This window comes from Notolepis coatsorum (assembly GCF_963971535.1).
Source record: "Notolepis coatsorum genome assembly, chromosome: 2".
In the NCBI taxonomy this organism is placed as follows: Eukaryota; Metazoa; Chordata; class Actinopteri; order Aulopiformes; family Paralepididae; genus Notolepis; species Notolepis coatsorum.
The window spans coordinates 200,050,468-200,598,056 of NC_140166.1; the positions used below are offsets into that span (position 1 = coordinate 200,050,468).

The 547,589-nt window shown below is 42.8% G+C and overlaps 17 protein-coding genes across 19 annotated transcripts in view; 9 read left to right on the top strand and 8 right to left on the bottom strand.

Annotated features, from left to right (window-relative positions):
* Positions 1 to 91,530: 91,530 nt before the first annotated feature.
* Positions 91,531 to 95,324, top strand: nppc (natriuretic peptide C). The gene is made up of 3 exons (XM_084307948.1): positions 91,531 to 91,753; positions 93,047 to 93,342; positions 95,276 to 95,324. The coding sequence occupies exons 1-2, from the start codon at positions 91,661 to 91,663 to the stop codon at positions 93,317 to 93,319; spliced, it is 366 nt and encodes a 121-aa protein (XP_084164074.1). The 5' UTR covers positions 91,531 to 91,660; the 3' UTR covers positions 93,320 to 93,342; positions 95,276 to 95,324.
* A 25,863-nt stretch (positions 95,325 to 121,187) lies between these two features.
* On the bottom strand, positions 121,188 to 152,900 carry LOC311223689 (solute carrier family 2, facilitated glucose transporter member 9-like; the record flags this gene model as incomplete). The annotated part of the gene is made up of 13 exons (XM_084308461.1): positions 121,188 to 121,397; positions 122,491 to 122,618; positions 123,722 to 123,797; positions 125,310 to 125,315; positions 125,639 to 125,740; positions 125,851 to 125,961; positions 127,595 to 127,782; positions 134,987 to 135,119; positions 136,352 to 136,497; positions 141,035 to 141,159; positions 142,218 to 142,378; positions 151,867 to 151,968; positions 152,814 to 152,900. The coding sequence occupies 13 exons, from the start codon at positions 152,898 to 152,900 to the stop codon at positions 121,188 to 121,190; spliced, it is 1,575 nt and encodes a 524-aa protein (XP_084164587.1).
* Positions 152,901 to 168,898: 15,998 nt separating this feature from the next.
* mcoln2 (mucolipin TRP cation channel 2) lies at positions 168,899 to 215,790 on the top strand. Its single transcript, XM_084338053.1, has 14 exons — positions 168,899 to 169,029; positions 170,924 to 171,080; positions 174,414 to 174,587; positions 190,091 to 190,247; positions 191,831 to 191,909; positions 192,112 to 192,208; positions 192,390 to 192,489; positions 194,973 to 195,085; positions 196,545 to 196,694; positions 197,756 to 197,857; positions 201,211 to 201,333; positions 206,911 to 207,117; positions 208,093 to 208,226; positions 214,686 to 215,790. The coding sequence occupies exons 1-14, from the start codon at positions 168,986 to 168,988 to the stop codon at positions 214,720 to 214,722; spliced, it is 1,674 nt and encodes a 557-aa protein (XP_084194179.1). The 5' UTR covers positions 168,899 to 168,985; the 3' UTR covers positions 214,723 to 215,790.
* Positions 215,791 to 230,973: 15,183 nt separating this feature from the next.
* Positions 230,974 to 245,320, top strand: lpar3 (lysophosphatidic acid receptor 3). Its single transcript, XM_084337996.1, has 3 exons — positions 230,974 to 231,111; positions 231,920 to 232,675; positions 240,819 to 245,320. The coding sequence occupies exons 2-3, from the start codon at positions 231,943 to 231,945 to the stop codon at positions 241,145 to 241,147; spliced, it is 1,062 nt and encodes a 353-aa protein (XP_084194122.1). The 5' UTR covers positions 230,974 to 231,111; positions 231,920 to 231,942; the 3' UTR covers positions 241,148 to 245,320.
* Positions 245,321 to 246,110: 790 nt separating this feature from the next.
* Positions 246,111 to 276,053, top strand: LOC311223690 (atrial natriuretic peptide receptor 2-like; the record flags this gene model as incomplete). The annotated part of the gene is made up of 23 exons (XM_084308462.1): positions 246,111 to 246,155; positions 246,977 to 247,067; positions 249,328 to 249,460; positions 249,888 to 250,011; positions 250,906 to 251,010; positions 259,291 to 259,393; positions 260,271 to 260,413; positions 262,296 to 262,368; positions 263,452 to 263,596; positions 264,265 to 264,351; positions 265,054 to 265,197; positions 265,287 to 265,408; positions 266,295 to 266,439; positions 271,238 to 271,286; positions 271,379 to 271,486; positions 272,121 to 272,240; positions 272,423 to 272,516; positions 272,713 to 272,800; positions 272,944 to 273,083; positions 273,256 to 273,408; positions 273,574 to 273,672; positions 274,923 to 275,014; positions 275,916 to 276,053. 23 exons carry the CDS (start codon positions 246,111 to 246,113, stop codon positions 276,024 to 276,026), a joined length of 2,514 nt encoding a protein of 837 aa, XP_084164588.1. The 3' UTR covers positions 276,027 to 276,053.
* Positions 276,054 to 276,080: 27 nt separating this feature from the next.
* Positions 276,081 to 283,087, bottom strand: LOC311223186 (uncharacterized protein). 2 transcript variants are annotated; one of them, XM_084307946.1, is made up of 3 exons: positions 282,288 to 283,087; positions 278,438 to 278,561; positions 276,081 to 278,265 (listed from the first exon to the last, which is right to left on the bottom strand). In XM_084307946.1, the coding sequence occupies exons 1-3, from the start codon at positions 282,836 to 282,838 to the stop codon at positions 277,510 to 277,512; spliced, it is 1,431 nt and encodes a 476-aa protein (XP_084164072.1). In that variant the 5' UTR covers positions 282,839 to 283,087; the 3' UTR covers positions 276,081 to 277,509. The 2 variants fall into 2 exon arrangements, with proteins under 2 accessions (XP_084164072.1, XP_084164073.1); XM_084307947.1 differs by having other exon boundaries at positions 276,084 to 278,178.
* A 10,837-nt stretch (positions 283,088 to 293,924) lies between these two features.
* LOC311224228 (afadin- and alpha-actinin-binding protein-like) lies at positions 293,925 to 318,781 on the top strand. The gene is made up of 14 exons (XM_084309127.1): positions 293,925 to 294,091; positions 297,134 to 297,226; positions 297,916 to 298,079; positions 299,001 to 299,204; positions 299,800 to 299,910; positions 300,168 to 300,303; positions 300,431 to 300,506; positions 308,370 to 308,550; positions 308,841 to 308,982; positions 314,550 to 314,686; positions 315,098 to 315,271; positions 316,169 to 316,280; positions 316,458 to 316,584; positions 317,889 to 318,781. Exons 2-14 carry the CDS (start codon positions 297,208 to 297,210, stop codon positions 318,031 to 318,033), a joined length of 1,728 nt encoding a protein of 575 aa, XP_084165253.1. The 5' UTR covers positions 293,925 to 294,091; positions 297,134 to 297,207; the 3' UTR covers positions 318,034 to 318,781.
* A 268-nt stretch (positions 318,782 to 319,049) lies between these two features.
* Positions 319,050 to 328,875, bottom strand: LOC311223691 (vitellogenin-like; the record flags this gene model as incomplete). The annotated part of the gene is made up of 27 exons (XM_084308463.1): positions 319,050 to 319,162; positions 319,258 to 319,419; positions 319,589 to 319,754; positions 319,850 to 319,944; positions 320,058 to 320,152; positions 320,509 to 320,682; positions 321,475 to 321,626; positions 321,799 to 322,005; positions 322,092 to 322,217; positions 322,308 to 322,352; positions 322,471 to 322,757; positions 324,361 to 324,547; positions 324,647 to 324,766; positions 324,849 to 324,950; positions 325,404 to 325,528; positions 325,622 to 325,719; positions 325,806 to 326,023; positions 326,111 to 326,329; positions 326,424 to 326,500; positions 326,771 to 326,847; positions 327,002 to 327,159; positions 327,260 to 327,407; positions 327,499 to 327,647; positions 327,739 to 327,900; positions 327,984 to 328,235; positions 328,339 to 328,490; positions 328,836 to 328,875. The coding sequence occupies 27 exons, from the start codon at positions 328,873 to 328,875 to the stop codon at positions 319,050 to 319,052; spliced, it is 3,906 nt and encodes a 1,301-aa protein (XP_084164589.1).
* An 8,544-nt stretch (positions 328,876 to 337,419) lies between these two features.
* Positions 337,420 to 355,932, bottom strand: LOC311223692 (vitellogenin-like; the record flags this gene model as incomplete). The annotated part of the gene is made up of 32 exons (XM_084308464.1): positions 337,420 to 337,545; positions 337,655 to 337,816; positions 337,910 to 338,075; positions 338,772 to 338,866; positions 339,111 to 339,205; positions 339,301 to 339,481; positions 339,604 to 339,727; positions 339,840 to 339,975; positions 340,107 to 340,261; positions 340,607 to 340,813; positions 340,915 to 340,998; positions 341,082 to 341,123; positions 341,245 to 341,501; positions 342,921 to 343,119; positions 343,209 to 343,311; positions 343,428 to 343,613; positions 343,705 to 343,798; positions 344,389 to 344,575; positions 344,652 to 344,771; positions 344,854 to 344,955; positions 345,061 to 345,185; positions 345,277 to 345,374; positions 345,471 to 345,685; positions 345,768 to 345,989; positions 346,662 to 346,827; positions 346,914 to 347,071; positions 347,166 to 347,316; positions 347,413 to 347,555; positions 349,417 to 349,578; positions 349,664 to 349,915; positions 350,003 to 350,154; positions 355,752 to 355,932. 32 exons carry the CDS (start codon positions 355,930 to 355,932, stop codon positions 337,436 to 337,438), a joined length of 4,830 nt encoding a protein of 1,609 aa, XP_084164590.1. The 3' UTR covers positions 337,420 to 337,435.
* A 3,339-nt stretch (positions 355,933 to 359,271) lies between these two features.
* ctbs (chitobiase, di-N-acetyl) lies at positions 359,272 to 373,111 on the top strand. Its single transcript, XM_084307613.1, has 7 exons — positions 359,272 to 359,459; positions 364,665 to 364,803; positions 365,095 to 365,303; positions 365,996 to 366,167; positions 366,355 to 366,452; positions 368,602 to 368,763; positions 372,621 to 373,111. The coding sequence occupies exons 1-7, from the start codon at positions 359,346 to 359,348 to the stop codon at positions 372,807 to 372,809; spliced, it is 1,083 nt and encodes a 360-aa protein (XP_084163739.1). The 5' UTR covers positions 359,272 to 359,345; the 3' UTR covers positions 372,810 to 373,111.
* A 1,490-nt stretch (positions 373,112 to 374,601) lies between these two features.
* spata1 (spermatogenesis associated 1) lies at positions 374,602 to 388,190 on the bottom strand (the record flags this gene model as incomplete). Its single annotated transcript, XM_084308465.1, has 10 exons — positions 388,065 to 388,190; positions 387,566 to 387,672; positions 386,910 to 387,027; positions 386,533 to 386,586; positions 386,074 to 386,389; positions 384,978 to 385,139; positions 383,414 to 383,539; positions 382,628 to 382,803; positions 381,676 to 381,774; positions 374,602 to 374,751 (listed from the first exon to the last, which is right to left on the bottom strand). Exons 1-10 carry the CDS (start codon positions 388,122 to 388,124, stop codon positions 374,602 to 374,604), a joined length of 1,368 nt encoding a protein of 455 aa, XP_084164591.1. The 5' UTR covers positions 388,125 to 388,190.
* A 1,572-nt stretch (positions 388,191 to 389,762) lies between these two features.
* Positions 389,763 to 391,333, top strand: LOC311224185 (guanine nucleotide-binding protein G(I)/G(S)/G(O) subunit gamma-5). The gene is made up of 3 exons (XM_084309059.1): positions 389,763 to 389,944; positions 390,705 to 390,844; positions 391,067 to 391,333. The coding sequence occupies exons 1-2, from the start codon at positions 389,864 to 389,866 to the stop codon at positions 390,828 to 390,830; spliced, it is 207 nt and encodes a 68-aa protein (XP_084165185.1). The 5' UTR covers positions 389,763 to 389,863; the 3' UTR covers positions 390,831 to 390,844; positions 391,067 to 391,333.
* On the bottom strand, positions 391,067 to 404,685 carry rpf1 (ribosome production factor 1 homolog). Its single transcript, XM_084309058.1, has 9 exons — positions 404,394 to 404,685; positions 400,753 to 400,809; positions 399,667 to 399,747; positions 399,464 to 399,559; positions 398,667 to 398,820; positions 398,233 to 398,315; positions 397,294 to 397,475; positions 394,848 to 394,974; positions 391,067 to 391,681 (listed from the first exon to the last, which is right to left on the bottom strand). The coding sequence occupies exons 1-9, from the start codon at positions 404,637 to 404,639 to the stop codon at positions 391,640 to 391,642; spliced, it is 1,068 nt and encodes a 355-aa protein (XP_084165184.1). The 5' UTR covers positions 404,640 to 404,685; the 3' UTR covers positions 391,067 to 391,639.
* A 21,197-nt stretch (positions 404,686 to 425,882) lies between these two features.
* Positions 425,883 to 438,436, top strand: uox (urate oxidase; the record flags this gene model as incomplete). Its single annotated transcript, XM_084308466.1, has 8 exons — positions 425,883 to 425,888; positions 428,590 to 428,802; positions 429,341 to 429,457; positions 431,180 to 431,258; positions 431,474 to 431,660; positions 437,480 to 437,603; positions 437,761 to 437,844; positions 438,362 to 438,436. 8 exons carry the CDS (start codon positions 425,883 to 425,885, stop codon positions 438,434 to 438,436), a joined length of 885 nt encoding a protein of 294 aa, XP_084164592.1.
* An 891-nt stretch (positions 438,437 to 439,327) lies between these two features.
* Positions 439,328 to 444,995, bottom strand: samd13 (sterile alpha motif domain containing 13). The gene is made up of 5 exons (XM_084307319.1): positions 444,807 to 444,995; positions 444,342 to 444,475; positions 443,353 to 443,395; positions 442,819 to 442,930; positions 439,328 to 439,718 (listed from the first exon to the last, which is right to left on the bottom strand). The coding sequence occupies exons 2-5, from the start codon at positions 444,367 to 444,369 to the stop codon at positions 439,575 to 439,577; spliced, it is 327 nt and encodes a 108-aa protein (XP_084163445.1). The 5' UTR covers positions 444,370 to 444,475; positions 444,807 to 444,995; the 3' UTR covers positions 439,328 to 439,574.
* Positions 444,996 to 446,901: 1,906 nt separating this feature from the next.
* On the bottom strand, positions 446,902 to 484,210 carry prkacba (protein kinase, cAMP-dependent, catalytic, beta a; the record flags this gene model as incomplete). Of its 2 annotated transcripts, none has more annotated exons than XM_084309078.1 (10): positions 446,902 to 451,184; positions 455,852 to 456,016; positions 456,747 to 456,869; positions 458,546 to 458,641; positions 463,943 to 464,069; positions 464,546 to 464,628; positions 466,616 to 466,714; positions 477,210 to 477,338; positions 478,524 to 478,585; positions 483,861 to 484,210. In XM_084309078.1, the coding sequence occupies 10 exons, from the start codon at positions 483,904 to 483,906 to the stop codon at positions 451,059 to 451,061; spliced, it is 1,056 nt and encodes a 351-aa protein (XP_084165204.1). In that variant the 3' UTR covers positions 446,902 to 451,058. The 2 variants fall into 2 exon arrangements, with proteins under 2 accessions (XP_084165204.1, XP_084165203.1); XM_084309077.1 differs by lacking the exon at positions 483,861 to 484,210 and adding an exon at positions 480,755 to 480,887.
* A 34,376-nt stretch (positions 484,211 to 518,586) lies between these two features.
* The window catches only part of ttll7 (tubulin tyrosine ligase-like family, member 7), a gene marked incomplete at both ends in the record, with an annotated part of 162,172 nt that continues 133,169 nt past the window's right edge, over positions 518,587 to 547,589 (top strand). Inside the window, 5 exon segments of the mRNA XM_084308467.1 lie at positions 518,587 to 518,611; positions 519,323 to 519,454; positions 527,276 to 527,397; positions 530,333 to 530,400; positions 533,043 to 533,201. Of these exon segments, the coding sequence (XP_084164593.1) occupies positions 518,587 to 518,611; positions 519,323 to 519,454; positions 527,276 to 527,397; positions 530,333 to 530,400; positions 533,043 to 533,201 (506 nt within the window).

Consider the following 547,589-nt stretch of genomic DNA (forward strand, 5'->3'; position numbering starts at 1 on the left):
TTCCATTTACCGTAGGCTGCTTCTAATCTGAGATGTGTTATTAAAGAAAGCTACCACTGGTATCAATTAAAAAAGCACAACAGACTTCACACCGAGAGGAACGCGCTTCACTACAGTTCATTAACATGGATGACTTGCAACTCACAAAGGTCACAACAGCGTCTGCAATTTCAAAATATCATACACTTGGTGGTAATCTACCGACGTTTATAACTGACCGTATCCTCTTAGATGTCCACGAAATGCAAGCACAGGGGACACTTGCAGAAGATTACACGGTGGACACAGGATAGGCAGCAGGATACAACTAATGCTGCAACCAATTAACCAATAAAGAAGCCTGCATTTTCTGAAGTCTTCTATAAAAGACATCAATTAAAAGCATGATTCATTATTTCCCCCGATGCCACTGTTGCCCATTAAAGAGAGGGATGGAGAAAAAAAGGCCTCCACAGCTGCCATGCAGCAAACTGATAAAACCAACATGGCAACCCTTTCCTGTCTGAAAACCGCCAGAGCCTACCCCAGATAGTGCCTCCAGTCAGGGCCTGCTGAACCACCTATCAGAGCCTGCCAGGGTCAATAGTCATTACATATATATTATTCACCGTTGACAAGGAAATATAAGAAATCCCATATTGATTCGGCTATGGGCTTTCAAACTCCTCATGGATTCATTGCCTGGCCAAGGTCTGATGCGTATTGTTATATATTTGTTCAAAGCATAGACTCTTGTGCCTATTATACAAATATTTTGTATAGAATTTCAGAAATCCTAAGACTGTGTCTGTATATCATCAGGAAAAGGTCACAGAGTTTTCTTAAACAGATAAGAACAGTCATTATTTGTTTAATAGCCCTGATTTCAATGCAAATTTCAATTCCTTGAATGCAAATCGTGGGCAACCCCTGCTCTGGATGAATTACAACTATTGTCCGACACGTAAACACACTTAAACAGTAACAGTTTGCAGGGGAAAACGGAATTCCCTGTTGGGGTAGAAGAAAGTGCTGAATCAGGTAAGGGGCCAAACAGTGCATAGGGGTGCTAGGAAAGAACGCTAACATTTAACAACCTGCAGTGTGCAGTTTCGCCCCGTCCTTTGGTTAGTGCGTGCCACTGGAACAAGCAGTGGAAGCTTCTCAAACGCCACCAGGTCTGGAGAGTGTGCCACATTCTTCCACCCCTTCAAAGAATTTGAGGAGTTGGAAGGAGGGGTTGTTTTTCAGCACCAGAGGTGGAAAACCCAACAAGGAGGCACCCCTTGCCGAGCTCATTATGAGCATGTCAGTTGTTGAGGGTTTTTCTTGGGGGGCGCTGGGAGTGTGTTGCGCAGAGAGAGAGAGGGAAACCCCTGGTGCTTTTAGAAGGAGAGTTATTGTTTCAGCGAGAGGAAGTGATAATAAAGAGAAACACCAAGGCCGGCTGCAATCGAGTGAATTCTCAAGAAAACAACTCCAGCAAGACAGACAGTGTTACCGGTGTTAGAGGGAATGACCGCTGTCATTTGGTTTCTCAGTGCATATTAAACTAAAACCACATGCCGAGAGGAACTTCAACAGATACATCTCAAATGAGAATGAAAGGTTTTCAAAGTTCAAAAGCTGAATAAATTACCTATTTGTTACAATATTAAAAGGAAAGTATACTGTAGGTCAAGATTGAATCCCGAATCTTACTAAGAAGAAACCTGAGAACTTGATAGATCCCATCACCTAGACATGTCATCACCCGTTTCAATTTCCACATCTAAAGTACACATTTGGTACGATTTAAATACCCTTCCATTCACATGTCTAAGGATGTGTCTCCTTCTTGGATTACAACGTTGAGTAAGGGAAGTTTCCTTTGTCATCAATTCTGAGGGTAATATTTCCTCAAGATAAAAAAAAAAGCTGAATGTCAGAGGGGGCACGTAATGCAAGAAAAACCTGGATATGATTATGATTAGGGCCTTAAAATAGACTTGTCTCCTGAGAGTGAATGAAATATATATTAAGAACACTGTACTTCCATATGTGAAGGAAATTGATTTCACATCTGTGCCATGTTAGCTTAATATATTTCACTCCAGAAAATCTACCGTAGGATCTCCTGAAATGTATCTAATCACAGGGGTAGGCTTACGATGTACTTCACTACACACAGAGAATTTCATCCATGTAAAGAAATACAAGTTGAGAGGTTGTATTTCATGATGGAATTGTGGTCTGACTGACCAAACTGTGATTCTTCAGTAAGGTAATGACTGCAATTTCATGTGGTATCATGCTAGAATGGGAAATTGAAGAAGGCACACAACTGTACCATCAGTATGCCCTTCATGGGATCGTTTTGTATCTACCATGGCATAATCCTGATAACCCATATCATCATGCTACTGTGTATTGGTAACAGCAATGCAATGTTATAATGAAATGGCATGGGAGCAATGCTGGTAAGTTGTAGAAGGACATATTTAAAACATTAGAATTAGAAGTCTGAATTCTATTATTTACTACAACTTGCACAAAATGGAAGCAATAGTAATCATGAATATGATACATTTTGGGCCCTGTCCTCTTCACCATTTATATTGATATAATATTGTCTCTCCATTGAATGGTTTTCAAGTCGATCTCTATGCTGATGACACTATTGTGTATTGTATATTGCTGACTCTGTACAACTGGCCACCATTGGCCTGCAACTTTTCTTCAATGCTCTTCAAGAAGCTCTTACTAATTGTAAGTTGGCACTTTATGCAAATAAAACAAAATTTGTAGAGCCAGAAATATTTTATATTTTAATATTGTTTGCATATAGAAAGGGATCCAACATTGAGAGAGTCATCGAGAAACTGAATATAATATCTTGGCATCTGGCTCGATGAGAAATGTACATTTAAACACCATATAAACAATATATATGGAAACAGAACCAGCTTCCCCATGATTAGTAAGACAATGATTGTTGAAGCAGTTTTCCTATCAGTGTTGGATTATGGAGATGTAATTTATAGAAATGCTGCTCCTTCCACTCTTAAACCCATTGACCCCTTGTCTATCATTCTGCCCTCAGATGTATTACTGGTGATAACTATGGTACTTATTGTATCCCATATGATAAAGTGGTTTCGCCTTCTCTGTCAGAGTAGCACAATAAACACTGGTATCTGTTTTTCTATAAGGCCATTGTCAGGAAGCTACCATCTTATATTGCAATGATGTAGAATCAGAACTTTGGACCCTATTTAACTCGCTCAAAAGACTGGCTTATGCTTAACCCTTTCACTACCACACAATAGTGAAAGGGTTAACCCTTTGTAGTGTGGTAGTGAATGTGTTAACCCTTTATAGTGTGGTAGTGAAAGGGTTAAGGTCCCCCGTGTGCAGATGTAATAACACAAGCACAATAGCCCTTTAATCACCCAAAAGTGATTAAGATTAACTTGATTTACAAATCAGTAGATATATCGGCGCAACTGTGGGTGTTCCTGATTTTGAATCCTCTTAATTCATACAGACACGTTCAGCTACCAGACCGGCGGTTTCTAGCTTGTCCACTTCCAAGCGGATGCCCGCCACAGGGAGCCCTACCTGGGAATTAAGTGAAGACAGATTGGAAGCCTGACGACAGATTTCCTACTTTGGGGGTTGTATGGAACTAATTACTGTGTCGTGTAACGCTTGCAGATTCAAAAGATATTCTGAGACTCTTTCGCCTGATGAGGTTCGCGGATCAAACAGACTCGCTAACCAGACAAGCGCGACGGGACTGACCTGCATCTTCTCTGTGTACTTATGTAACCTACAACACACACACACACACACACACACACACACACACACACACACACACACACACACACAGATGTGCAAATGTGCGTGCGCACAGACACATACACATACTACTTACTGTATGTGTTACTGTATATTGTATATATATATATATACTGTATATTGTATAGAAAGTGTACATAGGACTCATTGCCTTTGTATTTTATCTTTATTTTTATCACGTCTATTTTACTTTATTTCTATTCTATTTTATTCTTTATTCTATTATTATTATTTGTATTTTTTGCACAATCGATGTGGGCATGGCCACCTTCATTTCACTATGTCTTGTGTATGTATGTGATGAATAAACCTCTTGAATCTTGAATCTTGACATACATTAGACACACACACACACACACACAGGTACACACACACACACACACACTTCAGGGACAGTCAATTTAAAAATGATTCATCGTTTGCGGGGGTCCGTAGGGAAATCTGGGTGAATCAGCACTAATTTTCCTATCAGCACTAATTCTGGGTTCAGCACTAACAGGCTGTTGTTACTGACATCCCTGAGGGTAAGTGGCTCAACATGCCTCCCATGTTAGGGTCTCTGAGGTCACATCCTCAAAGGAATTAAAGGCAGGCCTATAGTCCTCCCCCTTAAATGCATTGATCTCACTTAGCCAGGAGCAACTTGAAGGCACCCCCCCCCCCCCCCCCCCCCACCCGCCCTCCCTCGCTTTCTAGGAAGAGTGATCGTTTGGAGATCATCCAGATCTTCAGTCACAGCTAGGTGGCCAGTTGTTTTGTCTGGAACTGAGGATGAGACGTAAACATCGCTGAGATCTGGCAGGTAATATTTGAACTAGACGAACGAACACCCCCATCTTATTAGCACATAAATGTTCCCTTCTGGTTCGATATCTGTGTGACTTCCTCCTCAGTACTGACAAGGGCAAACAACAGGCACACAGCATCTCCTCCTCTCCTCTCCTCTCCTCTCCTCTCCTTCTCCGCTCGTAGTTGCAGTAGAAAGACAGCAATTTGACTGAATTGCTTTGTAATTAGGCCTGTCTCTTGTGCAGCCTCAGTCCCCGACGACAGCTGCAGCTAGTTCCAGCCGACTGACATGTCCCTTTGAGACAATCGTTTTTCAAAGCACTTAATTGGAGCAATTAGCCACATTGTACCTAACTGCCTTCTGTCGTTTAGACTAATGATATTACTTATAAACACCCTTTTAGGGAAGATAGAGCTACTTAGACTGGCTCCAACTTTGGCACTTGGGCCAAGAAATGAAGCCACACCAGCTGGTTTGCAGACTCTTTTTTTTCTTCTTTCCCCGCTGTGATTTTGAAGAACCTCAGCCAGATTTCTTAAGCTAAGGTGTCATTAATAGGGGATTTACTGTACTGTATAAGGGTGTATACGTGCACACAAGAAAGAACAGACTGTCCCGTCATGCTGCTGGACTCATCGATTAGACTGACTGTGCTGCTCAGCTCATCGATTTGTTTGTGGTCCGTGAGAGGATAGAGACGAGCCAAATTCGGAAGATTAACAAGTATCCTGTTTCTACTAGGATGTCGGCAGTGGCTTACTGTGGAGACGCGATACACAGCACTAAGGGAGAGACAAATTACAAAACTGACAGAAGGATAGCGTTGAGGCCCTCTGCATCTGAAGTGCAGTCAATATACCACTTAGCATAACATATATGCTTCATTTTCTGCTGCCCTCCCGCTGTTTATTGTTCTGAGTCAAACAGAGGAGGTTTTGAAGTGGCGTGTTGGAGTGTTGAAGTTGGAGATGAAGAGGGTTGCAGACCTCAACGAGGCCAGAGTTTCTGCCTGGCTGAGATCAGGGCTATAAACACGTCTTCATTTACCAGTCACACTGTTTTGTGGAGTGGAAGCATAGCCAGACTACGAGCGACATGCCCGGCACAACGAGTTAGCCCTCTGACCACTTTCCAGTCGCTATGTATCAGCGCCCTAGCTTCATGGATTTGATTTGGTCGGAGGCCAAAACCACACCTGATGAATTATCTCTGTCAACCGTGGTTATTTTCTGGTCCACTGAACACATCGTCCTGCAGATATTGGGCAGCGCTAGTGCTGTTTCTTCAGTGTTTCTTCCTGTGGAGCTTCCTGAGGAACTGTGAGACGTGCATGTTTTGTTCCCTTCCATTTGGGAACAAACTCCCATGTGAAAACAGACAGATGTAGGAGCTTTCACAAACCTGACTGCCCGTGAATCTGGCTTATATCACTATATCACTTTGAACACAGCCATCGAAATGTGATATTTATGATATTCAGAAGAACAATGCGGATTATGCAATTGGATTTTAGAAGAGTCTGGCTGGATAAAATGTGTTTAGTATTCAACACAGGATTATATTATATTTTATTAGGAACGGTGCTTCTTTTTTTATCTACTTTTTTCTCCTCCTTTTTCTGTGATTTTTCTCCCCATCCCAATTTACCTCTTGTGCCAATTCTCCCTCCCCTGTCCTGATCGTTGCTCGCATATGCCCCCCATTGGCCGGTTGTAGGGAGGATAGAAGCCTTGCATCACATGTCCCCTCCGATACATGTGGAGGCAGCCTGTCACATCTTTTCATCTGCCAGCGCGGACTCTCATTTGGCGAGGAGTAACGTGTAGGAGGCTCACACTGCCCCCGCCATTTTCCTGACTTTGCTGTGCAGGCGCCCCAACCGACCTGTAGGAGTCGCTGTTCACAACGACCAGACTAGCACCCTTCGACTTCCCACCCGCTAACTCTGCCAATTGAGTTAGTATGACGGCCAGCCCAAGCCGGAGGCAACGCCGACAGCCGAACCCGCGTGTCTCTTGCGTTGGTGACGAGCGCAATGTCCGCTGCGCCACCCAGCCGCCCTAGGAACAGTGCTTCTGTACAAGGACCTCCATCAGGCTGTCTGAGATTGTACTGAAAGATCGTCCTTTACAAAACACGATCCCTTACAAAAAGTATCATGGAAGTTTCATAGTAATTTCAGTTTGACCATGACTCAAATATATATATATATAAATATATATATACCGTAGTATTGCCATCATTAAAGTCAAATTATGGAAATGCCATGATATATATATGTATATGTTTTTAAATATCATTACATTGTAAGATATGTTTTAAAAAAAAGTCTTTATTTATATTTTGAACTTGGGTCCAAAAGCTCTAATAATATAATTTAATATTGTGGGGGGAAAACTTATTGCAAAAAGTCAGTAGCAAAACACATCCCGATCTCGCTTAAAATATGTAAATAAAGTAGTAATCAACCACAGGAAAAAGGTACATATTGTATGTTATGTTATAGCCATATGTAATATATTGATGTATTTACAAACATGTACTGTACAATGTGTACAAATAAGTACATATTACCTATCCAATTTTTTTTACCTTTAAATATTTTCAGAAAACATTTGAGCTCCCCTGCTAGGGAACAAATCTGGGACATTGCATGGGAGGCAAGTGACTTTACCTCAACAATACCGAGACACACTTTCCCAATAGCCTCGCCCAAACCCTAACCTTATCCACACGGTTACCCTAAGCTAACCATAACGTTATATCTTAAGGCGAGACACTGCAGGTGAATAGTCAAATATACTTTTTTTGTTGATTTTGAGATTTTGTTATATTTTGCTTCCTAAACATGTCTTCTATGAAACTAGTGACAATAAAACGTCAATAACACACATTTTGTTGTTTATTTTACATAATTTTGCCTTATTGCATCCATAAATGTGCACATATTTAATGGGGAAGTGCCTCATTTGCATATATAAACATAATTTTCAGAAAACTTGCAATATATTTTTTCTTAGTTTATATGTACATAACAAATTGGGAAAGTTTCATAGTGATATCTATTCAAATATATTTTGCCTATTAGGGGGTACTACACTGTACTACACTGTTTGTAGCGTGTGTGTAGTTCTGTTCAGTTCAATAACATCATTATTATTATTATTCAGTTATCAGGCATGTGTTTAGGTTGTCTATTACTAATGGTTTGATTAGGTATTGTGTTTGTAAATATCTGTTTAAAAAAAAAAGTATGGCATTTTACAATACAGAACTTTGAAGGCGTTTTCCCAAAAATGAGTTTTAAGAGTTTTTCCTCATACTCTGAGCCAGAAATCTCCACTTCAGTAGCACTCACATACACCAAACCTTCCAGTTCTATTCATATCTATGTTCTGAAGGTATTTACAGAAGGGTTTGTTGATATCGCATTCATACCCTGATTTATATCACATTTTATTCCTAAAAACATGGCGAAATATGGAATTTTACCATAAAAATGGACTGAATGGAGTATTTTCTGATTTATGGAGTGATACAAAGAGATATCCAAAATCCCCTCTGTAATAACCTTTGGCTCTAATATGTCAACAAAATGAAACTATAATTTTGAAAATGGCTTTATCCAATGTTCAGATTTCTGTCCTGGAATTATATGCAAATTAGTGCATATTTAAGTAGATCATGCCTCATTTGCATATTTAAACATACAATTTCAGAAAACTTGTAATATAAAAAAGTCTTGTCTTAATATAAGTAATCAACTGGGGAAGTTTCATTGTGATTTGTACCCTATTCACCTGCAGTGTCTCCCCTTAACCATAACGATTAAACGTTAAAACGAACCAAAATCATATTAGCGCTAGATTTGGATCAGGGCGGGTGGGTGGCTTATAGTCTAGCGGTGAGAGCGGTCACCTCTGACCACAATCATTGTTGGTTTGGCTCTCGTCATTATGTACCTTTTTTCTTGTGGTCGATTAGTACTTTATTTACATTTTCTGATGAGACCGTGTTGCAAAACAAGACTTTTGGAGACTGAAAAATAGGGCTGACTCCTATTAGTCGAATAGTCGACTAATCGGTCGAAAGGAGCCATAGTCGACTGCCAACCTCTTAGTCGAATAAAAAAAAAAGAAAACAAAATTATAAAAGAATATTTTTTTTTTAATTTAAATTTGTATCATTCTTTCCAAAAGAAAAGAGGCCTAGAAGCGTGGCTAACGCTAATGGCACGCATATCAGAGGCTAACTGCTTAAGAAAACAGGCACTGAAAGAGGATTTCACCCATCTAATGAACACACTATACAAATATCAAGATGTATCCATCAGTGGACCAATTGCATGCTTTTGCAGAGGACAATAAGCCTTCAGTCGACTGCTTCAGACATTAAGCACCCCCCACAGCCCAAATGGAATGACTAAAATAAATTTCGCAAATTTCGGCCTATCATAGTCGACTATCCAAATCCTTAGTCGGGGGGACAGCCTTACTGGAAAACATCTGTCACACTTGCCAGGAAATCAAAGCAACCTGGTGAAAACAATACAGGATAGGTCTTTAGCTAATTATAGCTAATCATTATGAGTGTGCAATTTTGCTTGTAATCATTCTACCCATTTTAATCCAATTGGTCACAATGTCATCAATATCATTATATTAAAAACATTTTTATATTTTTATATTTTTTTTTATTTTAAACGGCACGTGGTGTAGTGGTTAACACTGCCACCTCACAGCTAGAAGGTCCAGGGTTCGATTCCCGCTTGGGGACCAGGTTTCCGCGTTGCCAGGTATGGGGTATCTCCTGGGCCTTTCTGTGTGGAGTTTGCATGTTCTCCCCGTGCTCGAAAGCCCCCCCCCCCCCCCCCCCCAATAAGATAAACCCAATGGACAAACATGCACAACAGATCGCTAACGCTGTCACGTCCTCCCCCAATAAGATAAACCCAATGGAAAAACATGCACAACAGATCGCTAACGCTGTCACGTCCCTGACGAAGACGAACAGGAGCACTTGGATTGGTCCCCGGGCCGCTCCCGGCTGCCCTTGGGGGGAAGGACGACGGGATGCCTCAAGTGCAGAGGCTCAATCGCATCGGCGACCCAACAAAAATTGCATGTATGTGTGTTCCTGTGTGTGTGCCGCCCATCGCATGTGTGTGTCACTGCATGCCAAATAAAGACTTCTTCAAAGTCCAGTTATATAAATATAATATATCATCCGCGTATTGCACATACACAGTTACAATTTGGCTGCATTTCCATTCAATTTGGTCCCCAAACACTCCACCAGCGCGCTCCATATCCCCGTCTCCCATTGGTTGGCTGACTGGTGACATCCCCAAAATTGTCCCCTCCCTGTTTGAACCATCGGAAGAGGATGGCTGCGTCAAAGCTACCAAACAAAAGGTTAGTAAAGTATGTTAGCATAAAGACAGAAGAAAGATTTTTGGTATTATGTATTTGCAATTACTCAACTTAGTTCAGTGTGGTCATAGAATGAGTGAACATGTTGAGGGGCAAAAGCTCTATAACGGACCGCTGCAGATTCTGAGGGGTTTTATTGCTAATTGCTTTATTGGTAATTATTGCAAGTTTGCATTGTGTTTTCTAAAGGATCAATAGAAGAGTCTCAAAAAAGGCTGGTGGGGTAAAACACAAGCATCTGCTGAAATACAGTATAACATTCCTCTTCTAATCGCTAATGGTGCCTTCTGCTGTGGTGTTCTGGGAAAGCTTGATGAACGCTTTGCGCAGCCACCACTGGTCGCCAATAAAACACATTACTATCACCTGTCAGGTCATGGTGTTGATCTTATTGTCGACCAGTGGTGGCAGCACTGAGCGTTCTTCGACTGGAGGATTTGAAAGGAGATTTCATAGAGAAAAGAGTAATGCATAAAGTAATGCATACAAAGCTTGTCAATAGAGCTATGCATCTACATACTTATACACATAGTTCTTATTCTACCTAACTCTGGTACCACTCTGTTCTTTCTTTTAGTTTCACTTTGAGTCAAGTTCTGGATGTTTTTTGTCATTGCTCTCAGTATTCATATCGGTGTTGTCTCAGGTTTCTTATTTAAATATTATATAATAGTCACTAGAATGTGACAATTCTAGTGGCAATTCTGGGGACTGACCAGTGTTAAATGTGTTTAAGAACGTTGACGACTGTATAGGATAAATATGTTAATTCAGTCTATACATGGTAGATAGACGTTATACGACCATAAAACACACATTTGAACCTACTTTTGCATGAAAATGTTAAATAAATAATGATTGATTATTTCAAATGGTTTACTAATGACACATGATTTGGATATTTTCATGTCTGGGAAAAATTGGGGATTGAACGGGTTGGGAACAAAAAGGTTTTGCTAGCGCAGAGCAATGAGGTCCTGTTACTGTAATCTAGCGAGAAAAGATCCCTGCCAGATCCCCCGACACCCCCCACCCCGTCCCCTTGTTTTATCAGTTCCATGATCTACTCTGAACTCTTGGCACTTGAGAACACTGGCCACCAGGTTCCCCATTGACAACAGTTAAAACAGAGGGAGGATATGGAAGTAATTATTGCCCCCCCCCCCCTTCCCCCAACCACTACCTTTTTTTTAATGCCCCATCTTACTATCACAAGGCTTTGAAAGTCTTTATCATACAGAGTTCAGCAGGTTGGAGATGTTATTTGTGTTGAGGTTTTACTGTCAGACCATACTGATAAACTTCAGAAACTCTCTCAGATCCCCCCAAAAGAAGTTTCAAGTTTCAAGTTTCTTTAATAGTTGTCATACAGAAGTACAGAATACTTTTGTACAAAATGCTTCTTACTGTTGCGCTCCAGAGACTGTGCATGACAAGATAAGTATGAAATAAAAACATAGTAAAAATTAGAAGTAAAAAAAGAATGCTTTTTATACGATATAAATCCCCTGCACAAAGACACATCCTCCTCCTTGACTAATGCCACAAGTGTAAAGACCTATAGGAAATAAAGACCTATAGGAAAGGGAGATTAGGCTACTTCAGTGATGCTTTCAACACATCATAATTAATATTAGCATTCTATTTTCTACGGACACTCGTGTTACTCACTCGCTGTGAGGCTGAACATCTCTGCCAGATGTTCCACACGCATGTTCAGTCACGATCCGATAATCCAGTAGTAGAAAAAATTAAGAAAATAATCCTTGAAATTGATGTTTTGGCCAAACCAAAGCAGAGGACGTACAATTCCCATTTGATGGTTTTGTGGACAGAGAGATTTCCAGGACATTATCATTATCTCTGACACAAAACGCCGCCAACCTCTGTACTGTAAATTGCCCGTGTCCTACTGTAATTTCTCTCTCTTTCAATAATGACTCGGGCTTGTTGGCCTAAGCGTAACATCTTTAAACCCACTTGACCTCCCACATGTTCACCATAGTCTGCTTCTCCTCCATGTATCCCAATTTACATTCTCATGGCCCAAAAAATACTTCCTTAATTTAGGTTAAGAAAAAAATATATATAAATATAAATATATATATATCACATGGCTGTATATTTCTTGGTTTCCATGACGGTAAGAATTGCAAATATTGAGAATAAAGAAATAAAAAAATTTAAAACATAGTTTTGTTTTTACGTCAAAAGATTATTCCGTAATAAACATGATACAACATGGCTTTACTTCTGGTGTGAGTCTATAACATCTGCCTTTTTAATGAATGGCAAAGATGTGTTTTGGGTAGGACTGTTGCCTAGCAGAACAACAGGCTCACCTATGTCATAATGAGTTCAAAGACTGTGTACATCAGCTGTCATGTCATTGTTAAATCAATGAGACCTGTAATATGACAACATCACAAAAAGAACCTCCAGTACCAAGTCTCTCTCTCTCTCTCTCTCTCTCTCTCTCTCTCTCTCTCTCTCTCTCTCTCTCTCTCTCTCTCTCTCTCTCTCTCTCTCTCTCTCTCTCTCTCTCTCTCTCTCTCTCTCTCTCTCTCTCTCTCTCTCTCTCTCTCTCGCTCTTTCTCTCTCGCTCTCTCTCTCTGTGTGTGTGTGTGTGTGCGTGTGTGTGTGTGTGTGTGTGTGTGTGTGTGTGTGTGCGTGTGTGTGTGTGTGTGTGTCTGATGTGTGTGTGTACTATAGGCATGCATACATGAGTAAATGTGTGCAGCTTCACTGTGGATCACTATCCACATCCTGCAGATATCCAGTTCAAGAGAAGAATTTAAGTAACTCAGACACTTTTGCATCAAATTGTCAGTGACAATTGGCACAGTTGATTGTCTCCCCCACCCCCTAATCACGTAGCATACAGGCGTGTTTTGCTGCACGATATTGACATTTGAACATGGTTATGTGCTTGTTGCGTGTGAGTGCACCTGTTCAAGGCCGTCAGCTTCCACCTCATTATTACGCCCATATGACAATGTTTCCATCCTCTTGTCTGAGTTTAGAAGTAAGGGTAGTTAGTTGTTGGGTTAACTAATACAGACAGATAATTTTTGCACCACCCCTCACAAAAAGAGTCACCTGAGGGCCTTGACTCAGACTTGGCTCAGGAGATAACGTGAATTGTTCATCTGGCAAATCCAATACAATCACCTCTTTCATCTGGCTTCTTTCTCTCAAGCGTTTCATGTTCTAAATCAGGACTGACACTTTGGGATTGGTTTCAATATTGTGCTGTGTCTGGACTGTCACTAACGATTAATTAATCATGTTCTATAAAGTATATTGAGATATTGAGAGTGATGCACTGCTCTGTTGTAAATGTTATTGTATATTTTTATTGAACAATTTTATCACACTTTTTTACTGTCTATTCTATTTTATAATTTTTATTAGTGCTGTCAGGCGATTAAAAAAATGTATCCAATTAATTACAGGATTTGTAATTAATTAATCTAATTAATCACATTTTAATCGCATAACCATTTTATGCCTGATATTCTATATTCTATAATCATATTTCAAATGTGTCCGGATGGCAGAATTCAGTACTGTATCTACAAAATCTTCTGTTTAATCATCTTCCATTTATTAATTTGCTTAGATTTTTCAGGTCTGGTCAATTTTAGCATGGTGTTATTCACAGTCAAAGATAAAATACATTTAATTGATATTCTCATTTGGTTCATTACAATTTACTCAAGCCTTTACACAGTATTTCTGACACTTGGAATACATTCCCTGAGATCCATAGATGTCCCTAGAATCAGATACCAAGAACATGCAAATGGACCATATTAAAAAAAAAAAGTCTGTAACGGTGTAGTGTACGTTCTTATGGAATGAATGAGATAAAAAATATATATATAAAAAATATATATATTTCTTTTTTTTTATACATTTTGAGTTCATTTTCATAACGCGATAATTTGCTGTGTAATTAATTAATCAACGCGATAAACTGACAGCCCTCATTTTTATTACTGCCTATTTTTAAACTAAATGAAACCGTAAACAGCGCCTATTGGGATATTAATCCTAATGTGAAAAACTGTGATTTACCTTACCTTTTTTATATATTTTTTATGCTCACATAGGCCTGTATTTTTTACTCCTGGGAAGCACTTTGAACTGCAATTTCTGTATAAGTGCTATACAAAAAAAGTTTATTAATCAAGAACACAATAGCTATGCAGATGTTTTTTTTTTAATGCAAGTTCTGGTGATCCTTCCTGGTAGAGCAATGTTAAAAAAAAGTAGCCCAGCACTTGTCAAACGCCTTCAGCAAAACTTGATCTCACTCCTTAATTTGATACCTTTTTAAAAATAAATATCCTGTTAATAACACTTTGGGTAATTTGTATTGTAATGCAGCCAACACAAACAGGGGTGATTACCCTGCAGGACCTTGGCTGCCATTTGAAGACCACTGAGGTCACTATGATTGTGTCATCTGCTTCACAGTGGAGGGCTTGGTTTCATTGGTCATAAGTACCACTGAATAATCTTTGATAAACACAAATATCCGCAGACACACTTCCTTTATTCAAATGAATGGCAGGCCAATAAAGGCTGAACCCTTTCAATGCAAATCTCCTCAGATTTAAAATTAAGTCTCAGAATAATATAAATAAAAAAAAACACCCTTTCCTCCATGGAAATGGACAGTGTTCACCTTATGGTAAACACAGAGACTGTCGTCATGGGAATAAGAACAGGGAATTTGTGTCACGGTTCCCTTCCTGTTCCCCGGGCCAATGGCAGGCCTTTACACCCAGAGATAAGAACTACAAGCAGCCCCAACTTGACTTTATTGATACAGCCTAGTGCAAAAGAAAAAACACACGCTTAATAAACTGGAACTTGCTTTCCTGTGCTGCCTAGGCAGCAGGCCATTTCTCGTCCTCCGAACACATCAACAAGAGACAGGATCGGAAGCTTGAGGGGGAAATCCTGGAAAGGCCTGGGTCTGTTTTACATTACGGACGTCTGCCATGACTTGGCAGTTGACTGGGTTCTTAAAGCCAAACGAAGATGATACAAACGCTGAGCGGTGATTCCAAAACAAAGTCTATTTAAAGCCACACCTCCATATTATTGGTTCCACGGGGCAAACCGGAGACCTCGATTATCTCATGAGTTTACGTTTTACTGTAGAGGTAACCTGCGCGTGAGCCACATTGCGTGAGTCATTGGTTACTCAGAGGATGGCAGGAATGGTAACCATAAACAGAGAGTCGCTGTTTGGGGCTGAGCTATTGTTTTCCCTGATCAATGCTCGCTAAATATGGTACACAATCCTTATTCTGATGATCAGCTTAGACATGTCCATTGACTTTATGCCAATAAACAAAGGAGCGTAATTCCGGGTTATACTTAACGTAAACGATGACAGTGGTTGCCTGAGACCGCGAGGGCTGGATGAACAGCTGCCTCTTTAAGACCCCCGAACACAGCTCATTCCCAGTGGAGTGCATTACACCAACAAGGCAAAACAAATCTTTGTCTTTGAGTGACTGGGGTTAATGGCAATTAACTTACCCCATGTATAATGGAAATCTGGATTTCATATTACAACGGGAGTGTCCATTGGCGACACAAGTCTTGTGTTTTAGTCTATGTCTAGAGATGACAAAAAGCCTAAAGCGAAAGCACATGCCCTCTAAAAGCACATGCCCTCCAAAAGGAAAAACCTGATCAGACTGTAAACTTTGATTGGTTGCGTAATAAGCATTAAAACATACATGGACTTTTTTGTATCGGCTTAACCACTCGTGAGTTGTGAGGCCACAGGATCCCTTGTCATACAAATTGACTTCATGAATCATCCTTTAAAAAAATTGTTTAAGGACATAAAGGTTAAAGGGGAATTTCACTGATAATTAATCGCAACGCCATTTCAGCCATACCTTTGGTGTGATTTACTGTTCCTATATGTTTGCACTGGTCTTCGACTTCCATTAAGATATTTGGTTGTTGTGCTTTATTTGATATTAATAGTTATAAAACCCTGCTGTTCTAAGTATATAAAACAACTAAAAAACCTCATAAAACACCATTCAGGAGGTGTTGTCCTGAATGAAACCGGATGTTTGGGAGGCATTTCGTTTGAACATTACAGTAAAGCTAGAATCCGTAATGCCATCAAACGGCGACCTCTAGGCAAAAGATCCCTGCTGGGTATTGCACTTTGTTAAAAATAAATGTGTTCATGGTCTGATGTGTTGGGTGGAGTTGAGTGGGGATAGTGGGGGGGGGGGGTTGCTATTGCTGGCCACACTTCAGGCTTCACCCAGAGAGGTCAAGAGAAATTCACAGTATAATACGTTACTGAAGTCAAACAAGAACATCAGACCAAAACAAAGTGCAATACCAAGCAGGGCTCTTTTGCCTCGCTGTACATACATACATTTGTCTGGCATAACAGATTCTACCTTTAACAGCTAAAATGTGTTAAAACACCAAGTTAGTCTTCCTCAGTTGTTGAGGAATAATGTGAATTATAACATGCAGGGTGGGGGGATGTTTCTAAAATAAAATCATATTTAAATGTATTTGAAAGGATGACATGTATCTACGTCTCTGAATGCAGGATGAGTCAGTGACATCTTTTTTCAATTTTCCTTAAAAACTAAATAATGGGATTTTGATATAAAATTTGGCTAAAACACACTTTTAAAATACATTTTAGCATGTGTGTGTACAGCTGAACAGTACGTCCATGGTGAAAATGTTTACTTCATGAGGTCTCTAATTACTTGGAACATATAATAAAAAAATCAAAACTATCCCTCCTCTTCTTTATCTTGTAATTAACAAATAGTCTCCTCTGGATGACATACATATATGAACAATTGCACACCTCTATGAACTTTAAAACCAAGCTCATTTGCACAAGACTGTGTTGGGCTGCTTGTGAGATGATGTTTAAAATATATCAGCTTTGTTTTTTATGTTTTTTTGGTGAAGTGGCCCTTTCACTATTCATAGATGTCTGTTTGTTTTTATTTGCTGACACAAGCCTTTAGGCACGTGGAGAATGTATCTTTGATATTTCGTAAAAGATGAGAATCCAAACTTTAAACTATCCCATGCAAGTCAGTGTTAATGATACATCAATTAATGATACATGAAATCAGTGAGAAGAAGACTAAGGAAGGAAAACCCAAATGGTTAGAACGGACCCTGACTGAAGTTTTAAGTGGCTGTTGAATACTGCTGGTGCGGTCTGCTGCCTGTGTTTTAACACCAAGCTCTGAGGTTGAGAACAGCCCACCTGGGACATAATATACACTGCTAGAGGAAGTGGTCCTCCGCCAAAATAAGCAATAGAAATTTCCAGCTAATTCACCAGTCTACTGAGATTCTCCACCTCTCTCTTTTAAACCCTTCCTTCATGAAGAACAAACACAATGTCTTTACTTGGAATAGAACAATGTATAGATATGTATTTTTATCATAATGAACTGTTAAACAATCAGTCAATCGATCGATCAATCAAACTATATTTACAGAGCACACTTAGTTGAGACAAATTAAGTGATTGCCTTCTGCTTATCATGTTTATTGCGTATTGCTTGTAAAGCCAATTGTCCAAATAAATATGCATTGTCTTAACAGTAGGATAAATACAGTTTACTGTATAGATCGGCAATATGCTGCATGCGATTACAGTAGGTGTCTGTAAGGTTTCAACAGGAGAGAATAAAACTTGGAAAAATGTAGGCCTATTTCCTTTGAGTTTCAACCAAAATAATGAAAATGGTGATTACCTTACATTTGATTTATTTTCCAATATTCAATGTTAAACCACAGAATGAAGTGAATGAAGTATGGCCTCCAACTGGCGATTGGCTGTTAGGCTGCGGCTACATTGATCCATTGTATAGTCTGCTCGTCTACGTCTGTTTTTCATAATTTTTCAATGCCGATCATCCGTTCGTTGGACAGGGCTGGGCCAACAATGGTGTCCGTCTCCGCCATATCTGCGTCCGTTTTGATGGACAGAAAAAAGGGCTGAACTTTCGGAAATGACGGATATGTCACCCATCTGTTAGCAAAGCTGCTGTTTCCGCAAACGTACGTCTGTTTTCCTTTTTGTGATGGATGAACGTATAGCCGGACCCTCACGCTGCACTCATCAGGCAGGGAGGAAAAAAACATGTCTCTTTAGCTCATCTTGTTAAGTCAGAAATCACCACAGGCAGGTTAGGGTTACCATGCAGCTCCCCCAGATTCCATCAAGGCACCTCACCGCTGACACAGCCACTATATTGAATAGGCCAAGTATTTCCTCCAATACCTGCAACCATTTCCATAATGCATTGACTAATAGCTCCCATTCCTCATTCATCACTGTGCAAAACCCACAGGTGGAATTCTGTGTCTGATGAAATAACTGTTCAGATGTTTTATAGACTATATCTGTTGCAGGCCATTGGTTTTAATACCAAGTACTTCATTTTCATGTTGGAGTGCATATCTCATATTTGCATGTTGAAGCATTTAGGACTTCTGCAACACATCCTGTAATGTGCTGTACTGTTTGCTTCATACTGTAGATGTTTACTTCTAGCCTCAGGCTTGGAGAATCTAATAAACGTGGGCCTTCTCCCTACAAATGTGTAGGGGATAAAATTATTATATACAGTACATTTTATGTATTTTCAAATATGGCATATCTGACCATTTGTATCATTTTGATTTCAAGTACACAGACAATACTGAATATGAAACTACTGTCACTGTCCTGATATGGAATAGCTATGCATACAATACATAGGTGGTGAAAGAATCAATGTTCTGTAAAGTTAATTGTGATAGAATTAAATGTCCCTGAATACCAACACAGACAAGGCCACAATGGAACATGAGAAGCAGGAGTTGTCACCCTAACAACCCTAACAACATCTCATGGTTTCCCTGGACTAATTCCTTCTGGAGTTTCAAAGTTCAAAATGTGTCCATTCTCTTTAAGATGTTAAAGCCAAACCTTTGCCCCACCTTCCTAGAGAATGTAGCGATTTATTTTAAGTGTTGTTGTTGTTGGGCGGCTAATTGGCGCAGTGGGCAAGGCGCTCGCCACTAACGCAGGAGATGCTGGGTTCGAGCCCAGCTCTCGGCATTGCTACCAGCTTGGCTGGTCGTTCAACTTCATACTAACACAATTGGCAGTATTAGGGGTGGGAAAGCTGGTGGGTGGGGATTGTACGTTGTGGACAGTGACTCCTACAGGTCGGTTGGTGCGCCTGTACAGCAGAATCAGGAAGTAACAGGGGCAGAGTGAGCCTCCCACGCGTTACTCCTCACCACTGAGAGATCGCGCTGTACAGGTGAAAAGATGCGACGGCTGCCTCCTCGTGTACCGGAGGGGACACGTGATGCAAGGCTTCGTCCTCACTGCAGCCAACCAGTGGGAGGCATAGTCTAGCAACGTTCGAGACAGGGGAGGGGAGAATTGAAGGGAGAATTGGCGAGGCGAAATTGGGATGGGAGAAAAATCGAAAAATAAGGAGAAAAAGTGGATCCAAAAAAAGTGTTGTTGTTGTTGTTTTGTTGTTTTTTATACTTTCCTTGTGTTTTCCAAAAATAATCACTTTCTTTTTGGTGTTTGTTTTTTATACAGGGTACTAGTAATGTAATAGTATTACATGGTAGTAGCCTACAGTGTATTAAATGGTACTACATGGTACTGGGGTATTACTTGATGCTACTGGGTATTACATAGTAATACATGGTATTAAAGGGTACTACAGGATACTATTATACTACTATGGTATTACACATCGTCGCGGGCAAGACCAGCCGCATTTCATTGTATACCTGTATGCCGTGACAATTAAAACTCTTGACTTGACTTGACTTGACACAGTACTAAGAAGGTGCTAATAAAAGGTTTTATAGGGCTGGCCAATAATGGACAATGCACCATAAGTGGGACCCTGGAGATAACATCAAGTCAATGGTCTGCATTTATATATCTCTTTTATCCAAAGCACTTTACAATTTGTTCCTCATATTGACCCGTTCACTCACATTCACACACCGATAGGGAGGCAACTATGCAAGGTGCCAACCAGCTCATCGGGAGCAGTTAGGGGTTAAGTGTCTTGCTCAAGGAGAAGAGTGGGAATCGAACCGGGAACCGTCCGATTACCAGACGACCGCTCTACCTCCTGAGCCACTGTCATGCATGTGCTATAAGTATAAAGTATAATAAATCGCAAATGATTTTGGGTATGCAATCATCAATGCTAAATGTGGGGTAAGCTTAACTCATTGAACGCCAAAAACAAGTATTCTCGTTTAAAGCCAACCGTTGGCCGCCAAAAACGAGAATACTCGTTTTCTTTTTTATTATTATTTTTTGTATTATTATTATTATAAACAATCCTTCTTGTGTGAGCTCTGTGTGAATTGGATTTGAAATGACGATCGAATCCCGATAGGGATGTCATCAATTACAAAACTGAGGAAAACAAAAACAAACCCCGCTAACTTTGGAAATTACTCAACAACCAACTAGGCTGCAGCAAAAAACTAAAAACCAGATTTACAAACATAAACATAAAGACAGAAAACACGCTCATCACAGACAAACTGGATGTGGCCAAATACCTAAACATATTCTTTACAAACATAGCCACAACACTGGTTAATAAACTACCCTCCCACTCAGGGCATTATGGGGTAGAACACATAGTAACATACTACAAAAACCTAGGGGTCCGCAAAGACGACTTCAAACTGGAAATGGTAACAACAGATGAGGTACTCAAAAAACTGAGCGCCCTCCAACCTAACAAGGCCACTGGCCATGACAACATCCCCTCCAAATTCCTCAGAGACTCAGCAGCCGCCATCACCCCAGTCATCACACACATAATAAACCTCTCCATAAAACAGGGACACGTCCCCAAGGACTTCAAAATTGCGAGAGTGACCCCCCCTGCACAAAAAGGGCAGCAAATTAGACCCAGGCAACTACCGCCCTGTTTCTATTCTTACCTCCATCTCGAAAGTCATGTCAGTCTACGAACAGGTCGAAAAGTATCTAGCGGGAAAAAATCTAATCTACGAATTATAATCTGGCTTCAGAACATCCCACTCACTCCACTGACACATGCCTTCTCTATTTGAACGACCACATCAAACAAGAGGTGGACGCGGGCAAATACTGCGGCATGGTCATGCTGGACCTACATAAGGCCTTTGACACTGTCAATCACTCCATTCTGATTGACAAGCTAAAAGCAATTGGTTTTGATAGTTTATCAGTGAGCTGGATGCAATCCTACCTTGAGGGGAAAGAACAGATGGTGGAGGTAAACTGTACTCTATCCCCTCCCCCCCCCCATAGTGAGCTGTGGTGTTCCACAAGGAAGCATACTAGGACCGCTACTGTTCCTAATTTATGCAAATGACATATCGTCAGCTTGTGACTGCAACTTGTTCTTGTTTGCGGACGACTCTTGTTTGCTGGTCTCTGACAAGAACAAGTTACAGGTTGAAAAAACCCTCAGCTCAGAACTCGGCAGAATCTGCACCTGGCTCGCTGATAACAAACTATCATTACACCTGAGTCTATTCTCTTCGGATCAAATAACAAACTCAGCAAGACCGACGGCTTCTCAGTTACAGTGGGTGACAATATTGTCACAAGGAGAGATGAAATTACATACCTAGGGTCCATCCTAGAGGCAAATCTTTCCTGTGACAAAATGGCATCCAATGTAATAAAAAAAGTCAACCAACAAACTAGATTCTTGTACCGGATCTCCTCTCTGGTAAACAAGAATACCCTGAAGACTCTGGGAGGAGCACTCATTCAAGGGTACTACGACTATGCTGGCACCTCATGGTACCAAAGCACCTCAAAGGCGCTAAAAACAAGATTACAAACATCACAAAACAAACTGGTCAGACTACTACTTGACCTTACTCTTAGAACCCACCTCACCCCTGCCCACTTTGACTACCTAGGATGGCTTAGAGTAGACGACAGAGTACAGCAACTTGCAATGGGCCTGGTCTACAAGATACACTATACGACCCATGTACATGTCAAAATACTTCCCAAAGGTCAGTGAATACCACGACCACAACACCAGAGGGAGCTCAACAAATCATGTTAAACCCAGATTCGGCTCAAACAAGGGACTAAACACGTTTAGCAATTATGCCACATCAATGTGGAACGCCCTACCCAAAGCTGTAAAGGAATGTGAATCACTACCCACTTTCAAAACCACTCTCAAAGAGCACCTACGGGAGACTGCAATTCAAAACTGGCCCCTGTAAATGTCCTAACCCAACCCCCTCCAATGTACAGTAAATGTCCTAACCCAATAACACACAAGACCCTCTTCTTGGGACCAAGTAAGATTTCGTCGATATTCCAATGTACAGTTTCCCCCACACCGCCTACCCATATGGATGTAACGATAACGTTATCAGTTGGGCGCTGCCAGGGCCAACTAACGTTATTTATTCTGACGAAAGACACTTCGGAGCAAGAGTGGACAGGGTTTTGGTGGACCTGCTGACAAAGGTAACGAAAGGTTATCCTATAACCTAGTTATATGAATACTGGCAGAGTGTCTCGCTCTTGCCATTATGAGATAACTCTTATCTCCTAGCACCTACTGTGCTCATGAACAAACAATTTGCACCCATGCACGTGACCAGGTCACGCCCCGGTGTCCTCCTATAAGACGCCGGACATGGTCACACTATACCTTCCTCTGGAAAAAAGTTTCCAACATTGAAAACCCAACCAAGGGACCTCAGGGCGCTTAGAGCGAGACGCTCTGCCAGTATTCAGGCAGGGTGCTACACCAGAATGATGCGTGTGGTGCTCAACATCAACAGGGATGAGCATGTCACTAATGCAAACTTGTATGGGGGGGTGCTAAAGGTGAGCGATAAAGTCAGGAGAATGAGGCTGGCAGGTCACTGCCAGAGACACCATGAGATGCCAACCAGCAAACTTGTGCTGTGGGAACCAACACACGGGCATCGATCACGAGGACGTCCCACGTTAACCTACGTGGACGTACTCAGGAGAGATGTGGGAAAAGAAAGCACCGGCGAGCTAGCCAGATGCATGGAGGATCGGGATGACTGGAAGCACCGATGGAGGGCCCGTCCGAGGACGACCTAGATAGATAGATAGATAGATATAGGTTATAGGATAACCTTTCGTTATATTATTATACTGTCATCGCGTCTCGCTCTTGCCATTATGAGATATGGGGCAGAGCAGACGCGTGACACGACAAGTGTACCCCCTGAGGGCCCGTAAGCCCTACTACCAGGGTGAAGGGGAATCCCGTCCACCCGCCCGTCCTAACGAAGGGGGGGAGGTAGTCAACTCCACCAAAGTGCGAAAAAAGGGGAACCAGAAACCCCTAAAAGCGCACAGTACAGGCGGGACCACGTGTGACACAGCACCCAGTGGCACACACCCACACACCCCTGCTAACCCACCGACTGGCGGGACGCAGGGGAGGTCCCAGACCTCAGAACCGCCTGGGAGACAGAACCCCCAGTCATGTCCATGAGGTAAAACTTAACGAAGGGACCCGAGGAGGACCAGGAGGCCGCAGCACAGATGTCCTCCACCGAGGCCCCCCCTAACAAGGCGGCAGAGGCCGCCACTCCACGAGTGGAGTGCGCCCTGACACCCCCAGGGGGGACCTGTCCAGCCAACGTGTAGCAAAGGGCAATGCCCTCGCACAACCAATGTGACAGGCGCTGCTTGGACAGTGCCTTACCAGCGCGAGAGCCACCGTAACAAACAAATAGTTGATCGGCAGCCCTGAGATCCTGCGTCCGACTGAGGTAAACCCTTAAAGCATGGACAGGACAGATGAAGGCTCACAATCAGCCGATTGAACGCAGACAGATCTAGAATAGGTCTGACACCCCCCGATTTCTTGGGCACCAGAAAATACCAGGAGTAAACGCCACACATCGCGTCCTCCCTTGGGACCACGACGATGGCTTGCTTCGCTAACAGAGATTGGATCTCATCGGCCAGAGCTGTCACTGCTGCTGACCCTGACAACAAGGTCTGCACCAAACCTGAAAACGGAGGGTGGGGTAGCACAAACTGCAACACAAGCCCACGCCTCAGCGTTCTCTCCATCCACCTCGACATATGGCACTGCTGTAGCCATATGTGATGATAATCCCAAAGCGCACCCGCCGCCACTTGGCGCTGGTCCGCCAAGAACCGTAGATAGGCGGCCCGGTCCCACCCGCTGTGCGTTGCCAACCCTGGAACCGCCAACCGTGCGAGCAGGGTGTCTCGTGGAGTCGGGATATCGGACCCTGACACTACCAACGAGGCAATTGCACCCAAGGGGGGACCCCGACAGAAAGGCCCAGTTTGATACAGGGGAAGCTGACATCACACTGGGTGACAAAAGCTCCCCCACTGAACACCTCCCCAGCATGGATTGCTGAGGAACTGTTCTACAGCTGGACATGCAAGGTGCGAGGTCCCCACACTGCCCGATAGGGTGGGTTCCTACACACCGTAGCCCTGCAGTGATATTACTACCACCCAAATCACGCGCGCCTGCCTGACCACTGCCGTTCTTCCGGCCGTGGGAGGCACTAATGTGATACCCGGCCTGGCGAGGGCGGGGTTAGGGGAACCCGCGCTGCGCCCCAAAAGGCTTCGAGCTCCCCCGCTGACAACCTTTGTTGTTGACAGACACAACACCAGGCTCACCAAACACAGACGCAGAACGTGTGGCGTGGGAGCCGCTTGACAGCACAACATTCTCACGGACAGACCCAGGCCTAGCCATCAACTGGGTGTCAGCCCCTGTCCCCATGAGAAGCGAAACGTGGGGCCGCTTGCGCTTCATTGAAGGCACATGGCCCGCAGCCAAAGGAAACAAATCAGAGCCCTTATCCCGCTGGTGTTGGGGGGGGGGGAGTGACCGGAGAGCGAGCTAGACACAGCTAGATGGCGACGGTTTTCTAATGTAGCCGATTTTTCGTGCCGTGATATAGAATGAGATAAAGTGCTGCATCCCGCTACACTGACTACCATACATTAACGTTTCTCTCTGGTTGGCGTTAGCTAACGTTGTCATATCTAGATCTGTGGTGTCAGCTGGATGACGTTGACTTCGTTTGCAAACGTTAACGTTCGCTATCTATATGTCGTTGGCAGGCGAGGCTGGCGTTGTCCAGTTGACACATTACAGATCATGATGCTATGACAGCGTCAGCTAAAGCCACTGCATGTTATCATCAACTCGATTCGACTGAGGTAGTCGAGAAGGTAGGTACCACACGCTAAATCGTCCCCGGACCCCGCAACCTAGTATAGACAGTTCCAACTTCAGTGTGTGAATTACGTTAATCCCACAATTACTCAACAGCACTCAATATTTAAATACCAATGCTAGTCTAAATAAATGTAGACAGACAATGTACGTATTAAAAAAATTATTATAATAATAATAATAATGCAATAAAAGTCTGAAAATTAAGGGCTTATGTCCATGAGTGTAATTTTTTTAAGTTAAGGCCTGCCTCTTATATAAGCCTCTCTCTAATAAAGGCCTGGTGCTCTTCGCAGCTGACGTAAATAGAAGACCTGTCCTATATTTGAGGATTTACGGTATTTCCTTTCAAATTACAAATTACTATTGTCTCCATAGCTATAATATAGAATATACGATGGGTCTGCAAACATCATGAAAATCATGAAAATGGTCAAAAAACGCTGGCGCCAGGGAGTACAGATGGAAAAACAGCATCGCAGTCAAAGAGTTAAGGGGTTAAAAGACCGAAAGTATGCAATTGAATGCTATACCCGCTGTAACTCTGTAATGCTGTTTTGGGGAATTTTAGTGTGGATTGAAAATTATTTGGACAAAGGACTGTGTCTAAATCTGAACCTGGATGTATATTTTATAATCTGAATGTATATTTTTTCTCCCACCCGCCCACCCCCTCCTAATGTACAGTATCCTCCCCATCATATGTATATATACTCTGTTAGGATCTATGGGTAACAGTACTGTATATTTGCATATTGTATATGTCACAAATGTAACAGTACTGTATGTCATGTATGTCCCTATGCCATAAATGTCATGATGTCATGTATGTTGTGTATGTCATAAATGTCACTATGAATTGAAAATGGGGGACCCTGATGTAAACAAGACAAACATCTTTCTCTGATCTGCATCCCCTTAACAATTGTGTGTATTGAGCCGTACTGTATTGTACCCATTCTGCAATCTGTTAAATAAAGTTTTCATTCATCATTCATTCATTCATTCATTCATTCATTCATTCATTCATTCATTCATTCATTCATTCATTCATTCATTCATTCATTCATTCATTCATTCATTCATTCATTCATTCATTCAACCTGACAGCATGACAGACTTAGCCCCAGTGGTGGCTGGTCCATAGAGGGTGCTAGGGCTCCCCCCCCCCCCCCCCCCCCCCCCCTGGTGGAAAGTGGTTTTGGATTTTTCGATTATAGTAGATTTCAACCGCAAAAAATATAATTAATTTTTTTTAAATAAATTATAATTACTCATTTTAGGTATGTTTGTGTTTAAAATGCACAATAACATGTAATATATAAAATAGAAATCATTGTTTGTGCTTCCCTTTCATCCCCTCTCTCTTCTGGGGTGCTAGAAACATCGCCCCACTGACTGGGCGTCAGTGCGCAATGCAACCAATTGAAAAATGCTATTATTATTATGATATTATGATATGAAAATGTTATTGTACGGGTACGGGTAGTCTTTTCCATTTATTTTCTTCTCTGAGTGCTTCGTTTACATGTTAAAATCACAACGATTTTCTTCTGGGGGACAATGCCCACAAACCCCTACAGGTTTGTAAACATGTCACCTTTTCATCTCTTATGATTCTAGGCACCGCCCCACCTAGAATAATTTTCACCAGCCGCCACTGCTTAGCTCCCATGTTAATATCTACACACCCTGTGACAGTCTCATACTGGATCATAAGACCTGTGGATCTCCTGAGCCACCACTGGACCTTGGCAGACCAATGACATCAGTCGAATCTGCATCGACTCGCAGCACTTAATGCTGCAGCAACCTTTTGATGCCACTCTTTCCTCTGGGCTCAAAATTACAATCGTTTGGCGACGGAACTGCTGGCTCCATTTTCCGTCGAGTTCAACTTACGTACTGCAGTTCTGTGAAGAAGTTGAAGGGAGGAAAATCCTCAAGTTCATTCCACAACAAGGATAATGAGTAAGACTCCAGGAAACAGCCCTGTTAGGAGTCAGTGAGAACAAGAGATGAACTTTTCAACTGGATAAAAGTAGGGCACAGGAATAATTAATGTCAAGTTACTATGGTCTCGATTTGGATTATTCCAACGGAATGAGAGAAAAATATGGTGAGACCTGTGCACTTAGATTGTAACTTCTAGATGAGTTCATCTACTGCAACAGATTTATTTGTATCTTTATTTTTTACACTAAGAAAGGTCTGGCATCATGACAGAACAAACATGCTGTTGAAACTGGTTAGATGTACTACATAACCATACTATTTATCGAGGAGGGAGAGGAAAATTATTGAGCCAGGAATAGAAATGAATAAATAAATAAAAACCAGCAACAAGGCGAACAAGTAAGTCCATCCAGAACTATAACATGTATCATCAATGAGGACCTGGAACTCCATAAGAAGCCTTTCTTTAGCACTACTGATTCCTGGTAGCTTCCAGGGATCACATACATGACAATGGCTTGAACTTTACAATAGACGTCCCCATAGACCACCCGAATAGACTTCCCCATAGACCACTCCAATAGACTTACCCATGTCCATGCATTCCCTATTCCCTTTTCCAATTTCTTTGTGTTTCAATGTAGGTATACGCAGGGTGCGATCCACGGGGGGAGCTCGGTCCGCTATAGCTCCCCTAGATCAGACATCAGCTCCCCTGGGGGTCTCTAAAGCTCCCCTGGGGGTCTCTAAATTACTGAAAATAAATGCTACTTTTGCCATGCATTTCTAATTTTTCTGTAATTTTCTGTATCATCACCGTGTATAATACTAAACGTATGCTATTTTGGATGTATGATTAATGATTTGCGCACTAATTCACACGTAATATGGCAACATGCATGCTATTCTTGCAATTACCATTTGGAGCGCGGCGGCGCTGCAGCCTGCACGCACGCACGGTACAAATCAAACTTGACCCACTTTGTAACCTGACTTGTTGACACAGTGATCGTTTTGACAGCCAGTAAATAAGGTCACTCAGGAATGCATAATGTCTAAACGAAAACAAGTAAGCCTAACCAATTTTGGTTTCACAAAGACAGTGAAGCTGACAGAGCAGCAGGAGGCGGGCCGCGACGCCGTTACAATTACACCTGCTTGGTGCTGGTCCGGTGGGGACTATTATTAGTATTACAACGCCCGGTGACCGTGCCGTGGAAGCCCAGACCGTCCAGACGGCCGGACCTCAACAAGTGAGTTGTCTAGTATTATGTGTTCTGTAGTTACTGAAACTGATTGAATATACGACAGGATTCAAGAGGTTTATTTGTCACATACATACATACACAAGGCCTACAGGCTACAGGCTGCGATCACCGCCGCGCAACCCCCCCCCCCCCCCCCCCCCCCCCCCCCAGCAAAAAAATTATCTGGCTCACCCAAAGACCATGCTATGGTTCGCACACTGGGTATACGTTGAGAAAGACAGGTAGTATTTTTAGTTCCCAGCGTGTGTTCCCTCGTCCCTCTGTCCACTTGCAGGGCCTCTGCGGCAGTCGCTGGGGTGAAAGAAGACCTCCATGGCGGCCATTGCAGCACCTGTTGCTAACTAGCGTAGCCACTGTGTGTTATTGTTATATAGAGTCGTAGAGTCCAAGTGCTTGTGCACCTATAATATTGTGTGCATCCATTGGCGTTGTTGATGTTGTGTACGTTACTCAATTACGGCGCACTAGTGTCTTTTGCTCAGGTAGGTCAGGCCACCTCTCCCTTTCCCCTACAGGCTGCTATGTGGTGCATAGCAGCACCTTACCAGCACCAAACATTGGCCACTGGCAAGCTGGTTTCATCAAAAGGACATTTCCTATTGTTTCCTTTTTTGCTCTGTAATTACATTTCCAAATAAATATTTACCTCTGTTATCCTCCATCTTGTTGTCTTGTTGTATTGCTGGGAACCTGTGGAACCTAGCCCAGGTCAATGTAAGCGACCTGTGACCTCTTGGCGTTGTCGGCATGATTCCCAACACAGTAATACAGCCATGGAGGATGGACGAAACAGAGTAATTGATACCATTTAAATGTTGTGTTTTTTTGGAGCACAGTGGATAAACTTGGGGGAGACAGCAGAAATATCTTATGTAGTGGCTGGTGGGCCCAGATAGATCCTGCACTAAGAACACCAGCATTAAAACCTCAATCTCACTCCCTAATCGTTATTTTTCATTTTCATTTACTATAGGTGCTTACATGTAGTTTTGTTTTGTGGGAATTTGCAATTACTTATTATTTGTGTGCTTATGTTCACATCTATCTTGTTCTGTCTGATTAGACTTCTTCCTTGTTTTTAATAGTTTTTCTTTGAACCTACACTTTGTATGTAGTATGTTTGTAAATCGGACCCCAGGTAGACAAGTCAGTGCTCTTTGCGTCAACTAATGGGAATACAAATAAAATAAACCAATGTCAGGTTGTGTCAAAAACGAGAGAGGTCTCATCAGTACCTGAAAAGCAGAGAGGGGCAGAGCTCGAAAGTTTGACTACAAGCCTCAGGCAGACTGAGAGAGACTGCCTCCTGGTGGAGTGGAGGGCTAGTGCAGAGGCAGAGCTTGAAGGTCTGACTACGGAGAAGGACATCTATTCAGGGAAGCAGAGATGGAGTTTGATTGAGGAACTTGAGAGTATGCACGCTGAGAGGGACCACCTCCTGCTGGAGGGCTGGTGCAGAGGAAAGAGACCAGCTGGAGGAGATAATGGAGGGGCTGAGGTGGGATGGAATGGATCATTGCTCGTCAGGAAGAGTTATGACAACTGCAGGCGACACTGTTTGGTTCTCAGACCAAACAGCAGTCCCAGCGACGGCAGAGATACATCACCCGCTCCTGGGCCCAATGGAGGGAGTGGAAAAGTAATGACCCAGATGTATGCAGAGTGGCTCAGTGGAAGAGGGAGAGGGGAGAGCGACCCAGCTATGTGACCTGTCAGTCTCTCCCCCCTAGTGTACACAGGTCGTTGGCCGAGAGGAATCATCTGTTCTGACGCTTGTCCCAGTACGACTAGCACAAAGCCTGTGGGAGGAGTATCATCGGGCCATCGGCCATGACAACCGAAGCCAGACACTACCCCAGCTACGACGCTGGTTCTTTTGAGCCGGGATGGGAAGAGACCTCTGAGCCTGGACCACAGAGTGCCCACATTGTGTGACTGGTGAGATTGGACGAGAGGTGAGGGACCCCCTCAGACGACTCTGGGTAATTACCCCCTTGATCGACCACAAACACGAGAGCAGCTGATGCTCCAGTGGAGACCCGGCCCAATAGTGGGAGTATGAAGATCGTGCTTGGAGCCCCATGGCTATGCTATCATCCCTGAGGAGAGGAGAGGGCCACAGGCCCCTGACCACAACAACCCTCTGCCCCACTCTGTTGACCCACCTTGGCCGACCCACTCAGAACCATGCACCTTCACAGCCCCTGCACCAGCCCCTAGCGGTCCTCTAGGCCTGGGCCCCCATGCTCTAATTTACCGCTCCATCCCCCTGCCTATTGATGACATTGCCAGCCAGAGCTCTGAGCCTCACCAAGAACAGACCTTGGAGCTCCCAGCAGTAGCATCCATGACATCCACTTACCCCTGACAGTGTTGACCTGAGCCCTAGTGCCCCCCAAGTACTGAGTCAGCTATGGTACATCCCCTGCACAGAGGCCCCCCCAGTCCAGTCAATGCTGCTATCCCTGGACCCTACTATGGAGTCCCAGCTACAGTTGGCCCAAGAGCTTGATAACAGGGAGGTGGATTCAGAAGCGACAAACCCTCTGTCCCTTTTCTCAGTACACTGCCACCATGTCCCACGCCTCCCAACATTGCCACATCTGATGATGGAGTGTTGCATGGAGAGTAAGCATAGTACAGAGGCATAGACAATTCCCAGCATGGATGATCCAGCAGCAAACAAAGAAGCTGAAGGCAGCATGACTGGCCAAGAGGAAAGGGAAGGGGAAGAGGGATTAACATTCTAAAACTGTTTATTTTGTGCCTTCAGGTAACCAGCCAGGACTGTTCCTGTTGGCGGCTTCACCCCCACATCGGGACTCAGCGGGTGGTCAGGACGACCACTGATTTGGTGGGGGAGCCGTCACAGGTTGACAAGGATATTGCTGTATTCCACTCTGAATGTTTTACAACACTGTGAAATGCTGCGTTTTTTGTGGATTTATCTCGCTTCAATAGAATGGCACTGTGTTTTTCCCCCATTGCTGTGTGCCCAGGACTGTGATAATTGACTAATTAGTGAGTGAGTGGGCCCAGCTGTGGGTGTTTGGGATTGATTTTAGGAAGACCCACCCATGCATGTTTCCAGGTCTCTCATACAGTAGGTGTGTGATGATGTAATGACCTACACACCTGGGCTGTATAATGGTAACCCAGCGTTGAGATGGGAAACTACTCCTGGGGGGAAGCCTCACAACACACAGAGGCCGATTCCCTGGGCGAATTGCCCATTCATCTACAACGTCAGATCCTTCATCCTCTATCTATCAACGTCCGCCATCTCCAAGCCATGTACACTGCTGCAAGTCCAGAGATCGACTGACTGGGGTCCTCTACTAATCTAGTTAAGTGTTATTCTCTGCTGTGTTTGGATGTTAAACTGTTTCCCTCCATCAGGTGGAATTACTTTGTGGGACTGACCAAATGTGGTTGGAACCATACGAAGGACCCTTCTTTTCTGAACGGAGCATTTTTACTGATACACTCAGGACAGCGGCATTCGTTTTATCCTCCCTTCCGCCACCCCATTACACTGTCTTCCTCGTGTTTGTACCTTCCCTATTTCAATTTCAATTTGTTTGTGTTTTAAGGTAGGTAAGTTGAGAATAATGGATAATATATGTAATTCCCAGTGTGTGTTCCTTCCTTCGTACCCCTCTGTCCGCTTGTACGGTCGTCGCTAGGGTGAAGGAAGTGCTCCACGGCCGTAACAGCACCACCCTTTACCCCACTCCCAACCCGTGCATGAGTAATGTGGCTCACACATTTTAGTGTGATATGTAAGTATAGCTATAGACATAGAGTTGTGCGTCACAAAAACCAATCTGCAGTTGGTTCTGTGAGGCCAATGAAGGCAATGAAAACAATGGGGGTGGGGTTTGGAGCTAAACTTGACAACCAGCCCCCCAGGCACCTCCCCCAGCTATCTTCCAGTTTCTCATAGATACGTGATGAGTTCATAGAGACACACCTCATTGGAAGCCCACAGTCAAGATGGTGGACAATTCTCCAATAGTGTGTTGCACATACTCCCTTCTACAATGTGGCCTCAGTTGCATCCTCCAACTTTGTCCTCCATCCATCAATCTTCTCCTCCACTGTGGGCACAGAGGTCTACTCATCTGGGGGCTCCTCAACGCACCATCTCCCCCAGTTAAGTGCCTTTTGTTAACTTGCTGTGTGTGGTTGGATGATAAACTGGAAAACAGCAAGCCGCTGATAGAAGTCTCCTCCATTAGGTATTTCATTCTAGGGAGCCTACAAGACAGAATGGATGGAGGTGGAGGACAAAATAGATGGTCACTTTTTGGAGATGGCGATTTTTCATGAATGCGCCACAGCTGCCTTCTGCCCAGTGTATTTTGTTGGACCAACAATCCTGTGTTGGTTGGGTTCTATACCTCAGGGCAGTGGCATACAGATTTTCTTTATTTGTATTGATTTTCCCCTTTCCCCTTTCCCCATGTTCGTCCCTTTCCTATTTCCCTGTCCCATAATATAGTTTTTTCTTTAGCTTAGCTAAGTTATCATGCGCAGTAGGGCTGCAACGATTAGTCGACGATTATAAAAAATCGTTGACGAGGAATTGTTGCGTCGATTAGTCATTAAAAAAAAAATATATATATATATATAATTATAATTATTTTATTTTTAATTTTTTTTGCACTACCTATCTTTGTGAAAGTGGCTTCTCAGCTCTGGTCCAGCCAGCTGAAGACTTCTTAGCTTAACATAACAGACCGACAGTAAGTTTGGGGGAACTAATGGGATAACTGGGGATGTTGTTTGGTCCTGACAAGAGTCTCAAATCAACTCTGAGGTCATGCTCAATGTCCAATCTGTTCCTCTGCTCTGTCTTCAGCTGGACCAATATATATATATATATATATATATATATATATATATAATTGTTTTTTGATTAGTCGACTAATCGAAAAAATTATCGACAGATTAGTCAACTACCAAAATAGTCATTAGTTGCAGCCCTAATGTGCAGGTAGTTTTAGTTCCCAGTGTGTTACCCTTCGTCTTCTCCCGTCTGCTTGCTTGACACATGGTGGTCCATTAGGGCGGCGGGGACACCGTGCTTGGTCGTAGCAGCAGTCCCATGAGCAGAGCTTCATGTTCATTGCTGTTGTGTAATCACGGGCCTTTGATTGAGTGCATGTTTAGCCCTGAGACTGTTTCTAATCAGAGTGTCAAACCTGAGTGGCTCACAGTTAAGAGCGTGAGTAAGTATATCAACATAGTATCCACTCTGTATCTTTACCTGTGTGCTCATTTATTGTGGCAATTCCCTATTATTGTGTGTGTCCCCATCTTGGCGCCTCCATTGCACTGGCTCAGTGCTGGTAGGCTAGGGTACCGCTTCCATTACTCTGGCTCAGTGCCTGTAGGCCAGGGTGCCGCTTCCATTACTCTGGCTCAGTGCTGGTAGGCCAGGGTAACGCCCCAACCATTCTACTGGCTGCTATGGGCACGTAGGGTTCTTTGTCACTGTGTTCAGGCCACCGGTAAGTTGTAATAATATTTCCAAATAAAGATTTAGTCCAGGTCAATTTCCTCGATCTGTGACAACAACCGACAAGCTCAGAAACGGCAAACCCCTCTCCTGTGCCCCCTTCTCCCAGTACACTGCCGCCGCATCCCATACCTCCCAACGTTGACACAGCAGTCATAGCTGACGATGGAGCGCTGCACGTGGAGAGTAAACATAACACAAAGACCCAGCCAAAGACGCACATGGACAATACCCAGCATGGATGAACCAGCGGCAAGCAAAGAAGCTGAAGGCAGCACGGCTGGCCAAGAGGAAAGGGAAAGGGAAAGGGAAGGGGGACTAACGTTTAAAAACTTTTTTCTTTTTTTTGTGCCTTCAGGTGACCGCCACTGATGACGGCTTCACCCCCACGGTGTCAGGACTGGGCGGGACAATTTGGCAGGATCTTGCTCTGTAATTACATTTCCAAATAAATATTGACCTCTGTTATACCTCCATCTGGTGTCTTGTCGTATTGCTGTTTTTGGGAACCTGTGGAAACTAGTGACATCTGCCTGATGTTTTCTCAACATCTCGGCACCAAGATGAAGGGCAGCCAGTACTGATGGCAACACTTTGTTCTGTGTTCCAAAATCTGTAATGTTGCTGTAATGTTTCTTGGGCCAGAATTTGAACGGATGCTAAATTGAGATTGTAGTATTAATTATGACAATCTTGGTAGATGAGGATCAGCCTAATTTATTTCATTTTATCTTTATATTAAAAAAAAAAAAAAAAAAAAAAAAAAAAACACAGCTGTGTTGTAAAGGGGGAAACTGAGATAAATCTTTGCCAGGTTGAGTATGACAGAATATTTAGCTGTACATGTAGGACTGAGTGTACAGGAAGCTGCTCACAGGGACGTTGCTCTCCGAGTTAGCTCTCCTACACCTCTCTCCACTTGACAGCTGGGAGGCACACCCTGCAGGTTCTTTGTGTCCCAAATCATATCCACACCACTCCCAGTGGGAAATTACCCGCTTATCTTAGTTTGGGGGGAAAACGATTTGTAATTTCCTCACAACCTCCCGTTTTGTGTTTCATGGTAGAGTATGTTAAAAGTAATATAGGAGTTTAGTTCTGCACACACACACAGTCTCAAATTAAGAATGCTTGTTGATCACGGTTATTTGGGAGAGTAGTGACAATAGTGACCGAGTCAAACTTCTTGAGTTCCGCGTCTCGATGCAGATCATCACCAACTCAAGCACCGGTGGAGGGAGATCCTAACTAAGTGGAATGGTTCCTAACTAAGACAAACACACTCCCACACACACACATACACACACACACACACACACACACACACACACACACACACACACACACACACACACACACACACACACACACACACACACACACACACACACACACACACACACACACACACACACACACACACACACACAGTCATACCCCACATGCTTCCTAGTACCAGTACCTCACTTCCACCTACTGTAAATAAAGGATTCTGACACAGAGTTTAAAGTGACTAATAGCTGACCACCAGACCAGACGTAGTTCTGAATGTCACTGTTATGTGTCACTGACCATCCCACACTGTGTGACAGCCTCATGACACACACCAGCAGGTAGCCACTCCGAGAAACTTGTCGGATGTCAACCAAAAATGTCGACGCATTATTGCTTTCAAACGATCCACTGATCCCCAACCACCCAGAGCCACCTTTGAACTTCCGAGAGCACTTGGATTGATTATATATGCCTGTCCTTCCTAACCTGTTCCACGTGTTGGACTAGTGCTCAGTTGATCTTATTGTGTAGCACCAGCTGTGGTGGTGGTGGTGGTAAATGGTAAATGGTGCATTTACTGTATATAGTGCTTTTATCCAAAGTGCTTTACAATTTTGTTCCTCACATTCACCCATTCACTCACACATTTACACACCGACAGCAGAGGCAACCATGCAAGGTGCCAACCTGCTCATCGGGAGCAATTAGGGGTTAAGTGTCTTGCTCATGGACACACAATGACACGCTGCCCGGGAGGAGTGGGAATCAAACCAGATGACCACTCTACCTCCTGAGCACAGTGGTGGTGTTAGTGGTGATGATGGTGGTAGTGTTGGTAGTGATGGTGATGGTGGTGGTGGTGATGGTGGTGGTGATGGTGGTGGTGATTGTGGTGGTAATGGTGATGGTGGTTGTGATGGTGGTGGTGATGGTGGTGGTGGTGATGGTGGTGGTGATGGGGGTGAGGATGGTGGTGGTGATGGTGGTGGTGGTGATGGGGGAAGATGGTGGTGGTGATGGTGGTGATGGGCGAAGATGGTGGTGGTGATGGGGGGATGATGGTGGTGATGGGGGTGATGGTGGTGGTGGTGGTGATGGGGGTGATGGTGGTGGTGGTGATGGTGGTGGTGATGGGGGTGATGATGGTGATGGTGGTGGTGATGGTGGTGGTGATGGTGGGGGTGGTGGTGGTGATGGTGGTGATGATGGTGGTGGTGATGGGGGTGGTGATGGGGGGATGATGGTGGTGGTGGTGGTGATGGTGGTGATGATGGTGGTGGTGATGGGGGTGATGGTGGTGGTGATGGTGATGGTGATGGTGATGGTGGGGGTGGTGGTGCTGATGGTGTTGGTGATGGTGGTGGTGATGGTGGTGTTGGTGTTGGTAGTGTTGGTGATGGGGTGATGGTGGTGGTGGTGATGGGGGTGATGGGGGTGGTGATGGTGGGGGTGGTGGTGGTGATGGTGGTGGTGATGGTGGTGTTGGTGTTGGTAGTGTTGGTGATGGGGTGATGGTGATGGGGGTGATGGGGGTGATAGTGGTGGTGGTGGTGATGGTGGTGTTGGTAGTGTTGGTGATGGGGTGATGGTGATGGTGGTGGTGGTGGTGGTGATGGGGGTGATGGGGGTGGTGGGGGTGGTGATGGTGATGGTGGTGGTGATAGTGGTGGTGATGGTGGGGGTGATGGTGATGGTGATGGTGATGGTGATGGTGGTGTTGGTGTTGGTAGTGTTGGTGATGGGGTGATGGTGGTGGTGGTGATGGGGGTGATGGTGGTGGTGATGGTGGTGTTGGTGTTGGTAGTGTTGGTGATGGGGTGATGGTGATGGGGTGATGGGGGTGATCGTGGTGGTGGTGGTGGTGCTGAACAGTAGAGGTCGGGGGCTTGGGACTGTGGCGAACATGCAGCACACGGAGCATAATTGGAGCTGATCATGGTACTTTGGAGCACATTAACACAGAGCCCACACTGTAACAGTCCTCAGAGGTTCACCGCAGCTGCACGTCAAGCTCAGCAATAACAGGTATATGGAAACCAAGCTGATACAAAGCAGAGACGTCTGAACAGAACAACAAGGGGGAGGGTGGGTGGTGTGTGTGTGTGTGTGTGTGTGTGTGTGTGTGTGTGTGTGTGTGTGTGTGTGTGTGTGTGTGTGTGTGTGTGTGTGTGTGTGTGTGTGTGTGTGTGTGTGTGTGTGTGTGTGTGTGTGTGTGTGTGTGGTGTGTGTGTGTGTGTGCGTGCGTGCGTGTGAGAGAGAGAGAGAGAGAGAGAGAGAGAGAGAGAGAGAGAGAGAGAGAGAGAGAGAGAGAGAGAGAGAGAGAGAGAGAGGGGGGGGGGGGGGTATTTTACCCATGAGCAGGGACCACCTTGAAACGGACCCAGAAGGGAGCAGGAAGAAAACTTGATCTTTGGCCAATATGTTGAAATGCCGTAGTTGTACACTGTGGCACATTTACCGTATCATGATGCCCCAAGTGGAAGGACACTCAGTACTCTAACATAAAAGAGACACGCCTTGACTCACGCTAGCTTTTTGTTAATGAGAGATGAGTAAAGGTGGAAGATTGAAACGGATCTCTCTTATTGGTTTATGGGTTTGTTTTGCCTGAAGGATGTTCAGCGTGTCCCTGTGTGAACCGGTTTGTTTTGACTTTGATTCGGCGCGAAGCGTTTAGAGGGAAAACAGATGGGCATCAATAGTAATAATAGCTTCCTCAAAGCAAAGAAACTTTACACAGCCTTCAATCACTCATTTCTTGATCTCTCCCAATTGCCACTGTCGCTAGTTTGTCGGAGGAAAGTGGATCAAGGGGATCAAGAAAAGAGGGTGAGGTTTGATAGGTAAATTAGGGCTCCCTAGTTACCGATAGTTACCGACAAGCCCCGAACCGCGAACCCTCCGCTCACCAGCACCGTTTGCAGGGGTGTAAAAAGTACCCAGAAATTATATATTATATATATAATATATAATATATATTATTATTATATATTATATATATTATAACTATAAGTATTAACTATAAGTATTATAATATAATTATTATACTTATAGTATGGGTACCGTTTCAAGATCTTATCTTAGTGTCTGGCTAAAAACACAATTGAGTAAAAGTCAAAAAGTTTCTACTTTCAAATGTACTTAAGTAGTAAAAAGTTAAAGTAAAAAGAAAAATGTCTGACTGTCTATTCTTCTGATAGCAGGTGTTTAATCAAATATCCCCGCTTTCTAGTCTTGCACAAGGACCAATCAGCATGGGTATGGACGGGTTAATTTTCCATTGATAGGGATTTGATTAGCTGTTTTTTAATAAAGGGTGGCCGCCGGATTAATAACGTTAATGTTAATTCGGCCAGAGAAACAAATATACTAATTAAAATTGTTGGGCCTGCAAGATTTGTACTTTGTACTTTGTAGGTCTGCATTTTAACCGCTTAACCTGCGCCCCCAAAAGTGGCATTTTTAGTTTTCATTTTTGAGGACTGCATACTTTTTTTCAAACCAAAACAACATACTTTATACTTATAGCACATGCATGCGCCTGGTCTCTTTTGAAAGATAACATTCTGAAGTTTCTGATTCCAGAAAGAAAATTAAATTTCAGTGCTAACGTAATAGAGTAACATAGGTCTGAACTTGAGGTGTAGAAAAACTTGTTACTCAAGTTTTTCTGTAGTAGTTAGTAGTCCAGAGGTAGTATTTCCCCAGAAGGTGGAATGGCTTACAAATCCAGACGGACCCATAGCCTGAAGCCTTATGTACTACATGTCCAAATTTCATAAATATACATTCAGAAATGAGTGATTAGGAGTGATTTTGGTAAACTGTGTACAATGAAAAACTCGTTTTCTCATAGACTTCAATTCATTCTCTTCCTGTCTTTGCTTGTTACTTTTTCACCTAGATCCTAGATCATACATCCCCAGATGGGGTATCATTGGAAAGCCACCTCCACAATCATTTTCGAGATCGGATCTAGATTGACGGAACTACTGCGCAAGTCGGGAGTGGTATTTTGCGCAATACCATGTACTTTGCACAAGCCTCAAATACCGGCATGTAACTCAAGAACCGCTGAACGGATTTTGTCGGATTTTCTCGCTATCGACAGGCAACAAATAAGCCTTCAATTCGATATATATATTGTGTTACAAAATATGTACACTCGAGCCACTTAGGGGTCGCCAAAGTGCCGGTGGGCAAATCGTCCTAAAAAGGTCCCGCCGGCGGGCTGTTGCAGGCTAAGAGGTATGTAAGGAGTAAAAAGTATGTTTGTTTTAGCTGAAATTTAATTGAGTAAAAGTACAAGTATACAAACCTAATAATACTCGCGTAAAGTACAAATCCCCAAAAACAGTACTTAAGTATTTTAAAGAAGTACAATTACTCAAGTACTTTACACCCCTGCTAGTTACCGATAGTTACTGACGAGCCCCGAACCGCAAACTCCGCTCACCAGCACCGTTTGACCCCGAAAGTTAAATACCACCATATCCAAACCCTGTCGCCTGAAAAAGATCCAACTCAGGTGGCGAAGTGGAGGAGGGTAATTAACGTTGGAGTAAGTTTAGACCATGGTTTCAACCTTGTTACACACACACACACACACACACACACACACACACACACACACACGCACACACACACACACACACACACACACCATATGCTCCAATGTGCACCCCAAGGGTTGGGTTTGAACCTCATTTCAATCGATCCTGGATCTTTATTGAACACCAAACGGTGTTCCAATGATGGCATGATGGTGTTTCATTTTATTTTATTAGGTGTTCAGGGGGAGCGACTCCGTAACGACTGTCGCTTGTGTTTGTGCACGCGGTCACTCCATCGCTTCCTCGTGACACACGGGAGGCCAGGAAGCAAAACACTGGGTTCGTCATCCATTCAACAACTACACACCCTTCCAAGCTCCAATAAAGCTCGAGGGCCAGAGCCAGAGGAGTACAAACACATAAAAAAAACAAATGAAGTGCATAACTTGGAGAATGTTATCATCATCATCATCATCATCATCATCATCATCATCATCATCATCATCATCATCATCATCATCGCCACTGTCATAACCATATGAGAAAAGAAAACATGGAACTAGAGTGCAGTTACACATTCTGTGATTCCATATGCTAGTGATTAAAGCGTGTGCCAGTCAGGGTAGGCTCTTTGTGGCCAGACCCTTGTGGTAGTCACACCAATTTGAGTGAAGTCATAGTGCCAAGCACGGTTAGGGTCCCAGTGGATGATGTGAACCTGACATATCCATCTCTCTGCACTCTCAGAGCGAGGGCTGTGACTGGCCGCCGGTCCGTGTGCACGTGCTGGACGGCAGCGGAAAACGTCACGTCGGTCCAGTGTCACATGGTGAGAAACAGTTTCCAAAATCTTTACAGACGTCGGATGAGTTTTTTCCTGCTGTCCTACCAGAGAGGTTTTCCTGCCTAAAGGTTGTGGTTCACCAAGGAGGGCGGTGACCAGAGACACTGATTTCCGTGCCGAGAGTGAGAGAGAGAGAGGGAGAGAGAGAGAGAGAGAGAGAGAGAGAGAGAGAGAGAGAGAGAGAGAGAGAGAGAGAGAGAGAGAGAGAGAGAGAGAGAGAGAGAGAGAGAGAGAGAGAGAGAGGGAGAGTGAGAGAGTGAGAGTGAGAGAGAGTGATGCAGACTGGCCTGCTCATTGGAGACGGGTGGTGGCTGTACAATATACGTGCCTGAGCACAGGGTCTTTCTGACTTCTCCTCTCCAGAAATAGCCCACCCTCTTTCATGAAATGGTGATGACCTTCCCACCTATTCATCCGCATAAATGATTTCTCAACATTTCCTGTACACACAACTAGAAATCAAGTGTTCCTTACAAGTGTGATTAATCATCCTACTGGTTATATCTTCTTATGTGTTTGTATTTTAGGTCATCCACCAACAACATCCGAGCTTCAAAATGATAAGATAGGCCTCACGGTCCCTTGTGGTGGTGGATGCTAGAGCCCAGTGGCCTTGCAAGACATGCATGTGGAAGAGTTCTGTCAGTGACAGGGTCTGATGGCTTTAGCTTTGGCACATTCATTTAACTCTTTGACTGCCACCAGCTTTCGCCATCTTTACTAAATGGCGCCAGCGTTATTGACCATTTTAGCGATGTTTGCAGACCCATCGTGTGTTCTGTATTATAGCTATGGAGACAATAGTATGGCTCATTTTACAGGCATTGTTCATAGTCCATTACTGACTAATCAGTTCATTTCTACACACTGTAGTTTGTTACACGCTACACGCTAAACATCGCCACATTTCCAAAATAATCCAGTCTTTTTTCATAGATCGCGAGATATGACGCGTTTTATGCAATAAGCCCAAATTGTTCTGGTTGATAGCCTGAAGCCGCAAATACTCCCAAATCAAAGGTATATACCATGTACATATGTGTCTTCACAAAATCATCAAGGAGGGTGGGTGGGGGGTAATCTTACCCCGAAAATGCGATTGTTACTAAAAGCTTGGTTTAGGTCCGGTAAGATACGACACTGTGATCGTTACAGAAACATGTTTCAGGTTCGGTAAAATAGACATAATATTGTTTTTGTTTATGTTTAACTTTTTTCCAAGATGGTCTTTGGTTTCTGCATTCTTCATTCACAATCATGTAGACTGGGTGTGGTACAGGTACTTGTGATGATGATGATGATGATGATGATGATGATGATGATGATGATGATGGGATGATGATGATGATGATGACACACCCACACGCACACACACACTCACTCAAACAAACAACACACTGCAGCACCCACTCTCCACACTTTAGATCACACAAACACACTTACACTTTATATTTATTGATAAAGGATTTGCACTACAACTCGTACACCTACTGTGAATTGTACCTAAACTGCACCTCGTCCATTTATGCCTTGCACTATATAGTATAGTATTGTATATTAGTACACTGCACAGTATTGTATATTGTATGGTAACTACGTCTACGAACATTGTACATATGTCTAAACTGAACACTGTGACCTCTTTTTTTTCTTCTAATTTTTACTATGTTTTATTTCATACTTATCTTGTCATGCACAGTCTCTGGAGCGCAACAGTAAGAAGCATTTTGTACAAAAGTATTCTGTACTTCTGTATGACAACTATTAAAGAAACTTGAACTTGATGATGATGATGATGATGATGATGATGATGATGATGATCTAACTATCTCTCTCTGTCTCCCCCTCCCATCTTCTCTCCAAAGAATAGGTAAGGATCGCTTGATAGCAATTACCAAACACATGGCCGAAAATGGCATGTGTGTTTGCACTAAGAAGCGAGCGCCACGCAACAACAAGCATTTCATACAATTTGCGGACATCGAAAAAGTAGTTCGATTTGTATCGAATTATGCAGAAGACCATGCAATGCACCTACCAGGATGCCAACCACACCAAAAGAACTTTACCGGTCAGCTGTTACCGTCTTTCGTCACAAAGGCATCTGTGTGGCGTTTATATACCAAGGCAATGCCAGTTGGTAGGTTTACGCATTGTCAAATAAAAACAAAGCTTGAAAATGAATGACAAATTGTGCTACATTGAGCTTGTCTCATGTCTTCTTATTAATCTTTCAGGCCAGCGAGCAGTGGGCCTGTCCACATTTAAGTCCCTCTGGAGGCAATTACTGCGTCATATCACATCAATCAAACCAATGTCTGATCTTTGCTGGCTGTGTTAGAAGAACAATTATCAGGTTAGTGAACATCACAGTGTTATGAACTTTGAACTGCAACTTCTGTATGAAAAGTGCTATACAAATAAAGTTTATTATTATTATTAATATTAATATCATCCTTTACTTAACTTTCCAAGGTTTACAGAAGTGCCAATCTGCCAGAGGCTGAGAAGTCTGCGAAGCTGAAGCAGCAGGAGCAACATTTGGCGCATGTAACCTCCGAGAGGGCTGCCTACAACTCCATGCTTAAAGCCACCAAGGAGATCCGTGATGGTCTTTCTCTGGGTGGTCATGTGCCACCGGCAAGCAAGCCCATGACAATGCATTACAGTTTCGACTACGCTCAAAAGGTGACTACATACCAAGCCCTCTTTCACAACCCAATCCTGTTATAATTGTTATAACTACTGCATTGCTCCCTTTTTTTTCTTTCTAAAATCCTTATTCATTTATTGCAGGTGCACTACCCATCAGACCCCCTTCAGCCAGGACCCATGTACTTCTTGGCTCCACACAAGTGCAGCATATTCTGTGTTTGCTATGAGGCGATTCCACGGCAAGTCAACTATTTGGTGGATGAGGGGATGGAGTCCAGCAAAGGCAGCAATGCAGTGATAAGTTACCTGCACCACTTCTTCAAAGACCATGGTATTGGGGAGACAGATGTTGACCTTCACTGTGACAACTGCAGTGGCCAAAACAAGAACAAGTACATGTTGTGGTACTTAGCGTGGCGAACGCTACATGGTCTTCACCATCGTGTCAATCTCCACCTGCTGATTGCAGGCCACACGAAGTTTTCCCCGGACTGTTTCTTTGGGCTTCTCAAGCAGTGTTTCAGAAAGACCAAGGTGAATACTCTTGATGAGATAGCAGCAGTCATAAGGGACAGCTTAGTGGCTGGAGTCAACATACCACAGCTAGTGGGAAAGGAAGATGGCACTGTATTCGTGCAGTCCTACAACTGGCAGGATCATCTGGGGCCTTACTTCAAGCCACTGCCACAGATCAAGCAGTACCAGCACTTTAGGTGGGTGTGGTCACTGTGTGTTGTGTATTTACTGTAATTAATTATTCACACTTTAGTGCAAAGAATGTCATTGGCAAATGATACAAATGCATTGATATTGTTATGTGCCCTGTACTAACGTTTCACTTTATTATTGCAGCTTTGATTCCAAGGAACCTGGTGTGGTTGTGGCAAAGATGTCTATTGATGGCGCTGAAACTAGATTCCAGCTGCTCCGTGACGTCCGTGTCCTGCCGCCTATAGATGGACTTCCTGTTCTGCCACCACCGGGACTGGACTCTGCAAGACAACACTATCTGTTCCACAAGATCAGAGAGTTCTGTGATGATTAAGCTCAAGACATAACATGCCCAACACCAGCCATCGAGCAGCGGTTCAAAAAGACCACAGTGATCACTCTGGAGAGGCCATCAGAACATTGAACATTGAACATTGACTTTAACATGTCTATTTTATCATGCCTATTTTTTTACCTGTTTATTATGTCTATTTTATTAGTTTATTAGTATTACTGCACAATCAAAGCAGGCATGGCCACCCGCATTTCACTGTATGCCCTGGTGTGTATGTGAAAATAGATCTTGTGTTCTTTTAAATGATAATAAAATCTTGAAACTTGATTTGTCTTGTTTACATCAGGGTCCCCCATTTTCCTTATAATACATTTACATTTAGTCATTTAGCTTTTAGACTTACAAGGTCTGTACGACAAGTCATCAGGAAGGGCACAACTCTATCAGCTTGGTTTGGTGAATTCGGTGGACACTGCGCCGAGGACAATAACTCGCTGGCGACATTCTGTGATGATGATGATGATGATGATGATGATTATTATTATTATTATTATTATTATTATTATTATTATTATTATTATTATTATTATTATTATTATTATTATTATTATTATTATTATTATTATTATTATTATTTATGAAGCCCAAGACATCACATCACAATAAAAACGTGAGTTATACTATGAGCAGGAGAAACTTCTCATTAGCAGGGGAAGCTGCTCTTTTTGCGAAAGCCCGTCAATGATTCAACAGCACAACCAGGTTACAAAAGATACAAGGTTTATTGGTTAAAACACATGAGCATGACCCCCAGAATATGACAGGTTTAGCAGAACCAGAGAATAACAGCGGGTACAGTAAGGCGTCCCTTATGTAAATTAGCACACTTTTCACAGCACTCTTTTATATAGGTATAGGGCACAACTCTATCAGCTGAGTAACAATGTTCACTCAGTATTGAGTGCTACAGTGTAGGTTAGTATTAGAACAAGTATAATACATTATATAAATGTATGTATGTATGTGTAGAAGGGTGGATTATCCCTGCTTGTGGGAGTAGTAGTACACAGACACTGGGTAGTAGGATACTATAGTATTGGACCTATATGTACCCCCGTCTTTGGCCCGGAACGTCGTTCTGGAGGGCTTGCAGCTGGAGTGGATGGGGCCCAGGATTTACTAACCTGGGGACTGGTACTCTGGTCTCCCTCGCCTTCCAAGGCGGTCAGCAGTAGCTCCCCACACACCCTCACTTCCCCCAGTACCTCCGACAGCCCTCCCACACCCAGTGACGGTCAGTTCAATAGTATTATTGGGCTTCCCTGTAAGCAGTACCCTTCCTTGACCACCTGTATAGACCCTTCAAATGCTATTCTGTGAATGGGGTGTAAGGGTTAAATAATTATGCAGTCACAATATTTACCCAGGGGTTAGAATAGCAAATGGAAAACGGAAGAAACAGACACACACAATGATCCCGATCAAGTCTACTTTTACTGAAGCCTGGGCATGTTATCCATTACAATTAACACTGTCCTTTATTCATAATTGGCACCGGGTGCTCTCACTGTTATAATGTAGGGGAAGCTCTTCCCACCAGAGGCACCGTATGCTCAATACATTAAAACACCCCGCTTGTACTAGGGGAACCCAGGCATGAAGTAGAGAAACATTTGGGAATTCAAATAACCAAATAATCAAATAATCAATAACAAAATAAAACCAAGTAAATGTGGGCCCACGTTACCAAAAGAAAACCTAACCTAAGCCTGCTTAAATTGTTCGGGGTACCCCTTAGACACTGGTTGTTAGCGTTCACTTGAATGGACGTTGCTGTTGATACACGTGGTATCGTTAGTACTTAGCCAAGATGGCGGATCCACCCTTGTCACCACTCGTCCAGGTGACAAGATGGCGTCGGCGATCCCGCGAGCACAGCCAGCTGGTTAGCTGGAGGAGTGTGCTGGATGGCATCCTCTGCTGGTGGGAAGAGGCGTCCTCTGTACCGTCTGGGAGACGTCCACCGCTGGCTGTTGCTGGCTTGCTGCTGTCGCGCGAGCTAATACTGTTGCTACCCTAAACATAGCTAAACTTCGGGTCTCGACGCACCCTCCTGCTATATCGGTTGTGCTACTAACGCAACGTGGCTGGCTATACCACCGGTTCTTCAGCGCCGCGCACCCGGTAGTCTACTCAAGTCAGACGGAGCCGCTAGCAGCATACTAATACACCGCACACAGTAACAACTATAACCCGCTAATGTTAAACGTTAGTCTCATTAACTCTAGACGTTAGTCCTTCGGTTCTGTATCTCTTACTCACACACTATCGCTGATACTTCTAGGATAACCCGTCACTAGCAAGTATGTCTCATCACCCGCCGCTCGCTCCGACGGGGCTCTCCAACTTCGGCTCTCCAACTTCTCTGTTACAGTAGGTGACAATATTGTCGCAAGGAAAGATGAAATTACCTACCTGGGTTCCATCCTGTGACAAAATGGCAACCAATGTAATCAAAAAAAGTCAACCAACAAACTCGATTCTTGTACCGGATCTCCTCACTGGTAAATAAGAATACCTTGAAGACTAACAGGAGCACTCATTCAAGGGTACTACGACTATGCTTGTACCTCATGGTACTGTACCAAAGCACCTCAAAGGCACTAAAAACAAGATTACAAACATCACAAAACAAACTGGTCAGACTACTGCTTGACCTTACCCCTGCCTATTTTGACAACCTAGGATGGCTTAGAGTAGACAACAGAGTACATCAACTTGCAATGGGCCTGGTCTACAAGATACACTACCACATACATGTCGAAATACTTCCCAAAGGTCAGTGAAGTCCAGGACCACAACACCAGAGGGAGTTCCACAAATCATGTTCAACCCAGATTCGTCTCAAACAAGGGACTAAACACGTTTCGCAATTATGCCACAACAATGTGGAACGCCCTACCCACAGCCGTAAAATAATGTAAATCCCTACCCTCCTTCAAAACCGCTTTCAAATAGCACCTACGGGTGGCTGCAATTAAAAACTGGCCCATGTAAATGTCCAACCCCCCCCCCCCCCCCCCCCCCCAACCCCCTCCAATGTAGTTTCTTCCCCTTTGAATGTAGTATATATTTCTGTTTCTTATGATCTATGTCTCTTATACAGTACTGTATACTTGTATGTCATAAATGTCTTGATAAAACAGTACTGTATAGCTGTGTGTCATGATGAATTGAAAATGGGGGACCCTGATGTAAACAAGATGAAAGTCTTTCTCTGGCCTGCACCCCCTTAACAATTGTGTGTATTGAGCTGTACTGTATTGTACCCATTCTGCAATCTTTAATACAATTTTCAATCAATAAATTTTTTAAGGAGCAGCATTAATGTTAGGCTTTCATCAAGCAAGACATTGCTGATTGTTTATAAACCAAGTTACATACTGTTATTTATGCAGCTTCAAATGTAGTTGGAAGTTGTTGCGTCTCCATCTGTGATTTTCTGCAATTCGTTTTTTGTTGACCACCACATCGTTTTTATAAGCAAACGAAGCAATATTTGGTATAATTTCCCACTGGATCCGTTGTTCTTAACGTTCGTAACTTACTTCTTCTCTGGCGCGAATTGATTGGATTCTGTCGGATTGTTTCAAACAAAGTGGGCAGAAGATATGATCTTTGAGCCAAGACACAAATTACATTTAACTAAAACAATCTTTTCTTTGTGCTCGACAAAAGAGAAATTGTAACAATATCCATCTGTAAAAACGCGACTAGTGGGGGCTGCCATGACGGTCAAATAGTAAACAACACCCCACAGCACAGCGTGTCTCCGCGAGTAGGGTCCAGCTGCAGCGCCGGAGAATCCTCTCAAGGGGCAAGCCTGTGGCAGCCACGAACCTACTACTTTCTATATAGCAGCTGGGAGGTGCGCTGTTTTAAGTGAGCGACGAGCGTGTTATTGGATTGATTGATTGATTGAACATCCGAGCTGCTTCTATAGAAAGAAGGTTCGTGGCTGCCACAGGATTGCCCAGTGAGAGGATTCTCCGGTGCTGCAGCTGGACCCTATTGGTCTCAGACCGGAGAGGAGAACTGCGCTGCAGGTCGCTACCAATCTACATAAAAATAACGCAGTAACTAATGAACCATTCAGTATTTAATATAACTTATCTTTGGGCATGGGGGAAGCCAAGGTATCAAGTCTTCTCAAGTCAAAAGGCTCAAGTCCAAGTGAAGCCACAAGTCATTGGTATTAAAGTCAAAGTCGAAGTCAAAGTCTTTTTTGATTTGGTCAAGTCAAGTCCAAAATCATCAAATTCGTGACTCGAGTCTGACTCGAGTCCAAGTCATGTGACTCGAGTCCACACCTCTGATGACCGGGGCCCGAAGGTGTGGGCCGGAAGGACGCCACCTCCTTCCGCTCCCGGAGCCCCTCCCGCCTTCGGGCTAAAACTGTTCTGTCCGTACTGGGGTCCGTACTGCAGGCGTACAATAATGTCCTCCCGCCTGCAATGGAGGGCACAGTCAGTAATAGCAAGGTCCCCCCGTTCCCGGGTTCGTCACAATGCACAAATTAGATATCCTCCATATGATTCAGCAAAGAGAGAGAAAGGTAGTTCACAGAGGATGGAGTGTCCACAATACTAGGTTCAAATCTTCTACAGTTTTACTGGCTTACTGCATGCCGTTCCGATAATCTTCAGCTTCACGCTACTAATAATATTCCTAATTCCAATGCAGTCACTGTTTGTCTATGTCTTCATTTACCACTCGGGAAACAGTTCGCTTGTCAGGCGCGTATTCTAATATCTTGCATCCTTTACTCACGGCGGGCGGTGTGGCGATAATGTCTCTCCTGTCTGAGGCTCCACCCGTTTCCACTGCGGGGAGAACACAGCAGTCGGCGATAGGAACTGGTTCCACTGGAGGAAAAGCACAACACAAAAGAGTCGCGTGTCCTTGTACTCCTACAGCCCCGCGTCCTCTGGTACCGTCCTCTCGACTCCCGTTTTCGTTCTGCTACTGTCCGTCATTGATCCTCCTTTCAGCAGCGCCAGTACTTCTGGGCACCGCCCCCGTCACACCAGCCAGCCAATCCACTTCTCGCTCCCTCCAACGACACTCCCCAGCTGCGTAAGAAAGAGGGCACACATGTGTAGACTGCATGACGTTACGTAAGCTACCCCCCCCTGGTGGTCCTGCACTCGCCTGCTGTAGCTGTCTTCTGCACAAAATCACCATCCTCCCAAGACGGCTCTCTCCTCTCCCACCGGGACTTCCTGGACTCCGTCTAGACAAAAAACAGGGACAGCATGGTGCAGTACAGTGACGGTGCTTCGAATATCATCATAGGCCGATATTCACTTGCCTGTTATATCAGCCAGGTAAGCCTTTAGGTCCTCTTCCAGACCATCCCGGGACACGTCCTCCTCTTGGGCTCCCGCAGGTACATACACACCCCCATACAGATACCCCTATACCCCCACCCGCGACATTTGTACTATTCATTTAATAAATGTGTTGGTGGTAGCAGACTGTCCATCTCCTCTAGTGCATGATGGGCTGATTTGATTAGCTCTCTCGGGGACATTTGATCAGGTGGGTTGCTGGTGGCCCTGTGTGAGATGGCCTTGTCTGATATAGGGGACAGGACGCCTTGTGCTCGTGCTTGTATCATGAGTTTGAAGTCCTTGGAGGTCACTAAGGCATGACGTATGTTCGCTGCAAGAAGCCTCAAACCGAGGCGGTTTGGGAAGAATCCATTCCTCTGAAAGCATTCTGGATTATTCCAGAAAACATTAAAATTGTCAATGAATTTCAGTCTGTGTACATGACAGGCAGATGCTAACCATGAATTAAAATTTAGGAGTCGACTAAAGGCTTCTTGTCCTCTGCGAAAGCATGCAATTGGTCCACTGATGGATACATCCTGATATTTGTTTGGTGTGTTCATTAAACGGGTGAAATCCTCTTTCAATGTCTCTGTGCCCGTTTTCCTTCGCAGGATGTCAAACGATCCAGAGTGAATGACAATTTTTGTTATGTCTGGTCCGATGAGTGTTGGAAGCATTTCGGACAGCTCCTTCACAGATGTGTTGTCTAGACATATGTAGCAGGGTGGATTATACCTGCTTTATGGGAGTGGATGTACACTGCCACCTGGTAGTGGGAACGCAGCAGATCTGGGTCCGGCTGAGTCCCCGACTGTAGGCCAGGAGTATTGGAGTGGAGGTTTAGCAGAGAGAGTGGATGGGTCCTAGGATTCACTAACCTAGGGGTGGTGCGCTGGTCCTTCTTGCCCTCCAGGGCGACTCGCAGTAGTTCCCCACACACCCACACTTTCCTCAATACTTCCTGCGCCCTCCCACACCCGATGACAGTAATGATGGATGATATACTTTCTCCCCAAAGCAGTACCCTTCCTGATTGGCGAGTAGAGACCTGTCCCAATGATGCATAGGCAGGGGGTGGGGAAAGGGTTAAACAATAATGAGCATTACCCGGAAAGGGTTAGACAGAATGCACATTAACAGACACGCACACAGTGTTCCCATTTAGCTCTCTTTTACTGAAAGACTTATCTCTTAGACATATATTTACACAAGGCACAAGAAGCAAAGCTCTTTCCACACTGGGCACCTAGTGCTCTCACTCTACGGCAATGACTAAAGTTCTTCCCACACTGGTCAAGACACAGTAATAGAACCTGTCCCTTTAAGGGTTTAAATACTTGTTCATTCCCCCGGGGGGGGAGAGAGGGGAAGAAGAGGGAGAGGGGTACTGGAGCTACTCAATGGGAATTTTATAAAGGAACACACGTTATCACACCACATTCAACCAAAAGACAGTGGGCCCACGTTGAAAACAAAAGTCCTATCTATAGCCGGCTTCCCCAAAATAATAAATGTCGGGGCGCCCCTAATCACTGCTACCAGTGTCAGTTCAAAGTACTGCTTCTCTTCGCCCTTAAAAGGCCCGCTCCGCACAAAGAGAATGTCTACCGATAAAGTTCCAGCACTCGGAGCGCTCACTGTAACAGGCTTGAGTGTACTTAACCAAGGGCGGGCCTGCTCTCACCACCGAACGACCGTGTGGTGAGATGGCCGTCGAGAAGTCCGGTGATAGCAGGAGGCGGGGCTGGGTAGACGTTAGGCAGGTGACTGCTGGAGGGCAACGGCTCGGAGGGGCTGGAGGTGCGTGCAGTGCAGCGACGTCCGCTGCTGGGCTGGAGAGGTGGGGCGACACGCGGGCTAAACTGTGGTGCTAGGCCTAACTGAAACTAAGCTGTTGGTCGGGACGACCCCCTGTCCTGTCACCTATACTTCAACTAAAACGCAACGTGTACAATATCTACCACACTCTTCGGCAGTTTATATTTACGGTTTATATTCCGCATGCTTGATGTCTGGAGCTCCAGTTCCAAGCAACCCCTTGCATCTCTGGAAAACGATGAAGAGGAAGTTCCGCCGCAGGCGCCGCGCCCTGAGTCCATCCTTCTTCACCTGTGTCCCCCTGCCCAACATCGACACCAGCTCCCCCTGGCGGAACCTGTATCATGTCCCACTATTAAGTGTCAATGTTAGGATATGGAGGATCAAGAGGGGTCAGCAAGTTACACAACGTCATCGCGAACACAGAGAATGCAAGGAATTAAAGTTAGACACGTTGAATTATTGTTAGACATATTCAGGTGTCTACACATAGATTTCCATTTCCACATACCTTGTTGTGGAATCTCCAATCAATATGCAGTCTGTTTTCTGTGTGAAGTTAGCATTCTTCTTTCCAACAGTTCTGGGAATTAGGCCTAGTCTGCCGGTTCTCACCACAGTCCTGTGGCCTTGGTGAAATAGCCTCGCTAGCCGTCCCGCTAGCCTTCTCAATAGCCGTCCTGTTATTGCTAGCCTCGTACCTTCGGTGTTGGCTACCGTGACAATCCTGTGGCGCTCCCCGGTGCAGAATAGTCTCTTTGCTGTTAGCCGCTAGCTCAGGCTGGGTTGTGTTTGCTAGCCGTGTCGCTGGCAGCTCCGTTTTCCTTGTCGTCTCTGCGCAACAACCTGCAAACAGGAAAACATGTCACCTAAGGATAACCAGAATTCTGTGACTCATTTTGAAAACTGTGAGAATTGAGCGCCAAAATACCTACTATGTGCCATAGTCACAGCACAGGTATACAGGTATGAGTTGATCTCCAGCAGTTTTGAGTCATGGTTATTGAGTGGAGTCAAACACACCTCATGCATGCATGCACTCTCTCTCTCTCTCTCTCTCTCTCTCTCTCTCTCTCTCTCTCTCTCTCTCTCTCTCTCTCTCTCTCTCTCTCTCTCTCTCTCTCTCTCTCTCTCTCTCTCCCCCCCGCTCTCAAAAAACAAAACAAAAAACAAAACAAATAGAAACGTCTAGGAAAAATGTAAGGTAATTAAGACCTAATAACTGACTACAAACAAACCACTAAAGGAAGGAAGTGACTTCTTTACGACTGCGAGAGGGTCTTTTTCCTACAGTATATCCAAAACCTATCTTTCAACTCGCGCCACAAAATGCTAAACAGGATCAGCTGGTGAAACAGAAAGTTTGTTTTGATGCTACCCGGTCTAATTGGACTTGTTGACTCACAGTCCTGCCTCCTCAGTGGCAGAGAATGGCACTATATACCCCCCTTTTTGTAGAAAGCGATTGTGATATATAATTTCCACTCTCCCCATCCGAAAGAAGAAATGTTGTTTTTTAAAAAAAAAAAAACACCCGCAGCCACATCATTTTCGGTCATAGAAAATTAGGCTATCATTACGGCTGCCAAAACTCCCTGCCTTCTTTCACCGTTTGTGTCAAACCAAATTGACAGGACAGGAAAAGACCAGTCTTCTGTGACAAGGCGATAAATCTGCTGCATGCATCTGTTAAAGGAGAAGATAATGGAGAGAAATTGTGCATCAACCACAGAACGCTGATATCAAGCCAAGTTCTGCCGATGTTAATTTCCTCTGTAGTAGTGCTCTCTTCAGATTGCTGTTTATGCAGAATGATCCAAAAATACATTATCTAAACTAATAGTCTTGTTTTAATGACACAACGCCTTTTATTCTGTGCCAATTTGCACCAGTCAGACGCCCGAAAGGCGTCTCTTCTCAGTCAACGCACCCCTATTGGCTTCCCGCCCTTTATTTAGTCCAAATCAACATCCCCACCCAGAACAAATAGCCTACCTCAGATGACTCTCAAAACAGATCACACGGGAGGGGCCCAGGTCTCCAGCAGTGCGTTGCTAGAACCCGTGCCCGCTCTCCTGAAGAACAGCGGATCAAAACAAAATCAACATTTATTTCTTCTTGTTTTCCTTTGCGGAGTGTTTCCTGTCTGCGTGACGGACCGATTGAGTGTGAACCGGGAGGCTAATTTAAAGTGACTGTGGAATGACAAGGGAAATGACAGCGCGTTAAAAAGAGAACAAGACACGCAACGCCCTGCAACGCATCTTATCCCAACGTGGAGATGTACAGAAATTAGAATCCATAACCGTAGAAATCGATATAATTCCCATATAGACACATGTTTATTTCCAGCGTATATAGGTAAAGGAGATTTGTTTCTTCTTGCACGGGAGGAAGCAGGGAGGGTTGGTGGTGTTTGAGCAGCTTTGACACTGAATAATGATGACTGTGCAGAAATGAGCAGCCCTGAGGGTCTGTCAGTCAGAGGCAGAGAGAGAGGAGGAGGAGGAGGAGGGAGGATATGGTGGGACAGGAGGGAACATGGCAAAGACAGCAGGGCCCCCCGAAGAACATGGCCGGCCGCCAACACACCGCTCCGGCGGACCTCGGCTGACACAGCGCTCCGCTCCCGCAGCCTCGCGGCATTTCTTTGGTTAAAGAGTCATTCCCGTTTTATTTATTTCTTTATTTTTTGCAAACATTTATTTATTTAATTTTTCAATTATTCAACAATCATAAAACACATACATCAAAACATAAAACAACCCCAATACCCACCCACAATGGCCCACCCCAATATATGTACACCCAAAACAAAAATAATTATAATAATTATAATAATAAAAAAAGGAAGAATAAAAATAAAGAATAAGAAAAAGGGAAAAAACAGGGGGGAGAGGAGATGGGGGGTTGTGAGGTTGCTCACGTGGTGAGGAAGGGAACCTCTGAGTGTGAACTTGGTCTTCTCTAACTTCATTAAAAAACATAATTTCTTCAAACCAGTAATATGGTGATGGGAGCCAGGTGATTTCCAAGCAAAAAGAATCCTCCTCCACACTATGAAAATGCAATAACAAATTCGGGATGGTTTCTGGAACCAACTTGGTTGTAGATCTGCTTCCAGGATGTCGGATAAGGTTTTAAAGAAAGTGTCCCAAAATGGTCAGTTTGGGTAAGTAAGGTTGGCAGGGGCGTGGCAAACCAATGGCATCTGTTATTTACACTGGGGTAAGTCTCTAGCCCTAGCCCACTTGTCCTCTGAAAACTCAACACCCATCTCCTTCTCCAAAGCAGATCTAGCTTTGTGGGAAACGAAACGACATGAGGGAAAGATCTGAGAAATGAGCGACTTCTCATCAGGTTTGAATTGAAACATGTCTTCCCATGGCAGTAGAGCTGTTGGCTGGTGGAGTCTTTACAAAGTTCCATACCTGAAGATAGTCCAAAACTTCTTTCTTTCACCATAAGATCGAGGCCTCGGCTAAGAACCTTTGCAAACTGCACACCACCATGTCCTCCCTCCTCACTCCCCCCCCACCCTCTTTCTCTGCCGAAGACTTTGCGATTTTCTTTGAGAAAAAAGTGGAGAGCATCCACAGCTGCTTCTCCCACCCCCTGCCTATTCCAAATGCTGAATTACAGAACCTCATCATTTACTCTGTCATCTTTCTCTCCCATTACCGACGCAGAGGCATTGACACTGGTAATGTCGAACCGTCCCTCTACATGCCAGCACCTCTCCTCTGCCCTGATTCTCCTTGACCAGTCGGCAGCCTTTATCGTGGACAGGGTGAGCAGTTTCAAGTACCTGGGAGTTCACATCACAGAGGACCTGACATGGTCTACACATATACGTAGATTCTGTGGTGAAAAAGGCGAAACAGCGCCTCTATCACCTGAGACAGCTAAGGAAGTTTAGAGTATCGGGGAAGATACTCCACTCCTTCTATTCCAGGGCTGTAGAGAGCATTCTGACTGGAAACATCACTGCCTGGTATGGAAACAGCACGGCACAGGACAGGAAGGCCCTCCAGAGAGTGGTGCGCTCAGCTGAGCATACTACGGGTATTGCACTACCACCCCTGCAGGACTTATATAACAGGAGGTGCAAATCCAGATCCTGCAGAATTATGAAAGACCCCCACCACCCCAACAACAGCCTGTTCAAGCTGCTGCGGTCAGGCAAGCGCCTACGGTCACACGCTGCAAGAACAGAGACACTCCGGCTCAGCTTCTTCCCCCAGGCCATCAGAACACTGAACACTGAACTCTCCACTCACAAGTACATATGAGCACACACAGACACACACAGACACACACACACACACACACACACACACACACACACACACACACACACACACACACACATAATACTCATGCGGCAACCGCTAAAACAACCACTTAAACAAAATGTCACTTAAAAAAAATAACAGAAAGTCACTTTAATGAATGCTTTTATGTGATATCCTCAGGAATACAAATTGGTCAAGATAATTATAGTTTTTATGATGTGTTTTTAATTTCCAAATACAAATCTAATCAAATAAAAAAGCAGTTTTTGCAATTGAGCTACATGTGTTGTATTATCCTCCTGGGAACCGACGAAAAAAAGTCTCCTCAAAATTATATTTTTTGTGATTTCCTACATATTTAGGGCTAATAAAACATCTTACAATTTAGACTTTTTTTTATTTATTTAAATGTTTTATTTTACACCATGTCCACTGTAGTGGACACCAAGACCATCTTCGTGTAAAAAGACGACCAAACTTAACATAAAAAATGGCTGTAGAATATTAAATAAATAATTATTTCTTTAACAAATATGAAAAAAATTATATTGTTATTATTGTAATTTAGTTATTTGTGTGAGGGCTGGGTAGGACTGCATGCTGCCCAACGAGGGGGCGTGCCAAAGTTTCTTCCTCGCGCACCTGAGAGTGGTTGGCATTTAGCTCGTCGGGAGACTACAAATACTGCCGACTGCCTTCCACTCATTGCCAGGTCATTCTGTATCTACCATCAACTGCCGCGCTCCTGGTGAGATATCGTCTTCGCTCTCTATAATCCCACGGGAGGATTTCCTATGTTCTCACTGGGAGACGTCGTGCCATCCGTTGCTACCATCTACCGCCGCGTCTCTAGGGGTGAGACGTCGTGCCATCTACTGCCTCCAACTCTCTCTCCGTGGGCCTCGTTCCTGGTGTGAGACATCATCATCGCTCTCAATGTTTCCATGAGAGGATTCCTATGATCACACTCCTTTTTCGTGGGTCCCGTTTGCTGAGTTGCACGTCGGCAGTGTTCGGTGGTGTGAGGCATCGGCATCGCTCTCTATGCTTCCACGGGAGGATGCCTATGTTCTCACTCCTTTTTCATGGACCCCCGTTTCAGTGGCGAATCCTTATGGAAGCCAACGGAAGCCATGCCTCCCTAATATTAAAATATGAATTAATATCAAATATGAAATATGAAAAAAAAAGAAAAAATATATATAATTTTTTTTAATATAGTTTACATTCTTTTTCATCTGTGCATCTTTGTTATATATTTTTTTTTTTTTTTTTTAATGTCTCCCTCTTCTCCTTCTCACTCCCTCTAACACACTGTCAGACTCACTGTGCTCACTGGAGCTAGTATAGGAGAGAAGCAGGGGGTAGGTCTCTTTCTCCAGGCTTCCAGCATTATAGAGTCCAAATCCGATCCTGGCCAATCAGATTCGAGCTGACTGCCACACCCTAAAAGTTTAAAACGGGGCTGAGAGGAAAACACTCAGCATATTTTCCCCTCTGCACTCTGAACATTGTATTAACCCGTAACTGTTCCCACGGGCCGAATATTGCCCCGATCCTCGCGAGATTAAATCCACGGGGACCTCTCGGCGTGCCGAAGCTTTTCCTAAATCACTTCCATCATCGAAAACGAGGGGAAAAGGTCGGCTCGCGACCCTGAAAATGTCGCGTGATTTTAAAAACGCTGTATTAAGTGAGCCTATTATGGGATCCACGCGAGCTTTCTATCGTGGAAACATCTGGGCGTCCCACAACTTTTACTCATTCACATGTAGCCCCGAAAATGCTTAGAAAAGGAAAACAGAAAGCGTGGAATAAACTCGCCGAAACGGAAAAGTGTCCCACGGGCGCGCCGTGATTCCGATCCGCGTGAAAATATTCACGGCCATAGAGGAGACCGTGGGACACCTTTTTGCAACGAATATGTGTCTCGTATTTGCTCCCACGCGGCGCGCAAAATCGTGCAAGGAAAGATCGGACCAAAAATGAACCAATGCTCCAGCAGTATTAATGACCCTGATGTAAACAAGACAAACGTCTTTCTCTGGTCTGCATCCCTTATACAATTGTGTGTATTGAGCCGTACTGTATTGCACCCATTCTGCAATCTGTTAAATAAATAAAAAGAAAGTTTGACTGGCCGCCGAGCCATACTGTAGTGTACATGGTGACTACTTGACTTAAAAAAAAATAAAATAAAAAAATATTAATAAAAATATTTAATAATTTTTTTTTTAATAATTTTTTTTTGGCTTCCCCTGTTATTTTACCCACGCGACGCCACTGCCCCGTTTGCTGTGTTGCCCGTTGGCAAGTGTTCTGGTGAGTCTGAACAGGACCAGACTCAGAACTTTCATTTCAGTCATGGACTCTAGAAGATTAATTTCTATTTTAACAGTGATACTCCTGGAAGCCTTTTCTCTGTTTGGTAATGCAGAGAAACATCTTGCTGTTGGTACACCTCATGCTCTTCTGTCCCTGGTACAAAGTCCTCATCTCTCATCATCTGACAACTCCAAATCTCAGTCTCCCTCAATTATTTGGTAAAGAATGCAACAATGTTGGTCATTAACACATTCTGTGCCACGCCTCTTCCAGGAAACGGCTATGCCACCCATTACTGTAAATCAATGTAGTCCGTCACCTTGTTTGTAGAGCTATAACTATATTCTATATTATAGCTATGGATACAATACTATTGTTTGACACTGGGTTTCTTCCGGTCAAGATGCAAAAAAGAAAAAAAAATCCATCCATACGTTCCCGTGTTATACCGTGGTGAATATAAGTATGGTTTTAGAGCAGTCTAGCATAATTCATGAAATGCTATTATAGCCCTACACGTCAATTACATTGTAGACGCTAGGGTTTCTTGCCTGAACCCGCTATTGTTCTGGAATTAAATCTACAATATAGGTATTATGTTCCATCATGAATGCATGAAGGGGGGGGAGTCGTTTCTGATTATTTGATCGTCAGTAACGGCATTTGCATTGAACACTAAAAACGGTAATCAGCCCGATCGGTGTAAAAACATTGCAGGATCAAGCTAGAATTTACGTCAAATTGCCCTTACCTGTGGCCAGGAGTAATCCAAAAAGAATATTCCAATTTCTTGATCGCCATCTGGTAGATCCAATGTCCATTTGCTCGACGGCATAATCGACCATAGCATATGGATCGGGCTAGTTGACGGGCTTCAATGTAACCGGCAGAACCATTCGCCTCGCCCGAGAAGGAAAAATGAAATCCGAGACCTGGGGCCATCCCACAGCCCAGGATACAATGTTAGAAATGGTGCTCGATACCGCCGCCTGGTAGGATGCGGCCGGTACTGCACCTTTGGATTCCCAGTATGCATTTTTCAGGCAACACACACAGCTCCATGAGATTGAATAGGGTATTAAAATCGAAAAAAAGGAAAAACGACCCAGAAAGGAGAATCTTCGTTTATGACACTGAACGGTTGGGGCCCAGAAACGAAGATTCTCGTCGTTGGCACCCAAAGTGTTAAGTACATAAAGATGGTCTTGGTGCCCATTATAATTGGCATTCATAAAAGGGCTATTACTAAAAACTCAAATAATTTAACTACTTTCAGAATGAAATATATCATTCCTAACATGTTAATAAACAAGAATATATAGGATTTTCATAGTAAAAAAATAAAAACAATAAACAGTATTTGACCTACCTATCCTCTTTCCATAAAATGAGCTGTTTCCTATTCCTGCCATTTTGGATGAAGAAAAAGAGGAACTTCCCAGCATGCCACCCTATCATGCAATACACCAATAGAAAGCCCTGGATGTCCTCTATAGAGTACAGCAGGAATTGGTGGAGTAGTTCAAAAGACTAAAGGGAGATACATGTGAACAAAATGTCAACTGTAGAGGACACAATTCAATGGGCTGGGTTACACAGCCTTTTCATGCATCTTTATCAAGGGAACCCTTATCCTAATGATTTTTTTAATACTATGATGATACGATATGGACCTAGGTCAGGTCACTCACAGCAACTTGGGCTTACCTTAGCCAACGCGATGCTGACAAGATAACGTTAGCTAGTTAACTGCATTAGCTACAAAAACAATGCCAATAGCTTATGCTGCACTATTTGACATTGACTGACTGAGAGACCACCAGCAGTAGTTGACGGTCTCACTTTATGATAGTGTTATTACGATTATGTTATCATTCATATTATTATCGACATTAATTGAATTAATCATCATAGCATGGCACACACACACTACCTCAGCTCCACTACCCCTGCTCACTCTGTCCCTTGGCCCTGTCAAGCTCACATGCCTGCTCCACTGCCTGTGTGTGTCTGCTCCTCTGACTGGCATTGGGCCACCTGAGACTGTTGCTGCACTACTGTGGATGATGATGTTGAAGCTGTAGCAAACATTTGTTATTTTAGTACATTTGGCAGCATCCGCCTCTAGATTTCATGCAATTTCTCCGCACCCCCCTTACGCTTCTTCTGTTTATCAATTTGTTTCCGCTCTGAGCGGTATTGTTCTTACACGAGAAACAGGTGAGAGAGAAGGGGGGGGCTAAGTAAGAGATGTGATTGGGCCAGCTTGATGGGCCGCTGTCCCAGCCTAGTGGCGGGGGGAACAGTGGCGAATATTCATGGGAGCCAAGGGAAGCCAAGCTTCCCCAAAAATATGACCAGTAAAAAAAAATATATATATATATATATATATTTTTTTTTTATATATATAGTTTACAATAATAAGAAAATCATAATTTTTCATCTCTGTGTTATAATAATTTTCTCCCTCCTGGAGAAATGAACCGAACGAGCGAAACTGCGCCCACTCTCTATAACACTGAAGGCAGCCCAGGTACACTGCTCGTAGCATTATCTTGATTGACATTTGAAGCCAGGATTGCATGTAATTTTCTGGCATCCCTTAACATATTATTAGCCAATATGATTCGAGCTTAATTCAATGGGGTTGGTCTTAACGGCGCACCAGCCTGGTGCCTGGGGATTCCAGGACGATCTGGCTGCCTCAGCCTGGCGACGCTGGGCCAGAAGTTCAAGACCAATCAAATCACATTAAAAGCTAAATGGGACAACGGCATCGCCTCGTGGCCTCGTTCGAAGTTTTAGTAGCTAGCAAATCAATCAACAACAATGGAAGGTGAAGGAGATCTTGTTGAGTATCTATTACTAAATGATTTCACTAAATTAAAATCTGAACAACAATTGCTCATCAAAGCAAAGGGAAGGCCGACGCCACAGCTCTGCATTGTTCAGGCAAGAGCCGGGAAGGGACAACGTACTTTTAATGTCGATAACTGGAATGGCTAACTGGTTCAGATAACAGAGGACAATTGTTTTGTTGGATATGTTTCAAGATTCAAGAGGTTTATTTTTGACAAAGCGGCTGCAGGACTAAACAATCCCTGGACCACCACTGGATATTCTGATTTAACAAATCTGTCCAGGTCCATTGACAAGGTAAGCCTACACCGCAACGTTTAACGCATTATCAAAACATAGGTTGTGTCGGTCTCGACTCCCGGAGTCAGCATTGCCTGCGGCTTGGGCCAATCGTCATACTAACTCGTTTGGCTGAGTTAGCGGGAGGGAAGTCGTGGGTGGTAATCTGGCATTGTGGACAGCGACACCTACAGGTCAGGTCTGGGCGCCTGCTCAGCGAAAGGCAGGAAGTGGTGAAGGCAGCGTGACCTCCCACGCGTTACACTTCACCAATGAGAGTCCTCGCTGCCAGGTGAAAAGAGAGCTGCTGGCTGTCTCCGCATGTGTCGGAGGAAGCATGTGGTAGGGGAGGGGGGGAATTGGCTAAATTGGGATGGGAGGAAAAGCATAGAAAATCAGGCGGAGAGGGCGGTTAGGTGGCCGAGCGGAGATTGCGTTTGTCACCACCCCCGGAGCTGTGAGCTGGATTCGCCTGTTCGAATCCAGCTCACAGCTCCGGGGTTGTCACCAGCTTGGCTGGCCGTCTGCACTAATACAATTGGCTGTATTAGAGGGTGGGAGAAGCTGGCGGGGTGGGTCCGGGTCGTTGTAAACAGCGACTCCTACAGTTCGGTCGGGGCGCCTGCTAAGCGCGGATAGGACTCGAGGGGGATAGTGTGGTCCTCCCACACGCTACGCCCTCTCGATGAGAATCCGCGCTGCCAGGTGAAAAGAAGCGGTGATTGGCTGGACGTGTGTCGGAGGAAGCACGTGGTAGCCTCCACTCTCCCAGATGATCTGACTGTGGGGGGTAAGTGCGCAGCGACCAGGAAGGGACTGGGAATTGGCATACGACTAACATTGGGATGGGAGAAAATCGGAGGAAAATGGAGGGGGGAAAGGACCAATAATAAAAAAAAAAAAATCAGGCGGAGAAAAAGAGGATACAAAATAAAAATAAAAATATAGGTTGTGAAAAAAAATTCTGATTTGGCAGATGGTATCCTCTGTCATATATGCCTCTTTTCCACTGCATGGTACCTACTCGACTCTACTCTACTCTACTCTACTCACTTTTGGTACCTGGTACTTAGTTCGTTTTTCACTGCAGATAGTCCCCCATCAGTGTAGCTGGTCGTCATAGCGAGGGCGCCGTGGCGTCATCTTCAACGCGACACACACAGACAATCGAGGATCTCGAAGCTAGCTATAAAGCTATGAAGATACCTTCACAGTGTATTCTGCGTCATGTATTGATGAAACAAAACCAACAGCAACACAATTTACCACCAAGAACAAATAGTTTAGTCACACAAAAAGATTGCACATTTGTTTAGCTTATGTGCTAATGTGAGTAGAGTCGCGTCGAGTAGGTACCATGCAGTGGAAAAGAGGCATTAGAGCATGCGTCGCTACTGGGGGGGAGGTGCTTAGTAAGAGATGTGATTTGGCCAGCCCAGTGTCAGTCAGTATATGGGCCAATTGGGCAGCTGTCCCAGCCTAGTAGTGGGCCGGTCGTTGACCAAACTGTTTTATAAAAAAGAAATATATATATATATATTTATTTTTTTATCAAATTATAATGGCCAAAGATGCGGCTGCCCACCGGGAAAATGCCCGGTATGCCAGATTACCAGTCCAGGCCTTTATCATGCACTCTTCCTACTATACTAATATGTCTCTACTACTATGCACTCAACACTGCAGCACCCAAGTTTCAGCACTGTTTGAACATTGTTACTCAGTTGTAAGAGTTGTACTCCCCCTTTCTGAACTTGTAAGTCGCTTTGGATAATAGCGTCAGCTAAATGACAAAATGTAAATGTAGTGATAGTTATGTAAACGCAACAGATCATGTTTGCTCGATAGGAACTCAAAAGTAGGAAAAGTGTTATCTTGGAAATAAGTCACAAAAGTGATTCTCTCTCTTTTCCACACGGCAGCATATAAAGACGAAGGGGAAGCGGTTGGAAGTGACGGCACCTAGAGTTGTAGTAGGGGGAGAATTTTAAATGACGCCGAAATTTATACCAGATTTTAAGGGAGGTTACAACAATCATATCGGGATATGGATGTAAAAGAAATATATATTAATATTATAATATAAAATATAATCTTGTTTCTCACATTCACCCATTCATCCATTGTTTATAAAGTCTCATGTTATGAAATTTAATGATTTGGTTTATTATAAAATTATGCAATTAATGTACAGAGCTAAAGCAAAGTTACACCCGGACGGTGTGCAAAGGTTTTCTTCAATACATGAAAGAAAATTAGTTGAGAGATATTTGTAAATAAAATGTTTCGATTATTGGGGTTAACTTGTGGAACAATGCTGATATACAGTTAAGAATGAGTAATTCACTTTTGGTTTTTAAGAAAATGGTTTGTATAGCTATTTCTGAAGACTACAAATGTCAATAATACTTTTTTTTGTTATTTTCTTTTAGAATACTGTTTGGGAGTCTTAATTTTGTTAATAATATAGGACAGGCATGTATAAGCATTATGCTTCAGTCTGTACCTTTTCAGTCACTGCCAAATCAAATATTATGATTGTGCATATTGTATTGTGTGAGATGATGGCTGAATAAAACTATTACTACTACTACTACTACTACTACTACTACTACTACTACTACTACTACTACTACTACTACTACTACTACTACTACTACTACTACTACTACTACTACTACTACTACTACTACTACTACTACTACTATATACTACTACTACTACTACTACTACTACTACTACTACTACTACTACTACTACTACTACTACTACTACTACTACTACTACGCATTCACACACCGACAGCAGAGGCAACCATGCAAGGTGCCAACCTGCTCATTGGGAGCCGTTAGGGGTTAAGCTCAAGGACACTTCGACATGCTGCCCGGGAGGAGTGGGAACTGTCACCCCAACAGGGGCGGGGATTTTGCTGATGTTTATGGAGTGATTACCAGAGAGCCATGCATGCCTTCTAGTTTCACCTGGTTCCTGAAGTACTTTCAGGTCAAACATCCATCTGGATGTCACATGATAAAAGCAACAGCCAAAAAAAAACAAGACTGACAGTCTAACAGCAGTGTAGCCAGCCAGCAATGTATCCAGTGCCATGAAATTGTAAACTATTAATCCCCCACAGTGCACTTTATACGTCTACTCAGGGACGTGCACAGGACTTTAGAGGGGCAGGTGCTCAAAGGCTGAAAAGGGCACTACACTTGTGTGTATATATTAACCGAGCGCGCGTAGCGCGCGAGCACGATTTTTAAGTGCCCTTTTCGGGCGGGGGGCCCCCTTTTTATGCTTTTTGGGGGGTTTTGGTGATCAAATATTGAATATTGAACTATAATAATCAGTGCAGGAGCTCACTTATCCTTGAAAGACACTTTTATCACTGACTTAAAAGGCCCATACATCTCCATAAATGTTCAGGGGGGAGGGAATAAGTGCTTACCCTACAGACCCCAAGAAGTGCTGTATATTCTGTATTGTTTAATATAATGATAATAATGATAATGACTTGGATTTATATAGCGCTCTTCACTGACCCAGAGCGCTTCACAGAGTCCATTATTCGTTCATACACAGTCATACCGGTGGTGGTAAGCTACAATTGCAGCCAGAGCTTCCCTGAGGCAGACTCACGGAAATGCATTTTTTATTCCAATCCCGATTTGTATTTGAGATTCCCAAATCCCATCGGATTTGACTTCTTCGTGTCCCTCAATGAGTGTAATACCAGCATTCAACAGCGGTTTCTATCATCATCATCATCACCAGGGGCGGACCTAGCACATTTGGCGCCCTAGGCGAGATTCACCACTGCGCATTTTTTTTTTTTTTATGGCTTTTGCCTCTTCATAGTTCTCTAACGTTAGACTTTCTTTCCTCAACGCTCAATTCTATAAACACTTGACCGATACCCATCAATGCACAGCGCTCTAGCATGTTCTGACTGTGAACACCTAAAGCTGAGGCTCAGACCGACCGACCGTTTTAGATTTTTGGCTCATTTTCCCTTATGTTAGAATTTTTTTTATGTAAAAATAATGGTTGCAGATATAGAGGGGGGCGCCAAAACTGCACAGAGAAAAAAAAAAAAAAGCATTTTTTTTTTTTTTTTTTTTTTCCTCTGGGTGGCGCTCTAGGCGACCGCCTATATCGCCTGTAGGAAGGTCCGCCCCTGATCATCACCACCCACGCTATGCATAACATATATAGGTCCGCGGAGAGGCACGCTGAGGAGGCCGTGCAAACTGCAATGGAATATGGGGCATCTCTCTCTCTTTACCTAATATTTTGATTCTATCCTGACATTTTTCAGTTGGAAGGGCAGTCTATACGTAATGAAAAAAAATAAAAATAAAAAATCATTTTTTTTTTTTTTTTTTTTCAAAAAGGGCACTTTTTTGATGAGGCTCAAAAAGGCAGGTGCTCAGGCACCCCTTGGCCTCTATGTGTGCACGTGCCTGCGTCTACTCTAAGGATGTGATGCATAGACACACATGATATTTCACTGTATATTCTGGCAAATTACCAACAAATAGAATGAAAGTCTTGACAACCAGCCCAATCCCATGTAAAATATGTAAATATATAAGTACTAATTGACCACAGAAAAAAAAGGAAAAGGTACAAAGCCATGAGTAATATATTTACGTATTGTATAGAAAATGTAAATAATAAGTGCATATATTACATATTAAAAAATATATCTTTTTACGTTTTCAGAAAACTAGCTGAAACTTTAAGTTCCCCTGCTGGGGATCGAATCCTAACCTTAACCCTAATTGTATATCTTAATGTTAAAACCAACCTTAACTCTAACTATAATCATAGTTAGATAGTGGTGAGAGCACTCGCCCATGACTACAATGATTGTTGACTTTTGCCGATACAATACGTAAATATGTTACTTATGGCGTTAACATGACATTCATTATGTACTTTGTTTTTTTTCTGTGGTCGATTAGAACTGTAGCAAATTCAGGGGGCAGCCGGGAATCAAACCTGGATCGCCCAGACCACAACGTTAACCAGTCGACTAAAGGGTCCAACCCGTTAGCCAAGGGCTAGCGAGTCTAGGCATCTGTGGTCATTAAAGTACTTTATTCTGTTTTCTGATGAGACTGTGTTGCGACAACACATATCTTGCTAGCCAGCTATCTTCATATCATAGCCGGACAAATTAACATAGAGTGAAATTAACTAAATTAACGGTAACTGTAATTGAATTGTACTTACTCAGAAGCATTTTAAATTACCTAAACATAATCTCTCTGATTTCTAGTGTTTGGAGAGAGTGGTGTGCATGTGTTCATAAATACTGACTGGAGTGGAGTAATAGGTAATAGTATTACTACAGTAAGGTATTGATAAATTATACAGTGAAGGGTGACTTTTCTTGGCAAAATGTTCACCCCTTTTCAACATCAATAGCAGTGTGAACGTTTTTGATTGATTGATTGAAAACTTTATTAACAGATTGCAGAATGGGTACAATACAGTACAGCTCAATACACACAATTGTTAAGGGGATGCAAACCAAAGACATTGGAGTACATTGGAGTTAGACTGAGATCTTCCAAAGCACTTTCTGCACATAATAATAATAATAATAATAATTATTATTATTATTATTATTATTATTATTATTATTATTATTATTATTATTATTATTATTATTATTATTATTATTATTATTATTATTATTATTATTATTATTATTATTATTATTATTATTATTATTATTATTATTATTATATTATTAATAATAATAAATGCACATGAAATGTGTTAAAAAAACGGACAATCTCTGGTAATGGCGAGAAGTAAAAATTAGACTGGTATGGTATCTTTCTGATACAGTCATTATTGTTCCTGCATGAAGCCGATGTCATTGAGTCCGTGGGCCTGTCTACGCACCTCTCTAAATGTCTAGCGATATGCTCCAACGCCACGCGGCATGTTGCCAGTGGTGGGTTCCTGGTGTCTCTGTACCCAACTTCCTTTTCCTGCCCCTTGGAGTGTCATTCAACATCCCATCACCCAGAAAGCAGACAGACTCTCCGTTGAAATATTGAAAGATTTTGACCATTTCAACAACTTCGGGGTGAGCGTGGTCCGCTATGTTAATTTGCCCCGGCTGTGATATGAAGTTAGCAAGGTGTAGCAGTAGTATATAGGGCTGACCCCGATTAGTCGAATAGTCGACTAATCGATCGAAAGGAGCCGTAGTCGACTGCCAACCTCTTTTTTCATTCTTTCTAAAAGCAAAGATGCCTAGAAGCGTGACTAACACTAATGGCACACATACCAGTGAGGCTAACTGCCTAAGAGAACGGGCACAGAGGATTTCACCCATCTAATGAACACACTAGACTAGACAAATATCAAGATTTATCCATCAGTGGACCAATTGCATGCTTTCGCAGAGGACAAGAAGCCTTCAGTCGACTCCTTCAGACATTAAGCACCCCCACAGCCCAAATGAAATGACAAAAAAATATATATATATAATTTTTTTTCTTTCATTTTTTTTTCTTTTTTCATACCAGTCGACTATCGGCAAATTTTGGCCAATCAAAGTCGACTATACAAATCCTTAGTCGGGGACAGCCCTATAGCATACAGCTGGGAATCAGCTAAAACAAACTATGATCTTATCTCTGATGATAAATTAAGTAGCTAACATTAAATAACTGTGCTAGCTGCCTTATCTCTTTGACATATTTTTTCTGTGTCATCCTTGGTGTCATCGTTTAGGAGTATGTGACCGCTGCGGCTATAGCTCATGTGTATCCACAAAAGAGTTGGTGCCCGCACTAGGAACTGGCATGTTTACACCTTCAGACGTGGAATTATAAGTGCGTATTGGCCGTGCACAGTCACATGCCACATAAATCAACTAATATACAGAAGCCAGAGCAAACAGTAGGCTATTAGCCAGACCACACAAATACATTTACTGTGCACACACACACACACACACACACACACACACACACACACACACACACACACACACACACACACACACACACACACACACGCACGCACATTATTGCCAGTATTACATTGTTAACCACATAAACACATGATGTTAACTGTATACAACCATGAAGCCTTAGCTAGCCAGACAAGATAAATAGATTGATTGAATGCGTTATGTAAGTGGAGATTTACGGTAATCTCTTTGGCTTGGGGAAGGTGGGGTTGATGCTTGACAGTTGCATGCCTCAGTGTGTCTCTGTATGGTGCTATCCAGTAGTACTGTATATAGCCACTTTAAAACAACTCAGACCTGTCAATGGAAAGTATTTATGAAGAATGTTTCATGTGGTTATTGACAGAAACTTTACCCTGAAAACTAACTTTTGATCTTGAGATGTTGTGACTTTATGATACAAGGAATTGATTGATTGTGTAACATGGCACAAAAAGTTAATCACGTCTTAATATCTAATAGTAATAATATCTGTTTCCGTGACCTCGTTCGACCTCAGCTGTGTAAGGAATGCAATTATTTGAGCCGGATCGGTTATCAAATGATCTATCACCATGGTGTGTTTAAGTAGCAATGATGTCACAATGTGTTTCCATGAGAAGATTTACCTTGAAAACATAGAACATATGTTTGACTGAAGCAACCCCTGACTTTTAGGAAACTCTCTATTGTAAACACTACCGCTTTAAGATCAATTATCATCGAGGCGATGACACTGACACAAGTTTCTAATGAGCTGCCAAAAACACATCCTGCGTTTCACAAATGAGTTGTCTTTGGCCTTTGGGAAAGATAACATTTTACATAACGTATTCATTTTATTTTTTATTTTTTTTCTTAATTGGGACATTTATGTCTGCGGGGCAGAAGCTTGTAGATAATACACTTTCCCAGCAGCAGGGGCTGTGGGGGATGGGCCGCTGAACACAGGCCAAACTGTCTGGCTTGTCAGAGATCAGACACAGCCAGTGTTATCGAGTGCACTTGAGTAGATTGTTATCTCACTCGGTTTAAAGATACAAGAACAAATGAACTTGTGAACAAAGTGCATTATCTCGTACGTGCAACTTCTGAGTCGTTATAATGATCAAATAAACAAAACGAAAATAAAGAAAGACAATAATAATCTTTTGGTTAAAAAGTCACCATATTCTTCTTGGAGAAAGGGTCCCCCTCTCAGTCAGAGCTGCAGGCTGCAGCCACACAATGAGGTAAGATGAGCTAATATTAGCTCGGGGTGACAAAGGAGCAGCGCTGTCACTGGCGTCACCGAACCTCCCCGTGGCTCAGGCGCATGCCAAACGAACCTGACCGCCCCGGCACTTGACCCTGTGCCGTCCGGCACTAGGCTGTTTTAGGAAACAAATTGCCACTTCCCAGGCTCGCAGCCAGACGCCAATGCAGTGACAAATGACGGCAATGATTTTAGGGGGAAAAAGAAACCCAAAATGGCAAATGGCAAATGGCTGCATTTATATAGCAGCTTTTATCCAAAGCGCTTTACAATTTGTTCCTCACATTTGACACGCACACATTCACACAACGACGGCGGAGGCAACCATGCAAGGTGCCGACCTGCTCATTGGGAGCAATTAGGGGTTAAGTGTCTTGCTGAAGGACACTTCGACAAGCTGCGCGGGAGGAGCGGGAATCGAACCGGGAACATCTCGATTACCAGACGTCTGCTCTACCTCCCGAGCCACTGTCGCCCAAACTGTGATGGCAGTGAAGTGAAGGACTCTCACTTTTAAACCACCCACTCACCAACCCTAACCCTAACCACTGAAATAACCAACCCTAACCCTAACCACTGAAAAGTAACCCTAACCACTGAAATAACCAACCCTAACCCTAACCACTGACATAACCAACCCTAACCCTAACCACTGAAATAACCAACCCTAACCCAAACACTGAAACACCTTCCATTTTGTGAGTAGATAATTGTGTTATAAGTAGGGCTGTCAAAGTTAATGCTTTAACTTTCAGAGTCAGAGTCAGAGATTTTATTTGCCATGTATGGACGAATCCACATTGGAATACAGGTAGTACAGAGCAAACAGTGTCAACAAATCCAATACAGGAGCAGAGTAGAAACAGTACAAAAAAATACCATCTCCACCTCTGAGCCATTTATGGTAATGGTGAGATGGGATACCTTGCTACGTCTAAAATCGATGACTAGCTCCTTCGTTTTGGAAGCATTCAGGGTGAGGTTATTGGTCTCACTCCACCTAACTAGGTTCTGCACCTCTGATCACCTCTGATTTGGAGATTAATTGAAATTATTTAAAGAGTTAAAAAAGATGTATCTAGATTAATCTATGGAGTGAAACATTTTCAACGTTCTGAATTTTCAGCAGTATATTTGCTTGTTCTTTTTTTGCATTGACTCATGCACCTTTTTGAAAATCATCTGACATGAAGATGGAACACATTTTTGTTGTTAATATGATTTATATTACTGGTAGTTCATACAAAACATTATCGTCCTCTAAGCCAATCTGCACTTTAACATAGGCCTGTGTTGTTTTTATTTCTGTTAGCGCCTCGGATATAAGAAAGAGGTCTAGCTGAGTCAATGTTGATGGCTTTGTTGAACATTTATTTCACAGGAGAGAAACTGTATTCAAAGAAATACATTAATTCCATGATTTTACTCAAGTAAATATGCGATTTTTAATCTAGATTAATTACAGAAAATTGTGAGATTAATTAGTTAATTTTTTATCTATTGACAGCACTAGTTACTTATAAGTGGTGGGCTCAAGCCCCAAACGGGGCTATTGTAGGACAAATAAGGCGTGACTCATGGAGAAGATGAACATGCAAAGAAGAATGTATCAAACCACAAGCAGTCATCAAGATTAATTCCACTTCACATAAATGGGAAAGACACATTTTCAGAAGGGGAGGACAGGACCAACGGTTCAGAAGGCGAGAACAGGACCAACGGTTCAGAAGGGGAGGACAGGACCAACGGTTCAGAAGGGGAGGACAGGACCAACGGTTCAGAAGGACAGGACCAACGGTTCAGAAGGCGAGAACAGGACCAACGGTTCAGAAGGGGAGGACAGGACCAACAGTTCAGAAGGCGAGAACAGGACCAACGGTTCAGAAGGGGAGGACAGGACCAACAGTTCAGAAGGGGAGGACAGGACCAACAGTTCAGAAGGGGAGGACAGGACCAACAGTTCAGAAGGGGAGGACAGGACCAACAGTTCAGAAGGGGAGGACAGGACCAACAGTTCAGAAGGGGAGGACAGGACCAACAGTTCAGAAGGCGAGAACAGGACCAACAGTTCAGAAGGGGAGGACAGGACCAACAGTTCAGAAGGGGAGGACAGGACCAATGGTTCAGAAGGCGAGAACAGGACCAACGGTTCAGAAGGGGAGGACAGGACCAACAGTTCCCCTGTGAAATAGATGAGGAATAAGAAAAACAACATAGAATGGTGTTTGGATAAAAAGTAGATGATTAATTTTTTATATTTCACTGTGAAACAGAAATATGGAACGCAGACAGTCTCATTTTATGTAAATTCTCCTAATATATGTGGGAAAATGTAATGGCATCCAAATGAACTTCTAACAGAGTGCTCCAGCTAGTCACACTTCAGACAATATAAACATGTGTTCCTCACAACACGTCCACAAGCCGTGCACATTAAAGTGACAATTATGACAACGTATTCCATTCACTGTTGATTATATTAGAGGCTATGGTCCTGGATCAGGGGTGTCACACATGCAGCCTGTCCCTGTGAGATGATTTTACATTGTGTGGAAATTGCTTTTAAAACCCTTTTAAAAATATTTTCGCTGGGGCGCCCTCGTGGTGCATACCATAGTGCCTCGCACACCTACGCGGCCGTCCCGGGTTCGCTTCCCGCTCCCGGGGGATAATTTGTCGTATGTCTTCCCCACTCTTCTCCCGTTCACCCTCTCCTCTGTCGGTCATGTCTGACCAGAAAAAGCCAGAAAAGAGCTCAAACAAATCTTTAAAATATATATATATATATAATATATATATTTTCGCTAAGAGAAAGGGGTCCAAGGTTCTCTTCATGAATGTGGCTGGGTGACCAGAGGGGTCCTTGATAATGCCAGAGGCACGGGAAAGCAGCTTGGCACCATAGATCTCTTCTAGAGCTGGCAGGCTAACCCCGATTGTCTTGCGTGTGAGACGCACAATTCTGTTCAGAGATTTCTTCTCCTGGTCTGTAATGTTACCAAACCATAGAGTACAGGAGGAAGTAAGAACGCTCTCAATCACACAGCGATAGAAGTTGTGTAGAATCACCCTGTTATTTGTGAACTCTTTCAGTTTCCTAAGAAAGAAAAGACGTTGCTGGGACTTTTTAACAATGGTTATGGTATTGGAGTGCCAGCTCAGGTCATTTGAAATAGTGACCCCAAGACATTTAAAACTGCTCACCATCTCCACCTCTGAGCCATTTATGGTAATGGGGGATGGGATACTTTGCTACGTCTAAAATCGATGACTAGCTCCTTCGTTTTGGAAGGATTCAGGGTGAGGTTATTGGTCTCACTCCACCTAACTAGGTTCTGCACCTATGATCACCTCTGATTTGGAGATTAATTGAAATTATTTAAAGCGTTAAAAAAGATGTATCTAGATTAATCTATGGAGTGAAAAATGTTCAACATTCTGAATTTTCAGCAGTATATTTGCTTGTTCTTTTTTTGCATTGACTCATGTCAGAAAAGAGCTCAAATAAATCTTTAAAAAAAATATATATATTTTCGCTAAGAGAAAGGGGTCCAAGGCTCTCTTCATGAATCGAGTTCAAAAGCCTTTTAATACATTGGCTTGTTCAATAAACAATTAAAATCATTACAAACTCCAATGCGTTTTGGGCAGTATGACCTTCGACAAACACAGATGGAATTGGTCATTTTGAAGTGGGCCACGACCTAAAATGAGTTTGACACTGCTGCTTACTAGATCAAGTTAAAATGCCAGCGACTCGCCCCAAAGGCACTATAAATAATGAACCCTTAATAGATGGGTCTCCCTACTTGTTAACGTATATAGGGCTCTAGTTGGTGAGTGATGTCTGTTTGTAACTTCTTCACGACTCGACAAAGGCCTCTAGAGAGAACTAATTAGAATAGCTAGGGTATTGGCACACAGCGCTGGGATGCCTTTAATGGAGGCAAACTGGGCAGAGGCGGGTAAATACTGACTCAGCTGCGGCAACATAAACAGAGATCGTATCGGTTTACATATTTCCATATTGCCAAGTGAATTCTGCAAGTCACAATACGCGAGGGTTTGAAAATGTGCTTGCTCAGTGTTGAGCAATGAGACAATCATTACGGGGCTGATTCTACACATCAAAAGCCAAACATGGGGCTGTGATATTATGCTTTCAGTTAAGACAAGATTGATATCTCTGTGCTATCCCTATGCCAGAGAAAAGCCACAATCTAATATCAAAGCCTAAGGGTCTCTTAGGGAGAGAAAGAAGAAGAAAAAAAAACTGCATTGCTCCAATATTTCACAAGTAGGAGTCTAGGAGCGTTTCAAATTGGTTGCTGGCTCGTTTTAATAATCTATATTTTGAAGTTAACAATGATTTAGTGTTCGGATCCTCACAGGAGGGGGTATGTGAGGATAACGCTAACCAAACAATGGCCTCAGTCAACAGTTGGTGGCTACTGTTTACACGTTTTAAGTAGCATCCAGTGCTCCCAGGTTGTGATAACGATCATCTGTCAAGTGGTTGTGACCACAGTTATTATAAGAAAAGCAAACACATGCGCAGAACACCGGGGGTTTTCGCTTTGAAGTGGCTAGACCCTCTGGGATTCTCACAGCTCATCTCTCCGAGAGAGAACATTGCATGTAGGCTATCCTTGGGATCACAGCGCCGGGTTAATGCATTATAGCACGTCACATAAACAACCAGAACACACCGTGCTCCATGGAAGATGTGGTCATGATGCACGATTTGGCCAATTATGAACGTGCACTTGATTTGTGGAACATCACTTTCCCCCCATTTGATTTTATTATTATCCATTTGTTGTTTTAGTAACAAATCCCAGAAGATTAGTCGGTAATGAATAAAAGCTGAACCACCCCGCTCCCAAAGAGGGATGAGAGGAAATGCGGATGGGAAATGTGAGGCAGACCCACGCCCTCGAATATAATGCCTCAGATGTGGACTTGATGGCCATTACAAGTCATTCATTTGATTCCAGCGTACGATCAACGAACAATCAGGACCAGGCTTTGTCTTTAAGGACGACCGGCAAAGCCTGGCCAATGGAAAAGACATTTGCATGGCTACGCAGAGACGATGTAAAAACAACAAGCTTTGCTCAGGCCTTCATAGATGCACCTGTAGGCCTTGTAATGAAAACAAAACAAAGACAAAACAATGCACACTGGATTCAAACCATTCTAAATCTACGCTGCACCAAAATGTTTATGTCTGACTTGTGACAGCGGAGTCTACATGGCAATGCGACATGTGAACCGCCATGAAGCTGGTAAGAACCTGATGGAAACATTTTCCTCATCTTTGCTACCGTGGCCAGTTTAACGGCTTCTCCATGGGAACTCTCCCTGGTATACCCCGGCTGCCGAATGGGAGCCAAGAGATGCAGGGTTTGAACGTGGTCCCGGGCAAGCCTCCATTAAACCAGCGATCCCAGCATGGCGGTAAACCTCTGCATGCTTCACTCCTTCCTACTGTAAAAGCCTGGTTAAGGCGTCGGGCCCGGCCAGGGCGAAGCCATGTCCCATCCCCCCCAAAATGCCCCTCCCTAATGCTAATGCCTGGAACCCTCACTGACCATTCTCTTACACTGCAATTTGGAACCGAGATGACCTCAAGCGACGGTTCAAGGCAAGTTTGGTTTATTGGCCAATAAATGGTTAAGGTTAAGATCGGAGTGGGGAAAACTGATCCTAGACCAGTAATTAGAGAGATCTGTTTAATGGCGTGTGGTAAGCAAGTGATTCAGAGTACGCCGTTATAGATTCAATAACCTATGGGAGAATACTATCTATAAATTCCCTTTGAATAAACCCCCTGAGAAAGAGGTTACGAAGAGGTTACAGTACCATACATTCACAGTCTATGGTATATAGTAATGTATGTCACTTGAGAACTTTGTGTCGGTGGTTTGGCAGTCTAATTGTGCCTAAAATGCGGCATGTCAAATCGTCCTTTCAAAGCTCTCGGTCTGCTGTCTCCTCCCTGTTTGTTTGGTGGACAAGTGAGACAAGAAACTTTGTTCTCTGCTTTGAGGCTCTGCTGTAAAACCCTTCTCGATGAAAAAGGAGCTTTATTGAGTTATCTTCTGACTGTAAATGCGACTGCCACCAGGTGTGGAGATTTTTATTCTTTTTTTTTATTTTTTTTTTTACTTCTGAGAAGGGAAAGAGATCAAAGGAGTCAAAGGACTCGTATTTGTGGGTTACAACCCCAGGCACTGGCTTTGTCTCCGTGTGCACAGTCACACAGAGGCCAATTTGTCCTAACTGTAGAATTTACTATAATAAACAAGATTAAACCAAATGAAATAAACAAGATTAAATCAACGCGTATGAACTGAAATCCAGACTCCAACCTCTTCATGTATACGACCTCAGACCTCATACTCTTCACTAACACAAACACCCACGAATATCAATTCCATACAAGAAACACTGAATATGTAAATCGCACTCACACTGCAAACAGAACTGGTCTGTGTTTCTCTCTTCGTTAATTAACTCATTGTACACCTGTGTGGTCTCTGCGTATGTCTACCTAACTTGACGTCACAGAGTCTCGTCAAATAAGCACACAGGGTCTATTTGAAAAACCCCACTGCCAGACTAGAATGGTTTCTGATTTGCTTTAGAGGATGTATCACTCTGTTTTGAATTTGATGCAAATTTGCAATGCATGAGGGTCATCCTTTTGTGTTAAATGGCTGCATAAAGCAAGCATTTGTTGACTCGCATGTTGATAAGAGTATTAAAACTTGGAACTTGAAAAAGATCTGTTTAAGGTAGAAAAAAAAAGTTTACTATGGACAATCATGCGATTAATCGAGTTAAATATTTTAATCGATTGACAGCACTAATATATATATATATCACAAAAGCATCCCCTTCTACTATGTGGAATCAAAACAGTGTCACAAATCCAACTGAATGGAGTCCAATGTTAATCTCTTGCCAACCTTTTACAGACTAATATAGTTTTGTACAGTAAAACTGAAGTTCTCTCTCGCTCCCACTCTCACACAGTACCAGAAATTAACTGGTATGACTGAATGTTTGTACATTTTTACAATTACAAAAAGAATATATATATATTTTTTTTTTGTCATGTACGTTATGCGTCATTTGCGTTATTAATGTAGTAACTTTGACAGCCCTAATATATATAATGGTGATTAGTGAACAAATTTTTTGTGAAAGCCAAACATCATCTGAATGACCCAGGTCTCTAATTTCTGGTTGTAGAGTTTCTGTGTAAAATTAGGCTGTGGTTTTCGTTGAGGTCACAACAGGTCATTTTATAAAGTGAGGCCAAGTTTGGGAAACATTTTTATTACAGTCAAAGGGCTAGTCTAGAGACATCACACATGATTGGGCTCATTCCATTTATAACAGCCTCAGCTCTACCTATTTAAGCTGTATACTGCAGAAATAAGCAAATATATATAAGCGAAAACCACACCTCTGCATGGCAATCCACAGTTCCACAAATCATGTTCAACCCAGATTCGGCTCAAATAAGGGACTAAACACGTTTTGCAATTATGCCACAACAATGTGGAACGTCCTACCCACAGCCGTAAAATAATGTGAACCTGTATACCCTCCTTCAAAACCGCTCTCAAAGAGCACCTACGGGTGGCTGCAATTAGAAACTGGCACCGGTAAATGTCCAAACCAACCCCCCTCCCCCACCCCCTCCAATTTCTTCCCCTTCGAATGTATATATTTCTTTTTTTCTTTTTTTATGATCTCTTTCTCTTAAACAGTATACAGTATATTTGTATGTCTTGCATGTGATTGATTGATTGATTGATTGATTGAAAACTTTATTAACAGATTGCAGAATGGGTACAATACAGTACAGCTCAATACACACAATTGTTAAGGGGATGCAGACCAGAGAAAGACTTTCGTCTTGTTTACATCAGGGTCCCCCATTTTCAATTCATCAGGACATATATGACATACATGACATACAGATAGACAGTACTGCTACATCTATACATTTATGACATACCAGATTTGCAAATACAGTACTGTTTGTGATACAAAAAGAGTCCAGAAAAGAGAGTATATACATTTGACGTAAAAACTGTACATTGGAGGAGGTTGGGTGGGGTTGGGTGGGTGGGGGGGGGGCGGGGTTGGGTAGGATGGGTTTGGGGGGGGGGGGGGGGGGACACACTGTACAACTGTACAAGCAAAACTGTACATTGGAATATTGACAAAACCATACTAGGTGATTTACTGTACATTGGAGGGGGTTGGGTTAGGACATTTACAGGGGCCAGTTTTCGAATTGCAGTCTCCCGTAGGTGTTCTTTGAGAGTGGTTTTGAAAGTGGGTAGTGATTCACATTCCTTTACAGCTTTGGGTAGGGCGTTCCACATTGATGTGGCATAATTGCTAAACGTGTTTAGTCCCTTGTTTGAGCCGAATCTGGGTTTAACATGATTTGTGGAGCTCCCTCTGGTGTCTTGATGAAACAGTACTGTATGTCATGTATGTCATAAATGTCTTGATGAATTGAAAATGGGGGACCCTGATGTAAACAAGATGAAAGTCTTTTTCTGGTCTGCATTCCCTTAACAATTGTTTGTATTGAGCCGTACTGTATTGTACCCATTCTTCAATCTGTTAATAAAGTTTTCTATCAATCAATCACATCCCTGCATGGTTTTGCCCTAAGACTGCATGGAACTCGCATCAATTGGGACTTCCATTGGGCCCACAGGTCAAGAGCCCCCTTTGAAAATGCCCGAGCCATTTTTTACCCCTTTGAAACGTAAACGTAAAAAACGTAATGCTTTTTGGAGCATTATTCAGACACGCTCGGTACCTTATACATTTCTCTGGTAAGTCTGGTTGTATGGTACTGCTAGCTTAAAAAAAAAAATAGCCTGCGAGAATATGCAAGTGCTTATGTGGTTCAGAGAGTGACATCTCAGCCACAGAGGGCGAAGGAGGCAGCGGCTTGGGCTACTGTAGCCACCCCCACCCCCACCACACCCCCCTCTCCATAAACCCTCTGTCTGTTGTTGTACAAATGGAGTTACCTCACGTGTGGCATCTGCTGCTCTTCTGAGAATGTCGGTCGCTGGCTGTGTTACATCACTGCCTAAAAGTAACTCATCCTCAGACATTACAGCAGGCATTTTATAGTTACATTGACCCGATGAGTTAAAAGGTTTTCATTTCAAGCCCCTGGCACGGCCATTATATTACATTGATGCTATATTTAGAAGCATGTGATATATTGGGATAATATAGCCTATACGGTTGTATGCAAAGAGTGCAACACAGTGACATGCTTCTGGTGAGCACCGGTGTATATAAAAACAAACAGACTGTCGAGTTGTTACGAGCAGAGGTTTCCGGTAAACACATTACACTCGGATGAATGCCATTGTATCATAATTAGTTTGATCTGTTGATTATATCCCGTGAGGACATGCTGCAGGGCAGAGTGATTAATTATGAAGATTCTAGAGATATTTACTACAAACTGCAGTGGTTCAGATTCAGATTCAGACAACTTTATTGATCCCCGTGGGGCTATTCATATTTGCAGCTTCACCACAAGCAACAAAGACAAACAAACAACAAAACATCTCAACGACAGCACGGAAAATAAAAAGAGAAACACTCCATGTGATACAATCCAGCAATAAAAGTAAAAGTAAAAACAGACAACCAAGTGCAAAAGGCTACTTAAAATGACTACTGTCTGTGTTTAAAAGTCTGATAGCCGAGGGGACAAAAGATTTGGCGTAGCGGTTGGTCCTACTTGGTGGGACGTCATAACGGCGGCACGCCGTGTGTGTGTGTGTGTGTGTGTGTGTGTGTGTGTGTGTGTGTGTGTGTGTGTGTGTGTGTGTGTGTGTGTGTGTGTGTGTGTGTGTGTGTGTGTGTGTGTGTGTGTGTGTGTGTGTGTGTGTGTGTGTGTGTGTGTGTGTGTGTGTGTGTGTGTGTGTGCGTGCGATGTGTGTGTGTGTGTACGTGCGTGCGTGCGTGCGTGTGTGTGTGTGGAGAAGAGAGCCTGTACATCTAAAAATAGGACAGTTTGGTTACAGTGAAACACACAATTTAGAACTTTGATCCAAGATTACATATCTGTGATAAAATGTCATGTTTCCGTGTGGTTTTGTCGCAGTTTGTGCCCCAAACCCTAAAACATGTGTTTTTCCACATGGTTTTCGAAAAGTGACACGTCGTTTCTGGGCTTAGAAAAACATTTTCTGCCACCAAGTATTTGTGGCGATGCAGTGAACACCGGAATACATGCTCTTCAAATTACTGTATTATTGACTCTTGTGATTGTAATGTTAATGGAGACGATGATGACAATGATGACGATGATGACGATGATGACGATGATGACGATGATGACGAAGATGACGATGATGATGATAATGACAACAATGACATTTTTTAAATCGTGTTATGTTACTGTAATTAGGATGATAATTTCCGTTATTACAGTAATGTCATTTCAGGAGAAGGCCAGCTGGCACACTTACACACTTACTGGCATAGGGAACGTTAGTAATTTGTCACATGTGTGCTTACAGTTATTGCAGGACTAAACACAAACCACAGTGAAATAAGAGCCAGACAACATCTCTTGAGACCCAGAAAACAAATTAATATCTGCACTAGAATAGCTTCATGTTCTTTCATTGGCTCTGCTCCTCGTGTGTTCTGAATGGTTAGCCTACGATGTTGGAATTGGTTTTCCGACCAAGGCAGCATCTTATGTCAGGATAAATGAACACATGGGAAACAGGACCTGTAGAGGATTTGAGGCAAGAATGTTACAGTAAATGTGTGAAGAGTTGTATAAATACAGTAGTAGCCTATCATTCAGGACACAATGATGCCACATGAGCTTAATTTACTGTAATGAAATGTAAATCACAACACTTTCTTAGCCACAGACCACAGGCATAGATGGATAGATAGTATCACGTAGAATTTTATGTATCAGGGCTTAGACCAACACTGACCACACACACATATGCACGTGTGCACCCATTATTCAACCCTGAGTATCAACTCCCTGCACCCCCACACACACACTCATTCAACCCTGAGTATCAACCCCCCATACCCCCACACACATACTCATCCAACCCTGAGTATCAACCCGCACACACTCATCCAACCCTGAGTATCAACCCACACACACTCATCCAACCCTGAGTATCAACCCACACACACCCATTCAAGCCTGCATGAGTATCAATCCCCACACTAGGGCGGGCCATACTTTTGTGCAAACATGAATTTTAAGTAAATCCTAACATGATTGAGGGGTGTCTAAAATATGTGTTTTTTTGTGGGGAATCCAAATATGGGATTATTTTTAGGATAGGATAACTCTAACCTACATCATTTTGGATTTCAAAATGGTCGGTTTTACCATTTGTAACCCCTTGGCCATACATGGGTGCCAACATGAATCTGAAGGGAATCCTATCAAGCAAGGTGTCTAAATTATGTGTTTCTTAATGGGGAATTCAAATATGACTTAATATTTGGAATAGGATAACTCTAACCTACATCATTTTGGATTCCAAAATGGCAGTTTTTAAAAAAATTTACCCCTTGGTCATACACAGGTGCCAGAATGAATCTGAAGGAAATCCTATCATGCAAGGTGTCTAAATTATGTGTTTCTTAACCCTTTAATCGCCAAGGACGACTTTAGACGTCATTCCTCGCCATGCGTAATCTGCCAATGACGTCTTACAGCGTCTTTGAGATCAATATTTCAAAAATCTGTCATGGCAATCATATTTCACCCACGGAGACTTGAGACTTGCTGTTGATCTCCTCTCAACTCTCCAACGGTTCAAGACCGCCATCTGGTGGCCGATCGGCGAATCGCCAAAGCCGGACGTGACGCGCCGGAAGTGGTGCTCACCCATATTTCGTCCGGCCACTCGCTATCGTTAGCGGGACTCCAGCTTGATACACTGGATAGCGATCCGTTGCCAATAACTCGATAAACAACATGATTTGGACGTATATATTATTATACAACCTGGAAATGGATCGTATATATCAACATCCCATAATAGAGATCTTTCTGCTCCACGCTGATCGCCCAACGCTACGAGGAAGCTGCGGTGAGTTTCAGCGTGTTTGATTATTATTAAACATACACACTGCTCCGATCAACATATCACCCATACTAAATAAATGATTTAACGTCGGCCACAGACTTATAAACCCCCCCCCCCCGCGTGAATATTAAAGGCAACCAACTTGTGTCTAACCACGCCCAACTTGCGTCTAGCCACGCCCCCGCGGCGACGCAGAGCTCCGTCGCGGCAGCATTATGTAGCAGTAATCCGCCCTTTTTTACTATCCAGAACTAGCTCAATTGGCAGCGCTGCATTGCTGTGGATCCTACGGCCCGTTGCTGGCAAGTTTGATTCCCTTCAATTTTTTTTTTTTTTTTTTTTAACGTGCATTCGCATTCTTTCGCCGTTAAGTTTAGGCATAACTTTAAGCATTGTTTCGGAGTTGGTTAAGGTTAGGCATTATTTCGGAGTTGCTTAAGGTTAGAAGGGTTAAGTTTAGGCGCTGTTAAGTAGCTGGTTAAGGTTAGAGTTTGTCAAGTTCAAGTTCAAGTTCAAGTTCAAGTTCTTTAATAGTTGTCATACAGAAGTACAGAATACTTTCATACAAAATGCTTCTTACTGTTACGCTCCAGAGACTGTGCTAGACAAGATAGTATCAAATAACATAATAACATAATATAGCATGAATTTAGAAGAAGAAAATGAGGTCACAGTGTTCGGTATAGACATATGTACAATGTTCTGAGTTACCATATAATATACAATACACAATACTATGCAGTGTACTAATGTACAGTACTATCTAGTGCAAAGCAGAAATGGGATGAGGTACAATTTTAGGTACAATTTACAGTAAGGTGTACGAGTTGTAGTGCAATCCTTCATCCATAAATATAAAGTGTGGGGAGTGGGTGCTACAGTGTGTTTGTTTAAAGTGGGTGTGTGCTATAAAGTGTGTGGAGTGGGTGCTACAGTGTGTTTGTTTAAAGTGGGTGTGTGCGTGTGGATGTGTGTGCTATGTGCGTTTGGTGGTTGTTGTTGTGTAGTGTTCATTCATTGTTCGTTTAGCAGCCTGATGGCCTGGGGATAGAAGCTACTTCTGAGTCTTTCTGTGCTCGCCTTGAGACTCCTGTATCGCTTGCCTGACCGCAGCAGTTCGAAGAGGCAGTTGTTCGGGTGACTGGAGTCTTTAATGATTCTCTTAGCCTTGCCCTTGCAACGCTTGTAGTAAATGTTCTGGAGGGTGGGGAGCCCCCCTCCAATTGTGCGTTCGGCTGAACGTGTCACTCTTTGTAGTCTGCTTTGGTCTTTTGCAGTGCTATTCCCAAACCAGGAGGTGATGTTGCCGGTCAAGATGCTCTCTATTGTACATGAGTAGAAGTTCTTAAGGATCTTCTGGCTGACTTGGAACTTCCTTAGGCGCCTGAGGAAGTAGAGGCGTTGTCGTGCCTTCTTCACCACACTGTTAATGTGTGTGGTCCATGTCAAGTCCTCGGATATGTAGGCTCCGAGGTACTTGAAGCTGTTGACTCTCTCAACCGGTGCCCCGTCGATGCTGAGGGGGCTGTAGTCCTTGACCCCCGACCTCCTGAAGTCCACAATCATCTCCTTTGTTTTGCTGACGTTCAGGGAGAGGCTGTTTTCCTGGCACCATCCCGCCAGGACCTTGACCTCTTCCAGGTAGGCCCTCTCGTCGTTGGCAGAGATCAGGCCCACCACCACTGTGTCGTCAGCAAATTTGACGATTGTATTGCTACTCCGCTGAGCCACACAGTCGTGTGTGTACAGGGAGTAGAGGAGGGGACTCAGAACACAGCCCTGGGGGGACCCTATGTTGAGGGTGATGGATGAGGAGGTGCAGTTGCCTGCTCTCACCACCTGGGGTCTGCCAGTCAGGAAGTCCAAGACCCACTGGCAGAGGTCATAGCCCAAGCCCAGGTCCCTGAGCTTGGCTATGAGTATGGAGGGGACTATGGTATTGAATGCCGAGCTGTAGTCGATGAATAGCATTCTCACATAGTTCCCCTGCCTCCTCCTGATGATGGCGCCGCCCCGACCGGCTGCCTCTCTGTTCGCTCCGTCGAGACTGTGTTTACTTTTGTTAATATTTATAGTTTTTAGAGTTTTGTGCGTACCAACTGTTGGTGCATTTAATGTATATGACCGTCAGTCACTCATAGACATTGGATTACGGGAAACTTACCAACTGGATTACTCGCTGGATCAGCTTTCCGAACCACACCAATGGCCTGAAGAAATCCTCCGGAGATTAGGACCAGACCCTTTGTTCCCAGAGCCCAGGAAAAGACGACAAGGAAAGAGGGCTGGGATCCAAAACAGGCTGAGATCCAGACGCCACCGTACACCACTTCCCAGTATATTGCTAGCCAATGTACAATCAATAGACAATAAACTGGATGACATCCGAGCAAGGATTCAATATCAAAGAGACGTTAGGGACTGCAATGTCCTTTGCTTCACCGAAACATGGCTCACACCGGAGGTTCCAGATCACGCAATTCAACCAGCGGATCACTTCTTTATCCATCGAAAGGATCGGACATCATCAGAGTCCGGTAAACAACGTGGAGGAGGTATTGCCTTCATGTTTAACAAAAATTGGAGTGATCCAACGAACGTGAAGGAATTATCCAACCACTGCTCCCCAGAACTGGAATATATAACCATCAAGTGTCGTCCTTTCTTCCTCCCGAGGGAGTTAACGGCGATCGTCCTGGTCGGAGTGTATATTCCACCGCAAGCCAGCAACAAGGTTGCGCTCTCCAGACTACACGACGAGGTAAATAGAATACAAGTGGCTAACGTTAACGCCGCCATTTTAGTACTGGGAGATTTCAATAGCGCCAATCTGAGAAAGGTATTGCCCGACTTCTATCAGCATGTGACTTGCAACACCAGAGGCGGTAACATCCTAGATCACTGTTACACGCAATTTAAAGGTGGCTACAAGGCTCATTCTGATAGTGGCTTTGGCAAGTCAGATCACGCATCCATTTTCCTTTCACCAAAGTACAGACAGAGAATTAAAAGTACTCCCGTAGTCTCGCGAGAGGTGCAGAAATGGGATCTGACGTCAGAAGAGACGATCCGGTCAGTGTTTCACCACACAGACTGGATTGTGTTCCGCGACACAGATAACATTAATGCCTACACGGAGACAGTGCTGGACTATGTCTGTACTAGGGTGAAAGAAACAATCCCCACTACCAAAATGAAAGTTTACCCAAATCAAAAACCCTGGGTAGACAAATCCGTCCGTGAAGCTCTGAGAGAGCGCACCAAAGCATACAATGACGGCCTAGTGGCAGGCAACATGAATGACCACAAGGTGGCGCGACACAACGTAAGGAGGACAGTGTCAGAGGCCAAACGGCGCTACAGGGATAAAATTGAACTCTAGTTTGAACAAGCTGACTCTAGAGCTATGTGGCAGGGGCTCAAAACGATGACAGACTACAAAGGCGCCTCCCTCAAACTGAACAGTGACATCTCCTTAGCAAACGACCTCAATACCTTCTATGCGAGGTTTGATGCTGGTAATAACAACACCAGCTCACAAGCCTCGGCAATGGGGGGGGGGGGGGGGTCGGCTGCTGATGGAGGCGCAGTGTTCAGGGTAACAGAGCATGAGGTGAGGCGGACCTTTAAAAAAGTGAATATCAGGAAGGCAGCAGGTCCGGACGGCATCCCCGGCCGCGTCCTAAAAGTCTGTGCCGACCAACTGGCCCCAGTATTCACTGACATATTTAACCTGTCCTTAGAACAGGCTGTCATCCCCACCTGCCTGAAGAAGTCCACTATTATCCCTGTACCCAAAAAATCCAAGCCTGCTTGCCTCAACGACTACCGCCCTGTAGCTCTCACCTCCATAGCCATGAAGTGCTTTGAGAAGCTAGTAAAGGGCTACATCTGCTCCTCCCTCCCCATCAACATGGACCCCCTGCAATTTGCATACCGCCCCAACAGGTCCACGGAGGACGCCATATCCCATGTGCTGCACACAGCAGCATCACACCTCTTAGAGAATGGCAATATTTTTTAACGTGCATTCTTTCGCCGGTTAAGTTTAGGCATTGTTTCGGAGTTGGTTAAGGTTAGGCATTGTTTCGGAGTTGCTTAAGGTTAGAAGGGTTACGTTTAGGCGCTGTTAAGGAGCTGGTTAAGGTTAGAGTTTGTCTTAGAGAATGGCAATAGACAGCCTATTTCCGCGCTGCAGCGCGAGGCAATAGACAGCCTATTTCCGCGCTGCAGCTCTCTCGCGCTGCCGTGGTCACATGGGCGTATTGGCCAATCAGAGAAACGCTAAACACAAGTTGGTTGCCTAAAATATTCACGCCCCCCCCCCCCCCCCTCCGGTCACCAGCAGATGATGAGGCATGACGTGTAGGACCTTGTACAATTGAATTTTTTTATCTGACGTCAATCGGTATCAAACTACATTTGATGATATGTATTTAAGGCTATAACTCACGTTCTGCAGAATGCTGCAGAAAACGATAAAAACATATTTATACTTTAGACCGTATTTTAGTATGAATATGTGAATGAAAAAGTAGAACGTTGCTACATCCTAAACGATAGATACTTGACGTTGAATGGGCCATAGTAATGTCAATTTAGCAATACAATTTAAAAAGTTATAGCCCTGCAAAGAAGGGGAACATCTCCATAGACAAATAGAGCTGGCAGAGGACGGTATAAGGATGGATATAAGTGTGGCAGAGAAAGGGTTAATGGGGAATTCAAATATGAGGATAGGATTTTGGGGATAGGATAACTCAACAAACATCATTTTGTATTTCTAAATTGCCAAATGTACCCCATTCAAATCCCTTTCGAAGACATGGGAAATCATTTATAACGTCAAAGCCATGAAATAAGTGAACTGCATATAACTGGATACAACTCAGATCAATAATAATAACACTAACAATAATAAATAGTATTTGTAATGCTCACAAAAGTCTTGATTGATTTTCCAGGGGGGGGAGTAGTATGGCCCGCCCTACCCCCGCACCCCCACACACACACTCATTCAACTCTGAGTATCAACCCCCCCACACATCCCCACACACTCATTCAACCCTGAGTATCAACTCCCCGCACTCATTCAACCCTGAGTATCAACCCCAACACACTCATTCAACCCTGAGTATCAACCCCCACACACTCATTCAACCCTGAGTATCAACCCCCACACACTCATTCAACCCTGAGTATCAACTCCCCGCACTCATTCAACCCTGAGTATCAACCCCAACACACTCATTCAACTCTGAGTATCAACCCCCCCACACATCCCCACACACTCATTCAACCCTGAGTATCAACTGCCCGCACTCATTCAACCCTGAGTATCAACCCCAACACACTCATTCAACTCTGAGTATCAACCCCCACACACTCATTCAACCCTGAGTATCAACCCCCACACCACCGTTCAACCCTGAGTAGCAATCCCCTGCGCCCCTACCCATTGCAGATGGGCCATGCCATTGGCACATGTGAAAGCCTTCAGAGCAGCACTGTGCAAAAGGCATTAAAAAGCCCCACGCAATAAAAACGTTATTTATAGGACTGTAACAGCCTTGTAGTTTGTCTTGCTCAAGCCCCAGAGGAACGAGACACTCAATCCTCTCCCATAGACACTTACTGAAGCAGCGGCAGCGGAGGCTGCTGTGAGCACACAGCCCTGCCTCACCAAGCTTCCTGATGTCAACCAGTGAAGTTACTCCACTTCTTTTTTGCCTGCCACATGAAAGCTGAAAAACGTATAAAAAATTAAGCGGATAACAATTTGCGGTTAAGACAGAGCATACGGTGAGGGGGGGGGTTTGAGACAAGAAAAAATGTGTGCTCTCAGTATTCCCTGTGATGTCATTGGGAAAAATTTGGAACATCATTAAAATATACAAAAAGTACAACTTGTGACACCAAACTTACGGCACGGCGAAAAAATGTGTCCCTTGCTTGTTAAAATTCAAAATGATGGAATAAGCGTAAGGAAAAAATGTTAGGTTGAATGAAACCCAGGAAGCGGAGTTGAAAGACAAGCAGCTTTACATTGTTGTTGTTGTGTGCGACAGGGGAACAAGGGGATAGCTGTTGATAAGCTTGATGTAGTGGCTCTTCCATGAGAACGGGGGTCCTCCGCTAGTTCTCACACTAGAATCCGAGAGTGTGAGTGGGATTTTCCAGTTGGAGATGCTAAAACGGGTAGGAAGGATTCGATGAGGCCTTCGTCCGTCCGAGGTGTGGGAAACAACAGCATCCCTCCTGCAGCTAGCTGGCACAGCTGTGCCCCTTGCCACGAAAAATTGCAAAAGAGCATGGAGAATATGCAGCCGTTGGAGGATGTTTTAAGACATTATGAGCCCAAGTCTGGAGACTGATCTGGAAACTTGCAAATTATAATATCGCATTATAGTATTTTGCGTTACGCGTCCATCTTTCCCATCTCACCACACCGATGTCAATATGTTCATTGTGAAACGGAGCGACGTCATCAACAAAACGCTGCATGCAAACTCGTGTGCACAACAAATCGACACAAAGTCAGAGAGCGGATATACGGTATATGTCACTGAATGTGGTACCGTGGTGGTGGAACACCACAGTTTGACGGTGGGAAGCAGGGACATATACTGTATGACTCATGACAGAAACATCAGTGTTCAGGGGTTTACAGGGAACTTTTTACGATTCTTCTATATGGTTTTTCGGAACGCAAATCAAAAGTCGTCAAATGAAAAAGTCACCAATGAAGCGCAACATTGGTTCCACTCTGCCTCGCTTATTCAATGGTCATACAGTCACATCCGATCAACTCTGTGCAGAAAAATAGGACGGTGAATGACCCCAACAAGGCCAGCTAAGTGACATAAGACTAAAGAAGTGTATTCCATTCATAGTGAAGCCCCCCCCTTCACTTCAACACCTCTTATAATGATTCTTCACAATGATTCTTCACAATGATTCTTCACAATGATTGAGCAAGTGGGCATTATAGGCCTATTCAGACATTTGCAGCAGAACATGCTGGTCTACACCAGGAGCGTTGTCTAAATCTGTCAGTGTCTCCCTTCAAAAGCCAGATTGCACTGTAGGTGTGTTCATTGTGTTCAGGCCTTGCTGAGTGTAATTGGTGACAGTCTTGTATTTGGGCCTTGCTGGGTGTAATTGGTGACAGCTTGTAGAATAGAATAGAATAGAATAGAATAGAATAGAATAGAATAGAATAGAATAGAATAGAATAGAATAGAATAGAATAGAATAGAATAGAAATACTTGTATTATCCTGTGGGAAATTTGACACTGCAAATCGCTCAACATTTAAACATTTAGACAGAACAGGTCACGAATTAGAATAATAAAACAAATCAAATCAAGTTGCCTAGGATAAGAGTAGAGTAAAATAGAATAAAGATGGAATAAAATATACAGTAAATAAATACAGTAAGAATATACTGAGAGGCATCATAGCAGCATGGGGGAAGGGGGGGGGGTACAGGTAGTAAAAACAACACAAGCAGTGTAAACAAATAGGTCAATATAATTTACTATCTAACTAACTGAAATATATATTCACAGTATTCACAGTGTCACATAAGGTGCAGTATGCATCAGGTAGTGTTATAATTTACTATCTAACTAACTGAAATATACATTATTCACAGTATCACAGTATCCACATAAGGTGCAGTATGTAAGGTAGTGTTATTGTCCTCCTTGGGTTCCTATTAGTCCTAGGTCAATCGTAGTCCTTGTACGATTTGTGGGGCAAATAGATGGGGTGCCAATTCCAGATCATGACAAGTTATTTGATCTGGTTTTGAATGTATGTGCTTGCGTGCTTGTGCATGTGCCTGTGTTTGAATAAGTGAGTGAATAACTGTGTGTGTGTGTGCGTGTGTGCGTGTGTGTGTGTGTGTGTGTGTGTGTGTGTGTGTGTGTGTGTGTGTGTGCGCGCGAGAGAGAGAGAGAGAGAGAGAGAGAGAGAGAGAGAGAGAGAGAGAGAGAGAGAGAGAGAGAGAGAGAGAGAGAGAGAGAGAGAGAGAGAGGCACATTTGATCGATCGCTGAGCAGTGCTAATCTACAATAACTTCATTTTCCATGGGTTGATGCAAACCCGATGTGCTAATGATTGACACTTAATTGCATTCAATATTTTTCTTACATATTACGTATGCAGTCCTACTGTGCTTGTTAAAAAAAACATGTCCAGGAGGTACCTGTATGGGGTACAGTACATCAGGACAGAATATTGATCCATTCAGTTTGAGACTGTCTATCTAAAGGATATAGGCTGTGCAGCTTTTCCAGCGAATACTGCCACTCTGTGTTCCAAAACAGACGGTGCTGCCTCGGCATGCGACTCGCGTCTCCTCACACATTATGCTCCAGAATCACGCACTGTTTAGTGGCCCCACACACCCCACTGATCTCACCGGGGGGGGGATGTCACGGACCAAGTTATTATCTTGGAAATTGTAGTCCATCACAGTTTCACATCCACAGGAGTCAGGACAGCCCGTTCTAATAACGAGCGCGCGTACACGTGCACTTATCCAATAGCGCGGCACGACCCACTGCACTGCGCAGGTGGGCGTCATTATAGCTTCCCAGTCATACAGAATAAGAACGTCTGTTTCACTAATGACTCTTTTCCAATCCAACAGTTTTAATATTGCTTTTTTTTTTTTTTTTTTTTTTTTTTTTAGTGGTGAGTGGGTGATTGTGCGTAATCTCAATGCTGGCCCAAAAGAGAATGTCTTTCTCCACGGTGGTGTAAATGTCCCTGTTGTTACACAGATGATGCCGTGAGGACAGGTATAGGTGCTGCAGAACATGAATAACGTGTCAGCCCATATACCCTATACTTGTTTTAATCGAGTGATATTTTCAGAAACCCAATCTAGGCTATCTATAAGAGGCTACACTATAAGAGCCAAAACCTGTGAAATGACATCATATTTTATCTATAATAGCTGAACCTGAGAAATTACGTACTATTTTGGCGTTTGCACATTTCATTTGATTCCCTAGTTGACTTTTGGGTTTAGGTCGCTGTAATGTGGCTATTTGTTCATTTAAATGCAAAATGATTCTGTTTTGAGGACAATCATTTTATTTGAATGTTGTTATTGCATGCCTGCAATGGTCTCGGGTGTCTGTTGTGCGTTATCTATATTTTCCCAAGAGACCCTGTCCGCAAAAGTTCTGAAGCAAAAGTTCTGAAAACTGGTTTGAAGGGACATGCTGATGTGAATTAATTTAAAATTAAGCCCATGTGGTTTCATTAATATTGCTTGCAGAGGTCGATCACTGCGTTTTTTTTCATTATAGGGTGCTGCTGAGTCTGACTCAGTGCCCAACCCGTGTCTTTGCATCGCGGATAACGTCTCAGTCTTCTATACCAGCTCGTCAACACTTCAAACCGAAGCGTTAAGAGTCCAACGTTCCTTTGATGTTCCATCTCAGCCAGGGAAGTCCGCGGCAAAACAATAGTGTATTTTGATATCCTATACCCCCCCCGGACCATGATGATGACCGGGGCTGGGATAATTTAATTAATCACTTTGCATGACGCGCTCAGACGCATGCAGGTAGCCTGCAGAGAGAAGAGAAAAGCCAGTTGGCAGGTACAGAGGAGAAGGAGGACCATTCCGCAGGTTATCATGACATCACCACGGCTGCTATAAAGCCCTGAGTAGTCATTCAGAGGCTCAGAGAAGCACAGCTTGGAGTAAAGGACAGGCAGCAGAACAAGCCTCTGGGGTTCCATCCGATACAGTTCATCTGTGTGAGCTTCGCTACAAGAGGAATCACTTCTACAGGAGAGAAAAAAAAATAGCAACGAAAAGAAACTTGTCAAAATGAACTTGTTGCACTTGGTGGCTTGTGGACTTATGATCAGCCTGCTTTCTGTCAGGACGGGGGCGAAACCTTTAACTCAGGCGCAACAGAAGGTAAGACACGAAGCCAATTAATTTAAGTGAGACTCTTTTCCATTAGAAACTATATAGTGTTGCTACATCATGTGCCATTGGTTTGCCTGTTCAGGGATGCTGAATGGTGCTTTGGTTCAATGAGATAAGCAGGAATGTCGCAGGTTTTTCGTTTTGTCCACATGTGAGTTGATTTGCCGCTCAAGACCTCATTTATTCTGCATATTTCGTGAAGTCATATATGCATGGTTAATTTGGATTCCTACTTGAACCGAATAATTGTGTTATGTTTATATTTAACACGGGAAGAAGAAAAAAATAAACCGAAGTCTTGTTTTTAAATTACTTGATTTCCAAATAATAAGGACATTTAAATTGACTTTATTTTAAATGGATACATTTCTCCACCACATCATTCTCCGCACCGTGACATTGTCTAACAAGTGGTCCAAATAAATAACTTGAAGATTCAAGATGGATACGAGATTTTACTTTAAGAAACAATTTTATATGATGATCATCTTAATTCCCAGAACGGCAAACACCTTGTGAGTGGCCGAGACAAATCATCTCCGTGCGCAAAAATGGTTTTACGCACCGCAATGGACTACAGTAGAATTATTCAAATGATGATTTCAGAAGAAGCCTTAGAGATAGAGACTGCTGCTGTTTCTGGGGACTATACGAGTTGATGGCAAGGACTGCATCTCAGATGCAGGCACCTGTTTCTCCCTGAAAGGACTGGGAGCTTCTAAATCGGCTCAAATCAATTGCCATACACTCAGCCCATAATATTATTCCGTAAACCAGAAGTACTACCCAGCAAGCTTTTGATTTTCAGATAACACAAAACAAAGGCAGCATCTCGGAAGTTAGATATGTTTCAACTTGTCAGTTTATTCTGATGTGAGACAAGCGCAGACATGCCAGTATTCATTATCTGCATTTACTTTATTAAACACCGCCATGCGTAAAAGCTGTCGATGCTTAATTCGTTTTCTTCTCTCATCTTTGAACTCAATTCTTGAAATAGGGAAGCATGTTGTTCACCGAATCGCACATTTTCGTCCTCTGGAAGCGCACAGTTCAGTGATCTCTTGCCATGTAAACGCAGTAATGCGTGTCTATATTATTTTGTATAGTGTTTGGTCTTTTTACCTTTTACTGTATATGAAGCACAATCTCAGGGGGCTCATACAGAACCAAGCATTTCACTGCAATGCACATTATATATGTGACAAATAAAACAAAACTTGAACTTGAAATGATCCCATTGAGGCTTCGTCTAACGGCGTGTCTTTATAATGGTCCCAGTCCCTCAGGAGTTTGCTGGGTGAGGAGCTGGCAGGGTTCCTGGAGTCGGAGGAGAGGGAGAGGAGGCTGGAGGACGTGCGCTCTCGGGTTCGCTTACTGCGGGACCTGCGCATAGACACCCGCGCTAAGGGCATGTGGGCTCGCCTGCTCAACGACCAGCCCGCCCCGCGGAGACACAAACCCGGCACCAAGAAAGGAGGGTCCACGGCACGAAGCGGCTGTTTCGGACACAAGATGGACAGAATAGGCACCATCAGCGGTATGGGCTGTTAGAGGTGGAGCAGCAGACTATGTTGGTGAGTATAGCCTACCACACCAAAAACAGAGAGAGTGTGTGTGTGTGTGTGTGTGTGTGTGTGTGTGTGTGTGTGTGTGTGTGTGTGTGTGTGTGTGTGTGTGTGTGTGTGTGTGTGTGTGTGTGTGTGTGTGTGTGTGTGTGTGTGTGTGTGTGTGTGTGTGTGTGTGTGTGTGTGTGTGTGTGTGTGTGTGTGTGTGTGTGTGTGTGTGTGTGTGTGTGTGTGTGTGCGTGTGTGTGTGTGCGTGTGCGTGCGTGTGTGTGCATGTGCGTGTGCGTGTGTTGAGGTGAGACTATGTTTGTAGATGGCAATCATGGGAGCTTCAATCCCTCAGTCGACCCAATCTCTTTTTAAAACGGGCCTCAAGCGGTATAGAGGATAGAGGAGGTGGACTACAGCGACAGGGATGCAGCCTGACCTTTATTATATAGTGCAGTGGGTCCGGTTGTCTCAGGTGATGAAGTCACCCATGAGGTTGCAGTCTGGGTCAAAGGTCAACGTTGATTGTAATCACTAGGATCAAGCGTATCACAGCTTACCGACCTGTGCTTCGGTAACATCCTTATTATCATGGAGTAAATTGTCAGGCAGGTGGGAGTGTTTGGGCTCGGATACTTGTTTTTAAGGGTTCAGTAATTGTGTGTGTGTTTGGGGGGGGGGGGCGACTGAACACTGTGTCCCTTACTTGGGACTACTAATGAGACCACAGCCAGCGGGGCATACTGTGACACCAGGACTCAAACAGCCTTGACAAGGGGAGGAAGGCCCCCCACTCCAAACCGTTCAAATTGGGCCCTTTGGGGAAGTCGACGCTCGTATCTGTGCTCTTCATTATGACTGATCTCAGCTGCTGGATGGAGGCCCAGTGGGACAGATTACCAGAAGGACAGAGGTCATCCATAAAAAAATAGCAAGTAGATCATAGATTACATTTATGATAGATAGATAGATAGATAGATAGATAGATAGATAGATAGATAGATAGATAGATAGATAGATAGATAGATAGATAGATAGATAGATAGATAGATAGATAGATAGATAGATAGATAGATAGATAGATAGATAGATAGATAGATAGATAGATAGATAGATAGATAGATAGATAGATAGATAGATAGATAGATAGATAGATAGATAGATAGATAGATAGATAGATAGATAGATAGATAGATAGATAGATAGATAGATAGATAGATAGATAGATAGATAGATAGATAGATAGATAGATAGATAGATAGATAGATAGATAGATAGATAGATAGATAGATACACACTTGAACACACACAAACGCAAAACAAAAACAAAAACACCCATTGGGTGACAGAGAATGTTCCAGGAAAGCCCGCCCTCTCTCCTAAAGTTATTAAGAAGAAAAGAGACTCAACATGAAAGAGGAAGAAGCAGGGAACGAGGCGAGGAGGAAGCAAAGTGACGCACAGTGAGCCCAGGGTGTTACACCTTTATGTGGTCGTCGGCATGTGCGGCTACCAGTGAAATCATGACGGGCCGGGACAGGGGGGGGGGGGGGGGCATATGTTTTGCGCTTCCACACGCTGTGAGTCACTTGTTTGTGACTAAGTGTGAGCTGCACGTCTGGGTTTCACCAGTACACACACCTCCTGTTTCTCTCCCGTGGTGCAGAGGAGCCTATAGGTGTGTTTATGTATATAGTTTATGGCGGTGGCGTGTTAAGAGGCTCATCGGAGGGAGAAAAGAGGGAGGGATGTGGTTACCGCTGTAAGGATCGCAGAGACGTATAATTTGGAGGGGTGGGCGTGGGGGGGGGGGGGGGGCATGCATGGATGAATGGCAGGACGGACGGATGGATGGATGGATGAATTCATTGATTTCCATGTGCCTATATCTGAGATATTCCGAACGGCTCGATCTGACCACGTTTTTCTTCTTCTATCCTCTTTTTCCCTGCAGCATTCAGACGATGGGTTTGGACAACTTGGATTCAGTTGGTTCTCGCCTGAGGGGGTGGGTGGGGGGGGGGGGGGGGGCTGGAGGGGAGGAAGAAGAACACACAAAGTGACGGATTTTCGGTACGAAAAGCCACCATGACCAGCACAGAGGAGAACTGAGACGACCACATGACAGAAACCCATATGTGTAACATAAACGAATGACCAACACACACACATAGACACACACACACACACACTACAAGATGGCGGACAATGGTGTAAAAAGAAAAAAAAAGAAAACCGCAAGAGCTGTATATTGTTGCTGCTGCTGTACATTCATGTACTTCATTCCCCCATGCATAAATGTATTTATGTTTAAGGAAAAAAAACTATTTATATGTTTATAAAAAAGAGATATTTATAAATATGAGTTTTATTTATGTAACATTTTGAAAATGGATGCAAACTGCAGGTCAATTCCGTTTGTAACCTTTTTTTCCTTTTGTCTTATAGTTGTAAATGTTTTCAAAACGATAAAAAGAACATTCCATGTGCACTCACGCGTCTCCTCTCGCTTTTTGTCGAATGAGGAAACGGGCCTCTGGGTCCCGTTCATTTGAAATAATTCATACATGTTTTTCCTCTGTGGCCTGAGACGGTCAAAAAATGTTGAGTGAACACGAAGACCATGGTGAACATTTAGACCAGGGGTCAGCAACCTTAGGCACGAGTGCCACCATCATACACACCATGAAGTGTCCTCCATGAAGTGTCCTCTCATCCCCATGCCAATTTACCTCTTTCACAGTCATTGGCAGTTGCACAGCCTGTTATTTATGGTAGTTTGACTGATATACCAGGGATGTTTCAGAGTCAGAGCCAATCAGAAAGGTCAGTCTGTTGTTGTTTGCCAAACATTGAGTGTTAAACGCCATTTTGAGACCAAACATGAGAAAACATTAAAGGATGAGGCAGACGAGGCTGAATGTGTCCAGGTATGGCAAGCAAGCATCTCATAAAGACGGCAGCATTCTTGTATAGCGCTCTTATATTAACGTGTGTTGTCGGGCCTTACAAATACATTTGATTTGATTTTGATTTGATTCTTATATAATTATTAGAGGAAAATGCTTATTAAAAATATGTCTATGCATGTTGCCTATATGGATGGGATAGATCTGTTGGAGATGTTAAAATAGCACTTTGTATCAAAAAGGTTGCTGACCCCTGATTTAGACTATGGTGCTAAAACTCGAATTTGTGACGTCATCAGGTATAAAGTCTCAAGCCGCTCTATAGAGCAATGAATTGGGAGCAGGGTGTACGGAGTAGGGTGTGACCAAATTTGTGCGGGACAGTCCTGCCTTTTAGCCCTATGTCCCATGTTCCACAATTCAATAAACTCATATATAAAACATGTAAAAATATATAAATCCTTATTGTAGTATTCTTGGTAAAGAATAGACGGACACCGGACTTAACGTAAGTAACACTTTACTGCTTGTTTACATGGTATGGAACCCCGTAAGGGAACCCCAGTGCGCATGACACAGAATAGGCAATCTACTACACTTGATATTAATCACCAACCATGCACCAATGCCCCACGAGTAGCCGAGCCTATACGCCAGCGTCTCCCTACTTGCCAGATAGCCTTGTCTCGCTGGTACAGAGAGACACACCGCTGGCTACTGAGAGTTGTTTTTGTCACACACAGTTTGAGTTAGACCACAGCCCGGGCGATTTCAGTTTCACTGACCTCTGCCGATGTGCTCTACGGCAAGTTTTATATCAGATTCAGAGTTTTATTTGCCACATGGAATTAATACAATCAGAGTTTCTTCATACACAATCATAAATATACCATGGACAAAAGAAGCAGGAGCTGCCATGTCAAAGGGAAGTGGAGATGGGAGCGACTGTAGGAGTGAAGCTGGGATCAGTGCTGACAGTCAGCTGGTCCTAAAGGCCTTTGAGGATAGAGGCTATTCTCCCTGTCAGCTGGTCCTAAATGCCTTTAAGGAGACACTATTCTCCCTCATGACTGTGGAGCTTGTAAAGAGTGACATTCAAGTCGAAGCAAATTTCTCTCTGACATGCCGAGAGTGTTATCAACATGCTCTTCATCAGAAGACTAGAGTTTTATCAACATGCTCTTCATCAGAAGACTAGTTTTATCAACATGCTCTTCATCAGAAGACTAGTATTATCAACATGCTCTTCATCAGAATACTAGTATTATCAACATGCTCTTCATCAGAAGACTAGAGTTTTATCAACATGCTCTTCATCAGAAGACTAGAGTTTTATCAACATGCTCTTCATCAGAAGACTAGTATTATCAACATGCTCTTCATCAGAAGACTAGTATTATCAACATGCTCTTCATCAGAAGACTAGTATTATCAACATGCTCTTCATCAGAAGACTAGTATTATCAACATGCTCTTCATCAGAAGACTAGTATTATCAACATGCTCTTCATCAGAAGACTAGTATTATCAACATGCTCTTCATCAAATGGGACATTAACACCACTGCCATCATCAAAAAGGCCCAGCAGCGCCTGTACTTCCTCAGACAACTGAGGAAGTACAGAGTCCAACAACACCTGCTGGTCCAATTTTACACTGCAATAATTCAAAGTATCCTCACCTCATCCATCACAGTCTGGTACGGTTCCACGGACAAACACACTAAACACAAACTCCAACGCATCATCAAGACAGCCTCCAAAATAATTGGCTGTCCCCTCCCCTCTCTGGACTCCATCTACACCTCACACACAGTCACCCGCTCTGTTAAAATAGTCAACGACCCCTCTCACCCAGCACACCACTTATTCCAGCACATGCCCTCAGGTCGCTACAGGTCCATCCTAACCAGACACACACGTTTCACAAACAGTTTTTTCCCCACAGCAGTCCGAACACTGAACACCCTGGCCCGCCCCCCTTTGCACAAACGGGCAAGCATCTGTCACCGACCGACACTGTTACCGTGACTGTCCTATTGTATTTATGTATATATGTTTTGACGTTTTTGATGTTTGATGTCTGTTTCATGTTTTATATAACCAGTGCTCAACATCTGTACCGAAATCAATTACCACCAACCATCGTTGTGTGGCATTAAAGTATCTTGTATCTTGTATCTTGTATCAGAAGACTAGTATTATCAACATGCTCTTCATCAGAAGACTAGAGTTTTATCAACATGCTCTTCATCAGAAGACTATGGTTTTATAAACATGCTTTTCATCAGAAGACTATGGTTTTATCAACATGCTCTTCATCAAGTTTCAAGTTTCAAGTTTCTTTATTAGTTGTCATAGTAAAATACAGAATACTTTTCCATGAAATGCTTTTTTCTGTACGAGCTCCTGGGAGTGTGCTAGATAAAAATAGATAAAAAGTATAAAATAGAAAGTCAAAAGTATACGTAAACAAAAGTCAGTTCAGTCAATATACATATATACATATATACAATATACAATACAGAGTAAAAAAGAGTAGCAGTGAGTTACAGTACAATACAGTATACAGTACAATGCAGAAATGGGATATAAGAGCCCAAGGGGTGCTCGAGCACCTGCCCTTTTGTGCCTCATAAAAAGTGCCTTTAAAAAAAGAATTTTACCGTTGCGCATTTAGACTGCCCTCCCAACTTAAAAATGTCAGGATAGAATAAAAAATATTAGGTAAAGAGAGAGAGAGATGCCCCGTATTCCATTGCAGTTTGCACGGCCTCCTCAGCGTGCCTCTCCGCGGACCTATATATTTTATGCATAGCATGGGTGGTGATGATGATGATAGGAACCGCTGTGGCGCATACAGTTGAATGCTGGTATTACACTCACTGAGGGACACGAAGAAGTCAAGATCGATGGGATTTGGGAATCTCAAATACAAATCGGGATTGGAATAAAAAATGCATTTATATTAAACAATACAGAATATACAGCACTTCTTGGGGTCTGTAGGGTAAGCACTTATTCCCTCCCCCCTGAACATTTATGGAGATGTATGGGCCTTTTAAGTCAGTGATAAAAGTGTCTTTCAAGGATAAGTGAGCTCCTGCACTGATTATTATAGTTCAATATTCAATATTTGATCACCAAAACCCCCCAAAATGCATAAAAAGGGCCCCCCCGCCCAAAAAGGGTCCCCAAAAAACAGGTTTGCGCACTACACACGCTTGCTTCCAGGCTCGGACTGGCCATCGGGAGCACCGGGAGTTTTCCCGGTGGCCTGGCCTGCACAGATTAAAAATAAATAAAAAATAAAAGAAATTATATATATTTTTTATTATAATTTTTTTATTTATTTTTTTGCCAGGCCATTGTTTCTAGTTGTGGTGGCGGCGCGGCGCGATAGTTAGATAACCTAGGTGGGTGGGGAACAACCAGGATTTCACTGTCTGTGACAGAGTTGGAGAACTATCTGACTCTCTCTCCCTCACGCGGATCACACACACACAATGGAGCCGTGCTGCCGCTTGTGATTGGTGGAGGCGGGACCAGGCGATACAACTGATTGACAGCAGAGGCGGCGAATGGAATGGCAGATGGCACACTCCCACTTTTCTGAAAGGAGTTGTTAAATCTGACATTACAAAAAACAATATGTGGTGGTTATGATTGGGGCTGAAGTTGAATAAACAATTTATGAAATAGAAAGTCAAAATAATTCAAAGATTACACACCTTTGCCACATTGGCTACAAACATAATCACTGCAAAGTTATCAAAAAAATAAGAATCTGATCAGACACAAGGGTTAAGTTGTTGTTCCCTTTCTAATTTCCTCAAAAACATCTAGTCTAGTTAATGTGATCAATATTATTTGACAATTGATACTTTTTGTTGGAAATTTCAGTCAGTGAGCTCATACTTTGAGCTCATTTTATAGTTAAAATGATTGAGACAACGCAATCTTCTGTCTTCATTGTGCATGCATGCGTGTGCTCACCACACGCGATACATGTGTCACTATTCTGGCAGTGGCTACTGTTATTATAGTATTGTAATGAAAGGTCTGTTATTTAATGTTTGTGTAAAGGGCTATTTTAACTGTTGATGGGTAGTGCATCAGTTGAGTGAATATGGTATTGTGCTCTTGCTCTGTTTGAATAGGTGGAGAGAGAGGTTAACTGTATTATAATAGTAAATAGAAAAATATGTTGTGCTCTTGCTTTTTTCTTTTTGAAGGTGGAGAGAGTAGCATTGCTAGTGCCACAACAGTTTTATTTGAGGTTCATAACAGTACATTGTACTAAGAAATTGTTGGCTCATTAGTTTGTGATTCACATGCACTAAAATTCACCAGAATGCAGGAAATTAAGTCTTTGTAACTAAAACTTTCCGGGTGGGGGACCCCCAAACCCCCCGCTTAAAAAGTGGCCTGATTGGGGCTATATTTCGCGCTATATCTCCCGGTATGAATTATTTCCCCAGTCCGGCCCTGCTTGCTTCGCACGCACACAGGCCTAGTGCCCTTTTCAGCCTTTGAGCACCTGCCCCTCTAAAGTCCTGTGCACGTCCCTGGTAAGGTGCAATAATGTATGAATTGTAGTGCAAATCTCTTTACCAATAAATATAAAGTGTGTTAAAGTGTCTAAAGTGAGTAAAGTGGGTGTTACGGTGAGTGTTTATTTAAAGTGAGTGTGTGCGTGTGGATGTGTGTGCTGTGAGTGTAGTTGATAGTTTGTTACATAGTGTCATTGTTGTTGAGCATCCTGATGGCTGGGGATAGAAGCTCATCAGAAGGCTCTTCATCAAAAGACTATGGTTTTATCAACAATGCTCTTCATCAGAAGGCTCTAAGCAGCACGTCATCAAAAGGCCTAGATGGAGCACTGCATGCTGCACTCTCCATGGTGCTGAAACCTTTGTCTCAGAATTACCAAATTATGTTTTGGGAGAGGTAGGCTAACATTAAGGTGCCCAGTAATAACTATGAAGAAATAAATCAGCCTACAATTTATGTTCTGTTCTAGTGTTTCTGCAAAGGTCCAACCATAAAAAAGAACAAATCCCAAATATAGAATAATTAAATCGGCTCTAGTTTAATGTAGTTGTTTTTACATCACTATTGGGCAAAATTGTAAACAGGCTAAGCTATTTACAGCCATGTCGAGGCAAACGGAGCAGAGATGAATGGTGGGATCCCACCTGTCAGGCACTTCCCGTGTGCTCTGAAACACTAAAGCTACTGATCCCCGCCGGTCGCCAGCATTCCTATCGTGGTCTGTGGTCGCAGTGTTTAGTAGGACTTTACTGTCCCACAAAATCAGAATGCTGTCCTGCATTCGGATGGTATGGATCTGGTCGCTCTAATTGGAAGAGGTGGTGACACTGACACATGACACTGAGAGCACAGAGAGTACGGTATATATATGGCTAAATTTTCTGTTTTGGAACTAGGAACACTACTATAGAATGAAGCTCATTTAGGTATGGAAAGAAAATAAACATTCTGGAGCAGACTTTATGCCTGATGACATCACAGGTTTGAGTCTCAAGTCTATGGTTTCTGGCTTTGGGAGAGAGTAGGTCATGTTCAGGGGTGTAAAAAGTACCCATAAATTATTTCTACTTTTAAATGTACTTAAGTACTAAAAAGTAAAAGTAAAAACTGTTTTTCTGACTGTCTATTCTTCTGATTGCAGGTGGTTAATCAAATATCCCCGCTTTCTAGTCTTGCACAAGGACCAATCAGCATTAATTTTCCATTGATGGGGATTTGATTGGCTGTTTTTAAATAAAGTGCGGCCGCAGGATTAATACAAATCCCCCAAAAAGTATTGTAACGAAGTACAATTACTCAAGTACTTACACCCCTGGACTTGGGTGGTGTTCCCCTTTAAATATGGGATAATCGAGGGACTCTCCTGAAGTATATGGTTATTTGTGGTATTTGTGGTAGTGGGGTGAATTAGAGGCAGTGTTCTTTTATGGACACGTGGGTGCATAGCAATTGTCTCACCTCAATATAAACAGAGGTATAGCGCTAAACAGGAAAATGTAGATGTAGCTTTAAACTAAATGCCCAACATTGTCAATGCAAACATTTATGTGGAAATCTGACCATGGGGCCCAGGTGCTTTCTCTATCTGTAACCTTAGAGTTTCAACATGAATATTATGATGAAGTGTTGGGGAGAAACCAGATAACTGTTTAGTCACAAATTACTGCACGTTTGGGTATATGCACAAATACTTACACACTGTCAACATAATATTTATCAACTAGAAAGGTGTGGTGTAAGCCAATAGCCTAAAGGAGTGGGCGGGACTTGAGTAGAGTTCAGAGTGCAATTGTGTATGCTCACGACATGTTGTATGGATATACACAGAGGTACATTAAAAGCTATAACCTAAAGGTACCTACTGTCTGACTGATTCATTGAGGTATAGGAACACACTACACGACAAAAGGTGCGCTCAGTAAATCATAAATCTCCACCAGGCAACAGCCACCCATTTATTTTCTAGTAGCCTACACATTAGGTGGGGCTTAAGTGTAGGGGACGGGGCAGACCAATGAAAGCAGATCTCCTCACATTATGCTTATTATACTATTACAACTATGTACTATATACACTGAGTACTATTATGTACCATATACACTGAGTACTACTATGAACTATACAAACTGCGTACTACTAGTACTATATACATCAAGTACTACTATGCACTATACACACTGAGTACTACTATGTAATATACATAATGAGTACTACTATGTAGTATATACACAGAGTACTACTATTCACTATACACACACATAGTACTACATACAGTACTACTATATGTGAGTACTATACATACAGAGTAGGCTACTACTATGTACTATGTACACTATTACACACTATTTAGTGGAATAAACGTTAAGGTAATTGACACAAAAAAAAAGTTTTAAAGGGGACATGCATTATAAATGGCTTTTTTCTGTGTTTAGCATGGTTTTATAGTAATATGGGTTAGTATCAATGGGTCTGTGTCTCTAATTACCATATTGACTCATCAGTCTAGTCTCGAGTTCACAAGATCCTCCCTCACTCAACTAAGCTGTTCTGATTTGACGGTTTTGCTGACGTTAATATAGCACTGATTTGCATAACTAACGCCCCCTCTATGGTTGACAGCGCTTCCTCAAACAGAGCGAGGCAGATAGTGTAACCCGACACTTCCTCAAACAGAGCGAGGCAGACAACGAGCGAGTGAGAGAGAGAGAGAGAGGGAGAGAGATAGAGAGGGAGAGAGAGAGAGGGAGAGAGAGAGAGAGAGAGGAGCTTCTGTCGGGGAAACAAACTGCGCCCGAGGAAGCAGCAGTAGCACATACTCATTTACACACAACCTGGGCTGGACCGCACACGGGGAAGCAGCAGTAGCACATACTCATTTACACACAACCTGGACCTCATGGGGAAGCAGCAGTAGCACATACTCATTTACACACAACCTGGACCTCGCGGGGAAGCAGCAGTAGCACATACTCATTTACACAGTGCTTATGGGCGGAGCCAGGCCAACACAACCTGAAAAATTTGGCTTTTGAGTACTTGATTAGAAATATTAAACAATGCATTCTTTTGAATAAAAGCTTACAGATGTGTTCAATAGACCCACAGGAATTGTGTAAAGTTGCCCAAATAGTGCTAGGAATAGCAATGCATGTCCCCTTTAAGAAAGAAATATGGTTCATGAGATATGAAAGTGGGTGGGTCTTATTTCAATAGAAAGATAGAAATTAATAAAAAGAAAATGTAATGCATAATTATGTAATATGGCATTACCATGTTTCCACTTCAAAAGGTGTAATTTAATACTGAATAATGTTTTTCAATGGACAATGATGGAAATTAATTCAAATAAAATACTTGTCGTTGACCGATCTGAAACATATTCCAGCATCCAGTTCCCTGCTGTCAGCCTATGTGCAACGGCCCAGTAGTTTGCCAGATTAGCTGCGGACAGAGAGACAGACTCACGCAACCGATCTCGAAATCCCCACCAGGCTTCCTTCAGCAACACTGATGCCCAAGACTTACACTGTGATATTCACACACTAGAGGGCAGAATTGAGTTAAGAAAACTAACTATTCAAAGAAGAGGAGACACCCGCTCTTTTACACATACAGCTAATTCATTATGTTGGTCCATATTACTTTACTAATCTGTGAAAAATATTGTCTGTATTTAATTTAATTAAATACAATTTCAAACCTTTATTTAAACTCGAAAGGCAACTGAGGTTTCCTTAATTTACAGTCACGTCGAGTGTACATAAATAAGCAAAAGAAAAGGCATATAAAATCACACAGCATATAAAATCATCACAATAACACAACAAGGTGAGGCAAAAATAAGGATAACAAATCAACTAAAACACAACTTGATTGACAAAGGTCAGATATCAAGGTTTTAAACAGAGTGGAGAATCTCAAGCTTTAAGGACTGTTGGAGTTCATTCCATGAGCTATGATAGTTTTCCATAAAACACCTTGTGTTAAAGGGATACTTGTGATTTTTGGAACCTTAGCTCTATTGCTTACTTACCAATGGTGTTGATTGGTAGAGTCCTTTCTCAGCACAACCAACGCTGTTCCTCATACTAGCAGGGGTGTAAAAAGTACCCAGAAATTATACTTAAGTGAAAGTATGGGTACCGTCTCAAAATCGTACTCAAGTAAAAAGTATCTGGCTAAAAACACACTTGAGTAAAAGTGAAAAAAACGTCTACTTTTAAATGTATTTAAGTACTAAAAAGTAAAAGTAAAAACCTTTTTTTTTTCCGGGGCAATGAAATGTTCCGTTTCGTCCTCTTCATCACTCGTACTATCGTTTGTGGCCGTCTTCTGTAGCTTATCACTCTGACTGTCTATTCTTCTGATAGCAGGTGTTTAATCAGAGATCCCCGCTTTCTAGTCTTGCACAAGGACCAATCAGCATGGGTATGGGCGGGTTCATTTTCCATTGATGGGGATTTGATTGGCTGTTTTTAAATAAATTGCGGCCGCAGGATTAATAACGTTAATAACGTTAACGTTAGTTCGGCCAGAGAAACAATTATACTAATCAAAATGTTTGGACCTGTGAGATTTGTACTTTGTTCTTTGTAGGTCTGCATTTTAAATGTAAGGAGTAAAAAGTATGTTTTTTTTCTCCGAAATGTAATTGAGTAAAAGTACAAGTATACAAACCTAATAATACTCTAGTAAAGTACAAATCCCCCAAAACAGTACTTAAGTATTGTAACGAAGTACAATTACTCAAGTACTTTACACCCCTGCATACTAGTTATGGATAGAACATGGAAGGTCAATGGATCAAGCTCCTGTCTGTCCAAGCTGACTGAATGTAACTGAAATCTACAGTACTTTGTGTGCACTGTGTTGTCAGGGATATCAATTTTACTTGCTGGCTAGTTGGCAAGAGGCGTGTATTTTTCTGTCCATGCTAGTAAACAAACTGCCAACTTTACCTAGAATATTATTGGTGGCCAAAATAGAATATAGCTAGCAAGTAGAAATAAAAACTATAAAGGTACTATAACATAATGAACATGAAGTAGAAGGTATGACATGGCAGTCAAGTATCCTTGAAAAGTAGTCCTTGAAAACTCCAATTTGCATTTCTATTTCCTTCTCTCTCTATCTTTATCATTTGGAAAATTGGATGCATCTTCTGTCCTGAACGAATTTTAATACTTACAACACTGACAAGCAGAACGTAGCAGCTAGTGAAGAGGACTGATTCATTAAAGTGTTGCTTCTTTTATGCATAGGACATATTTAATCAAATATTAGTAACGATTAATCCGTTCATGTAACTGAACAAATGTATTTATATTTATATACTTCTACGCTCTCTCTCGCTCTCTCTCTCTCTCTCTCTCTCTCTCTCTCTCTCTCTCTCTCTCTCTCTCTCTCTCTCTCTCTCTCTCTCTCTCTCTCTCTCTCTCTCTCTCTCTCTCTCTCTCTCTCTCTCTCTCTCTCTCTCTCTCTCTCTCTCTCTCACACACACACACACACACACACACACACACACCCTAGCTTACACATGGTCAAGACATTTAGGGTAAGAAGGTATTTGGATTTGAATGAAAACAAGTTAGTAAATCATTCAACACGCACGCGCTCTTGTACACACATTTCCACACACATAGACATACGTAAATGAAGTTAGCATGCACATGCTCAATAGAAGACCACCCCACTCCCATCACACTAACCAGATACAAACCAGAACAACAAGTTTTGTTTTTTGTGAAAAACTAAATAAATTCCCTCATAAGGTAATTTACCCTGGTAATATATGTACTTGTTAGATATATAAGCTGGCAGATGGCCAAATATGTTGAATTCACCAGAAAACAGATCTTTGTAATTCTCAAAGAGTATAAGTAAAGCTTGGTAAAAATTGTCTGGACATTTCTATTCAAATCTGAACCCACTGGACCCAGTTTTAACCTTTTCACTACCACACTAGAGAAGGTTAACCTTTCACTACCACACTACAGACGGTTAACCGAAAGGGTTCATTATATTTTGATCTTTCTGAGGTTTTCTCCTACACTGGACTGAGCTGAGACAAGGAGAGGCAGCAGGGGACACGTCTGATGGGGATGAAAAGGATGAAAAGAAGAACAAAGGAAAAGGCTTCCGTAAAGCTTCACACAAAAGACCCGGAGAGGAATACGACAAAAAGGAAAAGGAGATAAAAGAAGGGAGGCCATGAAACCAAACATCAACCCGCTGAAAACTGAAAGGAGAGGAAGAGTTGAGTCTCATCGGCATAGAAGTGGAATCAGAAGGCATGAGAAGTGATATCATTACCCATCAATCAAGACATGGACACAAGCCGGATCCAGGAACTGTGGGGGCAGTCAGAGATGAGGAGGCCGGGAAGACACATGGTCACTAAAGGAAGCAGGTATTGTCAAATTGAAAAGCTGGGAGGGGCATCTTCATTTTAGTCTTAGCTCCGGGGAGGGCAAGAGATTTTATTGTTAGACAGAGGGGAGGGTATAGAGCTTTTGGATGTTCTTGTTGTTGTTTTTCCTCCACCCACATTATTGGGACAATGTTGCTATTTTTATAGAATAGAAATACTTTATTCATCCCAAGGGAAATTTGGCACTACAGATCACAGTAAACAGTAAACTTTAGGTAGTCAAAAGCAAAAGTCACGAATAAGAATAAAAATAAGACTATGAATAAAATACGGTCCAGGATATACATTTTCAATGTTATGTATATACATTCTTTTTTTTTATCCACTTTTTCTCCTTCTTTTTCAGTTTTTTTCTCCCATCCCAATTTGGTCGTGCCAATTCCCCCCTCCCCTGTCTTGATCGTTGCTCGCATGTGCCCCCCACTGGTCGGTCGTAGGGAGAGTTGAAGAATCTATCGCATGTCCCCTCCGATACATGCAGAGTCAGCCAGCCACTTCTTTTCACCTGCCAGCGCAGACTCTCATTGGCGAGGTGTAACGTGTGGGAGGCTCACACTACCGTCGCCATCTCCTGTCCTGGCTGTGCAGGCGCCCTGACCGACCTGTAGGAGTTGCTGTTTACAACGACCAGATTACCACCCATCGACTTCCCTCCCGCTGACTCTGCCAATTGAGTCAGTATGATGGCCGGCCCAAGCCGGAGGCAACGCTGATTCGATACCGATGTCTCTCGCGTTGGTGACAAGCGCTTAGACCGCTGCGCCACCCAGCCGCCCTATATGTATATACATTCTAATATAAAATATACAGTAAAAATATACAGAATTATACAGTAAGTGTCTCGATTTAAGAGTAAAGTAAAAGTCCAGGAATATTTGCTACTAATGTCACCCTATGCTCAGTGATACAGTGAGGCATATAGTGTTTTTTTTTTTTTTTTAAACTTTGACCAGTCAGCTGGTTCTTTTAGCGTTTATCGCTTTTTTCTGGTCAAGCATGACCGACAGAAACAGGTTGAATGGGGTATAGATCGGGGGAAAGACACTCTGAGAAAATACGGCGAGTCCGGGAGTCGAACTCGTGTACCCCAGATCCGTGACGCGCACGGTTGTCCCCGACGCCGAAATAGCGTCCGAGGTACGCGGTGAGCTACTGGAGCTCCCCGAGGCATATAGTGTTTAGTAACACTTTAAATAGTTTTCCTTTGCAGATTTTAATTAAATGACGCTTGATTTGACAGTTTCCATCCTTATTTGGCAATGTGTTACTGTCATATTGATGACTACAACTACGTAATTTGTAGTGTGCTAATCTATTGCTACAAGGTGGACTTTATTTAGTTAAGTTAATCCTCCATAACCCTGTTCTGGATGGGTCAAAGGTCATAGTTACTCTGCTACAGTTATCTTGCATCTGCCATTATGCTACATCATATGCAGCAAGTGTTTATTTATGGTCACTCTGACTGGGCCGTTCTCACCCAAAGCAGCCCAAGTCTAGCAGCACGGTTGCATTCAATTCATTTCCAATGTAGAGGAGCGTCTGCAGCCACAAGATACATGTGAGGTACTGCATACGGTCCTCTGCACTGGAAATGTATTGAATGCAGCCTCGCTGCTAGACTTAGCTGCTTTGGGTGAGAACGGCCCATTAGTGCTGCTTTAATGCTAGAACATGGCAAAATGGCTTACTCTTTTTCTTCCGCATTGTGACATGCCGGAACGCTGTGATTGCTGGGCACACCAGGCATGTGACAAAGCAGAAGAAGAGAAGAAGCCAATCACAGGCATGTCACAATGCGGAAGAAAAAGAGTAAGCCATTTCGACGCAACGCTACCTCAGTGATCTTTACTCGTTTATAAATTTTATTTTAAATGTTTATTAGCAACGCCAAGCTTTCAAACCACCCCGCTTTTTTGTGTGAAACCCTCGTGCAACTGTGAGTACCTTTGAAATTTCTCTGTGATACATTTATAACAAACCGTTCGTCAATAACCAGTGAATGGTGAACATTCCCATGCTTAGTAATGAAGAGCAAGTGACTGTGTATTCAAAGCAAGGCGTGCATCACAGTCACGAAAGGGGCTAATGCAGGTGTATACTATTGTGGCTAGCTCGAGTGACGCTACAATCACATGCATAGTAGTATAAACATATTAGCATGATATGTAGTAGTATAAGTATAGTAGCATAGTAGTAAGGCACATAATAGTAAAAATACAGTAAGATGGTTATTATTATAATTTATTTTAGTTTTTAGTTTATTTGTTTGAAGAGGTGTGTTTTCAGTCGACGGTGGAAAATTGGCCGGGTTTCAGCTGTTTCAGCTGGGAAGTTCATTCCACCACTGTGGAGCGGGAACTGAAATTAGCCTGCTTTGCTTTGATGACCCCCCCAAAGAGCTCGGATAGGAGTGGGTCTGAGGCGGCCAGAAGAGCGTAGGGGTCTTGAGGGTGTGTAGTTAGAGACCATTGACCAGAGGTAGGCGGGAACCGTGCCCCTCGCTGCACGGTGTGCCAGGTCAAGGACCTTGAAGCGGATTTGTGCATTGCATGTGCAGCCATGGAGTGCTCAATGTTGTTTGTTGGGGGGGTTCCTTTGTCACGTTCTGTGTGAATTCACCCAGAAATTGGTTGCTACGACTAGGGGTGTCGGATAGTCTTCATATCAGATCTATAATTCATAGTCTTCATATCATACTGTATATAATTAAACAGGACTTTGAAGAAGTCTTTATTCATTGCACACATTGACAATGTCGTCATGCAGCGACACACACATGCAATGGGCCGCCGATGAAATTTCATCTCTGCGCTTGACCCATCCCGTCCTCCTTCCCCCAATGGCAGCCGGGAGCAGACATGGGCTGCGGCGTGGGGCCGAGCTCGGGGACCAATCCAAGTGCTCCTGTCCGGCTTATATTCTGGAGGGGAAACCCTTATGAGCACGGGGAGAACATGCAAACTCCACACAGAAAGGCCCAGGGGATACCCCACGGTACCTGGCAATGCGGCGACCTGGTCCCCAAGCGGGAATCGAAACCTGGACCTTTTAGCTGTGAGGCGACAGTGTTAACCACTACACCACCGTGCCACCATCTAATTCATAGACTTCATATAATATCTGTAACGGAGGGGTTACAAAACCCTGACTGTATTAAAGATTGTGATAGATTAAACCACTGCTAGTTATGTACTTTAATTACTGGCCAGACAGTACATCAAATATAGATGGTGAACACCCACAAGAACACGGCATTGACAAGGAAATAGTATTTGAGGGTATTTTATTATTATGCAACATTAGGTTACAGAATGAGAATTAGGGTCACGCTTGTATGGCGAAGAATATGCGTAAAGTCAGTCAATAGCATGAATCACTAAGAATAGCAGGAATCCTACGATGGGTCTAAGTTGACACCACCTGTCGTATAATAGCAACTATATAAGGCAACGCTGGTACCGCCTGGAGACAATGGGTTCCCTCCGGGGGTGTAAGGCCTGGAGGGTAGAGGAATGTTCGGATACTCAGTCTGATTCAATGAGGAATAAAGAGACTCCAGGTACAGGAGTCGGTCCTTGTAAATCCCTTGATCAGCAGCAAAGCAATAATTGTAATCCAAATGCTCGATAGCACTGATGACAGCTAGCCAGCCTCCGTCCACGAGGCCAGCCCGAGTTGTAATCCTCACGAGGTTGAATCCCAAACGATAGTGGAAATCAACGATGCTCTTCTCCGGGTAACACGTTCCAAATCAATATAATCCAACCAGTAATGGTTCTGCAATCGCCGACGCCGATTCTCCTGTGCACATGTCCAACGGTTCTCCGCCTAGGACTCCTCGGGTGTGGGCGACGTATTTAAGCCACAAACCCTGGCTAAGTACACTAGCTAAAAACACGACGAACCGCTGGGTAATGCTACACACGAACGAACTGTGGCCGCACGATATACAATAAATGAACGACTATTTACTTCACATTAGATTAGGTAGAACTCGACGTTACTACATTAAACTCTGACACTTTACTATTCTATTCGCACATGTTCTCAACGCACGAGTTGCTCACTTCACCACGATGAACTACGTTGGCTTGTTTAGATGGACAAGCAGGTGCTCGGGGTAAGGTGGGGTAAGGTGGGGTAAGGTACTGAACTACTGCTGTGCGCACCTTGCGCTGCATATATACTTAAGTGACGATCTAGTCCCAAACCGCAGTCTTTGTCTGGTATCAATACGCTGTCTCCGGGCATGTTCTGACATGCCTGGACTTGTCTTTGAACCTGGCATTGGGGGCCTGCGAGCTGGCGCCTAGGGACGCTGTCCAATAAGGAGAGCGAATATTACTCTGGTTTGAACGCAGGTAAAGGGATATTCCGTGTATATATATAAATAATATACAAAGTATATCAAACAATAAAGGTAGATTCTCAGTTTAATCTGGCCCTTCACAACAATATCTATAACCCATAGTCTTCATATCATATCTATAATTCATAGTCTTCATATCATATCTATAACTCTTAGTCTTCATACCATATCTATAACGCATAGTCTTCATATCATATCTATAACTCATAGTCTTCATATCATATCTATAACTCATAGTCTTCATACCATATCTATAACTCATAATATTCATATCACATCTATAAATCATAGTCTTCATACCATATCAATAATTCATAGTCTTCATATCATATCAATAAGTCAGAGTCAAGTCATCAAGGTATCACATAGTGTTGTCTACTCTCCTGTATAAACATGTTGTTAGCTCACCATTCTAGAGAGATCCACAGTTAGGCAATCTCTGTCTCTCTCTGTAACAATGTGCTTTCATTAAATGCCACCTTCAACCAAAGACTGTCCGCCTCCGTGAATACTCTACTATGTTTAGCTCGATTAATCCACATCACTGTGTACTACCTAACATCGACAGGACTATTCCATGTTTCGGAGCCCTGGATATTTGCTTCAGTGATACCCTCCTATGTATATATTTACTGTTAGGATCTCTGTTTACCAGTACTATATTTGCATATCTTGTATGTCACAAATGTAACAGTACTAATCTGTATGTCATGTATGTCATAAATGTCATGATTAGATTAGATTTGTATCTGAATACCTGTATGTTGTGTATGTCATAAATGTCATTATGAATTGAAAATGGGGGACCCTGATGTAAACAAGACAAAAGTCTTTCTCTGGTCTGCATCCCCTTAACAATTGTGTGTATAGAGTTGTACTGTACTGTACTCATTCTGTGATCTGTTAATAAAAAATGTCAATCAATCAATCAATCAATCAATTAAATTCAAAGGAGGCTCAATGTTTGGAGCCTCCTTTTTCTTTCCTGCAGTTGATCCTTTTTACCACTAGAGGTCGATAACAGGCATTACTTCAGTAAAGGGAATGTTGGTACCCTGTGCCAACTGCTGTCTGTAACGGTAATGGTTTTATGTAAAATTAAGATTCTTCCTTTGTGAGACATGTGGCATGTCTACATGATCACAGTGTTATCTTGTTCATTTAAACAGATAACATTGACTAAAGAAACAAACGTATCCATATTTTCCATACAACAGAATCAAGTCTGAGGCTGATATTTAGAATTAATTATTTATCTTAATAACATATCCAGTAGGGTTGTAATGATTCAATCTCACTTAACGGGGAAATGGGTTTTGCCTAGTCTTTGTATGGATTTGGCAGTGTGAAATGTTATTTAGGCGCTGAGTAAAAATGGAACATGCGGAACATAAATCTGGAACATAAATCTGGAACATAAATCTGGAACATAAATAATCCACAACAAAAATCCACAACAAACATCTTCTACAGATTATCTTCTCTAGTCAGCCACTCAGCACCAGAGCCCTCTTCTCTAGTCAGCCACCCACTACAGCTACCCAGACCCAGATCTCTCTTCTCTAGTCAGCCACCCACTACAGCCACCCAGCCCCAGAGCCCTCTTCTATAGTCAGCCACCCACTACAGCTACCCAGCCCCAGATCTCTCTTCTCTAGTCAGCCACCCACTACAGCCACCCAGCCCCAGAGCCCTCTTCTCTAGTCAGCCACCCACTACAGCTACCCAGCACCAGAGCCCTCTTCTCTAGTCAGACACCCATTACATCCACCCACTACAGCCACCCAGCACCAGATCCCTCTTCTCTAGTCAGACACCCACTACAGCTACCCAGCACCAGAGCCCTCTTCTCTAGTCAGCCACCCACTACAGCTACCCAGCACCAGATCCCTCTTCTCTAGTCAGACACCCACTACAGCTACCCAGCACCAGAGCCCTCTTCTCTAGTCAGCCACCCACTACAGCTACCCAGCACCAGAGCCATCTTCTCTAGTCAGCCACCCACTACAGCCACCCAGCCCCAGAGTCCTCTTCTCTAGTCAGCCACCTACTACAGCTACCCAGCACCAGAGCCCTCTTCTCTAGTCAGACACCCATTACATCCACCCACTACAGCCACCCAGCACCAGAGCCCTCTTCTCTAGTCAGACACCCACTACAGCTACCCAGCACCAGAGCCCTCTTCTCTAGTCAGCCACCCACTACAGCTACCCAGCCCCAGATCTCTCTTCTCTAGTCAGCCACCTACTACAGCTACCCAGCACCAGAGTCCTCTTCTCTAGTCAGCCACCTACTACAGCCACCCAGCACCAGAGTCCTCTTCTCTAGTCAGCCACCTACTACAGCCACCCAGCACCAGAGACATATTCTCTAGTCAGCACCTGCCCTGCTCTTTTATTTTGCCACCTAAATCAACACCATCCACCTACAAAATTACCACCAAATTACTACCAAATTAAAGAACTTGAACTACAGCTCGCCTCATCTGGCCTTCGATCAGGTTTGATAAAACCATGTGTATGAGTTATAGACCTTTATGGGACATTATCCTAAAGTTGTAACTATTCCTCATTTACTAATATGTACTAACAATGTGTGTGTATGAAAAATGATACCTGATGAGACAGTTACGATACAAAGGGCCCTCTCTGGTTTTAGGCCATAGCAGTCACCATCACCATCACGGAACCTTTGAAGCACGTTGGCCAAGGGATCAGCGAATTCCTCACACTTCATCAGTCACATCACCCCCGTCCTACGCCAACTACACTGGCTTCCCATTAAACACAGCATAGATTACAAGATCCTCCTCCATACATTCAAGGCCATCCATAACCTCGCCCCTCCATACCTGTCTGACCTCCTCCACATCAACATTCCCACCCGGTCCCTCAGGTCTGCCTCCTCCATCAACCTGACCGTCCCCCCAGCTCGTCTGTCCACCATGGGGTCAAGAGCCTTCAGCTTCTCTGCCCCTCGCCTCTGGAACTCCCTTCCCCCGACATCAGGAACATTGGGTCTCATTCTCCAACGAACTTAAGACAAAGAATTTGCTCTTAGGGCCATTTAAGACATCTTAGGGTCGATTTTGGGATTCCCCAACCGTCCCTACTAACACAACAGTAAATATAAGGTTTAAATAAATACAACACAGTCATATTTATTTCAATTATGATTAATTAATTCCAAGGAGGCCTGTAGAGTTGACATGAATTAAGGAATCACTATGATTCCTCCCAAATAAAGCCCTTAAGAACACGGAGCACAACAGTCTGTCAAGTTAAGACTGCTCCTAAATCCTGCTTAGTCAGGGCCGAATCCAAGCTTAGGGATGGTTGGGGAATCCCAAAATTGGCCCTAAGATGTCTTAAATGGCCCTAAGAGCAAATGATTTGTCTTAAGTCCGTTGGAGAATGAGATTGACTCCATCATCCCATTTAAAACCCACCTCAAAACCCACCTGTTTAGGCAGGCGTATGTCTGATTTTATTTTAACCTCTTAACCTGCACCCCCAAAAGTGGCCTTTTTATTTTTTATTTTTGAGGACTGCATACTTTTTTTGCAAACCAAAACAACATACTTTATACTTATAGCACATGCATGAGCATGGTCTCTTTTGAAAGATGACATTTCTGATTCCAGAAAGAAAATTCTATTTGAGTGCTAACGTATAGGTCTGAACTTGAGTTGTAGAAAAACTTGTTACTAAAGTTTTTCTGTAGTAGTTATTAGTCCAGAGGTAGTATTTCCCCAGAAGGTGGAATCCATTCAGAAATGAGTGATTAAGAGTGATTTTGGTAAACTGTGTACAATGAAAAACTCAGTTTTCTCATAGACTTCAATTCATTCTCTTCCTGTCTTTAGTTTTTCACCTAGATCCTGGATCATACATCCCCAGATGGGGTATCATTGGAAAGCCACACTCATTGGCTACAACCCTCCACAATCATTTTTGAGATCGGATCTAGATTGACGGAACTAAAGCCCAAAGAGTCGGGAGTGGTATATTTTGCACAATACCGTGTACAAGCCTCAAATACCGGCATGTAACTCGAGAACCGCTGAACGGATTTTGTCGGACCCGAGCCGCTAGGGGTCGCCAAAGTGCCGGTGGGAAAATCGTCCTAAACACTGTTTTTAAATGTTGTACGGTGACCTTGAGTGTCATGAAAGGCGCCTTATCAATAAAATGCATTATTATTATTATTATACTGTAGCTGCTGCGAGGATGAGCTGGACGCAGAGGGAGGGGGTCCGTGACATGGAGCTGAGGGAGATTCAGACTAGCAGGAGGAGACACAGGAGGAGCTAGTTGGAACCAGTGTTAATTTTGTCAGCTATTTTCATTTTAGTTTTATTCTTAGTCATGTGTCATGCTCCTTTTTCGTTTTCATCATATTTAGTCACCTTCATTTATTTTTTGTTTAGTCAGTTTTAGTCTCGATTTTTTGTTTTAGTCTAGATTTAGTCGCAGAAAACGGATGCAATTTTTGTCTAGTTTTAAAACTTAAAATGGTGGCCTCCATCAGAGCATTAGCAATGCTCACAACATTAGCAACATTAGCAATGCTGCCACTGCACTTCTATGTGCATAAAGTGTGCTAATAGTAACAAAATATCACCGCCCCTAACTGGGAGCGTTCTAACTCTACATTACATTTACATTATATGAAAAATAAAAAGCGATAAAGGGATTCATTAACAACTTATACAGTAGTAGGGTCCATCTCAGTGTTAGTACTAGTCTGTTTCTTTTCTTTTCATACTGTAACGCTTTGGATGGTAAACGTTATATACGACTCTCGAGGCAGGTTGTTAGTTCTCACTGTACTTCTTTATTCAAGCATCAGGTATAGCTTCGGTACAAGCAACTCATCCCTACTACTTCCCATGCATCAAGAGGCCGCACCCCAGGTGATCCACCCTCTTATAGCCTCCCCAGGTCAGCCTGTACACTCTCGACTCGACCAAAAGCGTTGCCGCCAGCCCTGGGATGGCAGAGTGCAGAGTGACAGCTCGGCTGACCAACCGACCAGTGGCGGCCGCTGGGTACTTCGCCACTAGGGGCGCTATACCAAATATTTTGTACAGTACAGTACTGTACCACGCAAGACTCATGGCAAGACGTCAGCGATTCGACTCACGCTCACGGCAATGAATCGGCTCTTATGAACGAGTCGCTCAGCTGTTACTACAACAACACACAACCAGTCAAATAAAGTATAGTCTAGACTCTAATTCACAACTTGAAACACAATATAAATAGAAAAGTTAGAAACAAAACTCGCCCGTCTCCAAACACAGGCAGATCTCTCCCTCTCTCACACACAGCGCGACGTGGAATCTATTCGTTACACAATCAGACCTATTATATACCAAGAATAACTTCAGTATTAGTACAGGGCTGTACACATATTTTGCATATTGTTAAACGAACCAAGGCTAGCTATTAAACTATCGATATGAATCGAAAATCTGGGACCCTGATGTAAACAAGACAAACGTCTTTCTCTGGTCTGCATCCCCTTAACAATTGTGTGTATTGAGCCGTACTGTATTGTACCCATTCTGCAATCTGTTAATAAAGTTCTCATTCATTCATTCATTCAAACATAGACGATATTGAACAAGCCATAATCCACGTATTTTCAATCCGAGAGAGCTGCAGTAGTTAAATCAATGAGCCATCGACATAGTCAGTGTGGTAAGTAACGTTATTATTGCATCCAAGATTGATACACGGCTGGCTAGGCAGTTGGTAGTCATAGTCTTGTGTTATAAAATAAATAAACAATCAGCAATGTCTCGCTTCATGAATGGCCAGCACAGCAGTAGCCTAACAGTACTGCTCCTAAAAAAAACTATTTACAAACGTTAACGTTAAGCACAGAGAGAGAGAGAGAGAGAGAGAGAGAGAGAGAGAGAGAGAGAGAGAGAGAGAGAGAGAGAGACTCACTGTTTAGTTGAAACGTCCAGGGCAGGAGAGCTTGATAAACGTGTATAATCCGCCATATAGCTTGTTAGCCAAGTGTTAGCTCAGCTGAGCTCGTTAGCACAACACTCAACAAGTACATTCCTTTGTCCATTTCCGCTCGAACAGACTGCAAACTACCTGGCGTTCTATCGCCATGCTCTAAGACAAACTCTAACCTTAACCAACTTTGAAAGAGTGCCTAAGCTTAACAGTCTAAAGAACTTGCAGTCACGGCACGGCACGCTCTAAGACAAACAACAGTCCTAGACCAACCTAGGAACCAAGCTAGAAGCTAGAATTGGAACATTAGAAATTGGATTCGGCCAATCAGAGATCGTCTCTGTGAAATTCTGCCATGGAAAAAAATACTGGCGTCGGCCAATCAGAGAGCGTCTCCGCGAAATGCGGCTATGGAAATTCTTCACGGAAGTTCACGCTGCTGCCTAGACCGCTTCAAATCGCGCTCGGATTCCAACATAATAGTCATATTTCAACGCACAACGCCGTATGCACTGATTGGCTGTGACGGAGACAACGATCAAACTGTGACGCGCACTCAGAGCGCTATCGCGTACAGCCCGGGCCGAGAAATACGAAAAAATAAAAAAAATAAAAAAAACGTGATGTCACTTCCTGCTCTGGAAAACGATGTTTTTTTAATTTAGATAATAACGTTATATTGTGCATTGGAAATACAAACATACTTAAAATGAGTAAATATTATTAATTTTAAACATGTTTATATTATTTATAGGGCTATAAAACACAAAAACGAAAAAGTTTTATTGTCTTCTTCTCTGATTTAACAGCAGCTGGCCAGCAGGTGGGTCGGCGCCCTAGCGCCCCTAGTGGTAGAGCCGCCACTGCAACCGACCCAAATCCCAGGGCAATGTTGTGATAGCAGCTAGCCACGCGACGCCTCCGGTGGCTATACCTAGCCACCGGTTTACGACGCCACGCTCACTGCTAGCTCCGTCGCGCTCTGTTGATTACCGGCTGCAACCCTCTCTGTCAGGCCCCAAGAGACGACAACCACCAAATCCCATTGGTTCCAAGTTGCTCGCGTCCTCCTATTCCCAGACCGACAGAGAGACGCCCTCCCCAACAGAGACAGTCTTGCTTCCCACCCCACAATGTTATACCAGCAGCTAGCTACGCAACGTTACCGGTGGCTACACCTAACCACCGGGGCAACACTACACTAACTGCTAGCCCCACCCCAATACCCACTAAACACAGTAGCTAAATCCCCAAACAGTACACCGACCCACAGTTCACAGTTCACAGTACCCCTTCAGAGAGTTCCATTTCCATCATGGCTCTACAAATGCAGAGAGTTCCATTGGACCACGGCTCTGTACACAACATAGTTTGCTGTGTACTCCGCACACTCGGCACATGTCCTCATGCCTGCGGGGCAGGCCCCGCCCCCAATGTCCTCGGCCAACCCCCGCAGCCGCAGCAGCTCCCCAGGTCTTCCGGTCGTCCACGCCGTCGAGCCTGCCATGTGCCATGGGTGCCGCCATCTTTGCTCACCTCCCGGGTCAACTCTGACCCCCGTCCGGCGGTTACGTTTTATTCAACTTGAGCCCTGATTATAACCACCACATATTCAATTCATTTTAGAATGTTAACCCTTTAAATGGCAGTGTGTGGGATGGCATCAACATTTTGTGAAAAAGTTAAATATTTGCAATATATTAAATGCAAAGTAGATTTTTCTGGGGGGGGGGGGGGGGGGTATTACAGGCTAGCATTTGTCAATGATTAGCAACAACACTGATTTTGATGGATTTTTTGTAATGGTCCCGCCTCCACCAATCACATGTGGCGGCTCCCTTTGTGTGTGTGTGAGCGCGCACGTGCGCGCGCGCGCGAGAGAGAGAGAGAGAGAGAGAGAGAGAGAGAGAGAGAGAGAGAGAGAGAGAGAGAGAGAGAGAGAGTTCTCCAACTTGTGTGAGTTTAGACTGCGTTACCCTCTGTCACAGTGATCTCCTGGTTGTTCCCCACCTAGGTTATTTAACTATCGTGCCGACACAACTAGAAACACTGGCCTGGCCTGATTCTAAGTTCAGTGGCCTGACTGCGGGCCAGGCCACCGGGAGTTTGTGTGTGTGTGTGTGTGTGTGTGTGTGTGTGTGTGTGTGTGTGTGTGTGTGTGTGTGTGTGTGTGTGTGTGTGTGTGTGTGTGTGTGTGTGTGTGTGTGTGTGTGTGTGTGTGTGTGTGTGTGTGTGTGTGTGTGTGTGTGTGTGTGTGTGTGTGTGTGTGTGTGTGTGTGTGTGTGTGTGTGTGTGTGTGTGTGTGTGTGTGTGTGTGTGTGTGTGCGTGCGTGCGTGCGCGTGCGTGCGTGCGTGCGTGTGCGTGCGTGCGTGCGTGCGGAACAGAATGTTCTCTTTGCTCAAAGCAGAAGGAAATGTCCTTTTTTAGTGTGCCAGGGGAACATTATTTGCTGATTTGTTGCTATATGCTGATTTTTACGTAATAGTAATTTTTTTATTTATTTTTTTTGACAAAAACATATAACAAAATTGACATGTGTATTTGCCTTGTCAGGGATAGAACGAAAAATCCACGACTTATTTCCATCGTTGTCCCTGTTGTTTCAAGTTCAAGTGGCACGTTGGCGTCTGTTTGAAGTGCATTGAGCATTCTTAGTGAATAGTCTAAAATGCATTACTAGTAGTATTCATGTTTCAATTTAAGAAAATGCATTAAAAGCATCATTCATGTTCATTGGTGCATTAAAAGCAATAATTGTAAAAACAATTGTTTTGATAATTGAGGGTATTGAATTATGGTGTACTGAAAGCTTTTACTTGACTTTCAATGTTTTTGTACAAAGAAATCATCAGTGGGTACCTCATACTTACTTTTAAAGGCAAAGTACACCGTACAAGTTCACAGAGCCCTGCCTGGTTCAGGTTTACATGTTTGGTACACACTACTACACTGTCATGATGCATTCTGATGGGCTCACAGACAGATGCTTAACACTAGTAGTACAGTAAGCCAGCATACATATACATATATTTTGCCTCTTCTCACAGGAAGTCATCAGCTTGAGATTCTCCCCTCTGTTGCAGAATTTAAAACCTTGATCTCCAACCTTTGTCAATCAAGTTGTACATGTTTTAATTGATGTGTTATCCTTACGTTTGTCTCGCCTTTTTGTCTTATTGGTATGATTGTATATGCTGTGGGATTTGATAAGCCTTTTCTTTGCTTAATTCTGTTTTGATTTGATATGCCTTTTCTTTGAAAGTTTAAATAAAGGTTTGAAATTAAATTAAATTACTTGGTTACTTACTACATTAGTACATGACACACAAATGACAAAGTAATTCAATGTAATTTATAATATTGATAAAGTATTATACAATATCAATGTTGACAAAGGGGGGGGGGGAAACCAAGTCAAACATATAACATCATATTCCATTATTTTCCTCAGACCTGCCAAATTACAATTACAAAATGCATGAAAGTAAGTATAAAAACTGCTGAATATCTATAATACCGTTCATCTCTGACTGTTTGGTTGAAAAACAGGACTTGCAGTGGATCCTGTTCAGCTGATTCTCAGTGCTGACAACAAGCTGTAGTGCCAGTGTTACCAGGTGCCAGTGTTACCAGATGCCAGTTTCGGGGTGAAAGCTGTGGATCGGTATGTAGCCTCGTTCAGGTGTTGGGAGGCAGACCTTGTTCATCTTAGCGAAGCTGCGGCTGATGTCCATGAAGGTCTTGTTCTTGGTCTCTGGGAGGACGGCGTAGAGGTACACCGCACACCCCAAACACACCCCCACAAACACCAGGAACACAAAGGGGTGGAGGGCTTCCTACACACAAACACATACATCAAAGATGATATTATATATATCTGTCACATTGCACTGAAGAACCATATAAGTCTGTTTTCAAGCCTGTGGTTTTGCAGTTGTGAAGTTAAGAAACTGCTCAACCCCGACTGTCTTTAAGTATGAGTGAACGTAATACTCTAACTTACCATCTTTAGATAATAAACTACTCAACCTTGACTGTCTTTAACTATGAATGAACACATCTTTAGATAATAAAGTACTCAACCACTACTGTCTTTAACAATGAATGAACACAATACTCAAACATAACATCTTTAGATAATAAACTACTCAACCTCTACTCTCTTTAACTATGAACACTCTAACTTACCATCTTTCGATAATAATGTTTGAAAACTTAAATGGACATATGGTTCTTCATCTGAGGTACCACGTCTGTTTCTGGTTGCAATTGACCAGCAGTCAGCAGTGAAATGTCCACAAAAATCTGCTGCCTGTAGCTATTCCCGGATTGAACAATAGGTGGCAGCATTGCAATGCTATCTACCCCAGAGAGGTCAGAGTCCAAGAGAGTTCAAATTCAGTGAAAGTGAGATTTACTGACATCGGGTACTACTACAGTACTACATATAACATATTGAGGCATATTGGAGCATAGAAATTGAAAGAGCATTTTTCTCTTTTCTATTTTTAGAGCATATAACATTTTACAGTATAGCACTTTACAGTAGTGAGCTGTTATATAATAACATTTAGACTCAACCGCTGACAATGAAAATGATAAATAATTATTATAACTAAATAAAAAGGAGAAAAGCCATAGAAAAAACAACAAAAGTCCAAAAATAAACTCAGGATCAATTAAATAGAATAGCGCTCTAGCTACGACATTGCATTAACCCTTTCACTACCACACTACCAAAGGGTTAACCCTTTCACTGCGACAATACAGAATGTTAACCCTTTCACTGCCACACAACAAAGGGTTAACCCTTTCACAACCACACTACAGAAGGTTAACCGTCTGTAGTGTGGTAGTGAAAGGTTAACCTTCTGTAGTGTGATAGTGAACGGGTTAATAGTGCGTCAACAATGGAACATGCATACTCACTTGAAGGAAGGGGAACAGTTGTCCCACGGCAAAGTTGGACAGCCAGCACACACTGCCACCGATCATGAAGGCAGCCGGCCGGTAGGCCTGTTCAAACAGCTCACCGGTCAGGATGAAAGACGTCCCGGCTGGAAGAGAGGGAAGCCATGGCGACAGTGAGCTGTCTGGGCTAAGCGGTGGATACATCAACGACAACGCAAAAGACAAAAGTAATTGCAGACCTCAAATTATTCTAAAGAAAAAGGGGGGAAATGTCGTACCAATACCAAAATGTGTTATGATAAATCAAATTAAATAATAATGGTAAATGGTGCATTTATATAGGACTTTTATCCAAAGCACTATCAAATTTGTTCCTCACATTTTACCCACTCACTCACACATTCACACAGACGGCGGAGGCAACCATGCAAGGAGCCAACCTGCTCATCGGGAGCAGTTAGGGGTTAAGTGTCTTGCTCAAGGACACTTCGACACAGGAGGAGTGGGAATCGAACCGGGAACCTCCGGATTACCAGGCGACTGCCCTGCCTCCCGAGCCACTGTCTCCCCCATAATAATACAATTATTTAATAACTAGAGACTACTGTTAGTATATGGAGATTATTTTAGATCAATCACACTCAAAGCTGCACTATGCAAGATTGTGCGTGTGACGTAACTACACCTTGTTTAAACATGGAGGATGAGACAAAACTGCAACAAAACTCTTTTACATTTGTGTCGTTCACATTTCATGCCCTAGAAATCACTTTTTCATGCATCGCTATTGGGAGGGCTTCCTCTTGTGCAGCTCAACATGATGTAGCTGAAGAAGCTGTATTTTTACGGCACACCCAGAAACCTCCCTAATGTCCCTCAACCCTGTGGGCGACGACCCTCAGTGTGACCACAGAAGAATGAACATTTTGCAGAGTGAGTGTTTCAAGGTTCAAGTTTTGTTTTATTTGTCACTTGATATAAGGTACATGTACATTATAGTGAAATGCTTGGTTCTGTATGACCCTGTATGACTGTGCTTCATACAGTAAAAGAGGAAAAGAGGAAAAGAGGAAAAGAGGAAAAGAGTAAAAGACCAAATACTATACAAAAATGTACAAAATGTAAAATGCTAAAATGAGGTAGAAGAGGTACGGTGTAATGTTTAAAAGTGTTGAAAGTGAATGTTTAAAGTGAGTGTGTGCATGTGGATGTTGTGTGCAGTGAATGTGCGTGTGTGAATAATCATTACCTGGACCAACAGAGAAGAAGCCTATTCCAGCCAAGATACAGGCATAACTGAGGTAGGGCATCCATGACACTCTGCCCTGTGGGACATTTGTGAAAACACACAGTGAGCATCGTGACTTGATTAGTTCACTATGCAAGTTGTTCTTACAACCTGACTAACTCCACAACTAGCCTAACTCAACTGAAAGCATTACAGTTAGGGATTCAGATCTATAATGCTGTTGAAGGTGTGTGTGTGACAAGTTCAGATCACTATAAATCACACTTAAAAAAAATTATGTTTCAAGCCTAGTGTAAAAACAACTTGTAAAAGTACATGGTACAATTTCAAGATAGAAAGTTAATTCATTGGTGGTTGAATGTGAGAATGAGAAAATGTATGAATTTTTTATGAGGAAACACCACTTGAGTCACGTTTGTGATCATTCTTCCCCTTTTTCAGGTATGATTATTATTGTTAGTAAAACATAAAAAAAAATTAAATCTAAAGGAAAACACAACAGTAGATATTCCTGGTCATATAAAATATAATATTGTGTTTTATCTGTATTTTATTGTGATGGTCTTTTTTATGTTGTAACTTTCTGCTGCCTTGCTTGGCCAGATCGCTCTTGAAAAAGAGATTTTAATCTCAATGGTTAAATAAAGGATTTGATTGATTGATTGATTGATTGATTGATTGATTGATTGATTGATTGATTGATTGATTGATTGATTGGTTGATTGATTGGTAAATGCATTTTGTAAATGATAAGATTACAAATGAAAGAACAAAACAAAAGATAAAAAAAAAATTGACATTGTAGAAATTTAAAGTTGATCAGTTACTATAGAAAAGGACACAGATGTGATTTCCTGTTATCGTGCACTTTTGAATAGCATAGTTGCTATGTTGTTAGCCCACTTACCTCCGTCTGTAGGGATAAAAGAAAAGACTAAATGAAAAATGGCATATTGAATACGAATTTATGTTTATGGAAATGTGAATTTTGATGAAAGAATTATTCAAGATAAAGTTTTGAATGAGGAAACACCACTCGAGTCACGTTCGTGATCATTCGTCTCCTTTTTCAGGTATGATTATAATTGTTACAAAATATTTGTTAAAACCACAACAGTAGATATTCCTTGTCATATAAAATATATAGAGTTTAACTTTTTTGTTTTTACCAAGTGTATACATTGAGAATGCATGCTAGCTAATGGGCAGCCATTATATGATCAGATGGTGCACGTGGTATGTACAATGCCTCGAGGTTAAGAAGAAGAGAAGAAGAAGTTAGAACTCTTGAAGCATAGCGTTGAGTTTTGATGCAAACATTCTGTTACTGTGATACGTTTACATATTAATTTCTTGCATTTCATTTGATTGTCAATACATTTGATTTAGTATAATGGGATTGGTATTGTAACTGTATGAATGGTAAATGCATTTTGTAAATTAGAAGAGTAAAATAACAACATTTAAAATAATAGATTTTGTTTGACATTGTAGAATTGAAAGTTGATCAGTTACTAAAGAAAACGACACAGATGTGATTTCCTGTTAAAATGCATTTTTGAATAGCAGTTACTATGTTGCTACTTACCTGCACCTGTAGAGATAACAGAAAAGACTAAATGAAAAATTGCATTTAGTATTTATTATTCAATAATGTTTTTATAAGAATTTATGTTTATGGAAATGTTATTAAATGTAAACGTGAATTTTAATGAAAATAAATGAATAGAAAATAAGAAAATTATTTGAGATATAGTTTTGAATGAGGGAGGAAACACCACTCGAGTCACGTTCACGATCATTCTTCCCCTTCCTTCTTCAGGGTTACGACACGTGCGTGATCATCCTCCCCCTCCCTTCTCCAGGGGTACAACACGTGTTTGTGTGTCTAGTAGAACTAGTCTAGGATGAGCTTACGTGGATGTTGAGGAACAGGGTCAGAAGACTATAGCTAGCGGCCATTCCGAGGAAGCCGCTTATGAGGAGAGGTCTTCTCCCAACGCGCTCTATCACAAGACCCTGGGGGGGAGACGGACACCAGCATTGGGAATTGGCTCAGAATAATAAGCAGGGATGTCACCGGAGTCCAATTGACTCTCTGGGTGTCTGAGAAGGTTTGTCATACTCACTGTGAAGATGGAAACTACAACCTCTATGCCACCCGTGGACAGTGTGATGTAGGGGGCCAAGTCCTCCTCGATGCCTGCATCGTCTAAGATGCCATCAGTGTAATAAAATAGCTGTTAATGAAAAAATATAAAAACACCAGATGTTATACATATAGACATGGAAGTAATATGATATGTAGACTGATACAGATACTTGCATCTTTTTACACTGCCTATTTTAACTGTTCTACTGTACTATAATTTGATTGCCTGTATTTACATCTTCTACTTACCATGCCCATACCTGTACCTCCCCTCCCCCATGCTGCTATGATGCCTGCATTTCCCCAAGGGGATCAATAAAGGAATATCTTTTATTATCTTATCCTAGTATCGGGAGAACTTCCTCAACGCTAAAGCTCAATGCCAAGAGCCATGTGTAACATGAAATCAATTGTTGTTTTGTGTGCATTCCATTGAAGTCGGAACAAGGAAAAATCCAAACTCCCACTAAAAATCAAATCAAATCAAAACCACTATAAAACAAAATATGCAAAGGAACAGCCTTTCAAAATCAGAATTCCAAGTAGGAAAATTGGGAATGGTCTCTCAACTCAACTTTTCCCAGACGCAGCTATCTGACGTCATGTCAGTAGGGCAGCAAACACTATGGACAACTTTGTTTCAATCTTTAGGTGACAGGTTGAAGTTATAGATTCTCATCAGTACCAGTATGGTAGCCTCATTCAAGAGTATCTCGGCATGTATTGATTGTGCTCAGAAACCAGCCACACAAACACCAGCTTCTTGCAGGGTCACATGTTTCTCCCTCAGATAAACACTGCACATTGGAATGCACTGATGTCGTTATTCCAAAATCCCAACTGGGACCATCTGAGCTTGAATGGAATGCAGCATTATAGACACAAGATCCAACGAACACCACACAACATGCCTCTAATGGAGAAATTGGATTATATCTCAATAATTTCTGTCACTAAGTCAATCCAAATCTTCTAACCTTCTGCTCGGCTGCACCATGCCTGTGGAACAGCCTCCCCATCCAGCTGAGGGCACACCACAGAGCCTGGACTCCTTTATATTTCAAAAGGCCTTTGATTGCTAGCTATTTTTCTTGTGTTGTTGTTTTTACTTCTGTTTATACTATGTGTTTAAACCTGTAGCACTTTGGGATCTTAGTGAATGAAAAGTGCAAACTACAAATCATTTTTATTTAATTATTATTATTAAATCGATTATTCTAAACGTCTATATAAAACGAACGGATTGGATTGGTACTGAGTATCGGACAATACACAGGTTTATACTTAATTTTTTGTGACAGGAATATTAGTAGCCTATACAAATAGGTGGTAAGAGTTTACATTACATGTATTTACTTTACAGTATATGTATATGGTTTCTCACAGCTTGTGAATTGAGTGCACTGCATATTAATATATACTGTTATGTAATGTATATTGTACTATGTATGATTCCATATGATTAGGAATGCGGTATGTATAGTAATAATATTTGATAGAAAGTATATTGTCACTTTCAGATTTTCAGTGCACTTGGTCGCTTGTCTGTAAATGTCATATCTGTTGTCATGTTTATATGTTAAGTGTGGACCCCAGGAAGCGTAGCTGATGTTTTGCATCAGCTAATGGGGATCCTAATAAAATCATAAATCATAAATCTGTGTTTATGATTCAATTGAGTCAATTGGAGTTGGACTGAAGGACGAACGGCGTAACCGTACAGCGTTTAGGCCACAGAGCTGGTAGCAGCCCATGGTGATGATGACGGTGATGATCTGCCAGCGGACAGCCGGGTTCCTCAGCAGCTCCAGAACCGAGATGACCTGGAGGTTCTTCTGGGCTCGGCTCTCGGCGTACACCTCCTCCAGCTCCTGTGACACGTCCTCCTTCCCCAGGAACCTCTTGAAGGCTGTGTCACAAACAAACACAGAGGTTCTGGTCAAACCCTTTGATTGATTGATTTATTGATTGATTGAAAAGTTTATTAACAGATTGCAGAATGGGTACAACACAGTACAGCTCAATACATACAATTGTTAAGGGGATGCAGACCAGAGAAAGACTTTCGTCTTGTTTACATCAGGGTCCCCCATTTTCAATTCATCATACCCTGCTCTGCCATGTGGTAAATCCACGTCTTATAGTGTCTTTTGTTACTAACGACTGAGAAGAAAGCTTGGACCTAATTTAAAAGAACACGCCAACATTTTGGGAAATTAGCTTACCGTCTTCTCCAGAGAGAGCCAAGAAGATAGAAACCAGTTTCCTCTCTGTACGTTCAGTATAGAAAGCTATCTGGCTGCACGTTAGCCTAGCTTAGCACAATGAATGGAAGCAGACATGACCGGTTAGCCTTTGGGAGAGGTGTTAGTTGGACAATGCCTAGGCTAACCGGTCATGTCCGCTTCGATTCATTGTGCTAAGCTAGGCTAATATGCAGCCAGATAGCTTTCTACTGAACTCACAGAGGAAACTGGTATCTAACATTCTTGCCCAAAATGTTGGCGTGTTCCTTTAAGTCCAGGTGCAGTCTGAGAGCTGTGGTGTATATACCACATATTTACATTTATATTTGTATATTTACAGCATATCCATGTTTGTCTGAATATACCTGCATATAACCCCTCTATATACTTACTTATACACCTGCATATAACCGATAGCTCTGTATGATAGCATGTACAATAATGCTGTATATACCATATATATATTTATTCTCACTGCATAATTTATATATCTATCCACACCTGTCTGTATTCACCTGCACATAGTCCTTTTACATATATGTAGATACAATATATATCTGTACACTTACTACTAGGGATGTCCGATATTATCGGCCTACTGATATTATCGGCCGATATTGGCATACAAATGTGATATCGGAAAATATCGGTATCGGTTTAAAAAAAAAAAAAAAATTACATTTATTTAACCTTTATTTACCCAGGCAAGCAAGTAAGAACAGATTCTTATTGTATTTATTGTCAAAAGTATGCATAATGTTGTGTTAATTCCATGACAAGAGATATGTAATGTTAATTACCTGAAATTATTCCGTTTTTTGGGGGGGGGGGGGGGGGGGACCCTGCATATATCGGTATCGGTTGATATCGGAAATTAAGAGTTGGACAATATCGGTATATCGGTATTGGTAAAAAAGCCAATATCGAGCATGCCTACTTACTACCATACTGTCTTTACACCTGTATCACTGTACACATATCTGATTAACACTACACTCAGTAGTACTGATTTGTTGGATGCCAAACTTATTTTCATTGTACTACTTGTGTATTTTTTAATCTAAACTAATCTATCTATAATACATCTCAACTGTCTATTTTGTCCTGTGTTTATGTTAATTTATTTATTATTATTATTTATTTATTTTTGGTAATTGTTCATTTCCCCCAACCAGCAAGGGATACATGTTGCAAAGTTAAACTAACTATAACATCATGGTTTTGGACTGATTCAAGCATGCTGGTTATTTAAGTTCATGTCTTGGACTTTCTCCTCCATTCATAATGTTGCAGCCTAAGAGATAGAAACCTCTGTCAATCAAGTTGTACATGTTTTAATTGATTGTTATCCTTGATTTTTAACCTTACTTGTCTCATTGTTGTGATTTTATATGCTGTGTGATTTTATATGCCTTTTTTGCTTAACTCTGTATGTACACTCAATGTGACTGTAAATGAGGGAAACCTCGATTGCCTTTCGAGTTTAAATAAAGGTTTGAAATGAAATAGAAAGAATTTACACCTATGTGTTTCTCTTTTGCTAGATGAGACGATGTGCGCCTCAGCCAGTCAATTCAGTCAACTCTGTCTCTCCGCAGGGTGATCTAGGCTTTAAAAGTCACAATGCACACTGCAAGATATACAACTGTACAACATTACTCTCTAGCTCAGTGTTTCTCAAAGTGTGGGGCGCGCCCCCCAGGGGGGGCACAGAGGCATGTCAGGGGGGGCCTTGAGATATATTTAAAAAAAAAAAGGGGGGGGGTTTTGGATTACAGAAAATTATCACTAAAGTGCTATCTGTTGCATCTGCACTGTTCTCCATGAAAATACCATATTTGGATAAGTTTGACCATTTCTCAAAATCTGAAAATCATTATTTAATAAAACACAGAAAAGGATCACCAAGTTACTCTGGATAAAAAAAACTTTACAGACAACATTGAGACAAAGCTTCCTGACACATCTCCATCCAAACTCTTGGAAGAACTCATTGAAATCTCATCTGATACCACCTGGAGAGCTAGTTTCAGAGTGTGGTGCTGAGTACCAAGTATCTCATGATGCAGCAGTTAAGGTGTTGATACCCTTCAGCACCACATATCTGACAGCTCTGAAAACAAAATATAGGGCCAAGTTGAGCCTTGAGGATGACATGCGTGTTGCCTTGTCAAAGACTGACAGCAATAAAGACTGTTTGCTTATTTCCTATGTTCGCTTTGTAAATTCCCAGTCACTGAGTGAAGCTCTGCTGTTTTGCAAATATGTCAAAAACAGAGCGACAGCTGATGAGCTCTTCAAAATTATTGACAGTTACCTGACAGAACATGGACTGAAATGGGAGAACTGTGTGGGCTTTTGCTCTGACGGTGAGCAGGCCATGGCAGGGAAAAGGAGGGGGCTACAGGCGCTCATCAAGGGGGTCTCGCCAAACGCGCAATGGACGCACTGTAAATTCACAGAGAGGCGCTAGCGTCAAGACAGCTTAGCCCTGAGCTGAATGAGGTTTTGACAGAAGTTATAAACGTGGTAAATTTCATCAAAACCCGACCCCTGAAAGCGCGCCTGTTCTCTGCGCTGTGTGAGGAGATGGGAGCTGACCATTCTGCAGTGCTGTTTCACAGCGAGGCAAGGTGGCTCTCGCGAGGGAAGGTGTTGTCGCGAGTCTTTGAACTACGAGAGGAGATTCGGGTGTTCTTGAAGGAGGAGAGCATGCAAGAAGCTGCAAGCAAGTTCAATGATGAAACATTTCTGATGAAACTGGCCTATCTCAGCGATGTCTTTGGAAAGCTGAATGAATTAAACCTTCAACTTCAAGGTATGTTGATATTTTTTGTCTTCTAGTATCTGTCATGTCTACTCTAAACTAGAGTAGACTAGTGTCTGTCTGTTTGTCACTAAATGTAATATGAATTGATTACAAAAGGACCCCAATTGAAACAAGCCATTGGCTTTCTTGGGTTTTTTAATCCTATTTAGTTGACCTTGTACTTACTGTCATGTAATTTTTTTCTGCAAACATCTAAATAAAGTATTCTATTCAATTCAATTCAAGGCAAAGATAAATACCTACCTGACCTGGCAAACAAGATCACTGCATTCAGTGGAAAGCAGTGGAGGCTGCTGACCAAATTTTTAGGTGAAGCACAAATTATTATATTATATTATATATTAAATAATATTTTTAAAACATCCCCCACTGTGTGTCAGTGGTCAGTGGACACAGATGAAAACATATTAACATTAGGTGACAGCGGACCTGACCAGATGAAAACATATTAGGTGACAGCGCACCTGACCAGATGAAATCATATTAGGTGACAGCGCACCTGATCAGATCAAAACATTTTAGGTGACAGCGCACCTGACCAGATCAAAACATATTAGGTGAAGGTGACAAGGAAGCCACAGACTCATACCCCCCCGACACTCAACTAACCGCCTCGGACAGTCCTTCATACCAGTGGCCATCAGGCTCCACAACAGTGGGCAGCGACTGCTGCCAGACATCGACCTAGAACTAATAGGAACCCAAGTAGGACAATAACACTACCTTATGCATACTGCACCTTATGTGGATACTGTGATACTGTGAATAATGAATAATGTATATTTCAGTTAGTTAGATAGTAAATTATATTGACCTATTTGTTTACACTGCTTGTGTTGTTTTCACTACCTGTACCCCCCCTTCCCCCATGCTGCTATGATGCCTGAATTTCCCCAAGGGGATCAATAAAGGAATATCTTATCTTATCTTAAAAGGAAAGATGAAATTACCTACCTGGGTTCCATCCTATAGAGGCAAATCTTTCCTGTGACAAAATGGGATCCAATGTAATAAAACTAAGTCAACCAACGAACTAGATTCCTGTACCGGATCTCCTCTCTGGTAAACAAGAATACCTTGAAGACTCTAACAGGAGCACTCATTCAAGGGTACTACGACTATGCTTGCACCTCATGGTACCAAAGCACCTCAAAGGCACTAAAAACAAGATTACAAACATCACAAAACAAACTGGTCAGACTACTGCTTGACCTTACTCCTAAAACCCACCTCACCCCTGTCCACTTTGACAACCTAGGATGGCTTAGAGTAGACGACAGAGTACAGCAACTTGCAATGGGCCTGGTCTACAAGATACACTACACCACTAAGATACCCATGTGCATGTCGAAATACTTCCCAAAGGTCAGTGAATACCACGACCACAACACCAGAGGGAGTTCCACAAATCATTTTCTTTTTTAATAAAAGAAAATAGTCATAACTTAGAAATTAGATTGCATAGGTCTATGAATCGATATCGCGATTCTGTTTCAATTAATTGCCCAGCCCTACAGTGTGTACAGTAAGTTAGCTTGGTGATTATCATTGTGATGTAGGCTAAGCTGCCTAGCTACTGTTAGCATACAAGCACTGTAGTCTACTTACTTTTTCATCCACAACGTTTTTTCTGATCCAGATGCATAAATCCACTTCTTCATGTGGATTCTTCAGCTCAGTTGCTGGTTTATACTTCGGTCCTAATGTTGGCGCAAAGTTTAATTTAGCCTGACTTGTTATAGCTGTACAGCTTACTAACTACTAAACAACAACTTTCTCATAGTCTCAACTTTCACATAGTCAAAATGGGTCCAGCTGCATGTGAGGAGGATAGGTTTAGCTCGGGCCAATCTCAAGTTTCTCAAGTTTCTTTATTAGTTGTCATGCAGAAGTACAGAATACTTTTATACAAAATGCTTCTTTATGTTACATTTTGTATAAAAGTATTCTGTACTTCTGTATGACAACTAATAAAGAAACTTGAGAAACTTGAGATTGGCCCGAGCTAAACCTATCCTCCTCACATGCAGCTGGACCCATTTTGACTTTGCAATGCAGAAATCTCTGATTGGATTTGCAAGGCTGCCAATCATATTCAACCTCCGTGTATTGGATGTCAAGGGCTGTCAATCAATCAATCCTCCATTCAATGGCAAGAGTTTAACTGCACAGACCGTTCTTAGATGAAGTTAATAGCCTATTTTGATTAGCTGTTATTTATTATTTATTTAACAATGGGTCACACCTGTGAAGTTTTCTTCACGAATAATTACTGCAGGCAATACTGCAGTGCAGGCCTGCTCAGAGCTGTCAATTTTGGCCATTTTTGAAGAAAAAAAAATTCACTGGCATTTTTTTTACAGAGGAAAACATTTATAATAAAAAAAAAAATAATAATAATTTAAAAAAATATATATATATATAGTTTTTTTTTTTTTTTTTTTTTTATATATAGGTATATGTAAATTAATAATAATTATTAATTATGAGTGAATTTGTGTTTCACGTGTTGTCATAGAGAAACCTCCACTGGTGGAAAGCTAGAGATGTGGGGCAGGCGCCTTGATGAACAACAGACTGATGCCTTTGAGAACCTGATTGAGTTTGCTGAAAGCAGTGTGCAGTGCAAAACAGGCTCATTGCAGCCACTAATGCTGTGATGACTCACATAATTTACTTAAATTTTCTCTTTTTTTGCACAAATTGCAAAGTTATTTCACAAGTTTTTTCACTAGTTTTTCACAAAGTTTCTATCTATTTTTTTTTAAAGCAGTGTCCTTGAATTGTATTGCAATGTTACAAGATGTCTATTTTTGAAAAAGCAGTCTTGAGTGTCCATTGAATTGTATTGCAATGTTACAAGATATCTCTATTTTTGAAAAAGCAGTCTTGAGTGTCCATTGAATTGTATTGCAATGTTACAAGATGTCTCTATTTTTACAAAAGCAGTCTTGAGTGTCCATTGAATTGTATTGCAATGTTACAAGATGTCTGTATTTTTTAAAAAGCACAGTCTTTGAGTGTATTGGACTTTATTGTTATGTTGTTGCACAATTGTACAGTTGTAAAGTGGTTGCACAATTTGAAAGGTCACGATATTGGTGTTATTTCAATACATTTAAACATGGCCCATTTCATGACTATTTTGTTGGGGCGAGGGGGGGGGACCCAAAATATTTTGGTCCGCCAAAGGGGGGCCTGACAGAAAAAGTTTGAGAAGCACTGCTCTAGCTGATTCTTAATTTATCTTATTGCCATATCATTTGATGTGAGATCATAGGTCGTCCCTGTTCGTAGGGGACGGTCCCGATTTGAATATGCCAGCATCGCAATATCCCTTTAAGTGTTGATATTATTTTAAAAGTGCTATAGATAACATTCAACCATTAGATGTCGCAGTAGAGCACCAGTGTGTCATATATCCAGGGGTGTAAATAGTACCCAGCAATTATACTTAAGTGAAAGTATGGGTACCCTCTCAGAGTATCTGGCTAAAAACACACTTGAGTAAAAGTAAAAAAGTTTCTACTTTTAAATGAAATGTTCCGTTTCGTCCTCTTCATACCTAATAATACTTGAGTAAAGTACAAATCCCCCAAAACAGTACTTAAGTATTGTAATGAAGTACAATTACTCAAGTACTTTACACCCCTGCAAATATCCAAGCAGGTGCATTCCACATGGGGAAATGGGAAGTAGGGAGGAGATACTTGCCTGCAACATGTAAACAACAACATTCCTTTTGGGCCCGCAAAAATACTTTTATTCTGCTCCTTTCTAAAAGCTCTGTGGATGTATATATATATATATATATATATATATATATATATAATTGTGAATATTGTGTGTGTGTGTGTGTGTGTGTGTGTGTGTGTGTGTGTGTGTGTGTGTGTGTGTGTGTGTGTGTGTGTGTGTGTGTGTGTGTGTGTGTGTGTGTGTGTGTGTGTGTGTGTGTGTGTGTGTGTGTGTGTGTGTGTGTGTGTGTGTGTGTGTGTGTGTGCGTGCGTGCGTGAGTGCGTGCGTGTCCAGGTGTGTACCTTCCTCTGCACCAGCTTCATCCCTCTTCTCCATCAGCAGGTAGCGAGGGCTCTCAGGGAGGAAGGGCAACACACACAGCTGCAGCAGGGCAGGAAGTGCCACAAAACCAAACAGGAAGTTCCACCTTGTCTCCTACAGTCACACAAGACACACACACACACACCTTAAAAGTTGAAAGCCTAAATTTCCTTTTGCAATGATTTACATGGCACCATTACGATACAGTACACTGTTGGCACATTCCAATTGAGTCATACTTTGCCTTACAGAGGCCAAAGGGAGAAAATAATCCTAAATGTAAGATCATTGGGAAGGACTAGGAGCCACTCAGCAGTATCCACAAGAAATGGACAGTAAAGAAGGCCTCTCAAATAGTTGAGGACAATATACACACCCTTCGCACCCATTACGAACTAATGCCCTCAGGCCGTCGATACAGAGCTTCGACACTGAAAAAAAGGGGCTTAGCTAGTCATCAGACTGCTGAACGCCTAGGTCTGGTGGAGCCTAGGACTGCCCCCCCCCCCCAAGGACGTTGGACTATTTAACAACAGACTCCCCTCATCTGTATTATTATTATTTATTATTTATATACATATAGAATTGCTCCATATGGATTTTAATATATCATGCTTTTAAGTACTGTAGTTTTAATGTAGTTGGTGTTTTTTTTATTTATTTTTTTATTGATCTTTTTCCCCCTCCATTTTCTCCCATCCCAATGTTAGTCGTTATGCCAATTCCCAATCCCCTTCCTGGTCGCTGAGCACTTACCCCCCACAGTCGGTCTGGGAGAGTGGAGGCTATCACGTGCTTCCTCCGACACACGTCCAGCCAATCAACCGCTTCTTTTCACCTGGCAGCGCGGACTCTCATTGAGAGGGCGTAGCATGTGGAAGGATCACACTATCCCACTCAAGTCCTATCCGCGCTTAGCAGGCGCCCCGACCGAACTGTAGGAGTTGCTGTTTACAACGACCCGGACCCACCCCGCCAGCTTCTCCCACCCTCTAATACTGCCAATTGTATTAGTGTGAACGGCCAGCCAAGCTGGTGACAACCCCGGAGCTGTGAGCTGGATTCGAACAGGCGAATAGTTGGTGTTTTCTATAGTGGTGAGTGTCTATGTATTGTGAGTGTATGTTGTCTTTTAACCACTGCACAAATTAAGTTCCGAAAGGAAAATAAAGTAGTTTGAAGTTGAAGTTGAAATGTGAGTGTGTGTGTCCAATGACTAATGCAATTGGTACATTCCCAGCTGTCCAGACGATTATGTAATTCTCAGAACCCGTATTGAAAATCTATTTTGTGAAGGTAACGTGACAAACGGAACCGCCAGGTTACAAACACCCCCCACAACTGACCTGCCCAAGGAGCTCAGGAAGCCCCAATATCTGCCCAAGGAACAAACCAATATTAATCAGGATAGCATTCAGTTGGCATATGGAGCCTCTGATATGTCTTGGAGAAATCTCTGTCAGGTACATGGATACAGCATTGAGACCAATACCTAGACACAGAAACCACAAGAAAGGCATGTTAAATAAATGATCACTGAAGTGAAGTGATGGAAGAAAATTTTGCTGTGGTTTGAGGAATGGCTGATTTAAAGATCCCCTCCACTCAAAAACACTCGTGGAGGCATGACTTTGACTATGCAGGCTGTTGTTTGTGCAGAACTTGTCACCAGAGCATATTTTCCCCCGTTCTTCCCCTGGAGAGAGAAGCTTCTCTGTACTTCCCTGAAATCGGAGTTGCATTGTGTGATGTCACTCATTTGTGCATTGTGTTATGTCACTAATGTGACGTAAAATTTTGCTTTGGCATGGGCAGTAGACTAAGTAGATATTGACTTAACCCTTTCACTACCACACTACCAAAGGGTTAACCCTTTCACTGCGACAATACAGAAGGTTAACCCTTTCACTACCACACTACAGATGGTTATATATTCGTACTTGGCTTATCGCGTCCCGCTCTTAAGCCCTATCGAGATACCCCTCATCTCATGTACCTATTGTACTCCATCACGAATAAAAACATGTACACCCACACCTGACCGGGTCCCGCCTCTATGGAGGCGCAGCCTATAAGACCGTAACCATGGTCACCAATACACCCTTCCTCTATTTTCGTTCCATCATAACGACTGCAGTCCACCTTATGTTAACTAGCGTTATGAAAAGATTAGAGAAATTGCGTAATGTTGAAAGCTTACCGGAGGTTTGCTTGCCCCTGGCATCTTCGACCGGATGTTTCCTCGTCTGACGGCTGCAGACCAAGGGGCAGCGTACAAGGTTTGGCTATCGAGTCGGCTTGTACAAAGGTAGGGCCTGTGTCATTAGGCATCAATGTTGATATTGGTAATGCTGTGGAGTATGTTTCGGCGCCAGGGCCGGGGTGGCTTGGTGATCGTTCCACTGCAGTGGACGTTTTCCTGGCAATCCTGGAGCACGCTGCTGACGCTAATGCTACCACTGCTACTGCTGCTAATGCTAACGTTGACGCTGAAATGGGTCGTTGTTCTAATAATCCCCGCAGCGGGATGCCGCTTTTCCCTCCTCTTGCCAGCTTCATTGATGAAGGTCAGTCGGTTGTTAATGTGGGGGGTTTCGCTGAGTCCTATTTACCTTTTTTACAGGTAAACGGGCTAACAACAGGGTGCAGGCCGGGTGTACCGTGGCTACGTAGCCAGGTAGCTTTGTTCCTGTGCCCCGGCGGGGATGAACAACGTCCCACCCGGCCGATGCTTGACAGCGAATCGGCTCGGAGGGTGGCAGTATGGACGGATGAGTGTTATACTGCTGCAGGATGGTATTTAGCGGCGGCCAGTGTTATGGCTCAGCTGGCTAGTTTCCTATCCACATTGGCGTCGGGTAGTAGGACTATGGGTCCAGCCAACATTGTAAACATGGTTCATGTTTGTGGTGTTATAGAGATCTTGACTCAGTCGCAAGCTATAACTGCGGGGAGGATTAGGATGCTATCAACGTTGGTTGTTAGGCATGTTTGGTTGGAGCAATCTCCTCTTGGGGAAGAGGATAGGTTTTCGCTCCTCACGACTCCTTTTTCCACAGATAGTCTTTTTGGGCATTCTGTGGAGGCGCAGGCGGTTGTTGATCTGGGTCCTACACCGCCTCACGCTGTGCAGCCAGAGGTGGGAGCACGGTCTCGTCAACGACTGTGGCGAGATCCTCGACAGGCGGCCATGTTTCCCCCGCCAGTGGTGCCCTGGGTGGAGAGTCAACAGGGTCCCACAAGGCCGACAGCCTTGGCGGCCAAGGGATCGGCCATTTTGGGTGAATTCGAGTTTGGTAAAACAAGCCGTCGTCACTTTGCCGCGAGCAGCCCGCTCCCCGTTCAATCCTCTCTCTGTTACCCACGGAAGCGGGGCTCTGATCGTTCTCCTTTGGCTGCGGGCCGCGAACCTTCCTTGAAGCGCATGCGGCCCCATTCTTCACTTCTCATGGGGACAGGGGCTGACACCCAGTTGATGGCTGAGCCTGGGTCTGTCCGTGAGAATGTTCTGTCGCGTGGTTCCTGCACCACACGTTGTGTGTTGGATGAGCCTGGTGTTACAGCTGCCACTAGCTACAGTGGTCAGCAGGGGGACTCGAGGCCTCTTCTGTTGAATGCACAGCAAGGGTTACCCCGGCCTCGCCTTCGCCAGGCGGAGTATCGTGCTGATGCCTCCCACTCCCGTCACAGCGGCAGTGGTCTGCAAAGAAGAGGCGAGCGTGATTTGGGTGGTAGCAATATCACTGCAGGGCTTCGGCGTGTAGGAGCCCATGGGGTCCTCATGCCTTGCGTGTCTAGCTGCGGAACAACTCCTCAGCATGCGCTAGAGGGGTGTTCAGGGTGGGGGTGTGTGTCAACCAGTTTGATGACAGCTTCTCCCGTATCAAACCGGCCCTTTCTGTCGGGGTCAACCCTTGGGTGCGTCGCACAGCGGGAGGGACCGGGCCAACTATCTACTGTTCCTTGCGGCCCAGTGTCAGTTGACGGAGGGTGCGCTGTGGGATTATTTTCACATATGGCAACAAGAATGCCGTTTTGTGGGGTGGATGGAGAGAACGTTGAGGCAGGGGCTTGTGTTGCAGTTCGCACAACCCCACCCTCCGTTCTCAGGTTTGGTGCCGACCCTATTGTCAGGGTCAGACGCAGTGACAGCCCTGACCGACGAGATCCAATCTCTGTTGGCGAAGCAGGCCGTCATTGTGGTTCCGAGAGAGGACGCGATGTCAGGCGTCTACTCCCGTTATTTTCTGGCGACTGCGCTGGAGCCTTTACGTCGTCGGGGGATACGAGTTCTATTCTATCTCGACGACATTCTACTCCTCAGTCGTTCGGAGGAGGTTGCCAGGTCTCATACCAGGCTGGTGGTGGAATTCCTCACCAGCCTGGGTTTTGCTGTGAATTGGAAGAAGAGTACACCTCTTCCCAGTCAACAGGTGGAGTACTTGGGCTTGACGTTGAGGTCGAGGCCCATGATTGCAACCCTCTCGGAGCAGCGCCGGGTGTCTATCCGTCACGCGCTCGGGGGTTTCCGTCTGGGAGGGACGGTCACGGCGCTGCAAGTGATGCGTCTGATCGGCATGATGGCATCTGCTCACATGGTGGTTCCTCTTGGCCTCCTCTTCATGAGGAGGATACAGAGGTGGTTTTTCTCTATGAGAATAGATCCGGTGAGGGACAAATGGAAACGGTTGACGTTCCTTTGTCGATATGGGGCGATCTCGCCCACTGGAGGAGGCTGGGTATCCTCACCATTGGGGTCCCCATGGGCAGCAGGCGCTCACACGTCACGGTCTTCACCGACGCCTCTCTCACGGGTTGGGGAGGGACGTGTCGGACCCACGCAGTGGGGGGCAGCTGGACGGAGGTTCATGCTGGCCCATCTACCCCGCACATCAATGTGTTGGAATTGAAGGCGGTCCTCCTGGTCCTCAAACGGTTCGACCACCTGGTGGTAGGTGATCTTAAGCGGCCCTGAGTCCCCTTGTAGGGTCTTTTACTGGAACGGGATTTTGGCGAGGAAGGGTGTATTGGTGACCATGGTTACGGTCTTATAGGCTGCGCCTCCATAGAGGCGGGACCCGGTCAGGTGTGGGTGTACATGTTTTTATTCGTGATGGAGTACAATAGGTACATGAGATGAGGGGTATCTCGATAGGGCTTAAGAGCGGGACGCTCAGCCAGTACTCATATACATAACCTATCGTTAAAATTAGCATATTCAAAAATCCTTGCATTCTCACTGAGGGTAAAGGTGTAGAGATGCTGCTAAGCCATTGTATGTAGTATATTGAACAATTGTGTGGGAAAACATATTTATACAATATTATTCAATATAGAACTTTTTATAGAATGCGTTAAGGGTTTCAAATACATCTGGAGGAGGATATTTGTCAAGCTAATTAGACCCAGGAGCAGGTGTGCATCACAAGATAGATCAGGGAAGATGCTAGATCACATTGTTTTGTTGGGGGATGTCATTATTTGGCCAAGCTGCAAATCTGTCATGATCATTTTCACCTCAAAGGTTGTCCTTTAACCATAACCACTCCCACTACCTAGTACACAATAAAAAATAAATGTAAAATGTTATTTTGGCATCTAGCAAATCAGCCATCCCCACGCACACTAGAGAGAGCCTTCTGACATGTCAGCCAATAATATTCCTGGATTGTAACACTTTGCCAACTCTGCAATAACAAGGTCTATTGGTACCATCTTCTCTGTGACGAAGAGCCTCAGAAAAAGCCTAGGTGGCTTGTGGCACGTTCTACTGCCACAGTAGCAAACAGAGGATTTCCTATAGAACAGCTTCTAAAATGGGCCATGAATAGTCTGGCATGCATTTAGATCAGCAGATAATGTTCTTATAATGAACCCTATCGTCTTCAGAAGTTATTCCTGCTTGGACTTTTTCTCCTGTGTCCCCCCCCCCCTTTTTTTCCCCATGTAGACAATTCTAGGACTTTAAATGCACACACAAAACTAACCGAAAAAGACCTCTAATTTAGTCAAAGAAGAATTGCACTCACCAGAGTTTATCCCTGCAAGAACCCGACCAATGATGAGCATCTCATAAGAGCCTGCCTTCTCCCCACAGCTAAGCATCACAGCAGCAGCCAATGCGAAGCCACTATTCCTGACCAAGGTGCCCTTCCTGAAGTGATAACAAAAACAAAAAAGATTTGATAGAGGATAGAAATGGATAAATACTGTAGTCATTTTAAAGGAACATGCCAACATTATGGCAAATACTGGTGCTTATACCGTCTTCTCCAGAGTCAGACAAGAAGATAGATACCAATTTCCTCTCTATCCATTCAGTAGAAAGCAATCTGCCAGCGGATACGAATCAGCTAGCCTAGTTTAAAACTCTGGGAGAAAGGTTTTGGCCAACAGCTAGGCTAGCTGATCCGTATCCGCTTCCATTCATTTGTGCTAAGCTAGGCTAGCTTGCAGCCGGATAGCCAGAAAACAAAAAAAAAGGGTTAACCTTCTGTCGTGTGGTAGTGAAAGGGTTAACCTTCTGTAGTGTGGTAGTGAAAGCGTTAACCCTTTGTAGTGTGGTAGTGAAAGGGTTAAAAGTAACTGCACAGTGGTCTACTGAGTGCACTCTTCTAGTTTATGTATAATCATGTTGAAGGGAGAGGAGAGGGACATGACAAAACACAAGAAAGAGTTCAAAGTTGGCAACATCGAATATGTTATTATTTTGGTTTTAGCATGATTGGGGGTCTCAACATCCCTTTAACCCTTTCACTACCAGACTACAAAGGGTTAACCCTTTCACCACCACACTACAATGGTTGAACTCTTTCACTACCACCCTACTGAAGGTTAACCCTTTCACTACAACATTACAGAAGGTTAACCCCTTCACTACCACACTAATCTCCTACTGTAGCAGATTGTAGCAATACACTGAATATCACATATGATCCTACTGTAGAAGCTTGTGGCTAATACACATACGGTCTAATGATTATGTATAATAATGTAAGAGCTCACACAAACATTGAATGGCCTCATACATTCAGAGATCCCAGATTTTACATCCCAGATTTTACATCCCAGTTTCATCACCGATCGGTGGGTTCTCTCTCCGATTCCTAGCTTCAGAAGAGAGTTGTCCTGGGGCACAGGAAGAATATAATCTGAATTCTTAAAATGAGTGGTATCCCCCGCTAGGTTAGAGGAGAAAAAGCTACACTAGACCTTCCATAGACTTTGACCAGTACTGTGCTGATAACCGCTCCAAGGAAGCCCCCGATGGCGAAGGTGGAGACCGTCACGGACCACAGCAAGGTGCTGTACTCAGCTCCAATCTCCTCTTCATATCTCAGGACCCACGTTGCATTATAGAAGTCCTTCACAAACTACAGAGGAGAGAGAGAGGAGAAAAGAAACTGCTTCTTCAACACACTTCACGCATTCTGAATAGGATCATGATTTCTTTTTTTTATTACACTGATTAGATTAGATTAGATTAGATTAGATTAGATTAGATTAGATTAGATTAGATTAGATTAGATTAGATTAGATTAGATTAGATTAGATTAGATTAGATTAGATTAGGTTCTAATGTATTGTCATTATACAGCACAAGTACAGGACAACAAAAATAAGTTTGGCACCCATCCAGAGTGCAAATAGCAGTAATGTGCAACAGCCATATACAATGTAGGCTACAGGTGATTAAACTCTGTACAAAACATACAATTACAAATTAGTACTATTGAGTGTAGTGCTAATCAGATGTATGTACAGAGTTGTAGTATAATATCCCACATTCAAAACTGCAATTCGAAACTGGCCACCGTAAATGCCCAAAACCCCCACCACCTCCTAATAGACAGTATCCTCCCCACCGCATGTATATATTCCCTCCCCGCCGTATGGATATTTCTCTCCCACCCACCCACCCACCCCCTCTTAATGTACAGTCCCCTCCCCATCATATGTATATACTCTGTCAGGATCTAGGGGTAACAGTACTGTATATTTGAATACCGTTTATGTCACAAATGTATCAGTACTAAATACCTATATGTCCCTATACCATAAATGTCATGTATGTTGTGTATTTCATAAATGTCTATATGAATTGAAAATGGGGGACCCTGATGGAAACAAGACAAATGTCTTTTTCAGGTCTGCATCCCCTTAACAATTGTGTGTATTGAGCCGTACTGTATTGTACCCATTCTGCAATCTGTTAAATAAAGTTTTCATTCATTCATTCATTCATGTACAGTGATACAGGTGTAAAGACAGTATGGTAGAAAGTCGCACTGGCCAGCAGTTTAACTAGTAAGAGTAGGATTGTTACAACCTCAGCCAGAGCCTCTCTCTCACCTGCCTGGCTGTGAGACCTGCGTTCCTGCCACTCCTCGTCCGAGTGTTGCTTCACCTGCCTGGGTATGAGGACTGGAACCTGTTGCTTACGCTGTCTCTATTTTTGCCTTGTCCTAACCCTGTTTTTCTGTGTGTAGGATCACACACCCTCCAGTCTTCGCTCCATCCCGAGACACCACCAGTGTTCCCTGGGAATCACACGGAATGACCCTGCTCTCTCCTGTCGCACATTCTGTCATTAAAACCCTGTCTGCTTGGTACCTATTAAACATCCTAAACCGCCTCATTCTCCTCTCCTCTTGTGTTCGGCTCTAGGGTTCAAGATCTGACGCTACCCTAACAAGGATATGTACAGATATATAGAGACAGGTGTGGATAGATATATATGTGGTGAGAATACATACATATATATATATATATATATATATATATATATATATATATATATATATATATATATATATATATATATATATATATATATATATATATATATATATATATATATATATATATATATATATATATATATATATATATACAGTATACAGTATACAGTATACAGCATTAACATTTTTTACTGTACATGATATCACAGAGCTATGGGTTATATCCAGGTTTAAAGTAAGTATATAGAGGGGTTATATGGAGGTTTATTCAGACAAATATGGATATATATAATATATATATGAGGTAAATATTGAATATAAATATGCGGTATATACAGCCATAGTGTATAAATAGAGAGACACTATAAGGTTCGTTCCTTCACTCCTCCACGACCATCAGACAAGCCACATCGACACCAGAGCTCTTAACTTTCCTCTCATATTGCATGCAGTCAACAAGGTACGTTTGGGGCCGTAATGTGCTTGTAGGTTAAGTTCAGTGGGTTATACAACCAACCTTGCAAAGACCGGTGCCACGCCTATACAAGTAGAGATAATATGTATGTATGTTGTTATGGTTTGATCAGTGATTTATTGTATTTCATGTATGTTTTCACAGTTTTACGGTTCGGAATAAAGATGTTCTCTTCGAACGGAAATAAAGCCAATCAGTAAAGATCAAAGACGGGTTGCGTCATCATTGCAAGAGAGGCAGTTACAGTAAAACTTGGATGCACCACGATGGCTCTTCAGTAGCAGCACTACAGTAAGTCTAGAACATTACTGCTGCCACAACATTCCGGAACATTCTAGAACATCGAACATCCGGGCATTACATCAAGATGTCCGATAGTGGGGTAGGTAGTTAGGATTATTATGATTGCTAACAGTGTAGGAAAGTTGTGGGTAGGTATAAGTTGAGTATAGGCAACAGAGTTCAGAGTCGTACAGTATGGGTAACAAAGCCTAAGGGTGTAGGCAATGGAGTCAGAGTTCAGAGTTTATATGGGGGCGGGGGGGGGGGGTTGATATATAGTCTTCTGAGAGTTGGTCCATTATTATACGTCCCTGGAGCAGCTCCTGGATTTTCCTCTTGATGACATCATCACTAGAGTCCTGTCTCTCCGGTATTCAACTTATAAGGAGGCATGTGTTCATATGCACATATCGAAGTTGAGCTGTACAGCCTTATAGAAATAACACACGTGAACTCTGTTTCAGGGCAGATGTTCCTAAATGACACAATACTGAGTTGTTTTTTTTAAATGTCCAGCATCGCCTCTTTCTATATAACCTGTAGGACCTTGTCCCCCTCCCATCTGTCCCGGGGGACACAGCAGGCCTGAACACCCAACATGTTCAGGTGAAGCCTGTCTTCAAATGAGGCTGAATGTTGCTTCCCTTCATCTCTCTGCAGGATGTCGGTGATGTTTACCGGTATCTTACTGTAGGTTTATATGCCAGACACACTTCAAACGCTTCCTTCTAAAGCAATTTTAGCCCTGCTTTCATGTTTTCTTATGCTTGGTTTGGTTCCAGTGTGGTTACCGTGGTTACCGTGGCACACACGAGACGCTTCCACTAGGTTTTTCCACTGGTGTTGCGTGATACACTGTATATTTCAAAGTGGTATTTCACCATAAAGTGGCTTTAAAGGGGAATACTTTATTTACTTAATTTAGGAATTCACATGTATTACTTCTATGGCCGTGGACAGCCCAGTCAGCCAGTAATTATGAACATCATCAACTCTGTCTCAAAGCTAGTAACTTGAAGAGCAAATACTCCAATATGTGATATTCCCTAAATATGTGTGTGTATAGCCTAACGCTGCTCCAGTGTCGATGAATGGGAGAATCTGGACATGTGCAACGTTTGCCTTAAAGCTGCAATAACATTTTCACATTTTCGAAACTTCTTACGACCACCTGCCATTAGAAGGTCCAGTACTCCAGTAGGAGAATCTATGATGGTCAGTGTATAGCGACACGTCAGTGTATAGCCACAAGTCAGTGTATAGCCCCACGTCTGTGTATAGTCATAAGCTGCTACAGTAAGATAATCTGTGATGATCAGTATATAGCCACAATACACTACATACCCCTAACCAGCAACACTATAATCTGTAATGTTCAGTGTATCCACTGTTACAATCCTCCTGAACTCTCCCTTCATCCCGGTCCTGTACCCCCATCTACTGGACAACTGCCTGTACTGTATTTGCTTGCCATTCATTTGTGTCAGTTGTGTCTTATCAGTCTGTCTGTAATCCTTAGTGTACTCCCCGTCATGTTGTCCATTCCTGTGTTGCTGTTACTTGCTGTGTTCCCTTGTCTGGTCTAGTGTGATGTCTCCAGTGTGTGTGTGTATTTGTTATCAGTCCTGTCTTCTATTTAGTGTCACTGTGGTTCCCCCCATGTGTCCCTTGTCCAATCAGTGTGTGTATATATGTGTGTTCCCCCCTGTCTTCCTTGTGGGTTCATTATTCTGTTTCCTGTATTCTGTCATTCCCGGTTACTCTGTCTCAGTTCATGGTATCCTGTCGTTCATGGTATTGTCCTTTGTATCCTGTTAAATAGTAAGTGTTTCTAGTGTACATTGTTTTGTTGCTACCATCTTTGTTTTTGTGTTCCAGTTCGCTTTTGGATAGTGTTTTGTTGTAGTTAGTTTTGTACCCTTTTCCCTGCCAGCTCTGCTGGGGTCTCAGTTCTTGCTTTTTGTACCCTGCTCGCTGCCAGCTTTGCTGTGCTTTTTGTTCGTCAATTTTAAAGTAAAGTACTTTGAACCATACCCTGCCGACTCCTGCCTGGGCCCCGTTCCCCGTACCTGGATAACTGAGTTAGCCGGATAACTTTCGGTGAAGTCTGACTTAAGCCGGACTTTCCGGTTCCCCGAACCTGGATTGTCCAAATCACCATGACAACAGATCCAAAAGTTTGAGCCTGGTCGAAAGCAGGGTTTAAGTTCAAGTTAGCCGGATGAACCATCGCCACGCCCCCGCAAAGAAGTGACAGCGCGTTTCCTGAAATTATTCCCACAGTCTAGGATCTGCGTTATACCATTCTGAATTACGTCTTTGTGCTCCATTCTTCCAGAGGGGTCTTTTGAAATGACCCAAAATGCTGATACTAAATTCACTTTGTCCTAAATAATGCACGTTATATACCGTGGCGCTCGCTCGGTGCGATGTACACATTATGTGGTTATTTTAATTGTAACTGGGATTAAGATGTCTGATGAGATGCGCTGTTTGACGGATTTGAGAAATTGAATGAGCCGTTGACGTCACATTAATGAATGAGCATAAAGAGATAAAACTTCATTCAAAATAAAGAATATTCTAAACACGGGTCTCTCGTTCATTAATGTATAAACAATGAATTTATCCCATCTGGCACAGTGGCGCAGCGGTAGTGCTCAATCCTGGCAACCCGGCGACCAGTGTTCGAAACCCCGTGTTTCCAATATAATTTTTTGGAATATAATATTAATGATTATACGCCAAAGTAGCCTAGTTTTAAGTAAAAATATTATAAATCTACATGCATTGAGGATGTCATTCTTTATATAGCTCTCAACGTGCACCAAATTGAATTATTCCTACATCGCAAAAAGAAGAGAAAGACTAGGTTTCGAACCCCGGTCGTCTGCGTGAAAGTCAAAAGAAGAACCCGTTACACCACAGTGGAGATAAGTAAAAGATCGACCTTACATCAATCAATGGGTAAGAGAGCCGTATCGTTATTCTGTATAACAGTTTAACTAATTATTTTCGCTAGCAAGATCTCATTTGATTATTCAATCCAGCAGGCAAGTTTAATGAAATATAATCTGATTGCTTGAGGTAATGAGGGACTTAAAATTAGCCTATAGATAACGCATTTAACTTGTCGGCGAGGCGATTGAGCCGTACTGCAATATGTTAATAAAGTTTTAAATCAATTAATCAATCAATGCCGCTAGAGAATCAGGATCTCTGCTATCGATACGTGCTGGCTTTTCAACTGGAGCGGCCGCGCGCACTAATCCTGGGTCTCAAGTCTGGTTTGAGTTAACGAGACTGAATCCACCTTCGAGGAACAGGAAGATCCCGGCTTCAAACATCGGGTTAACTGAATCTGGATAATGACATCTTGATCGACTTAGTTGAACCAGGTACGGGGAACAGGGCCCTGCTCTCTCAAGTCTCTGTCCTGCGTTTGGGTTCCACATCCCCCCCCCCCCCCCCCCACACACCGTAACATCCACAATCTGCTACAGTAGGATATTATGTGATGTTCAGTATATAGCCACAAGTCAGTGCATAGCCACAGTAGGAGAATCTGTGATTCAAGATTGTTTATTGTCATGTGCACAGTTAAACAGTTTGCCGTACAAAGAAAATCTTACTTTGCTAGTCCGCCATTCACACAAAATCACACAATACTTAACAATATTATTTTTTACCATTTAAATACAAGCGAGTGCTAAAAAAAACAAGGTAAAATGTATCTTTTTTTTTAAAGGATATAAGATATATACAAGGCACAGTGAGTAACATTGCACGTTCTGATTCAGTGTTTACAATATACAATGGAGGTGACAATGGGTCACAGCAGCAGTTTTAAAAGTTCTCAGAGTATAGCCACAAGCTGCTACAGTAGGATCAGGGGTGAAAGTACTTTAGTAATTGTACTTCGTTACAATACGTACTGTTTTGGGGGATTTGTACTTTACTCAAGTATTATTTGGTTTGTAACTTTGTATACTTGTACATTTACACAATTACATTTCAGGGATAAAAACATACTTTTTACTCTTACATTTAAAATGCAGACCTACAAAGTACCAATCTCGCAGGTCCAACCATTTTAATTAGTATATTTGTTTCTCTGGCCGAACAAATGTTAACGTTATTAACTTATTAATCCTGCGGCCGCACTTTATTTAAAAACAGCCAATCAAATCCCCATCAATGGAAAATTAACCGCCCATACCCATGCTGATTGGTCCTTGTGCAAGACTAGAAAGCGGGGATCTTTGATTAACCTGCTATCAGAAGAATAGACAGTCAGGGTGACAAGCTACAGAAGATGGCCACAAATGATAGTACGAGTGATGAAGAGGACGAAACAGTCGGCGTGGATGGACAAGACGAGCACCCATGGCCCTATCTCCATGAAATGTTCTCTTTGACCGCAGTCAACACTGATTCTTATAGAATGAAGTGTCTCCTTTGCCTCCCCCGATCCCATGAAATGGAAAAGCTTTCAGTGGGTTAAGCCTTAAGGTCCCCCTATAGGACCCCCTGCTTTTCTTTATCATAAATCGATCAATAGAGACCGTATTAGATCCCCAATTATCATATCATGGGGTATCATTGGAAAGCCACACTCATTGGCTACAACCCTGTGCAAAGGTTTTCGAGATCGCCAAATGATTGACGGAACTAGAGCCCCGGGAGTCGGGGGTGGTAATGTGTACTTTTGCGTACTTTGGGGCACGCCTCACATAGCGGCATGTAACTCGAGAACCGCTGAACGGATTTTGTCACCTGAAAGGGCAATCGACAGGCAACAAGGGCTTTAATTCTATCTATATATTGTATTAAAAGAAATGCACACCCGAGCCACTAGAGGTCGGCAAAGAATCATCCACATGTGGGCCCTTGAATGTTAAGAGGTTAATGTTTTTAAATATTTTTTTTGTAGAAAAGAGTAAAGACCATAACCCTATCAAAAACAGTAGTCAAAGTGTATATTTTCATTTTACCGATGTTTTATATGATTTATCGGAAATACGAATTTATCGGAAAATAAATAAGGTCAAGGTCAAGTTCAAGGTCAAATATGAATTTATAATTAAAATCGATTATCATTAATTACTGTATCTACAAATCCTTCTGTTTAATCATCTTCCCTTTATTCATTTGCTTAGATTTTTTGTACACATGATCTCAATAAGGTGGTGAATGAGCTCAGTGAGCATTTTCTCCTACCCGTATACATTTTTGATCAAAGATGCAAAAATCATAAATCATAATTTATATTCTCCTTTTCTTCATTACAATTTACTCAGCCTAGTAACAGACACAATATTTCTGACACTGGAAATACATACCCCCAGGTCCCTATATGCTCCTATACCAAGAACATGCAAATTGACCTTGCAGAAGTGGAGCAATCTTCCATTTACTTAGGCATGTACCTTTAGGCGAAAACGGTCTACAGATTAACACCATGCTAACCAGTGCCGATTTAAAAAAAAAAAATCAACTATTTGACAAGAACCTTAGGATGTGCAATGTCGAAACCATGTATAAAAAAAATGCTGTGATGTGAATGCCGTCCATGTTAGTTTACCTTGACATGTTTTTTCAAATTCAATGGAGAAGTGCATTAAATCATTTTAATGCAAAAAAAGTGTCCTCTGTTCTTTAATTTCAGCATTGTCTATCGCAGAACACATTCCATTGTGGGCCGAGTGTATGCTTGGTTTCATTCCAGCCTTGCCTAAACACCAGCTGATGATTTCACTAATTGGCTCACCTCTTCAACTAACTCTCCTGGTGCAATGTGTAGTTAAAATGAAAACTTGGCCCACGATGGAATGAGTTTGAGACCCCTGGTCTATCCCTTGCAATACTTTTTACTTTTTAGTACTTAAGTACATTTAAAAGTAGAAACTTTTTGACTTTTACTCAAGTGTGTTTTTAGCCAGATACTCTGACTTTTACTTGAGTAAGATTTTGAGACTGTACCCATATTTTCACTTAAGTATAATTTCTGGGTACTTTTTACACCCCTGAGTAGGATAATAGATGTTCACTGTATAACCACAAGCTGCTACATTAGGATAATATGTGATGTTCAGTGTATAACCACAAGCTACTACAGTAGGATAATATGTGATGTTCAGTGTATAACCACAAGCTACTACAGTAGGATAATTAATATGTAATGTACAGTGTTTAGCCACAAGCTGCTACAGTAGGATAATGTGTAATGTTCAGTGTTTAGCTACAAGCTGCTACAGTACATTGACAATGAATGGAACATTGTGGACCCGTTTGTTTAACATTGTGGACCCGAACTGTAACATCCAAATGAGACCATAGTAGTGCTATCAGTTCCAAACCAGACAGACAATGTGTCCTATATCCTCCAGGAAATCATCCTGACCTTTCACATCCCCCTTTTCCACCAGTCCTAATGCATTCTCTATGGAGCACGTGCACTGGAGTGAAACCACAGGACTCCTTTCTCTGGTCTCTGACTATGGGAAACCATCACTAATATGGCTGAATGGCAACGGTGGAAAGTAACTACGTTTTACTCAAGTACTGTACTTAAATACAATTTAAGGCATTTGTACTTTACTTGAGTATTGAGTATTTTACTATTTACCTTCACTCCACTACATTTTAAATGAAATATTGTACTTTATAATCCACTACATTTATCTGAACATATCATCTACTTATATTTTGTATATAAAACATGGGATAATGTGATAAAGATGATACGCTTTCACATTTTAAACCTGCCAACTTCATCAGGATGTAATCAGAGCTGGCATAACTGGACCACATATCACTTTAATATAACCCATAGAGGTCAATGGATGGAGAATTGAACGCTCCCAAGCACTGAAAAGTCAAATAGAATATGTACTTTTACTTTTGATACATTCAATAGCAAATACTTCTATAATGTTACTTAAGTACTGTATAATATTGAGCGGAGGGTTTTTCCTTCTACCAAAGCACTATTCTATGTGGGTATTTCTACTTTTACTTAAGTTTGCTTGGGTGTTCCCACTCTGGTCAGACTATGACCATACTGTCTTTATACCTGTATCACTGTACATATTGTACTATGTACCTACATCTGATTAGCACTACACCCAGTAGTACCAATTTAAATATTTTACACACAGTTTAATCACCTTTACATTGTATATTACTATTGCACTCACTCTTTTCGTTGTACTGTACTTGTGCTGTATGATGACAATACATTTGATTTTGGTAATGATTTAATTGAATCAAATAGAAAGGTATTCTACGGAATATTACATGAGGGAATCTATTCTAGAACGAATGGAAGAAAGCAATGGTTTATTTGAGAGGTTTGACTCACCTGGGCAGCAGCGTTGACCACCGAGAGATTATATCCATAGAGGAATGAAGAACCAAGGGCGCCGAAGACAGCAGCACTCAGCAGACAGACTGTGATACCGCCCTGAAAACAGATCATATATTAGGATACACAGTAGTACACACACACAAATAATTATAGAGTACAACCTCAGAGTATATTTGGATTGACTTTACAACTGCAAATACATGGGCTGTCCAAAGAAATGTGAAAACAGAGTTATGTGTATTCAGTGCAAGTGAGTACAAATTGTATATTTTCATAATATGATTGTGAGATAGAATGCACAGGCATTTGAGTTACATCTAGTTACAATAGTAAGCAATTGCATTTGAACGTTTCTTTTCAGTCATCTCTATCTTCCGTTTTGCAGTCCAAATGTTTCCACACATTTTTGATAATAACTCCTGTCCATAGTTTCCAGCATAAGAGACACAACGAACAAATTCAACTATATGATAATCATAGCATTATCTATCTATCTGTCTTTCTCTGATCTGCATCCCCTTAACAATTGTGTGTATTGAGCCGTACTGTATTGTACCCATTCTGCAATCTGTTAAATAAAGTTTTCATTCATTCATTCATGCTTAACAGAAGGCTATCATAACATCATTATCGTAGGCTATTGTTGCTATTCTTATAGCATCAATGGTGTAGGCTTTTATAACCCTGACCACCAGCATCCAATGACCCATAGGCTTACATTCCCTGCCCTTAATGACCTACTTTTTCTTTTATGCAAAGCAGCATCTCTATGACCGGTGTGTCACTAACTCACTCACTGTTAGCCGCTCTGCCCCTAGTGGTGACTCACAGGAAATGCGCTTTGCATCTATGATACTGTGTCCTTGTTACCTTTCCTACCAGAAATGAAAAAGTTAATTTGAACAAGCAACTTGGAGAGGGGGCTTAAATAAATCACCAACCTCCTTTCCTCCGTCCTCTTTGTAGTCGTCTGTCGTGTTCTTTTTCTTCGGTCTGATCCGGTACGTCTCTTCCAGCGTGGAGTCCATCTTGGAGTCTGCTGAAGAGAGAAGGACCTGATGTCGGTGGTGTTGCTGATAGTAGCATGTTGGGGAAAACAACACTACAGTCTACAGAACACCCTTAAACATGTGACTTGAGGCGTGTGGGTTCCCCTGTGCTCCTCTTGAGGAACCCTCCACAGTCCACAATCCAAGTTTTTTTTTATCAGAGGCCAATCTTAAATCATTTTAGTTTTGAATGCTATTATTATTACACATCATATTCCTGTATATTCCCACCAAGGAAGGAAGAACACACTGGTTACTGGTGTCAACCACTACATAATACTACATAACTACATACCACTGCATAATACCAGCAGTCCTAATTGTGTGTAAATAAGCATGTTGTCATCACTCCTGTAGAGGCGGTCATAAATTACTGTGAGATCATCAGCCTAATATTACTTTTATATTTAGACCAGTAGCACAAACACTAAAATACCAACATACCAAAAATGTGACATCTTACCAGGCCCCTACTAAGTACCCAAATACATTTTAAACTATGCATGCAATTAAAATACACATAATTTGTATATTCATATCTAGCCAAAAATAGTTCTTCAAAACAACGACATCTATTCGTCCAAACAGAAAACCTACCTTTGTCTTATTCCCAAGTATAAATAAGCCAGGAGACCGAACTGAAGAAATAGGAATGTGAAGTAAACTGCCAGGTCTGTGCTCATCGCAGAGCATCTCCATACGTATTGATTGGATTCGCCGTGTCATGCTTCAAAACTAATTTTCCACATTCTGATTTCTACCTGATAACATGCTTTAATTTCAAGGCATGCAGCTGCAGGGAAAGTCATGAGATCTAGAAAGTAGGCTAGATATCTCTTGGGGTTATGGGGGGCGGAGAGATGATCATAGAGATGCATTTTTTGCTACTAAATAGGCCTATTTCAGTGTTTTCAAAACACGACAATACTGCCCTCGAATGTAGCCAAATACAATTATGACTTTCATTCTGTTCCTACGCCACACATGACTGGAACAAACTCTTGGAGGATCTTAAGCTTTCTAACTTTTGCTAAAATCACTGTAAATCACTTTATTATATATTTATTTGTATTTATCAACCATTGATTATGTATGTATGCTCAGATGTAGTCGTTAATGAGAACTTGCCCTTAATGCATTTTTTTTGTTGAATTAAAGATTGAATGAATGATAGCACTCAAAAAGCCCCACTCACCATGCATGCACCAAGGAGGAGAGCACCAACCAAAACCTAACCAGCCACCACAAAACCCAGGCTAAACAAACAAAAGAAAGTAGCGTACCGAAACAAATCTAGGGGCATAACTTAGACCAAATACAAGATCCCAGGACGAGCGGCCAATATGTTACACCCATGGCTCTGAGAAAAGCAACGTGAATGACCCACGACTGAGAAAAGCAACGTGAATGACCCCGGAAGCAATGTGAATGACCAAGGCTCTGAGGGAAGCAATATGAATGACCAAGGCTCTGAGGGAAGCAATGTGAATGACCAAGGCTCTGAGGGAAGCAATGTGAATGACCAAGGCTCTGAGGGAAGCAATGTGAATGACCAAGGCTCTGAGGGAAGCAATGTGAATGACCAAGGCTCTGAGGGAAGCAATGGGAATGACCAAGGCTCTGAGGGAAGCAATATGAATGGCCAAGGCTCTGAGGGAAGCAACATGAATGACCAAGGCTCTGAGGGAAGCAACATGAATAGACACAAACAACCAGCTTTAAGATGAAACAAAAGGTTGTGAATTTATAAAGTAAAGACAATGAAAGAAATAATGGAAATGTCTTCTGGCTGAATGAGAGAGAGGGAGAGAGCGAGAGAGAGAGCGAGAGAGCGAGAGAGAGAGAGAGAGAGAGAGAGAGAGAGAGAGAGAGAGAGAGAGAGAGAGAGAGAGAGAGAGAGAGAGAGAGAGAGAGAGAGAGAGAGAGAGAGAGAGAGAGAGAGAGAGGGGCCTCTCAATTAGTTGATTGGAGGTGGCCAATCTACCTGGAACACACAGTCAGGTGCTGCATGTCAGGACATAACTGTTTATGCTCATTATGGATCTGTACAGTGTGTTCTATATTGTACAATGGTGTTTTTCTTCTCTTCTTCTATATGTCCAGTATATTTAGCCTGTATTCAAGAGGACCGCAGTGGACATAAATTACTGACTTTTCTTTGCTTTTAAGTTATGTAGGTTTAATCCTGTTAATCCTGTAATCCTGTCATGCTGTTTTTCCCTCACTGCACTTGTGTGATAATATCAGTAGTGATCTTAACTTTCTTAACTTTCTTAAGAAACTTCTAACCAACTGTTGTAACCATGTAACAGTGTTATCAGCTCGGATACGGTGTTATACATTTGGTTATACATCCTAATCCAGAAGATAGGGCATCAAAACCTTTACAACATTAAAAAAAAGAGGAATGATGTATAATGAAATCTGATTATCAATCATATACGACGAAATGGTTAAAGAGATAATACCTTCCTATATGATGTTTTTAAAGTCACAGACTTGAGTGAGCATTTTGAAACAATTTCAATGCTGAAAAACAAGAAAAACAAACTTTTAAACCTTCAAAATTTATGTAAAAGAGATGAAGACCCCTGTTTGCATTGGTGCATTTAAAAAATGTTTGCCTTCTTTTATATACATTCTGGTTCTGATGTTATATACAGTAGGCTACTGTGAACCAAAATGATAATAAATCAATTTAAAATGTCATGCAATTTTCCCATGATATGTATTGATCATAGTATTCACCTTACCATGCTGAGGCTTCAACGCTTGATATGACTGGACCATCTTGCTGTATGCTTTCAAACTCAATAGTGTCAGTCTGTAGTTGGCGGAGAGGAGGAGCCTTGCTAAGCTCCAGGCCATCAGGGAAAACCCCTCCCACCCACTATACACAGACTTGGCTGACAGGAGGAGCATGTTCAGTGCTAGGCTCACACTACCCAAATGCAGCACTGAACGGCACAGGAAGTCCTTCATTCCAACAGCCATCAGACTATACAATGCATCACTGTGCCTCACTGCATCACTGAGCACAGAGTGGCAGTTACCATCTTCCTGGACTTAGTTCGAAACAGCACTGTGCAATACTACACCTACTGTAGACCTCAGTATATTTTTACTGTATTTATTTACTGTATATTTTATTCCATTTTATTCTATTTTACTCTACTCTTATCCTAGGCAACTTGATTTTTTTCGTTGTATTATTCTAATTTGTGACCTGTTCTGTCTAAATGTTTAAATGTTGAGCGATTTGCAGTGTCAAATTTCCCACGGGATAATAAAAGTATTTCTATTCTATTTTATTCTATTCTAGTAATCTAGTTTAGCTGTGTAATAGAACTCACTCACAGGATAGTTCTTCCTTGCCCAACACTGCCATCTTGTGTCCAGAAAATGCAATGACCTGCCAGCTAGCTATGGTATTGGGTATTGTTCCACTTTGACAATATTAATTCTTAATTCTGTAGCTGTTCATTTGACAGACTTGTTTTCATAGTTTTGTTTATGCACACACTCAAATCCCTATTTGTTGCTGCTCGTTTATGATTGCAAGCCTGTTGCTGGCTTTGTTTACATTTGGATTAATTTGACTCTGAAATATATTATTTTAGAATGTGATGCTAATGCGTTGTACACACCTTCTGAGGCTGTAAATGTGTTTACATTGGCAGACTAATGTTTGTATATATACTAATCTACAGATAACTACAGATCTATACTTTGAGTTATGACACAGAACGTCCAAAACTGACAGATAGATGAAATTCTAAATTCAGTCTTCTCGTATTTCTTGTGTCTTCCTTTAATTTTTTATTTTTTTTATACAATATTTTTATTGGGTTTTACAGTACACATTTCAGGTTGTCATTGTCGTCAGTTATTCTTCATTCCTTTTCTCCACAAGTTTATACAAGTATACCCACACATACCCCCTCCCCCCTCCACTCTTCTCTCTCTTAGCATCTTTGAGTCTGTTTTTACTGTTATCATACAGAAATAATACGTACATTCATTGGTACCTCCAGTAAAATAGCTCGTACATAAATAAAATAATTGAAAAGAAGAAAATAAAATAAAAATAAAAATAAATAAATGGCATCTTTATAACACCTTCAATGACGTGCCTCCGCTCTTCCCCGGGGTCTGGGTCACGACTGACCGCGGGAGAGGGCGGGGGGACTCATCCTATAGCAACCCTCCTATATCTTCCCTTCTCAGATAGTCATTAAATGGTTTCCATATATCCTCGTAAACCTCTATATTGTTCCTGAGGATATATGTTATTCTCTCCATAGACATGCATTGTGCCATGTTCTTAATCCAAGCACCGATTGTGGGTGCGTCTATTTTCTTCCAATTGAAAGCTATTGTTCTTTTTGCCTGCAGTATTTAAATTGTTTGGTTCTCAGGTTGAGATTTACTGGATATAGGAGTAGTAATATCATTTTGGAGTCTACTGGGATATTCACTGACAGGATATCTTTGATTTTATTCACCACCTCCCCCCAGAACTTCTTGATTTTGTCACATTCCCAAATACAATGTATAAAAGTTCCCCGAGCCTCGGTACATTTAAAGCAACTGTCTGGTGTGTTGCTGTTGTATTTATTCAGTTTGACAGGGGTTATATATATAAGTCCGCATCAGCCATTTGTATTGAAGTAGTTTTAAGCTAGTGTTGGCTGTTTGTGTTTGAGCCTCCTCGCATGCTCTGTTCCAGTCCTCGTTTGAGATCTCCTCTCCCAAGTCCAGCCTCCATGCCTCCAATCTAGATATTGACGTCTCATCTGAACCAGATACAAGCCAGTTATAGAACATTGATAACAGGCCTTTGTTATTGCAGTTCTTGATGATAGTTTTTTCTAAAGATGAAAGTGTATGAATTACCAGTGATTGGTTTTGCTGAGAGGAAATTAAACTTCTCAGTTGCAAGTATTTAAAGAAATGCTTCCTTGGGATGCTGTATTTTATTGATAGTTCCTCAAAAGACATCAAGACCCCCTCTTTGTAAAGGTCAGATATTTTACTTATTCCTTCTTTTGTCCATAGTTTGAATCCGGCATCCAGTTTGCCTGGTTTAAATGAGACGTTTCCCCAGATTGGGCTGAATTGCGACATGGAGTTGTTTATTTTCATAAATGTCTTTACCTCATACCATACATTAATCATGTTAAGCACTATGGGGTGTGTAGTATGTTTTCTTAAATATTTTGGCTCAGCTGAATACATAGACTACCACTATAAATGTAGTGGTAGTTGCATTGGGTATGCTTCCACTTCCATCCATGATGGTGGGTCTTCCTTAGAAAAATAAAACATTACAGTTCTCAATTGTGCAGCCAGGTAATACTAATGAAGGTTAGGACAGGTCAACCCCCCTGCATCAAATGGAAGGTACAACAGAGATAGGCGGACTCTAGGACATTTCTTACGCCATATAAATTTTGAGATGAGAGACGCAATCTTTCCGAACATTCCTACCGGTGGTGCCAAAGGGATGTTTTGAAATAAGTATAGGAACTTTGGTATAGTATGGACATATTTAGTATGTTTATCCTCCCTATCACAGAGATGGGCAAGAACATCCATCTCTCTATGGATTTGAATACAGAGTCTATCATAGGTTCATCATTTATTGATGCTATATTTTCTATTTGTTGTATTATTTTGATGCCCAGATAGGTGAAACTGTTCGAGAGCTTGAAAGGGAATTCTTGTTGGTCAGCGGTTTGTCTCTCATTGTCATTAAGCAGCATAAGTGATGATTTTGAGGCGTTCAATTTATATCCGGAGATACTACCGAACTGATCAATTATATCAAGCAGTGCGGGTATCGATGTGTCTAGGTTTTTTAGGAACAAAATTACATCGTCCGCAAAAAGGGCTATTCTGTGATCGTTATTACCGATTTCAATTGCTAACGGTTCGATAGCTAAAATGAACAAAAGCGGTGATAAGGGCGAGCCTTGAGGGCAACCCCTGGTGACATTAAAGGGTTTAGATGTCACTTCGTTTGTTAGTACCTCGGCTACAGAGTTTAGGTATAATTTGATCCAGTTATAAAAGTAATTTCCAAATCCAAATCGATCAATAACATCAAAAAGATAGGCCCATTCAACCCTATCGAAGGCCTTCTCCGCGTCGAGCGAGAGAAGACCCGTGTCCCTCTCTCCTTTTTGGTTGTATAGGATGTTGAAGACCCGTCTGACATTGTGAAATCCCTGTCTCCCTTTTATGAATCCATTTTGATCGTCTCCCACTATCTCTGGGAGCACGTCCTCTATTCTTTTGGCCAAGATTTTACTAAGGATTTTGGTGTCGTTGTTTATCAAACTTATAGGACGGAGGTTCTCGCATTTAGTATTGGTTTTGCTTGGTTTTGGGAGCAGAATAATCAGGGCCTGTTTCATTGATGCGGGTAAGTAGCCATTAGCAAAGGATTCTAGGTACATTTCAAAAAGGGGGGTCACTAATTTATCTTTAAAATTCCTTTAATTTAGTAGGCTAGAGCAGTGGTTCTCAACCTTTTTACATAAAGTACCACCTGAGAACGTAGCTGGCTCTCCAAGTACCACCATATGACCGACGTTAAAATACAGTCTATTCAGCTATGCACACTTCATGCAGGAGGCAAATGTATTCCTAATAGCATTATTTATTGTTAACTTTTGTCAGACACAGCCACAATGTACAAAGGGGTAGCACTAGAACTAGCAAACTCTTCCACACAATTATCATACAATGCAAGAGGCATTGAGAACATAATAACTAACATTCTCACATAGCAAGTGAGAAAATTAAGAACAACTGTATTTCAGCAAATTACTTAATTCAAACACACACTTTTTCATGTAATCCTCGACCACGAGGATTCCGGTTACAACATCTGTACCAAATGACATAATTTTGACCCAGAAATAAAGAGAGTCAGTGAAAACGTAACTTTTGAACGGCAAGGTAAGATATATTTCAGTTTGTCTATAAAAGACGCTTTACTTGTTAATCTCTCTCTCTCTCGTGTTCTCAATAGTGACTCAGCTTGTGACTGCAACTTGTTCCTGTTTGCGGACGACTCAGCCCTGCTGGTCTCTGACAAGAACAAGTCACAGGTTGAAAAAACCCTCAGCTCAGAACTAGGCAAAATCTGCATATGGCTCGCTGATAACAAACTATCATTACACATGGGCAAAACAGAGTCCATTCTCTTCGGTTCAAATAACAAACTCAGCAAGACCGACGGCTTCTCAGTTACAGTGGGTGACAATATTGTCACAAGGAAAGAAGATATTACCTACCTGGGTTCCATCCTAGAGGCAAATCTTTCCTGTGACAAAATGGCATCCAATGTAATAAAAAAAAGTCAACCAACGAACTCGATTCTTGTACCGGATCTCCTCACTGGTAAACAAGAATACCCTGAAGACTCTGGCAGGAGCACTCATTCAAGGGTACTACGACTATGCTTGCACCTCATGGTACCAAAGCACCTCAAAGGCGCTAAAAACAAAATTACAAACATCTCAAAACAAACTGGTCAGACTACTGCTTGACCTTACTCCTAGAACCCACCTCACCCCTGCCCACTTTGACAACCTAGGATGGCTTAGAGTAGACGACAGAGTACAGCAACTTGCAATGGGCCTGGTCTACAAGATACACTACACGACCAAGGTACCCATGTACATGTCAAAATACTTCCCAAAGGTCAGTGAATACCACGATCACAACACCAGAGGGAGCTCCACAAATCATGTTAAACCCAGATTCGGCTCAAACAAGGGACTAAACACGTTTCGCAATTATGCCACATCAATGTGGAACGCCCTACCCAAAGCTGTAAAGGAATGTGAATCACTACCCACTTTCAAAAACACTCTCAAAAAACACCTAAGGGAGACTGCAACTCGAAACTGGCCCCTGTAAATGTCCGAACACAACCCCCCCCCAATGTACAGTAAATTACCAAGTATGGTCTTGTCAATATTCCAATGTACAGTTTTGTTTGTACAGTTGTACAGTGTCCCCCACCCACCCCTCCTACCCAACCCCCCCCCCCCCCCCCCCCCCCACTCTGATTCAGACTGACATCATATCTATATTCTGTACGTGCTGGTCCAACTCTTTGTTGAGGCTTTATTGATCTCTCTCTCTCTCTCTCTCTCTCTCTCTCTCTCTCTCTGACACACACACACACACACACACACACACACACACACACACACACACACACACACACACACACACACACACACACACACACACACACACACACACACACACACACACACACACACGCCAGCCCCCTCTCAATCATGTACCAGCCCCATCTCAGTCATGTACCAGCCCCCCTCTCAGTCATGTACCTGCACGACTGGCGGGGGGGGGGTGCTTAGTAAGATATATATGATTGGGCCAGCCCAGTGTCAGTTTTTTTTTTTTTTTTTTAAATCATAACGGCCCACATATGCGTCGGCCCACCGGGCAAATGCCCAGTATGCCAGATGGCTACTCCAGGCCTGCCTGCTTCTAAGTTCAGTGACCTGACTGCAGACAAAAAAGAAAAAAATGAAGAAAAAAATGAAGAAAAAAATTATAATATATTTTTTTTTCAAGTACCACCAGCAGGGGGCCCAAGTACCACCCGTGGTACACGTACCACAGGTTGAGAACCACTGGGCTAGACTGCTAGAGGATACAGGTTCACCTAAATAAAACTCATTTCCAGAGAGGATGTAGGTTCACCTAAACAAAACTCACTTCCAGAGAGGAAGCAGGTTCACCTAAACAAAACTCACTTCCAGAGAGGAAGCAGGAAATTACTCAACAATCAACTAGGCTGCAGTAAAAAACTCAAAACCAGGTTCTCAAACATAAACATAAAGACGGACAACACGCTCATCACAGACAAGCTGGATGTAGCCAATTACTTAAACACTTTCTTCACAAACATAGCCACAACACTGGTAAACAAACTACCCTCCCACTCAGGGCAGTATGGGGTAGAACACATAGTAGCATACTACAAGAACCTAGGCGTCCACAAAGACGACTTCAAACTGGAAATAGTAACTACAGATGAGGTACTCAAAAAACTGAGCGCCCTCCAACCAAACAAGGCCACTGGCCATGACAACATCCCCTCCAAATTCCTCAGAGACTCAGCAGCAGCCATCACCCCAGTCATCACACACATAATAAACCTCTCCATAAAACAGGGACACGTCCCCAAGGACTTCAAAATTGCGAGAGTAACACCCCTGCACAAAAAGGGCAGCAAATTAGACCCGGGTAACTACCGCCCTGTTTCTATCCTTACATCCATCTCGAAAGTCATGGAAAAAATAGTATACGAACAGATCGAAAAGTACCTCGCGGAAAAAAATCTAATCTACGAATTCCAATCTGGCTTCAGAACATCCCACTCCACTGACACATGCCTTCTCTACTTGAACGACCACATCAAACAAGAGGTGGACGCGGGCAAATACTGCGGCATGGTCATGACTATGCTTGCACCTCATGGTACCAAAGCACCTCAAAGGCGCTAAAAACAAAATTACAAACATCTCAAAACAAACTGGTCAGACTACTGCTTGACCTTACTCCTAGAACCCACCTCACCCCTGCCCACTTTGACAACCTAGGATGGCTTAGAGTAGACGACAGAGTACAGCAACTTGCAATGGGCCTGGTCTACAAGATACACTACACGACCAAGGTACCCATGTACATGACTAAATACTTCCCAAAGGTCAGTGAATACCACGATCACAACACCAGAGGGAGCTCCACAAATCATGTTAAACCCAGATTCGGCTCAAACAAGGGACTAAACACGTTTCGCAATTATGCCACATCAATGTGGAACGCCCTACCCAAAGCTGTAAAGGAATGTGAATCACTACCCACTTTCAAAAACACTCTCAAAAAACACCTAAGGGAGACTGCAACTCGAAACTGGCCCCTGTAAATGTCCGAACACAACCCCCTCCAATGTACAGTAAATTACCAAGTATGGTCTTGTCAATAATCCAATGTACAGTGTTGTTTGTACAGTTGTACAGTGTCCCCCACCCCTCCTACCCAACCCCCCCCCCCACTCCTACCCCCCCCCCCACCCACCCACCCAACCACCTCCAATGTACAGTCCCCACCCACCCCTCCTACCCAACCCCCCCCCCACTCCAACCCCCCCCCCCCCCACTCCTACCCAACCCCCCCCCCCCCCCCCCCCAATCCAATGTACAGTTTCTACGCCTAATGTATATACTCTTTTCTTTCTGGACTCTTTTTGTATCACAAATACAGTACTGTAATTGCAAATATGGTATGTCATAAATGTATAGATGTAGCAGTACGGTCTATGTGTATGTCATGTATGTCATATATGTTACGATGAATTGAAAATGGGGGACCCTGATGTAAACAAGTCGAAAGTCTTTCTCTGGTCTGCATCCCCTTAACAATTGTATGTATTGAGCTGTACTGCACTGTACCCATTCTGCAATCTGTTAATAAAGTTTTCATTCATTCATTCATTCATGCTGGACCTACAAAAGGCCTTCGACACTGTCAATCACACCATTCTGATTGACAAGCTAAAAGCAATTGGTTTTGATAGTTTATCAGTGAGCTGGATACAATCCTACCTGGAGGGGAGGGAACAGATGGTGGAAGTAAACGGTACACTATCCCCCCCCCTCACAGTGAGCTGTGGTGTTCCACAAGGAAGCATACTAGGACCGCTACTATTCCTAATTTATGCAAATGACATGTCGTCAGCTTGTGACTGCAACTTGTTCCTGTTTGCGGACGACTCAGCCCTGCTGGTCTCTGACAAGAACAAGTTACAGGTTGAAAAAGCCCTCAGCTCGGAACTAGGCAAAATCTGCATATGGCTCGCCGACAACAAACTATCATTACACATGGGCAAAACAGAGTCCATTCTCTTCGGTTCAAATAACAAACTCAGCAAGACCGACGGCTTCTCGGTTACAGTGGGTGACAATATTATCACAAGGAAAGATGAAATTACCTACCTGGGTTCCATCCTAGAGGCCAATCTTTCCTGTGACAAAATGGCATCCAATGTAATAAAAAAAGTCAACCAACGAACGCGATTCTTGTACCGGATCTCCGCTCTGGTAAACAAGAATACCCTGAAGACTCTAGCAGGAGCACTCATTCAAGGGTACTACGACTATGCTTGCACCTCATGGTACCAAAGCACCTCAAAGGCACTAAAAAACAAATTACAAACATCTCAAAACAAGCTAGTCAGACTACTACTTGACCTGACTCCTAGAACCCACCTCACCCCTGCCCACTTTGACAACCTAGGATGGCTTAGAGTAGACGACAGAGTACAGCAACTTGCAATGGGCCTGGTCTACAAGATACACTACGCGACCAAGGTACCCATGTACATGTCAAAATACTTCCCAAAGGTCAGTGAATACCACGATCACAACACCAGGGGAGCTCCACAAATCATGTAAAACCCAGATTCGGATCAAACAAGGGACTAAACACGTTTCGCAATTATGCCACATCAATGTGGAACGCCCTGCCTAAAGCTGTAAAGGAATGTGAATCACTACCCACCTTCAAAAACACTCTCAAAAAACACCTACGTGAGACTGCAATTCGAAACTGGCCCCTACAAATGTCCTAACCTAGTTGTACAGTAAATGACCAAGTAAGGCTTTGTCAATATTCCAATGTACAGTGTAAAATGTGTGTGTGTCCCCTTCCCAACCCCCCCCCCCCCACCTCCAATGTACAGCCCTCACCCAACCCACCCAACCCCACCCCACCCAACCAACCTCCTCCAATGTACAGTTTCTATGCCAAATGTATATACACTCCTTTTCTGGACACTTTTGTATCACAAACAGTACTGTATTTGCAAATCTGATATGTCATAAATGTATAGATGTAGCAGTACTGTCTATCTGTATGTCATGTATGTCATATATGTTATGATGAATTGAAAATGGGGGACCCTGATGTAAACAAGTCGAAAGTCTTTCTCTGGTCTGCATCCCCTTAACAATTGTATGTATTGAGCTGTACTGTACTGTACCCATTCTGCAATCTGTTAATAAACTTTTCAATCAATCAATCAAACCTAAACAAAACTCACTTCCAGAGAGGAAGCAGGTTCACCTAAACAAAACTCACTTCCAGAGAGGAAGCAGGTTCACCTAAACAAAACTCACTTCCAGAGAGGAAGCAGGTTCACCTAGCGCACTTCCACTTACGGTATTAGCTGAGCTGAGCACAAATCAGTTGATTTGTCAAATCGGTCAACGTGGCTATGTTTTTTTTTTGTATCTATTTGTATGGGTTTAACCAGAGTTTTTTTTGTTGGCAAGTTCTTAGCAAAAATGCACGTGTTTGGGAAGTATCGAGCATACAACTGGATAAATTAGATTATACTGCAAAATGTGTTTGAGAGTTTGTAAACGGATGCTTTGATATCGATTAACTGTTCACTTCAATTCATTCATTCAAGTATGGATACTGTGTTTGCATCCTCTGTTCACTGTGGAGGCATGCAATAAAACAATTCAGGCAAAAAGGAATTCAAGGCAACACAATGTGAGTAATTGATATACAAATGATGACTTTTTGGGTGAAGTGTTTCTTTAACATACTAAATATAGTTGTTAGTCATGAATGGGTTAAGAAACCTGAATGTTTGAATTAATCATGGACACACACACACAGACATTATACATTATTATCAAATTGAGAAAGAATTAATTTAAATGGAACTTGTAATTGTTGCAGTTATGCAATATGCTCTTGCTTTATTCAGAAAAAAATATGTTTTCATTTCATTTCAAAATTATTTCATTTTACGATAACAAATCAATTAAAACACGTACAACTTGATTGACAAAGGATGGAGATCAAGGTTTTAAACTCTGCAACAGAGGCAAGAATCTCAAGCTTTAAGGACTGTTGGAGTTCATTCCATGAGCTGGAGGGGCATCATAGCAAAATACAGATTTACCCTGTTCAGAGCAAACTCAGCCAGTCAAGAGAACAGGTTCCATAGGTACCAAAATTCCATTCCAATAATGATGACCAACCAACCTTCTCATAAAGACAGTGATCAGTAGTGAGTGTCGTATCTATCATTAGTGTTGAATCTGAGTGGCAGAGTGATAGACAGAGTCCAAGGATTTAAGGGTTGAGGCCGCAGCATGCCTATAAATTACATCACCATAGTCCAGGACTGATGAGAAATCTGCTTCGACAACTCTCTTCCTACTAATCAAAGGAAAGCTGCTTCTGTTTCTGTATAGGAAGACAATTTTCTGTTGCAACTTGGAGGCAAAGTTGTCCACATGGAATTTAGATTTCTGATCAAGCCACACAGCAAGATATTTATATTCAGTGACTGAATAATATGTAGTTAATTAAACAACAAAGGAAAGGGGGTGTAGTGATAAGTAGCATGTCACTGCTGGTCTCTGACAAGAACAAATTGCAGGTTGAAAAAACCCTCAGCACGGAACTAGGCAAAATCTGCATATGGCTCGCTGATAACAAACTATCATTACACATGGGCAAAACAGAGTCCATTCTCTTCGGTTCAAATAACAAACTCAGCAAGACCGACGGCTTCTCAGTTACAGTGGGTGACAATATTGTCACAAGGAAAGACGAAATTACCTACCTGGGTTCCATCCTAGAGGCAAATCTTTCCTGTTACAAAATGGCATCCAATGTAATAATGTACAATGTAATTGTACCGGATCTCCTCACTGGTAAACAAGAATACCCTGAAGACTCTGGCAGGAGCACTCATTCAAGGGTACTACGACTATGCTTGCACCTCATGGTACCAAAGCATCTCAAAGGCGCTAAAAACAAAATTACAAACATCTCAAAACAAACTGGTCAGACTACTGCTTGACCTTACTCCTAGAACCCACCTCACCCCTGCCCACTTTGACAACCTAGGATGGCTTAGAGTAGACGACAGAGTACAGCAACTTGCAATGGGCCTGGTCTACAAGATACACTACACGACCAAGGTACCTTAGGTACCCATGTACATGTCAAAATACTTCCCAAAGGTCAGTGAATACCACGATCACAACACCAGAGGGAGCTCCACAAATCATGTTAAACCCAGACTCAAACAAGGGACTAAACACGTTTCGCAATTATGCCATATTAATGTGGAACGCCCTACCCAAAGCTGTAAAGGAATGTGAATCACTACCCACTTTCAAAAACACTCTAAAAAAACACCTACGGGAGACTGCAATTCGAAACTGGCCCCTGTAAATGTCCTAACACAACCCCCTCCAATGTACAGTAAATTACCAAGTATGGTCTTGTCAATATTCCAATGTACAGTTTTGTTTGTACAGTTGTACAGTGTCCCCCACCCACCCCTCCTACCCAACCTCCCCCCCCCCCCACTCCTACCCAACCCCCCCCCCCCCCCCCCCCCCCCCACCCACCCACCCAACCACCTCCAATGTACAGCCCCCCCCCCCACCCAACCTCCTCCAATGTACAGTTTCTACGTCAAATGTATATACTTTTTTTTTCTGGACTCTTTTTGTATCACAAACAGTACTGTATTTGCAAATCTGGTATGTCATAATAAATTTATAGATGTAGCAGTACTGTCTATCTGTATGTCATGTATGTCATATATGTTACGATGAATTGAAAATGGGGGACCCTGATGTAAACAAGACGAAAGTCTTTCTCTGGTCTGCATCCCCATAACAATTGTATGTATTGAGCTGTACTGTACTGTACCCATTCTGCAATCTGTTAATAAAGTTTTCAATCAATTCAATTTCAATCAATTGCATTAGTAATACTTACCACCAGGTGGCAGATATGCCTGGTAAATGAAATGGTAGGAAGCATCTAGGCTACCTACCTCATGTTGAAATTAAAGGGACTCACTAAAAACGATCTCATGTATAGACCACCCACCCCTACCTTAACCTCATTGAACCACACGCCCCACCTAAACAGCCCATTGGACGCGGTGCATGACACCTGGATGAGATTAATTTAAGCGTATAATGACTTGAACCTGTGAATGATTGATTGCTTCAATAAATTAAGATAATGGCGCAACATGATGCTTGTTTATTGAGCCAACATTATAGCCACTGCTATCATTTCCAAGGTAGGCCTAGGCTACACAGTTTTAATAGCATTAAAATAAAACGAAATGTTATCGTATTCAGCCACTGCAGCTCACATTATAACAGTCAACACACTACAATGGTGGGCCTTTACAAATAGGACGAGAATAGATGGTAGTCAATTGTTGTTCTGATGCTGATGACAACTGTTGCAGTATGCCAAATATTTTTGCATCAAGCCTAAAGGCCAAACTGTAGATTCCTTTTATAAATTAGGCAAGCTACTGTAGGGAGTAGGATATTTTCTTCGAAATGCAGTTTGTAAAAGAAAAAAGTGCAATACAAATTCCATTGATTGATTGATTGATTGATTGATTGATTGATTGATTGATTGATTGATTGATTGATTGATTGATTTCTTTCTTTCTTTCTTTCTTTCTTTTCTTTCTTTCTTTCTTTCTTTCTTTCTTTCTTTCTTTCTTTCTTTCTTTCTTTCTTTCTTTCTTTCTTTCTTTCTTTCTTTCTTTCTTTCTTCCAGGCTACTGTATATGGAAACAGAGTAAACATGTAGACGTAGTAGGTACACTGTATATTAAGTAATACGTGTTAAAAGGTAAAGTACACTAGTTAATTAATTGGACACTGTCTACACACTTAGTAATGGTGACGTTGCTCTCCGCCCAGTGGCTGGGGTTGAGAGTTGACTTTGACCCATGTGGCGCTTCATGTCTCTATTTGGTCTATTAGCTGCAACGCGCCTGAGGGAGACGCGCTTCCTGACTGGCTCCGAGACGGTGACGGTCACGGAGACACGGCTGTAGTTGCGGTTGGAAGGAACAGAGTCTACCGAAGCGACACACCGTGTAATTACCGCCACTCTCCTCTGAGTCCTCTCTCACTCTCTTCTCACTTGAAACTGAAATGGAATTATTGGTTCGATATCTGGACAGGAGCGACTCCGTTAGGTACGTTAAGTCTATGAAATCTACTATGTGTGTGGGGGGAAATGCATGTTAATTGCCTACTTCAAAATGTTACATCTCAGAACTATTAAAATGAACCAAACTAAAGAAGACATGCATGCTTCGTGGAAAGAGGGGATAGATTGTTTGCATAGCCACACACTACTATGACAGCTATGACAAACCTTTAAACTGTTTTTAAAGCACATGTAGGTTTATCATTGATTGATTGAAAACTTTGTTAACAGATTGCAGAATGGGTACAGTACAGTACAGCTCAATACATGATACAATTGTTAAGGGGATGCAGACCAGAGAGAGAAAGACTTTCTTCTTGTTTACATCAGGGTCCCCCATTTTCAATTAATCGTACATACAGATTGGCGATGGCCCCTATATTCAGTAGGCTTTTTAAAGGCACATTGAATCAATAAATTAAAGCAAAATAATAAAAACAATCAGGGTATATCTCCTTTACGTTCATATCTTTAATTTGATCAGTCTACCACTGATTATCTTAGACAGTTCCAGTGTAAAGTATTTTGGCCCTCTAATCAAACATTTAGCCTTTTCCAAATAGAACAGGAAGGAAGAACAGCATGGCAGTGAGACAAACTTCAGGCACTTGTGTATAACAGGAACAATACTTTTTAGTTAAAAAGCACTTTATTCTGACATCGCTGGTTGGATACAACAATAAGAAACAGTCTTCATCAACACATGGAGGAATAATCATCCTTTTATACAACAATATACAATAACGTTCTAAAAGGACCCAAGTGTATTTCCTGTTGCAATGTTTACTGATGCAGTAGTTGACAGGAAACACAATTGAGTCCAAACTATTCTCTAGCAACAGAATTCCAGTAAAACAGTCAATAAACTTGGCTGGGGGAATCGCCCAATCTTGATTGATGAGTGAATACAGGTGGCTGACAGCAATGGATCACAATGAGAAAACAGGCACGCCTCCCCAAAGTACTCGAAAAAGTACCCCGTTAAGAACAAAACAATCATTCATAAATTACATTTAAAGACAATAGTATAGGATACAACATCTATCATCATAATGATATTATTCCAGACAACAATAGAGTATAGCATACATCTATCATAGTAATATTATACGGTTTCACTGGAATGCTGTTGCTAGGGAACAGTTGGGACCAATTTGTCATTAATTTCATTGGCAAATATTGCAACAGGAAATAAACGTGGGTCTTTTTAGAATGTTATTCTTGTCACTTTTAAACCGTGGCGTCTATACATTTCAAACAATAGGACACATCTACCATAATAATAATATTCTACATTCTATTGAAAAGGTGTATAATCCACCTCCTCATTTAGACATCTACGTTAGAATGTAATGGAGTATTTGAAGATTTATTTTCTTTTTAATTAGCCTAACTAACGGTAATACAGTATCCGACGGCCTGTACAGGCCGCCACACAGCAGGGCCAGGACAAATATTTTGAGTGCAGCGAGCTAACCTTGGACTTGGCTCCATGAATGCGCCCAGTGTGCTGCCTCTGTACCTGGGTTCCGTCTCGTCATAGAGGGGGACCTATTTCGCAAGTTTCCCAGGAAACGCATCGGCTGGTGAAGTAGAACGTTCACAAAAGTCCTTTCACTTCTGTTTCTTCATACTGAACATGCTGTGTTTTTATTCTCTATAATAAAGTACAAGAGAGAACACAAAATTAACTTAAAAAAGAATAAGCTGATATTTGTCTCCCAGCCCCTGTGTGATCTCTCTCTCTCTCTCTCTCTCTCTCTCTCTCTCTCTCTCTCTCTCTCTCTCTCTCTCTCTCTCTTGTGTGTGTGTGGGGGTGTGTGGGGGGGGGGGGGGGGGGGGGGTTGTGTGTGTGGTGTGACGTCAAATCTTTATTTTAGCTCTACAATGTCTCAAGACACAATTAAGGAGGAGGAAATTCTAAGAGATGACCTGAAGTACTACTTCATGAGTCCCTGTGAGAAGTACCGGGCCCGACGTCAACTGCCCTGGAAACTGGGACTGCAGATTCTAAAAATCGTCATGATCACCACACAGGTGCATTCGGATATCGCACTGATCCCAGGCTCAAAGAGGGTGTCGGGGATCAAAGGATTTCCTAGATAGTACTGAAATAGGATTGGGAGACCCACATGTACGTTTAGATTTCTTCCCCCAAGGATATTGAATTGGAATAATCCTTAATTGCCCCCAAGGGGATCAATAAAGGAATATCAGATTCTTATCTTATTGGATCCGTGGCGGAATAATAACCACCCTCCATCCCATTCCCCTCCCCATCCACCCACCTATCATCTCCTCACCTCGTCCCACTCACCTGATACCCCCCCCCCCCCTCCATCTCCTAACTCAGACCCCCGCCCCCCATCCAATCCTTGTCTCTCCCACCTGGACGCGTGAACATTAAAGGCAACCAACTTGTGTTCAGCCTTTCGTTCAGCGTTTCTCTGATTGGCCACACGGCCACGTGACCGCGCTGCCGCTCTGTGTGTTGTTGCGCCGCCCGTGGCAGAGAGTTGCGCCGCCCGCGGCAGCGGCCGTCTTCCGTTGTAGAAGCCCTTTCAATGACGGAGCTCTCATATTTTGCGAATGCATAAACTATATCTTAAATTATGGTTATGTGTCTAATATGGCCGTCGCAATGACTTGTTTTGTTTACATCAGGGTGAACGCTGTTGTATTCGCAAATATGAGAGCCAGCAATACGCAGCTCCAGTTAACCTAATTTATACCATAATGAATCATTAAAAAAATATACCGTTAACTGGAATATGTTGTTTCTTTACACATATGTTGGATTATGTAATTGGTTTGTCATGACAAAACAATAAAAATCGCTACTTTACATCAGGGTGAAGTGAACGCTGTTACGCTGCCACCACCCACTTCAATGACAGAGCTCTCATGTGTCTAATATGGCTGTCGCGAAGTCATTGATAAGCGACAGCCATATTAGACACATAGCCATAATTTAAGATATAGTTTATGCATTCGCAAAATATGAGAGCTCTGTCATGGAAAGGGCTTCTACAACGGAAGACGGCCGCTGCTGCTGGAGCTGGACCGAGTCAAGCCGGCGGCGGCGCACGGAAGCCGGGGAGAAACCACCGCATCGCCCCGCTGGCGCTTCACAATGTGCAGTTTCTAGTTAATCAGTCAGCCGCCTCGCGAAATAACATTATACATTATATAACGTTACAATGTACAGTTTCTAGTTAATCAGTCAGCAGCCTCCACAGCCTCCAGCCTCGTGAAATAACATTATACATTATATAACGTTACAATGTACAGTTTCTAGTTAATCAGTCAGCAGCCTCCACAGCCTCCAGCCTTGTGAAATAACATTATACATTATATAACGTTACAATGTACAGTTTCTAGTTAATCAGTCAGCAGCCTCCACTGACGAGTGAAGCGTGTAGTTGTTTTGATAAATGCGTTGTGTATTCGCGCGATTCGATTCGGACAAAGATTACAGCTCCGCACTTCATTCAGTTCATTTGGGACCTCTGCCGCTCGTCTGCCGCGTTCGCATTATGTATTAATGTACGTTCTGACCAGAGCTCTTGGTCACTTTCTGGTCAGACGCTTGTGTGTATACTGTACATGTGTGTCTCTCTATAAACTGATCTCTGTGGAAGCACAGATATTAAACTATGTTCTAGTTCACTGTCATGACTCATTTTAAATATTCCAATGTTTGAAATATAAACATTATCTGGCCATCCTCAGTAAATATGATCAAACTCCTCTCTGACCCAAGAAACGGGACAGTAATATATATATATATATTTACATTTAGTCATTTAGCTGACGCTTTTATCCAAAGCGATTTACAAGTTCTGTATGACAAGTCATCAGGAAGGGCACAAATCTATCAGCTGAGTAACAATGTTCATCAAAGTGTTGAGTGCTACAGTGTAGGTTAGTATATTAGGACAAGTGCATGACCATAAGGTTAGTCAGGGTTAGATTTAAAAAATAATTCATTTCAGATAATGGTTGAAGAAGTGCGTCTTCAGTCAACGGCGAAAGATTGGACGGATTTTGGCTGTCCTAACTGTGGTGGGCAGTTCGTTCCACCATTGTGGGGCAAGGACTGAGAATAGGCGGCTTCTCCTTGATGACCCTCCCGGAGCTCGGATAGGAGTGGGTCTGAGATGGCCAGAAGATGCAGATCGTAGGCGTCTTGAGGGTGTGTAGTTGGAGACCATTGACCGGAGGTAGGGGGGAGTGGTTCCCTTTGCCGCACGGTATTCCAGGTCGAGGGCCTTAAAGCGGATTTGTGCGGCAATGGGGAGCCAGTGCAGGTCCCTAAAGAAGTGGGGTGACTTCGGTAGGTTTGAGATCAGGCGGGCCGCTGCATTTTGAATGAGTTGAAGAGGCTTGGTGGCAGTCGTCGGGAGGCCAGCAAGCAGTGTGTTGCAGTAGTCGAGGTGGGAGATGACTGTTGATTGGATGAGGAGTTGGGTGGCTTCTTTTGTCAGGAAGGGGCGGATCCTTCTGACGTTGCTCAGGAGGAATATGCAGGTTCTGGTTGTCGCTGCGATGTGAGCGGAGAAGTTCAACTGGTCGTCGAGGACAACACCAAGGTTCTTGGCGGTCGGGGATGCGGTCACAGCTGCATTCTCACCTGTGATGGAAAGGTCGGTCAGGGGGGAGGATTTGGCCGGCAGGTGGAGCAATTCTGTTTTGCTTAGGTTCAGTTTGAGGTGGTTGGTCGTCATCCAGGCGTAGATGTCGGACAGACAGGCCGAGATCCGCTCAGAGATGTGGATATCTGAGGGAGGGAAGGAGAGGAAGAGTTGAGTATCATCGGCATAGCAATGATACGAGAAGGCATGAGACGTGATAATGTTACCCAGAGATTTAGTGTAGAGGGAGAAGAGAAGGGGTCCAAGGACCGAGCCCTGGGGGACACCCGTCCGCAGGGGGCGGGTGGCAGACAGGGTCCCGCTCCATGACACTTGGTAGGAGTGGTCATTGAGGTATGATGTCAGCCATGTCAGCGCAGAGCCAGCCACTCCCATTCCTGCGAGGTACGCAAGGAGGATCTGATGGTTGACTGTCAAAGGCTGCAGATAGGTCTAGGAGAATCAGGACAGAGGAAAGGCCCTTCTCTATATATATATGTGGAAAAGGCTCCCTCTTGTCTAGTAATATTACACTTTTATACTAACATGTAAAGGTCCCGAAATTTGGTACTGATTGATCTAGCGTGAATCGGTACTCTGTGGTACCCATGTAATTCGGTCTGTACCCTTAAAATGAACCCAACCCTAAATGCCATTTAGTAACACTTTTCTTGACATTCAAACCTTTTTGTGTTCTTGAGTAATGTTTACAGTGTCTGCCCCCCCACACACACAGCTCATCCTGTTCGGCCTCAACAACCAGCTGGTGGTCTCCTATAAGGAGGAGAACACCATAGCCTTTAAGAATCTCTTCCTGAGGGGCTACAACGTGGTGGACGAGGACGACTACAGCGTAGCGGCCTACAGTCAGCAAGACGTCTACGACAGCCTCTTCCATGTCCTGGACCAGGCAAGTCTCCTGAAGTGTCCTACTCCCCCATGTCCCCTCACTCACATCCTTGTCTGTCCCCTTCTTTTCAACGTTGTATTCCTCACAATCGGAATCTCTTTTTTTATTTGCTAAGTACAGAACTACAAGGAATTTGTCTCGATAACGTGGATGTTTAAATGTAGTAGTCAACAATTAAAACACGGATTTAATTTAATTTCAAACCTTTATTTAAACTCTAAAGGCAACTGAGGTTTCCCTCATTTAGAGTTGCATCGCATGTACATACTGAAATAAGCACACAAAAAAGGCATATAAAATCATAGCAATATGACAACAAGGTGAGGCAAAAAGTAAGGATAACGAATCAATTAAAACATGTACAATTTGATTGACAAAGGTTGGAGATCAGGGTTTTAAACTCTGCAACAGAGGGGAGAATCTCAAGCTTTAAGGACTGTTCATTCCAGTTAATTCCCTGTTCCGAGCAAACTCAAGGGACCTTAACACTATCAGTGCCGGCCGTGTTTTCCTTTTTATCCCCTTGAATGCCATCATCCACTTCAATGTTAGCGTTAAAAACGCATAATCTATGTTTTAAATTATGGTTATGTGTCTAATCTGCCCGTCGCTTATCAATGACTTGTTTGCAGTCAACATTGTCGAAACGGATTGTTTTTTAATCGGTTCATATCCTTTTTATAGCATTTCGAAAAGCTATCGTTTTCTCAAATTTCCGGAAAATAGAAATATTACCTCATAAACGGCATTTATTGGAATATTCTCGAATACACTAGACACGTTGTCATTTGTCTGCCTATTTATGAATCGTTCTCAAATAAACGCTAGATTATCGATAGTATATGTGTACTTATGCACGCTATAGAAGCGAGCTGAGAAATCGATTACCTCATTTCCTCAAGATCACACACACACACTCACACACATACACATACGGGACGCCTATAGCTTATTCCCAGCGGAAGAGTGCTGCCGAGTGCTTCCGCGTTTTCCCTGATTGGCTGCAACACGCAGCGCGGCAGCCGCAGAGCGGAGCGGCAGAGCTTGCGGCATTATGTAGCCGTAATCCCAGATGTTTTTCATTCAACGCTTAGCTCAACTGGCAGCGCTGCCTTGCTGTGGATCCTGCGGTCCGTTGGTGACAAGTTCGAATCCCTTCAATTTTTTTTTCTTTTTTTTTAACGTGCATTCTTTCGCCGGTTAAGTTTAGGCATGTTAACTTTTAAGCATTGTTTCGGAGTTGGTTATGGTTAAGGTTAGGCATTGTTTTGGAGTTGGTTAAGGTTAGAAGGGTTAAGTTTAGGCGCTGTTAAGGAGCTGGTTAAGGTTAGAGTTTGTCTTAGAGAATGGCAATAGACAGCCTATTTCCGCGCTGCAGCGCGAGGCAATAGACAGCCTATTTCCGCGCTGCAGCTCTCTCGCGCTGCCGTGGTCACATGGGCGTCATGGCCAATCAGAGAAAATGCGGAAGCACGCGACTAGGGATGGGTACCTTTCACATTTGAACCGGTACCTGTGAATCGATACCGGTACCCAACGGTACCTTTTTTCGGTACTTTAGTCTCAAGAAATGTAATTTACCTACCTCAATCGTAAAAAAGAAATCCAAACTTCAAATAACTACAATTTCGACAGTTTTCGGCTTGTCATTGCTCCGACTGCTTTGTTGTTGAATCAAGTCAAATCCTAGGTAAGCATATATTGTGCGTGTGAACGTTGACATGAAAAGAAAAAAGTTTAAAAAAAAATAAAAAAAATTTGTTTATTTTTCGGTTTCTCACTTGATTCGATACTCGGTAGTACCGACGTGTTTCGGTTCGGTACCTCAAAGGTACCGAATTCGGTACCCATTCCTACACGCGACGCACTCTTCCGCTGGGAATAAGCTACACTCATACGGGACACGCTGTTATCTCAGTGAATACAGCTCTGATTATCCTAAAACTGGTAACATAGACTCCTTAGATCAGATGTTCTCCAAAAAGATTATTCCAATTCCTGATCGCCATTCCAAATATCGATCGTGTTTATTGATTGATTATTGGCTGCTGTAAATATATATTCCACGCTGCTTTCCAACTCGCGATCACTTCCCTCATCATCAGATCCCTCGCCAGCATAATGGAGCCAACTGTTGGCTCCCCCCACACAGATCCACCACAGATCCACCAGTCTAATCGAATGGCCTGCAGTTACACAGGGATAGACGATAGGGGGCGGTATTTTCCTATCTGAGCTCCTAGAGGGTCTGCTGTACCAACGGGAGACTGATCGCTAATAAAAAAATCAAACAACAATTTGCGTCGGTGGCACTCAACGGGGGGCATGATAAGACGACAATACACGTCTGTGGCACTCAAAGTGTTAAGGACCAGCCAGTCACTAGAACGTGTTCCATAGGTTCCAAAATTCCATTCCAATTATGATTTAGTATAAGGAGGTAGCTTACCAATAAGGGCCTTAAAAATGAACAAATACCAGTGAATATAAAGGTAAGAAAAAAATGTCAAAAAAAAATTCTCTATAAGATTAGGCATCAATAAAAACACATAATACAAGCAAAACACAGATACAAATCTGTTAAGAGTTATATGATGTACCAGGGAGGTTTAAGATCATGGCTCTAAACTGACCATAGCTCACCTCAGCAGAGAATCGATTTCCAGCTTATGCTGAAGATCATTCCAGTAAAAAAGGCGAAGCAGCGCCTCTACCACCTGAGACAGTTAAGGAAGTTCAGAGTATCGGGGAAGATACTCCAGTCCTTCTACTCCGGAGCTGTAGAGAGCATCTTGACTGGAAACATCACTGCCTGGTATGGAAACAGCACGGCACAGGACAAGAAGGTCCTACAGAGAGTGGTACGCTCAGCCGAGCGTACTACGGGTATTGCACTACCACCCCTGCAGGTCTTATATAACAAGAGGTGCAAATCCAGAGCCTGCAGAATAATGAAAGACCCTCACCACCCCAACAACAGCCTGTTCAAGCTGCTGCGGTCAGGCAAACGCCTGCGAACACCAGCAACTAGGACGGAGCGACTTCGGCTCAGCTTCTTCCCCCAGGCCATCAGAGCCTTGAACACTGAACTCTCCACACACAAGCACACATGAGCACACACAACACACACACTGTACACGCTCACACACTAGCAGCCACTTTAACATGAGCACACACGCACTCATGCTGCACACGCTCACACTTATGGTCACTTTACAAAAGGAAAGGTCACTTTAAAAATAGTATAGTATAACTTGAGATTGTATAATATAGCATTGTATAGCAGTGTACATAAAGACCCAGTGCCTCATCCGTAGCTAACGGTGTATTGCACTATCACAGGACCTAGCATGTCTCACCATGCATGCTCTGTAAAAACTCATGTACATATCCCGATATGCCCTACTTTGATTACTTGTATTATTGCACAATGTCGTTCTATTGGATTCTTATTGTATTATGCACAATCGTTGCGGGCAAGACCCCCCACATTTCACTGTATACTTGTATGCCGTGACAAATAAAACTCTTGACTTGACTAAGTTGATGCACTAAAACAAATGGCTGACTTTCCAAGTTCAGACTGTGCACAAGGGACCTTAAGCATGAGCCAGTCATTTCAGCGTGTTAGATAGGGTCCAGAATTCCAGTCTAGGTGGTAGTTTTCCGATAATGGCCTTATAGGTTAAAAAGATGCCAATGATCATTACACCCTCTGTCAGAGAAGATTAACCTACCTTATCATGGATATCATAGGGACATCTCAAGTGTTCTTGAGCAAGACACTTGGCAGCTTCCATGGTTGCACAGAGTGGCAGTTACCATCTTCCTGGACTTAGTTCGAATCAGCACTGTGCAATACTACACCTACTGTAGACCTCAGTATATTTTTACTGTATTTATTTACTGTATATTTTATTCTATTTTTATTCTATTTTACTCTACTCTTATCCTAGGCAACTTGATTTGATTTGTTTTATTATTCTAATTTGTGACCTGTTCAGTCTCAATGTTTAAATGTTGAGCGATTTGCAGTGTCAAATTTCCCACGGGATAATAAAAGTATTTCTATTCTACTCTATTCTAAGAACTATCATCAGCGTACAATAAAATACTTAGGATTATATTATTGATTGGAATACCAAGATTGACTTGCTTAATTTCTTGTGCCAGGTCATTAACATAAATGGCGAACAAAGTGGGAGAAAGCACATCTCCCTGTTTTACGTGTCACATCTTCATATAATGAAATAACATGTGGGGTGCCGCAAGGCAGCATCCTTGCTCCATTGCTCTTTTCACTAGTTAATGACATGGTGTCTGCAGTCCTACTGTATGCTGACGACTCAGCACTTCTGGTGTCTGGAGACGACACAGCAGAAATTCAAGCCGGTCTCAGTAGGGAGCTGGAAAGCCTTCACAAATGGTTAGTTGACAACACATTATCGATTCACCTTGGAAAAACTGAGTAAATTCTATTCAGCTCAAAACATAAATTAAAGGAATGTTCCCGACTTGAGATCAGCTGTAATGGCTTCAGTGTCGAGCAGACCTCGACCAAACACACTCAGGGAAAACAATGGCCCTGAAGGTGATCAAAAAAGGGTGAAATTTTTGCACAGAAAAAAGAGGTTCTTATCACTGGAAACTATGAAATTGCTTGCCAACTGCATGATCCTCAGCCAATATGATTATGCATGTACGTGGTGTTACAGTGGAAAGTAAACACGGGCTACAAACCAGCCAAAATAAGACTATACGATTGGTCCTAAATCTGCCACCTTGAACCCATATTGAGCCATGTCACTTCAATGAGGTGGGATGGCTCCCTGTGGAGCAGAGGGTCTCCTTTCTGAAACTGGGACATATGTATAAAATGTTAAATGGATCTGCCCCCAGATATTTATGCTCTCGCATTGTCCTGCGTGGCCAGGTCCACGGACGACAGTTACGGTCTGGACAGCTCTCAGTTTATGAGCCTAGAAAGGGTTCCTATTCACAGAATGGCTTTCTGTCTACAGCCTGCCGGCTGTGGAACTCTCTGCCCAGGGCCATCCAAACCTCCCCCACTATTGCTGTCTTCAAGAAGGGTGTGAAGCGACATCTGCAACAATAGGTTGCAGAGGGTGCTTGGCCACCACTCTTGAAGAACAGGAACATGACGTGCTGTAATGAGGCTCTTTCAGAAAATTGTGTTTATTTTATCTACTTGTTGTTGTATCTATCTTATCTTCTTAACTCTTTCTTTGTGATTTATTGTATTCTTCTCGGGACCATGTTGGAAACTAGTCCTTCAGGGGGTTCCCAGGAAAATGTGATAATTGTTTAATTTCACTTTCATTCAGTAGAGGATATCCCAAATAGGTGTTTCCCTTTCTCCATTGGCAATCTCCTAAACTACAGCTATAGAATTATGGACATATCTAACAACAAACATCTTCTCAGATGGGGGGGGGGGGGGGGGGGCTCCCTGAGACAGAATCTTATCAAATGGGGGTCTGCAGACTAATGCATATGAATTTAGGGGTTCTTGACATGAAAAAGGTTGAAACCTTGTCATCATTCTGTAAATAAATGTGTATTTGGAGCAGTGTGCAGTTTATAACTCCTTCTCCTCTTACAAGTTCTTATACCGCGGCCTGGGTGAATACTCAATTCCGATTGGCTAGAGGGGTGTTGATTATTTTTCTGCATGGCTAGCTATTTGATGCAAGCGCAGTTTGGCTGAAGATTAATCACCCCTCTAAATTCATCAGCTACCCAACCTTCACTTCATAATCCCTTCACTTATCATGGCACATGTCATCCTAATTATTCCCAAGCAAGTTTAGCTCAAAACCCCCATCTCGATTGCTTTCATTCGCTTACATGTCATGGTGTCGTTCACCCAAGTGACATGTTGCTAAGCTTTAACACTTTGCGATTATGTCAAAACTAAATAAATACTGCCTCTCAAACACCAGACTAGTGCTTTGTCAGCTCAATCTCAATGAAAGACCAAGATATTTGTCCAATGTAATAGTTTTACATTCATGAATCCCATCAAAGCAGTGAAAGTTCACAACCTTTGATTGTGAGCATATCATCATAACATCTGCCTGCTTAGGCAGCTAGCTTGAACAGCTGATGCCAGAGGATTAGGGATAATTCACTTGAATACAAGATGTTTACTTAAGAATTTTTTAGATCATGTGAATACACTAATAATGCAGACTAATCCTGGTGTTGAGTGAAACTTGGCTTGGATTATAACTTGTACGGACTAGACAAGAGTTTGCAGGCGAGGATCAGTGGGTATTTAAGTTAAATCGGGTTAACAATTTGTTAGGTTTGGTAGGTCACCCTACCAAGATGTTGTGTTAGAAACTCCTCTCGCGTGTCACTGTGTGGTGAAAACTCCACTCGCAAGTGGTCACAACATTTAGGGAAATTAGCTTATCGTCTTCTCCAGAGAGAGACGATAAGATTGATACCAGTTTTCTCTCTGTGCGTTCAGTAGAAAGCTATCTGGCTGCACGTTAGCCTAGCTTAGCACAATTAATGGAAGCGGACATGGCCGGTTAGCCTAGGCATTGTCTAACTAGGGATTAGTTGGACAATGCCTAGGTTAACCAGCCATGTCCGCTTCCATTCATTGTGCTAAGCTAGGCTAACGTGCAGCCAGAGGTACCTGGACATTGTATTCTGAATCCCCATCGACCACCAGAGACGGGCACCTGTCATCTGTCATCATTCATTGATGTGTGGATTAGTTTCTCCCTCTAGTGACTGTTTGATGTAATAAAGTTGTTTTGTTTTTGCCCCTAGTTTAGGAAATATAAAGTTATTATGTTTTTGCAGTTTGATATTAAAGATTTAAGTTCTTTGTTTATCATTAGGGCATTTTTAGATGGTGTTCTAACAGTATTCTGCATTTTAAATTATAGGTACAATTCTTGTTTTGGCATTTTTAGAGTTAAAGGGGACATGCATTGCTATTCCTAGCCCTATTTGGGCAACTTTACACAATTCCTGCGAGTCTATTGAACACATATGTAAGCTTTTATTAAAAAATATTCATTGTTTTATATTTCGAATCAAGTTTTTTTTCTAAAAGCCAAATTTTTTTCTCCCTTTGGATTTCAGGCTGTGTTGTTGGCCTGGCTCCGCCCATAAGCACTTTGAGTGACAGTCATCCACACAGTCTGCGACTGGCATAGAGAGAGACTGAGGGGGATACTAATTAATTTCGCCGCAGGGGGCATAATCCCACGGGACAATGCATTGGTAACTTGTTTCGAATGACGATATATACCTCTGACTATTATTGTACGGATCGTAATACGGGCGTGCGCATGGGAGCATGCGCAAAGATATTACAGTGATATGCTATAGTGCTCCCGACTCTCTCGAGAGACAGACGGAGAGACGACAGCGCGACATGCTGTGTGTATGTGTACTCTGTCGCGAGTGTGTGTAAGCACTAAGCAGGGGCAGACAGCTGAGGAGAGATTGCTCAGATAATGTATGTGTGCTCTGAGCCTCTGTCGCGAGTGTAAGATAAGATAAGATATTCCTTTATTGATCCCCTTGGGGAAATTCAGGCATCATAGCAGCATGGGGGAAGGGGGGGGGGTACAGGTAGTAAAAACAACACAAGCAGTGTAAACAAATAGGTCAATATAATTTACTATCTAACTAACTGATAAATATATTCACAATATTCAGTGTCACATAAGGTGCAGTATGCATAAGGTAGTGTTATAATTTACTATCTACTGAAATATACATTGTGTAAGCACTAAGCGGGGGCAGACAGCTGAGGAGAGATCGCTCGGAGAACGTGTATGTGTGCTCTGAGCCTCTGTCGCAAGTGTGTGTAAGCACTAAGCAGGGGCAGACAGCTGAGGAGAGATCGCTCGGAGAAACGCAGCGTATGAGCCTCTCTCTATCTGTTTCTCCCTCTCTCTCGCTCGCTCTCTGCCTCTCCCGTTTGAGGAAGTGTCAGGTTTCACTAGGCGCTACAACCATAGAGGGGGCGTTAGTTATGCAAATCAGTGCTATATTAACGTCAGCAAAACCGTCCAATCAGAACAGCTTAGTTGAGTGAGGGAGGATCTCATGAACTCGAGACTAGACTGATGAGTTAATATAGTAATTAGAGACACCGACCCATTGATACTAACCCGTATTACTATAAAACCATGCTAAACACAGAAAAAAGCCATTTATAATGCATGTCCCCTTTAATATTTTAAACGGCATTTGGACGTTTTTGATGATGACATTTTATAGTTATTATGATAATGTTTATGATTAATTATCAAAAGTGGGGAATGTGAGGGAAATATTATGTCATTATAGATCTGTGTTGAAATGGATATTCTATCTCTGATAGCCTTGACTAGTTTAATATGACCAACTAGTAAACTAGTCTGACTACAGCAGACAATTTCTACAGTCTGACTGTCTCTTTAACAACAAACTAAGGTTTGAGGAGATAGGAGAGGTCCAAGGCTATTTCCCTCTCCAGTTAAGACATAACAAACGCTATTGAGCCAATCTTGTTGTTCATTCCCTAACTGGAGCCTATTTTGTTTACCCTTCTTGTCATATCTGGATGTCTAATGTACATCATGTACGAGGTGCACATCCGGCGCAGCCATGAACGGTCGCAAAATTCGGAGCTCTTGGAGCTCTCGTCAAGATGGCAAAACAAAGCGGTTTTGCGCACATTTTCTCCTCGTTATGATATTGATAACTGACTCGTACCTCTATTCTACGATGACGTACAACCAGACAGAAGAGGAGAGAAGAATAAACACGGAAAAGGAGACCCACAGCGACTTCTATATTCTTTTTTTTGTATTTTATTTTTTAAACAAACATATAAACAAACATGACAACACACGATAAGATATACAAGCATTAATTGTCAGGGCACATCCAATGAGATCACATTTTAGTTAGTTGTCTTATATAAGATATACCCCTAATACCTGTTATCTAAAAAACCTACATACATATGCTCCAGCTCGAACCCCCCCCTCCCGGACCCCACCTTGAGAAGTACCTCCACTATCCCTCGCACCTAACCAGACACTACCATTATAAGCTAGCTTTTATTCTCTCCACCACTTCTAACCACATTGACATTTTGGATTCATTGAGACCCAGAATTCTTGCTGTAGATATTTCATGGTAAATTACATCGAGATATGTAAGAAACCAAACTTTACGGCACATTTTTTCCGGTTGAAACCAGCGTGATGCGATCAGCTTTTTGGCTACTGTGATACCCGATAAAACCAATCTCTTTAGCTGTGGATTCACTGCAAACTCAAAAACATCATTCAATAGTAATACCGAGGGGTGTATAGGTATATTCCAAGATACGAGTTTTGATATTTGTTGGGTCACATCTTTCCAGAATGCCTTAACTGGTGAGCAGTCCCAATACATGTGCATAAATGTCCCTTCGTCCCCATTTATACATTGGGTGCATTTGGAATCTTGTTTAAGCCCCATTTTGCACAGTCTTATAGGAGTCAAGTATGTCCTGTGAATATAGTTAAGATTGATTTGTTGGGATCCGGGTTCCTTGATGTAAGTCGGACATTTGCCCAGGCTCCTTGCCAATCAAAGTCATTTTCCAGGTCTGGTATATCCCTCCTCCAGACAGAGTCTAGTTGGAGGGTTTCATACGAGGACGTTAGTAATTGATGATAAAATTCTGAAACAAAACCTCTCGATGTCTCTCTTGCGTAGAAGAATTTGTGGTATCTGTGGTGTTCAATTGGTCTGTCTAATGGAACACCGTGAGACTTCAAACATAGCTCTAACTGTTTGTGAAAAAGCCATGTGGACTTGGTGAGATTAAATGTTTTGCGTATTTCTTTATCACTACAAAAACCCTGTTTGTTAAAAACATCCCCTAATGAGTGTATGCCTTGCTCTTCCCATATAGGGAATCTTATAGGTCGTTTTCCAATTAAGAGTGCATTGTTATTGAATAAGGGAGTATGATTGTGCCATTTTTGTGGGTTAGGATTTTTTTTTTTGTGATTCACGCCATATCCGGATCGCATGAGTAATTATGGGGCCAAATTTCCATTCACAGTGCTTGATTGGTAGTTTAGTGTATGCTATGTCCTTCAGTCTATGTGGGGCTACTATGTTTTCTTCTAATTTTCTCCAGGATGCTAATGCTTGGGAGTCAAACCATGTTGTCATATAGCGACTTCTATATTCTAAACGGCTCGGAGCATAAGCACCTGGCCGTTTGGACAGCGACTATTCACGCAGCATTAACGGCTAATCCGGAAATAAAGAACGTGCCCCCGAATGGCAGAATGGACCGAAAGACCTTACTTGTCCTACTACTTTCGGGAGATATACAGCTAGACCCTGGACCCGTCAGGACGCGAACACAGATGCGACGACTGGGTCTGGCACCACAGGAGGCGACGATGGCTGCTGGAGTATACAACCCATCCGACGCCACCGCAGACGAACACGCGGGAGGACGAGATGAGAGGGAAGGAACCGGGGCTAATCAACTCGACGTGGACGCAGGTAGCCGGAGGCTAACATGGCTAACAACTTGAGAGAAAGGGCCCTGCCCTTCCCCCACAGAATGCCACCCGTTCAGCGAGACGCAATCATCACAGGTAGCCGGCGAGACGGAATCAACACAGCTCCCCCCATCACGGGACAGCGACCCTGATCAAAGGATCCCCCACTCCCCTCCGGACAATACAGATAATACTCTGGATGTGTGCTTAGCTGGAGCTGAGGATGCAGAAAAGATTTTTATTGTGGATTGGAACACGGATATGCAATGAAAAGATGCACCAGTCTTCAAATCATTCAGTAGGTTTTGTGATCTGCACGGCCTCAGCGAGCTAATCACCCAACCCACACGAGATGTGTCAACACGGACTACCATTGACCTCATTCTGACCTCTGACAAGTCCAAGATCTCCAGTAAAGGGGTTATAGCATGCGGGTTAAGCGATCATTATATGATATTCTGTACCCGCAAAAAGCTAAAACAAAAGGCTGGCTGTCACAAAACAGTCTCATCTAGAGACCTCAAAACCTACTCTAGCAAGGCCTTTAACCTAGAACTAGAGTCTGGACTGATCAGAAGAGCTCGGTGGTACACTGGTTGAAGAATCATGGCTTGGTTTCAAAACCAAATTCTCAACAATACTAAACAACATGGCCCCCCTAAGAACCACCAGGGTAAAAAAAATCGCGCTGAGCCGTGGATGCACTCCGAAATATTGACCACTATGAAAACTATGAGTTTTGTAAAAGTCAGTCAAAGCTTACCAAAAGTTTGAGCAGTGAACTCCAAGCCCACGTGACTGAACTCAAACTGAAAAGAAACAGACTAAGAAATGACGTAAACTCCATGATCAAAACTGCAAAAAAGATTTTCATCAATGACAAAACTGAGGAACCTAAATAAACCCAGTGAACTTTGGAAATTACTCAATCAACTAGGCTGCAGTAAAAAAACTTAACCAGATTTTCAAATATAAACATAAAGACCGATAACACGCTCATCACAGACAAGCTGGATGTGGCCAATTACCTAAACATTTTCTTCACAAACATAACCACAACACTGGTAAATAATCTACCCTCCCACTCTGGGCATTTTGGGGTAGAACACATCCTAGCCTACTACAATAACCTTGGGGTCCGCAAAGACTATTTCAAACTAGAAATGGTAACAACAGCTGAGGTACTCAAAAAACTGAGAGCCCTCCAACCTAACAAGGCCACTGGCCATGACTATCTCCTCCAAATTCCTCAGACTCAGCAGCCGCCATCACACGCATAATAAACCTCTCCATAAAACATGGACACGTACCCAAAGACTTCAAAATTGCGAGAGTAATCCCCCTGCACAAAAAGGGCAGCAAATTGAACCCAGGCAACTACCGCCCTGTTTATATTCTTACCTCCATCTCGAAAGTCATGGGGAAAATAGTATACGAACAGGTCGAAATCTAATCTACGAATTCCAATCTGGCTTCAGAACATCCCACTCCACTGACTCATGCCTTCTCTATTTGAACGACTACATCAAACAAGAGGTGGACGCGGGCAAATACTGCTGCATGGTCATGCTGGACTTACAAAAGGCCTTCGACACTGTCAATCACTCCATTCTGATTGACAAGCTAAAAGCAATTGGTTTTGATAGTCTATCAGTGAGCTGGATGCAATCCTACCTGGAGGGGAGAGAACAGATGGTGGAGGTAAACGGTACTCTACCCCCCCCCCCCCCCCCCAGTGAGCTGTGGTGTTCCACAAGGAAGCATACTAGGACCGTTACTGTTTCTAATTTATGCAAATGACATGTTGTCAGCTTTTGACTGCAATTTGTTCCTGTTCATGGACGACTCAGCCCTGCTGTTCTCTGACAAGAACAAGTTGCAGGTTGAAAAAACCCTCAGCTTGGAACTAGGCAGAATCTGCACCTCGCTGACAACAAACTATCATTACACCTAGGTAAAACCGAGTCCATTCTCTTCGGTACAAATAACAAACTCAGCAAGACCGACTGCTTCTCAGTTACAGTGGGTGACAATATTGTCACAAGGAAAGATGAAATTACATACCTGGGTTCCATCCTAGAGGAAAATCTTTCCTGTGACAAAATGGCATCCAATGTAATAAAAAAAAAGTCAACCAAAGAACTAGATTATTGTACCGGATCTCCTCTCTGGTAAACAAGAATACCCTGAAGACTCTGGCAGGAGCACTCATTCAAGGGTACTACGACTATGCTTGCACCTCATGGTACCAAAGCACCTCAAAGGCGCTAAAAACAAAATTACAAACATCTCAAAACAAACTGGTCAGACTACTGCTTGACCTTACTCCTAGAACCCACCTCACCCCTGCCCACTTTGACAACCTAGGATGGCTTAGAGTAGACGACAGAGTACAGCAACTTGCAATGGGCCTGGTCTACAAGATGCACTACACCACTAAGGTACCCATGTACATGTCAAAATACTTCCCAAAGGTCAGTGAATACCACGACCACAACACCAGAGGGAGCTCCACAAATCATGTTAAACCCAGATTCGGTTCAAACAAGGGACTAAACACGTTTCGCAATTATGCCACATCAATGTGGAACGCCCTACCCACAGCTGTAAAGGAATGTGAATTACTACCCACCTTCAAAACCACTCTCAAAAGAGCATCTACAGGAGACTGCAATTCGAAACTGGCCCCTGTAAATGTCCAAACCCAACCCCCTCCAATGTACAATTCCCCCCCACCCGCCTACCCAACCACCTCCAATGTACAGTTACCCACCCCACCTACCCAACCTCCTCCAATGTACAGTTTATTCCCTCTCAAATGTATATATTCTCTTTTTAGACTCTTTTTGTACTCATACCAGATCTACAAATATACAGTACTGTTTATGTCATAAATGTCTAGATGCAACAGTACTGTCTACCTGTATGTCATGTATGTCATATTATGTTATGATGAATTGAAAATGGGGGACCCTGATGTAAACGAGACTAAAGTCTTCCTCTGGTCTGCATCCCCTTAACAATTGTGTGTATTGAGCTGTACTGTATTGTACCCATTCTGCAATCTGTTAATACAATTTTCAATCAATTTCAATTATGTATTTAATCTGTCTGACCAGACCTCTTGGCAGGGGTGTAAAGTACTTGAGTAATTGTACTTCGTTACAATACTTAAGTACTGTTTTGGGGGATTTGTACTTTACTCAAGTATTATTAGGTTTGTATACTTTGTACTTTTACTGCATTACATTTCAGAGAAAAAAAACATACTTTTTACTCCTTACATTTAAAATGCAGACCTACAAGGTACAAATCTCACAGGTCCAACCATTTTAATTAGTATATTGTAATTGTTTATCTGGCCGAACTAACGTTAACGTTATTAATCCTGCGACCACAGGTAAACAGCCAATCAAATCCCCATCAATGGAAAATGAACCCACCCATACTGATTGGTCCTTGTGCAAGACTAGAAAGCGGGGATCTTTGATTAAACACCTGCTTATCAGAAGAATAGACAGTCGGATCCGCATTATGCTGTGGTTAATATTGTGATATTATTCAGGGTACTCCAGTATTCTGTCTTTAATATTGTGATATTATTCAGGGTACTCCAGTATTCTGTCTTTAATATTGTGATATTATTCAGGGTACTTCAGTATTCTGTCTTTAATATTGTGATATTATTCAGGGTACTCTAGTATTCTGCCTTTAATATTGTGATATTATTCAGGATAATCCAGTATGCTGTAGTTAATATTGTGATATTATTCAGGATACACCATTCTGTTTTTAATATTGTGATATTATTCATGCTGTGATGTGAATGCCATCCATGTTAGTTTACCTTCAATGGAGAAGTGCATTAAATCATTTTAATGCAAAAAAAGTGTCCTCTGTTCTTTCATTTCAGCATAGTCTATCACAGAACACATTCCATTGTGGGCAGAGTGTATGCTTGGTTTCATTCCAGCCTTGCCTAAACACCAGCTGATGATTTCACTAATTGGCTCACCTCTTCAACTAACTCACCTGGTGCAATGTATAGTTAAAATTAAAACTTGGCCCACGATGGAATGAGTTTGAGACCCCTGGTCAATCCCTTTAAAAAAAAATTACTTTAACTTTTTAGTACGTACATTTAAAAGTAGGACTTTTTTACTTTTACTCAAGTGTGTTTTTAGCCAGATACTTTGACTTTTACTTGAGTCAGATTTTGAGACTGTACCCATACTTTCACTCGAGTATAATTTCCGGGTACTTTTTACGGCTCTTGGGTCACTTTCTGGTCAGACGCTTGTGTGTACACATGTGTCTCTCTATAAACTGATCTCTGTGGAAGCACAGATATTAAACTATGTTCTATGTTTTTATATACAACTGACTTTATCTATCTTATCTAGGAAATGGAGACTTGCGATTAACAGTGAAAAAACACAGATTATGCACTATAAAAAACATCAACAGCAGAGTAACCATACATTTCAATTTGTTGTTTCTTTTTTCTTTGTTTACATACATTGCTTACAGTTTGTTATATTACGTTTTATTGTTTTCTTTTTTTGTGGCCATCTTGGTCTATATAACTTATTGTCAGTGTCAAGTATACTATTATATACTTATTGTTTGCGTCTTGTAAGCCCATATGGGCTGGGCATACACCTGTATGTAAGACACGAAAATAAAAAACATCAAATCATAAATGCATAAAACCAGAATTAAGTTGAGTGCAATTCTATTATTAAACTTTTAACACCTGAGGCACCATTCGGAACAGAATTAGCTTTATTGTATACATTAACGATCTGTACAGTACATTGCATCGATTGAATTAGACTACTACCTTTTTTAAGGTAGTATGATGTATCGATCCAAATGGATGCATCGTTAAGCCCCTAATGCATGTATGAGTGCTTTGTTGTTTTAACCCAAGGCCTGTGTGCCCTACAGTATGGCCAGCTGGGCCGCCTCTCCGTTGGCCCCATCAGCTATGCGGAGGACGAGGATGGGAGCTTTCTGCCTCTTTCCGTCTGTAAGCAGTACTATAAGAGGGGCAGCGTGGAGCCGTCAGACGAGGCCTACGACATAGACGCCCAGCTTGAAACAGGTGAAAGGAACCTTGTGTTGTTGCTGGTTGGTATATGGAAAATATATGCCGTCACTTGTTAATGCACACTAAAGTGCATTAACAATATACAGTGTGGTTTAAATGTAAACGAGTGATTAAATGGAATATATATAATGAAGCTACTGATTAATATGCTCATCTGATCTATGTACAGTATTATTATGTACAATGCTCTGAGCATGTTTTTAACATGAAGTGTCACAAAGTAATTTTATTTAGTTATAGATGCTTCGAACTGTAATACTATTTGCAATCCATCAATGAGATATACACTTTTTTATTTATTATTATTATTTTTTTTTTACATTTTGACAAAAAACTAAGAAACAAAGAATCATGTATTATATACAAACAACCTAAGCAGGGCTGCAACTAACGATTATTTTGGTAATAGACTAATCTGTAGATTATTTTTTCGATTAGTCGACTAATCTAACGATTATTTTTGTCACACCCTCAATCTCTGCTTCCTGTGGGCTTGGCTCCTTCTCCAATGCATGTTTTACCTCACATGCTCAAGTCTGCACACCTGTGAATGTCACCCTGTTGTCCAGTCCCTCTGCCTTAACAGTTAACATAACATGATGATCCCATAGCAAATAAAAATAATGACTCATGAAACATTTGAATTTGGATCTTAAGCAACTTTAAATCAAAATGTATTTGAACAATACAATGTATTTGAACACTCATAACAAGGTAAATAAATTAAATTATACAAATTAAAGTGGAAGTGTTTAAATAACTAAAAAGAATATATAGCAGACTTCTTAGCTTAACATCCCAGGGAACGAATGGGATAACTGGGGATGTTGTTTGCTCCTGACAAGAGTCTCAAAGTCTGGGGTGATGGTAGACAAAGCAACTCTGAGGTCATGCTCAATGTCCAATCTGTTCCTCTGCTTTGTCTTCAGCTGGACCAGAGCTGAGAAGCCACTTTCACAAAGATAGGTAGTGCAAAAAAAAATATATATATATATATTTTTTTATTTTTTTTATGACTAATCGACGCAAAAATTCTGCGTCGACAAGTTTTTATGATCGACGTCGTCGATTATGTCGACTAATCGTTGCAGCCCTAAAAGTGACTTCTGACTGAAAATGATGCAACGTATTGAATATTTTACATTTTGTCGCTGGCGGAAGAAAACCTCGCAACTCCAAACCCAACTTTTCAGGCGATGAAAAAAACGAACACAGATTTGAGGGCGAATAGAGTTACGAGGTTTAGACAGATGATCAGTTTAATGCTTTCCCATTGTTAAAACCACACACATATGGAGGATGATCTACTGAGTTGATTTATTAAAAAAAAGAAAGAAAAAAAATTACGAGGTTTTCTTCCACCAGTGACTATTTGTTATTTGTGTGTAGAGGTCCAGAGGTATGTGATGTTTGCTGCCAGTTGTGAAGTGCTATTCATGATGGCACAACAACTGAAATGGGCTACATGTTAACTATACCGCTTTAAAATCACATTACACATGAACACTGACTTCAAGTTACATACTGTATAATATACTGTAAAATGTACAGATTAATTTCATCCCTGCTGTTCCCAGTTTGTATGAAGCATGATCCAAAGACTGTACCCCAATGGAGAACACAGAATTCGTCATTCTTTGATCTAGAGTTTTATAGGTAAATATCTGTCTTCACAAGTAATTGTTAACCCGTTACAGACTGGTTTTGTTTTTCACAGCCTGTAAGGTTTTGTGTTAAGAATTTTCGAAGCACTTTGTTGCTCGATTGTATTGAAAGGTGCTTTATAAATAAAGGTTTACTTGCTTAATTTACTTGCTCTTGATATCCCTTTAACATTACGGATTGATCCTTTTTTCAGGCTTGTGGATATCAAAATAACCTTCCAACTGAAGGGTATCAACCTACAGACAGTGCGCTCGCGTGAGCTACCCGACTGCTATTCTTTCTTTGTGACGGTATGGCTCAACTGTTTTCCGTTACCCACAGAGTACTATATTTTTAAATATAATACATATTGAGTTTGTAGTTATATTACAGAGTTCTGATGAGACAGTTAATCAGCTGAATTGGTTTGAGAGAAAAGTAACAATTTTAATAAAACAATCTCCTTTCATTTCCCCCATCTAACGTCCTCAGATACTATTTGACAACCAGTGTCACAGCGGAAAGGTGAAAATATTCCTGGACATTGACTCCCTGAGCAGCGTGTGCCGAGACTGGAAGATATCTGGGACGGGTAAGGAAACAGTGGTGCTTAAAGGTGCTATAGATAACATTCAGCCACTAGATGTCGCACTAGAGCACCAGCATGTCATCCAATCGGGTGCATTCCACATGGGGAAATGGCAAGTAGGGAGGGAATACATGCGTGCAACATGTAAACAACAACATTAATTTTGGACTCGCCAAAATCTTTTAAATGATAAATTCATTAATCAATAATTTTTTGGGGAGAAAAGCAATACTTTTATTCCACACCTTTCTAAAAGCTCTGTGGATGTATTATTATAATATTTATTTTTATTATTACTCTACATAAAATGTTATCTATAGCTAAAGGTAGAATCTGTAATGCCATCAAACTAGACCAGGGGTTCCCAATTCATTTTCTGCCAGTCCACTTTCTAGGATGACTTCGCGGACTAACTCCAACTCATTTCAGTTGCATGACATGCAAGTCCAAATGTAACATTCAATAACCATTAAAAAAAAATTATATGAAGGAGCATCTCATTTGCGCAATTATAGCCTACTGCTGGAAACACTTTTAACGCAGGCCTAGACTTTCATGAAATAAAAATTTTAATTGTCCATGGCAGAGAAGCACAACACTTGTTTGTTTAACACAAATAAAAACAGGCTATTAACCGAATGGAAACTAGATACGCTTCAAACATAAACAATTAGAATACATTTCAAACACTTTTTGAAAATGTAAAAATAAGTCTAACAACCAAAATGCTCTTTTAAAAAGAAAATAATAATATTCGGATCAAGCAGAAACCATGGGATGGAAATCGGAGCATGTCAATTTCGAAAAGTGCCATCTCCGCTCAAATGAGAGTTTTCTAAAGTTCGGCTGATATGATGTTGTGGCGAGGCGGAGGCACTGGTGGAGGTGTTTCCTGTTTCATAATAAAAGTTCTCTGTGCTACGGATTTCATAATAAAAGCGGCCGCTATCGTCATAGGAGAAATGTACATAGTATATATATATTTTTTTTTAAATGCGTTTGATTAACTCATTGGACGCCACGCAGTTGAGCATCATTTGTACTTACCACACCAAGCTCTAAGAGATGGGAATAAGTGGCAGTGTTTGCAGGGCTATAACTATATTCTATATTATAGCTATGGATACAATACTATGGGCTATTTGACATCGACTATCTATCGTTCAATTTGTGAAAAAGAAATAATTGTATTCATCCATACATTCCCGTTTTATACCGTGGTGAATATGAGTATAGTTTTAGAGTGATCCTGTCTAATCCCAGAAAACGACACTATGCAGCAATACGTGCATTTCACTAAAAGCGTTGTCGTTTCTCGCCTGGACAAATGTATATCGGTATTATGTTTCATCATGAATGCATGAAAGGGTGGGGGGGGGGGGGGGTTTGATGCTTTGATCGTCACCAACGGCATACGTTGTGGAGTAACGTTACAGACACATGTTGTGATTGAGGTGAAATCATGGTTGGATCACAGCAGGATTGATCCCAAAAAGAATATTCCAATTATCTGATCACGAATCCCAGTATTGGTGTCGATCGTGTCGCCAACATAATCCGCCACACATTATGCATCGGGAGCACTTGACGCTTCTCAATCCGATCGGGACAACCGCTCCACTTGCCCGACAAAGAAAACGTCTGACCAGAGACTTTTGATCGACGCACAGGCCAAGATATAAATGTTTCAAAGGGTGCTCGATACTGCCACCTGGGTGGATGCGGCCCGTATTGCACTTTGGCATTCTCAGGATGATTCCCCATGTTAACCCACAGTCCGTGTGCCTGTAATGAATGGAAATATAGAATAAAATAAATAACGATAAACTCGACTATACTCGGGTCTGGCGCTGAATGGTTGGTGAGTTAACCCGACTTTCCTCGGGTCTGGCGCTGATTGAGTTAATATAACTTTGCGTGGTCAAATTAAAATCCCTCCTGGGCCGCCTATTTGGAACCCCTGCTCTAGACAATGGAGCCCTGTTTGGTATTGCACTTTGTTTAAATGCTTTGTTTTGGTGTGATGTGTGGGTTGGAGTGATGGGGGGGGGGGGGGGGGTTGTTACTGCTGGCCACACATCAGGCTCTGCTAAGAGAGGTCTGGAGAAATTCATAGTATAATAAGTCACCAAACTCCAACCCACACATAAGACAAACTAAATATGTAAACAAGTGCAATACCAAGTGGGGCTTTAGCCTAGAGAGAGTGCTGTTTGATGACATTACAGATTCTACCTTTTAATAATGGTGCTTTTTTTTATTTACATTTAGTCATTCAGCTGACACTTTTATCCAAAATCCAAGAAAATTGTTATTCCAAACAGAAAGATGACAGTGAAGAGACGCAGGCGTCCCAGCGCGCTGCAAGCTGCTCTCGGTTATTGAGGCGTTGTGTCATCTTAACCACATGGCTGTTATCAGCTATAGTGGGGGAGACTGGGGACTTATGTAAGAGATAACGGCATGCGCCGGTTTATCTGTTGCAGCTCAGAAGAACACGCACTACCTCCTGGTGTTCGACGCCTTCGTCATCCTGGTGTGCCTCACCTCGGCCGTGCTGTGCACGCGCTCCATCGTCCTGGCGGTCAGGTTACTGCGGGTGGGTTCTCTATATGTCTATACAGCAGAGTTTCTTAACACTTTCAGTGCCAATGATGAGATTTCTCGTTAGTTCATGCCAACCGTTGAGTACCAGCCGACGAGAGATCTCGTTTTTAATCGTTATTTTTTTTATTATCGATTTCCAATCAATCTAGCCTCACGTTACCAGTGGGGATCTGTCTGAACTCTAACAGGGAAAATACCGCCCCCTATCGTCTCTCCGGATGGTACTGCACCCCATTGGATTGAATGAAACGCATGGAGAGAAAAAAAGTCCTGCTTCCACATTTTACTTGTCAGACAAGTAACCGGAGATGATCCAAGTAATTTCCCACCACCAGAACAGCGGAGAATGTGCGTTTCCAGTACCCAGCGTTGGATCAATAAACGCGATCGATATTTGGAATGGCGATCAGGAATTGGAATAATCTTTTTGGAGAACATCTGATCTGAGGTAAGGAATCTATTTTACCAGTCTTGGGATAATCGGAGCTATTTTCACCTATATATCAGCGTGTGCCATATGTGTGTGTGTGTGATCAGGAAATAAGATGATCGATTTTTCAGCCCGCTTCTATAGCGTGCATAAGTACACATATACTATCGATATTCTAGCGTTTATTTGAAAACTATTCATAAATAAATGTTTTGTGTATTCCAGTAAAGGGCGTTTATCACAGAATCTTTATTTTTTTTCTGAAACTTGAAAAAAACGAGCGTTTTTCAAAATGGTATAAAACGGAAATGAACCGATTTAAAAAAAAAAAAAAAAAAAAAAAAAAAAAAAAACATAAGAAGAGAAATAAGAAAAGAAAAAATCCGTTTGGACAATGTTGACCGCAAACAAGTCATTGATAAGCGACGGCCATATTAGACATATAGCCATAATTTAAGATATAGTTTATGCGTTCGCAAATATGAGAGCTCTGTCATTGAATAGAGCGGTGGCACGCAACAGGGTTCCTAGGCACCGCATGGCTGGCACGGAAATTGTTAAAGGAACACGCCAACATTTTGGGAAATGAGCTTACCGTCTTCTCCACAGAGAGACTAGAAGATGGATACCAGTTTCCTCTCTGTGCGTTCAGTAGAAAGCTATCTGGCTGCACGTTAGCTTAGCTTAGCACAATGAATGGAAGCGGACAGTGCCGGATAGCCTTTGGGAGAGGTGTTAGTTGGACAATGCCTAGGCTAACCGGCCTTTATTATTATGGCTGCTCTAAATGTTTGTTATATAATTGCCTAAATGCCAAGAGTTTTTGTTTTCTTTATGGACTCCAATAAAATATGGATATGGACTCTAATAAAAAATCTAAAAAATGTGTCAAGCATGTTTTGAAAATACTTACTTAAAGCTGGGTATTCTTGTGTCCTCTGTCCACTTGGTAGCTAAGTTGGCTTACTAACGTAGCCTTTGATTGATTCAAAGACATTGATTTGTATACGTTTCCTTGCAGAGATTTTCCAGATTCTTCCACGAAAACTACAATCGCAAAGTGTGTGAAGATGACCAGAATGAGTTCCTGAACGGCTGGTACGTGATGGTCATCATCAGTGACCTCCTGGCCACTGTGGGATCCATCTTGAAGATGGAGATACAAGCTAAGGTAATGTGTCCATCACATCCTCATCCAAAGCTCATTTAGATTCTTACATGACGCTGTTCGGCTTACAAGACTGCAACATTTGTATTTGGTGTGTCCCACAAGCACAAGCACTCTCTCTTAGTTGATATTAAAGGCGCAATTCTCAGTCTAACTGTAAACAAAAGGTTGGCCCACCACTGAAAATGTTATAAAAAATTTACCTAATTGCATTGTATATGCTGTAACAGCTTTGTTTACATGTCAAATATTGGAGTAAACCGGACCTCTATTGTGTAATTATGACTTGTGAAGACGATTTAGATGGTCAGAAATTATCTGGATTGGGGCTTTAAATGTGGAACAAATTGGCATTAATCAATAACACGGGCGATTGAAAACTGACTGTGAGAAGTTGAAAAATCAAACGTGCCATCACCTACTCTACACCGACAGCGGCCGGGTGGACTTTGGAGTGCCATGGCTGAATGTAGACATTGTAAAGGCCTGTTTACTCTGACTGGAGTGTGAGTTCTCAGTCGGCCCTTTAGCCCCCATGTTAAGCATTTACAGCAAGGCGACATTAAGTCGAAATTAACTCCCTCTTTATACTCCCTCTTGACCTTGACTGAGGCTTGTGTTTGTGAAGGAGGACACTGTCTGAGCTCTGGCAACGGGCTTCCCTGTACAAACTTGTGGTTGTGCTTTGGATGCAAGGGGAATACCGCCTACAGATGGGCATTATATTCATAGCTATTGCCCAGTTAGTCAAATCTCGTTTTACATTCAGATGACATAAATTACATGTTTTCTCTCTGATTTCTAGCTTCAGGAGAGAATCCCCCTATTTTTTTCTCTCTCTCTTTCTCTCTTCAGAGTCTTAACTAGCTATGATGGATCTCTCTACTTCTCTCTTCAGAGTCTAACTAGCTATGATGGATTTATCTGTTTCTCTCTTCAGAGTCTAACTAGCTATGATGGATCTTATGTTTCTCTCTTCAGAGTCTAACTAGCTATGATGAATCTTATCTGTTTCTCTCTTCAGAGTCTAACTAGCTATGATGGATCTCTGTTTCTCTCTTCAGAGTCTAACTAACTATGACGTGTGCAGTATCTTCCTGGGAACGTCTACGTTATTGGTGTGGGTCGGCGTGATCAGATACCTGGGATACTTTCAGAAGTACAATGTAAGTCTATGGAGCTTGTTGAGTGTTGATCCCAGGCCTTTACATACACCTGAAGTCACGGATACAATGCAGTAATGAGGTTTAGGAGGATTTGGGGGGAGGAGGGGGAACATCTTTTTTCATCTCTCTCTCACACACACACACACATTATGCACATAAGTATATGCACATGTTCTCTATCTATCTATATATCTATATATATATATATATTAAGGCTGTCAAATATATCGCGTTAATATCGCGTTAACTCCCGATTTTATTAATGCCACTAATTTTTTTAACTCAAGATTAACTTAAAAAAAAAAAAAAAAAAAAAAAAATGTTTACTAGACTTCACTCAGGTGTATTATTGATGCTCTCATTGATACTATGTTTGTTTCTGAAGTGTGTGTGTGTGTGTGTGTGTGAGAGAGATATAGAGAGAGAGGGGGGTGAGAGAGATGAGGAAGGGGCAAAAGAGAAAAAGAGCTAGAGGAGTGTGTGTGTGAGGGAGAGAGGGGGGTGTGTGATTAATCAGCCCTTGTGTGTGTCAATGTAACAAGTTCCTAACGTTTTCTTTCCCCTATTATTTCATGCACACTTTATTCATTGTTTTAAATTATTATTTTCTTTTAAGTTATTTTGTGCATCACTCTGTTTTGAATTTGATGCAAATTTGCAATGCATGAGGGTCATCCTTTTGTTAAATGGCTGCACAAAGCAAGCATTTGTTGACTCGCATGTTGATAAGAGTATTAAAACTTGGAACTTGAAAAAGATCTGTTTAAGGTAAAAAAAAAAATTAAAATAAAAATGCGATTAATTTGCGATTAATCGCGAGTTAACTATGGACAATCATGCGATTAATCGAGTTAAATATTTTAATCGTTTGACAGCACTAATATATATATATACCGTAATTCCTCTAATAGTAACCGGTATTCAATTAAAAACCGGGTCTCTATTAATGACCGGGTGCGCTGTTGAGCTAAGCAATTATAAGCCGGCCTCCTAATACAAGCCGGGTTTCATGTATATTAGAGGAATTACGGTATTACCCTCAACGGATTTACCATAGGCAATATATTTTGTTATTGTTGTTATATGCTGGCCTGGCTGTGCAGTAAATACCATATAATGGTATGGTGTTAAATTAATGTTTACCAAGAGAGTAAGCCTACCTCAGAATTGTATAAAACGAAGTTATTATTATTATACCAGTATTGTGATTGCACTATTTTACTTTATTTTACTTTTTTTGACCACCTGTAATTGCACTGTTTACTACCGTATTTCATACAGTACTTGGTTTCAATAAATGAACCTTGTACATTTTACTGGGTTTAAACTGACACAAAATGTTGATTTATTCATTATGATCTGTTTGAAAATTAGAAATATAGGCCTCTCTCTTATACATGCCTCCTCCTAATACAAGCCTGGTATCCGCTACAGTTGAAACAAATACAAGCCGGGGTTACTATTAGAGGAATTACGGTATATATACAGTATGTATGCCAGAATCCAGGTTGGGCAGGCTAAAGCTCTCTCTCTTGCGCACACACACACACACACACACACACACTTAAACCACCTGAATTTAGTCCATCATTATCATACGTACATACAGTAGGACTCAAATATGTACTGAGGCTCGCTGAACATACAATACATAGGGTCCAAATATTTACAGAGGTTCAAATTGCTTTCACGGACATCATATGGGTACAGAAACAACCCTGCCTGCCTGGCACTCACTACAGTGGTGATTCAAAGCCACGTGCAACATTGTAACCCGGCACATGTGCACAAGCAGTGTCCAAAACATTGTGAAACCCACAATGAATGGGCGGGATGTGGAAATTGTAAAAAAAAAAATCTACTTTTTGTCACTGAGCTGCTTTCATATCCTCTCTCAGAAGTGTGTACACACACACACATTCTTGTATTTCTATACATATGAGGACTATTACCTAAATTCCATGAACTACATTTATTCCATAACCCCTAACCTTAATCTAACCCTGAACCTAACCATTTAACCCTAAAGCGTCAGATTTCAAAGTGAGGCAGAGGACCTGTCTAAATGTCTTCACTCTCAAATAATTGGCTCATCTTCCTGTCTTGGTGGGGACATGTGGTTTTCACAAGAACAGAATAAGATAAGATCCCTTTGGGAAATGCAGGCATCATAGCAGCATGGGGAAGGGGAGGTACAGGTACATGTGATAGTAGAAGACATGATACGGGTCATAAAATTATAGTACAGTGGAGAAGTAGAAATAAAAATAGGCAGTGTAAACAATATAATTAACTAATATATTGTATATGGGCAAGTAGGCAGTGTAAATAGGTCAAGGTGCAAGATGAGGGTATGTATGCCCTCTGTTATATTTGCCTTACAATAAATATAGTTACAATATACAGTATATCTAATCTAATATATATAATCTAAATAGATTAAATATGCTCTGATGAAGTAAGTTTACAGTATACACATAAGGTGCAGTATGTATAAGGTAATATATGTATGCCGTGATATACTTCATACGTTATATACATTGTCCGTATTAGGTGGAAGTCAGACACACTTAGTGATAGAAGTTCCTAGTAGTTGGATGTCTAGCAGCGGTCCCTGCCCACTGTTGTGGAGCCTGATGGCCGCTGGTATGAAGGACTGGCCGAGGCGGTTAGTTGAGTGTTGGGGGGGAGGTTATGAGTCTGTGACTGAACGTGCTTCTCATCTTGACTAGCTCATCGTAGTAGAGGGGGTGGGAGGGATTCTCCAGGATAGCAGCCAGTTTCCTTCTCATCCCCCTCCTCCCTGCCACCACCTCTAGTCTGACCAGCTCTAGTCTTCTTGCCCCTCCGGAAGTCCACCACAAGCTCTTCTACTGGTGTTGAGTTGGAGGTGGCTGCTGTCACTCCACCCCACAAAGCTCTCCACCAGGCCTCTATACTCCTCCTCATCATTGTCGGTGATGTAGCTTACGATGGAGAAGTCGTCGGAGAAGTGCAAGAACACACACACACACGTGCACTTATTCTTGAACACTGTTGCGAGGTGGTAGAGCGGTCGGCTGGTAATCGGAAAAGCGGTAATCGGAAGGTTCCCGGTTCGACTCCCACTCCTCCCGGGCAGTGTGTCGAAGTGTCCTTGAGCAAGACACTTGACCCCTAATTTCTCCCGATGAGCAGGTTGGCCTTGTATGGTTGCCTCCGCCATCTGTGTGTGAGTGAATGGGTGAATGTGAGGAACAAAATTGTAAAGCGCTTTGGATAAAAGCTGTTGGATAAAATTGGATTGGATTGACATGGTTTCTTTACCGCTTTGCATTCTCCTGAGCCCTCTACTGTCTTGTCTCCACCCGCAGGTGTTGATCCTGACTATGAAAGCAGCCTTCCCTAAAGTGCTGCGCTTCTGCTGCTGCGCCGGCATGATCTACCTGGGCTACACCTTCTGTGGCTGGATCGTCCTGGGGCCGTACCATGAGAAGGTAACCACTCTCCAGCTGTCACTCACTGGACTCACTGCAAGTAGGGTCTCGAGGAACTATTTAAATTTTTAAAACGGGTTCCAACTGGTCAGAATCGGAAGAATCGTTAACCTCTGAGTCTACCTGTTCCTGACAGCCTACGTTTTGCGGAATGTAATTGTAAAAAAATAAATAAAAAAATGTATCTCTAGTTGAGGTTAGGCCGGCGTGAGGTCTCCAGCAAGGCTGTGGTTTAGGGTTAGGTTTATAAACGGCGACCTCCCTCGAGTCCCAATCAATCCTCTTAACAATACTAGAGAAGATCACATGTAAGCAAAGTGTTTGAATGTACCGGTGAATCATTTACCAATGCCCCTCATTGTCAAAATAATGGATAAAGGAATGGATCAGAAAGGCTGTTTTTCGCCTCTCCTTTACTACAGGTGTCCCGAAACAAAACCACGGATGAATGAACACAGCAGGGTCATTACAATAGGCTGAGCCTACCGGCTGCTATTGAGGCTTACTGGGCTTTTTTATGGAGATAGTTTATTTTTATCCATCTTCATCCATTCATCTTTAACCTCTTATTTGATGCTTGTGTTATTGTGGGCGTGACGACTAAAGACTTTGACTTCAGCTACATTCTAACTACATTAACGGCCCCTGGAGCATAGCACCACCTGTCACCTGGTAATAATGACTGTGTCGCAACGTGTGTCATAATGTAGCTGGGTAGCCAATGGCATCACTGTAGTATACGACAGCAATGGTGACTGGTTGGTAGATCTGACATTTCTTTTATTTAATTTTCTTTTTTATTATTTGTCATATTACAGTGAAATGCTTGGTTCTGTATGAGCCTCCTGGGATTGTGCTTCATACAGTAAAAGAATAAAGACCAAACACTATTGCAAAAATGCAAACAAATAGGTACTCTGGTTCAAGGCAGAGTCAACCGGAGTCATACAGTTCTTGTGCGTAGTTGAAGTGGAGCATGGGTGGATTTTGCTACCGTACATCACAGTTGACTACCTCTCTCTGCACTCAGACCTCTATGTGATGTACTACCCCATGAATGCCATTACTTTTTTTTTAAACATGAATCCTATAGTTCTGTGAGTGAGGAGGACATGTGATGATTGGACCACAACAAGTGTCTTGAGAGCTTGGCCACAAAAACACTATTTCCTCAGCTGTTTCCAACTGTAGTACTGTAGGCCCCAAACTCGAGCAAAGTTGAAGAAATTAAGAAACGGTGTTTGCAGTTCACTTTGAGGTCTGCTCTCCTCCGGAAGACGCCATCCAGCAGAGTTTATTCAAACACGTTGGTTGGAGAAGCTACAACATTGACCTTGGATCAATGTTTAGATTAGAGGCAACTTCACTCTTGGCCCCCTTATTATAGAAACACTGTCGATTTACAGCCACAAGGTGGCACTGTTTGTGCATGTTTGTCTAAGGACATCAGCCCCACTATCCAGGAGATAAGCTAAATGACTGCAAGGAAGTCCAGAAGTGTGTTTAGACATCCTTGCAAATTAAGATAAATTATTTACGGAAGTCCAAAATGGCACTGTCCGCCTACACGAGGCATTACTCACAGTGGAGAGACAAGGTTTTGGATAGACCTCAGCAGTTTTGGACCAGGGCCACAATTCCAAGAGTAGGAGTACTGATCTAGGATCAGTGCTCATGATGTCACATGACCATGATCCAATCTGTTCTCAGATCAGCGCTCCTGCTTTCAAGACGCTTGATAAATAAAGGCCCCAGGTGCTGTTTCACTAACTAAACAATAAAGGTTTGTTGATAGTCCTAACATCAACTGGTGTGTAACTGTCCAAATATAATGTGGGCCAATTTGTCATTTTGTCTGACCCGTTGATTAAAAGAAATCCACAAACCCATGATTGATTGGACCGTATAGTAAATTATACAGACGAATGACAAGTGTAAACATTACACCACAGCTTTTGCAAATAGTGCTCGCTTTCAGATTGATGGTGCCAAGAACAGCCCTATTGCATTTGACCTCTTTAAGGGTACACAAAGCTGCACGTCTCAAACACTCTTATCAAGCAACACAAACAACGTTTTCAATACAGTACCGCAGGGACGCGGAGCCAGTTGAGAGGTTTGGTCACGTTGACGATGAACAGGGGAGTCCCCTGCAGTGTGTTTGCCTCTGGGGATGAAGTCTTTCTCCCTGCAGTGTGTTTGTCTCTGGGGATGAAGTCCTTCTCCCTGCAGTGTGTTTGTCTCTGGGGATGAAGTATTTCTCCCTGCAGTGTGTTTGTCTCTGGGGATGAAGTCTTTCTCCCTGCAGTGTGTTTGTATCTGGGGATGAAGTCTTTCTCCCTGCAGTGTGTTTGTCTCTGGGGATGAAGTCTTTCTCCCTGCAGTGTGTTTGTATCTGGGGATGAAGTCTTTCTCCCTGCAGTGTGTTTGTCTCTGGGGATGAAGTATTTCTCCCTGCGTGGTCGGAGCGGTGTTCCTTGACCTGAGAAAGGCCTTTGACACCATCAGCCATGACCTACTTACCACCAAGCTTTCCAGGTTCAACTTTTCACCCACGGCAATAAAAAGGATGATATCATATCTCGAGGGTAGGACACAACGTGTCGGGATTAACAACATCACATCACCCCCTTGAAATATGATGTCTGGGTGCCTCAAGGATAGATCCTGGGACCTTTGTTGTTCAGTCTGTTCATAAACGACTTGCCCTCTGTCTGTGCTGGCACAACAGCCCAGATACAGATGTATGCAGACGACACAGTGGTTTACGTGCACGCAAACAACAAAACCCAGGCAGCACACAAACTGAACGCAATAATGGCACGCACAGTCAAATGGCTCTCAGAAAACTTGTCTCCACCTCAACGCAAAGAAAACAAGTCTGCATGTTCTTCGAAAAAAGATCATCTGTAAGTGTAACACCTGACCCAGACATGTGTGCAGCAAAGGAGAGGCTTGAAGTAGTCAAAGATTTTAAATACCTCGGAATAACCTTGGACTCAAACCTCACCTTCAGAAAACAGGTAAAAAAAAAAGTTGCACATGCCGTAAAATTTAACAGCCAACTTTAAATACATCCGAGACTGCTTCAACATGGAAACAGCCAAACTTTATTTCAACTCGGTAATTATGTCCCATCTGACATACTGCATAACCAGCTGGTCTCAGACCTGCAAACCCACATTGACACCAATTCATTCAGTTCATAAATAGGCCCTGAAGGTGTTGGACAAGAAACCCTTTTGCCACCACCACTGTACCATCCTCCAAAAACATGCCCTGCTAAGCTGGGAAAACATGCTGAAACGGCCATGGTTACACTGGGGTTTTTATTTTTTTTTTTGTTGCTGAATGATTACGTTTGCATCATGCATTGCATGTCCAAGTTAAAAAGAAACGCAGTTTTGGCAGGAAAACGCGTTCCCCTAGCGGGAACACTGAAAAGGTGCCGAAACTCGCAGACAATGGTGCCATGTAATCTGCGCGAGCCGGATACAGAGCCGTTCTGCACGGTTATTTCCAGTGTTTACAGCAGAGCTGTCCCAAGTAGCTGCGGCTACCAACGTGTTGTCAAGTTATTGTTATAAGGAGCCCAGTCCAAAACTACAACAGTCTGCATACCCTTAACAATTGTGTGTATTGAGCCGTATTGTACCCATTCTGCAATCTGTTAAATAAAGTTTTCATCCATTTCTAATGGCGTTAACGTTACTACGTTAATAGCCTCGATGCTAACTATATACAGGGAGAATGCCATTCACATTAGCATGTAGCTAACAACATCAGAGATATTTTTGTGAGACTAAACTATCCACTCTTGGTGGTAAATTGTGTTGATGTTGGTTTTGTTTCAACAAATGAGAGGCAGAACACACAGTGAATGTATCCATTTTGTTTATTGCACTTTCTTTCAAAAATAAATGCTACGTTGACTAAATGGCTCACGCGAGGCATTTAAAGATGGTGGATTGTTGATTTTTAGCAGGAAGCGTATTGGCACATTCAACTTTTCTGATTGGTTGAAAATGGCCTTCATGTTTGAACTACATCGCCACCTACTGCCACGGCATTGTACTACATGTATATACATCACTGTGCTCAGGAGGCAAAAACGATGTCTAACTTGCCTGCCATTACGTAGCATTCTGAAAAGCTAAACTGAAACTAAAAACCGAAACGAAAACCGGGCCTAGTGTAACCGCAGCCTAAAAGATGCCATCCTGATATATAAAATCCAACACAGTCTAGCCCTACCACCTCTCTCACAGTTTTTAACGGAAAGCAGCAGGTTCACCAGAACAGTGCTAGAGGGAGAAAAAGCGCATTTAGCAAATCAGCCTTCTCGATCAGAGCTGCAGAGTTCTGGAACACCATTCCATCACACATCCACAATACTAATACACTTCACACACACACACACACACACTCAAATCATGGCTGTTACAAAATCGGGTCTCTGGCCATGACCATTAGCAAGTCACATCACAGTCCAGCTGCCCAGCCCCCATATGCTTGCCCACTAGCCTGACTGTCCTGATTGTGATTATGTGATTTATGATTATGTATATGTGTGCCTGCCTATACGGTGCTTATACATGTATAGCTTTGATTTGTCCCTGTACGAATGCCTAGTGAGTGAATGTACAGAATATGTTTTAATCTGTTTTTATATTAGCTCTAATGTCATATTTTTCTATTTATTTTCTGGCTTAAACATCTGGCCCAGGGACTACAACTGAAAACTGCTAATGTTGGCATATTTACAGCTTTTAATTTGTATTCATTTATAAATTTATAACTGTTGATTGATATGCACTGTCCCTGATCAAATAAATTGAGTAAACTAAACTAAGCAGTGCGTTTGTCTCTGGGGACTAAGTCTTTCTCCCTGCAATGTGTTTGGCTCTGGGGATAAACTTCAGGATGTTTCCCAGGGGGAGGGGTTTACTGTCCTGTACTTTCTGAGCCTGGGGATCATAGGTGTTGTATGTGTTTTTAGATGTTTATCGTACTTCGGAGAGTGCTCCCTTGGTTTTTTTCCACATTATGTTTGGATGATGGGGTTCTCCCCCTCCTCAGACAGCTGGATGTCTGTTTAGTTTGTTTGCTCTCGCTCGCTCTCTCTCTCTCTCTCTCTCTCTCTCTCTCTCTCTCATATATATCCACTCCCTTTCTCTTCGCTCTGTCATTCTCCCTCGGTCCCTCCTTCTATCTCTCTTTCTGGCTCTCTTGTACCATCTCTCTCTCTCTCTCTCTCTCTCTCTCTCTCTCAACTTAAAAAAAACTTTTTCTTTTCAGCATAAATGGAAATCACACCTTGGTTGCCAAAGCGGCACTAATTAAATAATAATTGTAAACTTGTACTTTGAAAGTCGCTCTCTCGGTCAAGAGTTCTCTCAAGTTCAGTGTGCTTTATTGGCATGATAACAACATGTGACTTACATTGACCAAAGCAAACAAAATAACATTACAATCACAACAGTATTTCAAAAACCCTAATCTCAATGGCCCTCTCTCTATCTCTCTCTCCCTCACTCTCCCCCCCCCCCCCTCTCTATCTCTCTCTCTCTCTACCAGTTTGAGGGCCTGAGCCGCGTGGCAGAGTGTCTGTTCTCCCTGGTGAACGGCGATGACATGTTCAGCACCTTCGCCCAGCTGAAGGACAAGAACACGTTGGTGTGGCTCTTCAGCCGTGTCTACCTCTACTCCTTTATCTCGCTCTTCATCTACATGGTGCTGTCGCTCTTCATCGCCCTCATCACCGACGCCTACGAGACCATTAAGGTACTACTACCCATTCACTCGCACATTCACACACCGACGGCAGAGGCGACCATGCAAGGTGCCGACCTGCTCATCGGGAGCAGTTAGGGGTTAAGTGTCTTGCTCAAGGACACTTCGACACGCTGCCCGGGAGGAACGGGAATCTCTGGATTACCAGACGACGGCTCTGCCTCCTGAGCCACCTGTGGTATCCCCCCCCCCCCCAGTAATAGAATTGGATACCAAGAGAGCACACGTGTGACATGTCAAACATCAAAACAAAGCAACGCCATGCTTCAAACTCACACAGTTACACACCCTCACCCTTGTGGCCACTGAGCACCTACACCAGAGCAGTTGGGGGTCAAGTGCACTTGCTCAAGGGCACTTTAACAATGGGTTGTGTTACTCATTCACTTATCCCACCCAGCATTATTCATTCACGTCCTCCGCCTAGGGATCAAACCAGTGACCTTCTGGTCACAAGCCCACTTCTCTAAACCAAACGAAGAGTAATTTTTGGGGTGTTTTATTTATCTCCACCCGTGATGCCTGGGGGGGATTATGCAATCGGTTCTGTCTTTCTTTCCGTCCGCAAACTACTGTCAAACTACAAGGCAGAATTAGTGTATCTCAAATACCTTTGGTTAGAGTCTTTTAAAATTTGCAGTGCACATTCATGACCCCCAGATATGTTGGTGACCTCATGACCTTTCCTCTAACACCACCATCAGGCCAAACGTTCAGTACTCAAATTAGTGAATCTCCTGATTTCCACCAAAAGATATATTTGCCTAACTATGTAATAGTGTAATGGTGTATAATAGTGTGTAATAGTCTGCATTTGTTAAACATTGTAGGCATCTTTGTTTGCTCTGTGAGAGAAATAAATGTGTGGCTTCCGCCTGGTGGAGATGTGCACTCTACTGAGCGCACCTTTCTAGTTTGTCACGTTTTTTTTTATTTGTCCTTTGCTCCTTTCTTCTTTCTTGACAGAACTACCAGAGGACTGGATTCCCAATGACGGACCTGCAGATGTTCCTGAAAGAGCTGAAGGACTTCCCTCCCGCTGAAGAGAGCAGCCAGACGAACGTGGACACGGGATGCTCGGTGCTCTGCTGCTGTAAACGGTACGGAGACGTTCAACAGATCGGTGTTATAGTGCTGACTGGGATTCTGGAGTGTAGACGGTGCGTACCTTTTTTTGGCGTTTTGTTTATCATTTGAAAGGCTACGCCGCCCTTTCCCACACTACTGCCCTGATTGCGATATGGCACAATGTGGTAAGTCAGAGTAATGGTGATACATTGATAGTTACAGTAGTCAATAATCATAATTTCTCAAATGTTGCATAGTTGGGTAAGGCCGGGATCAGACTGCATGATATTTAGGTTATCATGGCGTTATAAAAGCTGTGCGTTGGTCATGCTAGACTTTTCGCGGGGCGTCCCGGACGCCACATCGCTGTTCTTTGATCATGTGACACTACAGAGGAGTAAAGACACCCTGTCGCCGTTCTTCACATTCATAATCGGAGAGCGAACTGGAAATGTGTCGGCCATGACAAAACGGTGTCAAAATCTGGCATAACAAGACTAAATCTTGGAGTGAATTCCTCAGTGTAGCCCAGTTATCTCAGTGTTGAATGTTGTAACATTTTGCGTCAACACACTTTATCCGTCCCCCGTGCATACATACTTCCCCACTCGCTGCAATGTAAAAACTCTGTGTGCATCAGTAACGCCTCATCGCTTGGCACGATGAGATCCCAACATTAGGATTTCACTGCCCGTCTCTTTGCTCTCATTCCTTTTCCATGAGCCAATCTCTATCATCGGCAGGCAGGCAGTGGAGCGGAGTAGAGGTTTCCTCTGCACTGTGGTTTGGGCCGCGGCCCGAATGTGGTCGGAGAGCAATGAAATTAGCGGTGGGAGCTATGCAGACACACCCAGCAATGGGCTGATTACAGAGAGACTGAGGCTGTACGGTGGGAAGATACCCCCCCCCCCCCGGCCTCCTCTCAACTGTACAGGCTCCCAGGATAAACAGGCCACGGGCAACGTTGAGACTCCGTCAAATGAGCTAGAAAACATTTGTGTAAGCGGAGGCTAGTTGTAATGTGTTGATAATACACCGACGATGAGTGACGGGCGGTTTGAGTCCGGCGCTGTGTGACCGCTGTCCGTTCGGCTCGGTTTCGGGGGTCGAGAGTCTAGACTAACATTTATGATCAGACGTTTTAAAACGTGTGGTTTTTTTTTTAAATGAGGAAGAGTGATTTTCAGTACACGGATCCGCTTGCAAGTGGCCCACATCCCTTATCCCTTTCACTATCACTGGAGATGTATTCATCGAATGTGCTTGTTACTTCCTTTTCCGCACAAATGAGAAAAATTCAAAAGCTTGACTTTTGACAGTTGCTAGACTGTGGTGAGACTGACTTTGTCTTTTTGGTTCCAGGCAATAATATACAATATAACAATAATGTACAATAATATACAATATAACAATAATATACAATACTAATATACAATATATTATAATATACAATATGATAATTATATACAATATAATTATATACAATATTTTGGACCGCCTGTGTAAATGGTAAATGGTGCATTTATATATATTTTTTTTTGTATCTACCATCTTCATCTCTGGTGCCACCAAGGTAAAGGGTAAAACAAATGAAAAACAAACTGATGGTGGAGGCAACCATGCAAGGTGCCAACTTGCTCATTAGGAGCAGTTAGGGGTTAAGTGTCAAGGACCCTTCGACGCTGCCCGGGAGGGGAGGGAATCGAGTTGGGAATCTCCGGATTACCAGACGACTGCTCTACCTCCCGAGCCACAGTGTATTTGTAGATGTAAAGTCGATCCAAATCACTTATTAAAATACAGATTCAAATGTATTATCATCATACAGCACACGTACAGTACAATGAAAATAAATAAACTGCCTCTTCAACACACTTAACGCATTCTGAATATGATCATGATTCTTTATTTTTTTTACACTAATTAGATTAGATTAAAATGTATTGTCATTATACAGCACAAGTACAGTACAACGAAAATAAGTTTGGCATCCAACCAAAGTGCAAATGTAACAGTAATGTGCAACGGCAATATACAATGTAGTGATTACACTGGATACAAAATATACAAATTAGTGCTACCAAATGTAGTGCTAATCAGATGCATGTACAGAGTTGAAGTATAATATGTATTATGTACAGGTATAAAGACACTTGGGAGTGTGAATGTGATAATATCACAATAGAATAGAAAGTACTCGACCACTTACTGTTTTTAACTATAGATGAACACAACACTTTCACTTACCATTTTTAGATAAGAATGTCTGAACACCTGAACGGTGTTCCTCTGAAACTCTAAAACAGAGTTATGGTTGTGGTTCTTCATCTGAGGTAATCGGTTGGAGAATGTTGGGAGGTAAGCAGGCCCCTCTTGTCTCCCGCCCTCAGCGTCCCGTCACATCAGATACACAGATAGGCCCACATGGAATCATCCTCATAACATGTGTGTTCAGACATGTCCGGTGACGTCTGTTGTTGTTCCGTCTTCACAGGATGTTTTTTTTGGTCTGTGTGGTGGGCTCTCGAAAACTGAGGGGAATTCTAAGCTCCTTTTTTTTGTCGACGCGTAAAGTTCAAGGACTGCCCCCGTAGTCGGCTTTTTGAATCGGTGCTCTTAAGTGGTCTGAAGATGATGGGAATCGGATCAGATTATTCCTATTCTGTTAGAAAAACTTATTTTTTTCTCAAGCAAAATGGGCTCACGTCATCCTGCCTCTGGTCTCTCAAAGTGTTTGGCAAAGTGTGGTCTCAGTTACAGGGACATTATGTACTAATGAGGTGTAATGTCAAAATCTAGATGGATGTTTCCCAGCCTTCCGGAGATTGAACTTCAAATGGCCAGTGGCTTTTGGTGATTGTGCTCATCAAGTTTCACAAAATTTAGTAAGAATGCTGTAATTTGCACTCTTTGTCGTGGCAATATTACATTTTTGGGAGTGCATTTCACTCTCTGCGATCGCACAAATCGGATCAGCATATTAAGTGAAGTGACGTCTTGCTCGATGAAATTTCATCCACACACGATTAGCCTGCCCCTAGTTTTCTTCGACCCACTCTGCTGCAGTGTCCATTATGCATATACAGTAGTGAGAGTGTCACGTGAACTAAACTGAATGTGTGAACATAATTCATCCCAACAAATTTGTCAGCACTCAGTGATGAAGATCAGCAAGATGAGGAGCATGGTGGTCTAACATTACAAGTTTCAAGTTTCAAGTTTCTTTAATAGTTGTCATACAGAAGTACAGAATACTTTTGTACAAAATGCTTCCTACTGTTGCGCTCCAGAGACTGTGCATGACAAGATAAGTATGAAATAAAAACATAGTAAAAATTAGAAGTAAAAAAAGAGGTCACAGTGTTCAGTTTAGACATATGTACAATGTTCGTAGACGTAGTTACCATACAATATACAATACTGTGCAGTGTACTAATATACAATACTATATAGTGCAAGGCATAAATGGACGAGGTGCAGTTTAGGTACAATTCACAGTAGGTGTACGAGTTGTAGTGCAAATCCTTTATCAATAAATATAAAGTGTAAGTGTGTTTGTGTGATCTAAAGTGTGGAGAGTGGGTGCTGCAGTGTGTTGTTTGTTTGAGTGAGTGTGTGCGTGTGGGTGTGTGTGCTGTGTGCATTTGATGGTTGTTGCATAGTGATTATTGTTCGTTTAGCGATTTTTTTCGTTTAGCAGCCTGATGGCCTGGGGATAGAAGCTCCTTCTGAGTCTTTCTGTGCTCGCCTTAAGACTCCGGTATCGCTTGCCTGACGGCAGCAGTTCAAAGAGGCAGTTGTTCGGGTGGCTCGAGTCCTTAATAATTCTCTTAGCCTTCCCCTTGCACCGCTTGTTGTAAATGTTCTGGAGGGTGGGAAGCCCCCCTCTAATTGTGCGTTCGGCTGAACGTGTCACTCTTTGTAGTCTGCTACGGTCTTGTGCAGTGCTATTCCCAAACCAGGAGGTGATGTTGCCGGTCAGGATGCTCTCTATTGTACATGAGTAGAAGTTCCTAAGGATCTTCTGACTGACTTGGAACTTCCTTAGGCGCCTGAGGAAGTAGAGGCGTTGTCGTGCCTTCTTCACAACACTGTCAATGTGTGTGGTCCATGTCAAGTCCTCGGATATGTGGGCTCCGAGGTACTTGAAACTGTTCACTCTCTCAACTGGTGCCCCGTCGATGCTGAGGGGGCTGTAGTCCTTGACCCCCGACCTCCTGAAGTCCACAATCATCTCTTTTGTTTTGCTGACGTTCAGGGAGAGGCAGTTCTCCTGACACCACTGTGACAGGTTCTCTACCTCTTCCAGGTAGGCCCTTTCGTCGTTGGCAGAGATCAGGCCCACCACTACTGTGTCATCAGCAAATTTGATGATGGTGTTGTTGTTCCGCTGTGCTACGCAGTCATGTGTGTACAGGGAGTAGAGGAGGGGGCTCAGAACACAGCCCTGGGGGGCCCCTATGTTGAGCGTGATGGATGAGGAGGTGCAGTTGCCGGCTCTTACCACCTCGGGTCTGCCCGTCAGGAAGTCCAGGACCCACTGGCACAGGTCATAGTTCAAGCCCAGGTCCCTGAGCTTGGCTATGAGTTTGGAGGGGACTATGGTATTGAATGCTGAGCTGTAGTCGATGAACAGCATTCTCACATAGTTCCCCTGCCTCTTGTCCAGATGTGATGCTGCTGTGTGCAGCACATGGGCTATGGCGTCCTCCGTGGACCTGTTGGGGCGATATGCAAATTGCAGAGGGTCCAGGTTGATGGGGAGGGAGGAACAGATGTAGCCCTTCACTAGCTTCTCAAAGCACTTCATGGCTATGGAGGTGAGGGCTACAGGGCGGTAGTCGTTGAGGCAAGCGGGCGTAGATTTTTTGGGTACAGGGATGATGGTGGACTTCTTCAGACAGGTGGGGATGACGGCCTGTTCCAAGGACAGGTTGAAGATGTCAGTGAATACCGGGGCCAGTTGGTCGGCACAGACTTTTAGGACGCGGCCGGGGATGCCGTCCGGTCCTGCTGCCTTCCTGATATCCACTTTTTTAAAGATCCGTCTCACCTCATGCTCTGTTACCCTGAACACTGAGTCTCCATCAGCAGACCCCCCCCCCCCCCCCATTGCCGTGGTTTGTAGGCTGGTGTTGTTATTCACAGCCTCAAACCTCGCATAGAAGGAGTTGAGATCATTTGCTAAGGAGATGTCACTGTTCAGTTTGAGGGGGGTTCCAGAAGTGTCACAGAAGCATCCTGTGGGATGATGTTAATACTAGTGCTGTCAGGCGATTAAAAAAAATTATCTAATTAATTACAGGATTTGTAATTAATTAATCACATTTTAATCGCATAACCATTTTATGCCTGATATTCTATATTCTATAATCATATTTCAAATGGCATGTGTCCGGATGGCAGTATTCAGTACTGTATCTACAAAACCTTCTGTTTAATCATCTTCCATCTATTAATTTGCTTAGATTTTTCAGGTATGGTCAATTTGAGCATGGTGTTATTCACAGTCAAAGATAAAAATAAATGTATTGATATTCTCATTTGGTTCATTACAATTTACTCAAGCCTAGTAACAGACACAGTATTTCTGACACTGGGAATACATTCCCTGATGTCCATAGATGTCCCTAGATACCATTAACATGCAAATGCACCTTGTAAAAGTGTACTTTTAGGGCGAATTTTCTGAAAATATGGCTAGGACTTAAGAGGTTAAATGGTTAATATGTATTGCAAGTACTGTTTTCTATTTTGAGAGCACGAATGGAGAGAAAACTCAATTGGGTTTTAAAGCGATTTCGGTTTCTTTGACCCTTGATTCTCTGGGAGAGAATCAAAAATGTTTGGCCAACATGAGATGTATAGGTCTCACTTCTTAAACCTGATGGTTTGGTTTTGTATCACCCGTTTGCTTAAGGCTTTTGCAAAGCCAAGTGTACCAGGCAGGGGAAGCGGAACGTAGTTGCTTTTGTTTGTTTTACGGCGGATTTATAAGATAAAGAGGAAAAACATCCAACATATTGTTTACCTCCTTAATGCCAAACAGGAACATGCACTTACAGTAACTGTTACCACTCGGAGAGCAAACATCCAAACACGAGAGAGTGTGCAAAGACGTGCTTTGGCAGGGCTATCGGTCTCAAAACACTTTGTTGTTGGGATTTACTCTAGGAATGGGGTATCTAGTCACCAGAATTCCAGACCGTTTCCACCCTCCTTTCATATCTCTCTATGCCCTTTTTATTTTTTTCATCCGTGTTATCTTTTGAGTCTGTGCTCTGGCCCACCCTGTCTTAACAAACCCCCAAATCTGACCTCCCTGGGGTATTACTTAAAGTATTTATTCACTGGTACTGTATGTGGAACCTTAGGGAATGCCAGTGAAATGGTTTTCATGTACCCCACATTAAAAAGGAATTTAAACGATTGAAGTCTAACCCTGGTCCCGGTGACTAATGCAAAATGTTCTTGGATCGTTTTTGTTGCAGAGTTCCAGAGAGCGATGACGTCATCCTCATCAGCTGACTACAGCCCAGACTACACCGATGGAGAGCGTCGGGAAAGGAGGATTCCGGGAACAGGGATTCAAGCATGTAGAGATACGGAATTCTCAAGGCGAAGATCAAAGGTCCGAAAGGAAAATATGGCGAAAGTACAGGTTGATGGTTCCAAGATTGTGTATTTTGCAGGGTAAAGTATAGTGCAATAGTTTTTCCCACATGAAACCAAAGCCTGTGCAAGGGAGATGCGACTTAGTATTGTGTGAGAAGAAAAGGCTACAAATGCTGCCAAGTTTTATATTCTCTCCTCGGAATTCGGGGACCTTTTTTAGAAGTTTACTGTGCCTGATTCTTTCTTCTTCTTTCAGGCATGCACAAAGAGAAGAGAGTTGAGTAATACTTTCGATGAAGCCTGTTTCTATAATGCATGTACTTATAATGCATTATGGTTACGTTTTTAATGTTATAAGTGTGGTTGTAATCGGGCATAGACGGGTATGCTTTATAACAAGTATGAAGCTTTTTCATACATCATCTGTCGTAAATGATCACAGTCAAAGATCATAGGTGTAAAATGTAACAAAAAATATTATGAACATTGCAGATAATTAATAAAACTGCCATAATACATTATAATAACTGAAATTAATGATAATTTATTATAATATGATTACAAGTCACTAAAGGTGAATAATGAACCACTTCACAGTGGCTTGTAAGCAAATTATAAGGTACATGATATAAGTAATATGATACATGATGTTATTTAAGTCATTATAAAAAAAGCTTTGAGAGATTATGAATATTGTTGTAAAATCATATACCGGTCTATGCACAATTACAACAATACTTGCTTAATAATGCTTCATGATTGCGTTATAATGTGCTATAACTAAGTCTTGAGGAAAATGCATTATAGGCAGGGGCTTCATAGAAAGTATTACTGAGAGAGTTGCCCCAGAATGTGATTCTGCAACACTTAATGTGAATGTCAGTTGAATGGCAAGTGTGATGCAGAGATCAGAACTATGCAAAAAAAAATTGGTGTAATTTATTTTTCAAGTGTTTCAGAAGATGTATATGTTGATCAGATTTTGAGTACATTAAAGGCTAATTGTTTTTTATCTAACAATTGTTAGTGTTTTCATCTTTGTTCCAACAGTACAAGCGTGCAGCTGTTCTTTGCCCCCCATTCTACTGCTGATTTAAAGTAGGAGGAAGGCACTTGTCAAGATCATATGGGTTTTTATATAGATTTACATTGTTATTATTGTTGGGAGTCTTTAATTAGTCTGTGCAATGACAGGCTTAAAATATTCCACTAATGACGCTGTAGTGAATATCCGCCTCTGAGCAGGACCTTGGACAATGGAGGGCAGTTGTTACAATGAATGTCAATTATTTGGACAATACAAGAAAGCCTGGTTTAAAATAAATGTTATTTGCTGAGGAGGGAACACGACTCGCCACCATCACCACATTAACATCAGTATCCAACATAATTCCCCAAGGAATTCCTATTCAGTGACTGATGGAGGTTAGGAGCTGCTCAAGATTCCAGAATTCCAGCAACAGATCTAGCTCTAGATTGAGTAATGGCCCTTCTCCATTACATGGTACCGGCTAATTTGCCATTTACACTGCAGGCCACTGAGAGAATCGTTACTTGTAGCACAACAGCACCATGGAAAGGTCATGGTGTCACCTATATCAAAAGGTTAATCATCTAGGGGTCTTGAATGTGCACCATAAATGTTTATAGATTAGAACGAAAGCATGAAAAATGTAACGTTAGCAGACCCGGCGGCATGGGCGGGCATTTGGGGGCCGGGCCCGCCCACTGAGTCAGCTGTGCCCGCCCTGGTAAAAAATAAAATAAAATGGCCAATCAAAGTCGACTATCCAAATCCTTAGTCGGGGACAGTCCTAGTGGGCACTGATGTCAACAACAACACTACTGAAGCTAGCACGGCACTCTGTGAGAATTCGTTTTCTACCCTCAAGAACGTCTTTACAGAACATTGCCTTAGTATGCTTCATCGACGCAAGGCCAATTTAATTCAGTTGGCATTTGAGAAGGACTTAACAAAAAAGTTCAGGAATGAGTGGAGGGACAGTGTTTTAAGAATATTTCACTCTGTCCCCAAACGTTGCTTGCCGCTCTACTAATGATGGTGAGTAGCCTGTTGAGGAATTTTGTTTGCTTTTTTATGCACCTTATTTTTTTCAGTTCAGTTTGTCAGTGAATTCAGAAGTGTTGAATAAATGGAGACTTTTCAAATATATAGAATAGAATAGAAATGTATTATCCTGAGGAAAATTTGACACTGCAAATCACTCAACATTAAACATTTAGACAGAACAAGTCACGAATAAGAATAACAAAACAAATGGCCTAAGAATAGAATAAAAGATACAGTAAATAAATACAGTAAAAATATACTGAAGTCTACAGTAGGTGTAATATTGCACAGTGCTGTTTAAAAAGTAAGAGTCCAGGAAGATGGTAACTCACTCTGTGCTCAGTGATGCAGTGAGGCACAGTGATGCATTGTAGTCTGATGGCTGTCGGAATGAAGGACTTCCTGTGCTGTTCAGTGCTGCATTTAGGTAGTGTGAGCCTGGCACTGAACATGCTCCTCCTGTCAGCCAAGTCTGTGTATTGTTGTACTGTTACACGCAATTTCAAGGGTGGCTACAAGGCTCATTCTGCTAGTGGCTTTGGTAAGTCTGATCACGCGGCCATCTTTCTTTCACCAAAATATAAACAAAGAATCAAGAGCACTCCTGTAGTCTCGCGAGAGGTGCAGAAATGGGATGTGGAGTCGGGGGAGACGCTCCAGGCTGCGTTTGAGTGCACAGACTGGAGCGTGTTCCGCGACACAGATAACATTAATGTCTACACGGAGACAGTGCTGGACTTTGTTCGTACTTTGGTGGAAGAAACAATCCCCACTACCACAATTAGAGTTTACCCAAATCAAAAACCCTGGGTAGACAAATCTGTCCATGAAGCTCTGAAAGCGCGCACCAAAGCATACAACGACGGCCTGGTGGCAGGCAACATGAATGACCACAAGGTGGCGCGATACAACGTAAGGAGGACAGTGACGGAGGCAAAACGGCGCTACAGGGATAAAATTGAACTCCAGTTTGAACAGGCTGACTCCAGAGCTATGTGGCAGGGGCTCAAAACGATGACAGACTACAAAGGCACCTCCCTCAAACTGAACAGTGACATCTCCTTAGCAAATGACCTCAATACCTTCTATGCGAGGTTTGATGCTGGTAATAACACCAGCCCACAAGCCACGGCAATGGGGGGGGGGGGGGTCTGCTGCTGATGGAGACTCAGTGTTCAGGGTAACAGAGCATGAGGTGAGGCGGACCTTTAAAAAAAGTGAATATCAGGAAGGCAGCAGGACCGGACGGCATCCCTGGCCGCGTCCTAAAAGTCTGTGCCGACCAACTGGCCCCGGTATTCACTGACATATTTAACCTGTCCTTAGAACAGACTACATCCCCACCTGCCTGAAGAAGTCCACTATTATCCCTGTACCCAAAAGATCCAAGCCTGCTTGCCTCAACAACTACCGCCCTGTAGCTCTCACCTCCATAGCCATGAAGTGCTTTGAGAAGCTAGTAAAGGGCTACATCTGCTCCTCCCTCCCCATCAACATGGACCCCCTGCAATTTGCATACCGCCCCAACAGGTCCACGGAGGACGCCATAGCCCATGTGCTGCACACAGCAGCATCACACCTGGACAAGAGGAAGGGGAACTATGTGAGAATGCTATTCATCGACTACAGCTCGGCATTCAACACCATAGTCCCCTCCAAACTCATAGCCAAGCTCAGGGACCTGGGCTTGAACTATGACCTCTGCCAGTGGGTCTTGGACTTCCTGACGAGCAGACCCCAGGTGGTGAGAGCAGGCAACTGCACCTCCTCATCCATCACCCTCAACATAGGGGCCCCCCAGGGCTGTGTTCTGAGTCCCCTCCTCTACTCCCTGTACACACACGACTGTGTGGCTCAGCGGAGTAGCAACACAATCATCAAATTTGCTGACGACACAGTGGTGGTGGGCCTGATCTCTGCCAACGACGAGAGGGCCTACCTGGAAGAGGTCAAGGTCCTGGTGGGATGGTGCCAGGAAAACAGCCTCTCCCTGAACGTCAGCAAAACAAAGGAGATGATTGTGGACTTCAGGAGGTCGGGGGTCAAGGACTACAGCCCCCTCAGCATCGACGGGGCACCGGTTGAGAGAGTCAACAGCTTTAAGTACCTCGGAGCCTACATATCCGAGGACTTGACATGGACCACACACATTGACAGTGTTGTGAAGAAGGCACGACAACGCCTCTACTTCCTCAGGCGCCTAAGGAAGTTCCAAGTCAGTCAGAAGATCCTTAAGAACTTCTACTCATGTACAATAGAGAGCATCCTGACTGGCAACATCACCTCCTGGTTTGGGAATAGCACTGCACAAGACCGAAGCAGACTACAAAGAGTGACACGTTCAGCCGAACGCACGATTGGAGGGGGGCTCCTCACCATCCAGAACATTTACAACAAGCGGTGCAGGGGCAAGGCTAAGAGAATCATTAAAGACTCCAGTCAACCGAACAACTGCCTCTTTGAACTGCTGCGGTCAGGCAAGCGATACCGGAGTCTCAAGGCGAGCACAGAAAGACTCAGAAGAAGCTTCTATCCCCAGGCCATCAGGCTGCTCAACGAACAATGAACACTACACAACAACAACCATCAAACGTACATAGCACACACATCCACACGCACACACTCACTTTAAACAAACACACTGTAGCACCCACTCCCCACACTTTATAGCACACACTCACTTTAAACAAACACACTGTAGCACCCACTCCCCACACTTTATATTTATTGATGAAGGATTGCACTACAACTCGTACACCTTACTGTAAATTGTACCTAAATTGTACCTCATCCCATTTCTGCTTTGCACTATATAGTATTGTACATTAGTACACTGCATAGTATTGTATATTATATGGTAACTCAGTTACGTCTACTCTGCATCGAACATTGTACATATGTCTATACTGAACACTGTGACCTCATTTTCTACTTCTAATTTACATGCTATACTATGTTATTTGATACTATCTTGTCTAGCACATTCTCTGGAGCGTAACAGTAAGAAGCATTTTGTATGAAAGTATTCTGTACTTCTGTATGACAACTATTAAAGAAACTTGAAACTTGTATAGTGGGTGGGAGGGGTTTTCCCTGATGGCCTGGAGCTTAGCAAGGTTCCTCCTCTCCGCCACCCTCGCTAGAGTCCAGCTCCACCCCAACCATGCTACTGGCCTTCCTGACCATCTTATCCAGCCTGTTTGTGTCCCCTGCTCTCAGTCTGCTGCCCCAGCAGGTCTGTTATATATATCTGTTCAGTCTGTTTTTGTATAAGTGAATGTTCTTAAGATGGAGAGAAATTAGATTTTTCAATTGCCTCTGCTGTTTAGTTCAGCACCGTGGGCAGCGCCAAGCAAGCCACAGCGCCGCTGTCCCAGCTGAAACGTATAAAAGGGAACCTGTGTTGAAAAACCATTGTGCCCCCCGAGAACATTTTATGCCCCCCCACTCATTTGTTTCTGCAGCCTGGTCACGTCTAGGTTTTTACTAACGGAGTTCCAGTTCCGCGTTAGCGTTCTGCGATCTGATTGGCCACTGACGTTTCTGGTGCGATCTGATTGGCCACTGACGTTTCTGGTCATGTGACATGTGCGCCCAATCGCGTGCCGCGCCCATTTCCGCCTCGAACAACCTGCAAACTATCTAACGCCTAGTTTATCACTGGTTAAGCTTAGGCGACTCTTTCGAAGTTGGTTAAGGTTAGAGTTTGGAATCAGGGCTGGTGTTCTATCGCCCTGCTCTAAGACAAACTCTAACCTTAACCAACTTCGAAAGAGTGCCTAAGCTTAACCGGTGATAGAAACAGGCGTCACACGATTGGCGCGACCAGAAACGTCAGTGGCCAATCGGATCGCAGAACGCGAACGCGGAACTGGAAATCCGTTGGTAAAAGTAATCAGGCAGCCTGGTCTGAACGTTAGACTGATGTTGGTGCTAGATGAAAGGTCATGGGGTCACCAAAATGAATAGGGTTCCTCCTCTAGGGGTCATAAATGTGCACCACAAATTTGAAAAGACAAGAATTAACACAAAAAGTCCGTAATCCCATAATATATCATTCTGGGATATGTTTTATTTATTTCAATCCTGTTTTGTTCCGTCTACAGCCGCTCGCTCGACCCTGCCACGCTGCTCTCTTTTTCTCAATTTTTTTTTTTAATAGAGAATCTCTATCTCGACATCAATACTAGAGTACTTCCTTGTTTTATGAGTGAAGCGGTACACAGACACACACTGTCTGTGTTAGGACCAATCAGCTATGGTCATCCCTGCAAACCCCACCCCCATTGACCGGGGTACTGTTTGCAGTAGAAAACGAGGTACCTGGTAATGTGGAAACTGGAATGAAGCCAGTACCCTGTAATGGAAGGTGTCATAAGAGGTGGGGGTTTTGAGGGGTGTTGGCAGGAACATTACAACAGCCTACACCACGGTCTATGAGCAAGATTTATCATCACGGAATCTGCCTTTTGAAGGACAAGCTGGGGCAGGAATACTGGCAGGGGGGTATTTCAGGGTGCAACATCAAGACATGAGTCAATAATACCGGTTATACACGGGTTATATACCGGTAGGCATAACTGCCCGAGTGACACAAACCATACACCAAATGTAGGCTATACTTTTAAAATTACCTAGCCTATTGCTGACTTTGATTTGGTTGACTTGGGGAATGTTGGGGGGGGGGGGTAAGATGAGCCAGTGGATATGGTGACCCAGAGCCATCCCCTGTATCTTAGGAATTTGACATTTTTACCACATATTTCACATATTTACCAGTCATTTCACTCAGGCTTTGATGGAGCGAACCACATGGGAAAAGGGGTGATTGTTGCAAAATTATATAATATTGTTTGCAGTTAAAAGTGTTTTTTTTTTTTACATACAAATATAGCTGCATATATATGTTAATCAACTAGCAAGGTATAAAGTGTGTGAACTAAGTGCCAAAACATCAGCTCTGAATTATTGCATAGGGCTTTTTCTTTTCCTTTGGCTAGGATCTTACCCCTAAATTCGGTTGAGCCAGAGGATCTATCTGCTCATCTTCTTACGTGGGATAACTGCAGACTTTAAAATCACGGAGTAGCTGGCAGCCATGCAGTTAAGGGACCACAACCGGGAGTGATTTGTTCACGGAGGTAAATGCATGTTTGGACAAGTTGGGACTTAAATGGGACAAGCTGGCTGGTGTGACAACGGATGGTTGTCCAAACCTGATGGGGGGACAATGTTGGACTTTTGAAGAGAATGCAAAGTGACAGAAATTAACCATGGGAAGTAATTGACATGTTTGCATTGTATTATACATCAGGAGGTGTTGTGTTAAAACATGTATCATGTTGTTGATGTTGTAACTAACTTCATCAGGGCGAGAGCATTGAATCACAGACAGTTTGTTGCACTTTTGGAGGAAACTGAGACTGAACACTGTGACATTGCACATACTGTACACAGGCCTCATATCCCTCCTATAGTTACACATACACACAGTCCTCATATCCCTCCTTACACATACACACAGTCCTTATATCCCTTCTAGTTACTCACTGGTAACTCACTCACTCACTGGTAACACCGCCTGGACTTTCTAAGTGACAGGCCCCAGGCGGTCAGGGTGGGGGGGTCATACCTCCAGTAAAATCACCCTGAGTATCAGGTGCCCCCAGGGCTGCGTTCTGAGCCCCCTGCTGTATTCACTGTACACACATGACTGTGTGGCCAGGTTCAGCGCCAACTCCATAGTGAAGTTTGTGGACGACATGTGGTGGTGGGGCTGATCTCTGACGAGAAGGCCTATCGGGAGGAGGTTGATGAACTGGCACGCTGGTGCCGGGATAACAGCCTACTCCTGAACATTGGTAAAACCAAAGAGCTGATCGTGGATTTTAGGAGAATACAGCAGGGGACACACACGCCGCTGTGGATAAACGGGGCTATCGTGGACAGGGTGAGCAGTTTCAAGTACCTGGGAGTCCACATCACATGGACATGATGATGAATTGAAAATGGGGGACCCTGATGTAAACAAGACTAAAGTCTTTCTCTGGTCTGCATCCCCTTAACAATTGTATGTATTGAGCTGTACTGTACTGTACCCATTCTGCAATCTGTTAATAAAGTTTTCAATCAATCAATCAAAACAGAGGACCTGACATGGTCTACTAACTACACACATAGATTCTGTGGTGAAAAAGGCAAAACAGCGCCTCTATCACCTGAGACAGCTAAGGAAGTTCAGAGTATCGGGGAAGATACTCCACTCCTTCTACTCCGGGGCTGTAGAGAGCATTCTGACTGGAAACATCACTGCCTGGTTTGGAAACAGCACGGCACAGGACAGGAAGGCACTCCAGAGAGTGGTGCGCTCAGCTGAGCGTACTACGGGTATTGCACTACCACCCCTGCAGGACTTATATAACAGGAGGTGCAAATCCAGAGCCTGCAGAATTATGAAAGACCCTCACCACCCCAATAACAGCCTGTTTAAGCTGCTGCGGTCAGGCAAGTGCCTACGGTCACACGCTGCAAGAACAGAGAGACTCCGGCTCAGCTTCTTCCCCCAGGCCATCAGAACACTGAACACTGAACTCTCCACTCACAAATACACATGAGCACACACACACCACTCATGCGGCAACCGCTAAAACAACCACTTTAAACAAAATGTCACTTTAAAAAATGTAATCTTTAGAAACACTTTAAAAGAAGGAGGTACTGTATAGTTTAAACTTTAGATACATTAAGAGTTAACATTGTAAATAGTGTATATAAGAACCAGTTTCTCAGGAACCTAGCATGTCTTGTTTTTACCATGCATATCTTGTGTCTTATCTATTTAATTTTTTCTATGCCTATTTTATTCTATTTTATTTTTGTCTTTTGCACAATCAATGCGCGCATGACCACCTGCATTTCACTATGCCCTGGTATGCATGTGACAAATAAACCTTGATTCTTGATGATTGTTTTAGTTTTTGCTGTTTATTACTTCTATATTTCTATATGTTTATTCTTCTGATTACCAGTACTAGCAGCTCATCAAAATATATAATCCCTCCTATAGTTACACATACACAGTCCTCATATCCCTCCTATTACTCATACAAGTAAAAATAACTGGAAAGAATCTAAAGCATGTATTGCTTTTTGTATAAATTTGATCAATTGCATGCCTTTTAACATACTGCAAAACATCTCTTCAGTGTTTGTGAAGATTAACAAGTTGAAAATAAAATGGAACACTGATGTAATGATTGTTTTAATTTTTACTGTTTATTACTTTTCTATGTTTATTCTTCTGATTACCAGTAGCAGCTAATCAAAATATATAATTTACTACTTTTTACAATGGGAGATAATGAATATTGAGCAGAATTAAGTTCAAGTTATCATTGGTTCGGCCCTCCAACACAGTTCAGTTTTCTTTGGCCCCTTGTAAAAATGAATTGCCCACCCCTGTTCTATACTGAAGGTCCCACTGTCATGCCTGTTTGATTTGTAATCATACAAATAAATACAATTACAACTACTGTATTGTAATTGTATAATTTACTGTGACTTTTGAAAAAATTTCAGAGTTGGCTGAGCTGGTACAGCCTCTGCCTTTGGTATTTCACTACGAGTACAGTTGTTACACTGTGTTGTGTTACAACAATCTACTGAGCACCTGCCACTCTTGTATCACAAAAAGCTAACCCATAGAACTTAACATACATCAACTTTTATTAGACATATCAATGATAACAACTATTAAAGTTAAGTAAAGTTGAGTTTAATTCTACTGTCACAAGGATATATGAAAAATCAAATGTAGGGTAAGAAATTAAAGGTCTACCCCAACACGGTTTATCACCATCTGAACAGAGATTAGCAAAGAAGACCTGATTTTGAAAGAGAGGATACCACACATGTTCAGAGCAAATATTGCCTCTCCAGCTTTTAAGAAGATATAACTATTACTGTATACCGAGGCTCCCCTGCATCCTGAAACATGGGTAGATGCACTTGCTTTACTTATGTCCAGTTTTTTCTCCCTGAGAGGTCATTTAATTTAAATAAATGTCATTGAGGACTCACTCTCACCCGCTTGAGAACTGCCTGGAGTGGAGGTTGTTACACCCCATCGAGCTTGCTTTGCAGTATAATCTCCACTGTTTTTAAATGGCTACGTGCCAACTATTTCCAAGTACACACAATTCGATTCGATTTGGAAATTAGTTTTATAGTTAAAAAATCTCCTCATATATACTGCATAATAAAGGTTCCTCTGAGTCACTGGTATTGCACTAAAACGATATGATCTTGCTATATATATTTTTTTGATAGATGAGGCCTAATTATGTGATATCAGGCTAACTGGTGTGTTTCATTATGACAGAGCCTCCCAGCATGTCCTCTTTTTTGGAAATCAAAATATGGTCACTTTCAGTATTTGTCAGACTTCCTTATTCATGAAAGCGTGACTGCAGTTCACTCTGGCTTCACAACACAAGGGTCACGGTGCAGAGATGTTTCTTTACTTTTTCATTCTATTTACCGGATGCGTCGCTGATGGTAAGTTTACCTTTCATCTTAGAGATGCACTTTGTCGTTTTGGGGAGAAAATATTAAGTTTGCATTTGGTTTACAAGAACAGATTTGTAAAACAAACAAGCTTAATACTTCTTTGAATACTAAATATGTTTGTAAACAAAATGTCAACAACAGTGAAACACTTTTTTTCACCTTGCTTATGAGATTTTCAAATCTCTCTTCCAAATCGACATAGTGCACCTTTAACAATGTCTGAAGTGGATTGGGATGACTTGAAGGATTTGGCTTTTATGAATCCCGTCTTGATCAAGGTGGGGGGGGGGTACTGCTACTAGTGCAAGTCAATGTGGCTGAAAACTATACTTATTTGAAAAATCACATCAAGTCCTTCTCCGTCATAAACAATGTTGGTTTATCGATGATTTCAAATGATATGTTTGAGTTATATTGACTAGTACTGTAGTGTTGACTATTGATTATTCATATGTCCATGTGTAAGGTATTGCATGTGTATTGGATTTCTTAATAAAATACCGTGCCACAATTAGCTTAAAATTAAATATAACCTACATGCCAACTATTTCCAAGTACTCACAATACGATTCAAATAGGAAATTAGTTTTATAGTGTATATTTAAAAAGCTCCTTGTGTATATATATATATATATTTATTTATATTTATATATAGCACCTGAGGAAGCGACAGCGAAACGCGTTGTGCAAACAATAAATAAGCAAAAACGAGTCCTGTGGAGTGTGCGGTCCCTTCTTTCCTTTGAAGGTTTTCTCCTTTTAGTTTATTTATCTCTCTTGCGCTGACCTGCACCTCCAGTCGGGGTCCAACCAGATGTGCACGAGTCCTATCTAGTTTAATTGTTCGCGTGGATCCCCAGCAAGATACCACATCGTCTCGTCGCACTCTAAAGGGTCCATGATGTTTGACGGAGAACTATCTCAGGCTCAATGCCTGTCGATTAGTGACACAGAGGCTCAAAAGATCTTGTCACAGCAGTCTCTATTTGATGGTGAAGACAGACACATGGACTACTCGGCCGTAAGTGAGTTAAAGACTGCTTTAGAGGACTCATACATTAAAGAGTGTCGATCAAAGTGGCATTCGATTGCACTCTCTGAATATTGGAAAGCCAAGCAGATTCCACGCGGCCTGAGAATCCACAAGCAACCTGCTTTTGGAAGAGAGGACCCCGACTTTATAAAAAAATGGGAGCAAGTACTGAATAAATGCTCCATGGACTTGATATTGCTTACTATTGAACAAACCGCAAATGAAGCTGACAAAGCCAAACGAGAGGCTCAACGTATTAAAGACGAGCTGGTTGTGAAACTGAGCTCTGATGAATTCACAAACCTGGAACGCAAGATGAAAGATGACCTCCAGAAGTTTGAGAGTGAACTTAAAACTCTTAAAAGGAACAAATTCGAACGACATGCTGAGGACTTCAAGAGAGGGACCGTCTACAAGTGGCAACAACCGGCGTGGAAAGAACGACGTCCAGCGGCCTCACGCCAGAGGGAGCGATTCCAACGCAACGACGGGAACCGAGGAAACTACACAACCGAGGAGTCAGATCCTGCCCTGACAAGTGACTCGGCGTGGAAAGAACGACGTCCAGCAGCCTCACGCCAGAGGGAGCGATACCAACGCAACGACGGGAACCGAGGAAACTACACAACCGAGGAGTCTGATCCTGCCCTGTCAAGTGACTCGACCCATTCCCAGGATGCGCGTTTTTTAGACGCACGTCCACGGTACGACTCACGACACAACAACCAACGAAGAGGGACCAGGGGAAGAGGACGAGGCGGGGGAAGAAAAGACATCAACCCGCCATCTGTCGTCACCAGGAGCAGGAGCAACAGGCCGTGATCAACATCTCGGACTGTCCCCTCACACCAGCCCAACAATCGGTATTAGGTAAAGGTCTATCATTTGTTCCAACAAATAAGGTGAATGTCTTTAAATTAAAAGTGGACTGCTACAAATTTTTCAGACTGTTACACCTTAAACACCTTTTTAGAAATACTGATCAGACTATATCTACTAATCCTATGAATAAATTGAAGAAATCATCAACTTATTGTCCCACTAGTACTCTGAATCCTACCTTGGTCACTTTCAGTAAACTAGTTGAGCGAGACATCCAGACATTTGTGAAATCATCAGACAAGACAATCAAGCATCAAAATGTAACTGAGGTTGAAAGAAGAGCTCTAAACGAATTGAGAAAAAATGACAAAATTATTATCAAGCCGGCAGATAAGGGTGGCTCTATTGTAATACAGAATGTCAATGATTACATGTATGAAGCCACACGGCAACTTAGCAATACTGCATTTTATAAGTCTCTTCTTCACAACCCTGTTGAACAGTTAATGACAGACAGAGATAAAATACTAGATGATGCACTTAAAAGTAAGAACATCACAAAAAAACAATACGAGTTCCTAAAAGTTGAATTCCCTGTCACACCTGTTTTTTATCTATTACCTAAAATTCATAAAAAACTGACAAACCCGCCAGGACGCCCCATAGTCTCAGGAAACAATTCTTTATCAGAACCTCTAAGTCAATTTGTAGACTATTTTATCAAAGATATTGTAAAGACATTACCTTCATACCTTGCAGATACTAGGGATGTGTTGAAGTCGTTAAAGACTTCCATCCCACAGAATGCATATCTAGTATCCTTTGATGTAGAAAGTCTTTATACTAATATTCCACATGAGGACGGCCTGGCGGCTATGTCATTTTTTCTGGGTACAAATGATGAAGTCTCCTCTGATTTTTTACTCAGCTTGACGAATTTTATTTTGAAATCTAATTACTTCATGCTTGATGATAAATGGTACATTCAAATCCAGGGTACTGCCATGGGTTCTGCATTTGCACCTAATTACGCCAACCTATTTATGGGCCACTGGGAATCCCAGTTTATCCACAACCAAGATGCCTCGCCCCTCTTGAAAAATGTAATTTTTTGGAAAAGGTACATAGATGACATTCTCATGGTGTTTGTTGGCTCGGAAGATGAGTTATTCCAGTTCAGGGAGTATATCAATGGTACACATCACACTTTAAAATTCACGATGGTACACAGCAGAGAACATATTGATTTCCTAGACTTACGGATATCAGCTGACGATGAGGGAAACCTGAACACTACTATCTTCCGTAAACCAACAGACCGTAATACTATTTTACATGCACAGAGTCATCACCCGAGACGTATGGTAGAGAATATCCCATACGGACAATTCCTGCGCCTTAAACGTATCTGTAGTGATCCCACAGACCTAGAAAGGAAGGCAGATGAAATGAGTAACAGATTTGAAGAGAGGGGATACAAGGCATCAGTGGTGCACACAGCCAGAAATAAGACAAAACATGTACAGAGGGAAACTATTTTGGAATCTGACAAAAGCGACACCCCTGGTAACAGAGTCACATTCGTTTCAGAATATAGTACTTCATCTCAAGTTATTAAAAACATTATTGACAAACACTGGAACATACTCAAATGTGACCCTCTTTTAAAAAACATTTCTTCATTACCACCAAGATTTTGTTTTAAAAGGGGAAAAAACATAAGGGACGCTGTAGTCAATTCTATGTATAAATCCCCTGTAGTAAGTCACTCTAACTGGCTAACAGAGCTGTGTGGTAACCATCCATGTGGTCGATGTACCCATTGTTCAAACACTATGAAAACAAAAGTTTTCTACCACCCACAGTCTGGGCAGGAATATAAAATAAGGGACCTTATTAATTGCAACACCACTCATGTGATATACATGCTGAAATGCCCTTGTGGTAAGGTCTATGTTGGACAAACAAAACGAAATTTGAAGGTGCGAATAGCAGAACACAAGGCAGCCATTAGGAACAACAATATGGATTATGCCATTGCGAGACACTATAAGGAGAGAGATCATGGTTCCACAGCCTCTCTAAGGTTCATTGGAATCGAAAGAGTCACCCTACCACCGAGGGGCGGTAATATAGTAAAGCTTCTCTTACAAAGGGAAGCGTACTGGATTTTTACTTTGAATTCTGTGGAACCCCATGGTCTAAATGAATCCCTCGAGCTGAATCCATTTTTGTAACCACTATCCGTTCTGTGTAACCTATATGGGTGTGGTTTTAAGTCTGTTTTAAACTATTTATCAGGTCTAATGACCTAGGTATTTGTCACTTCTCTCATATTGCTTTATTATATATAATTTTCAAAAATGAGTCTGTGTATGTATGTGGTATCTAGGCATTTCTATACATAAAAGTGATATGTATCCTACAAAATGATAAAATTTAATGTGATAATTGAGTAGCCAATGGGCTTGATATGTTAAGATTTGTCACTTCTCTCATTTTGTATTATATAATTTTCAAAAATGAGTATGTATATATGTGGTCTCTATGCATCATTTTTATACTAAGAGTTGTATGCATTACATCCTGCAAAATCATCAAATTAAATGTGATAATTGAGTAGCCAATGGGCTTGATGTATTACGATGTGGGGTGGAGCATGCTATACATAATGATGATCATTGATGACACCTGCTGCATAGCACCTGAGGAAGCGACAGCGAAACGCGTTGTGCAAACAATAAATAAGCAAAAACGAGTCCTGTGGAGTGTGCGGTCCCTTCTTTCCTTTGAAGGTTTTCTCCTTTTAGTTTATTTATATATATATATATATATATATATATATATATATATATATATATATATATATATATATATATATATATATATATATCAAAAGTGTTAATAACAGTATTATATATACTGTATACCGTTATTACCACTGGTATTGCACAAAAAAATGACATGTCCTGCTATATATATTTTTTTTTTGATAGATGAGGCCTACTTATGTGATATCACTCAGGCTAACTGGTGTGTTTCATGACAGGGTTTCCCAGTCACACCGTGCTGGAGGACACAACAGCTACACTGACCTGTCCTGATGCTGTGGGACGTGTTGTAACATGGAGCAGGTTTGACCGATATGGATACGTTTTAACACTTCTCACCATAGACGACGGAACAAATGATGCATTTAACATGCTTTTATCCAAACGATTTACAATTTGTGCCTCACAAGAATTTACCCATTCATTCACACACCGACGGCAGAGGCAACCATGCAAGTCAGGAGCAGTTATAGTGGTTAAAGTGTCTTGCTCAAGGGACACTTCGACACGCTGCCCGGGAGGAGTGGTAACCGAACCTCCTCCTGAGCCACTGTCACCTCTAACTTTAGGATGTCGACCTATAGATGGGTTTGTTTGGGCTAAATAGCCCATGCGAGAGTCACGGGCATTGCTACAACACAACATAAAAAGCTGTTGGAGAAATGATAGTATAGCGTACTGCGGGGAACTGCTCTAACATGGGGCCCCATGCGGTCAACCGCGCAGATCTACAGGAATCCGCTCCTGCAGCAGCAGCACTGTGTGAGATATGAGATTCCGCGGCACACGCCCTCCACGTCATGTGAGCTGTAGAAGTGTCTGCCCGTGTTAACTAACTTGCTGCTCATTCATTGTTGTCATGTCCCTGGAGAAAGTCGCTCCTCCGACAGAATGGTGCTGAGAAGTCCTGTAACACGACGAGGAATAAACTGCGACTTTTATTGAGAAGAATTACAACGGAATAAAATACCCGACAGGTAAGATCACCTTGGTAGATAGGCCACTTTATTTATGTACAGGCAACCTTTTTATTATTTGTTTGAAAGGTTTCAGCAGCTCTACGTTTGCGTGTTGGCCACTTTCGACAAAGATGACAGAAACCTTGTCTTTATCAGGCTATGTTCTGTATTTGGTCATTCATAACATTTTGGAGCCTGCAAACTAGGCTACTGTCTGCCTCAATTCATTCAAATGTGGCAATGATCTTCTCGTCTATTGACATGGCAAACACTACAATAGGGAGTAGTCTTATTTCTTCTGCAAAATACTAATAGCATTTTTTTTTATAGATCATAAAGGTACAGTAGGCCACTGCATTGCAGGATTTAGGAAATAAATAACAAACATAATAACAATAAAGTTAGGTTATTTATCATGTTATTTGAGTGAAGTCATTGTTTTTTTACTCTATTTTTATCGCTGTCTTACTAACTGCAGACAATAGCCTAAAGTGCAGTAATTGCATGATTAACGTATAAGCAGCTGTCTTCAGTAAAAATGCTTTTGACATGTGAACTGCCCTTTGGAGCAGAGTTATCTAATCTCCTCCAGGCCAGAAGATATTCGTCCTTGGAGAAATTGACACTGTGCAAAGACCTGGTTTATTAAAACATTTTGATTGTGAATTTTCATTACCCTCACTCCCACACCCCCAACTTGTTACTGCATGACGGACTGAATTACAAAATCAAGTGTAGTTTTGAAATGCAATCCAAAGCTTCCCCAGCTTTTCCCTCACTTGGTAAATGGTAGCCAATTGGTTTCTGCTCTTGCCTCATTCCACAGACTGCCCCCCCCCCTGCGTGGAGATGGCAAACCAGTGCCACTACGACAAGCCCATGGGCTTCTTCTACAACAACAGCAATTCGGAAAGGAAGGAATGGGACGGCACTCAGCTCATCCTGGTCCAGGTGGTGGGCTCTTTCTTCTGCTGTTTCATCCTGGTCGCCAACGCCATGGTCGTCGCCGCCATCATCACTAACAAGCGCTTCCACTACCCCTTCTACTATCTCCTCGCCAACCTCGCCGCCTCGGACTTCCTCGCCGGCATCGCGTACATCTACCTCATGTTCAACACGGGGCAGTTGTCCAGGAAGCTGACGGTCACGGGTTACTTCATCCGCCAGGGCCTTCTAGACACCAGCCTCTCGGCGTCGCTGTCCAACCTGCTGGTGATCGCCCTGGAGCGCTACATCTCCGTCATGAACTGGAAGGCCCACGGCAACCTGACCAGGCGGCGGGTGATCCTGCTGATTGTGGTGGTGTGGGCCATCTCCATCTTCATGGGCGCTGTGCCCAGCCTGGGCTGGAACTGCATCTGCGACCTGGAGAGGTGCTCCCAGCTGGCGCCCATCTTCCGTAGGAGCTACGTGGTCTTCTGGTCGGTGTCCAATCTGGTGGCGTTCTTGGTCATGGTGGCCATCTACACCAGGATTTACACCTACGTCAAGAGGAAGACGGCGGTGCTTACGCCATCCTGCGGCTCCATCAACCGCAAGAGGACGTCCATCAAGCTGATCAAGACGGTTATGACTGTGCTCGGTAGGTATGGAGGACATCACACACACACACACACCCTGTCGGTCAAGCGACACCTTTTCATGAAAGAGTAGTGGCTGCATTGATGCCATTTGCAGATAAGAGATTCTGATATTCAGTAGATACCTGCAGAGTTGCAATCCACTACTTTTACTGGACCGTATACTTTTTATAGATCGATAGAGACAGACTCCAATTTGGGGTCACTGGACCAAACCGCTTTCATCGTTGGATATCTCTTTGATGTCTTTTTGTCTCAATAATGCAGAAAATCAAGGTGCTTTGCTATGATTTCTGCCATGGTTGTACTGTGTGTGCACACGCCTCTTGGTATTGGCTTTTCTATTGTTTCTTATTGAAGACATTCTTAGACAACGGACACTCTGGTACAATATCGTAACCTGCACCAGCATTCGGCGGTGCCTCCCTTGTAGTCAACACATTTGTCATCAGCAGCGTTGTTTGTGTGCCGTCATCCTGTAGTCAGGAAATAGATACTCCACGAGCTGTCGCCAAGTCCAAACCACGCGGTTAAACGCCACTCACTGAAGAAGCAGTGCTGAACACACAGGGGATCCTAATCTGCGTTTTCCTGATAGGAACGGGGTCAAACCCCTGATGAAGGGAAAACACAGAGACACAATGCTGCATTCACACTATATTCACAACGTCTGTAATTCACTCTGTGAGTGTGTGGTCAGCGCTTACTATTGAACCTCGCGAGACGTATGCGTTTTGCTCTCTTAAGTAAAAACGTATATTTAGATCAATTGACCAAAAAACATGCTGTTTCAGAGATGAAAGGATGGAGTACTAGAGAAATGGGAGAGAAGGATTTGGCAGGATTCTGTCCCAGGCCAGCATGGTCATATTATGGCTCCAGAAACGAAGGGTTCTAACTAACCCACTAAACCATTCTCTCTTGGCATCCTGTCCCGTTCATTTCACTGTTCCCCTCGGTGGCACAGTATGTGCACCGAGATCAAATGTACCAATTGCACTACTGACATTTTGTTTTTAGCACAAGTGCTTAGAATTCTACCAAGCATTCCTCTCATCGAGAGTTTGTGGAATCTAAAGGACAGGACAGTGACAAAAAGCCTTGGGTTTATCGTTTATCGTTTATCACACTCATTCACGTCCCAGATAAGGCCGTCTGAGAATCCTGTCCCGGGCCCCTTTGACTTAAGGTGTATATGGAGCGTTGAAACAGGATCTGTTAATACTCCAGACCACGCCCCGCCCCCCCCTTCCTCTTTAGCATAGCTCTGTGGGTCAGACTAGTTTGATTGCTATCAACCTCAACCTCGACATGTTGAAGTCTCTCAAACTCTGTTTGCAATGGTTCGTTTTCAGTCTTCCCAGACACGGGAGAAAAAAGAAAAAGAAAAGAAAAACGTGTCGCAGTTCCTCAGATTTTTTGCACAGAGTGCAGGAGCTGTCTATCTCCGTACACAGAGTGCAGGAGCTGTCTGTCTCCGTACACAGTGTCTTTATGGGAGTCTGTGCTGTGTAATTATCTCTCTGCAAGGACACTGAGCTCCTCGGCCTGCTAAGCATACCGGCTGCACCGCTCTTGAGACTGCATGGTCTGCGGCCTCCACTGAAGAACCCTCCCCACCCCCCCACCCCCCACCCCGACTAAAAGAACCTATACTTGAAGGCTCTGCGACTAGGCTGCAATTCCCAATCCCTTTCAGATGCCCCCATTGTCTCGTTTAGCCCGTTGAACTGTTGTCGCTCCAATTGTCGTCTCCTCAAATTCCCTGTTGAGATTGTTGTGGCGCTATTGTAGTGATAAAAGTGCATCCATTGGGAATATAGTCTTTCTTTCTTTCTTTCTCTCACTCTCTGTTTTTAGTTTTTTTTTAAGCAAGCAGAACTTTTCCCACATTGATTTGTGGATGTCAAGTTTATTTGTATTATCACAGTTACACCTCAAAGGGCCCCACATGCCATAGTACTAGTAATTGTATTTTCATGGTTAACAAATACAATTTCTTCATCACTGAGCAAATGGAAAACGTGATTGTTTTTAATATTCCACAAATGAATTTGGTTTTAAAAAAAAAATTACAAGGAGAAATAAGAGTGTCGATGAGAGTTAGAATGCAAATTGACCAGACTAGATCTAATTTGCTCACATGGAAAACCAACTGCACACATTGAATGACTTATGCCAGCCTCAAATAGTTGCTCATAAGCTTATCAGCTCTTGAAAACACGCTTGAAATTGTCATGTGAGAAAGCATTGTGTGGCACAATAAACATGGCAGGAATATGGTGGCGAGAAGAGGGGAAAAAAAGTTTAATAATCTCAAAGCCTCTCATTTGAGGGTTTTAAGAGCCAGGGAATTGGGCCCCGTTATTGGGGTTACATGAAGCACAAAAATTCTTAACTCCTGTTTCAGTTGGATACAATTATGCACAGGCACAAGCAGAAAAAACAACAGGATAAACCAGTTCAGAGATTTCTTTGGGATATACATACACATGCTGTCGTGTAACCAGTAGATTACAGTGATTGGGTGCACTGTAGAAATGTTGGCTAAAGAAGGCCGATTTTTGGTTGTAGAGAAGTGATTTTACATTTAGTCATTTAGCTGACGCTTTTATCCAAAGTGACTTACAAATTGTGTACCACAAGTCGGCAAGAGGGTTCACCTCTGGGGGTTAAGGGAAAGTGCTGTTGTTCGTCTAGCAGTGGAGTGCTTCACTTGGAGTGCATAGTAGTATAGGCATGGTAGCATACTATAGTATAGACATTAGTATAGGCATAGTAGTGCATAGTAGATGGTAGTATAGATACAGTAGCATAGTACATAGTAGTAAAGACAGTAAGAAGGTTCATACATTTTTTTAAAACTCCGATATTGATTGAAAAGTTGTTTTTAGTCAACGGCGGAAGATTGGACGGGTTTCAGCTGTTATGATTGTGGTGGTAAGTTCATTCTACCACTGTGGAGCCAGGACGGAGAATAGCCTGCTTCGTTTCAATGACCCTCCAGGAGCCAGAAGAGGAGTGGGTCTCGGGTGGCCGGAAGATGCAGAGTGTAGGGGTCTTGAGGGTGTGTAGTTACATTTACATTTAGTCATTTAGCTGACTCTTTAATCCAAAGCGATTTACAAGTTCTGTACGACAAGTCAGCAGGAAGGGTACAACACTTACAGCTGAGTAACAATGTTCATCAAAACAGTGCTGAAACTTGGGTGCTGCAGTGTTGAGTGCAGTAGTGGTAGTAGTAAAGACATATTTAGTATAGGTAGAGTGCATGATAGTATAAGACGGTAAGACGTTTTTTAAATTTGTATTTGTATTTATTTATTTGTTTTATTCATTTCAGATATTGATGAAGTGTATTTTTAGTTGACGGTGAAAGATTGATCGGGTTTCGGCTGTCCTAACTGTGGTGATAACGAAGTTCGTTCCACCATTGTGGAACGAGGACCGAGAATAGGCGGCTTCTCTTTGATGACCCTCCCGGAACTCGGATAGGAGTGGGTCTGAGGCGGCCAGAGGATGTAGAGCGGAGGGGTCTTGAGGGTGTGTAATTAGAGACCATTGACTGGAGATAGGCGGGAGCCATTCCCTTCGCTGTGCGATATGCCAGGTTGAGGACCTTGAAGCGAATTTGTATGGCGATGGGGAGCCAGTGCAGGTCCCTAAGAAGCAGGGTAATATGGGCTGACTTTGGTATGTTGGAGATCAGACAGGCGGCTGCGTTCTGAATGAGTTGAAGAGGCTTGGTGGCGGTGGTCGGTAGACCAGCAAGCAGTGCATTGCAGTAGTCGATGCGAGATATGACTGTTGATTGGACAAGGAGTTGGGTGGCTTCTTTTGTCAGGAAGGGGCGGATCCTTCTGACATTGCTCAGGAGGAACCTGCAGGTTCTGGTCGTTGCAGCGATGTGAGCGGAGAAGTTCAGCCGGTCATCGAGGACTACACCAAGGTTCTTGGCAGTCGGGACGAGGCTACAGCTACATGTTCCACTGTGATGGAAAGGTCAGTCAGCGGGGAGGATTTGGACGGCAGTTCTGTTTTGCTAAGGTTCAGTTTGAGGTTGTTGGTTCCATGTTTTTTAGCAGATTTCAAAGCGGAAACTTTCCGTAGCAGCAAAGCACGTTCTGGGGTTCGATCAGAATGTTAACTGCGCAACTGCGAGTGGAAACTTTCGAACACATGGCATGAAGAAAATAGGCTATACACAATTATAGTAATAATAAAACAGCCGGTGATGCGGTAATCAGCTTGACTCTGCGGTGAACATGACCTGATAGCGATAATGCGGTAGCCCTAGACGTGATAATGTTACACAGAGATTTTGTATAGAGGAAGAAGAGGAGGGGTCCAAGGACAGAGCCCTGGGGGACGCCCGTCCGAAGGTTAGAGACCATTTACTGGAGGTAGGAGGGAGCTGTTCCCTTTGTAGCACGGTATGCTAGGTCAAGAAACTTGACACAGATTCCTGCTGCAATGGGAAGCCAGTGCAGCTCTCTGAGAAGTGGAGTGACGTGGGCTGACTTTTCTAGGTTGGAGATCAGGCGAGCCGCTGCATTGTGTATGAATAGAATCGCCTTGGTGGTGCAAGCTGGTAGACCAGCTAGCAGAGCACTACAATAGTCAAGGCATGGCATGACTGTTGATTGCAGGAGGAGTTGGGTGGCTTCTTTTGTCAGACGTGTGGATCCTTCTGACGTTGCTCATGAAGAATCTGCAGGTTCTGGTTGTTGAGGCAATGTGGGCTGAGAAGTCCAGCTGGTCGTCAAGGACCACACCTAGGTTCTTGGCGGTCGGGCACGGAGCCATGGCTACATCATTCTCCATGGTGATTGAAAGGTTGGTCAGTAGGGAGGATTTAGCCGGAAAGTGAAGTAGCTCCATTTTCCTCTGGTTTAGTTTGAGGTGGTTGGTTGTCATCCAGGCAGGCCGAGATCCAAGACTATGATCTGAGGGAGGAAAGGAGAGGAAGAGTTGAGTGTCATCAGCTTAGCAGTGGTATGACAAGATATGAGAAGCGATAATGTTACCCAAAGATTTTGTGTAATGATACTTGATAGGAGTTGTCATCAAGACGGAAATAATCAGAGAGCTGCTAGAAACATGCTTGCCACGTTTTTGTTTTCGCTCTATGTCAAAGATTAGAAAAATGAAAGTACTAACTGTGCGTGGTAGGGGTGTAACGGTACGTGTATTCGTCCCGCGACTTCACGGTACAGACGACGAATATGTCTCATACGAAACTAGGTGAAACTAGGGTTGCACATTTTACAAATGTATGCTCAATATCTTTACTTAAATTTACACTGGCTTACTTTGATCTTAAAATTTACACTGGCTTACTTTGGTTTTTAATGTTGAATATCAAGCTTGTATTGCCACATTTAGATGATGAATAAAACGTTGAAGCTTGTAAAGGCATGATGACAAGCCAACAGAACAAATGAACAACCGCGCAATTTGCACTGGGCTGTTTCTCCCCTCCCCCTTACTACATATGTCCCTGAAACAAAACCATGAATTAATTATATGTTTTACACAGCAGGGTCATTACAATAGGCTGAATTGATTGATTGATTGAAAAGTTTATTAACAGATTGCAGAATGGGTACAGTACAGTACAGCTCAATACATACAATTAGTGATGCACGATATATCGGCCGCCGATATAATATCGGCCGATATGGCCGTTTTTTTACACATCGGTATCGGTCCGATATCAAGATAGGGCCGATATTAAAAAATAAATAAAAAATTATCTTTTTTTTCTTCTTTTTACATGTTTTGGCCTTAAATAGTTTCAAAATATCAGTCATTTCTGAAAATAAGTTACAAAAGTAAAAAAAAATTATGCGTTTTGGAAAATAGCTCTTTATTTGATTATCATAAAAAAGTGTTTTCTATACAGAGATATCGACATCGGTAAATATCGGTATCGGCCAGAACAGCAATATTAATATCGGTTATCGGTATCGGCCACAATTTTCACATCGGTGCATCACTACATACAATCTGCAGACCAGAGAAAGACTTTCGTCTTGTTTACATCAGGGTCCAACGTCCATCCTTTTCTTGTTCGCCTAAATAATGTTAACCAATGGAAAGACACCCACACACCAACTTTCTACCGCACTACTTTCCCCTCACAGTTGATCCGAGAATAAAAATTAAACATACTTTTGCTGATCTGGACTGGTCTTCTAAGCTCCTCTCCAGTCGAGCTGCTGCAGTGTTTAAATCCAAAATATTGATAAATCCTCTGCCATTGTTGTGTAAGATGTTATCTCGTCTCTAGAGTCTTCTTTCTCTGCTTCACATGAAGTTAAATCTACTCTAGAAGTGAAACTGAAACTTAAAAAGCAGACACCGGTGTCTGCTTTTTAAGTTTCAGTTTCACTTCTAGAGTAATACTATACTTATATAATAAATATATAATAATCATTATAATATATTTGTCCTGTTGTACCGAACCGTGACCCCAAAACCGAGGTACGTACTGAACCGTGTGTTCTGTAAATGGGTTTTCATGAATGAGGATGATGAATGATGTAGCGAATTACTTTTTCTGAAGATATTTGACAGAGCATTTTGGTGAGATATTCCTAATGGTACCTATATCTGTACGTGACCCATGCAAGCTGAGTCATGTGAGCTCCAAGACAGGTATATATGCACTTTATGCATATCTTTTAATCGTTTAACGTTATTTAGTGGTATTGTCTTAGTACACAAATGAACACAGCATCCATGTACTTGGCTAAATTCATTGATTTCAATCATGTCTGAGGGAATGAGAGCCTAATCATCTCACCAATCTGTATGTAGAACTGACTGTTCTTGTTATTCATGAATTAGGCGACCCCCCCCCCCCCCCCCCCCAGAGATCCTGAATACTGCACAACCAAAGGCGCACATGTGCTAGAAACATGCTTGCCTTCAAAACCCAGATGTTTTTTTTTTCTCTCTCTGTCAAAGATTAGAGGGAATGAAAGTACACTTTAAAACGAGGAGGATATAATGCCAGTGGAGTCCCATTTGATGGGGTTTCAGTGTAAAATCCGGGGAGCCTTTTTACTTTCAAATCTCCACAAGAGTGAAACACACAAGATCAATTGAGGCCAGAACTTCTACCAGACCTGTAGTCTGAGTGTAGTGTATGGGGGAGAGAGGGAGGGAGAGAGAAAGAGAGGGAGAGAGGAAAAAATCCTGTGTTTTTGTTCTTAACAAAGACAAGTTGTTACTTGCGCCTTCTCCTCAGTCAGAGAAATCTTCCATCAAGTCCTTCCTTTGTGCCCTAACATGTTTGAAATGTGTGACTAATTTTGCTGGGAACTGTAGCCCTGTTTAGACAAACAGTGAGTGAGTGCCTGAGATAGTATTTATTTACCACACAAAAACCGAGATATGCAAAAAGACAAGCATTATTCCTTTCGAAACAATGGTGATCTTGTGTTTAATAAAGATATCTTTCTTCTTACCCGAGGAGGACATTACCACACAGCCCTTTTGATGCCTTACATTTTAATGTAACTCACAGTAGATGTATGGTGTAAGAACCTCCTTTTGCGGTTCTACTTCAGAACATCAAACGGACAATGATTTAGCTTTAATTACTAGTACTACTACATATTTGCACACAATGGTTTCCTCATAATTTGCCGTTAAATAGCTAGTTCCTCTCAGAAAACAAAATGGTTTGGATCTATAAGGTTCTATCTCCATTCTGAGTAGTTTTGAGACATTGAGTAGACTGTTTGCAGAGTTACATTATAAGATAAGATAATATAAGATGTTTCTTTATTGGGCCCCTTGGGGTAATTCGGGCATCATCAGCAGGAGGGGGGAAAGGAGGTACAGGTATGGGCAAGGTAATGGTAGAAAGACATAAATAATGGCAATAAAAGTAAATCAGAATATAAAAATATGAGAAGAATAAACAGTGTAAACAAAGGTGCAGATGAGGGTATGTATTCCCTATCGGTTATAATATATGTTACAATAAATATAATAAATATTATATGAATAACTACCATAATCTTTCACCAAAATGTCAGATACAAGCTTATAATTCCACAATCACAATCAAGTCTTCAATAAAGCCGGCATGCAGCAGCCCTCTAACTTTGTTTGTAATTTGTTTTCTTATAGGAGCCTTTGTGCTCTGCTGGACCCCAGGCCTGGTGGTCCTACTGCTGGATGGCCTCCACTGTGAGCAGTGCGGGGTACTGCGCTTCAAGCGCTGGCTTCTGCTCCTGGCCGTGCTCAACTCGGTCATGAACCCCTGCATCTACTCCTATAAGGACGAGGAGATGTGGACCACCTTCAAGAACCTCCTCCGCTGCGTCTGCAACGGCACTCGCCACCAGCGGTCGGTCAAGGCCAACTCCAGGCCGCTGAGCTCCGGCCAGGAGACCGGCAACAGCCAGCCGCCCTCCGAGGAGGCCAAGAGCGACGACCAGAACATGCTCAAGACCTGACCCGGAGGACCTATCGACGACTCTTCTTGAGACACCCCAGAGGTTCCACCCAGGTCCGGTTGGACATCCACTTGATGATGTAAATGGACCGTAGATACAAGGTAAAAGGGCACCGCTCTATCCCCCAGTGGATCTCACACAGGACATTGCTGTCTTCAGGGCAGCGGAATTGGATTGAAGGGACAGACGGCCTGCAGCACTGCAGGACTGGACTTGGAATGAGTGGCCTTCTATGTGCCATTATAGACTCGGAGGAATATGGCGGTCTTAAGTGCTGAAACACAGCGGAAGCGGACCGAGCTTGGAACGGACGCTGAACAGCACCAGCTTCCTTTCGACGCCCCATGTTAACGGGCACTACTGTTCACATGCTCACAGAGGGGTGGCATTGAAATCTGCATCCGGGCTATTTTCTTGGAAAGTGGGATGAGGACTCCATAGAAGTACACTGGGAAATTCACTTGCAGCGCCGCCCGGACAGAATACATTCAAAAACCCTGTGATTGGTGTGTTTTACGCATGGACATTCCGCCTACGCTTCCAGTGTATTTCATTCGGGGGTATTGGTTGAGAAAAGATTCCGATATGAAGTACACATCGTTACATTTCTCCTTATTACCTTGAGTAAAAAAAGGTAAAGATTTAATTAAAGAAGAAAAAGACTCGAGAGGATTCTACTTTCTCTGTAATGTAGATCTTTTAAATATACATATGGAACAGTCAGGTGGGCTGACTAGGCAGTACTGTCACGGATGAAACGGTTAAAGTCTTTAAAGTCAGGTTCTAGCATACTGTATTTTATTTAAAACAATTTTATATTATTATAATTTTTTATTTTAAAGATGAATTTGTGTTTTTAAACAAAGGGAAATATACTGTAAACTGTACTGTATAGTATGTGTACTCATGCATCCTGTAAGTTATTTTAACATAATCTGTAAGACAGCATGATCTGATTGTTCTGGGCTTAAGTCAATACTGCAGCAACCTTGCTTGTCGGAACGAAGCAGGGTATTTTGCCACTATGGGAGTAGATAACGCAGTCACTTCATTCACTCCAATCGACGGTATCTCCCTCCATCAACACAGAGGTTACAGATCCAGAGAACCCCGGCAGCAGAAATAGCAGAAACCTGTTTTCTACCCCCTGGCATTTCTATCTCCTTTTTTATGACTCAATCAATGGCCGCTGTCATTCTGATGCAACAGCAACTCACCTGAGAGCGGGGTTGTAAAAGTATGTTGCAACACACTGGATTCCTGACGGGGGTGTAGCGCTGCGTGTGTCAGCTGGAGCCACGAAGGATATGACTGAATGAGACTGGAACTCCCCCTGTCCCCTCTAAGACGTATTATTATTATGAATCATTTACAGGATCAAATGAAACTCGCCCCTCTTTTACCCGCTGTACAGTATTTATGCTAGTAAAACCACCCCTTTTAAATCTGAAAAAAAGGGAAGGACTTCATTAAAGCCATTTTGGATTCCACATTTCTGGAGCGCGTCGGAATGCTACATATGTCATGTATGGTTAGTGTAAACAGGACATGGTACATATCTGCCGTTTGTGATTGGGACTGTGATAGGGATCACGGCATTCCTTGGAGTTTGGCACTAGAGGCTGCATGGCCTGAGAGCTTGAGAGCTACACTGCTGTAAACAGGAAGGGTACAATTGCAGGAGCAGGCGTGGTCTTTGACCACACTATGATGTTTTGACCTGAGGTCCCTTACAAAAGAGTATCATGGTAGTTAATTTTATGGTATTTTCTTAAAGTTTTACCATGGTACCGGCCATTGTGTCAATCATTTACCATGGTACGCCATGCTGCAACCTTTGTCTTTATATAATACCATGGTACAGTTGGTTGGTTGACTACCATGATGCACAGTGACCAAAAATGATGGGAATATGTTTTTGTTAGGGGTATGAAAGCCAAGGGGACTGTGTTTCAACATCTGTACTGTCTATTACAAATTACTTTTAATAACACCCATTTATGGCACTGGAATAGATGTTGGAAAGCAATGGGCCATGGTCGTAATGATCGTCTGACGGTACACAACAGTAAAGTCATAGTGGAGTGAGTCCTGAGTATCGAGTACCAAGTGGCACCGGTTCCAACAGGGTTGATGCTAGCTAGACCGACTCATGTCTATCACTGAAATAAACACCATGATCATGAGGGTTGAGGGAGAGCCAGGGAAAATAAGAAATAGCCTACGTCCTGCTAATCGAATGGCTAATTGAAGCTCTTTTTGCTAGCTGTTTCCGTGGCTAAACTTTAAAGTACAGTAATGAAACCAAATAGATAAAAATGCACTTGTACTGTTAGCAGTGTGGTGCGGCCATACCGGTATGTTCCATCTGAGATGCTGGTTTTCAGAGGGAACAGAGTGAGCGAACATGAGATGTTATGCAAGTTTAATCTGGTATTCATTGTTTGCATATTTTTATTTTATTTTATTGAGAAGAAATTTTTCTATTTTGGTAACGTTTAGGAACTGGCGTCATTTTAAATGTATTGGCTTTGGCACCAGAATTGATTTTTTTTTTTACGATACCCAACCCTAATCACTGCCCTAGATTGCATGTCCTTAGAGGTGGTACTTGAGAATGATTAGTTCTATTTAGATAATCTAATGGAAGGCCTTTAAGTCTTTGGTTTCCATGGAGTCAATCAAGTGATTGGGAAAAGCAGCCCCAGTTAAAAGGGAGGTCCAGTCTTCTCCTTGGATTTGGACAAACACTGCACTTGTGTCAGAGTCGCAATTTCGAAGCCTTAATTACCACCTGTTGTGGGCTGAAAGCGTCATTGGAATTAAAGGTGCTCTCGCTAAGGTTTTCAACTGCTTAGAATGAGGATGATGTAGACTCAGCCAACACACATAATTATGTCAAATAAGCACACAATTTAACAGTTGAGTCTACACTGCCCTAATTGCTGGTGTTTTAAAAGTGAGGACCACGTTTATATAGGACATTTAATATTCAATATTTAAGTTCAACTGAAAAATACTGCAGTTTAAAGAAATATTACAGGGTCTAGACTAGTGAAATATAACATGCTATAATATGTGGACATATAGAATATATATTCATTTACATTAATTAATTGATCATATTTTAATGTAAATATTAAACGATCTACTCTAAAAGAAAACAACTTCATTTGAATACTCTTAATTCCCTTTTTAGTTACAAACGGCTCTCGCAACCTGCCCACCCCAAGATTAAACACTTGAATCAACCACTTCACGAACCCCATTGTTCCCAGTCATCTGTTCACTCTGAAACCACAGCCATTGTTTACATTGTTCTCTGACAATTAAAATTATCTACAAGTATGACGTTCCTAATCACCCTTTAAAGTGGTTGTGTGAGTTGAAATGACTTGATTTTACAAGCGCAACCAGGGTGTCCTTGTCAACTGTAACTGAAGCGTTGGACTTTGGAGTGACCCAGCACTGGCCTATTATGACTATGAGTTCCAGTTTAAGGTCTAGTAGTCGTTGCTTTGAATTTTGGTCATGTGAAAACACCCCACCCCAGAGCTATCGTGACTGTCGCTCGCTGCTTTAACTTGCCTCAAACACAAACCCTAAACTGCGGTGTGATGCTTTTTTTTTTCTCCCACAGCTGTGCTGTAATTATGTGTTCTCAAGAAGCCAATTAAATTTCACAGATGGTCAGACTCAGAAGTACTGTTGGTTGTCCTTAATCTCAAAGTGCAATGCAAACAGCTTGGAGGTAGAGACGGAATGTGGCGCCATGGAACCGAGTTTCGGTGACATACTAACTTTCAGCTCCAGATACATAACACATACATAACACATATACAACACATACACAACACATACAGCCATGGTGAACCAGTGTGTTATAAAATAATGCAATGTAATGTAATGATGTATAAAATAACGTGACCCTTTAGAAGCGTGAAGATGTGTCTCTTCATGTAGTAAATTGGAGACAGCCCTGTCACACCTGTTATTTAGGTTGGTTACTGATTCAAGGCATGTGTATCATATGAGTCGATAACACATGACACTTGTGATGCATTGAAATTAGGGATGCTCGATATTGGCTTTTTTACCGATACCGATATACCGATATTGTCCAACTCTTAATTTCCGATACCTATATCAACCGATACCGATATATGCAGGGTTACCCCCCCCCAAAAAACTGAATAATTTCAGGTAATTAACATTATATGTCTTGTTGTGGAATTAACATAACATTATGCATACTTTTGACAATAAATACAATTAGAATTTGTTCTTACTTGCTTGCCTGGGTAAATAAAGGTTATAGAAATGTAAAAGAAATAAAAATAATTATTTTTTTTGAAAACCGATACCGATATTTTCTGATATCACATTTTAATGCCAATATTGGTAGGCCGATAATATCGGACATCCCTAATTGAAATACTTACACATACCCTTAGAACACTTTATATGTGTACGCCATTGAGTAAAGGTGCTCGCTCCTGAGAGTAAAACTAGATCTCAGAGGAACCAGCGGCATTTTAAAGTACTGGCTTTGGCACCAGAATCGGAAGCAAGATTCCTTAGGAATATGGAAGCAGATCTTTGGAGTTGTGTCTGTGGTGTTGTCGGTCTGTGTGAAGGTGAATGTGAGGGGAAGGAGCCCTTGTGAAGGAGCCCATCCTCAAACACTGATTGGAGAAGCTCTTCTCTTGATTTGACGAAGGGGGCTCCAGTGGCTCCGCTAATAATAGGGGGCAGGACACACACACACACAACCAAAGCAATACGCACACACACAATTTGAGTGTGCATCTGTGTTTATCTTGCCCTTTATTTTCAACCGGAAGTGACAAACCTCCCCTACTTACACACACACACACACACACGTGTGCTCGCTCTCACAGTCAACCTCTCACTCATCCAGTCAGACAGTTGTATGACCACCACCGGCGCAGCAGCAGTCCTCATGGCTCTTTGGGCAGTGACCTCCATCTACCTGTCTCTCCTCTGGGTAAGTCTACCACACCCTGTGGACGGATGCTGTTTGGGATAGGTCTATTGGCAACACGTACAGTGATATGATGGAGCTGCTAGTGCCATATGGGGTGGGCAGGCGAGGATGGCGTTTAAGTATCACGTAGGCTTGCGGTTAAACCTGTAACTACCAGGCACTAGTTGGTAGGTAGGCTCAACAGAAAACTGAAAACAATCTACCGTTGAGGATATACAGTAGCACAGAGCGAAGGCAGGCGAAACGGCAGTGTATTGACAAATCACATTTCCCCCCTTCTGCTGGAGGGTTTCCCGGGCCTCCTTGCTTTTGTTGGCTTGTCAGAAACAGTTGCGGCTGCAGGCACGGTGTTGTCTGGCTCTCACCCCCTGGCATTCTTGCCACAGCATGGCAACGGACATTGTGTGGGCGATTTCTGCACACAGCGCTCTGAGATATAGGATATTTGTGATTTTAGAGTCGATAATGTTACAAAGTTGTCTGAAACAGCATCCTCTTTTTTGTCTGGCAATGGTGCTGACCTGGGTTGCTGTTTGTTTGTTTTGTTTCTCTTTTGGACAATTTATCATCTTCATTTTGGTTTAGACAAATATGGAGATTTTATTTTATTTTATTTCATTTTTTTACTTCAGTTTTTTATATGTATTCCAACACTGATTCAGTTATAATTCACTATGCACACATTACTCTCACATGCATTTTCAGATCTTCCTGATGATGTGCACACACACACTTACAAGCTAATGTTGCTTCATAAGTTCATAGATGATTGTAATGGATTCCTGTTTGAATATAATTATAGCTTGTTGTCTGGCTTACAGGGAGTGAATTGCTGGCATGACCTGGATAACACAGAATATGACTGTTGGCCAATTGACAGTCCCAATGATTACAACATGGTTAATTGTGGAGGTAAGTCTTGATCTGTCTGCCTGGCTTTATATCTTGTTCCACTAAATTGCCACATTTTTCAGTTAACTAAAACATGCTGATATTGATCAATTGTGTTGAATTGTCATTGATTGTTTTTATGTCATGTTGAATGATGATGCACTGTAGATAGTTCAGCGTAGTTCTACTTATGGGTTCAGGTTGCAGGTTAAAGGGGAAGGAGGCTGTCTCTAGACTTTTCAGGGCAAATAATAATTTGGGGCCCTTCTACTTTACCTTAAATCAAACCTGTACAGCCATTTAGAAATTTTGCCGGTCAGTTTAAATTATGTTTGACGTGATGATTGTCATTTCAACGGGCCCTCTGATTGGTTGGTTGCAATTATGTTTCGAGGGGCCCTCTGATTGATTGACTGACCTCACTATGACCAATTCAATTACTAAGAAGACCTTGATTAAATAATTTTGCTACTAATTTGGTAGAGATTGAAAAAAGAATAGAAAAAAAAAAGGCTGGCGTTCTCTCAAGTTTTCTCTCGTACCTCGGCTGCTCCATGACGAGCTAGGTCTCCCCTACATTTTCAAAACCTTGGAGAAAGCTTGTCTTAAAGAAACACGGCAACATTTTGGGAAATTAGCTTACCGTCTTCTCCAGAGAGAGACAAGAAGATAGATACCGGTTTCCTCTCCGTTCAGTAGAAAGCTATCAGGCTGCACGTTAGCCTAGCTTAGCACAATGACTGGAAGCGGACAGTGACGGATAGCCTAGGCATTGTCCAACTAACACCTCTCCCAAAGGCTACCCATCACTGTCCGCTTCCATTCATTGTGCTAAGCTAGGCTAACGTGCAGCCAGATAGCTTTCTACTGAACAGAGCGGAAACTGGTATCTATCTTCTTGTCTCTCTCTGGAGAAGACCGTAATGTTGTCCCAAAATGTTGGCGTGTTCTTTTAAGCGTGTCCTAAATCTTCATCATGAGTTATGCATGTCAAACCTCATCCCCTACTGCTGCTTGAGCAAGGCACCTCATTCCCTACTGCTGCTTGAGCAAGGCACCTCATCCCCTACTGCTGCTTGAGCAAGGCACCTCATCCCCTACTGCTGCTTGAGCAAGGCACCTCATCCCCTACTGCTGCTTGAGCAAGGCACCTCATTCCCTACTGCTGCTTGAGCAAGGCACCTCATCCCCTACTGCTGCTTGAGCAAGGCACCTCATCCTCTATTGCTGCTTGAGCAAGGCACCTCATCCCCTACTGCTGCTTGAGCAAGGCACCTCATCCCCTACTGCTCCTTGAGCAAGGCACATCATCCTCTACTGCTGCTTGAGCAAGGCACCTCATTCCCTACTGCTGCTTGAGCAAGGCACCTCATTCCCTACTGCTGCTTGAGCAAGGCACCTCATCCCCTACTGCTGCTTGAGCAAGGCACCTCATTCCCTACTGCTGCTTGAGCAAGGCACCTCATCCTCTACTGCTGCTTGAGCAAGGCAGCTCATCTCCTAGTGCTGCTTGATCAAGGCACATCATCCTCTACTGCTCGGTGGCCAACAGTAGAGGAGACTGGTTGTACTGGTTGTACTGGCCAGCTCCCATGTATGCATGTGTTACAAACGTTGTTTGAAGTAGGGCATGGCTGAAAAAGAGCATAATGCTATCATGCCCAGCTGGTGAATAAAAGTTAAGACAGACAGACAGACAGACAGACAGACAGACAGACAGACAGACAGACAGACAGACAGACAGACAGACAGACAGACAGACGACTAGCGGCCTCCAGGCTCCAGGCTCCAAAACAGGGGGCAGCGACGGCTGCCAGACATTGACCTTGGACTAATAGGAACCCAAGGAGGACAATACACTACCTGAAGCATACTGCACCTTATGTGACACTGTGAATACTGTGAATATATATTTAATTTAGTTAGATAGTTAAATTATATTGACCAAATTGTTTACACTGCTGTGTTGTTTTTTACTACCTGTACCCCCCCCCCTTCCCCCATGCTCAGTATATTTTTACTGTATTTATTTCTGTATATTTTATTTCATTTTTATTCTATTTTACTCTACTCTTATCCTAGGCAACTTGATTGATTTGTGTTATTATTCTAATTTGTGACCGGTCCTGTCTAAATGTTTAAATGTTGAGCGATTTGCAGTGTCAAATTTCCCACGGGATAATACAAGTATTTCTATTCTATTCTATTCTATTCTATACAGACAGACAGACATGTTACATATATGTTCAGACATGTGCATTATGGGTGTGTGCACCTTCAGGTCTGGAGATGGCATGGGTGCTGCGTCCTCCTGAGAAGGTTACCAACGGGGAGGAGTTCAATGTCTCCTACACGGTCACAGCCTCAGATTCCTTCTATGAGTATGCAGTCCAAAACAAGATATTCCACTTCAGGTGCGTATTTACATAAGCGGAAGCCCTTACTGGAATCCTGAGTGCCATGCCTACACCAAACACACACACACAGGCATGCACTCACCTGCCTGTTAGGAATGTTCAGATAATATAATTTACCAATAGTCAATCTATATCTATTATGTAAGAATGGATGTTGACCGTGTAACTTGAGGATGCGTTTTCAGGGGTGAGTCAAGGCAGGCCCATTACTCACCCAGGTGTTGCTTGAAAAACGTACCAATAAATAAATAGATAGATGGAGAGTACTCTCGAAGTGCGAAGAACATAAACAAAAATATTGAATAGGAATATTTTTCCGTGAGGACACAAACCGTGGCGATTACATCCTTAGAAAGTATTGTGTAATCTTTAATGACGTCCTTCCTGCCCATCTCTCTCTCTCTCTCTCTCTCTCTGTCTCCAGCGACGCGTCTGAGGCCAAACGGTTCTGTACCGAGCACGAGTGTCCGGTGCACTGGAACAACGCCAACGAGAAGAACTGCTGCGTGTACCACGCCAACGTCCACTCCTGCCCGCTGGCGCTTATGGTCTGTCTCGAGCGCGAGCTCTCTCTCCCCTTTCGCTCCCGATTCATTCATTAACTTGCTCTCAGTGCTGGTCAGGTGTGCTTGACTATGAGACCGCTCTATAGGTGTGGATGCATCTAGGAAGCTCAAATGAAAATTGCACGTCATGATTTATATATACTGTTCTTTCCTTTTCTCTATCACACTATTGAAACATGGGTAAAGATGGTAATGGTGAATATATAGTCATTATAGGCCTACTTACAAATTGTAAGCATTTTTATGGAGCCGCCAGCCACCTTGTAAATGACAGATAATAATGTCAATACGGTAGCCATTTAATGTAGTGTATAGGTATTAATTACTCTCTTTGGGCCCCTCAACACCAAGAGCCTGGGTACAGCATGGTCCGCACCCCCTATATTGACATCCCTGGTTATATTGTTCTGTTGTTGTTGTTGTTGTTGTTGTTGTTGTTGTTGTTGTTGTTGTTGTTGTTGTTGTTGTTGTTGTTGTTTTAATCTATTGCGTCTGCATGTTTTCCTTGTTATTTCATTACCTTTTGTATGTAAAGCACATTGGTCTGTATATAATTGACTGGTCTTGCCCTGTTCTCACAGAAAAGAAGCAGTGAAGCTAGACCAGCACTCTCAGGTTCAAGAATTTAATGGCAGCCTGAAACAAACATGTTTCGGAATTACATATTCCTTCGTCAGTGTTATAGCTTGCAAGCTATAACACTGACGAAGGAATATGTAATTCCGAAACATGTTTGTTTCAGGCTGCCATTAAATTCTTGAACCTGAGAGTGCTGGTCTAGCTTCACTGCTTCTTTTCTATATAATACTTAATGGGATTTCAGCACCCAGTGTCGAATCTTGAGAGTGCGGTCTAACTTGACACCTGTTCTCACAGAGACATGGGGGAATATGCGGCCCCTGGATACCTGATGATGGCAAGATCGTGACACACACTGTCTCCAAAGCAGGCAAGATGAGCCAGAACTTATGGAGTTCAAAGGTAAACCAACCCATACTAGCTGGCCTTTGGGTCAAATAGTATTAGGAAGTAATTCTTAGGGGTTGTTTTTAAAGTAAGTGGGTAAGGTTTGCCAAATAGGACAATACCAGTAGGACAATACCAATACCACCAATAGCAAAGTAAGATTTTCATTGTATGGCAAACTGTCTGTTTAACTGTGCACATGACAATAAACAATCTTGAATCTTGAATCTACGACTACCAGTGGCGGACTCAAGCTGTTTGAAGGGCAGGGGCAAAACATTTTAAATAAAAAGGCACCTACTGCACAACATGGGACCCCATCAGCGAACAAAAAGCTATGATGCATCATATATTCATCCTTGATTAAGATGAACCACTTAACATTCCGACAGGCCGCCCTTTGAATGACACACCGCTTGACCTATTACTTGCTTCCAATCTCTGGTTATAAGACCAAACAGCCAATAAGCGTCAGTTTTGAAAAAGTTACCACCTACGGTTTCGCCTCTCAATGACAAATCACCACTGATGCTGAAAATTATTGACCGTTTGTGTAGCCAATGAAATTCTGAAAAGAATGACATCTTAATTGAGTTGGTTTTCTGAGACTGAGAAGCGATAAAAGCGTACTTAGTAATGCATCATTGGTAAAACTCAATCTTTGCAACTTCAAAGAAAGCTCAGGGTTACAGCTCAGGCTGCATTAAGCCCTCTCTGAGGGCTTATTTTTGCGCGCTAGTTTAGTGTGTGTGTCGGCCGCTGTGCAGGGTAGAGCAAGAGAACTGGACTTCGGAGCTAGGATGGCTGTGATAACTGCACTATAACTCACTGATTCTTGAGAGTCGGGACAAAACACTTTTTAAATATTATATTTTGAGAATACACACTATATTGATTAGAGTTATATATTCATGTAGAGAAAGGTCTGAGCTATTTAACCATGAAAAGGTGCGGGCTCTACATAGAAAAAAAATTTCAACAAATTTGAAACTTGATTTGTGTTAACTCCGTCAGACACACAAAAAAGTATATAATTCTAATTATTCCAGTCCAACAAGAATCTAAAGTTCTGATGTATGTTGTAATAGTGTTTAGTTACTCTGGTATGCAATAAAATATAATATATAAACCTCAGGTGTAATTTCACACTATTCTGAAAACCCAGAGTTAGAAATATTTGCATTTTCAAACTTTGTTTTTAATTTTGATATGATTAAAAAAAATATCATTAAGTAAATAAGACACAAGAGGATGAAGATCTAACGCTCCTTTATTACTTAAACAACATAAACTGAAGAAGTAATTTGTATTTTCCCCAAAATTAACAAAAATAAACATCTGACAGGCGGTTAGGTGGCGTAGCGGAGATTGCGTTCGTCACCAACCCAGAAGCTGTGAGCTGGATTCGCCTGTTTGAATCCAGCTCACAGCTCCGGGGTTGTCACCAGCTTGGCTGGCCGTTCACACTAATACAATTGGCTGTATTAGAGGGTGGGAGAAGCTGGCGGGGTGGGTCCGGGTCGTTGTAAACAGCGACTCCTACAGTTCGGTCGGGGCGCCTGCTAAGCGCGGATAGGACCTGAGTGGGATAGTGTGATCCTTCCACACGCTACGCCCTCTCAGGGAGGATCCGCGCTGCCAGGTGAAAAGAAGCGGTTGATTGGCTGGACGTGTGTCGGAGGAAGCACGTGATAGCCTCCACTCTCCCAGATGATCTGACTGTGGGGGGTAAGTGTGCAGCGACCAGGAAGGGATTGGGAATTGGCATACGACTAACATTGGGATGGGAGAAAATCGGAGGAAAATGAAGGGGGAAAAAGATAAAAAAAAAAAAAAACATCTGACGCTGTTGACGAGAAACTGACGGAGTTGACAAAATTGGATTTTTTAAACAGATGGAAGTGACAATAATAAGAACTAATAACTTGTTGTCTTATACTGAACATTTTGTTAACTCAATTATAATAAACAACAAACTTTACATACACCGTTTCCAACTATTACAAAATGCACCGTTTCCAACAACAAAAACAGTAATGGAGACCAGGACCCCTTCTACTCGTCCCTGTTTTCATCTACCTCTTCTACACCACTTCCTGATCTCCACTTTCTCACCCACTTCTCCTCTTCCTTTCCTTCTGCATTTCTGATTAGCTTCACTATGATGTCTTGAACTGGGCAGAACCAGACATCCTTCTTGCCACGTTTGGGCTGAACCTTTTCTGTTGGACCATGGGGATGCAGAAATTCCACTTTCACATCTTGTTGCTCATTATCCACATCGATGGTCTTGGCTAGCCACCAGTGGTCATCATATACTACTGCTAACTAGTCTCCATTACTAAGGCTGCTAACAGTCGTTACTGTCACCATACCCTCAGGACCTTTCAAAGGTTCTTCGTCCAACTCCTCCATTACATCTTCCATCTCCATACCCTCTTCCATCTCATTTTCCATCTCCTCCCACAACATGGCCAGAGGTCTCTTCTTCCTTGCCCTCCGTGTATCACTGCTGGTCTCCTGGGTTGCCATGGTAATAGGAGGTAGCTGGGCAGAAGCACTGGCAATCCAACATCTCGCTGCAAAAGCAGGATAGTTGTCTGTGGTGGATCCTGTCCTTATGTGCGATGATCTGGTGTATTTGTCTTGTTGAGGGAACCGGTTTGAGAGGATTCATGATAAGTGTGTCGTATCTTTGCATGTCTTCTTCCACAATGTGATACAGCTGAACACCATTCAGACTGTTTGAGACCTTTTTGAAGAATATGTGTCCATCCGTCACATAATTTCCTCTCAGGACCAGGTTGTCAGCTGTTCTTTTGACTGTTCCGCCAATGCCGTCTGGTGCACCCTTACCATGAGAAGTGGGGAAGAAGTTCCACGTTGTCCTTTCAAACCCCAGTGTAGGTGGGATACCAGACAGAAGAAAAAACGTCTTCTTGTTCTTGTTTGTTCTTGTTTACTTCAGACCATCAGACCAAAAGTGCACGGTGGTAACCTGTGGATATTTTGTCTTGATATCTTTTAGGACTGGATTCATTTGTGTCCAGATTGCCGCAGCATCCTGTCTCTTTGACTCTGACAGTGTGCAAAACCCTGCCTTTCCACCCTTAGTGTAATACATTCCGGTATGGAGTGTTATCTGTGGCAGATTTAGTCCGAAATGGCAGGCCTGAACTTCAGCTTTATATTTGAATTTCCAGGATTCTGAAAAGTCAACATGGACGATTGCTGTACTTTCATCACAGGACTCAATTGTGTTGCTGTATTCTTTTGACTGGTTTCGCACTGAACACACATGTGTTGTGGTTTCCTTTCTGAGTTTTTGCTCATAGAGTTTGATGAGCTCTAAAAGGCTGCCTCGGTGTTCGACGAGCTTAGTGTTTATGTCGATTCCATTGTGTGTGTCTTCTTGAACTCTCTCCCACTGCCTCCATTGAACATCAATTTTGTCTTGCTCTTGGGTTGTAACTGTACCTTTGTTTAGACATTGTGAGCAGGCGCAAAGAAGGCAGGCCTCACTTGCTGGAGAGCAACAAACTAATTGAAAACTGTCATCCAGTTTGTTTGACTTCACAACACCAGACATTTTAAGGACCTTGAGCATTAACACTTTGATCGCCAGGCTTAAATTCATAATTTACCATCCTCCGCCAGCCCTATTTAATATGGAGAAGTTCCCCTTCTTTGCAGGGCTATAACTTTTTAAATTGTATTGCTAAATTGACATTACTATGGCCCATTCAACGTCCTATATCTATTGTTCAGGGTGTAGCAACGTTATACTTTTTCATTCACATATTCATACTAAAATACGGTCTAAAGTATAAGTATGTTTTTATCGTTTTCTGCAGCTTTCTCCAGAACGTGATTTATAGCCCCAAATGCATTATATTGATGATGAAATACAGTTTGATAGGAATCTGCGCGAGATAAAAAATGTCAAATGGACGTGCTTCTAGAAGTTACTACTGATCATCTGATGTTGACCGGATGGGGGGGGGGTCGTTTATAATTCCGTGGACAACGTTAGATGATTCATCTAGTGTGGGTGATATGATCATCAGAGCAGTTTATATGGAACACGTTAAAAAAAAACGCTGAATCTTACCGTAGCTTCCTCATAGCGTTGGGCGATGAGCGTGGAGCAGAGATATTCCTATTATGGGATGTAGAAATATGCGATCCATTTCCAGGTTGTATAATAGTATATACGTCCAAAATCATGTTGTTTATCGAGTTATTGGTAACGGATTGCTATCCGTTGTGTCTAACTCGAGTCCTGGTACTATTACCAAGTGATCGGACCGAATTGAAATGAGCACCAGCTTCCATTTCCTGTTTTCGCTCTGGGCGATCCGCCGATCGGCCACCAGATGGCGCTCTTGAACCGTTGGAGAGTTGAGAGGGGATCAACAGTAGATCTCAAGTGTCCGGGGGAGAAATATGATTTCGATCACAGATTTTTGAAATATTGATATCAAAGACGTGGTACGGCGTCTTTGGCAGAATGAGCATGGCGAGGAAAGATGCTGTACGGCGGTTTTGGCGACCATAGTGTTAAGCATGCATTTTCATGTATTTGACAGACATGTCTTCCGATCAGATGCTTTTGGTGCTGTGACATAGAAGGGCCTCAGAGCACAGAATGAAGAATAGCTCAGCTTTACAGTGGGGTTCTTAATCTGGAATTCAGTGTGGAGGTTGAGCATAGAGTCTGGCAGGATCATTCTCTGCCGCTTGATCTTGTTCCTGGTGATTGTGTCAGTCTTATCCGTCGTCACACGTGCAGAGTTCAGGAAGAAATCCTGAACAGTCTGTGTTATACCCTGTATGAATGTTGGCTTTTTTTGAGGCTGCTCCTTTTCTCTCATTAACTTGTAGGTTAACCCAAACTCTTTCATTTGTTGAAGAAGACGATACTTTTTAAGAATCATGCCTGATGAGTGATGACACACTCAGTGCTGGTTTTTGGCGCCGTGGGCCAGGAGCTTGTTTGTTTGTCTTCAGCTCTCTTCTGGGGATGTTGTAGAATAGAAGGGCCTTTTGGATTTTCGGATTCCTTACTTTGCTTCCTGATAGCATCTTCTTTGTTTCCGTGCCTGGAGAGTCCAGTGGTGATGTATTTGTAGCCTTTTTTCTGCACATTATTGTTTTTATCAGGTTGTTTCGTTGCTTTGTTACATTTGTAATCTTCTCTTTCATAGTTTTTATTTCTCTTGGATGCCTTTTTCGCGTTTTACTTTGTTGCTTTTCCTGTCTGAGAGACTCCCTGCACTGTCTGGCATTGTTATCTAGAATATTCTGATCTGATTTTTATCTGATCCTGATTTTTCTTGAACTCTACACTTGTGACAACTGATAATATTGAGACAACTGACTAGCAAAATATTATCCTGTTGATCACTCCATACCATAATGTATTACACTATGGATGGAAAGAGTCAGATAAAGGATGATGCAGCAATCTACAGTAGACACACATGGACCAGTCCTATATTAAGAATTATTATAAATATATTAAGATGAAATATCCACAGTTTACCACTGTGCACCTTTGCTCTGATGATCTAAGTAAACAGTATAAGAACAAGAATAACTGTTTTCTTCTGTCTTGTATCCCTACTGGGATATGAAAGGGCAACATGGAACTCCTTCCCTGCTCTATAAGAGGCAAGAGTGTAGATGTTTGGTAGTGAAAACTACACACTGCACCATTATGATTTTACATCAATCAATCAACCACGTAGACAAGTGATATATTTATATTTATGTATTAACACGTGTATGTATTAGGGCTATCCCCGACTAAGGATTTGGATGGTCGACTATGATTGGCCAAAATCTGCCGTTAGTAAAAAAAAAAAAAAAAAAAAAGTATAATATTTAAATTTTCTTTTATTTTTTATAATTTTCTTTTCTTTTTTCTTTTTTTCATTCCATTTGGGCTGTGGGGGGTGCTTAATGTCTGAAGGAGTCGACTGAAGGCTTCTTGTCCTCTGCAAAAGCATGCAATTGGTCCACTGATGGATACATCTTGATATTTGTCTAGTGTGTTCATTAGATGGGTGAAATCCTCTTTCAGTGCCTCTGTGCCTGTTTTCGTAGGCAGTTAGCCTCTGGTATGCGTGCCATTAGCGTTAGCCACGCTTCTAGGCCTCTTTTCTTTTGGAAGGAATGATAAAAAATATATATATATATATATATATATATATATATATATTTTTTTTTTTATATATATTAGACTAAGAGGTTGGCCAGTCGACTACGGCTCCTTTCGACCGATTAGTCGACTAATAGGGGTCAGCCCTAGTATGTATAGAGTAGCCTATAGAGCATGTGCTGGGAAAGTAAGACAATTATTCAATAAGCAGACCACAGCCTGCCCATGCTCTAAAAGTCAGAGGTGTATTGTAATGCATGCTATTATATGCATAATTCTGTGCAGATAAAACTCTGAAATAACATTTAAATCCTTTGCCATGTTCGAAAATAGTATAATAATAGCATATATGAGGTTATTGATGGATTTGTCAACTCCGTCAGCTTACACGTCAACTCCGTCAGACACACAATCTGATGGAGTTGATGTCTGACGGAGTTGACAAAAGGGCACACATTGTCCCTCCAAGCCTGTATTGTGCACTGCAGCTAGCTAGTTTTTTGGCAGTTGCTAGCTGTCTTAATAATCTCACTGAAACACTTGAATTCAGTCCACCATAGGAATATTGACATTGTTTGTCTAAAATATCAAAAAGTATCAAATTTACCAGACCATGTGTGGTAGTGTTGCATTCACCACAGGCAGGGAAAGGAAAAAGGGTCCTCAGGGATAGAGCTGGCCATGCTATTGCCTGATTTAATTAGGTTTATGAAAAAGTCTGACGGAGTTGACATAAACTGAGGACACTTTGATAGGCAGATTCCTATGGAAAATATTATTTGAGTTTCATGGCATGCATTGTTTTATACATTTATAGCCCTTATCCTTGATTTGATATGTATGTTTTCACAAGTGGAGAGGTTTTTCAAGCTTTTTTGCGCTGGTCAATAATGTGACCCTCTGAAAATTTACATGGGAGCTTCTAACCACAGATTATACATTTAAACAAATATTCCCCCAAAAACAAATATATGTGCTAAAACATAACATCAGTATACACAATACCTTTAGATTGAACTTTGTGAGTATGTCAATCATTATTAATTAATGAATTTTTTATATAAATTAGACTTTTCTATGTAGGACATGTTTTGTCCCGACTCTCAAGAATCAGTGAACTATGTTAATGAAGAGAACTAGCTAGTTACTAGGGGAGCTAGTGTGTGAATTCAGTAGTAGTTAACTTGTCATACAAAGTGAGTGTTAGTGTTAGCCAGCAGTTTGTTGTTGTTTTTATTATAACCCAGTGGTAACTTTCTGTTGAGAATAATTGTCCAAGCGGTCAATAAAGTAAAAATAAAGTTGAACTGCCTCATTCATCACCGATCGCCACAGTATATTTTCAACAATGGGATTGTGAATGAGTATTTTAAACGTTAGCCCATCGGCCCCTTGCAAAGACTCAGAAAATATTTGCTAATGGCCATATAATGTGTTTTGAATATAAGCAGGGTTTAACTATTTGGCAACACCCCTAGACTATCGTCATCATGGCACCTACTTTGGGAAAGCCTGCCCTAACTGCATCAAATTTTATCCACTAACAGAGCACTCATTAAGACATGTTTATGAAAACTATGTTTTCCCATGTGAAGGCAGCCAATAGGGCACGTCCTCTAATTTCCGCCACCCAGTGTCAGAGAGATTAGTAATTGGTCAATCATCATTTCAGTCTGTCGTGTCCAGACTGTAACAATTTACAAAAAACTAGACAATTTCATCTCCAAATCAGCTTTCAAGGATACTATCATGGACATTTATACTGACACTTGCAACTGCTCCTAAACTAGCACCTGTATCTGCTTGCCTGCTGTGGCTGTTTTGTTCTGCTCCGTTTGTCTTACCATGTTTTAATCTTGTTCTGTTTTAACTCTGCACAGGCTGTGCCTTTTGCCAGGTCGCCATTGTAAATAAGAATAAGAAGACATACCTGGTTATATAAATAAATACAAAATAAATGAGACAATTTGAAAGTACATTTTCTTGCACTTTCATGTAATTGACAACTTATCTGACACTTTCTACAGTGTACCTAATGCGGTAAACCCCACACACCTGGAAATCCAAGCATGTAAAATGGTGTGAATTATTATTAGTCATGCTCTGTTTCTATTGTGTATCGTCCCAATCAGGTGGTCCTGATTCATAACGGCATGACCTCCGTTATTGCCCACATCAAAATTGGGCAGATGCACGCGGCGCTGGAGTCCAAGGTGGTTGTTCTCAGTGCCCACGGTCAGTGTGTGTAACACTCATAATGTATCCACTTTTTACTATGCTGCAGAACAATATGGCTCCCAGGGGGAACCGGTCTCTCCGCGCCAAGTGTGTGTGACCGTTGTTGTGGAAAATTATTTGACCAAGTCCGGTGAACTTAAGAGAAATTGAGATCGAGAGTGCTCCAAGGTGGCGCACCACGTACAGCACTGCGGTGCAACACGGCCGTCCCGGGTTTGACTCCCGGACCCGGCGACCTTTGCCGAATGTCTTCCCCCTCTATCTCCCATACTTCCTCTCTCTCTCTCTGCCGAACTGCCCGGAGAAAAACAATACAAATCTACCAAAAACATATACAAAATTAAATATATAATAATAAATTGAGATTGAGTTAATGGAAAGGAAGAAAAGATAGTTTATTCTGTGCAGAGTCTCAGTTCGATACAGAGAGCAGAAGACAATCTGCGAAGTGAGCCACGAGGCCAAGGATACTAAGAAATCAAGGTTTTCCATACAGAGAAAAGGTTATGAGGCAGTCCTCATAAGATAACAGTGTGAGGCTAGCATCTGGCTAGCAGGACCTGAGTCGCTAATATATATTTGTATATTTATATTTGTTATGAGAGAGAGTTGGTCATTAGAGTTGTTCCAGACAAAACATGCCCCCTGTACACTAGAAAATGTATGCCAGTAAGCTGGTTTATCGTAAATGGAGTAAAGGAATATTACACTAAATATTGCACAAGGAATGTAATGAGGGTGAACATGTGATTTTTCCATAACACCATTCTCTGTACCAAACAGCGGTTGTTGTGTGCCTCTTGATATTGCGTTATATGAAATGGGGAGTGGTTGAGAGTCAAGCTTTCATAATTGTGTGTGTGTGTGTGTGTAGTCTGTGGAGATGGTGTTTGTGACATGGAAGACTGTCTGACCTGCCCGGCGGACTGCGGTATCTGCCCCATGTCCATCACTATCAAAGTGGCCATAGGACTGCCTGTCGCCCTATTTTGCACCGGCTTCATCTTATCTATGGTGGTGAGGCCCCAAAATACACACACACACACATCTTCACGGACACGTGTGCACACACACACACACACACACACACACACACACACACACACACACACATATATGCCCTTCATTGTACCACACACACACACACACACACACACACACACACACACACACACACACACACACACACACACACACACACACACACACACACACACACACACACACACACACACACACACACACACACACACACACACACACACACACACACACACACACACACACACACACACACACACACACACACACACACACACACACATTTACTTCAGCCTAAACTGGAGACATTGCATTAACTTACAGTCATTCCCTTGAGATAGATACCAGTTTCCTCTCTGTGCGTTCAGTAGAAAGCTATCTGGCTGCACCTTAGCCTAGCTTAGCACAATGAATGGAAGCGGACATGGCCGGTTAGCCTTCGGGGGAGAGGTGTTAGTTGGACAATGCCTAGGCTAACCGGCCATGTCCGCATCCATTCATTGTGCTAAGCTAGGCTAACATGCAGCAAGATAGCTTTCTACTGAACGCACAGAGAGAAAACTGGTATCTATCTTCTTGTCTCTCTCTGGAGAGGACGATAAGCTAATTTCCCAAAATGTTGGCATGTTATTTTAAAGGTCCCCTATCTTATAAATGGTCTTTTCCAGTGGTTTGCATTGTTTTCTAGTAATGTGGGGTTGTACCAACACTGACTAGATGTGAAATCTCTACCCAGTCCTGTTTCTTCAGTATAGCTGAGGCAGGAACCTCCCCCACTGAACTAAGCCATTCTGAATGTACGTCAATCTGTGACGTGTAAGAATACGTGTTAGAACTCTGATCTGCCACCGCCCGCCCACAATCAACTGTGATACGTTTATATGAGCAGCGAGTGGAAATAATGCGGAAGCGGTTTCGACAGCAGAGACCTTCAGCTGTTCCACTCTCAGCACTTCCTCAAAAGTGTTCGACAGCATAGCTCCAGAGTGCTTATAAATCTCAGCTTTCCCCCTGTGCTGTTTCTATGTGCAGTGAAAACTTCAATGTAATTTCTAAATAAGCTTTGCAATGCACCCTCGTAACGTTAATGTAACGTTAGCCGCTAGCTAGCCAACCCAATCACACACAGAGAAGACAGCAGCTTCACTAGATAAAATGGGTGGGAGGGATTGGGACTTGGGGAGGGGGGAGCTCTCACTCTCTCAACCCAGTCACACAGACAAGACAGCAGCTTCACTAGATTAAATGGGTGGGAGGGATTAGGACTTTGGGGGGGGGGGGGGCTCTCGCATCTGCTATTGCAGGTGGGTGACTGTCAATCAAAGTATGGGCGGAGCCCAGCCAAAAACAGCTTGGAATTTGGAAGGGCAGAAAGTGGTGCACCAAAGTTCTTGATTAAAAATACAAAAACATTTATTTGATTGAAAAAAAACGTACAGATGTGTTCCATAGACTCACAGGAATTGTGTAAAATTGCCCAAAAAGTGAAAAATAAAGCTAAATATGGGACCTTTAACCTTACCCAATACAATGGCTGTCTTTGAAAAGTCCATCTCCAATAAACTCGCATTGCAATCGGAAATGTGTCCCCGATTTTATAGTCGATTCAGGACACACAGGCAGGCATGCACTCACATACTCATTCACACAAACACGCACACACACAGGTGCCAATCCACGCGGGCACGACCGATCACCGCGACAACAGGAGGATGAACTTGTACGTGCCTTTTAGGAGAGTTCTGGAAATCACATTCACTGATGGTCAATCTATTTGTTGATTATTTATGTGTCACTTGAGAATGGATGATTTCTGCATGCAAGAAGGTCAACACCGCCGTGTTCTCTTTTCCCACAGTGGTTCCAGTACCAGAAACAGAAGATGTTCTGGGATGAAAGCTGGATCATCAACTACAAAAACATTCTGTTTGGTAAAACATTCCACACTACAATCTTTTACTATTATGTACTATGCTACTACAGTATGTCTATAATACTATGCACTCAAGTTCTGCACTGCTAGACAAACAATATCACTTACCCTCCTGCTGACTTGTTTGTCAGGACATATCAACTTGCTTGATATTTCCACATAGGATTTGCCACGTGATCATACTGATACTTGTCAACTGAATATATTACCACTACTAATACTTGTCTATAATAGTACATTTTATACAATTGCCTAGTACATTATATTTTACGAACAAATTTACAAAGTGGGTTATAATTTATAATTTTTATCCAAAGCGCTTTACAATTTGTTACTCACATTTTACCCATTCACTCACACATTCACACACACCGACGGCGGAAGCAACCATGCAAGGTGCCAACCTGCTCATCGGGAGAAATTAGGGGTTAAGTGTCTTGCTCAAGGACACATCGACACGCTGCCCAGTAGGAGCGGGAATCGAACAGGGAACCTCCGGATTGCCAGACTACTCTACCTCCTACTCTACTGTCGCCCCTTTAAATGACTTTGTGTAGAATCCGGAGGTTCCCGGTTTGATTCCTTCCGGGCAGCATGTCAAAGTGTCCTTGAGCAAGACACTTAACCCCTAACTGCTCCCGATGAGCAGGTCGGCACCTTGCATGGTTGGCCTCTGCCGTCGGTGTGTGAATGTGTGAGTGAATGGGTAAAATGTGAGGAACAAATTGTAAAGCGCTTTCGATAAAAGCTGTTATAATTGTATTATCTATCTATTGAGCTATATTTAATTTAGTTTATATCCCACATAATTTTTGTGAACCTCTTAAACAGTTGTACAGCCCTAGCCTATATTTTATTTCATAAATATATTATTCTATTGTGCTTAACTTAGCTCATATTTCATTTTACTTTACTCCACCACTTTATTGTATTATCTGTCTGTTAATGTCTGTCCGCTAATGTCGCACCAGTAATGTCCAAAGCAAATTCCTTGTATGTGAAAAGTATACTTGGCAATAAAGACCTTTCTGATTCTGATACAGTGCAGGAAATACGCCACACGTGTTTGTTTCCCCCGCAGGCAAGGTGTGTTACATGGGCTTCTGCAGCACCTCCAGCCTCCAGCCGGTGAAGAGCAACTCCACTGTCAGCCGCACGACGGACATGACCGTGTGCACCGTGGTCAACACCTCCTCTAAACAGAGCTACATACAGCCAGGCATCTAGTGAGACTCTATAGTAGTACTGTAGTTTATGAATGAATATAGGCAATCAATAGCAGAATATAGATTTGTTCAGTAATCTATAACCCCCCCCCCCCTCCCCAGATGGGGAAAATGGCTTGCAGAGGTTAGAGGTCAAATAATAATGTCATATTATAAATAAGTGCAAATTAAGCTGCTTTATTGCATGGAAAACAAACATTTCTACTTGAACTGGAGTGGCCTACTTAAACATCATTTAAACATTAATCATAAACATTTTAATCATAAAAGGCCACTGAAGTCCTGTTATCATTTCCTCCACTTGCCATTTTAAATAAATCTTTCATAAATTATGGCTCATGTCACTTGTAGGTTTTTTTGGTGTATGAAAAATCATAGCTTTTCACATGTGTTTTACATTTTTACAAAATCTCTGTGTAGCCTGCTGCTAACAACTGTATTATTTCAATTTGAAAATGGCTATGGTTGACCCAGAAAGTCAACTGAGAGAAATGTAGATTCAGAATGTTGGTCAAAATGTCCATGTTTAAAATGCCTGAGTTGACCACAGGGATGATTATATAGGATCCCCCTTTCATTTTCTTCCTCCATAGAGAAAATGCTTACGGTCAGGATCGGGAAGTCCATATTTGGGCAAAGGGCTCAAACCCTTCCTATTATCCTTTCAGCGACGGGAGGACGGTCGCTGTGAAACACATCCAGAAGAGGAACTTTGCCCTCTCCAAAACCATCAGGAAGGAGGTGAAAGAAGTCAGGTAAGACGACTCTCATGTATAGAACCTTCTAAGGGCCTTCTTCAAAACAAACAAATAAACAACAGCCAAAAGAAAAAGCCAGTTGGATGAAAGTCTGATCAGCTGTTACTAAGTGGTGATCTGTGGCATTGATTCTCAACCTGAGGGTCTGGACCCCCCAGAGTGATTCTGTGGGGGCCACAGGAAGTTAAAGTGTGTGAAAACACACACAAGAATATATTATTGCTGCCACAGCTGATCACTCTGTCCATGCTTACTTTGGGGGGGGCATCATTAATATGCATCACTTTGTTTTTATGGGCGACAGTGGCTCGGGAGGTAGAGCAGTCGCCTGGTAATCCAGATGTACTCCGTTCGATTCCCGGGCGGCCTGTCGAAGTGTCGTTGAGCAAGACACTTAACCCCTAATTGCTCCCAATGAGCAGGTTGGCACCTTGCATGGTTGCCTCTGTGGTCAGTGTGTGAATGTGTGAGTGAATGGGTAAAATGTAAGGAACAAATTGTAAAGTGCTTTGGATAAAGCGTTATATAAATGCACCATTTACCCCCCCCCCCCCCCCCCCCCCCCACAACACACACACACACTGAGAACCACTGTACTACAGTATGGTATGTGTCAGTCTTCATATTCCAATGTGTCTGTCTTCACAAATCTGGCAGTACAACCGTTCCTTTCCAATGTTCATTTGTCATGGTATCTAGGGAGCTGGACCACCCCAACATAGCCAAGTTCATGGGTGGCTCCCTCGAAGTGCCATACGTCAGCATCATCACAGAGTACTGCCCCAAGGGAAGCCTCTCAGATGTCCTGCTCAACGAGGACGTCCCGATCAACTGGGGCTTTCGGTAAGTCGCGGAAGGTATGTCGATGTCTTGCTTTTCGATCAGGACTATGTGATGTTGGCTGATTCCTGCCGCCGTCCCACTATCACCAGGCTTTCCTTTGCCACGGACATTGCCCGTGGGATGGCCTACCTCCACCAGCACAAGATATTTCACGGGAGACTTCACACCAGGAACTGTGTCATCGACGACCGCTGGGTCTGCAAAATCTCAGGTGACAGAATGTTGACATCATACATGTCCGCCCATGCAGTCACAGGCCCCAGTCTGTAGACCAGGGGTGGAATGAACTACGAGTAATTGGTGTACTTAAGTTTAAGATAAGATGCCCTTGGGGGAATTCAGGGGTCATAGCAGTACAGGGCAGGAGGTGTGTGTGTATGGGGGGTACAGAGTCAGACAGGGTAATATATAAATATAAGGATAAAATGTGCAGTAGATAATGAAGAACAAGATACAAATATTAAATAGAAATAATAGAAATATATCTGGAGCCAACCCATGTACAAGTATACTGTGTATATAGCTAACCTAAGTCTACTCTGTATGATATGCAATACTCCATATTAAGTTATAGTCTTCCCTGGTATAAATAAACCGATTAAGCAGATTAAGAACTGTTTTTAGTGGACTTGATGCTTCTACTTCCCTAGATTTCAATTGTAGTGTATAATAAAAGATATGCTATATATAAATATAGCTTAGCACAATGAATAGAAGCGGACCGTGCCGGTTAGCCTTCGGGAGGTGTTAGTTGGACAATGCCTAGGCTAACCAGCCATGTCCGCTTCCATTCATTGTGCTAAGCTAGGCTAACGTGCAGCCAGATAGCTTTCTACTGAATGCACAGAGAGGAAACTGGTATCTATCTTCTTGTCTCTCTCTGGAGAAGACGGTAAGCTAATTTCCCCAAATGTTGGCGTGTTCCTTTAAGGATCTGGGTACTTCTCGCACCACTGGTATATACTTCAAGTTAGGACTGTTTATTTGTATGAAGGTATATATATTTTTTCCCTATATACATGTGGTAATAGCCCACAGGTCAGGTTGAATATCTTGAATTAGAGTGAATTTGCATTTGACTGTCCCTGTGTTTCCAGACTATGGGCTCACCGTCTATAGAAGGGAGGATTTCGAGGCAGTCAGCAATGGCTTCCAATGTGGGGACATATACCGCATCTACTGTGCCCCAGAGGTCCTGCTAGGAAGCAGCTCCAACATTACCCCAGCCGCCGACGTCTACAGGTAATCCTAAACGGTCAACAGGATTTTCGCCACTGAAAGTTAGGACTGATAAAAAGAAAACAGGGGTGAAATGATTAAATTAAGCCAAATAGAGAGTGGGATATTTACATGAATTGAAACTGTCGATCATGGTGTCCTCACTGTCCTGCTCACCAAGCTTTCTCTGTACAACTTCTCCCCTAATACCATCACATACATGAAGTCATATCTTGAAGGTAGAACTCAGAGAGTAAGGGCAAATGGTGAGCTATCTTCTGCCCTTAGCTGTGGTTTTGGTGTCCCCCAGGGATCTATATTGGGGCCGCTGTTGTTTAGTCTATACATTAATGATCTTCCAGCTGTATGCAATGAGTCTGACATCCAGATGTATGCGGATTAGGAGTGGAACGGTTCACAAAATGGACGGTTCGGTTCGTATCACGGTGTTGGGGTCACGGTTTTCGGTTTGATATAAGTTGTTTTTTTATATAAAAAAATGTAACACTCAAATCTAAACATGCTTCTCATTTATTAAAATGTGTTTACAGTGTTACAGTGTTTACAGCCTTAAATAATGTTTGGCACACAAAGACCGAACTGACTGAAAAATATAGGCTACATTTGTCAAAGTATTAACTTAGTGCAAACAAACAATATGCTCAGCCTGCACTAGACTTTCCTTTCTTTAATATAAACACAAAAACACAATGTCAACCATGTTTAAATTCCCTGATTGTCAGTTCTTAATGGGAAGATTCGTTTTCTGCTTGAAATGAAAGTGCAGTATTTGAAATACAATGAAAGGAATATGGCTGGATTTCTTATCAAAGGGAAAAGTGTCACTGTTATTTAAAATAAATAAATAAACAAATTAGAAGGCCATCAATATAAATTGCAGCATACATCAAACTAACACACACACACACACACACACACACACACACACACACACACACACACACACACACACACACACACACACACACACACACACACACACACACACACACTGTACTGTTTCAAAACAACACTGCTCTGTTCATTCTATTTTTAAAATACGTACATTATCGGTCTACATTTATTTAGACTAACATTATTTAAATATTGAGTGCAACTGTGGTTGATTACGTAATTCGGTGAGTTGGAACTATCTATGGGTTGGCGGGTCCCCACGGACATTTTAGTGTCATGGACCTTCAGCTCTGGTAAGCGCCATTACTTTTACCAACCCATTTCCAGTTCAGCGTTGCGTTCTGCGATCTGATTGGCCACTGACGTTTCTGGTCATGTGACATCTGCCACAATCGTGTGACGCCTGTTTCTATCACCGGTTAAGCTTAGGCACTCTTTCGAAGTTGGTTAAGGTTAGACTTTGTCTTAGAGCAGGGCGATAGAACACCAGCCCTGATTCCAAACTCTAACAACCAACTTCGAAAGAGTTGCCTAAGCTTAACCAGTGATAAACTAGGCGTTAGGTAGTTTGCAGGCTGTTCGAGGCGGAAATAGGCGCAGAAACAGGCGTCACGCGATTGGCGCACATGTCACATGACCAGAAACGTCAGTGGCCAATCAGATCGCAGAACGCGGAACTGGAAATGGTAAAAGTTGGTAAAAGTATAGACGCCTCTGGTAACGTTAGGAGGAGTTCATAACATCAACATGCAGTGGAAAAGCGGCAATAGTCCCGGTTTGAGTTAGTAAAACACAGTTGTATGTTAGCCTTCTTGGATGTTGAATAAACGCCTATCATTGTCTTTAAACACCCCGCCTCTCAGACTCCCATTTTCTCCTCTGCTAGTGTAGGAGCCATTCTTGAGTTATTTAATCTTTGAGTTTGTATCATGCAATTATTTGAATTATGAAAATGCTTTATGGATTACGAAATATGAAAACGAAAACTGATAATTTGATTGACAAATCATGATATTATTTACACTGATTATCTTATTGTAACTATTCTTATGATTTGAAACTATGTGCACTTTCCCTTTAAAGAGACCTACCTGAGCTATTCACCTGTGTGGTTTACCTTGATAAGGGGTGGTGGCTTGCGTTGGAGACGTGGACCGGGAAGCGTTTTCCTTAATGCCAAGCAAGCAGTGCAAAAATGCTTCCGCATTCGTCACCGCACGCCAGTGCGGTAAAGCGCCCTTCTTTTCAGACAAATGCTACCGTGCGTGCACCGGCGGCGGCGTGCTCGCTCAGGTGCGTGCGTGCGCCGGCGTGCTCGCGCGAGGTGCCCGCGCATGCGCATGAGATCCCGCCTTGGTTCGACACGAGCGGAGCTCAATATATATAAGTCACCGCCCCTTATTCAGTATCTAGCAATAGCTCAATTGGCAAGGCCACATGGCTGTGGATCCTATGGCTCGTTTGCTGGCGAGTTCGAATCCCATCGAAAATATTTTTTAACGTGATTTTTTTTTAACGTGTATTCTTTCGCCGGTTAAGGTTAGGCATGGTTAAGGTTAAGGTTAAGGTTAGGCATTGTTTCGGAGTTGGTTAAGGTTAGAACGGTTAAGTTTAGGCGCTGTTAAGGAGCTGGTTAAGGTTAGAGTTTGTCAAAGAGAATGGCAATATAATTTCTATGGTTAAGGTTAGGCATGGTTAAGGTTAAGGTTAGGCATTGTTTCGGAGTTGGTTAAGGTTAGAACGGTTAAGTTTAGGCGTTGTTAAGGAGCTGGTTAAGGTTAGAGTTTGTCAAAGAGAATGGCAATAGACAGCCTATTTCCGCGCGACCTGGGCGCTGGGCGGCGGAAAATGAAAGGCGCATTACTGCACGCCACTACGGTAAATTTTTGCACTGCTTGCTTGGCATAAAGCTACACGCGACCGGGAAAGCAAACAGTTTTTGTACCGCACGCACGCACTGCACGCAATGCACGCATGAATCGCATGTATGAGATATACGAGTTTTGTTTGTTTTGCAGCTTGGAAATAAATGATTGATTCATTGTGACAGCCAAACGGATGGATCAGAATCTTTATTATGTGCGCGTAGGGGGTGGGGCCGGGTGGGAGGGGGCGGGCCGAGGGGGCGGGGCCGGGAGAAGGGGCGGGGCTAAAATGTGCACGTTTTTTCTCCTGCCAATGTTGACAGCTATGGCGCATGCACTCAAGAACGCGCTGCACTCGACTCGCCACGTGTACCTGGCTACCCGGCATAAGCATAACAATAGCGCATGGAATGCAACCCATTTCATGGCAATCACATTCACAGGTTTGGTGTGAACGGTGCTCTGCCTGAGTCAGACCATTGTTCACACCAAACCTGAGGGGAGGGGGCAGGGAGCTCTGTGTCTATTCCATCCTATCCAACCATCCACTACACTACACAGTAAAATACTTATGCACAAAAGTCATTCCATGCAGCACTGCAGAATGTGAAAGGGGATTCAGCGCCATGAATCAAATGATCACCCCAACCCGCTCAAATGTAACTACAATTACATTTAAAACATTGTTTGTTTTTCCACCATATCTGTTGACAATATAATTTCTTTATATATTGAAGGCTACATCCTGTGCACACGCAAGGGGACATTTATGCGCATGCGCGTGCGTGCATGTGACGTCAATAAAACACAGTGCAACCAGCTTTGAAATCACCAACGCACCCCTGCATGTATCATACTATCTGACTAGCTGGACACAAGCCTCCTGTACAACACTACGATCTGTACAGTTTACCATCAGGCTGTGAAAGTACTAGACAGGAAAACAAACAGCCACCACCATTGTCATAGCATAACAAACCAGAATCTACTGAGCTGGGACAATCTTGTTAAATTCAAAGATGCCTGCCTTACCTATAAGATCCTACATAGCTTGCCCCCCCCCCCCCCCCCCCCCTCTGTATTTTCATAAAACAGAAAGCATCTGCAGATATACCAGTCTGTTGTTAGAGGGGACTGTGTAGTTCCAAACAGGAAGTCTGCTTTTAGTCAGGCAGCCTTTTCTGTGAAAGCAGCCCACACCTGGAACAGTCTGCCAACATGGCTCAGGGAGTATCAAAGATACATTTAATTTAAATCTAACTTAAAATCATAGTTGAGAGATGGTCAAGTGTGCAACCATTTTAACTGAGGGGTTGTGATGTATTTGAATGTATTTTAGTGTATTGTCATGTGATTTATCAGCGGGCTTGTAACCTACTGATTCCTACTGTGTTTTATTTATTGTACTGTGTTTTTTTATTATTGTAGTGCTCATGTCACCTGCCCCAGAGACTACAGTTGAAAATTAGCCATCCTGACTAAACTGGCATATTTACAGTAAATGTTCTCTGTATTTTAAACCAATAAATACAAATACAAAAAATTAATTCATGCCACCCTCACTCAAGGCCTACATGCTCTTGTATGTCCCAATTGTTTTTGGTATAGTTTTCCATTACATTATCATCATCGCAGACCGTTTGGTGAGCAAACAGGTGATTGTAATCAAATACAGTAACAGGTGATTATCATTAAATAACAACCATAGCCAATGAGTGAGCTGTGTTCATGGCACTATATCAGGAGAATTGTTTCCCTATTTTTATGTATGATATCAGAGGTTACAGCACCCAGTGTCAAGTCTAGTGAGGTGAGCGCGTTCTACTACTTTTTTCACTATACCAGGAGAACACTATACTATATAAGTACTGTATGTGATAATAATGGAGATCAGTTCATCACCATACTGCAAATACAAATAATTTTCAATTGATACAAATTTAATCTCCAACTGGCCTCTAGAAAAAACTATAAGAACTACCTTCTAAAAAATGAACACATGACATTGTTTCTCCGTTCTACTTTGCCTTTCTCTCCCCCAGCTACTCCATGATCCTGCTTGAGATTGCTACTCGCTCTGACCTAATTTCAGTGAGTATGACAAACCCTCTCTCTCGATAAATTATAACCTTCTTATGGTCTTTGATGTTGGGGTTATAACGCTGGCACTTCACCCGCAACAGGACCAACCCGAGGGGATGAAAATGGACATCATGTGGCGCCCCCTACTGCCTGAACTGAAAACAGGGAAGAACGACACAGACTGCCCTGACCAAGGAGACTACTCCGAGGTATGTTGAGAGATGAATGGGAATGAATGAATGAATGAATGAATGAAAACTTTATTTAACAGATCGCAGAATGGGTACAATACAGTAGGGCTCAATGCACACAATTGTTAAGGGGATGCAGACCTGAGAAAGACGTTAGTCTTGTTTCCATCAGGGTCCCCCATTTTCAGTTCATATAGACATTTATGACATACACAACATACTACATGACATTTATGGCATAGGGACATATAGGTATTTAGTACTGATACATTTGTGACATAAACGGTATTCAAATATACAGTACTGTCACCCCTAGATCCTGACAGAGTATATACATATGATGGGGAGGGGATTGTACATTAGGAGGGGGTGGGTGGGTGGGAGAGAGATATACATACGGCGGGGAGGGAATATATACATGCGGTGGGGAGGAGACTGTCTATTAGGAGGTGGTGGGGGTTTTGGGCATTTACGGTGGCCAGTTTCGAATTGCAGCCTCCCTTTCTGCAGATGCTGAAAGGATAAACCACGACGTTTGTTTGTTCAGCGCCGGGTTGATAATCAAACATCTGTAAATCTGCAACAATGGTTAGTTTACCGTAGGAGTCCATAATACGATGGCCGTAATATCTTCTGTGGAACACTTGAACAGCTCATCAAGAAGTGCTGGTCCCACAACGTCACCATGAGACCCGCGTTCGAGCAGGTCAGGAAGTTGCTGGATAAGATGAACCCACACAAAGTCAGCCCCGTGGACATGATGATGAACCTGGTAATGATGATACATAACTGTAACAACACCAATCTCTTGTGACAAAGATTCACATATTGACGCCAGAAATAATCAATCTCGTTCAAAAGCGTTCGTACTTCGTCGCCTTCCTCTCTAGTCTGATCAGATGCAAAGAATGACTTGGCTTCTTTAAAGAATGACTTGGCTTCTTTAAATCATAGATGGAGAAATACAGCAAGCACCTGGAGGCCATAGTAGCTGAGAGAACCCAGGACCTTCTCCAGGAGAAGCAAAAGACAGATCGGTTGTTATACAGTAAGTCAGGATGAGATGAGTCTGGAAACTCATGATGCTCACTGACCAATTCAACACTGCCACCTAGTGGTAAAAGTGGTCTGCATCATTAGTTACAACCTAATTCTATGGTTATACCTCAGGCCCTAAAATACCATACTTCCTTTAAACATTTAGAAACACAACAAACCGTTTCTGTCTTGACATCTACCTCCAGGTATGTTACCAAAGCCAGTGGCCGACGATCTTCGTCAAGGTCGCACAGCGGAGGCTCAGAGTTACGCCAACGCGACAGTCTACTTCAGGTGTGTGTACATCAAAGTGGTAAAGCGTTCTCTATACTCATTTGTGTCCTCATCACACACACACACGTTCATGTTTCCAATTGACATTCAAATTGGTCTATGGTTGAAACAATACTAAGTTAACATGATATTTCGGGTGCCAGTGACATCGTAGGCTTCACTCAGCTCTCTGGTGCCAGCACTCCACACCAGGTGGTCGACTTCCTCAACCAGCTCTACACCACCTTCGATGACATCATCGACAACTACGACATCTACAAAGTGGAGACTATAGGGGATGCTTGTGAGTACATTTGTAAAAAAAATAATAATAATAATAATAATAAATGCTATATCTCATTGTCTATGTCCAAATGTGTGTTTTACCATCATCATCATCATCATGCCGGTCTACACCGTCTGCCTGACTGTCTGCCTCGTTTCTCCTGGCTCTACGTAATGTCTAAACCTTCCAGATATGGTGGTCTCTGGTATCCCCAATGAGAATGGTATCAATCATGCGGGGGAGATAGCCAGCATGGCCCTGGATCTGGTCAGCGTCTGCCATGTTTTCAAGATCCCCCACAAGCCCAACACACAGCTGAGGATACGAGCTGGCATCCACTCAGGTAGACCAATCGTCTGCTCTGTGATCTCATCTGCTTATCTTATCGCATCAATCACATGTCTGTAATCCAGGTTGTGCTTCCGAAAAAATTTCAGACAACATTCAGTCAATCAACATAAGCACTTTCAAGTTACATCCTGGTAACCTCCGTCTTTGATCTCTATAGGACCAGTTGTGGCTGGTGTCGTCGGAACCAAAATGCCCCGCTACTGCTTGTTCGGCGACACAGTAAACACTGCGTCACGGATGGAATCAACGAGCGACGGTACAGATTAGTAGACATAGAAGTGAAGTATTGTCTGGGAGTTTTGTAGACTCAAGGCTCATTACAGTGCCAAGTTAACAGGCCATACAAATTAAATGTCTTTCATTTCGGTGAACTGGTGACATTTGGCCATGGCCAGTCCAGTCCAGTCCAGTCCAGTCCAGTCCAGTCCAGTCAAGTCAAGTCAAGTCAAGTCAAGTCAAGTCAAGTCAAGTCAAGTCAAGTCAAGTCAAGTCAAGTCAAGTAATATGTCCCAAACTGGGCAATTCATTTTACAGCAGATAAATAGGAGCTCCAAAAAAAAAAAAAACATACGTACATAACAAGAAGAACAGACAGACATGTACAGTACATGATCGCAGGATCAGATGATGACAACAGCCAAACAGGCAACCACAACCATCCCCCCACCTCAAAGCCGCCCTCTCCTGCCTCCTCCATTTATGGCACGAATGGAGGTAGCTATATATGGGACAGGACCTCGTCAACAGTACAGTTTGATGGGAGGACAGTGTGCTCCTGACACTGTGCCAACCTGGATTTGCTCAGCAGCACCCCACTGTGGGGATAGATCACAAGGGACAGACATCCTGCTCACTAAGCACCTAATCCTCCACATCGAGCATGTAGGACAATGGTGGGGACAGAGAGTATGACTCTTTGGGAGGGAGGTGGAGGTTGTAGGCCCCTAAAGTCAAAGCAATGACCAAACCTTCAAACACAGATGGCTGCGCAATAGACGTTGTGGGACCAGCACTTGCACGTGTTCTGATAAATGTTGGCTAAATGCAGAAAATGTTAAAGGAACACACACCAACATTTTGGAAAATTAGCTTTCCGTCTTCTCCAGAGAGAGACAAGAAGATAGATACCAGTTTCCTCTCTGTGCGTTCAGTAGAAGGCTATCTGGCTGCACGTTAGCCTAGCTTAGCACAATGAATGGAAGCGGACATGGCCGGTTAGCCTTCGGGAGAGGTGTTAGTTGGACAATGCCTAGGCTAACCAGCCATGTCCGCTTCCATTCATTGTGCTAAGCTAGGCTAATGTGCAGCCAGATAGCTTTCTACTGAACGCACAGAGAGGAAACGGGTATCTATCTTCTTGTCTCTCTCTGGAGAAGACAATAAGCTTATTAGCCAAAATGTTGGCGTGTTTCTTTAAATGTACAGTACTCGTTGCTTTGTTTTGGAGCGTGTTGCATTGAAGTCATGCGTTGTACAACATGCGTTCCCTTCTCGTTGCGTCCGCAGCTCTGAAGATCCAAGTGAGCGGGGCCACGGCTGATCTGCTTCACACACTGGGTGGGTACATTCTAACGTGCAGAGGATCACTTAATGTCAAGGTAAGACTTCCACCCGGCTGCCACTTTAAAGCACATTCAATTTGTCACTTGCACTATTTGAACCCGGGGGGGGGGGGGGGGGGGGGGGTCATATTTGCTGAGGCAGCGGACTTGCACCAAGAGCCACCAACAGCAAAGCAAAATCAACCATTTCCAATTTGGTCGTTTTCATTTATATTGTAGAATTAATTATGCCCATGAAAGCTCTTCAATTAAAGCCAATGGTTATTTGTATAGACTGTCTTGTACATAGAAATGCTCCAGAAGGAAGGGTTCACATAAATGGTCACCAGATTGCACATGCAAATTCAAATGCAAACATATACGTAGCAGAACCACTGGGATCACTTTCGACACTGAGTGACCGATAAGACAAAATAATTTTTGGTGCTGAGATTTTAGAAGCTCAGTTAAATTAAATATAGTCAGGCACTTCCAGGCGGATGTCATGTTGGGTGTGTCTGATATTCACCCCCATTAGTATCACAGCTTGGTATTGATGTGTGTGTGTGTGGGGGGTTCATTGGTAAGGGGGCTTCTACTTAATCCCAAGGGACGTGGCCTCAAGTCTCATTGGCCTCCTGTGGAATAACTAGTCTCAATTAGGGGCTGGCCTCAGCTGCTTTATATCGCTCCTCAGCAAAACCTCATTTAAAATTCAGTGGGCAACACATACTTTGCAATATGAAGCCCCCACCCAGGGTTGCCAGGTGTACAAAAATTATCGTATTTGTATGATTAATTTTGCCCTCTGCATGCCTATTTGTTCTCTTGGTTATGACTTGCGAACAATACTCTTCCTCAAGAAACTATCATTTTAAGTCTGGCTCTGGGACGATAATTTAACATTTCCCATCTGGCACCACTGTCCCCACCTTCTCTCTTTCTCTCTGCTCTACAGGGCAAAGGGGAGATGACAACATGGTGGCTTGAAGCAAAGAGGGACGATCATACCGACCCACTGTTGAGAGCCATCGAGTGCAAGGGACTGCCTGTGCCAGTTAGCAACTAGCCAGCTATCTTTGTGTAGCCTAATATATGTAAATTATATTTCATATACAAGATACAACTTTTATTATCCCCTGGGGGAGATTGTGTTGTTGTCAACACCACTACATGGCATTGATTGGATGAGAATATACAAAAGCAAATCATTAAAAAAAAGGATAAAAGTATGAAAGAGGTCAAATCAAACCTGTGTGAATAATATACTGTATATTAAGTATGAACAGTGGTATTGTGCAATAGCTTTGTATCCAGTGCTTGTAGTTCAAATAAATTGTGAATGAATGTGCTGCTGGCACCTTCATATTCTTAAGAATTCTGTTAATCATAAATGGAAACGTCAGTGTTGTAGCTGGAATAGAGACATGCAACCGATAAGGTGTTAAATTGCACTGCAAGTGATATTTTCTCCAATTGTACTAGTGTTTATCCATCATTCATATTTATAGTTCCATGGGTGCTAACAAACATAACACCAGCGTAGCCATCTGGTATGTAACTGGTCTGCCCAATACTAAAAAAAAAAAAAAAAAAGATAACCACAATAGCCATATATATTTGTGAATTGTGACTTTACATGTGGGCAGCTTTTTCAGCACTTTGAGGGTGAAATACAAGATACTAATGTAATTTTCTGTCGTGACATAACATCAACATGATTTTCTGATTTGTTACTCAATTTTAGGCCAGGCACTTTGCACTTGTGATACTTATTTTAAATGACAGCCTTGAATGTAACTCATCTTAACTGTGTCATCATCAGCATGTGCAGATACCGGGTAGCATGATCTCTCTATGGTAATTATGTAAAATAAACTGTACATTTGATAGTCTTTGTTTTTGTAATGTATTGTGTTATGTCTCACACTATAGGATCACGAGTTGCATTAAATGGCTATTAGTTAGTTACAACTTCTCTTGTTTTTGCAATGCTATAATGATTACAAATGCAAGATAATGGGCCTTTGAGGTGGATGGCTATTAAAGATACGGTATTTGTAGTACTAAAGATGTAGTATTTGAAACTGACGAGATAAAGGGTATTTCACATCTTGCACCAAAATGTATTTGAAATTGAACCACTGAGTAATTTTCATATACAAAATAAGGTTATTCTCTGGCATAAGAGATATAGCAGCACTGAATACAGGACTCAAACACTTTCTCTTTCATTCAAAACATCAACCAACTAAATGACATACAGTAGAGAGGTACATATTTAACCGAAATTACAATTTACACCATTGACTGCATCCATCTAATTGTGTAGGTGTCTTTTTACGGACACACTTCGCAAAGACGATGAGGAACAATCAGTTAGCCTTGAAACTAAATTGCTGATTTAAGGCCTCTAAAGAATCCAATCACTAAACTGACTTCAGCTCCTCTTTCTCACAATGATGAATGAAAGAGCTGTGCACTGTACGAAGGGGGCAAACAGATGCAAAGTCTCCTAGCCCTGATGCGATGGCCAGCCCCAAACTGTCTCTTCACGTCACCCTTGATTTGACCCATGTCTTGCCAATGGGCCCATTCTGATAGTTGACCATCCTGCATGCCACTGTGAACAGCTGGTTCAAGCTTCGAGAGGTGGCCAGAGGTATGATGGTGCTGAACAGGGCGTACTCCCTCACCCTCTGGAAGAGCATGTCCACGTGCATCCTCAGGCGTGCCGTGGACCGCTTCATCTTGTACACCGCCATTTCTTTTTGTTTCGACAGGAACGGCAAGCGGTGAACCTTGCACGGGACGAGGTCGTCCACCTCGAGAGCCTCGTCCACCATGATGGCCGTGTCAGGGGTCAGTAGGGTGACGATTCCCGACCGCTGAAACACTTCCTCGTCACTGAGGGACCCGGAGTAGACGGCAGATACGAACGTGAGGGCGCCATGTGGTGCCATGCCCACCATTGCCTTGAGAGTGCAGTCAGATTCGTGTTCGGCATAGAACGCGTCATCCTGAAAATAGAGGGAGGCCGGCCTCCGGCTACGGAACTCAACGATGTCAACGACCACCTGGGTGTCCGGGTAACACTTGAACTCTTCGGGCAGGCGGGCTCGGACAGTCTCCTTCAGCATCCAAATTGACACGGATCCCAGAAAGCCGTAGAGGAAGTTGGCCCAAGATCCTATGATTTGGCTCACGGTGGACACCTCCACCTTGAAACACATTGCCAGATCCATTAGCTCTAGACCCTGAACGAGACAACTCATGAACAGGAAGTACTCGTCTAGAGTAGACAGGGGCTGATGGATGGACACACACACACACACACAGTCAGTAAATATCAACCACTTACAATACTTACATCACCATATTATTCTGCATATTATTCAATGAAATATTGAATGGGTACGTGCACAGTGACAGTCTTTGTTTGGTGATTCTAGCCTTGTAATTAAATATATTCAGACTCACTGGTAGTCTTCCAGGTTGAACCATTTCCTTGAAATGTCTGGTGTGGGTGGGAAGTCGCACCATTTGCCCGGTTGCTGGTTTAATCAGTGTCCAAAAGGCCATCAAGTGCTCATATGTAGAGAATCTGCAGAGAGAGTTAAGAGAAGGCTTCATTGATCCAGACATTTACATTGTAATTTTCATTCAATATTTTAGAGCATGTTACAGATTATCGATTCGGACGTAAAGTTAGCAAAACCTTGACTTGACTTTTAACACTGAGTGCCACTCACGGCTTTTCTCGGGTTTACGACCCGACCGTTGAATGCCACGCCCGAGTATTCTCGGGTATTTTTATTTTTATTTTTTTATTAGCGATCTGAAATCATATCGCATCACGCGAGCCTACCGTTGGAGATCCAGGGACCGCCGGCGCTCAGATGTGAAAAAAGCGCCCCCTATCGTCTCCCAGATGGTAAATCACCCTTTTGGAATGGACTCAATGAAAGTGAATGGGAGAACGGATTTCTGACTCCACATTTTACTTCTCACTGATGCAGCCGGGGTCTACCAGAGTTCATTCTGGAGCCTCTGAGCCGCGCGGATCATGTGTTATACTGTACACACGATGGATCAATACATTTATCGATTTTTTCGAATGGCGATCGGAAATTGGAATAAACCATTTGTGTTGTGAAGGATCAGATTAAACCGAATATATATATTTATTTATATATATATATTTAAATAGTATTTGTATATCGTTTGATATCCCCTGTATATTCCTTGTACAATATGCACTGAATATCCCTTTAGTCTACTAAACAGCCCATAATAGTTTCATTCTACCATTGGACGAGAACCTGGCGCCATCAGCCATACCCCTAGGTTCAAGTTCAATCGTGCCGCCCAACATGTCGTGGCAAGCCCGGTTCCGCGTAGGAATACGTCTGGCGAAATACGAATGGTACTATTTGTTCACAGCGCATATATATATGGCGCAAGTAAAGTAGAACTTTCTTTTAGTCCATTGGTTCTTTACCCTCCAACCGAGTAACAGACGCGAAGCCTCACCCACGACGCACGTGTGGTGCAGTAAGGCCTACTTGGCCTCAGAATAGGCATTGAGATATCGTGTGGATTAATAGTTGAATTGTCATAGTTTGGCACTATACCGTCGAGTTGGACGTATTCTATTAAGCTAATAATAGTCTATTTATGTATGGTGCATCGTTCGGTTAGAGTTATAAAGTTATCAGTACCCCCATCGTTCCTGACGTTATCTGGAGTCTTAACCAGGCTGAGCAGACCACTAGTGGTGCTTGCATCCGAGGAGCTCCGGGCCAGGGCGACTGGACCTGTACATTGGATTACTCTACCCGGACGACGGCGAGCCTTCCACGGCTTGGATTATGCTTTGGGTGCTTGATTATTCCATGGATAACGGCCAACACTGCTGAGTGTTGGAACTACCCCCCGGAGAGGAGTCCAGGTGAGACGGCGCTCTACACCAGTGAGGTCGCCTCACGTCTCTCCGTTGTGGACCGGCAGCTACCGTCCACCAGAGGGTCCAGCTGTATTCATCTGCGGACCGAGGTTCTGTGGGCACCGTGTTCAAGACTTTGAATTCTCCCAAGAAATCGTCGGCCAGATGGGATACCGCCAGCGGCTCTTCTAACCCCCCCTCCTACTGTCTTACAACCAGCGGGACCCCCCCCCCCTTAGTGTATCCAGCTATAATCATTTAAGTACCATCGCTATAGTTCCCTAAAGAACCGGGTTGTATACTTACTCCCTGCGTAACCAGAGATTGGACATTCAATGTTGATTTACCTACGAATACTCATTTGCCATACAAGTGCATTTCAAATCATAAGTGTAAACAAGTGAACGTTGTATATACCTTTTGCTATATTAAATATTCGATTTGTACATTTGTGTGGACTTCGTTTCATCAGGTGGGAAAGTGTTCATCATATCTATATCATGTACTGGATGGCCAGAAGTTAAAGTACAAGAGGTAGTGGTTTAATACCATACTTAACAATACAGTCAGGGAATTGTACCCCTCAGTTACAATTTGGATACCATCTGACCTCAGGTAAGGAATCTATGTTATCAGTGTTAGGATAATCAGACTCATTTTCACTGATATAATTATAAGCGTTTGTGATATGTGATATGGCTGTTTTGACTGTAAAAGCCATGAGGAAATAATAGCAGCGATTATCAGCGCACGGCACAAGTGTGCGTGCGCACACATATACTATCGATCATCTAGCGTTTATTTGAAAACGATTCATAAATAGGCAGACAAATGACAACGTTCTGGAATATTCCAGTAAAAGGCGATTATCATCATAGGCATGGGTTGTTTTTCCCCGGAAAACGGGTGATTTTCAAAATGCTATCAAACGGAAATGAAGTGATAAAAATACAATCTGCCTTGCCAATGTTGACTGGAAAATGAGTCTTTGATAAGCGACGGGCAGATTAGACACATAGCCATAATTTAAAACATAGATTAGGCGATATTAACGTTAACATTGGCCGTGGATAGGGATGGGAATCGAAAACCGGTTCCCATTGGGAACCGGTTCCTAATTGGCCGATGCCTGGAACCGTGTGGCTCCTGTGACTTTCGATTCCCTTAACGCTGCCAGGTTTTTCCTACAGTTGCGCGCGTTAGCATATAGCCATGGCAGACTGTATTTGATTCCTTAAGGGCTCGAAATTGCCTGGCTTTTGGTCATATGCTCCCGAAATGCTCCCGCTGTTTGGCTACTTCTATGTGCAGTGAAAACTACTTGAATGCTTTAGAACATAGTCATTGATTTAGTTTAGGTTGAGCTAAAATTAGCCGCGGAGCTATCGCTAGCTAACGTGAGCTAACGCTATTTAATCAAGCTCACAAAGAGAGATAAACAGCTGACAGCGGATAGTACAGGTACAAATACAATAAAACAGCGGGTGGGGACTGTTGTGTAAACATTGTACTCTTTAGTTCACATATAATAAGAGCCGGATTGTTTATTTACAAAGTCTCTACTCTGAGTCCGTCAGACAGGAAGTACCATGGTGCAACATACAAATGTGTCCGTGTAGCAACACAAGCCAATACCTACAGGACAGGGGCCCGGGGAGGGAGGTCTGTGTGTGTGTGTGTGTGAGACAGAAGTCAGAGGAATAACGACTGTTATTCAATAGATTAAATTAGTTTAAGAATAAAAAAATAAATACATTTTAAGAGAATCTCAAATACATTATTTTATTTAAGTGTAGGCTATAGTTAATGTTTTATTTTTTACAGTTTTTGTATTTTTCTGACATGGTAAATGGCTGCTTTTTTATATAGCGCTTTTATCCAAAGCGCTTTACAATTTGTTCCTTACATTTTACCCAATCACTCACACATTCACACAACGACGGCGGAGGCAACCATGCAAGGTGCCAACCTGCTCATCGGGAGCAGTTAGGGGTTAAGTGTCTTGCTCAAGGACACATCGACACGCTGCCCGGGAGGAGCGGGAATCGAACCGGGAACCTCCGGATTGCCAGAAGACTGCTCTACCTCCCGAGCCACTGTCGCCCCTGACATGGGGGCTCAACAATAAATGACAATCAGAAATGTCAAGTTGCATGTTGTTATTCTAACCAGCTTAGTTCTGTTGCATTTCCAATTTATTTATTTAAATTATAAATTGATCAGGTATCGATAAGAGAATCGATAAAGAATCGAATCGATAAGCAGAATCGATAATGGAATCGTATCGATAAAATCCTATCAATTCCCATCCCTAGCCGTGGATGGTGGCATTCAACGGGGTAAAAAGGAAAACACGGCCCGGCACTGAAAGTGTTAATAGACTACCTTGTGTACAGGTGGATTGCCTCATCATCCTCTCCAAATCTTAGAAGGCCAAAGCGTTGTTTTAAGACTTCCTGCTCCAGTCTCTCCTTTTCTCCAAGAAGCTCATCGTGCATCTTCAGGTCGGAACCTAGCCTCTTTCGTGACTGTGGTTTGCAAGCCTGGGGCTTTTGTGAAAGCTCCTCTGAGACGACCAGGCAGTAGTCATGATCAGAGCTCACCGTGTAAAGCATCTCCTCTGTGGCAAGATCTTCTTCTCCATCACCTGCTCGACCAGACTCATCCCACAGGAAGCGGCTGGGGACTGCACCTTGCTTCAGTCTCCTGCCCTGCGCCCCTTCACATTCATAGTCGTTGTCCTTAAAGTGGAGACTGCACACCTTATTATGACGTCCAGGTGCTAAGTAGTAATTTCTGATACGACGAAGCCAATTTCTTCTGCAATCTTCATCCACTGGGAACGAGTGAAAAGCCACGTTTGGGTGGTTCTTTGCCGACACTGAACATTGGGGTACAGTACAGAAATACAACGGGCATATAGCCAGCTCGCTCATTTTGATCTCATTTGCACCCTGCTAGCCCATGCAGCTTCTCCACAGCGCTGGTGGCTTAGCTATGATCCCTAAACTAACGTTAGCCAACAACTAACGTTACTGTAGCTAGCTCAGACGCCGAGTTCGCCAACTAATTGAAATGCAAGCTTGCCATTTCTCAAATAGTCAGTGGGTTACGTTATAGTCAAACGCCTGGAAATATAAACTTGAATGTAAAAAATAAATAAAATAAAAACTCTAATTTGAGACAAAATCACCCAATAAAAGCTCCCACAAGTTATCCACAATAACAACAACGCACGCTGGTTGACGATCAAACCGGGCACAAACTAACCAGGAAGTTGGAGAAAGGAGAATCAGCCTCACAGCCAATGGTATGTGGTAGAACCAATAGGGTCCAGCTGCAGCGCCGGAAAATCCTCTCACTGGGCAAGCCTGTGGCAGCCACGAGAGTAGGGTATATCTGCAGAGCCACAGAGTAGGGTATATCTGCAGAGCCACAGAGCCCAACGTCTGGGCGGGGCTTCGTGGCGTGGACGTGGCTTGAGGCGGGGCTTCGTGGCGTGGACGTGGCTTGTGGCATGGACCTGGCTTTGCACTACTGCGCATGCGGATGAGGGGGGGGGGGGGGCTCTCTCGCTGTCTCTCTCTCTCTCGTTTACGACATACACAACTTTCGTTCTATCGCCATGCTCTAAGACAAACTCTAACCTTAACCAACTTCGAAAGAGTGCCTAAGCTTAACCAGTGTAGAAACAGGCGTCGGCCAATCAGAGAGCGTCTCCGAGAAATGCGGCTTGGTTTGGTATTCACGCAGCCCCCCCCCCCCCCCCCCCCTCATCCGCATGCGCAGTAGTGCAAAGCCAGGTCCATGCCACAAGCCACGTGCACGCCACAAAACCCCGCCCAGACGTTGGGCTCTGTGGCTCTGCAGATATATGCTATTGCGGAGGTGCGCTGTTTTAAGTGAGCGTGTGTTATTGATTGATTGATTGATTGAAAACTTTATTAACAGATTGCAGAATGGGTACAGTACAGTACAGCTCAATACATACAATTGTTAAGGGGATGCAGACCAGAGAAAGACTTCCGTCTTGTTTACATCAGGGTCCCCCATTTTCAATTCATCATAATTTATTATTGGATTGATTGATTGATTGATTGATTGATTGATTGAAATTTTCCCTTTTTCTTTTTTGCTTGCACGCAAACGGTGCTGGTCTGATTTCATACAATACACACACACTACTAGGCTACTACAGCGAGCCCCACTCATTTCATATAGTGCAAATTAATTGTTCAAATGAAGGCATCCAATATGATTAACCATTGTCTTACCTTAATGCAACAAAAAAAAATCGACTTTTTGCGCATCAATGATCTTTTCTGCTTTAAGTTTGTCTGTGAGATCACTTTCAATGTGAAGCGGACTCAGAGTTGACCGTCTCTCCTGGCGCATATTGTTGTTCTTCTTAGCCTAAGGCGCCTAAGGAAGTTCCAAGTCAGTCAGAAGATCCTTAGGAACTTCTACTCATGTACAATAGAGAGCATCCTGACTGGCAACATCACCTCCTGGTTTGGGAATAGCACTGCACAAGACCGTAGCAGACTACAAAGAGTGACACGTTCAGCCGAACGCACAATTGGAGGGGGGCTTCCCACCCTCCAGAACATTTACAACAAGCGGTGCAGGGGGAAGGCTAAGAGAATCATCAAGGACTCCAGCCACCCGAACAACTGCCTCTTTGAACTGCTGCGGTCAGGCAAGCGATACCGGAGTCTTAAGGCGAGCACAGAAAGACTCAGAAGAAGCTTCTATCCCCAGGCCATCAGGCTGCTAAACGAACAATAAACACTATGCAACAACCATCAAATGCAAACAGCACACACACCCACACGCACACACTCACTTAAACAAACAACACACTGCAGCACCCACTCTCCACACTTTAGATCACACAAACACACTTTATATTTATTGATAAAGGATTTGCACTACAACTCGTACACCTACTGTAAATTGTACCTAAATTGCACCTCATCCCATTTCTGCCTTGCACTATATAGTATTGTATATTAGTACACTGCATAGTATTGTATATTATATGGTAACTCAGTTACGTCTATTCTGCATCGAACATTGTACATATGTCTATACTGAACACTGTGACCTCATTTTTTTTACTTCTAATTTACATGCTATACTATGTTATTTTATTTCATACTTATCTTGTCTTGCACAGTCTCTGGAGCGTAACAGTAAGAAGCATTTTGTATAAAAGTATTCTGTACTTCTGTATGACAACTATTAAAGAAACTTGAAACTTGAAACTAGCCAGTTTCGGATGCGCCTCATTGGGAAAGGCCGTTCACAAGTTGCGGTGCCGACGGCAATGAAGGAAACGTTTTCCGTAATTTGGATCTCATCATGCTTTGAAAACAATGTACATAGTAGCTCTAAAAAGTGTCCACGGTTGGTTTGATTAACTCTGACTCAGTCTCATCATGCCCTCGGCCTCAGGTGATCCGTGTTATGCCCAGGCGGCATGTAACTTGGAATGGAGTTCCAGGTCTTGGCAGCTCTCACGGAGAGGGCTGCTTTGCTAAATCACCCGGTACAACAGTTTTGAACCCGAACGCGGAACTGCAAGTTTGTTGGTAAAAGACTACACGCGAACCTGGAGGTGAAAAATCGGAAAGTGGGGGTGGGGCTAGACCATGGAGGGTTTTGAAGACCAGACTGGCATCGGTTAGTTTGATGATGCGGCGTGATTGGTTACTGCCTGCAGTCTGGAATGTTAACGGCCACCACACCTACTGCCATTGACACCTTGGTTGGCCGACCCTTGCGTATTGTCACCACCGGGCTGCAGCAGCCCACACACACACAATATCGTAGCCTAGGCTTCCTATAATAATGTGGGTCGGCATTGCCTCCCGTGGCCTTATATACCCGCCGCCTATGACCCTGCTCTAAAGATAAACTCTAAGCATAACCGACTTCGAAAGAGGGCCTAAGCATAACCAGTTCGAAACAAGGCGGACAGACATTAATAAAATGTTCAATCAATCAATCCAATAACACACGCTCACTTAAAACAGCGCACCTGTATGTACATTCATAAGGACACCAAATTAATTAACCGTACGGACCTATAGATCATGAGGCTATTGAAACTATATGGGTGGAAATTCTATTTGAAAGGGCTAAATCTGTTCTAGTCGGCACAATTTACAGACCGCCAGACCAAAATGGCTTTTATGATGTGTTGGATTGGATGTGTGCTTAGCTGGAGCTGAGGATGCAGAAAAGATTCGTATTGGGGATTGGAACACGGATATGCAACAAAAAGATGCACCCGTCTTCAAATCCTTCAATAGGTTTTGTGATCTGCACGGCCTCAGCCAGCTAATCACCCAACCCACACGTGTATGTGAGTCAACTCAGACTACCATTGACCTCATCCTGACCTCTGACAAGTCCAGGATCTCCAATAAAGGGGTTATAGCATGCGGGTTAAGTGATCATTATATGATATTCTGTACCCGCAAAAAGCTAAAACAAAAGGCTGGCTGTCACAAAACAGTCACATCTAGAGACCTCAAAACCTACTCTAGCGAGGCCTTTCACCTTGAACTGGAGAACCTGCACTGGTCAGATGAGCTCAATGGTACACTGGTTGAAGAAACATGGCTTGGTTTCAAAACCAAATTTTCAACAATACTAAACAACATGGCCCCCCTAAGAACCACCAGGGTAAAAAATCGCGCTGAGCCGTGGATGCACACTGAAATACTGACCGCTATGAAAACCAGAGACAAAAAATGCTCTGAGTTTCGTAAAAGTCAGTCAAAGCTTACCAAAAGCACGAGCAGTGAACTCCAAGCCCACGTGACTGAACTCAAACTGGAAAGAAACAGACTAAGGGGCCTTTCTCACTCACGTTTGGGGATCGAATCACTGCTCCCGAGAACGGGGGGGGGAGTGTTCTCACTCACCCCTTTTGGGATGCGAAACGGCGCTGATTCGTTTTACCCCCCGCTGAACGGGATCAGTTGGATTAGGTGGTCTCGGAATCGGGCCGTACGGGTGCAGGGGGCGTGACACACACAACGTCGTTACTGTCATGCTTGCTTGAATTTTGGGCAGATAAACACCACACAGCAACAACTGGAGAATACCCACAAAAACGATATTTATGGGCAATTTGAGAGTTCAGACCTCAACCAAAAACAAGTGGATGAAAACATGAAGCCACGTTACAAACGCACAGCACTTCCCTGGCTCGCATTAGGCCTGGCAATTTTTGTTTGCCATGCTATTTTCTTAGTTTCTTGTTTGAATGCATTTATTTCTATTAGACCAGTGGTGCCCAACCAGTCGACCAGTAGATCAATGACATGTAATATAATTGCCACGAACGATGGGATAATGTTAGCTGCTGGACAGGCTAAGCTAACTAGCATTAGCTGTTAGCTTAGCGTTAACGTTAACCCTGCAAAACGCTCAAAAGCGGACTCTACAACAGAGTTCCATTTGTGAGAAAAGAGGCAGAACACACAGTGAATGTATCCGTTTTGTTTATTGCACGTTCTTTGCTGAAAAGAAAAAGTGCTACAGGCTATACTAGACTAGGCTAAGCTAACTAGCGTTAACCGTTAGCTTAGCGTTAGCCCTGGGAAACGCTCAAAAGCGAACTCTACAACACCATCCATTCGTGATAAAATGGGGTGGGTTATATTGACAAGGCTTGACAACAGAGGTTCAAATATAACTTCATATTTATTGCTTATTCATTCATTTTATATTATCATCCAGTCTCCAGCGCCATGTTAACACTTCCTGTGTTTACATTTTCGAACGTGACATCATCGCCTACGGCAAGCGTAAACGCTCAAAAGGCAAACCGTAAACAGAACCCGGAACGAAACAAGACTGCAGTGTGTACGCAAACTAGAGGGGGGAGAGGGGGGGGGGGTTCGCATCAGATCTCGGAACGGGCCAGAACGGAACGGAATAGAAACGAATAGGGTGAGTGAGAAAGGGCCCTAAGAAATGACGTAAACTCCATGATCAAAACTGCAAAAAAAAAAATCCTCAATGACAAAACTGAGGAAAACAAAAACAAACCACGTGAACTTTGGAAATTACTCAATAATCAACTAGGCTGCAGTAAAAAACTTAAAACCAGATTCTCAAACAAACATAAAGATGGACAACACGCTCATCACAGACAAGCTGGATGTAGCCAATTACTTAAACATTTTCATCACAAACATAGCCACAACACTGGTAAACAAACTACCCTCCCACTCAGGGCATTATGGGGTAGAACATAGCATACTACAAGAACCTAGGGGTCCACAAAGACGACTTCAAACTGGAAATGGTAACAACAGATGTGGTACTCAAAAAACTGAGCGCCCTACAACCTAACAAGGCCATGACAACATCCCCTCCAAATTCCTCAGAGACTCAGCAGCCGCCATCACCCCAGTCATCACACACATAATTAATAAACCTCTCCATAAAACAGAGACATGTCCCCAAGGACTTCAAAATTGCGAGAGTAACACCCCTGCACAAAAGGGCAGCAAATTAGACCCAGGCAACTACCGCCCTGTTTCTATCCTTACCTCCATCTCGAAAGTCATGGAACAAATTTTATACGAACAGGTCGAAAAGTACCTCGTGGGAAAAAATCTAATCTACGAATTCCAATCTGGCTTCAGAACATCCCACTCCACTGACACATGCCTTCTCTATTTAAAGACCACATCAAACAAGAGGTGAACACGGGCAAATACTGCGGCATGGTCATGCTGGACCTACAAAAGGCCTTCGACACTGTCAATCACACCATTCTGATTGACAAGCTAAGAGCAATTGGTTTTGATAGTCTATCAGTGAGCTGGATGCAATCCTACCTGGAGGGGAGAGAACAGATGGTGGAGGTAAACGGTACCCTATCCCCCCCCTCACAGTGAGCTGTGGTGTTCCACAAGGAAGCATACTAGGTCCGCTACTGTTCCTAATTTATGCAAATAGAATGTCGTCAGCTTGTGACTGCAACTTGTTCCTGTTTGCGGACCACTCAGCCCTGCTGGTCTCTGACAAGAACAAGTTACAGGTTGAAAAAACCCTCAGCTCGGAACTAGGCAAAATCTGCATATGGCTCGCCGATAACAAACTATCATTACACATGGGCAAAACAGAGTCCATTCTCTTCGGTTCAAATAACAAACTCCGCAAGACCGACGGCTTCTCAGTTACAGTGGGTGACTATTGTCACAAGGAAAGATGAAATTACCTACCTGGGTTCCATCCTAGAGGCTAATCTTTCCTGTGACAAAATGGCATCCAATGTAAGAAGAAAAAAAGTCAACCAACGACGAACTCGATTCTTGTACCGGATCTCCTCTCTGGTAAACAAGAATTGATTGATTGATTGATTGAAAAGTTTATTAACAGATTGCAGAATGGGTACAGTACAGTACAGCTCAATACATACAATTGTTAAGAGGATGCAGACCTGAGAAAGACTTTCGTCTTGTTTCCATCAGGGTCCCCCATTTTCAATTCATCATATGACACACATGACATACAGATAGACAGTACTGCTACATCTATACATTTATGACATACCAGATTTTCAAATACAGTACTGTTTGTGATACTAAAAAAATCCAGAAGAAGAGTATATACATTTGACATAGAAACTGTGCATTGGGGGAGGTTGGGTAGGTGGGGTGGGGCTGTACATTGGAGGTGGGGGGGGGGGGGGGGTTGGGTAGGGGGGGGGGGACACTGTACATTGGAATACTGACATACATTTGACATGGAAACTGTACATTGGAGGAGGTTGGGTAGGTGGGGTGGGGTTGGGTGGGGCTGTACATTGGAATACTGACAAAGCCATGCTTGGTCTTTATTGTACAACTGGGTTAGGACATTTGTAGGGGCCAGTTTTGAATTGCAGTCTCCCGTAGGTGTTCTTTGAGAGTGTAGAATACCCTGAAGACTCTGGCAGGAGCACTCATTCAAGGGTACTACGACTATGCTTGCACCTCATGGTACCAAAGCACCTCAAAGGCGCTAAAAACAAAATTACAAACATCTAAAAACAAACTGGTCAGACTACTGCTTGACCTTACTCCTAGAACCCACCTCACCCCTGCCCACTTTGACTACCTAGGATGGCTTAGAGTAGACGACAGAGTACAGCAACTTGCAATGGGCCTGGTCTACAAGATACACTACACGACCAAGGTATCCATGTACATTAGGGTGTGTCAAGAAATGAAAATTTGAGAAATGAGAGGTGGCCCTATGGTTTCAAGTTGTGTTATGATATAATAAACCATAATCAAAATCAAAAAAGTGCGTTTGACTTTATTTACCTACCCCGTTTTTCTATTGAAAATTTGCATGTTTTGGCCTTTTTGGCGGATTTCTGACCGTTTCCGCCAAAATCACATTTTCATATATGTGGCTGCTTGTCTACATCCTGGGACCTCATTCAGACTTACTACCCCTACCGTAAGCTTGGTATGGTAGCCCATATCATGTTACAATACAATAACATACAATACCAAGGTATACCATAAATAAATAATCGGAAGTGTGTGGTACTGTATAATTAGTGAAAACAGGGCAGGACAGCATTTTGGTTTTTATAATGCTTTATTTTTTTTGCCTTTGTTATTTTATACTTTTTATTTTATTTTATTTTGTATCAGATACTGTAGCAATACATCTTGCTGTATTTCAAAGCCATAAATGTGGAGATTCAGTTTGATTGCATGTACAATCTACTTCATGGCAAGCTTCATGATGCCGATGAGGTCTGCCCTCCCCCGGATGAATCCGTCCCTCCTCTCAGCACCATACACAGCACTGGCTGCTGCTGTCACTTCCTTCACAGCTATCTCTATAGCCTGCGTGTGGCAGGGGAAGTACTCCACCTCCATGGGCTTCCCCATGAACTCCAGCAACTCCGACTTGGTTAGCTTGCAGGTGATGATAGGCTCGGTGGCGCCCTCCTCAGTCTGGCCAGCAGCTTGCCCTTAAGTCCATGGCTGCGGCACCACCAGTCACAGAACAGGTTAGCTGTGGTGAGCCACCTGCTGTGTCCAGTCTTGCCAACTGTCAGTGCAGCAAGATCATTGTCCATCTTGCCACTTCTGATAGCCTTGGTGATCCTGTATCCATAGTGCTGGTCTGAGGAGAGGTCTTTGACTACCTTGTCAGGAAGATCAGGGAGACTTGTCTTCCCCGGGATTGCCGGGAAGCTGAGGGTTCTCTCCAGAGAGCTGACAGTCGGCAGCAACTTCCCCAGCTCTCCCTCCCACAAGTCCTTGCTGCTGCTCTTCCCATCTCTCTGAGAGATCAGCTTCCTCAGCTTCAGCTCGTTAGTGTGCAGCTGGCACACAATCCAGAACAGTCTTCTGTCCAGGTATTCCTCCAGGAAGTGGAACATCCCACCCTTTAAACCCGGTGTTACTGTTGGTGCTGTCTCCAGCAATGGACTCTAGGCTGTCAGAGACTCCGTACTTGGTACACCACTCAAAGACTTGGAGAGCGAGTGCCTGTGATGATGACATGGTGGAGTCGCCAGGAACCTTCTCCTTGATGAAGTGGTCGAGAAAGCGGCCATCTCCGTCAGTCATGGTGTAGATATCCTTCTTCTGGGTGGATGTGTAGAACTTCTTGTTGTCCAGGTTGAAGTCTCGAACCTTCGTCTTGGTGATTCTTGAATCTATCATGATAGTCTTGACATCCCCTTCTAGTATCTCCCTATCCCCAGGCCATCAGGCTGCTCAACGAACAATAAACACTATGCAACAACCATCAAATGCACACACAGCACACACATCCACACGCACACACTCACTTTAAACAAACAACTCACTGCAGCACTCACTTTACACACTTTAGAACACCTAAACACACTTTACACTTTATATTTATTGGTAAAGGATTTGCACTACAACTCGTACACCTTACTGTAAATTGTACCTAAATTGTACCTCATCCCATTTCTGCTCTGCACTATATATTATTGTATATTAGTACATTGCATAGTATATTGTATATTGTATGGTAACTCAGTTACTTCTATTCTGCATCGAACATTGTACATGTCTATACTGAACACTGTGACCTCTATTTTTACTTCTATTTTACATGCTATACTATTTTATTTCATACTTATCTTGTCTAACACAGTCTCTGGAGCGAAACAGTAAGAAGCATTTTGTATAAAAGTATTCTGTACTTCTGTATGACAACTATTAAAGAAACTTGAAACTTGAACTTCTCTCTAGACTGCACCTTCCTCATCACCTCATCCCTAGCACGGTGAATCTTCTTGGGATCAACAGCCAGGTACTCACTTGTATGGATTATTTCAATAACTGTTAATATTCGGGATAATTCTACCACAAAAGGTAACGTTTTTGACAAATATTGAAACGCAGTTAGTTTCTCCTCCCTATTGTTAGCATGTAGCAACAATTAGATCTGAAATTAGTTTCAAAATGGTTGCACTTTGGTGAAAAAATAAAAGTACAGTCGATTACATAGATTTCATTATCTGTTCTTATGCCTGGTGATACTAAATCCAAATTGAACTCGGGCATTTGAAATATAATATATGTATATATATATAAATGTGCGAATTGGCTATAATAAGGTAATTTATAAGCCTCCTATTCTATATTCTATAATAATATTTCAAATTGCATTGGTCCGGATGGGAGAATTCAGTACTGTATCTACAGAACCTTCCGTTTAATCATCTTCCCTTTATTAATTTCCTTAGATTTCTTGTACACATGATCTCAAGAAGGTACTGAACGAGATCAGTGGCCGTTTTTAATGTTTGGTCATTATTAGCATGGTGTTATTCACTGTCAAAGATGCAAAGAAAAATCATAATTCATATTCTCCTTTGTTTCATCACAATTTAAGCAAGCCTAGTAATAGACACAATATTTCTGACACTGTGAATACATTCCCGGAGGTCCGTAGATGTCCCTAGATACCAAGAATATGCAAATAGACCTTGTAGAAGTGGAGCAATATCCCATTTACCTAGGTGTATATTTTCGGCGGATTTTCAGAAAATATTCCCCGGGTGGAAGAGGTTAAAGGCTTTATTGGAAACTAAATACAAATTTTATTTTTAAAAGGACCATTTCCAACTGCAGTAAATATTTGGTTTTGAATGGTGATGATAAAAATTGCCAAAGAAATTACAAATATGAAAAACCATGATTTAGGCGGAAACTGTCAGAAATCCGCCAAAAAGGTAAAAAAAAATTATTTTTCAATCAAAAAACGGGGTAGGTAAAACCCACTTTTTTGCTTTTGATTATGGTTTATTATATCATAAGACAACTTGAAACCATAGGGCCACCTCTCATTTCAAAAAAATTCATTTCTTGACACACCCTAATGTACATGTCAAAATACTTCCCAAAGGTCAGTGAATACCACGATCACAACACCAGAGGGAGCTCCACAAATCATGTTAAACCCAGATTCGGCTCAAACAAGGGACTAAACACGTTTCGCAATTATGCCACATCAATGTGGAACGCCCTACCCAAAGCTGTATGTCATTATGTTATGATGAATTGAAAAAGGGGGACCCTGATGTAAACAAGACGAAAGTCTTTCTCTGGTCTGCATCCCCTTAACAATTGTATGTATTGAGCTGTACTGTACTGTACCCATTCTGCAATCTGTTAATAAAGTTTTCAATCAATTCAATCAATCAAAACCTCCGAGCTGCTTCTATAGAAAGTAGGTTCGTGGCTGCCACAGGCTTGCCAAGTGAGAGGATTCTCCGGCGCTGCAGCTGGACCCTACTCGCTAGAACGGACGGCCCGGAAGAAAATGTTGACATGTATTTTTTGTATCTTTAGGTAGTAGTGGGAGTCGTTACGCTTCGGGAAGGGATATGTTCATAAATAACGTTTAGGGTTACAAATATGACGACTTGCGGCTTTGCAGCTTGGTCAAAAACGGACTACCCCCAATAAAATGCCGATGGCCGCGTCCGATCTAGCACAAACCACAGGAAATGGAGTATAGTATTTGGTTGCTTGACAACGAGTTGACCAATCGCTGCAGTGTTTGGCTTCTCACTCTTCCGCCTCGTCCGTGCTGGTGGTCGTAGTGCAGACCACTGGCGAACTGACAGGTGTACATGACTGGCCGCAGCGGAGACAATTAAGTAACGTTAGGTAAGTATTTGTTCGTACTTGAATGTATAAGTTACACACGCGTTGACAAGCTGGCAAGTTAGCGGTCTTTGCTAGCGTTGCGTTGAATACGTGTAACATTATAGCCGGCCTACAGTAACTGTTAGCCGCGTGATCAAAGCAGCGCTCGCACTTAAAAAGCATTTACTGACAGTAGCTTGCCAGTTGTTCAATTATGATGAATTGAAAATGGGGACCCTGATGTAAACAAGACGAAAGACTTTCCCCATAACAATTGTGTGTATTGAGCTGTACTGTATTGTGCCTATTCTGCATCTGTTAATACAATTATCAATCAATCAATCAATCAATCAATCAATCAATCAATCAATCAATCAATCAATCAGTTAGCTGGTGGTAGTGTGCTCCACAGGTAATATTTCATACTGGTTTAGAGTGCTTCGCCTATTGGATTATACTCGCGCCTATTATATAGGGAGGTGTAGTGGGTTACGTCATTTTCGTTTTTTCCTGTTCCACCCTCTGTTCCACTTAATGTATTTCCCCATTGCCCATTTCTAAATCGGCTCGTTTAAAAGAAATAAAGCATGGACATTGGCATGGTGTACCTTTCTGTGCGTATTCATCCACAATCTATAGCTCAACATGAAAATATTCACAATTAATCGTAAAGGTAGCAAAATAACAACGTTTATATTTTCGTTCGCTGGGAAACTACACTGCCATTTTGGCGCTGCTGACTGACGTCAGTCACGTCACCACAGCGTAGACTCCTGGCTTTAGTCGCAGACCTAGGATCAGATTTCCCTTACATTCCATAAGCTTAACAATTCATACAATGGGGAAATAACTGACCCTGAATCTGTGGCTAGTATCTCTCTGGTGATCATAACCATTAATCTCTAAAGCCAACCACCATTTTTAAAAGCAACAATCACGTTACCATATTTGTATTTATATTTTAAATCTGGTATGTCATAAATGTATAGATGTAGCAGTACTGTCTATCTGTATGTCATATATGTCATATGTTACGATGAATTGAAAATGGGGGACCCTGATGTAAACAAGACGAAAGTCTTTTGTCAATTGTATGTATTGAGCTGTACTGTACTGTACCCATTCTGCAATCTGTTAATAAAGTTTTCATTCATTCATTCATTCATTCATTTCTCTGGTCTGCATCCCCATAACAATTGTATGTATTGAGCTGTACTGTACTGTACCCATTCTGCAATCTGTTAATAAAGTTTTCAATCAATCAATCAATCGCGCACACGGGACCTCGGGGCTACCAGGCAACTATTTGTTTATCACGGTGGCCCTAACAAAGGTAAGGCACTGTCAAAACAACGTCTGTCACATTGGTTGTGCGAGGGCATCGCCCTATGTTACACCTTGGCTGGACAGGTTCCCCCTGCAGGCAGCAGAGCGCATTCCACCCGTGGTGTGGCGGCCTCTGCTGCCCTGCTTAGAGGGGTCTCGGTGGAGGACATTTGCACTGCGGCTTCGTGGTCCTCCCCGGGTCTTTTTGTCAGTTTCTATTTGATGGACATGACTGAGCGCTCTGTCTCTCATGCGGTCCTTAGTGCTGGGACCTCTTCTTCATCCCGCTACTAGTGTGTTAGCAGGGATGTGTGATGTCTACTCACGTTTGTGCGTTTTAGGGAGCTGTTTTAGGTAGATGTAAGGTGCATGAAAAAAGGTCTTTCAACGTGCTCCATAGGCGCGAGCATAGTCCAGTCATATAACTAGGGTTATAGAATAATCTTTGTTTGGAGGCCACATCATCATCATCATCATCATCACCATCATCATCATCATCATCATCATCATCATCATCATCATCATCATCATCATAATGAACAACATCAATACGCTTGTTATTTACCGTTACATGTTATTCCAGATAGTGTTACTATCCGCTACTGTTACCTTGGTTTGTGTTTGATTACATAAAACGTCATGCAAACTGTTTAGGGCAGGTTTATATGCATGATGATTCTGTTATGATTGAGCTCCCATAATGACAATATTTCCTTGATGGAGGGCTTGCTATGTGATATCTTAAGAGACTTTAATCCCCCATATTCACAGAAACCCCAGTCAAAAAAGAACAAAAAAATGTCGGCCCAGACCCCATAGGACAGGTCTAGCTTTAGCTGACGAATTAATGGTTAATACTAGGCGATTAATTAGCTTAGTAGTGTAGGTCTGTCTTGCTAAGCTTGGTGGTTTGGCTTGCCATCTGTCTACGGTACTTAGGTGATGAAACTGAGCGGAAAAGGTTCTGCTAGATCTAGTCTCCAACTGCACCTGTTTAATTATTGAAACCTTTGAAAAAGTAAAAGCAAAAGGTAAATTCAAGAAGGTTCCTTCATAGGAAGAGTGCTTCATTATTAGTTGCTGCTTTTGCAACGCATCATTAGTTACCAAGACATGTGTTATTATTACATATGAAATCAGTTATTAGGCTTTACTACAAGGAAACCCTAGGACCTAGGTTGTACTGTTGATAATCATAGTCATTCCTCTGGGAAATGTCCCTGGTCCCTGTTTATGCACCATTCTCCTTCACAGATAAATCACCCTATGTTTTGGATTATGCTGGTCAGATAATTGTAAGCAGTGTGTGATTTTGGCCACGGTCTAGAAGGCAAATTGTAATTTATTATGGATATTTAATATTCATTAAATATTAATATTCATTACGATTTTGTCTAATAAATTAATGTCTGAACAGCCTCAATTCACTTGATGCAATTGCATATCCTCTAGCCGTTTTACTAGACCAGTCACACAAGAGATCTTCAGCGTATTGGAAACTGATACCAAATACTGGCCTTAGTCTAGAAGTTGTGGGGAAAAAAAATGAAAGGTGCATGTACATGCTTTATTTACCACAGCTTTCATTGCCTGTGATAAATAATTTGTCAGTCCCTAATCAGCTCTGCCTCCCCTCCCCCATCATTTAGACCGCAGCATGTGTTCCCTCTCGCATGTAGCTCCTTGTAATCCAGACAGTGTTGAATGAGCACTGCTAAATCTGACCCTCTATTTCAGGAGCTGTCTGCGTAGGTGTCCCAGTGTCCCACGCATGTAGCCGATGATCCAGCAGAACTGCACACACCACAACAATGCCAGAATCTTCCCTCGGTGAGTAGGCTTTTTGAGATCCTGAGTTTGTAGACAAAATGCGTGCATTAGGCGTAGGTATTCTAGTGCAAAATAGGTGCAACACTGGGCATTGCTTTGATAACTTCCTGTTGCACTTGACTGGTATTATTTTATTCAGTAATGGTTAACTAATCGTATCATAGCCCTGACATGCCGGTGCAAAAAAGGGAGCAAACTTATTGATTTGTGGTCACTGGTACTGGTCAACATTGGGGTTATATTATGTAGTACATAAGATGTGGGTTTTATGAAGAGAGCTGTCGACCCTATATTTGAGTTGAACTGAAACACTGCGGTGCTCTACTGACGGTAGTTTCCAGGACACGTTAACTTTGCCTCTTGTGCTTTCTGTCGCGCCTCGTGTGTGAAGACCAGATTCAAAATGACACAAATAACAGATGAATGCTATTTAAAGGCTATGTAACCTCAATTCTCAACCGCGTGTAAATGGAACGTTTCATTTAGCTTTTCAGAGATGCCATTCATCAAGCATCTGTACTCCACACTCTTACTATTGACTTTGGACCACACATAATAATTTATTTGCATTGCATTTGCATCTTGACGATAATGTATGTGTTTGTATGTGTATTCACCCTTTTGTAATATATTGGCATGAACCTAGGTATACTGTATATATTTGACAAATGGTATTTTCCTTTGCACAGATATCAAGGACATTCCGGGGGACTCTTTCAAGTACAGAGTGTCTCCGTTGAGGCAGTTCAGCCAGCCGTCGCTGTTCTCTCTGCCAATGCACAGAAGCCCCTACACACTCGGTGCCTTCTGCACAGAAGAGAATGTGGCAGAATGTCTGTTATACATCAACCAGGTCAGTAACCTCACATGTTCCTTTGGCACAGCACTGGCACAGATAGCGATATTTGATTAGAATTCTATGGGATATCAAGCAGATCCCTTGAGACACATTCTCCTGTGCAGTGCTTACTTCTCCTTTTCAAGAGGATGAGAGGAACCCATATGTGATGAATGGGTTGCTAGGGTCTAGTCGACTAAGAATTATTTTAGTATGTTACAGTAGTTGCTTTTGTACAACACACACACAGACAGACAGACAGACAGACAGACAGACAGACAGACAGACAGACAGACAGACAGACAGACAGACAGACAGACAGACAGACAGACAGACAGACAGACAGACAGACACACACACACACTGAATTTGTTATTTCCTGGATAATATTCATATTCAAATAGGCTTCCATATTCAAATAGTTAGATACCTTAGATTTAAAAAGGTTCTTGTGTGCAGTTGCATTCATTTGCAACACAATAATGTGGCGAAAGCAATTTTACAGATTTTTGTTTATTCAACAGATTAGTTGGGGGGACAGTGGCTCAGAGCAGTCGTCTGGTAATCGGAAGGTTCCCGGTTCGATTCCCGCTCCTCCCAGGCAGCATGTCCAAGTGTCCTTGAGCAAGACACTTAACCCCTAACTGCTCACGATGAGCAGGTTGGCACCTTGCATGGTTGCCTCCGCCGTCGGTGTGTGAATGTGTGAATGAATGGGTGAATGTGAGGAACAAAAGCGCTTTGGATAAAAACAGCTAGATAGATGCATTTACCATTTAGTCGATTAGTTGACAACATCCTGTGAGTATTAATCACTAGAAGGGTCGTCAGTGGAGGACGGCCCCTAGTTGTATATAATATGATGTGGTCGCTGATTGTAGCTGATGGCATCCTTCTTTTGGCCTGGTGTCTTACCCTCGCCGTCGCTTCTCACAGGAGGTGTCCACCCTCGGCCTCGCTCCAGTGTGCGGCGAGTCGCAGGGCAGCTCGGAGCTGGACGTGGTGGCCGCGCTGAACAGAATGTATGCCCTGATTCAGCTGCACCGGAGGGGCCTGCGCACCCTGGAGGACATGGAAGTGGAGCAGGTCAAGTCCAGCAGCAAGACAAACTATCTGCAGCTCAGCAACTCCCGGCTAAAGGTGACCCTTCTGCCTCATTGTTACCTACTGTAAGCTGTTGATCTGTGTGGACAAGTAAGCCAAGCTTTTTTACTTTGATGTTTTGGCGGGCGACAGTGGCTCGGGAGGTAGAGTGGTTGGCACCTTGCGTGGTTGCCTCTGTCATCGTGTGAATGTGAGGAACAAAATTGTAAATGGTGCATTTATATAGCGCTTTTATCCCAAGCGCTTTACAATTTTGTTCCTCACATTTTACCCATTCACATTCACAGTGCTCTAGATAAAACCGTTATATAAATGCACCATAGTTCCTTTATTATTATAATTTCTTTATCTACCGTCTTCATCTGCGGTGCCGCCAAGGTAAAAGGTAAAATAAAGTTTTACTAGTCTATAGTATACAACTATACATATCAACAGTTTATAGCGTTTTAAGTTAAAACTAGATTAACCATTTCCAATTAAGGCTTTTATACCTTAAACCCCCTCTGCTTTCCTGTCAGCATTGAGACGTTTAAGTTAAATTGGGTTTGATTATGTTGTGTTCATCTTGAGAATTGTATCGACCATTATCAAGATTGTATTTTTGCCATTCTATGCCGTTGCATCATCATAGGATCAGCTAGAAGTTTCTAAAAGAGAAAACACAGGACTGCTGGAGAGAGAGCGTCAGCTACAGCTGAAAGTCAAGAGCCTACAGAACTGCCTGAAAAATGAAAAAGAAGAGGTAGAGACTATCTATCTATCTATCTATCTATCTATCTATCTATCTATCTATCTATCTATCTATCTATCTATCTATCTATCTATCTATCTATCTATCTATCTATCTATCTATCTATCTATCTATCTATCTATCTATCTATCTATCTATCTATCTATCTATCTATCTATATATCAATCAAATCTCTTTCCCTGGATGTCTGTTTGAACAGTGATGTTTGTGTTTTTGCTGGTTGTAATGTTGTGTGGCTTCCTTGTCAGGTGCAAAAGCTCCAGAACATAATAGCGAGCCGTGCCAGTCAGTACAATCATGACATGAAGAGGAGAGAAAGAGAGTTCAACAAACTGAAGGAGCGCTTGAATCAACTCCTGATTGACAAAAAGGAGAAGAAACTAGGTTTATCCTGACTTAAACATTTTAAACAAAACATTTATTTTCATGCTTTACAGTCTTTTCTTAAGTTCAATTGTTGCCATGTTGAGAGTATTATCTTCTCTTGAATTCATGACTGTTTTGGTTTCAGCTATTGAGGTTTTGAACTACATCGGAAGAGCTGATGGGAAGAGGAGCCTTTGGAAAACGGGAAAGACAGAGGCCAAGTAAGTATGGACTCACTTACAGCTTTTCCCACCATATTACATTCAACCCAAATGTAAATCCTGACATAGGAAGTCTTTCCCAGAAAGTTTGAAGGTGCTGGCATGGAGTGTGTTTGCTGATTTCTGAAGCAATCGTATTCTTAAGCCTGCATTTGAAATCATGATCTTATCTCAAGACTGCAGTTTAAGCCTTTCACTTAAAAAAAAAAAAGCTTTCACGGTTAACCGTCTGTAGTGTGGTAGTGAAAGGGTTAACCGTCTGCAGTGTGGTAGTGAAAGGTTAACCGTCTGCAGTGTGGTAGTGAAAGGGTTAACCGTCTGTAGTGTGGTTGTGAAAGTGTTAACCCTTTGTAGTGTGGTAGTGAAAGGTTAACCCTGCTGTAGTGAAAGGGTTAACCGTCTGTAGTGTGGTAGTGAAAGGTTAACCTTCTGTAGTGTGGTAGTGAAAGTGTTAACCCTTTGTAGTGTGGTAGTGAAAGGTTAACCTGCTGTAGTGAAAGGTTAACCTTCTGTAGTGTGGTCGTGAAAGTGTTAACCCTTTGTAGTGTGGTAGTGAAAGGTTAACGTTAGGTTATGACTATAACCAAGTTCTGTTAGTTAGGGGCGATGCTTGGCATCGCCTTCTGCACTATCTCGCGTACGTGCACGCGTACTGAATAAACCACAAATGTACCTCTAATACCAGTATTAGTCTGACCACACCCCTCATCAGCTTACCTTCATAAGCAGGTGTGTGGTCACCTGCTCTCCTCCTTCCCAAGCTTTCACCACAAGGTGAGGACAAGGGCTGCAGCGGCGTCCGATGCCAAGCATCGCCCCTAACTAACAGAACTTGGTTATAGTCATAACCTAACGTTCTGTATCGTTAGTGGCTTAGCTTGGCATCGCCTTCTGCACAAGGGAGGCCAAGCGGAGCCACTTGGCTGACAAATACACCCCGCTGACAGCCCCCCAAAACCATCAGAACAGGGAGGGCCGAGCCCCCCCGACCCCCCCTAATGGAGGGTAGCCCCCCTATTAGGGACGTCACGGGAGGGCGACGGACCCGACCGTGCGAAGAGGCACTCAAGCAACTCAACGCACAGGGTGAGCAGACTGTGGCTTGACCCCACGACTACACACACGCACAACCCGCATGCCACCCGGGAACGAACGGAGGAACAACCTCGTTACTGCCCCCAGAATCACGGGGTCAAGGGCAAACCCAACCCCGTGGCAAGGCCGTAGCAGCGGAGCACGAAGGAAGACCCAGACCCACCAAAAGGACTGGACTCCCTGGAATGGGGGCCCGGAGAAGTCCATGATGCCAGCATCAAGACCCCACCAGGTGGGCACGTAGTGCCCCGCCCCCCACATCGCCAGCGTATTCGGACAAAGGCCCCTCAGTTACTGCACCTGGTATTCCCAGGCGGAACCAACCAGGCCAGAACCTGCCCAGCTTCCGAGATCGGACGAGACCGGGCGTGTTCAGGTCGGTATGGCCGTAAGCCGAGCGGGCCCCGTCCCCCCAATAGTACACCGCCTGGCACACTGACCCTGCAGAAAAGGCAGTCAGCATGGCCGTAAGCACACAAAAAAGGTTAACCAACGGAAGCAGGCAGCGCACCGGGGAAAAACCAGGCAACAGGCTGTTAACCCTAGCCTGGAGACTGCGGACGAGACAGGCGCCAGAGGGGACAGCTGAACACAGCCGCCCCGGCGGAAGGAGCGTAAGCTGGCGGTGTTGCATGACCAAGCCTCCATTTAACAACCCCCACCCAGAGGGGTCGAGGCAGAGAAGGCTGACACGATTGGCAGACGTCATGAACGTGCAGGGGCACCCTCAACCGGTGAACCCGGGAGTTGACACTGCTCCAACACACCAGGGAATCAACCACCTCGGTGTTACCCAATGCGGTGGTTGTTCCTATAACCCCTCAAGAAAAAACTCCAAAACACACCTGCGGGTATACACCGGCTATACCGCAGTACAAGTGTTTCAGTTTCCAAAAAGGGTTAACCCAGGCCTACGGGTCGCAAACATCACTTCGGACCGGGCCTGGCGGTACGGGAAGCACAGGGTCACCAGAGGAGGTCAAAAAACCACCCCCACAGGCCCCTCTTCGCCATGCGTGAGAGAGGAGCGAAAAATAATGGAGAACCAGCCCCTAAGCACACCGTACCTGGTATTCCCCGGCGGTCTCCCAACCAAGTACTAACCAGGACCAACCTGTGTAGCGGCCGAGATCCGACGAGATCGAGCGCGTACAGAATGGCATGGCTGTAAGCCATGACGACAGTGCTGAGTAAAAACATACCCAACCAGGGTCTCCATAGCACTTAACCCTGTGACACCCAGACCGACCTGGCATTTTTCCCCCTGAAAAAAGCCCAAGTCCCTCAGGGTACCAGAACAGCAGATCTGCATCCCCGGCGGACAACGGGTTCAACTGATCTGGACCAGCGTGACCAGAACCAGTCCCGTGCCCTAACCACGCCGACATGCCTACTCCAGGAGAAGGGCAGATATGCGTGTTGATCTTAACATGAAAAGAAGGCGCCACCCAGACGTCGGGACGAACCGCGCCTGGTGGCCCACCCCAAGGGCGTGAGACCCCACTACATATGTTCAGATCCATCCCGTCATCATCCCCCAGACATGAACGAGAATCCGTCGACAACCCACCCAGGTCATGGGATGTGGTCGCCGGAAGAGGAAAAACCCCCATCTCAGTTGCTTTATAAAAACGCTGTTTCAACCACAAGCAACTAAGGCGTGCCAGTCAATCGCCTGTTTACAGCGAGCTAGCACTATACGTGCGTCGGGACACACCCCCATCAATGAACAGGCTATTTAGACCTGTCATTGAATCCCCAAGGCGCCCAGGGGAACGACAAGAGGGGTGTGACACTCCCTAACTCCAACACTTCTGGAATAGAAAGAAGGAAGCATCAACAGTATGTATCCCAGTCTACACAGCCGGGGTAAAAAATGTTCACATTTTTACATCCCACCACCCTCCCATAGGAAAGAGACGGGGATCCCCAGAGAGACTTCCCACGCGAGCTGTACAGATTGAAAAGAATATATTGCACCTTGAGCCATGTAAAAAACTGGTTTTAGGGCCTCCGGGGAAGAGGCACCGAACCCATACACACTCAATAAACGAATTGAATCGAATATACATACAATAGAAAAGGACCCTTCTAGAGGGTCCACTCACTTTGACAATCTGAGGAGGAAGGCTCTGTACTCTGATGGAGGCTTCCTCACATGGAAGAAGGAGTCCGAACTCACAGAAGGCCTGAGTAGGCGCTTGGTGAGGAGGAGCCCTGACCACCCCCCCTGAAAACAGATCCATCACATGGACCTGAACAGCACACGGAAGTCCTACCAACAGAGACGCGCACGGTGACGTACTCTATGGCGGGGTAATTCCTGCGGTGCACACGCCCAATATACCAGGCCGTGGGACCAGGAACTCCCTCCCCCCCCCCCCCCCCCCCCCCCCCGTAACGTGCCGAACCGCCACGTGACGGGAACCTTGAAGGACAGGGGGTGTACCCCTGACCGACAGAACAATGGGGAGAGGAAAGGTTACCAGTTCACCCCTTTACGACCCCACACCCATGATACGACGTAACGACAAAAAGAGAATATGACACAGTCATAGTCAGCTCTATGAAGCGTTTCACAGCTCCACACAGCGCACGAGCTAACCTGCTATCTGATTCTTACTAAGGAAAAACACAGAATAGAGAGGGCTCTAAGAACCCCGGTCCAACATACACATGTGCTTCTGTGGCCAGTACAACCCAGTTGTAGGTCACATGACACACACAACCCATCATCACCTACAAAAAATGGCAAAAACACTCAACAGAGGAACGCCGTTTTTTTCACAATGAGAGAATACATCATTCTTGATTAGTATCGACCACAGGCCTTGCTAAGCACACATGACAGCAACCAAACCAATTTCCCTTTAGGAAATAAGTTTCTCCAGCAGATTTAGCACAACCTCAGCAATCAAGCTGAGAGTTACATCGTATCCCTACCACACAAAAGACACAATTAATGCACAACATGTCTGATAGGAGGTGATAAAGTCCCCAGGGAACCGGGGGGGGAAACACAATCCTCCTATTTTACCCTCAATACGGCCAGTCAAAACAGGAAAACCTGTTAATGTGTGAACTCACTGTTCATTGTCATTACAGTCTGAGAAAGAACATTCTTTTACTCACTCGTCACCAAGCATAGCTTCATAGGTTAGTTGCCTTAGTAGTGAGTACACGGTACACATAAACACCATGATGTTTCTCACACAACAACCAGATCAATACATCACGATCTGCACGGAGAAGCTAACTGCTAGTGACAAAAACAGCTCACACACAACCCGCAACGTATCTCAAATGCATTGCAACAACACACGTTTTGGGAAAAAACACCGTTATTCACAATACATCTAGCAAGGTAAAACCAGAAGACGTGTTTATGAGGTCTGGCCAACCCCGTACCTGCCCGGAACGCAGATCAGCGAAGTGCAGTCACAAGCCACCGTAGAACACAGCCGTCCCGTGTTGTTCGATCCGGGCAGCGTCGCCGCTCCACCAGTCGCTACAGTCCTCTTTGTTGACGCAATCCCCGTCTAGGCTCAGGCAGGGTCGACGAACATCCCCTGTCAAGGATGACGTCGTGGTCAAGAGTGTAAAACATGTTAAAAATCAAAGCACGTTCAACAGAATAGCATCAAGCTAACGGCTGCTCCAACCGTTCGGGTGCTATCGCTTCCGCTCGCGGGACGCCGATCTACGACGCACGCGATCAGGAGCGAGCTCCCGGCGGCGCGCGAGAAGCCAAGCTACCCCGCGCCAGGCCACCGACCGGCTAACCGTAAGCTATGAACATGTAAACAATGACATAACACTCACCCAGACAGGCCGCCGTTCTGAACCCTCCTCACTTTTTAAGAGAAAAGAGAAAACAAGACGTCAACACCGCTTCACAACGGTGACATTAACACGTCCGGCGGAATCAGCACAGTACCAACTGGCCTGTATAGCTGACTTTGAACATGAATCTGCCGCTATCGCACATTACATGCACATATCCCCTCGTGAAGGAATACTCTCATTTGGATATGAAAGATGGGGTCTTAACACGGTGACAGAGAGAATCCACTCGTCCAGAACACACAGGGATCACCAGTGTCAATGGTCGCGGCCCACTAGTTAAAACTATAATGGTCGCCAGACCAAGGCCTTCTGTCGCCTAGACGGCTAAACAAAGGACCCTAGCCTGGGGCCGGTTTCCATAAACTTTGTCAAGTAGCCCCCATAGCACTAACAGACAAGTGGAGCCCGCCAGCAAACACTACTCACCCAACCTGGAACGCACCGCTCCTCACAACAGCGGCATGTCCGACAGTTCAGCTGTGGCCTGACAGGTTTCACCCCAACAAACACAGCAAGGAACTGCAGTTGAGAAGCATGCAGCGGCGTGCTCCCAATACGAAAACCGGTGGAGGGTTTGTAGAATGATCATCATCTTCTAGACACTCCAGTACGAAGACAATATCGCCGTATTTTCTCGAAAATAGTGAGAGAGAAAATAAAGATATGATGTCAACGTATCCTTGTTTCCCAAGCTGTTCCTAATCCAATTTCTTCCATCATGGTGTCAAGTGTGGGGATCTACCGAGGCACCTCTTCCTTGTGGTGAAAGCGAGAAGGAGGAGAGCAGGTGACCACACACCTGCTTATGAAGGTAAGCTGATGAGGGGTGTGGTCAGACTAATACTGGTATTAGAGGTACATTTGTGGTTTATTCAGTACGCGTGCACGTACGCGAGATAGTGCAGAAGGCGATGCCAAGCTAAGCCACTAACGATACAGAACCTGCTGTAGTGAAAGGGTTAACCGTCTGTAGTGTGGTAGTGAAAGGTTAACCTTCTGTAGTGTGGTAGTGAAAGGTTAACCTTCTGTAGTGTGGTAGGGAAAGGGTTAAACAGCATTGAAATTACCTCAGTCTTTTTTTTTATCCACTTTTTCTCCCATTTTCTATATTTTCCTCCCATCCCAATTTCGTATCATCCAATTCAACCCTCCCCTGTCACGAACGCTGTTTCTTGCCTCCCACAAGCCGGCTGCAATGTGGACTAAGTCATACATAGCACAAGTCCCCTCCGGTACTTGAGGTAATAGCAGTCGCATCTTTTCACCTGCACAGCTCGATCTCTCAGTGGCGAGGAGTAACGCGTGGGAGGCTCACGCTGCCCCCGACACTTCCTGATTCTACTGCGCAGGCGCACCAACCGACCTGTAGGAGTCGCTGTCCACAACGCCCGATCCCCACCCATCAGTTTCCCACCCCCTAATACGGGCAATGTGTATTAGTACGGACGACCAGCTAAACTGAAAGCAAATGTGGAGCGCTGGGCTTGAACAGGCGAGCCCAGCGTCTCCAGATTTCGTGGCGAGCGCCTTGCCCACTACGCCACGTAGCCGCCCTGAAATTACCTCAGTCTTAAAGAAGCATTTAGCTGATTTTTTTTTTACCTAAATCCTATCGTTCTTTTGTGAGGAGGACATGTGATAATTGAACATAAGACTCATCAATGAGTTCTGTGTCTCAAGAGCCGCATCTGGCCCCCAAGACCGACTCCACCTGATGACATCACCTGGCAGAGAGCAGAACTGCAGTAATTACTCCTCAAGTTGGGCCCACTACAGTTGAGTAGCGTCTGCAGTTCACAGAGGTCTGCTCTCTGCCGGGTGACATCATCTGGTTTCCTGGGGGAAGGGGTCGGGTGATGCAACAAGACTTTTGAAATGTACATACATTCAGAAAAACGTGATTGTGTTTTTCCCGGCTCCTCGACCGTAGTAGTTTTGTAAACATAATACACAACATATATTCTATCTATACAAACTATAACTATAAGCTATAACTATACAGTATACAGTAAATGTAAACTATAACTATAAACAAAATATGCTATAAATAAACTAAACTAAGAACCTCATTTCTACCTTATGTTTGCATTTCTTTGCATTTTGTACTTTAGTTTTGTACATTGTATATTTTGTATAGTGTTTGGTCTTTATTCTTTTTACTTTTTTACTGTATGAAGCACAATCTCAGGAGGCTCATACAGAACCAAGCATTTCACTGTAATGTACATGTACCTTATATGTGACAAATAAAACAAACAAAAATGTTATCCACTTTTTCTCCTTATTTTCTATTTTCCTCCCATCCCAATTTCGTATTTCCAATTCTTCCCTCCCCTGTCTTGAACGTTGCTAGACTATGCCTTCCCCTGGTCGGCTGTAGTGAGGATAGAAGCCTTGCATCACGTGTCCCCTCCGGTACACGAGGAGGCAGCCTGTCGCATCTTTTCACCAGACAGCTCGAACTCTCAGTGGCGAGGAGTAACGCGTGGGAGGCTCACGCTGCCCCCGATACTTCCTGTCTCTGCTGTGCAGGCGTCATCCAACCGACCTGTAGGAGTCGCTGTCCACAACGTCCAATCCCCACCCACCGGCTTTCCCACCCTCTAACACTGCCAATTGTGTTAGTATGACGGCCGGCCAAGCCGGTAGCAACGCCGAGAGCTGGGCTCAATACCAGCATATCCTGCGTTAGTAGCGAGCGCCTTGCCCACTGCGCCACTCAGCCGCCTAAATAAAACAAAACTTGAACATGAACTAAAACTATAAACTAAACATAATACAGAACATATATTCTATCTATACAAACTATACAATACAAGGTATATGTTAGCAGCAGTGTGTGCATGTAATAAGTGTCCTGCTAAATCCCCAGTTATAAATGGTAATAAATTAACAGAATGTGATTGTTTTTCTTATTCCTAGGCACGAGGGGGAGATGTACAAGACTCTACTGAGTGACTATGACAGTCGTCAGAAGGAACTGGTGCTGGAGAATGCAGAGTTGAAGAAAATATTGCAGCAGATGAAAAGAGACATGGTGACCATTCTGAGGTCAAGGAATCGGACGCTGAAAGACGACAAACACGAAGATGATGTCGCACAGGTTGGTCTTGTAGTTTATTTTCTCTTTTCCCATGGTTCCCATGGGCCGTGGTCTGCAGTCATGAAGCCGAACTCACTCAGTGGCAAAGGACTAACACACACTTAAATCGAGTTGACTGGCTTATTTCAACTGGGGTGTTAAAAGATGAAGACCCTTATCATAATAAATGCACACGAAGACCCGCCTTACTTAAGCTCTACTGCTGAAACAGATCTGTTTTATCATTTGACAGTTGGTTTCTATCTGATACACCGATATAATATTGATAGACTTTCCCATTCCCACACCAGGGTGACTCGGATGAGGAAGTGTTTGATTCCAGTAAGGAGAGCCTGGAGCTGTCTTGTGTCAACGCCCGAGAAAATCTCACCAACAGCATTCGCCTTCAGTGGCGGAGGCTGAAGAGTCACGTGGAAAGACTGGACAGCCAAGGTACTCTCCACACTCTAGTCACGTCGTTGTTTGACCTTGGAATCTGGCAATTTAAGAGTACAGCGGAGAAAGGAGGAAGCATGTCATTAACCTGGTAATCCACGAGATCCTCATTTTCGTCTTATTTTGTCGACATCTAGTGGTGATAAGCGATCAGTGTTGTTGTGCTTTTGCACTGTATTGACTCGCCTTCCATCTTGAAAATATATTTCCAAACAAACCGCTGTCAAACTGTTGTCACCTTGTGTGTGCCGGATGATTTTCCCGGTAATTTCCTACCAAGACACCAGAACAGCAAATGTAAAATCATTCAGCTGGGGTGTAGGTAGGTAGAATCACTATTGGCTTTATATGATGATGATGTTATTTTATCATGCTGTAATGGAGAGTATATTATGTTACAGAATCTCAGCTTGGTTCGGTAACATATCAGTTAAGTTAAAATCACAAATAAACATGAAAGTGATGGGGGTGGGTGAGGCTGTCTGAGGCACCATCCCTCCCTCCAAATGCTTTGTGACAAGACTATAGTTAAGCAGGCTAGGACCCACATCCTGTATTCAGAACACAAACTGCTCCCGTCAGGTAGACACTACACAGTACCAATTAAATACAGGAAAGATACCTGAATAAGTATAAACTAGGGATGCACAATCTGACTTTTTCAGTCCCGATACCGATACCTGGGCTTTGGGTATCGGCCGATACCGAGTACCGATCCGATACCCATTGTTCAATTAATAAACTGTATGCCTCACTGTGTGGAAGAGACTGGGATCATTCTTTTGTGCAAGGCAACATCAGGCTTGACTTAAAACATTACTTTCCTAACTTAATGTAACAAATTAACACATAGATATAAATGTACTGAATTGTTATTTCTTATTTTATTTCTTATTATATTATATTATTATAAAAAAAAAAAATGATACCTGATCCAGCTATTTTAGTCATATCGGGGCCGATATCCATATCGGTGCATCCCTAGTATAAACACTCTTTCATCGCTCTCTATCAGTAAATCTCCTAACCTCAGTGCATAAGGAGGGTGTGAAATGAGGGGCTGTGTTGCACATATTTGAATGCACTTCATGTCCGTTACTGCACAACCATTTTATGTATTTATTATGTGGCCGTTTTTATGCCCCAAGACAAATTTCCGTACAGACAATACATTTATTTTGAATCTCTAATATCGGTTGGCGATAGAGAGTTGACAAAATAGACATTTATTTATATGAAAATGTTTGAGATTATTACTTTTGACCTCACGGCCACTCAAGCATGCTACATAAAATGTAAATAAATAAATAGTTATTGAAGCCACTGAATTTTCCACTCATGTTCATAATAAGTGAGGACTTGATTGCATTTGATTGAATGTCAACTGGAGCAGCAGAGACCTCTACTGGTTGCTCTAGGAAAGGCAGTTTGTACGTTTTCTCATCAGTTTGTACATACAGTATTATAATTACAGCCTGAATAGAATGTGAGTGCACATGAAAGTCCATATGACAACAAAAGTTGCCACATGGTTTCATTGCTGTTAGTCTCAAGACAGAAAAATAAACAAGTTCTAATCACACTTGATACCGTTTACTATAATAACATCCAAAGATCTGAGAGAGAACCCTCCAATCGCACACCCAAATTAGGTTTATATTCTAGTATTACTAAAACCTGCTTTGGGTGTACAAGCTCACACATTCAGTGTGTGTGTGTGTGTGTCACAATGTGTGTGTGTCACAGTGTGTGTGTGTGTGTGTGCGCTGAAGCAGGTGGCCAGGAGCACGCAACAAGATGGTATAAATATGGAATTTGAATATAGCCTATTCCACTATATCCACGCAATTGGGTTTAGTTCTTATTTATTTATCCACTGTCATTTGCAGTATTTGTGCAGTGCTTTTATTTATTTTCACGATGCGTCGTTGAGGCATGACTGTAAATGTAAAACATAATTTTTTATCATACAAATATTGTCGTATTTAATTCCAATGATGTCTGTAGAATTGCCGTGAACGCAATCATCATGATTCCTCCCAAATAAAGCCCTTGAGAACATGGTGCACACCAGTCTGTCTGACTCTTAAGAACATGGTGCACACCAGTCTGTCTGACTCTTAAGAACATGGTGCACACCAGTCTGTCTGACTCTTAAGAACATGGTGCACACCAGTCTGTCTGACTCTTAAGAACATGGTGCACACCAGTCTGTCTGACTCTTAAGAACATGGTGCACCAGTCTGTCTGACTCTTAAGAACATGGTGCACACCAGTCTGTCTGACTCTTAAGAACATGGTGCACACCAGTCTGTCTGACTCTTAAGAACATGGTGCACACCAGTCTGTCTGACTCTTAAGAACATGGTGCACACCAGTCTGTCTGACTCTTAAGAACATGGTGCACACCAGTCTGTCTGACTCTTAAGAACATGGTGCACACCAGTCTGTCTGACTCTTAAGAACATGGTGCACCAGTCTGTCTGACTCTTAAGAACATGGTGCACACCAGTCTGTCTGACTCTTAAGAACATGGTGCACACCAGTCTGTCTGACTCTTAAGAACATGGTGCACACCAGTCTGTCTGACTCTTAAGAACATGGTGCACCAGTCTGTCTGACTCTTAAGAACATGGTGCACACCAGTCTGTCTGACTCTTAAGAACATGGTGCACCAGTCTGTCTGACTCTTGAGAACATGGTGCACCAGTCTGTCTGACTCTTGAGAACATGGTGCACCAGTCTGTCCGACTCTTGAGAACATGGTGCACCAGTCTGTCTGACTCTTGAGAATATGGTGCACCAGTCTGTCTGACTCTTGAGAACATGGTGCACCAGTCTGTCTGACTCTTAAGAACATGGTGCACACCAGTCTGTCTGACTCTTAAGAACATGGTGCACACCAGTCTGTCTGACTCTTAAGAACATGGTGCACACCAGTCTGTCTGACTCTTAAGAACATGGTGCACACCAGTCTGTCTGACTCTTAAGAACATGGTGCACCAGTCTGTCTGACTCTTGAGAACATGGTGCACACCAGTCTGTCTGACTCTTAAGAACATGGTGCACACCAGTCTGTCTGACTCTTAAGAACATGGTGCACCAGTCTGTCTGACTCTTGAGAACATGGTGCACCAGTCTGTCTGACTCTTGAGAACATGGTGCACCAGTCTGTCCGACTCTTGAGAACATGGTGCACCAGTCTGTCTGACTCTTGAGAACATGGTGCACCAGTCTGTCTGACTCTTGAGAACATGGTGCACACCAGTCTGTCTGACTCTTAAGAACATGGTGCACCAGTCTGTCTGACTCTTGAGAACATGGTGCACCAGTCTGTCCGACTCACGACTGCTCTTCAGTGCTCCTAGATATCTGCTCTTAGCTACGAGCGAGATATGAGCGAAAAGGTCTTAAGTGGAGCTACGGTGAAATTTGCTCTTAACTTTTGTCTTAAGTCCGTTGGTGAATGAGACCTATTGTATGTGGAGCAGCCCCAGATTTTACATACCAGTGACATCACAGATTGGAGGGTTCTCTCTCTGATTTCTAGCTTTAGGAGAGAGTGGTGTGTGTTCACAAATACTGACTCATTTCTCCTTGGGTAGAGGAAGAACATAATGTGAATGATTAAAATGAGTGGCATTCCAGTTATTTTCAACCTATAATAATAATAACTTTATTTGTATAGCACTTCTCATACAGAAAAGGGCGGCTGGGTGGCGCAGCGGACTAAGCGCTCGTCACCAACGCAAGAGACACTGGTATCGAATCCGGCTGTCAGCGTTGCCTCCGGCTTGGCCGGCCGTCATACTGGCTCAATTGGCAGAGTCAGCGGGAGGGAAGCCGGTGGGTGGTAATCTGGGCATTGTAAACAGCGACTCCTACAGGTCGGTCAGGGCGCCTGCACAGCGAGGAAGGGAGATGGTGAGGGTAGTGTGAGCCTCCCACATGTTACACCTCACCAATGAGAGTCCGCGCTGGCAGGTGAAAAGAAGTGGCTGGCTGACTCTGCATGTATCGGAGGGGACATGTGATAGTATCTATCAACCCTCCCTAGACCGACCAGTGGGGGGCACATGCGAGCAACGACCAGGAAGGGGAGGGGGGAATTGGCATGACGACTAAATTGGGATGGGAGAAAAACACAGAAAAACAGGAGGAGAAAAAGTGGATACAAAAAAATAATTGCAGTTCAAAGTGCTTCACAGCAATAAAAAATATATATACAGGCATAAGCGAGCATAAAAAAGATAGAGGTAATAAGGTAAATCACAGTTTTTCACATTAGGATCTAGCATCCCAATAGCCTCTCTGTTTACGGTTTCATTCAGTAATAAAAATTATAAAATAGAATAGACAGTGCGGTTTGATTAAGTTTAAAAATAGGCTAAAAATAATAAAATAGAACAGACAGTAAAAAGTGTGATAAAATAGTTCAATAAAAATATACAATAACATTTACAACAGAGCATCGCTCATAACACTTAATAGAACAACAGAGCAGTGCATCGCTCTTAATACTTTGAGTTTCTTTACAAAGTTCTAACATACAACAGAGCAGTGCATCGCTCCTAACACTTTGAGTTTCTTTACAAAGTACTGTTCTAAATTACCGTATAACTTAACAACAGAGCAGCGCTCTCAACTTTGAGTTTCTTTACAAAGTTCAGTTTTGAATTTCAACAGAGCAGCACTCTTAAAATTACAGTGCATAGGAGGTAGTGAGATACAATTTGCATAGAACTGACACATGAATTTGATAGGAAGTGTATAAAAGTAGGCAGGGTAAGAATAGTGCAGGTTTGTTCCATAGTTTTGGGGCGTAGTTGATAAAGGCTGCATCACCGATCCTCTTTTGACTGTTTCTGGGAGCCTCTAGTAGTCCAGCAGCTGATGATCACAGTGTTCTTGCTGGCCTGTAATTTATTAGAGTGTTGGCGATGTAGCTAGGTCCCTGTCCATTTAGAGCTTTGTATGTAAGGAGAAGGACCTTGAAGTCCATTCTAAATGTTACAGGGAGCCAGTGTAAAAATAGATAGATAGAACCTAGACTCTACTTCTCCATTATCTCACATCGCTTCGATTGATTGTCTGACTGGAATTGTCCTTTAAATTACAGTGCCAGCTCAAATCGATCTATTTTGGATGACATGGATGTGACCTTATATTACAATCTTTTTCCTGTATTTCATATATTTCCATTTAGCCCCAACAGAATTGTAGCACTGTATTTGAATTTGATCAGATGCACACACACACAAAAAAATGAAACCTCAAAATAATTGAATTTGCAGCAATCACCATTGTAGAAAGGGAAATATTGTGAAGTAATAATAAGCCTCAATGGAAAAATTGCCTCAACCGCCCCCCGTCCCTATTTAAAACTGCATGCATCTTCACGAAAAACGTGAGTTGATTTGGTACCGTAATGGTATTGACATTGCAATGGCTAAGTCATGGATAGCAGAATTCTTCTCTTTTTTAATGATGTCAGTGACGATAGCAGTAATAATCAGCACGGCGAAGAAGGATCCAGTATAACGTGGTGGTGTTTGTTTGCTCAGCGTCTTTGGTGCAGATGGGAGAGAGGGCCAACATCGATGCCATTCCCAGAGAAACTCACGAGGAGGAGATGGAGAGGCTGAAACTAGAGATCCAACAGTGCAAAGACTTCATTCACACACAACAGCAGCTACTGCAGGTAATCCTAGTCAGTTGTTTTTTGTTCACCAGGGAATTGTTAAGCTACATAGTATGGTGAAGGACGGTTCTCTCTCTCTCTCTCTGTCTCTGTCTCTGTCTCTCTCTCTCTGTCTCTCTCTCTCTCTCTCTCTCTCTCTCTCTCTCTCTCTCTCTCTCTCTCTCTCTCTCTCTCTCTCTCTCTCTCTCTCTCTCTCTCTCTCTCTCTATATATATTAAAGGGAAAACCACAAGATTCGATTCAAATGTATTGTCATCATACAGCACAAGTACAGTACAACGAAAATAGGTTTGGCATCCAACCAGGTGTAGCAAATGTAGGTCTAGGGACCACAATACATATATGTTCACTCTTCTTGCTGTAAAGTACTGAAATAAGTGACAATAAAGGAATCTGAATCTGAATCTGTAGCAACAGCTGAGCTTCCCGTGCGACGAGGAAACGGCGTCCCTGCTTAACGACTGCTACATGGTGGAGGAGAAGGAGCGCCTGAAGGACGAGTGGAAGACGTTTGAAGAACAGAGAAAGAACTTTGAGAGGGAGAGGAGGAACTTCACTGAGGCAGCCATAAGACTGAGCCATGAGGTGAGCTTTTATTTATCTATCTAACTATTCATTTATTTACCCTTTTTTCCAAAAAAGAAAAGCACATTTGTCTCTGCTTCCAAATGTTCCAGTATTCACCTTATTTAGTCCTGTCCACCTTAAAGGGGAACTCCACTTTTTTTGGAAATTAGCTTATTTAACATCTTCCCTGGAGTTAGACAAGAAGATGCATACCTTTTTTGTCTCTGTGCGTGCATTTTAGCTTTGGGAATAGACGCTCCGTTAGCATAGCTTAGCTTCATCACTGGAAGTGAGGCAGGACAGTAGCCTTACAGTGCCTTACAGTGTATTGCAAGGTCTGACATTGACCAAACTTTATATGCATGACCTTGGTGGGCTCTAGGTCAACTCCTGAAAAGGGGGTCAATGTCAGACTTTGCAATCAAAGTTAGGGGGCTAATAACCCTTGCCATAATTTCAGTGCGCCCCCTAACTTTTGATTGCAAGGTCTGACATTGACCCCCTTTTCAGGAGTTGACCTAGAGCCCACCAAGGTCATGCATATCAAGTTTGGTCAATGTCAGACCTTGCAATACACTGTAAGGCACTGTAAGGCTACTGTCCTGCCTCACTTCCAGTGATGAAGCTAAGCTATGCTAACGGAGCGTCTATTCCCAAAGCTAAAATGCACGGACAGAGACAAAAAAGGTATGCATCTTCTTGTCTAACTCCAGGGAAGATGTTAAATAAGCTAATTTCCAAAAAAAGTGGAGTTCCCCTTTAATCGCCATAATTCCATTTCCTGTAGATGAACTTCGTGATAAAGATGCTAACTATTAAGGATAGTCCCAAAATGAATACATAATACATCTATAATAATAATAATAATAATAATAATAATAATAATAATAACCTTTTGTCTCATCTAACTTGCAGAGGAAGGCATTCGAGGACGACCGCGCCACGTGGCTCAAACACCAGTTCCTGAACTTGACTCCATTCTCAGACCCAAAGAATCCACCGATGTCTAAGACTGCCTTTTCAATATGTGAGTGGTGATGTAGGTCTGAACTCCATAAGAATGTTTGGATATAACAATTATTAAAAAATATATAAAAATCTGAATCAAGAATCTATCAAGTTTAATATGAATGATAGACTTAAGGATAGTGTGTGAAACATTTTGACCTTTTGTATACTGACTTATAATCTAATTCCTTTACAGCTGAGCCAGAGGTTAGAGCGGTTTCAACTCCTGAAAAGCTGAACAAAGAGTTGCACGCAACCTTCTCCTTAAAAACACCCTCCACCGCAGACCTGTACGACTCACTCCACCTTATCCCAGAAAACAGGTAGCCTATTAATAGTAACACAACTAAAGGGTACAGTCGCTCGGGAGGTAGAGCAGTCGTCTGGTAATCTGGAGGTTCCCGGTTTGATTCCTGCTCCTCCCGGGCAGCGCGTCAAAGTGTCCTTGAGCAAGACACTTAACCTCTAGATCAGGGGTAGGCAACCTTAGGCACGCATGCCTGCATAGGCACGCGGGGGCATTTGCATAGGCACAGGGGGCAGCACTAAAAAAATATATATGTATATATTTTTTTTTTTTTTTTTTTGCTTTGAAATATTATAGTGAAATATTTTGCACTGTTGTCGCATTATCTTGTTGAAATCCTCCCACAGGTTCTTTTTACTACCACATATTTAATTGAGACCCTTTATTTGTTTATTATTTCAATTTAGCTGGAAATACATTGCTACATCATTCAGTAACATTTGCAGAGCCTTATAACAAAAACATTATGGTCACCATTGTGACCAGTGGGATTAATCAACTAATTTTATTATTTATTTTTCTATTTCATTGAACATTGCACATGTTAAAAGCCATATTTTTTACTCAAAATGTGAGTATTACCAAGTCAACTTGTGTTCTTAAAACAATGACAATAAACATAGTTTTATTAGGTTGAAATAATGTGGTTGTGTACTTATTTTTCTGGATTATTATGGATTGAAAACTGAAAACCTTAATGCACAGTAACTGAACTCAATATTTTTAAGTTCTGGTAACTTATTATTATATATTTTTTACAGTGTAGTCTTGCGATCAATCAAAACTTATTTACACGATTTGGACACATGTGTGATGTGTCCAAAAATGAATGGGCAAATGTGAGTGAAATGGTCGCACTGTATGCAGCTGTTTGTCTGCATTGCATCCCCCCCCCCCCAACTCAGATTTAGGGTTGATACAACCATCATAATAAAATTGTTAATAATAACAATAACTATAATGATGTAATAATGTAAAAATTATCATTAAAAATACCTGATTATGAGAAAAAATATTTACGATGCATGGAATATTGTTGAGGCACACTAGTTACAACTATATTTCAAACAGGCACTCCATGTCAAAAAGGTTGCTGACCCCTGCTCTAGATGCTCCCGATGAGCAGGTTGGCACCTTGCATGGTTGCCTCCGCCATCGGTGTGTGAGTGAATGGGTAGAATGTGAGGAACAAATTTTAAAGCGCTTTTGATAAAAGCTGTTATATAAATGCACCATTTCATTTTAAATTTAACTACAAGGTGGTTGAAATACTACAAAAAAATTAAGAATTAACACATTTTGTGTAAACTTATCTTTCAGCCTAAGCACGACTAAACCAAAGAGAAGGGAAGGGTGTGCGCAAGAATCAAGTGTCTGTTGTAACAACGATGTTCCAGGCCAGCGCAGACAGTGGAGCGACGGAGAAGACCCTGTGGTTTACACGCTTGAAGGCGGAAATAAATAATGACTGTTCTTATTTAAATCCAGACATGATGAGTCATTGGGATCATGGCGGTCCATACTCTTGAAACTTCTAATGCCATTTGTGGCATCAAAAAGAAAGTACACCTGAATCGAAGACGCCAAACATTTGAGGATTTCTTTTTATTATCAAGTAAGCAAGCCAAAATGAGTTCAGAAGCCCCTGCTGCTCTGTGTTTTGGCTTTTGTGTCACTAGAGACACAATTGTGTAATGTATTTTATTTTACCGTATTTATTTTTTATTATTAGCTTACTTTTGTATTTTTAGATTTCATGAGTGTTTGTATTTATTATCATGAGTGATTGTATTTATCTTATTTTTTTATGTACAACTTTATATCCTACTAGCATATATGTTAGCATAATGCTACCACAGTGAACTCTTTGTGAAATAACTGGCACAACATTGTAGAATGTACTAAATGAGTGAGTGAAATGCTGCTGTTTAACCAAATGCAATAAGAAAATGTATCAAATGAACACAGAGGTGCAAACTATGATGTTGTCTATCAGAACTACGGTAACAAAGTACTACTGGGACTCCGGTGCTCTATGACGTGTTACAGTCCAGGAGATGAAATGACCAGGAACTGTGTCCAAACTATTCATAGTATTCCATCACAGGCATCTCTGTCTCAAACGGGTGATTGTAATGAAATAGATGATGAGTTAAATGACAACTGTGGCATATTGTATGGCAACACATGTCATGAGAATACTATGAATAATGTGCAGCAAAATCTTTTAACACTTAGATTTGACCACTGCTTTGAATATGAATTAGAAAAGTTGTAATTGTAATTATTTGTATGTGGTTATTTGCTTTATGTTGACTGATGGCTGTAATTATTGCAATGGAAAGGTAAAATACTGCAACGGACTCTTTAGTAAGCATACTTGAATTTATTGCAATATAAATGATCATCTTACAATAGCATTTTTCTTTACAGGATAATCGATTAGTAAACCGATTAGTAACTATTCACTCCATCAGAGCTCTAAGAACACTGAGCAGTGCATCTACAGGCCACGTGGGCTTCAGTGGCCTCCCTCACGTCCACACTCTTCTCATAGATGTTGGCCAGACCCTCAGGGCGATTCAGGGGAGAATCTGAAATGGCAAAGAATGCAAAGCGTTTGAGACCAGCAGCAGAAATGTATAATGTTCACTGAAGTTAAATCTACCGTTCTTCATGTGAGACTCACCGACGGGCAGGCAGTGGAAGCCAACGATGACGGGAGTGGTCCTCACGGCCAGGCAGCCGGGCAAGCAGCGCAGCACAGGCTCAACAGAGTAGCATTTGGACTCCACACCGTGGACGATCATCTGTTTCTCCAGCTTCACAGATTCCAGCTTGATATAACATTCTGGAATGGAGAGGTATGGATAAATCAAACCTAACATTCTTACTATAGCTAAGATTAATGTTAAATGCTGTGTAGTCGAGGAGCAATTGGAGCCAATCTTAAAAGCCTTTTCTTTGTAAGGTGTACTGGTCACTTGCTCCATCCTCCATGCAAAGAATGTAAGTCTTACCAGTAGCGTCACGGCAGCTCTCGGATGGCACAACCCAGGAATGAGCAAAGCTGACAGTGCTCTTGGTCAGGCGTCCGTTAGGTGTGCGGTACTCCTGTCTGATTTCCCCATCAGCCTTTCCACAGAGTCCGCAAGTCTGTCCCTTCATCCAGTCCACAACTTTAATCTGACGAGCAAGTCCAACAACAAAGGATTCAGTTAATTCTTTCAAAACCAATTTCCGGACAAATTAAAGACGACTGCGAGTTCATTGTCATTCACCTTCCATGACTTGGCATCAAAGTAGACTTCATGGAGACCATGGCTTGGAGCATAGAGAGAGAGGCCTTCAGCATTCTGTTTGATCTGAATTGTACCTTTGAACACAGCAGTTGAACAATTTGATAAAGAGAGCACTTCATATTGAGCGACAAAAATAATGTTTTGCTCAACAGTAAGTGAATGTTGCAGTTTAGGTACTGTAGCCTACCTGATGGATGCTGGTATGGCAGGTTAGCCAAAGGAATGGCCAATCCATTAACCTTCACCAGAACCTCATTTTCCATAGGGTACAGGTCAATATCACTAAAAATGACAAACAGTGTATTTACGGTATTATGCAGCAATGTGCCAATATGATTTCAAGTAGGGCTAGGCGGTATGAAAAGTTCATATCATGATAATCATCTGGAACCTTTTGAGATATCGATACAGCCTATATAACTATATGTTCATATATGATCAAATCACAAGATAAATAATCAAATTGTTCATTGCATTGAACTGCATGCTAATACATCCCCTCAAATATTCTGTTTGTGTTTATATAATTAATTTAGATGACAGAATGTGTGAAATGATATCACAATATTCACCTGATACGATACTATTTAATTATTGGCCGACCCCAATTTCAAGTTCTCCTTGAATGAGTAACTTACATGTCAGCAATTTTCACGTTAATGTGGTTCCGTTCAAGAGTGAGGTCCTTCTTCAGCAGAACCATGAACTTCAGTTCTGGGGTGCAGTCCTGAGCCAACACTTGGTAGCAAGAGAGCGGCATCTCGTTCTTGTAACTCCTGCTGTTGAACGTGGTCAGCATGTCTCTGTCCATGCTACATTGAACTGAGAACAACCATTAACCCTTTCACTTCCGCACTACCAAATGGTTAACCCTTTCACTGCGACAATACAGAAGGTTAACCCTTTCACTGTCACACGACAAAGGGTAGTGTAATAGTAAAGGGTTAACCTTCTGTAGTGTGGTAGTGAAAGGGTTAAAAACATATGTTGCCCTTTACCATTTTATTTATGAGCACAAATGAAAGCAACAGCTAATATTACCTGCGGTAGCCTTAGAGAACAAGTAGTGGATTTGGTTTACAATGTTGTCATCGAAGGGGCTCAGACCAGTGATTTCATTAATTGGCACAGCGATGGGGAAATTGATGGCTTTTCTATACATAGTCTCCTGTGAAGAATTGGAAAGAAATATTACTATCAGACGGATCTAAGACGATACCAATTTACATTTTTGAAAACATTAGAGGGAGAAGTTTCCCCTACCTTTGGTGATTTCATGAAAATGTCAAAGGTCTTCTCAGATGTTGCAACCAGGGTCAGGGAAATCTGCCTCTCACTGTTTTGGGCGCTTTTCTCAATCAGACCAGCCATGGCAACTGCATAAGGAATGTACTTGGATGCACTAGTGGTAAAGAACAAAAATAAATTACACATATATATATATATATATATATATATATATATATATATATATATATATATATATATATATATATATATATATATATACACACACACACACACACATTTATATATGTGTGAGAGACATTGTGCTCTATTGGAATATTTTACATGAAATACTGTGGAAGAATTAGAACTCTTACAACATTGCGTATCTCCTGACAAAACGGGGGGCTTCGGGTAGTCTGTCCCAAGACACTCTGAAGCGGGCTGCAGGGTCCGCTCCCATCAGACCAGTCTCCGCTGTCATCATGGTGTTGTATTCTCTGCATTCCACTCCCCAGGCGAGCTTAGCCTATGAGGAAAAGGAGTGGTTTACAAGAATTCAAAAGCTAACAATTGTTAAAGCTCGAATAACACATCCATCTACTGTATGTGGGAATATTGTATTGATGCAGCCTTTCAAGTGACATTACAGTCTATTATCGAGATGTCTATTCTTATTTGTGCAGGAGATAGTATCTTACGTTGACTTTGTGCTTGCTGAGCACCACACCATCCACACAGACCATCCATTTGTCAGTCGCAATCAGAGAGGCTGCAATGATCTGCACTCTGTATTTAGGCTTGTCCAGGTAGGCTGTGATCTGATATCCTTCCATCCTGCGGTCCGCTCTCACAGCACGCGCGATGATAGTCACGAGAGGACCAACAGCACTGCCCAGGAATTTGGTCTAAGCACACAAAGAAATGGAAAATGTTAATTCACCCACAAACTCATACTGAATAATTGGATTCCAAAAAGATTAAAGAGGCCCACCTGTTGGTAGATGGCCTCAAAACTGGCAGCGCTGCTTTTGCTCCTGGAAACTCTGGCCTGGGATCTGGCAGCGCTGCTTTTGCTCCTGGAAACTCTGGCCTGGGATCTGGCTTGAGAGATGGCGGTCTGTAAAACAAAATCCCAAGGAGTTTAGAAAAATGTCTGCTGAATCTGCTAAGCATGTTTCAATCATCATTTAAATCACCAGTCTCCAACCTGTTTCTGGTGGTCCTTCTTGAATGTATGGATGAACACTTCAGCCTGTTTGGAAACAAGATTTTTCCATCAAAATCACTTGCACATCTGTTAATTATTTTTAATGATTAGTCTACATAAAAATGACCTATAGCACCTCTAAGAAATAATCCTGGTGCTTTACCTTGGAGAGACGAGAACGGGAAGAGCTGGAACTAGACCTCGAGGAGGACAGAGATCTGCTGGAGCTCTTGGCACGAGATGAGGAGCTAGAATGAGAGCTACTGGAGCTGGAGGAAGATCTGGCGCCGATCTTCTGACCAGGAACCAGGATTTTCTTGAGCTTCTTCAAAACTGGTATTGCCTCAACGATTTCCTCTTCGCCCAGGGTGATCTGTTTGATGATCTTCTCTGCAGCCTTTGGTCCAACTTGAATCTCCATCTCCAGCTTCTCAACTGCTTCCCCTTCAACTGCAAATAGACATGAATATTGCTACAAAATTCCAATCAAATTCAAATAACGTTGCCCATACTTGATGTGCAATATGCGACAGTGTGGTTGTATGTTTTATTGCAGCTCTTGCCTGGTTTCACCACAGCTATGACTGAATGCTTTCCAATCGCAAAATAGAGAGGGGAGTCTTTAAGGAAGGTTGAGGAAACCTCAAGGCATCCCTTCAGTCCAATGGCTTCATTACAGAAGGTCTGCACAAAAGATGGGGCTGCCTTAATAATGGGCTTCATGTCGGCTTGCTCCATGGATGCAATGATCTCAGAAGACTTGGACTGAAATTGAAAAGGAAAGGAAGTGAAGATCAGGTATATTACAATGTACTGTAGTTCTGTTGAAATATACCTTCAATAATAACTATTCTCTTGAAAAGGCATTTCAAACCAACCTACCATGCTACCAGCAAGTGATGCGGCCATCCTAGATGTGGACTCTCTTGATGTGTATGCAACAGATTGGGCAGGAATCATAGGTGTGATTCGTTCTGCTGGTAGATCCGCTATATTCCTTGCTACAGCAAACGTTTCAAAACTGTGGATGACAATGAGAACAGAAAATAATGGATCTTTTGACCACTCATTTAACACAAGTTGTATATCATCAGCGAAGAGTGTTAGCTCTTACCTTGCGTCTGCTACGTGACTTGGAGCAACAACTGGCAAAATCTCAAACTTAAAGTTGCCTGCGGCAATGTCAAGTCTTGCTGCCATCTTTGCAGGGAGAATGGTGTTGACTTTAGCTCTTGCTATCAGAGCAGCCTGGATGAACTCAGTGTTTACTCCCAGTACAGCAAATGTATGGATAGCGATACTAGAGAGGAGGACGACAGCTTTTTAGTTAAAATGCACTCAATGTGAACGATGATAAATCATTACAACACATTTCTTTAAACGCAGGGATGTGTGATGTGAAGTCTACCTTGGTTTAACAGCAGCCTCCAGCATTATGTCTCTTGTCAGGAACTGTGCCACACTGAAGGTATCGGGCAGGGCTGGTCTCACGATGGCCTTGACTGAAAACACAGCATGCATTTGGTTGTCATTGGATCCTAATATTTTTTATTTGATTTATTAGACGATTGTAACAATACACGTCACGTCAAAACACAATAAAGTCAGATACTTGTTTCCATTGACATACAGTATCACAAAGATCTAAACCATTTGCATTGCATAAATATAGCTACCCGAGATCAAATACAATATGATACTGCAACATTTTCTAAAGGCCAGATTTGTACCTTTTTCGAAAAAGATAGTGACTGCTGATGCTCTTAATGGTCAAGGGAAGTTTGTTCCAGTCCAAAGCTCCACTGTACTACTTAAAGGAGCATTTACCCATGTTGGTTGAAAACCGGGGCAGGTACAAGTCCTCAATACTGGCTCTCCTGTTGTGGGCATGTAGTACATCCCTATGCATCCTAAAAAAACTCAGATACTCAGGGGCCCTGGCATTTGTAATGTTATGTACAAATTGTACAGTACAATGTTAAGCTGGAGCTGCACAAATCTAGCTGTTAGATGTTATTGATGGCTTGCCCTGTGGTAACAGATGTGTGCATACCTTCGACAACTGCAGTAGCCACAGCAGCAGAGTATAGACTGAGCTCCATGGGCAGACCAACCGCCGTGGGCAGGATGCGACGCACCTCAGACACTAGCATAGGCATCGCATACTGGACAGAGATGCCGGCCACCAGAGCCCTAAATGCACTCATTATATTTTCACCAAGGGCGGGTCCAGTGGCGAACTGTTAAAGAAATACAATAATTGATCATTATCTTTGCTTCATCGCCAGACAATCACAGTGATTTGTAATTGGTAGGATTCACTAATAATAATTACATACCGCAATTGCCTGTTCAATAATGGCCTTGTCAATGTTGGCAAAGGCAACCTCCTGTCCAAACAGCTTCACATACATGGAAGCCAGGGGCTTGTTTGCGGGATATGTCCTCCATTCAGACAACTGTGGAAAAGAGAGATGTGTAAACCCAGTGGGCCTCTGTCCAAAGAAGTTGTCATTTGTAATTCTCTTGATATAAACATACAGTCTGAAGGGCACGCCTCATCTTGGTGATCCTGTCGGCGTGCGCCGGGGCGTTGGGGATCTTCAGAAGAGCCTCCTGGAGTCCTGCAGTGTTGATTCCAACCTAAGAAAATAAAGTCAAATAGAAACGTGATCAATAAAACAGTGGCATTTAGACATGATCTACCAACAGCCGTAAAGGAATGTGAATCCCTACCCTCCTTCAAAACCGCTCTAAAAGAGCACCTACGGGTGGCTGCAATTAGAAACTGGCCCCGGTAAATGTCAAAATCCCACTCCCCAGCCCCATCTAATGTACATTTTCTTCTCCTTTTGTTTAAAATTTTTATGATGTTCTCTCTTTCTTACATAGTACTGTATATTTTGTATGTCTCTAAATGTTTTGATGAATTGAAAATGGAGGACCCTTATGTAAACAAGACAAGTATTTTTCTGGTCTTCATCCTCTTAGCAGTTGTTGTATTGAGCTGTACTGTATTGTACCCATTCTGCAATCTGTTAATAAAGTTTTCAATCAATCAATCAAAACGACTGAATTCCTCTTCTTTTTTTCTACCTCAATGACGTCAGCAGCTGCTCCAGCCAGGTAAGCGCGGGCCTTGGCCACAACCGCTTTAGGCAAAATGCTGGCGGCATCATTAATGTAGAAAGCACTGGCGGCGGCGCCCATCATCAAAGGACCTAAAGCAGGGGAACGGTTAGTTATTATGCATTACACAAAAAAGTTATTGATTAACTCATGATGAAGTTGATAGATGCAAACTAATATCTCACTGTAATAATGGTCGAGGTAGATGGCTCTGCTGTAGCGGTTGCTTAGTCTGTCCAGTTTGGGGCTGAGGATCTTGACGGCAACATTGCAAGCAGCGGCGCTAAAATAAAAATTTAGCACATTAGATACAGTATGACAAAATGATATACATGCCAATCAAATGCCATTAAGTTGAAAGGCACTTACACTGCAGCGTAGTCGGGGGCAGTGCTCCTGGTCAGAGCCTTCATGTGAGAATAAGTGAAGCTCACCACCTGGAGATTGGTTTCTGTCATCAGAATGTTAGCGAGAGACATCACCAGAGCCATGGCAGGCTTTGTCTCGAACAGCACAATACAGGTGAGCATACGGAGCTCTGGATGAAGAGCCTTGTTCATGAACAGTTGAACAGCCAATTCCTGGACCTAAATTGGTAAGGACAATGTTATTGCAAGGTTGCTTATGATATACTGTATATTCCCATTTGATCTTTAAGATTATTTAGTTCCTACCTGTCTAGGTTGCTTCTTTGCGATGTTCCTCAGAGCGCAGAGGGCATCGGCGTGAACTCCCATTGGCATAGTAGCGGCAGCACTTCCAAACCCAGGCAGAAGCTTTGAAATTATCTTAAAACTGCCAGGATGGCCGGCGTTACCGAGAACTTTCAGATGTAGGCCAAGTTGGTCAAAATCTCCCTTTGCGACAGCCTCTGGTATAAGGTCGTGGATTGGCTGTGGAGGTTTGAAAATTCATCAGAATTCCTTCATCCAAATATGTGATAATCATGGAAGATGTGTTTATGGTAATGTCATGTCATCACTTTACCTTCACAAGTTCAATAGGGCAGGTGGGATTCTGAGTGCAGAACTTGGCTACCAGGGTACCATAACCGAGCATAGCAACTGCACGCAGAGCTGGATTTTCGATGTGGTTCATAGCCAGGTTCTGTCGGTTTAAAAATATATATATATATATTTTCAAGATTCTGAGATACTTGTAGACTATTTGACTGTTTGTTAAACAATTATTATTATTTAAAAAAAAATTAAGAGCAATCATAGTGTTTACATATAGTTTACCCACCTCAACAAGCTGGAGGGATTCCATGTCAGGAGTCACCATGTGCACAGATGCCAACAGGGAAGGAATTGCTTCAGCAATAGTGATCTCACGTGCAATAAACTTCTCCTTGATGAATCTCAGAGTGAATGAAGTACCAACAGCAGGCATTGCCTCTAGGATCCAGCGTCTGAAAATTAGGATTTAATAAGGAAAAAGTTAGCCATACTCTTATAAAATGTTTGCTTGCTGTGAAGTAAAACTCATTATGGAATTTTGCTGAAGCTATTAGTTCACTTAAGACTATAATGTTTAGAACATTTTAACATGTATTTCTTTGCTACCTGAAAACGGGTCTGGCCTTGTGCTGAGCCCAGATGGCCTCGATGCTCTCCCATCTCGCCTCACGCAGCAGCTGAACCAGCTCCACAAACTTCATCGGGGCATCATGATGGACCTCAGCCATGTTGTACGTGACCAGATGTTGGAGAATCTCCACAGCCTAAGGAGAGAATAGTGATTATCTGTGGGTAATGAAATGGAAATTAAAATAAAAAGATATCCCTGTTTGTTGGAATATCACCCCGGGTCAGTCACTCTACCTGTGCCTCTGGGTTGGTGATCTTGATGAGTTGAAGGGGTGTCCGGAGCATCTCAGGTGCGAGCTCAAACTGCACAGATCCACGATGAATATATCCTGCTACTGGCACGATTGCGGCTTTCACAGTCTCAATGAAGATCAGTGCTTGCCTGTAAAAGGAAATTGATTTAAAATCAATACGTCATATAGATTGAGACTGTACAAATATATTCATCCTTTACCACCAGTTCTCCAACATACTTTGCCTCCATCTGGACAGCTGTAATCATGTTGTCCACGGGAGCGAATTGATGAAGTTCAGTTACAGTTGCTTTCAAGATAAGACCGCCAGTAGCTGTTGGCTTTATGTTGTACTTGTAGGAAGCAGTGCCCCTCAGAAGCGCTCCTCTCTGTGCAGACACAACAGACATGGTTATTAACCTTTGAAACTGATCATATACAATGTTTTGCACTGGAGTATAAAAGCAAAATTGATATTACCTTCTCACACTCAACACATCTCTCCATGTAAGCCATGCCGATGTCCTTCATGATTCTCTCCTGGCACTGGTTCAGATTCTTGGTCTTGATCAGATCGATGCGCTCAGCCTTCTCATCCTCACTGATAACATACTGAGTGTTGCACACACCCTGAGTTCCTGCCTAGATAAAGAAGAAACACTTGAGTGAAACATTCAAAAATACTTTTTGGATCGTAATTGCTCATCAAAATATACAATTCTTACCTCCTGCATTTCATACATGGTCTGAGTCCTCTTGATGTTGAGCTGAAGGATGTTCAGGAGTCCTCTGAAGACATTCAACACAGTTGCAGAGACACCAGCTGGAGCATAGATCTTACCCACAGCACCGTTGGTGTACTCAAACTTGATGGGAGTCAAGAGCTGAGCTGCCAGAGCTGTGGTGAGCTTAGTTGCTGGGATGAAGGGATCATTGGGCCAGATGCCACTGTACTCCGAGAGCATAGGGTCCAAAAGCTACCAGAAAAAAAGGGATCATTTTCTAGGTTTAGTAAATTATACAGTATATAGTAAGACAGAACGTGACCTGAGTTTTGGCAAAACTATTTGAAGCATGTACCTTCAGCAAGAAAGTGTTCTGTGAAAATTCACTGATGAGAACCTTGCTGCTGATTTTCACCCCAGCTCTAGCGAGACCCTCCTCTGGTAGACCGCCCAGGAGCTGAGCTTCATACTGGTACACATAGGTGTTACCGGCAGGGAACTCAGGAACTATGATAAAAATGTTATTCCATGAGAACTCACAAAGAACATTCCAATGGCATGAAAGTAATGAGCATTAATCAAACACAAAAATAAAAGAGGAATTCCAGGCTTAACAGAGATGGTCTGATATCAAAGTATCAAATATATAAGGTTTACTTACCAAAGTTTACTTGGTGGCTCGCTATAAAAGAGGAATAAGAATTCATTATTGTATTTTAATAAAACATTATTATTAATTATGTTGTGGCTTATAATTAGATAATAATAATATTTATAAATATAAAAGTAGTACTAAAATACTTCCTTTTATTAAGTAACACACGCCGGTATAGTAAAGTAAAATACACTTACCCACGAGGGCTAGAGTCAGGGCAAGGACAGCCACTCTCATGGTTAGTGGGATGTGAGGAAATGAGTCTCAGGCTCTATTTTATATGATTTTCACAAAATATTAACCAATGTCTCGATAGCAACGGTGAACTGCAAACAGTGAAAATGATTGGCTTAGCGAAATCCAGAATTAGGGGTGGACACGTGGGTCAAAGGTCAGGGTAACCTGACCCATCATTTCTGTGACACCGGTAATTTCTCACTTCATTCTACTGTGATGATTATCTTCACTGTCAAGATAGAGGCACAGAACATATCGCTGCTATCGGCCGACCACCTTGTCTCTCCAAACTTTAGAAAAACAACCTTGTGGCGACTGCTAACAAAATGCAACTAAGCCTCTAAGTATAGGCTCCTATGACGTGTTCAAAAGAAAACCATTGTGATGACCAGATGCGTTTATGGAGGTTTATTGATGAAACAAAATAGAGTAACAAACAATTATATTGAAATAAGAAAAGAAAAAACGAAATTACATTTATCCCCTGGCCATCAGGATGCTCAATGACTCACCTCCACATGCACACGCTCACTTTAAAGTAACACTCACTTTAAACACTCACCTTAACATTCACTTTAGACACTTTAAACACTCACTTTAAACATTCACCTACATTCACTCTACAGCAGATATCTCTACAGCATATGAGATATCTCTAACATTATTAGTCACTGATGACTTTCATGTACTGCAATAGTAAATTAGCCAGTGCCAAAATAAATTAACCATATACCTCAAAATAATCATTAAGTAGCAGTATTACACACACATTTAAACAAATATCTGGATGTATGATACAATGACTGCAGTGCCTGCTGTTTTTCTATTTGTTTAAATGTGTGTTAACTAACATCATGTAACATGGCTACAACAGTACTACAAATGAGGAATTTTCTTATCTCAAAATAAGGAATCACCCCTGCCTTTGCACATGTCTATGACCTGCTACTGTACAGAGCTACAGAGTGGCGGGAGGAGAGCTGGTGTCCCAACATAATTGAAATGCAAATATTTACATTGCCGTGTTGCAAAGGGCGAGACAGTCTTTTGACACTTAATGTAGAAACATGGCCCATGTGTCAACAGTGACAGTCAGCTTGACCCAGATGGATGTCACTGTGAACTGTTAAAGCTGCAATAGGCAACGTCAGAGAGAAGAGGAAGAGTGAGTTTATAGAGTAAGCTCTGCCTTACTTTTCAGGCCCATGCAGGCTTTCCACAGACTCCCAGAGTCACCGGTAACTTTAAGCTGAATTCAAAAGATAAATAAATGAAATACAATTATATATATATATATATATATATATATATATATATATATATATATATATATATATATATGATTGACTAAAAACAACAGCTCCCTGCATCAATAACCAATTTTTGGCCTGCCAAGTGGCCTGCCAAGTGGTGATCATCATTCCTCGTCAAAAAGTACAGACAATGTGCAAAACCACTTGCCAATCAGTGGCAAGCTGCTTCAAAATATAATTAAACTACAAAAAGGGAACATTGTAGCTAGGTGACATACTAAGGGCTAGGTTTCAAGTTTCAAGTTTTGTTTTATTTGTCACATATAAGGCACATGTACTTTACAGTGAAATTATTGGTCCTGTATGAGCCTCCTAAGATTGTGCTTGATACAGTAAAAAAAGGAAAAAGAATAAAGACCAAACACTATACAAAATATGCAATATACAAACTAAAGTACAAATTGAAGTACAAAATGCTAAAATGAGGTAGGGATGTAGTGCAAATCTTTTAGTAATAAATAGATCAAATATGGTGTAGTATTTAAAGTGTCTAAAGTGAATGTTAAAGGTGAGTGTTTAAAGTGAGTGTGTGCATGTGGATGTGTGTGCCATGAGTGTAGATGGATGGGTTAGTGTGGCATAACCTTTGAGACTAATTAAATGGTCTCCTCAAAAATAGACTCCTATTCAGTTGGATTTGCAACAGGATCCAACTTTGCTTGTTTATTTATTTTTATCCACTTTTTCTCCTCTTTTTCTATTTTTCTCCCATCCCAATTCCACTGTGCCAATTCTTCCCTCCCCTGTCTTGAACGTTGCTTGCATATGCCCCCCACTGGCCGGTTGTAGGGAGGATAGAAGCCTTGCATCACGTGTCCCCTCCGATACACGAGGAGGCAGCCTGTCACATCTTTTCACCTGCCAGCGCGGACTCTCATTGGCGAGGTGTAACGTGTGGGAGGCTCACACTACCCCCGCCATTTCCTGTCTCTGCTGTGCAGGCGTCCCCAACCTACCTGTAGGAGTCGCTGTCCACAACGTCCAGATTACCACCCATCGACTTCCACCCGCTAACTCTGCCAATTGAGTTAGTATGACGGCTGGCCCAAGCCGGAGGCAATGCCGACAGCCGGAGTCGAACCCGGTGTCTCTTGCGTTGGTGACGAGCGCAATGTCCGCTGCGCCACCCAGCCGCCGTAACTTTGCTTGTTTATTAAATCAGAATGAGATATTCGGAGTATACGATCGATCGGGCACAAGCCCAAATCTAAATATGAATTTGGGAAAGCACGGATAATGTGATGGACACAGATCTTCTTATTGAATAAACTCGGAAGAAATAAAAATACAGAACTGCCCTGTGTCTTCGTTTGTACCCATGGAAATATTAGTAATCCTTTTTGGAAAGTTGTGTATCAAAAGAGAGGAAGTAAAAAGGCTATTTGGACTTTTCTCTCGTATCTCAGCTTGCTATCTCAGCAAGGTCTCCCCTACATTTTCAAAAGCCTAGAGAAAGCTTGTCTGAAGCTTGTCTTCAATCATCATCATGATGGTGGAAATATTTTTAACAATATTTGGAATGGTGTCTATCTGGAGAAAAAAAAGAATTGTGATGCATGTTTTTATTCAGTATCTCTGTTACCAGTAACTGCATTTGTATTCATACAATGTATTCAACTCTTGAACAGATACTGTGAGAGTGGGTTTTAAGCAGAGCCCAATCGCTGAACACAGGAGAGGAGAATGGAGCATTTTAAAGGGGTTTTAATGGTATTCCCAAGCAGGCAAGAATTACATCCAGAAATGTACAACAGGTATGAATAGGGGGATAACGGGGGCAGGCGCACTCCAGTGCCACTGCAGACGGGAGAAACGGTTTTGTGTTTGAGAGAGGGAGCTGGAACTCCTCGGTAAGCTCCAGGGGGGTCCAGACAGGAACACGCTGGCACGGAGGTCCTGGGCACAAGAGAGGGAAGTTAGTACAGGGATGATCACACGGGGATGCCTAGCAGGTCTTCAGACTGAGGCGTTGTACCTAGGTAATGATACTAACACCACGACGACTTCTGGTCAGCGTCGTCCGGTTGAAGTAGGGTCCTCATCATCAGGGGATGGGATACAGCTGTGAGGAGTGAGGTGCCTGACAGCGTGTGTATGAGGGGATGAAGTGCAGCTGGGTTGAGTGACAGGAGGTGAAGGGATGCTGACCATATAAGGGCGTGAGGCTTCCGTGGTGGAAGGAAGGGAGGATGAAGAGGAGTGCGTGGTGGGAGGAAGGGAGGATGAAGAGGAGTGCGTGGTGGATGGAAGGGAGGATGAAGAGGAGTGCGTGGTGAATGTGAGGGGAGAAGGAGGGGGAGTGAAGTACGCTCTCGCCGCGATTATGACAGATACATGATATCCATAAATGATATTCCTGGAATTGGCATCAGTGAAGGCTGCTCTTAGTGCAGTAACGTAGGAGAGGAGAGGCGGTGTGCATCTCAGGTTGGTTCTGAAATAAGGCATGCATCTTTACCACATACAGGTATGGCGACAGGTATATTTGTAGCCATGTATTTGTAGTGGAGGTTGGCAGGGTTGCTCTTTCCAAACTGGTATGGAAGGCCTGAAGGAGGAGATTGAAATAGGTGGATAAGAGTAGATGTAAGTAGTAAGACGAAAGGTAAGAAAGTGAAGAAGAAAAAGTACTAGAAAGGCTGGTATACGATGATTATTTCTAACTGCTGTGGCCTGGCTCTGACAGTTTAGCACAACAATGGCGGTACCGGAAACCAATCCAAAAACGCCCCACTTTGAGTTTCGGCCAGTTCTGTTTAAACCGGATACTGTTCAAATACTATTACTCACGCTTTAGCAGCTGGTGGGATGTTACCGTGGCTAGTTGATACTATAATGACTAATTTGTTAGGGGTGTGCGGAGACATCATTATCTCTATCTGTATCTGTATCTGTTCAACCAACACAATTATCTGTATCTGTATCTGTATTCAGATAGAAGACCGGAAGTGGACATGATTTATAACGGAATAAAAAAAGATTTCAACAATTATTGTACTATACAAGATGGGAACCAATGTAATCAAATTAACAAATGAACATTAGATTAAATATCATTGGAAATGCAATTGCTGTGCCTCCAAGGCATCAAATATATTTAATATTGGCACATAATATAATTAATTATGAATATATATTTCTACCTCCTCATACTGTACTTGTCATCTGTACTTGTGCTCTCTCTCTTATTTCTATCAAAACTAAGTTTTATGAACTGTTTGAAGTTGAACCCTGAAGCTCTAAAGCCTATAGACAAAGGTTTGTCTGTTAGATCTTTGCCAATTCTGAGTTTATTCTTTGAGTCAGTATCAAGTGTTATACCTGTAAATAAACAGTACTGTATATTTGTATATCTTGTATGTCATAGATGTCTGAATGTAGCAGTACTGTATATCTGTATGTCGACTCGTGTATGTCATAAATGTTATGATGAATTGAAAATGGGGGACCCTGATGTAAACAAGTTGAAAGTCTTTCTCTGGTCTGCATCCCCTTAACAATTGTGTGTATTGAGCCGTATACTGTATTGTACCAATTCTGCAATCTGTTAATAAAATGTTCAATCAATCAATCAATCAATCAATCAATCAATCAATCAATCAATCAATCAATCAATCAAACCTTTTATGATTCAGGGGAACCTATACCCCTTATTTCTGGTGCAGTGTGAAGTCACCATCATACATTAGTAACATTACCTTTGTGTGATGACTTTATACTTGATATCACAAGTTTGAGTCTTACTTCTCTGGTAGCTCATGTTCCCAAATATTGTACAGTAGCAGGTCATAGACATGTGCAAAGGCAGGGGTGATTCCTAGGCCATATTGTTGGTTGTTCACCTTTAAGGCTGCAGTAGTTGCAGAAGTGTACTGCAGCTAGGGCTACATCATGGCCTGGCAGGGGAACTGTCAGGCCCACAGCTGCAAATCACTACAGAGTGTCCTCTTTAAACTCATTAAAGAGGAAACAAACCTCAGGCACTTTTGCATGGAGCAGGAATAAGTATGAAATACTTATTTCATATTTAAAGAGTTAAAAAGCCTTTATTTAGATATGGCTTCATATGGATATATCTTTATATATATAAAAAAAAAAGAAAAAAAAAGCAGGTCATCATCATGGGGCGACAGTGGCTCGGGAGGTAGAGCAGTCGTCTGGCAATCCGGAGGTTCCCGGTTCGATTCCCGCTCCTCCCGGGCAGCGTGTCGATGTGTCCTTGAGCAAGACACTTAACCCCTAATTGCTCCCGATGAGCAGGTTGGCACCTTGCGTGGTTGCCTCCGCCGTCGGTGTGTGAATGTGTGAGTAAAATGTGAGGAACAAGTAAAGCGCTTTGGATAAAAGCGCTATATAAAAAAGCAGCCATTTACCATGGTGCAGACAGAACAATCTTCATTGTATTATATCTGCACAATGGAATACACTACATGTTACATTACATGTTGATGATGGAGCACCTCCCAAAATGTACCAATATATCATATCAGCCTATCATGCAATTAATGTGTACATATATTTGACACAGGCACCACCAGAGATGTTGGGCACCATGAAACAATAATCCATTGGGCCCCACCATCAAAGGTCACCTCAACCCTGCTGTAATCACACCTCCAGAACCCAATCGACCTCCTCAAAGCTTTAAAGACACCAGGGAATGGCATTTTGAGGCCATCAGGCTTCCATAGCGTGACACATATATGATATTAGAAAGGATTTGATTTGATTGTTCAAAAGGGGGCGTTTCACAACAAAGCTGCAGGCTTGCTAGCCTAGCTTGCACATCAGGCATGTTATTTCCCCAAGGGGATAAATAAAGGAATATCTTATCTTAAGATAAGGAATATCTTATCCTATCTTGTGCAGTAAGCTAAAGCTATAGCCCGACCATTGCTGGTCCACGGCTGTATGTTATCCCTTGGATCTAAAACAGAAAGAAATACCTCCCACCGAAAATAGCTTATAAAGTCACTGGGTCTCATTCACCAACGGACTTAAGACAAAAGATCAGACAAAATTTGGTCCTAGCTCCACTTAAGACATTTTCGGGCCGATTTTGGGATTCATGAAGTGTTCCTTCTCCAACTCTACAGACAATAATAATAATAATAATAATAATAATAATAATAATAATAATAATAATAATAATAATAATAATAATAATAATAATAATAATAATAATAATAATAATAATAATAATAATAATAATAATAATAATAAATATGACAATATATGTATGATACAACATTTTGTTTTACATTTACTCAAGAGGCATTGTGATGTCCGAAAATAAATAAAAACACTACACCAACACTGCAAATGACAGTGGATAAATAAATAAGAACTAAAGCTAATTGCGTGGATATAGCTAGTGGAATACACACACACACACACACACACTGTATAGCCTACGTGTGTAATGAATGAACAGTAGGCTTACATTATTCTAATTACTTGTCTCATTAGGAGATAGTAGATACTGTATGCGCTGCCCTATAGTAGTACATACAGTATGTACAGTACACATCTTAGCATGACTCTGCACGGCATGTACACAATCGTTTTCAGTCAAGCGTACCACCGCTTATCAATTTCCTAACATTTCTCAATTTCTTTATTTCCAAACCTTTATTTGAACTCAAAAAGCATATAAAGCATATCAAATCAAATGGAGAGTGTCGAATACTTCATCATGTGAAAAGGGATGAAAGGAGAACTGAGGGGTATGATCCTGTCTATATCAACAGGAAGAAGTCTGATATGTTCTCGATCAAACAGGTTCCCAGCTACTGAAAAGTGTTTATTAAATGCAAGATACATTTCATCCTGGCTAGAAATAACACAATGAGCGGGTTAACTGCCTTCCAAAACTGAGCTGGGTTTGTGTAGGAACTTGTAATTCAATCTAAATAGTAATCTGATTTTCCCTTTTTCATAGCTGTGGTACATCTGTTTCTGAGCTGTTTGAAGGCAAGTCAGTGTTGTGGATCACCTGAGCATTTAGCACGTGACCAGGCCTTATTCCATTAAGCAGAGTTAGCAGCTCATATGAGAACCAGGGTGCTATTCTATCTTTAATTCTGAGCCTCTTAAGAGGTGCATGTTTATTGATCAGAGAAATAAAAGTATTTGTGAAGAGGTCAAGGCTCAGGGTCACCTGCACATCGGTGGACTCTGCTGTGCAGTGAATGTTGCTATGCTTAATATCATTCATGAAAGCCTGTTCATTTAAACATTTTAAATTCCTTTTCATGACCGTATGTGATCTCGTTTTTTCCATGTTTGCACTCCTCACACATGCAGTAGGACAATGATCACTAACTATTACCTATTCTATTGGAAAATATCAATCAATTAGTGTGGATTTTGAGAAGTCTTTCAAGGTGTGTCTAGTCGGTTCTGTTATAATCTGGGTTTGGTTTATCTTTAAAGCAATATTTCAATTGTTTTTGGTATGGAGACTGAATCTAAAATAGATAAACTTGCTTTGATATATATGACCACTCCACCCCCCTCTGAGCTCGATCCACCCTGTACAGATTGTAGCCCATTAGAGCTACATCTGAATCAACAATGCTTTTCTTAAGCCATGACTCATTTAGGACAAGGATATGTAAGACTGTAACATTAATGCATTCACAGAGGAATTGTGACTAGATTTGAAGCATTAACATTACTGTTAATGTGGAAAGAGTGGAGAGAGCATGATGTATCACTCAGTGAATTTGCTGAAGTCCGAACCGTTTACAAGTTACCAGGACTTTTAACTGTATTTAGGATACTTTCACAGCTAGCTGTGTTCGTTAAAGAATTTAACCGCAGCAGGAACAAAGGACCTTCTCAGTCGCTCAGTAGAGTATCGAGGCATCAAACGCCTGTTCGCAGAGCATCAAATACATTATACAGAGGATGGCCTTCAAAAAAAAGAATAGAGTTCAGTTTAGTCCTTGTTCGCTTGGCTATAGTGATCTCCAAGTGTGGATTTGTGTGTGAAAGTAACAAATATAAAATCTAAGGAGGAAAATGGGGTGGAGATAGCAAGAGCTGTCTTTGAATGAACATACTGTAATCTGATAGGAAGTCTGATCATGGTTCCATGCATAGTTGTATCCTTAGTTTTTATTATCTGTAATACCCTTGATAGTTAGCATGTTTGAAGAAACTTTCAGACAGTTTACTTTGCGATATTGCTTGACATTTATTTAATGTACATTAAAATAAAATGCGACAGAAGACGATGGAAATCAAGCACACGGAGTGGTGCAGCTACAGGCCACGTGGGCTTCTGTTGTTTCCCTCAGGTCAACACTCTTCTCATAGATGTTGGTCCGACCCTCAGAGGTCAGGCTAGTACCTGGAATGGGGGTTGAGAGTAAAGCGATTAGGGACTGTGGCATTTAGTGTGAATTTACATTAGATCCTGTAGTTCTATTCAGTAAAACAGCTGTGCTTTATTGACTCACCGACAGGCAGGCAGTGGAAGCCAACAGTGACAGGAGTGGTCCTCACTGGGAAGCAACCATTCAGGCAACGCAGCACAGGCTCAACAGAGTAGCATTTGGACACCACGCCATGGACGTTCATCTGCTTCTCCAGCTTCACAGATTGAAGCTTCATACGGCATTCTGGAATGGAGAGGTATGTAAAAACAGTGATCTTGATTGATCCGTTTCATTCCATGCTGACCAACGAGACGCTAAGAAGCCTTTAAGTCTTACCAGTGGCGTCACGGCAGCTCTCAGATGACAGAACCCAGGAATGAGCATAGCTGACGGCGCTCTTGGTCAGGCGTCCGTTAGGTGTGCGGTACTCCTGTCTGACTTCCCCATCAGCCTTTCCACAGAGTCCACAAGTCTGTCCCTTCATCCAGTCCACAACTTGAACCTGTATGGACAGACCAAACGGCACATTAGATTCTAATTTAACTGAATCTTTGATTTATCTCCAGATGGGATCCAAATGATTGTTCTTCATTCTGTGATTATGAGCTGTCCTGAATTGTGCTGTTTAACCATCTTTTTTGACAGATCATACAATAACATTTCTAACAATTTTCTAATCGATCTTCATTTGAATACTCCAATATCAATTTCCTAAAATCCCAAGATCTAATAAATAAAGAATAAATAAATAAATAAATTATATATATATATATGCAATATTGTGTTGACTGCTGTAGTATGTTGGTCATGTTAAATAAAAAGTACATTAATGTAACTGCTTTGGGGTCAATTATTAATGTAAACATTAATATGTTTTATAATGCACTAGGTTAGTGGATTCCTTTTTTATTTATTTGTATTAATTAATTAATTAATTTACAGCATTAGTTCTCTGAGAATCTCTTTCATATCCAAGAAAAATTGGTATTGTAACTGGAATATCCCTAACCGAATCCATATAGAATCTAATCAAATTGCAAAACAAATTGGGACCTTGTGAATTGGAATCAAATCAATTCAGGAAATCAGTGGTGATACCCAACACAGTTACACACTTCTGGAAACATTCACATTTAATTAATTCTCTATCGAAGCAAAAAAAATGTAATTTTACTTGAATCCATAGTTTTCCTTTTACCTTCCATGAGTTCCTATCTAAGTAGACTTCATGGAGACCATGGCTTGGAGCTTGGAGAGAGATGCCTCCATCCTTCTGTCTGATCTGGATTGCACCTTTAAGTAAAAAGCAGTTGCATTTTTATTTATTTATATATATATATTATATTTAAATATGAGCATATGTAGTACGTTTAATTTAAATTTTTGTTTCGTCACAGTGTAGGATGTGTTGTAGCTGCATGGTCATTAAGTGTGAGAAATGTTGCCTGATAAAAGTCATAATGTATAGTTTAGTTAAGGGAATAATATTTGAATTAATTATCTGCTTGTTGAAGGTAGAATGCATATTTATAGAAACCTGTAGGATGCTGGTATGGAAGGTTGATGATGGGAATTTCTATTCCATTAACCTTTACAACCACATCATCATTCTTAGGGTACATGTCAATATCACTAGAAATGCAGAAATGAAAAAGTGTTACTTAAGTTATAATATTTATTATAGTTACTTATCATATAAATTTGTTTTTTGTTTTTTGAGTACTCACATGTTAGCAATTTGCACATTGATATGGTTTTGTTCAATGTGATTCTTCTTCAGCAAAACAAGGAATTTAAGTTCTTCAGTGCAGTCCTGAGCCAACACTTGGTAGCAAGAGAGTGGCATCTCATTCCGGTATTTTACGTTGTTGAAGGTAGTCAGTGTGTCTCTGACAAAACTACATTCAGCTGAAATGTAATAGAAATAGCTTGTATTCACTTAACACTGACTGGCCTGGACACTTCAAATTTTTAATAATAATTGGTAAATGCATTCTATAGAAAACCATAAGATTGGCTAAATGTATCACCTGTACCAGCCTTAGCGACCAGGTATTGGATATGGTCAACAATGTTGTCATCAAAGGGGACGAGACCAGCGATCTTCTTGAGTGGCATAGCGAATGGGAGATGCACAGGTAACTTATAGGTCCTCTGAAAGAACCATACATGCATGATGATTAGAGAGCAGGGTATAAACATTAAAAAAAAATATATATATATATATGGCTTCTATGATTCAGGAGTTAAATGTAGTTCCTCATACTGTAGGTGATTTAAAGAAGACGTCCAGGGTCTTCTCAGATGTTGTAACCACAGAGAGTGACAGCTGCTTCCCACTGTTGACCTCATCCACTTTGATCAGACCAGGAAGATAGTAGCTACTAGGGATGTACTCTGCACTGTAAAAGGCATTTTACACAAACAACAGCATTGTACTTTGTACATAACAGCGGCGGGAATAATGACAAAAACACTGGGGGAACACATCTACAAATTGTATGTACTGTAATGAGGTCGTAAGTAACCTTACATCTTTGCATATTTATCTGCATAGGATAAAAGAATGCTGGGCAGTTTGTCCCAAGACGTCCTCAGGCGGACTGCAGGGCTCTGTCCCACCAGACCAGTCTCAGCTGTGAACATGGTGTCGTATTGCTTACAGTCCGCCCCCCAGGCGAGCTTGGCCTATTGGGGTAAAGATGTGCAAAATATCACTGTTCATTCAATCCATGTATACATAACTGATGACTACTTTATACTGAAAAGGCTATTTATACACGTGTGTGTGTGTGTGTGTGTGTGTGTGTGCGTGCGTGTGTGTGTGTGTGCGTGCGTGCGTGTGTGTGTGTGTGTGTGTGTGTGTGTGTGTGTGTAAACTACAGATGAGTCGGTCACAGCCTTTAGCTCAGCTGGTTAGTGCGGCCACCTGTGGATCCTATGGTCCCAGGATCAAATCCACTCGGTTTCATTATATAATATATATGATTATATATATAATGATAGGATCATACATTAAAAAAAAGATCTTACTGTAACTTTGTGCATGCTGAGCTGCACACCATCAGCACACAACTTCCAGGGGTCACTCTCAGCCAAAGTAACTACAATGATCTGCACTCTGCGAGTATCCTTGTCCAGGTAGGCAGTGATTTGGATTCCCTCCATCACATTGTCTGCTCTCACAACACGGAAGAGGATCGTCACGGCAGGAGCAACAGCGCTGGCCAGGAATGTATTCTGAGAACACAAATGATGTTTAAAGAATATTAATTAATGTGCAAACTTGCAATGTGAGAACACCGCTTTGGGTTTTAAAGTCAAAGACTGTAAAGGTCCACCTGTTGGTAGATGGCCTCAAAACTGGAAGCACTGCTTCTGCTTCTGGAGACTCTGGCCTGGGAAGTGGCTTGAGAGACAACAGCCTGGAGAAAAAAAGCATGAAAGAACCTTATTATACATGTACTGTATAAATCATAGAGCATATTGTCACAGAGCAAGAGCCTACCTGCTTCTTGTGGTTCTTCTCAAAATTGTAGATAATCTCAGCCTGTTTGAAATCAGAAATATTTTTGTCAGATTTCACCCTTTGTACACTGTGATGAGAGGAGATTGAACACTCTCTATATTCTTTTACTCTTTATTTTTTGGAAAGAATCTTGAAGCGTTACCTTTGAGAGATGAGACCTGGAGGAACTAGAAGAACTGCTTCTGCTGCTGCTGCTGATGCTCCTCGCAGATGAGGAACTCGAGGAACTGCTTGAAGATCTGATGCCGTTCTTCAGACCAGGAACCAGGATTTTCTTGAGCTTCTTCAAGACTGGTATTGCTTCGATTTCGTCTTCGCTCAGGGTGATCTGTTTGATGATCTTCTCTGCAGCCTTTGGTCCAACTTGAATCTCCATCTCCAGCTTCTCAATGGCTTCACCTGGAACTGAAAAACACATGTTACTAACACTTGTTCTTATATTTGTAATGTAGTGGTAGTAGTAGTTTATTCAGTCACCACACAATACAATATACAATCATTTAACAATCTTTGAATCAGGCAGTGACTGAAAAGGTACAGACTGAAGCATAATGCTTATATATCCCTGTCCTATATTCTTAACTAAATTAAGACTCCAAAACAGTATTCTAAAAGAAAATAACAAAACAATTATTCACATTTGTAATCTTCAAAAATAGCTATACAAACCATTTTCTTTAAAAACCAAAAGCAAAACTCATTCTTAAATGTATATCAGCATTGTTCCACAAGTTAAGCCCAACAATAGAAATACACCTTTTAATCCCTTTCTTAGCTTTTTTAACAGTACATTTATGCATATGTAATTACACCCCGCACCAACCAAGATATATTATTTACATTGTATCTGTTGTGTTTTAATTTGTCCGTCCACCAAGATATCTTCACAATCAATCAAAATAGACCGATGAACAAAAGGCCTGAATGTTCGGTGGGACAGAAATGTATGTATAACCTTGCTCTGATTGGCTTGAGGATGGTACGTGGCTTATGACAATATTCTATATAACTCCACAGCAGTTTGTCCAGTTAACATCTAGGTTTTTATGCTAAGTACAGATAAGGATGCATGTCTGTAAAGTTATTAAAATGTTTGATCAAAAGTGTTTTCCATAAATTCCAAGAATTTATCTCTTATTTTTTTTGTCATTTTTGTGAAACTTGTGTACACAATTATTATTCATAATCTAAATGTGTATATTGTATGTTGGATGTTGTATGTTGTGGGTGTCGCCTAATGATAATTGCTTTTTTTTTTTTTATATCTTTTTCCCCCTCCATTTTCCTCCGATTTTCTCCCATCCCAATGTTAGTCGTTATGCCAATTCCCAATCCCCTTCCTGGTCGCTGCGCACTTACCCCCCACAGTCGGTCTGGGAGAGTGGAGGCTATCACGTGCTTCCTCCGACACACGTCCAGCCAATCAACCGCTTATTTTCACCTGGCAGCACGGACTCTCACTGAGAGCGTGTAACGTGTGGAAGGATCACACTACCGCCCTTAGATCCTATCCGCGCTTAGCAGGCGCCCCGACCGAACTGTAGGAGTCGCTGTTTACAACGACCCGGACCCACCCCGCCAGCTTCTCCCACCCTCTAATACTGCCAATTGTATTAGTGTGAACGGCCAGCCAAGCTGGTGACAACCCCGGAGCTGTGAGCTGGATTCGAACAGGCGAATCCAGTGTCTCCGGGGGTTGGTGACAAACGCAATCTCCGTTACGCCACCTGACCGCTCGCTTATGACTCAGTTCTATGACAAGTTACAAAACGTGTAATCCTCTGACATATTTTAAAGCTGTGTATGTTTAATACTTGCCAGGTCTCACAGCGACAGTAACATAATGCTTTCCAATCAGTCTGTAGAAAGGAGAGTCTTTGATGAAGGCGGCATTCTCAGAGGCTACCTTAACACAGTTATTAAGTCCCATAATTCTGGCATAGTAGGTCTTCTTAAACACAGCTTTTTTGGTCTCGACAGTCGGTTTGAAGTTGGCTGAAGAATTAATGATTTTTGACTGAAAAGGGTAGAAGAAAGAAGATAAATGGTATGATAACATGTCAACACGTGTAACTATTATCTCTGGAAACGGTATGTAAGACTCACCTGGCTACTAGCAAGAGAAAAGGTGGTTTGGGTTGGGATGATGGGCATGATGCTGGCAGCAGGGAGATCCTCCACATTTCTTGCTATAGCAAGAGTTTCAAACCTGTTGAAGGAATACATTGTTTTCTCTTGAATGGGGGACGTTTGAAGTGTCTATGTGTCTAGTGTCTAATGGAAGACATGTTCTATGTCTTGAAGTGTGTAAAGCAACAGACTTACTTCACAGCTGCAACGTGTTTAGGTATAGAAACAGGCAGTGCCTCGATCTTGAAGTTTCCTTTGTTGATGTCAAGTCTTGCCACAATCTTTGCGGGCAGAATAGAGGTGACTTTAGCTTTGGCCAACAGAGTAGCCTGGATCAAGGCGGTATTTACTCCCATCACAGCAAACGAATGCACTGCAACACTAAAAGAGGAAAGGTATACATTACATGTAATGATATTTAGATAATGTGATTGTTGTTTAGGACAATTGTAATACCAAAGGTCATACCCACCTTGGTTTGACTTCAGTCTCAAGTCTCACGTCTGTGTTCAGCAGGTGAGCAATGTGGAAGGGTTCTTGCAAAGCTGGTTCCATGATGGCCTTAACTACCAAAACAAATGTAAAAGCATGTCTCACTTCTTAGCATGATTACATCCCCAACTCACTGCCTCTTTTACATACGCAGGATGCCTGATTACTTTTACCAACGGATTTCCAGTTCCTCTGGAAACCAATAATTGTATTAAGTGTAGAATGCACCGGCGAGCTAGCCAGATGCATGGAGGATCGGGATGACTGGAAGCACCGATGGAGGGCCCGTCCGAGGACGACCTAGATGATGTAGGGGGGGGGGGGGGGGGGGGGACTATGGGGGGAGGTAGAGCAGTCATCTGTTAATCCAGAGGTTCCCAGTTCGATTCCCGCTCCTCCCGGGCAGAGTGTCGAAGTGTCCTTGAGCAAGACCCCTAACTGCTCCCGACGAGCAGGTTGGCTCCTTGCATGGTTGCCTCTGCCGTCGGTGTGTGAATGTGTGAGTGAATGGGTAATATGTGAGGGACAAATGGTAAAGCGCTTTGGATAAAAGCTGCTATATAAATGCACCATTTACCATTTATGCTAATTCAATGAATTGTCCTGAACTACACTGAGCCTGCAGCAGACTAAATAGGGCATATCCTCGTTTGTAATGACTTACCTCTGACAGATGCCGCAGCCACTGCAGCTGTATACAGACTGAGCTCCATGGGCAAGCCAGCAGCCGTGGGCAGGATGCGACGCACCTCAGCAGCCAGAACAGCTTTAGCGTATTTGAAAGAGAATCCAGACAGCAGTGTCTGCAGTGTGTCCTTTCCATAGGCCTTAGCAGAGGGTCCAGTGGCAAACTGCAAAGAAAGGATATTTAGCGTCGTTGTCATACTTCAAATTGTCTTAAGGTGAAAAGATTGTCTTGACATTTACCGCAATGGCTTGTTCAACAATAGGTTTGTCAATGTTGGCAAAGGCAATTTCCTGTCCGAATACTTTCACATATACAGAAGCCAGAGGCTGGCTGGTTGGCAAAGATCTCCACTGGGACAGCTGTGGAAAGAGAGGATAGCATATAAGTTACTTATCTGTCACAGCCTTCTGTTTGTGAAGCATAATGTTTCTGTTTGCTTACAGCCCTGATGACACTCTTCATCTTGGTGATTCTGTCAACATTCTCTGTAACCATTGGGTTTTTCAGAAGGGCCTCCTGCAGTCCCTCAGTTCTTACTCCAATCTGAATGAAATGCAACATGTTAAAAAATATATATATATTTAAACTGATCTCATAATACAAATTTGTTTGTGAATGTTTTGCGGTTAGATTTGCAAATAGTTTTACCTCAAGAACATCAGCAGCAGCTCCAGATAGGTAGGCACGGACTTTAGCTACAACAGATCTGGGCAAAATGGTGGCAGCATCATTGATGTAGTAAGCAGTGGCAGCAGCACCAATCATCAAGGGCTCTTACAAAGAGTGAAGTAAAATACAGTTAGATTAATATATCATACGGGGGGGACTAGCAATGTGATATCCAACTGACAATGTGATCGTTACCATTGTAGACTTCCAGGTGGAGAGCTTTGCTGAAGCGATAGTTTTGTCTATCCAGTTTGGGGCCAAGGATTCTGAGAGCCACGTTGCAAGCTGCAGCACTGCAATGAAATTATGTAATTAATGTATTACTTAATTAATATGTCAATTAATTTAGGTAGAATCCATGATGTATTAGGTTGAAGCTGTGCTCTTACAGTGCTGGGTGGACAGCTGTAGACTTAGCCAAGGACTTCATGTGAGAATAAGTGAAGCTAGCCACCTGTAGGTTCTCTTCTGTCTTCAGAACATTGGCAAGAGTAGTCACCAGACCCATCGGTGGCTTTGCCTCAAACAGCACAATGCAAGCAAGCATGCGGAGCTCTGGATGGAGAGTCTTGTGCGTGAACAACCGAACAGCCACTTGATGAATCTAAATCATGAGAGAAAAGACACCAAAGAGTCCTTACTACTGTGTCACTGCATAGATCCTTCAATATCAGAAATGTACAGACCATTCTGGGTTGCTTCTTTGCGATGTTCCTCAAGGCTAAAATGGCGTGAGCGTGGACTCTCGTAGGCAGAGCAGCAGCTGCCGCAGTTCCGAATAGGGGTAGGACCTTCATGATTGGCTTAAGGCTTGATGGATGGCCAGAGTTGCCCAGAACTTTGAGAAGAAGGATGATCTCCTCAATTGCATTCCTTGCAACAGCGTCCACAATTTTCTCATGGATGGGCTGTAAAGTATAAATAAAAATGGTAAAAGGTGCATTTATATAACAGCTTTTATCCAAAGCGCTTTACAATTTGTTCCTCACATTTTACCCATTCACTCACACATCGATGGCGGAGGCCAACCTGCTCATCGGGAGCCACTAGGGGTTAAGTGTCTTGCTCAAGGACACTTCGACACGCTGCCCGGGAGGAGCGGGAATTGAACCGTGACCCTCCGAATTACCAGATCCAACATTGGCAATTTAGGAAAACAAAGACCCTCTTACCCTCATAACTTTCGTAAGGCAGATGGACGTCCCAGCACAGTATTTGGCAACCATGGTACCATAGCCAAGCAAAAGCACTTCATGCAGAATAGGGTTTTCCTGCATTTTGCCGGTGAATGCAAGTTTCTAGAAGAGTACACGTTCAAGGTTTGTTTTATTTGTCACATAAGGTACATGCACATTACAGTGACATGCTTGGTTCTGTATGAGCCTCCTGAGATTGTGCTTCATACAGTAAAACATTTAAAAGAATAAAGACTAAACAGTAAACAAAATATACAATATAGAAAACGAAAGTACAAAATGCAAACAAAAATGCATAAGACTCTAGTTGTAAAAGAGTTATTTCATACCTTGAATCTTAAAGACTGTCTTACAAGTTATGCGCTAGTTTGAAATTGTACCCACCTTAACAAGCTTGATAGTCTGCAGGTCAGCTGTCGTCATGTGCACAGCTGCGACCAATGCCTGGACTGCTTCAGCATTAGTAATCTCATCGGCAATGTACTTCTCCTCGATGAAGCCCAAAGCAAGTGGAGTTCCAATGACAGGGATAGCATCCAGTAACCATTGTCTATAAAAATTGCAAGGGAATTAAATAATACAGGTACGTGTATATACACTTCTTACTTTGTTATATATTCACACCCTGAAAATCACCTGAAAGCAGGTCTCATCTTGTACCGAGTCCAGATCATCTTAATGTCCTCAAGGCTGGCCATTCGCAGGAGCTGAATGAGCTCCACAAACTTCAGAGGTGCATCTTCGTGGACCTTTTCCACAGGGTTGGTGACCAGATATTTCAGAAGCTCCACAATCTAAGAATAGGAAATCAAGTCCAGTCATTTGAATTGGCCTAATTGTCCAGCACCACTTTTTCATCTATACTTGGAAATCAATGTGACACAATACCTGAGCCCTCGGGTTGATTATCTTAATGAGCTGAATAGGTGTCTGGAGTAGTTCAGATGCAAACTTGTACTTCAGGGATCCCCGGTGTATGTACTCTGCTTTGACGGGTACCACTGGGATCTCTTGAATCTCACGGAAGACCAAGGTTTGTCTTAAAATAATAAATGGGGGTGGGGGGGGGGGGGGATCAGTCCGAGATCAGAAAATGCAAAATATTGCCACAGTTTCATATTCTGTAACAGCTTACTTTGTCTCCATCTGAGCTGCACCGTTCCTCTCTTTGATGGGTGAAAACTGAATCAGTTCATTGACAGTTGCCTTCATAATCAGGACACCAGTGGCTGATGTTTGCTTCAAGACGTAGTTGTATGCTACAGCCCCCATTAGGTTGTTTGTGGTCTGTGTAAAGAAGCCATGTAGTTGCTTTATTACTTTACATATTACATATATATTTACTGCATATATATATACATATTTGTCTGAATATACCTGCATATAACCCCTCTATATACTTACTTATACACCTGCATATAACCCATAGCTCTGTATGATAGCATGTACAATAATGCTGTATATATCATATATATTAGGGATGTCCGATATTGGCATTCAAATGTATCGGAAATTATCGGTATCGGTTTTCAATTATTATTATTATAATATTTTTTTTACATTTATTTAACCTTTATTTAAACGGGCCTTAAATGTCTCCAGCGTAGGGGCAGATCGAATCTCCAGGGGAAGCTGGTTCCATAGTTTGGGGGCTACGGCCTTGAAGGAGCGGGGGGGGGGGGGGGGACCAGCCGAGCCTGGTTGGAGGATCTTAGTCACATATATATCACATATATATCTATCCAGTATCCATCGACACCTGTCTGTATTTACCTGCACATAGTCCTTTTACATATCTGTAGATGCTATATTTATATCTGTACACATCCTACTCTTACTAGTTATGCTGCTGGCCAGTATGACTACTACCATACTGTCTTTACAGTATCTGTATCACAATACACATTATGCTACAACTCTGTACATACATCTGATTTGCACTACACACACAAAGTAGTACTTTTTTAATAACCTCTTAACCTGCAATGGCCATTTTGGCCATTTTAGTTTTAGTTTTTGAGGACTGCATACTTTTTTTGCAAACCAAAACAACATACTTTATACTTATAGCACATGAATGAGCCTGGTGTCTTTCGAAAGATGAAAACAAATAATTAACTTTTAGTGCTAACGTAATAGAGTAACATAGGTCTGAACTTGTAGAAAAACTTGTTTTCTTGTAGGAGTCGCTGTTTACAACGACCAGATTACCACCCACCGGCTTCCCTCCCGCTGACGCTGCCAATTGTGTCAGTATGACGACCAGCCAAGCCGGTGGCACCGCTGACAGCTGGATTCGATACCAGTGTCTCTGCGGTGGTAGACAGACGCTTAGTCCGCTGCGCTACCCGGCCGCCCCCTTACTCAAGTTTTTCTGTAGTAGTTAGTAGTCCAGAGGTAGTATTTCCCCAGAAGGTGGTATGGCTTACAAACGGACCCATAGCCTGAAGCCTTATGTAGTACATGTCCAAATTTCATAAAGATCCATTCAGAAATGAGTGATTAGGAGTGATTTTGGTAAACTGTGTACAAAATAAAAACTGAGTTTTCTCATAGACTTCAATTCATTCGGCTGTTTTTCTCTTCCTGTTTTCGCTCGTTAGTTTTTTTTTGTTTTTTTAGATTCATACATCCCCACGTGGGTTATCATTGGAAAGCCACACTCATTGGCTACAAAAATCCACAATCATTTTCGAGATCGGATCTAGATTGGCGGAACTACTGCGCCAAGAGTTGGGAGTGGTATTTTGTGCAATACCGTGTACTTTGCACAAGCCTCAAATACCGGCATGTAACTCGAGAACCGCTGAACGGATTTAGTCGGATTTTGTTGCTATCGACAGGCAACAAATAAGGCTTCAATTCGATATATATATTGTATTACAAAATATGCACCCCGAGCCACTAGGGGTCGCCAAAGTGCCGGTGGGCAAATCATCCTAAAAACGTCCCGCCGGCGGGTCGGCGCATACTAAGAGTATTTTTTAACCCAGTTTAATCACCTGTACGTTGCTGTTGCACTTTACTGCTACATTTGCACTTATTTTCGTTGTAGTGTATAATGACAATACATTTGAATCTAATCTAATCTTTACTATAATATATAATATTATGACAAAAAAAAGGATTTTGAACTGACCTGCTGGCACTCAACACATGTCTCGGTGTAAGCCAAGCCAATGTCCTTCATGATCCTCTCTTGGCATTTGTTCAAGTCCTTGGTCTTGGTCAAGAAGATGCGCTCTGACTTTACATCCTCATGGGCGGCATACAGGGTTTTGCACACACCCTGAATTCCAGCCTACATACAACAAGGTCAAGTATGACTTGGTCGCTCTATCATTCTAGTCTGAATTTGAAATCGGCATTTGGAAATAACATCTTACCTCCTGCACCTCGTAGACATTACGTGTCTTCTTGATGTTGAGTTGAAGGACATTAAGGATTCCTCTGTAGATATTCAACACAGTTTTTGTGATAGTGCGAGGGGCATAGATCTTTCCCACAAAACCGTGGGTATAATCAAACTTGATGGGAGTCAGGAGCTGAGTGGCCAGCGCTGCAGTGAGGTTAGTGGCTGGGACAAAAGCATCTTTGCCCACGATGCCAGTAAACTGAAAAAGCTCAGGATCCACAAGCTATGGAATAAAAATGACATTGTTTACAGCATTGTTTAATACACATACATTCAGCTTTTTGTTGGAGCATTATATTTGTACATGTACCTTAAGCAAGTAGGTACTCGGGGCAACGTAATTGATGAGGACCTTGCTGCTGACTTTTACCCCGGCCTTTGCCAGACCTTCCTCTGGCAGGCCACCCATGATAATTGCATCATAGTTGTACACGTATGTCTTATTGCCAGCAAAATCAGGGGCTGAAAGAGTAATTCATTATGCACACAAAGACACCAGAAGACAGTTGCAGTGGTCAACCATTTAATCTCATCTCATCTTCAGTGAAGAGTTAAAGAGCTCTTCAGCCAACAAGTGCTCCTCTTGTGCTACAATAGCAAACTCCTCCCTGTGGCCTTGATTAAAAACATCAACAACAAAGATTTGAACAAAAGAAACAATACCGTACACCTGTAGGCGTTTGAAAATGTAAATGTTTTTGTAAGGGTAATTTGCTTTTCTTTAGTATAAAGTGTAATCCAAAAGTATTTAGATTAAATTACAATTGTTTTATAATCCAAGGGATTACGTTACTTACAGAAATCACCATGTAATATGTATGTAAATGTTTTTGTAAGGGTAATTTGCTTTTCTTTAGTATAAAGTGTAATCCAAAAGTATTTAGATTAAATTACAATTGTTTTATAATCCAAGGGATTACGTTACTTATTACAGAAATCACCATGTAATTTGTATTCAGTAACTGACTACATTTCAGTAAGTAATCTGACCCAACTCTGTTTATACAAGACACCAAAATGCACCCTACAGCAATATTGACCCACATTATATAAACATTGACATGAGGCAAATTATAAGCAGGCAGTCCGTGACAAACCATCAAACTATGCCATAGATATACAGATTATACTATAGTTTGTACTTACCAAGGTAATGTTTACTGGCTAGAAAGAAAGAAATGACATAGAAGTTAGCCTATATCCAGCATACAAATGGTCAATTCCTCCATTTCCCCTTTGCTAACTCATCTGATGCTAGTTCGGTGCCATTGTAGTTGTAAATTAAACTCTTTCAATCAGTGTTCCATTTATGTTGCTAATAGATAGAGCTGATTGGTTTAATCCTGGACCCTAGAGAATAGCATATAATATAATCCAATTCTCCATTTTTGCACAAACTCAAATGATAAAATTAGGGCAAAATGTATCATGGAAATTATCATGATACATTTAGCCCCTATTTGATGTTCAAAAATGGAGTTTGTGAAAAAATGGAGAATTGGAGAATAAAGCAATAAAGTAAAAAGAGGACGCTTTAGAATTAAGTATAGTATCATCTGTGTAAAATGAAATTTTCACGTCACTGGGGTAATTTATTGAGCTAATAGATATGCCAACAACATCTTGTTCCACCTTATTCCCTATCTGCTCACAAATAGTAGGAATAGCACTTTTATAAAAATGATAGAAATTGAACCCTTGCACTGAAGTATACCATATAAGTCCATTTAGAATATGTTTGAACAGTCCATGTGTTTGCAGTTTTAAAATCAATCCAAATAATTTGGTGTGATTAGTGTGAATGTGATATATCACCAGAAAGTACTCAGCCTCTACTCTCTTTAAATATGAATGAACACAATACTCTAACTCACCATCTTTAGGTAATACATTTTAAAAACATTGTTCCTCTGAAAATGTCAAACAGACGTAAAGGTTCTTTGTCTGAGCTACTCAATTGTTCAAACACCCCTTGTATACCCTTTGCTAGTAACAAGGCCTGGATTTAAATTGATATAATGTGTCATGGTGGAGTTAGGACAATGTTATCCTAGTTAAACAGTTTCTCAGGCACTTTAGGAAGTGAGAATTCTACTCACCCACAAGGGTCAGAGTCAGGGCAAGCACAAGCGCTCTCATGGCTGATGGGGCTGCGTGAGTCCAGTCTCAGACAGACACAACAACTAAACATACCATACAGGTATGATTTCAAATCAGTCCTGACAATATTTCAGGGAGGACAGTGATTGGATAGATTGACATTTAATACTTGGACAATGCTTGGTTTTTGGGCAGAGTGGGAGGGATGGTGTTTGAATCAATGCAATGAAGGTTGGGGTCATCTGTGCACCTGTCACCAGTATGCCAGGTCAGTGTCAGTTTTGCAGTGGTTGTGCATGGGAAAAGGTTTGTGTGTGTGTGTGTGTGTGTGTGTGTGTGTGTGTGTGTGTGTGTGTGTGTGTGTGTGTGTGTGTGTGTGTGTGTGTGTGTGTGTGTGTGTGTGTGTGTGTGTGTGTGTGTGTGTGTGTGTGTGTAAACCATTCAATAAGTTGTAAATCATTTTTTATTAACCTGTTTCCTGCTGTTTTTTTTTATATTGTATTCACAGTATAGGTTATATGCGTATGCAGAAGCTGTGGGTTTATTTACCCAAATTCATGCTTTTATGCTGTTTTCTGTCACTTCATGCTCAACTGATGTTGATTCTCCTGATTGAGAAGAGTATATCAATACACACACTTCCCAATACATTTTTCGCAATTGTATTGCAGAAGAATACAATTTTATTTTGTACATTCATTACACACTTCTATACCATTTAAAACCCATGAAAGTACGTGGCATGACACTATAATTTCTTTGAAAAGAGGTTTCAAAGTTAAAATAACAGCACAGTCACAGAAGCTGTTTGCTCACTTTATCTCTCTTTATATGGTCAAGGTGACCATTGTTTCCAATGACATTTCATCATGTTTTGACGTTAGCAATTGTCAAGCAGATTTACACAAACAATTGACCCGTCGTAAATACGAATTAGATCATGCCTAGGGGTGGTTGTTAGGCCCGAGGCGCAGCCGAGGGTCGTTAGACCCCCCTAGGCATGATCTAATTCGTATAACACACGACTTCAAGTGATGTAATGTCTTTTATACAATGGCCGAATTCATCCAACCTTATTGCTATACAATAAACACAGTAATTGAAGCATAATGGAGATTTATTCACAAAACCATCCGCAGAAAAAGTAGGTAAAAAAAATTGCCTCTGTGTCTAGAAGCAGGTGCGGTGCTTCAAAGCATGCCATCTAACAACAAACTTCATATAAATCCTGCAATGTATTATTGTTTTGACAATGGGTCATGACAAGCCAATTACATAATCCAACATTGTGTAAACAACTAACATATTCCAGTTAACGGTATCTTTTTTAAATGATTCGTTATGAATATATCCATACTTCCATTGTGTCCGGGACATCCAGTGAAATCGCTTCGTGCAACAGTGTCCTTTTGCAGAGGAAGGTTGCTACAAAGCATGCCATTTAACAGTGAAGTTACCGGTTGTTATTTGATTGATTGATTGAAAATGTTATTAACAGATTGCAGAATGGGTACAATACAGTACAGCTCAATACACACAATTGTCAAGGGAATGCAGACCAGAGAAAGACTTTCGTCTTGTTTACATCAGGGTCCCCCATTTTCAATGCATCATAACATATATGACATACAGATAGACAGTGCTACATCTATACATAGGTTGCTACAAAGCATGCCATCTAACAGTGAAGTTAGCGGTTGTTATTTGATTGATTGATTGATTGATTGAAAATTATATTAACAGTGAAATGACAGTGTCCTTTAATCCAACATTGTGTAAGCAACTAACACATTCCACGTGACTTTATCGTTTTTGAATGAGTCGTTATGACAATATCAATACATCCATTCATAAAGATTATTGTCCGCCATCTTGGTTTCATTCATAAAAACACAAACGGCGGAGTGATTAGGAAAAAATAAATCGGTTGTGGGCGGGTACTGGGATCACGTGGAGTGTGTTATGAGAAATAACAATGTCTGAAAGAAGTGTTTTAGCCAATCAGAATCAAGACATTTGCATGCCATTGTAAGACAATAAACCACATGGACACAATATTGATACAAAGCCACAAGGGGTGTCTTGTACGCAAGCAACAGTGCATACAATTCTGGGAGGTTGTGGTGGAAAGATGTTTTGCAACATGTTCAACACACTTTTCATTTTTGAATGATCTGTCTGTTCTTATCTGTCCTTCTGTTGCCATATAAATGTCATTCCATTGTCCCCACGCCCTGCAAAATATCCTATATTTATATGACTGTAGGATATTTTGCAATATAAATGTTGGATCAGTTTGAAAACATTATTGGCGTTGATAATTATGCTTAAAACAATGAACTACCTAGTCCTACCTATTTATCTATCAAACGTAACTTAGTTACACTGATTCTTTTTTTAATCTCTAGTTGAGGTTACGGTTTAGATGTGAAGTCTCCAGTAAGGTTAAATGAATACTCCAACATTTTGGGAAATACACAGACAAGAAGATAGATATCAATTTCATCTCTATATGTCCAGTACAGAGATAGATGTGGTTGCATACTATAGCGGCTAGCCTATAGCTTAGCACAAGAACTGGAAGCAAGGGCAATCTGATATAGCCTAGCTCTGTCAAAAGTGAAGAAATACATCTTCCAGACTTCCAACAACTTATTTACATGTTGTATCTTGTGTATTTACCATGTTCTGTCTTGTTTACATGTTGTATCTTGTGTATTTACCATGTTCTGTCTTGTTTACATGTTGTATCTTGTGTATTTACCATGTGTTCTGTCTTATTTACACATGTGTATTTACCACATGTTCTGTCTTATTTACATATTGTATCTTGTGTATTTACCATGTTCTGTCTTATTTACATGCTGTATCTTGTGTATTTACCATGTGTTCTGACTCCCACACATATTTCTATTTTCAGATGATAAACCAAATGTAGGACATACATGTCTACACTCTATGACAGCTCCCCCACTTCCAGAATTGGCACTACAAAACTGCCCATTAATTATGTAATAAGAAATTGTCCATCTATCCAACAATGGAAAGCTTGTATCCCACAATGTAAAGCATATTTTGTTACTTGTGTTGCAGTTTTTGTTAGTTCAATTTTGTTTCACATTGTCAATTGAAACCAATTCTGATCTATGACATAATTAGAAAAATAAATGTTTGACTCATAATGTTCAAAGATCTGGTGGGCCATTACAATACTAACCTATTGTATAGGATGATCCTTAACCACTCTCACTTCAAGCTAGATATTAGTGAGACAACCCTTTGTGAATTTGCTCCTTAAGACAAGTTGTATAGTCAACCTGGGGTTTGGGACCCTGTAGGCTGGTTGTAAGATTAATTTGGGGAGTTGCAAAAAGATATATAAATACATTATACATTTTGGAATCTTTGGTTTAGATGCTTTTACTTTTACAATAATAAATTCACACTTAAAGTCACACATTAGCTAAATGGCCTGAGAATGGGAGAATAAAAATCATTATTTGGTGTCAAAGGTATGCACAAACAGAGCACCCTTAAAATGAATATCCCTGTAACCCTTGGACAATTTAAATCCATGATTGCAAACCATTCAGTCTAATTTTTCAAGTAATTTAGGTTATTAGATTACAGTGAAAGGTTTAAATGTTTGGCATGCTTACATGTCAGCAATTTTCACGTTAATGTGGTTCTGTTCCAAGAGTGACGTCCTTCTTCAGCAGAACCATGAATTTCAGTTCTGGGGTGCAGCCCTGCGCCAACACTTGGCAGCAGGAGAGGGGCATCTCATTCTTGTAAAGTTGGAAGTTCTGAGGTAGTGGTGGCGTCACAGTGGTGTGGACTGTGAAAAAGAGGGATATTCTCATTAGCCTTTTGAAGGTTCAAACAATAAGCGTCACAGAGAAGCCTTAATTAATGGAGTAGTGTTGATGTTACATACAGTCAATAGATGCAGCGGCTACAGCAGTGGTATACAAGCAGAGCTTCATGGGCAAACAGAGCCGTGGGCATGATGCCACGCACCTCAGCGGCCAGAATAGGCTTAGCGTAATACCAGGAGATACCAGACAGCAGAGCCTCCAAAGCCTTTATGCCATAAGTCTGCACACCAGGGCCAGTGACAAGCTGCAGGAAAACAAACATTGCTTCTTTGACAACAGACTTGCAATAATAATAATAACAATGAATAATAATATAGTAATTTCTCATACCTCAATAACCCGATCAATGGTAACCGTGTCAATGTTGGCAAATGCAATTTCCTGTCCAAATAATTTCATATACTGTACATAAAAACAGGAAGCTAGGGAGGGACTTGTCATGGATACTGATTGGCGTTTACACTTACAGTAGCCAATAATGCTGAATGTGCATTACATATGACGCATTACAGTATTAGCAATGTTCTTTCGCAACGTTACGCAACATTAGTAACATTAGCTAGCAAGCTAACATTGAACTTAAAATTTTTCTTTTATTAAAGAAGCCTAGCACTAGCTTAGTTACAATGTGCTGTAAATGTCATTCTAGAAAGCATTTCATTAGATGCTAAATTAGTATATACACCCCTGTGTGCAGGATGACTCATCACCTTTATTTTTTTCCCCCCAGGAAATTAAAAACTCTAAAATACCATTAATATAGTAACTTTCTTTGTCATTGTTGGGGAAAATACTGGTGTATAAGTGACAAGCAGTACTTATGTCATAAAATAACATAAACATCTATTTTGATTTCATGGGGCCTTTAAACCCATGAAACCCTCAACCCATATTGGCTTATGTGTTTCAAAATTGTGATTTGAATTCAAGTGATATCTTTGTCTCCTTCAAAAACATTAAATCCTTACAATGAACAGAGCACCCTATGGGAACATTGTGACGCGCATCATATAATAATTCAGTTCCACATCCAGAATGTATACTTTGAAACTATTTATTCTTTCACTTAATGAAACACACGTACATACAGTACATAAACTAATACTGTAGCGATCTTGCGTTACTTGCGCTCTTACAATACTTGCGCTCTTGCGTAAAATGTCAACACAAGTGAAAAGGCGAATGAAAAAGGCGAATGAAATCCCATTATGAACACTACTATTGCCGCCAAACCCCAGTGAACACGCCCACCACCACCTAAAGTAACAGTGCAACTAACAATACAACACCATAAACCATAGAGAATACTGAAACTTACATATATGGCTCCTACATTGCCTTTTAAACAAAATAACTAAATATGCCATCATGCCCCAATGTAAATAAGACAAACTGAACAAGACTCTGAAGAGATGTCATAGATGTACGAGGTTACTGGTTAAGTTAACCTGGCCCTTGTGATGCAGCTATCTCAATGTCCACGTTGCAAATATTTGCCTTATTTTTCATAACACAGTACATTTAACTTAATGTGTTAAAGCAAAACTTTTTAACCACTGGTATTAACCACATAAAAGTACATAAAACTCGATGCGACTTCAAATTACAAGGAAAATGTATTTACTTATTATTGGTTTAAATTTACCTGGAGCCACTGCATCCCTCAAACCATTGTATTAATTAAACAAACTAATGGTACACAAACACACTTTACGCAAGATTAAGCCAAGCCTTATGATGACAGAAAAAACTTGTTGTGTTTTAAATCTATGCTTTATTGATTGATTATATTTTAGATTTAATTCTATTAGGCTTTATGTGTGGTATTTACATAATATTTTGGTGACTACCATGATATTGTCATCTGTATCAAGGTTTAAATGTTTAAATTAGATGATACCATATGATTTAAGTAAAATAAATCAAACTACCATGACTTTTTGTAAGGTTCTGCTCTCTCTCTCCTGATAACTCAGTATGTGGCTCAATGCTGACACCTGCTGTTACTATTGTCCTGAGAATAACTTGAGAAAACATGATTTGCCAACATGTGTTTTGGGATTCCAACTGCATGACTTTCTATATACTGCATCATCATACAGTATCATATACTGTATCATCTATATACTGTATCATCAAATATATCTTAGTTGATTTCTACTCAAATATAATGTAGTACACTACACACACAGACAAATGCACATCATTGAAAAAAATACAAATGAAACGAATTTGTTTTAAAACTATGCTTTATTGATATATTTTCTATTATAATATATAATACAATTATATATATATGTATTCTACCCCATATTTTATTTATTAAATCGTGTTATTGAATGTTATACTATTGTATAATTAATAACCTATGCAATTTTCAAACTGTATCAAACTGCCTTCAACTATAGGAATGTGTTGAATTATGTTTTGTATTATCTTTATTTGTTCATCTCTTATAGCCAAAGTAAATAATATACTTGATTTTTTTTTAAATATTTACATACATTCATATTCAGATGTGTAAAGTAATGAATTACATTTACTGTATGTAATTAGTAATTACAGATCATTACAGTAGCACTATAAGTACTTAATGGACATTTTCAGATAAAAAAAAACGTTTAGAATATATTACTTGAGAAAATTCAATTTCTAAATCCGGATTTTTTTGGCAGTCAGAGTTGTATGTTGAGTTTTTTTTGTGTGGAGATTTTCAGTTTTGCAGGATTTTTGGAGAAAGCATGGCACTTATCCTATACAATTTTATATGAATTCCTCTTGTTTCTTTGTTTACATGCATTGCTTACAGCTTGTTGTATTACGTTTTATTTATTTTTATTTTGTTGTGGCCATCTTGGTCTATATAAATTATTGTTAATGTCAAGTATACTATTATAATACTTATTGTGTATGTGTCTTGTAAGCCCATAAGGGCTGAGCATACACCTGTATGTAAGACACGAAAATAAAAAACATCAATCAATCAGAATAAATTCAAAATTACAGTTTAAGAATAAAATCAAACGTTTGAGATTAATGTCAACATTTTGAGAATAAAGTCAAAGGAATCAAATATGTCCCATTTCACTCTCCATACTAGGATTGTCGCAGCATGTGATTTGTTGACACTAGACAGAGCCATAGATATCTATAGAACACTAGATAGCTTAAGGCGGAGTCACCAGCGTCACTGAACCGCCGCCATCTTGCCCCAGTCAGCCTTGAGTGAGAGTGAGTGAGCTGCACAGACAAAAATACTCATAACTCGCTGAAATATTGACGGATTTACAAACGGGTTGGTTTGCTATAAACATCAAAGATGTAGTTATGATACTGCATACTTATAATTTTTTTTTTAAAGATGTTTTTTTTTACAAACTGCTTGAATCATAGCCACGTTAATAATGCTTGTAATAAACCAAACCGTTTGTAAATCCGTCAATATTTCAGCGAGTTATGAGTATTTTTGTCTGTGCAGCTCACTCACTCTCACTCAAGGCTGACTGGGGTAAGATGGCGGCGGTTCAGTGACGTTGCTCTCCATTGGCCGGCAGCGCGGGTAAGCTATCTAGTGTTCTATATATATCTATGGACAGAGCGAGCCCATTTCTCTATTCTTCACCTGCTTTGGGCTTTTCGTTATCTGGCACCAACTGTGACAAAACCTCGTCAGAAATGTTCTGGTTCGTTCTGTTTCTGTCGGCGGTATGTCTTGGATCCACGGAAGATGTTTGTCCGTGTGAGAGTCAGGAGCTCTGTCATCAAATCCATGGAGAACATGACTTTGAGGTAATTAAACAGACAGCCGAATAACAGACCACTGCACTTCCGCGTTGCATGGGGCTCGTGTGAAGGCCTCTGCATGCTACAGCAAATTCAAAGCAACTTCAACACAACATCGACAAAGCAACGGTGTTGCAGACACATTACCTTTATGCTTCTGCAAAATCAACGCGCAGCCTATGATGCAACAAAATGTACCCCAGATGTGCGGCTCGAGCGCGCCCAGCCCACCTGAATACTTTGGGCAGCCGAAGGTGCGCACTCTAGCCATTACAAACGGATTTCCCTTCTCAACCATACATCGTTAGTATAATAATAGCCCTGTTTATGTTTGTTTTCGCTTGTGTTCTTGTATATAGTGTAATATCAACCCAGTCCATCCCCATTGTTTCCCCAATCTCCTTCCACGAATTCATCGTAATAATGCTATCCTTGTAGTCTTTAGACCCGCTATTATATAAATGTTGGTACTTTCGGACCTCCTCTGCAATACGTTCCTGCATTTGATTCATTTTAAACAAACAATTAAACAAGTGTAATGAAACAATACACTAGCTATCGAGCTCCTGTCAGAAAGTTTTCTTTTGGTCTCGAGCTCCTGTCAGAAAGTTTTCTTTTGGTCTCGAGCCAGGAACACTAGAAGTGACAGACAGCCCCGCCCCCATTCACTACCAACCAATCACTGCTACGCAATACCAACGCAACGGGTCTTTAGATTAGATTTTGGACACAGGTACGCAACGCCCAAGCAACACAGTCTACAAGACTGTCTGCAACAAGCGCGCTGAAATCGCGCCGATGTTGTGTTGAAGTTGCTTTGAATTTGCTGTAGCATGCAGAGGCCTTGAGGGGGAGGGGGAGGGGGAGAGTGCGCCGCGCGCGAGGGGGGTAAAATGAGTGAATGTTGATTAGAGCATGTGGGGATACAAACAATTACTGAATGTTGATTAGAGAGCATTGGCGTAAGTTATTGTAGCTATTCTCGAAGTCAACTTCCTGTCTTTTTAACTTTCTGTCTAAGTGCATGTCTATGGCTTGGGGGGAAACATGCACTTAGAATCACCAGAAAGGCTTTCGAAATAGTGAAATGCCATGTTGGTCTCAATGTTTTCAAAACAAATTATATGAAAAGGTTATGAAATGAACAAGAATGTGATAAAATATGTAATAAAAACGGAGCTCAACGCATACATTTGATCGTAGAAATCCGTTTGTTTCCCCAATACCAAGATGGCGGCGGTCTCGTGACGTCAGAGTGTCTTCGAGACACTCAAAATACCGGAAGTGTTGCAGTGGTCTATGCCTTCATAGATATATATAGAACACTATGTATGCCTTGACGTGATTTGTGATTCAGGGCGAAATGGGGTCAATAACATAATGTAATTTTCCAGCACGATTTTGCAACGCATTGGAGTTAGTTATTATTCAAGAATAAAATGTCCAGCCCTGTTGTATTTGACAGAGGTTCAGGACAGGTGTTGAACTTGTGATGCTAAGAACCGATTTAAGCAGGAACCACTACCTGTGTACTAGGTCCCACATTCCAGTGTAGAGTATTAACGTTACTCTAGTTAAACATATTGTGTGAAAATATTTGCAAAAAAATATTAAATCTCACTTTTGCGTGACTTGTCCAGTTGCACTATCATCTGGAATCAAAGATGGCCGCTCTCCTTCTACTCTTCCCCACTTGGCGCACAGGAAAGATTGATTGATACAGTACAGCTCAATACTAACAATAACAACTGCTAAAAGGATGAAGACCAGAAAAAGACTTTCGTCCTCCATTTTCAATTCACCAAGACATTTTAAATTTTTTTATCCACTTTTTCTCCTATTTTTTATTTTATTTTCCTCCCATCCCAATTTAGTTATGCCAATTCCCCCCTCCTCTTCCTGGTTGTTGCACGCATTTGCCCCCTACTGGTCGGTCTAGAGAGCCCTGAAGTCTTATCACATGCTTCCTCCGATATTTAGGAGACAGCCAGCAGCCTCTTTTCACCTGGCAGCGAGGACTCTCATTGGGTGAGTGTAACGCGTGGGAGGTCACACTACCTCACCCAGATCCCTTCCCCGCTGTGCAGGCGCCCTGACCGACCTGTAGGAGTCGCTGTTTACAACGACCAGAATACCACCCACCGGCTTCCCTCCCGCTGACACTGCCAATTGTGTCAGTATGACGACCGGCCAGCGTCTATGCCAAATACAATGCAGTTCGGTTTCCTGGTTCCTCTGATTGGCCACGACGCCCACGTGACCCCGCGCTAGCACGCCCCCTTATCCACGCCTGCCGCTACGCCGCGCCAAGCTCCTCTGTGTGTTGCAGCGAGCGGAAGAGGTCCCTGTGTGTTCTCGCTTCCTCAATTTATACGCATGGAAGTATTGACTACGCCGTAACGAATCATTAAAAAAATATACCGTTAACTGGAATATGTTGTTTCTTTACACATATGTTGGATTATGTAATTGGTTTGTCATGACAAACCAATAAAATCGCTACAGAGCTGCCATATTTGCTATGAGTGGCGACAACTTGACTTTTACTTTCGTATTTCGCTTTCGTCTTGTTTAATCAGCCGCTTCTAAAGTCGCTGTCGAAGCCTGTTTCCGCCTCTGCATGCTAAAGTTCTGGTAAGTTTAAAGTGCTAAGTGCTTTATAATATTCTATTTTATAATATTGTCGCGCATCATGCGCAACGCCACTCTGAGTCAAGAGCTCTGTCATTGAAGTGGGTGGTGTTACCAACAGCGTTCACCCTGATGTAAAGTATCGATTTTATTACATAATCCAACATATGTGTAAAGAAACAACATATTCCAGTTAACGGTATATTTTTTTAATGATTCGTTACAGCGTAGTCAATACTTCCATGCGTATAAATTGAGGAAGCGAGAACACACAGGGACCTCTTCCGCTCTGCCGCGCGCTGCAACACACAGAGGAGCTTGGCGCGGCGGCAGGCGTGGATAAGGGGGCGTGCTAGCGCGGGGTCACGTGGGCGTCATGGCCAATCAGAGGAACCGAACCAGGAAACCGAACTGCGTTGTATTTGGCATAGACGCGACCGGCCAAGCCGGAGGCACCGCTGACAGCTGGATTTGATACCAGTGTCTCTGCGGTGGTAGACAGACGCTTAGTCTGCTGCGCTACCCGGCCGCTCCTCACCAAGACATGTATGACATACAAGACATACATACGGTACTGTGTGACATTTACTGGGGCCAGTTTCTAATTGCAGCCACCCGTAGGTGGCCATCTTTGATTCCACAGGAGCTTAATCAATTAACTGACAAACCACACAAGGGTGACCAGATCCCAATAAACCAAATGTGGGACACCCTCCCCCTCAGCGTGCAGCCCCCCCCCCCTTTTTTTGGTGGACTGTCCCTGTCCCCTCCAAGGCTCATCCACCACTGTCCTCATTAAAATGACCACAAGCCTAATGTTTTCAAGTTCAAGTTTTATTATTATTTGTCATAATAAAATACAGAATACTTTATCCTTATTTATACTTTAGCCCCTGAGAGTGTGCTTCATTCATACAGTAAAAAATAAAGTAATTAATAAGTAAAAAGTAGGGGCGCCCTTGTGGCGCACCGCATAGTGCCTCGCACACCCACGCGGCCGTCCCGGGTTCGCCTCCCGCTCCCGGGGGATAATTTGCCGTCTTCTCTCGTGCAGAGCAGCGGAGATAACAAGCAGTGGAACTGATCTGATCCGTAGCGCGCGCGACGCGCATGTATCCCTTGCCTGGTTTCGTCACGCCAGGCTCGAAACTATGGAAGGCCCATAGAGATGACAACCAATCCTGCGGGACATGGTCTCAATTTGCGTGACGCGTGAAAAGAGACAGAAATGCTGTACAATCACGCGCAATGCGTGACGTCTGGCCACCCTCAGATTTGATCATTTATTGCAATATGTTTCACGCGGGTAACGGATAAAGGTCCAAGGATTTTAGTGCATGAAATTGGCACATTTTGGTCATGAAACCTTGCCAACATTACGTTTATTTTACCGCAAAGGTCACAACCAAAATATCCTCTACAGAGTGATGTGGGGCCAGCAGCACCCAGGCAGTGGGTTGTAATACCTGTAGTCCCAAACGAAGCTACAGTAACGTGACGTTACTTACACATTTTGCCCACTGACTTGACTTGTAAAGAAAAATGGACCTCATTCACCAACATTGTCTTAAGTTTTCTCTTATGACAACCTCCCTGGAAGTTTGTAAGAGAAAGCCTATGACAGTTAACCCCGGATTCATCAACGTGTGGAGAGGTTGTCTTAAGTTGCCAAAATGATCGCAGCTGCGAACCCCTGAATCAAGTATGTCACTCATTCACAATTTGGAACTGCGTTCTCATAGACCTGAATTTGCATACAGACACGCCCCGCCAGCTCCTTATAAGGCAAGGGCGTGTGCGGGCCGTGTGCAAAACGTAAGCGTGAGGCTCCCCCGTATTCATCAGGTAGCGTGGGAAGCGATTTGCAACTGATCAAAATTAGATTAGATTCAAATGTATTGTCATCATACAGTACACTATAGCTATAGCGGAATAGACTGTATTAATATTCCATATTTATACCGTCTTGTTGCACGCTCCTGGCCACCTGCCGCAGCGTGCACGCACTGTATAGCCTACGTGCGTAATGGATGAACAGTAGACTTATATTATTCGAATTACTTGTTTTATTAGGAGATTGCAGATACTGTATGCGCTGTCCTATAGTAGTTACATACTGTAGAACGTACAGTACACATCTTTGTATGCGGTGGTACGCTTGACTATGAAACCTCAAAAACGATTGTGGACATGCCGCGCGGAGTCCGGTCCGCTCACAGTACGCCCGACTCTGGCAGCCTTAAGATGTGTACTGTACGCAGCGCATACAGTATCTGCGATCTCCTAATAAAACAAGTCATTAGAATAATATAAGCCTACTGTTCATTCATTACGCACAACGTAGGCTATACAGTATGCGTGTGTGCGCTGAGGCAGGTGGCCAGGAGCCCGCAACAAGACAGTATAAATATGGAATATTAATAGTCTATTCCACTATAGCTATATCCACACGATTGGGTTTACTTCTTATTCATATATCCACTGTAATTTGCAGTGTTGGTGTAGTGCTTGTATTTATTTTCACAATGAACTTGAAGGAGCAGGTCATAGGTGTTTTTGTGTGCTTCCCCTTGCTTTCAGGTGTTCGTGTTCGATGTTGGTGGAAAAACATGGAAATCCTACAACTGGAGTATGGTGACCACTGTGGCTACATTTGGAAAATATGACAGTGAGCTCATGTGTTATGCCCATTCCAAAGGGGCACGCGTGGTTCTCAAGGGTAGGCTATTTCCCCCCTCAGTCCATAAATAATGCCTAGTGCAAGACCCTTCTCTAAAGCCACCAAGATGATCCGACGAGGATTTGGTGGTCTTTGCCCGTCTCATTGTGACCGGTGACTGTTAGTCATTTGATGGATGTTGATCGGGGTTGTGTTTTTAGCTATATTAACATAGTATCGATGCACTCAGTCAGTACATCTGTTACCATTCATTCATATTTATCGACATGAATCGGTGCAGTGGTGGCTGTCCTAATGTCCACCACTCTTTCACCATATTGCTGTGGCTAGGTGACGTTCGTCTTCCTGATATTGTGGACCAGGACAACAGGACAGCATGGATCACTGAGAATGTCAACTTGGCCAAGAGCCAGTTTATGGACGGCATCAACATAGACATCGAGCAAGCAGTGGAGCAGGGCTCACCAGTCTACCACGCGCTGACCGCCCTGGTCAAAGAGACCACCGAGGCCTTCCACAGGGAGATCCCAGGCTCCCAGGTGGATGCAATGTGTTTAAAATATATATAATGATAATTTTATAATGATCTCACATATATATATATATATATATATATATATATATATATATATATATATATTATAATGATGAGCGCATGCAGAGTTCGGGAGTAGGTGCGGAAAAGTGACTATAGCTTGGCCGAGAAAGTGCTGATCGACTTGGGACTGGTCTCTCCGTGTTCAGGAGACTCAGGCGTATAAAAGTCTATTGGATCATGTATGTGCCGTAGCTACTGTCAAGTTAATGTCAAGGCTCTCATCCACATTAATACATTTTCTCCCCCCGCTCTCTCTCCCATGAGCTCAATGTAACGCGGAAGTGCAGTGGTCTATTCAACTGATTTAGATGCCTTTAAAAAAGGGTTAACAATTACCAATGTCACAGGACTGTTTTAATCAGCAATGCATTTGAAACACATACTACACCCAAGTATTGTGATTATAGATTAAAATGTTGAACTCACATTCATTTAAATTAATAGATTCATCTGGATCTCTATTATGCATAATTTTCTGCAATCTTATTAGATTTCTGTGAGGCCCTGTAACACCTATATATATAGATAGATAGATAGATAGTAGTTACAAAGGTGCCCCCAGTTGATAATTTACCTCATCCTAATTCGTAGGTCTTGTTTGATGTTGATCATTTACCTCATCCTAATTCTTAGGTCTCATTTGATGTTGCCTGGTCACCAAACTGCATAGACAGTCGCTGCTACGATTACGTCACCATTGCAGAGTCCTGCGACTTGCTCTTTGTCATGTCCTACGATGAACAGAGTCAGATTATGGGGGACTGTATTGCCATGGCGAACGCCCCGGTATCTCAAACACTGAACGGTATGTTAAGAATTATGACAATATAACATAACGATACATATAACGATAATATCGTTTTCTTTTATTCTGTAGTGTGGCATTAAGTAAATTTGCCAATCCAAATTAATCCAACCACTCATGATCCCCTCTACCAAATGCACCGTACCAATAACTGGTATGTATTGCCTGTCGTGTTCTGTTTTTCCAGGGTATTTGCAATATATGGATCTGAAGATCGATCCAAAGAAGCTGGTGATGGGAGTGCCATGGTATGGTTACGATTACCCATGTCTCAACCTGTCCCAAGTAAGACATTCTATAAATAGAAGCCCAGCATTATGTGCCACCATGGTTCTGTCAACCTGTAGTAGTCCACTGGCCAAACCCAGTCTTTTTGATCATATACACATTTTGTGTTACATTCACATTTACTTTGAAATTTGCACATGGAAAATACTATATTTAAAATGTTCTTACCCGTTCATAAATCAATATAGGTCTGTTTTTATTTCAGTGTTTACAAACATTACCAATGTAAACAAACTCATTACAGCCCCAAAGCACAAATTGAAAATTCATATTTATCTGTTATCGGCTGTTCGTCCATGTATCAAAAGCTCAGTCAATCAACAAAAATATGAAAATGTCACCCTTCCTATTTCTTGTTTTTGTTGGTGGGGCCAGTCTATGTTTGGATCACAGATGGGCCCTTTAACTCATTGGACGCCACTCACGAATAAAGTTGGGTGAACTCGCCGACGCTTGAGCGCGAAACCGACTTTTCTATCGTTATTTCTTTTATTCGATATTCCCATTCATAATCCATCGAGGGAGACTGTGTTATCATTGGGAATGAGTCTGAGATCGCAAACGTCCAATACCGCTGCCTGCCGCCTTGCGGCCGGTATTGCACATCCTTTGATACTCTTGGGCTGTGTGTCAATCTAAAAAAGTCTGTGCTGGGTTTTCCTTGTCGGGCAGAACAAGCATTTATAACACATGGATTGAGGAGAATCAAACACTCCCGGTTCATGTTCTTTGGTGGATTATCCTAGTCAAGGTAAGAGCTATATGGTATCAATCAAGACATGCTACTTTCACCTCAGGAACATTTCACGCATTAGACCACTACTGTCCCCCTCCGACACTGAAAAGCTGGTTCATGCCCTCATTTTCTCCCGTCTAGATTACTGTAATGCATTACTCATTCGTTCAACATCAAAATCCCTCCATAAACTTCAACTAATTCAGAACGCCTCAGCCCGCATCATCACCCCCTGCCCCAAATTCTCCCACATCACACCTGTCCTCTCCTCACTTCACTGGCTCCCTGTCAAGTATAGGATTGACTTTAAGATCCGTCTCCTCACTTACAAAGTCCTCCACTCCCTAGCACCTGCTTACATCTACAACCTCCTTCAACACTACATTCCCTCCCGCTCACTCCGCTCATCCAACTTAGCCCTTCTGAGCACACCACACTACCGCCTTAAATCCACAGAAAACAAATCATTGTCCTCCGCTGCTCCCCGACTCTGGAATCAACTCTCATTACACATCAAAGAAGCCCCATCAGTAGAAACATTTAAGTCCCACCTCAAAACCCACCTGTTCAATCTTGCATACCCTCACTCCTGACTCCCCAACCCCTGCATCACTTACATTTTCACATCTGTACACACCTATATTTTAGTATTATTATTTATAAAAAAAATAATTCTCTCTGTCTTGTCTCTAAGCTGTCTCCCTCTCTCTGTATTATCCCCACCATGTCGTCATTGTGAAAGTCCATGTACTGTGTTTGTCCATGTACTGTGTTTGTCCGTATGCTATAATGCCATGTATGTAAAGCGCTTTGAGATGCCTAATGTAAGGCCCTATATAAAATAAATGTATTATTATTAATCTTGCATTGATCCAAGAATCCCTTCCCCGTGATCCGAACGTATGTGTGTAATGTGTCTGTGTAACGTATTCCGTTGGTGACGATCGAAGCATAGAAAAACGACCCCCCCCCCCCCTTTCATGCATTCATGATGAAACATAATACCGTTAATATAGCGTTGATTTCAGATTGATTGTTGATACAGGCGAGAAACGCCACGTTTTTTTGTGAAATGCACTAAACGCTGCATAGCGTCATTTTCTGGGATTAGACAGGATTACTCTAAAACTATACTCCTATTCACCATGGTATAAAACGGGAATGTATGGATGAAAAAATTATTTTTTTCACAAATTGAACGATAGCCGATGTCAAATGGGCAATAGTATTATATCCATAGCTATGATATTTAATATAGTTTGAGCCCTGCAAACACTGCCATGTATTCCTATTCTTTAAAGCGGTGGCCTTCTTACCACACGGTAAACAGCGACCTCTGGCACTGATTGAGTTAATATCCATGTCCCCTAGAGACAGATACATTAGAGGTGTCTTCTCTCTTCATACCAGGAGGGGGCGTGTTCCATAGCCAAGGTGCCATTCCGTGGTGCCCCTTGCAGCGATGCAGCCGGTCGTCAGAAAACATACAGCTGGATCATGCAACAGGTCAAGGGGTCAACAACGGGCCGGCTCTGGGACGAGCGGCAAGGAGCTCCCTACTTCAACTACAAGGTACGTTTCTTTTTTTTATCATACAAAGTATAGACTGTTTCACTGGAATTGTGTTGCTCTCTGGAACATCTTGGACCTGTGTTTATTTCCTTGTGGATCATTGATGTTAGCAAACACTGCAACAGAACGTAATCTCGAGTCCATTTAGAATGTTGTTTTCAAGTTGAAACAGTCTATAGTGGACATATAGCCCATCACATCCTCCCAAAACAAACTAAACTATAGGGAGGTGTAGTCTGACGTCACTTTAGTTTCCCGCGCGGTCCACCCGTATAGGGATTCATCATTGGGAAAATGTATTATCGGCTATTGTAATAATTCTGCCTCATGAATATTGTCAGGCTTTCCATTTTTGCACAAAATTAGTTCCCTTCTATCACTAACATTATTGTTTAACACTTTCAGCGCCATAAACTGTCCCCATCTCTGCCGCTTCAAGGCCAGCTTAAAATGGTAATTTTCGCGGTGTTTCACGATGTTTGCAGAGCTGTGTGTTCCGTATTATAGCTGTGGAGACAATGGTTTGGCTCATTTGACAGACACTACTTGTAGTCCAACATGTTAAAAAAAAATTCTACACACTGTAGTTTATTACACGCTAAACATAGAGAATTTCCAAGATAATCCAGTCTTTTTCCATAGATCGCGAGATAAAACACTTTATTAGAGCCATATGAAATCCGTTTTATTTTTTTCCAAATTCCATTTTATTTTTTCCCAAATTCAGTTTTTTCCGTTTTAATATTTCAGAATTCTGTATTTTGCTTTGTACGCTCATTTTACCATCAGAAATAGTGTCTAATAAGTGGGAATGAATAAATGTCCACAATTTAATAAGATATAACAGTCCATTTAATAGAGCTGTCTTAAATACTTTGAAGCTTCGAAGCTTCGTTCGATGGGCATGGGATTCGAATATGAAAATAAAATTTGATTATTAAAAAAAAATAAAAAAAATATATATATTTTTGCAAAATCAACTCTGCCTCTCTTTGTTAACTACAACAAGCAATGCTGTTTGTTATTTAAGATGAGGTCGGACTCTGCACTGACAGATTTGTGTTCATTGTGCTGCTTTTATAAAGCCTCAAATGACGGCTTACAATATTTCATGAAAGCAAAGTGTTTTGTTTGTCTAAGATTTTAAAAGGTTTAAACTTTACAGCACTGACAAAGTTGAACAAAGTGCTGTACAAGTCCCACAACATAAAAAAAAAAATAAAAAAAAAAAAAAAAAAAATTATTTTTTATAGTGGATTCCATTTTTATTGCTCAATTCCGCGATTCCGTCCGCGATTCCGTGATCGCGGATTCCATATGGCTCTACACTTTATGTGCAATAAGCCCAAACCGTTCTGGTTGATCCCCTGAAATGCCAAATACTCCCAAATCAAAGGTATATACCATGTACACATGTACCTTCACAAAATCATCAAGGGGGGGGGGGGGTCGTTTTAACTCAAAACCGCGATCGTGTTTGTTGAGCATGTTTTACGTCCGGTAAAACACAAAACTGTGATCGTTAGAAAAACATGTTTCAGGTTCGGTAAAATAGACTTAGCCAGAAGGTATTCCAAAAAGAATAATTCCAAGTGATCGCATCGCCATTGCGATTACCAGTGTATATGTCTATACACGTTTCGATGGGAAATACGCCTCGCCAACGGAATTTCGATGCGATTGATGTGAATATCTGTTCAAGCAGGAGGAGCCCTTACCAAAAAGAAAAAGGAAAACGTGTCAACACCAAGCCATTCCAGGTCAAAGGTATATATATACCTGGTGATATTCGATCGGCATTGCAATTCCAACATAGGGAAACGAGCCAGGGACGGCTAGAATGATCCGGATGATGATTTAGAATGGGGATCAGAGGAAAAAGATCAACGGATCTAAAAACGAGTTTGCTTGTTATTGGCGCTCAATGCTTGTCGGCCAATAACGAGTTTACTCGTGATTGGCGCTGAATGTGTTAAGCATTTTTGGTTGAAATAAAATTATACGTAATTATTTTACGATTTAATTGCGAATTGTTTCATGTTGAGCTATAGATTGTGGATGAATACACAAAGAAAGGTACACCATGCCAATGTTCATGCTTTGTTTTAAACGAGACGTTTTTGAAATGTGCCCATTGGAAATACATTGCAATTTTAAGCGAGGTGGACCAGCCGGAAACAACAATGACGTAACCACTACACCTCCCTATAACTTAGAAGAGGCGCCAGTAGCCATAATGTAGTACGAGTATGTTATTTCTTTGATGTTTTTAGTTTTTCTTTAACTCGATCAGCACCAGATGGCGCTGTGTACCGTGTGGTAAGAAGGCCACCACTTTAAAGTATAGGAATACATGGCGGTGTTTGCAGGGCTCAAACTATATTATATATCATAGCTATGGATATAATACTATTGCCCATTTGACATCGAGTATCTATCGTTAAATTTGTGAAAAAGAAATATTTTTTCATCCATACATTCCCGTTTTATACCGTGGTGAGTATAGTTTTAGAGTAATCCTGTCTAATCCCAGAAAACTACGCTATGCAGCAATACGTGCATTTCACTAAAAACGTGGCGTTTCTCGCCTGTATCAACAATCAATCTGAAATCAACAGTATATTATCTGTATTATGTTTCATCATGAATGCATGAAAGGGGGGGGGGGGGGAGTTTTTCTATCCATGATCGTCACCAACGGAATACGTTGCACACACACATACGCTCGGATCGCAGTGAATGGATTCTTGGATCAACGCAAGATTGATACCATATAGCCATATACCATAGACCTTGACTAGGATGTACTCCAAAAAGAATATTCCAATTATCTGATCGCCATTCCAAGTATTGATGTCGATCGTGTTGCCAACATAATCCACCAAAGAACATGAACCGGGAGGGCTTGATTCTCCTCAATCCATGAGTTATAAACGCTTGTCCTGCCCTACAAGGAAAACCCAGCCTGGACTTTTTAGATCGACGCAAAAGCCCAAGAGATTCAAAGAATGTGCAATACCGGCCACAAGGCGGCAGGCGGCGGTATTGGACGTTTGCAATCTCACACTCATTCCCAATGATAACACAGGCTCCCTCGATGGATTATGAATGGGAATATCGAATAAAAGAAATAACGATAGAAAACCCGACTTTTCTCGGGTTTGGCGCTCAAGCGTGAGTGGCGTCCAATGAGTTAATCGTCGTTTCAAACATGAAACAAAGACGGAAGCTTTGGGTTTAAAAAATAAAACCCTGTTACTTTGTAGGTAGATAACAGAAAATGTGTATCAGTTACAACGCTACAGGTGATTTGTAATTTAGTCAATTAATTAAATGAAAATGTAAAAGAAATTAGTTTTTACTTGTTAACAGTGATACCGGTAAAATTGTAAGACAACAGCTCCTATATTGTGGTCGTCGCTCATGGAATGCCGCTTGTCCAATTGTACCGTTTGGCCGTACATAATTACATACATACATTTTACTTGCATGAAAGATGCTTCAGTGAGCTATTTGATTGGCTGAGTTAGGAGCACCAGCTCCCCCATCCACTCACCGTTCATACATTTCCTGTTGGGTTGGAGCCTTTTTGTCTTCAGCTCTCACTAGTAGCATACATTTCTTCTTAACAGAAGCTGGCAGCCATTTCATAGTTCCATTCAGTCAAGAGTTTTCACAGCATCACTTCCCAAACACAACAAATCGCCCCTTTCGGACACAATGAAAAGCACTCCTGCTCGAACCACCTGATGTTCAAGCCCCTTAGTATACCTCAAGAGGGCGGCGTTAACTTATTGGCCAGCTGCGGCCTCCCTTTCTCATGTTTGTTGCTTACGACCCTCCCGATATGTTCCCAGGACCAGGAGGGACAGATCCACCAGGTCTGGTACGACGACCCGGAGAGTATTGGCCTCAAGTCGGGCCTGGTGACCTCCAAGGCGCTGAGGGGCATCGGGATGTGGAACGGCAACATCTTGGACTACAGCGCCGACCCGGTGGCCCGGCAACAGACGGCCATGATGTGGAATGCCCTTGTAGCGAGCTAGCTGGAACACCCGCAGCGCACAATGGATTTACGCTCCCTGTTGCTGAGCCAATAATCTTTTGTGAGGGTGTAAGGGCCGGGGTTGACTTCAGGGATACATACTTGTACTTCAGGGAGGTCGTGATTTTTATTGCTGTCGTAAAAAAAAACTTCGACATTCCCCACTATTCGGCAAAGTGAACATTCCATTGTACATTATGTAGAAGACACACACACAGATTTTAGCTTGATGTGTACCGCTTGAATGATTAAAAACGGATGCTTTGCACTTTGATATACTTCAGAATTAAAGTAATTTTCTCAGTACAATGTGTCAGAATTTTATGATCATACCCAGTCATCAATATGGCTCGAGACGTCTTGTTAACAAAATGCAAAAAAAAAGTTATCAAAAATATATATCATATAGTGAAAAATGACAAAGGTGAAATAGCATAACGGCTGTACAAAACACGATACAATGTACAGAATAATCCACATTATATACTTTGTTTACCACCAAAAGAATATCTCTTAAAGGGATAGTTCTGGTGTTTGGAACCCTATAGCCCTATCTCTTACTTATTAACACTTTCAATGCCGGAGCTCGGTGCGAGCTTTAGTGCTTTCTTGCCACGCAAACACATAAACTACATCTTAAATTATGGCTATGTGTCTAATCTGGCCGTCGCTTATCAATGACTTGTTTGCAGTCAACATTGTCGAAACGGATTGTTTTTTAATCGGTTAATTTCCGTTTTATACCATTTTGAAAAACGATCGTTTCTTGAAAGTTTCAGGAAAATATAAAGATGCTGTGATAAACGCCCTTTACTGGAATATTCTGGAATACACAAAAAACGTTGTAATTTTTCGGCCTATTTATGAATCGTTTTCAAATAAACTAGATTATCGATAGTATATGTGTACTTATGCACGCTAGAGAAGCGAGCTGAAAAATCGAATCTCTTATTTCCTGATCGCACACACACATACACACACACAGGGCACACGCTGATATCTCTGTGAAAAAAGCTCTGATTATCCTAAGACTGGTAAAATAGATTCCTTACCTCAGATCAGATGTTCTCCAAAAAGATTATTCCAATTCCTGATCGCCATTCCAAATATCGATCGTGTTTATTGATCCAATGCTGGGTACTGGAAATATGTATTATACGCTGTTTTGGGGCTCGGAAATGAATCTGATCCTCTCTGGTGGCTTGACCGAGAAGTAAAATGAGGAAGCTGGATTCCCCCCCCCCCATGTGTTTTCATGCAATCCATTCCAAAGGGGTGCAATACCACAGGGAGACGATAGGGGGCGGTATTTTCCCAATGGAGCTCAGAGAGTTTGCAGCACTAACGCGAGACTAGATTGATGAAATATGAATTCAAATCGCTAATAAAAAAACAAACGATATATCGCGTCGTTGGCAATGAACGGTCGACATGAACAAACGACCTATCGCATCGTTGGCATTGAAAGTGTTAATGACGATGTTGATCGATGGATTCCTTGCTCACCACCACTGTTCCTCATAGCTCCAGGTAGTCTGCCACAGACCTGACTGAGGCTCGTGGAGATTTACTACAAGCTCAGTCAGCTCAGTCAGCTTGTACATACAGGAGGAGCGTGACCCCATCGACTTAGTGTTGGTTTGTGGCTAACTTTCGGGGGTTGGTATGGATGGTGGTGAGAAAGGTGAGTGAGAGATAGGGGTCCAAAAATCAGAACTAACCCTCAGGGAAATAAAGTTTAAGATCATTCATTCATTCACATACTTAAACGTGATATTGAATATGATGAATGGTCAGGCATTGGTGCTTTGGGCTGGCGGCCTGTCCCTTGCGGCGGTGTCGAAGCCCAGTGAAGCCATGGGTCCTGAGTGAGACGACTGGCTCTTCTTCTGGGCCAGCTCAGCCCTCAGGGCCCTCAGCTCTGTGGCAGCCTGCTTCCTCAGCTACACATCACACAGGCAGAGGTGGAAAGCAACTTAAGTACTTTTACTCGAGTGCTATAGAGGCTTTTCACTGATTGTTTAGGACGGGTGTCAAACTCATTTTCACAGAGGGCCACATCAGCATTATGGTTGCCCTCAAAGGGCCAAAGACAGTATAAATGTTAATGTAATGTAAAATAAATGTAACTACTCATTTACATATTGTTAAACATGTTGTTTCTGTATTTATTACTTATTCAAGTTATACATATTGCATATGCATTTGCATAGATGTAAAAATATATATGTTAGCTTATGCTATTTTAACAAATAATTTTAGTTTATCAGAACCCCATATTACTCCATCAATCAATGATCAAACCATTCAAGTAAATAACAAAGAAGAATATCATCAAATACAAGCTATGACATTAAGTTTGTTCAAAACCTTTTTGTCACAGTCAAGAGGGGCAGAACTAACACCTGTGAGCTGCAAAGAACACGTGGGACAGATGTAGCAGATGTTACAAAAACAAATGGCTGCACACAACCTTGCAGAGGCCATACATCCAACTAATGGAAGATAGTTTAATTAACTTTAATTAACAGATTGCAGAATGGGTACAGTACAGCTCAATACACACAATTGTTAAGGGGGTGCAGACCAGAGAAAGACTTTCGACTTGTTTACATCAGGGTCCCCCATTTTCAATTCGTAATGAAATTGCTATTATGTGTCTGCATGAACACACAACTGTAACTGTACTCAAAAATAACAAAAAGGGTCTCAGTTCACAACTATATTGGTCAAGTTTTGGGTGGGACTTGTTTGCGTCCCTACAGCTTCTTATTCAATTGAGCGAGATGCTCGGTTATGTCACACAGCCAGCTTGCATCTGACAGTTCAGACAATATTTCTTCAACCCTTTGTTACCTATTCCGCCTGGATATTTTTTGTATTTTGGGCTGTAAAATTGTCAAAGAATGTCTGAGGAGTAAGTGCTTTTGGCTTTTTTCCTTTGTTACTTCATCAATACCTCAGATGTTCAACACACATGTATGTGTAAGAATGTGTAATAACTAAGGCTGTCAAAGCTTTATTAACGCATTAACCCACAATTATTTTAACCGCTATTTTTTAACCCAAGATTAATGTAAACTTTTTTTTGTATTTCTTTTTTTTTAACTAGAGCTCTTGGGGGGCCACATCAAATGACGTGGCGGGCCGCATTTGGCCCGCGGGCCGTGAGTTTGACACCTATGGTTTAGGAGGCCCATTTTCTTTCCATGTTGGAATAAACAACTGTTGAGCATGTTGATATGTATGAAATATATCAACAAAAAAATTATTATTTGATGTCTTATTACTGGATCTTATAAACAAGTCACAGTGGAATGGTAGTTATATGCTTTTCATTTACATTTAGTCATTTAGCTCAGTGCTTCTCAAACTTTTTCTGTCAGGCCCCCCTTTGGCGGACCAAAATATTTTGGGCCCCCTCGCCCCAACAAAATAGTCATGAAATGGGCCATGTTTAAATTTATTGAAATTTATATCGTGACCTTTCAAATTGGCCCTATATTTTGTTTTCAGAGCTGTCATGGATGAAAAGCCAGCTTCACACAGATACTGTATGTGGTGCTGAATGGTATCAACACCTTAACTGCTGCATCATGAGATACTTGGTGGGCCATGAGATGAGATACTTGGTACTCAGCACCACACTCTGAAACTAGCTCTCTAGGTGGTATCAGATGAGATTTCAAAGAGTTCTTCCAAGAGTTTGGATGGAGATGTGTCAGGAAGCTTTGTCTCAATGTTGTCTGTAAAGGTTTTTTTTATCCAGAGTAACTTGGTGATCCTTTTCTGTGTTTTATTAAATAATGATTTTCAGATTTTGAGAAATGGTATTTTCATGGAGAACTGTGCAGCTGCAACAGATAGCACTTTAGTGATCATTTTCTGTAATAATTTTTTTTTTTTTTTTTTTTTATAAATCTCAAGGCCCCCCCTGTCATGCCTCTGCGCGCCCCCTGGGAGGCGTGCCCCCCACTTTGAGAAACACTGATTTAGCTGATGCTTTTATCCAAAGCGACTTACAAGTTCTGTTCTGCATCAAACAGTGCTGAAACGGGTGCTGCAGTATTGAGTGGAGTGCATAGTAGTAAAGACATAATAGTATAGTAGGAGCGAGGAAGAGTGCATCATGATAGTATAAGACAGTAAGAAGCTTAGTTTTCTTAATTTTAGATTTTTTTTTTTTTTTTCTAGGCATTTTCTTGGTGACCAATGGTTGTAGGCAGCCATGTTGGAAGAAAGATCTAAACAAACATTACATGCACACTACAAAGGGTTAACACTTGCACTACCATACTACAGAAGGTTAACCTTTCCCTACCACACTACAGAAGTTAACCTTTCACTACCATACTACAGAAGGTTAACCTTTCACTACCACACTACAGAAGGTTAACCTTTCACTACCACACTACAAAGGGTTAACACTTTCACTACCACACTACAGAAGGTTAACCTTTCACTACCACACTACAAAGGGTTAACACTTTCACTACCACACTACAGAAGGTTAACATTTCACTACCACACTACAGAAGGTTAACACTTTCACTACCACACTACAGAAGGTTAACCTTTCACTGCCACACTACAGAAGGTTAACATTTCACTACCACACTACAGAAGGTTAACACTTTCACTACCACACTACAGAAGGTTAACCTTTCACTACCACACTACAGAAGGTTAACCTTTCACTACCACACTACAGAAGGTTAACCTTTCACTACCACACTACACAGAAGGTTAACCTTTCACTACCACACTACAAAGGGTTAACGCTTTCACTACCACACTACAGAAGGTTAACCTTTCACTACCACACTACAGATGGTTAACCTTTCACTGCCACTACCACACTACAGGAGGTTAACCCTTTCACTACCACACTACAGAAGATTAGCCTTTCACTACCACACTACAGAAGGTTAACATTTCACTACCACACTACAGAAGGTTAACCTTTCACTACCACACTACAGATGGTTAACCTTTCACTACCACACTTCAGAATGTTAACCTTTCACTACCACACTACAGATAGTGTGTGGTAGTGAAAGGGCTAAGTACAGTTTAGAGGCAATTGCATTTTACTTGAATATGACTATTTTGAGGGACTAAATACTTTTACTCTACTTCGTTTCAAAGAAAATATCCTACTTTTTACTCGACTGCATTTGTCTGAACCCTGCAGTTATTATTTACATTAAAGAAATGTGTTTTACACACAAAACAGCTGATAAGTTGATGAACATGATGCAATTTCAAAGTAAAAGCCTGTCAACTTCAAGAGCAAGTAATAGGACCCAGCGTACCTAGATCAAGAACCTTTAAACCTTTAAAGATCAATGCACTGAGAATTCGATGAGGACTTTTACTTTTGCCTAAAGGGATAGTTTGGATTTTTGGACATTAGGTTGTATGGAATACTTGCAAGTAGTGTAGTTGCACCTTAATATTTAAAATTTGTAAACCTTTATTTAAACTCGAAAGGCAACTGAGGTTTCCCTCATTTACAGTCATGTCAAGTGTACATACAGAAATAAGCTAAAGATTTTTTATTTGACAAAGGTTGGAGATCAAGGTTTTAAATGATGCAACAGAGGGGAGAATCTCAAGCTTTAAGGACTGTTGGAGTTCATTCCATGAGTTAGAGGGGAAAATGCAGATGTACCCTGTTCCGAGCAAACTGGACCTTAAGGACCAGCCAGTCACTAGAACAGGTTCCATAGGTTCCAACATTCGATTCCAATAATGATGTAGTATAAGGAGGTAGCTTACCAATAATGATGTAGCATAAGGAGGTAGCTTACTAATAAGGGCCTTAATGATGAACAAATACCAGTGTTTGTTGCGCCTCTATGTCAGAGAGGACCAACCAACCTTCTCATAAAGGACACAGTGATGAGTGTCGTATCTATCATTAGTGATGAATTTGAGGGCAGAGTGATATACAGATTTCAGGGATTTAAGAGTTGAGGCCGCAGCATGCCTATAAATTACATCACCAAGACTGATAAGAAAATATGCAGGCAAAAACTGAACTCTGTAATCCTTGTGTATTTCCATACTTAATTGGAATGGGGCCCAGCTGTGTGACACTGATGCACTGTGTCCCAACATGAATGAAGTATGATTTTAGTTTTTGATGACTGAAGCTTTTGTTTGTTAATGTGTGGATTAACACTTTTTTGTCTCGCAAACCCAATTTTCTGCCCGTCTGACGCTTCCCGACCCGCTTGGGACCGGCCGGCTGGCCAGAACTCTCACCACGGGACTCTGTGAATAAGCTAATGGCAAAAATCCGAACTATTCCTTTAAATAAATAAATTGTATATTTTCTCCGCCACTTGCACATTTATTTAATTTTTTTTTATAAAAGACTAACCATCTTACTTACTGTCTTTTTACTATTATGTACCCTACTATTATGCTACTATTCTTATACTACTACTACTACTACCTATCATGCTAATCAGAATCAGAAAGGTCTTTATTGCCAAGTATACTTTTCACATACAAGGAATTTGCTTTGGACGTTACTGGTGCGACATTAGCGGACAGACATTAACAGACAGATAATACAATAAAGTGATGGAGTAAAATAAAATGAAATATGAGCTATAAGCACAATAGAATAATATATTTGACGTCACTGGTGCGCCGGCTGTTGTGGAGGGGGGGGGGGCATCCGCGGGGGGGGGGGGGACGCTCTCTCATTGACGGTACACTGTGTGAGAAGAGCATTTATGCAGGTGAACACCAGGAAGGCTGCTGGCCCAGATGGTATAACAGGACGCATACTTAAGTCCTGTGCCAACCAGCTTGCCCCAGTGTTCACCGCCATATTTAATCAATCCCTGGCGGAGTCAGTGGTCCCTGCCTGCTTCAAGATGTCTACCATCATCCCTGTACCGAAGAAACCCTCCCCAACATGTCCAAATGACTACAGACCGGTGGCACTCACCTCTGTGGTCATGAAATGTTTTGAGAGGCTGGTCAAGGACCACATTTGTGCCTCCCTCCCCAGTGATATGGACCCTATGCAATTTGCATACAGGACAAACAGGTCCACTGACGACGCGGTCTCCCAGGTACTGCACAGCACCCTCTCCCACCTTGACCGTCAGAAGGGGGGCTATGTGAGACTGTTGTTCATTGACTACAGCTCAGCGTTCAACACCATAGTCCCCACCAGACTGGTGGACAAGCTGATCGAGCTGGGTCTGAGCTCCGCCCTGAGCGCCTGGGTACTGGACTTTCTGAGTGAAAGACCCCAGGCGGGGTGTCAGACCTCCAACACCATCACCCTGAGCATCGGGTCCCCCCAGGGCTGTGTTCTAAGCCCCCTACTGTACTCACTCTACACACACGACTGTGTGGCCAAGTTCAGCTCCAACTCCATAGTGAAGTTCGCAGACGACACGGTGGTGGTGGGGCTGATCTCGGACAACGACGAGAAGGCCTACCGGGAGGAGGTTGAGGTACTGGAAGGCTGGTGCCAGGACAACAGCCTGCTCCTGAACATTGGTAAAACCAAGGAGCTGATCGTGGATTATAGGAGAGGACAGCAGGAGACACACACACCACTGATGATTAACGGGGCTACCGTGGACAGGGTGAGCAGCTTTAAGTACCTGGGGGTCCACATCTCAGAGGATCTGACATGGTCAACACACATAGACACAGTAGTAAAGAAGGCGAAACAGCGCCTCTACCACCTGAGACAGTTAAGGAAGTTCAGAGTATCGGGGAAGATACTCCAGTCCTTCTACTCAGGAGCTGTAGAGAGCATCTTGACTGGAAACATCACTGCCTGGTATGAAAACAGCACGGCACAAGACAAGAAGGCCCTACAGAGAGTGGTGCGCTCAGCCGAGCGTACCACGGGTATTGCACTACCTCCCCTGCAGGTTCTATACAACAAGAGGTGCAAATCCAGAGCCTGCAGGATAATGAAAGACCCTCACCACCCCAATAACAGCCTGTTCCAGCTGCTGAGGTCAGGCAGACGCCTGCGAACCCCAGCTACTAGGACAGAGAGGCTTAGGCTCAGCTTCTTCCCCCAGGCCATCAGAGTCCTGAACAATGAACATTGAGTACCACTGTAACACTTTAGCATGAGCGGGCACACACTCAGGCCGCACGCACCCTCACTTATTGCCAAAAGGAAAGGCCACTTTAAATTAGTATTAGCAACAGTAACAGTGTATTGCACTACTATTACTACTACTGTTAACTGCTAACTGTTACCCGTTATTGCACAAATGTATTGTTACCTGCTACCTGTTATTGCACAATTTTATTGCACAAATTTTTTGTATTGGATTCTATTATATGTTGTACCAATTGCACATCGTTGCGGGCAAGACCACCCGCATTTCATTGTATATCCGTATGCCGTGACAAATAAAATGGCTGTGCAACTGGGCAGATGTGGTCAATTATACAATTATATACACTAGTTAGAATGAAGTAACAATACAGTGGGCAAGTATATAGTCCAGTATGGTGTGTTAATGTAACACAGTGAGGGTCCTGAGCCTTGTTGACGAGGCTCACTGCAGAGGGGAAGAAACTGTTCTTGTGGCGTGAGGTTTTGGCCCTGATGAGCCGCAGCCTCCTGCAAGAGGGGAGTGACTCAAACAGGTTGTGCCCGGGGTGGTAGGTGTCTATACTAGGCTACTATGTACTCAGAGTGTAACACTCAAGCGCTTTGGATAAAAGTGTCAGCTACAGTAAATTACTAAATTGTAGATAAACCTGTCACTTAATTATTTCTTGACTAACGACCAACGTCTTTTTATTATTATTTAGGTTATATAGAGATGGCCTGGAAAGAAATGTGCCTGATAGAAAATGAATACCTTTATTTCTGTCACAAGTTTCATCTTGGCGTCTTCCAGCTTCCTCTTCAGGTTGTCGATCTCGTAGCTCTCAGTCATGATCTGGATGATTAGCTCATTCTGAAATATGATAAATACATGTATGTAGAAGCCTTTCTATTTGTCAGTTACCTGTAGTAGTAAAGACTACGTAAAGCCCCAATCAACGTGTGGTGTGTTCAAATATTGTTGAGGAATTTGATTGGTAAATGGAAAATATCTGTAACTTTTCATTTTACAATTTAACCAATTGTAAATCAGAATACAGAAATGTTTCACATTTTACAGCCACAAAATACAGCGCATACAATTAAAACACTTATCTGCCTATTGTGTCTAGTATTAATCCTTGTGACAAGAGCTCAGTCAATCAACTAGAGAATGAAAACATGTCTCCATTCTTATCTCTCGTCTTTGGTGGGGGGGCTACCCATTTGTTTGGATCACTGATTGGGCCTTTTTAAGTGTATATGCATGCACTACCCACTATAGCATTCTTTGTCAATCTTATTCTGCTATGTATACATGCGTATGTGTAAACAACACTAGTAATTGGAAGAAGTGTGTATGGGGGCAGCAGTGGCTCAGGAGGTAGAGCGGCCATCTGGTATTCTGAAGGTTCCTGGTTCAATTCCAGTTCCTCCCGGAAGCATGTCAAAGTGTCCTTGAGCAAGACACTTAACCCCTAACTGCTCCCGATGAGCAGGTTGGCACCTTGCATAGTTGCCTCCGCCGTCGGTGTGTGAATGTGTGAGTGAATGGGTGAATGTGAGGCATAAGTTGTAAAGCATTTTGGATAAAAGCGCTATATAAATGCAGTCCATTTACCATTTACCATGCACAAATTCATCAAGAGACATTCCTGGTGCATGGAAATGGCAATCAAAGTGACTTGTGAGGACAAACCAATACCAATAATGGATGGAAGACATACTTTAGTGGAACCTCTCCCCTGGCGTCTGGGTTTGCCTCTGTTGTCCCGGGCCTGGAGCTGGTGTAAGAGTTTATTGTAGAACGTCTCCAGTTCCTGACGCAGGTTCTTCAGGGTTTCGTCCAGCGGTGCCGTGGCCTTCTTGGTCTCGAAGTATTTCTTTTTCCACCTATCGCGCGCTTCGAGATGAAAGGAGGAAAGACCTGTGTGACCGACGACGCAAACTGTGCAGAAAATGTGAGCCTTTCACTCGAGGGAAAGAAATAGGCAAAGTGCAAAATCACATCTCTTCTTTGTTCAAAGGCCCAATCCGTGATCTTTTATAAGATAAATTATTCCTTTATTGATCCCCTTGGGGAAATCCGAGGGGGTCATAGCAGCATGGGGGAGGGGGGAGGGGAGGTACAGGTATGGGCAGGGTAATAGTAGAAAGACATAAATGTAGGCGATACAATTATAGTAAATATAAAAATAAGCAGTGTAAACAATATAATTAAGTCTGAATATAAGAATATGAGAAGGTATACATTATACACAAGGTACCCTAACTGGCATGATGTACGTCATACGTTATACGTTGTAGTCCGTGCAGGTTAGGTGGTAAGAGTCAGACACACTTAACGATCAGTGTCCATTAATTTGTGCTAAGCTAGGCTAGCTTGCAACATGATAGCTTCCTACTGAATGCACAGAGAGGAAATTGGTTTCTGTCTCATGTTGGTCACTAATGAAGGCATGTGGTACCTTGGTTCCTGTCTCATGTTGGTCACTAATGAAGGCATGTGGTACCTTGGTTCCTGCGGTGTCTGTTCTGTGCCAGCAGGTCTTTTCCTTTCCTCAGCAGCTCTTGTCTCGTCCACTCAAGTCGCTTTCTCTCCTCCCTCGCCAGTTTGATTTCATCCATCAGCTCATCTCCTAACAGAGAGAAGCCACGTCAGTTACAGTAATGGTGCACTACGCAGTTTAGAGACAAAGGGGATGCGTTTACATTTGCAGAGTCGGCAATTAATTGACAAAACACATTTACCGTGGATATGTAATGATTATTTGTAATGGAATTTTTATTTTGAGTGTCGTGTAAAGCAAACATAAGCGTAGAAGACGATAGCAGGCCCTGCCGTTGTTAACCAGAACAGTGAAAGTCCAGGGAGCCAATCATCCTCCAGGGACAGTTATTTTTATACAGTTAAATTAAGAAAATATACAACCCACTTTTTAGCTGTAACCAGGTCACCCTGTCTGTCGGTTGGTCCATACAAGTGTCCCCACCTTCCAATTTGGCATGGAGGTGTGTGTGTGTGTGTGTGTGTGTGTGTGTGTGTGTGTGTGTGTGTGTGTGGGTGTGGGGGGGGGGTTATGTGTGTGTGTGGTATGTGTGTGTGTGTGTGTGTGTGTGTGTGTGTGTGTGTGTGTGTGTGTGTGTGTGTGTGTGTGTGTGTGTGTGTGTGTGTATGTGTGAAGGAGTGTGTGTGTGTGTGTTCATGCCATTTGGCTAAAAGGGGGGGGGGGGGTAATGGCAGTGGGCTATGGCAAAAAGGTTGCAGCTATTGCTTTGTTGTTTAAAAAAAATTACTTCTCTTGTTTTCTCTCCCAAAGTTGCATAGTGCACCTTTAATGAAAATCAATTAGTGGCAATTCGGAAGACGTTAACCAAAAACGCCAGCTTACTGTTTGTTTGAAAGACTGGGGCAGCTGCTGTTTTATCTGAGTCCAGGGCTGAGTTATGGGCTTGTGGTGGTGGCCTGGTGGACGGCCCTACCGCATGCTCCGGGACCTTCAAATGGCAATAAAGAACAGGCATTCAAAAGAATACTAACAAACATCAAGGCCAATCACACTGGTCCGGGGATTCCAGCTTCTTTGTCGAATACAAAGAGCTCGCCCAGTGAACCACCCGCCTGCTGGCAGTGGAATTTGGAGTCGCGACAAAGACGAGACGTTTACAGGGAGCTGGTCATTTACAATTATACCACACTTCCTTCCCGCCTGTCCAAAAGAAATTAAGAAAATAAACCTGGCTAAATACAAGTAGGCCTACTCCAAAACAACTTTACTTGGAATTTCATAATGAATTTGACAGAAGAAAACACTTGTCTACTTGGTCCCAACTGCAACAACACTGAAGTGAATGTCATAGTATTATTTTGTCATGAATGGTCGGTAACCAACATTTACCGTATTGTTTGGTTTATTCCTGATGACCTTCAGTGTTTGCATGTCTTTTGATTTCCTGAACCTGCAAATAGGACATAATATTATTATCATCATCATCATCATCATCATCATCATCATCATCATCATCATCATAACCAGGATTATTATGTGCTGCTGCAGCTTGTTGTGCTCGCCATACGGCACCTGTCCTGGGGGACGGAGAACCCTGAATCTCTGTCTTCCAGTGACTCCGGTATTCCTGAATCTCTGGCTGCTCTGTTTCTCCCGTAGCTCTGTTTCTCCTTCCTGCCAGCGGTCTCTCCCTCCGCCGGCGACGCCTTCACCTGAGCTGCATCAGTTTCTAAAGTCAGTAGTAGTAGAAATGTAACAACTTGGAGTTGGGATGGATTTCGTTTTTTTCTTTTTTTTAAGTGGCAGCCTGCCCTAAAATTTAAGTTAAATCAAGTTTTGTTTTATCTGTCACATATAAGGCATTATATATCTTATATGTCTTATATATCTTTATATATATGTAACGGTTGTGACAACGTCACCTCAAACGTCGATGCCCTGAGTGGGAGTCGAACCCCGGTCTCCCACGCCGCAGGCAACAACACAGACCACTATACCAAGAGGTGAATCCACTACTTCACAACGTGTCTATCTGTCTTTGAGGATGTGAGAGTGAGTTTAACCCATAGCACCGCTACTCACCCCAGCCCTTCTTGACTGCGCTTCACGATACCATCCGTTACATATATATAATATTGACATTATAGTGAAATGCTTGGTTCTGTAGGAACCTCCTAAGATTGTGCTTCATACAGTAAAAGAGTAAAAGACCAAACACTATACAAAATATACAATAATTATACAAAACTAAACTGTACAAAAATGCAAAAACGAGGTAAAATGTTAGACTTTTTAACATGAATTAGTTTAATTAATAAAAAATGTAAAATGTATAAAATGTTGGCATGAATAGACTAACTTACTGAGATAACAGTCTGAATGTAGGTGAGCGTGTTCATTCTCATTTGTAGGGTCTGTAACGGGCAGAGGGGGGCTGTGACGGTGTGAGCTATGCACTATGAATTGAAAATGGGGGACCCTGATGTAAACAAGACAAACGTCTTTCTCCGGTCTGCATTCCCTTAACAATTGTGTGTATTGAGCCGTACTGTATTGTACCCATTCTGCAATCTGTTAAATAAAGTTTTCATTCATTCATTCATTCATTCATTCATTCATTCAGCTCCTTGGGTGGGGATCCCTGTGTGCCCAGTCGCGCTTACGGGAAGAGAGGGGCTCCTCTTCATTCTCTTCATCTGTAGAACTGTAGCTTTCCTCCTCCACCTCCCCCTCTTCTTCTTCCTCCTCCTCCTCCTCCTCCTCATCGGGGCTGGGGGTGGGAGGTGACTGCTGGGAAGACTGTGAGATCGGGGGGAATTTTACAGGCGCCTTTGTCCCCGTTGTCAGGCTGCACGTTTTGGAGAGGTAATACGCCTGGTGGTCTGAGCAGCTGGGTGCATCTGAAGTGAGAGACTGGGAGGAGCAAACACTGCTGTCGCTCTCAGCCACGGGCAGCAGGTATAGCTCTGGCTGCAGGGCCTGACGGAAGCCATTGACAACATTGGCGGGGGACACCATAACAACGTAAGTTACATCATGAGTCTTATGTAACACATTATGACATATCATTATGTAACATTATTACGACACCGATGGGGGGATGAAAATCTATTTTTACATACATATGGTGGAGCAAATGTTTTCACTTTGAGGTCGCTCTCCTGTTCGCTTTTCACCTGTGTGTGACAGAAGGAGGAGTTAATTAGTGCCAGTGTGCCCCCCACACACACACACACACACACACACACACACACACACACACACACACACACACACACACACACACACACACACACACACACACACACACACACACACACACACACACACACACACACACACACACACACACACACACACACACACACACACACACACACACACACAGCTGTTACTGTACTTGGGTTGTGAACTTGTTAATTAGACTGCCAACATCGCCTAGTGAAGTGCAAGCAGCCAGAACATAGGCCCGGCCACTAGAAGGGCCAGCTGTACTCACCAGTGCCAAACTCCGACCCACACATTTCAGGAAAGAGAATCTGTCTATCCTCCGGTCTGTTCCCAGAAGAATTCCAAGCTCACTTCTCAGAGTCTTTAGGGTAATATCCGGATATACCCTGGCAGAGGTGAAAGGAATTTGTATACACTTTCCACATTCTATACATACCACTGGATCAGTATGGAAAAAACACCTAATATATTAAGCCTTAAGGAGTTAATATATAGAATTATATTGTGAAATAATTTAATGTTAATAAAGTAATAATTGATATAATAACACGAATTGATGTGTACTGTACTTGTTCACAAGACAATAACAACATATTTCAACTTTGAATAGATTAACAAACAGTATCACTATGGGCTAGATCCACAAAGAATATGGATTGCACGGAGCAAGTTGCACCCTTACTTAAAATTCATTATGAATTGAAAATGGGGGACCCTGATGTAAACAAGACGAAAGTCTTTCTCTGGTCTGCATCCCCCTGCAATTGTGTGTATTGAGCCGTACTGTATTGTACCCATTCTGCAATCTGTTAATAAAGTTTTCATTCAATGAATCAATCTGCACGGTGATTGATTGAATGAATGAACATTTTACGTTTGTTTCATGTTGTTTGAAACCTTGAATGAACTCTTCAACATGCTCACCTGATGAACCCAGCCGATATGAAGCTTTCTGTGGCATCAGCAGGCACTTTGTTGAGCTTTCCGTTCCACTGGTCGTCTGGTACATACAGCACATGGAGCTCTACGAACTAAATGTGCGTCAAATAAAGAGAACGTCCGTTTGCTGCTGGTATGTGGTTCCCATATATATATCTATGGAATTTCAGTGTTGCACTAGTTGAAATAAGTAGTTTACACGATATAGTGTTACTTTTATCCCTGGTGGTGAAGTGGTATGTGTTGCTATATATATTGTTTTAACAATAAGATGCATTATCCTAAAACATTTCCTTTGTAAACGTTAATTATGGAACATTTTAATCAACACCCAGGGAATCTATAAAAGTGTCGGTATAGTAGGCTACAAGCTTTTGTAATTCAGGTAACACTGTCTGCACAGCAATGTTGTTAATAAAATAGGTATAATGTAATAAAGTTATATCCTAAACATAAAACATTTTCTGTAATTCTAGCAACATACCTTGCTACTTCTTGGTCGTCTTTTTTTAGGATGCGTGAAAGATTCGCATGAAAATTCCATTATAAATCACATGTAGCCTGTAGGACACACACGTCCCGTTATGTCGTTGATTCGCATCAAGGCTTGTGTTCCTGTGCAGGGGCGGATTTAGGATTGTAGGAGATCCGGGGCTTAGCCCAGATGGGCCCCCCCTTTTTTTTTTTCTCTCTCTTTTTAATTTTTTTTTTTTAATTTTTTTTTTTTTTTTTTTTTTGGGCAGGCAAGGGCTGGTTTGGAGGGGGTCCGGCACGACCCCCTCCATGACAGATTTTTTTTGAATTTAATGAACCTGTACGTGCAATTTCCTGCAATATAGAGCCTTCAATCTTGACCAATAAAGCTGCTCTTTTCACTATAAAACTCAGTTAACCATAACGTAGTTATGGTTAGATTTATATATTGGGGGGGGATATATCATATTTTTCATATAATCAAAAAGTGGTGGAGCAAGATCATACCTTTGCTCCCCCAAGTTCAATAGTGGGAGAGCAGAGATGCTCCAAATGCTCTTATGGCCAGGCGTCTATGATTCACTGATACAAAGTAAAATAGTGCAGTGCAATAAAATAGTTAGTAAAATAGAATAAAATAATGCAATAGTGCATTGCAATAAAATAGTTCGGGAGGCCGGTAAGGAGTGCATTACAGTAGTCGAGTTGGCTTGAAATAAAGGCATGGATCTGGTTTTCAGCGTCCTTTTGATTTATAAATGGCCATACTTTAGCTATGTTTCTAAGGTGGAAGAATTAAGTTTTTGTCAACTTGTTGATTGTGATTTAAAGCTTATGTCTGAGTCTACCATAACACCAAGACTTAACTCACTCAAATACAGTTAGCAGCTGGATAGACCACAGATGGAAATTAGCTTCTGCTAAATCTGGTGCAAACATATTTTCATGTAACAATGATGAATTGTAAAAAATAAAATAAAAATCATTTTTAAATTTTTTTAATTAAAAAAAAAAAAAAATTAAATAGATTCGGGGCTTTTCAGAATACATCCGGGGCTTGAGCCCAGGTAGCCACCCCCTAGCTCCGCCCCTGTTCCTGTGACTGGCCGGCAGAGGAGTGACTGCTAAGTAACAATCTTGTGTAATCAAACAGCAAAGGAGTGTTTTATTAGTAACAAACACTGGTTGCTCCGGGGGCTGATGTGGACAATAGCTTAAATAGGCCTACTTTATATGCGTACTCGCCTGAAATAGCCTATTTGCATTTATAAAAGGTCTTCTTGCGAAACGTCTATTTCAAGGATTTCTATGAACACTCTAAACACTGATTATACGCCATATGTTTATCTAATTACAAAAATATTTGCACTACATCCCTACCTCATCTTTGCATTTTAAAAGCTGGCATTTGTATTTTATTGTTTGCATTTTGTACTTCACTTTGTATTTTAGTTTGTATTGTATATTATTTTATTTTGTATAGTGTTTCTTTTATGTTTTACTGTATGAAGCACAATCTCAGGGGGCTCACACAGAACCAAGCGTTTTTGGTTCAGCAATTTCACTGTAATGTACATGTTTGTACGGTACCAATATGTGACAAATAAAACAAAACTTGAATTACCCGGGTGTTGTAATTCCGCCGTTACGCCACCAGAGGTCGCAAATGCGAACACATGTAAAGCCGACGCCCCTTTACGACCGGAAACGTAACATTTTGGGGAGAAACAGAAGAAGCAACAGCTAGTTCTTCCGTCAAACTTTTTCTTTAAAGCGAGTGCTTTGTCCTTTATACACGTTCAAATAACAATGTCGGGCTCATCCAGTATCATAGCGATGAAGAAGATCGTCCAGCAGTTACGCTTTGAAGCCAGCATTAACAGAGTAAAGGTAGGTTTTAATCAAAATGGCGTGGAGGGGAGATATAGCCACTCTGCTCGACATGTCGATCCTCCCCGAATTGTCGTCAAACGTTCTTCTCACTGCTTTTAGTATTTCTGTAGGTGGATCTGTGAGGATTGTTTGAGCATTTCAATGAAAAACCCATCGCTCGGTGATCATTTTACACTGCAACGTGTGTCAACAGGTACAGACGAGGACGATAGCATCTGTACCTGTTGACACACGTTGCAGTGTAAAATGATTCGCCGAGCGATGGGTTTCATTGAAATGCTAAAAATTTGATTAAATTACATTCAGATGTTTTGCCAGTATACAGCACAAGTACAGTACAACGACAAATAAGCTTGGTATCCAACCAGTGCAAATGTAGCAGTGAAGTGCAATATATATAATGTACAATGATTGAATGATTACTGGGTATAAAATATACAAATTATTAGTACTACGGAGTGTAGTGCTAATCAGATTTATGTACATAGTTGTAGTATATACCGTGATACAGGTATAAAGACAGTATGATAGTAGTCATACTGGCCAGCAGCGTAACCAGTAGGATATGTAGATATAGTAAGGGGGGACTATGTGCAGGTAAGTACAGACTGGTGTGGATGGGTAAATATGCGGTGAGAATATATATGGTAGGCCTATATACCGCATTATAATACATGCCATCATACTGAGCTAAGGGTTATGTGCAGGTGTTCAAGAAAGTATGACTGAGTGGTTATATGCCGGTTTCTCTCCACAGGTGTCCCAGGCCGCTGCCGATTTGCAACAGTTCTGCCTTCAGAATGCTCAACAAGACCCTCTTCTCACTGGAGTGTCTTCTAGTACCAACCCCTTCAGACCACAGAAAGTCTGCTCCTTCCTATAGCCAACAATGTTTTTGTGAGTACTACTGTGATGCGATTAATCATACTATTTTATCATTTAATCAAGCCCCTTTTGTGTGACGTTTTGACACCCAATATGGTGAAAATGGCACCAGCCTGTAGCATCATTGCTAATGTAGGTCAACAGGGTATACAATCACTGCATTCAAACAGCCCCCCCCCCCTCCCTAACAACTTAATGACATTTGTGTTTCTCATTCATTGTATTTTTCTGCAGGTTTCTGATGTTGAGTTGCCTGATGGAACAGGTCTACAGATTCTACACTGACTATGGACTGGAATAGTCAAAACGAGTGTCCGGGAATTTGGGGACAGCCAACTAAATTGTTTTTTTTATTTTTAACTTTACCTTTTTCACATCTTAAATTGCCTGACCAATGTCTTAACCCATTTGCTTAATAGTAACTAACTAACACACGCACATGTGCCTTTTGAATTGTACATTTTTCATGTCTGACAGAATAATAAATTAGTAACATTTCAATCCTGTATGTACATGTTTTATTTTGATGTAAAATTCCATACATTTCAAGTCCACTAGATGTGTCATTAATACGTCATACCACAAATCACTGTCCTGGCACTTGAGACAGACGGCCTGGTACAGTGATTGTGCCAACAAGGTGATATTTATCATAATGTCAATATTTTCACCCTTGTCATTACTGGCAGAGCTGTCAACATAGGTATCCTGGGACATTAAAAAAAAGTGTCCATTTGCACTAAACACACTGGTAGCGTCATGTCTTGGACAACACAGTACCCACTGAGGATGGTTGTTGCCGTTTGCTCAAAGTTGGAATTTCCTTCTGCAGGCATCCATTTCATGCCGCTGGAAAAAGAGAAAAGACAGGGGGTTTAAGACCAAGAAAGATTACGAAGCAGTGACATTTGGTATTAAGCTTACAACAGTTTCCCTAATTTGTTAAAAAGTGACACACATTTACATTTGGCTAACAAGAGGTTGACTATGCAAATTTGGGGCAAATATCAAGGCTGTACAACTGGCATTCCAGTTGATTCCATTGGTGGAGCCCAGAGAGACTTGTGTAGAACACCCCTATTTGAGTCTCGTGCCAAGGTCCGTTTCAGGTGATGTCTACTGAGGACCCGACAGTGCTGGCTTCTGTTTCCATGGTAAATTGAGCTGTTGTTCTCTATTGTGCATTTCCCAAAGCAGAGAGCTTAGCATGTTTAGTGTAGTAAGTGCCATTTTACTATAAGTTATATAAAATATTTAGATTTGGCAAAAGAGCACATGCTTCCGACAACTTTTCAATAGTCTCCGAGCAACAGCAGCAGCCACGACCACCGATTCTGAGCGCTGCCAGCTGAAACGGAGGGGACTGTGTAGCAGAGTGACCACTCCCCTGCCATCAATGAGAAGTTCTCCACTGAGCTTGTTTGTGGCATACAGACACTTTGAGCTCGAATTAGCTCAGAATGTTAGTTATATTCTGTTCGCAAATTTGTCGTTCTCTTGGATAACACTCATTATTCACTATGAATATACTGCGTGGCAGGACAGCCCCAATTGATGCCTTGCACAGAATGTTGATGTAGTTCTTTCTTCCAACATGGCTGCCTGTAACCACTTTCAAAAGAAAACTCCTAATTGCTGTGTAGTGATAGAATAGGTAGTTCCACTGCTCCTGCTTTGATGTTGAATTTTTTTAATTTGGTTGATATGTTTTATTGGGCTTGTATTTTTTTAAACTGAATTTGACTTAATTTAAAATATGTTGTATGGTAGTCTACTGTATGTTTATTGTGTCTTGTTATTTATGTTTTGTCATTTGTGCTTGCCTTCTTGGCCAGATCACCCTTGAAAAAGAGACCTCGGTCTCAATGGGTTTTTATTTTCTGGTTAAATAAAGGTTTGATGAATGTGAGAGCCTTGCACGCACTGGCTGTAAAACAGGAATATAGTCTTATTTGTCTGATGGCAGCTGTCAAAAGAAACATTTGTACCCAATGCTGCAGTAGTAAATTCACATGTTGTAAACCAATGAATAATGATAACTAATGTAATTTATATGTAGGATTACTTATAAATGAGTTTACCAGATCCAAAAACAAATGTTATAACTTTTTAATTAACCTGGGGAACATGTCAACATCTGGGTTTCAATTATCAAGGCAGGCTATGATATAATATGTAGCCTAGAACAAACATCTGGCTTAAACATCTAGCCCAGGGACTACAACTGAAAACTAGCAACCCTGCTAATGTTAGCATATTTACAGTTTTTAATTTGTATTAATTTATAAATGTATAACTGTTGATATGCACTGTCCCTGATAAAAATAAACTGATGAGTGCTTGAAGTCAAACTTGCAGGAAGGTTTGTACAGGCTGCACTACGCACACACTGGTCTAGCCTCACTGTAAGGATGTTGGGAGCTTTGGTCTAGCCTCACTGTAAGGATGTTGGGTGCTTTGGTCTAGCCCCACTGCAAGGATCTTGGGAGCTTTGGTCTAGCCCCACTGCAAGGATGTTGGGAGCTTTGGTCTAGCCTCACTGTAAGGATGTTGGGAGCTTTGGTCTAGCCCCACTGTAAGGATGTTGGGAGCTTTGGTCTAGCCTCACTGTAAGGATGTTGGGAGCTTTGGTCTAGCCCCACTGCAAGGATGTTGGGAGCTTTGGTCTAGCCCCACTGCAAGGATGTTGGGAGCTTTGGTCTAGCCCCACTGTAAGGATGTTGGGAGCTTTGGTCTAGCCTCACTGTAAAGATGTTGGGAGCTTTGGTCTAGCCTCACTAAGGATGTTGGGAGTTTTGGTCTAGCCTCACTAAGGATGTTGGGAGCTTTGGTCTAGCCTCACTAAGGATGTTGGGAGCTTTGGTCTAGCCTCACTAAGGATGTTGGGAGCTTTGGTCTAGCCCAGGGGTCGGCAACCTGCGGCCTCATGCGGCTCTTTAGCCAATCAGCTACGGCTCCCTGGCAAGAATTTTTTTTTTTTTTTTTTTTACTTTTTTTTCCCTCTTATTTTGGAGATCGATGTCATACTGTGACACTGAAATGAAAAAATATTTCATCAACCAAGATATTTAGTCAACAAAAGGCTTGCCTGTATGCCCGATATGTGGTGCAAAATTTGCGAACAACGAAAAACTTACTTTTAATTTTATAGATTTTCCACAAATAAGGGAAGGACTCTAATAGAGCTGCATAGTTCAGGGTTTTATTTCAAAGTAGGTCTACAGATGTCAGTGTTTTTTCTCCTTTTCTGTGTTTTATTTCAAAGTAGGTCTACACATGGTAGTCTTTTTTCAAAGTGGACTACTTTTTATTTGATAAATGTTCCACAAATAAAGGAAGGACTCAAATATACCTGAATAGTTCAGGGTTTTATTTCAAAGTCGGTCTAAAGACACCAGTGTTGTCTCCTCTTCTGTGTTTTATAAAAAAATAGGTCTACACAGCCAGTATTTTTTCTCCTCTTCATAAGAGTTTGAGGTTTTCAGGTAAAAACAGCAATTAAAAAGTCAATTTTTTTTCTTTTTGTTGCTTTTATAATCCCATTAATGCAACAAACTGTGTGCTATAAGTATAAAGTATAATAAATCGCAAATTACTTTGGGTATGCAATTGTCAGGCATTTTATGCTAAATGTGGGGTATGCTTGGGGATATATAAAACGTTATACACTGTTATCTTCATTTTAAGGGTAAATAGGTTGTGCGGCTCCCTGAGCATTTTATTTTGTGGGACGGGGGAAAAGTGGCTCTTTTGATACTAAAGGTTGCTGACCCCTGGTCTAGCCTCACTAAGGATGTTGGGAGTTTTGGTCTAGCCTCACTGTAAGGATGTTGGGAACTTTGGTCTAGCCTCACTGTAAGGATGTTGGGCTACTTAGCTCATGCAACCGTCTCGTGCATTTTCTTTGCCCTCATCCCTTATATGTTCGACAAACATTGAACGCCCAGGGTTCGATTCCACCCCACTAAACAAGGCAGGTGTGAAACCATCCTAGGATAAAGAAATGTGTACTCACCTTTAGAACCCACTCATATTCTCCAAACTTGGAGTCAAACGTGCCTTTCTGTAAGGAGCGGAGTTTGAGGGTGAAACGTGGCCCGAGCTCTTGAATGCCAACTCGTTTTTCATTCTTAAAGATGTATCTTAAAAAAATTAAATAACAGAAGCAATTATTACAGAGGCAATGCATCTTTTAATATACACAGGGTTCCTGCAGATTTCAATTCAAGACTTTTTAAAATACATTTTTAAATAGAATTTAATACGTATTTCACGTCCATACTGGCAAAAATAAAGTATGAAGTGAAATTACTAAGAAAGAATTAATTCCATACAAATTAGTTGGGGGGGGGCAGGCTATTACCATACTGCTTATTCGCAGCACAGACATTTCCCCAAACATATTTATATGCAATAGAGAAGAAATCAACATAGAAGTTCTGATTATTAAATGTAAGACTTAAGACCCCACAGGGAACCAGTATAATATAGATATAAGTTAACTTTGACCCATTATGAAACCACAGTAGTAGAACTGTTGTCTTCCACATATATATATATATATATATATATCTGCAATCTCTGTATCTCATGTGCCGAGGTCCGTCTCTTCATGTACTCCTAAATCCATTAAAGCAACTCGATTCGGATGTATAATCTAGCATTCCAAAATAAGGCATAGAATAAATATACCAAATATATTCATTTTTAATTGGCAACACGTTTTAGAAGTGCACCTTATATTTCTGGTGGCTGAGTGCACAGCTATAAATTGCCCCATTCTCAAAATAAATGATCACAGCAATAAAGTAACATTTAGTGTATTTATTTTTGCAATGATGGATTATGCCTCTGAAGTGAGCAGTGTGTCTGTGCAAGTCGTTTCTGACGGAGTTGGCTATATGATGAGAGAGGGACTTCTGCACAGCAACAGGTGAGAAATGACAGCAGGTGTGTATGTGGAAGTCACTACAGTTGCACAATAAAAGCCTAGTGTTAATTCTTCAATTTAAACCCACGTACAATGTTAGCCGGTAGACCTAGGGCTGGGCGATAAAACGATAACGATAACTATCGCGATAAATTATTTCCTCGAAATAAACATGAAACGTGGTCGCAAAGTTTCGATATATCGATTTTCCAAGCTTGGATATGAGCACGCACTAACAACCAATCAGTGAAGGAGATGGCCGAGAGCGAAGGAGACCCGGAAGGAGACCCAGAGGTAGGACTCACTCAACAACAAGGCTTGCTAGGCTAATTAGCTTGCACGGCGATGTTTTATATATTTACGTGCCGAGTATGTGTGTGGCGTGAATTCTGAGGCCACGTTTATAGTAGTGTGGGGTATACAGTGGACGTTGTTTCAATATATTGTGGCGGAAGAGAGTATTTTACTGTCATATTTAGCACATTGTCATGGAATACACCGCTTAGAAGCAACAGGCTGGCTAGGATAACTAGCTTGCACGGCGATGTTTTATATATTTACGTGCCGAGTATGTGTGTGGCGTGAATTCTGAGGCCACGTTTATAGTAGTGTGGGGTATACAGTGGACGTCGTTTCAATATATTGTGGCGGAAGAGAGTATTTTAGTGTCATATTTATTACATTGTCTCATGAGATACTCCGCTTGTCGGCTAACTGCTAACGTGCGCGGACTGATGACGACATCAACTCGAGACATTCGCTTAGAAACAGGCTGGCTAGGATAACTAGCTTGCACGGCGATGTTTTATATATTTACGCGCCGAGTATGTGTGTGGCGTGAATTCTGAGGCCACGTTTATAGTAGTGTGGGGTATACAGTGGACGTCGTTTCAATATATTGTGGCGGAAGAGAGTATTTTAGTGTCATATTTATTACATTGTCATGAGATATTCCGCTTGTCGGCTAACTGCTAACGTGCGCGGACTGATGACGACATCAACTCGACTCGAGACATTCGCAGCAGCATAAGAAGTTAATTAAACTTGACAGACATTATATCGACGATAATTATCGATATCGAATTATATGAAAATAATTTTATAATTTTATCGCGATAACGTTTTTGGTCATATCGCCCAGCCCTAGGTAGACCCTCCTGTATATGACCAGTCCCTATAGCAATTTACAGTCAGGGTTAACACTCGAGGGAAACCCTGAGGTCCAGATATTGAAAACGCTGTACAAAGTAGATGCGATCAGTTTAGGTCTTCGCACGTATGAGGTTATGACTTTACCAGCAAGGTGGGCGCAGATTCATGAAAATCAAACTTGCTCACTTTTATTCTGAGTCACCAATAAGTATGGCTTAACGACTCCAACTACCCGTCAATGCGACACAACACAAGCGATTATTTCTTGCACATGAGATGCTCCCAAACCCTTGTGTCCACAGCAAGAACCAACAATGGCAAACAAAATTTTATAAATAAACAATTAAATAAGTTGGGTTGTGGTAAGAAGAATACACACCTGTGGAATCTGAAAAAGACGAAATCTCTCTGGTTGTGGAACGTGGCCACCTGCCGACCAACAAACTGAGGGTCATTTGGAAAGAGTGCGGCGAACAGTCTCCCGATGCTGTGGCCGAGGCGCGTGGTGAAGTTGTTGAGGATCACCTCCGGGTGGTGCTCTGTCGGCTCCTTCCCTCGCCTCTGCAAGAGAGCACATGTCATTTAGTCAGGAGTGATCACATCTCAAGAGAGCACACGTCATTTAGTCAGGAGTGATCACATCTCAAGAGAGCACACAAGGATCCCTGCATCCGTTTCCATCAAGGGGAAAAAAATAAAGTTGTTGCTCACGTTTTAGTTAAATGGTAAATGGTGCATTTATAACAGCTTTTATCCAATTGACAATTTTGTTTAATTTTCTTAACACATTCACACACCGATTGCAGAAGCAACCATGCAAGGTGCCAACCTGCTCATCAGGAGCAATTAGGGGTTGAGTGTCTTGCTCAAGGACACACAACAACATGCTGCCCCTGAGGGAAGCGGAAATCTAACCGGGAACCTTCAGATTACCAGACGATCCGCTCTACCTCCTGAGCCACTGTCTCCCCTAAAACATTACATAATTTTAAGATAATCAAATTTTGATTATTTGCGATATGGACCATGTAGACTCAGCCACTTAGTTATGTGGAATAAGCATGTCATCCTGTGGCCAGGTCTACAAGGTCTTCATTCCATCAAGCTGGCGAGGATGACCTCGTAGACGTGACGACACAATGACTCATTCCACACGATTGTAGGCGGTTGAGTCTTCACGGTCCTCATTCCTAACGATGGATGATCTTGGTGCACGTTAAGCTAACATCAAGATGTCGAATGCTTTATGAATAAATGGAAACACACAGAGCGATGGAGGGAAAGGCCAGGTGTGACAGAGGAGTGTGTAACGCCTTGCCTTCATTTCCTTGTGTAACCGGACACTGCTGACTTTGAAGTGTGCCGTGGGCCCGTCGGGGAGGTGGCAGACAACCAAGCCATCTTGATGTTGTTAAGGAAACGGGCGTCAATCACTGGGGATCTAATTGGGTTCCGGAAGCTAGATGGTCGCTATGGACACCGGTTGCCATATTTGGGGAGGATCACATTAACAGCAATTTGCATTGGAAAAAGCAGACTAAATCTGAAAGAATGCACAAGATAACTTCCCAACCATCTTAAAATGTATATCCGCCTCTAAACTGGAACAACACTGTTCGCCTCAGACAGACATTCAAACATATCGTCAGCTTCCCAAACCTGGTAGTAATGAGCTAAATTTATGACAGAATGTTTCTGTCAATGTAAAGTTCACCCATTCAGTTGCTTAGAGCTATTGCTTCAGAAGGATACTGGGCATTTTGCGGTCTTCGTTGACGACCAGGAGGTACGTGAAGCCCCTGGCTATGCACTGGGGGATGATCCTCTTCAGGGCCAGCCCTCTTCTGTAGTACACATGAGCGTCTGGGATAACTGTAGTCAGCTGGTTACAAAACCGTACTGTCCTCTGACAAGACACAAAGCAGAGAGCAACGGATGAGTCCCAACACCTCATTAATTCACACAAAGGAATACGCTGATAGAGGGCTAATGCCATGCTAAAACAGGGTATCTGACTATTTTTTCCCCAATGTGAAAACTTTTTTACAATAATATAATTACAATTCTAGTAGGCTACAAAGTAATGGAACCACTGCCATTAGACTTGGCCCGTATGAACCTCGAAGAAGGCCACAGGCCAAACGATAAAAGTCTAACAATAACAGTTGTTCTATATACTACAAGAGTTGCTGGAGTTTTGACATTTTAGGACTTGGCACACAATGACATTTTTACTTTTGGGAAACTCTGTTTAAATGTAAGAAAGAAAAGAAAAAATAACTCCCAAGTCTAAAACGTAAGTACAAAGCAGCTGCTGTCAGTCCAGGTCATTGTTCAAACTATAATGTATTAACACAATTGATTTGGCAACCACATATCAATAAACAATCCAATACATATTGTCTTACAGTGACAGGAAAATTAATATTGCCCAACATTGATGACAATCTCCCATCATGCCCTTCACTTGATGTTCTTGTGAAGCACATCGGCTCAGGCTCGGTCTGGAGCAGGTTATCTAGGAGGGGAGGGGCTGCCGTCACACTCACCCCTCGAGGTCTGTCTGAGGTTGTGATGAGGACTTTGGGGTTAGTCAGTCGATTGAAGTAGGCGGAGAATTCATCTGTTCCCTCGTCAAAGGCTACCTGCAAATAGAGGGTATCCACCCCACATGATGCACGTTCAGAAATGTCAATGTAGAGAAAAGGGAAATAATATGAACACGGTCCGAGAACAGAGAACACCACAATACCTCTTCGTCTTCTGGGTTAACGGTCGTCTCGTCGTAGACCCTCTGGTTCTCGATTGTCTTGGGGACTTCTTTCGGCGGTGCCTAAATTTTGCGACATATTTGGTACACAGAAGGTTATGTTTATGACAGCTTTAAAAGCCCAGTGTTAATTCTTCTTTACATGTGCCAAGAAGGCTATGGCGACTTACCCGTGTACAATGTTAGCCGCATGTATCGTACTGTAGTTATCATACGTATGAGGTTATGACTTTACGAGCAAGGTGGACGCAGATTCATGAAAATCGACTTGCTCACTTTTATTCTGAGTCACCAATTATGTATGGCTTAACGACTCCAGCTACCTGTCCATGCGACACAAGTGCATTGATTATTTCTGGCACATAATGCTCCCGGCTCTTCAAAATAGAAGTCCCAAACCCTTGTATCATCTTTGCTCTAATCAGTATATTTTGAAAAGCAGAAGCGCCATGAATGATCAATGCATCAGAGTGGTATCTATCTAGGGGTGGGTACCAAACTCTGTACTTTTAAGGGTACAGACCAAATTACATCGGTACTACACAGTACAGATTCACGCTAGATCAATTGGTACCAAAGTTGGGTACCTTTACATGTTTAGTATAAGAGTGTAATATACTAGACAAGAGGGAGACTTTCCCACAAATGTATATACAACTGTCCCGTCTCGAGGTCAGATAATTTAAAAACGTAATACATGATCATGTGCTTTATTTTGTGTGGTGTGTTACAACAATAAATAACTAAATGTTCTAAATAAATAACAATGATGAAATTGAGAAGTTTGGACTTTGGATTTTTTTACAACCGAAATAAAAATGGTTGTTATTACAGAGGGTTAAGTACAGAAAAAGGTACCACTGGGTACCGATATGGAATTCCAGGAACTGGTACAGGTACCGATATCGGTTCAAATGTGAAGGTACCCAACGTGGTATCTACAGCCTTACTTAGCCTATAAGCGACAGAGAATAAAGTTGAGCTAGCACACTGGTACAGCTGCTCGTTATAAACTCATCATTGATATAATATGGTTATGGTTAGTGACATGGTAATACCGGTACTCACCTTATCACCTAATGCATCCCTCTCTTTTTTCTTCTTTTTCTTCATCTGCATCTTAAACTGCAAAATTAATACAGGCAATATTTACTGTGCATTCCGAGATGGTTATGCTGCTGTTGAGGATGCTTTTCTAAGTTACTGAATGACAAGAAACCAGAACATCTCTAGCATCGACTTATTCACATTGGGCCTCATTCAACAATACTCTTATTATTTTTCTTATATTCTTGCTTACCTGTCTGTTAAGAGAACAATAAGAAAAGCCACCGCCACATTCATCAAGCCGTTCTTAAAGTCCAAATCTGTTCTTACCCAGGTTTTTGAATGGTGAATCCCCACTCATTCTAAACTGGATGCACGTTCTCGCGCAAGTCATTTGCATACAGACTACAGAGACACGCCTCGCGGGCTCATTATAATACGAGAGCTGTGGGTCTGCATCGGATCCCCCGGCCGTATTCAAGCGCTGGAGTGCTTTGCGATGGATCAAAATTAGATAGGAATAAAATGTATTGTCATCATACAGCACCTATAGCTATATAGTGGAATATACTGTATTAATATAATAGTAGTTGGCTAGTTGCACGCTTCTGGCCACCTCCCGCAGTGCGTGCATACACACGTACTGTATACAGTACGTGCAAAATCGCTCCAGCAAAGTACTGTAGGCTTTGTCAATACTGAAGAACGACTGTGCGTTGTCAAGAGTCAATCGCACAGGTTGCCACTCATCTGGCTCTGCAAATAGATCTAGAGTCTGAATATCTCCGCATATATATGACTGGCAGTGCGCATACAGTGCATGCTCCAAGTCAAACTGGATGACACATCTCTCTCAAATCCATTCTGAGAACGGAACGCAGTGCCCGCGACGTGGGTCTTGTTTGATTGATTGAAAATTGTATTAACAGATTGCAGAATGGGTACAATACAGTACAGCTCAATACGTGTACACAATTGTTAAGGGGATGGAGACCAGAGAAAGACTTTTGTCTTGTTTACATCAGGGTCCCCCATTTTAAATTCATCATAACATATGACATACAGGTAGACAGTACAGTACTGCTACATCTATACATTTATCTACAAATACAGTAGTTTGTGATACAAAATGAGTAAAAAAAAAAAAAAGTTTATACATTTTATGTAGAAACTGTACATTGGAGGAGGTGGGGGGTTGGGTAGGTGGGGTGGGGAACTGTACATTTGAGGTGGAGGGGTGGGGTGGGGGGGTATGGGTAGGCGGGTGGGGGTAACTGTACATTGGATTATCGATGAAACCTACTTGGTCCAAGAAGAGGGTCTTGTGTATTACTGGGTTTAAGTCAGTTGTTTATTTATTTATGTTTTACTGTTTGCATACGAGGTGGTCCGAAAATGTTCTTGATAACAATCTAGTGGTCCGCATAAAACAGAAGTTTGGGAACCACTGAAGACGATCTCTAAATATGCGTTCTATGCTACGTATACAGTACTGCATATCATGTCATAAATGTCATGATATATATCTGTATATCTGTATGTTGTGTATGTCATAAATGTCATTATGAAGTGAAAATGGGGGACCCTGATGTAAACAAGACGAAAGTCTTTCTCTGGTCTGCCTCCCCTTAACAATTGTGTGTATTGAGCTGTACTGTATTGTACCCATTCGGGCGACCAGAGCATAACTGTTCTAACAGCAATATATAATCCATTTCAGACATAACGCACGCAATAAGTTATAATAATAATAATTATTATTATTGAAAAGTTCTGTATTTTTAAAGTCGTATTTGGGGGCAATTAACCAATGGTAGGCTTTTTTTGTATTTATTTATTTTTTGGGTACGAATTTCTTATTTCGGTAAGAGTGCTCTCGACCACTCTTATAATTTGTTCTTGCCTGAGAAAAAAGCAACAATAAGAAAACGTTGCTGAATCCCAGGTAAGAACAAAGTAAGAGGAAATGCTAGTTAACACTTTGAGTGCCAGCAACGCGTTATCATTAGTTCATGCCGCCAGTTGAGTGCCGGCAACGCTATATAGCGTTCGTTTGTTGTATTTTATTTATTGGTGATTTTAATTCATATTTCATCAATCGAGCCTCACGCTAGTGTTGCAGTCTCTCTGAGCTCAATTGGGAAGATACCGCCCCCTATCGTCTCTCCCTGTGGTACTGCACCCCATTAGTTTAGACTGATGAAGGGGGGGGGGGCCAGTTTACTCATTTTACTTTTCCGTCAAGCCAACTGAAGAATCCATTGTGATCGCCAACCATCAGAACAGCGTGGATTATGTATTTCCAGCACCCAACGCTGAATCAATAAACACGATCGATATTTGGAATGGCGATCAGGAATTGGAATAATCTTTTTGGATAACATCTGATCTGAGGTAAGGAATCTATTTTACCAGTCTTGGGATAATCAGAGCTTTTTTCACAGATATATCAGCGTGTGCCATATGTGTGTGTAGCTGTGATCGCTGATCAGGAAATGAGAGAATCGATATTTCAGATCGCTTCTCTAGCGTGCATAAGTACACATACTATCGATAATCTAGCGTTTATTTGAAAACGATTCATAAATAGGCCAAAAAATTTCAACGTTTTTGTGTATGCCCGAATATTCCAGTAAATGGCGATTATCACGGAATCTATATATTTTCCTTGAAAACAATGGCTTTTCAAAATGCTATAAAACGGAAATGAAGCGATTAAAAAACAATCCGTTTGGACAATGTTGACTGCAAACAAGTCATTGATAAACGACGGGCAGATTAGACACATAATTTAAGACAGAGATTATGCATTCACAACGCTATCATTGAAGTGGGTTCCGGCATTCAACCACGTTTTACCACTGAAAGTGTTAAGAACTAAATAAGGCCCAATGTCACTTCATTCAAATAGCTCCTCCTTGCTTGAAGGACAGTAATGGTAAATGCAATTTTCGACTAATGTTTATTTTGATCATCATTAGTCCATATTCATGATTAGATTAGATTCAAATGTATTGTCATCATCATACAGCACAAGTACAGTACAATGAATGAAGAGAGGTTTGGCATCCAACCAGAGTGCAAATCTAAGAGTAAAGTGCAATAGTAATATATAATGTACAAGTGATTAAACTGAGTAAAAAATATATAAATGAGTACTACCGAGTGTAGTGCTAATCATATGTATGTACATTGTACAGACAGTACAGTGATACAGGTATAAAGACACTATGGTAGTAAGTCATACTGGCCAGCAGTACGGTAGGTAATTAAGGGATGATATGTACATATACAGCCTAGTATCTACAGATATGTATATAGATATGGTATCTACAGATATATATATATATATATATTGTATACACTGTACAGATATAGATAGATATATTATCTACAGATATAGATCTAGTATCTACAGATTATGTAAATGGACTATGTGCAGGTATGTACAGACAGGTGTGGGTATATATACAGCATTATTGTACAGTATGCCATCATTCAGAGATACAGGACAGCCTGGCCCCTTTCGTGACTGTGATGCACGCTCGGCCAAACCTTGTTGGCGTGCATCAGTCACGAAAGGGGCGAAGGACAGCCCTGCGTTTGTATCTATCCAACAATAAATAATGTGCTTATGTTATGATACGTTTTATGTCACTTACCGCTCGTTTCTCCTGCTTTAGTTTCATAAACATGACATGTCTGCGTTGCTTGTTCTTGATTTCAGACACGCTGAAGGCGGGTGGGAAGGCAGAGCCTTGTGGACCACCAACCTCCTCGGAACCCTTTTTCTCGACACCAGTGTCACCATTTTCCTGTTTGGGAGCCGCTCTCTGCTTCTTTGGATTCTTATTAGTCTTCTTTTTCTTGCCTTTATCCTGAGTTAGTGGAACTTCTGTGATGTCCATGTTGTCAGCTGAGCGATGTATTCGCTGCTGCTTTTTCACGTGTGTATTCTGTTCACGTGAATACTTCCTGTTACCGGAAGTGATGGTAGCCAGTTTGGTTGGACGTAAAAAGGTGCACCACTTAGTGGTGCGGAGGAGAAATGAGCAAAAACGTACAGATTGATTGACACTGTACAACTGAACAAGCAAAACTGTACATTGGAATATTGACAAGACCATACTTGGTCAATTACTGTACATTGGGGGGGGGGGGGGGGGGGGGGGGGGGGGGGGGGGGGGGGTGGGGGGGGGGGGGGGGGTTGTGTTAGCACATTTACAGGGGCCAGTTTCGAATTGCAGTCTCCCGTAGGTGTTTTTTGAGAGTGTTTTTGAAAGTGGGTAGTGATTCACATTCCTTTACAGCTGTGGGTAGGGCGTTCCACATTAATGTGGCATAATTGCGAAACGTGTTTAGTCCCTTATTTGAGCCGAATCTGGGTTTAACATGATTTGTGGAACTCCCTCTGGTGTTGTGATCGTGGTATTCACTGACCTTTGGGAAGTATTTTGACATGTACATGGGCACCCCGGTCGTGTAGTGTATCTTGTAGACCAGGCCCATTGCAAGTTGTTGTACTCTGTCGTCTACTCTAAGCCATCCTAGGTTGTCAAAGTGGGCAGGGGTGAGGTGGGTTCTAGGAGTAAGGTCAAGCAGTAGTCTGACCAGTTTGTTTTGAGATGTTTGTAATTTTGTTTTTAGCGCCTTTGAGGTGCTTTGGTACCATGAGGTGCAAGCATAGTCGTAGTACCCCTGAATGAGTGCTCCTGCCAGAGTCTTCAGGGTGTTCTTGTTTACCAGAGAGGAGATCCGGTACAAGAATCGAGTTCGTTGGTTGACTTTTTTTATTACATTGGATGCCATTTTGTCACAGGAGAGATTAGCCTCTAGGATGGAACCCAGGTAGGTAATTTCATCTTTCCTTGTGACAATATTGTCACCCACTGTAACTGAGAAGCCGTCGGTCTTGCTGAGTTTGTTATTTGAACCGAAGAGAATGGACTCTGTTTTGCCCATGTGTAATGATAGTTTGTTATCAGCGAGCCATATGCAGATTCTGCCTAGTTCCGAGCTGAGGGTTTTTTCAACCTGTAACTTGTTCTTGTCAGAGACCAGCAGGGCTGAGTCGTCCGCAAACAGGAACAAGTTGCAGTCACAAGCTGACGACATGTCATTTGCATAAATTAGGAACAGTAGCGGTCCTAGTATGCTTCCTTGTGGAACACCACAGCTCACTGTGAGGGGGGGGATAGGGTACCGTTTACCTCCACCATCTGTTCCCTCCCCTCAAGGTAGGATTGCATCCAGCTCACTGATAGACTATCAAAACCAATTGCTTTTAGCTTGTCAATCAGAATGGAGTGATTGACCGTGTCAAAGGCCTTTTGTAGGTCCAGCATGACCATGCCGCAGTATTTGCCTGCGTCCACCTCTTGTTTGATGTGGTCATTCAAATAGAGAAGGCATTAAAAAATATATTATATTAAAAAAAACTACGCAATGAGTGAAGTCACTGGCAAAACATCTCTCTACTAACTTTAGACCACGTATTCTCTACTCTATCAAGCTATGAGATTCATGCAGACAATGACTGAGTTATATCTAAACAATGACTGAGTATTATGACTGAGTTATATGTAAACAATGGAGTCATAGCGCACTCTGCTGGACAAACTGTGATGACAACATTTCTAAATTACCTAAGTATTTTTCTCTGCATTATATTCTGTAAAAAAAGTTTTCTTATTGGCGCCTATCAGCCGATACCAGACTGTGATTTGATTAATTAGGCTGACCGATTAATCCATTACCCCTGGGGACAATTACATGTCATATGTACATGTGTCAATGGCTGTGTAACCCCTCTTAGGTTACAAAAAAGAATTAGGTAAAAAAAAGACTTAATTGAGAAAGACCTTGACTGATTGTTGACTTTACTTCACTTGTGTGAATAGTCCACGTGGATAAGAGCACCACCTACAACGGTAGCAGGCTTGGTGCCCCCACACAACTGAACCAACGGTAGCAGGTTTGGTGCCCCCACACAACTGAACCAACGGTAGCAGGTTTGGTGCCCCCACACAACTGAACCAACGGTAGCAGGTTTGGTGCCCCCACACAACTGAACCAACGGGCTCCAATTTCTACACACTGACTAACATTTACATTTTTACATTTAGCTGAGGCTTTTACAAGTTCTGTATGATAGGTCAGCAGGAAGTCTTTCAGGAAGGAACTCTTTCAGCTGATGGTCATCAAACAGTGTTGAAACTTGAGAGCCAGTGGGATCGAATCCGGGCTGTGGTGCCTCCGGCTTGGCCGACCGTCCATACTAACACAATTGGCAGTGTTAGCGGGTGAGAAGCCGGCGTGGGTGGGTCCTGGTCGTTGTAAACAGCGACTCCTACAGTTCGGTCGGGGCGCCTGCACAGCAAGGAAAGGATCTGGGAGAGGTAGTGTGACCTTCCACACGTTACACTCTCCCAGTGAGAGTCCGCGCTGTCAGGTGAAAAAAAAAAAAAGCGGCGGGCTGGGTACACATGTGTCGGAGGAAGCATGTGATAGTCTCCGCCCTCCCAGACCGACGGTAGGGGGTAGAGTGCGCAACGACCGGGAAGGGGATTGGTAATTGGCATAACGACTAACATTGGGATGGGTGAAAAACGGAAAAAGAAAGGGGGAAAAAGAGAATTCAAAAGTAAAGACATATTAGTATAGTAGGTAGTAATATAGTCAAGGAAGATTATTTAGTGGAAAAGTGGAAGATAGTAAAAAAAATATTTTCGTGGCTAAATTCATGGCCTGAGGTCTTATATCCTATCATGCATTTGAAAGCATGGATGCCTGTAGCCCAGCCCTCTCCAGTGTGTAGTGGTTTGGTTTGCAGCAAATATTGAGTCATGCAAGTGGGACCTTCGGAGAGCCTCTTGCGTCACGGCTTTCACTTACCTATGACATGAGGGGGAACTGTTGATACTAGGTTACACATAAAGCTGTCTGGCCGTTGACTTTAGGAGGGGTAAAGGTATCCCCGCTCTGGGAAAAAGGGAAAATGAGGAATACTGTGGGACAACCAGAAGCCTTGGGAGCGGTCTGTCAACAGCATCCCTGCAGGACGGACAGGAACAACTGGGAAACAAGTGACTGTATGAACATGCAGTGATGCAGTGGTAAATTACGAGGTGGATAATGAACTCCAGCACGCACGCACGCTCCCACGCACCCACCCACGCACGCACGCACGCACGCACGCACGCACGCACGCACGCACGCACGCACGCACGCACGCACGCACACACACACACACGCACACACACACACACACACACACACACACACACACACACACACACACACACACACACACACACACACACACACACACACACACACACACACACACACACACACACACACACACACACACACACACACACACACACACACACACACACTCACACACACACACACACACACGTTGTGTTGGGTTAGCTACTGGCCGAGAGTCAGCAGGTTATCAGAGGGCTGCTCTTTGCCCCGTTGCCTCCCCCTGCCTGCAGAGTCTATTGGTTTGCTCATTTCTGCAAGATCCTAGCATGTTCCCTGTCATCAACCCTACAACGGCAAATACCACACAGGCCTAATTTATCAAGCAAAACACACAAACCTTTTTTTGAAGGATATCTTTTTTTGTTATACATTAAAACTCCATTTCCACACAAATATATTACTGTATCACCTCTTGGGATGGCCAGATAAATAATCATATTAAAACATTTAAAAACAGAATACACGATCATGTGATTTATTTTGTGTGGTGTGTTACAACAATAAATACCAACATTTTCTAAATAAATAACAATGTAGAAACTCATAATAAATGTGTTATTACAGAGAGTTAAGTACAGAAAAAAGGTACCATTGGGTATTTGTATATAAGATCATATTATATTATATAGTTGAAAATGTGTGTGTTCCCTTGTATGTGAAAACTTTTGATAAATACAGAAAATGAACAGATGAGACCCTAGTTTGCCCTACGATAAAAGTGAGTCTGTGAATTGTTCATAGCATGCAACTGTGAAGAATGCCAAATTTTGGACTAAGAGGACAACAGACACAATCCGCACTGAGAATTCTGTCAAAACAGATCTGTCAAAACTGTTCTGTCAAAACTGAACAGATTATGCATTAGTTTAATCAGAAATCATATCAGATTTTCACTTTTTGACTATAGGCCTACCGACAACATACCAGTTTGGCATAATGTTTGGCATAATGAAACAATCTCCTGGTATGAGGTATGAGGAACAACTGGTATGAGGAACAAGTACAACTCTTACTGGTTTACTTACAACCACAAAGATCCTAGATTGTAACTACTATACACCCTGGGGCTGTCCTTGACTAAAGCAACGGTTAGTCGACTAATAGTCGTAGGATTTGTCAGTCGATTAGTTGATTTAATTGACAAATCTGTCATCTTTGAGTTTTCCACATGTAATAATGCAGAAGGACCTCTTTAATTAAACATAGTGCTTAGCAGAGCTGTGCTCATAATGGTCTACACTGGTCCACACTGGTCCACACTGGTCCACACATGGTCCACACTGGTCCACACTGGTCCACACTCCACACTGGTCCACACTGGTCCACACTCCACACTGGTCCACACTCCACACTGGTCCACACTGGTCCACACTGGTCCACACTGGTCCACACTCCACACTGGTCCACACTGGTCCACACTCCACACTGGTCCACACTGGTCCACACTCCACACTGGTCCACACTGGTCCACACTCCACACTGGTCCACACTCCACACTGGTCCACACTGGTCCACACTGGTCCACACTGGTCCACGCGGAACACGCTCCATGTGTGATTGTTTAGTTCTTCAGGTTCCCAGAGAACTAATCTTGGTAAGACTGCTTTCTGTATTAGTGCAGCGGAATCATGGTTAGGTTTACTTTATTTGATCAAGGGGGACAGCGTACATTAATAAAACATTTTACAGATGTAAATGCACCCAATTTTAGCCAAAAGGCTAATTTCCATTGGCAGTCCCCCAATCTAATCTATTACAACGTGACCTAGAACTAAGCACTAATGGACGTTTTAGATTTTTTATAAATAACCGTCCACCATCAACATGTAGTTGTTTCTGCTCATTTGCTCTTGCACTATGAACTGTATTTATTATTATCATTGTTATCTTTCTGACTATGTATTTATGATTGATCTATTGTTTTAAATGTATTGTGTGTCCTGTTACATGTAATGTTCTGTACACTCATTGACTCCCGAGTTTAAATAAAGTATAAATAAAAGGGCAGTGGCTCTGGAGGTAGAGCGGCCATCTGGTAATCGGAAGGTTCCCGGTTCGATTCCCGCTCCTCCCGGGCAGCGTGTCGAAGTGTCGTTGAGCAAGACACTTAACCCCTAATTGCTCCCGATGAGCAGGTTGGCACCTTGCATGGTTGCCTCCGCCGTCGGTGTGTGAGTGAATGGGTGAATGTGAGGAATGTAAAGCGCTTTGGATACAAGCGCTATATCAATGCACCATTTACCATTTAAAAAAATAAAATAATAATAATCTTTCAGTAAACAACTCATTCACATAAAAGCATAAAAATAGATAGATGGACTATGGGGCAGCCGTAACACATCTACAGCACTAGTGTGAAGAAACCCACATACAGTGCTGTGTAGAACAGCCATACCTTGTAGGCCTCTCCGAGGCACAGCTGGTTCCTAGCGCTCCTTGGCTGGTGTTGATGGTGAATAGACTGGTCTGCCAGCTCCCTACTGAGGAGTCCAGGTAGCTACATGTAATCCACCACGCTGCCCACTGCTCCAATCGTAAACTTGGGCAGCTTGTAGATAACAAACCTGCTGCAACAACCACACAGAAATGTTAATTTTCTACTGTATTCACGGGACAGAAAGTACTACTGTACATTTGTACAAAAATTTTAAATAGTAATAATATATTGTGCAGAGAGTAGTGATAGTACTGATACAGTAGGTGCACACACTCACCAATCCACAGGCTTGCCAGCTTCATTTGGACAGGAAATAGCTGCTCCACACGGCTGCACAGCTGGGCTGAGGTGTGAAAAAGGAAGTCTTAAGTATGGTCCCATGACAGGGAAACCCCCTCACTTAGAACAGGGTTTAAGTGTATTTATTTTTTACCCAGGGACAGTGCACATTAATCAACATCTTCAGTTTCCACATCAATGTAAATGTGCCAGAATTAGCTAATGAGCTAGTTTCCATCTGTAGTCCCTGCCTACCATGCATGTCTTTATGGTGTGGGAGGAAACTGGAGTACCCAGAGGAAACCCACGCGAACACAGGGAGAACATGCAAACTCCACACAGAAAGGCCCCCTGCTGGGGTTCAAATGTATTGTCATGTATTGTCCCCGGTTGAGAAACACTGTTCTACATAATTCTATATTTGTCCTGTACATACCAGTAATATCTTTTGCTTGTTTATAATTCACCAACAAAATAAAAATTTGACATTCCTTCTGTAAATTACTGTAAATAACTAAATATTTAGTTTATCCACGACACTGAAAGTTAATTTGAATGTGATTAATTTAATATGCAAAAGTCATAATACAAAGGGTTTGCATTTGAATCTGTATTCAACATGTAAAATGTTGAAAAATCAACATTGAGTCTTTGCTTTTCTTTATCATAAATCGATCAATAGAGACCGTATTATAAGCCACACTCATTGGCTACAACCCTGTGCAAAGACTTTCGAGATCGCCAAATGATTGATGGAGCTAGAGCCCCGGGAGTCGGGGGTGGTAATGTGTACTTTTGCGTACTTTGGGGCACGCCTCACATATCGGCATGTAACTCGAGAACCGCTGAACGGATTTTGTCACCTGAAAGGGCAATCGACAGGCAACAAATATGGCTTTAATTCTATCTATATATTGTATTAAAAGAAATGCACACCCGACCCGAGCCACTAGAGGTCGGAAAAGAATCGTCCACATGTGGGCCCTTGGATGTTAAGAGGTCAATGTTTAAAAAAAAAAATTTGTAGCCAAGAGTAAAGACCATAACCCTATCAAAAACAGTAGTCAAAGTGTATATTTTCATTTTTACCGGTGTTTTATATGTTTTATCGGAAATACAAATTTATCGGAAAATGCTAATTATCGTAAAAACCGCAAGAAATGACTAAATCCAGATTCAACCCTGCCATTGGAAAGAGGAGCATTTTCCCTATCCATAGATGTATTATTTGGCCATAATAAGGTCAAGGTCAAGTTCAAGGTCAAATATGAATTTATAATTAAAGTCAATTATCATTAATTACTGTATCTACAAATCCTTCTGTTTAATCATCTTCCCGCGGTTCATTTGCTTAGATTTTTTGTACACATGATCTCAATAAGGTGGTGAATGAGCTCAGTGAGCATTTTCTCGTGCCCTGCATCAATTTTTGATCATCATCATCATCATCAAAATCATAAATCATAATTAATCATAATTAATTTATTCATTACAATTTACTCAGCCTAGTAACAGACACAATATTTCTGACACTGGAAATACATACCCCCAGGTCCCTAGATGTTCCTAGATACCAAGAACATGCAAATTGACCTTGCAGAAGTGGAGCAATCTTCCATTTACTTAGGCATGTACCTTTTAGGCGAAAACGGTCTACAGATTAACAGGTTAGAGCAGTTCTCTCAGTTTACATTGCAACCCTACAGTTTGTTCATGCAAGCCTACAGGTTGATGACTCAATGACCCCATGCCATATAGGACAGCACACGTAACACAAAACACTCTAGTGATGCCACCCTCCACACAAAATCCTCCACTGGATGTACAGTAGACGCACCTCTTTGCTGAGGACAGGAGCTTATCTGTGGACAAACTACACCCTCTGGGAGACTGGGGAAGGAGAAGACATCATGGCAACTGCAAATCAGGTACCCATCTTTAATATGTACTAGATGGCATAAAATAAAATACCCTAACTCAAAGTTAAGAGCGATGCACTGCTCTGTTGTTCTATAAAGTGTTAAGAGCGATGCACTGCTCTGTTGTTAAGTTAAGAGCGACACACTGCTCTGTTGTTCTATAAGGTAATTTATAACTGAACTTTGTAAAGAAACTCAAAGTGTTAAGAGCGATGCACTGCTCTGTTGTTCTATAAAGTGTTGTGAGCGATGCACTGCTCTGTTGTAAATTTATTATAAATGAGTGCTATCTTATTTTATTGAACTATTTTATCACACTACAGTACTGCATAATTTTACTGTCTATTCTATTTTACTAACTATTTTATTGCACTTTTTTACTCTGTCTATTCTATTGTATTATTTTTACTACTGCCCATTTAAAAACTGAATCAAACCGTAAACAGAGAGACCTATTTGGGATGTTAGATCCTAATGTGAAAAACTGTGATTTGCCTTACCTTGCTGCTACCTTTAAAAAGAAAAATGTATGCTCGTTTTATATGTCTGTAACAAATTATGTTTTATATGTCTGCACTTTATGCTCATCTTATGCCTGTCTTTTTTACTGCTGTGAAGCACTTTGAACTGCAATTTATGTATGAAAGGTGCTATACAAATAAGGTTTATTATTATTATTATTATTATTATTATTATTATTATTATTATTATTATTATTATTATTATTATTATTATTATTATTATTATTATTATTATTATTATTATTATTATTATTATTATTATTATTATTATTATTATTATTATTATTATTATTATTATTATTATTATTATTATTATAAAATTAATTCTTTAATACAATTCTGTCTAATTGTGGTATTGCGAGCTATCCTGAGTGTGAGCTACCCAAAGAGTTGGATTTACCCTCACTAGTGGGGTCAACGGCCACTGAGTCAAACCAATATCTATCTATTTGTGGACAAGTGAGTGAAAAAGTCTGACGTCTATTTGTCCCATTGGCTGAATAGGAAATGTGGAATAACTGTATCTCCCCCGCCACCCCAATTGTAATTACCCCCTCCCTGACAGACAGCCCATTGTCCCCCAATAACCAAGTTCTGTCTAAACATGTCTAACCTTCAACCCCCCCCCTTCACGACGAACCACCCCAAAACACGTCACCCCCCCCCCTTCATGGACCCCGAAACCCCCCCACAGAACAGACCAACCACTCACCTTTCCAGTCCAACTACTAACAATGGACACACCTCTCGCTTCTCCTGTATATAATGTAACCAATATCGTCGATCTGGAGCTCAGTCTGGACACACTCGGCCAGTGTTCACTCTGAGTCATCCGCTGTAACTCTTTGATTTACCCGAACCTATTTTGGTGTATTAAACCCATGTTTATCAAGCCTACCTGATTGTCTACATTGATTGATCCGGGAACATTCTCACACAGAAAGCATGAATAGGGGCCCCCCAGGGCTGTGTTCTGAGTCCCCTCCTCTACTCCCTGTACACACATGACTGTGTGGCTCAGCAGAACAACACAATCATCAAATTGGCTGACAACACAGTGGTGGGCCTGATCTCTGCAAACGACGAGAGGGCCTACCTGGAAGAGGTCAAGGTCCTGGCGGGATGGTGCCAAGAGAACAGCCTCTCCCTGAATATCAGCGAAACAAAGGAGATTGTTCTGAAGGATCAGATTAAACCGAATATATATATTTATTTATATATATATATTTAATTGTATTTGTATATCCCCTGATATCCCTTGTATATTCCTTGTACAATATGCATTGAATATCCCTTCTAGTCTACTGAACATCCCATAATAGTCTCCATTCTACCATTGGACGAGACCTTGGTGCCAGGTCGCCATACCCCTCAGACCAGGTTCAATTGTACCGCTCAACATGTATGGACAAGTCCTAGTTCCGCGTAGGAATATGTCTACCGCACCACTAATGGTACTATTTGTTCATAGTGCGTATATATACTGCGCTATTAAAGTAGAGCTTTCTTTTAGTCCAGTTCCTTACCCTCCAACAGAGTGACAGACGCAAAAGCCTCCCCGCGAACCACGTGTGGGTAGTAAGGCCAATTCGGCCCAGTATCGGCATTGAGACATCGTGTATATTAATATTTGAATAGTCATATTTGGCACTATATCGTCGAGTTGGACGTATTCTATTAAGCTAATAATAGTCTATTCATATGTAGTGCCTCGTGCGGTAAGAGTTCTATAGTAATCAGCACCCCCATCGTTTCGGGCATCAGCTGGACGCTTATCCAGGGTGGTTGACCCCACGTGAAGCTGCACCCGAGGAGCTCCAGGCCAAAGAGCGAGTGGACCTGTATATTGGATTATTCTACCGACGACGGCTAGCCTTCCCCGGCTTGGATTATGCTTTGAGTACTTTGATTATTCTATGGATAAAGGCCAACACTGCGGTGTGTTGGAAATACCCCCCCCGGAGAGGACGACAGGTGAGAAGACGCTCTACACGACGAGGTCGCCTCACGTCTCTCCATCGTGGACCGGAGGACGCCGGCCACAGAGAGTCCAACTGCTTTCATCTGTGGATCGAGGATCGCTGGGCACCGGGTCGCACGACTGTGGGCTCTCCCAGGATACCCTCGGCCAGACGGGATACAGCCAGACTCTACCCCCCCCCCCCTCCAGCTGTCCTACAAGCAGTCGGAACCTTCCCCTAGTGTATCCAGCTATATAATCATTCAAGTATCATTGCTATTGTTCCCTAAATATTCCAGGTTGTATATTTGCTTCCTGCGCAATCAGAGATTGGACATTCGATATTGATCTACCTACGAATACTCATTTGCCATAAAAGTGCATAGTATTTCAAATCATAAATGTAATTAAGTGATCGTTGTACATACCTTTTGCTATGTATTATTATTAAACGCAGACTTTCGACTTGGTACATTTGTGTTGGATCCGTTTCATCAGGTGGGAGTGTTTATCATAATTATTTATACCTAGTACTGGGTGGCCAGAGTCTAAAGTACAAGAGGTAGTGGTAGTAAGTATCATATCTAACAATACAGTCAGGGAATTGTACCCCTCAGTTACAATTGGTCCTTCGAGCCGGAGGGTAATCAGTGTAATATTAATATAGTGTTATTAATATTAAAATGGCCTATGATGAACACTCCACGAAACGATCCTCCTAACCAACAACGCCTGCGGCGCAAACGACAGCTCCCTCAGTACCTAGAGGCTTACGCTGTCAGTCAACAACCTAGTCTTCTACCCACAGTAAACGCGGTAAAACTAGAAAGTAAAATTATGTCTAACCCTAACGACCAGGCTACCCCGACCATAGAGGCCCCTATGGGTTCTAACGTAACTGACCCAGCTCACGGTGGGGACCAGGGGGAACCAGACATGACTTTACACCCCGCCAATACCGAAGAAGTAGTCCCCGACGAGTCCCGGGAGGAAGACAACACTACCGAGAGAGAACTCGGCACGGAAGAAGATGAGGAGAGCACCGTGGAGATAGAGCTCCAAGACTCCGCACGGAGTACCCCAAGGGACGGCTCCCCTATACAACCGTCTTCTCCCAGCGAGGCAGAGAGGACACTACAGCAGGCATTCCTCGTCAGCCTGAAAGCCTCTACTGAACGCGATAGACTCCAGGGTAAACGCGATCGATTGCAGATACAGCAACGGAGCGAAGAAGAGCACATACGCCTGGAAATAAGACGCATTCAGATGGAAGAGAATATGGCAAGAGACCGGGCCGACGCCCAGCGCGCCGCCACCGGTGCCCAGAGAGAATCGGATCTCACCAAGCGCGAAGCCGAGCGCGACAGAGCACAAGCGCAACTAATAGAACAGCTGATCAGAAGGACAACACCCCCTCCCTCCACCAGAGGCTCCAGGAACTCGTCTAGACATCACTCCAGGGCGGCATCCACTAGCCGAGTAAGCGACCCTGAACTTGACCAACAGACGAGGTTTATACCCCCCGCAGACCCCCTTCCCCAACCGGTCCAAGCGAGACCCAGCCACCGAGAAGGAGCAGCATACACTGCGGAGAGGCTAAATCAGAGACTACAAGCCCTGGATGACCTAACGGAAGACGAAGAGGAAGAGGAGGAGAACCACGCCCGACGACAGCACAGTACTCTACCGGACCAGGAGGTCCAGTACAGCCCAGGCTATACCCCCGCGGAGCTGCGCTACAGACCCCCGACGCTATTCACGGGTGAGCACGACGCACGACCCGCACCGAGGAACAGCACCTGGACCAGCGGGCCATGGTACACAGCCGGTACCAGCCCACGCCAAGGAGCAGGAGGAGACTCGCCTAGGAGGCCTCTCCCCCAACGCTCGCCGATGTATCAACAATCCGCGTCATACATTGGCACACCTATGGTACCAGACTTCACCCAGGAGAACCGGGCCCAGTATACGGAGCTCCGCATGTGTCTGGAGACAATGTTGGTGGATGTCATTGATGAACGCCATAAATACGCGATACTACTGAAGCATTTAAAGGTACCCCGCGCGCACAACATAGCGCTCGCCTACGCCACTTCCACGACCCCATACACCGCAGCGCTGGTAGCGTTGGACCAGAGATATGGACGTATATGGGATTACGTGATCCAGGAGATCAGGCACATCGACCGCCTACCCCCAGCAACAGACAATCGAGCACTGGAGGACCTGTCCATCAGAGTGCAGTCCCTAGTAGGGATGCTGGGAGCGCAGAGGGAAAAGGGTAGGCATGAACTATACGCCAACTCAAATGTAGAGAGGATCTTGGAGAAGCTACCGCCCGCCCGACAGGAGCGCTTTAGGCGGCAGAGAGACCACCGAGACCCTAATGGCCCCGAACCGAACCTCCTCGATCTAGCCGACTTCCTGGCGAGAGAAGTCAGCAGCTTACGGCTAGATACATTCGGACGGAGCACCCCTGGCTCCAGAGAAGGAACCAGGAGACTAAATGATGGAAGAAGATCGGTGACTGTCATGCACCAATCGGAGTCAGTGCCAAGCAGTAGGAGCCACAGTACCCCCTCAAGAAAGGAGAAGTGGAAGATAGTGTGCCCCTACTGTGAGAAAGAACACTGGCTGTCACAATGTGACTCATTCCCCAAGATGAATGCGGAGGAAGCGAGTCAATGGATAAAGTCCAACAGACGCTGTTTTCGCTGTGCGCGATCACACATGGCAGCCGAATGCCGCTTAAAGAAAAAGTGCAGTCGGTGCGATGGAGCCCATCTGGACATACTCCACGACAGTAACAGACGGCGGCCTCCACCCGCACCATCAAGCAGCAAAGCAAGCGTCATGTACATCGACCCCGCCAGCAGCAGCGGAGCCAGAGTGCTCTTAAAGGTAGTCCGTGTGACATTGAGCTACCAGAATAAAGTCATGGACACTTACGCCGTCCTTGATGACGGGTCAGAGAAGACCCTTCTGCTCGCGTCCGCTGCGGCCCAGCTAGGGCTGCGGGGGAGCGAAAACCAAATGACAATTCGGACAATAAGAAGAGATTTGAAAACGATAAAGGGCGAGAATGTCTCATTCTCTATCGCAGCAAGCGGCCAGCCCGAGCGACGGTACAGGATTACAGACGCTTTCACCAGCCAAGAAATAGGACTCTCGCGGTACACATACCCCGTAGCCAAGCTGATGGAGAAATATGTACATCTACGCAAGCTACCGATCCCACTCATAGACGGTGCTACCCCGACACTGTTGATAGGCTCCGACCATGCAGACCTCATTGTCCCGATAGACCGGGTTCATACCGGACCCAGAGGCTGTCCTGCAGCAGTCGAGACCCGCCTAGGATGGACTCTCCAAGGCCCACTCGCCAAATCTCTCAACCGAACCACAGCCACTAGCTGTCTCCACTCCCGAGTCACAGAGGGAGACACCGCACTCCTGCAGCATGTAGAGAGGCTATGGACCTTAGAACAAATGCCCTTTAAGAACGAAAAGAAAGACATTCGCTCTAAAGACGACATCTACGCCATTAACCTCCTCGAGACGGGAACAAAGAGAGTCCCAGTCAGCGGCGTGTTGAGATACGCCACGCCACTCCTGCGGCGGGAAGGGATGCCTACCTTTCACGCAAAGAAAGACGCCACAGAGCGGTACCTACTAAACACAGAGCGGCGCTTAGCCAAGGACCCCGCCCAAGAAAGTGTATACCGCGCTGAGATTGAGAAGCTCATCACAGCGGGACACGTCACAAAGATTGACATTAAAGAGGCCGACCAGACGACTGAATCGTGGTACGTGCCCCACCACAAGGTTCATCACAACGGCAAAGACCGCATCGTGTTTAACTGCAGCTACCAGATCGGATCCCAAAATCTGAATAAAGAGCTATTGCCCGGTCCTACACTCGGCCCCTCCCTACTAGGCGTACTACTCCGCTTCCGCCAGGACAAGGTGGCTATCAGCGGGGATATCAAAGGGATGTTCCTGCAGGTGAGATTAGTAGAGGAGGACAAGCCCCTGTTGCGGTTCCTATGGAGAGAGAGGCCAGGAGATGAGCACCCAGCCATCTACCAATGGGAAGTCCTCCCTTTCGGAACTACATGCAGCCCATGCTGTGCTACATTTGCACTACAGAGACATGTCGCAGAGGACCCAGCAGCGGACGAAGAGGTCCGACACAGTGTGAAGAACAGCTTCTACGTAGATAACTGTCTACAAAGCGTTTCGACCCAGGAAGAAGCCGAGGCTCTCCTACTTAAACTCTGCGCCTCTCTGATCAAAGGCGGCTTTGATCTCAGGCAGTGGGCCAGCAGCGATCCGCACGTACTGCGCAGCCTCTCCTCCGAGGACAAGGCAGCGAGCAGCGAGACCTGGATGGCCACAATCCCAGGAGAAGCCCAAGAGATGACACTAGGACTAGTGTGGCGCTTCAAAACAGATTCGCTCCACTATAGACACAAACCCCTGACCACGGAGCAGGGAAGGTCGACGGCAATACCGACCACCAGACGGAGTGTGTACAGAACACTCGCCCGACAATATGACCCGTTAGGATGTATACTACCGTACACCACCAGGGCAAAGATGATTGTACGAGCATTGTGGGACAAGGACCAGGGCTGGGACGACCCCATTCCCGCACACCTTGCATCCACCTGGAGAGAGTGGGAGATGGAACTCCACTCACTCCCAGGCGTTAATATACGCCGAAGCTACTTCCCACCCACGGTGAGGCCAGAGACATGTAAAATGGATCTACACGTCTTCAGTGACGCCTCCGAGGTCGCCTACGGATCAGTAGCCTACTTGCGGGCCCAAGAAGAGGGGGGAGAGATCTACACAGCATTCATCCTCGCCCGCTCGAGAATAGCCCAACAAACGCAAGCAACAGTCTATCCCACGTCTAGAGCTCTGCGCAGCCCTCGCAGGAGCGCATCTAGCCACGCTCATCCAACGTGAGCTCACCATTCCGGTGCATAGAACAATCCTGTGGTCAGATTCCACGACAGTACTCGCCTGGATCAAATCGGATTCATGCAAATACAAAGTCTTCGTGGGAGTCAGAGTCACTGAGATTCAAGAGTTAACCGGAGAGTTAACCGGAGAAGCAAACTGGCGCTATGTTGATACAAAACACAACCCAGCTGACGTCATCACCCGGGGAATGTCCCTAGATGACTTAACCCGTCATAACATCTACAGTGACGGACCAGCATTCCTCAAGCTCCCGGAAGGAGATTGGCCCACGCCCACCCCGAGGGAAGCAAGTGACAAGGAGGCTGAGAATAAGAAACCCATGTTCTGTGGATTGAGCACTGTTGTCTCCGCAGACCCCAACATAGACGATTGCATTACCATAGAGAGTGCGCAGCAACGGACATTCCTGCGGCACCACCCAGAGATTCAGTCCCCCGCTGATATGTCAGCAGCTGACTACGAGGAAGCAGAACTGCTTCTACTGCAACGAGCCCAGAGAGACTCGTTCCCCGATGAACTAGACTGTCTACATGGAGGAAAGCCCGTCCTATCAGACAGCAGATTGATTCATATGGCCCCCGAGAGTGACACACATACCCTCATCAGAGTGGGTGGTCGCCTGCGGAGAGCCCCCAATTTACCGGATGACATTAAGTACCCGATCGTATTGAACAGCCGACACAAGGTCACAGAGCTGATTATAAAGAAATACGACGAGGATGTACACCACGCAGGAGCAGAGAGAGTCTTCGCGGAAATCAGACGTCGTTACTGGATACTTCAAGGAAGAGAGGCGGTGCGACGCTTCCAGCGAACCTGTCTAGACTGCCGAAAGTGGCGCGCGCAGCCCAGCATACCACGGATGGCTGACCTACCTCCATGTCGCCTCCGACTCGGCGACAAGCCATTCCACTCAACAGGCATGGACTGTTTTGGCCCGCTGCACATAAAGAAAGGAAGAGGCACCGAGAAGCGGTGGGGTATTGTATTCAAATGCATGACCACCAGAGCGATACATATCGAGCTCCTTCCGACCATGAGCGCAGACTCATTCCTTATGGCCTTCCGAAGATTCACATCACGGAAAGGAAAACCGTCTACATTATTGTCCGATCACGGGACAAACTTCAAAGGCGGAGAAAGAGAGCTGAGGGAGAGCTTCCAAGCTATGGGCCCAGAACTTAAGACCCACCTCGCTCCAGCCCAGATTGACTTCCAATTCAACCCCCCAAACGCACCCCACTTCGGTGGAACTTGGGAACGAGAAGTACGTTCTATAAAGACAGCCCTGTACGCAGTACTTGGGGCCCAGACTGTGGCGGAAGAAGTCCTAATGACAGTCCTCACGGAGATTGAGGGAGTATTGAACTCAAAGCCCCTCGGTTACGTCTCCAGTGATGTAGCAGATGTCGACCCAGTCACCCCCAACACCCTCCTGATGGGGCGGCTAGATCCCGCGTTACCCCAGACAATGTACCGGCCTGAAGAAGCGAACGGCCGACGAATGTGGAGGTACAGCCAAGTATTAGCCGACAAGTTTTGGAGCAGTTTCCTACTGCACTACCTACCGTCTCTACAGACCCGCCAGAAGTGGGTAAAAGAGAGAGACAATTTGACGGAAGGAACAGTCGTCATGATTATTGACCAGTCACTACCCAGAGCTATGTGGCCGGCTGGCCGCGTAAGCAAAGTGATCACCGGTGCCGATGGCAAGGTCCGAGCAGCTGAAGTACTCGTCCAGGGGCGCATTTACACCCGTCCTGTGGCGAGGCTCATAGAACTGCCCCGACTCCCAGACACAATCGATGATGACCATGACCCTATGACTTTGTGAGTTGACTGACCCTTACAGCGAACCCTTGAGTGGTGGACAGTGCGGTTAATCTGTCTCTGCTTAACTAATTGGGTTGGGACCAATTAGGGGGCGGCTGTTCTGAAGGATCAGATTAAACCGAATATATATATTTATTTATATATATATATTTAATTGTATTTGTATATCCCCTGATATCCCTTGTATATTCCTTGTACAATATGCATTGAATATCCCTTCTAGTCTACTGAACATCCCATAATAGTCTCCATTCTACCATTGGACGAGACCTTGGTGCCAGGTCGCCATACCCCTCAGACCAGGTTCAATCGTACCGCTCAACATGTATGGACAAGTCCTAGTTCCGCGTAGGAATATGTCTACCGCACCACTAATGGTACTATTTGTTCATAGTGCGTATATATACTGCGCTATTAAAGTAGAGCTTTCTTTTAGTCCAGTTCCTTACCCTCCAACAGAGTGACAGACGCAAAAGCCTCCCCGCGAACCACGTGTGGGTAGTAAGGCCAATTCGGCCCAGTATCGGCATTGAGACATCGTGTATATTAATATTTGAATAGTCATATTTGGCACTATATCGTCGAGTTGGACGTATTCTATTAAGCTAATAATAGTCTATTCATATGTAGTGCCTCGTGCGGTAAGAGTTCTATAGTAATCAGCACCCCCATCGTTTCGGGCATCAGCTGGACGCTTATCCAGGGTGGTTGACCCCACGTGAAGCTGCACCCGAGGAGCTCCAGGCCAAAGAGCGAGTGGACCTGTATATTGGATTATTCTACCGACGACGGCTAGCCTTCCCCGGCTTGGATTATGCTTTGAGTACTTTGATTATTCTATGGATAAAGGCCAACACTGCGGTGTGTTGGAAATACCCCCCCCGGAGAGGACGACAGGTGAGAAGACGCTCTACATGACGAGGTCGCCTCACGTCTCTCCATCGTGGACCGGAGGACGCCGGCCACAGAGAGTCCAACTGCTTTCATCTGTGGATCGAGGATCGCTGGGCACCGGGTCGCACGACTGTGGGCTCTCCCAGGATACCCTCGGCCAGACGGGATACAGCCAGACTCTACCCCCCCCCCCCTCCAGCTGTCCTACAAGCAGTCGGAACCTTCCCCTAGTGTATCCAGCTATATAATCATTCAAGTATCATTGCTATTGTTCCCTAAATATTCCAGGTTGTATATTTGCTTCCTGCGCAATCAGAGATTGGACATTCGATATTGATCTACCTACGAATACTCATTTGCCATAAAAGTGCATACTATTTCAAATCATAAATGTAATTAAGTGATCGTTGTACATACCTTTTGCTATGTATTATTATTAAACGCAGACTTTCGACTTGGTACATTTGTGTTGGATCCGTTTCATCAGGTGGGAGTGTTTATCATAATTATTTATACCTAGTACTGGGTGGCCAGAGTCTAAAGTACAAGAGGTAGTGGTAGTAAGTATCATATCTAACAATACAGTCAGGGAATTGTACCCCTCAGTTACAGAGATGATTGTGGACTTTAGGAGGTCGGGGGTCAGGGACTACAGCCCCCTCAGTATCGACGGGGCACCGAGAGAGTGAACAGTTTTAAGTACCTCGGAGTCCACATATCTGAGGACTTGACACGGACCACACACATCGACAGTGTTGTGAAGAAGGCACGGCAACGCCTCTACTTCCTCAGGCGCCTAAGGAAGTTCCAAGTCAGTCAGAAGATCCTTAAGAACTTCTACTCATGTACAATAGAGAGCATCCTGACTGGCAATATCACCTCCTGGTTTGGGAATAGCACCGCACAAGACCATAGCAGACTACAGAGAGTGGCCCGTTCAGCCGAGCGCACAATTGGAGGGGGGCTTCCCACTCTCCAGAACATTTACAACAAGCGGTGCAGGGGTAAGGCTAAGAAAATTATCAAGGACTCCAGCCACCCAAACAACTGCCTCTTTGAACTGCTGTGGTCAGGCAAGTGATACCGGAGTCTCATGGCAAGCACAGAAAGACTCAGAAGAAGCTTCTATCCCCAGGCCATCAGGTTGCTCAATGAACAATAACACTATGCAACAACCATCAAATGCACTCACAGCACACACATCCACAAGCACACACTCACTTTAAACAAACAACACACTGCAGCACCCTCTCCACACTTTAGATGTGTAATTGTACCTCATCCCATTTCTGCTTTGCACTATATAGTATATTGTATATTAGTATATTGCATAGTGTAACTGAGGGGTACAATTCCCTGACTGTATTGATAAGTATGGTATCATTAAACCACTACCGCTTTATGTACTTTAATTACTGGCCATACAGTACACGATATATGAATATGATGAACACTTCCCACAATGAAATTGGTTCCACACAAAGGTATAATCAAGTATTTAATGGAGCAAAAGGTACATAATATACTTTATATTATACTTTGAATGCACTTGTAAGGCAAAGGAATATGCGTAGGCAAATCAACAATGAATGTCCATTCTCTGGTTACGCAGGAGGTAATTATACAACCTGAATCTTAGGGAATTATATCTATGGTACACTAGTAATATAGCGGGAGATACTGGAAGGGTCCCCCTGGTTGTAAGCCAGCAGGGGTAGAAGATCTGTCGGTAGTAGAACGTCTGGTCAACGATGACTAAGGAGACTCCAGGTACAGGAGCCGGTGCAATAGCCTCTTGATCCACAGACGAATACAGCTGTTCTCCGTAGACTGTAGCTCCACAGTGAAGAAAGCTAGTCGGCCTCAGGCTCTCTGAGGCGCCGACTCGACTTGACTCCTCGCGGGGTAAATCCAACACGTGCAGGCGTCGGCGATTATCCGCTCCATAAATCACAGGACCAAAGCAAATATATTCCAGCCGCAAAGGGCTATGTAGTCGTCGGGTAGATTAATCCAGTGTACATGTCCATACGGTTCTCGTCTAGGTCTCCTCGGGTGAAAGCGCCATGTGGTCAGCCCAGCCTGGATAAAAACTCTAGCTAATACGAGGAAGCGTTGGAGATGCTGGTCACTGTAGAACTTTAGCCGCACGATACACTATACACAAATAGACTATTATTGACTTAATAGAAATATGTCGCACTCGACGGTATAGCGCCAAACTCTGACAATTCAGTTATTAATTCGCACGCGGTCTCAATGCTCTATTCTGGGGCCAAACAGGCCATACTTCACCGCACGTTGTATCGTGGGTGAGGCTTCAACTTATTGGTAACTCTACTTCTGTATTCACCTGCGCCGTATTTATATGCACGGTGAACAAACTAGTGCCAATCTCATTTCTGTCGCGTATCCCTGGGCAAGGCCGGGCATGTCCAGACATGTCTTGACGGTGACTTTGAACCTGACTCCGGAGGCCGGTCCCTGGCGCCGGTGGATCGCTGTCCAATAGGAGAATGAAATATTATGGTCTGTAGTAGGCTAAAGGGATATTCCGTGTATATGTACAAGGAATATACAAGGGATATCAAACGATATACAAATACTATGCAATATATATCAATAAATAAATATATATATTCGGTTTAATCTGATCCTTTGTAACACATAGTATATTGTATGTTAACTCAGTTACTTCTATTCTGCATTGAACATTGTACATATGTACATACTGAACACTTGTGTCTACGTACGTGACTTTTTTACATTCTATTTTTACATGCTATACTTATTTTATTTCATACTTATCTTTTTTGTCTAGCACAGTCTCTGGAGCGTAACAGAAAGAAGCATTTTGTATAAAAGTATTCTGTACTTCTGTATGACAACTATTAAAGAAACTAACTAACTAAGAATAAATCCAACAGTAAACAACTCTTAACAAAATTCACATTTATCCCTTTTTGTGTAAAATACATTTTCAAATTATTCCTAATACTGTCAGAATTACTTTATTGAGATTGCTTTCTTCAACCGAAAACATGGCTGTATGAATATGAAATACATTTCTAATAGGGATGTCCGATATTATCGGCCGACCATATTATCGGCCGATATCGGCAGTAAAATGTGATATCGGAAAATATCGGTATCGGTTTAAAAAAAGAAAAAAACAATAACAATATTTGTTATATATATATCCAGTGAAATGATTAGTTACCTGAAATTATTCCGTTTTTTGGGGTGGGAAACCCTGCATATATCGGTTGATATCGGTTGATATCGGTTGATATCGGTATCGGAAATTAAGAGTTTGACAATATCGGAATATCGGTATCGGTAAAAAAGCCAATATCGAGCATCCCTAATTTCTAATCATTATTTATTTGCTTGACATGGAATCTCTGCACAGTGTCAGGCGAAGTAGTAAAACCCTGGCACATATCGAGGTGTCCTGGTTCCTTAGTGGGCTAGGGTGCATACTGTGGTGTCCTGGTGCCTCAGAGGGCTAGGGTGCATACTGTGGTGTCCTGGTGCCTCAGAGGGCTAGGGTGCATACTGTGGTGTCCTGGTGCCTCAGAGGGCTAGGGTGCATACTGTGGTGTCCTGGTGCCTCAGAGGGCTAGGGTGCATACTGTGGTGTCCTGGTACCTCAGAGGGCTATAGGGTGCATACTGTGGTGTCCTGGTGCCTCAGAGGGCTAGGGTGCATACTGTGGTGTCCTGGTAGTGGTACCTCAGAGGGCTATAGGGTACATACTGTGGTGTCCTGGTACCTCAGAGGGCTATAGGGTGCATACTGTGGTGTCCTGGTTCCCTAGTGGGCTAGGGTGCATACTGTGGTGTCCTGGTTCCTTAGTGCAGGGGTTCCCAAAGTGGGGGTCGCAAGCCGCCGCGGGGGGGTCGCCAGATGATTAAACCAGCGCAATAGTTATAACCTAGGTGGGGAACAACCAGGAGATCACTGCAACTCACACAAGTTGGAGAACTATCTCTCTCTCTCTCTCTCTCTCTCTCTCTCTCTCTCTCTCTCTCTCTCTCTCTCTCTCTCTCTCTCTCTCTCTCTCTCTCTCTCTCTCTCTCTGTGAGATTGTGGTCTGGAACACAGCCCAATTGCTGAATACACAGGAGAGGAGATAGGAGCGTTTTCAAGGGTTTTAATGAAATGAGCAACACAGGCATTGGGGGTAATAGAACGGGGTTATGTTCTGTCTTGTGGCTGCCGTGGCGGCAGCTAGTGAGCAAGTGGTCCTGTTCTTGTCTTGGGGGCTGCTGAGCTGCAGCGGGTGAGCAAGTGTTCCTCTTCGGGGACAGGAAAGGTCCAGGCAGGGACGGCGGTCCTTGAGGCACAGGAGAGAACAGGTTAGAGCAAGGCAATACAAAGGGTAGATTCCAGCAGAGCTTTTAGGTAGAGACGTAGTACCTGGGTAGTGGTATTTAATACCACGACGACTTCTGGTCAGCGTCGAGGAGTAGAAGTAGTCACCTCATCAGAAGGGGATAGGGTGCAGCTGTGAAGAGTGAGGTGCCTGACCGCGTGTGAATTAGGGGGATGGAGTGCAGCTGGGCTAGGTGGCGTGAAGTTAAGTGATGCTGGTCGTATAAGGGTAAATGGAGGGGTGGATGGAGAAGGAGAGGATGAGGAGGAGTGTGTAGTGGATGGAGAGGGGGATGAAGAGGAGCGTGTGGAGAACGTGAGGGGAAAAGGAGGGGGAGTGAAGTATGCCCATGCTGTGATTATGACACTCTCTTGCTCTCACACACACACAAAGGGAGCCGCATGTGATTGGTGGAGGCGGGACCCTTACAATCATTGACACATGCTAGCCTGTAATAATCCCCCCCAGAAAAATCTACTTTGCATTTGATATATTGCAAATATATGCCATCACATGCATTTAAAGGGTTCGAATTATAAAATGAATATGTGGTGTTATGATCAGGGCTGAAGTTGAATAAAAGATTGTATATTTTTCAATCTGAGATTACAAAAAAAAAGAAAATCCATAAAAATCTGTGTTGTTGCTAATCATACATATGCTAGCCTGTTTTTTAACAATAATTTGTGATGCCATCACAAACACTGGCATAATCGTTTCTGGGGCATTTCCTTATTCAGTGCAAACTCTGGAAACCTTAAGTGTAAAAACTCTGGAAACCTTAAGTGTAAACCAATCACCAGAGTGAGTATGATAAGGATCCAGCGCTCCAATCCAGCAATGACGTGATGTAGGGTGGGAGATAAAAATAACGGCATCACACAGAAACATATGCAAGTCACGTCTCTCTGCCAGAGAGGACCACCCAACCTTATCATACAGGATACAATGATGGGCACCATAACTGTCACCAGTGATGAATCTAAGGGCAGAATAATATACAGAGTCCAGAGGCTTTAGAGTGGAAGCAGCAGCATGTCTATAAACTACGTCTCCATAATCCAAAACAGACAAACAGCTTCAACAACCTTCCTTCTGCTAAACATATAAAACTGGTTTTGTATCTGTACAAAAACCTTCTGACGTAGTTTACTTGCAAGATTATCTACATGGCATTTAAATTTCTCATCAAGCCAGATGCCAAGATAAATACTATTCTAGAACAGCATGACCTTTGTTTTATTTGCAATAGGGGTGTCTTGGTGACTCAGCAAGCTAGAGTGCATATCATGCAATTGCAGCATCAAGGGTTCAAACTCAATACCTTAAATAAAATAATCATTTAAAACATTGATTTCATCTGTGTGCAGAATGTGGAGTTTGTGCGGACGGGCTATGGCAAGAACATAGTGAAAGTGCTGTACATCAAAAGAGAGGGAACGCACCACAGCATCATCGAGCTGAAGGCTGATGTGGAGCTCACACTGGAATCCCGCAAGGACTACCTGGTCGGAGACAACTCAGACATCATCCCCACGGACACCATCAAGAACACTGTCCACGCCCTGGCCAAGCTCAAAGGGGTAGGTGATGGATTGATTGATTTTCCTCTGGATAAGGAAGAATATAATATCCGAGGGATGACACGTTAAAGTGACTAACACTTATTTCCAATGTGGTCCCTAATGTCCACTTATTTCCTCAGTCACGGTGGTCCGTCCGAGTTTTAGTACCGAACTTTAATACATTCTGTCATTCAAAGGCGCATTCAAAGGTACCAGTACTGCAGTTCTCAAGTGTGAGCATAACCACAAAAGTAACAGGAAATTTGGGAAACAGGCGGGTCATTGTGTGGGGGCGACAGTGGCTCAGGAGGTAGAGTAGTCGGCTGGTAATCGGAAGGTTACTGGTTCAATTTCAGCATGTCGAAATGTCCAAGACACTTAACCCATAACTGCTCCCGATGAGCAGGTTGGCACCTTGCATGGTTGCCTCCGCCATCGGTGAGTGAATGGGTAAAAATGTGAGGAACAAATTGTAAAGAGCACTTAATGAAAGCTGTTATATAAATTTCATATATTTTTTTTAAATTGTCATCTGTGTATCTGTGTCTTCATTCAGGTGAGATGCATCGAGCGTTTTTCTCTGGATATCTGTGAACATTTCCTGACGTCCTTCAAGCACGTGCTGAGAGCCAAAGTCAACATGGAGGAGGCGCCGTGGAGGAGACTAGAGAAGGTGAGAACAGACACACACAAGTAAACACACTTCCCCTTAATTTTAGTATACTAAGTATAGTGGACTCACATACTGTAACTTGTAAGTGTACAAACCATTAGGATCATAGTACTTCTGGAATTGGGATAGACCCCCTTTTCCACAATACAGTATGTGTCTCCAAAGCCTCACAAATCTATCTTTAACTTGTCTTCTCCTGACTATCTAATAATATAATAGTTTATTTCAAACAAGAAATATAAACAAAAAATAACAATGTAAAATAAAAATAATTAACACTTTGGGTGCCGGGAGCCGTCTTTAGACGTCTTTGCTGGCCATGCTAAAGTTGCCGGGGGACGCTGTACGTCGTCTTTATATCAATATTTCAAAAATCTGCGATCGGATTCATAATGTCCCTCCGCTGGCCTGAGATCCACCAGCAGGACCCACTGAGCTCTCTGGCGGTTCAGGAGCGCCATCTGGTGGCCGATCGGCGCAAGCGCTTAACAGGAAGCGCACTAGAGGTTTTGCTAGACGTCCGTATTGCTTCCGGCCACTCGGTACATGTCCCGTGACTCGGGACATGCCAATAACTCGATAAACAACATGATTTGGACGTATATACCATTATACAAGCTGGAGATGGACCGGGTAATAATATATCCCATAATGATAAAATTTCTACTCGACGATGATCGCCCAACGGCGCGCGGAGACTGGGGTGAGTTTCAGCGTGTAACGTTACCGTCTTCGATAATAACTGATATTATCAACATTTGACCCACATTAGATGATTGGTATAACGCTGCCCACGGAATTATAAACGCCCCCTCGCCCATCCGGTCAACATCAGATGACGTGTAGTAACTTCTAGAAGTACGTCTAGTTGGAATTTTTTATATCGCGCTGATTGCCATCAAACTGTATTTCATCATCAATATAATGCATTTGGGGCTATATATCACGTTCTGGAGAAAGCTGCAGAAAGAGATGAAAACATACTTATACATTAGACCATACTTTACTATGAATATGTGAATGAAAAAGTTTAACGTTGCTACACAATGAACAATACATATAGGACTTTGAATGGGCCCTAATAATGGCAATGTAGCAATAGAATTTAAAAAGTTATAGCCCTGCAAAGAAGGGGACTTTCTCCATAGACAAATAGCGCTGGCAATCTATGGTATATCATTAATTTAACCTTAGGCAACCAAAGTGTTAAAGTAAGATAAAATAATAAACAAAACAGTCTTTTGTCTGAAAAGGAATAGGAAGAAGATATATTCTTATCTACATCTCCTTCCCATGACTGAAGTGGATTTTAATAAGGTATTATCAATAAGGAAGCATAATTTTCAACTTATTTCATGCAAATGTTTACACTATACCACTTTAAAACCCAGCATTAACCCTTTCACTACCACACTACCAATGGGTTAACCCTTTCACAGTGACAATACAGAAGGTTAACCCTTTCACTGTCACACAACAAAGGGTTAACCCTTTCACAACCACATTACAGAAGGTTAACCCTTTCACTACCACGCTACAGACGGTTAACCATCTGAAAACGCTATGAGGCCATTAACTCTCTGACTGAGCTCTTACACTCAAACTTGAATTCTGGTTCCTATATAAGCCTAATTTGGATGTAAGAGCTCACACAAAAGTATGTTGTATTCCTACATTGGCAAATAAAATGATTCTGATTTCTCTCTCTCTGTCCTTTCACAGAACGGAGTGGAGCACGCACATGCATTCATCTCTAGCCCAGAGATGACGCGCTTCTGTGAAGTTGAGCAGAATCGTAACAGTGAGCAGGACAAACGCACAGACACACACATACATACATACATAGACACGCACAAACATACATACACATACACACAAACACACACATACATACATACATACACACACACAAACATACATACACACATACACACACATACACATACACACATACATACACATAAAGATTTTGAATGGTCGCCAACTCACCAACCCGTGTGACCCCCACCCCAACAGGCATGCCTGTGGTCCACGGCGGGGTGAAGGACATGAAGGTCCTGAAGACCACCCAGTCCGGCTTCGAGGGCTTTCTGAAGGACCGCTTCACCACCCTGCAGCCGGCCAAGGACAGGTGCTTCTGCACCTCCGTCTACGCCAGGTGGCGCTACAGCGAGGCAGAGAACGTCAACTTCTGTGCCACATGGTAATAACTCCACAGTCCCAGTAATAACGATGAGTTATATAGCCTACTGGCCTCGCGTCTCGCTCTTCGCCATACTGAGATATATCTTTATCTCCAGTACCTACTGAACTTCATTAACGAAAACAATGCACCCATGCACTTGACCAGGCCCCGCCCCAGTGTCCCCCTATAAGACACCGGACATGGTCATACTCGCCCTTCCTCGTTTTTGTTTCCATCATGGACGCTGCAGTGCACTCCATGAACTAGTTGTTATGAAATGCAGAAGGAAATTGAACAATGTTGGATTTTCGCCTGAGATTTTCCAGCCCCTGGAATCTTCTCGGCACGTTCTAACAGCGCGTCGGGCCTGTCCTGGAGTTTCCTCGTCTTCTGACAGCGGATCGAGGGACGTCGCGCTCAGGTTAGCTGTCGGGCTAAGTTGCGCTCAGGTAGGGCCTGCGCCACCAGGCATTAATGCTGGCGTTAGTGATACTGCTCGTTGTACCGTGAGACAACCAAGTTGTGTATTGGCGCAAGGGGCAGGATATCTGGGTAAACGTTGTCGTCATGACTCTGAGTTGGACGTTTTCCCAGCTATCCTGGAGCGCGCGGCTAATGCTAATGCTTCGATGCTGGGTCACTGTTCCGTTGTTCCCCGCTGTGGGCTGTCACCGCTTTTCCCTCCTCTTAACCGGTTCATTGATGAAGGTCAGTCGGTAGCTAATGTGGGGGGTTTTGCTGAGGCTTATTTAACCTTTTTATGGGTGAATGGGCTGACAACAGAGCGCAAGGCAGGTGTACCCTGGCTTGAGAGCCAGGTAGCATCGATCCTTTGCCCTGGCAGGGTTGAACGGTGTCCCACCCGGAAGCCGACGCCTGAGGGCGAGTCGGCCCGGCAGGTGGCGGTATGGGCTGATGATGTTTATACCGCCACAGGATGGAATTTAGCAGCGGCCAGTGTCATTGCTCAGCTTTCTGTCCACATTGATGTCAACGGCTGTGGCGAGGCCCTCGACCAGCGGCCATGTTTCCCCCGCCTGAGGTACCCTGGGCACAACGTCAACAGGTGACCGCAAGGCCGACAGCCTTGGCGGCAGAGGGATCGGCTACATTAGATGAGCACGCCCTAAAAAAAACTTTGCCGTCCAGCTGTGTGCAGCTCGCTCTCCGGTCACTCCCCCCCCCAACACCAGCGGGATAAGGGCTCTGATTTGTTTCCTTTGGCTGCGGGCCGCGTGTCTTCAATGAAGCGCAAGCGGCCCCACGTTTCGCTTCTCATGGGGACAGGGGCTGACACCCAGTTGATGGCTGAGACTGGGTCTGTCCGTGAGAATGTTGTGCTGTCACGTGGCTCTCTCGCCACGCGTTCTGCATCTGCGATTGGTGAGCCTGGTGTTACGTCTGTCAACTACAAAGGTTGTCAGCAGGGAGATTCAAGGCCTCTTCAGGTTCAGCGCGGGTTTCCCCGATCTCGCCTTCGCCAGGCCGGGTATCACGTTAGTGCCTCCCACTCCCGGAAGACCGGCAGTGGTCTGGCAGGCGCGCATGATTTGGGTGGTAGTAATATCACTGCAGGGCTACGGTGTGTAGGAACCCACCCTATCGGGCAGTGTGGGGGCCTCACACCTTGCATGTCCAGCTGTAGAACAATTCCTCAGCAGTCCATGCTGGAGGGGTGTTCAGTGGGGGAGCTTTTGTCACCTGGTATGATGTCAGCTTCTCCCGTATCAAACCGGCCCTTTCTGTCGGGGTCCCCCCTTGGGTGCGATTGCCTCATGGGTAGTGTCAGGGTCCGATGTCCCGACTCCACGGAACGCTCTGCTTGCGCGGTTAGCGGGTCCAGGGTTGGCTACGCACAGCGGGCGGGACCGGGCCGCCTATCTACAGTTCCTAGCGGACCAGCGCCAAATGGCGGCGGGTGCGCTTTGGGAGTACCATGGGAGTACCTACAGCAGTGCCATATGTCGACGTGGATGGAGAGAACGTTGAGGCGGGGGCTTGTGTTGCAGTTTGCACAACCCCACCCTCCGTTTTCAGGTTTGGTGCCGACCCTGTTGTCAGGGTCAGCAGCAGTGACAGCTCTGGCCGACGAGATCCAATCTCTGTTGGCAAAGCAAGCTATAGTCGTGGTCCCAAGGGAGGACGCGATGTGTGGCGTCTACTCCCGGTATTTTCTGGTGCCCAAAAAATCGGGAGGTGTCAGACCTATACTGGACCTGTCCGCGTTCAATCGTCTGATTGTGGCGAGACGGTTCAGAATGTTGACCGTCAAACACCTGCTAAGCGCTGTCAGGGTGGGAGATTGGTTCACCTCCATAGACCTGAAGGATGCGTATTTTCACATCCCGATTTTCCCTCCTCACAGGAAATTCCTACGCTTCCTGTTTCAGGGTGTGGCGTACGAATACCAGAGGCTGCCGTTTGGCTACTCTCTGGCTGCCCGCACATTCACCAAGTGCGTAGAGACAGCGCTGGAGCCTCTACGTCGCCAAATTATTTTCTATCTCGACGACATTCTGCTCCTCAGCCGGTCGGAGGAGGTCATCAGGTCTCATACCAGGCTGGTGGTGGAATTCCTCACCAAGCTGGGTTTTGCTGTGAACTGGAAGAAGAGTACGCCTCTTCCCAGTCAACAGGTGGAGTACTTGGGCTTGGTTCTAAGCTCAAGGCCCATGAGGGCAACCCTCTCGGAGCGGCGGCGAGTGGCTATCCTCGACACGCTCAGGAGGCTCCGTCCTGGCAGGACGGTTGCGGCGCTGTATGTGATGCGCCTGCTCGGTATGATGGCGTCTGCTCACTCTGTGGTCCCTCAGGGGGATCTCGACTACTGAAGGAGGCCTGGTACCCTCCATGGGCGGCAGGCGGTCACACGTCACGGTCTTCACCGACGCCTCCCTCACGGGATGGGGGGGGGACGTGTCGGACCGACGCAGTGGGGGGCAGCTGGACGGTCCATGCTGCCCGGTCTGCAACGCACATCAATGTGTTGGAATTGAAGGCGGTCCTCCTGGTCCTCAAGCGGCTCGGTGGTGGGCAAGCATGTGTTGGTCAGGACGGACAACACGACGACAGCATCGTATATCAACAGACAGGGTGGAGTACGCTCCATCCGTCTGCACCGGGCGGCGTTCGAGCTCTGGCTGTGGGCGTCTCTCAATCTGCGCAGCATGAGGGCGCTCCATATCCCTGGCAAGGAGAATGTGGGCGCAGATGTGATGTCGCGGGGTGGTCCTCATCTCGACGAGTGGGGACTACATCCAGACATAGTCAGACAGGTCTGGGACCGCTTCGGGGAAGCCTCTGTGGATCTGTTTGCGAGCAGACAGTCTCACCAGTGCCCCTTGTGGTTCTCGGTCAGTCGGGGGGACAATCCTCCCTTGGGGGTGGATGCCTTCTCGATGTATCCATGGCCGCCCGGGATTCTGTACGCATTTCCCCCCATACATCTGATAGGTCAGTTGTTGGAGCGGATACGTCGGGAGCGCAGGACCTTGATCCTGATCGCGCCGGACCGGGGCACAGCTGTGTGGTTCCCGGTCCTGATCCAGCTCTTGATAGCCCCGCCGTGGCCTGTTCCTTGGTCACCGCGGGCCCTCTCTCAGGCGCACGGGTCTCTGTGGCGGTTCCCTGTGCTGGGCCAACCGCTGATGGTTTGGCTGTTGAGAGGGTGAGTCTGGAGGGGATGGACCCTTCTGTGGTCGACACCATCCGGAACGCGCATGCTCCCTCCACTATCGCGGTTTACGCGGGTAGGTGGCGTATTTTCCAAGAGTGGTGTAGAGTGGGGGGCTTGGACCTGGTGTCCTGCCCGCTGGACACTGTCCTTTCCTTCCTTCAGTCTATTTTGGATAGACTGTCGGCTTCGACGGTGAGGGTATATGCCGCGGCTATATCCTCTTGTCATGTGGGGTTTGAGGGCGTTACGTTGTTCAGTCACCCTCTTGTGAAGCGTTTCCTGCTTGGCGCTCTTAAGCCGGTGGAACGTTCTCTGTCTCCGAGTTGGGACCTCCAACTGGTCCTTGGCCGGTTGTCTGAGGCCCCGTTTGAGCCTCTTGAGCAGGCGTCTTTGGAACAGCTGTCTTTCAAGACTGCATTCCTGCTGGCCATCACCTCTGCTAAGCGCGTGGGTGAGCTGTGTGCTCTCTCGGTGCGGCCTGAGTGCTTGTCTATTCGTGTCAATAGCGGTCCGACTCTGAGGCCTAATCCAGTCTTCGTGCCAAAAAATATCCGGAGCTCTTTTCGCTCCAGGGATATTGTGGTTCAGGCGTTTCATCCGCCTCCTCACGCTGGTGAGTTAGAGGCGAGCCTTCACCTGTCGTGTCCCGTCCGGGCTTTGGGGTTTACCTCAGCCGGACTCAGGACCTCAGGGCTACCGATCAGCTCTTTGTTTGTTACGGTGGCTCTCGCGCTGGTAAGGCACTGTCCAAGCAGCGCCTGTCACATTGGTTGTGCGAGGGCATTGCCCTTTGCTACACGTTGGCTGGGCTGGCCCCCCCTGGGGGTGTCAGGGCTCACTCCACTCGTGGAGTGGCGGCCTCTGCCGCCTTGTTAGGGGGGGCCTCAATGGAGGACATCTGTGCTGCGGCCTCCTGGTCCTCCCCGGGTCCCTTCGTTAGGTTTTACCTCATGGACATACATCAGGGGGTACATTTGTCTGCCCCATATCTCAGTATGGCGAAGAGCGAGACGCGAGGCCAGTAGGCTATATAACGAAAGGTTATGACTATAACCTAGTTATATGAGTACTGGCTGAGTGTCTCGCTCTTAGCGCGCCCTGAGGTCCCTTGGTTGGGTTTTCTATGATGGAAACTTTTTCCCGAGGAAGGGCGAGTATGACCATGTCCGGTGTCTTATAGGGGGACACTGGGGCAGGGCCTGGTCAAGTGCATGGGTGCATTGTTTTCGTTAATGAAGTACAGTAGGTACTGGAGATAAAGATATATCTCAGTATGGCGAAGAGCGAGACGCTCAGCCAGTACATATATAACTGGGTTATAGTCATAATCTTTCGTTCATCAGTGACTAAGTCAGTCCATGATGTTAGAAGTGGTCCATGATGACGTTTTGAAGAAATCATTTCAAGAACATTTTTGGGAATCTATCTGCCACAAAAGGGGGCAAATTAATACAAAGTATGCTAAGAATTACCTCAAGAATATAAACTGATGGGATGTCCGATATTATCGACCGATATTGGCATTAAACTGTGATATCGGAAAATATCGGTATCGGTTTTCAATTATTATTATAATTTTTTTACATTTATTTAACCTTTATTTACCCAGGCAAGCAAGTAAGAACAGATTCAGATTTTATTTATTGTCAAAAGTAATAAATGTTACTTCACAACATAATGTTGTGTTAATTCCACGACAAGAGATATGTAGGCCTAATGTTAATTACCTGAAATTATTACATTTTGGGGGGGACGGGGGGGGGGACCCTGCATATATCGGTATCGGTTGATATCGGTGTTGACAGAGTCACCTGGGGAGCAACAATAACTTGGTCATGATGACAAGGTCCTCTTTAGCCTTAACCGGCGTGGTTTATTTTCATTATGCACATCTGCACCACGAGACCTACTCTCCTTGAGAGTTAGAGTGAAAGAGATAGAGGGAATATTCCCTTTTATACCTTCTACATGACGTCAGCCACAATAGCTGCGTCTCCTTACGCCTATAGCGCCCTCTTGTGGAACAGTAAAGTGCAGTTACATACAGTCATATTAACACATTACACTTAACAATCGGTATCGGAAATTAAGAGTTGGACAATATCGGTATCGGTAAAAAAGCAAATATCGAGCATCCCTAATCAGAATGCAACTCTTGCAGGAAATCTGTGAAGGACACAATAATTGAGAAGTTTGCCGGCCCTTACGACCACGGAGAGTATTCCCCCTCTGTGCAGAAGACCCTCTACGACACGCAGGTCCTGGTCCTGGACAGACTCCCTCAGGTACTTTCTCAACAAGACACATCATCGCTTCACAGAACGAGTTGGTTGTACACTGTATCTGTATCATCTGATCAAAAGGTTTTTAAGACAAAGCTCGTGTATTTACACTGTATATTCCTAGTATTGTATTTATCTAAGTGAGTGGGCCGTCTTTCAGGTGGAGGAGATCGAGATTGTCATGCCCAACCAGCACTACATCACCATTGACATGACGAAAATGGGCCTCACCAACAAGGATGAAGTAAGCCAACAAAAAAGACATTCTATTATGAAGACTCCCAACTACTCTCGTGACCAACAGCTAGGCTAGCTGGTCCGTATCCGCTTCCATTAATTTGTGCTAAGCTAGGCTAGCTTGCAGACGGATAGCTTTCTACTGAACGCACCTGAGAGGAAATTAGTATCCATGTTCTTGTCTGACTCTGGAGAAGAAGTTAAGCACATTTCCCATAATGTTGGCGTGTTCCTTTAAGTTACTAAGAAATGGCATAATTTAGGGAAATGTTGTAATTGATACCTTGTTAGTGTGGTTTCAAACCCCTTGTAGTTTATGAGACTGTTAAGTGACTATCAGCGAGTGGATCCAGAGCAATCTCAGTAGAATGGGATTTTGAGATGAGACGAAAATAAATGCTAGGCTAGTGGTATTTATCTTCTTGTCCGACTCTGGAGAAGAAGTTAAGCGCATTTCCCATAATGTTGCCGTGTTCCTTTAAATTACCAAGACGTGGCATCATTTTAGTTTTTTCCCCTCACAGGTTCTTCTGCCGCTGGATAACCCCTCTGGGAACATCGCAGGGACCGTGCGTAGGAAGCCATTAGCCAAGTTGTGAAGACAATCAACAAGAGTCCATAGAACACTAAAGACAGAGCCATGCAAGCATATAAAATCATATAATGCAGGGATATTCTGTATATTATAGCTTGGGTACACATATTCATCTGTAGTAGCTTCTTAATGTAGTTTAGCAATCGTCAAAGATTCTTCCATCAGAACATAATTTATGGGCCTGTGAAAAGCAGAAACAAATTACTTTTATGATGGCATTAAAAAAAATTCAAATAAAAACACTGACTAAGTTATTATAATAAACACAATGTAATTGAACGTACAATGAAATATGACCAACAAAAAGATGTTCTCCATGAATTTTATTCAAAAGACAAGAATTGTTCTTTGGTGAGAAAAGAGCACCATTTATTGCAAATCTTTGATTCAGATATTCAAACTCCAGTGTTATGTTGGACATAATACGTCTTACGTACACTTCAATACACTTGTTGTCTTCTAGACAATGTTGAAAAGCACCACAGGTAAGAACATAAAGAGTGAGAATCTGTCTCTATATGTATAAATATCTCCATCTCGATACAGTAGGTGTGCAGGACTATGGGGCATTCAGGATTGGTCTGTGCCTTGGGTGTCTGGGGGGGAAACGGCATTCTTCACGGTTGCATGCTATGAACAATTCACAGACTCAGCTGTGCACTTTTAGAACATAAAAACTTGACCGTAGGGCAAACTAGGGTCTCATCTGTTCATTTTCTGTATTTATCAAAAGTTTTCACATACAAGGGAACACACACACTATATAATATGATCTTATATACAAATACTCACACTGGTTTCATTTGCACACATAATCCCACTGGCAGAACCCCCCCCCCCCCCCCCCCCCCCCCCACCATCTTTTAAATAAGAAACAAAACATAAAATACATATTTCAAGCAGCAGACATAAGAATGACTGAAAGGGGTAAACAGCTGAGTGGACAAACATGTGCGACAAGCCATGTCATGTTAGGTCCACGCTTATAAAAACATACAGCATTCCAAAATATCCTGTCTCTCCGTTAAGGTGCCACTGACTGTGAGCAGAAGAAGAAGTCTTTGTGTAGCGGCACAGCTACCCTGATGGTCTCCCGACATGTTGATTGTCGTTCTGGGACAGTTTTTTATTCCGTCACGATGCTACGAGGCGTTGCTCTTCAGGTGTTGGGTCTGCAGCGGCTTCACGTGGTACTCGTAGATCTTCAGCGCAGGGCCCAGCTTTATCGACAGCCCCGTGAGCACGTCGTTACGCGTCATCAGCAGCAGAGACTTGCCATCGATTTCCTGTCAGTGGAGGGAAATGTTGTAATTGATACCTTGTTAGCCTGGTTTCAAACCCCAAGACTGTTAGTGACGATCAGGGAGTGGATCCAGAGCAGTCTCCGTTGAATGGGCCTTTTTCGTTTTCTAAAGATGTTAAACCAAACTATTTGAACTCATCTAACAGGCCGTCATTAAAAATTACGAGAGTTGTATTTTGTGCCGCGATTACAAATGATAAGATATAACCTAGTTACATTTTATGTATATTTAACATGTTGAATCGCTGTGCAAAATACAACCCTTGTCATTTTAAATGACTAGATGAGTACAACCATCTTTGGATTCAAAATGATTTAAATATCAAGCTAACAATTTTACAATTTCTTCTTTTTTCAAATGTTTTATAAATGGCAAAATCCCATAATGGCAAATCCCATTCAACCGAGTAGGTGAGTCCACTTGCTAATATTAATTTGTCATTCATCACTTGCCGATAGTCTATTGTCATTGCATGGAGAAACAAGGACACATAAGCGTGATTTAACTGATGTACTCTACGACCAAATCAATCATGGACGTGGCTAATTTAAACCCCCATGTGGACGATGTGCCTTCCAAGTGTAACTAGTTTAAATGTTTACTTTGATCTGTTCATCATAAATCAAATTAGACGCAGCCTATTTCTACTGTTGACACCAATGACATGCAACGTAAAAACGTTTTCCATGACACAGGCGAGACAAAAACGGAACTTCCCTAGTGTACAGTAGAAGCGGATTCTTTACCTGCTGGGTGAACCTAGTGGACAGTAGGTTCTAAAAAGCATAGTAAGTGAATGATTGAATGAAAGGGAGTAATGGCGCATTTCCACTGACCAGTAGGCACGGTACAGTATGGATAGGCTTGCTGAGCTGCACCTTACTGTGTTGCCTGCGTTTGTTTTTCCAGGATACAAAAGCACCCGTGTAGGTAAGAGGAGCTGATACAATAGAGGAGCCCTCTCTGGGAGGAGTTAATCTAGCTTGCTGGCGTACATTTAACATTTCACGAGAGACGCAACAACACAACATAATGGAGGGAGTTGAGGCTCTAGCTGTATTTGGTTTTGGATTATACTATTTTGTCAAATGCAAAAAGAGAGTGGAAGCGATTTAGTCAGAGAGGAAGACTGAAATATTTTCAAAACGTCTGTTCACCTCCATTCGCGTCTTTCGATGCGACTCAATTGCAGATCAAATATGAATTAAGATCCAGCAATTGCATATCCTATTTCTTGCCTAAAATGTTGTCCAAAACATATGAGTGAACTGTGTAGGTGGTTGGATTCTCTCATTACCCCAAAACATTACTTCACCTATAATTGCAACACTGTTTTATATGGGGCATGGGCGGCAAGGTGGTGGAAATGTGCCATTAGTGACATTGCCTCATAGAGGTGTTTTGCATCCAAGACCCCATTACTACCTGGTATTAACCAAGGAAACTATAAAAGAAGGAAGGGTCATCATGTCAGAACACGAGTGTTCTATGCTCTGCTTGGTACTAGACGTTTCTGCCAGTTCTATTGAAGCCTATATTAAAATTCTAAATATACCAGTTATCTGAGGAAATATACATCAACCAATATATCAAACATTAGCTAGTTAACAATGCAACAAAATTGCAGATTATTCTGACATCCGAGGTAATAACATGTGTAACTCTGCACCAAACACGTGTTTAAAATCCAACCGTTGAGCTCCAAACACGAGATATCTCGTTTTTAGATCCTTTTTTCTTTTTTTTTTCTTTGATTTTCCCATTCTAAACACTCACGCAGTCCTGCCTGTGTCTCCCTGGAACCGCTGCCTATGTTATAATTGCAATGACAATCTTTGTGAAGGCACATCTATATGTTATATACCTTTGATTTGGAAATAATATAGGTTTCAGGCAAGCAACCCAAACGATTTGCGCATATGCATATAACACGTCATATCTCACGATCTAGAAAACGATGGATTATTTTGAAACGGGGTGATATTTAGCGTGGAATAGCGCACAAACGTGGAATAGCGCACAAACGAAAGTATGTAGAAATTAACTGGTTTGTCCCTGTTGGACTATAAATAGTGCCTGTCAAATGAGCCATACTATTGTCTCCATAGCTATAATATAGAATATACGATGGGTCCGCAAACATCGTGAAAATGGTCAATAACGCTGGCGCCAGGGAGTAAAGATGGGAAAACAGCGTGGCAGTCAATGAGTTAAATGACAGGTCATAAACGAGAAGATGGCTGATCCCATTCAACTCAATGTCGTGCAAAATGAAAGTTTCCACACTTCGCACCAATGTGCATTCACACGCTACACAGTGGCGTGATGACCCTTCCTTCTTTTATAGTTTCCTTGGTATTATAATACATGCAATGTATATCTGGATATCTTATGTAGATAGGGACAAATGCATGTGCAAGGTGTAAACGCAAGGGTGAGATCTGATCACTCATTATCCAGATAAGATATCCAGATTGCATGTTAAAGGGATAGTTTGGGGTTTTTGGACATTAAGTGGTATGGGATACTTGCTAGTAGTGTAGTTGATGTGATTCTATTAGCTTACTCACCCAGTCCCATGGTCAGAGTTCAGGCCAGCTGCCTGGTTCCAAATGGGCCAGGAAGTGTCCGACAGGCAAACATTTTTAGTCACAAGCCAAAAAGGTATTAATCCACATCACAACATGCAGGCAATGGGGCTGCCCATTTCCAACAGAAAGCTGCAGGCCTCGACCATTTCCTATTCTTGTCACGTTGGAACATGGCAGGCAAGTTACACTGGGACTAGTTCCAACACATGGCGTCAGGAAATGGTCAAGGACCGTGGTTTTCTGTTGGAAATGGGTTTGAAACCCTATCGACAGCCTGCATGTTGTGGTGTGAATTAAAAAAGTTTTTGCCTGTGACACTTCCTGGTTCCCTCAGAGTAATTAGTGAGACAATGGCATTGCATCAACTACACTACTAGCAAGTATTCCATACAACTTCATATCCAGAAATCCTAAACTATCCCTTTAATACCAGGTGTAAACGGGGTCAAAAAACAGCACATCACAGGGTAAGCACTGGCACCATGTCACACCTGATCCTGGAAAGCGGTGGCTTGCTCTTCAAACCCTGTTGCCTTGAAGTAGTTGACGACGTCCGTTACGCCCCAGTTGGCAGGGTCTGGCAGCTGACCGTTCTCCACGGGGCTGTGTGTGGACACAACGTATGGGGAGGGGTGTTAGGGACATTTGGCATACATGTAAAACCCAACAAACACACTGTTAAAATGCACGCCACCTCCTCTTGTATCGTTTGGAACAGAACGTACCATATAATTATGGTAATAGCTCGCGCGCGCAAAGAGGTGTCACTTGGAATAGGGATTTGGCTATTTTTAGCTGTTGGTAAATTACCACACGGGGCTTAGATAAAGACATTCATCGATTGATTTGACAATCTCTGAAATGAGTAAAACGTGTCATAATTTGGCTAAAAGTAAAATTGTAATACTGTTCTTGTTCTCAATGAGAGCAGGTGGCATCCATCCTCCTTTCACTTGGCAGCATTATGGATTATAGTCATAGCAACATCGTAGTGAACTAGGACAGTTGGATGCTATGAAACATACCTTTTGGTGTCAACTGAGCCATTCGCCTTGTCATCCATTCCAACTGTCCAAAGAACAAAAGGGGTGGAGAGGGTTAATGGTGGAAGTAAAGCCTGAATGAATGAATGAATACTTTATTTAACAGATTGCAGAATGGGTACAATACAGTACGGCTCAATACACACAATTGTTAAGAGGATGCAGACCAGAGAAAGACGTTTGTCTTCTTGTTTACATCAGGGTCCCCCATTTTCAATTCATAGTGACAAATAAGAGCAAACTCCCGACAGTAATACTTCCTTATTTATACAGCTGAGCTAAGCCTAGACCTCCTTTCCCACCATCATCCTCTCCACATCAAAATAAGAACCACAGTTCAAAGACAGTCTTGCATTAAGCCTGTTTAATCCGAGCATTACGCCGACCATCAAGTAAATACTTGTTTAGTTTAGGAATAAGGGGCAGGTAACTATAAGATTTATTCTTCTTCCTGCTCCTTTTGTCCATGGTATGATATTTATGATTGTGTATAAAGAACTCCGATTGTATTGATTCCATGTGGCAAATAAAACTCTGAAAAAAATGTGGAAAGTATAGTTTTTTTTATAGAACCATGAAACCTCTGGACTAACGTTAAGAGTGTCAGTAACTGGCTCTTTAGATAAAGAGTTGAACGAGTCAGCTCAAGCAATAACATTTGACATTTCCAAAAGGAGTCCCTTATTGATTGAAAACGTTATTAACAGATTGCAGAATGGGTACAGTACAGTACAGCTCAATACACACAATTGTTAAGGGGATGCAGACCAGAGAAAGACTTTCGTCTTGTTTACATCAGGGTCCCCCATTTTCAATTCATCATAACATATATGACATACATGACATATAGACAGTACTGCTACATCTATACATTTATGACATACCAGATTTGCAAATACAGTACTGTTTGTGATACGAAAAGAGTCCAGAAAAGAGAGTATACATTTGACGTAGAAACTGTACATTCTTACACTCTGCAACGTTACAGGAGATTCTCATGAGACGTCTTCTCTCCTCTCGTAGAACTTAGTGGGTTGATGACAATTCTGACAGAACCATTGTTCTTGGAAGTCAGTGCATTCACTGAAGGTTAGTAGTACTACCTCTGTAATGAAATATGAATATAGTTAACATCGGACAGACCGATATAAAACCTCACAAATAGGAAATTTTTAAAGAGGAACTTAACCAAAAAAATTTGAAAATCAGAAAACAGTTCAGCCAACGATGACATGTTGATTACATTTCTGTGAAAAGAAACAAAGTGAGCTAACGATAATAGTGGCGTTTATCACATATACCAAATAAAAGTAGCGCTAGTAACGATAGCCACCAATAAGCTAGCTTGAAGAACGCAAGCTAACAGTGATCTAACGCTATAGGGATAAGTTAGCTAACGTTAACGTCGTTATAGATGTTAAGAATACACATCTTACCTTATCTTTAGATTATTCCAGTTGGACAGTGAGTGCGAGTTCCCCAAAAGTATGAACGCGGGTTATACAACCGATATTTTTCTTATAGTTTAGGTTAGATATTTTTCAATTTTTTTTTCAATTGCGGGGCAATAAAATAAGATTTGATGAAGTAGACTGCTAGCTCTAGCTTATCTTCATCGGTTTCAGCTTCCTTCGCCCACATGACACTGGTGGTTTCTGGGAAATGTAGTTCTCACACGTTGACAGGTGTTTCTTCCTCACTAAAGCCAAGTTCCGCGTTTACATGGATCTCGTGAGAGGGAGGGGGAGAGGGGTGAATAGCTACTTACGTCACGTCGCTCTAATCAACATCCATTCATTAATCCACCCGCTCTCTCCCATGAGCTAAAAATACCGGAAGTGTTGCGGTGGTCTATTTCTCACGAATAAATACCCATCTTTATTTAGTTTAACAGCGGTTACCATCCACCATCACACCCCCCCCCCCCCACTCCTACCCACCCCCCCCCCCAACCACCTCCAATGTACAGTCCCACCCCCACCTACCCAATCCAATGTACAGTTTCTACGCCTAATGTATATACTCTTTTCTTTCTGGACTCTTTTTGTATCACAAATACAGTACTGTAATTGCAAATCTGGTATGTCATAAATGTATAGATGTAGCAGTACTGTCTATCTGTATGTCATGTATGTCATATATGTTACGATGAATTGGAAATGGGGGACCCTGGTGTAAACAAGACGAAAGTCTTTCTCTGGTCTGCATCCCCTTAACAATTGTATGTATTGAGCTGTACTGCACTGTACCCATTCTGCAATCTGTTAATAAAGTTTTCATTCATTCATTCATTCATCCATGTTATGTCTATTGGAGTTAAATCCTCCTTTGAAAAATACTACACTAACACTATATTACACAAACCCGTTACATATAATAAACCCCAACCCATACCCTCAAATCTGTTAAGCCCATCTACCCCCTGCAGTTTGGGAGGACCTGAGCTCCTCCTTAAACACTGCATATATGTGCTATCCTGTAACATCTGCAATATCCACACTTCTTAAGATGACAACTGTTCTAATCCTACTCGACTGTTTTATCTTAGTTATGCTCTGCCACACAATTGATCAGTGAAACAGAAAGCCAAATCGTAACCTTGTCCACACCTAAGCAAACTCTCCCCCTCCCCATGTCCTCTTGTATCCATTATATTTCTTCATTCTGCTCTTCAGCATATGAAATATTCTCAACTGTCTCGACTTTAATAACAGCAACTTATTTTCTTAAAGGGAGGTTGCTTCACATGCTCCACTACTTAAAAACCCATTGCTCCCTAGTCCCTCCTCCTTCAAATCACACTGCCCTGAACCGCACCCATCACCTCCACCTCTCAGGTCCTCTCCAACACAAAACGTGGCAAACTCATTTGCCTTTCTCCATCCCGATAGCAAGAAAGCCTCCAGCTATCAACAACTCCTAATATTGCTGTTTCTGCCTTTATTTGAAGAGGGACTCATCCAATCATCACAGAGCCCTATCAAAAAGAGGAAAACATGATACTTTAAAACAGTGATGTTGCTTCATCTTGATAACTTCCTGTTTATGTGAGTTGGAAATGCATCCAATTTTGATGGTTCCACTACTAGTGACCTTAAGAAGTCCAACTTCTCCACTTTATTTCTTTATCCATTCTGCCATATCTAGTTCATCCGACCAGACACTGGCCAGGGGTCCTTCCTTATCCACCAGTTTCACTCCAATCAAATAATTTCCTGTCACCTGTCTTAACAAAATAATATCTAATTAGATTTCCTTGAACAGGAGAAACCGCACCATTTGCTACAAACATTTCCACATTACCATCTACCATCTTTGCCAGCCCCTCTCAATATCTAATTCCATCCTTCTTATATTATCATCATTATCCATTTACTGCTGAAATAAGCTAAACATGCCAGATAAGGCACAACATTCACCATTTATCACAAATGCACTCTGGTCAACTTCAAGCTATCCTCGAATTAGACACAAAAGATGCTCATTTTTAATACAAAGAATTTAATTTATTACAGTGACATATATCCTTTGTTACATAAAATCTGCTACAGCAAAGTATGTTATACTTCCCTTGCAAATACAAGTAAATATGGGTGGGAAAAGTGTCAGCCTTCTAAATGACATTGTGCAAAATATCCAACAAACTAAACACATAGATATTTCATGTTATGGCCCATACTGGCGTGTGTGACTATAAAGAAGTTGTAAATTAAACTGATATTCTTTTGTAAGGAGCGTCAGGCGGCTCGAGGAAAGAAAGTGCCATCATTTACATCAAATGACCTTTAGACAAACATTACACACATCTGGGATAATGACATGACTTTTTTTTGTATGTATTTACTGCACATTTTCTGGAGAGATTTACACATCGGGCAGTTTGAATTGAAACATGCTAAAATTCCCAAGGGGCCAAGGTGTCAAAGACTATTTCTGGGTTCAAAAGTTATCGGTTATTCTCCCGACAGTGTTTACATTCTGTTCACCCGTCTTTCTTCACTGGGAAAACATTTGTTGAGTCCCTATTGGATTTTGACCTTCATCTGACAATGGAGACTAGGGGGTCGGGCGGTAGTAGGTGGGGACTGAACATATTAAACAACTTCACTTTGACCCACAAAGGAAAAATGGGATTGATCCTGGGGGGGGGGAAATATGTATACAAATAAATAATCCCATATTTTCATTGGAACACTTTTCCTGTAAATAAAAACAGAGGGAAACCTTCATACATACCCGGAACTATGCAAGATGAAACATTTAAAAAGGTAAAATTTATTAGACATCTCTAAAGTATAAATAAAAATATATAGCATAAGAAACAGTTGTGCCTTGTGAAATGAAATGAATAAGGGCCAAATGAAATGTCATGTGCCGAATAATGGAATATGGGGGGGGGGGGGGGGGGAGTAGCATATGTGAGACTACAACTTCGAACTCAAGGCATATCCATATCAAGCACACTGGAAAAGTATTCAGCCTGCTACACTTTTCTTTTTAACCTCCACATTTCGTTGTCTCAGCTTTTGTATTTCAAGAGATATTTTGATCTGATTGAGTGAAAACTTTGATTAAAAGATTGCAGAATGGGTACAGTACAGCTCAATATACACAATTGTTAAGGGGATGCAGACCAGAGAAAGACTTTCGTCTTGTTTACATCAGGGTCCCCCATTTTCAATTCATAATGACGACCCCCGTACCCCTCCCACTAAAATCGACAGAACATTGAGCGCTGTGTCAAATCAAAAGTAGAATTCCCGAAAACGTTGAACAATGTTCTGCCAAAAAAATAAAATAGAGACGACGAGATAAGGTATATTTGTATACCCTGCGTTAAGCCTCACTGCAAAATGTGTCCAGGTACAATAGACTCGGCATGACAAAGTATTTGTTGATGGGACTCCACCGGAGTAAGAGCGAAGACACCTAGAGTATGGTGGCGACGGCATCGTGTTTAAGTAGGGCGCTTCTCACCATCAACAGGCTTCATGAAACTCAAGGACCTTTTCCAACGCCCGCCATTAAAACTATTAGGTGCGATTCATAGTGTCATTATGGCACCTGCTTACAACGCCATGCACAAACGACACTCCGCTCAGTCAGTTGGAAGTTAAAGAGCTCTCTGTGAAATTAAACAATCTCTCGTAAAATATGTCAATGTGAAGAGTCTTGATTTAATCACTTTCAACAAAATAATCTAATCTGCAACATTATTATTAATCCTGTTCTGCATAAAAATAATCGTGGTCAAATGAAGAGATTTCATGATGCATTGAATCGTTGCCTGAAGAATCGTAATTGAATCTAATCGTTGTGGGGTCAAATATTTACTATTTGACTCTATTATTGACCTATAGTCCATTCATGCTCAGTTCCCCCAGCCACATTTGTGTATTCAAATTTTTTTGGGGAATTAACTGATCGAATCATGGTCAAATGAAGAGATTTCATGATGCATTGAATCGTTGCCTGAAGAATCGTAATTGAATAGAAGTGGGGTCAAATATTTACACCTCTAGTACAGAGGAATCCTGCTCCTCTGCCCCAAAATGAATTATGATTATCACTACTACTAATAATATACTATTATATTGTTCCATCAATGCGCAAAGGCTTTCAGCCGTTTCCCCCCCCCCCCCCCCCCCCCCCCCGAGTGTATATTTAGTTTCTGCAAGCAGATACATGAATACCTCATTTTCAAAACACGTCAAATAAGTTAATAGAAATGGAAAACACGACTTGCTGTCATGGGTTTAGGAAGGTGGAGTCAACCAAGTTTTGACATAGGTGACAGATACTTACACTGAAATGTCATCATCTTTTCGATTGTGATTATTTAATAGTTAGCATGATTATGTTGTTCTTTTTTTGGTGGGGGTGGGTCATATTATGTAGACTATCTTTTACAAATAAACATTCCCAGTCTAATGCATTACACTCCCAGGCTGAGAGCCTTGTGGAGACAGGCTAGAGGCTGGATACCCTTTAAAAGTGCTATTAGCTTGTTGTGACAGATGTACCGGATGAAGACAAACATGCAGGAGCAGAAATGGAGAGAAAAGCAACATGGCGGGTTACACAATGTCTTCCGAGTGCATTTGCTAAAGAACCTTTAGCATTCAAAACAAAAACGTGAGCGACGACCCCTGGTGGACATAACTTATCCATGTAACCAACAGCTTCACAGCCACAACGACGTACCATCTGAAGAGAAAATAAATTGTAGCCAACTGACCTTTCAAATTCTAACAATACATTTAAAAAAAAATGCCTTGTGAATACACTTATTTATTTAAATTCTTATATATTTTTTGATGTGCCAAAGAAAGATGTCCTATTTTAATGCAGCGACATAGTTAAAGCCCATCAGTTTCCTTTCTGGGGATGAAACTGTTGTACCTGAAAAATATATCATCTCATTTCTTCATTTGAATACCATACCCATACCTATTCTGAGGTGTAAAAAAAAATGCCAGTGATAAACTAATACAGTAACAGCACTGGCATAATTCTGTTTCATAATTAGGCTTTGCCACACTGTGCTACCCACTCTGCTCAAAGACCGAATGCCCGAGTGCTGAACACTGAAAATTCAAGAGGTCATCCAGTGCTACTGAACCCTATCCTTCATGAGGTCATCCAGTGCTACTGAACCCCATCCTTCATGAGGTCATCCAGTACTACTGAACCCTATCCTTCATGAGGTCATCCAGTGCTACTGAACCCTATCCTTCATGAGGTCATCCAGTGCTACTGAACCCTATCCTTCATGAGGTCATCCAGTGCTACTGAACCCTATCCTTCATGAGGTCATCCAGTGCTACTGAACCCCATCCTTCATTAGGTCATCCAGTGCTACTGAACCCCATCCTTCATTAGGTCATCCAGTGCTACTGAACCCCATCCTTCATTAGGTCATCCAGTGCTACTGAACCCCATCCTTCACGGACTGCCGTTTTAACCGTCTGTTGAAATTTTGGTCATGCTTTTTCTTTTTTTACACAAGGTGTTTTAAAATCTTATGTCTGATAATATGTATATTTTCTATATGCACAAAGACAAGGTTCTACTTCTTAAAAGGACAGCAAAATGTTTAGGATTATAGACTGGGCCAATAAACTTGAATCAAACCCTAAAACACACTCAGGCATGTAACAGACATTTTACTGGCAAGAGTCACTGGCAGGAAATGGGACCAAAAAACCTCTTTCTCATTTCCCCCAAACTTAAAATCACAAAAATGTGCAATACCGGCTAATACAATCAACCACTCTTTGTGCCACTGTAAAATGGGCATATAGTTGGTATTTTTTTTTTATCTTATCTTGCTTTGCAAATAATCACTTGGTTTAAAATAAGGGGAAGAGGGAGGGAATTCTAGAGTGCGGCAAATGATGTATATAAAAAAAGAAAAGAAAGAAAAAAAAACAGAACAGGAAAAAGATGAGAACGTGGTCTAGTATTTTTGTGTCGCAGCACAAGGGGTGTCTGCATAATGTGCCTGTGTATAAGTTAGTGCTAATTGCACGCAAGAAGGATCATGGCAAGAAGGACCTCATTCAGCCTTGTGGAATGAAGGAACTAGGCAATTGTTTTGAACACATGATGGTCTCAGCTCCACCTTCACCCTCAAAAGAGTGCAAAAATATCCCAATGTATGCCTCGACAGGACTCTAGCCCACTCACTAGAATTCAGCAAACTCTTTTGCACACTTTTCCGTTTCGGAGACACGAACGTCCTCCTCTTCGTAGTCGTCGAAGTTGCTTGTGTCTCCCGGTCCTCTGCACTTTGGCATGAAGGGAGCCTCGACCTGGGAGTTTAAAGGACAACTCAGGACTAGAGCTCTGAATACCAGCAAATAACATAGAACCACACTGCTACTAAAATCAGATACGTCATGTCATGCACGTCTATTGTCATAATTATTTTTAGATGCAAAGCAGCTCATAGACCCATTGTATAAAGCCCCGACACGCCTGGGTTCCACTGCACCATCTGAGGGTTGTAAAGTAGCATGTCACTGCTGAATTCAGTGTAGCACGTTAGGGCTGGGTAAAAAGAAAACCTATATTGAATTGTTTCAATTGAACAATCCAATATAGATTCGTAACGACCAGGAAGGGAATTGGCATAACGACTAAATTGGGGGATTCAAAAAATATATATATATTTTCTTTTTCTTTTAAAGATCTATCTTGGTATTTTATGAATCGATAATCGCTAATTCAAATGAAGATAGATTCAGAATCGGGAAATCGATTTTTTGAACCCAGGCCTAATTGATATAGAATTTAATCAAAAAATCAGTATAAAATCGGGAGTAGAATAGAAATGGTTATCAGTGCAGATACCCACATCTACATTATATTCAATATTTAGGCCACACATATTGTGCTAAACATGACTCCACACAGATGTAGCGCTTAGGACTCTCCACCATACTACTGCGGTGCAACGGGTTGATTTTGAGGTTGATTGCTGTTCTGTTATGTGCCACCAGGAGGCGCAAAGTCTCAAAACATTTAATAGCCGTCTGTAGAATCATTGGCAATCACCAATGATTTCTTCCTAATGAACACAGACGCACACCAATACAAACATATATAGTCGTATTTATTATTATAATTATAAGAGAATAAGCACAAGTGTGTGTGTGTGTTTGTGTGTCTGCCCAGAGGGCCGCCTGCTGCATCTTAATAAACTATGATTTATATGGAATTCGTCAAACTTTGTGTCTGTTGTCATTATTATTATTATTTATTTATTTAATAATAATTAAAGTCATCCCGTGCACATTGCAGTCTGAAATGGGAGGGCACAGATAATTAGATTCAAATAGATTGTCATCATGTACTGAAGCACAATACAACAAAAATAAGTTTGGCATCTAACCTACAGTACTGAAGTGATACTTACAGTAGTTCTTGAGATCAATTATAAACTGTATCTAATAATAGTGACAAAATCAAGTAAGACAAATTCACACAGTCATTATTATTATTTAATTATCTGCCCGCGGGTAGTCAGCCCGTGCACATCGCAGTCTGTCGGCGCCACGCTGCGTGTCCACATTTATTCTATAATTATAAGAGAATAAGCATTTATTTACCGAATGTATGCAATGGATATGCCATATTGTGTGTGTGTGCCTTGCTGCATCTTAACACATTCAGTGCCAGACCCGAGATAAGTCGGGTTAACTCGCCATCGCTTGAGCGCCAAACCCGAGAAAAGTCCGGTTTTAATTGTTATTTCTTTTATTCGCTATATCCATTCATAATTCATCCATCCAGCCTGATGTTATCATTGGGAATGGCTCGGAGATCGCAAACGGCCAATACCGCCGCCTAACGCCTTGCGGCCGCTATTGCACTCTATTTGAAACGATGTAGTTTGTTTTCTGGGTCTAAATACTCCTGCAAGACAATCGCTTATAGGGATGGCATCGACGAGGGTCCCCGCCCCCCTGTTCATGTTCAATGCTGGATCACGTTGGACACACGATTGCGATCAGTATTTGGAATGGCGATCAGATAATTGGATTATTCTTTTTGCAGTACATCATAGACAAGGTAAGGACTATATGTTATCAATCTTGCGCTGATCCGATAATTTCCCCCCCGCGATCGGAGCGTGTGTCTGCGGTGTGTGTGTGGGCCGTGTCCCGTTGGTGGCGATCGAAGCATAGAAAAACGACCCCTCCCCCACCCTTTCTTGCATGCATGATGAAACATAATACCGATAATCTAGCGTTGATTTCAGATTGATTATTGATCCAGGCGAGAAATGGCACGATTTATAATGGAATGCAGTAAAACGCTGTTTGGCATCGTTTCCCGGGATTACACAGAATCACTCTAAAACTATACTCATATTCACCACGGTATAAAACGGAAATGTATGGATGAAAAAATTATCTGTTTTTTGCATGTTGACCGGAAGAAACTCACTGACAATCGACTATGTTATTAGATCCATAGCTATAATATTTAATATAGTTTTAGCACTGCAAACACCGGAATTTATCCCCATTGAACAGAGCGCGGGCACACAACGGCCCAACGCCCACAGCGACCTCTGGCGCCCAATGTGTTAAGAAACTATAGTTTTATATGGAATTCGTTAAACGTTGCGTCTGTTGTCATTATTATTATTATTAATTTCTCCCTGAATGTTCCGACGGCATGTGAGTGTTAACTGACGGGCAAATTCTTCAGAAAAAGCCTGAAAATTGCATACCCAAAGTAATCTACAATTTATTATACTTTATACTCATAGCACATGCATCAGTCTGGTATCTTTTGAAAGGAAACATTCTGAATTTTCATCCACAACAGGAAGAATCACTCTTGAGTGCTTTTAAAATTTTGAAGTTAAGTTACGTTAAATGTTTACGTTTTCTTTTAACTTCCATTTGAATTATCTTGCAAACAGAGGCCTCTTACAGGTTCCAGCTGATGGGTATGACCTGGAAACCACAATGGGTCCATAGCCTAAAGCCTTATCTAGTACAGGTCCAAAGTTGATAACAATACCACAGAAAATGAGTGTTTTACACAACTTTTTATAATGGTATGAGATGCGTTTTTCCAAAATGGCCACTTGGAGTCTCCAAATACAAGATACAAGATAAATGTATTGCCACACAACCAGGTTGGTGGTATTTGTGATTGGTACAGAGTGTATTGAAGCTCTACAGTACATAAAACTGGAACATAGATACATTTACCCCCCCCCCCTTCCCAGCAATAAAAAAAGAAAATGGCCACTTGGAGACCCTATGTCTCCAAACACTAACTCTTGAACGCTTCAACGTACAGTCAAAATCTTGGGCGCTAATGAAAGGTTACACATAGTTACACATTATTTATAATAAAATAATTATAATAATAAAAAATATATATATTTAGAATTATTTATTTTATGCAAGCACCTAATACCTTGACTATGGTATCAATCGAACAGCGAAAATCTTAGCTTTCAAGCAATGTATTGGTTCATTGGCATAAACGCATTGGATCGCCTTAAAAACGAGGCCAAAGTGCCGCGAGTGCGAAACAGCACCTATAGGTGCCTGTGACAGTTAAGTGGCAAGGACAGGTGAAAACAGTTTTTTGATGCACTGGTCAATTTTAAGATTTTGTGCTATTTTGCTTCCATAACATGTCTTCCTTCAGACTAGTGGAAAGGAAACATTCAAAATACACATTTAGATGTTTATTTTACTACACTTTGTCATGCTGCACCTATAGATTTCATAGCATGCAGATCAGCGGTCGCTCTCTGCCCAATATCATATTCACCGCTGTAAAGCTCTGTCTCGTGCAAAGGGGGGTTTGTTACACACAACAAGCTCTCATTGGCTGGTGCAGATTTCTGACAACGTGATTGGTTCAGATGCATCACGTGCTCTGACATTCCGTTAAGAGCACACACGCGCGCACCAGTCTGTCCGACTTAGACTGCTTTTCAGAAATTCATTCATTGCGCACTAGTTGAGACCTATTTCACCTACAGCTAATCAGGTGGGGGGCCGGGGGTTAGGGGTGGACACAAGAGCTATTGTTCGCACATGACTGCTAAGGTGTTAAAATGCTATAGCTCTCCTACTTTGGAATGCAAATACAAGCAGCTGATTATGTGTCTGTTTGTAACATAAACTGCCCAGAGGGGCGCTCCACTGTTAATAAATTATCGATTTATATGGAATTCGTTAAACTCATTGTTTGTCTTACTTATTATTATTATACTAACTTATTATTTATCTCAAATGAAGGTTCCGACATTAACAGCCGTCTGTTATAATCACATTTAACATGTTAAGCATTTTATGAGCAAACAAAATTCTTTAGATTAGACATTTGAAAACGGTCTCGATTGTTCTTTATACAGCATCAAGCTGAGAACGCTTGTTTTTCTCCCCTCCCCTTTACCTAGAGATGAAAGTAACCAGGTGCAACCCGAGCGCCCCTACTGGTTGATACCGTTAATCCGGCACAAACCCTGGTACCCACGCCGCAGTGCAGAGAGTCCTAAGCGCTACATCTGTACAGCCTAGGCAATCATGAAGACACTTAGAGGAACACACCAACATTATACACTTACCGTCTCCTCCTGAGACAGACAAGAAGATGGATACTAATTTCCTCTCTGTGCGTTCAGTAGAAAGCTAGCCTAGCTTAAATGAATGGAAGTGGATACGGACCAGCCAGCCTAGTTGTTGGCCAAAAACACCTCTCCTGGAGTTTTAAGTTAGGCTAGTGGTCCGTATCCACGTCCATGCTTGCAGCAAGATAGCCTTCTACTGAAAGCAGAGAGGAAATTGGTATCCATCTTCTTGTCCGACTCTGAAGATGATGATAATAAGTGCATTTCCCATAATGTTGACGTGTTCCTTTAAGCACGCCCCTTTAGTGTCACTGTGAATGCTTTGCATGTGTGACACTGTGTCCTTGTTTGATAACAATGGAGACCTACCTTTCTCTCGTAGATGGCGATCCAGTCTGTTGTGGAGAACCATTTATGGTTTTTGATGTCGTTGACGCCGTTCTTCAGGTTTCCAAATCGCTTCGTCAGGTCGACCTGCAATAGGTTTCTCAGAAGATCCTTCAGGTCCGAGCTAAAATGAGAGGGGAATCGTACCTACAAGACCGGGGAGGAGGGTTTTTTCGATTTGTCAAGCAGTCAGACCAAATTTCAACGCATAATCTATTCGTCTTACACTTTGCATGCTTTTGATACGGCAGAGTCAGGTAAAGAAACCTCAGGAATAACCTCATCAGATTGGTGCTTGCGTGGCTGGTCAAGTATTTTAAATTTTTTTTATCCTCTTTTTCTCCACCTGATTTTCTATGCTTTTCTCCCCATCCCAATTTAGTCGTTATGCCAATTCCCCCCCTCCCATACCTGGTTGTTGTGCGCATGTTCCCCCTACTGGTCGGTACAAGGGAGCCCTGAAGTCTACCACATGCTTCCTCCGACACATGCGGAGACAGCCAGCGGCTCTCTTCTCACCTGGCAGCGAGGACTCTCATTGGTGAAGTGTAACGTGTGGGAGGTCACGCTGCCTTCACCACTTCCTGCCTTTCGCTGAGCAGGCGCCCAGACCTGACCTGTAGGCGTCGCTGTCCACAACGCCAGATTCCCACCCACGACTTCCCTCCCGCTAACTCAGCCAAACGAGTTAGTATGACGATCGGCCCAAGCCGCAGGCAATGCTGACTCCGGGAGTCGAGACCGCAGCCTCTTGCATTGGTGACGAGCGCAATCTCCGCTACGCCACCCGACCGCCTGGTCAAGTATTTTTGAGTATGCAATAAAAACTATGTGTGGGGTTTGGCCTGTGAATACGTGCGAGTATGTGTGTGTGCACCTTGCCAGACACGATCTTCTCGTAGATCTGGATGGGCTGATCTGCAAAGAAGGGAGGGTAACCAGCTGCCATCTCATAGATGAGGACCCCCAGTGCCCACCAGTCCACAGCTTTGTTGTAGCCCTGAGGAGAGGCAGACACGTCAGAAACACCCCTCTGACAAACACCATCCAGCCCTGAGGAGAAGCAGACACGTCAGAAACACCCCTCTGACAAACACCATCCAGCCCTGAGGAGAAGCAGACACGTCAGAAACACCCCTCTGACAAATACCATCCAGTTCGTCGCTCGTCCGGTTTTAGGAAAGTCTGGCTAACAAACAACAAAAAGTGGAAGCAAGCTCAGATACTCAGAAAGCCAAATAACCTTGAAATTAGGGCTGGGCGATATGACCAAAATATCACAATATTTTCCTTAGTTTTGACAATATAACGGTATGTGATGGTATAGTTTTTCAGTACAAATTATATTGTGATATGCAATCTTTTTTTCTGGTAATACAATTGTCATGGTCCTATTTCATTCGAAATGTTCTTTTTATAATTTTCTTTTTAAACTGTTTAAATACTGCTGCAAGGAATCCTTTTTTTGATTAACTTATACAGTTTGTATATATATATGGGTTCTTACCATACCGTCGTCCTCAATATATATACATATTGTAAAAAATAATATATATATATTCTTTTTTACAATATGTATATATATTGAGGACGACGGTATGGTAAGAACCCTTACCTTTGCATGGAACCATGGCAGTATACCTTCATATTGGGTATACCTCCCAGCCAGTGATGTACCTGAACGCGTTAGTATTTTGGGCAAACGTGAACTGAACGTACTGTATTTCCGCTAGATGAACGTAATTGAGAACGAGTTCATTCTCAGCGCTGTATAACGGCGCTCAAAAGTGCGTTCATTCTCAGCACTGTATTATAACGGCGTTCAAAAGTGTGCCAGATTTCATATGCCTTTCAGCCAAAAACCCAGTTAAAACAGGCTTCAAAATAATGCGGAAAACCACCCAATCTGGCAACCGCAAGCTGCCTGTGACGCGTACGCTGCACACAAAAATATACGTCATCAGACTCACAACAAGAACAATGTGGAACCGCGGAACCGGGTAGTATAGAAGAAGCACTCGCTCTGAGTCAGACTCTACGGTGTCGGCGTATGAGCATTTAAAAGAGTTTTAGTTAAAGTCAGTAAATGTTTTTCACTTTGAATATTGAACTTTCAGGTACAACCTTAGTTTCATACCTCAGCCTGGTTCCTACCTCGTGTTGTGTTAGTACAGAGTTATGTCGGCACATGTTTATATGTTATATGTTTGCAGTGCACAATGACTACTTTCACTTTTGGTACTTTAAATATATTTAGATTATTATACTTAATAAAGACCATTCAAGCAGCACGTTTTTCCTCATGTTTTTGAAAATATACTGTAGAGATGAAAGCTGCAGCTGCTACTAGTGTGGACTGAATGGGCGGCAGCAAAGCGTTATGGAAATGCCAGTATTCTGATTGCTGTCTGTGGTTCTATATGGGTTGTGGCAATAAATTTGACAAATAATAGCTTGCAGCAACGTATTGAAAAAAGAACTATAAACTATAAATTTGTTCATTTTTGAAACCATGAACTTTAGTTCAACATTTTGAATTATGAACTATGAACTGAACTAGTTCATTTTAAAATTTGTGAACTGTGAACTGAACTAGTTCATGTAGAAAGTGAACTTTCCCAACACTGCGCCCAGCCTAACTAATGTGTATGTGCACTGTTGGGATGTGTAGCTGACCTTGCTGAGGATGATCTCAGGAGCCAGGTACTCCGGAGTTCCACACAATGTCCAGGTCCTGCCTTTTACTCTCTTGGCGAAGCCAAAGTCTGTCACCTGAGGGAGAGCAACACCAGGACTATGAGCGAGAGCACCGTTTAACCACACGTGCCAAGTCGCAGACCTGCGGTCATTTGCATAGGTGTAGATTTGCATGTTAACGGCATTGTGGTGACGATTTGTTCATATTGGTGTACTTCTCCACTTGTGAATGATACACCAAGTATACACATTGCAGAGCAGACACATTCGGATACATCCAGTACACATTGCAGATACATGAACCCCTTAAGTCTGAGGAGTCTGGTATGAGATTAATTTCACACCATAAAAAGATCAATACAGTCCGTATTAATTCATGTTGCGTTTCTTTTTCAAATGTAGCCAAGAGTAGACCCTAACCATATCAAAACAGCAGTCAAATTGTATATTTGCAGCACTACGTTTGTTTACCAATGCTTAGGGATGTTCGATATTGGCTTCTTTACAGATACCGATATAGTCCAACTCTTAATTTCCGATACCGATATCAACCGATACCGATATACCGTAATTCCTCTAATAGTAACCGGGTCTCAAATACAAGCCGGGTCTCTATTAATGGCCGGGTGCGCTCTTGAGCTAAGCAATTATAAGCCGGCCTCCTAATACAAGCCGGGTTACTAATATACTGAGCTGCATACTGAGCTAGTTACTTGATTTCACTTTGAAAACGTTGAAATGACCAGTGACCACCTGTAATTGCACTGTTTACTATTTCATACAGTACTTGGTTTCAATAAATGAACCCAGTACATTTTACTGGGTTCAAACTGACACAAAATGTTGATTTATTCATTATGATCCGTTTGAAAATTTGAAATATAGGCCTCCCTCTTATACAGGCATCCTCCTAATACAAGCCTGGTACCCGCTACAGTTGAAACAAATACAAGCCGGGGTTACTATTAGAGGAATTACGGTATGCAGGGTTTATTTTGAAAATAAATAAAATCAGAATTTGTTCTTACTTTCTGCCTGGGTAAATAAAGATTAAATAAATGTAACCGATACCGATAATTTTCTATATCACATTTTATTGCCAATATCGGCCGATAATATCGGACATCCCTACTTAAGTGTTATTAGTAGGGATGTCCGATATTATCGGCCGACCGATATTATCGGCCGATATCGGCAGTAAAATGTGATATCGGAAAATATCGGTATCGGATTTTTTTTTTTTTTTTTTACATTTATTTAACCTTTATTTACCCAGGCAAGCAAGTAAGAACCAATTCTTATTTTATTTATTGTCAAAAGTATGCATGTTGGTTTAATTCAACAACAAGAGATATGTAATGTTAATTTTTACTTTTTTAATTATCATATTTTGCACAGATAATGCTTACATTTAGAAAGCCTTTTGAATGCATCCAGTGAAATTATTAATTACCTGAAATTATTCAGTTTTTTTGGGGGGAAACCCTGCATATATCGGTATCGGTTGATATCGGTATCGGTATCGAAATTAAGAGTTGGACAATATCGGAATATCGGTATCGGTAAAAAAGCCAATATCGAGCATCCCTAGTTATTAGCGATATATGATTTATAAATATCTTGGCGCATCCTGGCGGAAACCAGATGAATGAGACGGAAATAAAGGAAGCGGTCATAAAAACGTTGTAGTCCTAAGAGAGAAGAGACCCAGCTCACACCAGCCTCCGTCAAAGCTGTTGAAAATATTATTAGCGAAAAATTCTGAAGTTATTTTTGTCATTATATCTCATGGGTCGAACAAACCTGAACATAGTTTGTTTCTTTACCTTTCTGTGAACGCCTAGGAAAAAACGTGTCACAATCTGATGAAAAATAGCGGAGCTATTTACATTATAAAAAGGTAACTGTACTTACAGTAGATTTCATTCACAGTTTTTGCTGCCCCGTTAGGGGCGCCTGGTGGTACTAAATCCAGATTGAACTCTGCCATTGGAAAGAGGAGGTCTGTAGTCACACTATGTTGTTTCAGGACCCAGGACAGCAGCAGAGGTCTGTAATCACACTATGTTGTTTCAGGACCCAGGACAGCAGCAGAGGTCTGTAGTCACACTATGTTGTTTCAGGACCCAGGACAGCAGCAGAGGTCTGTAGTCACACTATGTTGTTTCAGGACCCAGGACTGTAATCACACTATGTTGTTTCAGGACCCAGGACTGTAATCACACTATGTTGTTTCAGGACCCAGGACAGCAGCAGAGGTCTGTAGTCACACTATGTTGTTTCAGGACCCAGGACTGTAATCACACTATGTTGTTTCAGGACCCAGGACAGCAGCAGAGGTCTGTAGTCACACTATGTTGTTTCAGGACCCAGGACAGCAGCAGAGGTCTGTAATCACACTGTTGTTTCAGGACCCAGGACAGCAGCAGAGGTCTGTAGTCACACTATGTTGTTTCAGGACCCAGGACTGTAATCACACTATGTTGTTTCAGGATCCAGGACAGCAGCAGAGGTCTGTAATCACACTATGTTGTTTCAGGACCCAGGAGAGCAGCAGAGATCTGTAATCACACTATGTTGTTTCAGGACCCAGGACAGCAGCAGAGTTCTGCGGTAGCCTCATTTGTTTAGCCTGCTGCCATCTCGTATTGATTCTTAAAAAACTAGGGGTGGGACGATACATCGATCCAGATCAATATATCGATCTATTATCAATTATCAAATAGGATCGATGCAACGTAGAAAGATCGATTCATATTGCGATACTCTTATTTTGAAAATCCCCTCGTGAGCATATCCGCCCAGCTGCAACAACAACAGTAGCTCAGCGCAGCTCAGCGTGTGTAGACGTTAGACAGCATTGCTTCAGAGTCCGCCTATTTTGCCCGAAATAAGTGCCTGTTGTTTTTTTCCCCACAAGGGGTCAAATGCATCTAACATGCTTTCCATCCTCGCCATTCCTTTATGCCCATGTTGCGTTAAATACCGAAATTTACGTTGCGTTAGCGTGAGCTAACTAAGCTAAGCTGATAGAGCGATAGAGAGGTCCACTAGGGACTGGGAAGGAGGGGGGGTTACTGCATTCTCGAGATAGCCCCAGTAACAGGATCTGGCCGGTACTGCACCTTCTGACTCCCAATATGCCTTTTCCAGCCAAAATACAGCGCTGTGATAGGATATTAATATCGTTTTTGTGTATTCTAGAATATTCCAGTAAATGTCTTATCATGGAATCTTTATATTTTCCTTGAAAACGAGGGCTTTTCAAAATGCTATAAAACGAAAATGAACCGATAAAAAAACAATCCGCTTCGACAATGTTGACTGGAAAACGAGTTATTGATAAGCGACGGGCAGATTAGACACATAGCCATAATTTTAAACACAGATTAGGCGTTTTTAAGCTAACATTGAAGTGGATGGTGGCATTCAACGGGTAAATCAAGGTTAAGCACTGGCTCTGAAAGTGTTAATGTGGTAATAGTCTATATAAAAAAGATATATTTCATGAAAATAATATTTTTACTGATTTGAAAAAATCTGATTCGACTGAGTCGTGTATGAAAGCCATCTACTCCTTACTCTCCTCCCACATTACCACGGTGGAAATTATATGACCATGCATGCATTCTGCATGAGGGAAATTACTTCTCTACTGCATTTTCACATGGGCTAATTCATACAATGGCCTATCTTGGGCTTCTTGCTCCAAGATGCCAAAACCACTCGCCATCAACTCCAGGGTCGGTTTTCACAACAGAGTACATTTGGAGCTGTCTTTTTCCTCACATGAGTGGGGGAGCAATAAAAAGAGCGTTGCAGCTGCAAGCATGGGGAGCGGTGGGGTGAAGCGCGGGCACGAGCACGTTCCGTTTTCTATCTCGCATGCTCCGGTGGACACTTCATATATCAGGGATGCAACATGTAAAAAAACTGAACCGTTTACTCTGGTACTGTGGAACCCTTTGCTGTAGCCTAATACATCACTCCTGAGTAGGGGTGTAAAGGTACACGTATCCCTACCGAACCGAACCGCTTCAGTGTGTACCGTACCATACCGAACGGCTGTGTAGTGTACCGAACGAATACAACGGTATGTTAACCACTAACGACCGCCCACCGGGGGCTGTTTTTTTCACAATCTAATATAATTATTATTCTTTTTTAGTTTTTTTTACAAGTCGATTATTAATTTCAATATAGAATATTCGTTGACAGCCCAACAAGTACAATTAGTTACTGCACACTACATCACCCCTGAGTGGAACATGGAAAGCCAAACGTTCCCCCACTGTACCGAAAACCCGTAGTGAACCTTGACTTCAAAACCGAGGTACGTACCGTACCGTGGTTTTTGTATACCGTTACACCCCTACTCCTGAGTGTATGTTTATCTGTATAACTGGCCAGTGACCATTTAAATTTATTGTCATACAACACTAAAGAATAAGGAATACTAAGTTCAGTTAACATTAGTAATTGATGCCCGCTGCATTTAAATCCAAAACCGAGCGGGACCTTTTCGTTTGTCCAGGCGAGGTGTAGGCTTGCCGCGGTAGTCGGTGATAGCTGTGTTACTCTGTGTTCAGGCTCCACCAAGTACATTACTTGCCAAAAAAAAGTATTTTACATTTGTTAAATGGATTATTTTTATATATAGAAATAAAACCCATTTAGTTAATTTTCGCATTTCACAGTGCAATACTCCAATTCAGCCATTGGCAATTCAGCAGTTGGGTGGGGGGGCGCTGTTGAGCGGGCCTGTGACCAGACCTGAAAGCGCCCCTGGCTCTGCGGCTCTGCAGCTGCATGCTATTTCGCAAATCCACTGCTGCAGCTGTCCTCCCGCTGCAGCCGTCGTTATCATAACACTACACACATATCATAATGTTTACAGCAAACTGTAGTTGATCACCAGGTATGTTTTATTAACGTAGAATAATTCATATAAGAAAAACGATAGGTAAGATCTCTTACCTTTCTCCACTGGTTAAAAATGCCAGGAACTGAAATTGAAACTTGCTGTGCGCCGCGGTGATATGTGTTTATTATGAAATGACAATTGCGTGTTGACACGCCCACTGCGCGAAGCCTCCTAAATAACTTTTTCCAGTTTGCACATATCTATGACTAATTCTATCTATTTTTAGGGGCAAATGCGATTGAAATAGTCGCGCTGTGGTTACATGACGTCATTGCTATTTTAGAGCTGCTCTACCGGTTACACGGTATAGTCAAAATCCATACCGTAGAGCAAATTCATACCGTTTATACCGTATACCGTTTATACCGTCCACCCCTAGCTGGCAGTTTTGGCGTCAGCCCTCCATCCTCTGAGCTACAATAGAACCACAATTAAGTGTGTCGATCACTTACCTGGATGTACCCATGTTGATCTATGAGCAGGTTTTCAGGCTTCAGGTCTCTGTAGATGAGGTCTAAGGAGTGGAGGTACTCAAAGGTGAGTACTATCTGAGCTGCATAAAACCGTGCATGGTGTTCACTGAAGGTGGGAAAAGGAGACAGATCATTAGACTTAAGGCCTAACAAAGCACACAACCTTAAAACAGAGAGACAAGTGTACATAGTAGGCAGATAACTGCAAATAACTGGAACATAGCCAACAACAACATTGAATTATGGGTATGTAGGCAAAACTGCATCCAGAGTGGTCGATACATACATTTTCAGATTCAATGTGAATTAACATTTTGAGTCCACAATGATTTTCCATCCTTTATGCATTCAAATGTAAAATTTGTATTCCAATGTTGTAAACAATTCAAATGAGCCTTAAACAATACCACCAGTTAAACTGGGGGGGGGGGGGGGGGGTGAAGAGACCTAGGGAGGAGAATGAGTGAAGGAGTCGTCTCTACAGGTTTACATTTCGACACACAACGCTGAAAGTACATTTTTACACCGTTAACACTCCTGACTGTCTCTGGAGTCAGAAAGCCCTTTGTGTGCCGACCGTACCTGAACCTCCCGATGCGCCTGAGGTGCGAGAACATTTCTCCTCCGGGAACGTACTCCATCACCATGTAGAGGTTTGAGTTGTCCTGTGAAAACAAACGCTGCATTATTCCCACCCCCTCCCAATGCAGAGGGAGACTGCCACTAATCCTCCAAAACACTTCAAAAGGGGTCAGGCTGAAGGAAGGGTGTCAGGAAGGGGTCAGGCTGTAGGAAGGGGTCAGGCTGTAGGAAGGGGTCAGGAAGGGGTCAGGCTGTAGGAAGGGGTCAGGCTGTAGGAAGGGTGAGGCTGTAGGAAGGGGTCAGACTGTAGGAAGGGGTCAGACTGTAGGAAGGGGTCAGGAAGAGGTCAGACTGTAGGAAGGGGTCAGGCTGTAGGAAGGGTGAGGCTGTAGGAAGGGGTCAGACTGTAGGAAGGGGTCAGACTGTAGGAAGGGGTCAGGAAGAGGTCAGACTGTAGGAAGGGGTCAGACTGTAGGAAGGGTGTCAGGCTGTAGGAAGGGGTCAGACTGTAGGAAGGGTGTCAGACTGTAGGAAGGGTGTCAGACTGTAGGAAGGGGTCAGACTGTAGGAAGGGGTCAGACTGTAGGAGGAAGTCAGACTGTAGGAAGGGGTCAGGAAGGGGTCAGACTGTAGGAAGGTGTCAGGCTGTAGGAAGGGGTCAGACTGTAGGAGGAAGTCAGACTGTAGGAAGGGGTCAGGAAGGGGTCAGACTGTAGGAAGGTGTCAGGCTGTAGGAAGGGGTCAGACTGTAGGAAGGGGTCAGACTGTAGGAGGAAGTCAGACTGTAGGAAGGGGTCAGGAAGGGGTCAGACTGTAGGAAGGTGTCAGACTGTAGGAAGGGGTCAGACTGTAGGAAGGGGTCAGACTGTAGGAGGAAGTCAGACTGTAGGAAGGGGTCAGGAAGGGGTCAGACTGTAGGAAGGGGTCAGACTGTAGGAAGGGGTCAGACTGTAGGAAGGGTGTCAGCCTGTAGGAAGGGTGTCAGACTGTAGGAAGGGGTCAGACTGTAGGAAGGGTGTCAGCCTGTAGGAAGGGTGTCAGCCTGTAGGAAGGGTGTCAGACTGTAGGAAGGGTGTCAGACTGTAGGAAGGGTGTCAGGCTGTAGGAAGGGTGTCAGACTGTAGGAAGGGGTCAGACTGTAGGAAGGGTGTCAGCCTGTAGGAAGGGTGTCAGGCTGTAGGAAGGGTGTCAGGCTGTAGGAAGGGTGTCAGGCTGTATGAAGGGGGTCAGACTGTAGGAAGGGTGTCAGCCTGTAGGAAGGGGTCAGACTGTAGGAAGGGGTCAGACTGTAGGAAGGTGTCAGACTGTAGGAAGGGGTCAGCCTGTAGGAAGGGGTCAGACTGTAGGAAGGGTGTCAGACTGTATGAAGGGGTCAGACTGTAGGAAGGGTGTCAGACTGTATGAAGGGTGTCAGGCTGTATGAAGGGGTCGAACTGTAGGAAGGTGTCAGCCTGTAGGAAGGGGTCAGACTGTAGGAAGGGGTCAGGAAGGGGTCCGACTGTAGGAAGGGGTCAGGAAGGTGTCAGGCTGTAGGAAGGGGTCAGACTGTAGGAAGGGTGTCAGGCTGTAGGAAGGGTGTCAGGCTGTAGGAAGGGTGTCAGACTGTAGGAAGGGGTCAGACTGTAGGAAGGGTGTCAGGCTGTAGGAAGGGGTCAGCCTGTAGGAAGGGGTCAGACTGTAGGCAAACTGTAGGAAGGGGTCAGACTGTAGGAAGGGTGTCAGGCTGTAGGAAGGGGTCAGACTGTAGGAAGGGTGTCAGGCTGTAGGAAGGGTGTCAGGCTGTAGGAAGGGGTCAGGCTGTAGGAAGGGTGTCAGACTGTAGGAAAGGTGTCAGGCTGTAGGAAGGTGTCAGACTGTAGGAAGGGTGTCAGACTGTAGGAAGGGGTCAGAGTGTAGGAAGGGGTCAGACTGTAGGAAGGGGTCAGAGTGTAGGAAGGGGTCAGACTGTAGGAAGGGTGTCAGCCTGTAGGAAGGGGTCAGACTGTAGGCAAACTGTAGGAAGGGGTCAGACTGTGGGAAGGAGTCAGGCTGTAGGAAGGAGTCAGACTGTAGGAAGGAGTCAGACTGTACCTTGAAGGAATAGTCCAATCTGACGAGGAAGGGGAAGGATACGGCCTGCAGTATTCTTTTCTCGTTTAGCGTGTGTTCTATCTGCTTCAGCTTAACTACCTGGTAAAAAAAGAAAAAGAAATAAAAACTATATAGAATACAACTTGTGGAAGACAGGGAGAAAAATAAAAGAGAAAGCTGAATCATACAGGATAGCGCTAAACAAATCTAATCTAAACAAAGTGGTTAATCTGTAGTGATTAAGAAAAACAACTTCATCATCAGATTAATTTCACACCCATATATTTTACGTTGGGTTTTTAATGTGTTTCACAAGCCTTAGTGTAACTGAGGGGTACAATTCCCTGACTGTATTACTAGATATGATACTTACTACCACTACCTTTGTACTTAATATTTGGCCACCCAGTACACGGCATAAATATATTATCATGAACACTCTCACGTAGATGAAACGGATCCAACACAAATGTACGAATTAGAAACAGGTCTTTATTTCTACACAGCGATGGTGTGTAGAATAAGCACTTAATCACTTAATTACATTTATGAATTGAAATAGTATGCACTTTTATGGCAAGGAGTATTCGTCGGTATATCAATAGAGAATGTCCAATCTCTGAAGGCGCAGGTGGTAAATATACGACCTGGAATAGTTAAGGAATAACAGCAATGATACTTTAATGATTATACTAGATACACTAGAGGGGGTTAATCCGGTCGCTTGTAAGCCGACAGGAGTAGGAGGGGGGGGGGGGTAGAATCCGGCTGCCTCGTCCGGCCAAGGGTATCCCAGGTGAACCCACTGTAGTGCTGTTCAATGCGCCGGCGATCCTTGGACCACAGATGAAAGCAGGTGGACTCTTTGTGGGCCGGCTCTCTCCGGTCCACGGGGGAGAGACGTGAAGCGACCTCGTCTTGCAGAGCGTCTCCTCACCTTGCGTCCTCTCCAGGGGGGGGGGTTCCAACACACGGCAGTGTCGGGGGTCTTTATCCATGGAATAATCAAAGTATCCAAAGCATAATCCGTGCCTGGGAAGGCGGGCTGTCGTCGGTAGAATAATCCGGTATACAGGTCCACTCGCTCGTCGGCTCTGGGGCTCCTCGGGTGCAGCTTCACATAGGGTCAACCACCCTGGGTAAGCAGCCAGTTCTCTGCCCGAAACGATGGGGTACTGACTACGGTAGTATTCTCACCGCACGAAGCACTATATATTAACAGACTATTATTAGCTTAATAGACTACGTCCAACTCGACGATATAGTGCCAAATATGACTATTCAAATATTAATATACACGATGTCTCAATACCGATGGTAGGCGAACTTGGCCTTACTCCCACACGTGGCGTCGCGGGGAGGCTTTACGTCTGTGACTCTATTGGAGGGTAAGAAACTGGACTGAAAGGAAAGTCCTACTTTAGTAGCGCAGTATATATACGCACTATGAACAAATAGTCCCATTAGTGGTGCGGTAGCCAAATTCCTACGCGGAACTAGGACTTGTTCGTACATGTCGAGCGGTACGTTTGAACTGGGTCTGAGGGGTATGGCAGCCTGGCACCAAGGTCTCGACCAATAGTAGAATGGAGACTATTATGGGATGTTCAGTAGGCTAGAATGGATATTCAATGCATATTGTACAAGGAATATACAAGGGATATCAGGGAATATTAGAGAATATACAAATACAATTAAATATATATATATAAATAAATATATATATTCGGTTTAATCTGGCCCTTCACAACAGCCACCCCCTGAATAGGTCCCAGACCTAATCAGTTAAACAGAGACAGATTAATCGCGTTGTCTATTTACACATAAGGGTTTGCTGTAGGGGTCAGTCAACTTCACAAAGTCATAGGGTTGTAGGGTCATGGTCATCATCGATTGTGTCTGGGAGTCGAGGCAGTTCTATGAGCCTTGCCACGGGACGGGTGTAAGTGCGACCCTGGACGAGCACTTCAGCTGCTCGGACCTTGCCGTCGGCACCGGTGATCACTTTGCTTACGCGGCCGGCCGGCCACATAGCTCTGGGCAGTGATTGATCAATAATCATGACGACTGTTCCTTCTGTCAAATTGTCTCTCTCCTTTACCCACTTCTGGCGGGTCTGTAGAGACGGTAGGTAGTGCAGTAGGAAACTGTTCCAAAACTTGTCGGCTAATACTTGGCTGTACCTCCACATTCGTCGGCCGTTCGCTTCTTCAGGCCGGTACATTGTCTGTGGTAATGCAGGATCTAGCCGCCCCATCAGGAGTGTGTTGGAAGTAACTGGGTCGATATCCGCCACATCACTGGAGACATATCCGAGGGGCTTCGAGTTAAGTACTCCCTCAATCTCCGTGAGGACTCTTTCTGCTCCTGCGTGATGTACATCCTCATCGTATTTCTTTATAATCAGCTCTGTGACCTTGTGTCGGCTGTTCAATACGATCAGGTATTTAATGTCATCCGGTAGATTGGGGGCTCTGCGTAGGCGACCACCCACTCTGATGAGGGTGTGAGCGTCGCTCTCGGGGGCCAGGTGAATTAATCTGCTGTCGGATGGGACGGGCTTTCCTCCCTGTAGACAGGCCAATTCATCGGGGAACGAGTCTCTCTGGGCTCGCTGCAGTAGAAGCAATTCTGCTTCCTCGTAGTTAGCTGCTGACATATCAGCGGGGGACTTGCACTCCGGGTGGTACCGCAGGAATGTTCTTTGTTGTGCACTCTCTATGGACGTGCAATCGTCTATGTTGGGGTCGGTGGAGGCTACGGTGCTCAATCCACAGAACACAGACTTCTTAATTTCCACCTCCTCTGGACTTGCTTCCCTCGGGATAGGCATGGGCCACTGTCCTTCCGGGAGTCTTAGGAATGCGGGGCCGTCACTGTAGACATTGCGACGGGTGAGGTCATCCAGGGGCATCCCCCGGGTGATGACGTCAGCTGGGTTCTGTTTTGTATCAACGTAGCGCCACTCTGTTTCTCCGGTTAACTCTTCGGTTAAGTCTTGAATCTCGGTGACTCTGACTCCCACGAAGACTTTGTACTTGCATGAGTCCGATTTGATCCAGGCGAGTACCGTCGTGGAATCTGACCACAGGATTGTTCTAGACACCGGTATGGTGAGCTCACGTTGGATGAGCGTGGCTAGGTGCGCTCCGGCTAGGGCTGCGCAGAGCTCTAGACGTGGGATAGATTGTTGCTTGCGTGGGGCTATTCTCGAGCGGGCGAGGACAAATGCTGTGTAGATCTCTCCCCCCTGGTCTTGGGCCCGCAAGTAGGCTACTGATCCGTATGCGACCTCTGAGGCGTCACTGAAGACGTGTAAGTCCATTTTACATGTCTCTGGCCTCACCGTGGGTGGGAAGTAGCTTCGGCGCATATTAACGCCTGGGAGTGAGTGGAGCTCCATCTCCCCCTCTCTCCAGGTGGATGCAAGGTGTGCGGGAATGGGGTCGTCCCAGCCCTGGTCCTTGTCCCACAATGCTCGTATAATCATTTTTGCCCTGGTGGTGTACGGTAGAATACATCCTAGCGGGTCATATTGTCGGGCGAGTGTTGTGTACACACTCCGTCTGGTGGTCGGCGCCGCCGCCGGCCTTCCCTGCTCCGTAGTCAGGGGCTTGTGTCTGTAGTGAAGCGAATCTGTTTTGAATCGCCACACCAATCCCAGGGTCATCTCCTGGGCTTCTCCCGGGATTGTAGCCATCCAGGTCTCGCTGCTGGCTGCCTTGTCCTCGGAGGAGAGGCTGCGCAGTACTTGCGGATCGCTGCTGGCCCACTGCCTGAGATCAAAGCCGCCTTTGATCAATGAGGCGCGGAGTTTAATCAGGAGAGCCTCGGCTTCTTCCTGGGTTGAAAGGCTTTGTAGACAGTTGTCTACGTAGAAGCTGTTCTTTACGCTGTGTCGGACCTCTTCGTCCGCTGCTGGGTCCTCTGCTACATGTTTCTGTAGTGCAAATGTCGCACAGCAGGGGCTGCACGTCGTTCCGAAGGGGAGGACTTCCCATTGGTAGATGGCTGGGTGCTCATCTCCTGGCTTCTCTCTCCATAGGAACCGTAACAGGGGCTTGTCCGCCTCTACTAATCTCACCTGCAGGAACATTCCTTTAATGTCCCCGCTGATGGCCACCTTTTCCTGGCGGAAGCGGAGTAGAACGCCGAGTAGGGAGGGGCCGAGTGTGGGACCGGGCAGTAACTCTTTATTCAGATTTTGGGATCCGATCTGGTAGCTGCAGTTAAATACTATGCGGTCTTTACCGTTGTGATGGACCTTGTGGTGGGGCACGTACCACGATTCAGTGGTCTGGTCAGCCTCTTTAATGTCCATCTTTGTGACGTGTCCCGCTGTGATGAGCTTCTCAATCTCAGCGCGGTATACACTCTCTTGGGCGGGGTTCTTGGCTAAGCGCCGCTCCGTGTTCAGCAGGTACCGTTCTGTGGCGTCTGTCTTGGCGTGGAAAGTAGGCATTCCTTCTCGCCGCAGGAGTGGCGTGGCGTATCTCAACACGCCGTTGACCGGGACTCTCTTGGTCCCTGTCTCGAGGAGGTGAATTGCGTAAATGTCATCTTTAGAGCGAATGTCTTTCTTTCCGTTCTTAAAGGGCATTTGTTCCAAGGTCCATAGCCGCTCTACGTGTTGCAGGAGTGCGGTTTCTCCCTCTGTGACTCGGGAGTGGAGACATCTAGTGGCTGTACTTCGGTTGAGAGATTTGGCGAGCGGGCCTTGGAGAGTCCATCCCAAACGGGTCTCGACTGCTGCAGGACAGCCTCGGGGTCCGGTATGAACCCGGTCTATCGGGACAATGAGGTCTGCATGGTCGGAGCCTATCAACAGGGTCGGCATAGCATTGTCTATGAGTGGGATCGGTAACTTGCGCAGATGTGCATATTTCTCCATCAGCTTGGCGACGGGGTATGTGTACCGCGACAGTCCTATTTCTTGGCTGGTGAAAGCGTCTGCAATCTGGTACCGTCGCTCAGGCTGGCCGCTTGCTGCGATAGAGAATGAGACATTCTCGCCCTTTATCGTCTTCAAATCTCGTCTTATTGTCCGAATTGTCATTTGGGTTTCGCTTCCCCGCAGCCCTAGCTGGGCCGCAGCGGAGGCGAGCAGCAGGGTCTTCTCTGACCCGTCATCGAGGACGGCGTAAGTGTCCAGGACTTTATTCTGGTAGCTTAGTGTCACACGCACTACTTTTAGGAGTACTCGGGCTCCACTGCTGCTGGCGGGATCGATGTACATGACGCTCGCTTTGCGGCTGGATGGTGCAGGTGAAGGGCGCCGTCTGTTACTGTCGTGAAGTATGTCCAGATGGGCTCCATCGCACTTGGTGCACCTTTTCTTTAAGCGGCATTCGGCTGCCATGTGTGAGCGCGCACAGCGAAAACAGCGCTTGTTGGACTTTATCCATTGACCTGCTTCCTCCGCGTTCAGCTTGGGGAAGGAGTCACATTGCGCTAGCCAGTGTTCTTTCTCACAGTAGGGGCACACTATCTTCCACTTCTCCGTTCTGGAGGGGGTACTGTGGCTCCTGCTGCTCGGTACTGACTCCGATTGGTGCATCACAGTCACCGATCTTCTTCCATCATTTAGTCGTCTGGTTCCTTCTCTGGAGCCAGGGGTGCTCCGTCCGAATGTATCTAGCCGTAGGCTGCTGACTTCTCTCGCCAGGAAGTCTGCTAGATCGAGGAGGTTCGGTTCGGGGCCATTCGGGTCTCTGTGGTCCCTCTGCCGCCTAAAGCGTTCCTGACGAGCGGGCGGCAGCTTCTCCAGGATCCTTTCCACATTTGAGTTGGCGTAAAGTTCATGCCTCCCCTTCTCTCTTTGCGCTCCCAACATCCCTACCAGGGACTGCACTCTGATGGACAGGTCGTCCAGTGCTCGATTGTCTATTGCTGGGGGTAAGCGGTCGATGTGTCGGATCTCCTGGATCACGTAATCCCATATGCGCCCATACCTCTGGTCCAATGCTACCAGCGCTGCTGTGTATGGGGTGGTGGAAGTCGCGTAGGCGAGCGCTATATTATGTGCGCGGGGTACCTTTAAGTGCTTCAGTAGGATGGCGTATTTGTGGCGTTCATCCAATACATCCACCAACATGGTCTCCAGACACATGCGGAGTTCTGTATACTGGGCCCGGTTCTCTTGGGTGAAGTCGGGTACCATAGGCGTGCCAATGTATGACGCTGACTGTGGATACATCGGCGAGCGTTGGGGGAGAGGCCTCCTAGGCGAGTCTCCTCCCGCTCCTTGGTATGGGCTGGTACCGGCAGTGTACCATGGCCCGCTTGTCCAGGTGCTGTTCCTCGGTGCGGGTCGTGCGTCGTGCTCACCCGTGTATAGAGTCGGGGGTCTGTAGCGCAGCTCCGCGGGAGTATAGCCTGGGCTGTACCGGACCTCCTGGTCCGGTAGAGTACTGTGCTGTCTTCGGGCGTGGTTCTCCTCCTCTTCCTCTTCGTCTTCAGTTAGGTCATCCAGTGCTTGTAGTCTCTGGTTTAGCCTCTCCACAGGATATGCTGCTCCTTCCCGGTTGCTAGGTCTCGCTTGGACCGGTGGGGGGAGGTGGTCTGCGGGGGGTATAGACCTCGTCTGTTGGTCAAGTTCAGGGTTGTTTACTCGGCTAGGGGATGCCGCCCTGGAGGTGTGTCTAGACGAGTTCCTGGAGCCTCTGGCGGAGGGAGAGGGTGTTGTCCGTCTGATCAGCTGTTCTATTAGTTGCGACTGCTGTCTGTCGCGCGCTGCGTCCCGTTGAGCACCGGCTCGTTCTCGGGCCACATTCTCTTCCATCTGAATGCGTCTTATTTCTAGACGTATCTGCTCGTGTTCGCTTCGCTGCTGGATCTGCAGTCGGTCGCGTTCAGCAGCGGCGTTCAGGCTGATGAGGAAGGCCTGCTGTAGGGTCCTCTCTGCCTCTGGAGAAGGCGGTTGTATAGGGGAGCCTTCCTTCGGGGTACTCCTTGCGGAGCCTTGGAGCTCTATCTCCACGGTGCTCTCCCCGTCTTCTTCCGTGCCGAGTTCTCTCTCGGTAGCGTTTCTATTCCTCCCGGGACTCATCGGGACTACTTCTTCAGTACTGGCGGGGTGTGAAGTCATGTCTGGTTCCCACTGGTCCCCAACAGTGAACTTGGTCAGTTACATTAGAACCCGTAGGGGCCTCTATGGTCGGGGTAGTCTGGGCGTTGGGGTTAGACATACTTTTACTTTCTAGTTTTACCGCGTTTACTGTTAGTAGAAGACTCGGTTGTTGACTGACAGCGTAAGCCTCTAAGTACTGAGGGAGCCGTCGTTCGCGCTGCGGGCGTTGGTTAGGAGGATCGTTTCGTGGAGTGTTCATCATAGGCCATTTCAATATTAATAACACTATATTAATATTACACTAATTACCCTCCGGCTCGAAGGACCAATTGTAACTGAGGAGTACAATTCCCTGACTGTATTACTAGATATGATACTTACTACCACTACCTTTGTACTTAATATTCGGCCACCCAGTACACGGCATAAATATATTATCATGAACACTCTCACGTAGATTAAACGGATCCAACACAAATGTACGAATTAGAAACAGGTCTTTATTTCTACACAGCGATGGTGTGTAGAATAAGCACTTAATCACTTAATTACATTTATGAATTGAAATAGTATGCACTTTTATGGCAAGGAGTATTCGTCGGTATATCAATAGAGAATGTCCAATCTCTGAAGGCGCAGGTGGTAAATATACGACCTGGAATAGTTAAGGAATAACAGCAATGATACTTTAATGATTATACTAGATACACTAGAGGGGGTTAATCCGGTCGCTTGTAAGCCGACAGGAGTAGGAGGGGGGGGGGGGTAGAATCCGGCTGCCTCGTCCGGCCAAGGGTATCCCAGGTGAACCCACTGTAGTGCTGTTCAATGCGCCGGCGATCCTTGGACCACAGATGAAAGCAGGTGGACTCTTTGTGGGCCGGCTCTCTCCGGTCCACGGGGGAGAGATGTGAAGCGACCTCGTCTTGCAGAGCGTCTCCTCACCTTGCGTCCTCTCCAGGGGGGGGGGTTCCAACACACGGCAGTGTCGGGGGTCTTTATCCATGGAATAATCAAAGTATCCAAAGCATAATCCGTGCCTGGGAAGGCGGGCTGTCGTCGGTAGAATAATCCGGTATACAGGTCCACTCGCTCGTCGGCTCTGGGGCTCCTCGGGTGCAGCTTCACATAGGGTCAACCACCCTGGGTAAGCAGCCAGTTCTCTGCCCGAAACGATGGGGTACTGACTACGGTAGTATTCTCACCACACGAAGCACTATATATTAACAGACTATTATTAGCTTAATAGACTACGTCCAACTCGACGATATAGTGCCAAATATGACTATTCAAATATTAATATACACGATGTCTCAATACCGATGGTAGGCGAACTTGGCCTTACTCCCACACGTGGCGTCGCGGGGAGGCTTTACGTCTGTGACTCTATTGGAGGGTAAGAAACTGGACTGAAAGGAAAGTCCTACTTTAGTAGCGCAGTATATATACGCACTATGAACAAATAGTCCCATTAGTGGTGCGGTAGCCAAATTCCTACGCGGAACTAGGACTTGTTCGTACATGTCGAGCGGTACGTTTGAACTGGGTCTGAGGGGTATGGCAGCCTGGCACCAAGGTCTCGACCAATAGTAGAATGGAGACTATTATGGGATGTTCAGTAGGCTAGAATGGATATTCAATGCATATTGTACAAGGAATATACAAGGGATATCAGGGAATATTAGAGAATATACAAATACAATTAAATATATATATATAAATAAATATATATATTCGGTTTAATCTGGCCCTTCACAACACTTAGGATCAGGAAACCTGTTCACAACATGGACAACAATTTAAGCTTAAATTCAAGTAAAAGAAAATGAGAAAAAGGAAAGAACATGAAAATTCCCACAATTTAAGGTACAGGGTTTTTGCCCTATACAAGTGCTGTGTCTGCGTGCCTATGTCCATTCTGTTGTGTGACTCCTAAAAGGCATGTCTTCTTTAAAAGCAGTGTTGTGTGACTTCTAAAAGGCATGTCTTCTTTAAAAGCAGTGTTGTGTGACTTCTAAAAGGCATGTCTTGTTTAAAAGCAGTGTAGTGTGACTTCTAAAAGGCCGGTTTCCTTTTAAAGCAGTGTTGTGTGACTTCTAAACGGCCTTTCTCATTTTAAAGCAGTGTAGTGTGACTTCTAAAAGGCCTGTCTCATTTTAAAGCAGTGTAGTGTGACTTCTAAAAGGCCTGTCTCATTTTAAAGCAGTGTAGTGTGACTTCTAAAAGGCCTGTCTCCTTTTAAAGCAGTGTTGTGTGGCTTCTAAAAGGCCTGTTTTCTTTAATGCAGTGTTGTGTGACTTCTAAAAGGCCTGTTTTCTTTAAAGCAGTGTTGTGCGACTTCTAAAAAAGGACTGTTTGTGTTTGCGGCCTTCGGTGAAGGACTGATAAAGGTTGACGCACAAAATGTCACCAAACTGAAAAAGGAGATAGACAGCTTTTAAAGCGAGACACTATAAAAGTAACAGTACAGAAAACACACAAACTGGAAATCAAACAGGCCTTGCTCTGAACATGCTACCTAGGTCAAATATAAAGTAGGGCTGGGCAATAAAACGATGATTATGGCAATATATTTTAATAATCGATAATACAAATAGTATCGATAATAAAATAATATATATATATATATTTGTATTGTGACCTGCAACAGGGCAGCTTTAAAACCAGAGACAGTGTACAGATTTGTCTTTCTTGCCTGCAACTTAAATAATAATAGATCAAATTTCTATAGCGCCTTTCATAGAACCCAAGGTCGCTATAGAACCCAAGGTCACTGTTTTGTAATGGCTTAAAGTAATGGCTTTGCTTGTCCAAATGACAATTATTTTTCTCTTGTCCATTTATTTTGTTTGCTTTCTAATTTAAAATACAGTTTGAAACAGTCTGTACACAGTAGGCTATGTGTGCTAGCAGAGCTAGTCTCCAGTCAAAAGCGCCAAAAGATAGAAAATAAACTAGCAGAGCCAGAACTGTTCAACTCCCCTGGAGCCACAGCCACTTTTTTGGTACTTTCGCTTTCAAACCAGCTGCAGCCTGAGAACTGGAGTGTGAGGGGCTGTAACACTAAAGATGGCGGCAACGACAAAGAATTGCTGCAAAATAAACATACATTTGTTGTTTAAATATATATATATATTTTTTTAATAAATCTTATATATTTTTTAATACTAATAAATAATTATCAAACGATATGACAATTTTTATCGTGATAAAATGTTTGGCCATATCGTCCCAGTAGACTAAATGCAACTCACTTCAGTACTAGCAGACGGACTGAGCAACACTGAAATGTGTATTACTGTGAAAACACCATCATCACAATAGCTAAGAAAAACGTTCTATTTCCACGAGATGCATGATGACACTTAGCTGAAGCACAGAAGAAACATGCAGTAGTTTACACAATACACATGTGTCATATCACATAATACTTTGACAAATTCTGATCAGATTGGCTTTAGGTCATGGAAGTCATCGCATTGGTAGCTTAAATATTTTCTTTATAATAATAAAAACATCACCCACTTTCTGTTTGTCCAGGATCTTCATGGCGAAGAACTGGTCTGTTCCTTTATGTTTGACCAACATAACTCGCCCGAACGAGCCGGTACCCAGAGTCTTCAGCCGATCAAAGTCATCCAGGCCTGTGGTGGTCTGAGGAAAACACGTCATCAGTGGGGAATGAGACAGCGGATAGTCGAAGGCAGACCTCGTTCTCTTGTATGTTTTCGCAGTGAGCAGTGTGTGGACACCATTGGTATCAAATAGAATATTTAGTCTAGAAAAAGACATTGATGACAATGCAGACTTTCCTAGTAGTTACTAATAGGCACGTACCCGCCGATGACCTCATACTGATTATTGGTTTCGCTTGCAAAATTTGTTCTGACCTAATTCCGGTTGAAAATAAATAAATAAAATAGATAAACTATTACTATATAAAGCTGATATTTACATTTATAAAAAGTAATGTCAATCTGTTGTGTCATATGCACAATCAGCTTCCACTGTACTTAGAAAACACTAACGGAATGGCTTGATAGAGAAACGAATGTTAGCTAGCTAACCGTTACCTAGCGAGTCATATCAAGTTGACAAACTGAAAACTAAATGCGGTAGAAATGGTGGTGGCACATGTCACAAACTAATTGTACATACAACGTGAGACTGACATTCCATTTGAAAATACAAATATTTAACTTCATAACATTCGTTTTTGACCTGGAAGTAGGTAGGAAATAGGAACACACTTTACAGGTGGAATGGATTTAGCACCACACTGGTATTGGATACTGGGCTGATACCAAACACATACAATAGGTTATTAGCATCTGGAGATTCCCCTGACAGGAAAATCTGACACCAAGTGCACATCTATAATGGAGAGAGAAGTGTATCATATATCAATCATTTCTGACCTCTGACCCCTAACCTCTAGGGTCTAAGTCTATTGGTCAATAAAAGTCATGGTTTGGATCGGTACTCTGTATCAGCCAATAGCCCATCTAACGTTTAGGTCTGAAAACAGGAATCAGCAGTAAAAAAGTTGCATCCTCAGTGGTAAACACAGGGATGATTTGATTTCTTCATTAGAGACGCATAGGGCCTCGTTGTTGACACGATAGAATTACACAATCAACATCTCTGCCTCAAATCTACACAATCTCAGGCGGTTTGCAAGAAAGGAAGTGGCTACTTTTATATCATACAAGGTGTCTAACCAACTTTTTATATACAGTAGACCAGAAGTGAATGTTATGAAACTCCAAACTTGTGAATTCACTCTCTCTCTCGCCAGACACTCATAGAGAGAACAACTTTATCCAAGATGATCTTTACCTGTGGTGGACACTCCCATTTTTTTAGGAAATCTTCTTTGGCTTTGGCTAAGAACTCTTTCACTGAGGGGATATGAAGAGGAGACGTCAATGAGCATGTCAAAACACATAGTAGCCACTAGCTAAGCACACAACACGTTTCGGTAAACTAACCTGAATAAATTCATAGTAAGGTCAGGCCAAAGCCAAGTACTGGGGAGGCAGTACTGTACTTGACAAGAAAGAATAAAACCATCTGATTTATTAGCTACAAAACCCAAACCAAACACCTAGGCAGGCAATTTAATGAATAAAGAGATGCAAAAAGCTCTTGTGGGCTTTACAGGATGGGTCAATTCAAAGAGAGACTGTAATGCATCCCTTTCAGAAGTATTTTATAATTAAAAGAAGAAAAAAAAATAGACAAATAAAGCAAAAGGCAGCAGAGCATAACTGGATGTACAGCGCAGGCATTAGAAAAGACATATGCAACGTGAAAACCACAGCAGACATGAGACGTCCATAGTCACAGAGGAACACATAACACTGTTACTATGCCTGGCAATACACATGGTGTGTTTGCTGGGGTACATGCATACCTAGCATGGAAACACTGCTGGATATGTGGAAGCTAAGCTAAGCTAAGCTGTATGCTATAGTTGTTAGCCTAAAATAGTCCCAAACGGTGATATAATCTGAGTCTATGTTGGAGCTGCCTACTCTGCCTAGAGCTGGGAGGTATACCGTCGTGGATCCAAGTATGGATTTTACCATACCATCATCCAGGATACATATCATATATTTGTAATAAAAAAAATTTGTTCCTTGAAGCAGTATTAAAACGTTTAAGAAAATGGACAGTTTTGAATGAAATAGCACAGTGAAAGACAAAAGTCATATCACAATGCAATTTGTACTGGAAAACTATACCATCAAAAACGAATAAAGATTATATTTTGGGCATATCACTCAGCCTGCCTATGCTGCAGAGGAAGTGGTTTTGCATGTCCAATGGTCTCTCTCTGTGACTTAGGGCGGCTTATGGAAGAATGAGCATACCAAAAGTCTCTACAGTTCACCAAGGGTTTGCAGGAACATTCACCCACATGGATGGAAATGATGAGCGGAGAAAGAGAAGGAAGAAAGGTTTATGTTGTGTTAAGAACAACATTAGAGATTCCAGCGGTAGGTTTATGCTGTGTTAAAAACATTAAGAGATTCCAGTGGATTAGATGTAAACATGCAACAAAATGACATTGAAGACGAAGACGACATAAGGCACGCCTACTGACCAACTGGAGAAAGAAAGAAAACTGACAAGAATTATTCTGGAGTTGAACATAAAGACCATTTTAGGAAGAATAGGTAAGGATTGTCCCCATTTCCATGGCAAACAAGTTAACTTAAATCAATAATCAAGAAAGCTGCTGCTAATGTAGCCTAATAGGTTTACAAATAAAACTTTATTAAAGACAATATTTTGTTCTTTACAGCTTTACCACACAGTAATAAGTAGACAGTTCAGTTTTAATAGATTCAATACTTAAAACGTAATGGTCTAATTCACCAGTGGCCTAATTCTTAAATCTTAATCATAATGGAAAAGTCAAACCTCTAATCGAGCCTACAGTACTGCACTGAAAATATTGTTTAGAATTAAACATTTTAAACAAAGAAGGAAAAACAATAATGATTGAAAGACATTTTCGAATAAGAACACATAATTCAGCAAAAGCGGACAAAGAAAATGACAGATAGAGGTACGCGGTTAGGATGAGGTGAGCAACAGAAGCGCCAGAAAGGTAGCGTAGGACAATGGAGTGTGCTTAAGCATTCTTAATGGAAAGAACAACCGCCTACTTGAAGACTTTCCGGTTGATTCAGAAGATGTAGGCTAGAGTAACCAAATTTCTTTAAAAGTCTGTATTGGTTAAAAGTCAGAAATAGCTGCAATGTGATGCAATAGACTTGTTTCCCTTTGCAAAATTATCTCAAGACATTTTCAGTAAAGCAGTTGTGGATCTAAAGGGGAAGTTGAATAGCAAACTCTTTTCACACTGAAGAAGGGTTAGAAGTTAGAACTTAGAAGACTGCATCGTTTAGTCCAAAATCCCATTATGTTTTGAAGCCAAATTCAACATCGTCCCACAAACGCAAAACATAAATCTAGCCAACTTAAAAAGTCGACTTTAAAAAGGCAAGTACAGGTGGCTTCCTCTCACTTGTGTAATCCGAAAGCAACACCACACTTACTCAACTTATCCCATACGATGGTGAACTCAGACACATGAGGACCCTCACTCTCTTGTCCTTTCTGCTCTTGGTTGCCCTTGCGATACTTGTTAAACAGTCGACTAGCCAAGGAGTGATCCTTTCCCTGGGCCATTTCAAGATGAATGCCCTGGTGTTTTCGTTTTTGACAATGATCGCGCTTAGAGGTGAGTTAACCGAACAGTTTTTGACTGGAGGGCCGGCCTTGGAGTGATACACTTCCTGTATGTAACAAGCTGCACTTTGCTAACCACATAGGCTTCCTGTTCAAAATGTTGTTTCAGTTTGATCAGCCAACAACATGTTTGCCTTGACTATAGTACAATATTACAGTGTTGCTTGAAAGTATGTGAACCCCTTTGGAATAGTCAGCTTTTCAAATATGTCACACATTGATCTTTATTATATCTTAATCTAAGATACATTTTCTGATAAAGCATGTCATGATTGAAGGAGAACACAAATAGTTTGAATATATAATGTGTAATGACAATGCAATGACAATGTGAATAACACAGCACTTCAAAATGATTTAGCCAAAAAAATACACCCTTTTTGATCAACTTTTGATATGCTGGTCCAGAAAGTATTCTTCCAGTGGACTACTGAATTAATTTTGAATGGACATGCAAGTAGAAACTTGATCGTTTGGCCATAACAAGAAGTTTGTTATTCACATCGTCATTGCATTGTCATCCACCATTATAACACCATGCCTACCATTAGCTGCATTAGCATGGTGATGGGAGTGTCATTCATTTCTGTGGGCTGCTTTATTGCCTCTGGTCCTGGTGACCTTGCCATTACGAGGAAATCAGTGAATTCTATGTTTTTACTTTCAAATTATACGGAGGAATGACAGGTCATGTGCTCCATGACCTGTAACCATGCCAAAGGAGTTATGCAGCAAGGCAACACTCCTAACTATTCAAGCAGAAATACATAATAGTGATTAAATGAGAAGACACATTATGGATGGTCTGAGATGACACTGGGACCTTTGGGACACATTGAAATACTGTAGAAGTTGTAGTGAGTTCTTCATGCAAGGAATCCCTAAAATGTCAGTGAATTAAGATACGATAAGATGATCCTTTATTAATTGAGGGAGTTCAATGATGAAAACTAACCAAAATCCATCAAAGCACATGCAAGAGACTAGTATTCAACTCTAGGAAAGGTCAGGGAAAGGTTTAGTTGAAGCCATAGGTGGCGGTGCCAGAAGCTGCTGGGTCCCAAGGGTTCACAATTCACATACTTATGCACACAAGCATATTTCATGTTTAATTAATAATTGTATTTAGTAAATAATCAAAATATATTCAAACTATTTGTGTTTTCCTTCAATCATGACATGCTTTATCAGAAAAGGTATCTTAGATGAAGATATAATAAAGATTAATATGTGATATTCCAAAGGGGTTCACATACTTTCAAGCAACACTGTATCATAGCAATATAGATATTGTTTATTTGCTTGATAGGCACAATTGAAATCTTTGGCATGAATGAACCAACGCTTAATGTCAAAACATTGCACAGTGCTAGCCAGCAATAGATACTATATTAAATAATAATGTTAAGGAGCCTTGCTTGCCCAGAAACAATTTAACAAAATGTGAGCATGCTCCCTGTGATCAAATGTAAAATACAGTTCTTCACAAAGTTTCCCCATAATATATAGGCTCATAATAATAATAATAATAATAATAATAATAATAATAATAATAATAATAATAATAATAATAATAATAATAATAATAATAATAAGCATTATGTCCCCCAGGTGAACTGGTAGATATGTGGGTGGGAATGATTTTGAGCTAAAAACAGTCTTCCATCATATAAGGCCAACTTAACATTTAACATGTGTTTTTGTATTTTGTGCATCACAGCTTGTATCAACCTTTAACTCCTCCCTGTAAAGCTACAGGTTGGTGGTGTCACAGGTCTGTGCGTCTGCTGCATTATAGACAACTGCCAATCAGAAAGCAGGTCAAGACCACTGCTATCCCACCCACACAGACAACTAGACATGGTGGTACAGTTTAGTGGATTAACTCAGGCCATTACTGACAAATGCACTCAAAACACACGACAGTGCCCTCTGGCTACTGTTTTCAACGGACAGAGAAAGAGAGCAATCTGGATAGTGAGTGAGATTACTTTTCAACAGGTGCACAATAGAATAGAAGAACTTCCCACTCCCTTATCAGCATCAACACAATTATTTTACCGAAAGAAAGCACGGACATCTTTTGATTAATTGTAAACATGTCCCTCCAATATCTGGCTTTTTAAGTATCATATCAGGTAATGTTAGTCGTCGTTAAATTGTTGCTTTTCGGCTAGTTGACTATTCGGTAACGTTAGCCGACTACTACCATGTACATTCACACTTGCAGCCATTGAATATATAAAAAAAAAAAAACGGTAGCAACCACTAACAGCAATATTACAGTGACTAGACTGTTTCGACCACTGGTACCTAGCAAACTTATCCTTGTGTGTTATTATTATGAAGACGTGCTGTTGTTTAGCATTATAGCCAGGCCTCCACTGCAGCTGGATCTGGACGTTACAGACCCATGTTTGGCGATGCTATCTAACGCCAGAGAGCATAAATAACTAAACATTAACAGTATGCCCCGCTAACCTAAACGCTACTCAACATTAGTAACATCAGCTAACGTCAGATAACTAGACGGTGTATATGTTTTACGTTAAGTCAAAGATCTCTATGATTCAATACACTGTCACTGGAAACAACACACATAATGTCACCCTGAATGTCTGTTGACTGTCTGTAGCAGTGTCTGTGTCAGCGTGAACGTTAACTAAATACGTGGTTGTGCTCATGTAAGGTTATATAGCCAGAGATCAGCTGCTAGCTCGTTACTGAGCCAAACAGAGGCTACTATCCTCCCAAAGATGGTCCTTCTCTGCAGCTCCTGTTCTCATGCTAGCTGCTAACATTAGTGGCAAACGCCTAACGTTTAATAGCTGTTCTCGCTTCGTGTTGTGGTTAGTGAATAATCCAACTAGCCACTTGAAGATGGACACAGTCGGTGATTTTGCAGATGCTCACCGCTTTCCTGCTCGTTGCCCTTCTTGGCAGTGGCTGCGTTTCCCATCGTAGGAAGACACGGCGACACACCGCTGGCTAGAAGAAGCAGCGATGATGGTGGCGATCAGCTAGCAGAGTCCTCCTCCTCCTGTTAGCTAGAGCTAACGGTGTTCAGCCTGTGTGTGTTAGCTGGCTGGCTAACAACATCAATGTCTTCTCGTTCTGAACACACAGAACCACCGGCGCCGCTCTGCCAATAATCCCTTGTTGTTGTCGATAGTTATTTATTTACAATAGGCGTTGTCGTTCAGTTAGACCTCCAACGGCACGAACGCATTATATCCAGGCTTTTCACCTCAGCCTGTCTGTCGTTTTACCATCGACACACCAGTGGGGAGAAAAACTATTTCGCACACACACACACAGGATGTGATGTTATCAGCGTATAGCTGACGTTCTGACACATCGACCACTGCTATGAACAGTATTATGCACCTTTGTCAGAGGTTCTAATGCCTGGGTTCAGGTCCAAGGAAGAAAACCTAACTATACTATGTATATTTGCATGTCATATGTCATCCAGTCATCACACACATAATAAACCTCTCCATAAAACAGGGACACGTCCCCAAGGACTTCAAAATTGCGAGAGTAACACCCCTGCACAAAAAGGGCAGCAAATTAGACCCGGGCAAATACCGCCCTGTTTCTATCCTTACATCCATCTCGAAAGTCATGGAAAAAATAGTATACGAACAGATCGAAAAGTACCTCGCGGAAAAAAATTGAATCTACGAATTCCAATCTGGCTTCAGAACATCCCACTCCACTGACACATGCCTTCTCTATTTGAACGACCACATCAAACAAGAGGTGGACGTGGGCAAATACTGCGGCATGGTCATGCTGGACCTACAAAAGGCCTTCGACACTGTTAATCACACCATTCTGATTGACAAGCTAAAAGCAATTGGTTTTGATAGTCTATCAGTGAGCTGGACACAATCCTACCTGGAGGGGAGAGAACAGATGGTGGAGGTAAACGGTACCCTATCCCCCCCCTCACAGTGAGCTGTGGTGTTCCACAAGGAAGCATACTAGGACCGCTACTATTCCTAATTTATGCAAATGACATGTCGTCAGCTTGTGACTGCAACTTGTTCCTATTTGCGGACAACTCAGCCCTGCTGGTCTCTGACAAGAACAAGTTACAGGTTGAAAAAGCCCTCAGCTCGGAACTAGACAAAATCTGCATATGGCTCGCCGACAACAAACTATCATTACACATGGGCAAAACAGAGTCCATTCTCTTCGGTTCAAATAACAAACTCAGCAAGACCGACGGCTTCTCGGTTACAGTGGGTGACAATATTGTCATAAGGAAAGATGAAATTACCTACCTGGGTTCCATCCTAGAGGCTAATCTTTCCTGTGACAAAATGGCATCCAATGTAATAAAAAAAGTCAACCAACAAACTCGATTCTTGTACCGGATCTCCTCTCTGGTAAACAAGAATACCCTGAAGACTCTAGCAGGAGCACTCATTCAAGGGTACTACGACTATGCTTGCACCTCATGGTACCAAAGCACCTCAAAGGCACTAAAAAACAAATTACAAACATCTCAAAACAAGCTAGTCAGACTACTGCTTGACCTGACTCCTAGAACCCACCTCACCCCTGCCCACTTTGACAACCTAGGATGGCTTAGAGTAGACGACAGAGTACAGCAACTTGCAATGGGCCTGGTCTACAAGATACACTACGTGACCAAGGTACCCATGTACATGTCAAAATACTTCCCAAAGGTCAGTGAATACCACGATCACAACACCAGAGGGAGCTCCACAAATCATGTTAAACCCAGATTCGGCGCAAACAAGGGACTAAACACGTTTCGCAATTATCCCACATCAATGTGGAACGCCCTACCCAAAGCTGTAAAGGAATGTGAATCACTACCCACTTTCAAAAACACTCTCAAAAAACACCTACGGGAGACTGCAATTCGAAACTGGCCCCTGTAAATGTCTTAACACAACCCCCTCCAATGTACAGTAAATTACCAAGTATGGTCTTTGTCAATATTCCAATGTACAGTTTTGTTTGTACAGTTGTACAGTGTCCCCCACCCACCCCTCCTACCCAGCCCCCCCCCCCCCTCCTACCCACCCCCCCACCCCCCCCAACCACCTCCAATGTACAGTCCCCCCCCCCACCCAACCTCCTCCAATGTACAGTTTCTACGTCAAATGTATATACTTTTTTTCAGGACTCTTTTTGTATCACAAACAGTACTGTATTTGCAAATCTGGTATGTCATAAATGTATAGATGTAGCAGTACTGTCTATCTGTATGTCATGTATGTCATATATGTTACGATGAATTGAAAATGGGGGACCCTGATGTAAACAAGACGAAAGTCTTTCTCTGGTCTGCATCCCCTTAACAATTGTATGTATTGAGCTGTACTGTACTGTACCCATTCTGCAATCTGTTAATAAAGTTTTCAATCAATCAATCAATCAATCAATCAATTCAGTGTGTGTCCCCCCCACCTCCAATCGGGGGCAGCGTGAGCCTCCCACGCGTTACTCCTCGCCACTGAGAGTCCGCGCTGTCTGGTGAAAAGATGCGACAGGCTGCCTCCTTGTGTACCGGAGGGGATACGTGATGCAAGGCTTCTATCCTTATTTACCCCTTTACCCTGAATGGCATGACATGCAAATGATGCTTAAGCATGTGCACACCAAGAAGGCAGCAGGACCAGACGGCATCACTGGGCGGTTCCTTAACTTACAGTATGCACTGACCATATGAATTGAAAATGGGGGACCCTGATGGAAACAAGACAAACGTCTTTCTCAGGTCTGCATCCCCTTAACAATTGTGTGTATTGAGCCGTACTGTATTGTACCCATTCTGCAATCTGTTAAATAAAGTTTTCATTCATTCACCAATTGGCACTGGTACTGGTATACATGGTAATATTCAACCTGTCCCTGGCCCAGTCTGTCATACCCACACGTTTCAAGGAGTCCACCATCATCCCTGTACCCAAAGAAAACAAATCCAGCCTTCCTAGATGACTATCACCCAGTAGCACTCACATCTGTGGCGATGAAGTGCTTTGAAAGGAAAGGACTACATCTTGTTCCTCACTGCCCAGCACACTGGACACACAGTTTGCCCATCGACCCAATAGATCCATAAGCGATGCCATCGTCCGATTCGTCCACATCCTTCACACTGCCCTATCCCACCTGGACAACAGGAAGGAGAATTATGTGAGACTACTGTTCATTGACTATAGTCCAGCTTTCAATACCATAATCCCCTCCAAACTCATATCATTAAACTCCAAGGACCTGGGACTTAACACCTCCATGTGCAGGTGGGTCCTCGACTTCCAAACAGGCAGACCCCGGGTGATGAGAATGAGAAGCCACACCTTATCTACCCTCACCCTCAACACAGGGAGAACCCCAGGGTTGGGTTCTGAGCCCCCTGCTGTACCTGTGCACGCACGACTGCATAACCACTATTAGCTCAAATACCATCGTCAAGTATGCTGATGACATAGCTGTGGTAGGCCTGATCTCAACGATGATAAGGCCTACCTGGAGGATGTGGAGGGCATGATCTCAACGATGATAAGGCCTACCTGGAGGAGGTGGAGGGCATGATCTCAACAATGATAAGACCTACCTGGAGGAGGTGGAGGGCCTGATCTCAACGATGATAAGGCCTACCTGGAGGAGGTGGAGGGCATGATCTCAACAATGATAAGACCTACCTGGAGGAGGTGGAGGGCATGATCTCAACGATGATAAGGCCTACCTGGAGGAGGTGGAGGGCATGATCTCAACAATGATAAGACCTACCTGGAGGAGGTGGAGGGCATGATCTCAACAATGATAAGGCCTACCTGGAGGAGGTGGAGGGCATGATCTCAACGATGATAAGACCTACCTGGAGGAGGTGGAGGGCCTGATCTCAATGATGATAAGGTCTACCTGGAGGAGGTGGAGGGCCTGATCTCAACGATGATAAGGTCTACCTGGAGGAGGTGGAGGGCCTGATCTCTCTGTCATGGTCGCTACACACAGTCACTTTGGTGAGGAAGTCATGGCAAAGAATGTACCACTTCAAGAGTCAAGAGTTTTTATTTGTCACGGCATACAAGTATACAATGAAATGCGGGTGGTCTTGCCCGCAACGATGTGCATAATACAATAGTAATATATAATAGAATCCTATAGAACGACATTGTGCAATAAAACAAGTAAACAGAGTAGGGCATATCGGTATATGTACATGAGTTATTTACAGAGCATGGTAGGACATGCTAGGTCCTGTGGTAGTGCAATACACTGTTAGCTACGGATGAGGCACTGGATCTTTATGTACATGCTATATTATACAATCTCAAGTTATACTATACTATTCTTAAAGTGACTTTTCCTTTTGTAAAGTGACCATAAGTGTGAGCGTGTGCAGCATGAGTGTGTGTTTGCTCATGTTAAAGTGGCTGCTACACTTCAGATGTCTGAGGAAATTCAGAGTGTCCCCCCAGACACTACGGAATTTCCTCGTGGACTATCGAGAGCGTCCTGACAGGGAACACCACCACCTGGTATGGGAACAATACCATGTAGGACCGCAAGGCCCTGCAGAGAGTGGTACGGTCAGCAGAATGTATAACAGGGGGTGCACTTCCTCACCTCCAGGACATTTATACCAGGCGGTGCAGGACAAAGTCACCCAGCCTCTTCTCTCTGCTACGGTTGGGGAGAAGGTACTGCATATTGAAGGATATCTATGTTTTTCAATGTGTATATAATGTATATATATCGGTGGGTGACAGCATCTACTCAGACTGATCTATAGATCTTAAAAGTAGGGCAGTCAGTTCTGTGTCTCCACGGTAGCAAGCAGAGCCCAGTGCTCCGAGGTTGTTCGGCAGCTTGTACCATAAACAAACGAGATAAGCACTGAGAGCAGGCAGGGTTGTTGGTCAGAGAGAGAGAGCTATGGGGAGAGTTTGACATCACCGTTGCTATAGTGATTTGGGTTAAAGAAGACAGCGTGTCACATAGTAACGAGACGAGGGGTCGGGTTTAGCCGTTGCTAAGGACTATAGTTTATAGCTGTGAGTTTCTGGCAGTGTAGGTTAGACTGAGATACGAACCACACAGAAGAGCGGACGCGTTGATCAGAGACTTTCATCCCTCTCCACCCTCGCTGGGAGTGACACATCGTCACTAGCTTCAGCTAACAGGAAATGGTGGTTTGGCTAACAACGAGGCCCGAACCATTGGAAGAGACGATGGAGAAGATAATTAAGACTGAACAATGACAATACAGAACAGGGTTACATCTGATTACGAGGCTTTGTTTATGGAACAGGCCATGTGAGCGGATCGGAGCGTGAGCGGCGCGGGGCGCGGAGCGGGCGGTTTTGACGTGAGCGAGGAGTGGGTTTTAAAATGGGTCGGCGCGACGTCCGGAGCGAGAGTTCTCCTCCGCTCCAATCCACTCCAGGTCGCTCACAGTGGTTTAACACTGTTGATGTAATATACATGCAGTACAATGCCAAAGCAACAGATGGCGATGTACAAACATGAAGGCCATTTTCAACCAATGAGAAGGGTGAACCTGTGATATCCGGTTCAGGCTTTGTCACTGTAGAGACGCCCACACTCACTCCTGTTAGAAAACGTATCGACGCCATTGTTGTTGACGTTAGCTTACATGCTAACGTTAATGGCAGCGACCATAGCATTGTGGCTCGGCTAGCCTATCATCGCTTAATATAGCTAGTGAATGGATAAACAACGTTATTTAACATTGCAGAATGGGTACAATTACAATGCGGCTCAATACAAACAATTGTTAAGGGGCCCAGGGGGTGTAGACTGTTGTAGTTTGAGCTAATTTACACCATGCTCCAAAAAAAAAAAAAAAATCTGCCGAGCGATCTGGCGCGGGGCTCGATTCAAGGTGAGCGGGGAGCGAGCGGAGAGCGACTTGGGGGCGGGGTCAACATGATCGATTAGCGGAGCGGACCAAGCTTTAAAGAGCGAAGAGCGGATTTCTCGGCCGCGCCGATCCGCTCACATGGCCTGTTATGGAATAAACAATGTTTTCCAAGAAAGGTATCACGTTGCCAGTGTCGAATTCTTATGATTACGGATTGCATATAAGGGGGATGACCACGATGTACAGCCAGTATGAGAAGGTCGAGAGATAAACACAACACAGAAACTACACAAACACAGATGAAGAGGTGATACTGGCTGATTATGGTTGAAATCTAACAATATGCACATGAGGCCAACTTAGAGAGGCTCAGGAGGAGCTTCTACCCCCAGGCCGTCCGGATCCTGAATAAGGACATTGCCTAGGACTGCTTGTTGTTCTCAATAGGACACCCCCCTCCCCACAACAATAACACTGAACTCATTATTTGCTTACCTGGTCAATTCTGTGTATCTCAGCACAGCAGCACCTTATATTTATAAAATTCTATATACTGTGGATTTTCTGTGAATATACACATCAATAGCATTATATCCATATTCTTATGTCCAATATTATTATCTTATGTCCTTATATTATTCTATATTACTCTGATAAAATATTCTCTATTTATTCTCTTATATTTATAAAATGCTATATACTGTGAATACTCTGTGAATATACATATGGACACATCCAATCCTTGGTCATATCATATCCACTCTTGTATAGTTAACCTAGTATATACTAGTTTAATTTTCTGGTTACTTTTTTACTCTTACTTTAGTTATTGTATAGTAACACACACCAATAAACTACAAGTTTCCCTAAACACCTGTCTGCGCCAAAACCATCCAGATTCGCTGGCCTAACACCATCAGCAATAAAGACCTGTGGCAACGAACACAACAACAGCCAGCAGAGAAAGAGATTCTCCAACGGCGTTGGAGATGGATTGGCCATACACTCCGTAAACCATCCCTGAGCATCACAAGACAATCTCTCAGGTGGAACCCCCAAGGGAAAAGAAAGAGAGGCCGACCACGAAACACCTGGCGCAGAGACTTGGAAGATGATGCCAAGAAGATGGGACACACCTGGGGCCAGCTTGAGAGGTTGGCTCAGGATCGGGATGCTTGGAGAACCCTTGTTGACGGCCTATGCCCCAAACGGAGTAAAAGGCGTAAGTAAGTAAAAGTAAGTAACACACTTATGGAGTTGGCAACAAGCACTGAACATTGTACTTGTACGACAGAGTATGTGACAAATAAACCTTGACTTGAAATGTGTATGTATTTGTATAGTATAGTAGTCTTGCAATAAAAACTTGAAATAAAATAAAGAATCAGGACATCTTCATCTGAAGATCATGATAGGTATATGGCTGGAGCCTGGCTCTTAAGAACAATACAAAAGTTAGCCAGTTGAACGCTAAACACAGGCTCCTCAGATCAAGGCTCTCCTTACATAATGTATCCCTTTTCTGCCAAGTGGCTGTTGTGGTGTATTGCAGTTATGTGGTTACATTTTACATTTAGTAATTTAGCTAATGCTTTTATACAACATGTACATTTTTGGACTTGAGATGGATTTAGCTTCATATGATTCTTCCAGAGAATAATTTAAGAACCTGTTCTAATCTTCCAAAGAATCATGTATTTTCATTCTGTAGTTGATTGAATGATAGGCCTACAATGACTAAACGCTAGACAGGTGCACTCACCTACAAGGATGTTTAAACCTGTGCCAGGGTGCACTCACCTACACGGATGTTTAAACCATGCAGTGCCATGGTGCACTCACCTACACGGATGTTTAAACCAGTGCCACGGATGTTTAAACCAGTGCCATGATGCACTCACCTACACGGATGTTTAAACCAGTGCCACGGATGTTTAAACCAGTGCCATGATGCACTCACCTGCTACACGGATGTTTAAACCAGCACCATGGTCAGCGACACCGGCGTTGCTATGTGCCTTGTGTTTGGTTTCTAGGCGACCAGCAAGTAGCAGCTGGAAACCTGCACGGTTGGCGCACATTTAGACAATTCTACGCTGTAGTGGGATTTATTTTGTTCTCACAAATAGTTAAAACCTAAAAATAACGTATGCGATGTGTGAAGAATACAAACTTACTACCAACACCCCCCTTGTCGAAAGAATGGTATTTCCCATGGACCCTCTCCGGCTACTGATGCCCGACTACCAGCTACTACAGTCACATTTCTGTCTTATGAACCATCGACGTTAGGAAACGTTCTCGTTTTGTACACTAGTAACTAGTGAACATTCCAGTATTCAATGTATTTCTAAAGCTGAGGTTTTCGAGAGAAGTCCTTCACTCACAGGCCGACATCAGTGATCTGGAGAACGAGTCAAGTAAGCACTGCACTGCCTGCCCAGTGTGCTGGATAAACACGGTAGGCTAAACGTCTCCATCCTTGTATCACAGCAAACCTTAGCTTAGCTAAGCTATAGCCAAATACAGGGGAAGAAGTGTTATCCTCCATGTGTTCTTTAGGGGTTATTATGATCTATGCTGTCACTCAAGGGATGTGTTGATTACATTTGTCTTATTTTGTCCTGGAAATCAAAACACCAGTGGTCACTCCTGAGTCCTGACAGCTACAGTACAGTAGTATTGTCTCCTCGGTGGACAGTAGCTAGTTAGCCACTGGTGTTGTAGGTCAGGTGCTCGAGCTGATGCGAGATTCTTCTCCTGGCCGTCAGCGCAGCATTCCACCTGCCAGGAGGACAGCTCCGTGTCATCAAATTATTACAACCAATTTCTTAAAAGTACCAATTGCCAGCAATCACACGCAGGATACACGAATCCGATATTGTGCTAATAATCCTAAAATATAAACAAACAAAAAAAGAAAGGAGGTGGCCTGTCGTTCTAGTGATCTGGAAGAGACCATGTTGGACGCTTACTGTAGCTATGACGGGTTCCTTTGGTACAGTAGCATAGCTAGCTAGCTTCGTCTAGGCTTCACTCTGCTTCACTCTGGCCTGACAGTGATGCTTTTTCTGCATCTCTTACTTATAGCGGTATCCCTTGCAACCCTGCTGCAGCGATATTGCAGGAGCTTATAGTCTTTCTACAGATGAGACGGGCTTATCTGAACTAGTACTGAACCTTCTCATTTTTATTATTGGGGTTAGATTTCTTTTAGAGACATTATTTATTGCTGTTTTTAATTTGGGCTGGCTTGATTGCAGGTTACTGTTGTACCACATTACCTACAGATCACAGAGCCCACATGGAGATGACAAATTCCCAGAGCACATGGATTATGTTACGTAATATCCGTAAGCATACCATAAGGTCTCAGGGTGGTAGCTTGCTTTTGCTTTATCCCAAAGATAAGCCTATTAAGGTGGATATGATATTATCAGTCCTTTATTTTATCCAGGCTATACAGTTGGGCTCCTGAAATGTCCCCATCATTTTATGAAGTCATACTGATGCATTCAGGATTATAAATGTAAAAGGTCTCACTTGGAAATAACAATTTGCCTAGGTGTTGTGCTAAGTGAATTCAACAGCAATTTGTATGGTTTGAAAACTAGGTTTAGCTTTGGCCTACTGGAGATTGGCCTAGTTTAGGATTTATCATCATCACCATCATCATCATCATCACGTTGCATGCACTCCATCCCTCCTATAATGGGGAAATTGCAGACCTTTAATTATTAGTCTAATTGTTTGAGTGAGCTTCCTGTGACTGTCTAGTATCTTGGCCGGAGCCATGGTCTGAGTCATGTTATGTTCTGAGTCATGTTCTCAGTGTCGGTAGTGATTTCCTTGTTTATCACTTTATTACTTTTATCTGGCAGGCTACTGCAGGTCCACAGATTGTCATGTGATGTTGTTTGGGTCTGTGGCCTCTCCTGTTCAACCACAGTTACTTCTCAAGTCATGGAAGCCCCTCACAAGGTTATGTGAACGCAGGCCCCTGTTATGCTGAAGCACAGTCTAATCTAGCAATAATCACGCAGGATTAGATAAGCAGTTAGAGCTAAACATTCGATTAACAGCTTGAGTCCATATTCATCAGTGTTGGTAATCCTCCCCCGTATCCAAAGCTGACTTTGTTCTAACTAGAGTGTTGCTTTTCAACACACAGGCCTGTTTGCCCACCAGAACAAAACAGTCCTGGTTCACTCAGATATATTTCCTTTATTTAAACTCGAAAGTCAACTAAGGTTTCCTTCATTTACAGTCATGTACATACAGAAGTACTTAAGCAAAAAAAGGCATATAAAATCACACAGCATATAAAATCATAACAATAAGACAACAAGGCGAGACAATAGCACCGCACAAGACCGTAGCAGACTACAGAGAGTGGCCCCTTCAGCCGAACGCACAATTGGAGGGGGGCTTCCAACTCTCCAGAACATTTACAACAAGCGGTGCATGGGTAAGGCTAAGAGAATTATCAAAGACTCCAGCCACCCAAACAACTGCCTCTTTGAACTGCTGCGGTCAGGCAAGCGATACCGGAGTCTCATGGCAAGCACAGAAAGACTCAGAAGAAGCTTCTATCCCCAGGCCATCAGGATGCTCAATGAACAATAACACTATGTAACAACCATCAAATGCACTCACAGCACACACATCCACACGCACCCACTCACTTTAAACAAACAACTCACTGCAGCACCCACTTTACACACTTTAGAACACCTAAACACACTTTATATTTATTGGTAAAGAATTTGCACTACAACCCATACCTCATTACACCTTACTGTAAATTGTACCTAAATTGTACCTCATCCCATTTCTGCTTTGCACTATATAGTATATTGTATATTAGTATATTGTATAGTATATTGTATGGTAACTCAGTTACTTCTACTCTGCATTGAACATTGTACATATGTACATACTGAACACTTGTGTCTACGTACGTGACTTCTATTTTTTACTTGCTATACTTATTTTATTTTATACTTATCTATTTTTGTCTAGCACAGTCTCTGGAGCGTAACAGAAAGAAGCATTTTGTATAAAATTATTCTGTACTTCTGTATGACAACTAATAAAGAAACTTGAACTTGAAAAGTAAGGATAACAAATCAATTAAAACACGTACAACTTTATTGACAATGGTTTGAGATCAAGGTTTTAAACTCTGCAACAGAGGGGAGAATCTCAAGCTTTAAGGACTGTTAGAGTTAATTCTATGAGCTAGGGGCATTATAGCAAAATGCAGATTTATATACAAATAAAAGTTAAAAACACTGTTATGTAAGGTCAGAGACATATTGTACACGTCGCCAACATACTGTACACTACATGCATTCTGAGGCTTTATCTGTAAGCTCCTTGCTGAGGAGCTCAAGTTTGGAATTTTTGTTAATTAGCCTAGTTTATTTCAGTCATTAACATTTAGGCCTACTTTGCAAACATATAGATATTCAATAGCAATAAGTAATCTTTTCCAAAAAGTGTATCAAAATAGAAAGAAAACAATAATAGAATGACCAAAAAGGTGTAGGAAGAAGCCTATATACCTACCCTTCTTACAATATATCATTAACCCTTTAGTAATTGCAAAACATCAAAATAACACCATACAATACACTTACAGGTAGTTTATACCTGATATTTGTATTTGTTTAGCACCTTGTATATAATGCAGTTCATTTTATTTTCTAAACATTTATTATTTATTTATTTGCAAAGTGAATTACACATTTCTTATTCATTGTCCCAACTTTTCCACAAGTTGACCCCTTTGAAGGGCAAGGCTAAGAGAATCATTAAAGACTCCAGTCACCCGAACAACTGCCTCTTTGAACTGCTGCGGTCAGGCAAGCGATACCGGAGTCTCAAGGCGAGCACAGAAAGACTCAGAAGTAGCTTCTATCCCCAGGCCATCAGGCTGCTAAACGAACAATGAATGAACACTACACAACAACAACCACCAAACGCACATAGCACACACATCCACACGCACACACTCACTTTAAACAAACACACTGTAGCACCCACTCCACAGTCCACACACTTTATAGCACACACCCACTTTAAACAAACACACTGTAGCACCCACTCCCCACACTTTATATTTATGGACGAAGGATTGCACTACAACTCGTACACCTTACTGTAAATTGTACCTAAAATTGTACCTCATCCCATTTCTGCTTTGCACTAGATAGTACTGTACATTAGTACACTGCATAGTATTGTGTATTGTATATTATATGGTAACTCAGAACATTGTACATATGTCTATACCGAACACTGTGACCTCATTCTCTTCTTCTAAATTCATGCTATATTATGTTATTATGTTATTTGATACTATCTTGTCTAGCACAGTCTCTGGAGCGTAACAGTAAGAAGCATTTTGTATGAAAGTATTCTGTACTTCTGTATGACAACTATTAAAGAACTTGAACTTGAACTTGAACTTGACTGATATACATCTGTTTTATTTTTATAATTTTTTACATTCTTTTATAATATTTGTCCTAGCTCTATATATATTTTTTTAAACATACAAACTACCCTCAATTCATACGGGGTCTCTCTCTAATTTCAAGCAATGTAAGTTTGTCATTCAGCTGTTTGATGGAAATGCTCAGGACCCGTCGTGGGATGGCTGTTCCCACACTCGCCTCTTCTCATATTAGGGTGATACCATGAAGCCAGAGAGTCGGGTCACCAGTTCAGGCTAATTTTAGACCCACAGGCAATTCTAAACCAACTCGCTCCCTTGTGTTGTGTGAGTGTGTATTCAGTGAACTCAGCCGGGCCTCATCCCGCTATTTTCTTTTCCTGAAAAGAGAAGCTTGTAACCAGATTGAAACAGATAGAAATAGAGCTGGTGGTTACGTAAGAGTCCCTGTGAGTTTGGGTCCCGGGGCCCTTGTGGTGTGGAAAGATGCCACAGCCATTGTACTAAAAATATGGCTTGCAGTAAGCACAAAGGAAATGCCCATTGGCAAGACTATTAAAACGAATCAGTGTCTAGGATCTCTGGGTCTCTGAAGAGGCCTTTTTGTCCGTGTGGTTTTCACTTCAGGAAGTGCGGAAGAGCAGCAGTCAGTCAGTAAGTGGGTACAGTGTCTTTGCCCTTTAAATGGTCACGGATACCCTGAGGTCTCTGGGTACTGCTGAGATAGCGGGACCACGGCATATCATACAGTATGTCTGCAGGGCCTCTATCTCATCCACTGTTACAGTAAGGGGGGCTTCCCCGAGCCCCCCTCTATTGATTCTGCATTTGATGTCTGCTTTGAAGACACACTTTTCATGTAGGCAAGCATAAAACAGTCTTCCCAGGGGCACACAGAGACACACACAGAGACACACACACACACACCCCACTGGTAGTTGATTGTTAAAGGGACTCTAGTCTTTGTGTTCTGTCACCACTTGTCACGCGTGAATAGAGTGTCGCTATTTCAATTCAGCATTTCCTGTGGCAGGTGTCTTGTTGAAACCTATTCATCATGTCTTTGTGTATTTAGGAGCCACTTTTGACTTTGTGTTGTTATGTGATAAGAGAAACATCCTGTTAGACAGCGAGTTTCTAGATAGGGTTTTTAGCTGCGACCAAGCAGATGGTATAACAAATCAGTCTGTCCGTCGGCCCGTCTTGTTGGTCGTCCGGTCAGTCGGTTTGCCATTTGGACCATCCCAAAATTAAACGGGTTTGTCACAACACAGTACATGATAGACATTAAGTCACAATGATAGACATTGGTGTGCCAGTGCATCACAATAAATATCACACCAACCCACATGGTGGCCCCATAATCACAGGTCACAATGTCAATCTTTGAAATGCCATAACTCGTACATCATAAATCCATTTGACACAAGACCAGTACACGGCTATCCTTGGTCTACAACTTCGCCAATAGGACCACCGATGTCTGCCATGTTGGACTTTCTGCCTTTTAGATTCTTAATTTTAATTTTTTTTATTTAAATAGCCTTTTCTCATAGTGCTGCTAGGTTGTCCACCTGATGTTTTTTTAATCATCAAATAAATAAATAAATTCATTAATCCATAGACTGTACAAGCACCTGACTTGCCTACCTTGCTAGTACTGCCGCCTGCAGTAGAGGAGATTCAGACAAATTATACATTTCATCCTCACAATCACTTACGCCGGAGACACATTTGACGTAAAGGTACAGAACGTTGGACAATTCTATTTCTAGCCTAATACCGAAAATTCTTTTAACAGAAAAGTATAGAAAAAGTACGTTTTGGTATACCGTGCATCGTGCAACACTATCTTGGACGACGGTAATAAAACTACCTTAATACTCGGTATACCTCCTTGCCATAGTGTGGCCGCCATGAAGACATTTTACCTTGCTTTACCCCCACAAAACCCACCTGGAACAAATAACCCACACTGATCTACTTTCCAACAAGATGGAACAGTATGTGGATCTCTATGACTGTTCAATCTGAAACTGTATCTGTTCAATTTGAAACGGTATGCATGGTTCTCTCTATCTGTTCAATCTGAAACTGTATACATGGTAGGGCTGTCAAAATTGGCCACAAATTACATTAGAATATATTCCCTCTAAAGGATGATATTCGATGATATTCGAATATCTATTTTTGTGCATATCTTTATTAAAACATATTTTTTTAAACATTTTATTTTTATTAAATTCTTTTAAATGTATTTTCTTTTTTTATTGTTTGTTATTTCCGTTGTCGTTATTGTTGTTGTTGTTACTATGTCCTGTGAAGTCCTGTTTATTGTTGTTATTACTGTATTGTGTTGTCTTTGTTTAATGTAAAAAAATATATATAATAATTTGATAAAAAAATTAAACACAATTCGAATATCAATGTTTACAATCTAATGTATGTTTTTTTTTTAACAATTTGATTATAAATTCGAATATAGAATATTCGTTGACAGCCCTAATACATGGATCTCTATCTGTTCAATCTGAAACTGTATCTGTTCAATCTGAAACTGTATACATATGGATCTCTATTCAATCTAAAACGGTATCTGTTCAATCTGAAACAGTATGCATGGATCTCTGTCTGTTCAATCTGAAACTATGCATGGATTTATATATTTTGTTCAATCTGAAACTGTATGCAATGCATGGATCTAGGCCTATATCTGTTAAACCTGAAACTGTATTCAATCTGAAGCTGTATACATGTATGGATCTATATCTGTTCAATCTGAAACTGTAGGCCTGTTCAATCTGAAACTGTATTTGTTCAATCTGAAACTGTATGCATGGATCTCTATCTGTTTGGTGGACCATGCATGAAGGTCTGTTGAATACGATTGAGGCTAGTTTACCCAGCTTGACTTCAGGACATAGGCCAGCACTTCTTCTAAAACAGGCTAAACTATGCTTGGGGCCGATAATTTATTTGGTGAGCAGCACAACCAAACAATGGCACCTCCATTCTCCAATGTTCCACAACCACTCACTACTATCAGATTATTGTTTTTTATACTCCCTTGTTGGTCAGAAAGTCAGCAGGACGGGAGGCACACTAGAAATTATGTTTAGTGAATATCTGAACTGAAAAAAGGCATTCTTTGTTTTATTCATTTGATTAAATGTTTTATTTGTATTTAATTTCTTTATTTTTGGCCCTAAAAACAACATTCAATAATTAACAACAACCCTCTCCGTTGCACTTTTTGTGATAATTATTTTGACATATTCTGGCGCTGCCAAATGTGTTTTAATTTGAGGTCAGTTTATTCATGTCCAGTGTTATTGAGTTATTGCCCTCACTAAAAATTATTAGTAAAGTTACTCCTTATTGAACTTGTGGCCTAGGGAGAAATCTGTGTGTCTGGTCGCCGGTCGGTCTACTTGCCCTTCATCAGAAGCCTAGGGAGAAATCTGTGTGTCTGGTCGGTCTACTTGCCCTTCATCAGAAGCCTAGGGAGAAATCTGTGTGTCTGGTCGGTCTACTTGCCCTTCATCAGAAGCCTAGGGAGAAATCTGTGTGTCTGGTCGGTCTACCTGCCCTTCATCAGAAGCCTAGGGAGAAATCTGTGTGTCTGGTCAGTCTACTTGCCCTTCATCAGAAGCCTAGGGAGAAATCTGTGTATATGGTCGGTCTACTTGCCCTTCATCAGAAGCCTAGGGAATAATATGTGTGTCTGGTCGGCCTACTTGCCCTTCATCAGAAGTTTAGGGAATAATATGTGTCTGGTCGGTCTACTTGCCCTTCATCAGAAGTTTAGGGAATAATATGTGTGTCTGGCGGATCTACCTGCATGCCCTTCATCAGAAGCCTATAGGGAGAATTGGTGTGTCTGGCGTGTCTGCTTGTCCTTCATCAGAAGCCTATAGGGAGAATTGGTGTATCTGGCATGTCTGCTTGTCCTTCATCAGAAGCCACCACATGATGTCTAGGTCTAGAGTGACCTATACCTCAAAGCCAAAGGGCCGAGTGGAAGGGAGGGTGGGTTGGTGAGATGAGGTATATTATGGTTTCACTTTCATTTATAGATTTTTGTTTGGACATATAAGAAAATCGTTAACACAATTTATCACACAAATATTTGACTCAAAATAACATTGAGGCCAATATATTTGTGATAGTGAGCCAACTAGATGTATGCCTGCCTGTCTGCGTACCACATGATCACACTCTCCAAACGTGCCTAACGGCACTTCTCCCTGACAGACAAGTGTCCCATTTGTTGTGCATTAGGGGCCGTGTGAATGGAGAGGGGAGAGGGATGTAGATGAGCTGCTTGAAGAGCTGACCCCCCCCCCCCCCACACACACACAATAAATCCTTTCTCTACCGTGTAACTACTGATATGAGGGGAACAGCATGAGCTCAGCATCCAGATAAACTCCCTGATTGGTGGGTTCAGCTAGGTGCTGCCAGCCCTCTGGCACCCTCTGCTGGGGAGATGTATCTTTTGGATATTCTCCTTATAGGCCTTTATGTGAGTTTCTCTGCTTAATAATTTTTTTTCTTTCATACACACATATTCATCATCTGCTGTGTGATTTGAGCTATAGCATGTATGTAATATTTACAACAATATACTATAGGTAATAGTAGGCTACATCATCATTAAACATTAAGATGTTTTAGATCAGTATTATCCACATTTCCCTGATAGATTCGATTAAAATGTATTGTCAACAAAAATAAGTTTGGCATCCAACCAGAGTGCTAAATGTACAGTAGCAGTAAAGTGCAACAACGATATACAATGTACAGGTGATTAAACTGGGTAGAAAATATACAAAATATACAAATGAGTTAGTTGACACGGTAGAGCTATTTGATATCCTCTAGTAGTCTAAACCCATTTAAAACAACGTACTGTAGTCTAGACGTCAGCAGAACCAGGCTCCACTGATTGCCTGATTGCATTATTGAGTCCAGTACTAGGGCTCAGGGAAGCTTATGGTGTTAATTACGCTAAGTGTAGTGTTTTCTCATCAATATACCACTGTCTGGGATGAATATTCTATTAAAAACCACAGCTCCATGGATTGGCCCTGTGCTTCCATGGCCCAGTTCGGACATTTCTCAGGCTCAATTCCACACGGAATCGAAGAAAAATAGATTGTAAAAGTGACTGGTTAGTGACACAGAGCGGGTCATAGGGACATTAGGATGTAGTGATTTAGGGATGCAGCACTAGTATGTCTTTCTAGCCGACACCGATATAACATTTATTTTCCAGCCCATATTGGCTCATATCCATACTAATAATAAGCTGGTTGAATATCTTCAGATGATAAAAGTGGTATCGTGGTTATAATAACACAATAATAATTAAAAAAAATCAGGGACACCATGTAACAGAAGCGGGAAAAGGAACTGAAATTGTATTTGTTCTTAAACAAAAGTCCTTGTTTGTGTTATTCTGTTGCTCCAGTAATTTAATTCTGTATCCGTGACCAGAAGAATACATGGTGCTGCACCAGCATAATTTAATTCATGCACTGATTCAATCCCTATTTTTCTATGCGTATGTGTGTGTGTTTTTTTTGTAGCAATATGAAATACAATCGGACTGGTTCCAATTGTGGTTTTTATAGGCCAAATTGACCTATACTGTCTGCTTATATTCTGCCCTTTTATGACGCAGTATTAACCATTTCACTACCACACTACAAAGGGTTAACCCTTTCACTACCACACTACAAAGGGTTAACCCTTTCACTAGAGAGAAGATGCTAACGAGTTCACTGAATGAATTGAGTCTGAGAGGATGCAGGGTGGTGTTGTTGTAGCATTTGCATAACACGTGTTAAACAGGAAGTGTGTGTACATGTGTAACGGGTGTCCGTGAGTATATCCACAGTCACAGAAACAGGTGTGTTGAGAAGTGACTGTGGCAGTAAGCGGGCTGGGAAGTTAAACTCACTTCCTCATAACAGGGTTAATACGGTGGATTCACTTCTTAGTGCAGCGGTCTATGTCGTCGCCCGCGGAGCGGGAGCCCCCTGTTCGACTCCCCCTTGGGACATCAGCCTTTAACACATTGACGACCAGCGTCCCGCGCCGATTTATAGGCCAGAGGACCGAGCGTTGTCAACAAACCGATGTACTTTCTAACAGCTATATATATACTTTATAGTATTGCTATCTGTCCATTCTCATTATCACTTGAGTGCATAAACCGTGCCTTCATAATGGCTTAAAGAAAATAAAAATCCATCGGTTGGTTGTCATTTTATAGCGCCGTGAATATAAGGTTTATCGCAGTTTTCGCCTAGTCTTTTTTCTGGGGAGCTAGATAATAGGCTAAAGGCTAGTCACATTATTTCAAACGCCATTTCTGCTGTATGTATATACGAATGAAATAAAACAAACTGCGTAGCATCCGGACTATTACAGAGCATCTATGGGTGAAATGGGGGCGGCGGGGGACGCCGATTAATATTATTGATTAGCAATACAGTGTGCGTTCACGTAGCCATTTTCACTGATCGATCACGTTGCGTTTTAAAACAATGTCCAATCCAGCTGTAATTTGGGGGAATAGTATCCTACCGTCAGCCCATGTGATCGCCGGCAGCATTTCGTCATTAGTCATCGGAATCTGGTAGATCGATATGTCCATTGGTTGATCATAAATCCCATTATTCCAGGCTGAAATCTGCGTTCGGTAACGGGATAAAAGATGGAGTATGTTCGGCTGGGACCGAGGCTATGAAACGCCCACAGACAGTAAATTTTTTTTTCAATCGCCCCCAATGATACTGCAGTGGAGCGATGGCGCCCCTAAGCGGATCTGGCCGGTATTGCATGTTTCGAAAATCAAATATGCGGGTAGGTCCTGCAAGTCGATCGAGGACATTAATAGCGTTATTAATATGGAATAAAACAATAACAACTTGCCATGAGTTAACTCGTGGCTCTGGTCCACAACGCATGGCACCGAAACACGAGTTAACTCGTGGCTGGTCCCTATAGTGTTAATATACACAACGCAGAGGAGTCCGAACCGATCTGTCACACATGCATGTGTGCTTTGACCATGTAACCTATGGTCTTGTTCTTTAACCTCTTACCGCGCACGGAATCGGGCCGTCATGCCCATGCACACACGTCGCGGCACTTTGCAAGCGTCTACTGGCTCGGGGCTGCATTTTTCACCAAACATATAATATACCGTTCGAAACATCTATTTGCCGCTGTTCGAACTCCACCTCTCACTCGACCAATTCCGTGCCTCAGTTACATGACGATATGTCAGGCGAGCGTCTTTTTACGCGCAGCGCGTCAAATGACCATGTCAGACAGTATACACTCGAGAACTGACCAATCACAGCTGATGGCGAAAATGATTGGTCAGTGTTGTAGCCAACGAGTGTACTACATGCCTATACTACATAAGACTTCAGGCTATGGAACCGCAGTGTTTTCCAGCTCATACCTCTATGCTGGAATAATGGAATCTGGAATCTTGCAACCACTAAAGAAAAATGTGAGTACACAAGTTCAAGTTCAACTCAAGTTCAAACTTCTGTTACTCTATTTCATTAGCACTAAAAGTGATTATACTTTTTTGCATTAGTAACTTCAGAATGTTATCTTTCAAAAGAGCTCATGCATGTGCTATAAGTATAAAGCTAAGCTTTGCAAAAAAAGTATGCAGTCCTCAAGTTCAAATGGCCATTTTTCTGCCTGCCTGTTAAGAGGTTAAGTTAAGACACTGTCTTCCACATTCAGCCCTTCTCACCTTATATAAATCTATATTTGAACCTCACTTAAACTCCTGCAACATCATATGGTCCAACACCTTTCCCAGTCCCAAAAACTACAGACATTACAAAACAAAGTTATACGTGCCATATCATGGTCTGACTACAGCAGGGGTCTCAAACTCAATTTACCTGGGGGCCGCTGGAGGTAGAGTCTGGGTGAGGCTGGGCCGCATCAAATATTCCACAAAAAAAGGGTTTCAAGTATTCAAAAAAAAAGTACAACTGATCCAATCTTCTCAATCTTTAGCAATAACATTTCAGAACATGAACAGTTCTTCAGAACATGAACGGTTCTTCAGAACATAGGCTTCTCAGTGGTGTCAGTGGACTCATCCACAGCTATGGAAATGCACTGTGCATTTTTTTATTGTATCACAAAGCTGTTTAATCAAATCACCAGCCAGTATTTCAGTTATTCTGGTTGCTGTGCGATCTGAGGGGGATTTGCTTTTGTTTGCCTTCAAACATGGTCTCCATCACTTCAGTCATACATTATTTTCAAATAGCTACCGTTTCTTGGCATATAGTCACATAATTGGTTTGGTGCTGGGACTCAGGATGAACGCATATTTTTCAGTTAGGGGGACCCTGATGTAAACAAGACGAAAGTATTTCTCTGGTCTGCATCCCCTTAACAATTGTGTGTATTGAGCTGTACTGTATTGTACCCATTCTGCAATCTGTTAATAAAGTTTTCAATCAATCAATCAATCAATCAATCAAGTCCATTCACCTTTGAATTGCAGTCGACTTTTCTTTTACTGACCATCTTTGAAAATGCCATATTTTTCTGCTGGCTGCCTGCTGGCGAAAATATCTAATAGCTACATTTATCTCACAGAGATAAAACTGGGAGCGAGTTTACTGTAGATGCGCTGTCAACTCTGCTTCGACTTGAACTGAAAGAGAGAGACGACATGCAGTCCGTGAAGACCCGTCTTACTCCCCTACTCTGCCTCTGATTCGCAGACTGTGGGTGAGGGGGAAAAACGCTGACGGGACGTGTATGTGATTGGACCAGACCCGTACGCGTGTTGCTTTTTAACAGCGGAGCAGTGCAAGAATGTGACAATTTGACCATGTGACCGCGGCAACGCGGGAGAGCGGCAGTGCGGAAATAGGCTGTCTCTAAGACAAACTCTAACCTTAACCAGTTCCTTAACAGCGCCTAAACTTAACCGTTCTAACCTTAACCAACTCCGAAACAATGCCTAACCTTAACCTTAACCATGCCTAACCTTAACCGGCGAAAGAATACATGTTAAAAAAAAATCACGTTAAAAAAAAAAAATTTGATGGGATTCGAACTCGTCAACAACGGACCGCAGGACCGCTGCGCTGCCAGGTGAGCTGAGCGCCGAATGAAAATCATGGCGGATTAGGGCGGTTACATAATTCCGCAAGCTCTGCCGCTCCGCTCCGCGGCAGAGCGGCTCCGCTCTGCGGTTGCCGCGCCTGCCGCGGGGCGTGTCGCAGCCAATCAGGGAAAACGCGGAAGCAACGGCAGCACTGCTCCGCTGTTATTAAGCAATAGGCGTATATAACATGTTTTGTTTTTTTTATCCACTTTTTCTCCTCCTATTTTTCTGTATTTTTCTCCCATCCCAATTTAGTCATTATGCCAATTCCCCCCTCCCCTTCCTGGTTGTTGCGTGCATGTGCCCCCCACTGGTCGGTCTATGGAGCCCTGAAGTCTATCAGATGCTTCCTCCGATACATCTTGTTTTAAGAAAATGTTAATCTTGTTTTCTTAAAACAAGATTAAATTGACCAAAATCAGAAAAAAGCTAAATTATCTGCCAGTGGGATAAGTTCATTCAAGATAATTCTACTCAATATAGACTTATTGTACCAAATACAAGATATGTTCACTTGATAAGATAATTTTTTTTGCAGTGTAGTTGTAATCAAAGTAAATGTCAAGATTAATGACATGCCTCAACACTTGTACACTATTTATATTGAACATAGATATAGATGATTTAATAGATAATATAAATACTAACATACTAACTGTCTAACATACACAAATCATAACACTACAACAGCACTTTACACCTAAGAAGTCTCAGTGGAATAGGCTACATTCTGCCTTAGAGCATTTAATTTTCCTGGGCTTTTGAAAGAAAAGCTCCAGGGCTCTTTGGTGGGGAATTCACTGGTAGGGGGCCCATTGATGCTGAGACACATACAAGCGGCCAGATGGTCTCCCTGCAGCCTTTTCCTCAGGTCAGTCTTTTACATTAAGCACAGCCCAAATGAAATGATAAAAAAAATTGAATAGTCTAGTTCATAGCAGCGGCGGTCCTAATTCAGCAGCAGCGCAGCGCCGCTGTTGAATGCATATAAGGGAAACACTGCAGTTCACAGAGGCAACATTCCTAAACAGAAAGACCTTCAAAGATGGCCTCACCTGAAACATATTTACATACCTGAGATTGACTCTGGGATTGACCTGTTGATAGGAGCCAACGTTCCCAAGGCATTGGAGCCTTGGCGATTTGTACGGAGTGTGGACGAGGGTCCATACGCAGTCAAAACTGTGTTGGACGAAAATTGGACAAGCAGAATCGTCCAAAGAACGGGAGTTTGGCAAGAGACAAATCATACCCAGCAGAGGACAGACAAGCTGCCACTTCAGAGAAAGAACTACAAGAGGATTTTTACCGAAAATTGGAAAAGAAAGAAGAGTGGAACAGACGATGTGACAGAAACGTGGACAATAACATTATGTTTGAAAGCAACAATTCTGAGGACCTTCACATGGAATTCAAGCCTGTGTCCCGGGAAAAATCTAAGGACAACTTTGATACAGGAAAGAAATTCAGAGCTGAACGAGAATCAAAGAAGGAAGCACTGGCAAGTCCAAAATCGAAATGGCCAGTTGAAGATTCATACACAACTGGCTCTAGGGACAAAGCAAACGATGACACAACTTCTGAAATGCCCCGTGGCTATAAGGGCCAAATTGAAACGAAGAGGTGTCCAAGTAAGAGGAAGCGGGTCCGGCTCAAAGACAAAAGGTTTGCCTTCAACAGGAAAGAGAGGTGAAAAAAAGAGCTGTGAGAACGTCAGAAATTGAACTTCATCAGGATGCGGAAGAGCCATGAGGACTTCAGATGTTCATATTCATCGAACCTCATAGACTGACTTTGCCACATTGGATTACAGTTTTTAGTTTTTTTTCTGACTTGACTGACTAATCGATGATAAATATCCCTCCTTAAGGCTATGTGCTAGTAACCTCTGGCCCTAGGATACAATTAAGAAAGAAGAAAAGGACATTTGCGAGAAAAATATTTAAAAATCGAAAAAAAGAAAAGACACTATTGTTTGAATACTTGTGCCTTATATTTAATGTTTTCTTGTTAGTCTCCTACTTAATTTACAGTTGTGTAATTATTACATTTGAATAATTAGGGGCCGGTTTGTAGGAGCCGTAACGCAAGTGTCTCTATTCTCTATTGTGTTGTATTTTATTAGTTGTACTGTCACTTTAGGTGGAGGGCGTGTTCACGGGGATGTGGCGGTAATGGGAGTGTTCTTATGGAATTTCATTCACCTTGTCACGGGTTGACAGTATCACGGAAAGCGGGGGTGAGATGAAAGCGCATAATTTCTTTTGACCGCAAGCCATGCAAGAAAGCAAGATAGGAACGTGAACTTGAACATGAAAACAAATGCAAACGTAAATGCAAGCAAGAACGCAAGATAGTATCATTAGAACGCATCAGTATATTAGTGTATATAATTAAGTGTATTTTGTTTGTTTCATGAAGCGAAAGAATAAAAGCTTTAAAAGCATATTCTGGACGTGGAACGGAGTTATTTCACGACGCGCGTCAATTGTTTGGACTCCTCTGCTTAGCCCCTCGGCACGGCTTGTTTATGACAGCCTACTGCCGCTACACCGATGTTTCTTTCGTAACGATCACAAGTGTCTGTGTGTGTGTGTGTGTGTGTGCGTGCTGTTGGCGCCGACCAAAGCATGCATGCTTCCGTGCATGCATGATGAAACATATAATACCGATAATCTAGCGTTTATTTCAGAACGATTCATAAATCAAGCGACAAATGGCACGATTTCTAAGGAAATACATTGAAGCGCCGTTTGCTGGAGTTTATTGGGATTTGACAGGATCACTCTAAAACTATACTCATGTTCACCACGGTATAAAAACGGTAATGTATGTATGAAAGAATTATCTGTTTTTTGCATGTTGACCGGAAGAAACTCACTGACAATCGACGTGTTTATTAGATCCATAGCTATAATATTTAATATAGTTTTAGCACTCGCAAACACCGGCATTATCCCCATTGAACAGAGCACTGGCATTCTTACCACAAGGTAAACAGGGACCTCTAGGCACGGAATGAGTTAATATAATCCACCAAATTCCATGGCCGAAAGGAACAGGAAGAAGAAAATATATACCTGCCCCTACACACATACAGCACACTGATAGACTTATTGCGTAAAACCAAACAGAATGTACATACCCATTTTGCAAAAATGGAAACATCAACACAACTAAATTAAATCAACATAAATAAACTCATTTTGTGCACAATCAGTCAAACTACATATTTAGGTTAATTCATTTATACACACACACATGTATCTATACATTTATATAATGTATTATTCTATATTATACTTATATATACTATATAATTTTATAATTATTTTTTTATAATATAACTAAATCATACTATTTATACTACACCATATTGGTATACAGTATTATACAATATTTTAATATATTATTATTCTATGTTACGCTGCTATATACTATATTACTATACTCATACTAGCCTATACTGTAATGCTATGCTATGTTATCCTGTTATGCTAAACTGCAATATTATACTAAACTGTGCTATACTGTCTATTTATCTTTTCTTTGTACAACCTTTTGAAGTGAAATATATTAGTAGAACTCTTTTCATCATTCTGCAAAGAGTTCCATAGTTTGATACCTATAACTGAGGTGCACCTTTGTTTTATCCCTCCCTACTTTATCAGGAGATTAGATAAGACGCTACTTCTTCAACCTTGGTTATGTGTGCTGGGGAGTAGAGGGCAACATGGTGCCTGTTCACCCAGATTAACATATGGCTAAATCCCGCTCTCAGACAGGGTTTCTGTGGAGTGGGTTTAGAGTGAGGGGCTGTCCCTAAGTAAATTAATTGGTCCAGTTGATCTTAGTCGACCAAACAGCAATAGTCAAAGTGAGTCAGGGAATGCCAGGCGATATAGGTGGGTTTTGAGTTTTGATTTAAAAGACTTGATGGAGGGGGCAGATTTAATGGACATGGGGATGCTGTTCCAGAGGTCAGGGGCTGCGACCGCAAAAGCACGTCCCCCCCTAGACTTGAAGTTAGACCTACGGGTGGTTAGGAGACCCTTATCAGCCGATCTGAGGGCCCTGGAGTTGGTATAGGGGGTGAGGAGGTCTGCTAGGTAAGCAGGGGCCTTACCATTTAGGGCTTTGTAAACCAATAAAAGGACCTTGAAGTCTATTCTAAAGCACACCGGGAGCCAGTGGAGGGAGGCAAGTACAGGGGTGATGTGAGCTCTCTTCCGGGTACCTGTGGGCAGTCTAGCTGCAGCGTTTTGGGGGAGTTGTAGATGGGCTATGGTGGATTTATTTAGCCCCAGGTACAGGGAGTTACAGTAGTCTAAGAGTGAGGATATGAAGGCGTGAATTACTCTTTCCAGGTCTGAGGGGGAGAGAATGGCCTTGATCCTGGCTATGGACCGGAGCTGGAAAAAGCACCCCTTCACCACAGAGTTTCTGCCTATTGAAGGAAAACTCAGGGTCAAAGAGCACGCCCAGGTTTTTAACAAAGGGCTTGACTAGGGGAGACAGGTTACCCAGGCTGCTGGCAATGACACTGGTTTGGTTCGGAGGGCCGAAAAGGAGGATTTCACACTTTGACTGATTGAGCTGTAGAAAATTGTGTGCCATCCAGCATTTGATGTCGTCTAGGCAGGAACGAAGCCTGTCGAGATTGTTTATATTGTTGGGTTTCATGGGGAGATAGACCTGAGTGTCGTCAGCATAAAATGGAAAGAGATGTTGTGTTTTTTAATGATCAGACCAAGGGGCAGCATGTATAGGGAGAATAGGATAGGGCCAAGGATGGAGCCTTGTGGAACCCCGCAAGAGAGAGAGGCAGAGGGGGAGGAGCAGTTTCCGATATTAACGGAGAAGCTTCTATCACTGCGGTAGGAGGTGAACCATGATAGGGCTGTGCCACTGACACCAACTGCCTGGTGAAGACGGTCAATGAGAATAGCATGGTCTATTGTATCGAAAGCTGCACTGAGGTCTAAGAGCATAAGGACAGCACAGTCCCGGTTGTCGGTAGTGAGGAGCAGGTAATTGGTGACCTTAAGCAGGGCAGATTCTGTGCTGTGGTTGGCTCTGAAACCTGACTGAAATGTGTCCAGGATGTTATTAATTTTTTACGACTGAGGTAGGTAAATAAATTATTTTGAGACTAAAGTACCGAAAAAAGGTACCGTTGGGTACCGGTATCGATTCACAGGTACCAGTACCGTATCGGTTCAAATGTGAAAGGTACCCATCCCTACACACTACAGAAGGTTAACCCTTTCACTACCGCACTACAGAATATTCTTCACCAGGGATCAGGGAGGAGAGGTTTGTTTCGGAGGTTCCATTTCGCAAGAAATTCTAAAATGCGAGGCTTTCCGTCAGGGTGTCGTGGGGCATCCCAGATGCCACATCGCTGTTCTTTGACGATGTCACACACATTGGGAACATTCCCGACGTTTATGATCGGGTGTGACACTGGAAATGCGTCGGGCCCACAACAAATCGTGTCAAGAAAGACGCGGCAGAATTTGTGTAAGGCTGATCCCGGCATTGGAGTAAATTCACTCCGAAGTAATTCTCCAACTTCACTTGGATCGTTTTCCGGTTGCGGACTGGACTGGACCGTGAATCCATCTCACATCTGTCACTGTCTCTTGCTGCTAGTGAGCAAAGCATTCCATTTGAGCCAGGCCGAGGCCGAGCACCGAAGGAAGAGGGCCTGTCACTGACTAGCCACTGACACGATACGATCATTATTCATACAAGGTGAAACAAGCATCATACAGATCATGTAGTAATACATGGGGTTGTATGAAAAGGAAAACCCCAGGATAAGCCGCAGCTGCTGCTTTTGAGAGGTGAACCCAGCCAAAACAAAACAAATAAATACATATAAAAAAACTAAACAAAACATGTTATATATAGGCGGCCGGGTAGCGCAGCGGACTAAGCGTCTGTCTACCACCGCAGAGACACTGGTATCGAATCCGGCTATCAGCGGTCTCTCCGGCTTGGGCGGAGTGTGTATTGAGCCGTACTGTATTGTACCCATTCTGCAATCTGTTAATAAAAAAGTCATTCAATCAATCAATCTGCACGGTGATTGATTGAATGAAACTTTTATTAACAGATTGCAGAATGGGTACAATACAGTACGGCTCAATACACATAATTGTTAAGGGGATGCAGACTAGAGAATTACTTTCGTCTTGTTTACATCAGGGTCCCCCATTTTCAATTCATAATGAATTTCAAGTAAGGGTGCAACTTGCTCCGTGCAATCCATTCTTTGTGGATCTAGCCCTAGATGTTGCACTTGAGTACCAGCATGTCATTAATTCAGATATCTCGTTTTTGAAAGCCAGCGCTTGAGTGCCAAAAACTAGAAATCTCATTTTATTTTTCGTTTTTTTAATTATTATTATTCTAAACAGTCATGCGGACCTTAGTGTGTGTTCTAGGGACCTCTGTGTTAGTTAGAATTGAAATGACGATCGAATCCCGACAGGCGATGCAATAAAAATGTACACATCTGTTTTATCTAATAAGATAATGATTTCAGTCTGTTCTCAATACTATAATAGTATTGAACACGTTACGTGTGCATGCTTACATCACACGCACGCATGGAGTCTATCCGCTGCTCTCTCTAAGGTGAAGCTGACACCAGCAGACCTCATCCTACCCTGAGACCGTAGAGCAACACCGTGTCCTAAGAGCCCAGACTCTCCGTCAGTGCGTTGAACAGCACACCACCCGGGGGGGGGGGGGGGGGCTGTGTCAGCAGCTCAGGTTGGTTCACTTCATCAGTGTTCTCCCCCCCTCCCTCCCTCTCTCCTCTGGTCTCTGTCCTGGGTCAGGATCAATGCCGGCTGCCTGGTGGAGACAGCATTAGGTCCAGACAGGCACGGCCCTGCAAAGTGATCGAGTAATGTGATCGGATTGTTTCCCCATTCTAATTTGTCCGGCCGACGTTGATCGAATCGATAGTAGTTGCTTTTCAAGTCCACTTATTTGTGTGTGTGTGTGTGTGTGTAGTACTGTCCTGAATGCGTGTGTGTGTGTAGTACTGTCCTGAATGCGTGTGTGACTGTGTATATAGATCTGGACTGTATAGGACTGTGAAGCTATGTATCCCCCACCCCCTGTACCCCCCCCCCCCCCCCATGCTGCTTTGACACCCGAATTTCCCCAAGGGGATTAATAAAGGATCATCTTATCTTATCTTAGTACTGTCCTGAATGCGTGTGTGAGTACTGTCCTGTGTGTGTGTGTGTGTGTGTGTGTGTGTGTGTGTGTGTGTGTGTGCGTGCGCATGCGCTGGCAGGATCATCTGTGTGCATGTGAGGTAAACAGATGTGAAATGCAGATTGTTCTTCACCACTAGAGGCTGCTGTTGACCTCCGTATGAACAAGCAAAGTGAGTCCACGCCATAAGACGGCTTTACTGTAAACTCTAAATATAGCCTCAACTTGTTTGCTCCTTCAAAGTCAAAGGGGGCTCAGGGTTTCCCCCTGAGGATGCCCGACGGGCCCGGCGGCAGACTGATGTAGGACCCTATAGGGTATAGGTTCTGTGATGACGAGATCATAGGATTGAAGAAAGGTCAATGATAACATAGATTCCATAGGGCCTTACATGACCAGGGAATGTCACGTGATACTAGTATGACCTTCCAGATTGAACTTAAGGATCTCATTTTGTATTCTATTCAACATGTCTAAGCATAATGAGAGAGTAGGTGAAACCGTTTATTTTTTTTTCGTGTTGTGGAAGTTTGATTTCATTCAAATAGCTTGTCACAACATTTTAAAATTGCACGTTTGAATGTGTGGTTGTGGAGGGTGAGCAATATAGGAGAAGTATAGGCTTTATTCACCCTAACAATCATAACCATAAGAGGTGTGAGAGATAGATGGAGTGGTACTAGAGGGACACACGGAGAGAGAGAGAGAGAAAGAGAGACAGTGGTATAGACTCGGGACACAGACGGACAGAGAGAGAGGGTGACTAGTAGCTGTCGAGAGAGAGATTGTGTGACTAGTAGCTGTCAAGAGAGAGATTGTGTGACTAGTAGCTGTCGAGAGAGAGATTGTGTGACTAGTAGCTGTCTCTAACTAGTACCCCAAGACCCCGCCACTCTACATCCTCTGGCCGCCTCAGACCCACTCCTATCCGAGCTCCGGGAGGGTCAACATCAAAGAGAAGCCGCCTATTCTCGGCCCTCGCTCCACAATGGTGGAATGAACTTCCCACCACAGTCAGGACTCAGGACAGCCGAATCCCGACCACTCTTTTGCAGTCGACTAAAAACACACTTCTTCAATCAATATCTGAAATGAAAAAAACACTAACCTTCTTACTGTCCTATACTACCATGCACTCCTCCTACTATACTAATATGTCTTATGTCTATGCACTCAATATACTGCAGCACCCAAGTTTCAGCACTGTTTGATGATCATTGTTACTCCCTTCCTGCTGACTTGTCGTACTGTCGTACATAACTTAGGCTTTGGATAAAAGTGTCAGCTAAATGACTAAATGTAAAATGTAGCTGTCGAGAGAGAGAGAGAGATTGTGTGACTAGTAGCTGTCGAGAGAGAGAGAGAGAGAGAGAGAGAGAGAGAGAGAGAGAGAGAGAGAGATAGAGAGAGAGAGAGACTTAAGGTTTTCCTTTATGTCCACACGAAAAGTACCTCGCGGAAAGAAATCGAATCTACGAATTCCAATCTGGCTTCAGAACATCCCACTCCACTGACACATGCCTTCTCTATTTGAACGACCACATCAAGCAAGAGGTGGACGCGGGCAAATACTGCGGCATGGTCACCTACAAAAGGCCTTCGACACTGTCAATCACACCATTCTGATTGACAAGCTAAAAGCAATTGGTTTTGATAGTCTATCAGTGAGCTGGATGCAATCCTACCTGGAGGGGAGAGAGCAGATGGTAGAGGTAAACGGTACCCTATCCCCCCCCCTCACAGTAAGCTGTGGTGTTCCACAAGGAAGCATACTAGGTCCGCTACTGTTCCTAATTTATGCAAATGACATGTCGTCAGCTTGTGACTGCAACTTGTTCCTGTTTGCGGACGACTCAGCCCTGCTGGTCTCTGACAAGAACAAGTTACAGGTTGAAAAAACCCTCAGCTCGGAACTAGACAAAATCTGCATATGGCTTGCCGACAACAAACTATCATTACACATGGGCAAAACAGAGTCCATTCTCTTCGGTTCAAATAACAAACTCAGCAAGACCGACGGCTTCTCAGTTACAGTGGGTGACAATATTGGCACAAGGAAAGATGAGATTACCTACCTGGGTTCCATCCTAGAGGCAAATCTTTCCTGTGACAAAATGGCATCCAATGTAATAAAAAAAGTCAACCAACAAACTCGATTCTTGTACCGGATCTCCTCTCTGGTAAACAAGAATACCCTGAAGACTCTGGCAGGAGCACTCATTCAAGGGTACTACGACTATGCTTGCACCTCATGGTACCAAAGCACCTCAAAGGCACTAAAAACCAAATTACAAACATCTCAAAACAAACTAGTCAGACTACTGCTTGACCTGACTCCTAGAACCCACCTCACCCCTGCCCACTTTGCCAACCTAGATTGGCTTAGAGTAGACGACAGAGTACAGCAACTTGCAATGGGCCTGGTCTACAAGATACACTACACGACCAAGGTACCCATGTACATGTCAAAATACTTCCCAAAGGTCAGTGAATACCACGATCACAACACCAGAGGGAGCTCCACAAATCATGTGAAACCCAGATTCGGCTCAAACAAGGGACTAAACACGTTTCGTAATTATGCCACATCAATGTGGAACGCCCTACCCAAAGCTGTAAAGGAATGTGAATCACTACCCACTTTCAAAAACACTCTCAAAGAACACCTACGGGAGACTGCAATTCGAAACTGGCCCCTACAAATGTCCTAACCCAGTTGTACAGTAAAGACCAAGTATTCCAATGTACAGTGTACAGTGTCGTCGTCCCCCCTACCCAACCCCCCCCCCCCACCTCCAATGTACAGCCCCACCCACCCAACCCCACCCCACCTACCCAACCTCCTCCAATGTACAGTTTCTATGTCAAATGTATATACACTCTTTTTCTGGACACTTTTTGTATCACAAACAGTACTGTATTTGCAAATCTGGTATGTCATAAATGTATAGATGTAGCAGTACTGTCTATCTGTATGTCGTGTGTGTCATATGATGAATTGAAAATGGGGGACCCTGATGTAAACAAGACGAAAGTCTTTCTCTGGTCTGCATCCCCTTAACAATTGTATGTATTGAGCTGTACTGTACTGTACCCACTCTTCAATCTGTTAATAAACTTTTCAATCAATCAATCAAAGCTGATGGTGGGAGAGGAGGAGGAGTCTGTAGCCTGTGTGACAGGAGCAGGGTAGCGAGTGAGACAGACGGAGACAGAGGGAAGGAGCAGCTGCAGCACTCGGTGCTAACCCTCTGAGACCCACATAGACCCATCTTGTCTTTTTTTTACAGGGGGAGATAGCGGGTCAACAGTAGATGCCACATATCAGTGGTATAAATCATATGAAACCTGGGAACCTGAAGATTCATTTGAGATACAACTGTGTGTCAAGTTTCTAGTCATGAATCTGTAATAAACATTGTGTTTTGGTTCAAATGTTGAAAGTTTACAGTGTATAAGGGCTTGGCACATTATGATTGACACGTATGATGGCCATTTCCATGCTCAGTTATGTCTCATAAGTTATTGCAGCAATTTATGGGTTGATGCCATTTGTTTGACAGATTTGGTGCACAATTTAACCACTTCTGACCACTTGAGAATTGATAAACATGGTCAAAGAACCCTCCAAAATACCACACCAAGACCTTGAGGAACACAAAAGAAAATTCATGCGGTGATAAGTTAACAAAAACTTGAAGATTAGAGATTTCTGGTAATTGCTCAGAAACCTCCCCTTATGGTCAGGAAACGCAGGGAAGTCATACACCGAATGACCTAGGTCTCTAGTTTGTGGTTGTAAAGTTTCAGGAGGCTGTGATTATCCCAGATGTCACAATAAGTCATTTTATATAGTGAGGTCAAGTTTAAAAATAATTGTCTCACTACAATGAAATGGCTACTGATATCATCACACATGAATACAATTGGGCTCATTGGATCCACAAGACTCTCAGATTACAGTCATACCCAATTTATGCAATTCCGAGACTGTTTAAGGATGCGGAAATAGTCAATACAGGCGGAAATAACACATTTGTACTGCATGCCCAAAACTCCATGGGATTAGCATAAAGTGGGCATATCTGTAAATGGGAGACTTGTGGCTACCCCCATAGAACCCATTTTCATTCTGATATCTTGAGGTGAGAGGTCAAGGTACCCCTGGCAGTTTTTCCGTCGCCCCCACCTTTAGGCTAACTTTGGAGCATTATTTAGCCACCTTCCCGACAAGCTAGCATGCCATGGTACCTTAGCTTGTTTAGTTCACACTAGCTTAAAAAATTACAGTCCCTGCTGGCGCTCCCGCGGGTCTCAGAGGGTTGATACAGAAGATGAACATGAAGAAGACCATACCCTTCGGTCAGCTAGGCTTGTGCTCGGCTTGTGCTAGACTTCTTTGTGTGTTGACGTCAACAGATGGATTTAGTCACATCAGAAACATCTTTTCAACATCCTTTGCCCATTCAAGTGCCATCACGCAACATTAGGTCCGCCATCTGCAGGCCTGCGAAGGAGGCTTTCAAGAAATTAATTAATACCTTGTTTGGTTAGGGAATATTACTTTTTCATCAGTCACTGAATAATGAATAGTCGTTGGATTAATGTCCACATGCGCCTGCCACATATCTCTCATACTTTTGGTGGTTTCGATTGGGATTTGAATGCATTACAAGTAGTGGTAGGACTCGATTAAACATTTTAATCAAATTCATTCGAGACTTTATAGTTAATTAATAAATGTTTGAATTCAAATTAACTTTGGTATACGAGTGAATCAATGAATATACATTATACATAGACGTTTAAGCAGCAAAATCCTGTATTAGCTACTACACAGACCAACAGATCAATGCAATTTTTAACAAAGTGCAGCAATTTTAGGAATAATATATAGCGCAAAGGACCTTTTGTAAACTCAAGCTCTTTCGAGTACATTCCAGAACAGTTGACCATTGGGAAAAAAAAACTCTTGATTGATCTCTGGTGCATTGTCCAGCTACAGTAAGACGCTCTGCTTCAGTAACCAGGCAGCGCGTGCCAGCCTTATAATGCACTGGGGAAAACCATGGGGGGGAGGGTTAAGTGATTGGCTACAGTTCTTTTCTTGTATTTTATTACCATTCTCTTGCCATTCTCTTTTATCATCGCTAGGTCCAGAAGACTGGCCTAGGACATGCTTGTCATAAACACTAAAAATGCCATCTGTTTGAATGGATTGAGCTCAACCCATAAAGAAAGAGCACCTAGCTGACACATGCATGGAGAGCTTTGAGATGCAGCTAAAGCCTTTACTCTTTACAAATTAATATTTTACAAAGGCCCCCCCCCTGTAGCATACCAATTAATCCACCGCGCATCACAGAGAAAGGCTGCAGTACCAAAGTCACACGGCGCTCTACACAACATCAGCCAGACTGACTGATTCTGCTTCTCCTGCCTTCCCTCATAGGCATGTCCTGTCCACTGCACTTCAGCTAGCGAGCCTGCACTGATCCACATCAGGGCACACGCGCCGCAATCACCCTGAGCAATCAGCCTCCTCCTACTCTTCCACTGCTGTAGTGGGAAATACAAAAAAGTTTCTTCTCCTTCTCCTCCACAGGCTTCACCATCCATCCCTCCCTCCCTCCATCTATCCGCTCCTCCCTCCCTCTTCCCTCTGGAGGTGGTAGATGAGCCGGGGCTGTGTGGATCCTCCTCCCCCCTTCAGCCCCTCTCCTCGTGCTGCTGAGGGGGGCAGAGAGAGGCTCTGATGGTCCAGGGGTCCAGAGCTGCACCGCCCCGCGCAGCAGAGACTAACCGGAGAGGGTGAGAGAGCGCGTGCGCACGAGAGAGAGACCCTCCAAGCCTGGCAGAGAGCCCAGCTCGCCTCTTCCATCCTCGGGCCTCTGAGATGCCCTCTCCCCCCAACGATGGAGGTGAGCGGGATACACACGAGTCTCCACGGCCTGACATACACACACGCGCGCGCCTGCACACACACACATACATACCACACACACACATACATACATACCGTACATATGGATGTGTGCTGCATGTTCATGTATGCACACAATCACTCACATACTGCACACACACACACACACACACACACACACACACACACACACACACACACACACACACACACACACACACACACACACACACACACACACACACACACACACACACACACACACACACACACACACACACACACACACACACACACTCTTATAATGATAACAGGATCACACATCATATATCATTCATTTACACCATAGCTCCATAAATAATAATAATGCAGTGTAGCTGTCTCGGTAACCAGCCTATATCAGTATGTGTGTATGTGTGTGTGTGTGTGTGTGTGTGTGTGTGTGTGTGTGTGTGTGTGTGTGTGTGTGTGTGTGTGTGTGTGTGTGTGTGTGTGTAGCTGTCTCTTTCCAGCCTGTAGCTGTGTGTGTGTGTGTGTGTGTGTAGCTGTCTCTTATAATCCTGTGGCAGTGTGTGTGTGCGTGCGTGCGTGTGTGTGTGTAGAGCTGTCTCTTATCAGCCTGTAGCAGTGTGTGTGTGTGTGTGTGTGTGTGTGTGTGTGTGTGTGTGTGTGTGTGTGTAACTGTCTCTAATCTCATGCTCCCCCCCAGAGGATCAAGGAGCGTCCCCCGTGAACAGGCCGTCTGCGGGCCCCTACCAGAGCAGTGCGAAGAGGAAGGTGCGCACCAAGAAGAAGAAGGGCACCATCGCTGCCAACATGGGTGGAACCAAATACGAGATCGGTACGGCGACTGCAGCTAACGAGCAGTGGTTTGGTCAAAGCGCTCAGGACCCACAGAGAGGCTAGAGGGGGATAAATAGAGGCTCTCTGTGTCAGTGTCCAGTGTTCTCTGGAATAAGGAGGGGATAATCGACGAGTAGGTGTGTGTTTTTAAGCACAACGTGGAGGCGGTGGAGGGCGTTTGTCTCCGCGAAGTGCCTTAATGTATGTAGTACCATATAATGAAGGGATTATGCAAATCCAGGAATACATTGCCTCTCCACACACCAATCTGCTTTGTTAGCTCAATCATGGAAATACAATAATCGCCCCAAAATAATTAATACTGCGTGCGTAATTGCAGAATGACTATACGTGCGTAAAACACAGCAGTGCAAAACAATTCCTGGTGCTTGATGTAAGCACACCGGTGCCAGAGAGCGCATTCGGCTGAATAGCGAGATGAAGCACACCTGGTCAGCAACATTGTTCTAAACATTGTCTCAGAGACACTATATACTATTAACGCCTAACGTTAGCTCCCATCATCAGTGCTACTGACAGGGTCCACTGACAGCCTCTGTAAAACAGCAAGGTGTATGACACCTTTATATATTCCTTGTAAAACAGGCACAAATATGAAAATGATGAAATGGAAGTCCCTATTATTAGGCTCCTCAAATATTGTCATTCATAAAAATACATTTATGTATGCTGTTGCATATTTATGCTCTGTTATCGAGCTAAACTTGCTTTGGAATAGTTTGGACGACCGTGATAAGTGAAGGGATTAGGAAGTGAAGGTTGGGTAGAGGATGAATTTAGAACGGTGAAACGGTGATTAATCTAGAGCCGAACTACACGTGCATTAAACGTTTGCCGCGCAGTATATAGAGAAATTATCAACACCCCTCCAGCCAATCAGAATCGAGTATTTACCCAGGCAAGAATATTGGCTGAATATCGTTAGGGCCTGTGTCGACCGGGGACGTTTTATGAGTTGTCAGCTCCTTTCTGTCATTCATTTCTATGCTACAGACGCGACAGGCGCGCTCCTTTTCCCAGCGCCGCGCCTCACGTTTTAGCGCTCTCGGCGGCTGGCGTTTTTGGGCGTAGCGCTCCCAGCGCCTAAAGTTGAAACTAGTTAAACTTTTGGAGAGGAGCGGCGCTCATCAAGGTAACTTTTTTCGACCAACCAATCAACATCGAGCAAGTGGCAGAGACTCAGGAAAACGCTCTGAGCTTTTTTTTTTTGCTTTTCAAAGCGGTCCGTCTTGAAAAAACTACCCCGGTGGACACAAAGCCTTAGAGTGTATGTATACAAGTTTTGATTGTGAACTATGGATAAATTCAAGGCTAAGAATTTAAGCTTGAATCTCATTGTGAATTAATATTTATACACCCGCGCCACGCAAAGCGCGGGCAAGAAGGTATTGCAATCACTCCTGTCTGTGGTTCTGCCTGTTCGTCTGTCTGTCTGTCTGTCTGTCTGTCTGTCTGTCTGTCTGTCTGTCTGTCTGTCTGTCTGTCTGTCTGTCTGTCTGTCTGTCTGTCTGTCTGTCTGTCTGTCTGTCTGTCTGTCTGTCTGTCTGTCTGTCTGTCTGTCTGTCTGTCTGTCTGTCCAGACCAGCCATAAGTTCTACAGTTCTGATCCGATTTGGATGACACTTGGCACATAGGCTGACGTCAGACCATGGACCTGAATTCTCGATTATCCTTCAAATCGGTCAACGACAAATATTTAATTCTAATTAATTACCATCATTGTCCATTGAAATAGATATTCGGTATAAAGTTATACTTTTTTAACGAGGGTGATACTACACAGGCTCTCTGGAACTTGTTTACAACATGTAAGCCATAGTGAACCTCGTATTGTCGTCCTATGCATAAACAAAAATTATTTTCTTTGGCCAACATCATCTTATCAACCAGGAAACGCTCTTGTGAATCCTATGTGTGGAACTCGTATTAGAAGTTGATAAATCTAGTGATCTATGCACCAACACTATTATTTCTTCACTGAATCTCTTAGTTACAAGTTTTGTGTAAGCTAAGCAGGGTTGTGATTATATAGGTGAAGTATTTCCAATGTTCACTATTTGGCGCAACAAGACGGCTGCTCTGGCCAGAAACCACGTCACTCTCTCTCACTACACTCTTCTACATGTCCACTGGCAGTCTCCGGGGAAGGAGAGAATCCTAGTCAGGATATTTTAGCTGGAGCCGCCAGGGCCAGTCTAGAGGAGGAAAGGTGCGTGACTGTTCGATGTCTGTGAGTCAACAGTTTATATGTGGCCGCAGTTACATGGAATAAGCACTTAATTTAGCTATGTCACCGTAACAACTGCTTGACAACCACCTGTCACTTGACTGGTGCCAGTGAGAATGAGCCTCCCGGGTAACTTTATGCTAGCAAAAGCCTTTCTGTCAATAACATCGCCTATGGTTGACAAACTGTGCATATGATCCGACAGTGTGTTTGACAACAATGCTGGCTACCTATCCAGACATCTCATTGTCCCCAAATCAATAATGTCTTCACAAACAAATATGCAAATTAGCCATGTCCTTTTTGATTTAGCGAGAGCCGGTGTTGTTTATCCAAGTGGCATGCTGCTAAGATTGAACACTTTGTCATTATGTCAAACGAGATAAATACTGCCTATCCAAACACCAGAGTGCTTTGCCAGCTCAGTCTTTGATGAAAGACTAAGATATTTGTCCAACAGAATAGTTTTACATTCATAAATCAAATCACAGCAGTGAAGGTTCACAGCAGTTGATACCAAGTGCATCACATCAGCTGCCTGCTGACCTGGTGGATACTGTACATTATTATGTAGTGCCAGTGCATCATTACCGTCGAGGAGGAATGATTTCAGTAATCTTTTATTATTGGTACAAAGTACTTAAGCTCCTCAATAGACGGCGAATTTAGTATATGGGTATGTTTTCTGTTCCAGACCTGAGTACACTGTGTAGAATAAAGCTCATTTGGATGTAAAAAAGTCTAAAGTTTAAGACACCAGTCACAGCTGTAGCAGTAGACTTGGATGTGGGTAATTCTCAGGTGTGCCGTTATGGTGTCACAGTGGTTAAATGAGTGCGCACTGCTGTCGGATGGCAATTCCATTTCATGGCAGGGATGAGGTGTAGGCGGATATTTATATTTGCTTCTCTTTCTGAAAATGTCAAAAGTGTGGCATGTCCAAGGATTCCCAAGGTGGTTTTGTATACGTGTAAGTCTTTAGATAACTTTTCTTGTTATCTCATTCCGTGCTTCGACACTCCTAATTGTTGTTTCATTCCACGCTATGGGTGGAAAACAGTTCCTCTGGTGATTCCCAAGTCGGTCCCTCTGACCACCGCAGATGCAGTCACATTATTGGCTTAACAATAACACCAATTTGCGGTTTTGCAGACGGTTTGAAGAAACCTGTTCGTTTTTCCCGGTGCATCTTCCAACGAGACCCAATAGTGCTGCGGTTAAAGCTTTGTGGAATCCCTCACGAGGAAGCTGCTCAGCCTTGTGAGGAGAAAAAAGATAAATAAATCTTTAGTTGGGTCATTTAACTTGGCAGCGAGTGTTTTTTTTTGGGGGGGCCGAAAGAGCAGAGTCAGCAGACGCTCAGTATATTGTGTGGCTGCTGCGCTCTCAGGGGTGGAAACAACACAACCTGTGAAAACAAGGAGTCAGCAACAGCGGGGGAAGGGGTTGACGGGTGGACAGTGAGGCGAGATGGGGGGTCTACATTAGCTGTGAACCGGCCCGCTGGCTGTGAGGAGACCCTCGCTGTGGGGCCAGCGCGGGGGCCACTGGAAGGGAACATGAACGCCCAGTAGGGCTGCACGATTAATCGAGAAAAAAAAACACAATCTCGATTCATAGACCTATGCGATCTAATTTATAAATTATGATGGTTCTTTTTTATTAATAACTTTATTTTTTTTACTTTTAACTTTTTTAAATGATGACAATTCTGACTTGAGTTATTTTGTTACAAGAGACTTAAGTTTAAGTCAAGCACTTTCATATATGTTATGTTTAAGTTTAAGTCAAGCACTTTGATATATTATGTTATGTTGTCTGTTTAAGAAAGAGTGCAATCAATTATTTTATTGAAAAAATAAGAACCGTGTGAGAGAATCGTGATCTCAATTCTTAGAGAGAAAAATCGTGATTCACATTTTAGCAAGAATCGTGCAGCCCTAACGCCCAGGGCCAGATGGATGGTGTACTTTGCCGTTGGCTTTCTTTTTCTCAAGATTGATGAGTAGGACAAGGTAAACAGAGGAGTAATGCTGTTTTGAACATTTGGATTGCACCTGCTGAGGCAGGGATGGAAATGCTGGGGCCCCGAGCATACGTTTACCAGGGAGGCGGGGAGGGATGGGTTGCCTGCAGTCTGTACTGAAAATAACAGAAAAAATCCCCCAGAAAGATTGTTAGGTCTGGTGGTGTGTCTTTTGCCAGGTGGTCCGACATGGGCCCAGTGTGGACAGATACGGGCCCAGTGTGGACAGATACGGGCCCAGTGTGGACAGATACGGGCCCAGTATGGACAGTTATGGGCCCAGTGTGGACAGATACGGGCCCAGTGTGGACAGATACGGGCCCAGTATGGACAGTTATGGGCCCGAGAGAGAGAGAGAGAGAGAGAAGGGTATAATGAAAGGGTTTTAGAGAGGGGGGTGATAGGGCTTTCTGCTAGTCGTGTGGTAGGCTTTTGTGCTAGGCTTCTGCTACAGTAGGCTTGTAGTAGGCTTGTACTAGGCTTGTGCTAGGCTTGTAGTAGGCTTATGTTAGGCTTCTGCTAGTCTTGTAGTAGGCTTCTGCTAGTCTTGTAGTAAGCTTCTGCTAGTCTTGTGGTAGGCTTTTGTGCTAGGCTTCTGCTACAGTAGGCTTGTAGTAGGCTTGTACTAGGCTTGTGCTAGGCTTGTAGTAGGCTTATGTTAGGCTTCTGCTAGTCTTGTAGTAGGCTTCTGCTAGTCTTGTAGTAAGCTTCTGCTAGTCTTGTGGTAGGCTTTTGTGCTAGGCTTCTGCTACAGTAGGCTTCTGCTAGGCTTGTAGTAGGCTTATGCTAGGCTTGTAGTAGGCTTATGCTAGGCTTGTAGTAGGCTTATGCTAGGCTTGTAGTAGGCTTATACTAGGCTTGTAGTAGGCTTCTGCTAGGCTTCTGCTTGTCTTGTGGTAGGCTTCTTCGTTACATACAGAGGTCTTGAAATACATTACCTGATTTCTTCTAAACAACAGCAAATCTCCTTTCTATCTCATGCAAGTAAGGCACTGTCCGACAAGGATCAGTTGTAGTAAAACGTTGGTTATGTAACTTACTAAATAAAACAGCTGACTAACGTTACCTAGGTTAGCTAACTCACACTTGTGATGGTTGTAAGCATCATGTGTTCACATCATTCCACACATGGTAACATTAGCTAGTATGTTCATCCTCAAGTCAGACAAATATCAAACGAGAGGTAAAGAAAATGTATCTCAGACCCACTGATACCCAGCCAATATGTCGCTGGTGAATTGCCCAGCTAAGCCGCTCTGCTTGAGTAACTTAACATTAAAATGATAATTAAAATATATCCCCCTCCCCCAATGCTTAGGCCCGGTGGTGCGCTGGGCTTGTAATACACTGGGGTTAACCCTGTTAGCTGAAAGCATAGGTCTGACAGTTTCCCAGGCAGACCGTATTCTGTTTTACACTACATGCTACTAGGGTATGTTGACGTCAACAGAAGGATGTAGGTCAGAAACATATTTTCAACATCTTTTGCCCATTCAAGTGCCATCACGCAACATTAGGCCCTGCGAAGGAGACTTTCAAATGAATTAATACCTTGTTTCGTTAGGGCATATGAATCTTTCATCAGTCACTGAATAATGAATAGTCATTGGATTAATGACCAAACGTGCCTGCCACCTATCTCTCATACTTTAGGTGGTTTCGAATGCATTACAAGACATTAATTGATCTTTTTGAGAGAGAAAAAAAGAACGTGGCCATTCAGTTCCTGATGGTAGATGGTAGAAGCTTTTTGATCTATAAGCTCCCGAAACAAATTCCTTCTTAATGTATGCATAGACCTCTTGACAAAATTTAGGGTGAAATGTTCTCATTCTTCCTATATACCAGTCATATAGTTATCTATGTGGCTATACAGTCTGAATGATATTTTATTCTATTATTGTATTTTATTAATTGATCTACTATAAATGCCTGTAACTCACTCTAGTCACTATAAATAACTGTCACCCTAGTTACTATAAATTACTCTAACTCACTCTAGTCACTCTTCATGACTCACTCTAGTCAATATAAATGACTATAACTCACTCTAGTCACTATAGATGACTCACTCTAGGGACTATACATGACTATAACTCACTCTAGTCACTATACATGACTATAACTCACTCTAGTCACTATAAATGACTATAACTCACTCTAGTCACTATAAATTACTCACTCTAGTCACTATAAATGACAATAACTCACTCTAGTCAGTAGTAGTCACTATATATGACTCACTCTAGTCACTATAAATGACTATATAACGTATCCTAGTCACTATAAATGACTCACTCTAGTCACTATAAATGACTATAACTCACTCTAGTCACTATATATGACTCACTCTAGTCACTATAAATGACTATAACTCACTCTAGTCACTATATATGACTCACTCTAGTCACTATAAATTACTATAACTCACTCTAGTCACTATATATGGCTCACTCTAGTCACTATAAATCACTAACACACTAGTCACTATAAATGACTATAACACACTAGTCACTATAAATGACTCACTCTAGTCACTATAAATGACTATAACTCACTCTAGTCACCATATATGACTCACTCTAGTCACTATAAATTACTATAACTCACTCTAGTCACTATATATGGCTCACTCTAGTCACTATAAATTACTATAACTCACTCTAGTCACTATATATGGCTCACTCTAGTCACTATAAATGACTCACTCTAGTCACTATAAATGACTAACTCACTCGAGTCACTATATGACTCACTCTAGTCACTATAAATTACTATAACTCACTCTAGTCACCATAAATGACTCACTCTAGTCACTATAAATGACTCACTCTAGTCACTGTAAATGACTCACTAGTCACTATACATGACTGTATAACTCAATCAAGTCACTCTAAATGACTATTTGAACAGTAATCCAGAACTATTTTATTGCACTGTAAAATATATATATTTTTTAATCTATTCTATTCTACAATTTTATTGCACTGCACTATTTTACTCTGTCTATTTTATCTTACTCTTTTTTATTATTGTCTATTTAAAACTGAATCAAACCATAAACAAGATGGCCTGTTGGGATGTTAGATCCTAATGTGAAAAAAAACTGTGATTTTATATTTCTGCACTTTATGTGCAAATTTTATGCCTGTCTTTTTTCTGTTGTTTCAGAAACTGCACTTTGAGCTGCAGTTTCTGTATGAAAGGTGCTATACAAATAAAGTGTATTATTATTATTATTATTATTATTATTATTATTATTATTATTATTATTATTATTATTATTATTATTATTATTATTATTATTATTATTATTATTATTATTATTATTATTATTATTATTATTATTATTATTATTATTATTATTATTATTATTATTATTATTATTATTATTATTATTATTATTATTATTATTATTATTATTATTATTATTATTATCATAACGTATACCTAGTCACTATAAATTACTATAACTCACTCTATTATTCACTATAAATGACTGTATAACTCACTCTAGTCACTATATCGGGTGTCTTCCCCTCCAGTTCGCATAGCCATCAACGAGATGGCCTTCCTGAAGACGAGGGACGAGGACGAGACGGCCAACCTGATCTGGAACGACTCTGCTGTGCAGCACGAGAAGATCGCCGAGCTCAGGAACTACCAGGTGTGTCACTAGAACTACTACTCTATACCCAGCTCAGGAACCACCAGGTGTGTCACTAGAACTACTACTCTATACCCAGCTCAGGAACCACCAGGTGTGTCACTAGAACTACTACTACTCTATACCCAGCTCAGGAACCACCAGGTGTGTCACTAGAACTACTACTCTATACCCAGCTCAGGAACTACCAGGTGTGTCACTAGAACTACTACTCTATACCCAGCTCAGAATGCCACAGCATTAGAACTACTACTCTACCCAGGTCAGAACTACTACTCTACCCAGCTCAGGAACTACCAGGTGTGTCACTAGAACTACTACTCTACCCAGGTCAGAGCACCACAGCAGCACACACTGCACACATCCCAGGTACGTTGAGGTGAGATGGGGATTTTCTCAGGCTTTTTCCTTTTTTCAGAGAGAACAATAAAGTAGAAAGAAAGGGATTTGAGGGAGATGAAAATAATTGTGATGGTTTAGTTGCGGAATCTCTCATAAAAGACGCTACTCTAAGGAAAGAAAATGATAAACACCACACAATTTTCTGTAGATTGCATGTACTAAATCCGATCACACATTGTGATTGGTCGAGAGCATTCTAAACCGTGAGTATATTCATGATACACTCACGGTTAAATCACCATGAATATAATACTGCGCTGGCTTTAGAATTTTGTAGAAAGTTTCAACTGCCATTCGTCAAACGGTAACTGTCAACATGACCTACTCCACGGACAACATTACGTTTGATTTAACGTACCCGTTATACCATAAATGAGTGGATATATAAAGAGGATGGGCCTACATCTACCGGTATTCAGAAAAACAGCATTATTAGACATGCCAATCCAACGAAAGACGAGCTAGACGAGTTGGACACGCTGGAGAAAAGCAGCAATTAATCCTTCAACACCACCAAGTCGACGGCCTGGGCATTGAACTGGCTATTGAACTGGTGAAAGGGTGATAAGAGGACAGTGGAATGTCACTGTGTTCCCCTAGACAACCTGCCAGGACATGGGAAACACCTGCCAGCCTGCCTGCCTGCCTGCCATGCTCTCTGTCCTTCTGTACTCAGAGAGACAAGGCTGGCTCAAACGACCCTAAACAGCCATGTTGACACAGAACAAGCCAAACAACAAATGTCTCCACAAGGTCTGTGGGCACTATATTCATGCACTATAGCCTATAGCAAACTATAATAGTGAGATAGTATACTATAGCACACACCATAGAATAGGCCCTACCTCTGTTTGACCTCCATATGGTGCTGGGGGGGTTGAACTTGGCGGGTTCCCTGCTCCGCTCCATGTGTTAGCCATCCATCTTCCAGAGTGGCCCGTTTGATTGGACCAGACACTAATGACGGGGTTAAATCACAGGCGAGTCTAGAAGAGAAGAAGAAGGAAAAAAACTACAGCTGGTTAGGATAGCGGGGCAGCATGGAGCTTGACTAAGTATATTGGAGAGTTGTTACAAACACAAAAGGCGATGTATCTAGCTTTTTTTATGTTTTCATATAGAGATCTTTTGTGTTTTGATATATTGTTTTCACTCCCCCCCCCCCCCCCCCCTCTCTCTCCCTCTACTGCGTTTCATAAAATTATTGTAGTGGAAGAAAGAAAAAATAGAAGAGAAATCCCTTAACAATTGGTTTTGATTTCCTCCTGCGCTGCCTCTCTCATGCCACGTCGGGCTCCCGGCATCGGCATAATTGCGCGATCTCTTCCCAATCCCTAATTACGTCAGGATAATAATCACGGATTCCTTTTCCTTTTTTCCTCTCCTCTCCTCTCCTCTCCTCTCCTCTCCTCTCCTCTCCTCTCCTCTCCTCTCCTCTCCTCTCCTCTCTTCTCCTCTCCTCTCCTCTCCTCTCCTCTCCTCTTCTCTCCTCTCCTCTCCTCTCCTCTCCTCTCCTCTCCTCTCCTCTCCTCTCCCGTCCTCCTCTCCCCCTCTCCCCCCTCTCCTCCTCTCCCCCTCTCCCCCCTCTCCTCCTCTCCTCTCCTCTCCTCTCCTCTCCTCTCTCCTCTCCTCTCCTCTCCTCTCCTCTCCTCTCCTCTCCTCTCCTCTCCTCTCCTCTCCTCTCCTCTCCTCTCCTCTCCTCTCCCGTCCTCCTCTTCCCCCTCTCCCCCCCTCTCCTCCTCTCCTCTCTTCTCCTCTCCCCCCCCCCTCTCCTCTCCTCCCCCCTCCTTTCCTCTCCTCTCCTCTTCCCCCTCCCCCCTCTCCTCTCTTCTCCTCTCCTCCCCCCCTCTCCTCTCCTCCCCCCTCATCTCCTCTTCTCTCCTCTTCCCCCTCTCCTCTCCTCTCCTCTCCTCTCCTCTCCTCTCCCCCCGCTCTCTCTCTTTCCTTCCAGTGATTTACTCTGAAAGTTTTGCTGTCAAGTTTCAGTTCATACGAGCCTAATTAACGCCCCTGTTCAGGCTCATTTGGTCAAAGAATACAGAAAGAACTCTAGAACCTTTTCTCCACTAACACCCCGACTACAACCCCTACACTCCCCCTACCCTCCCCCCGCCCCCCCCCCCCTCCGCTCCCACCCTCTCTCCTCTCCCCTCCCCTTCGGGTGCATTCAAAGCAATTCATTCAACTGTCACACTGCCCACAGTTGCAGGAGCTCACGATGCAGAACCAATTACCTCGGCCCCTCAGAGTTGAGATTGATCACCCCCCCCCCCCCCCGCTACAAAACCTTTTAAAATTAAAAGAAAAAAATGACGTGGTTTACTAAATAAGGGTTAGGAAAGGTCTCGCCGTCACCTTTTTGTTTTTGAGTCCGTAATTGGGCATAAATGTCAGAACATCGTAGGCTCACTTTGGGCTCCTTCGCTTTAATGTGCTAGTTGGTTTGGGGGTGGTGGGGGTGGGTGGGGGCTGGAGGTGAGTAATGGCGGTCCTAACAGTGTTATTATGTCCGTACACTTGTCCCTCTCTGCAGAGAATTAACCACTTTCCTGGTATGGGAGAGATCTGCCGCAAAGACTGCCTGGCGAGAAACATGTCCAAGTAGGTTTTTATTTCAACTCATCGTGATGCATAACTTAAAGGGTCACTTCGCCAAGAAACTATGCTGATTTATTTTGCACATTATCTCTCTCACGCACACGCACGCACGCATGCACGCACGCACTCACACACACGCACACACACACACACACACACACACACACACACACACACACACACACACACACACACACACACACACACACACACACACACACACACACACACACACACACACAGCCAACATCTCCAAGCGGTTTTGCACACATTGACAGTTAATTGAGACTAAATTAGTTGATGGCATTGGAGACGTTGAACCCTTCTGTTGTGTTAATTACAGCTCCATGGAATGATGTAATGATGTAAAAAACAATCTGTAAAAACAATGCAAAACACAGGTAAAGCCAATTTTCACAATAGGGCCCCTTTATGTTAACACTTTCAGCGCCATAAACTGTCCCCATCTCTGCCGCTTCAAGGCCAGCTTAAAATGGTAATTTTCGGGGTGTTTCACGATGTTTGCAGAGCTGTGTGTGTGTTCTGTATTATAGCTGTGGAGACAATGGTGTGGCTCATTTGACAGACACTACTTGTAGTCCAACATGGAAAAAAGAGTTTGTTTCTACACACTGTAGTTTGTAGTCTATTACCAGTGTATATGTCTATACACATTTCGATGGTAAATAAGCTTATAGGCAACAGAATTTAGAGGCGATCGATGTGAATCTCTGTTCAAGCAGGAGGAGGAGACCTTACCAAAAAAAGGTAGGCGATACTGCCACCTGGTGATATTCGAACGGCATTGCAATTCCAACGTATACAAATGAGCCAGGGACGCGTGAATACTTTCGGCAGCCCACTTGTCCTTCCGCATTGCTCTGATTGGCCGAGCGCGTGCATGCGCATGAGCCGCGACGCGCTCCTCAGCCAGGCAGGAATACTACGCTCAGCTTAACCCAATTTATACAAATGGAAGTATTGATTACGCCGTAACGAATCATTAAAAAAATACAACAGTGAACACATAGTTAAGTACGACTGACAGATGCATTGCACTATGTGTTCACTGTTGTGTTACGCCTTCTCGGCATGAGCCCCATAATAAGACCGTCTCTGGCTTCGTCCAGTGGACACCAGAGCTCAGCGATGCCGCTCACGGCAGCATATTCTCCCTGCTGGCGATCGGAGCACGGAGGGTCGTGGACCCGCGCCGCAGCCGCGAAGCCGGCGATGCGATTTTTTATTGGTTTGTCATGACAAACCAATTACATAATCCAACATATGTGTAAAGAAACAACATATTCCAGTTAACGGTATATTTTTTTAATGATTCGTTACGGCGTAATCAATACTTCCATTTGTATAAATTGGGTTAAGCTGAGCGTAGTATTCCTGCCTGGCTGAGGAGCGTGTCGCGGCTCATGCGCATGCGCGCGCTCGGCCAATCAGAGCAATGCGGAAGGACAAGTGGGCTGCCGAAAGTATTCACGTGCCACGGACGGCTAGAATGATCCGGATGATGATTTAGAACGGGGATCAGAAGAAAAATATCAAAGGATCAAAACCCGACTATACTCGGGTATGGTGCTTAACCGCTGGCGAGATAACCCGCCTATACTCGGGCATGGCGCTGAATGTGTTAAAGGTCAGTTGTACAGCTGACAAGGGGGGCCGTGAAGAAACAACAACCTTTCCCCTTGAAAACAATCTAAAATAGCTCTTAAAGGGCCACTTCACCAATAAACAATGCTGATTCATTTTGCACATAATCTCACACACATCCAAAAACTCTAAACGGTTTTGCACACATTCATTTAGTTGACAGCTGTTGAAAGTAGATGAGTTTGAATATGGCCACCAGTGATGTGTTAATTACAGCTCCATGAAAGGATGTAGATGGAAAAATTGCAATATCTCGTCTTATAGGGACGTGCTGCCTTATCATTTCACTGAGCTGATATTACTTGTGGAACGGCCTTTTCCAGGAACATGTTCTTTTATGTGAAGCCCGAATAACCGGCAATGTCACTAACTCGCTCGCTCACTCATTCACTCATTCACTCATTCACTCACTCACTCACTCACTCACTCACTCACTCACTCACTCACTCACTCACTCACTCACTCACTCACTCACTCACTCACTCACTCACTCACTCACTCACTCACTCACTCACTCACTCACTCACTCACTCACTCACTCACTCACTGTTAGCGGCTTTGCCCCTAGTGGTGGCTCACACGCATTGCACTTTCTGTAAGACCATTGCTTCACATCTATGACCCCACTGGGCCTCATTCATGAAATGTTCCCCTGCACAGATTTGTTCTTACACACCACAGGAGGTTCGTAGCCCTCGATTTAGTCTTACAGATGGGAAGCAAGGCCTGCGGTGGCTATTTGTAACTCCTGGCTCCTGACATCTATTGTGTAGCTCTTGTAAAAGGCGATCACCGAGACTCGCAAAGACATGAATGTTCAGGGGTTATGTGGGTCCTCTCTGTGAGACGAGCTTGAGGGCTAATAACAAATGAGTGTGTAAGTACATTTCAATGTGTCCTTGTTTCCTCTCTGATCGTGGTGAAGTGACGTCGGGTTCTTTGAGATTTCCCCCTCCTGTTGTTTCTCCTCCTCTGAACAGAATGATCAAGAGCCAGCCTCAGGAGTACAGCTTTGCCCCCAAGACCTGGATCTTCCCCGCTGAGTGTACCCAGTTCCAGAACTACGTCAAGGAGCTGCGCAGGAAACGCAAGCAGAAGACGTTCATCGTCAAGCCCGCCAACGGAGCCATGGGTCACGGGTAGGTCAGCGGGTGGCCAGGGTAGGGGGGGGGGGTTACAGCAGGAAGTAGCCCTGAAGCACTGAGGCATTATTGACTACTGGACTGACAGAGACAGGAACTGAGGAGGAGGAGGAGGGAGAGGGGGGGATGCACAGATACCTACTAACAAACATACAACATAGATACATAAATACAGACAATTAATATACCTAAGTATGGATTCTATTTAGAGATATGATTTAAGCAGTTCCTCTTTCAGTGATTTTTTTGAAGGTTGTGATGGATTTTGACAGTTTCAGACTCGGGAGAGGGAGAGGGAGAGGGAGAGAGAATTAGCAAGATGACCATACAGAGGGCGAACATAACAAAACAGAGCAGCGACCGGGAGGCTCCCTGACAAAGAGAACATGACATGGAAATAGCCTCACAGGCCACAGTGCCGAATTGAGTATTTGAGCCGAGAGGCTCCAGTGAATCTCCTCGTTGACACCCCCTCCTCTCCTCTCCTCTCCTCTCCTCTCCTCTCCTCTCCTCTCCTCTCCTCTCCTCTCCTCTCCTCTCCTCTCCTCTCCTCTCCTCTCTCCTCTCCTCTCCTCTCCTCTCCTCTCCTCTCCTCTCCTCTCCTCTCCTCTCCTCTCCTCTCCTCTCTTCTCCTCTCCTCTCTTCTCCTCTCCTCTCCTCTCCTCTCACCTCTCCTCAGTCACCCTGGCCATAAATCAACAGTGGAGGCCACACAGCCTCCACACAGTCCCCGGCACTTAGTGTCTTCCCCCGAAGGTCTTGGCATGTGATTATTGAGTCCTTGTTACGAGGTGCCATCAGCAAGTCCTGGTCGGACAAGAAATGGAAACAGCCTTCCTTGCTCCTGAGGGGGTGTGGGGCCGAGGGGAGGGGGTGTACTCTGGTTTCCCTCCCTTAATAGTTTCTCTCAGGTCTCGTATGCACTTTACACTTTAGAACATCTTGAGAGAACCATTTCCCCCCCCCCCCTCCTCCCCCATCTCGAAAAACAACAAAAACCCATCAAAAACAACACTTGCGGGCGTTGTGAAAATGTTTTTCTTGTTTTGAACCTCCCATAACCTAGCTTTTGGAAGCGTTTTGAAAAAGGTATTTAGCTGCGGGCGTGTTCAGTGGAACAGTTGTCAAAATATTATCATCTCTGTGATGTCATAAGTGCTGAACAAAGCATGAAAACATCTTATTTCTTTTGCAAACGTGTCTTGTAGTGAATAAATTAATCTGGTGGTTTTAGTTTATTCAGCTACAGTATACACACACCCATTATGTTTCGGGACTTGTGGCATACGTTTGAAAACATGACACATCGGCGAGGAAAGATTGATATCGATGGCTCTCAACTGCCAGTGTCAACATTGTGGACACATTTCAATAATTGCCGTTCTATGATTTTCATACCGGATTATCACAGTACAGATTTTGGAAACCGTAAAAAACTCAGCCCTAACATCTGCTACAAACCAGTGGACTTGCGCTTGCAATGTATGCTTAAAAATGATTGATCTCTGATGTCTGATAATAATAAAACATAATTTTTATTTATGAGTAAGACTGTTCATAGTGTATCACTTGCCCGGCTTTTTATGCTCTTCGGTCTTCATGAACATCACGGTATCATCAGAAAATGTAAATAAAGTATTAATCAACCACAGGAAAAAAGGTACATAATGTAGTAATATAATATATTTACATTTCATATCGGCGAAAATCCAAAACAAACAGCGTGACCGGGAGTCAATCTAACAACAATTGTGGTCGGAGGCGAGTGCTCGCCTCTCACCACTAGACTAAACCAACCACCCACCCACCCTGACACAATCACAGCTCTCACCACTAGACTAATCCACCCACCCACACTGATACAAACACAGCTCTCACCACTAGACTACCCACCCTGATACAAACACTGCTCTCACCACTAGACTAATCCACCCACCCACCCTGATACAAACACAGCTCTCACCACTAGACTAAGGCGCCGGTTACACCTTAGTTTCGTTTTCGGTTTCTCCAGATCGCAACGCAACGGTAGCCAAGTGAGACATACGTTTGCAACCCGAGTACTTTCGTTTTGTCACCTGAGCACAGTGATGTAGTACACTGCCAAAGCAGTAGGTGGCAGTAGGTGGCGAACATGAAGGCAATTTCAACCAATCAGAACTTGAATGTGCCAATACACTTCCTGCAAAGAAAATGTCAACAAGGCGGGCGCCTATGGGGGGCGCCACCATCTTTGCCTATTTACCCAATGCAGCTATTCTTTTTCAGCAAAGCCTAATAAAAGTGCAATAAACAAAACGGATACATTCACTGTGTGTTCTGCCTGTCATTTGTTGATGAAACAAAACTAACATCAACACAAGTGACCACCAAGAGCGGATAGTTTAGTCTAAAAAAAGATCGGTAGCTACATTGTTAGCTGCATGCTAACGTCAATGGAATATGCCATTATAACAGTATAGCATTGTGGCTAGAAGCTAACGTTAGCTCACGCTAGTTAGCCAGCACCAAACTGATGATATCGGGAGCTATCAGTAGTTAGATAACATTAGAGACAACGCTGTGTGTATTAAACAAAGGTGAATAGATGACTGGGCCATTTTGTTTAATGCTTGTTAAATTGAAAGAGGAGCTTTGAGCTAACAGGGTCTGATAGCTGACGCTAGCTCATGTTAGCCAGTGGCAGTGCTCAACCAATCGGTAATGCTATGGATGTAAACTTTATTTAACATATTGCATAATGGGTACAATACAATACGGCTCAATACAAACAATTGTTAAGGGAATGCAGACTGTTGTAGCTTGGACTGGGGTCCTTATAACAATAACTTGACAACACATGGTACAGTAGCTGCAGCTATTTGGGACACGGAGCTCTGTCCCAAACACACACACACACCCACACACACACACTCTGTTGTCACCGGAAGGGCACGCAGATGGTATCTACTGCGCATGGGCGTTTTCGCAACAGCGGCTCCGTGAAGGCTACACGACTGTTGTCGGCGAGTTTTGACGCTGCTCAAAAACGGAAAACACAATTTTGCGTTTCAATAGGGGCCACAACGTATCCGCCAAAAAACGCCAAAAAACGCATTTCTGTGTAAAAGGGACATGAAACGTATTCAAACGTATTCAAAAAACGACCACAAAAACACTAGTCTAACATGGGCCTAAGACACCCACCCTTATACAAACACAGCTCTCACCACTAGACTAATTCACCCACCCACACTGATACAAACACAGCGCTCACCACTAGACTACCCACCCTGATACAAACACTGCTCTCACCACTAGACTAATCCACCCACCTACCCTGATACAAACACAGCTCTCACCACTAGACTAAAAGACACCAACCCTGATACAAACACTGCTCTCACCACTAGACTAATCCACCCACCCACCCTGATACAAACACAGCTCTCACCACTAGACTAAAAGACACCCACCCTGATACAAACACAGCTCTCACCACTAGACCACTAAACCACCCACCCACACTGATACAAACACAGCTCTCACCACTAGACTAAGACACCCACCCTGATACAAACACTGCTCTCACCACGAGACTAATCCACCCACCCACCCTGATACAAACACAGCTCTCACCACTAGACTAAGACACCCACCTGATACAAACACTGCGCTCACCACTAGACTAAATCACCCACCCACCCTGATACAAACACAGCAATACTATGATGATGGTTTGTTTTAACATTTAACGGTTATGGTTAAGATTGAAAGTTAGGGTTATGGTTATGGTTAGTTTAACAGTGTAACAGTGTGGTTAGGGTTTGGGCGAGGCTATCAGACATTTGTGTCTCAGTAGTATTGAGGTAAAGGCACTTGCCTCCCATGCAAGGTCATTCCCTGTTTTCTGAAAACGTTAAAAGTGTAAATCTTTTGAATATGTAATATATGTACTTATTTGTGATATGTGTCTTCCAATGGTCGATAAGTACTTTATTTACATATTTGAAGCGAGATAGGGCTGTGATGATTGAATGCGTTTGTGCAAAACTAAATCCCTTCAGTTCACGTACTGCCATTTCCTGTCCTTTTCAAGGCCACGCATATTTAGGAGAACAAGCTAGCACAGTTTTCAGAGATGGATTGTTTTGCCTATAATTGCGCTCTACTCTACCATCAACTGGCTTAAGTAACATGACCAACGTCTCACTGAGGACACTTTGATGTGAGGAGAGGAAGAAAGGACAATTTGCCATGTCTTGTACTATTATGTAATATGCTATACTTATATATACTACTATCTACTAACTACTATGCTAATATGTCTATACTACTATGCACTCAAGTTTGACACTGCTAGATGAACAAGACCACTTACCGTACTTTTCGGACTATAAGCCGCAACTTTTTTCCCCATTTTTCGACCCTGCGGCTTATATCATGGTGCGGCTTATATGTGACTCGACGTGACCAAACCCGAAAATGTAAAAATCGAAATATTGCTTTTTTGACTGCATTGAAATGTTATTTATCTGTTCCCTTATTTGCTGAACTTAATACAACTTGTAAATGAGTTAATTCTTTTATTTGTCCGACAGTATTGTGTCCCAATGCTAATTACATATGGTAATTAAACATTAAAACACCTGCGGCTTATAGTCCAGTGCGGCTTATATATGTACACATTATTCAATTTAGCTGCTGCGGCTTATATTCAGGTGCGGCTTATAGTGCGAAAAGTACGGTACCCTTAGCCGCCAGAGGTGTACCCCTCCTGCTGACTTGTTGTACACAAGTTGTAAGTCACTTTGGATAAAAGCATCAGCTAAATGACTTAATGTAAATGAGATACTGAAGGAGAGAGCTGAGGGGAGAGATCAGTGTGTGTGTGTGTGTGTGTGCGTGTGCATGTGCGCGCGCGCGCGCGTGTGTGTGTGTTGGTTAAACCAAAGATACAGCTTTGATATGATGTTTTATCAATTTATTTTACAATCACTACAACTGGAATGAAGATAATGTTTTATAATATGACAAAGCACAATGGTCATTTCAATATACAGCTGTTGTTTTCACTCAGCAGAAATAGGGAGGTGTAGTGGTTACATCATTGTTGTTTCCGGCCGGTCCACCTCGCTTGAAATTGCAATGTATTTCCAATGGACACATTTCTAAATCGTCTCGTTTAAAAACCCTTGGGAGTCTAGGCGATTTCCACCCCTCCCCTCCTGGGGATTTTCACATTTCTCTTTTTTTACATAATATGAAACTACAGGTTCATACCTTCAAAATAAGCCATCAATTGTAAAATTCGAGCTTCGATTCTGATAACATTCTAACCAAATCTCAGTTCAGGGCTTTGAAAGACAATTCAGCTATTTGATGAAAGGACTACACTCCCAGAATTCAATTAACTCCATACCAATTCACACCTGAACAAAGGCCCAGCTTCTAGTCTGTCATTCCTTTGATATTCCAATGACTGTCTTTTGACCCAAGAGGCCCAGAGAGAGTTTTGTTGATAAAGATAGGGTACAGAGTCATTCGAAATGTAAATTTCTATACCTTATATATTGTTATTTGTATAAGATATATATTTACTCAGTATTTTTATACCAAATTCAAGTTCACGGTAAACTTTGATAAACTGCTTGTAAAACCTAAACAATGTACAATGAAGTGATATACATATTTATTTTCAGAACAACCTGGGCCATCAGAATATATATGACTCAGTTATGTTACATGAATGTAGTATGTAGGGGAGAACAGGGTTGGTTGTCACACGGGTAGGTTGTCACATTCATTATATTTCACAACCAAAAGGTGCGGTCTCCCATATTTTTGTATGGAAATGTCCAGAATTGGGATCAGAGCTCACCTACATAGTCTTCTTTGGAGTAAGACAGCTGAACTTGAGGTGAGAGGACCTTTTGTGTTTTTCATGTGTAATTGTAAATATTCAGCTCCTCAGTATTTTTCTTCTAGGCTTTTACACAATTGGTTTATAATGAAACAATTGTTACCCTTAAAACGTGTGAAGGGAAAGCTATAGTTTAGATTGTTGTTGGCTAACTAACTCGTTTTAGATGGTTGTTAGCCTTGATACTAGCAAGACATTGCAGTAAGAAAACGCCTTACAATCTAATAACAATTAACGCATTTACAAGTCATATTAAGTTTTGCAAATAAGGAGACATATATATAACATCTCAAAGCACTAAAAAATGCCATTTCTCTATTTTGACTGATTTCTGAAATGTGCGACACTTTGTCCATTTCTGAGACATCCTCTCGGCTGAGACAATGTTACAACGGGAACGTTTAGATGGCATGACGGTGGTGGAGGTGTGTAGAACCCAAATGCAGAATTAAACAAGAGGAGAGGAAGTGGAGGGTGAGAGAGATGACGCACGAGTCGACGTTGTAAATTACAAGCTTTACTTGAACGTAGCAAACAAACAACGTTACAAGGCTTGGCAATAAACAAAAGCGAACTTCAAACATGAAAACAAACCTCAGCTATGCTGGAAAACGTGGGCAAACAATACATGAACGGACTCACTGGGAAATACAGGAAGCTTCATGGGAGGTACACAAGATAGACAGCACACGGGGTGAACAGAACAAGGGTAACATGAATAATGACCCAGCAAGGAATGCTGGGCAGACAACACTTAAATACACAGACTAATTAGAGACAAGAGGGTGATTGGTAAACTAGACACAGCTGGGTGGAACAACTAAACAGAAAACATAACAGGGTTAATATACTGAAACATGACAAGACCAAACAGCACATAGATACAGACACAAGGGAGACAAAACTAGACTAGACAATGGGGCACAGCACAGACAACAGATGAACAAACAACAGATTGGTGATGACAGACAGGAAATTAATAAATACAAGACAACAAAGATGTACACACTGAACTAGGCCACCTGGTGGTTGAAAGACATAGTTCAGGAGTGGGGTGTGTCCATGGACAGATGGGAGTTGTGAAGCAGGACCGGGGGGAACGTTACAGACAAGGCCTTTGTTCACCCGCATGCGGGTGCAAACAGCGAGGTCTGACCCCCAAGGGTTAAAACAAATAAAGTAGGGCTGACCCCTATTAGTCGATTAGTCGACTAATCGGTCGAAAGGAGCCGTAGTCGACTGGCCAACATCTTAGTCGAATATATAATAAAAAAAAAAAAAAATTAAAAGTATTATACTTTTTTTTGTCGACCTATAGTCGACTAACGGCAAATTTTGGCCAATTATAGTCGACCATCCAAATCCTTAGTCGGGGACAGCCCTAAAATAAAGCATAAACATGGGCATGGTGTACATGTACCTTTCTGTGTGTATTCATCCACAATCTATAGCTCAACATGAAACAATTAGCAATTAATTGTAAAATAATTACGTATAATTTTATTTCAACCAAAAATGCTTAAACAATAATGTTAGTGATAGAGGGGAACTCATTTTGTGCAAAAATGGAAAGCTTTCCATTGTTCATGAGGCAGAATTATTACAATAGCCGATAATACATTTTCCCAATGATAAATCCCTATACGGATGGTTCACACGGGAAACTAACGTGACGTCAGACTACACCTCCCTATAGCTGTAACCGAGGGGATTTGTTGGGGTAAAAATTCATACTAGCGGTTAATCGGTTAATCGGTTAACCAATGGCATCCCTACTTCAAAATCTGCCCAGCGTGACCGAAGCTTCAGTCAAAGGACACGGTTTCACATGGTAGCCGAGTGGAAATATCACGAGCGATCCAGCATTGGTTCAGATCCCACCTTCAGGGCCCCAACATCCTATGCGTTTCAACGGTAGTTAAGCTGATGGGTAGGGGTAGCTATACACTAAATACATAAAGAAGAGGTACAGTAGGTGTACTCAGAATACCCTTGACTTGCACCACTGGATGTCACATATATTATTATATTTCTTTTATCCACTTTTTCTCCTCTTTTTCTATTTTTCTCCCATCACAATTATAGCCGTGCCAATTCTCCCCTCCCCTGTCTTGAACGTTGCTTGCATATGCCCCCCACTGGTTGGTTGTAGGGAGGATAGAAGCCTTGCATCACATGTCCCCTCCGATACATGTGGAGGCAGCCTGTCACATCTTTTCACCTGCCAGCGCGGACTCTCATTTGGCGAGGTGTAACGTATGGGAGGCTCACACTACCCCCGCTATTTTCTTGTCTCTGCTGTGCAGGCGTCCCCCAACCAGTGGTGCGTTATTGAAATCATCTGGGGTGACACGCACCACGTGCACGCGCGCTCCCGGCGCGTGCGCGCTCCCGCGAATGCGCATTTAATGTCCCCTCGCTTGGGCACAGACTAAAGACAGTGCCTAATTGCCTCTACGAATGGAATGTAACACGTCTTCACAACAAGGTTAGGTGTGAATGTGTCTGAGAACGTATTTAACACACCTGACGACCGGAGCTATTGATATGCAAATAGCGAGTGAGGTCCCACACCGTGCTACCCCGTCCCATGAACAACGCATGCCTGCCCCCAACCGACCTGTAGGAGTCGCTGTCCACAACGTCCAGATTACTACCCATCGACTTCCACCCGCTAACTCTGCCAATTGAGTTAGTATGACGGCCGGCCCAAGCCGGAGGCAACGCCGACAGCCGGAGTCGATGTCACATATATTATGTTTCCATGGCCTGTTCCGGCCATGTACTCCTGACCTATTTTCACCGCACGACCAATTGAAACCAATAAGGTACTTAAGAGCATCAATTATCCCTTTTTAAAGAACAGAGTAAATGGATATTATGTCAAGATCAGGTCTCATTCATTCACAGTGCCTGATCATATTGCTGACGCCTGACGGGAAGGTCAGTTTCGGCTCTTGGGTCAAGATGACCAAGCAAGATAAAAAGGGCACTCGTCATCCCAAATCAGTGCCCCCACTCTTGAGATCCTTTTAGTGAGGTTCATCCAGTCCTGCATGAATTACACTGAAAGCTAGTTGAAATGCCAAATTATTTTTGAAGTTGAGAGAAGAAGTCCTAATTGAACTCTATTTTATTGTACAAAGGGTATGGTGTAAAAAAGTGTTAAATGGGGGTGTGGGTTGTTCTGAAATAACTTGTTTTAGTTCAGAATAGTCTGAATATGTAGCACATTAGGCTTTAGTGCCTGAGTTAGTAAAAGAAAAACAAAACGTTGGGTTGTATTCATCAGTAGTTACCGATAGGTGGGAGTATTGATGTACGAGTCGTTTAGTAGTGTGGTTGTTTTTGCCTCTCCCTCTCTCTCCCCGGTTGTCCACTCCGGTATAATACGAGCATTACTTATAAACTCCATGCTACAGTAAGCCCTTATTTATTAAAGAATAAAAAGCCGGCAACGGGTGAATTATTGCGACACATTAAGAACGTGAAAGATGATGAGTTTAGCTCGACCGCGACTCGACGGGGGACGGCCTGTGAGATTAGATTTGTCCTTTTTCCCCCCTCTCCTCTCTTTTTCCCCTCCCTTTTTGCGCGCACACCGTGACGCGACAGGAAATTAAGTTATATCTCCCCCCCTGTAATTTATTTTTCTGTCGGCAAACTAAATGAAGTTATTGTTTGTGTCTGAAGCCCAAGCTTGTTAGGAGGGGGTGGTGGGTGGAGGTGGTGGTGGTGGTGTAGTAGAGCGCACAGGGGCTTAAACAGGCGAGATCCCCTCCGGTGCCAGATTAAACAGGCAGGGAGAGTGGGCCGTGATTACCTGACACACCGCGCCTCATCAATCATGCCGTCCGCCTCGCCCGCTCCTCCTCGACTAACTAACACTGTTAACCCTGTCCTCATCATTCAGCCGGCTGTCTCTCTCTCTTGCCGGCAAGGAAGGCTTCTCCTTCCTCCTTCTCACATCATCAATCCCCCCCCCCCCCCACCCCCCACCCTGCTCTTGTTCTAAAGCCTGTCGATGGGCTTTGATAAAGCGAACCGAACAAAGCGTTTAGCGCTATGACACGAGGAGTCTTTTTAGGTGATGGGCAGATGAAGGGTGATTGATTAACCCATTCTAACCTGAGACACATTCACCTCTCCAGGCCCCCCCCCCCCCACACACACACACAGAGGCTCTTCAGGCGTCTTAAGTGTCTTCAGGTAGGAGTGTGGCTGATCTGGGACTCCTCAGGTAGGAGTGTGGTTGATCTCGGACTCCTCAGGTAGGAGTGTGGCTGATCTAGGGACTCCTCAGGTAGGAGTGTGGCTGATCTAGGGACTCCTCAGGTAGGAGTGTGGCTGATCTAGGGACTCCTCAGGTAGGAGTGTGGCTGATCTAGGGACTCCTCAGGTAGGAGTGTGGCTGATCTAGGGACTCCTCAGGTAGGAGTGTGGCTGATCTAGGGACTCCTCCATGGCCATCTGTTTTAGCCACGATCCGGAACGAAGGCTAAGCCGGCGTCTCCTGTCGACAGCACTCTTGCTCTGCGGAGCTTGATAAACTGTTACGACACGTTGGGCTTCATTAGACTCCGTTTGAGCAGGTGAGCGCTTCGGTTCCGTTTAACAGCCCGGGCTGTATAATTCAGTGAGATATGACCGTGGGCCACTATGATCAGAACTCCCCCCCCCCCCCCCCTCTGCTGGCTCTGTGCCTCCATACCTCCAATACCTCAAACCATACTGTCAGACAATCCAGGCCATACATTCAGGCCTGGTATTATGTGCGTGCATGCCTACTTCTTGTGTGTGTGTGTGTGTGTATGTGTGTGTGTGTGTGTGTGTGTGTATGTATGTGTGTGTGTGTATAAACGGGCCTGCCAGGTTGTGTATGCAACCAATTTAGCCCAGTCTGCTCCAACTGTGAGTGATGGTGATATGTTTTAGGTCAGATTTTCGGGGGTCGGTCTCAGTGGCTGTTTGGAAAAACACCCCGCATTCTCCCTCCCTCCCTCCCTCCCTCCCTCCCCACACGCACACACACACACACACACACACACACACACACACACACACACACACACACACACACACACACACACACACACACACACACACACACACACACACACACACACACACACACACACACACACGCACACGCACACACTGAGTACTGGTTTCCCCGATGCCAGCACTAGCCTCAGCCTGCATACTATAAGGCCTGAGTGCCAGTGACATAAAGACCCAACCAAATTAATTAGAGCAGAGGGTTGAAACGGAGCGCAACGTCCACTCCCATTAACCTGCGCCGGACTCAAACCCCCCCGCAACAGCATTTGATGTGGAGGCCCCCGGCCACTTGACACAGAATGGAGTTTGACTTCCGACAAACACACAACGCTCTCCAGATGCGAGGGGCGGTCGGGTGTGTGTTGCTCACGCAAGCCGGCGCACCGGTACCATGGTGTCTGGTTTTTGTAAATTTTTTGTGTTGATTCTCTTGTTTGAGTTAGATTTAAGAATGTGTCCGGACGTGGAAACACAGTTTTGGAAAGTATGAGGCGCCGCAGTAAGAGCCAAAACAGCTTGCTTTTTTTTTAATAGACATGCGATGCGGTTGGCTTGGCTCTACATCATTTGTTTTAAGTAAATGTTCTGAAAGTGTACTTTACTTGTAAAGAATACCGTGGGAGGACGGGTGTGGTTCTGGTGTTGGCTGCAGAGGAGAGAGGTGCCGTTGGAGAGACTTACTGGAGCAGTGGTGGGGGAGGGTTAATGTACAGGTGCAGCTGATCTGTGTGATTGAGACTGGACTGCTCTCTGCCACGCGGACCATGGAGCAGAGCGTGAGCGCTGTAGCTCACTGGCAGTAGGCGGCTGATCCAGGATTTATGCTACTGTAGCCTTTTGAATATTTAGTTGAGTTTGATCCAGGATTTATACTAGCCTTTTGAATATTTAGTTGAGTTTGATCCAGGATTTATGCTAGCCTTTTGAATATTTAGTTGAGTTTGATCCAGGCTTTATGCTAGCTGTTTGAATATTTAGTTGAGTTTGATCCAGGCTTTATGCTAGCCTTTTGAATATTTAGTTGAGTTTGATCCAGGATTTATGCTAGCTGTTTGAATATTTAGTTGAGTTTGACCGGCAGATGCTCTTAGGTAGCTAGTAAAGCACTCAATGTGTTTGTTTGTGTAGGGGGGTTCTGTATGGCTGCTTGCAGCGTTGTGGAGACCCGTGCTATGGCTGCTTGCAGCGTTGTGGAGACCCCGTGCTATGGCTGCTTGCAGCGTTGTGGAGACCCCGTGCTATGGCTGCTTGCAGCGTTGTGGAGACCCCGTGCTATGGCTGCTTGCAGCATTGTGGAGACCCGTGCTATGGCTGCTTGCAGCGTTGTGGAGACCCGTGCTATGGCTGCTTGCAGCATTGTGGAGACCCGTGCTATGGCTGCTTGCAGCGTTGTGGAGACCCGTGCTATGGCACATTTTATTGAGTTGTAATTAACACAACACAAGGATTCAATGTCCCCGAAGACATCACTGGTGGCCATATTCAAATTAATTTACTTTCAAGGAGCTATTCAGAATTGCATATTCAATTAACATAGTTAGGAAGACCTTGTATGCGTGTGTGAGGTCTTGATAAGATGTGTGTGTAAAACAAGTTAGCTCATTTGTACATTTTCTCTTTTCTACCTAAAGTTGAACCTAACATACTGTTTCTGATGAAATCCTAACGATAAGCTTGATATGCTATTGCTGGATCTTGAGTCATATGTCTGGAACGTCTAGTCTTGACAGTTTGATCTGAATTTCTTTTGATGGTACAGGCGTCATTACACAGCACAGAAACAGCCCCTTGAGAAGAGGACTGAAACAGAGAGGTATAGATGCTGCTGGAATGCGTATTTTCAGCAAATAAAATTCAATGACGTGTTCAGGGGACCTCAAATACCTATATTAATTTATATGTTATACTGTATGTCCCCTTTAAACTACTCTATGTGTCCAGACCCACAATGTGTCGTGGGCCTTCTTCTAGTGGGACCCCACATGAGTAATATGTGATATGTTTCAAAACTTTCAATGTGCCTGGGTCACATGACAACAGTAGTAAATATGTTTGTGATATGTTTCAATGAGCCTGGGTCACATGACTACAGTAGTAATATGTTTGATATGTTTCAGTGAGCCTGGGTCACATGACAACAGTAGTATGTTTGAGATATGTTTCAGTGAGCCTGGGTCACATGACAACAGTAGTATGTTTGAGATATGTTTCAGTGAGCCTGGGTCACATGACAACAGTAGTATGTTTGAGATATGTTTCAGTGAGCCTTGGTCACATAACAATAGTATGTTTGTGATATGTTTCAGTGAGCCTGGGTCACATGACAACAGTAGTGTGTTTGAGATATGTTTCAGTGAGCCTGGGTCACATGACAACAGTAGTATGTTTGTGATATGTTTCAGTGAGCCTGGGTCACATGACAACAGTAGTGTGTTTGAGATATGTTTCAGTGAGCCTGGGTCACATGACAACAGTAGTAGTATGTTTGTGATATGTTTCAGTGAGCCTGGGTCACATGACAACAGTAGTAAGTATGTTTGTGATATGTTTCAGTGAGCCTGAGTCACATGACAACAGTAGTAATATGTTTGTGATATGTTTCAGTGAGCCTGACTTGAAACATTTAAGAAACCATAGAAGGAAATAATTAACCTAAAATGACTGTATAAGGACGGTATAATTAATATTTGAATTATGTTTTGTTTATTGAATATTAATAAAGTAACAATACAACTCTAGGTCAGTTACAAAATAAAAACGACTGTCTTTTACTATAATGCACTCTGCTACTAAGGGATCTTCCTTGCCTATATTACTACCTACTATGCTAAATTATGTCTTTACTACTATGCACTCAAGACTGCAGGACCCATGTTCAACACTGTTTGATGAACCTTGTTACTGAGCTGTCAGAGTTGTACCCTTCCTGCTGACCTGTTGTACAGAACTTGTGAGTCGCTTTGGATAAAAGCGTTCAGCTAAATGACAATACATGTAAATGTGAGCAGCGCAAAGTAGAATCCCAAAGGAATTTGAACGGGTTGATTTGAGACAAAAATATCACCTCATTTAGCCCCCAGTGGCACCAGGCCTTTCCATCAGTGAAACACTGAAGTCCACCGGGACAGGAGCAGGCAGAGCCTCCAAGTTCAAGTTCAAGTTTCAAGTTTCAAGTTTCAAGTTTCAAGTTTCAAGTTTCAAGTTTCAAGTTTCTTTATTAGTTGTCACACAAAAATACAGAATACTTTTATATGAAATGCTTCTTTCTGTTTAGCTCCTGAGAGTGTGCTAGATAAAAATAGATAAGTATAAAATAAGTATAAAATAGAAGTCAAAAGTATGTAAACAAAAGTGTTCAATATACATATATACAATATACAATGCAGAGTAGAAAAAGTAACTGAGTTACAGTACAATATACA

What these genes read in the sequence shown, in the direction of transcription:
- nppc (XM_084307948.1), top strand. Translation starts at nt 91,661, where the DNA reads ATGAACTTGTTGCACTTGGTGGCTTGTGGACTTATGATCAGCCTGCTT. An exon ending in TAACTCAGGCGCAACAGAAG is followed by an intron (nt 91,754 to 93,046) that starts GTAAGACACGAA and finishes TAATGGTCCCAG; the next exon opens with TCCCTCAGGAGTTTGCTGGG.
- mcoln2 (XM_084338053.1), top strand. Translation starts at nt 168,986, where the DNA reads ATGGAATTATTGGTTCGATATCTGGACAGGAGCGACTCCGTTAG. An exon ending in TCTTCCATGTCCTGGACCAG is followed by an intron (nt 174,588 to 190,090) that starts GCAAGTCTCCTG and finishes TGTGCCCTACAG; the next exon opens with TATGGCCAGCTGGGCCGCCT. An exon ending in TGGGGCCGTACCATGAGAAG is followed by an intron (nt 201,334 to 206,910) that starts GTAACCACTCTC and finishes TCTCTCTACCAG; the next exon opens with TTTGAGGGCCTGAGCCGCGT.
- lpar3 (XM_084337996.1), top strand. Translation starts at nt 231,943, where the DNA reads ATGGCAAACCAGTGCCACTACGACAAGCCCATGGGCTTCTTCTACAAC. An exon ending in GACGGTTATGACTGTGCTCG is followed by an intron (nt 232,676 to 240,818) that starts GTAGGTATGGAG and finishes GTTTTCTTATAG; the next exon opens with GAGCCTTTGTGCTCTGCTGG.
- LOC311223186 (XM_084307946.1), bottom strand. Translation starts at nt 282,838, where the DNA reads ATGAGCGAGCTGGCTATATGCCCGTTGTATTTCTGTACTGTACCCCAA. An exon ending in GCAATCCACCTGTACACAAG is followed by an intron (nt 278,562 to 282,287) that starts GTAGTCTATTAA and finishes CTCTCTCTGCAG; the next exon opens with ATTCTCTACATATGAGCACT. An exon ending in TTCAACCTGGAAGACTACCA is followed by an intron (nt 278,266 to 278,437) that starts GTGAGTCTGAAT and finishes TCCATCCATCAG; the next exon opens with CCCCTGTCTACTCTAGACGA.
- LOC311224228 (XM_084309127.1), top strand. An exon ending in TGAAAAATGAAAAAGAAGAG is followed by an intron (nt 299,911 to 300,167) that starts GTAGAGACTATC and finishes CTTCCTTGTCAG; the next exon opens with GTGCAAAAGCTCCAGAACAT. An exon ending in TAAGACTGCCTTTTCAATAT is followed by an intron (nt 316,281 to 316,457) that starts GTGAGTGGTGAT and finishes ATTCCTTTACAG; the next exon opens with CTGAGCCAGAGGTTAGAGCG.
- ctbs (XM_084307613.1), top strand. Translation starts at nt 359,346, where the DNA reads ATGTTCTGGTTCGTTCTGTTTCTGTCGGCGGTATGTCTTGGATCCACG. An exon ending in GGCACGCGTGGTTCTCAAGG is followed by an intron (nt 364,804 to 365,094) that starts GTAGGCTATTTC and finishes TGCTGTGGCTAG; the next exon opens with GTGACGTTCGTCTTCCTGAT. An exon ending in GGTATCTCAAACACTGAACG is followed by an intron (nt 366,168 to 366,354) that starts GTATGTTAAGAA and finishes CTGTTTTTCCAG; the next exon opens with GGTATTTGCAATATATGGAT.
- LOC311224185 (XM_084309059.1), top strand. Translation starts at nt 389,864, where the DNA reads ATGTCGGGCTCATCCAGTATCATAGCGATGAAGAAGATCGTCCAGCAG. An exon ending in CCAGCATTAACAGAGTAAAG is followed by an intron (nt 389,945 to 390,704) that starts GTAGGTTTTAAT and finishes TTCTCTCCACAG; the next exon opens with GTGTCCCAGGCCGCTGCCGA.
- rpf1 (XM_084309058.1), bottom strand. Translation starts at nt 404,639, where the DNA reads ATGGACATCACAGAAGTTCCACTAACTCAGGATAAAGGCAAGAAAAAG. An exon ending in TAAAGCAGGAGAAACGAGCG is followed by an intron (nt 400,810 to 404,393) that starts GTAAGTGACATA and finishes TTAATTTTGCAG; the next exon opens with TTTAAGATGCAGATGAAGAA. An exon ending in CCTCAGACAGACCTCGAGGG is followed by an intron (nt 398,821 to 399,463) that starts GTGAGTGTGACG and finishes GTGTCTTGTCAG; the next exon opens with AGGACAGTACGGTTTTGTAA.
- samd13 (XM_084307319.1), bottom strand. Translation starts at nt 444,369, where the DNA reads ATGAGAATCTCCTGTAACGTTGCAGAGT. An exon ending in GGCTCAGTTGACACCAAAAG is followed by an intron (nt 442,931 to 443,352) that starts GTATGTTTCATA and finishes GTCCACACACAG; the next exon opens with CCCCGTGGAGAACGGTCAGC. An exon ending in CCACCGCTTTCCAGGATCAG is followed by an intron (nt 439,719 to 442,818) that starts GTGTGACATGGT and finishes CTCCACTGACAG; the next exon opens with GAAATCGATGGCAAGTCTCT.